This window comes from Drosophila gunungcola, unplaced genomic scaffold, assembly GCF_025200985.1.
Source record: "Drosophila gunungcola strain Sukarami unplaced genomic scaffold, Dgunungcola_SK_2 000001F, whole genome shotgun sequence".
In the NCBI taxonomy this organism is placed as follows: domain Eukaryota; kingdom Metazoa; phylum Arthropoda; class Insecta; order Diptera; family Drosophilidae; genus Drosophila; species Drosophila gunungcola.
In genome coordinates, this window is record NW_026453197.1 from 7,165,312 (window position 1) to 7,734,520 (window position 569,209).

Here is a 569,209-nt window from a genome sequence, read left to right on the forward strand (position 1 = left end):
CTTGTAACCACAAAAAGAAAAATAAATAACTTAACTAAAACAGCGAAAAACAAACGGACAAACGCCGAAAGTTGTCATAGTTGTTGTTGCTAAATTGTTAGCTAAATTTTTCGCGGACCAACTTTATTTTCTATTCCACCTGAACAGACCTAGCGATTGAATCAAAAGTAACATTTTTATGGTTATGTATAGCGAAGGACACATTTGTAGCACAATATGTATCACTTTCTTTTGATCGCAAACTTTTATTTTGTTATAAAGCTTTTAATAAAGTCATATTTAACTAAAATACTATATCAAATGATTCAAACCTATTGATAACGGCTTAGCATATAGCACATTGTAATTTTAATACTAAGAGTTTAAATATAATTGTTAAAATTGTTTGACCTTGGGATTATTAAACTTAAAATATATATATTTTTGTTATTTATTTGTTTGTGTTTTATAAAATATTACCAAAAATTTTTTCAACTAACTTAGCATTTTTAATATGAAAAAATATCATACTAATTTGGCTTATTTTTTTCAACTTAACTGTACGTGCGCAATATATTTTCGTGACGATTTAGATGACCAAAAGGCTTCCTGTGGTGCGTGGGCCGTTGATGTTGTCGCGTCCAACGGCAAAGTTGCCATGTTGCGATGTTTCTCAGTTGCCGACTTCATGTTGTGTTCACCGCCAGCATTGCAATCAAATTGCGCGCACGAGTCAAAAAAAAATATTTGTAAAGAGGAAATGGAACAAAATTTGGCCTAGGACGAAGCTAAATCACCTTCACACACAACTTTATACGTTAAACAGTGCACAAGCATATATTTTGAAGGTATAAAATATGTGCAACTAAATAAATCAAATGAACGTTGACGCCAAAAATACCTGAGGTATGAAAGTTTGACAATCTTTCGAGAATTTTATACATGAACAAAATAGGATTTATATTAATTATATATTTTTTTTTACAGAAAAAATTCTAGTAATCAGCTTAAAAAAAATGTTGAATAGTTTTTAGCATTTTTAACTATTGTAATTAATTTATCACCCAACCTTTTTTATCAAGACCTTAATTAAAACATTTTGCTTTAATATTCAAAATCAATTAATCGAATCCCCCGAGAGTAGGGTACAAAATGTTTATAAGACAAAATTATAAGTGCATAACTCTTATTTCGGGTTGATACCGAGCGATCCAAATTTAATTTATGCAGTTTTGATTGCATTCGATGAGTGTTTTTAATTTGATTATAATGGTATTATGGTTATATACGGCGACAAAAGCTGAAGCATAATCGGCTATGTTTCGGGTTGGGGAATATTTATGAGGACCTAAATCAAAAGCGGAGCTACCTCAACCTGTTGGCCTGGAATCGGACCCACAAATGTCACATAAATGTGTCAACGGTGTTTTGAATTTAATTGAAAGTTTATTGGTAAAGTCCCGCTGTCTCTTTCCCCAATACCCGCATATTTTACCCACCCACGCGTGCCTTACCATCTCGTGAACCCATTTTTAAAGTTTGTTTAACAAATTTGTGCGGGGTTTCTCCGGCTTTATGTAACAAAGAGTTGTAACTAATTTCTTGGCGGCGTTTCGGTTTTGTAGTTTTTAGTGGTCAGCTAATGAAGTGTCTACAATTTTATTAGCTTACCTCTTCCGATTATCTCTTACGATGTGACTGCATTTGAATACGTTTTTTGGGTTGCAAATTAGCATTAGGTTAGTCGGGATGGTTTTAGAGTGCGTCATTTAAGATTGATGGATAAACTGAATTAAGAGATAGCATGGACAGGTGAAATTGTGAATTATATTATTTATTTGACCAAACATGTGATGCTAATTTCGTTTAACTTGAACAAAGCTTTCAATACTTTAATTATTACCATTATATTTTGGAAACCCCCGTTAACCCTTTTTATTAAGCATATCCTTACAGTTTTTTGCAAGGTCAGCAGCTGTTCAATTATCCCCGGCAAACATTACGACCACGCCCCGCAGTAAAATACCTAAAATTATGATTATGACAGCTCAGCGAGCCGACAAATCTATTTCAACTGCTCCCCTAGAAAAATGCAAAGAACCCAATCTATAATTTCCCGAAACCAAAGAAAGAAAATTTGACATTCTTCGTCCCGTGACAAATTTATAGACTCCGATTTCGGTCCAGCCTCTCATTGTATGATGCAAATTTATGACAAAACATATCCACACCGAAAGTGTGGAGAAAGGTAAACAATGGCCAATATGACGAACAAAATCAGAGCGGGTTGGAACGCGCCTAATAATTTAATTATGACTTTTTTTGCCGGGAGCATGCAAAATTTTCCAAATTGCATGCATATTGAAAAATTTTAAACCAACACAATGGTGGAAAGGGTTTTCGCACCAATTTTCCAAACAACAGAGGATCGGTTTGGTTTTTAGTCGGGTTGGTTTGGGTTAGGGGTTGGTCCGTTATGCCTGACTTATGTGTGAGTTCCTGGAAATTCCTGCAGCACAAAAATGTCTGCGATCTATCCATCATATCAGTCTTACCATCTAGACCACTTTTAACTATCGCACCCACGCGATAATGTCAATCAAAAAACTGTTAAATATTGCACGCTGGACACACTCCCTAGAATTCCACATTCCACAACTTTGAGTTCCCATTAAATAGTCATTGCAAGGGTATATTGGTGGATTTGGTATGTTGATAGCAAGTATTTTCATTATTTGGGATATCAAATTTGTGTTAAATTGTTTTTCTGTTTGAAAATGAAAAACTTTTTTTTTTAATTAAAAAAGAAGGTCTCAAAAATTACATACTGCATTTACTAAATGTAACTAATGTTAAGCATTTATCAGAAACTTTTTAAAAATAAAAAAGTTAAGGAATAAAGTATTATTTTCCGAAAGTACTTTTTATATTTACTATAAATTTAAAAAAGAATTTATTTTTTGCTTTTTAACACACCGAAACATAAAATATTAAACCAATTTAACTAAAATACTGAGTATCTCAACAGTGACTAATTCAATTCCTTTACTTTCAATTAACATTTGTCTCAATTACAAGAGCGTAACACGCAGTTGATGTCCCGCTGGCGATAAGAGGAGCGGATTGCAGAGCCGAGAAAGAGAATTACAGACCCTACCTGGAAAGGTTAACTGGTTTTTCCTCACTAACCGAATGAATGACGTGTGACCAGCGGTCAGCCTGAACGGAGTGACCAGAAGTAAATTGAATTAGAACAAAAGTCCGCCAAGGGCTCTATTGAATGATGATAATGACAATGATGGCTCTGGTCAAGTTGCGTGTCCGCCTTTAATGGGATTTACATGCCAAGCGCAATTAGACAGGGAGGAAAAAAACTACGGAACTGGGTAAAGTTACATTAAGTTGACTTTTTCAATTTGAAATCTATTGGACTTTGGATTTTGAGATACAGTAAAATGTACATACAAATATATTGTCCAAAGCCTAAAAATATTAAATAAATGAAAATTATTTTATTTTTCAATATTTTAATTTAGTATGCTTACTCGAATAAAAAATAAAATTACTTTTGCTGTACAGATTTATCAAACTCAAGTACAGTTACGATTTTTAACGCGACCGTCAATGTTTACACATTCAAGTGGTTTTCGTATAATTTGCATATTTAATGAGGTGAAACGCTTAAGGTTGCAGTTGGGTTTTATTTCGTTCTCTTTTCGTTATCGGCTTGAAAAACAAATAAAAATTATTTGAAAAAATATAGGGAAAATTGTATCATTGATTAGCGGCGGAAAATTGTCGCAGGCCAAAAAAGGGATGCACTGAAAACTCAAATGTAATGAAAGGGTTAAGGGGACTTACCTGAGGGATTGAGGGGGTCATTTGTAATTTGCATACTGAACAGTGGAAGCTGCAAACAGGATATGAGTGCAATCCCACCAGGATTTGTTCACATAAATCACTGGGTGTGTTTTTAGAGAGATAGTAGGAGAACGGCATTTGCATTTGTCTCCTGGCAGATGTCGCCGGAATAAATTAACAATTGGTCAAGCCATAAAGACCAACTAATGTGAGGCCTAATCGAATATCAAACATTTCGGATACACATAGAATTGGAAACGTAATAAGGAAAAGTAAGTAAAGTAAGGACCTCCTTTCAAGACAATAGGTTTTTTAATAAATTCATAACAAATTTTATTTACTTAAGCAATTTTATTTAAAGCCTTAGAAAAATTAATTTTAGTAAGCTAAAAACAAAAATATAACTAAGAGTATTAAACATTTTAAGATTAACAAATGTACCTCCCTCTTGGCAAATTGTTATAAATTCTCTGCCGTAAAGCAATTTGTTCAACAATATCTGTGGTAAAATGCTAAACATGGCACTCTCTTAAGCAAACAACTACGACTACCCCGCATGTTAACCAACCTCTCCTGACTGTCGATTTAGCTCAGACAAAAGCTTCGAAATGCATATAGTGCAATCGATAATAAATTAAGGGATATGAGACACCGGATATAGGTATGAGTGTTTGTTAAACAAATGCCCAGGTGTTGAAGTGCGACCAGCCGAACATAGGGAAAAACCACTAATAAACTGTCAATGGCATTGAATCATTCGTACCACTAAGTATTTGCATGAATTTATATAGACTTAAATAAAATTGTTGACAAAATTAAAGCGTTAAGCCAAAATAATTTCTTAAGCCATAAATGTTAGCATTTTTTAGACATAATAAAATAATAATAATCAAAAGCTGAGATGATGGACTCACAAACAAGGAACATGGATTAAATATAAAAACATGGATTAGGAAAATATATTAAATCCGATTTTATGATTTAGTTTTCTAGATTCTACACGCAATAAAATAAAGCAAAACGAAATAAAACAAGCTTAAGACAAGTAACAACATTGATCGGTATTCCCGGTATGGCGATTTTTCAGTCAGCTTAGATAGAGATTATGCCGACAACTTCCGTCTGCGAAGCCGTCTCGGAAACTTAAATTGAACGCACTACGCCGCAAAGTATGCAGCTGCATGGCCCTCCCGACCTCAGAGGCCCACCCAATCCCGCCAGCCACTTTCTTCAACCCCTTTCTCCACGCTTTTGCGAACCCCTTCCCCTGAAAACACAAAGAGAAAACAGTTCACTTAACCAGAAAGCAACACGCAAGAACAACTCAAGGCAGCCTGAGGCGGGTAAACAGAGACTCGGAACCAGAACCAGGACGAATCCTCGTCCCTGGAACTAACTTTCCCTTCTCCTCTCACATGGTAAATTCTCACCCAGGACATGGCAAATATAGCAATGTTAGTAAATATAAGAGCACTGGGAAAAATACTAACAAGGTTTTATCATAGCAATTAAAATAATAATAATAACATAGCCCTCCAATATTTAAAATTAAATTTTATATCATGACTTTGATCATAAGTTTTAAAACACCTATACTTTTTATTTTAAAATGGTTAAGGAAAATAAAGGGAATTGTTATAGATCAATACTCACTAAAATCGGTTATTGTTTAATTTATTAGGCCCTTTTTTCTCATTGTGTAAAAAATAGCCAGAAGGAAGGGAACCGAAGGTTTTCACTTGGCTCGTGGCATTTGAATTTCTGATGCATTTTCGATTTTGCTGGAACCTCCTTCCTCATACGCATTTACAATTTGTGCTCTATTTTCTTTTGTTGCACAGAAATTGCAGCATTGTTTATTTAAGAGCTGTACTCGTCGAGGTTGTTTTTGTTTTCGGCTGTGTGTTCATTTGTACTTGGCTGCGTATTTATTTTTGATTATATGGTGACTGTTTTTTTGGGCAACGCATTAGCTAAATAACAAAAGCGTGGAAAATTGTGTCTGCCATAGCAAGCTTTGTGTACTTAACCTTTAGTGGAGCAAGGACATGCAATAATAATTATCAAATTTTTTGTAGTTTAGTGTAATTACACTGGGCAGCTGGCAGGGGAGAGACAACTGTAGCCAAAAGCCCAGCCGTGAACTCGTCGCGGGCGATGAAAATTAAAATTTTAAAAGGAATGCTCAACTTGGCCAGGGAGTATGTGTACAGTATGATGATAGATATTTGAACAGTAAACCCAGTAAATGTATTATAAGAAATTAAATCGCGCTATATAATATTACCAATCAAATCTATATTAATTAAGGTCTTTAGATCTGTTTGTAAACAAACAAATTTAAAAAAAATGTTTAAAAATATTACATTTTCAATAAAAGCAGAAAAATTCAATAGTGAAAATTAACTGGCTTTGGTTTACTAAATGTTGTTTTAAAATAAAATTGAAAGGTCCATGCTTTACCCTTTAATATTTCATTCTGGATTTTAATATTATTATCAAGCTTTAACAGTATTTTTTCCACAGTCCCTTTTCTGGATTCTGGTAGCTGACACAGAGCATGAGTGGAATCCCAGCATAAAATAGTCAAGTGAGAGAACGACATAACCGAAGTGAGAAAAAGGAAGGGCGGTAGTGGAGAAAGTATCCTTTTTATTCCTTCACGACACTCCACCTGTAAACCGTCCGCCAGCAAAGCCGTTGCAATTGCATTTAACGATTAAAAATAACCCGGCAAAAGGCGGTTTATGTGTGCACCTAACTACAACCGGGGCCAACATAATAGTAGACTATAAATATAAGTGACCTAGATTTAAGTAATCGAATATTATTTATGACAATTATTATGTTCTTATAATATGTACAATGTACCATAGGCCCAAGTTATAGGGCTCAGCTTAAAACTATAAGATGCTTTTTTAATATCTTAATATATAAAAAAAATAAAATTTTATAAAAAATAACTTACGTCATTTAATTTTTTAAAGACCCGAATTATATTATTATTCAGCTATCGCTTTACATAAGGTTAAGGTAAAGAAAATAAGAAAATTATTTTTAAACCCGTTTTGACATGATATCAACCCCCACTGTATATGTGTAAAAGAAGGACTTCAGGATGCCCTAGAAGGGAGTTCACTTCATAGGCGGCCCAACTGTCGCATTTCCGCATTGCAAATTACTCCTTTTATTTCTGACATTTTTTGTAATTAAGATAAAAGCAAACCCACGGCGAGGAAATGAATTAAAAAGGACACAAAGCTCTTGAGTACTTGACAACAAAGCGGTTAAAGGCGGCAATTGAGAAGGGACAAAGGCCAGCAGAAAGAACACCCCTTACCCGCCCACAAAAAAGTTGTCAACAATTGATTTAAGCCAACAGTGACAGTTTTATCTGCAGTCCATTTTGATTTCAAGCTTAACCCAAAAAAAAGGTTAGCAAGTCCATTTTGACTTTAATTTAAATTTAAACAAATTGCTTTAAAATGAAAAAAAGAAAACAAAATATTTTTCGTGTCTAAACTCGAAGTAAATTTTAGATAATTAAATTATTATTTACATATTTTATGAGTTGTTTTACTATAGATTAAATTGCAATTTTTTCTATATAAAGTAATAAAATTATTCAAGTTGGAACTTTATATTTTGATGAAAAGATTTAATAAAAATGTTCTTATTTAAGCCAGCCAGAAATGACAGCATAATTTTCAGCCAACGGTGACCTGCTGGGCGGAATGAAAAGGAGCCTGGAAAATTGTTAAATGTGGCATGCATAATTGCAACTAGAAAACGTCAGCTTATCAAAAATTAAAAAAGAGCAGCGAACACGCCCCATGGAGATGGCAGATCGGCGATCAACAAACCTCAGCCAGACAAAACATTTTCAATCCTCGGACAGCTGCAACACCCGAAAACAGTGAGGAACCCAAGCTCATCGAGGGCATTACAAGCTCATCAAAATCTCGTGCACAGCCTCATCATCATCATCAGATCCTTTTCCTCCCTCCCTCGATTGTCATTCAAATGAACCCGTTTCACGTCAGCCGACTGACTGCTCCTGATATTTTTTGTGACATTTTCCGTATTAAAAACGTTTTAAAAAACAACAAACATGCAGATTTAGATGCCGAGGGTTGATTTCCGGCCAACAGCATCCGCGTTAAAATCTCCGCTCAGAATTGAAACATTTTGACCCAGGACCTATGGGATAAGCACTTTTGAAGTGGTCGCTGCAATATCGGCTATTTGAAATCAACACAAATCGTGATCCAAAGGGACGGCGGTCAGATCCTAAGCAACCTAAATCTATGGTCCTTTATTTTGACAAACACAAAACAATATTTTGAGGCAGAAAGTGAGAAGATGTAGGCGAGATAAGAAAACATATTTGATGCTAATCAGTTCACTTTTGTTTTCATATTTTGACAGCAACAAGAGTCGTATATAAAATAGAAATAAATGATAAAGGGGTTTAACTTATCTGTTAGGGACATCAGAATTTAATTTAAAACTAAGAAAGAGATCTTATCAGCTATGCTAAATTTTAAGTGTCTTTTATTTTATTTTAAAACACTGTTAAGTAAACAAAATAGAAGTGCAGTTGAAATGATTCAATAAAATATATTTATTTTATTTTAATTATCTCCACATTTAATACTTGCTGGCTAATTTTAACTTTATGAATTGCAATCCCCACATTTAGGTAGCTTTTTTAGTACAGTTAGAGCATTTGTGTAAAGGGACCCGTCAATTAACGGCAATTTATATGGCCACGAGTTCCTGGCACGAGTTTACCCTTTTCTCCCTCAGTCTGGATTTTCAATATTTCCGTTTCCTTTCCAAAATAACGACTAAAGCGAAACAATTAACAATTGTTGTAGCTGCGCCTGCGCCCAGCGGACAACAGCAAAACAAACAACAAATCAAAGTATAGAATGTATGTATTTTTCTGTGCAATGTATTTTGTGTTCTCTTTTTTTGTATGTGATGGCGCGAAATGGAGTGCGCTTTAATTTGCATAAATTACCAGTAAAGGGTTAAAAATAATGGGAGGGAGTTCGGGGAGGGTTGGCCGAGTTGAAGTGGTCGCCTGCACTTGAAAAAATCTGTTGCAAATGTACAGACACCACACGAGCAACTCCTACCAGCTCCTTCCGCTCGTCTGTTTTTGTTCTTGGACGCTGAAGTGGTTGATTGCAGTTATGGACCATGGATACAGTTTGCCCCGGAGCGATCTTTTTATATGGACGAGGTGTGTCCGCTCAGCTCAGCCGTGAAAATTGTAATGTACATGGCAATTCCATTCAATATAGACAGCATCCAGATGCCGGAGAGTTACGCAAATAGCCAAGGGGCACAGGCAGGAGCTTTGGGTTAGCAATCATTTTAAAACCCGCATAATTGTCGGGATTTGCACGCCAAACGCGGGTGAGAAAATGCCTACATTTCGGGGTGGTCGAAAAAGGGGTTAATGTGGATGGGAGGAGTGGCCGGGTGAGCCTAAAGTGGGCGAGCCTTTAAAAAGATCTAGTGGTTACAGACAAACATTTGCAGCCAAAGCCACTATCTCGCGTAACAAAATTGTAAGTACTCACAGAAGTGCTTAGATTATCAAAACTTGCTTTAAATAAATATTTACTCAATATATATCGTAATACATTCAAAGCTAAACATGTTTTAAAATTTTATTTAAAAAAATGTTACTCTAGTCCTAGCCCAAGCAAACATTTTAAAGAGGGTGCAGCTGAGGTGTTTTTGCTACGAGTTCTTTGTGATCTTAATCCAACCACAATCAACTGACAATTCTCGAGTATTTAATTTCGCATAACAGATAGTCGTGGATTTTTCCCACTCCCTTCTCTCTTTGGCCAATATCCTCTACTTTTTGAATTCTCCACGGGTGACAACTGCAGGCATTTATTGAATGTTAAAATCCGCAAAGGACGAATAAAAAAAGGTGCATATGAAATCCAAAGAAAATGCCGATAAAGGGAGACAGATAAAATCAGCAGGCACCGCAGGATATTTCAAAGAAGGGGATTACAACACCACCCGAAAAAAAAGAAGAGGCCTATAAAAAAATGTATATAAAATTAAACGTTTGCACGTGCGATGAAAGCTAAATTCGAATTTACAAAATCAAATCAATTGCAGCGTACTTCAAATAAATTCGAAGATTCCGGTGCGTAACTCAATGTGATAATTACAATCAGTGGCGTATGAAGAATTTTGTTGAGGGGGGCTTTAAACGAAAATTGTTGTAAAATACTAGCTTATAACCGAATTTACTGTAACTTTATTTTTTAACATCCAAAATCTCCATGCCTCCACCTCTGATCACGACCATCATTGACCATTGACTATAAGCACGATGATGGGGATACTTGACATGTCCATCAATAATTTATTCGTACAGTAATTGCTTTTCATGCTGCGACGAATATACATAAAAGAAAGTTTTTATACTTTTGGCAATGAGCTATTAACGAAACAGCGAATGAACTGAACAAATAATTTGGTAATGGGACTACATGTATTTAATTATGTCATAATGGTGGATTGTAATAGGCGTGCTGCTGTGAAATAATGTACAGAAAATAAAAATAAATTATACCAATAAAATAAATTGTTGCATGAGGAAGCGTTTGTGCTGGAAACGCTGTTGTGCTTTTATATCAGGTGTTCGCATATTTACCATCCAAGCTAAGAACAGATGTTGCACTTAATTATTATTATAATTGAGTTGTAATGTTAAAATACTATCATTACAAATTAACATTCTGTAATGTGATCTTTAAGACTTTTATTGACAAGAATAAGATTAAGTAAACAAGACAAAAAAATGTAAAAAAATGATTATAATTTAAACAATATTAGTATGCCAAGAAAAATGCACATCCTGCGATTTCAAACAAAAAAAAAACATATTTGTGTATTTTTGTTTGAGAAAAACTATGAGCTATCTGATATTTGTCGTTCACAAAAAAAATTATATTAAAGTTGTAAAAGTAATAGTTGGATAATAATAAGAAATAAATTAAATAAATTCAAAAACTTAAATTTATTATAACTTAAATTTTAATATTGTTTACAACGTTTGATCTTTATACATCAGACTGAAGGCTACGCTTCTCCGAAACATTTTATCAAATTTGGGTACTCACCCTTCAAAAATATGTTAATGCAGTTTAACAACTCTTAAAACAGCAAAACAGCCAAAAATCATTAATGCACACAACAGAGGCACTTCACTACGTATAAGTACCGAAAAAATGCGAATCATCCACCAAAAAACTGCGAGAATCATAAATAAACGTTGACAAAACTTTGACTAAGGTCGATTAACCATCCCTCGAACGTAGGAGGTCAACACGGGGAGGTCACTCGTAAAAAGGCCGTAAAAAATAGTGAAATCGGCGTTACACAATTCTGAAATAGATGGATGATTTATGGACAGCTGGACAGACGCCCGGAACTCCAAAGGACTTGAATAAATCGACTGCGCCTGCGCACAGCTTGACAATCCGAGGCACTTGAGGCTAATTTCCCAGCAGTTGGCCAGCCGATTGAAAATATTTTTTAATTAAAAAATCGACATGCGTTTGTTGAATATATTGAATGAGTAAGTGACTGAATGAATGGGTCGGCGAATGCATGAATGACAATGTTGGTGCACACGCGTATTAGGTTTCCCCCGCGACACGAGAACATGTTTTTCAATTTTCATGCCAGAATAATTTCGCATGTGCGGAAAACGGAGTACAGCTAAATGACAAAAACACTTGCTCGCCAAGCTGTGAAAATGGCCAAGTGGAAATCAGACACTGGACATGGCATTGACCATGTTCAATACCGGGTCGCTGAACATTGCGTATTTAGCTGGTTGTGTTTTAGTTGATTATTTTTTTAAATAAAAATAATATGTTGTATTTTTTTGCATGGCACTAAAGAGTCTCAACTTTGAAGCAAGAAAAATCCACTTAATTCTCTTAACAAATGTCACAAAATTATTTAAAGTTTGTGTTTAGATTTACTTTGAATTTGTATCAGGAATTAAAGCAAGAAAGTAAAAATGAAAGCTGATGATTAACCAGAAATAACTGACAGTTGAGTTATGTTCCCTGATTCATGGCTTTTTGTTTCTTTTATCAAACATATAAGAACGATTTTTGCCTATCTTAATTGAAACTTTTTATTTTTCTGAAACAGTGACATATCGAAAGTGAATTCCCTCGGCGATCATCTGCCTGAAAATTGTAGTTGCGTCACATAAATCTCCTGGTCTGACTTTCGATCGCATACCGGCCACGCCCCTCAACCCTTGAGAGATAGAAACAATGTGTATGCCACCACCGAACCACTCAACCACTGAACCACTTGAATAGCGGCATCGGGACATAAATCTTCAGATGGGACACCAAAAATTTGTCACTTTCACCGCGACAAAAAGAAAAAACAATTGACAAATGTGCGCAAAAAACTGGGGAAAACTCCCGAAAAAGGTAGACAAAATCGTAATGCATAGACAAAATCCCGCCACAATAAAATATATATGAAAGAGAGAAAAGCGCAGTGAATTTTACGGTAAATTGGCTGAGCACAAAGGCAACCGCGAGAAGTCCATTTAATCCTTTTTGCTGTACAAACTAATGACAGCGAAGTTGCCACTCAAAAGGTGAAAAACCGAGGGAAAACATTGTCAGGATGTGAATGGACACAGTGTCCTGCTGCGAAAGGCACGCGTTGCAAAGGGAGGATGAGGATAAGTAGCAGCTGCGCCTGCGCCAAGGATACAATTCGAAAATCGAAAGTGACCAGGGAAAAAGGGGTCGAAAAATGCGGTCGGCAGTACAAATTGAAATGCCAAAATCATTTCCATCGGCCGGCATTATAATTACAAAACCAACAAATGCGATTAACTGGACTATAGAGTCGGACTGTAAAATTCCAGGGGGTTCAGTTTTGAGTAGTAAATTCACGCCTCGCTACACAAAAGCGCTGTAAATTATATTGTTAGACGAACTGACCACCGTCCAGTTCCGTTTCGGTGTCCGTGAAATTGCCAAATTCCCATAATTGCAGCTCCTGAAACAATGGACAAAATTTACAGCACAAAACAGATCGGACAGGACGAATGACGGAACCCTCGTCAGGTAGGAGGGGTGGTAAATTTTATTAGTTTGCTGTCATATGCTCATCGACTGTTTGTTTAGGATGCTGGATGAGCGGAGCACCAGTAACGGGAACGGCAACACGCACAGGACATGACAGGACATAATCATAAATATGGCAACTAAATTATGAAATGGGTGTGCCACTCCCCCTCCTTATTCTCCGCGAGGCTTATTGGTCACGCTTGCCCAACTCAGAGTATTGATGTTTTAAAAAATTATTAAAGATACTCACCAAATATTTTTCGGTTAAGCAATTAAATAATTTACTACTTTATTTTGTAGGCTTAATAATTATATAAACAATCGGTTAGCATATATTTCCATATTTTTCAATTAAACGTATCAATTGCTTCTGAAGATCCTGCAGAAAACTTTTTTGAGGAAAATAAATTGTAGTCTTTTGTCAATCTAAAAACTAAACTTTTATATTTTCCTAGGCTTAAATGATATAACGCAGTAATATACAAATTTATAAATAACAGCCAATGAAAAAAATGCTTTGACGATGACAGTTATCTTTTAACTCATTGTGTTTAAACTTTACTTATGGAAGTTAATTTCCGTTCTGGTTAGACTTGAAATCCATTCGATGTGCTGCAATAATTTAAAACATACAGTTTGATAAGATTTTTTCGAATCGTCTCAAAAAAACAATTTTTAATTGAATTTATGCTGTTGAACAGTAGTAATACCACTGCTTGCTAAATTCTGCACTGCTTTGAATAGCGCCGCATTTATTTAGTGTGTGATTTACAAACTATTGAGTCAGGCAGCCAACACCACCTAGCGACGAAAAAAGTATCTTGAACTTCATGTAAGAAACATGTATACGCTATGTAGAATATATGAATAACATGTATGTTGAACATAGACTGCCGCCATCTGTTAAAATAACTTACATTACTGGCAGCCCCAAATCCTGACTGTGACATCTGGCAACGCCACAACCAACGGTCACAATTAATTTAAAATAAATTTTGTGCGAAAATATTTGTATATCCTTGCAGGGGCAGTCAGAAGTTTTTAACGCAGTTGTGGAGACATTTTCAACGCTATAAAGATACGATAAACTGTATTAAATTAATTTCAATTAAAAAAAACCTAAAGTGGCTTGGAAAAATGTGATCGAAAGCAAAACAATTGGAAAACTATAAAATAAAAGTCATTTTATGAATTTGCGGTTCCTTTTCTAAAAACGCTGACGTGGATAACTTAATTATAGGAATTTCCAAAATATTAGTCATGTTTTAACTATATTTTGCTTTATTGAATTAAGTCACTGGATTTTGTACAGTCTTTATCAGTAACTAGAATTTGAGTGAAAACTTTTTTAGTCCCAATTAAAAATTGAATGTTCCAAGTAAAAAAATTCTAAGACCATTAATTTGTTATTCAAAGTTTGTTATCTCTTATCTAGAAATGTAGCTCGTCAGCATTAAGCTAGTAAGCACTGGAAAATTGTATTTTTTTCCGTTAAGCTAAAAACATGCCATACAGCCATTTCCACTTATGTTGAAAAATAATTAAAATCAAGCAGACCATTATATTCATGGTATCTCCTATAACCATAAATGCCACAGTTAACGACAATCTTTTCGATATCTCTGAAAAGACAACTTTTTAAATAAAACTCTTTAAAAAAGTACATTGTTGTCTCATTTATTTGTTAGTTCTCAAGGGCTTCTCCATTTTTGGGGATACTTGGGGATTACATACGTGTATACACAAGCAATTCCAAGCGAAACGAACTTACACAATATACATTCTAAAGGGTCCCGTAAACAATGCTCTACGTGTTCATCAACTACGAATAATGAAACTAAGGTCGACTCTGTGGCAGATCATCTGAGTTATTCGAATAGATTGGGTGGGGTTGGGTTCTGGATCGGGATTCGAATCTGGATCGTCTTAGTTAAGTGCGTGCGTCTAATATTACCTTCTATATATATGATCTTTAGTGAGTATATTTATTTTGTGTTCGATTGTGTGTGGCTTTTGTGATATTTTCGTTTGCGATATCTTAGTTAATTTGATTGCATTTCTGTATTGTTTTATCGTTTACGGTTTCATACGACAATGTTTAACTCTTATGGGGTAAAATTTATGTTTCCGTTGCGATATTAAAGTGCTGGTTAATGTGGTATTTTTGAACAAAGGAAACAGAATTAAGAATTCGTAACTCGTTCGTTATATCTTGTATACTTCCATATATGCCTTGGATTCTCCATTAAATTTCATTCAATGGGTAAACTGTCTTTGGCTTTGTTTGCTCCTTGATTATATTTGTTGCTTTTGTTTCCCTAAAATATATTTTTTATAATTTATATTTAAAACACGTCCCACATTGGGAGCTTAAAACGATTTTAGGCTACAGTAAAACATTTTCAATGCGCCAAGCTGCGAAGCTTTTAAGTCTTAACTATTCAGTAAACTACCAGTAAAGTGTATATTTCCGTATAATTTGAAAACGGTTTCCCTTTTATTATGTTTAAAAAAAACCAACTAATCAGCAGGATGGTTTCTTTTTTGTGTTGTTTTGTGGCTTAGTAGTCTAGAGATTAGCTTCAGTGAAGAATATTCTAGTTAATTTCGAATTGCTGTAAAAGCAACCGGCTAAAGTTCAATATAAAGAGAAAAATATTATTGTTACCAGAAGAAAGCTTTGAGTGTGGATTTAGCAAAGGCGGGAGCAGCCCAATTTAATGTTTCTAACTGAGTGGGTGTATGTGTTTGTGTCGAACCAAGATTATAATTGCCTTACCTTAACCAACACTTGCAGTGGAGAAATGGTCCAAAAGAGTTTTTAAGAAAGATTCTGTTATTCAACTTAGAAAGCATAAATTAAGAAGTCCAAAACGGAATCTAGAATTTAATGCGTTAAAATTTGATTGTATGCGTTTTATAAATGTTGTTCTGTAGCTATTGAAAAACTAAAACTACCTGTTTTTTGAACTGTTAAAAGTTGCCTATCTTTAAAAAGCATAATTCGGTGAGCCAATACGAAAACTTTAGAATCCTGAATTCAATTCGTTTATTTATTTATTTTTTTGATATTTTTAACAAACATTTGACTACAGGCATTACGCTAATTTTGAGCATTAAGCATTTAAATCACTTTCCTTTCAAAAAACTCTTTTGTGACGCCTTCCCCACTTAACCATCTCATACCTAGCCTAGCAGTTCTATAACTCTATGGTTCCCCGTTCGATTTCTGCTCTATTTGGTTTCTTTATCACATGCTTTGCATTTCGGCTGCTCAAAACGTGTCTGTATGTGCGTGTATATAGTGTATTAAGTGTGATCAGGATCAGGATCAGGGTCCGCCTTAGAGCTTGTCGAGGTCGGGTTGCTCCGGATCGGTTGGACTGATCGGGGACATTTCCACACTGTCCAACAGTGGTGTCTTCTCCTCGCTGCAAGTGCTGCCCGGGGCATCGTCCATGTCCATGACGAAGATCCTCGAGAGATCGGCCCCACTGAGGGTCAATCTCGAGGGGGACTCGTCCATTGAACTGGTGGCACTGCTGCTGTTGCTGTTGCTGTCACTGCTGGTGGTGCTCTTTTGGGTGGCTATTGGGCTACTGCCAATAGTGGTGCTCGGTATGGCGATGCTCTGGTCAAGGGACTTGGAGGGCGTGCGATAGCTGGCAGTTGCTGAGTTGGTGGTGGCCACTAAATTCGATTGGCTGGACTGAGCGGACAGCGAGGTGGTCTTAATATTGGTCGTCTTCAGGTGGCCGCCAATGGAGCAGCTACTGCTCCACCTGCCACCGGCCTGATGGTGCTTCTGGTGGTGCTGGTGCTGGTGCTGTTGCTGAAGCTGGTGCTCCTTCTGATTGTACTGCCGTAACCCTGCGTTACTTTGCGATGATACCGTTGGATTATTGTCATCGTTGAAGCTAATCTCGTCCTCGCTGTGCGTGTTATTAATGGCCGTCTGTTTAAGTCGCACCAAATGTCGCTCGGAGTACGATTTCCGGGCGTCCATAACTCTCAGATAATCGGAGGACTCGCCCAAGTCCTCACTCTTCGAGCTGCAGTATCTGGCTGAGTTTCGCGAGCCACTGCCATTGCCGCAGAAACTGGTGGTGACACTCAGCATTTGCTGGCTTCCGCTGAGCGATCTCCGGCTGGCCTGGGAACTGCTCCTGCTCTCGTACTGATGGTCCCTTAAAGAGCAGGGCGAAATCCTGGGCGAAGGATTGTTCTCCATCAGGGAGTCGTTGCTCTTGGCGATTCTGTTCTTACGGTAGAACTTGCTGTCCCGCCAGAGGGTCTGTCTTCCGGTTCGCTGCATCTCAATGCAATTGCCCCCCGGCTGACTGGGGGGCGTTTGGCTGGTGGGCGTGGCCGTGGGCGAGTCCTGACCTTGACCTTTGCTAATGCGAAAGGAGGCGTGCGTGAGCTTCTTGTACTTCTCGCTCTGCATATTGACGCGATTGTCCGAGTGGGTGCGATCTGCCATCGGCAGAAAGGCATTATCGATCCGACGCTCCTCCTCCAAGGAGCGAAAGGCCAGCCGATTCACGTGCTTCAGGTGCTGCTTATCGGAGGTCCTCTTCGGGGACATGTCCTCGAAGGAGCTCACCTGGAAGGGACACTAATTAAGCTTTCATTCACATCGCAAGAAAAATTTTAAAAACTGTAAATGTTCGACAAGAATAGTAAATTTATGAAATAAATGGATAAATATAAAAGCTAATGTTACATTTCAAATGTGTTACCTATTAAATTTTCTTTCAGCAATAAAATAAAATATTAAATTAAGTAATAAAATAATATAGATTTGAAAACGTCGAATATGTAAAGCAGCGGAAATTGGGTCAACTGGCTAATTTTAACTATTTGATTGAAGTTAATGTTACTACAATAATTTGATTATTTACAATGAAGCTAAAGAGACGAATTTTGTTTTTTAAATGTATTTTTAAGTACTCACTAATTCGATAATTAAAATGGTCATCTGGCGTTACCTTTTTTTTTAATTTAGTTAATATTTATTTAAATAGTCATGTTTTTGTTCTTCCGTCCGCAGTAAGTCTACAGAAATCAGTGCTTTAAATATCGTTGGATATAACCTTTTTAGTTCCCAAGATTTGTAAAAGAATTCCACTTTTACCCCTTACACTATGCTTGCATTCTGTTTTTTTTTCCCAAGTATTAATTCTTAGGATTGTCAGAGTAGATATCTCGAAAACTAGCCTACTTGCAAACGATATTAAAATGTACTCACCCTGTACTTTTGTGAGAACACCTCTATCATCCCCGACCGCTTCGAGGGCGATGTGGTGTAGATGGAGTTCTGATCGTTGACCAGGATCTTGGGCGGATCGAACTGTTGCTGCTGGGGATGTCCCTGTCCCTGTCCGTGACTATGGGCCTGACCTTGACCCGCATTGCTGGTGGAGGCCAGCGAAGAACTGCTCGAACTACTGGTGGCTGTGACCAAAATCTTCGGTGAAAGCGAAACGGGAAACTGCTGGGGACGTATGTTTCCGAAGGAGCCACAATTCGAGCCAGAGGAAGTGGAACCCGTTCCCGACATGGCATCATCGATGTGCAGGAAATTATTGGGCGAGCTCTCGCGACAGGGCGAGGATATAGCTGAGTCCTGGGAGACCATACTCCTGGGTATGGTGGCCAGTTCCAGGCAGGTTTCATTGCCGCCCGTGGTGGTGGCTATAATGACGTCCTCCACGCCCTCGTCGATGGGCGACGAAATGGACTGGAAGCTGCTCAAGCGAATGCTGGACGAACCGATGGAAAGGTCGTTGTCGGTCAGAGATCCAAAGGCCGAGTCCTGGGAGGGATTGCTGCGGCCGTACTTGAGGCACTTGAGTGAGTACTCCAGACGCCTGCTCTTCGAGTTCTTGTAGTTGCACATATCGGCAGTGAGTTGATGGTTGAAGGACGCCCCAGCAGCCGATGAGTTGCAGCCTGGAGCATACAGCCTCTGAGCCACTCCCGACGAGCCGCTGGCCTCCTCTTCGGGCTCGAATTCCTGCTCCTCATCCGCCTCCTGCCCCTCATAGACATCGGCCACGGCTCCCTCGGCCAGCAGGACATCCAGGTTGCTCTGGCTACTGGTACTACACCGAATTGTCGGCGGCTGGGGATCCTGACCCCCCAACGATTCTTGGCCATTATCGTCCGAGTAGAGGGCCGCAGGGTCACAGTAGTGAATGGGCGACTCCGACGCATATGAGTGGACATACGAGTGGGCGGAGTGCCATTGCTGCAGGCGGAGCAAGTGCTGCCGATGGCAGCTCCCACCGACGACAATCTCCTCGAGGAGACCCTCCTCCGAATCGCTTGATATGTCAAATGAGTCCATTGTTCGGCTAATACTGTGGGGTCGGTAGGTAGGTAGGTTGGTAGGTGGGGGGCAAAGGGGAAAAAGGTGAAAAAGGTGAAAGAGGTGAAAAAAGGGCAGAGAATAACCATCAGAATTTTCAGAATTTTGCGATTCCGATCCGGCAGAGCTACCGGCGGCACCTGATTCGATTTTCTTTTGTGTTCGGATATGCAGAAAAGCCATGGCATGTCATTGTATGCGATGAATGCACTGATGGGTTTTTGTGAGTATGTCAATGAAAGTGGGCTGCACTAGAAGCGTCAATACGTGCGTGTTTTCAATCAAGCTCAAGTTGGCAGCTTTGCTTTCAAGCTCCTCCACAAACTCAATTAGTGACCCCAAAAATGATTGGTATGCCGATATATAACAAAGTTTCTAGGATATGACATGGATATCTCAAAGTGTGGTAAATTCAATTAGAAAGCAAATATATGGTACAAAAGTTTGCCTGTATCTAGCTTGCTAAACTAAAGTATTTTCTTACACATCCTAATTAATTTAACTTTTTCCCATGCTAGACACTAAGAATTCATTGAAAGATGTATTTAAAATATTTGCCCTAGTTTAAATGGCTTTGTAAGGAGGCGATACGACTTTTGGATTACAAAAAACAAAGAGCTTTTATCAAAGTGTTTGATAGCCCAGAATATACATCGAATTATAGAACTAACAACTAATGTCTTGGAAAATAAGAGCGAATTGCACATTTTAATCTTAATCTGCGTACTGAGAATATTCTGTCCTCGAAGCGAACCAAATATTTCCCATGTACTAAAAATTCTACAGCATGCAATCAACAGAACAAAAACAGGAACATTTTAATTACAAGCTCAATAAATGGGATTTATTGAAAAGAGTTAGGCAAATAGCAAGGAAAACATTCTAAATGAATTATGCAAGCCGGCAAATATAAAAACAATAGTAAACAGAAATACATTGGATAATGTGGTTTGCACTTGTTAAATATATAAATACATATTCTATGTACTCTGCTGACCCTCCTCCGATGCAGGTTGCAATTTGTGGTGCGGAGTGGGTTGCTTGCTGGGTGGTGCAACATGTGCTGCGTGGCTTCTTGTGGTGGTTGGAGCATACAAAAATTTTGCCACTTACCACTTTTAGCTACAACAAACATAGTTACATTTTTTTGCAGCACTTAGTTTCATTTTCCGTCTGGTATAAAAATTGTAATTGTCGTACAAAAAAATGATGTTGCTTGCTTTCTCGGTTTATATATATTGGTTTTATTTAATTTTATTCAGGTATTCATTTGGGATTTATTTCACACGATGTTCGTTTTGTAAAATTTAATTGTGAGATATTTTTTTTGTGAGTTGTTCATTGTTGGTTTTTGGGGTACGGATTCAGGTTCGGATTTCTTTGGTTTAGTTTAGTTTGGTTTGGTTTGGTTCGGTTCGGATTGGTTTTGGATTCGGTTTAGTACATACGAAAGACTTCATAGGGCGCAGGCAGAACACTGATGTTGTTGTAGTTGTTGTTGTTGGTATTTGTTTGTCGAACGGGTTATGTAAATAAACAAATGCAGAAATGCAAGAGTTTGTAAATCAAAAACAAAACACACACATAGGTAATGTAAACAAAAATGAACGTTGATAGACATTCAAGAGCGGATCGGTATGTGTGTAGTAGATGATGGGTTTGGTGTAGCGGCAACTGTAACGGGAACTGCAACGGTAACGGTTTTCTGGGCGCTTTCGCAACACTAAGATAGATAGACACACACACACACACAACAAAGTTGAGTAGTAGTAGAGTAGTAGTAGGCGGTAGGAGAGAAAGAGAGAGTAAAACATTGCATACGGAAAAAATACTTTAGTTGAAAAAATCCTCCACTACATATATTGTTAATTGTTATGAAAGTAAAACATGCGTTTGAGTATTTAATTATATAATTTTTTTTTTTTTATTAAAGGCAGCAGAGTAAATTTACACGGGGTCAGAGATGCTTAAATATACATGAGGCAACAAATGAGCACTTTTTTTCCTGTATTTATTGTTTTGGGACTTTTTCTCTTGCTAGTTCGCTTATTTCCCTCGTTTTTACCACTCAATTATACTCCTGTCTTGTATGCATAATTTAAAATTCTGCCTACGGTTTTTTGTTGGTAGATGGGCCAGGCGGCGCACAGTCCAGGACATTATCATAATTACCTTTAGGCACGCACTGGCACACGCACATCGTCAAGCAACACATGGCAACATATTCACAGTGTTAGTTTTTCTCGCCTCTTCTCGTTTCTTTTTGCCTAACATCTCCGCCGATGTGTGTGTGCTTTTCTCTTTATTAGCCCGAAATGCGAGTGCACACCACCTGGATTAGCAGGTTCGTGCGCAGATTTATTTGGCGCCCAACTTTGGGCTCTTCCATGCAGCCTACGAGATTTCGACTACTTTATAAAATGTTTTGGTTTTAAAGATTGCCTCTAACTTTGCGAAGGGGGCTTAACTCTAAACAAGTTAAACAAGTTAATAAACTAGATTAGGAGACCCGGGACGGCGTTTGCGCCCAACATGTGACCTATACATTACTCGGCTGCAGTTTATAAAATCCGTGTATTTTATGTTATTAGTTTTAAGTTAGTGTTAAGTCTATGAATCTCAAATAAAAAAATAATTAATGGACAAATTTGCTATTCTATTATTATTATTATGTTTTTAAGAATAAAATCAGGACGTAATTAACATAAAACTAATGGCGATAAATGATTAACATTTTAAAGCATTAGTAATATATAAAATTACTAAACATATTAAGTAGAGTTTTTTGTTTAACAAACTAACTATATTCTGTCTACAGAATCATCACTAGTTAAAACGCACTGTTTTCTTTCATAAACCTTGAGAAACATAATCCTACACTGTGTTGTTAAATTTTTGATGAGCATACAAGACTTGTTTTTCCTCTCACACCGAAAAACATGACGATGAGCAGTGTATGAGTCAGTGTGTGTGGTGAGGGATATATGTGAGATATGCCAGTGACTGACAAGGTAAAAATTTGCACAATTTGCATCTAGGTGGAAACAAAAAAAGCAACGTCTGTTGGGGCAAACACTCACCCAGTGCGTCGATCGTGCGGCGTCGAAGGGGGCGTGCAGGGCGAGTTGGCCTCACTCAGGGAATGACCCAGGGAGGCGCATTGGCGCTTCTTCACCGCTTGCAGTAGGTTCAGGGTGGACCTGCTGAGGCTCGGCTTAATTGTCTGCAAATAAACAGTGCTATAGTTGGGAAATACAACATAAAGGCTATTTCCCAATGTACTTACACTAAAACAGGGACCGCGCAGCTCGCGCAAATCGATGCTGCGAAAGAGATCGCAAAGGACTAGGTCCTCAACGGAGGGGCAGACACCGCTAGGCGGCTCAAAGATTAGACCTAATATTTCCAGAATCTGTAAAGAAGATGATACAATCTAAGTAAAATTCTTCGTAGCTCCTCATCCAAAGTTTTCTGTCAATTTGTAACACTAGGATGTTAGCAAATAAACAATACATTACTTTTTTTCTTGTCTGAAAAAAATAAAAATAAAAAAAATAAAGTATAAAATGATACTACCAGATAAAGATAAATATAATAATATAATTTTGTAGTACTTGCTGAGGCTCACCTTATGTTCTGGTGCTAAGCCATTTTCATATTTACTGACCTGGCCAATTTGTGGGTAGTGCTGCAGCTCCATCTCGAGCACCCGCATGGACGGCTTGGGGGTGGTCAGCTCCTGGCCCGTGCACATCTCGTACAGCAGGTGGCCGAAGCAGACGATATCCACGTTCTCGATCTCGGTGACCGAGCGGGACCACATGACGGCATTAATGCGCGAACTGAGGCCCAGAAGGCCGTTCTCCAGGCCCGATAACCTGATGTGGGCGGAAAAACAAACAAAAATAGGAATAAATGTCACAGAAAATGCATAATTAAATGGCGGATCCTTCCTCCACTCCATCCCCTTGCTTTTCGGTCTTAATTATGCAATACATTCGATGGCGGGTCTGCCATATATATTGATGGCCAACACGTGGCTATGGCGGCCACAAAGTGTCTACTTTTATGGATTTATGTGCGAGCGAGAGGGGCTTGATATCATCTACCATCTCTTTCGCCACTTGCCATGCGCCTTTATGACAAAGAGCATATGTCAGACCTGATATGACAATATTATGGTACTACACGGTGTTGTATATTGCGGATTGGCTGGGGCTTTCGGTTCGAGGGTCCTGCCAAGGATTCTCAGTGTTCATTAGAGCAGAATATTGCTGACTAGTTGATAAAGGTATCCCAAATTGGCTGACAATAGCCGTTCTGAACATGCTAGTTGCCGTCACAGTTTACTTTTACTGGTTCTGGTTTTCATGAAGCTATTTTGATTGTTTTTTGCATATTGTTGTAAGTTCTCAGAATGAGAAAATGATCAAAATAAGGTCAGAAAAATTTATGGTGCAATAAATTTCTTACTAAGAGTATTTACCTAATCAAAGGTGTAGTCATCGGTTGAACAACGACAGTAACGTTTGTGTAATTAAAGTCCTTCGCTCTAAAATAATTAACCACACAGTAAAGGGTAACTAAATAGTAACAATTTTATATACGATGAATTGGGTTTTATTGAACTCTCACTGTTTAAGCATGCTGATTTGTATTAGTAGATTTAACTTTAATTAAGGAATTGATTGAATAAACCCTGTCAATTGCATCATGTTTTTATAGCTGGGACTAAGCTTTGGTAGACTTGATATCTTGCCTTGATAACTATTGCAAGCAGTTAGAGATTCTTGTCTTAATTCTATTTGAGCAAGTATTTTCCTTTCCACTCCGTCAATCAGCTTTACAGCTTTCTACTTTCTATTTTCCCCTTGTCCTGCTCTCTGGTATGTTACAATCATGCGGCTCTATCGATGACTGTACATATATATATATAAGCAATTTATATGAAAATCAGCTTTTTCAATGCCCTTCTGTGCACAGCGATGCCCTGGCGACGATGGCAACTAAATTGGGTCATGCACTTGGCGGAAACTTGAACAGCAAAAAATTCGCACCTTAATCGACTTTCACCTATGGGAACTTCTCGTATGCACAGGCCACGCCCCCTTTTACCCGTGTCCCCGAGCTGATTTTTTTTGCCGACCATTTATTTTTAAAATGGCAAAAAGCTTAAGCTTTATTTTTGTAACACCCATTCGATGTTTGCCAGTGTGGCGAAGGGAGGTGTTTTACGCGTTGTCGCACAGCAGTTACATGGATCACAGAGGGGTGCCGAGGGAGGGGGGTGGTTTCGAAATAGGGACATGCATTTAAAGTACCCTGAAATGGCCAACGCTTCTGTGGAATTGCTTTTAATTTGCCATTTAGGCTGAAATCTTTTTCTCTTCTATTTCGGTGAATTTTGCATGACTGGAACTTCCGGCGGGACAGTTCGATATCAAATGTTTTCGGCCATTATTAAATTAGTTCACAGTTGAGTGGACCCCAATGGACGACGGCACGATAAACTCACCTGGCGGCCCCATTCTGCAGGATGACATTGCCGCTGTGCAGGTGACCGTGAAGCGGAAAGCCGCGCTCCTTCAGGAAGAGCAGTGCCTCCAGGATCTGTCGCCCCAGACGCTGCACCTGGCTGACCGGCAATCCATTTGGCTTACGCGTGTACTTCCTGGCCCACGGCTCGTTCCACTGTGCCTGAAGTGGGAAAAAGATTTCAATTACTTTTAGACGACTTGAAAATACTCCGAATCATGAGGCTCTCAGGGCCAATTTTTTGTTTAAATATCCTAACAATTCCTATCTAATTTTCAGTAAATATTATTTATCTAACAAAACGCATCTTTCAATAATAAATTTTCTATATATCAATTGACTTTTCTTCTCAGTAAAATGTTATTTATTTTTAAGGTAAATATGTTGTAAACATTTTTTGTTTAAGGCCCAACAATTGCCCCTAAATAATGATTGTAAATAATAATGAAATTACTAATTAAATTAAATATGTTAGTTCACAAATCAATTAACATAATCACTCATTAAAAATATTTCTTTATATAGAAATTGCTTTCACTCCTAAGTAACATTTTATTAAATAAAAAATTTCCCATTTTGTAACTTTGTGTCGATAAATTGTAAATAAAAATTAAAAAAAATAATAAATTTATAAAAACACCAATCAAATGATTGCCTTAAAGTAAAATATGAAACAATAACATAAACTGGAAAGTGTTTAGACTTCTGAATCATTCGTATTACTCACCTTATATATGAGATCTTTGAGACTGCCCCGCGAGTTAAAGGGCGTCACCAGACAGGCGTAGTTATACGAGCTGCTTTGCAAAAATCCCAGATCCAGAACGGGATATATGTACGGATGATGCAGCGACCCCAGGAGCTCCATGAGTATTTCCCTGGCACTTTCGTTGGGCGGGAGATCCTCGAAGGCCACGCAATCGGGAGGCAGAGGTAACAAAGTCATCAGACGATCGGTTCGGACCTTGAATGGAGTGGAGAAAAATACTCTTCGCTGGGAAAAAACAAATTTACTTAGTGGCATCGCACTTACCGAAGCATCTGTGACCAGAAACCAGTTCTTGCCATGCCTCGAACCGATCTCATCCAGGTGGGCGATTACTTCGTAGCGCCCATTGGCACTCTGAATCCATTCCTGAGTGGCATTCAGGGCCTTTTCCCTCTGGGCCCGCTCCCTGGGACTTCGCTCAACGATCCCATTGCCACTGTCCAAGGCAGAATACTGATACTTGATGTTGGGCCTGAAAAATGTCAACCCCATGTAAGATCTCAAGCTTTACGATTTCCACAGATAAAAAATTATTAGAGAGCATACGTTGTTGAAGGTTTGCTAACTAAGGAAACTTGTTTGTATAGTACAACTAAAACTATAACTATTTAGGATATGACTATCTAGAAAATGTCTTGACATTCATCACATCACATTCATTTTGGGCAGGTTTTATTTACAACGTCCAACAGGATTGGGCACTTAGCATAAATTTCCCACAATTTTCTTAAGCGACTGCACGTGAACAACAGCAAACATATTTATTGTTGGTCCTGCCTTGTTGAATAATTTATTTACAGAGATTTATTTGCTTATTCACCTGACGGTATGCGGGTAGGGATCTAAGGACAATCTGAACTTTACATTCCAGTGGCTTGTGACTGATGAGATATTTTAGTGAATTTCAAATGAATTATGAATGGTTGTATAAGTATTACATTCACATTATTACACTGAAAAGAAATGCATTAAAAATACAATTCATTGCTAGAACAATCCTTGGATCGAATGCGTTCTATAGTCAGTTCTTAGCAATATTTTCGAAGGAATTAAAAGTCAAAATCTACGTTTTGACCCCATAATCGAATAAAATATTAACAGCCAACTATATTTCTAAATTCTAAACTCCTTTAAGAGTTTCTTTTTTCTTTGGTAATTGGATCACAATCAAGTTTTTACATGTTTCAAATAAATTAAAGTTGTTCATCCTCATCTCTTCACAAGCAAAGCTCTTATTTAACTGACCACAACGCAGTACCATGGAGACCCCAAAAAAAAACCATCGACATCCACAGGTCACAAGACAATTGCTGTTGAAATTTTAGCCGGAAAAAAGGTAGGCACAAAATAATTTGCACAGCACAACATTTTTTTGTTGACAAGGTCCGAAAGGTGCCGCAGGACGAAGGATTTGCAACTCAATGAGGACGGAAAACAAAAGGATGGGCCAGAGGAAGAGGAAGTAACTGCCTGCACAATGGCGCAGCGGAAACGGAAGCAAGAGTTTATCATTTCGTTTCTTTTTGTTCCGTTCGTTTTTTTTTTTTAGAAACAATTTATTATTTTGTTTATTTGTTGCAAGTAAAGAGTTGTACAAAGAGAAGAGTGCAGAAAAGCAACTGAAAATGGAAACGGTGTCAAACGAAATGAAAGAACGAAGAAAAGCTAAACAAACTGCACTCACTTGGAGGCTTAAACGAGAAAGACATGGTAAGAAGAGACAAAATAACAAAGGCAGAAACAGTAACAAAAAGTTGGCAAAAGAGGGAGAGGACTGGGCTCATAAACAAACACTTACGGGCCACTCAATCAAAACAGAGCGAAGGTTAAGCACATCCTCGGGTTAAGTTTAGCATGTGTTTGAAAATTTAATAAGGCACAAAACGAAAAAGAAGAGAAAGTGGAGAGTAAAGGGGAGCAGAGAGTGAAAGTGTGTTCGTGTGTGGCATAAAATGTTGGCCAAGAGGCTCCTTCCTTTCCCTTTCCCTTCCTCTCACCCCTATTCAGTTTCATTGCGTCACAAGAACTTGCAGAAACGGAATAAAAACACAGCCACACAGAAAGAAATAATAAAAAATAATTTAAGTTTGGTTTTATGATTTAAGGCAAATATTTTTAAAATTTAAAAAATGTAAAATCTATAACTCTTTAATGAAAAAAGCCTGAACCCAATTATCTTGACTTTAATATATAAAGCAATACTTTTATTTTTGTAGTGTACTCTTGTGTGTGTTAGCTAGACCAGAACAACCAAAAGCTAGGAATACTCTTTGCCCATTGCCTGTCTCTTTAGGCGCATGGCTTGCGCTTTTGGCCAACAGTGCGTATGAGAAATATTTTTCATTTCCCTGCTCTTCAAGACCTTGACTCCGATTGCAGCTGTATTGGGTTTTTGCAACCTACATACTGTGTTTGTCGGCGTGTGTTTCCCTGTTTGTTTGTTGACTTAAGCTCATTTTTGTTGCAAAGCGAAGAGGTGACTTTCCTACGTTTATCCTATTGGTGATATTGCAGCTTAAATATTTGCCAAACACTCGACACACTTGTTGTTTGTCAACTCTGGAAAGTGAGCGGAAACGGAAGGAAAAATTGGTAAAAAATATCGAGGAGAACTCTCAAGATAGTAGACTTGAACTCTCGAAAAGAATTTGATTTATCGGGACGACCAATTTATTTTCTCATTATAGAGCTTGAATAAAATTCACAGAGACTTTAGCTGTTTGCCCATAAATTTCTTCAGCAAACTTAGTACTTTATAATCGGCCAACAACACAAATAAATAAAATACATTTTGTCTAGAGCAATAATTATAACCTCAAGCTTGTCACACTATATATATAAATAAATAAATACAAAAACATATTATATCAATTATATTGTAATTTTATTTTAAAACTAAAACAAACACAATAATATTTGCGTTTTGAAGTAACTTTTAAAATTTCAAGTAATCCTCTTATTATTTATTGGTACGTAACCAGTAAACATTTTGATCTTACCGCCACAAAAAGAGCAAAGCCAATAACAGTAAATAAGAAACGTTAATTAAAAAAGAACCCTTTTATGCAGCAGGTGAATTGCGTTTCCATCCCCTGCTTAAAATAAATAACAAAATTGGCGACTGGTGAAAAGAAGCGAACCGAAGAGTTCAAGGGCCAAAGCTATCTGTCAGATGCATAGATATATACGTAGAGTCAATAGATAGCAAAGTTGTTCAAAAATGTTCGGATACTGCGCGTAATTAACGTGTTCGTGTGTGAAATTTTTTATTGCATACTTTGCGGCACTCACACATGCATATTCACCTGCTCGTTAGGGGCACACACAGATACACACCCACTTTTCATTGACGTACACTTACACACACGAACAGATGCTCACGCTCGCTTGCACATTCATCACACGGCTCAGCACGTAGACACACACACACACACACACACACACACACCACACATAGACGAATCAATTTTTCGCCCTTTTCGAGCAAACTTTTTCCGAGTTGATAATTTAATTTGCAATTTTTGTATGTGTGTGTGTGCGCCTGGGCAACTAATTTGAGGAATTTTCACCTCGCAAACTTTCACCTGCTATTGGAACAAAAGAAAAGCCGGAGGGAGTGAAGGGAAATGCATTCTATCATCGCGTTAAATACTTTGACTTTGGCTCTGCCTTTGGCTTTTCATTTGAAATGAGAAAACTTTTCAAATAGAGTTGGGCGAAATATTTGGCCAGCAGAAAAAGAGTCTGTTTTAAGTTAAGGGCAATATAATTTTTTTTGGGATTTACAAAAATCATTGCCCACAAAGCTTTCAAGTTAATTATTTTTGTGGCCGCCGCTCTAGCCCTCTTGAAAACATTAGACACTTCAGATGGTTTTTCTTCGGCATTACTTGTGTTATCTCTATGTATATACTTGTGCATGTGTGGTACATCAAAATAAACTTGAATAAAAAGAATTGTTCGGTGTTTTTTTTCTACGTGTGGCAAACATTAAAAGCATTTGAGGTTTTATTTCTAGTCATTTTTGGCATGCAAAGTGCTGTAGAGCTGGAATAAAAGAAATCAAGTAAAATGTAAAAATAAACCGGCAAGCAAAAGAAAAAACTTGGCATTGAAATCTGTACACTAGTGAGAGGCTGATGCTGAATTTCAAGTATAAATACAAGCGAAATACAAAATAGATTAGTTTAGTATAGAGTAGAGTAGTAAATGCAACCTTGTTGTCAGTACTGAATCTATGGTATCTCTACTTCCGGTTTCCGCTGGCATCGACTTGCTAAAGAAGAGCCTAGCTAGATTGTCTAACCTCGCGCTAACCAGCGGCGATTTCTCCGAGTGCTCGGATAGATCTGAGTTATCTTGCTCCGAGCTCGCCGACCGATTGCTGCAAATAGAAGGGTACACAATGGTGGTTGCGGTGGGTGTTTTTTGGTTCGTGGGTTCTTAGGCAAGAACAAAGAATATATAAAATAAAAAACAAACAGCGACATGTGTGTGTGTTTTCTTCTCTTCTTGGTCTGTCAAAGAAGCTTTACAGAATTGAAATAAAATGAAAATGTAACGAACTAAATCATAACTCGAGGAACCTGTGCACTGTGCTAGATCTGGCTAAAGTGTGTGAGTGTCCTGTGCTCACACACCCGCACACACATTGCAAAAGTTCTATATACACGCACGTATATATATATATATCCGATGGGGTACTCACCTACTATAGATCTGGCGGCGATTGGCAGCTGTCAGGGCCGAGACATCGAACTCGATCGCCGAGTTAGAGCGTTTCAGGCCGTTCGCCTTGTGCAGCTTCTTCATAATGTTCCTCACTTTCCTATCGCATTGGTTATTCGTTTTTGGATATCGGTTGAATTGACAAATTGAGACAAACATTGACAGTCATTGGAAGTTCGCAGTTAAAAGTTTACTCCGCTAAAGAGCTCGATAAGCATTTGCTTTGCCTTGCATTATCCAATATAGGTTATTTAAAGTAATCTTAAGACTAAGTAAAAACGATTTAATCAAAAGATAACAATACTAATATTTAGGAAATTTTAAAATTTGGAATAAATAATTTAATAAAATTATACGTTTTCATTCAATTTTAAAATGTACTTAAATATAATAATAGGTTCTTTAAATTATTCATTTCAATTTCAAAACCAAAAGGGTAAGATGTGTTTGGTTCTTAGTAATTTTGTTTGACCATTTACTGAACTATTTTAACAATTTATTGTTTTCCTTGTACAAAGCTTTCCAAGTACTTATCGCAACTCCCTAGTTTTGAGTTCCTCAGTTTTCAGGACCACGTATAACTCACTTTTCGGGCACTGGTGGTCGGACGAAGGGATCGTGCCCTGTGACGGCACTATTCCGGCTATCGATCCGCTGCTGCTGGGCGGCCTTGTTGAACTTGAACATGGTGAATGACTTTTTGGCACTGGCCACCTCACACACGCGAACGATGATCTTGCGGCTGCTCTTGAAGACCGTGTTCAGGGTTTTGTATACCAAGATCGAGACGGATTTGGGGGCGTGGGGATTGTGGCCGGGCTGCTGTGTTAGGGGCGTGGGCAGAGATTGCTGAGGCTTCAGTTGATGCACTGGAGCATGCGGCGCGGTCGACGCCTGTGATTGTGATCGGGTGATGACTTTGCTTTCCCTCGGGAGATTATTCCGATCGCACTGATTCCGCTGATTCCGGTGGCAGCTGATGATGAGCTCCGGCTCCGGATGCGGCGATGCCGGCTCGTTGACCTCGCTGCAAGTGTCCTGTGGTGTTTTCAAGTGTTTTTGTGGGGGAGTTTCGAACAAAAGTTGAGTGGCCACAGAGAAATGGAAAAAAAATATGCGGTAGAACGATTTAAAAATTGATTAATCCCAAAACGAGGACTGAGCACAGCAACGAAATGAAAAACGAGAACGGACAAAAGCGCTTCGTGGAAAGTAAAATGGGGAAATCATAAGCTATTTAAGTTATTTCTATCACCCCGCCGGTTGCACTTGCTCAACAATCGTTCAAAGAGTGTAAAATAACTTGGGTATAATAATTGCTGTAAGAGACAATCACAAAAGCATTTTGATAACGAACTTTGTCAAGTCCTTTGTTTCTATTTTTTATGTGTTTCTGTGAAACGGGAGAAAAGAATAATCAAATTAAGGATAAAACATGCTTTAGGGCATAGGCCAATTTATCAATTCAACTAAACTAATTCACAGCCAATTTGTATAAAAGCGTATTCTAATTTTAGAAAATTTGCATAAAAGAATTGCGTGTAACAAAGAAATAATTTAACAAAATTCAGCGTGTCTTGTTCATATTTAAGCAGCCAATTGATGTTTGGAAAATCATAATTCGTTTGCTTGTGTAAAAGTTGTGGGTTGATTTTTAGCTTTGCTCTGGTGATTTGATTTGCTCTCAATTTGCTGGCTAATTTGCTTCGCTCGATAACTTGACTTGCTGATGCAATGAAAACAAATTTACCTACCGACAGAGATCTCTTAGGCAAACTTCGCTACAGTCCAAAATTGCATGACACCTAAATCCGGGGTTCGATGATTTCAGAAATTTAGTTTTCAATTCGATTCTTTAGTTTTGCAAGGGTAAATGGTGGGAAAACAACGGGAGAACCATTTGATGAAATGCGATGAAAGCGAAATCAACTTGACCGCATTTGATTTCAGTTTTCTGGCTTATATCTACATAATTTAATTGATATACCCTGCGTCAATTGGATAATAGTTTAATTTTTCGGTTGCGTTTGGTGGTGCTTATTCGAGGTTTTATTGGATTTCACTGGTTTCTGTCAGTCGAAATCGGAAATTACTAAATGGTTTTAGATTCAAAAAATATTTATAATCACTTCAATATGCGCATTAGAAATTAGTTATTAATTAATATTTTTCTGCGATTGTTTTGTAATGGAACACTTAGTTTGAAGTTTGTTGGCTGAGTGACGGGTAATACATATGGGACTTTGCCCTACTCTAACACAATTTTCTTGACATTTGTACCATCGTAGAGCATTTTCTCAATTATAGCCTCACTGCTTTTTAAATTTCTGCTTTGTTTAAAGTCACAGCAGCAATTAAACTACTTGACGTAGACACTATGAATCCGATTTTAATTTCAGATACCACAACCCTTCACTTAGTATTGTTGATGCCGTTGTTTTGTTAATTAAAAAGTACACGCCCCTTCAGCATGCAAAACTTTTGAAGTTATTTTACCGAAAGCAAATGCGTTGCAGTTCAACGAATGTCCTTCACACGCTGAAAAGAAAACCACAGCGGCCATAAAAGCGAGCTCTACTATGCCGACAAAAGCGGCTGAACAATGGGAAGGACTTTAACAGACGCTTAAATAAATCATACGCCCCGTGTGTCGCGCCTTTTTTTACCCTCAAGTGCTGCATTCATGTGTGTGCGCTGCGTGACATTGAGCTCTGTATGGAACGTTTGAAGCAGCCTTATTTTTTGCACGTGTTTGCCGCACTTTACCGCCGCCCGAGGCCTATTTGTCTAATTGTCTAATTCTAATTTTAAATTGTGTTTTTTAGTCGCTGTTGTTGCATGCATTGTGGGCTGATTTAATCGTATTTGTTTTTGCTTTTTGCGGGCAACCCCTCCTCGGGCCATTTATCTAATCAGGGACAGCACACAAATGCTCAAAGTTCGTTTCTGCCTTTTACTTTCAAGACACTTTATTGATTTTCCTTTTGGGAGCGGTGTAAGTGGTTCGTTTTATTTTCTTTTGCCTTTCAGGTGTGCACTAGAGAAACCCCACACTTTCCCCCCTATCCACCTGTCTGGGTGTCAAATTCGTATTCATATTCACAATCACGATGTGTGAGTTGAGTTCTGGATTATCCTTCACTTTGATTATTGCATTATCCTGTCCGTCACTGGCTTGTGCAGAGCAAATTAAATTGTCAATTTCGGTAAATGGCGAAAGGAAACGCGATGGGGGAAATAGAGAGCTCTAATGGAAACAGATATCATTAATCAATATGGGGCTTAGTTCAATGTTTCAGACATTGACTCTCGGCACTTTAATTGGAAGGCCTTTGGAAATGGCTTTGTCGCAAGATATTACTCACGCTAGGAGTTAAAAATAGCAGACAAATGTTTCCATGCCCTTAGGCAATTACTAATTATTTTTTTTAAGCATTATGTGGGCGTCAAAACAAAATGATTAAGACGTTAGGGTAAAACTTTGTTGATGCGCAATTTTACGGGTTTCTTTATTTCAGTTATTGTCGATTTAATATTTAACTTAAGCAATACATTCATGAATAATTTGGTTCGGACTTGAAAAGTTATTTAAAATTTTGTTATTCTTGTGAATATCTGTACAGTTATAAGAGTTTTCTATTTTGTTATTTTAGTTGCCATTGTTTGAAGGTTACAACAAATTTTTAACTTAATTACTAACGGGTAGATCTGCCGCACTTATTTAAAAGACTTCTTTGAAATCGGCAGAAAAATAGGAAAAAGTGGTAAACTAAATAAGAAGTGTTCGCTATAACATAAGTTTTCTTTTGTATGCGAAAAAGCTTTTTATAAATGTCTTGCAATTTTTTTCTTTACTGTTCCATTTCATTTTGTATTCCAAGCTTGATTAATATTTCTTGAAGTCTCCTATCTTTCTGCACAGAACAACGCCATAATTTTCGTCATTACATGCGACCCAAACTTGTTTAATGTACCACCGCAAATTACTGAGACCGAAATAGAATTGCACATTAAAAATGATGATGATGGAGATGATGAGCGGAGTAGGAGTGGCACCTGCTTTCGACGATTCGAGGGTCACTTTTCCGCCCTAGACCAGCACTTTCCACGACCACTTCGGCTTCATTATGGTTGCACTCATTGTTGATTGGGTCAGACAAATTTTAATAAATTTTTAAATAGTTTTGGGGACGTCACAAAGTTGGCAAAGAGTTGACTACCGCGTGCCATGTAATGGATTAAAATATTTGGGGGAGCACCAAAATTAACGTTGCAAAGTTCCGACAAGTTTTCAAAAGTTTTTCACTCGCTGACGCGCCGAAATTTGGGCCAACTTGGTTGAATATTTAAGCCATGAAAACGCGGCCAACACGGTGCTCGGGTCGTCCGTTAATGAAGGTGCGATTCGAATATCGTTTCGTTTGGGGCAAAAACTATGAAATTCTTTATTCCAGTCGGACTGAGGTGTGTTTTTTGTATATACCCGTCCACATTGGTGTATGTTAGTACTACCACCGATTGTGGGTGAGTGGCTTAGAGTGTTTGCGTGTCTATATCGCTTCATGTTTGTGGTCGTATTTGCGGCAGACTCGGTCGGTCGGTCTCACTTGCCCTCTCACTCGCTCCCCTGCCGACTGACTGTCTGTCTGTCCCGCTTGCGACTGTGCGTTTTCCCCTTCTAACTGGATTACAAAAATTGATTTTTAATTTTTATGACAATTTCCAACTGACTCATGGCGAGCGGCGTCGCTCGTTCGCCTGGCATTCGCAAAGAATGTTCCTCGTCAATTCATTCCATTCCTATTTGTTCTTCCTTGGGCAGCCGAACCACTACCATCGGGTCCGATTTGAACTTGGCATGGCAGTTTGTTTTTCTTGACAATGGGCTAACAATGTATGGATAATTTACCGTGGGGCCAGCGATAAGGCTGGAATTACTGGCCCAAGAAGGCCAAGGTCATGCCTAGTAGGGTTTTGGTAGGGAGTATTTTCTGGGTAATTGATATTGTAATGCAATTATAATTTACTTTATTAAGAGCTACGGAAGTTTTGGTTAAGCTTAAGCTTAAGAGAATTACTAACTAAAATATATTTAAGTTACTATGTTTGACCTAAAAGAAACTGTTTTTATTTGTATTATTGGAAAACTATATATTTAGAGACAAACAAATACGATGAACCAATTTTCATAATTAATATCTTTTTTAGCTTTACTTAAACAGTACTATAAGTATAAGGTCTTGCTTTTGATTAAATTAATATAAATTTGAAAATATAGTTAAAAAAATTAGTTTCAAAGAATAATTTCAATTTTTTATTTAACAATAATAATGATCTACAATTACTTTCTAAGCACGAAAACGGTTTATTACCGTTGTTTTAGAGGTCATTCTCCACTGTGTCATGTCTGCCATTAAAGTTGTGTGTGGTGTGGGCTTGCGGCAAATAGTCGTGATGTTGCCCACTTCGTGACACATTAATCATGACCCGCTCAACGACTGTTTACCTTCGCTCTGACCAACACCACCACCCACACCACCCGCACCACCCGCACCACAATTTCACCCGCTCCCACTCCCACTTCTTTTTTCATTACTCCCAGGACATTCGGTTGTATGCAAATATTACAGTTTGTTTGTTTGTTTGCGGGTTTGCCTTTGATCGCTCCATATGGAAATTGGAAAACTTTTTACGCGCCGGCCTCGCGTGAAGCCAACATGAAATAGAGGAAAAGCAAAATGAAATTGAAAATGCCAGCGGTTCGGCGCGGTCAGTTGTCCCCACAGTGCGTTGTAGCTGCGTGTCCTTATATATAAATTTATACCTTACAGTAGAAAGCTTATAGGTCAAGAATCGTTATGTATATAAGAGCTTAGAAACATTTCTTGCTTTCAAATTTCGGGCATTATTTTTTTGCCCTCAGCAATATTTAAATAGTTGTACGTTAATTCTTTATTTTTTTTAATTTTTTTTTAACATTATTTCACTTTAAAACTCTAAAATCTGAAATCGATTAAATCAAAGCCAAAACAAGTTTGTGTACGAGCCCATAAAAATACTTTTCCAAGACAGAAAGTAAAAAACTTGAAACTTTATTGTGATATTGAAGATTTGATTTATGGAAGTTATACTGTATGCCAGTAAAATATATTTTTTGCTGTCTGTCCGGACGGAGTGGCGCCAACAATCGTAATGGATCCCTGGAAGGGCAGTGGGTCGAGTAGGACTGTTGGTCAGCGCCCTCTAAAAGGCAGAAAGTCAACTGCGTCATTGTTGGGGGGGAAAAGCCTGCCCCAGCCCAAATTCACCCATTTTCCGAGGGGGGTGTGAGATAAAGGGCCCCAGGCTTGGCCAGGCCCATTTCCAGTGACCTTGCATCATTAACTTAATTGCTCAAACAGTCGTCGGTCCGTCCAATTGCCGGGCTGAATTATTCAGTTGTTCTGCTCGGCCAACTGGCAATTTTGCGTCTTTTCTAATGTCACCAGAAGCTCATAGAGGACGGGCTGTCTCTCTCCATTCGCTGCTGCATTGGAAAAGCCACACGACAGCCCAGTTTTTCCGCAGGGGATGGTGAAAATCCCCACGTGCATTCGTTGTGGTCGTTGGCCCGTTCACGTTGTCTCCGCTTTTTCGAGGGGCGTCACGTGTAGAGGGGCTTAGTCCCCTTCCCAATTTAACATTTTTTTAACGAAAACAAAATGCAGAGATACAGAGAGAATACCAGGCCTAAAACCCTTGTCAGCCGGACTAATTGGATTGAAGAGTTTTCCAGCTGAGCTTTTGTCAACATAGCTATTGCAGCAGACATTTTCATATTCATATTTTTAAAAATTCGCAGAGGGGTTTTTCGGTACAGCCTAGCGTAAGGTTGAATATAAATACATACCTGCATCGTCTTATCCAGTATGAAATGACAACAATTCCACCCAATATCAAACCACCTAAGGCACACCAAAAAAGGGTCTGAAAAAAGAAATTAAATGGATTAAGAAATGATTAATGTAATAATGTCCAAAAAAAGAATAAGAAATTTTAAACTTAAGTTTTATTTATTTTTTTGGTGGTGTATTTTCAACTGTACTTTTTATCAATGTACAAAAGACCATATTTAATTTATTGTTATTACTTAAGTCCTAAACAATACTTAGTTTTATCATAAATCAGTGAACTTGGCGACGCACAACTTTTTTTCTGCCCATTTGCATTACTTCCATATCAATATTTATTTAATTATGCACCATGCATAATTAAAAAGCTTTAAAAATTTAATGGAAATCATTATTTCCCTTTTTGAACCCGAAATTAATAAATTATTTTTTATCAGCTGACCTTTTAATAATCGTTACTCATCGTTTGGCAAAACGGTCTTTTCCTACCCCAAAAAATTCCCAATTTGGCTTTTTCTTAAGTAAAGTTCAGTGAACAACTTGACATCTTTGTAAAAGGTTCATAAGATTTTCCCGCCCACGTTTCAATCGTTTCCCGCCGGACAAGGCCACGCCCGCTTGGACTTTGTGATCAAATTGTATATTTCTGCTTTCACGCTTTATAGGAGCAGCACGAGGAGGATACAAATCATTGGCGAGAATAATTATTTTAATTTTATGGACAGACGGACAAGTCAGAACCAGATTCGATGGCGGATCATCAATTTTGCAGCCAGAAATGTCAATTGCAATTGGCATTTGGGGTCAGAGACGAGGCCAAAGAATGTCAATCCAGACACGAGTCAATAGAAATCAGATTGTGTGTGCGGGAATCTGTCGATTCACTGGGGCATGGGGTCACGAATGATTTATTGACCAAGTGTCTGGATAGATCATGAAAGATGCATCACCAGAAGTCGGGGAAATAAGTGAAAGGATGCTGTGACGAAGGTTTCCTTTTCATATTTGGTCAATTAAATGATGGCCTGGGAGTTACACTTTGCCGCTTTTTATGATGATTTTATGATGAATTAAAAATACATCTTTAGCTTTTAAATTTAAAGACTGCAGATATTAATTTATCATATACAAACATTCAATGCCAAAAATAAGTTGCTCAATTAAATCAATTGCCCTCGATTTCATCCTTAACCCTTTCAATCAAATTTGTGTTAAAGTGAAAATTGAAATGAAAGGCGCCTATTCGCCGACAATTTGCCATCTTTCAAACAATTTTCAAGCAATAAAATTCTATTGCCAGGACACACACTTGAAGGCGGCCTTTGTCTCCGGCTTTTTGGGTTCATCCTGCCACCGATGGAACTTCCTGCCAGCCTGGCATCCTGCCAATTCAGAGACAATGCCACATCAGCCTTTCCCCGCATTCATTCAGCAGTTGTGGCCACTTTGCTCCGCGTAACTATTTTTTGGCAACCACTGAATTTTTGGCCTGCCATTTTTATGGCTCTATAATTGCAACCGCAAGGAGTTGCCAAGTTATGAAAATAATAATAAAATACTCGAAAGTTCAAGGTCCACTCCGAACTAATACTTACAATCCAGTAGTGCGTTTCAGTTTGTCTGCTTGGATTCAATAGCATCGCACGTTCCTTTCATCTAAGAGCACGTCACAGTTGGTTTGCTGCAATGGAATACGAAACATTTGGTTAGTCCAGGACTCGGGAAAACAAAGTATCAACATTGTAAGTTGAGCTGCAGAGCGGAAATATTGTTTGCATGCTCGTCTCTGAAAGTTTTCTTTCTTGGAGTTTGTTTCAAAATCAGATAGGGTATACTGCCATAGAAAATAAGTTAAGCTTGTTGAATAAATTTGGGTAAAACAGTATTCACCTGTTTACTTATCAGTAACTTAAGCTGTTTTAGGTTTTTATTCATTCAGTATAGCCACAAAAAGCTGGCTAAACCATAAAATAAGTAGAATCTATATAATTTAATGGCTATCAAGAGAAAAAGCAGAGACAAACTAAAGTCTTAATAGCTACTTTTGTGTTCACCTCCTTGTTGGCTACCTATCGACCATTTTCCCGACCAATCCTACTACTGTAATTACGCATTTATTGATTTGTTTTTGGCCCGAGTATAATTGCCCAAATAGCAAACACTGCCGCCCATTGAGTAAGCTCAGCTGAGTCAACAGCGAAGGGGATTAGCCCTGCTCATCGAATTTTAAGAGCACTCTGTCCAGACTGGAGTGCAGGGGGGGAGGGACAATTGTGGGGCGGATGTCCTGGCAAAGTTTCGACTTGAGATTCGACCGGCGAAGCTCATTGCGTTTGATTTACGAGGACTTGTTCATTGGAGCGCTCTCAATATTTTAGTGGCTGCCGCCTTCGCAATTATCATTATCAACAGTGCGAATATTGGGAGGCAGGGAGAATATCTTCGGATTAAATGCTTTTGCATACTTCTGGAATTTTCGCAGGACAAGCTGGAGGTGGCATATGAAAATCTGACGATTTTTCTGTATTTCTCCCTGGCACGCGCCTCAACTTTTAACTTATCTGGCTAAACAAATGTTAGCAAAAAGTACACTTTTTTATAAACTTTTTTTAATAATTTAGAAGAGAAATGTCAATGGGAAATGTTTTAGTTCATTATATCTTCATTATATACCCCGTATGAGTTTAATTTTTGCAGAACATAACTTATACCATAAAAGTGGAACAATCTTTATTTTAGTGACTAAATATTTCGTAAGCATATTATAAAGAACTAAAATAAAAGTAATTCCGTTGATTTGCCAGTCAATTCTGTATAAAATATATCGTAGATAAACAGCTATTTTGATGTTATTCCGTTTGAATTTAATGGAAAAAGAGAGACAAAAAAAATTTTTGCGGAAAACCTTTTAAATTATCCTGCATAAAACTAAAAATTATGCAGAATAAAAAAATAGTACTTTAATAACATTGATTTAAACATTTAATGCGTAATAAGAAATATATATTTTATTTTTACAATATCCAAGTATTTGTTTCCATGTTTTAAGTTTTCCTAAAGTATTGGAATGGTTCATATATAACCGGAATAATCCGAAATGCAAGGAACACCCCTTCACTCAAAATCTGCAACTCCCCTTTTCCATTTGACCTGATTTACCAATTCTCTATATTTCCTGTAAAAAAAATATGCAAATTTTCCCAACTGACTCTTGAAGTGTAATCAATGCTTTTTTTGCCCTTGCAAGGCTCTGGTGGCCAAGAATTTGCATAGTGGCACTTGCGTGCATTGCATAAATGGATTTTTCACTCTCCAAAAACCGAAAACGGCAAAATTATGCAGAAATAGAAAATAGAAATAGAAATGTAGTGTAGATGGGGGAAAGTAAAGGGAAGCATTGATTTTGAGTGTAATGCTTACAAATGTTCGGCAGTTGAAATGGCAATTTCTGTTCTGAATTTATAAAAGGAAAAACCTTCACAGCTTGAATTGATGTAGGCTTCTGAGTGATAACACCATTTCAGTGAGTGTTATCTATATCTACACATTGACAAATGTTAACTAATTCAAAGAGTATAACAATTTATAATACAATTAAAGTATATTTTCGAGTTTCAGTCAATAATTATCAAAGGTTTCAACATTAATTTTGTCCAGACTTATACAAAAATGTATTATGTTTGTTTAGTCTTTATTATAACAACATTTGTTTGTTAACGACACAAATTAGGCAATTTAAAATTCATTTTTTAGACAATTTTTTTAATTTTAGGTGTACAATAGTTCAAATTAGCAATTACATATTCAACAGCTCCAAATCAGATAATCAGAGTTGATGACAAACGATCAAGGACTGCAGGCCAACACTCGCTTTTTATTCCCCAGAGTCTGATGTCGTTTTTATGCCACACATAAATGCCGTCAACGTCCCATCAACAAACACATCGTCAAACACAGTTACGCTCCTCCCACTGAAATCCAAATGTGTTGGCATATGTTATGAAATTAACGAGTTTACTTTGTGCGGGCGGCATTATAAACAGGCAAACAAAAATGGCCTAATAAAATTGTCAATAATGCGACAGCCACACGCGGTGCGGAAATCAAATGAGGGTTAGAAAAGCGGAGAGTGCTGAGATAACTGCTGACAACAAGGACATTACTCATACGCAACGTGTGCAAGCTTCGACTGGAAATCAACTGCAGCTGACCAAAAATCAGTGTCACTTTCAGCGGGTTCATTTATCATCGCTTTGCCCTCGCAGCAGACAAGGATTGAGGACCAGAGGAGGAGGTCCAAGGTCTTGGGGCAGCTGTCATGTTGAGCCAGTCAACGTGATTTGTCTCGACGTCAGTCAAATCAAGTTTTTCCTAGGAGTCGTGTCCTTTCGGTGGATACACATTGTAAAAAAACATATTTTTTGCTTATAATTACAAATTTTAAAGGTTTAACAAATTAATATTTTATTCTTATTGATCGCCAAAGAAAACTTTTTAAAACTTTTGAAAATTTTATTAAATTTGTATTAAATTTGCATTTTATTTTCTTTAATGCAAAACTTTGCACATGCACATTTTTGTGAAGAAACTTTAGTGTTGTAGGCTGTTTAATTATGAAGACTCTTTCAAACTTTCCCATTTAATTTGTCATATAACATAAATTGTCTTTGCATAACACCATTTTTTTTCTCTGTGCATTGAAAACCGCACCCATTTCTCGAAGGGTGGTGTATGCGAAGGGAAAATATGGTGCCAAGTGAAAACTTTCAAGGCCCCACACGCACACAGTTTTATGTTGTTGCGTGTAAACTCATAATTTGGCGTCGCGGTAAAAGTTTTGCCTAGAATTTCTTGTCGCTCAATTTGATGCGTGCAAATGGGCGGTAAGCGGGGGGCGTGGCACTCCAGGCTATTATGATTATCGCTTGCGAAAACATTAATTAGAAGGTCATTGGCGAACAGCGAGAGCTGTTCGTTAATAATATTAATTAAGCCATTACGTGCTACTTCCTTTTTGTTTGGCTGAGTGTCAATGGAATGGTTTTAGTCAACTTAATTGGAACAAAATTTAGTACGACGCTGGAGATGGGAATATCAGAAGGGGTAATTAAAGTCACTTATTCTAAAAGGTGTACATTAGAAAACATGTTTCCGAGTTTAAGTAGCTATTTGCTTTCTTAGCCAATTGTTTTGTTTATGTGATTTGCGTTCATGACTGTCTCTTTAATTTTTGGTTTTTAAATTGCACTGCAAAATTAACAAGTGTTATTATCAATGTAGGATCAGTATTTTCTTATTTTTAGTATTTATAACAAAAATATTAATTTAAAATTAAAACTATAATTGAATGTTTTAGTTATACTATTTTATTTTGTTATTTAAAGAATTTTTTAATTTCAAACAAGAAAAAATGTTCTGCCAACTAGAAAAAACCAAAAACAAAACAATTTGATAAGTAAAGAGAACTTTTTGTGGCATTTTATTGAACGTTTAAATGCAGTTCAAATGTGGTGCGAACTATTTCCTTTACATTTAGTTCTCTCGCATTAGCCATTTCTTTCGGCTCATCTCTCCATTTTCCCGTTTCCGCAGATCAACCAAACGGCAATGGCAATGGTAATGGCCAAGAAAAGCGACCAAATGGCAGGAAAGGAAAACTAGATAATGTGGCAAGCGAATAAACAAATCTGGCTATGGGCCTCTATATTGTTGGTCAGTTCCGCAGAAATCGGCGTAGAAAATGGACGCCGGCTATTCGCCCCGTAAAGTACGTGCGAAATTATCTACACTTATTTGTTTATGGGTGTGCGAGTGTATCTGTATGAGCGGGAGTGTATTAACTATACATATATATATACGTTGGTAAATTAAATTGGGTAAAAACGCAATTAAAGAAAGTGAAATTCGAGCGAATTGCAATGCAATCAAATGCGAATTCAAATCAATAAAATTGATTGCAGGCCAAAGAGCCACAAAAAAAAGAGGGTGGAAAATAAATGAAAAAGGAAGGAAAAAGCGGGCGGGAAAAAGCTTTTCCCGTCGCGCTACGACTTTGACTTGTGTTTGGGCAGATCGACATGACCAGCCTCTATAAATGCGTTTTTAATGTTCCACCGATAATGACAAAGAATCACCATCTGTGGATGCGAGTTCGCCGGACGACATGGCCATGTTCGACCTTTTCCTTTTTCACCTCTCACTCTGCCAAACCGGATGTAATAAAAGCGAACGAAGACGGACTTGCAACGGAAGTGCAGAAAAACCCTCCCCAGACTGGCTGCCTCGTAAATTCGGATGGTTTCTGTTATTTACGGTCTGTTTGATTGCACAACAATGTGTTTATGTGGAAGGTGACATTTGTAATTGCCAAGGAAGCAAGGAAGTCGACCCCGACGACAGTCCCGCAAAGCCATAATAGTTACTGTGTAGTTGGACTTTGCAGGTGAAGGGACTCACCATAAATCGCGATTGCAATCGAAAGAAATGTTTCTGGGACCTGTGAGTGCTAAAGGTCGCCTGGGTTGGTAATAAAAATAAAACAATTTAAACAACACAATTGATTTTCTAATTTTACCGGGTATATTTGCGTATCCTCAATTATCATTTTCGGACCAAAGACGAACTATACTTTTAAGTTGATTGTCTATATCGGTTAACCAGAATCACTGACAAAAGATTTTAAACATAAAATTTAATTTATAAATCGTAAGCTTTTCACTTAAAATCACTGCCGACGTCAATAATGCTTTAATTTTATTGAACTTACATAATTTAAATCACAAAAATTTGATTTATTTAATAAATTTATTGAATTTTAATTTAATTGGCACAATCTCCCAAATTTTATTAAAATAATTTACTTGCATATTTGATTTTATCCCAGTGCAGCTTTAAATAAATATTATTCATATGCGAAAATCGGAAGCCGCAGGCAATGCTCATGGAATCGAGACTGAACAAACAAAAGTGTTGATCGAATTTATTTTTATGAAAACGTTAGCCCTGCAGACGCCTCCTCACAAACCCTCCAACCCAAAAATAAAAAGGTGGCACTGAATCCTGGCAGTTGCCTGTTGGCTGCCACGTCCTTGTTGACGTTCTGTTTGTTTGTTTCGCCATCTTATTTTTTTGTGTGCCGAGTAAAATTGAATTCAGCAGAAATCTCTTTGAGTCGCTCACACGTTTTTATTATTTTACGAATCCAACAGAAGTCCCTACATATCACCCTTGAAAGTTTTTTCTTCCGCCTTATGTTTTTTTCTGTCAAAATTGAAATGTTCCTTGTGGGAGCGCCGCCATAAAAAGCTAGAAATAAGTTCATAGTGCCAAGAAGGATATCAGCGTTGCTGTGGTTTTGTTTGCTTTGCTGTCGCCTCGCATTTGGGAAAATGTTTTTGCATGCGAATGTTGTCCAAGGACATATTTTGCTACCCTCAAACCCCAAAACTTTTCAGCCCTGACACACATATTTTCGCAAGTAAAACGGATGTGCCACCAAAACGCTGAAACGGTCTCGGTTTCACCGCCTACCGGTAAAGAGATTAATTAAACGATTCCGGCTGCCAGTTGGCACATTTCCTTCTTCTCTCGCAGTTAATTAACGCATAGTGGGCGCACTTTCATCGCACAAAATGCTGACGTCATTGACATATGCCCTTAGTTCCTGATGGCGAGGATTCCAACCAACCCGCCGACAATGCCTCAATTAATCCACATAATGGTCGAAAACCGCAGCGACATTCGTCCAACAATGTCAGTGAGAAGATGTTGGCACTTGTCAGTTGTCTTTTGTTTCCGCGGCAATCAGCCGAACAAATTGCTCTGGAAGCCAGCGAAGAATTATAACTGGCTATGAGATAATTGTTAGCTGGCTGCTGACGGATGACTGATGAGATGGAAATGGGCTGAAATCAACGTTACAGCTGACTAAAGAAAACAGTTTTAGTGATTGAGAATGAAAGTAAAGGCTGCATAAATTTAAGAAATACAAAATATATTTGTATGCTATTTAAACCACCAGAGTTTTATAGCCTAATGACTAAAGACATAAAATATGCAAGGGAGAACGCTATATTTTCTAAGATAAAAGGCATACGTACTTATATTATTAATTTTATAAGCCTTAAAATAGCATAGCATACAGTCATAAGACAATTATAAAGCGTATATAACGTAAAGAGTTAAATGTCAGCAGTTAATTACTGCTGGCTGCAAGCGACATGTGATTAAAATCTATTTGTGAATGTATTATGCATTAATTTGTTGGTGGTTTAAGAGCTCAAAGCTCTGTGCGTGTATCACTTCATAATAACAGCACAAGCAGTATATCGTCCTCTTTCGCTTTTTATGGTATTTGTCTTTAATTACATGTATCTGTTGCATATATAGAATTCTCTGTTTGATAAAGAAAATATTTTTACTGCATCGTGATTTTAACATTTGCCTGATTAATTGATTTTTCCTTGTTCACACTATCTAATTTTTTATCTGGGACGGTTATAATTGATTAAATAGCTTATATTTGATTTATAAAACATCAATGGCAAACTATTGCTAAGAAATCTTTTAGTTATTTGTTAAATAACACAACAATTTCAATTAGCATATATATCCGCCAAATTGATTACCAAATTTGATTTGTTTTTGGCTGTGCGTGCCTGAAACGGTTCCGATTAATAAAGAGTCAAATTGGACACACATGCACGCAAAAAACACGTCTGTGCATAAATGATTAATGATTGGTCCTGGCTGTGTCCTTTCTATTGGCAAACGATGCGCAAAGGACCGTTTACGTTGGACTCACGCAGCCTTTGCATAATTAAATTACCCTCAATTGCCCCACATTTCTCTTACGCTTCCCCCATTACTCTTTGCCTAGCTCGATAGCTGTCACTCAATTTGGTTGCTTTGCTTGTCCGCAGGTATTATCCGGTCACAGGTGGCTGTGGTTTTTTTGCCCTTTTCGGCTATCACTTTTCAATAACAACAGTCAAGTGAGTTTTGAGATTTCACAATGAGTCAACGAAGAAAAGTTGATTATTATCAATGTGAGTCTGAGAAGTTTAGTCAGGTATAGTAAGTTATTTGGGAGATAATCATGGTCGAGTGACTCATTCCCCCTGACTATCTCCTGCTGAATTGCCTTCAAGCATCGGCAGTTGATATATGTAGTTTCTATTTACCAACTGAGTAAACTTCTTATTCACAATCGATTAAACAGTTGAGTTCTGTCATAAAAAATGAATCGTAAATGTCAATCGTCGGGGTCGGGATCATCTTGAATTACTCAATTAAGACATAGAAGGTACTGGCTCTGAGAAAATATACTAGAAAATATTTTAATCGTTCAGGCGAACTAGGACCATCTGCTAATCCAGTGCAGTTCATGGCTAATTCCGGTCCTCTCTTACTCGGCTAACTTGAGGATTATGCAAATGGGTATTCTTCCTCGTTGACTTGAGTTCTCCCCAAGCTGTGTCCCAGTTTCCATTATCTCTGTTGGATAAGTAATTATGCTAGAAATTACAATAAACTTGCATTCGCACACAAATTCATTTGCATATCCCCACTGGGCGGGTCTTTTGGTCATAACATGCGACCACAATTTGACATTTGCTTATTGAGACAGCTACCCTTTAACACTGAGATAAAGTGCAAATTTAATGTTGTTATATGTTTACATAACAATATGCACCTAAATTATAAAGTTGTGATTAACTATTATTGTTCTACTTCAAACAAACAGAAATGTAAACACAATTAAACTTCTATAACTCGATTTTCAGGCTTATATTTATCATTATTTTTCCCTGTGTACTTGGGTGTGACCTAAATGGGAAGAACTAGTACTTGTGCATGCTAAACTGCGGTTTTTGGTCCATATGCTATCGTACCTGAGGATACGGAACACATGTGAAATGCCCCTTAGGCATCCACTTTGTGTGAGTTTTTCTCTCTTCTTTGTCTAACTTTTTCCCCGCTTCTTTATGATTACATTGAGGAGTGGATTGAATCCCTTCCGAAAAAATGATACATCCTCTGAGCACTGGCCTCGAACTGTTGACCGATTTAATTATGATTGCCGGCCTACGAATCCCAGTTAAGCCGAAAACAAATGACAAACGTTGGTTGACCGAAGGAGGCCGAGACAGCCCAAATAGCCCAAAAAGGAAACCGCAACAGCCATTTGAGTCCATTAGCTGTTAAGCCAATGACAGGACAACATGGCCGGGAACAACAAAAGCAGCAAAAACTGCGGCAGGAACAGCAACCGCACATCGTAATAATGTCGTCAAAGTGCGGCGCACCTGCTAAACTCAACCATTTCCACAACCGCTACACTAAGAGATAAAATTGAACTTGGAAATTAGAAATTTTTATACAGATACTGATAAACTGTTTCAATTTCAAATGAAATACTAAAACATCAAGCTTTACAAAAGGTTGTTGCTTTGCAAAATATCGAAATATAAAACATAATTTTATTAAAGATTGTTTTGAGAACAAAAAAAAATAGTTAAACTGGTTAAATGATTAAACATATCTATTTGGTCCTTAAATAAAATTATATCTCCTCCTAATTTTATTAATGGTTATTTCGATATGGCTTTTCTAATTTTTTGCTGTGCACTTAGTATTCCAGCCCCCTGCAGTTCGCAGCCTGAAAAGTTGCCACCTGCAGCGGCGACTGTTGAAAGCTTCATGCTGAGGTTTCTTTTTGCCCTTTGCCACACCTCGCCCCTCTGTATTTTTTGCTGCATGGGGTAAAGTGGGACAATGAGGACTCTCACCCCGTGGAAAGCTGGCCTGGTCAGCGGCCCGATGGGGCTAATGAATAAATGAATCTGTCCCCGAGCAAAAGCGAAACGAGCGTACCGGAAATGCGCATTTGAAATGCGAGCGCCAGGTTTAATTTTCAAATTACAACATATAACACATGTGTGTGCTTGTATTTATGTTCTGCTGGCAATTAGTCGCAATTGGCAGCAAATTTTTGCCATTTACCTGCTACTCGCTTTTTTCTATTTGGGGCCTGCCAATGCAAAGCGGAAATATGATTTGTGTTTCAGTTTCGAGCAGCGGAAGCGGAAGTTGTTCGCATGCCGAGACCATCCACACCCACCGCCCCCAGCAAAAAGATTACGCTGCTTGAGTGTGTGTGTAAATGAATGTACGTGGTCAAGGCATACAATTAAATAAATAAACATATTTGTACACACAAATATGTATACATTTAATTGTTTACTTTGCTGTGTGGGTAAACTCGTTTGTTATGCAAATTGATTGTTAATTGAATTTGTAATTGTGCATTTGGTGAAGCATATTTAGACCACTCTAAAATTATTTGGATCGCCTTATAAAGTCGACTACTACAATAAGGGAGTAGGATAAAAGTGTTGCCTACTTTAAAGCTTAATTACAAGATAAACTTTGTAGTTATATTAAACTTCCTTAACTTAAACAAAACTCATTGGCAAACTTTATAATTAGTTGCCGCTACAGAGGGATGCAAATGAGTTACTACCTCCCATTTTTCCATTCTGCTGACGTTGCATGCTGGAATTGATTTCAGGCTCACATAAATTAGAATTATATTACCGTGTGCTGTCAATATGTTGAGACAAGAGAAATTTGCATTTTGCACGATTTATGACGAACTGGGGTGAAAAAGGGGGTGGGGCAACGCCTTGAGGTCATAATAACTCACACACGGAGGGTGTGCACAGGGAGAGCTGTCATATCGATAAGAGCCCACAAGATGGGTTCCTTTCCCACTGATGCATCTGCTAGAACACCCTTGAGAGTGGATATAAAAATAACTCCATAAAATATATAGCTGCATATCGATAAACATTGAGGATAACAGTTGATACCGAGAACTGTCTGTACCCAATTTACTTAGAAGAACAGCAGATCTTGAGATCTAATATATACTTAAGAATATAAGATTTGAGAAGTATTTTTATTTTTAATTTTGTACAGTTCTAATGAACATTTTGGAAGCAAATTAAGGTACACCACAAATTTTCTAGCCCAAAAGCAATTTAATAAAATAAACTTAAAATATATTTAAAATTTTAAAAGATTCCTTCATAAAAAAATGGAAGACTCATCCATAAAAAATACAAGGTTTAATATCCTTATCATTTTTAGTCAATTATTTATTCGAGTTGAATAAAGCGCCTTGCCAAATTTTTCCAAAGAGTATTCACCGTATGGTCTCCTTACCCAAAAATTTTCCTTTGCTCCCACGTCTTTTCCGCTGCTTGGCAAAGTCATTTACCATCACAAGGCTGCCTCGACTTTCTGCCCCAAACCCAATTTGGATTTAACCACCCTCGCTTTAGTGAAATTCGATGCGCAGAATAAACGTTATTTAAGTTAATTTTATTGCTGGAATTTGTAAAATGTCAAACCCCGCCCTAGAAAATACTTCCCCCCTGGTTTTCTTTGATTTTCTTATCACAGATCATGTGTTATTGTCATTTGTTAAATTGGGACACAAAGGGGGCCACTGTCTTTGGGGTAGGCAAAGGTCAAACCCTGACCTTTTCAGCGGGCCCATAAATATTATGACTGCCCCAGTCGATAATCTCTTCAAAGTTTCTGGCGCTGGCTGGACTTTTAATGAATGTCAGAAAAGCACATAAACCAAATTTCGAGAGCCACGCCCACCGACAACGCCCCCTCATCCACACAAACACACATGGGCGAAAGCCCAAAAGCGAATGCGAAGCAAAATGTGGCCAACTTTGACCTTTTTCGAAAAGTGAAATAAACAAACAATTTGAAAGCAACACACAAAACAATCCCTGGCCAGAGGGGCGGTGTGAGTGATGGGGCGTGGCCAACATGGCAGGATGAACTAATTCTCTGGCCCTCCAAAAAAGGGCTCGAAATAAACACTCTGTGTACAATACAGCGCATAAATCAGCAAAGATATATAAGATCTTGTCGATACGCAAACGTTAAAGGGAAATTCAGAGGGGTATGGTTTGGTTAAGATGGTTTATTGTCTGACTTGAGTAATGAGTGCCCTTTCAAATCAAGCTCCTGGGAAACCAGATTTCCCCAAACAACTGCTCAGATTCCTTACCGAATCGTAGTCTTTTTTCAACAACTGAATCCATGAGCTCAATTTTCTATTTTTGGAACCGCTGCCAAGGAAATCTTTATGCCTGTTATTCCCACACTCCACGACCTTTGTTGTCTTTGTCAAACAAAGCCAAATGTGGCCAAAAATATTACGCATACGCAGACTTGCTGTTTGAGTAGAGGCGTTTGCATAATTAGCATAAATTTCGGAAATATTGTAGGCGACACTTGGGCGCACTTAAATGTTATCTTTGCCCGCAAAATATCGATCCAGTGTAGCAATCAAAATTAACATGAAAATCAAATCAGCAATTGGGAGAAAGGAGACGATGAAAGCAAAGGTCGGAATCAAATAAAAATGTTTGCACAAACACAATAAATTGGGGGAAACGTTAAACGATAAATACTCACAAAACAACCGTTTTCTCTTAGGTTCATAAAGGACATCGACATGCAGTGGAAAAAAATATTATTGTGTTATGTGAAAGTTTATAGTGTCAACAATATCCTAATGATTTTCTGACGGACATCGACACGCAAAGGGGAAATCAAAAATTTAGTAGAGAAAAAAAATGATATTACTTAATTTATTCAAATCGTATTATTTGATAAGCTTTATTTTCTCATTAAATGGCACACTATGTGTATGGAAAATTTAAGAATATTATGTATTTCGTGGCTCTCAATATAACTGTTTTTAAAGGCTCTAGTACATTCATGGCGGTAACCGAATTAAATTTCCTGTCAGTGTTACTTTCGCTGCTTCTATTTTGGATATTCCTACTCTCAAGTGGGAGAGACTTAAAAAAAAGGAAAGTGTCTATTTTGGGAAATCCTTCTGCCTCTTCTCTGGTTTTCTCTCGTAAACTGTGGAGGGACGGACATTAGCTGTCTGCTCGCTCAGTAGTCCCCAGCCCCTTGAGAAACTTCCGAATGGTTTAAGGCTATAATCCGGCCGTAAACTGAGTAATGTACCGCTAAAGCAAAAGGCCTGCTTTTCAACTACCCAGAAAGCCCATTTTCCTCCACCTCTGCTGCTGCAGATGTCCTTGGACGCAATGCATTTCAATTGAGATGGAGAAAGAAACGCAGCGACATTTAAAGCAATCCGAGCGCGTTCCTCAAGAGTTCTCTTTACCAAAAAAAAAAAAGCAGGGGTAGTTGGGTAAATGGGTACAGGACTCCAGCATCAAGATTGCGTTTTAACTGTCTCATTAGGAATAATTCGTGCAGTTGGCGCTGCAATTATCGAGTGGGGAAATGGGAAACGGAATTGCAATGGATGCTCCATTGAACGTAAGCAATAATCATCTCCTGATGCACTTGCCTTTGGCTGATGGGGCGTATGCGTAATATGCATTCATAATCCCGCATGCAGTTAGATGGTGAACAATAGGAAAATCTCACTGAATCGCTGGCAAATTGCAATCGCAATTGAAACAAAGTTGAGGAAAGTTCTAAGGGAAAGTTGTTGAACTCCCAGATGGTTAAGACTTCATGCTTTCATCTGAAATTTAACAAGAGAACAAAGGAAACAACTCTTGGAATAGCTGTCGACAGATGTTCATTACAATTTCTGCGAAGTTAAGTTAACTTTGTGCGAAGAAAATTAATATTTTAGTTGCAATACCAGTATATATTCGAATATTTTTGATTAATTTAAAATTCATTTTGAGACAGTAAATGGTAGAAATTCTTCAAAATTAAATCTTCAATAAAATTCATGTTGTTGATAAGAAGAAAAACAATTTTAAATAACCAGATGCTTCATTTTTTAACAAAATTTGTTGACCAGCATTTTCCATGTAATCGCAGCATCACCAAAAGCTTGTAAAACAAAAATCAGAGTCAATTTATTTCAGAAAAATTCCCAATTACATTTGGCTGCCATCGTACACATACAAAATCCATTGTGGTTGCCGAATAATTGCATTTAAAGCCCTTCACTTTCCAAATAGGTCATAAAGGGCCAGCACCATCCCCCACTTTAAGTTCACAGAACTCACCTGTAACCAGGAAAAGGTGTGAAGAGCTTTCAGCTTGACTATTTTATTTCTTTGTCCTGCGTGGCTATTCACCGGTAGACAAATATATGATTTATTGATGGTCTTAGATAGGGATTTTGTTAATTGACATATTGCCGCTGAAACTTGCACTCGCGAATGTATTTCAAAGATGCGAATGTATCTAACAGATGCGGATGGATCTGAAAGATGCGATGCGGTGCGGTCATATGCGATGCTCTCACGCGACTGATTTTCGGTGTTTTTGGTGCTCGGTGTCTTGGGTCTTCGGTATGTTTGCTATTCGGTTTTTTCGGTGTCCATCGGCTCTCCGTGTTCTCCGCTCGTAGTTGTTTTTGTTCCTCCTGGAGGGCAAACAATTTCTGTTTTTGTGGGACAACCAACCGACAAACAAAAGCACAAGCAAACTGAATCAAAATAAATGCCTTAAATAATTTATGTCATTTCTAATGGCAGCCGAATGCGAACAGAAAACGTAATCAAATTTTGCTTAATTGAACCTCTGAATTATTTTTCCGAATTAAATATTATATTTTGTAAATTTAAAAACTTAGGATTACCGTTTAATTCTCCACGCGCGAGAGAGTTTCGAGAAAAATACACTGAAAACTGGAGACGTCCACTGCGCTGGCTGACTCGAACTGGATTAAAAAGCTGCCAGCCGCTTGCCGCCTTCATTTCCTCCTCGAAGAGAGTGGAAAATCCAGAGAGGGAGAGTGTATCTATCAAGTTCCATTTGTGGACTTCCATTGACACCCTTTTTCCCCATTTCGGTGGATTCGCCTGTTCCACTGTCACTTGTTCCGCACCAGCTCTCTCTGGATAAGTACAGCTGATTACCCCTTTCCAGGTTTTTACTTTCACCAGTAACTTCTAGATAGCCTTTGGACTCCAATCAGCTGTTTCTTAAACACATCACAATTGTCACATCTTTATTTTTTCAGTTGCATGTACATACATTGATTATAAAATATTTGTCCCGGAATTCAGAACTTTTTAATATCGTCTCTAAAGTTTGTTTTTAGATAATTGTTTCTGAGGGAAGTGTGTACAAACATCATTTGTTAAAATTAAATAACAGTAACGTACCTAACTGTCATTATACAAAACTATGTATAGTCATTCATAAACAGGGCAGTTACCACATAGTTCCATATTACTTTAAATAATTGTTCTTTATATTATTTTTATTGTAATGTCAAACAACTTAAGTTAAGATTAAAAATAGTTTATAAAAAGAAAGTCAAAAAGAGTAGATTTTGCATAATATAATATAAAAATAGAACAATTTAAAGACAAAAGTATTTTATTTAACAAATTCCATATTTTAATTGCAGGATATTAAATAGCAAAATATTTTTTATAATTCTATGTTAAAAGTTTGTTTTGCTCCCACGAATTTTAAGTTTCCGCCATCACGGTATAACGTTATCTATTCGAATAAATTGTTTTTTTAGATTGAGAGAGGATAGCAGCTTTCTCTTCCAGTCCCAAAGCTTCGCCTGAGCACCGAGGGAAAAGAGTGATGGCGATAGCTTTTCTCCAGCTAAGCGGCTACTGGGAGCTTTTACTCAACTTACTCAATAGCATTGAAAATGCGCTGCCTTTGTTGTTTCCCCCGTTCGCTTCGTTCGCGTTTCATTGATGCCCAAATATAGGTCAACAATGTCTTTGAGAGTGGGTGGTGGTTGGGTGGAAGGGGTCGGCCAATGGCTGGTGGGTGGTACATCGCCATCACTGAATTATCAGTGGCAGCAAGCGAGGGCAGCGGTGGATGCGATGATGCTATCTGAGAGACACGGCAAACATTGTAAATACTCGCCTGACGATGATTGCTAGCGCTCACCTTGCAACTAGTAACTCAAAACAAATTGCATGACATTGCGCATACGCCGCGTTATCGCCGTGGAATTTATGACGGCACACTCGCCTTCTGTCCATGTCCTTTGGCCAGCCGCCGCCGACTTTAATTGAATTTTAATGTGCCGCCAGCAGTCGGCGAGTGTCAGGGAAAAGTGAAAAGTCTTTGCTGTCATCTTCGGCCTTTTTCTTTATTCTAGGCAGAGAAAATTCACAACGATTCAGAAAGAAAATGAAAAATATGGGCTATCAAAATAAAGTTAAGCTTTTTTTTCAAAACGTTAAACTTATGTCTTCAGCGTATCAGAACATCGACTCATAAATGTTCGTGAATAAATATGTCATCAACTGGAATTTTTCCGTTTATCAATTTGTTTTTTTTTGGGTATAATAGAGCAATAATAAACAGTTTTACAAGGAAGTTTACTTAAAGTCAGAATCACGTAATTGTTCTTAAATTGTTGTTTAACTTTTCTGTTATTTAACTCGAATTATTTTTTTTTAATGTTTGTGAGCAAATAATTATTTAATAATTCTTAATTACTTTAAATTGCTTACATTTCTCAGTGTAAAGCCTCCTTAGTCTCTTCTTTGTAGTGTCCGTCGCTGGACTTATGACGTCCGAAATTGGGTCAAAAGCTGAGCCCGCTCAGCTGACTTAGCTGTCCCAGCTCGTCCGCATGTTGCTCCTGCTAAGCACACTCCCAGGATAATACTAATTGCGCTTTTAACGCGCGACATTCGCCCATTGCGAGAGCTTTTCATGAGGGTTCGTTGCATTCCGCCAAGGACTCGCTGCGATAAAGAAAAAAAAAAGCCGAAGGGGATTAATGCTTGCAGCTGGCAGGATTGGCAGCCACATCCTTCACCGGTCGGGAAAGTCACCCCCCGAGATGCCACAGAAGAGCCCGCGTCTTCCGATGTGTTTCATTCGGCACGTGCCATTCGACGTCCCCCTGGGCACCTGAAATTTGTTACAGCCACTTGGAGCTGCTTCCTCGCTCATCGCCGTACAATTTGCTAAGGCCAAAATAATCTACTGGCAGCGATGACGTTGTGGCCAACAGCAAAATCAAGGGGAGAAGTCGCTTCGCGGTAATCTGGTAGTAGTGCTTTAAAATACATTTAAAAGTAGTACATGATGTGTTCTTTGTTAAATTGTTATTCTCTTTTACACTTCTGCGTACCTTATCTATATTTCTTCAAATAATAATATCATTTAAAATGCAAATAGAATTGGATTATATTGGATTCATGTTTACCTATTTTATTATTCCACCGTGCATTTAAAAGTTTATTATCATCGGCAAAAAAAATATTTATGTAAACAACTGTATGGTTTTACGGACGTATTGTTTTATTATCTTGTTCAGTAGAATTGTATTTCAGTATTTAATGCACACCGTGTGCAGGCCACATGTCGTATGAGTAATATGGGCTACCTCCATTCAAAGTAACTCCTTCACAAATATTCTTAAGTCAATTGATTAAATAAAATGTTCACTTTTTTTTGCTAGGAACAAGTCGGCAGTTGCTCTCAACGTGGATTTGAATTTGTTTACTTGCTGCTAATGTTATCTCTGCCACTGGTCGCTAAATAAACAATCCCATTTAATAATGATTATAATTCCTAACAAATTACCGAAGCTCATGACAAGTGCTGTCGTATCGACCGATATGAATGACGAATAGTCACCAAATGTTTAACTGTTGAACTTTGTTATCTTGATTGAAATCGAAGTTTATGGAATTGAAAACAATACGTGGGGTAATATAGGAAGAAATATAATTATAAGAAGTTTCGTGCTTTTTGTTTTGGAAACCATTTCATTCGAAATGACACCTGATTGTGATATTTATAACATTTACTTAAACTGCGTAGTGAAGTTTTATATATATGTCATTGAGAAAATAATCAATTCTTATTGGTAAAAAATTGATAAAGAACCAGCCTTTCAAGAAAATAAAATAAATATATTTTAAGCATTTTGTTTTCCTTAAAAATATTATAAAGGCAAAAGCTGAATATAATTAAAAATTTAAAACGTTCTACAGATTATTTTGAGGTATGCATTTCATGATGGAAAATTTAATTATACAATATAAAGCAGTTTAAATAATTAAATGAGAAAAGGGATAAAGGGAAAACAATTTTAAAATCGTGGTAAAGAATATATTGAACGACTTCTCTAGGTTATATGCCCAATATTTATGAGTAATGTACTTTAAATATCTCAGTCAAAGCAATGTATTCATCATTTCAATTATACATTAGCCGAAAATCTTTATGCATAAATTCGTCGAAGTAAACATTTTTTTATATATCTATAGGGATTTCTATCAAATATTTTCATTAAATATGCATCAATATATTCTAAACTTACCTTTAAAATCTTAAGAAATTGAATGAATGGAGTCAAATGAAGCAGATAAGGATTATTAATGAAATTATGGGTTAGGGTTAGTATCACAGAAAGGTACTTCACCCAATTCTTAATCGATTGTTTTCAGCCTTCGACTGAAGTCACAACCCCTTAGAGTCAGGTACTTTATATTGCATTATATTGGCATTGGCATATTGGCATTATCTCCACATGACCAATCACATGACTCATGGGCAGGTCAGTTACGGCATTACTCCGACATAAGTCAATGTGCAGCTCATCGCCAGATAAGCAACTTTCATCAGACAGCCATCGATACATTATACGGCTAATCATGACGTATGCAAAATGCAAGGGGTACGCAGTTCTAAATTTATTTTCTTTTTTCCTTTTTTTTTTTTTGCTGAGAGCACCGCCATATGGAGACCGGGGCGATAAGGGCTGCCAAAAAGCATTCAATATTCATTATCAGCCGAGATAACAGCTCGCCAGCCAAAACGTTCGAGGGCCCCATTGAGCAGAGCTCAGACGTTTGCGAGACTCCGAACCGAACAGAACTACAGAGAACTTCGATTAAAAACGGCTGTGGCAACAGAACCGAAATCTTTGGGCAAATATTTGCCAATTAAGTACCGTCGACGGCGCGTGTGTCTGTGAAGTGGGGTGAAGTGAAATAATTGGCCAAGCCGAAAAAAAACCAGCCATGTCCGAATTTGTGCGGCAACTTGTAAGTGGGATACATATACTATACGTATGTATATAAGGTGACTTCCTGGTTGTCGTGGCATTTTCTCCCATCCAGTTGCTCTGGTTATCAGAAAATTGATAGTGATAACCGAACCGAAACGTTTTATCACATTCCTTTGACACTTTGCTCTGCTTTATATCATGGGCTCATTTCAATTTTAAACTTCCCCTCTTATCACCGACACTTGCCTACACGTGTGCTAATTGGAATGTAGTAATACCCGTGATTATGGGCATAAAGTATTTACGAGCAGGTAGCCTAACATTAGATTGTGTCCGTCACGAGCTCAAAAATGTCTCAAGTTTGATTTGCAGGAAAAAGCCAAAAATAATCCTTCATAAATTCCGGATACTTCCTCTAACGGCAAATGCCTTATCAAATACTTAGCCAATAATCGATTGGCACTGGAAAAGAGATACGAAAAAGCTCAATAAATGGCTTTGGCATATTGTAAATCCAAAGCTGTCTATAATGGAATGTATTGTCCTCGTTTAAATTCGTCTTATCAGTCTGTTTTTGTTTGTATTTTCTAGTTCTTCCAAGAGTTAGACTTGCACAGCCATTAGCACACTAATTGTTCAAATATTTAAGATTAGTGAATATCATGAGTCATATTTAGTGGTGGTGATCTCACAGTCTAACATTTCGATTAGTAAAAATTTCTGATTGCCGAACAGTATTTATGGTGAAAGGAAAGTTTTAAAATATAAGTGGACGGCATTTTTAGCCAGGTTTTTATGTCATTTTTTATGAATAGATGATAGGTGACATCAGCTGCACAGACGAAAATTGGTATTTAATCTAATCTAACAAGAGATAAGCAAGGTCGTTGTGGATTGATACCCAAAAATATCATTCTGGAGTCAATTGATTTGATTCGTCTTTAGGTTCGCACTGCATAGTGACCTTTTCCTTTTTTCGGCAATTATAACCTGTTCGGCTGCCGTGTCATGTAGTGTTACTCTGTTACCAGTGCTTCGATTTTTGAATACCGATAAGACCTTTTTTGTATATCGACGATAAGATAACGCCTGGCAACAACTACAATTATTTGCAAAAGCGGCTACCGTTTCGTTACCTATACTTAAGCCTTTTATTTCGAAAAATACGATATATATAACGTAGACAAAGCAAACTATATGCTTACCATAAAATAATATACTTTTTACTTCGATTTTCGTTTGGGTGTGGCAGAGTTATAAAAGCTTAAAGATATCATTGGATATTTAGGGGGTTCCATAGGTAAATTATTTTACAACGATATGGACCCATTGCTGATTTCTTATCGAGTTTCTAAAATCGATTTTTTTATGGGGCTGTTCATGGAATCAAAGGAAATTGAATAAACTTTGTTTCTTTCAAATGTGAGTTATTTCTAGCTTTATAAATAACTTTAAAAATTAAAGTTCGTTGATCTTTATGAACATGACCAGATAAGACCTTATTATTGGTTCAGTTTATGAACTGCACTACTAAATTTATAAACTAACCGTGTAAAATAATGCCTGCACGCCTGTGATAGCAGCTGTTTTCAGTTGTAAATTTGGAGATATGAGCCACTTGTTTGGGTTGGCGTAGGTTAGATTCTAGAGATAATCCCATTGACGCCCCGACTCTAATCTCTGTTATTTTGTGTTTCTATCAATACAGGGCGAGTATGTGTGGGTGAAGCCGCAGAATACTACCAGTGAATTCGCCGTGCCTTTTGGGGCTCGGATAGTGAGAACGGAAAAAACGCAGACCTTGGTTTGCGACGACCTAAACAAACAGTTCTGGGTGCCAGCGGGGGATGTCCTGAAGGCCATGCATATTACATCGCAGGAGGATGTGGAGGACATGATCACATTGGGAGACTTACAGGAGTATACCATTCTAAGGAACCTGCAGAATCGCTATGCCAAGCAGCTAATTTATGTGAGTTTATTCACTTGAAATTGATTAGAGACATTTCGTAATAAAGCATTTCTAATTTTAGACCTACACTGGCTCTATGTTGGTGGCCATCAATCCCTACCAGATTCTGCCCATCTACACGAATCGCGAGATTCAGCTGTACAGGAAAAAGACCCTAACTGAACTGCCTCCTCACATTTTTGCCATTAGTGACAATGCCTTTCAAAGACTGCAGAGACTCAAGGAGAATCAGTGTGTGGTGATCAGTGGAGAATCGGGTGCTGGGAAAACAGAGAGCACCAAGTTGATACTGCAATACCTGGCCGCAATTAGCGGCAAACACTCGTGGATCGAGCAGCAAATTATTGAGGCAAATCCCATTATGGAGGCCTTCGGCAATGCCAAAACTGTGCGCAATGACAACTCTTCGCGGTTCGGAAAGTATATCGAGATCAGATTCACACCGGAGGGTGCCATTCAGGGAGCCAGAATACAGCAGTATCTTTTGGAGAAGTCGCGCATTGTTTTCCAGAGCCGTGAGGAACGCAATTATCACATTTTCTATTGCATGCTGGCTGGACTTTCAGCGCCAGAAAGAGAGCGTCTTAAGTTGCAGGAGCAATCGCCCAGTCAGTATCATTATTTGGCCCAAGGTGGATGCTTCACATTGCCCGGCAAGGGAGATGCCAAGGATTTTGCCGACATACGGGCGGCCATGAAGGTGCTTTCATTTAAGCCCGAGGAAGTGTGGAGCATACTCAGTCTACTGGCGGCTATTTTGCATCTGGGTAACCTGAGATTCACGGCCACGGAGGTGGCCAACTTGGAAGCTGCTGAGATAGACGACACACCGAATCTACAGAGGGTTGCTCAATTACTGGGATTACCCGTGCCCCCTCTAAATGCGGCACTCACCCAAAGGACGATCTTTGTGCATGGTGAGCATGTGACCACCAGTTTGTCCAAGGAGGCGGCTCTCGAAGGGCGAGATGCGTTTGTGAAGTCGCTCTACGATGGCATATTTGTGCGCATTGTGCGAAGAATTAATGAGACCATAAACAAGCAAATCGATCAGCCCATGAATAGCATTGGTGTTCTGGATATCTTCGGCTTCGAGAACTTTGACAATAACAGCTTCGAGCAACTGTGCATCAACTATGCCAATGAGAATCTACAGCAGTTTTTCGTGGGACATATCTTCAAGGTAGGCAAACAAAATAAATGATTTTTTTTTTGACAATTACTCAGTATTTTTAACCCACAGATGGAGCAGGATGAGTACCAAAACGAGCACATCAATTGGCAGCACATTGAGTTCCAGGACAATCAGCAAATTCTGGATCTGATTGGCATGAAACCCATGAACTTGATGTCTCTCATTGATGAGGAGTCCAAGTTTCCCAAGGGCACCGATCAAACTCTCCTCGAAAAGCTACATGTCCAGCATGGCAATCGATCCATTTACGTGAAAGGAAAAACCACACAAACGTCTCTTTTCGGCATTCGTCATTATGCCGGCGTGGTTATGTACAACCCAATGGGCTTCCTCGAAAAGAATCGAGATTCTTTCAGCAGTGATCTGAGGACACTGGTTCAGCGATCTGCTAACAAGTATTTGGTGGATATATTTCCTCATGAGATGCCCATGGATACGGCCAAGAAACAGCCCACTTTGTGTGTGAAGTTTAGGAACTCTTTGGACATGCTGATGCGCACTTTATCGCAAGCTCATCCCTACTTTATACGATGCATTAAGCCAAATGAATACAAGGAGCCAAAGGTGAGTAAAATAATTAAATTAAGAAATAAAACAGAAGTGTTTTTTTTTTTTTAAATCCAAATTAAGTGGATCCAATTAAAAAAAAAAAACAGTCTATGAGAAATAGTATTTAGTATTTGCTCGTGTTGCATTATAGCCTAAACAAATCTTTAGACCACTGAATAAAAATGGTATAGTAAACACACATATATGGCCTAGAAGTCATTCACTCGTACATTTCAATACATTTCATACCCTCTTCAAGTATATATTATTCAACTGTTATTTATATTTATTTACCTTGATTTTCATTCAATCCTCAGAACTTTGACAAGGAGCTGTGTGTGCGACAGTTGCGCTACTCGGGAATGATGGAGACCGCTCGCATTCGAAGGGCGGGCTACCCGATCCGCCACGCCTACCGGGCCTTCGTGGAGAGATACCGCCTCCTGGTGCCACCTGTAGGCCCTCTGGAAAAATGCGACTGCCGAACGGTGGCGCGGCAGATCTGTGAAGTTGCTCTACCCGCCGATTCCGATCGTCAGTATGGAAAAACCAAGCTTTTCCTGAGGGACGACGATGATGGCAGTCTAGAACTGCAGCGATCACAGCTGATGCTCAAGAGCATTGTGACCATACAGCGAGGTATCAGAAGGGTTCTATTCCGACGCTATCTGAAGAGGTACCGCGAGGCTATTATCACTGTTCAGCGATATTGGCGGGGTCGCCTGCAGCGTCGTAAGTACCAGATAATGCGGCAGGGATTCCATCGCCTTGGAGCCTGTATAGCTGCTCAGCAGTTGACCACCAAGTTCACGATGGTCAGATGTCGAACCATCAAACTCCAGGCTTTGAGTCGGGGCTATCTGGTGCGCAAAGACTTCCAGGAAAAGTTAGTGGAGAAACGAAAGCAGCAGCAGATGAAGAAGGAGGAGCTACTGAAGTTGGCCAAGCTAAAGGAAGCCGAAGAGCTGCTGAGACTACAGCAACTGAAGGAGCAAAAGCTGAAGGAGCAAAAGGATCTGGAGGACAAGCGATTGAAGGAGGAGCAGAGGCTCAAGGCCGAGGCTGCTGCCCGTAATGCCCTGGCCATGGCTGCAGTTCAGCAGCCCAGGAGGGAAAAGTCCTTCAAGCAACAGGCGCCGCTGCCTCCAACCCAACAGGCCCGAATGTCCCTGCCACCACCACCCACCACGATAGTTGCAGTTGCCCCACTGGCCACGCGACCCGCCAGTGCCACCAGCAGGATAAATGCCATACCCGAGAGTCCTGGGGGAACCATCGATGTGGAGTCCTCCAAACAGATGGTGGACGATGTGTTCCGCTTCCTCAACGACGAACCCGATGTGAGTGGTCCTCTGGGGCCGAATGTCAAAGAGAAGTCTCTGATGTTCGAGCAGGCACTGCGCCTGCGCAAAGATGTGCCCACCAAGCTCCTGTCCCGCCCGGTCAACTATTATGAGGCGGCGCCTCGGAAGATTGTCAACCAGACCCGCCTCTAGTAGCGAATCAGGCTGGGACTTGGGAACAGCCCCGAACAAACTAGACACATGTAGCTTTGGCTGATATTTTGGGATAGCTGGTGCTGGAGAATAAACACACTAGATAATGGTTAGTTCTGATCAGTGGGATTTGTTCCTTTGGGATTAGAAAAATAGCCGAAAAAAGTCTTTAAAAGAGTCTTAGACGTTCTGTAACTAAAATATGTTCTAAAAAATTGTAAATAAATATTTTTTTCATTTTATACTAACTAAATCAACAAAAGCAAACTAATTTGGTTAACATTATTCATATATTTTTTGTTTATACTGAAGGGAATTATTTATTTAATAGTTAAATCAAAATTCTTTTAAATTCGGTTAATTTTATTTCCAAACAAATGGAACTACCCTACTGATCAGTATATCTTCAAGCGTTTTTTTCCAGTCCATCGACTCAATTTGGCTTTGGCTCCAAGTTGGAACAATCCTATTTGATTTTGGGACATCCATTTGGCTCTTTTTAATGTACAAATCTTATATATAAGTACAGTATATGTCAGCTTGTATAGACCAACATATTATCTTGGCTTGTGATTGCTTTTTGTTAAATATTCCTTACTTTTACTTGTATCATATTTATTAAACTCTGTAAATAAAACCCTTTAAGGCATATATAGATATAAATGCGCAAATTGTTCGTGTGTTTAATCGTCTGCGTTGGTTGTGGTTGTATGGTTTTGGGGTCGTGTGGAATTCCCCGATCCAGCTTTTGTGCTTTGTGTCCAAGTCCAGTGAGCGTCCCACATCACATTTGCACTTTGGGATTGCATTCACCATTATACTTCAAAAAGCCCAAATCAGATTGAGTCATCAGCTCTGAAGTCTAGAAATTTAAACCATGGACATGAGTAGTCCAAATGGCTTACAAGGGCGTTTCAGTGTTATCTTGTAGAAAATTAATTTATTTCATTCAATAGATACGAAATACATTCGATTAGTTTTTTTTCACAATAACCGTCTTCGTTATTAAAGTATATTTATTAAAAAGCCTGAATGCTTTCAAGGTTTTTAAATAAATCAAGCGGTAATTAAATTTTATAAAAAATAAAACAATTTACACCTATTGTTCACTAATTCTTATGAAAATGTGTTCTTCTACACGTTGCATTTTATTTATGATACCTTACTTTTTACTTGAGAGTACTATATATTTATTACGATTTTTTTAAGTAGAATACTTTAAAGATTTTACGGTCTTCGTCCTTTCAAGAGCACCACTTGGTTTCTTTATTTTTATATTGAGCAGTTTTGTAGGACCATTAAACTAGATTATCAGGAAGCTTATTTATGAGCCAATTTCCTTACCTTTCTTCGTCAAATGTTTCTAAAAACTCTTGGGTTAAAGGTCAAATAGCTAATGATTACATTCTTAATAGTTTTTAAATTTTCTATAATACTTAACTTAGTAAAATATTCATAGTCCTGGTTTTTGACTAAAACGAGTCGTGCATAAACACTTGAATAAAACAAACCACTGCGCACCACCAAAAAAATTAAATTTTATTAATCAAAATTTGAAGAATTCCCCACTTTCAATGGTCAAACCATTTCTTAGAACGCAGATCCACGCCGTATCGTCTTTAGTCAGCAACTAAATTGCTGCAAAACAAATTCCGGAGGTGAGACCCCCGTTTTTTTTTGTCCGAAGCGTGGCCAATACCAAACGTTATCAGGTGGCGGCAGAAGTTTAAAACAAATACCAAATGATAAATGAAATAAAACGGGATCGTAAATAATCGCCGGCGCCTTATCGCGAAGGCATATCTTCGGGTGCAGCATAGCCGTACCAGTATATATTTATGAAAGCTTACGAGTAAAGCACCTCTTGATAAGTGGCACTCAGATTACAGTTGTCAAAATAATTAATGCGACTGAATTATAAACTGAGTGTGTGGGTACACAGTATAAGAGAATGAAACTAGGAAAGTGAAAATAATTTGTATGAGTGTTTCAACCTATGTTTACCCTGTAATTAAACCCTTGACCTTAATTATTTTTTCAGGCTGCATTGAGGAAACTCAATTATATTTCTTCTGGCGATACTATACGCCTACCGAAGCCAGTGACCAATAATATCGATACCACCGACTTTAGTTATTTGAAATATGCCTCAACCTACTTTTGTGGAGGCGCCACAGCGCAACACGAACGAAAACCTCTTAAGCAATCTTTATTGAAACATGAGCTTGCCGTAGATGAAATGGCTTCTAAGGTGAGTTTTGTATTGTATAAGTTAAATAAACACAATAACTTGTATTAATTTCTAGGCCATTTGGTTGACCATTCTCCGCTTCATGGGTGACTTGCCGGAGATTGTTCGCTCGCCTACTTTTACAGCATACGATAATGAAAACTTGATGAATGAATTGTCCAGATTCTTAAACACTTCTGGTTCTTATAAGCCACGTTTGTTTATGCGTCAAGCCCAAAGGCGACCACAACAACTTGTTGGAAGAGGTCATAAGGAAGCCGCGGAATTCTATCAACACTGGCTTAACGTTCCCAGTAGTCATTTAGATAAATTGCATTTCATCATAGGGCATGGAATACTCAAGGACAATTTAAGGTATGTTTCTGTAAAACTTAAAACTTGAATCATACTTATCAATATTGCATTGCAGAGATGAAATCCTGGCCCAGATCTGCAAACAGCTATATCTTAACCCCAGTCGCAGCTCCTATTCCCGGGGATGGTTGCTCCTTTCGCTTTGCTTGAGCTGCTTTGCACCGAGCACCGACTTTGAGCCCCATTTGCGAAGTTTCATGAAGCAGGGAACCGCCCAATTGCAGGCTACACCCTGCCTCCAGCGATTGGAGAGAACTCTGGTCAATGGATCCCGCTGTCAGCCACCGTCGCTTTTCGAACTTCAGGCGATCCGGGAACGTCAGCCCCTCAAGTTGGACATTCAGCTGATGGACGGACAGCAGAGGAGGTTGCAGGTGGATGCGGCAAGTACATCTCGAGAGGCTGTACAACAACTTTGCCAGGGCTTGGGTCTAACCGATACATTTGGCTTTGGCCTGGTAATGTCACTAAACGGAAAGCTAATGCCACTGGGAGCTGGTCAGGAGCATGTTCTAGATGCCATTTCGGAGTGTGAACAACGTCGGCTGGATGCGCCTTGGAAACTGTACCTCCGCAAGGAGCTATTTCCAACTTGGTATGATCCATCGATGGATCCTAAGGCCACTCAGCTGATATACAAGCAAATCCTGAACGGATTAAAGTGCGGAGAGTATCGTTGTCGCTCCGAGAAGGACATTGCTATGGTGTGCGCCCTGGCCTGTTTTATAGAGCATGGACCGGGTGAGATCGTTCGATTGAAACCCTCTGAGATAACTGCGTTTGTTCCCAGTGATCTCCTAGCTCCAGGCGAACGAGCCATCGAAAACTGGAGTCGCCTTATAGCCGCTACCTACGAAAAGAGCTCCTATGTTAGGGAAGAACAGAATGATCTACAATTAGAGGCTCAGCAGAGAGCCAAGGAGGATATCTGTCTTTTTGCACATCTATCTTGGCCCATGAGACACTCCCGTCTGTTCGAAGTGGTACGCAAAGAGGGACCAAAACTCCAGAGCGATGAACTGATTCTGGGCATCAATTCCAAAGGCCTTTTCCTTATCGACGAAACCGAACAGGTGCTGGCCTCCTGTAGTTTCGGCGAGTTACTGAAAGTTCATTTAGAAGCAAATGACGAATTGCATGTTATGACCTTCGAACATTGCAATTTTGTGCTACAGTGCAGCACAGCTCAAGATGCCAACGAGATGATAAACTATATGCTGGACAATCTCCGCCAGCGTTCAAGCTATGGAGTTGCACTTGACCAGGTCGTGGAGGGAGATCAAGAGGATTTCCTAGTCCTATCCATCGGTGACCTCATCGAATTCGAGGCGGGTGTAACAGGTGCCCAACTATTATCTGGCAATGCCCAAGACACTTACAGGGGCTGTGTTAATGGCCATTGGGGTCACTTTGCTGCTGGGAATGTTCGCATTTTGGCCACCCTCACCAAACCCAGTGATAAGCTACTAGATATATTTAGGGAGGGCAGATTCAAGGAACCCCCGAAACCAACTCCTCGGGTAAATCATTCTCGTCGTCGTCAACATAACATCTCTCAGCTGGCTGACACACAATTTAGGGAGCCATTAGAGTAAGTGGAAGTTCTTAAGGAGGTTTTAATATTTGTGTAATACTCTATTTCTTTTTTAGCTCGGATAAGGCTTCCCTCTCGCAGTTTTCTCCTGAACCACTGAAAGCACCTCTTCTTAAAACTGTAGTCAAGGTACCGCCTCTTTTCCAACAAGCTCTGGTTATTCATCATCACATTCTTAAGGTAAGAAACTGCATTATATTATATTATACAATTTATATATATATATATAAATATATCTTTCATTAAAATATCCCCACTTAGTACATGGGCGAGATAGCAAGGAGCAATTTACCGGTAAACACGGACCTCATCTTCCAGCCAGCACTACAGCATCCTCTTTTATGTGACGAACTCTATTGCCAGCTGATGAAGCAGCTGACCGACAATCCATCCAGCGAAAGCGAGAAGCGGGGCTGGGACCTGCTCTACTTGGCCACGGGTTTGGTGGCTCCCAGTGTCCTGATTATGAGGGAACTTATCATCCTGTTGCGCATGCGTGCCGATGCTCTAGCAGATGCCTGCCTCAAACGATTGAAGCGATCTTTGGCCCAGGGACAGCGAAAACAAGCACCACATTTGATTGAGGTTGAGGGCATTCAGCAGCGCTGCTTGCACATCTACCACAAGATATATTTCCCCGATGACACAGTTGAAGCTTTCGAAATTGAGTCACACACCCGGGGAGCCGAACTTATTGCAGATATAGCCCAGAGATTGGAGCTCAAGTCGGCCGTGGGTTATAGTATTTTTCTGAAGACCGGCGATAGGGTGTATGCCATGCCGGAGGAAGACTTCGTGTTTGATTTCATAACTCAACTTATCTACTGGCTAAAACAGCAGAAGACCCTGCGTTCCATATCCGATGGCCACTACCAGCTGCACTTTATGAGGAAGTTGTGGTTGAACAACCTTCCAGGAGATGACCCAAATGGAGATGTGATCTTCAGCTATCCCCAAGAGCTTCACAAGTACTTGAAGGGCTATTATCCCATCGATTGCGAGCAGGCCTCGCATCTGGCAGGTTTTGTGTACAGTGCGGATCGTGATGTTAGCTTGCAGCGACTACCGGAAGTGCTGCCACGTTTAATACCAGAAGATCTAATACCTCTTCAAACCGTGGCTGAATGGAGGCAACAAATCCTGCCAAAACTCCACCGCGATCACTTGGCGGAGGATCATGCTAAGTTTTTGTTCCTCCAAGAACTCTGCCATTTCTCTTGCTTCGGTTCCACGTTCTTCGTGGTGAAACAACAGAACGAAGATGCCCTTCCCGAAACACTTTTAGTAGCAATCAACAGCTCTGGATTTCATCTGTTGGATCCACAAACCAAAGAGATCCTTCGCAGCTACGAGTACTCCCAGTTGGGTATCTGGAGTTCGGGTAAGAACCACTTCCACATCCGATTCGGTAACATGATCGGAGCCTCGAAACTGCTGTGCAGCACGACCCAAGGATACAAAATGGACGACTTGCTGGCCTCTTACGTGAGGTATTTTAATGAAAACGAGTAAACGGCTTACTCGACTCAAATAAATTGTGCCCTTACAAGTAACCCAGCTCCTTGGTCTTTTCAATCAAAGCCAGCATTCCAACCATCAGCTCCTCGCAGTTGGGAATGATCTGCACGGGTGGCAGGATAAAGCCATAACGGCCCTTGTCACGGTATTCGATTGTGTAACCAATCTTCTTATCCAGTTCGTTGAACACCCAGTCCACAGAGGTTCCAGTGGCCACATCTGCACAAAGGAATACAATTTTAGTGATCAAACTCTTTCGATTAAGTAGCAATACTCACAAAGCACATCAGCAGTAGACCCATATTGGTAGACAGTGCCGTATGGCAATCCTTCAATCGCATCGGCAAAGGCCTTGCCAATAGTCAGGATATCGTCATAGTTCTCGGGGAACTCCTCTTTCGTGTGTCCGTAGGGAGAGAGCAGATACTGTCCATAGGAGTGGAAGGATATGTACACACTGAACTGGTCCTTGATCTTGGTCAAATACTCGACCAAGGCCTTGGCTTCCGGCTCCGATCCAGGCGTGTCTCCGGCAAAGGTCTCGCTGCAGGGATTATTCGATGCTCCATTGTTCTCCAGCCAATGAGAGTCGAAGTTTCGATTGGCATCGGCTCCGATGCAGGCATTGGTGGCATGTGGTTGACGCGTCTTGCGCCACATACGATCCTTAAATTTAAGAAATTATATGTATTAAAAGAAAGTATATAATCAGCCATAGTTTGTAGCCACCTTTTTGTGTGAGTGCTCAAAACCATCTACATTGAAAACGGGCACAATGTGCCAGTCGTAGCTCTCGGCCAAGTTCCGCACCTCGGCTTCCTTTGAGGTCAAGAGCTGATTGATGAACCACGTGGCACTGGCCGAGGTGATCCACTCTCGAGCATGGATGTTGGACTCGATGAAAATGCCCGGATTGCCAGTCTTGTACGAAATCTTAATGCCCCGAATAGTGCGACCTTCGTATGACTTGCCCACAATGAACTCCTCGGTCACCGCGGGATATGTAGCTAGTACCTCATCCAACCAGGCCTCAATCTCCTCCAGCTCGTAGTACTTCGTCCAGCCAAAGGTGCCACTATCTGCAGTGGCCGTGACTTGCTCCTCGTCGATACGTCTAAAAGGGGATCCGATCGTTATCAATATGGCCCCAAATGAGCACGCACTAATGGTTAGCTAATCGAGCGATCTTATCGTCTCAAGTGGCTTTAACCTCTTACTTACTCTTGGACGTTTTCGATCATTAGCTCACTGCTAATGTTATTGAACATGAGAAGATTCTGGAAGCGGCTAAGCTCCTCAGGACTAACCATGATGTCCAACTGCTTGGTATGCTCGTCAAACTCCTTCCAAATATTGTACTAAGCACCAAAACGTAAATGTATCTTAAATTCTTCGACTTCAGATACTGGAAAACTTACCTTCTTCGTCAGCTCAGCAAGTTTTTCGATCACAGACAACTGGAACTGGTTCTGTATGGTTAGCTTATACACCCTGAAATTGTCATAGCGCTCCTTGGGAGCATCCTTAAGGATCCCAGCACTTGTTAGAGCCACCAGCGTGGCAAGCAACCAAAGCAGACGCATTTTGAACAACTACTGAGTTCGTGTTACTTAGCTTAACTCTAATGAAACTTAACCCCAGTGATTATCTGCAGATAATCTTTATTATTTTATTGCACATTGAATTTCCCAGCACTTACTGTGTACTCTTGAGCTTAAGATAGCCCACCTCTTTACACTTATCTAAAAGGGCCACAATGCCTATCAGTGCCTCCTCTGCGTTCGGAATAATGTGAACCGGGGGAAGGATAAATCCATATCGACCAGTGTCCCTATAGGTATGCCCATTCAATGGTGGCTCCAGAAGCGGGATCTTCAAAATTATTTAATTATATATTTTTAGATTTTAGCGGTAGTTGATCAACTTACATAGAATATCCGCAGATGTGCCGTATCTGTAGACCGTACCGTAAGGCAGATTTAGCAACGGCCATCAAGTGTGATTCTACTTCTGTTAAATGAGGTCATGTTCCGGGAATAACAAAAAGTTCCATGAATATAAACTATGAATGCTACAATTAATTGTTTGTTAAATATCACAATTGTAACGTTTTCTGTGGTCTCATTCTTATTTTAATGTTTTCAATTATAAAAGCCCAGATGGCTCTGTCTACTCAAAACTGGGGTATACAATTCCTTTTTATTGTTCATTTAGTTCAGTCGAAATGCGTCCATTGATTGCATTGTTGCTGTTGATAGCAGCTCGGGGTTTCACCTTATCAGTTGCAACACCTCGTTCCTATGAAAACTATTCCGTGTTTAGGGTTAGTGTTAGAACTAGTTCGCAACAACATATTATCAATCAACTCCTGGAGCAATACGACAATGTAAGTTTTACTATCTTTAAATGTTTTTAGGCAGTAGCCAAACAGTAATATAATTGTTCTAGTATAACTTATGGCACCGATCGGTAAACGAAGTCGATATTATGGTGAGTCCTAATGCCCGGGACCCATTTCTAGCCATAATGCGAAAGGAAAATATTGATGTCAAATTAATGATTCAAAATGTTCAAACGTAAGTAATTATGATTGAATTTTGCATGCAAAACAAAAAGTTGTAAATATCGTACTCTCTTTTTAGACTTATAGACGAGGAGAGAAAAGGGATGATCACAATCAGTGGATGAAACAACATTGATATGGACGGACACAAGAAAAAGGCTTTTTTATCCTTTTTGGTGTTGCTGATCAAAATATAAAAATCACAGATAACTTTCAGATATCAAGCCAGATTTTTGAATAATTAATGTTACTTAATCATATTAATTGGAAATTGTTTTTACAGACTGTTTTCAATTCTATATCGAGTTTGAAGCACAAAACAATCTAACTATTGGTTCAATAAATTTTATTAGTTTTATATTCTGTCATCTTGACTTTGTAGAATATGAGACTTAGGCCTTCCTGCACCCCTCCCCGCAATCGGTGCCCTCGCAGATGTCGCAGAGGGAGGACTGCACCTGGTAGTACTCGGTGGCCTTGCGATCCGTGTCGTAGTAGTCGTAGAGGGACACGGAGGCGGGCTTCTGCTTGGCCACCGCATGGGCCTTGGAGGCCTCCACCGGCAGACAGCGTACATCGCCGGGGGTCAAGCTGTCGAAGTAGACGATGACCGTGGAGTCCGAGTTCTTGGTCTCCACGCGCTTCACCCGATCCACGGCCTCGATTTTGGCCAAGCTATCGGGGTCGCCCACGAATCCGGAGGGCAGGGCGATCTCCATCACAGCCATGTTGGAGTCCTTGTCCTTGTCGGCGTCTTCCAAGGGCACGTACTCAGCGCAGATGTCCACCACCAGCAGCTGGTTGGGCGAGTCCTTCACCGTGGGAGTGACCTTGAAGCTGGGCTTCTTCTCCTTCTCAGCCAGGTTGTAGCGGTAGGAGAGCTGGACCATCGCGGATCCAGTGCCCTTGGCTGTGAAGTCCACCTTGCGAGTGTCCTTAGGCAGGACGTGGGTCTGCAGAACCAGCGAGTTCTCGGGGTTCAACTTGATCGTGTCCTTGGGTCCTCCCGCAGGTGCAAACTCAATGTCCATGGTGCCTGATCCGGAGCCCGTCTTGTAGGCGAATTTCGTGAGGGCCTGCAGACCAACAACCGTGTCCTGGGTGGAGGAGAATCCGCCGTTGCTGTTGCGCTGCGAGATCAGCCACTTAATGATGGGCAGGGCCTTCTCGGCCGGATCCTTTTCGAGGAGAGCGAGCAGCAGATATGAGGTGATCTCCACGTCGTTGCTGCGGGGCTTCCAGTGGAAGATTCGACCCTCATCACCAGTGGACTCCGGAGCCTTGGACCACCACTTGCGATCGTTTTCGTTACGGGCCATGCCCTCCATCTTGGCGAGGACCTTCTCCGCCTGCGGATGTTTGGCCAGTTGCAGGGCCACGGCGGCAATGGCCAGCGAGTACTGGTCGTCCGTCTTGTCCACCTCCTCGGCCACATAGCGAACAGCCTTCTCAATCGCACTCTGGTACTTGGGGATGAGTTCCTGAAGGAAAGCAAAAAGTTATCTTGGGACCTTTAGAAAGTGACATCTGACTTACATGATTCTCGAAGAAGGCCAGTAGGACGAACGAAGTCAGCCCCAGGGCATTATGGTTGGCATTGTCGAAGAGTTTTCCGACCTCGGGGAACTCACCATTCTCCTTCTGCTTCGATACCAGGAAGTCAAGACCAGCGTTCACGACCTTGGGATCAACATCCGTATATGCTCCAGCCTGATGGAAGGAGCGCATCACGTAGGCTGTCAGCCAGGTGCTGCCCGCAGGATCAGACTTTCCAAAGGCACTGTAGGAACCATCGTCGTGTTTGTAGGTCAGTTCCCTCTGATAGCCGATCTCCAGGAACTTCTTGGCCTTGGACTCGACGGCCGGCAGTTTTCGACCAGTGACCTTCAGGTACTTAAGCACCAGGATGTTAGGCACAAAGTTAACCATGTTTTGCTCTCCGCAACCGTAGGGCATGCGCACAAGATTGTCGAGATTCTGGAGCGTGGGTCCGAGGAGATCGCCCACCACGGAGAACTCTATGAACTCGGACTGGGGCACGACTTCACTGGGAATCTCGGCCTCCAGCGACTGTGACATCTCCGGCTGATCCTTCAGGTTGATGAAGACCGCCCGGTTTTCAAACTGGGTTACTCCCTCCGGCTCCACCTTCAGTTTCTGGTGTATGGTGTCTCCGGCCAAAGGAGAGTTGGCCGTGATTTTCAGAGTTGTGAATCCTACGTTCTTCGGACGGATCATGAATGAAACACTCTTGCCACTGTTGGCCGGAATCGTGACTCTTTTGACTCGCCGCACTTCATCGATAGCCTTGTCCAACACCTCATTGGTGGCCTCGGTAAACTCGTACTCCTGGTCAGTGTTGTCCATTACCACGTCTGCATCAAGAGTCTTATCCAGATAGTTAAAGATCACCACAGGGATAGCAATTACTTCGCCTGAAGTGGTTAGAGTGGCTTTAGAGAATATATTTTGCAGTACACATACAAAATCACGCACCTCTCTTCACGGAGTATGGCAAATTGGTGGACACAAAGAATGGCTTGAACACTCGAATCTTGCTGGGGTTTTTGGTCAAAGCAATTCCAGAGGTGGGGTTCAGGGAGAAGCCCGTGACCACCCACGAGGTAATTGTGTCCGGGATCTTCTTGGTCAGGGTAAAACCCTCTTCATCAACACTGCATAAATACATAAAGTTATTTAACTGTTTGATCGCTACCATTTAGAATACACATAAACACATTCGACGAACATAAGCAACCAGTTAGGTAAGTGTGAGTGGGTTAGTTAACCATCAAACATGCATGGGAAAAGTTAAAAAGCATTAGGGAAACTAGTTACTCTTTTGGGAAATCTTTTAGCTCGTATATCCAAGTCTCTAAAAAAGTTGATCGCACGCCAATTTTGTTTTCAATTTTTTCCGCATCTGAAGCTGGTTGGGTCGTTAGGTCAATAGGTTGCTCTGTAGTTTTTCGAAGTTTGGTAGAACCCCGCCTTTCCGCACTGACCTTCATGATGGGCACAGTACCCAAGCCTTTTCTTCCCACGCCTTAAATTATTCGGAGTAGCACATGGTTGTATTGAGTTTATGTTTTTGACAGTTATAACATCTTACAGTTAACAAGAAGGGCACGTAAACGAATTAAAAAAATTCAATATTCTTTTCTAAGATCTGAGTTCATGAAAACATGCAGTTTTAGACCAAAAATGACGCTATAGAATGGCATTCAGTGTAAAAATATACTCGGGGCTATTCGCGAACATCCAAGATTCGGGAAACTCTTTACGTATTGGCACAGATGGTAATGTTCGTTCGCTTGTGGGACTAAAGCTGTAGGCAACGGATTGTTGATTAGAAGACATTGAATTGTAAGCTACCCATTGTCGCCTCTTTAATGCGAAAGGATAACCAGACATTAGTCGGTAAAATAACAAAGTAAATTAACCTCTTCAATTTAATTTAATTAAAATAAATTTACCTATCCAAATTTCAAGAACTTAAGGGGTTAAACTTCAAACAACATCTTGTAATGTAAGCTTAATAGTGGGGGCGTGCTTTACATATAACAGGCATTACAGGGTATTACAAATTAAGATTTACTCGGCTATAATTGAGAATATCCACGACTCAGAAAACTCCTTGCTTATCATGACTTTTTGAGGTCTAGATATGGTTCTAGCCACACCCCTTAATCGTCCTCGCCTGCCTGTGGTTGGTGCAAACTCTTGATAAATGTAGCGGGGGGAACCAAAAATTGAATTGTTTTTTACTTAAATATTCTATTTTAAAAAACTATTAGAATTATTAAAAGTTCAAAAACTGCTTTAAACTCAGATTCATGGGTCATGATGGCATGCACAGTGACGTCACAGAACACGGATTAACATTAGAACCAGCGTTTACTTTTCAAAAATCCACGTTTCAGGGAACTCTTTACGTATCGCTGGTGGTGGATTTGGATTTGAAGAAATTCTTCTTGAATACATGATCTCTGAGCTTGGAAAACTAATTCCGCTCCTGCTTTCAAATGCAGCAACACCTGGCTGGCCCGCACCAACGCTCATGTACATTACTGGAGAGCCCATACGATATGTCCATAATCCTGGTATATAAGGGTGGTATCGCTGGAATTCTTTATATAAAGTGGGCTTGTTAAGTTCTATTAAAATCTGATTAAGCATTTTACCTAATAGCCTACTTCATGTTATTAATAAAAAATGTCTTTTGGTTATCTTTTAAAAAAGTTTTCAATGTTGCGGGGGAAAACAAAAATTGTATTATATTTCAGTCATATATTTTATAAAACTATTAGAATTAAAAAAAGTTTGTAAGCGTCTTTAAACTCTGATTCATGGATAATGATGGCATGCATAGTGACGTCGCAGAACACGGAGTAACCGTAGAACCAGCGTTTACTTTTCAAGAATCCACGTTTCTGGGAATCCTTTACGTATCGCTGGTGGTCGATTTGGATTTGAAGAAATTCTTCTTGAATACATGATCTCTGAGTTCGGAAAACTAATTCCGCTCCTATATTTAAATGCAGCAACCCATGGCTGGCCCCCACCAATGTGCCATGTCCATGAACCTGGAGAATTAATGAGGTAGCTCTGAAAATCTTAATATTAACTAATTTAGCTAAGTACTATTAAAATGTAATTAATCATTTTACCTAAAATGCTTCTTTTGACTATTAATCAAAAAGTCTTTTCGTTATATATTACAAAAAATCTTTGATTATTCAAATTCCTACATTTTACAACTGGAGAAATCTTTGAGTAGAAAATAATATGTGTTAGTCAAAAACATAAACTGAACCTGATATATATACTTTTTAATTTTCATACTTTTCAACGTTGTAAAATATTCAGTTTTCCGGAAACTCTTTTCGAATCTGAGGTTGAGAAATGGGAGTGGTTGTTATGGTTTCACTTGCCGGTACGCGGTTAAATAGTAGAGGACGTGGTCCTGGGAAGCCAAGTGGGGGTCTAAAGAATATGCGTCTATCTATTAGGGACACAACATAGGGCTTTAATCTGGGAACGGGTTTTAGTAGATAGATAAAGATGTATATGTTACAGCGTTAATGTTTAGACGACAAAATACCCCAGCACATAAGACACATTGGTAAAGCCTAGAAAAAATTGTGGGAATGTTCATACTTTTCAGCATTGTAAAAGATCCAGTTCTCGGGAAATTCTTTTCGAATCTGTGGAGCTTGAGTCGGAGATGGAGCTAACGACTGAGATCCACCTATTCCTCCGAAAGCTCCTGCTGGCGCCGCAAGCGAAAAAGCGATTGACATCGGGAAAGCTCCATTTAGTATAAATGGATGGAATGAAAATGAATCTGATTGGGGATATACATGAAATTTATTAAGCGGTTAGGTGGGCCAAAAACTTTAGTGGTTCCCTTAACTCAATTATTGACAAAAGTGGTACACTCATGATGTAATACTGGAGCAAAATCTGATCCCTTATAGCAAGAATTTGTGTAATTTTGGTGGAAAACAAAAGACTTAACCACTTTTACCCTCAGCCAGAGTACTGTTCTATGGATTTAGTCTGGTTAGGTTGTAGGAAACATTAATTATAAGCCATCATGCTCCAGAAACTCTAAAACCCACCTCCCGTTGCCAGATGTTTGCCATATCCAGACTTCTGCAAAGTTTGTTCGAACTACTTCGATTTTCATAGGTGAACTTGTAGAAATTGCGTCCACTTCATCGTAGGCAACTTCAGCTCGGATATCAACAATTACATCGTATTCCTTTTCATACATTCTACCTAAAATTCACATTATAATTTTCTAATTTGTTTTAATGACATGAATGTTAAAAGTGATATTATCAGCAAAAAATGTATGCATAGACACAGTTGAGACCCATAAAGCTTTTCAAAATGTTCGTACTTTTCCTTATTATAATAAATCCAGTTCTCTGGGAACTCTTTTCGAATCGCCGTCACTATATTTAGGCTTTGAAAGTACGGGACATCAAAAATACGAGATGCTAATATGTCATCCAATTCATAATGGTCTGCAGTGAAAAAAAAACCCGCGTATTAGTAAAGTGATTGCATTGACAGCCTCAGCCATAGAATATATTTGCTTTTTTTTGCTCAAGAATTTACGATTAAAAAGAAGAGATAGAAGTGCGTTAGGGTGCAGAAAAGGTGGCGTCATTTTCTAGGCACCAACCTCCGGCCAAACGATTGCCATATCCAGACTTCGGCAAAGTTTTTACGTATCTTTACCGGTTCAACGGGGATCTCGGTATCAGGGGGAAAGTTAGCAACAACAGGCATTGGAGGCAAGCCACCAAACGAATCGAGCTCAAAATTTGCAGGAATATCATAGCTTCCCGGGTCATCTTCAACATAGTCAGGAAAATCTGATAAAAGTTCATTTTTTCTTATTCTTTGTATCTAAAATACCTTTTTCTAAAATCATAGTTTAGCAGAGTGAATAAAAACCCTGAAAAAATATATAAAAAGTCTAAATATTAAACCTAAGTCTTACCAGTGCTGTAGGGATAGTTGGCATTGGTTAGAGTTACCAAGCCGGAAGTTTCTCCAGGATAACGTCCATAGCCAAGCTGATAGGGTGTTGTTGTCTGATACTTGTTGAGGCTATTGAAGATCTCATCCCGGCTGAAATCATTTCCAGACTTGAGCAGCAGTACACTCTGGTCCACTCCCAGAAGACCCACAAAGGAGTCGGCATCGGTTTTTACCCGTAACTTAACCTCTTCACTGGGTTCCGCATCCACTGGAGCCGAGATATCAATCTGTTGTGAAGAGAGATGGAAATTGAATTTCAGTTCAAGGGATTATTAGAGCTATACATACCGAATTACTGAACTCTTTCTCAAAGTCGATGGTTTTCTCTTCGAAATGCAAGTCATTGTTCAGGACATAATGAATATAGATAGTTGCCTTGGGCACCATGCTAAACGTGGGTGTAAACTTAACCGTGTAAGTGTTAAGACCCTTTGGCACATCCACGTATTCACTCAGCAGAATATTACCTCTGGCCACAATCGTGTACACAAAGTAAGGAATGTCATCAATCGATTTTACATCGAAAGAAACTCGCTCTCCCAATTTGGGCCTAAGGGAACCAAAAAATCAGCTAATCGTTTCTGCTTTTCGTGGTACTGTTTACTACTTACTTTTTTGTATTCACCTCAATCTTAAGGGGCTCGCTATTGTCAATGGATGGCTCGAACCTGGAAATTGTTCCAAGTGTGCTCTCTGACCCGTCAAAGGTGGCAACAATTCGATAGAATCTGGATTCCACTTCGGGAAGCGTTACATTAAAGATTGCAATGCCATTCGTGTTCACAGGTGCTTCAAACTCAATTCGTGGTGCAGAAGAACGCGCTGCAAAATAGCGATGAGCATTTTCAAACGATAGCTTGACCTTCTTTGCGGAACTTGCTACTGGAGACCCGTCAACGTTCTTCACAACCACCTGATAGGCGAACGATTTATTGCTATGGAAATGGTCTGGCTTTTCCAAATTTTCTATCACATAGCGCTGCTGATGAACCCGAACTGTAGCGGAGGCATTCTGTTTGTTGCCAGTCAGTTCCTCGGTGACTATGGCGAACAGTTTCATGGGTGGTGCGTAGGACCTGTGTCGGAATTCTTGTAGATCAAACTCCACATGACCCTTACCATCGACATCGACAGTCTTCTCCTGGGTTCTTGCCCCGGAGTCACCAAAGTAGCTATAATTGGGTTCCATTGACACGGTGGCCTTGCCTTTGACTGGTTTGCCGTACGTGTACTTGGCTCGAATCGTGGCCTTGATCACATTATCTGCTAGGACCACATCTTGGCTGTGTCCACGATGACCTCGAACTTGGGAAGCACATATTTGTCCACCTCGAAGGTCTTGGTCTCCCTATTATCGCCATCCACGCTCACTGAGATCTTCCAGGTGCCCAGGACAGGTTGCTCGGACAACTGAAGTTCCCCAGTGTAAACGCCTTTGGTCAACTTGACATCTGTAAACTGCTTGATCCGATTCTGGGCTCCGTCGGTAATAACGACCGATATGGGCTTGTCGATCTTGGCGGGTCGAGTGTTCTCATCCAGGAAGATAATACGGAACTGAACGAGATCGGCGGGCTTGTAGGTGGCCTTATCAGTTTGAACAAAGGTCGAGGCCTTCTCATCGGCGTAGTTCAGTTTGGTAGAATTCTGGAAAACCACACCGGAAATTCCTTGAGCAGTGAGATTATAGTCCCCGGTGGCCAATTTTGGCACCTCGAACTCCACACTCTCGGTGGACATGGGCGGCAGTTCGATTTGCTTGGTCTCATTGTAGGAGGGTCCATTCAGACTGACTTTTATCTGACTGGGACCATCTGCCTTGTGGACCGAAACGACGACATTGTACTTGGAGTTGGATCGGATGGTGCCAGGCCCCACCACCGTATACAGGCTGCAATAGAATTATATTAATGGTGATTGTGCGACTAGGAATTACCGGATTTTAAATACCTAATTGCAATTTCATGTTTATTTGGATAATTAATTATCTTTTGCTGTTTGATTGATTCTCTTTAATGTTCTGATAATGGAAAGAAACCAAAAGCCGACTGGTAAATACCTTTTAATAGCACCCCAATAAAAAGATTTATTTTTATTTAATTTTGTTTTCAGGGGAACTTATAGTGATAAAATATGTTAAAAAGTAATATGTTAATATGTACTTAATTGGTTTTGTTTTCCCCTGTTTATTCCTACAACAAAAAGTTCCCCTTTTATGGGAGACAGTAAACATTAATTTATTGATGGCAGCTCGCCGAAAATATAAATGTACATTACGTGTTAAATAAGCTTTTACCCAGTATTTTATTTAACTTCCGCAGTGCTTTCCCTATATTTAATGCATTTAAACAGAATAACTTTTTTTTCAGAATTATGCAAAAGAAAACTAAGTATTGTTATTTGATTTGTAAGCCAACAAGGTTTTCCAACCGGTTTTAAGGGAATCAGCAGCCAAATCAGACGTAGTCTTCAATATTTTCATACGTGGCTACACTCCCATAGCTATTTTTTTTCGATGCTATATATGCATACGATTTTTTTTTTGTTTTAATACCTTTCCGATGACCTCGCTTCCTTTGCAAAACTGATAAGTGATCAATTGTTTCTACATACACATACACAAACACTTATTGCACAACTTACCCAGTGGCATTGATTAGCAGGGCGAATTGTAAAACAAATCCGCACAAAAATATCCTCAACATTGTAAAACAGATGATCGGTTAACTGAAAAGCAATGTTTTTATTTAAGTTTTCCGCACAAACGTTTACTTGTATTTCACACTATTGTCTTTATCACTCTGGTTACCAGCAGGCACTCAGTAAAAAACTAACCTCGGGAACGACCGATCGCCAGCAAGTGGCGATTCACAATGAGCTTGTCTTGATTCGAGACCGGCTTTAAGTAGAATCGATGAGAGAGATGTCTCTCTCGCACTCTCTTTATTATTTCGGGGAATTTGCCAACCGTAAAATAAAATACAATTAGTAAACGTCACAGATGATAAATCTGTTTACGCATTCTGTCTCTCTTTGTTGAAGAGCGTAAAATAAAATGCTGGTTAGTTTCAGAGAAGATGGCTTGTTTTGAATTGGAGAAATCAGAGCTTATTCTCTCCGCTCTGCGCTCTAGAACATGAATCTATTTCAGTTTTCAATGATTCGTACTGATAACAGACGGGCACTGGGAAATACCCGTGTTTACAACTTGTTTGTATGTTAAAATAAAATAATTTTCTGAGAACTGGACTTGTCGGAACATCTTATCTGTGAATAGACTTGAATTTCTTTTGTAAGTGATTTTATTCAAGCGTAACATCTGTCCCAACCGAGTTCGTTAACCAGTTAATTCATAATTAACAATATAGTTGTGTGCTAATTAAAACGTAAGCTGGAATGTACATATGTATGTACATTATGCATATATGTACATTTTATTTGGAAGGTTGATTTTTCTCAAATAGTGTTACATACAGTTAAAAAGATTGGTATTTTTATGCATGGTTATTATATAATTACACATTAATTCTATTGGTTACATTATGAGCATTGCTTTGATTAGGTTTTGTGGGTGGTAATTTTGCTATAAATAAAATAGGTGTCCCAATACAAAAGCTTGACGTTTCCCAACTTCATCAAAGAGAAAAACTATTAGGTTAGGTTATTATATTTTCTTTCTTTTTTTATACTCCTAACATTTTTAAAATGTTTAATTACTTAATAACTTAAATAATAAATTTCTTCATACCAAAGGCACTTGTATTAAAAACTTCAATACCAGTATTTTCGGTTGGTGCGGGTCTTAGCTAAGCGTTGAACAAAACGCTTTCAGGAAAAGCTTTCAAGTGCCCCTAACTTGAATTTGCTTGTATATTTTTTTTGTATAGCTTGTTGCGCCAACCTCTTTGGAAGTTCAATCATAGCAAGAGCATTTGGCGACTTGAGAAATCAGTTGGCAGCGAGCTTTCAAGCGGACAACAGGTGATCGCGAGCGTTCCGCAACAGAGGTGAAAATCGCGAAAAACCAAAAGCGAGTAAAGTCGCTCCAAAAACGCGCACTTCGTCTTGGGCAATCTGCGGTGCTTTTTGGTGCTGCTGCAATCGCGAGTGAGACAGAGTATATATATAAACAACGGGAGTGCGAGGGAGAAGGAGCAAAGCGGCTGCCCACGGCAATAAAGTTCGACTTGATTTTTGTTTTAATATGTGATGCCAATACACAATTCCACAATCAAGAAAACGTGTTTACACTTAATTTGCTAACGTGATTCAAAAAGAAAAGTAACAAAATGCGCCTCCAGGGATCGGATATGGGAGCTATTCCAGTGCTGATCTTAGTCACCGTGTGTTTATTCTACCAAACATCGGCCCAGGGGTTAGTATATCGCACACACACCTCATCCACACAGGTGACACATTGAACAAGCTAACGAAAAATGCAAAAACTATTAAAATTCTGCGAAATGACATCACTTCCATACACTCCAGATGAAGCCAGGAAAACAAATGACTTAGACGGGGAACTCAAAAGATGAGTGCGAACTTCGGGATAATACAATATGCCGCCACGCAGATCTGTAATTAACAACATGTAATCAAGAAATTAGCCCTGGGTTTTATTACTGTCATAATAAGCTGACAAGACCGAAACAAGTCGGGAGATGAAATAACCCGAAGCCAACGCGATTTTTGGAGGCGAATTTGAAACTACCTACGCGTATTAACTCGTTAGGGTGATGCAAGGTGGGAAGACGCTAAAAAGGAAATGCATTCCGATGAAAAAAAAGCTAATTATAAAACTTGGTGAAGGTATCCTAAATTGGTAGATGCTGAAAATGCTGAATGCATTGACATAACAACGTATAATTTTAGTTACTTTCAAATCGGTAACTTTAGTTATATTCTCAACCTATTATTTTAATGAAACATAAGCATTTTTTTCATTTTGGTAAGGATGGGCTTAAGAACAACCTTTTTCCTATATATACTGTTAACTTGGCATCTGAGACAAGTATTAATATAATCTGAAACATAATCATGGTCTTGCCCGCTCGATTCACCCTGATGTTTGAGGTGACACATAAACATGGATTGCTACTTGTGTACTCATTTCCGATGGTTCACCTTGAAAGCTGACCAGTCGATTCGATCTTATAATCACTTTGCCAATTTATTCTGCTATACTATGGCTTACCAAGAACTGTGATTGATCGAGTACTGGCAATACCAGTGGAGGCGTCCACTTCCGCTGCTTTCCTCCTCTTTCTTCGCGAATTCATGATCTGTCATTGAGTTGGCTCGAGTTCAATCTGCTTCCATATATGGGGCACTCATTCAAGGCTTGATTTCGCCAGCTCATATGGGTGAATTTCAACCAATTGATTCTGGATCGGATAGGAGCAGAGCAGCTATAAAATTCACCTGGTTACAATCGTTTAACACCCCATGGCAGAATCAATCAGGTGGAACATCGCAACTGCAACTGGAAACTTGAAGCTTGCATTTTGCGGCCAATTTGAGCAAAAGCGAAATTGTTTTTGCCATTTACCTGCTGGCTGAAAACCGTTTTACGAGACCGACCACCACCGGGGGAACCTGTTTTTTTAGGCTAACAAACGTGACATAAACACAAAAGAAAACTTTTGGTGGGAACAGGTTAGGACCGCCACACCAATTGAAATTAGAACAGGCGGAAAACTGTGAATTACGCCAAAAGCTGGCACAGTTAGGAGTCAGTTCATAAATTTTGCAATTTGGCTACCAACTAAATGAATAGCCCGAAACTTACTGCCAAAACATTAGGGTATAAGTAGCGCCAAAAACAAGTGCTAAATGGAAAAGCTAAATTAAAAAGCCTTGCATAGCTTGAGCAACATGGTTTTTGAATGCCCTTTTTGCAGAAATATTCAAGTGTTTTTTAGTTTAAAAAAAATATATATATATATAACATAGTTAAAGTAAATATTCTCGAAAACTTCAAGCTCAAACATTTGGGTCTCCTTATCATTATTGTTTCTGTTTTTATACAAACCATGTCACTGCCAATTATATTATAACCCCTTAATTATGAAATAACTTAACATAAACATAATACAAAAAAAAAACGTATTGAAATGAGACTCGAAGTCTTTGATTTCTTCGGTTAAAAAGCTACCAAATTCTGCACTTTGAGGAAGAGACAAAAGAAAACCACACAAAAATAGTTATAGCTCGAGCCACTCTGCCGCACTTCCCACAACGCCGACCCCGACTCCGAGCCTTCAACCACTCTTAACCACCTCCAACCATTTCCGACAAATGCCACACCGCAGCGATTGATGCTGACCCGACCGAAGAGAGTTAAAGTACAATACCCCTTTCGGTTTGGGGTATTGTCTTCCGTTAGACGCGTGAATGAATAGCGAAGAAAAGATTCAGATAGCATAACAGCATAGGTGTAATCCACTTATCTACGAACATTAAATCTAAAACTCTTTTTGTGTGCTTTTTGGACGGCAGTCGGCAGTTGTTTTGGAGTAAATGAAAAGTAGTAGGGGCAATTTTCAAAAACTAGATAAATAAGAATAATAATAACAAGAAAACATTAACTGCTCATTTCGTGTGCAGTTGAATTAAAGAAAATAAACAATGGCAAAGCAAGGGGAAATTCATAAACATAGATGTATTAATCTTAGTTTCAATGAATCATATATAAATACGTGTCATCCAAAACGCATTTTTCAATAAATTTAATCTTTTATTTGCTATCATTCTCACAAATGTTACAGTCTGTACTCCATTATTGCACCGAATACAGTGCGTCCGAATTCACAATTTCATGTGGCCGTAAGCTTGCATAATGCACCAGAATCTGCCACTTTCAAAGTGGGAATCCTTGGAAGCTCCTACACGGATTTTAAGACAGTGGAGTTGCGGCCATTTTCCACACAACTTCTGCACTTTGAGGTGGGTATCTATCTTTTGATTATGCTTTAGCAAAAGAGCTCATGTAAATCTTGAAAATCTCTAGATTCCTGCCCTAAAAACCGATCGATATCGTCTCACTGCTGAAGGTCTTGGTGGAGTTCAGTTCACCAACGAGACTCAGCTACATTTCGAACGCAAACAACATACTGTTTTGGTTCAGACAGACAAGAGCATCTACAAGCCAGGCGATCTGGTTCATTATCGTGTGCTTGTTCTTGATGCCAATCTAAAACCTGCTCGAGGTTACGGACGTGTGCATGTGGATATCAAGGATTCGGGTGATAATATTATTCGGAGCTACAAGGACATTCGCCTGACCAACTCAATTTACTCGAACGAAATTCGATTGTCGGATTATCCACGCTTTGGAACCTGGTCTATTGTCGTCGAAGTATCGGAACAAACCCATACACAGACTTTTGAAATCCTTGATCATATTCTGCCCAAATTTGTGGTAGACATTGATACACCCAAGCATTCCATCTATAAGGATGGAAAAATATCAGCCACTGTCAAGGCGCAGTAAGTACTTTATATCTTCAGTGCAAAATTAAAATTGTTCATATCTATGAACATTTTTCAAATAGCTATGCCTTTGGCCAGCCAATTGTGGGCGAGGCCACCCTATCCATTTATCCCACTTTCTTTGGCTCGCTACAACCATTTGTCAACGATTTAATCACCCGAAAAGTTGTACCCATTGATGGTAATGCTTACTTTGAGTTCGACATAGAGAATGAGCTACATCTTAAGCAGGACTATGAAAGGCAGTATCTCTTGGATGCCCTGGTTGAGGAGAAATCCACGGGATCGGTGCAGAACTATTCAACAGTCCTGACGCTCCACTTGAATCACTATCGCGTGGAGACTGTCAAGGTGCCCAGTTACTATATTCCTGGAGTGCCCTTCGAAGCTACAGTAAGTGCATATGTACAATTTATTTTATAACAATAACAATCTTATTTTCCAGGCTCGCATTGTCCGCAATGATGGCGGGCAACTGAGGGATTTCAATCCCCAAATCACCGCCTATTTGACAAATGTTTATGGCAGCAGTGAAATGTATAATCGCACTTCCTACAATTTGGACGCCAGTGGAGAGATCAAGATGAAGTTCACTGTTCCAATCGGAGATCGGGATGAATTCCATTCCATTATTGTCGATTACCAGGGCGTTATTAGTGAGGTGGGAAAGATCCCGAGGAAACATCTGCACAGCAAGAACTACATTACAGCAAAGGTGTTGAATGATAGGTGGGTACGGATAATAGGGTTAATTAGGGCTTATATAAATGCATTTCTAATTTTTGATAATTTTTAGACCCACTGTAAATCAGGAAATCTCTGTGGTAGTGCGCTCTTTTGAGCCCATCAAATATTTTATGTATCAAGTTGTCGGACGTGGCGATATTATTCTTTCTCGCAATGTTGATGTAAGTATTATTTTACTATGAATTTGCTATGATTTAAATAATATCTACTTTTTAAGGTGACCGAAGGTACATTCCACACCATCAAATTCCTGGCTCCATTTGCAATGATGCCTCGTGCCAAGCTACTCGTGTATACGGTAGTAAATGGAGAATTTGTATATGATGAGCAGGTCATACAGTTTGAGGAAAATCTGCTTAATGCGGTACAAATTGAGGCTCCAATTAGAGCACCTCCAGGCCAGGATATTGATATAGGTATCAGCACCAAGCCCTATTCGTATGTGGGTCTCATGTTAGTGGATCAAAATGCCAATGCTTTAAGAAATGGTCACGACATAACCCACCAACGGCTCATGGATGCCCTGCGCTCATACGAATTGAGCGATGTCAATACCCCAACGGGGTCACCTGGCAAGGAATCTGGCGTAATAACCATGTCCAATACAGATTACTTTGTTGAGAAAGAAGCTGAGAGCAGTCCGGCATTAGGGCGAGATATTTCCACCGGTCCTGAAGAAGATAAACTGACCACTGTGCGAAAAACAGACATTGGGCCTGCCCATAAGATCGAGGTTAATACCTTACCTCCTGGCAAGGGGCGATATGCCTTCTCCTATACACCAAAGCCCTTCTGGCACAATCCAAGAGTTCATGTGATGAGAGATCCGGCGGATACGTGGCTCTTCTTAAACATCTCGGCTAGCAGCGATGGAAGGAACTCGATCCACCGTAGGATTCCCAGTGAGATGACTTCCTGGGTTGTTTCCGCCTTTGCCCTGGATCCGGTTAACGGATTGGGACTGTCGGCGCCAAATGGCAAAATGGAGACTTACAAGGAGTTCTACATAACCACAGAGCTACCTTACTCTATTAAAAGGGGTAGGGCAATTGGAAATCATAATTGAATGGATATTAATTATTATTTTACTTTTACAGATGAGCTCATTGCCATTCCATTTGTGGTGCACAACAACAGGGAGAGCGATCTAAATGTGGAGGTAACCTTCTACAACTCTGCTCTAGACTTTGACTTTCCCCAGTTGGATCCCAAGGCCAATCAACCAAGTAAGTCCATGATCAGGTGACTTTATTTAAATTTACTTAAATCCATTTATTTTTATAGAGGTGGAACTCTACAGGCGTAGATCCCTGCAGGTCCCAGGAAAATCGTCCAGGTCTGTCTCTTTTATCGTAACACCCAAGCGAGTGGGTTCGCTTTTGGTCAAAGCAATGGCTGCCTCTTCTCAAGCCGGTGATACTGTGGAGCAAAATCTGCTCGTGGAGCATCCTGGAGCCACGGAACGGGTTAACAGAGGTTTCCTATTTGAACTGAACTCGAATGCTCAGAACAGAAGGAATGTCACCATTGCCGTTCCACGAAATGCTATTCCCGAATCCACACGAATCGAAGTTTCAGCCGTTGGAGATCTGGTGGGCAGCTTAGTGGGTAATCTAGAGAACCTTATACTCCTGCCCACGGGCTGTGGTGAACAGACCATGGTAAACTTTGTGCCCAATCTGATGGTCCTACGCTATTTGGGGGTAAGTAAATGGCAATGAGCTTTAGATCATTACTTAATGTTATGAAATTATTTTTCCAGCGCCTTCGCCAACTCACTCCGGAAGTGGAGCTGCGTGCCACGAACAACCTGGCAGTGGGCTACCAAAGAATTCTGTACTATCGTCATGGTAATGGTGCTTTCAGTGCTTTTGGCTTAGATGCCAAGCGGAGTTCAACCTGGCTAACGGCCTACGTGGCCCGATCTCTACGTCAAGCGGCTCCCTTCATCCAAGTGGATAGCAATGTACTCCAGAGTGCACTGGCGTATCTGGCAAGTGTTCAGTCCGCAAATGGTGGCTTTGAGGAGCGGGGCGATGTCTTCGAGAGATTTGGCGACGACGGCATTAGTTTGACCGCCTTTGTTACGCTGGCTCTAATGGAAAATGTGGTAAGTGAAAGTGCAAACTTACAATGAAGAGATATTTAGTCCATGCTGTCTAGGATCTCTATCCGGAATATCGGAATAACATCAACAAAGCCCTGGACTTTATCACTAGAGGCTTGGATGGATCTGATAATCTGCATGCCATGGCCTTGGGCACTTATGTGCTTTCTCGAGCTAACCATAACGCCAAGGCTGCTTTTCTTCAGCGATTGGATTCGATGGCTACCAATAGGGGTGAGTTTAGGCTTCAAAGTTTTATGAAATTTATATTAAAATAATCCTCTTCCAGATGGTCGCAAGTGGTGGAACAAGACGGCACCAGCTGGTGAACAGCAATCACCATGGTATAATGCCACCCGAAGTGTCAACATCGAGATCTCCGCATATGCGGCCTTGGCTCTGTTGGAAAACAACTTGGTGGGCGATGCCCTGCCCGTTTTGAATTGGCTAATGGATCAGCGGAACTCCAAGGGTGGCTTCGTGGCCTCACAGGATACGGTGGTGGGCCTCCAGGCACTCCTCATGTTTGCCGAACGCTTTTCCAGTCAGGGAAATAACCTACAAATTGGCTTCCACTATGGAGAAGGAGCCGAAACGATTATTAATGTGAATGCTGAAAACTCATTGGCTCTGCAAACGGTGGAGGTAAGTTCGAAATATTTCTACTTGACTAGTATGAAATGGTATATTGATATACTTTTAAGCTACCCAACAACCTTAAAAACCTTAGTGTTTCGGCAACTGGTCGGGGTATGGCCCTGGCCCAAGTTAGCTACCAATATAACACGAATGTGACCAGTGCCTGGCCGCGATTTGTGCTCGATCCCACTGTGAATCGGAACTCGCATGCGGATTATCTCCATCTGTCGGCCTGTGCCAGTTTTGTTTCCGTGGTGGGCGAAACAGAGCAGCGATCCAATATGGCCGTGATGGAGGTTCAGCTGCCCAGTGGTTTTGTTGTGGACAGGGACACACTGCCCACCCTCGAGTCGAGTGAGCGGATCAAGAAGGTCGAGACCCAGAACAGGAACACCAAGGTTGTGATCTACTTTGATTACTTGGACAGGAGGGAGGTCTGTCCCACGCTGCATGCCTACAAGACGGTCAAGGTCACCAAACATCGACCTGTGGCGGTGGTCATGTATGATTACTACGATAGTGGTAAGTCGGTCAAATCGTAGTTTAACACTAATCGTTTACTTATGTTTCAATCATCACTCTGCTTCGCATTTAAAGCTCGTCGTGCCAGACAGTTTTATAGGGCGCCCAAGTCCAACATCTGCGACATTTGCGAACACGCCAACTGCGGTGACCTCTGCGAAAAGGCCGAGAAGCGCGAGTCCAAGCGACCTGATGATTACACGGCGATTGCGGGTCATAATTCAAGTCCGGAGGTCAAAGCAATACCACTTGTATCGATGGTGGTGACGGCTCTGATGATTCTCTTGAAGAACCTCAGCTGTTAGACGATAATGTTATTGCCACAAAACGTGGATCCAACAAGGAAATCGAAGCTTTAACAAAACCCACTCACATAGTCCCTAAGCTAGCCTAATGTATGCCGTGAACTAAACCTGATACAAGTACATCTAACGATGCTAAAGTGTTGCCAATAAACTGTTATAACGTTTACTAAAACCTCAACGAAATGTTTAAAAATCATTTTTTGATTGACAATAATGGTGAGCAAATCTTAAAAGCTCAGTAATTTAGTTTTGTTTGGTAAAGCGAACAAATTTTGCAAATTTTTATTTGTATTGTTTTGTAAGTTTATTTATTCATCTGGCGTACTGTTGTCTTCAAATAATATGATGAACCCTAATGCTACTGGCTTATTTACTTCAATTAGAGCGATAGTCACAACACATTGGTATTTGTTCAACATTTTTAAAATGACAGTATTACTTTAACAGATACATTGTTTTTAATATAATACTTTGTTCTTAACAAAAGTGAATTTTAATATAATCTGTATAATGCTATTGTTATAGTATTGTATTTAATTTTTATTTTCGCTATAAAGTTTTTTTTTGTTTTTTAGTTTTGCTTTTTGTTTTTTTTTTGACTGACAGAAACCATTTTGGGTTGACAGCTTTAAATAAATAGTGTACAAATATAACTCCACCCACAATTGCCTGTGGTCCAGCATGGTAAATTCGTTGTGCAGACTTAAGTGACAATGGCCAATCAACCGACCCCGACGCAACCACCGCGCAAGGAGAGGCGCATCGAGCGGGACGAGAACCGTGGCCAGTGGACGTCGAAGTGGGAGTTTGTCCTCTCGCTCATGGGCTATGCCATCGGTATTGGCAATGTGTGGCGCTTTCCCTATCTGTGCTACCGCAGTGGCGGCGGTAAGTCTTCACCAGCCATCCAACAGCTAAACATATACAGAAACAGACACAGCCACCACCCAACCACCCACATTCACCCACCGTCGTCCATCAAATCGATGGGTTAGCTCAAGCTCTTAAAATAGCGCAGCCAAAATGACGTCAGCAAACGAGAGTGCAGCACTGAGTGGTGGCGGTGGTTATTTTTAGGCTATAGCTTTCGAGTGAAAGCTGGCAAAGCTTCAGCACTCATGATGGCCATCTGGCCAACCGAACGGGGACGCCTTCGATAGCTCAGTTGGTAGAGCGGTGGACTGTAGAGTTTCCGATCCTTGATGATTCGAGTCAGGCAGGGCTCTGGGCCAAACAATACCAATTCGCCCAGATACCGCCTGCTCCTGTATCATCAGTTACTTGATGCGCAATATGTAATATGTAATATGTTGAAATCCATAGGTCGCTGGTTCAAATCCGGCTCGAAGGATGCTACTTTTTGGGTCCTTTATTCTTTTTTTTTCCGTTTGTCTTTTGCAAGAAATGTTGTCACAGTGTTTTTTTTACTTATTTGTATTACATTTTATGGCTTTCCCAATTTTATTTTACCGTATTATATTTTTTTTTACAAATTTACTCAAAACAATGAATTAGTTTGCTGATGTTTTGGAAAAGAAATCCACTATTATTCAAATGCACAACCATAATTTAAAGTATAAAATACGAACGTATACTTGTTTTTTTGCATTTTGTATTTTTTTGTTTGTCCTGTACTTTCTGAATTTCGTTAGAAGATTATTCTTTTTAACATATTTATCATCTTTTTCAGCCGCCTTTCTCATCCCCTACATGCTGATGGTTATTTTAGTCGGTATTCCCCTATTTTATATGGAGGTTTTAATCGGACAGTTTTCGAGCACTGGATGCACGGGCATGTTCCGCCTGGTACCCCTCTTTAAGGGAACTGGAATCGCTCAGGTTGTAGTGAACGCATTCTGCGTCTGCTACTACTCGGTGATTATATCGTACCCCATTCGCATGATATCCTACTGCTTTTTCAAGAAGGTGCCATGGGAGGACTGCCATAATCCATGGAACACCGACGATTGTGTAGCCGGACCTAACGTGAGTTATTAAACTAAGAATATTATCCACGTTATACTGTCAATTTCGATTCTTTAGTTGGGCAAGCAAAATAGTACTGAGGGATTTAACACTGCCGCCGACGAGTTCTTTCAGTGAGTGCCAAAAATTTTGACAGTATTTTATTTAATTTGCATCTTAGCATAGACAAATTTGCATATTTTTCAACTCTAGCCATTTTCTTTGCATATGAATATAAAAATCCTTTCAAAGATGAACACATTTTCTTAGATTACTATATCCTCTAAATAATTATGGTGTACCTATATATTCAAATTTGTTAGCCTTGTTAGCAATAACAATAGCAATAGCTTTCTAGTTTTTCTCTTAATTTTAAACAGCAGCCGAATATTAGATAGTAAAGTTCAATAATTATCTCTTTTAGCCTAGAAGTCCTTAGAATCTCATCAAACATCTCCGAGTTGGGCGGCATGGTGTGGCAACAATTACTAAGCCTGCTGGTCACCTGGATTATTATCTACCTGTGCTTAATGCGCGGAATCAAATCAGTGAGTATTGCAGTCCGGGTGATGATTGATCGAACTTAAGCCCGTTAAATACAGGTGGGAAAAGTCGTATACTTTACGGTCCCCTTTCCCTACGTCCTGCTCTTCATCCTGCTCGTCAGAGGTGCCACATTACCAGGGGCCTGGTCGGGCATCAAGTTCTACCTGTATCCCGAGTGGCATCGACTGCTGGACCTCAAAGTCTGGGCCGATGCCGCCGTTCAGATGTTCTTCGGCATCGGACCCGGCTGGGGTGGTCTCGTCAATATGGCCAGTTTTAGCAATTTTCGGAACAATGCCAAAAACCAATCGATTCTCATAGTTTCAGTCAATGTGTTCACCAGCATCTTTGCCGGCTTTGTGGTCTTCTCCGTGCTGGGTTTCCTTTCGGGTAAGGCCTTTTTTTGATAAATACATAGTGCTACGTCATCAGTGGTCGTCAATCCAAAGAAAAGACAAGCATACCCGTGGAAGACGTGGCCACCGGTGGAGCGGGACTGGCATTTGTCACCTATCCGGAGGCCATTGCCATGCTGCCAGTTCCACAGCTCTGGGCGCTAATGTTTTTCGCTATGCTCTTTCTGCTAGGCATCGACAGTGTGGTAAGTTTGGCATTTATATAATTATTTATTTGCCTTATTGTTGCCTAGCATGACAAGTTTTGTAATTTAAAAATTATTATTATTAATATCTAACTGATGACAAAGTGTAGAGCGTTAACAAAATACAGTAATTATAAGATAGATTTATGTTATAAGTTTAAATTTAAATTTCATCACTGGATTTAGCAATTAGGCCATTTTGAGATCACCAAATATCTATCTAACTCTGTTCCAATCCACAGTTTGTACAACTGGAGTCCATCATGTCATCCATTCAGGATGAGTGGGCGTGGGTAAGGAAGCACAAATGGAAATTGACCCTTACTTCTTGCTTCGTTTTTTTCGCCCTCTCCTCGATAATGTGCACAAATGTGAGTACCGCATGGACTTTACTTCGTCATTCATTTTCTATCTCATATTACAGGGTGGCATGTACATCCTACAATTGTTTGACTGGTACTCTTCGGCTATAGCAGTAATTGTTATCTGTCTGGTGGAGATTATTATGGTAGCTTGGATTTATGGCATTAAAAACTTTATGCTAGATACAGAGTTTATGCTCGGTAAAAGGCCAAGTCTATATTGGAGGATCTCGTGGCAGATTATCACTCCCATAGTCTTAATCGTAAGTAGTTTCGATTGATTCAGCATCAACAACTAAATGGTGTTTATGCCCACAGTTTATTCTCATTACAAGCATCGTGTTCATTAGAACAATCACCTACAACGGCGTTTCGTATCCGGATTGGGCCGTTTATATAGGCTGGGCTAGTTTCGTAGCATCAGTCATGTGGATACCGCTCTACATATTCTATATCATGATCCGCAAGCGTGCCACATTGTGCGAAAGTCTGAAGAAGCGTCTCAAGCCCTTGGATTGGACGCCGGCGGATCCGCAAGATCGGGCAGACTACGAAGCCTTTCGGAGGCAGCGACAAATGCCGGCATTTATGTCTGACACAGACATGGAGGGCACCAAATAGATTTATTTATTTATTTATTATTAACACTTAGTTAAGTAATCTTACTGGAGTAACTGGAGCTATTAGGCTGAGTTCAAAAATATTTCAGAGGCAGGGGCTGCGCCAAGACAACCTCAATATTTCGCTAGCTGACTCGTTGGAAATATATATATCCGAAGATCCACAGAATCACCAAAAAGTACTATGAAATGTAGCAGACTGTAACATCCAGTTTCAAGTCAGTTTCAAATAAAAATACTTACCAAATTCGCTGATTCCATTGCTGTTATATATGCTGAATCACAAAAAAAAAACAAAAAGAAAACCTAAATGTATATATATTTTTAGCTTTTTTATTTCAAAACAAGAAAGGATCCTTACTTCGACAAGCCTATGTTGTTTAGCCCTTTTAAATTCTATGTAAATTTTTTTCAAATTTAAATAAAAAAGATCAAGGATATATTGCTCACTATGATATTCGCCAGACAAAGTATGCAGCCGCAAAGTATGCCTTGCTTATATGGAGCACATGATTGAATACGTTTCCCAAATATAGTTCATCAATCTTTTCAATATAATTTCGAGTATGATACTTTTTTTTCAAACAATACTCATAATTTGTTTTATATAGATATTTAAATTTCGATGCCAAATACATTTGTTATTGTATCGCTACTTAATTCACCTCCTCCGTAACTTCGAAGAGCTGGTGGGTCATCTCGGTGTTCCCGACAGCTTCCTCGTACTGCTGGCGGTGCTCCATCTCGACCGGATACCAATCCGTGGGTCGACAGGTGCGCTTAAACCGCTCGCAAAAGGTGCCCGTGCTCTGGTAAAGGTAGTAAAATCCGTAGCCAGGTATTGCCAGAATGGGTAGCGCCACCAATAGAATGGACATTACGAGCACTGCCACTGAAGAGTAAGAGTGCTCCATTAAGGACAAGCCTATTCCCGACAGCTAGTAGAAAAAAAATAAAATTTAAATACAAATATATAGACAGTGTTGTTAATCCAATACTAACCAGACAAATCACTAATATAAATGGAGCTATGAAGCGAAGTATAAAAATCTTCCATGATGCAAAGGGCTGACCCAACATAAACTCAATATCGCGCTGGAATCGTTCTCGGCCGTAAATCCACAAAACCACCAAAAGGAGCAGCAAATGAAGGAGACTGTGTGAGAATATAGCATCAAGTCCCAAGGCAGAAAAGAAAGTAATTCCATGCTAAAGAATTAAGGAGATATAACACTTTTAACATAATATTTTGGGTTTTAAGAATTTTCTAGATATCCCAGATTTTTAATTTAAGATAATTTTTTCAAGCGTATATACTTACATTTGTACAAAAGAAAAAGGAACAGGCCGCAAGGCCACCAATAAGGCCGAAAGTAACCTCCTGTTTTTTGGCTCTAAGTTGCTCAAATTCATCAAACAAACTTTGCAGGAGAGTAAAGATTTGTGTAGTCTGCAATGGAAAAAGTTTATTAAGAAATATAATAGTTTCTAGCAAAATTTCACCCACCATTACGATAAGAGCAGCCATCAATAGCATAAAATAGTAAATAAAAGTCCACAGATTCGGCCAATCCATTGAGGCCAAGGCAGAAGCACTGGACAAAAACAACAGCCAATGGGCCATTACATGAGTGTTGAACGAACCTTCATTGAGTTCTGCAATTAATTTAAATTAATTTAAAGCCTACTTTTAGCTTACTTTAAGGACGAAAAAACAGGCTTAAAAAAATATTACAAAATAAAATGTAATTACCATTATAGTAACGATCCAGCATAAATGAAACCATTCCAAACATGATGTAAATAAAAATCTGTCCGAAGGAAATAATCCAACTGTATGACATGATGTTGGTCTTGAACCCATTAAAACTGGACAGGGCAATCACACTGCCCCAGCCAGCTCCAAACGCATGTAGTACCATGACAAACGTTGCGGGAACTCCCATTGCAATATCCTCTGCCCTTGGAGTCATAAATTTCTTTAGCCCCAGAATAGCACCTGGAAGAAACAGAAAACGCACAAAGCACACCAAAAGCAGGGCCAGGGTCCCAATAACCATGTAACGTATGAGTTTTCCGAACTTGGCAGTTTCAGAGAACTTATAAAAAATAATGGCAATCAGCGCCCAAACCACGACAAAGAGGCCCACAAAATGCCAGGATAGCTCATAGTCCTCAGTCAAATCCGGAAAACTTTCTTCTCGAATACTGTCAAAGTGATTTCTGTAAAAAAAATTAATTGTGTAGAAGGTTTAATAACGAAAGCAAAGCAAACTATAAATTGGATGTATAAATTTGTGTAGCGAGTGTGTGCAATTAAAACTTACTGAAAGTAGAGAACCGAAGGCACATGAAGAATTTTTCCGAAATAGTACGTGTCGTTTTCCATGCTAGCTAAATCTTCCGCAGTCGTTGTAATATTACACACCTTAAAGCAACATAAAAATATTATCATTTTTTAATTTAATGATTTACACAAAATTCCTACAGTCGATTGCCCAGAGGAATCATTATACCAAGACTTTAGTCCTTCACAGCTCCACGGTAGAGTGGGTCGAAAAGAGTTAACCATGAAGAGGAGCGGAACAGCAGCAAAAATACTATAGTAAATGAGCATGGCGATGGTCAGAAAGAAGCTCACATATCCCATGCCTAAAATTCATATTTATATATAATTTAATATTCCATCTCTTTGACAACATCGTTTCTTACCTTTGAAAAAAGGAGAGAGGCGAAAGGCTGAGATAAAGCCACTGCTAGAGAACTGGCCCATGAAGGAGTGAATGACCATGATTGGAACCAAGTAGATCACCATGTATACATAGTAGGGCATCATTCCAAAAACTAGAAAAATGAAAATTAAATATTCCAAATCTTTTGTGTTTTTGCTCTAAGCAAAATTCATCATAGCATATTCAAAATTACTTGTCCAAGAAATCAATAAATATTATATATATAATCCTATATATATTTCGTTATGAGCCAATGTGTCATATGTCAGATCTGTAGGTAAGAAATAGAATAAGCAGTGCAACGCCCCTAAATAGATTAGACTAACCCTGAACTTATCTGCTATACAATATACGTACTGCGAATGAAAACCATTACTTACGGCCCATATCGAAGAAGAACCAATACGAGGCCACAAAAACATCCAATTTCAAAGCTAATCCAAAACAGGCAAAAATATAGTCCGTGGGTTTTTCCCATTTCCCTCGATTCAGATCGGGAGTAAAGGGCTTGAGGCCACTGCCATATGATGTTTCATATACCATGTTGCGATGCCAATATTTGGCCCTGACTAAAGCGAATACAAAATTAATGAAGGTTTCTTAAATGCAAACAAGATCCGATTTTATATGCGGATAAAGATATTATTATTATATGTTTTTGTGAACGGCAAACGATCCGCGAGCGCTTTGCTTTAAATTGACGGACTAATTAGTAGAACCGATGCCGGCGAACTGAACCCGATTGCGACAGCAAGCTGCTGTTCAGCTCATTTCACTGGATGAAGATGCACATGCTCTTTCGCTCACGATTCATACCATTCAGATTCATTCTGAAATACTTAAACTCGCTATATTGCATTGGCTTACTTTAAAATTTAAAGGCATAAAATAAAAAGAAAATATAAGGGTATAAAATAATTACCAGTGACCAACAGCTCTCATTTCAGCCATATCAAAATAATAAAAAATATCAAAAGTGTAAAATGACATCATGAATTTTGTTAGGGTATATTCATCCCCGATCATGACTAGTCTTCTCTGTTATTTTATTTTAAATTTACATTATCAGAGCTCTTATATTTGTGTCTGTCTCACTTGCGTTCGCCTATCGTCGTGCATTGCCAAGTTCGTTTCGAAGAGGGAACTGGAAACTGATATTTTTGTGCTCGGAAAATGGGCAGACAAACAGCCGCAATGTCATCAGAGCTGGGGAAAAACTCAATGAGCAATGCAAAAACAAGTAAAAACATTGCTCTTGCTTTTGAATTAAATTATGTGCTGATTAAGTGTTACGCATTGAATCACTTATATTCGTTTCGCTTGGACTCCACGAGGCGTTCTTATTGATTGATCTATAAATTGATAATTGAAAGATGGTCTTACCTAGTGTTATCAGTTTTCAAATGACTAAAAATTTAAATCGGAGGCATAATAGAAACTATTAAATATGTTTAAATTGTATAAAGCTAATTTATATGTGCAACATTTGCTCTGAGATAACCTTGGTGAACCTTTCCACTTTTTAAAAATGGTTTTTTGTTTATAAATAACTATAGGAAGCTTCAGAAGCTTTAAAAGCTATTTCTATCAAATCAATCATTTATTTCAGTAGAAAATGCAATTTTTTCTTGTTGAGCAAGTCCAAAAGTTTACAATGCCATCCCATTTATTTTTTGTTTTCTTCTTAGCTTCTTTTGTAGTTTATCTGGACGTATAGCCGCCTTATAAAATTTTGAGAAATACCTTGAGCGGAATGGTATGTAAACAAAGAACGGTTAAATTGAATCACTTTTAAAATTCAAATGATTGTCAATAATATGAGTTCTTAAAAGCCATTAAATCATTTTATTTGCACCTAAAAAGATTCCCAATTGTCAATCACATTACGTAGCTAAAAGGTAAAACTTTATTAATTCGTAACAATATTTTTTGGCCGAAGCTTGTTGAACTTTTTAGTGGGCAACTACTAAATATCACCAGTTTATAGTTCACTATAGCTAGCATTTGGAAAATATCAGTACAATTCCATTTAAAAATCAACGATCACCGTTTGCACTTGATCTGCATATATGTACATATGTACAATCGTGCGCGAGTGTGTAGTTTTTTTTTTCGGGTGTAAGTGTGTAAGTGTGACCGCTTATGGGTGTATAATAAAAGTGAGTTCAGTTCAGTTCCTTTGTCATGTGGCGACGATTAAAGTGTTGAGTTTTGATCTAAAGAGTATTCGTTAATTAGGCACTATGTGGTATTGGCATTGGCATCGATCACCAGCATCTCGGAGATGCCCATGATTTCCTCGTAGAATCGCCGGTTATCCGCATCCACCGGATGCCAGTCGTGTGGTGCGAGGCACTGTTGCAATCGCTGGCGCCAATCGCCGTTCGTCCGCGACACCTTAAAGACCATATACGATATGGCCGTCAGGAGAATCAAGCCCTGACTCACATAAATCAGGACATCGTCGACCTTATCACGTAGAAGTAAAAAGCTGAGTTGAAACTGCCAAAACGAAAAATATTAGTATTATTATTTTAAATATATTTATATATTTATATATAATGATAATAAGACATTCTTACAAGTGATCTCAGCCGACTACTTACCAAACAAAGACCCAGAAAAATGGGCGTGGCAAAGCGGATAAAGAAAATTTTGAAACTTGAGATCGTTTTGCCCAGCATAAACTGCAAATCGCACTGGAAACGCACTCGACCATAAACCCAAGTGGTCATCAGAAGAAGCACTCCTGAAATAAATACGTGGCTGAAAACGGCCAAATTGGGCAGCTGGGTCAGCTGACTAAAGCCCAACTGAAATGGAGAATGCAAAATTATATAAATGTGCCATAAAATGGCAGTCTCTTACCCACCTGGGTACAAAAATACACAGAGGAGGCTGTGAGGCAGAGGACTAGAGAGCAAATTACTGTTGTTCTTCTTGATCGCAGCGTCTCGAACTCATCGAACAAAGCAGTAAGAACGTTCATCATTTGGATGATCTACAGAAATATATAAACAATATAGAAGTTTGTGCATATGAACAAGAAACAAAACTCACCAGGGCACATATTTCCGATAAGAATATCATGCCAAAGAAGAGAACAGCCCAGAGATTTGGTGTGGTGGTAAACCGTCCAAACAAATAGGAGAAACAAAGGTAAAGGAACTGCATATGATGCTTCTCATCCACATGTAATGGCATCATGCCCACATGATCTATAGAAACAATTAAGCAAATAGTTGTATTTAAGGTATTAATTCATGTATATACCCACCTTCAAAGTGATCGTGGGCAACATTGCAGCAGAGAAGACCCATCAATCCGATCGTGATATGAGTTAGACACACCCAGGTGCTTAATCTTTCGGCATCGCTGCGGAAGCTGTTGTAACTGGACAGGGTTATAATACTGCCCCATCCGGGTCCCAAGGCCACTCCGGCCATCAGAAGGGCGGTGCGCGATGTGGCCATTACGCTCGTGAAGCTGTCCAACTGGGGCATCCAATAATATTCCAGGGTGTCAAAACTAACTCGTTTGTGAATAACAGCGTACAAAAACACAGCCAGAAAAGAGCCGAACATCAGCACACAGGAACATCGCAGGGTTTTACCAATCTAAATAAGAAACAATAGCATTTAAAAAATTGTAAAGACATTGAATTTAATAATATTCTACTCACAAAAGCGACTGGCTTGAGCAGCATGGCCAGAACCAGCAGCCAAATGGCCAAAACGCCTATTAGCATGGACCATGATATGCTCAATGAACCGGAACCTTCTTCAGTAGAGGCAATCGCCGATCTTTAAATTTAAATTAAATAAATTTTAGATCAGTCTACACTAAATTTGATCATTCACTCACCTAAAGAACTCAACAGTGGAATGTGGAGCGACCGTGTAGTCCTATAAATTCAATATATTAATAACTAACCAGAAAAGAAACCCTAACAAATCCTTAATACTCACATCGACATCGTAGTTATCGTGTAAGGAGCATTCCTTGGTATTCCAAGTGTTGTTGCAACTCATCCAGGGTATTACCTTATGTAGGGAATTCACGGTATAAATAAGTGGCACAACAGATCCAATGCTGTAGTAGGTTAAAGTGCCTAGATTGAGCATCAGAATAGCATAGCCGATGCCTAAAAATATGCCACGAAGGTTGAATTTACAACAGACTCGCTGGCGAAAGTGTTGCAGTTACCTCACCTTTGAATATGGGCGCCACCCGAAAAGCTGATATATTTCCAGATGATGAGAATTGTCCCAGAAATGCTTGGATCAAAAATATTGGCAGCGAGTAAAAGAACATTCCCATGAGGTAGGCGATTATGAATAATACTGCGGGTAAATAAAAATATATAATTATATATAATATTATAAAAAGTTTTTATAAGCATAATATTAAAAACAAAAATAATATTTCTCCATAGGAATATCCTACATTACTACGAAAATTATATAATTATTCACAAAGGGATTTATCTTATTTGTGGAGAGTGTTTTAAAGCCCTATTGAAGCCTGACTACTCTTAGTTATTATAAATCCATTGCACATAGCTAAAATGTATATTCTATAGTGATTTATCGTGACGATGTGTCATTATTTAGCTTATCTTAAATATGGTGAGCAATGCAATTATGTAATTGGCTAATAATGGCCAATCACCATCGAATAAATCGATAAAAAACCAGTTTTTGAGATAATTGAGCTCGGCTAATGACCGGTCTACTTACTAAGCTAGGATTCTGGAATAGTTGTTTTGTATTTTGTGATGATCCCAACCCCTGCTGTTCACCTTATCGCTTGCGAAATATAAATATTGTTCAAAGTAAACGCAAAATGCCGTCATTAACGCAGCTAAGATAACCTTTGCTTTAGTTAATTGAATTTTATTGATAACTAATGGCAATGGGATCAAAAGTGGGAAAAAAAACCTTAGCCAATACACAGAAAAAAATATAACAATTATTCAAAAAATCGTATTTTTATAAAGGTATATTCTTACTATTTGTTAATTAGTAAAAAAGTTGTGATTTCAATTTTAAATAATAATATGCCTAAAACCACTTTAACTTGTTCTGTGTATTTGCACATGAATAATTTAAAGTTAATATTCTGGACATTCCCAGATATTTTAAAATATATAGAAGTATTATTTTGCATAATTTTCTTTCAGTGTGTACTTACTTACGAGTGCACTTATTAAATACTACAAATCAAAAGTACTACGCAAGTTTTATACAATGTTAAACGGTACTTACACCAACCGCCGTGCAATACACCAAAGGTGGAGAGTTCGGAGAAGATCAGCGAACTGAAGGCATGGGTACAGCTGGCGAAGTAGAAGTCCGCCGATTTGGCCCAACGACCCCGTGATTTGTCGTGCCGATAGGGTCGCTCCAAGGTATCATAGGCACTGCCTGATCTTACCGCCATGCTGTGCACCTGTCGATTCCGGATTCGACGGGCGGCAGACGCCAAACTGCCACCCATTCCATTTCCGGACTCCATTTCCACGCCCCCTCCCGTAAAATCTCCGGATAAACCTGCACCATGTTCGCTGTTTTCACAGTCGCCCAGGAGCATGCAGTTGTTGAGCTGCTCACCGCAGATGCCCTTCATGGTGGCTCATCCAGTGGCCACCAGGTGGGAAAGCCCAAAATACTTAAAACTCTCAAGTCTCAATTAAAATGGACCAGCTGCTTTTCGTTCCAAGTTCATGCCGTTTTGTTCCGCTTTTGTTTTGCTTCGTCTTTTTTGGCAGTCTGACCTAGTTTTTGAGCAGAATTTTTCTGGGTCACTTCACGAAGAACAAGTAGTAGAAATCAGTGCTTTAGCTTATCTTCTAATATGCTGTTATTGCCACCGGCGGCTTCACCCCGCAATTGTAAACCTTATTCGAAATTAAACCCGATTTTGATTACTCCGGGCGCCAAGCAATCAGCTCCGATGTTCAGCGGCAAATGATGCTAGTCGATGGGGATTGCCGTTCTCAAGCGACGCCAAATGAAGCAGAATTATAGGCAACACCAACAACTCACAAATTTAATTAAATATATAAGTCTTTGTACGTAGTTTTTCGTGCAATGCGTATGTGAGTGCCAGTGAGTGTCCAGCGATTACACGCGGCGTACAGTGGGACAGATGCTTACAAAATAACAAAATAAAATTAAAATTATGGTGGCTAAGAAATTAAATTTATATTTTCTGAAACTCTACAATTTTTATAAAACTTAACATAACAAGAAACAACACTTTAAGCAACGGGAAGTGTATCATGATATTTCAATTGTGATAGTGTTTTGATTTTGTTATTTCTTAAAAAACATTTATGATTTCACTGTTTTAGCAAATAAAATAAACAATTTATAAAATGTTTACTAATAAATACTAAATTATCTCTTAAAAATAAAAACTTCACAAAAAAAAATTCCATTTCTTAGTGAAAATGTTTAAATTTTAATACTAGATTGTTCCGACAATGGTTCCGATGGTTCCGACAATTCTTTAAATCTGCCGTACCTATGCTATTATCAGTATCGCGAAACAAAGAAAAATTCCAACAGAAGGGGAATCAAAACAAAGTGAAATTTATTTTTAAAAACAAAGCCATCGAACAGAATTTAATCGAATCGCATCGCATCGCATCGAAACAAAACAATGTGGATGAAAATAAATCGAAAAGAAAAGAAACAAAACGAATGGCTAAGTGAACGGGGGCAATGGACAGCTGATGGTTCTCTTTCCCACCCTCACTTCCACTCTCTTCGCACACAATGCCGGTGGCCTACGGAGCGTATACTTGACATTGCTCATTCGCACGAGTGGTGAGCTCCAGAGGCAGCTCTTTCGTTCTCTCTTGCCCGAAAATGTTTCAACAAGTAAAACGATAAAAAGCGGAGGGACTGTGTAATTGGGTGTGCGAAAATCAGCTGTTTTTTGTTTTGCACTGTGTGCATTGTGTAATTCATGCGAAAATTTCAGTTTCTTTTACATTTCTACGTTTCTCTTTCGCACTTCGGACAGCGATGACGCTGTTGATTTGGTGTGGCTCCATTTATGAGTAAATTAGTGAGTGCACCGAATGCGGCGAACGTGTCCAATTAGTCGAATCGGAATGTTTACAAACAAACACTTCAGTGTGCGCAATAAATTTGCAAAAAAAATGTATATGGCCAAGAAGAAAGCACACACAAATTATGCACAATGAAAAAAACATGGCTAAACATTCTTTAATAAAAAATGTCTGTATAATTTATTATAGATCTAACAAAAAAAAAGGTTTATTGTTAATTTAAATAGAGACATTTATATTAGCTTGGTCAAAACGACTGATTACAAACTTCAATGCAAATCCATTTGTTTTAATTCCAGAAAAAAAATAAAAACTTTGAAAAAAATGGCAAACAAGAATTTTTCCCTGAGTGTGCATAAATATTTTGTTTGCTTGTGAGCAAAAGACGCAAAAACTTGGCGTCTCAAGTGTTGGCCAAGTCTGTGGGCAGTACCTAGCCCTCCCGTCGTCATTCCTTCCCTTTCTCCACAACTTTTCTCCTTTTCACGAAGACTATGCACATAGAGATAATAATATTGGCGCCATGTAAACTCAATGTGTAACGTTATCATCCGCTGGTAATCTCAACCATCTGCAACTCACATTTGCATGCACCTGCAAGCACTGCACTTTTCTATTTTGTCCAGGCGTCACTTTTTGCAATCACGCACGACACTCCTGCAAACTTGCACTGCGCGAATGCTAATCCCAAATCGAAATCTCGATCTAAACCCGAATCGGAATCTGCTGCGACTGCGACGCACGTTGTCGGCGCGTCTGCCAGCGAACGACTGAAAACTGAAGAGTAAAAACTCAGCCAGATAGTCGCCGAATGTCAGACGAATGCGAATGTTGTTGCTGTTTTTGCTGGTGTTGCTGCTGTTGCTGCTGCGACTGCTGTTGCTGTTGTGTTACTGCAGATGGTGCTGCTGTCTCTTATCGCATTTGCTACTTTGTGCCAATTTTACTCTTCGGGAGAAATGCAAAAGAGTGACAAAAAAAGAGAGCGATTTAAGCATTAGTTCTATTTTAAATGCTCTACAGGTAAATTGAGTCGGAAATAACTGTGAAAATAGCTAAGAGCTTTCAAATTGATTATTTTTAACATCAAGTCCAATGAACTATTTTAAAGACCTTAAACTGCATGAACTTGCCTGATTAAAAAAAAAACAAATAAATTTATAAAAAAAGCTATGGATTGTTTTGTTAAAATATATAAATAAAATGTTTTAATAATGTGATAATATAACTTAATTAAAATAAATTTATAAATACATTTATTTTAGCAAATTTTAATTATTTTCTCCCTTAACAGTCAATAGAACAATTTGTCTTATATTTATATGTTGAAACGTCAAAAATACAAATCAAAAAAAGCCAAAGAGTTGTCTTATTAAGCTTTCTATTATTTATTTTCTATTAATGTAATTTCAATTATTCCATTAAAATACAAATAAAGTAGTGGTTTTTACCCCCATGTGTTATAAATTTTCTAAATTACATATATGTACGAACACAAAAGCACGCCAAATTGGAATTGACCCCGCGACTTCTGTGTGATTTTCTCTTTGCCGGTCAATTACTGGCTATTGCCAAAACGAAGCCCGGTAGGAAATTTCTTGCCATTTTCGAGCCGGACTCCAAGTAAGGGGAGACTGTCGACACGATTGACGCTTGACTCTTGGCCGCCGGCGTACAATAAATCATTGCACACAGTTCAATACTGCCGATTCAATCGCAATCGACACTGCAGAGAACAAAATTTTTTATACTAAATATGTTTTGCATCAAACAAATTTTAACTTAAGTCTACCTACTGCTAACCAATTTATAAGGTGGGTTTTCTTAAAATTACAAATATTTTGCACAGTGTGTTTTAGAAAAGGTGTGGTGCGAAAAAGTTGAAGGAAGTTCGAGACGGACTGTTATTGATACACTGACGCATTTCATTCAACGGCCAAATGCGGCAACCAAATCGAAACAAGAAACATGAGAAACAAGCGCGAGACTGTGTAAACCGCAGCTGAAACTTGATGTGGGAAAACTAAAAAAGGGGGTGGTGAAGAGGAAGGAAAATCACGCAACTGTTTGATTCTGCTAAAAGAAATCGAAAGATATAGGGGGGAAAAACAAGTGTGAGAGGCAGCGGCTGATTTCATTTGATTTGTGGCTGTATTTTGCGCTGAACGCAGTTGGAGACTTTGCGCATGCGCATGAACTTGACATTTCAGCTTTCGATTCAATTGCGTCGCTCCAATCACACCTTATAATGTCTGGATGAGGGGGAAATCTATGCAAATAGCATGTGACAATTTGAGGCAATGAATCAATCAAATGTATTAAGAGGCGTAACAAAGCTGCGATAATGGTTTTAGGAGCCAACGGACTGTGTATACTAATTGACTGTAGTTGCCGGGAATATATCACTCACGGGTTATTTTGAAGCCATTAAGCTGTATAATTTGAACTCGTTTTAGTGGAGTACAATTATGTTGTCAAATGATCTATTACTAGCATAAACAAGTTCAGCTTGATAGATATAAATATATTATTTTTTATAGTTGGTTTAGAAATAGTAGTATAATTTTATTTGATATAATATGCTTTTGTTAAAGTAAGATTAAGATTACTTACTCACAAAAGTTAGGAAGAAACAAAGTTTTAAATCAAAATTAATTTACCAAATAGACAAATTTGTAAACTGTTGATAGAATAATCAAGTTATAAATTTCAAATCAACACTCATACATTTCCCCCCAAAAGAATCCTTTTATATATTAGTTACATTTTCTTTATTGGCAACATGTTCAAACATTTTCTAACAGAATGCATTCGGCAGGAATGCTTGGAAAATGTATGCTAGATAAATAGGTAAGCGTGAGAAAGAGGCAACCACAAAAGTGGTCGTGTGCTTAGGTCGAAAGAGAATTTTGATGGCTCAGTTTTTGGGACAGGTGTGGAAAGTTCCTGTTCAGGTGCTAAGTGCGAGTACCCTGTCTATATATGTCTATATATATATACAATGTATTTACAAAACAGTGGTGAATGGGGTTTCCCATCGATGGCAGTTTCCATGGTAGTGGCAGGGGGGGTCCGATCAGCGAGAGGTTATAGCTATAGCTCCTATAGCTTCCTCCTTACAGAGTTCCGGGTGCGGGAGCGGCGTTAATGGAGGCCACCGACTGGACGTGTCCGGCCAGAGGAGCGGTGTGGATGGCTCCACGGGTCTGGGCAGTGTAAACACCCTCATGGGCCACTGGGGCCACGACGACGGCCGGAGCATGGGCGGCCACTACGGCGGGAGCGGCGGCATGAACGGCCACGGCAGCCGGGGCATGGACCGCTGCCGGCGGCCAGGAAGCCACGTTCACGGCGGCGGGCCAGTGGGCGGCGGGAACGGCCCAGGGAGAGGCGGGAACGGCCCAGGGAGAGGCCACCACAGCGGGTCCCGAGACGGCGGTGTAGGAGAGTCCATGGCCAGCCACCTGGGACAGCAGGGGGATCACAGACGACTGCACGCCCATGGCGAGGGCCAAGGTGAAGACAACGGCGACGGCGAACTGTGATGAGAATAAAATTTTACAATTTATTTAATTAGTTAGGCTTACTTTAACTTAAAATCCTTTTACTTAATATTTTCCTGCAATGGATAATTATACAATAGCTGGCAAGCTTGAAGACTTACAAATTTTTTTTTTAGAATACTAAAATGTATTCAAGCACTTGATTTAAATTTGAATTTTTATATACGGCTTTATTTGGTTTCAGCTCGCTTCTTTTAATATTATAGTTTTTGATGAAATTTTTTTGAAATTCAATACTGATCTAGGATTGTTTTAAGCTCAATCCAGTATTGTTATTGCTTAAGCTTAGGTTTTAGAATCAGGATAAATCCCTTTGATAACTCACTTTCATGGTGCTTGTGATTGTGGGTTTTGGGTTGCGCTCTGTTTGAACTCTTGTTCTGAACTGATCTGTCAACGGTGCTGCTGGCCAGTTTTATACCCCACAGCTGACCACATCAGCTTTGGAAAACCGCTACGTCGGAGGGTTCATGAAAGTGAGAGTTCACACACCATGACACGGTGGACATTGCTGACACTGCTCCGCATGCATATGATCAGAGCTAATGACATGCCTCGGATCTGAGCGAATCGGATCGGTAGTGATCGATCTATCGGTTGTGAGATCAAACGGCTACGTTGTACGACTTTAAACAGTCGATGTTGAAGAACTAGTTCTACAGCTACTTTGCTATTATTATTATTATTTTAATTGTTTAAAATTTTTTATAAAAATTGCGAAAGGAATTAAAAGATCAGTTAGATTCAAAATGCTAATAGATACCATGCATAAAAAAACAATAATTATTTAAAATCCCTTAAAATTAAGCCAATAATCGAAAATAATATAATCTAGCAAAAAATTTAAAATAAATTAAATAATGTTTGAAAAAAGTAGAATAAATAATAAATTTACTTTCATTTTCATAAAAAAAACTATTAGCGGTAACTTACCTGCAAAACAATTCAGATCAGCAAACGCAAATATTAGCATATCCTGCTACCTTTTGTAATAATTTATTTTAAGTCAAGTTCAAATTGTCATAGACAAATACATTAAAAATATTAATGGCACATTCGTTATCATATGACATCGATTATTATGAAATCATAATTTAGAACAAAGCCCAACAAACCACCCACAATGAACTAAATCATTGGCGAACCACCATATCCACACCACTCACAACCTGCACCGCCCCAGAAATGCATTCTCGGTGAGTGTGTTTTCCATCTCCGTGGCCATGTGGGTCTGGGTCCAACTGTCTGAGTGAGTGGCCCAACCCACTTTTAAGCTGCAGTTCCGGTAAATTGATTTTCACTCCATCACACCGCCACTTTAATTACTTAATTGTTGTTTGTGCGCGATTAGCATTTCAGTATGATTTATAACACGATTCTAATTATGGAGCGATTGGTATCCTGTATAAGGCCGGCTAATAACTGATTTATGTGAATTAAGGGTTAATACTATGCCAGGAAACTCCCACTTAAGCGATTGATATTGAAATATATTTATATTATAAATTAAAAAGCTAGTAGTTCCATGGTCAGAACAAACCACCAATCATTTATACGATTTTATGCAATAAAAAATTTGTACTTAGGCTTTTAAGATTACAGTATGCAATAAAGTATTTATATCAAGGCATTTATGATAGCAAATACAGCTTAAATTAAATAGAACTAAATTTTTTTACATGTCAAGATCAATAACTTTTTTATTCGAGGTATAAAATGTACATAATATTTTTTTATTATTTCCTAGACATTTTAGCACAGGATATATTATATCGTTATGTATTTATTAATACACTGGCAAGAGTTTTAATCCACAGAATTGGAAATTAAACATTGCAAAAAGCTAGTTCAACTGTATCTGCGTTTCCAGGCCTTTTTCCTAATTTTTCCACCTCCGATTACCTAATGGATTCGACATTGCGCAACATTTACCTGGCTGAAACTGTTCGGTAGTGTGGGTGTCAATCGCCTGGAACAGCCTGCATAAATTTATTGCAAACCCATTAGGTGCAGCAATTAAATCCAAATTTAGTGCAAATGCAGCCCAGCAAAGACAATTCAATTATGCCGAAAAAGCCTTACAAAGGGGGAAAAACTGGTTTCGGTGCCAGTGTGGGTGAGATCGATTGACTCTAGGCAAAAACTCTTGGCAGACACCAAAATAAGTTCAAGTTGAATTCTTGCGATGCGATGATAATCTGTAATTAGCGGCTGCTATAATTTACTTTGTGCGGCAATTATATACAATAGGTGTACCAAAAGCCCAGGTGCTGACTAAATACGAATCTTGGTCTATGTGCGATCTGTAATTAGCGCTAAGCGTTTGCATAATTAAGCATACGCCCTGTGCACCCAATACGTTCATATGAGCTGGGTATGTTCCAATTAACTCGATCTAATGACCAATGGCCCCTAACTTGACTACCGTTCAGCAGTGGCTGATATTATTGCCAAGCAAATTAGGACTGCCACTATAATAATACACACTTAAAAACAAAGACACATTTGATCTAGACATTCTTGGTAGATATGGAATCAATTGATCAATTTGTCGGCTTCTCAAGGTCGAGCAGGTGCAACAGAAGACTCAAGGTTATAATTAACTAATTAACTAATATGGAGCTTATGATTTAGTTGAATTTAATTTGAGTTTAAAAGTGATTCAATGCTTTGTCTTGGCAATTTCAAGGGTCTCTGCAGTGTTTTTAAAGAAAACTAACTAAGTTTTATATTGCAAATTTATAAACCTTTTTAAGGTAAGTGTGAAATGAGTATTCTCTTAAGCCTATTTGAATTTTGTATTAAAAGAACCTTTAAGTAATGTTTTGAATACTTTTAATTCGATTAAATTCAATTTAAATTTTAAAATTAAGGTTTTCTTAACTAAGAAATAGTTAAAATATTATGGAACATTACACAAAATGGTTTAAAAGTGTTTTTAACTTAACAGCATATCAAGATCAATTTAAAAGTCGAAATTTAGCTTCAGACTTTAAAGCATTTATAATTAGTAACAATTATTTAGGTGAAAGTAATGTAAGTAAGGTAAGTAAAATAAATAAAAATTTCAAGTTTCTAAGATATTGATATAATTTATAATAAGTCTATATTAAATTTAAAATCTCTACAGAAGTTTCTAGAGAATTTGCCACTAAGTTCACCCCCATATTTGAAAAAAACACCATAGGTAATTCGTATAAAAAACGCTGATTGAGTTTATTTATAACGCTTTCGTCAATCTTTACATTGTTGCATATTACTAGAGTACAATGGGATATTTACAGGTTGACAAGGCATATCTAAGGACGATATGCCAGACAGTAAAAGATATAGAAAGATATAGTGACAGGGGAAGAGTAGAGAAAGATAGTAGACAGGATAGCAGATGGGAAGCATTTGAAGAGTTCTCAAATAATAAAATTAACATGCTGTCATTTGTTGGTTTGTTGTAGTTGTTGTAATTGCTGTTGGACTTATATATTTGCTGAGTGCGTTGGGAAATGTCCAGGGGATATGGACATGGACCCAAGATCAGGATCGTGTTCGTATCGGGGGGGACTAAGAGCGGTGTGCTTAACAATAAGTGTACAGAGAGTGAGAGATGGGTGTTTATCCGGCTGGAGTCATGGGGGAGTCGCTGAAGCAGTTGGAGATCAGTGATACTGCCATCCATCCGCTCCGTTTGGCATCGGTTGGGTATAGTTTTTTGTCAGGAGGCAATCGCGACTTACAGAGTTCCCGGGGCGGGGGCAACGTTGACGGAGGTGGCGGAGTTGATGTGTCCGGCCAAAGGAGCGGTGTGGATGGCACCACGGGTCTTGGCCACATAGACGCCCTCATGGCCATGGCCGGCGGCCAGACCAGGTCCCTGGGCCAGGTTGATTCCGGGAACGGCAGCACCATGCCATCCGGCACCGGTCAGACCCCAAGGAGCGGCTCCGGCATGGACGGCAACGGCGGCAGGACCTCCCCAGTGGGCGCCGTTCCAGCCGTTGTTCCAGGCGCCGTTCCAGGCACCGTTCCAGGCACCATTCCAGGCACCGTTCCACAGGCCAGGTCCGCCATGGGCCACGGGGCTCACGTAGGACACACCAGGAGCGATCTGGGCCCACGAGGCATGAGCTCCAGCAAGGGCGCACACAAACATGACTACGGCAACGGCGAACTGGAAAACGGTAGAAGGATTTCGATTACTCACAGGATTCTATGGGTAAGTCCTGTAGAACATTTTGATAAAATTTTGCAAATATTCAAAAATATCTTTTGAAAATCCGAAAACTTTTTCAAAACACTCCTGCTCGATATCCTCACCTTCATGTTGGTTTTTTGGGGTGGGTTTTGAAGTTGGGTTGTTGAAGGAGAAGTACTAGTGTTGAATACTCAGCGAACGAGTTGATTCTGATTTCGACTACCAAATTGTGGCAACTTTTATACGAAAAGCGCGGTGCGGACTTTGCTTGCTTTTCCAATTCCGAAACCGAAACCGAAACCTGCCCCCCAAGTCAAGAAAATATATATCAAAATGCACCAGAGAGGCGAATGGCGTGAGAGACTCTGCTCTAGAGACGCCGACGCCCAAGTCTCGGGCAGAATTGGAGTACCCAGTTCGGTAGATGTAGATCCGCTCCGGGTTTTGGCCTTTCACTGCCCAGCTGCTCGAAGATCTCTGCCTTGGGTGTCGCTTCCCGGTCCCGCTCCTGCCCCCCCCCTCCCCCTTCTCACCCCCGCTCACATGACCAGCAACCCCCCAAGCCACGAAAAGGGGGCGGCGGGCGTCAATGATTGCGCAAATTACCACAGTCTAACTTCTATAACTCAATACCGATAAGCAAACACCAGTTACCAATAGGCATCATAAAACATTAAATTGGTTTATGTAAAAATATAAACAAAAAACAACAAAGAAAAATTTTGCTTACAAATAATAAACATAATTGAGAACTGGAATTGGCTCATAAAAATTAAAAAAACTGAATGTAATAATATATGGTATAGTTGGCTTATAAATAATTAATTAAGCTTAATTTCAAATTTTCGTATCATGCGTTTTGTCTCCTAAATGTCAATTTTTTGGTAATATTTAAAAATTATTTTTGTGTCATCTCCATGAATAGTATAAATACTTAAAGTTTTATAAAAAAAAATGTTTATTGTCAAAATTCGCGTTTTAGGAGCTCGACTGTATAAACAAGAATTTACAGCCGAGGGTGAAACACAAACACACATAAGCATAGATATTGAACCGACACAATCGGTTGGTCCAATCAGTGGCCTGAAAATTGCCACAAACACCAAATTATATTGATAAAGCACAAACACATTTAAAAAGTCATAAGCATTGCAGCCCAAAGCATTCAATTTGCAATGGCACAGACCAAAGTTTTTGCTGCATTAGCTTTCAGAATTCTTGGTTGCAATTATATTTTCCATTGGTATTAGTGTTTCGTTTGCAGCTTTGGGGCATGGAATTTCTGTAAAGTAAAGTAATGTAAAGTCGCGTGCCTACACTGAAATAACAATTACTTTGCCCCAAGGCGGACTTAGAACTTAGCCTCTGCAATGACTTAATCAATGCAATAAAATTATTGAGGCTTAAAATGCCAAAAGACTAGCCAACCGTTAAAACCCTTTTGGTAATCGACTGTGGTTTTATCACTTCACATTTTTAAGAGCTATTTAAAAAGGAAATTTCCTTAAAAATGGGATTAAAAAAATAACAACATAAATAGTTTGAAAACTTTTCATAAAATGTATAAAACTTTATTCCGCAGCAAATAAATACGTTATTTATTTCAAAATCTTTCTAAATACGCCATTCTACATTTTATTTATGTTTACGTCAGCAAGTTCGTGATTTTCAGTCGCAAATTCCAGAATACTGGAATTTTTCGCAGTGTTTTAAAATAAACAATTAGCCTCTGCAGCTTTGCCTCGTTTTCGCTGCCCGCTGCTCCGCCAAAAATAGGAAGGCAATTCTCGTATTGCGGCGGGGCAACGCCCAAGAATAAATATAATCAAAGGCTGTCAGCATTGGCAAACAATAAAAATGCAAAATAGCAAAACGAATTGTTGGACTACATTTCCATGTTTGGGGCACTCAACTTAAAACCCCCAGCCAATTGCAGCAGGCTCAACTTGAAATTGTCATGGGCATGCAGATCAAAAATCGAACTGGCCACGTTTTTTAAGACGTGGGTCAGGGTGTCAAATGTGGCCAAATGTGAGACTGAAACCATTTAGTGGACAGCTGCAGCGAAAAATATATGCGATCCATTAATCACATCCAATATGATTATGCATAGGGCACCGTAACGGGTCTTAGTGGAATGTCATACACTCGTCCAACTGGCGCAATTAGATCGACTGTGCGAAAAAACCAGAGCAATTTTCATTTGAAGAACGAGCCCTTCACCTCGGTTCCATTAGAGCTTCATTAACAAACCAGCTAGCCTAAAATATGCATTATGCCAGCCAATTGAACCACCCAATAACTTATGACGAAACACTCAGCGTTTTATTTCAGCTTTAAGATTTTTATTACGATGACCACCAGACAATGCAGGCCAATTTTTTAGGGCGTGTTGCCTTCTTTCCAATTCTATTTTATACCATTGTTTTGCACTGGCAAGTGGGCGGGGCGCTCTAGTAATAACCATCTTGTCGGTTCGGTAATGATCGGTCAGTTTATCGCCAGCAAATCGCATAATTGGCGCAGATTTTTTCTTCAACCAGGCCGCAATTATGCAAATTTTCTAAACACATTTGCATGGCACTACATCATGCATACAAAAAATATGAAGCCTTCTTTAGCGTAATGATATATTTTTTTTATCTTTATTGTGTTTTCAGATATGACTTTCAATTATTAAAATATTTTTTTTTGTTATGTTGAAATTTGCAGTTGTTTGTCAAATTAGTTTTTGTTTTAACTTGATATGTTATTTATATTAAGACCTTAAATCGTTGAGTGTGTACCAACCTTTTAGTAAGAATATGTTTAATGGTGCAAAGCATCCCATGCTTAAATGTCAAACAATTCTTGACAGCTCGAAGTTTGATAACTTTTTACGACAAGGTTCTGAAGAAAAAATTGTGAAATCTGAAATTTTGTTCTTGTTTTATTTTTTTATTTTAAAAATGAGTCAATTGGTTGTCAAGGCAAAGGCCCTTGCCAATAGTAAGTTTTGCACTCCTAGCTTGGTTAAAATAAAATCAAACTTTTATATTCCACAGAGGTAGTTGTGGCTGCACGTCCGCAGCTCGAGGAATTCTGGAAATATGCCAAGGTGGAGCTATCGCCCCCAATGCCCGCCGATTTCCAGAAGCTGAAAAAGACCGCAGAGACCGCCAAGAATGCCTCCAAGAAGGATGTGAAGGGGCAGCTGAAGAAGTCCGGAATTGGCCAGGTCACCGTCAGCGAGGCCTGGCTAAATGTTCTGGTCACCGTGGAGGTGATTACCTGGTTCTACATGGGCGAGGTCATCGGTCGCCGTCACTTTGTCGGCTACAAGGTCTAAAAGAAACTGATCCAATATATTCTCTTATGTTTTTGCGTTGTATGTTAATACCTCTATGCATACATATATTTTCGCTGACCAGGTGCGCTGAATAAAGACGCATTATCTGCAATAAAATAATGGGTGTAGCTGGTTATATTATAAGCCTATCCTATCCTATCAACAGAATGTCTTTTTTAGGAACCTCTTTTGGGTTTCTGATTTTTAATGACTTTCAGTTATTCGTAAATATTTGCATACATAAATTTTCTATGACCAGGTGCACAGCATGAAAACTCCCACTCCGTCGTTTACTACTGCCACGCCCTGAATTCCGGAGAACCATTGGCCCGGCATGAGCAAAGCGCTCAATTGAGATCTGCAATCCGCTGAGCTGGCATTGATCTTGGGCATATAGCTCTGATTCTGATTCCACCGCTGCGAGTCGAGTGCGCAGGCGTCCGAGCGGCAAAGCGTTATGTTTCTAAGGCGGTGCGACAGCGGACACGGGCTACAGTCCGGCCAAGTGGCATAAATCAGATTGACGCTGTGGCAGTTGCACAACCCAAACAAAACATTGGCAACGGACGTGTGTGCCCCACCAACTTGCCAAGTCGAAGGTACAGTTAAACTCGTTAAATTTAACATTCGCATGTGGGAAATATATTTAATATCTATAATATTGTTTTATTACAAAATAATAGGTATATTTAATATCTATAATATTGTTTATTACAAAATAATAGGTATATATTTAATATAATCATTTCTTATTTATGGCAGGGTTAAGTTCTCCATTTACTTTGAAATAAATATGTTCTGAGTTTCATAGAACTAAAACTTTTTTTTTGCTTTTTTTATTAAACCAAATTTTTTTTTTTCCAAATTGTTTATTTAATTTCGTTTCTGTCTAGTTCCAATGAAAATAAAAAATACACAAATAAAACACCAAAATATAGAAAAATAACTTTTATTTATTTTCTAAGATGATATCAAAATAATCTTGATTAGAAATTTTAAATGATACTTTAATATATTTCTATTTTGAGAGTTATTATTGCCTATTATAAAGCATTCAGATACTTCAGATCGAACTATGTACTCAATTTAGTAATCTAATGAATTAAAATAATTGTTTTTGTTAATGTCAATTTTGTATGTATCCTTAACAAACCAAACTATAAATTTTAGACTGTGATTAGTTTTATAAACTAACAAACACTAATAAACACTGAAAGTGTTAAAATAATTGGTTTCTTTAATGTTCATTTCCATGTTTTTTAAGTTTATTTGTTCGACTGTAAATCGAATTTACCGCTTGTCCCAATTTTAATGGCATTTTAACAACAAAGCCTGCCTGCAAGCACCGGCCTTTGTTGCAATCTCACCGCTGGATTGCATCATGCTAAGGCCGCAGACTAGGCTATATGGTGGGTCCTTATCACAACTCCCCGACTGACAACGCCCACTTTTGACTAGACGAATGCGAAATCCGTATTAAAATCGCATAAACAGAATGAAACTAATTGTGTAGAGGTGAAGGAGGAAGGCAGTCGATGGAGGGGATATCAATGTTAGCCACGCTTGAATTCAATTTGGCGGCTGCCGATTGTTGCAACTTGTAACTGGCAACTTGGAAGTGGCAACGAGGTGGAGACCCAGTGGGGTGGGCCTTTTGCCGGGCCAACGAATTTGGTTTTCAGCATTTGGTAACCAGCATTTCCACCCACACCGCCAACACCTCCTGCTTGCTGCTCATTATTTAATTTGATTCTGATACTCTACGTGTGAAATAAACACCTGCGGTTCACTTGGCACACCTGTAAATTGTATTAATATTGAAAAAATAGTTGCCAAAATCAATGGTTGTTAGAACAAGAAATATAAGTATTAAATGTAGTTTTAAAAAACTGATATATAATCCAGATCTTTGAAAATAATTTGTTTTCATTTAAGTACTTATAACAATATTTTGAGCTCTTAACCTTTTAAAAATTGACGAAATAACTATACTGCATGTGAATTTCCCAAGTTAAAGTACGATGGTAAGATCATCAACACGTCGACCAAGACACATTTTATTAATTTTAATTGTTGCTCGAACTAAATTAATTTAACTAGCCCATGCAAGCAATCACACTTGGACTCTGGCAAGGAATTTTCGAGTGGGCGGCCTCCAAAAGGCTGTATTTTTTTTGGAACTTGGAACTGATGATGCAATTGCAATCGTAACGTAATCAATTGGTCAAGTATTCCCCAGCAACCGTTAGTTGGCGATCAAGATCTGTGGGCAATTAATCCAATTACAATTAGTATGCTAAGCGGTCGCTTATTGGTCATTTGCTGAGGGTAATAATTAACCACTTTTGTGGCCGCGATTGTCACTACACAACTGTCACAACTAACACAGAGCTTTGCCATACAATTGTTGCTAATTCAACGAGTTCTATATGTGGCTGGTTAGTGTGTTTATGACGTTAGCAAGTGGCTGGCGGAATGTCTGGATTGTGGGCCCCTTTTTTTCCTTATTTTTCCATCCAGCTGCTGCCATGAAAAATCAAAACAACAAAAATCTAAACGAGTGTGTGCAACAAGTTTGTTTGCCGCTCATGCAACCCGCTAGATACTTGTCGCTCACTCGGCGGCGAATATTTGGCTACAGGTTGCCAGCCGTACTATATTTAGGCCACCAACCAGTTGTGGGTGCGGATAAGAAAGCTGTGCCGTTGGGCCATTACGAAATCTAGTCAGCTATGGAACGATTTTTTGTTTGTTGTCTAGCGCTGAAAATCGACTGCCAGTGTCCACAAGAAAACGCCTCGTTCAGATCTGTTCTGGCGAATGAATCACTCTACCGCAAAACTGATTCGATCCTTCGCTGGAACACTGACCTTATTCAATAACTCATCGCCCACACGAAAGTGGAAGGCTAAGATGATGTAATCGTTGCATGCACTTAACAAAATATATTTGTATATGAACTAAAAACATATACAAATATATATTTTTTTAATTTTATTCATTTAAAAGTCTTTGAAATGTATAACATATTTTACACATGTTTACTAAACCTATTAAATCTATGAATTAAGTTAAATTAAAACATTTCTAAGAAAACAAAAGTTCTTTAAAAAAATAATGCATATTTTAAGTTTGTTCGAAAGGTTTTACTATTATATGTCTGCAAAACCAATTTTCGTAACAAGCAAAAGAAAAAAACCAAAAAAACATAATAAATAAATAAAAACATTTATATACACCCAACTAAAGTACAAGATTAAAGACCCTGATATTTAAAAAAAAATATCTAAATGCACTTGTAATTTGTATTTCAGCGATCTCGAAGCCAAAAACCAAACTGCCTTCGCCTTGCCATGAAAAGTGCGAATTGCGTAGACCAGAAATAAATGAAAATCCATTGCAGTGGGCCAAGTTGAACTCGATTCTGCGTGGAAACCAGAAACTGCAAAGTGCGTCGAGGTGCACTGAACCCGTTCGAAGCAGGAAGCCGCAAAGTGCGTAAACTTGAACTTGCTGTGTTTTCTGCTGAAAAGCGGCTGGCGCTTGGGCCAAGTTGCATTCAGTGGCTGCGTCATGCGTTTGTGGATTTGCGTGCACGCAGCCACCGATCGAGTTAAATAACACTGGTAAATAAAGAAAACAAAAAGTGAATGGCTGTGGCTAGATTTATGGCCAATTGCCATGGGGCTTGGCTGCCGACACGACACTAAACAACGCCGGCAAAATGTTTAGCTGCTGCTGCTGTTTGTTTGACTCCCACTTGTCCACCGCCCGCCAACTGTGCCGCCCCTCTCGCCTTTTCGCGGCCTCACGTTCCGGCGCCCATTGACACTTTTATTGAAAGCCCCGACATTTGTTCACTTATCATGTTTTTCGGTAAAATCCATTTTCAGTCAAAAAAGCTTGGGCATCAAGTCCACAGATATTATCTCCTTATTAAATTAGAAATAATGGATAAATATGCAAATACCCTTTAAATTCTTTAATCATTATATAAACACATACACATTTTATGATTCAACTATTAAAAAAAAAAAATTTGGTTAATCAATATTAAAAAAAAGTAAAACTCAAAGATTGGTTTTTAGGTATATTTTATTTGTCAAAATTATGCAATTACAAAAAAATATTAGATTCACTTGAATTACTTAAGTTAAATTTAAGAATAAAATAAATACATTGCAACGCTTAAAATTAAAATAAAAGTAGTTTTAATTAAGCTTTAAAACGCATTGTATTCTAGCTTGGAAATATGCTGGATAAACATTTTTAATTTTAAATTTGTTGTTAAAATTATTAAGTACTATTGTAGACACTTGTTTGGTTTTCCCTAAAGGTAATAAAACTGTTTTACAGGTATTTTGAACTTAACCAAATAAAATTAAAATTTTTCAACTAAAGAAATGTAAGTTCTGATACAAGCCACTAGTAAGGTTGAACATGTTAAAAGTATGCATTGGCTTATATACTATAGCCCTCTGTGGTAACAGAAAATTCTACATATCCCATTGACATCGGGAACAAACGCCTAACGGCTTTCAATGGCCCGCAGTGGGCGTTAAGGCGGATCTGAACTGCATTTGCAACTTTGCATGGGCATTACTTAACTCCACCGCAGCCATATCAAGTTTTTGCACATTGCTTTGTTTTTTCTATTAATAATTGCAAGTGCGAGTGTGCGGCGATCAAGGCAAACCGCCCCTGCTCCAGATCGAGTATTACTCTCGATTTCAGTACAAAGACCAGTTCGGTGTCAGTTGCCAAGTTGGCAACAAAGTTATCCAGCTGCCGAGCAACAGCGTCTCGTTTCTGGAACGGCTTTGTCAACGCCCCTGCTGTAGCACCGCGTTGAGGCCCCGGAATTGATTAATTACTGGCATCTATAATCGGCCATCGATCGAGATTGTTTTAAGACATTTAGCTGCCTAATATTTACTGGACTTAAAGGCGTGGGAGTTGTGCATGGGGAGGGGCCTTTAATGACAATCAAAAGGTGAGCCGATCCCTTTGTAATTGCGTAAGAATGGCTTCAAATTGTTCAAGATCTTTTTTGGCTATAATTGCAAACAAGAAATTGCATAGTATAAACTTAATCGAGCTTCAAACGAAATTGATTCCTAGAACACTCAGATCTTTGTAAAATTCAGTTATTTTACACTCCGGACTAGATCACTTAAATTTCTGGTTTGAAATTTATTACTCACATATTGGTGTCTTTACCTAACCGAAAAGGTCAGTAAAATAAATTTAATGTTATGGTATTTTATTTTAGTAAATTAAGTCCATAAACTTAATACCAAAAACCCGTCGTCTTTTATTTTCGTAAATTTCATATGTATTCCCTTTTTAAATTCAATCCATTGTTTTGATAACATTTTTTTATTTAAAGAAACAAATTTGACAACAGTAGGGTGGATAAATATAGACCAGAGAATAAAGCGGAAAGCGATAGACTGGATAGGATTGACTTAGATTGTTGAAGAAATAAGATCCCTAGGGGATCTCTGGAAAGGAAAAGCCGTGAGGGAACTTGAAAAAAAAACCAAGAATGTTGTACAGGTGCGAGTGGAGTAGAGGTCACGATCAAAGTAAGCGTAATCCATGGGGTATTCCAGGTTTTTACCAGGTGCCTGGTGCGGGTTCCAGGTTCACGGAGGCGGCAGACTGCACATGTCCGGGCAGAGGAGCCACATGGACGGCTCCACGGGTCTTGGCCACATAGCTGGCCTCCGGAGCAGCGACGGCCACCACAGCAGGAGCATGAGCAGCCACCACGGCAGGAGCATGGGCAGCCACCACGGCGGGAACGGGAGCGGCAATCACCGATGGACCGGATTGGATGAGCACGGGTCCGGCCGGAGACAGGGCGACGGGAACGGCAGCGGGAACAGCCGATGCCTGAATGGCAACCGAACCGGCCACTTGGGGAACTCCAACCACCACTCCTCCGTGGACGGAGGTCAGGAGCGGCACCACCGAACTGTTGACACCATAGGCCAAAGCGAACAAGACTACGACAACGGCGAACTAAAAGAGGTAATTGGAAGGTTTAATTACAATTTAAAAAAAAAATGCTAAAAATTTTCAAAAACTTATATTTAAACAGAATTTTACTAAATTACAATTTACAATATATGTAAAGTGGTGTTTAATTTGTACTTGGTTACCGAAGAACTTTATACCTATTTAATATCAATAACACTCATTTAATGATATAAGCAAAAAAATATATTATTTCCTTAAATTTAAGTTAACTTTTAATAGACTTGTGCTGAAAGATGCTATTTTCCACTGATTTCCACAGCTATTAAGCATTCTAATTTTAATCAAGAACCGATTTAGGCTTTGCTACCACTAAGCCTTAAGCTCCAGTTACCCGTTACCCCATAGATTCTCACCTTCATGTTGGCTTCTGTGATCTCAGTGACGCTTGAAACGAAACTAACTGACATCTGCCCGTTGCCCCAGAGCTTTTATAGCTCCGATCCATAATTCCATTTAGCATATAAGGCCAGTTCTCTGATATGTTTGCTGCACAAATGCGGAAACTGGCCCAGAGAACAAACCACAAACGTAATACCCCCAGCCCCTTGACCTTCCTGAATCAATGCCGCTATCTATATATCTATAGCCCATTGACAACAATTCAAGTGCGCGACAATTAGCCACGCCGGTTGACAAGACGAAAACAAGACTAGTCGCATTTGAATCGGTCAATCCATAACCATGACTTCAATCAATATAATACGAGTACACAGAAAGGTTGTTTCTCGGGTGCCCCTAACAACAATGGATAGGCAAATTACAAGACACCATGTAGAACCACTGTACCACCTTCGCCCCACACACATTCAGCACCACTGGCCCATCCATTAAAATTTCATCAGCAGAACGTAATTATATTCACTTCAGTAAGCTCGCCCTGAAATTAATGTGCCCGCCGCCAGTTCTCGGCAGACTGATCCATTTTGGTCGCCGACTCTCGATATCTCGATTGCATCATTTGCATATCACTAATGCAGCCAACGCAGTCCAGTGATGCGAAATAAAGTGGTGCAAAAAAGTTGTCCAAGAGTAGGAAATCTAAACAAACCATAAACTATTAATAGAACAATATGGAACTATGTGACTTGTTAATTCTTCTTATTCTTATTGCTTTACCAAAAAAAATTAGTTTGTAACTTGTTTAATACCTTAATAAAATATTAAGTTACTCTGGTGAGGAAGTGGGGTTAATTAGCTTTACTTGCAAGATTTATAAAAAGTTAGGAAATTAAATTAAATCTAAAATAGATTTTTAATCGAGTAAGATAGAGTATGATTAGAGTAGCGTTTTGCAAAAACATTTTTTGTATATATATTATAATTCCATTAAGTAATAAACCATAAAACAAATCGAACCACTTTCGCTTTCTAGCCTGGAGGCAAGTATTTAATTTATTAAAAACTTAATAAATTCTAAGTCATATGAATATCAATAATTTAGTAAACGCAAGCGGTTAGTCTAAAATTTTCCAAATAATTAAAAATGGTTTCAACATGATTTTCTTTTATTCAACTGTCATAATAAGCTTTTGTCAAAACAAAATCTTTAGTCATTTTACACAACAGAGTAATCCTATTTCAGACAAGAACAATTTATATTTTCAAGGTCCTTACTTAAGAAGGACCAATCGATTAGAGAAACAGGATCACGTTATATTCAACTAAGGTAGAATTAAGTTGAGTTGAAATGGCACGACTGGTGTTTACGGAAAAAGATCACAACGCATATGATCCCAAGAAGTACAAGGTAAGTGTCTATTACTTTTCAAAAAATTAAAAGTAAAAAATGTAAATTAATTATTAATCCAAAGGTGGTGCACAAGAACCATTGGAGGCAGGTGAGCCTCTTGCTGCAGCCTTCGAATAAGAAATGGTGGGAGGATCCCGATGTCATTGTTGCGTGAGTAGAGAAAATTGAATTCCAAACCACCAGCTGAATGGGCGGAGGGTGGTGGAGAAGTGGGCGTGCAAGGCACACGTGTGTCAGAACCTATTGCCATCAAGTGCTTTTCGTTCTTTTATGAGCACACAGAGAGAAAACGGGAACGTTTTTTTTGCAGGTTTAAATTTTGATCATTTTATAGGGAACTAAAATCTGGTTCTAGATAAAATGCAGAAAGTCTTCAAACATTTCAAATACTCATTTAAATAGGATCAATAAAATTTACAATTTTACAAATTATACAAATAGAGCAATCCATGAATGAGAAATAAGAAATTAATGAAGCTTTTGGCCATGTGTAGTTTTGTTGCCCGATTCTTGGTTCGGTGGGTCTGACACCGATTGGCGCCAATCCAGCCGCTGCCATTCAATTAAGATTCTTTGCCACAGCCACAGCCATAATATTTTATTGCATCCATCAAATTGTCAGCCTTACACATAAAGTATTGCCCTGCCACACCCAGATATATTTCCATGGCAATTAAATCCGCGATGGGGAAACACTCGCACTCAATTGCATCACATCGTCTGATAAGATTATATATCAGAAAGCCATCCTGCTGCTGCTGCCCAAAATTTGTCCCAAAATCTTTATCGGGCTGACTGGGTGGTGTTAATTTCCGGGCCACGTGCAGTCACGCAATGCTAACGAAGCCTTTGATAGATGGCTCAACTTCTCGAATGCAAATGTACACCCCAGAAAGGATGGGGAGCAAGTGCAGCCATCAGCTGTCGGCAAAACTTTGCCAAGTAATTGGGGAACAGGAGTGGTAGAAACGGGAAATTGGCTTGGTAATTTCCACTGGGTCGGTGGAGCGCTCAAGTTTCGCGGGTTGTCTTTTTGGGGCGGACAAGTCAAGAATTGCCTGGCCTCAAGGTTAGGATTCTTGCTTGAAATTAGGGAAATTGAAAGTAAGGTATATGTGTTTCTAAAGCTGCTGTCATTAGATAACTTTAAGACCATAAATAGTGCATTTTTGAAACTGGCTTATAGATATAAAAATATTATTTACCTACTTAAATAGTTTGTATTGTAATAAAGGAAGCATGAAAATTGAATATTCTTCATTATCACACTTATCTTGGTACGGCCTTCTGTATTACAATTTTGTAAGACTTTTTTAATTAATTTAATACTCATCTTATTAAGAAATTTGTCATACCCAATAATCTAGAATTCATATAACAACAGTTCAGTTTCTATGATAAATAATTTTTACACTTTATATGGAAGAAATCGGTTCCAAAATAAGAATAAATATAAGATTGAATATTTGCGATGGTCTTGAACCAATTTCTATTTTAAAAAGTAATTAATAATTAATAATTAATTTAATTAAAAATATAAATAAATACTTTTAACCTTTCGAATTTAATATTCCTAAGGGAACAGGAAAAGGAAAAGGAATACTCCTTAAAAACTCAGAAAAGAGTGAGGGAAAATCCATGGATGTTCCCTCCATTAGCGCTGGCACAACTCAACTTTTGTCTGAGCTGCGTATCCACAATGATGCAAGGTGCCAGGCAAGGAGTTCGAAACAAACGCGAACGGAGTAATGAAATGGGTATTTGGGAATGGTGTATACTATATAGTATACTATACAATACAGCGATGTGCATTGCCGACACTTTGCGTGTTCAATAAAAAGGAAAGCAGCAAGCGGCAAGCGGAAAACGGTGTCAGTGCGAGGACAACGAAGAAGGAAAGTACTTAAGCGGCGCGTCACTCAATCAGAATGATATTATTTTTAATGGCGCAAAATGGATACAATAAACAGCGAGTACGAACGCGTGGCTGCCACGCAACGGACACGCCGACGGTGCTGTGATGTGATGGTAATCCCACCCAGACACAGAATCGTGTGCCATACAAAGTTCGGTCGTCGCAGGATGAGGACGAAGTTTTTTAAACGGAATCGGAAACTTAATTACATTTCAATTTGGGCCTAAACAAACTGTTCCGCATATGTCACTCACAGCCGTGAAGTCTGATGCCGCCGCCGTGATCGGTGTGGTGGGCGGCGGCGGAACTGTTGCACTATCCGAGTCCCGGGAATGGGCACCTCCGCCGCCGGGCAAGCGATGTGCCACGGTGACTATGCTCCTGGCCCAGAGGATTGCACGCAACGCTGGCTGGTCAGTCGACGCGGAGCCTTCGTACAGTGCGAACAAGATGAACGTCTGGCAAACGTTGGAGTATCTGTCGGGGTTGAGTCTGCGGAAGAAGTACAACTACGAGGGCTTCGCGGACACCCAGAATGTGATCAGAACCCTAACGCCCTCCTGGCGGCGGGATAGCTTTGCCGAGAAGGCCAAGGCCGAGGAACTGGCCGGTGGAGCAGCCGCCTCCACGGTCAAGTATCCCGAGGAACGTCCCGCGAGTGTTCCCCTTATCGCTGTCACGGAACCGGGCATAAGTACCAGTTTCCACAGCACTGACAACCATGTCGCCCTGGGCGATCTGCGATCTGCTACGAGAAGTCCATCCGGTCATGGCAGAAGGCATCGCAGCCGGAGCCGGAAACGCATTGCTCCGAATTTAGATCCCGAGTACGCCCTGTCGCCGGAGGACCTGCAGGACTTGGTCAAGTGCAAGTAAGACTAAAATGGGCCTAAAATCTGCACTATATCAATTTAAAACTTAATTCATTTTAACAAGAACGTTGGGATATCTTAGTAAGTTGTGGTTAATATTACAAAAATTCAAAATATTTGTGACGATTAAATTGGGGAACTACAAAAAAGTGAGCCGCAAAGTTAATAGAGCCGTATTAATTGAAAAATGTCCGAAAATATTCGAATTAAACCATTAAAACTTCTATAATTTGTAATTGTAGCGGCATGTAATAGTTTTTCAAAACTTATTAATTATTTCAATTCATGTGAATTAATATTCTTTTTTGTGTCAACAAATATTGGTTGAGCTATTAATATTTTTAAGAACTTCAAATCTAAACACATTAATTAATATTATTTTAACAAATAAAATGAAATAGCCAATCTAATTTTTTTTTTTGTGTAGCTACTCATAAAAGCTTTTCACAAAGCTTAGCAGTAACTTCAACCAAAGGCGGTGATTATTAAAAATATGTACTTCAAAAGCACAAATCACTAATACAAATGCCTTTGATATCTTTCTGCATTTATTATATTTTTCTGTAAACATTCCCGTAGTATTCTAATTTTTAAAAATTTAAAAATTCTCCAGACATATTTATTTACTTGTGTTGGATTTCGCATTATCATAATTATACACCACAAATTGTGTGAAAGGAAAGTAGGAGTTTATATAGGATTATATTTTTTTGCGTTTTCTGGATAAAAAAATAGCCACCAATGAGACTTTCTAAGCTGGCAGACAAACCAAACAGCAATTAAAGATACATTTCCGTTATTACCAAGAACTCGGAATGGATAAGGGAATATAATCTCAACTTGCATTCCAAGTTATTCGTCGGGCTTTTAAGAGCACCTTTTGCGATGCCGGAAGACGTTGCAATTAAAGTTGGCGGAGGCCGCTAGGCTTTGCTTGGAGTGGGCGAACCGGAAATAAAATGAATCGCTGACGAGTTTCGAATGCGGCTGACATCAGTGCTGCCCCTACTTGACTGTTAGAAAATTTCGGTAGAAATGTGTTAACCATTTTTGAAAAATTTATAAATTAATGAGAAGCATTTTATTTACATTAAAATTTTTCACTTTCAATAATTTTTACTTAAGGATTTTAAAGCAAGCACTTTTGTAAAGAGCACAAACCTTTTTCTTTCTATACACAAAGAAGGGAAGCTCAATTTTAATATAGTTATGTTAAAATATGTTTATATTTTATACATCATCATACATTTAAATAATTAAATTGGTTTAATATAAGTAATCATTGCTTATGTCAATTTATGAAGATATGATTGTTGAATGCTCTTTTCTTAATGATCGTTATTAACAAAACATTTATAATTGTAAAATTGAAACAGCACTAGCTGACATATAGTGAAAGTGACTTGAGCATAGCCTCCCCAGGCAAGGTCGAAATTTGGAACAGCTTAGCCACCAAAGAATGGAACCACCCAACCATCGGGTGACTCCAACTCGATACAGAGTGTTTGCTCAATTTCCGCGCTCCAAGTCGATTAGAGGAAATTATTGTATGTCTCGTTGGCATGAAATGCGGCCATAAAGCGAAATTGTTATCTGGTTTCACGGTAATGTGAGACCACCTCCCACCTCCCCCGATATCCTTTTGGAACCCTTCCGTCGAGGAATAGTTCGCCATTCCCTTGAGGAAAACATTCAGTCAACGATTCCGTGCGACATGGAAAAACGAGATCTAACGGTGAAATAAACACCGACAGTTGTTGGCCATAAACAAGGGCCAAAGGGAAATGCCCTAAGTGAAATGGTTTTCCAATCCCTTCACGAAACCCAAATGAAGTTGTCACCTCAGAGTGAAAGCGTTGATAACTTTTTTTGCAACTCTTATGCTCTGAATGCCAATGCCATGAGATTGTTTTTTTGGAACATTAATAATTTGCCGGAACTCGGAAAGTGGTAGGATCACAGCAAAAAGTCACTCCAGTCGCAGGTAGTCTATCCAAATCCAAATTATTCGGACACTGGACCTCATTACAAAACCGATGGTCTGGTGGCTCATTAAATATGTTGTTATGGGTGAGAAACACATAGCTTGTCCTGTTGGCTGTGATTATTCTTTTATACATCCATTGCGGCACTGGATTTCTCTGGTCATCCAGCAAATAGGCAGGCTTTAATCGATTGCGATCGTCTCTCAGTTGCAGGATTCCAAAAGCCCCAGTTCGAACAATCAGCTGAGAATCCATTGGCCTAAGGCTCATCACCCAATTCTCGATGAGCCGCCAGCTGCCATTATTTATGCTCTCAAATTGTGGCACCGCATTCACATATTTAAAGGTAGACCTTGATTGCTGATCAAAAAGAAAGTCAGACGATGCGGTCAGATGTCCACGATTTATCACTAAAGTACGCTTGGGAATGTAGGTCTGGTTTGCCCCATAAGTATCATTAAACCTTCGGTATATTTCGGCTGTGAGGAATGATCTTGCTGATCCGGGCGACATAACCGGATATGGAGCGAATTGTATGCCTTCTGGGCGTGGTATAACTAAAAATAACGAACGATTTAATTCAGTTTTTTAATTTCTTTACATATTTTGGTACTCACAAATATTCTTGGGATAGATAGTGGCCTGAGTGAAGTGAACCCTTAAACTCCTCGTATCGTAACAAGCGTCGTACAACTTTATAAATTGTCTATTGATCGTATGGCCTATAGAGTACATTGTGGCCGCACAATCGCTATAAAGCGACCTATCGCCCTCGTACAATCTAACCTCGCTTTCTGGAGCTTGTGCAGTGCAGCGGAAGGGCAGTGCTGGATGGAACCTGTCGTTCCTTGTGCAAACTGTTCTATGGCTTTCTCCGCCTCCACAGTGCATGGTTAAAGCAACGCCTCTGGCCACAACAGAAGAAATTTGCGGATAAAGTGCCCCGCGATCCAGATACGTAAAGACTCCATTCGAAGAGCGAACATTGTTAAAGTTAAATCGACACTGTCCTTGCACTTGACACACTATGGAAAAAATATACGACTCGTTTAAAATATATGGTTGTTCCCATTTATGCTTACCAGCTAGTGCCGCGACTGCAAATGAGAAGATCTTCTCCATCAGCATTCCGTTTAGTCACTAATCATTTAAAGTCTCTTAATCAAGTACTTAATCAACAACAGCCTTATCACTTCACCGGTGACTGTTGATGAGATGAAAAAGCTTTATTTTGCTGCAATAAAAAAGCTTTTCGACTACAAATGTGGATTTGCATGCCGAGAACTATGCTTTCAAACTAGTACCAGATATATTGGTCCAATGACAAATTACTACAAAAATATTTTTTATACAAAAATTATAGTTACGCTTTGTGGTATTTATAATAAACCTTTTAAGTCAATAATTATCATTTATTTGGTTTTATGCTAACACGGCCGATTTACTTACTATTAAAGTCCCAAAAGACCCTTCTCTAAGCGTTTGAAACTTGTTGACACACACTACGCCGTACACTTTGTCAAAATATTGACATTGGTGTCATGTCATTACGCCTAACATTAAAAGCTTTAGCATGCGATGGGGAACTAAAACAGGAATCGGACTCGAAAACCGATTCGGATTCGCGATATCGTGAGACGTTGGGGAGCAAAAGTGAAAGTGGGTTGGTTTTTCTTCTCCCACGTGCCACTCGACGCCACACACACGTGTGTGTCAACAACAAAACACGAGGAGCGACCGCTCAAGGCATCGAGTCCTGTGAAAAGGGCGCCACATTCGCCGGTCGCCTTTGTCGAGTTCGGGTGAAAGTTCCGCAGGTTGTGTTCCCGTTCGAATCGGTGCGAAAATGAGGGATTGAAGTAAACACCTTCTGGGTCACACACCTGCCATGGCTGGAAAATCTTCAAAAGGAAGGAAACCAAAGAAGTCAGTGCCAATGATGAAGATCAGTATCGAGGAGGACTTCCTCATCGACTTTGTGCAGTGCACTCTGGAGCCTGAGGAGAGGTAACAAACGGCAAACAAAATCAAGAAAGCAATCTTTGAATTGGGAACAGAATAGGATGTTTTTAATTATTTTTTAAAATAATTAAAAATAAATCACAAGCAATGAATATTCTGGTATATCTGACATTTTAAACTCTTCAATTAATCTCTAGTAAAAAAAAACAGTGAGAGAAGATTAACAAAAAGGTGATTGACTGATTTATACTTTATGTCTTAAACGTTTAGTTTTTCTTATATACTAATTCGAATTATATTTCAATATTCCGCTGCAGCACTCGCACTTCGGCAATATTTATTTCCCCTGCTACGTGTTGCAACTATCAATTTTAATGGCCAAATGGCAAAGGTCATAAATGTCAACTCTTCGGCAAATTTATGCACGTCCCTGGCATTAATTAGCGTTGCATACTTGCAGGAGCCCATTGTCCTTCCCCTTGCTCTGCTAGCCCCATGCCCTTCGTTCGAGCCTTATAGTTCGTTTTCAAAGGCCGATGACAGCGAACGCCAAGGATGTAAACTAATATGGTTCCTTGCTTCGCTGCGAAACGCCGCTAATTAAGTCATAAATGTAATCAATGGGACTTTTCCTTTCTGACACATTATTCGTTCAATTTGCGGAAAATGGGGAAAGGAAAGGTGCAGGAAAAGACCGCTTAATGTTACTAGGCTTATATCTTAGGTTGTTTTGATTTGTTTCAAACAATTTTAAATGATTCAATGAAATTAGTTATCTTTAAATTATATATCAACAAGCATTTATTTCAATAAAAATATTTATAAATTTTTTTAGATATAAACAAACATGCTTCTGGCTTTAATCACTTATTTGTAAGCTTAACGTTATCCACAAATGTTTGTTTTTTGATTTCATTTATTATTATTTATAGGTTTTTGTAATACCCAACAACTGCTTTCCAATACCAGCACTTACTCCCACAAAAAATAAATAAATAACCCATCTTTTAATGCGTTATTGAGCTGAATAGTGCCACAAATGGCTAACGGCAATCGGATATGCGTTAACCCACTCTGGGCCCACGCACTTCCCTGCAAAATGGGTTAATGCCAGCGAGATTCACCAGGTGGGTGAGGACGTAAATCATGACCCACCTGAACACCCAGTGACAGCGGCGGATGCGACCGTTGCAAATGTCACCGGAGTTGCACTCGGAAAGTTACGCGGAAGTTGCAATAAAAAGATGTGAACTATCGCAGGAACTATCACGAACGAAAGGGTTTGCTTGTTTATGGCGGCGAGCAGGTCATAAATCGGGACAAGCAAATGGGGGATTTTCTAGGGCACAGACATGACAGATTGCTTTCTTACCACAACCCCATGGCCACCAGAGCGTATACGTAATTTATGCATGTGGCATGTGACATGAGCCCGGGTTATTGATACGACGAAAACACCCATTCATGTCCTGAAATTTCATTATCAATGTCAATGCCAACAGGGGGGAATCATACTTTCTTCACCTTCCTTTCCGATTGGAAATTGATTGAATTGAACTTTGACGACTTTGAACTATTGCGAGTTACGATTTTTGGCGGAGACATCAAAGACAACATTGTATTATCTATTAAAAATTTGCTACGTGCAATGGATTGGGAGATTTTTGATTGAGTGCTTGACGAGACATAGCATTCTTGGCTCTGATCCAAAAGCCCAAAGAAAAACCACAGTCAGGCAATCCTTATAAACTAGCCCATCTAATTGTCAACTAAACGACAAGCATTAACTAGAGCTGACTAATCCCCCCATGGCATTCCGAAGACACACGGCACGAGTACGGGTTTATGTTTGTTAGATGAGTACACAAGTCTCACGACCTGCCTGCATTAAGTTGCTTTATGGCATGTAGAAATAAAATACCTATTTACCATATAGAACCGCAAAAAAAAAGAAAGCAGAATGGCAGAAAGACCATGTGAGCCATTGCTAAAAAGCCTAGCGAAATTCTGAAAGTCTGACGAGCCGAGACAGTCTTCCCTCGCTATCCATAGCTCCGGGCAGCTCAGCTCCTCTCGCCATCAGTACCCATTGTTACGGACCCCACTCTGCCCTGCATGTCTAAAATTACGCTACATGTTTGGGGGTGCTGGAAGGTGAGGTTTATATGGTTGTTGCTAGTCTTGTTGGCTGGTGTGCATATCACGTGAAAAATATGAGGCAAAGTTAAGAGAACAGTGGATAAGTTTGCCAAATTTCAAATAATCTTTAAAAAATCAATGATGGATTAGATTAAGGTAGTTTTTAGCAAACAAATCTTAACATAAGTAATTTTAAGCACCAAAAAAATTGTTTATGACAACTAAGCAATTGTTACATGAATTTTAAGATGAATTTAACATTATATTACCACGAAATTATCAAAATAAAACTTTTAAAATAAGGCCTTCGGCTACAGTCTTAGACTCATCGGCATAGAAATAAAACTAAAAGTAAAGGGGTGTATTATTTATTATTGAATTATTACTTGTACTTTAGAACTGTCAGTGGTTTATTTTCAAGTCCCACTTATTGAAACTTTACTTTCGGTTGGGTTTTTTAAACTATATTAAACTATTCAAGCTTTAAAAGATAAACAATTTTATGCATGCTTAATTAGTTTATTGCTATAATTTTGGAACTAATAAGATATGATATTACTAAAAGGATAAATATTAAACCAAAGATGCCAAAAAAAATGTTGACAATGTATTTTATTGGCTGTTTTAGAAGCAAATGAAAACAAATTAAATAAAACTTCATTTGTTGGAACGATCTTGAGCATTTATATAACACTTTTGAAAGTTTAAAAAGGCTACTAGACTTGTAGTTTTGTATTATATATATTGCCTTTATTTTTGTACCGATATAAAACGAACAAGATTAGGTCTTAAGCCTCTTAAATATGTAAAAATGATGAAGTGTTGTTCTGGCCCATTGTAATCGAGGTGGTGGTGTGTGGAACCTGGAGAAGTCGGAGTGCGGACTCCTTGTCCTTGTGTTGTCGGTTTCGGGTGTTTGGCAACCAAAATAAAATACTGGCGGCAGTTGGCAAACGCAGCGAGTGAAAAGCGCTATAGAAACAGGCCGAGAATACGGCCCGACCTCATTCGTTACCAACAGTTACAAGCGCTAAAACGCCTTCAGCGGACGGGACGACCCATGTGGGATTTTCCCACCTAGGTGTGGGTGAGTTGGGGGTTGGGGGTCGGGGGGCGAAGGTTGAGCCCGTAATTAAGCGTACAATTTATTGACTTACATTTGGATGGGTCATTAACATTGACTTGACTCCCATTTGTACCTTTCATTATTTAAGTACACATTTTAATTCGAAATCTTCTTGGCATTTTCCGCTCACTTTTCATTTCCAGTTTCAATTTGCCGCGCATTAGCGCCCGCCTGGAGCGTCTGATGGGCACCAATGTGGTCAAGCTGACGGACCGCGCCTACATGAAGGAGCTGCGCGAAAGGATCGACGAGGATTACCGCAAACAGCTGCTGTCCCGCATCCGCGCCCGGGAGGTAAGTCGTCCTTTTTTTTTTTGGCTGCCCCAAAATCCCAGCACCTCAATTAGCCCCCAAAAAACCAGACACAAATGTGACCAATTTGTTTGGCTGGTAATTCAATTTTCATAAAGTTTAGAAGAGGAGAAAATATGAGACGAGAGTCCTAAACAAATTTGTCGCCAGGGATAGTCACGTAGAACAAAAATTAATGAGGGTGAGAACGGGTTGTATTGGTTTTCTTAAGGAAACATTTATAATATATACGAGTGCCTTCCAGTAAATTTAAGCCTGAGTTAAGGTTTGAAATGGTGTGTGCCATACGCTTTTATTAAAATTAAAAAGAAAAAAAATATAACGTTAACTAATTAAAAACAAAATAAAAACAAAATTTAAAGTGAACGCCATTAAAGGTATGATTATAAAAACACTTGTTTTAAAAAACCCATAATACAACTTTTGTTTGCTGTTTTTAAAATTTCAAATGAAAATGTACATCTCCAATTATTTCCTAGTAGAGGCTAAAATCATTTGTCTTTGGTATCTTTTAGTCGCAAGTTTGTTCCTTTTAGCCATTCACTTGCTTATTGGCTGCGATTTTGTTTTCATGCTTACCCTTTTCAAGTTTCCCATTTCACGGGAGCGCAGCGAAAGTGTCCCAAAGTTTTTCAATGACGCCGACACCGCCTTCTTATTTTCTGTTTTCGACGGGGGCCAAGCCAAAGCACAAACAATTGAATCCAATGAGCCTCCGACATGAAAATGGCAAATCCAAGCCGTCAAAGTAATAAAAATTAGACCAGAAACAGAGGGATGTTCGGGGCGAGAGATAGCAAAAGTTGCCTTTTATGTCTGTGAGACATGCGAGGGGCCAAAACTATGAAGTACAAAGTGCTTCACTGCGGATACGGATACTTAGAGATCTGTCTGTCCGACATGTCCTTAAATGCAATTGCAGTTGACTGAAGTTTGAAATGATACAAGGGGTTAAAATATCTTGACGCTTCCGATTGCATTTCCATCAAGTGCTGCGCAATGCGGCAAAAAAACAAGCAGGTGAAAGGTGTTAAGAAGTGTTGATGGGTTTGAGAAATTGATGTAGCCATGTAGCAAAAACTTTGTCTGAGCACCGAAATTCTATAAGCCACAAAGAGGCTTTGCGCCACCCACATTTCGCCAGATTTTACTTTTATAGTATTCTATATTAACCGCAGAACAGCCGATAATAAAGTTCAAACATTTTCTTAGGCATCGGCTTTTTCTGTCATCAAAATGATATTATTGAATCATAAAACTAACTGTGGGGCACTTAATTAATTTAATGTTCTTTAATAACGTTCATTTAATGTTATTGGAAAAACTATAAAACGACTACACACTCGGAACTTGTAAAACTATTTGTATTATCTTACAATAATTAAAATCTTTCGAAATTTATAAATTGTGGTTATTTAAAAGTTTATAATAGACATTTAGTGATACAGGTATTGTTAACAATAAAATAAAATTACAAATAAATCTAATAAATGTACCTTTTTTTTTGCAGTTAAAGGAAGTAGAGCGTGAGCGAATGTTAATTATAGAAGGCAAGTCAGATGTGATACCAGACGAACTGGCCGACGATCCCATATTTATGGTCAACAAAGATGCCAATATGGAGATCCAGAAAGAGCGCTCCAAGGTGGGTAAAATTTGTAAAAACAAACACTATTTAAACTCTTACCTTTTTCCCTTGGTTTTCTTTTCCAATCGACAGTTAAAGACAGCACGGGAGAAGAATGCGGAGCGTTTGAAGCTGCAGGGCGTGAAATGGGAACGGGAACGGCTTCAACACGCCGCCAAAGAAGCCGAACTGCTGGACAAGAAACGCGAGCGGCACCGCCAGCAGAAATTGTTGGTGGAACAGTACAGGACAGAGGACGCCGAAAGGGGCATGGACCTGCTGCGGTAAGTCACTTAAAGTCGGCCGCCATTTAATGTCGGCAAAATTAAAAATGAACAGAAGCAGGAACAGCAACATCGGCAACAATAACAATACATTATTCCACGTTGACGCTCTCCGCCTTCTGGGAAGCCTTTTATCCCCAACGAGTTGTGAAAAAAGCAGGCTAAGATGCATGTATTGTAAAACGATGAACCCACTGGCTTAAACGGCCTTCGGTGGGGGTGGAAAAATGGGGGTACTGACAGGGAAATTGCAGCGAACCGTAGGCCAAGTCTAAATGCTCTTGATTTCAGACAAAAAAATGTATTTACAAAATGCAGGGAGGCCTTCAAAATCTTAGAAAAATGAAGCCAACATACGGTGCCATTCAAAATCCTACAAACAGGTTGCCTTGACTGTTAGCATGTTTTTTCTATTGTGTATTGTATAGTAATTCACAATTCATAGTCCGCGTTTTTTAGTTGCTTAACTTTACTTTCTATTATCAGTTTCGAAAGAACTTAATAACTACACATTTTGTATTGGTACATGGCATATAACCCATTAAGATTAACCGAATTTTCAACTACCAAAAATCATTATACATTTGCTTGATAATAACAATAAATAATAAGTATTGTCTGGCTTATAACAATATTATTTACCATAAACTTTTATAAATATCGTAAATGAATATTGAGAAATATTTTTAGTTTTTCTAGTGAGATCTTTTAACTTCCTTAATACCAATTCCCTTCCAAGAAAGAGTATCACAAAATGATGATAGAAAGGTTGTGTTCCCAGGGCGTGTTATTAAACGGTGTTCCTTTTTTCCCCATTAATATGCATGAGTTGAATGTTCAGCGAGTTCGCTTCAGAACGGAGGCTAATGAAAGGAAAACTCCCCCACTTTTGCAGCATCGAAAACGAGGACTGGCGGGAGTGCGAAAAGAGCCTGAAGGAGTTCCTCGAAGAGGAGCGTGCCAAAATGAAGGAGCGTTCGCTGCGCATCTCACAGCCCTACTCATCGGATCCGCAGGACATACAGAATATAGTGAGAGCCAGGTTGGGATTCTCTAATTACTCCCTAATGCCCAAAAGCTACCAAATATTTTCTGCCTAATTAGACAAAAGTTCCGCGAAACAGAGTTGCGTATTCGCAATCAGCTGGAGGACAAGCTAAAGGATGTGAAATTGGCGGTCACCACTCAACAGCTGACCGAACTCATCGAGGATGCCCATCGATCTAGCGTGGAACTAGTGCCAGAGGCTTCGCTTGAGGACGACGAGCTCCAGGGCGAGGCACAATCCAGGTATCTGGACGATGTGACCGATGTCTCAGAGGAGACGGTGATCAGCGAGGATGCCATCAGCCTGACCCTGGCCAAGCAGCAATATGCCGAGGAGCTGGAGGCCGAGATGGAGGACGAGTTCAATCGGGGTCTGCTCATCTCCAAGCAGCAGTACGATCAGCTGCGCTTCGAGGACGAGAAGATCGTGGCGCTCAGGAATGCCAAGGTGAGCTTTAAAAATCAATTTATTATTTTTGGCAGTATTCAATAATATAAAACTAGTCACTATCATAACCAATTAGAGTTTATTACAGGCATTTAGCTAAATTGTTTATATTATACCATTGAAATTTTGTTTTTTAAATTACAATATTTTTTTTTGCAAAAACATTTTTTCTGCTAAAAAGAGTTTTATAAACAATTGATTAAAATGTTAAAATTAAACAACCAACCATGTTTTAAAAGCAGAGGGTCTATAAATAAAATTTTTATAAATAATAAAACAAATGCTTAAAATCAACTTATTGTTTCCATTTTTTTTCTGAGGACTTTTCTACAACATTACTTTAAACTAATTTTCTTCTATTACTAAGTAATCTTACCTCTTTTCTGAACTAAATCAAAAACTAATTTCAGAGTGGGCATTTTGTTTTTATTTTATTATTTATGTTAGTTAAAAAAAAATTAAGTAAATTTAAGTAAGTTTTTTTCATAGTGCATTAATGTCTGTGAATTATTTATACACTCGTCTAGAACATTCGAGAGCTGTATGAGCTGGCTGAGGAGATCATCAATGGCGAGAAGTTCGAGGAGGCACCAGAGGAGGCCGAGGAGGAAGCCTTAGCCGAAGAGCAGGAGCTCGAAGTTACCTCCACCCACGAGAACCCGGATGCAACCAAAGCTTAACAGTCAAAGGACGAAGCATTTCCAATGTTCGAAGGGCAAAGGGAGGCCGTTTTTCCTGCTGCTTCTACTTTTTTCGCGAGTTTTACAAAGTTTGGCCAAATATTTCGTTTCCATGCTGGAAATCAAAATATTTCACCAAATTGTGCAAAAATCTGTCTGAATATGGGGGGACCACAGTTTATTGTCGTCACAGTAGTTAATCACCGAAAGAGAACGTCAGCGCTACTGTCACTCAATCTCAGCGCTTAGGTTGATAACTGTCAATGGGGTTTAATTAGAGCTGTAACGAGGTGATAGTGCCCGCATGGCAATAATAATAAAGCGGCCGAAAAATCCAAAAACAAACGCATGAGTCAATTGCACATTTCAATGGCCAACCGACAAGTATGCTACAAATATTTGCTTAGTGATACGGATGGGCATACCGGAAAGATATGCGGGTGAAATTACGTTCTGGAAATCGATATCGCAAACAAAAATCGGGTTTTACTATTGGTGCATTTGAAAGACATTAATTTTTCGGAATTTGTTGTATTTAAATGTGCATAAATATTAAAACTGCACTACTTCTTACATAATGTTCCATTTGATCCAAAATTAGTGAGAAAGTTTTTGATTTGGTTTTAGGCATAACTGAAAATAATTGATTTTCAAAGATATATGTAAGTTTGGAGAACACAAACGACAAATCTCGGCTTTGCTTTTAATCTAAAGTACTTGAAAATAATGATTCCAACGTTCGATTTTAATTTAATGAGATTATGGTTTCAATAAGTTCTGTTTACCTGTATTACTTAAGCAAAACCTATAAAATATGTCTTTAGCGATGTATTTATCCAGAACACAACCCAAAAATCTCAACGTAATTAGCTGCGCTAATTTGTTTATCAATTTGTTTGGCACGTCGGCAGCTTTGAGGGACGAGATTGCAAATGCCAAGCCAGAAGGGCGTGACGCACTGGGATAAATCAAAGTTTATTGGGTGGGTGGGTATATGTGGGTCGGTTGCAACTTAAGTCGCACAAACCGCTTACGAAGAAGGGAAAAGGAAGAAAGAAATGATCCAGAGGCAGATAAAAATAGCCATGGCCAAAAATATGACTTTCAATGTGTTTCAGTGGGGGCTTCCTGTTTCATCTGCCCCGCCTACCATTGAGCACTTAAACTTTTCAGCGGGCTATTATTGGTTTTCTTGGGGTAAGTGTCATCCTCGGTTGCCCCAAGCGATTGGTGAGCAAAACCCTATATATGCTTATTTTCCTGGGCCGCCTTTTAGGCCAAAACAACAAACACACATTCGAAACAATAACGAAAACATTGAGGGATCGCTTGGATTGTGCTCCATTACTCACAGCAATTTCACTGAAAAGTGCCATCTTTTTTTCAAGGCCTGGGGGCTTCGACGGTTATTGACATCTGGCTGTCTGACCTGACCACTCGATTCTTGTTCTACGATTGCCGGATAGCGATGGATTTATAGCTGAGTGCGAAGTTAAGGAACGATATTGCATTTCAGATTGAAGTAGGTGAAAAATGTATGATTAAAAACGATAGAAATAAACTCAATTTTAGAATTACTGTTTAATTAAGGAGTTGCAAGATAAGATATGGTGCTGCATATCAGATTGATGTAGGTGAAAAATATATAATTTTAAAACGTTAAAATCTACTAATTTGTATTTATGACTTTGCCAATGCTTATTTATTTATTTATAACCAGTAAAAAAAAATTTGTTTGCAATTCAGACATTTATATTGAGTTTACTTGGAGCTTTGACTTTAATTTCTGTAATCACCACTGTAACATTAGTTATAGCCATGATTTAAATAGACATGCCTAACTGAGACTAATGATAACGCTTAGCTTACATATCAAAACCACCATCACCAATCTATAAATAGAATTATTGCCTAATTCCGAATTCCATTGATATGACAATCCAAATTCACACGAAAGTATGACATGGCAAAAAAACGAAGCCTGCCAAACTTCAGTCAAGATCCATGAAAGGATTTACACTACAAGGATTCCCGCGGCGGGTCCTTTGGGTGGCGGAAAACACCCACGGCATGACGAGATTCCAAGAATCAAATGACGCGTCCGGTTGGCATATTATTCCGTAAACTGTGCACTGTCAACAAAGACTCCCTTAGCGGATTATTTATCACCTTGCCTTGCCTTTTTGGTGGCAAGCGTAAGCCCGTGACGCCATTTCGCGACTTGTTGCCTACTTAGCGGCGCATATCTTTCGCCAGCTAAATAATTGCCAATGACATTTTTCACTCGCCAATATCGCCGAGCGGGCAAGCGCTAAACTTTTTAAATTTGCCGAAAATATTTCATTGATAAAAATCCAGAATGTCTTCAATTTGAAAGGAGGAGTGGCCAGTGAAAGCTTGGCGCAAGCTTTTACGCAATTTTTTGGCGCCTCGACATCGGCTCTTTGGAATCGACGGCCTCGTCATCGGTCGACGATGGCGAATCGGCATTAACTTCGGTTCCGGCCTTATAAAAGGAGGCAGCTAAGCGAGTCGACCACGCAGTGTTCAACAAGTAGCAGGAGCAACAGTTGACAGTTCCCCGATTCTGGTTCAGTTATTCGAACGGTTTCCAGACATATTTTAAAGTGAGTGTGAACGGTGTGTTTCGAAATTCAAAACCATTATAACTATTCAAAAAGTCCGCTGCAAATATGTTGCGGTCTATGTTGAATTTGAGGCTTGAGCAAACTCATAAATAAGGATATAATAACGTTGCGCGAAATCTTACAAATGCCGTCGCTTTCGTCATTAATTACAGTGTCGACAATGATAGAATAAAATATGTGCCTAAAATAATATTGAATAGTTAGTGGGTAATTTCACAGTGATTTATTGAGTTCGCAAAGAATATGTTTTAAAAAAAATATAATAGACTGAGTGATTTAAAAATATTTTTATATTATTTTGCCCTGCCCTGCATTTATAAATCAGGCTAATTTTCAGCTTCTACAACAAAATAAAATCTGCTTAAACGTTCTCTAAACAAAGGTTAAAAACTGATACTTCTGGAAATTTTTTTAATCTTAACACAAAGCTTGCTGCCTAACATTCTAGATTCATTCACTTCACTTTTCTAAAAAAAAATTATGAATTGTCAAAATCGACAAAAATAATTATAAGTTTTATACCGTAATATTTTATAAATAATATAACAAATTAAAAACCAACTTTTTACAAGGATTCTTTCACATAAGTACTGCACTGATACTTGTATAACACAAAATTTAAGCAAAAATAAGTATTTTTTCCCACTCTAAAATAAAAATATATTCCCATAATCCATAATCCATCCACCATAATCCGATATCTTTTTACAAACATAAACACTTTAAAAAGAACGAACGCTTTTGAAAAAAAAGTAGGTATTTTACGCCGCTGCTTTGAAATTGTTGAGCTAAAAATGATTTACGGTCCTGAAATTTTTTTCGACTCATTCCTTTAATAATTTATCAATGTCGATTGCTTGAAGGAATTCCCAAGGAAAACATAAATGTCAAACGAAAATAAACCATTGAAAGACTTTGGAAAACAAACAGAAAAAATGCATCAATATTTGCGGACAATGTTGTCAAGCAATTGTTGTGCCCCGACCCCTTTCTCTGCCACAAACCCTTGAATTCTACGTGCTTAAAGTCCTGGAAATAAATAAATCTACTGCAATAAGAATTCAATGCGGTCCAAAGCCGTTTTCATTTCAGGACAATTCAGCATCCCACTGGATTTAATCCTAAAACATTTATCTTATTTAAAGATGAGAAAGTATTTATGATTTTTCCTGGACCTAGCAACTAAAAATCGAAATCGAGTCCTTAAAATCGATGGATTAATTAGAGTTAGAGAATGCTATTGTTAAAAGTGGGTCGAACAATTTGTTGTTTGTGTTAACCTTACGTTAGATATTAATTTTAAATTTGAGAAGTATTGAAGAATTATTTACAAAAAATTTAAATAGGCAAGATAAATGAACAAAATAAAATAAAATAGACTTCCTATTTTAAAAACTTTATTTGGAGATTAACAAAGTCCTAAAATTTATTTATCTGACGTCATAAAACGCCATAAATTCTTATACATTTTTGAACACTCAATTGAAACTTCCCCTTTCCCGTTTTTTTTTTCATTTCCCCATCATTGGCGTCTGGTCATCTGGTTTGGTGAAGCCTTACAAAATAAAGTGTAGATTTTGGTTCTTTTGTGTGTTAATTTCGACAAGTGCCGCAGCTGCCCAATTTAATATGTAAGGAAGTCATGTAATGTGTTCACCAGAATTATTACACAAGTAGAGTGTGTCTAACTGGCAGGGATCCTGCGACAAATGTCGGTTGCACTTGCCTAACTCCATTTTCCCAGCTGTATATTCCTTATCTTTAGCACTAATTAAGCCGTTTTTGCACTACACCTATCATGTGCTATGTAGGTGGATAAAGTGAAAGACAAGGCCTATATTCCATTGGGTTCGGACCTATTTCAGTTACACTTCAGCTCAATTTAGCAATTAGCCGTGCGGTTATTGCGAAAACAAAACGTATACAAAAAAGAAAACAGGCGACAGGTAAAAATGGACTCACATATATAAAGAGCACTGAAACTCACCCCTCACCACAAAATTAATTTCATTTTACCTTGGGGACATCGCTTCCCAGGGTGAAACTTTTTTTTTTGGTTGGGTCCACTTTTTGACACAGTGTCAACAAGTTAATTAAAGCATTTTGACAACGATTCGTGTTTGCTTTGTTTATTTCTAATTCGCTCCCTCCTTAACAATTTCATATAAGTTTTGCTTCCCCAAAAAGAATGCCAAAAGTGTTGCCCACTTTTCGAGTGCCAATAAAAGCGAAGTAATTGAAAAAGTTTTCTGCAGGAAATGCCTGGAGAATGTTGCAAATTATTTCGCGAATTAACCGAAAATAAAATCTCACTGCACTTACAGATTTGTTATATAAAAATAACTTCAAAGTCGCCAAATTATGGAAATTGTCCGCAAATATTTAGACTAAATTATATGCCTTTTGGTTGAGTTGCAAATTTTCAATCAAACTCAATCGAAACGTGCCGGAAAATTGTAAGGAAATTGTCCACGGAAAAGTTCTCTTCCTCCAATCAATTTTAATGAACTGTGTGAAACAAAAGCTGAACTTTTTTTTTCGATTGGGCGTGACAGAGTTGATTTATTTTGTCAGGTTAATTAACCGAAAAAATTTGAGCAATTTAAATTTATTTACATTTTTGATAACAAACATTATGTTAACGACTTTTTTGTTGCGAAATTCTTTTATACTATAACAACAGAAAACGTCAGTAAAAATGCGAAACAGTTAAACAAGTTAAAAAATCAGTTGTGTTAATAAAAAACTCGTTATTCAGCAAACCCCACCCATTTTGAGAAGAGTTTTATCATAATTTACAATAAAAGTGCATTTTTGAATTATCCTTACCTTGCTTTTTAAATACAAGACATAAATCACCTATCTGTTTTGCAAATTTCCGGAAGGCATTGCAATCTACAGCAAAGTTGTACTTGGCAAAATTGTAGCTAAATAAATGGTTTTTAAATGACATCATATCTTTGAGGGTACCATTAAAATTATGGTTGCTATATCCATCCAAACTTTTTAACGTTCCTTTCACCACCTTCCCCTACTGTTTTACACAAAAAAAAAGGATTTAATGTATAGACTTAGCCTTAAATTTAGAATAATAAATTACCGATTTCTTCAAAATCTTCACACTTTTTTTGTACAACTTTGTTCAAGCAAACATTATTTTCGGCTACTTTGGTTAACAAATGAAGCTGATCCTAGACATCTCAACCGTACAGACCGCAAGTGCCAAAAATTCTTAGCAACTCATTTATATTCCCCGTCAAGCTGATGTTTTTAATCGTAAAAAATACAATAAAGGAGGCGGGCTTTTCGCCAGGATGGGTACTTGTACAGATATCCAGCCATAGGCCTCGGCTAATGGGCTGAAAATACGCTGTAAAAGAGTTAAATCCACGCGCCCACGACAGCGACGTCCCACACTTAATTAAATGAAACGACAAAGAGCATATGAGCCTCCCCACAACGAAACCCCACTGCAGTACCTGATAAAAAATAATGTTATGAAAACAAGAACACCTAGAAGACAGTGGTGAAATTTTGTAGTAAAAATAGCAAGAATAAATATGTATAGAGCAATATAAAATTGGAAGTGAAAGCTTAGTGGTGCTTAAATATACAATATACCTTGACAATGACTTAAATGCTTGCTTGCAAGGATGGCAATATGATTTATTGGAAGCTTTGTTTCTTTTATTTTGTTTTTACAAAGTAAATATGTGTTAAATACATTACCAAATATATTTTTTTAAATTTATTATAAATGTTTGTATTTTACTTATAGTATTTAATTGTTTTCATTTTTCTTAAACCTCAATTATTAACAGTCTGATATATATATCTTTCGGATCTTTTTATATTCAATAAATAAACAAATAAAATATTATTAACTTTACCAAAGACAGCACAATGATATAAGCCAAATATTTTAAAAATATTAAAATAAGTTAAAAATAAGTATGCCATCTAGAATTAAAAATGAACATCTTATGACCTATAGACCCACAGTTCTGCGCGAAAAGAAAGATTAAGCAGCATCGCAAAACAAAAGCCCAAGAATCAGCCGCCAAGCCTTTTGACGCTTAACACCCACCACCCGTTTGTCCTCGTTTCCTTCGCGGTCTTAATTTTTGTTGAGGTTCCTCGGCTGTTTGCGTGCTTATATGCGCATTGTTTGCTTAAACACAAAGGCCCGCCCACACGCAGTTGGGTTGGATGGGGTGGGTGGTGCAGGAGATAAGTGGGCTGATGGAGGTAGGGATGCCTAGCCAGTGGTAGTGATGGTAATTACCCTCGTGTACATAAGTCTTCACTTTTTTTTTTTTGCCTTGCAGGGACATCTACATCGACAACGACCCGCGCATTAATCCCGAACACATCCGGATAGGCTCTGTCAACAGAAACACCACCATGAAGCCCGATATTCTGGCACTCTGCATCCTGGCAACCACGATCCTGGGCAGTGGTACTCGTCACGTCGCCGGCTTCCTGACTTCTCAGACCTCCGCAAACGGGGGAGGAGCAAAAATGGGTGACCAGCAGGGCGTTGCATCCGGTCCACAGCGACTGCATCTGCCCATCTTCGGGGGCGGAACCGTGCGCCAAGGACCCCCTTCGTCGGATGTCCAGGAGGCACAGGAGCGAGCTGTTTACGATCCCGGCGATGGTGAGTCATAAACATTCCTATTACCGCATTTCTTGCGTGGTCTTCGCCCTGAGTAGACTTCCAAAGCATCAGCTAATCCCCGTTCGAATTAAAAAGATAACAACTGCATCTAAGACTGTTTAAATTAAATTGTTATCTAGTTCTTTTTACACCTGTTATATTGAGACTTAAGGAGAAATCGTGCAAAAGGTATTTAATAGGCAAATTAAACCTTATATAGAAAATATATTCATTATTTATACATTTATTTTAAGTGGCTACAATTTTCTGAGTAGACTTCCAAAGCATCAGCTAATCACCATTCGAATTAAAAGATAACAACTGTACCTAAGACTGTTTAAATTAAATTGGTATCTAGTTCGTTTTACACCTGTTATTATTAGACTAAAGTAGTAATCGTGTGAAAATATTTAACAAGGTTATTGGAACCGAGCCTAAAGAAATATTAAGAAATGTTTACACCAAATTTTAACAGAAGAATGATGTTTACAAATTTACGATAGTACATATGGTTTATTTACCCAGAATATGTGTTACTTTATATCCAGGATTTTAAGGAGCATTTTCAGAATACAGTTCAAATTTTGTACAACGCGCTATAAAACAAGAAAAATTACAGATTAAATGCTCAAAAGGTAGGCTTACAGCCATTCTTTGAGCAGTTGTTATCTATTTTGCTAGCAAATTTTGGCGTTGTCGGCTTTTAGGCGGCAGCCCTCAAAAAAAAAAGGAGTGGACCGATAGTTGGGGTGACACATGGCATGCACTTAGCCGTAACCGCCATCCACCATCCATTAGAGTCATGGTAAACGGTCGCTGAACATTTTCGGTCAGTGCACAATTTTTCAAGTGACTCAAATTGTTGTCCTTGCAAAATATAGAATATGTGTTTGTGCCGAGCACTTAACACGCCCACCGAATCGAGGGGATAGGTTTTCAAATTTGTTGACGAATTTGATTCGACGTTTGCGTTTTGCCCAACGAACCTACCTAACCTAACCCACAATGAAATGTCATATCGGATTTTCAATAAATGAACTTGTTTTCCAAGTGATTTGATACATGAGTAAATCAACTGGAAATTTAACGAAAATCGATTTATGAGTTTTGTACATACAAAAAGGAACATCTTTTTTAGTTAAGGGAAAAAGGAATTTTGAAATTAAAATTATTTTAAACATTTTATGAGACTTAATTATTCCTTTTTGTATACTTTATGGTCACAGAAAACAAGCCATATTATAGAGATCAGTTAATATTTGATCGTTTTACTTAGATAAAAACACTCGTTTAATACTGTTGCTGCTTAAGGTATTTATCTGCGTGGGTTCATAGCAGTCTGTCTGCGAATCTGTGAAAAGGCACCAAGTGGACAGTGATGGGCAGACTGGATGCCAAAAGCGACAAAAGGCAGTCAAGGAGTTGCAGTGACTGTTGATTTGACTGACGGGCATGGTCGAAAAGGCAGGAGGCTTACAAAGGGCGCAAAACGCTTAGGGTTGGGGGGTAAGGGAAATTCTGTGGCCATAAACTCATTGCCGCCAGTCAATTTCCGCCAGTTCATTGAAACGACATCAGAGCTTGGGGGAAAACATGGTGAGGCATTTTCCCAACCAGCCGACAGACAAACGGAAAAACAAACTATTCAAACTTTCAAATATCAAGCAACGGAAGCTGGGGATGGAGATTTCAATGGGAATGGGAATGGACATGGCTGTGGTCGGATTAGCGGCAGCTTGAATAAACATTCAAATCGCAAAATAAGGTCTTTGGTTTGCTCATTTCACGGCAGAATTACTGCGCGGCCAGGAGCTCGGATTGGCTGTGGTTCCCCCAAATCCCGACTACGCCGATGCCGTGTACAATGAACTCGAGCTGGCCAGCAAGTTCGAGGTGCTCAAGAAAATGGAGGAGGATTTGCGGGCCGAGCAGGAACTGGTGGACAAATCCGCTTTACTCATGAAAATGCTAGAGGTAAGTCAAAGACAATTCTGGCGGAATTTCAGGGCAAATACCGCAAGCTGCACTAAAAACAATAAAGCTGCATTAAATTATATTAAAAATTATTTAATTTATATTTGAAATCAAACAAAATATAACATATAAATGCAATGAAACTTTATTAAATTTCCACTGCAGTTAACGATTGTTTATATATAATTGTCCCATTTTAAAATAATACTTTATCTTAATCTCTAAGATAAACTGATAATTAGTATAAACTGAAAAACAGCTAAGTTATAGTTTAAGTTTATTTTTTTTCCGATTGTTTCTAGGCAGCTAAATAATGTAGTCTTTGTAATATTGACTATTGTAGAAAATATTGAAAAGTACGAATATGTTGCATAAATTAATAAATCACAAAGAAATTTTTAATAGAAAATTACTTACATTTCCACAAATTTTAATGATACCTGAGTTCATAAAAAAAACTTTGTTAGTCTTGCATAATTATTCTGTGTTGAAAAGCGATGTATTAAAAGTTTTAATTTGAAACTCATGTTATTTTTTCTGTGTGCATTTGTTTCATTCAGGATCCCTCGCTGGAAACATTACCACTGGTCTACGTTGAGGAGGAAGAGCCGGAGGCGGTGATTCCTTCCGCCGGAGCCGAGGACTACGCCGATTTGGAGAACGCCGTTCAGGATTTGGTTTTGGGCCAAAGCAAACCGAAGCGGTCGCGCTATTATCGCAGGTATCCGTGGAAGCGCCACAACAAGAATCGCGGGTAGGTTGCTTTTCTATATCTATATACCGCCCACACCATCACAAGTCCCATCCAAAACCCCAAAAGCACTGTAATGATTTTCAGTGACTGCTAGTTACCCAACCCCAATTATCATTTGTAGTTAGTAAATGTTGTTAGTAGCCTTTACGCAGAATTAAGTCCCATAATCTAAGATCCATAATCGGAAGTCCTCAAATTGCCTAAATATTTTAAACACTTAAAATTCTTTGATTACTTAATATGAATGGCCAGCCTTAAAGTGTGCATTTGAGACCCTTTTTATGCAAAGGGAAAAAAGAAAAAAATTCCTAATTCAATTTTTTCACATTTTCTTAGATCAAAGCATGACACAGAAAATAATCAATAATATCCTAGGAAAATCTGGCAATTTGAGGAGCTCCTGGCCCCAAACCCTTAGTAGTCTTTAAAACTTGAACAACTTACTGTAATGCATTTATTAGAGTCTCTTTAGGCCCGAAAGGCAGACACCCAGAATCCCCAACCAACCGCCCACAGAGAGATCGATTATTGATAGCCGAAACGTGAACGATTTTGCTAACTACATAACCATTACCATTATCAGTTCTTACATGAATTCTATCAACAGCAACTATGAACCGGAATTGCGATATGCCTGCACACCTAGTAAGGAGGATATATTTAAGTTGCTGGTCAATCTGCACGAGAATCGCAAGGGCAATCACAGCAAGACGGTTAATTTCTGCAATCGCAAGCGTCCGGCCAAGGCGGTCTTCACCAACATACGATTCCTGGGCTAAGGCGATGGATATAAATATAGAGTATATAGACAGACAGTGAGCACTTAACCCCCTAATCACATCGACAGGATACACAGGACACAGACACATATGTATACCAAAGCATCAATTGTACATTGCTGACAAAGTCGAGCGCCAAACTGGAGAACAACAAGCACTAACAATTAGCCTAACTAAACTAAACCAAACTAAAAACTAAACTAAAAAATACTTCGTTATCTGGTAGGGATGAAAGCCCCTTTGTAAGGCAATTAAAACGTGTGTTAACCCGTGTGCCCCAACCCTAATTCTAATTGTAGACAATTAAAAAACTTTTATAACTCTCAATGTGTTGTATATACTAACTAAATAAACGAAGTTCATATTTTTTTTGCGGTTGTTGCGTGTGCTAATCCAAACAATTGCAAAACGTTGCCATATCACTTAAAAGTCTCGTAACGTCTCTCGGTCCATGAAACTAGTATTATAAAATAATGAGTGGAACCACAAAACTTAATGCTATATCAATGTGTATATATACGAGAATATTTTAATATTCTTAGAAATACAATATTATTATAAATGTGTACGTATTATCTACTTATTAAAAAGATTAATCACTAATGTAAAGTCGAGAAATATATATATTTCGAATAAACTTATAAAATACTATTATTATTGTGCAATTAAATGGATATAAAGCGTTTTCAATTGACGTAAAGGGTTGGGAGAAGAATTTTAACAAAACAACAATTGAATTTGTAAAAATTTTATTAAAAAATTTTAAAGTTTTTGAAAAAGTTTATTACTTCTTCTAGCTGTCAGTAAGCCAAAAATAACTAAAATTTAGTTGGACAATTGTCGACAAGTGGTTAAGGGCAACTTATAGAACTTTTCTTAGACAGATTCCCAATACCAAGACTTTCCATTTCCACTACAAGTCCCAGTCTTTGTTAATCCCACATAAGTACTGCGATTGTAAACGAGCCGACGAGCTAACACCTTCGGAAGTGCGAAAGCGCCACCCTGACATTGAGATTGAATGGATACGAGATTCTCGTCCAACTATTGCTCAGTGTTTGTTGAGACAACAATGCGGCGACGTGGTTATCTATTTGGAAAGCATCGGTATCAGTGGATGACAACGGAATGGGAATAGCGACTAGGAGTGGGTAAAGATGAGTGTTAGGGAATGGGAACTCGTGCCTCAGGCTGGTAATGACCACCGAGCGTGTAAGCCTCTCGCCGATGACTAAGCGGAGTATAAAGACGCACTCTTTATTATATTTATTTCATACTTTTGCTATGACGTCAACAGATTTTTCCAAAATACAGATGCCGAGGCTAAGATCGTAGATTAAAGCAGAGAAGACTGAGAACTCATTGTCATGTAACAGATAATGGCTGTATAAATACAGTCTTTAATTAAATATGTGATAAAAAAAAAATAATAATAACATTTATACCTTAAATGCAGAAAGTGGTTTGTTCTTGTGTTTTTGTTATTCGTTTGTATGGTATTTACTCTTTTTTCGCACTGCTTGAATGACATAAATAACAAGCAAGGCTTTAATAATAAAATATTTATATATAAGTAAATAAATATATACTTACACCTCCAAATATAATAATAAACACTTAGTATTTCCATATTTTGATAATTTACTGTATTTTAAAATAATTAAAATGCATATTAATTTGTCTAGTTTTTTTATTGCGTATCCACTTAATAAAACAGTACTTCGGCTACATTAAATAATTCGGGTTCATTTCTCTGTTAGCCAAATATGTTGGGAAACCAACTTCTTAAAGGCGAAAAGCACAGGGGTTTGGTCAACCAGAGAGTGTCCACCGAAAGTTTGAGGACCTCCATATAATCAAAGGAGCAACTGCTCTGCTCGAAGGCTTTTGTGACGACTGGGGACTCGGTTTTGGATTGCGTTTGTGACTGAGACTGTGGCTGGGTTGTGACCCCCAAGTGAGACTTGTCCTCGTCCTCATCCTCCAAAGCGGAACGAGCAAAGGCCTCATCGCCATCGAAGTAGTAAAATTCCTTGCGGGTAGAGTTTGTTTCCACCACTCTCGAAGGCTGCTGAGCATCGATGCCACGGGCATAGGAAATCCTTCTGGCCGATCGGTAAGGAGTGGCCGTGAAGGGTAATGGATAACCATTGACATAGCCAGGATATGCAGTCTGCATGGGCCATATTGGAGGTGTTTGTGGGGGTAATCCCAATTGAGGCGGCAATCCCAACTGAGGTTGCAATCCCAACTGAGGTTGCAATCCCACTTGAGGCCACAAGCCCAAACCCCTTTGAGGTTGTAGTTGCTGTTGTTGCTGCTGCTGCTGCTGCTGCTGCTGCTGCTGCTGCAAACCAAATCCAAATCCTGGGGCAGCATCCTGCCGACAGCCATCGGAGTCCTGATCCTGGAACACCTCCAACAGGAAGCCATTGGAGGTGGTACTGCTCGACTGCCCGATGCGCATGCGCAACGCCTTGCGGCCCTGATCCCAATGCGATTTGTGGACATATCCCGATCGACAGCCGCAGTATCGCTGACCATCCAGCTCCAAGAAGTCTCCATTGCAGGCTTGTTGTCCCCCAAAACCACCACTGAATCCTCCTCCCAGTCCTCCCGAAACTCCTCCTCCTCCGAATCCACCGCCAAGACCTCCTGAATTCTGTCCAAAATCAAAGAATTTGAATTGTATCCTCAAGCGGCAGACATTCGGAGAGCTTTTTTCTATGTAGAAGACACAATCTCTTTGCTGACTGGGCAGCAGATAGTTCAAAACAGTCCTTGGAAATCCCGGACTGGAGAGATAAAAGTGGTTCTGATTAAAGCTGCTGGCACAGCAGAGATCCAATTGACCTCCAAACTGCTGCAACGTCTGGGAATCGTAGTCCTTGAGGGTTACAGCATGCGGTTGAAAGGATGTGGTCTGATATTGGTCGGAAATCAGTGGCAATTCTTGCTGTTGCTGCTGGGGTAGCAGAAGTTGCTGTGGCTGTTGCAATTGCTGTTGTTGCTGTGGGTGTTGCAGCTGTTGATGCTGCTGCTGCTGCAGGATCTGTTGTTGAAGTTGCTGTTGCTGCAGGATCTGTTGCTGTTGCTGCTGTGGAAGTTGAAATTGCTGTTGCTGTAGTTGTTGCTGCAGATATTGCTGCTGTTGCTGTTGTAGGAAACGCTGTTGTTCCTGTTGCTGTTGCAGAAATTGTTGCTGCTGCTGGGGTGCGCAAGGTGGTGACTGCTGAGGAGGTAAGCCAGCTGGCGGAGGATAAAATCCAACAGGATATCCAAGATTAGGTGGCAAACCCCAGTTGAAAGCTCCTCGATTTGGCTGCGTGAAGTTGAACAATGGCTCCTGCTGTCCATGTTGCTGCTGTCCATGTTGCTGTTGCAGGTGATGATGGTGCTGGGTGAGCAGCTTCTTCGGCGGTGACTTGGCGTTCACCTGCACCGTGTCCCCATCCACATCCTCTTCGTCATCGCCATCCAGGCCCCTGGCCACCAAATCCTCCCTTTCGCAGGCCAAACGTGTGATGAGCAGCCGGAAGCCACCGTTCGTCGTCCAAGGCGAATCGTCGCTGAGGAAGCGGAGACGCAGGACTCCATCGGGTGTGTGATACTTCTTGATACCCAGCACTTGGCCGCACAAAATGTCCATATCATCGCCATCATTGTTCAGTCCAATGGCCAAATAATCCCGACTGCAATTCTCCGAGAGTTCCAGCTTAAAGTCCAGGAACTGAATGTGAAACTTTGTGGGGCAACGGTAGGGCGATCGCACCACATAATCCCAGCAGGTGTTTACCGGATAGTTGTCCGGATAATTGGGCGATTCCACGAGACTCTGTCGCTGTCTGTAGACACCATGTAGGCCGCACTGCCCCAACTCATCGTGGACAGCACCCTGAGAGCCCAATGAAAGGACACACAGTACTAAAACAAGGATTCCTATCAGCTCCATGTTTCGATGGTCGTCCGTTAACAACGCGCTCAAAATCGCAACTAACTCGTTGCGGTTCACTCAACACCCGTGTTTGCCTGCCAAAAAATAACATTTTACATGGGAGCGTCGCAGGTTTCACTGGAAAACAATTTGCACTTTTGTTTGAGATGGTCGCAACAAAAGCGTTCACTTGTTCATGTCTCTCATTCATAAGCGGCATTTTAGTTCACTGAACCTCGGGCCAAACTTTCTGATGGACAACATGTTTTTGAGGTGCCAAAAGCTTCATAAAACTATCAATCCATTAGCTTGAATTCCATGCGGAAGGTATTTGGTAATGAATCATAAGACTGGGGTTCTCTCCATGTTTATTATATGCCAACATACGATCATATAGTTTATCATATCAGTAGAACATTAAAACAACTAAGCTATCCTAATAAAGTTTTTGTAAACTACTTGTGTAGCAGTAAATAATATGGTTTTCTAAGTTTTAGCAATAACAACATAACCAAAAGTGTATGAATGTAAATTTTATTATCTCTTCTTAATACAACTCACGCTTGGCAAACACTGACACCTCATTTCCTTCCTTCAGTTAACCTTACATAACTTGCCAACAAAAAAATACAAAAATGTTTGGTCGTGGGAGCGTGTCGTGCATTCAAGGCACGCCCCCATAAAACCGTGTCAAACAAACATATCTTGAATATATATTTAAATATCTCTTCTTCCGAGATCTGCTGCCCGTGTTTGTTTTGGCTTAAAATGTCTTAACACTAAGCCAGGGTAATAAACAGAATGGTCACAAGAGTCCAAAACAACTTATGCCATATCTTCTTGGCTTGTATATGTTTTAACTTGCTTAACACTTAGATAACATCCGTTGATAAAGTAAAAATAAAGTTAAAGCACATGCAAAGCTGTCAAAAATATTGTTCTATTGATAGTTAATTCATATATAACAATAATAAAAATATTAATATTTTAATTATAATATTAGCGAAGGAATTCCCTTGAACAGTTTTAATTTGTATTTAAAGATTTTATATTCTAGCAGTATAGAATCTAATGCCTTTCACATACTTCTTCAGATGAATGAATCAAAATATATTTGTATTTATATTATACACAGAGAGTTATTCAAGTAAATTTCACTTAATCTAAGTAAATTCGTCCTACAAAAAATTTATAGATTCTTTTGAGTTACTTTAGTTTTTTTTCTTACAATAGAGAATTACAATTGAGAATTTGAATACTAAATTTCAGGACGTCAGCATTATTTCTGTGTATATTTGTATTATTATGCTGAAACTACAATCTATTTCCCAATATTGTGAAAAAATAATATGACTAGTCCTTGTCTACAATTATCTGGAGAAAAAGAGTTATCTTTCTTGCAAATTAGTCCAACAAAATATTATTATTTAAAATTTATTTCTGAGGCATGCGTTTCTCTCGTTTATCTTTTAATATCATTTGACAATTTCCTTGTGCAAGAGATGGCGTAATCGTTTTCGTTACTGCTTTTAGGTTTATATTTAAAAAAAAGTAAAAAAAAAGTTATTGATAAGCAACATGAGGAGCTAAAAAGATACAAAGTTTTCGAGATAGAAAACATGACAATAGGCGTCCAGACCTTGGAACTCTTTGACGCAAAATCTCAATTATTTGCGCAAAAAGCCGTAATTACGGTAAGATCTCAAATCCCCTAAGTGAGAGTGATGATATATGAGTTAGCGAGCAGTGCACAGGCTTTCCATGAAATCCGCAAACAAAATCCCTTGGTACACTTGCATACGTGATGCTATAATACATTTCGCCACTATAAAATGTGGCAATGGAAGTGAAATGGGCATCAGTAGCAAAGTGAGAGTGACTGCAGTCAGAATGTTTGCCACGCCCCTCAGACAGCCCAGTGCCATGAGCCAGAGCCAGAAGAAGTCAGATGGCATGGATGGCCATGACAAGCCCTTTCAGTATGAGATCACTGATCATGGGTATGGCAAGGATGCGGTTAAGGTTCTGCATGTCAGTCGCAAAGGTCCTGTGCACAGCATTCAGGAATTCGAAGTGGGCACTCACCTGAAGCTGTACAGCAAAAAAGATTATTACCAGGGCAACAATTCGGACATTGTGGCCACGGATTCGCAAAAGAACACCGTGTATCTGTTGGCCAAAAAGCATGGCATTGAGAGTCCCGAGAAGTTTGCTCTGCTCCTGGCCAGGCACTTCATCAACAAGTACTCCCATGTGGAGGAGGCACACGTCCATGTGGAGGCTTATCCCTGGCAACGAGTCTGTCAGGATGAGACCAAAACCATTCTCAATGGCAATTGCGAGAAGGGAGACAAGGGAAGCTGCGACTTCAGTTCGATCGACAACCGATCACTGCACAATCACGCTTTTATTTTCACGCCCACCGCCCAGCATTACTGTGATGTGGTCTTGAGGAGGAAAGGTTAGTAAAGACTCATATCTCATTATGAAAAAAGAAAAATAAACTAGAAATAATTCAAAGGCTTACTTAGCTAAATTCTAAATAATTTATTTGAATTTCTTTTACTATTTATACATAAATAGCCTAGTCCTTAACCCAGCAATAACAAAAAATATCTTTACATTTTTAGAAATATATAAACATTTTTGAGAACAAAAAATATTTAAAAAACGCAAACTATACATTTTTGGAAAGTTATTTACATTTTATAAAATTTTAAAAATATTTAAATATGTAATATATAAAAACATAATTAACTCTTTGTATTCCCCGCAGATCCCAAACAAACGGTCATCACCGGAATCAAGGGTCTACGAGTACTGAAGACAACCCAATCCTCATTTGTTAACTTCGTGAACGATGAGTTCAGATCTCTGCCTGATCAATATGATCGGATCTTTAGCACTGTGATCGACTGCTCCTGGGAGTATTCTGATACGGATAGTTTGGACTTCTTGAAAGCCTGGCAGACGGTGAAAAATATTATCATCCGGAACTTTGCCGGAGATCCGCAGGTGGGCGTGTCGTCGCCCTCCGTCCAGCACACTTTGTATCTAAGTGAAAGACAGGTCCTGGATGTCTTGCCGCAAGTGTCGGTCATTTCGATGACCATGCCCAATAAGCACTACTTCAACTTTGACACCAAGCCGTTCCAGCAAATTACTCCTGGCGATAATAACGAAGTTTTCATCCCAGTGGACAAGCCACATGGCACAATCTACGCCCAGTTGGCCCGGAAGAATATGAACAGTCATCTCTAGACTGATCTTTAAATTAGTTTGTCTAACTTTATATAAATTTAGCCATTTTCAATTGTTTTAGACAAAATTAAAAAATTGTTATATTATTCGGAACTTTTTAGATAAATATTAAAATAAAAACATTTAAAAATTGTAGTTTTGACTTTACAAACTTTGGTTTAATAAAATAAAAAATTTGTCTGAAAGTATTCTCAAGAAAAGAAGGTTGTCTTTCGTCACTTTTTCATTATGCCTCTGTATTTATTGATGTACTATGAGCTAAAGTTTGTTAGAAATACATTTTTAAACAACTATTTTTGTGGAAAGTTTCTAATAATCAAATAGTATTTTAAAGTGAAATAAATCAGTAATCTATTTGGACGTTTTATAAAATTACTATTTAAACAAAAAACAAATAAATTTAATTGTTTTTGTTGTTTATTGTTAGAATAAATAAGTATAGTTCGGTTTTAAAATAACATTTTTCAAGATCATGCTTGCCTGAGCCAAAAATGTCCAGTGTTTGTCAAAACTAAATTTACAATCGTAAAATGAGGAATCGTTTTTAAAAAAATTATAAGTTCCCTAACCTTTCGACCACTTTGGCCATCAAAATTTGCTAACAAAATTCCAAATCGCCAACTAACTAACTAGATCCATTAACGTTACCATGACTAATCGACTGGCCTTGCATCACATCCTGACCACCCAGCTGCGGAAGGACTGGGAGCAGGAGGACTCTGCCAAGTCCAGGCTGTCGCAGTTGAGCAGGAGGGACAGGATCAAGGCCTCGCTGAGATCGAGCCAATTGCCGGGTCGCTACTTGATGCCCGACACTCGCAAGACCTACGATAATATGGTGGCAAGGATTCATACGACCATGAAGTGTAAGTTTTATAAAGTATTGAAGAATTTGCAAACACTTCAGATTTTTTTTATAAAAACTCTTAAAGCAAAAAAGTTTTTATTTTTATTTATATTTTTTATATACTAAAGCGTATTCTTATAGTAAACAAAAATAGAATATTAGATAATAAAACGTATGAAAGTTGGCGGCTTAGAACTTACTTTCGGCTTTTTACAAAAACAAAAAGATCATAATTGTTTACAAAAAAAAATTTCTATTAATAATTAAATATTAAACATATTAATGTTAAGTTCTTAAATATTTGACAAACAATAGCTTATATTAAAATACATTGAATTAAATAAATTTATTTAAAATCGCTTCTCTTCAGCTGTTCGATCACCTCGGAGACCCCGACCAACGGTGCCGTTGCCCATAGCGGCGGTTTCAATACCAACGCCAGGAGTAGCACCACCACTGCCATCGAAATTAGTGCTCAAGCATATAAAACGCAGCAAATCGGGCAGGATAAAGGGTGGCGGCAATTCCTCAAAGACGAGCTGTGCCCAAGGCGTCGCCAAAAGAATCAAAGCCAAACCATTGGCGGCGATCAAGGCCAGCTTGAACCAGAAATCGCCCAAGTCAAAGGGTTTTGATCAGCACAACCGGATCCGCGAGGTCATTCAACAGAAGTCTGTGCTGGAGACCATGCTGCAGCAGCACAAGAAATTGCAAAATGACCGACGGACCATAGTCCTGGATATCCAGCGAATGCGGGCCGATCTGGACAAGATTCGTACCAAGTTGGACACGTCCCTGCAGTGCTTGAACTCCACTCGAACCCTTTTCAGTGCTGCTAACAAGGAGAGTGCCAAGAAGGCCACCGTCCAGCCGAAGCCATCGCACAACATGGTGACCCCGACCCGTCGCCGTTCGGGTGGCAAGCGAAAAATCAGGATTTCTGGCATTCCGATGAGCCGACAGAGCGTCCTGGTCAACAAGGCCCCCATTCTCAAGAGCCGCGTCCTTTAAACGCCATGGGAAAAATATATATATTAAGATAGTACAAAAATTAATACTTGCTAAATTTGTAAAATTTTTCAATTAAAATTTAATGGTGAAAACAACAATTTAATTATTTCTGAGCTGATAAAAAGTTAATGAACGCCAAAGAGTTCAGGGAGAATTAATGTTTTTTGTAATATTTTATATTTTTTGTTTAATTGTTCAGTTTCTCCCACTGTTTCTTGTTCATTTATATATTAACTGCATTTAAAACTTTCCTGACAATTCATCGACGGTTTAGTAATAAGCGTTAAAATTTTTGAATACGGGGCTGGAAATAACGAAAACTTATCGATTTTATTTAGTTTTAACAAATCTTGTGTTCTTATTTATTTATATATCCTTGCTTAAAAATATGAGTGCAAAACAATATAATACAGTTGTTGAAGATGCAAGAATCCATAGCCCTGAGAAGTTTAGTTTAAACTTCGAAATTCAAAATCGTCGATTTTGTAACGGCAACGTGAAATCGGCGTTTTCTTAACATTTTTATGTTAGATCATCAATTTCCTAACATTCCTATGTTATGAGTGGCAGCTCTGCGGCAGAAAGAAAAGCAGAGTAGAGATAGAAAAAAATCGATGTTGCCCTGTTAAACATCGATAAGACCGATGTTTTGAAAATGTTGCCATCGATGTTTCTCCACCTCTAATCGATGTATTTCCACCTCTAGCGTCTGCCTTTCGTCACCGGATTTTTGTTTTTCGTTTTTTTGCGTACATTTGCCACCGGTATATTTAATTTTAGGTCTTTTGGGTGCCCAAGATGGGCTCCTCGAAGAAGCACAAGAAAAACAAGTCTGAGCGACGCGAGAAATATGAGGGTAAGTGCTTTTAGTGGTTCGTCTACGTGAGCCCCCGCTGGTGCGTGCTTTCTCGCTCTGACGTTTTGCCGCTTGTTGTTGAGCATGTATACACAAAGAAAAATAATGGTACACAAAAAACTAAAATCAATCAAAGTCAATAATAATTTTTGTGGCCATAATTTTGTTTTATAAATAAAGATTTTGTGAGCTATTAACTATTGTTTATAACTTAAATTTTATAAAATTAAAATTAAATGAATAACAGTAATGAATCTTAAGCATTGAACACCATAGGTTTTTAAAAGTTGGTTGTTTTATTGAAGCACAATCTGTACATACAACTTTAAACAACAAGAATCTTTCCCAATTTATACAGAATACAGTCAGCACCAGGATCCGGCTCAACTGCAGCGGGGACTGAAGCTAATCCTCAAGGTGGGATCGAATGCCACGCCAGAGTACAGTGCCAATTCGCCAATGGTGGACGGAGGTCCACCCACAGCCGCCGAGGCCATGATGTCGCCCGTTCCCGAGGAACTCCAGGAGAACCAGGTTCATCGTGAGCGTCACAAGAAGTCCAAGAAAAAGAAGAAGAAGAAGGATCGAGAGAAGAAGCACAAGCACCACAAGGAGAAGCGCCACAGAAGCAGGGATCGCCATCGGGATGTGGGTTCAGCCGATGAGGATATGGTCCCGAGTGCCGACGATGCCGCCTGCAGTGGTTTTGCTCCACCTTCGGTGGCTCCACCGGCCGTCGATCCGGATTCCAGTCAGGATGGCTTTAGCTTCATGGACGACGATCAGTCTCAGCCGCTGCCCGAGAGTATCCTGTTCTTTGCGGGCATCACCACAGATAACTCGCCGTCCAATTGTCCAGTGACCAAGCCCATTGCTCCGCGCAAGTTGGACGATATCCTGATGGGCTCCTCGCCCAACTCCTCGTCCCTGCAATCCTCCTCACTGGGATTGGTGGGCAGCAGTCCAACCAAGCCTTTGCCCGATGTGAGTGACTCCAAAATAATATTTTTTACCTATCAACAGAATCATTTACAATGTATTATTTTTCCAGCTTTTGATACCTTCTCCATCCACGCCAGGCGGTGCTAGCTCCCAAAATGCTCTTACGCCCAAGGCTCTGGAGGCACCAAAGACCCCCAGCAGTTCCAGTGAGTCGGGCAGAGAGCCACGGAGCTGTGTGCTTAAGCTGAAGCAGCAGAAATCGCCATTAAATAAGCTGCTGGAGCATCTGCTGCGCTTCCTGGAGAAGCGGGATCCCCACCAGTTCTTCGCCTGGCCAGTGACTGATGACATGGCCCCCGGTTACTCCTCCATAATTAGCAAGCCCATGGACTTCTCCACAATGCGACAAAAGATCGATGATCATGAGTATGCCGCTTTGACGGAGTTTAGTGATGACTTTAAGCTGATGTGCGAGAATGCCATTAAGTACAACCACGTGGATACGGTCTATAACAAGGCAGCCAAGCGACTGCTCCAAGTGGGAATGAAGCATCTGCAGCCGGAGAATTTGATGAGAAGCCTTAAACCACTCTCGGGCTATATGAGAGAGCTTACTGCTAAAGAACTAGGATTCGAACTGAGTTCCAACGATATGTCACGGGAAACGCATGATTCGGCGGACGAAGGGGCTTCAACGGGAGCAGAGGAGCCACCCACTCCTGCCCAACTAGAGGAAGAGGAGCGCAAGCGGGCTCTCCGCTTAGAGAATGCCCCAAAAACACATTTCGAGCCTTTTGTAGACGATTTAACGGGAGAGGAGATCCTAGCGCAAGTGCAAAATGCCGCCCAACAGGCAAAGCAGAGGGTTAATGCCAAGAAAAATGCCCACAAGATGGGTTTCCTGCGACAAACCAAGGACGGCAGCACCACCCTGAATCTTCTGACCAAAGAGGAGAACGAGGGTCCTGAAAAGGTAGTAACCATTGGCGATCTGGTGGGCAAACTGCAAACGGGAAGCACGCAGCTACAGGTGCGGCAGGTTGACAAGAGGAATGCCATGAAGCCAGTGAAACCATTGAGCTATGGTGCCTTTGCCAGTTTTGCGCCCACTTTTGATTCCCGCTTTTCCACTCTAAGTGCCGAAGAAACTCAATTAGTTCTGCGCACGTATGGGGATGCCTCCAGTGCGGAATATGCGGAGAGCATCCTGCAGTTCACCAAGGACTCTAGCTATGGTACCACCATTGCAAATGGGCTGCTGGATATCCTCACAAACGGAGAGCACAGCAAATCTTTGGACGAGCTTTACAACATGCAATTGCATTCGTATGAGCAAAGCGAGATTGAAAAGTGCTTTGAACAGGAGGAGGAAATCGCTTGCCGGCAGGAAACCGCCGAGCAAATCGAGCAAGAGTACGAGAAATACAAAAACACTCCTGTGGACTTTAAACGATTGCAATCTCTCGCGGATTTGGGCATCGATATGAGCTTCTTGGACGGCATGGAGGCTGAAATGAAGAATTTCGAGCTCAACAGGCGAATGCACGAACACCTCAGTCAAAACTTGACGCTAATTGAGAAGCTGCGAGTGACCCAGCATGATCGTTTGTCACAGCCCTTGCCGAATCACCTGGGACTAGTGCAGCCAGCTGGTCAGGAGGAGGCCCAAACCGCCCAGCAATTGACTCAGCAAATCAGCGATCTGGCCAAGAAACTGCCGCCTTCTGCCATTGCCGATCCCTATGCCTTGCGAAAGGCCATGGGCATGACCTACGGTAAGTCAATATGCAAAGCTGTTTATCATATTTCAAGTTAAATATATCTTTTTGTTATACCAGCTGGCCTGCCGCCACCACGTCCAGTTTCTCCGCGCGTCCAGCTGCCCGAGCTGCTGCAACAGCCGGTGGCTCTGCCCCAATTGCCACCGGTGGCGATGGAGATCGACGAGGCGGATGAGCAGCATGGCGGTGGCGATCTGGAAAATGAGCTGCGCGAGTTTCTCGAAAGCGGTTCCGGCCTGCACTCAGCCAATCCGGCGGATGACAACAGCATTGTGGCCCAGCTGCTGCTGAACTAGGGGATCGAGCCATCTCCATGACGCGCGCTATGTTTATAATGTAAGATAATGAAATTTCTCTAAATTATTTTCATATATTCACTGGCAGTTGCATTCTAAATAAAATGTAAGCTAATACTAAAGAAGTTTAGATTTTTCTATTAGCGGAAGTATGTATATTTAAATTTTATAGGAAATATTTTTTATTTTGAAATTGAATCAATTAATTTAGCTGGTAGCGTTGCAAAAAATACCATTTATTTAAATATGTTACCTAAAAATTAGCAATTATTAATTGAGTGGGCTTTCTCTAACAGTAACAAATATATTATCGTTTCAATTTCGAACTTACGCTAAACACACTTCTGATTTGTCTTAACAACTGAACCTAGTTAACGATTTTATAGTTTAAACACAACACAATTACTGAAGAACCGGCCAGTTCTAGTTCTAGACTTCTTCAACGTTTTCCGTGGGCTTGGCGTCTTCAACAACTCCCTGCAGCTCTTGCTCAGCGGCGACAGTCGGTTTCGTGATCTACAGAAAATTACAATACGATGGGCGGTACAGTCAACATAGCCTTTGCATTATCATAGTTATACAACTACATTTAGTAGCTGTCTTCAGGCACATAATACTTATCGGATCATGCAGTTAGCGCTGCTATATATATATATATATCAACATGCTCGTTAAATTTGCTTCGAAGTTCGCTCATGGCATGCACTTAACTTAGTTTAATCCTACAGTTAAGTACGATTAGGTTCTTAGCCTACGATTAGGTTTTTGATTACATAATATCTTCATATGGACTTTACCACATTAGAAACCGCGTGGGGCGAGTATCGGTTTAGTGTTTTGATTTGAGTATGGACCACTTAGAACCTAGAATTTAGGCGAGGGCTAAATGTTTTGGAACCCATTTATATATATGTATATATTAACTATATATCACAAGATGGTTGATTTTGGTTGTCCCCGTTTGATTGATGTGATTTTTGTTAGTGGGCGATTTAGTTTCAATGGCTTTTCAACGCTTTGATGTTGTTATCATTTTGTAGAAGTTGTTGAGTTAAATCTGCACCAGGTTGGCTGCTAGATTTTCTTACTTTGAAGCAGCGAATGTGGAAGTGGTCGCACATCTCAGAGACCTAAAAATTGAAAATATTTGGGAGTTTATAATCTTTTTATATAAAACTTAATAAGTTGTTATGAGTAAAGTTCAATAAGTATTTATATTATATATTCAATAAAAGAGATCAACTTACCACACCGTAGCCGTAATGCCAGTGGGCTAATGTTGAGAAGATTGTGAGACCCTGGACAATCCATCGTTCAACATCTGGCGTGAGATCCGTGTCAAAAACCTGCTGGTAATAGGGAAAACAGCAGACACCCACGGTGGCGGCCAATGGCCACATGAGCACATTGAAGGCATCGCAACGCGTGTCCGACATTTGGGCCACAATCAGGCGGCACTTTAAGTTAACATTTTAGAAGTATTAATTTTGTATCAATCAAGAAAAAAATATCCAAGACTTACGGCAATGTTTGAGAATATTGTGCCATAGAGTATCCATAAAATACGTGGTTCCAGATTGATAACATTATTGCGAGAGAAGAACGACCAGATTAGTGTGATCACAAAAAGCCACAAGAACGCAAAGAAGGGGCGCAGCATTTCCCACATGGGTCGCATTTTTCCCGTCTTGTTTTTATAGGAACTAAAAATGATATAAATTAAATAAATTAAGTACCAATTTGGTTGAACAATAGTTGAGTAACTCACAGGTAGATATTTCTAGCTATAATAGGGTGACTGCTGACCATGCCGGAACCAATAAGAACTACTTCAAACATATTGGCCACAGTAAAACCATACATGCTAAAGCGATACATCTCAGGTCCAAAGACGGTTGCCACAAACAGCATGCCACTAACACCCTGATAAAGAAAATAAGGAAAAATTAATTTGAAAATTTGTTTTAACAACATTTTATATTCGCTTTACTCACCCACATGGTAAAGTCATAGCCCCAGGGCAAAAACATAACTCCCGTGTTGTATTTCTCCACATGCGTCAAATAGAAATTGAGAAATACGTTCCAAATCACAAAGAACATGCGAATAGGTGGCAAATCATTTGTGCCGAAAAGGGAGAAAAGGTAAATGGGTATCAGGGCAGCGGAATAGGAGTCCAATCCATGATCGAATAGCTCCCCGAGTGGTCCACTCGTTCCAGTCCTGCGAGCCTGCTTGCCATCCATGCCATCTAAGTAAGAATATTGTTTACAAAACAATGTCTTTTACTTATACTATGTTAGCCAAACTTACCCAAGTTATAGTAAATAAGTATATTTATGGCCGCCACTGTCCAAACCCAGGCGGGCACTGTGTTGCCCGTCTCTGAATTGGCAGCTGTAAAGCCCCAGTCATAATGAGCTATCAATATAAAGTTGACGACAGTCATGAGAAAACCCACGAAGGTCAGAACATTGGGCGCCAGCCATTTGGGAATAAACTGGAATATTGTATGTGAATTAAAATGTATATATATTCTATAAAGTATTAATAGCTAACCTTTACACAGTAGTTCCAGAAAGGGTGCATCACATAGACACTAAGAAAACTCGTGTCAATGCTGTTGTACTACAGAATAATTAAAAGGATATTGATTAAAACCATTTCTTTGTACCACAGTTAATTAAAATCTGTACTACTACGGGGTTATACATTTTATGTCATTTCTTTGTGACACATTTAATTAAAATCTATAATAGTGGCAGCATATTTTTTCTATCTAAAATGAATACTACATCGTAATGACTGATAGGTAACTTTTATTTAGTTTAAGTACTGAAAACCATTTAAATTAGATATGTTATATTTTTTCTCAAATCATTCCCATTTGCTTAAACATTTGACTGTTGGGATTATATATAAAAATATCCCGTCTGAATTATCAGAACCATATCCAACCGTTTTAAATAACAACCAATTAGCTTAAAGAGGTTTTCCAATGATATTAAGAATTGATAAGATATCGATTATTGAAAACTACTCTTACTTTCGTTTCGTTAGATTTTACTGAACTACTTGTTTATTAATGCGATTAATCTCCGCACTTTCCCCTGTTTTTGTGGGCCTTCATTTCATTGTCTCTTCATGTTGTAATCTTTACAAGTACAAATTCCACTTTTGATAGTCAGCAACCCAACCCGCTCCACCAAATCCCCGTACTATCTTTGAAAGCTTCAGCACATGGTTTCGTGACAGTTCAATGCCTCATTCTAACGTTTGCGAAGCATTTGTTTAGTCTGATTAGCACTTAATTGATGACCTACACTAGTAAAACAAAATGTTAAAATGTTGATAGTACAAATTTTGACACATAATAAATGGAATTAAACGGCAATGGTCAAATTAAAGCTTGCCTAATCTGCCCAGGCGATTCAACCGGAACTAGAGTAAAACGTAGCCTGATAAGACATATAATCTACACACACCGAGAATTAAATTGTAATGCTGGCCATAGTAAGCAATCAGGATCAAAATAATCGTCTTCATAATGTATTTTGTAAGGGAATATTTTTTATTGTTTTAAGACTAGATTGTTTTGCCATAATTAAAAGTCAATATCTCAGACATTATTTTTTTTCTCCCGGTGTAACATGACTTTTTTTTAGGAACTTCAGGTCACTACATAAATCCTAGTTAAAATAAAACATTTATAAATTGAAAATTATTTTTTTCAATTCTAAGTTAAATTTTAATTAAAATATTTTTTTTTTAAATGTGATTTTAGAAACCAATTTGGTTTAAAAAAAGTGACTCACTATGGAAAACCCAAAACTTTTTCACCAAAGTTTAAAAATTTTAAATACCAAGGTGTAACCAAAATTGAAATAAAAAGGTTTAAAATGTAACCATTTAATTTATGCATTTTAATGAAGCTCACATGGGCAAATAAGGCATAACCGAGTGAGGATCCATTAGGAATTGAGGAAACTTGACTTGTTTTGAATTCAAAGAAAGGTTTCTAACGTGCAATGAAAAATCGAGGGAAAGTGGGTTAAATCGATATTGGAGATTATTTCATTGTTTGTGCCTTATTTATAATTTAATACCAATTGACTGAAGTAGGGGAGTGTGTTTCCCGAATGGAGCATTGATTTTTACCACCCACCTCAAAAGTCCGCCCCACCCCCCCTTTTTTGGAAGAACTCACCTTGTAACGCTCGAAGCCCCTCAAATGTGCCTCCGACAAGTAGCGCATGCAACCCATTTTGTAATTTGAATTTTGTACTTTTCTAATATGTTTTCGCTGTTCCACTAGCTAGTAGTACAGCAACAAAAACAGTGATAACAGAGATAGAGAGAGAGAGAGAGAGAGAGAGGGGGACCGCAAGTAAAATGGTGAGGAGTTTGCACTTGGATCGGATGTCAGATTAGCGCGTATCGGCTTGACCTTTGTTTTGGGTCAGATGGTTACTCCGGCATATTGTATAACCTTCTGCAGATCTACACACAGACAGATATATGTATGTATATATGATTTTCGGATTTGTTCACACGCGACCCCTGCTTAAAAAAAGCGGAATGCGGGTAAATTAAATAATCGTTTTGTCCGCTCTCCTGCACGCAAAGCACGCAAACAACAGTTACTCTTGCACTCGAATAACTGGCAAAGAAGAAGAAGAAGAACCGGACGGAGACGACGGCGCAGACGTATGAATTAGCTAAAGAAGTCGGAATATATATTCCGGACAGACCGGCGTCTGAATGGGAACTGCGGACTTATCAGGCCTGAAGACCCAGCGCTTAATTCGTGACGCCGACTGCGACTTGCGTTCCACAAAAACAAATCCCAGTGCGCACAACACTAGTGATGACGATTTGGGACTTTTCCGGACGGATCCGGGTTTTCCGACGGAACAACCTATCCAGTAACAACAATTCGAAAAGCTGTAGTTGTGGTTTTTGGTTCGTTCCCATTCAAATAGGTTTTACCAAAATTGATGGCCATCTCTTAAAACAAATTCTCATGTACAACTGCTCTTGTAAGCTTTTGATATTAAGTCGCGTTTAAATTTAAGTATTATTTCAAATGTTTGGTTTTGGATCTGCCTCATGGGTTTAATATGTTTATTAAAAACCACAATCAACAAATGTTTAGGAAGTATTTTGTGTATCAAATGTTGGCTTTAAAATTAAACTTTTCTGATTCTCTTATGACATTAGGCGCGTTTAAATTTAAGTGATTTCTTAAAAGCTGTGTCGATAGTCCCCTATAGGAATAATATGTTTTACATTACTAAAATAAATAAAAAATTTATACAACGTAATTCGCGCCAAAAATGTTTGATTTGTAAACTTTGGGCATTTATTCAGATATTTTCGTGGCACATTTTATTTAGAAATTTTTTCCATTTGGACTAAATTTAGTTGGCATCACTAGCGCACACAATCTTATCTAGCGAGAGTGCCTGTGTATTTGCATTGAATGAATGTGAATTGAAATTTGTAAAACGCGAATAGATTGCTCCGACTCGATGGGCAACAAAATAACTGCCCGGCAGAGAGGTTATCAGGCTCAGGCTCCATAATTTTTACAGGCAGAGCGACAATAATTTCAGGGAGATTTGTGGCCTGTTGTTTATTACAATTATAAACGCTAATGACCCGCCGTAAACGGATCCAATCGAATCATCATGTTGTTTTATGCGCGTGTTTAACAGAACACTAAATTTGGATCGAAGCCGTGTTTTTAATTTTAGTTCAAGTTCGGGAGATAACCCATCACAGATCGGGTTGCCAGGCGCTACGGGGGCAAATCGAACGGAAATCGAATCTTGTAGATTATAAACGGGCACGGAAAATTCAAACAATAAATCTAAAACAGTCTAAAATAGATTTCAATGCTAATAAGTTCAAGGCATATACAGGTTCCACTATACATTGTAGAGCCTAAATGGCATCCACATTTACAAAAATGTATGCTATCAACTATAACTAACAAATGATCGATTTTGTTTTTTTCCATAAATATTTTATTTTTTTTATCAAAATTTCCGCTAGCGCTTACAGTTAATTACAAAAGGGAAACATATTTCACAATTTCGACAACACAACTTCAACTTGTTTACGCACTTCATGTAGCTCTAGTCATAAAACATATTTCGGTGTTAAGATAACATAATGACTTTCCTATCGAACAACGAAAATAAACTCAAGCGATAAATAAGACAAGAAATTTCACACGACGCAATGGGCTGTCCAAGAAAAAAATATATGAATGAAGACTTAGGCCTAGGATGTGTGGTCGGGATCAGTTCAGACTACTTAATTCAACCATCTGGAGGTCTCCGTGGCAGTCAGACCCTCGGAGCGCAGACGTTGCAGCATGGGGCGATAAATGTCGGGGGTGAAGGGCAGCAGGACACCACGTTCCTGGATCTCACCTGAAAAAGCACAATTCGTAGTTATTTAAACGGTTTAATAAAGGGGAAAGTAAGGGAAACTCACCATCTAGGATCATTTTGGCCGCAATGGCCGCCGGCTTGCCCACCGTCATGGCCATGGCGGAATGTCCCTGGGGCTGTCCGTAAACCACAAAATTAATGCCACGCTCCTCACGACGACCATCGGGCCAACGGATGCCCACTTCATGGCGCAGCACCACCAGATCACGTTCATCTCGTTCTGCAGAAGGTAAAATAATTATTAAGTTTAGCTTATTATTAGATTAAAATACTCACCGAAGGCTAATCTCTTGGACAGATAATGGCTAAGTGTGTCCAGCGGAGTGTTCAGCTTAACCACAGGGGTGTCTTCCAGCAGACCCAGGCTCTCAATGCCATCCACATCGCCAATGCGCTCGGTCAGCTTCTGTTTGAGGTTCTCGTAAAAGATGCTCGAATCGGACATGCCCATCAGATGGATGACCAACTGGCGCCATGTGACATCCGGTCCGCTGGGATGCAGCAGGGCATGTGGCTCCGCATCGATCAAGCCCAAAAGTTGCATGGGTTTAATGGACTCGGAGAAGCCCTTATAGCGTATAGTTCCACGCAGCAGAGTGTGCACATCCCGGCCCAATCCATAAAGTGAACCGTATTTGGTCGAGTCCCTGTTGGGGAAACCCTCCAGGGCGAATCCTGGCAGGAAGTCCAGACTGCGAGGACACGACATGAGTTCACCTCCACCAGAAATCTCCACTATTTGGCCTCGACTCAGATATTTGGCAGCGGAGAGGGTGTTAAGCAGTACTCCTCTGGGTGACCACGAGAACTTGTATCTCAGGCTGTTATTGGAATGCTCCGGTGCTGGCAGACCGCCACAGTAGCTCACGAATGACTCAACCACGGCTCCCTTGTCCTGCACCTCGTGGATGCACTCCAGAGCCAAAAGGTGATCGATTCCTGGGTCCAAGCCCACCTCGTTCATGATGGTCACTCCCCTGGCCTTGGCCTCATCGTGCAGGGCGGAGATCTCATCGTTCACATAACTAGCGGTGACCATGTGGGTACCTTCTGCCACGCAATAGCGTGCCACCATGCCATGCAGACTGTAGGGCAGCAGGGAAACCACCACATCCGCCTTGCCGCACATCTCCTGCAGATGCCCAGTGCTCTCGTTCACATCCAGATACACGCTGTCCACGCCGGCATACTGTTGAGCCAGGCGATCGGCTTCCTCCTTGACCTGCGAACAAACCGTGATGCTGACATCCTTCTCGCGATGCAGCCACTCCACGAGGGGGGCGGACACCATGCCAGCTCCCAGGACCAAGACCTTCTTGTTCGACTCGGACCTGCCCTCCATCTTGTGGCGCGATCGGTGGCTCTGTGACTCTCGCAGCTCCTGAATGTACTGGAAGCCCTCGGTCAGCTGACCGTTGCTGGCGATAATGGCCTGTAAATAAGCAGAGGGAGTTAGGCAACTGATAACAGATGCTGATAACAGGGTAATTTGCACTTGGGTTTTTACAATTTTAGCATTAGAACATTTTTAAAATAATCTAATAAGATATAACAAATAAGAAAAAAAAACACTTAATTTTTAATGATATATACTGTCTGTAAATACTTGGTAGATGGTAATTATTGGTTGGTATTTTAAGGAATTTGAGCTCTTTTAGTTAGAGCAGCTAATATAACTAAACTGCCAATTAATAATATATAAAATACATTTTGTATAATTTCATCTTCCATAATTTGATATTCAAGCAATATCTATCGACACATCAAAAAATGTTTAATCTAACAATTGTTTTAGAAATTGTTAAGAAACTTAAGGTCAAAAAAGAATGTTTGTATTGCACAACAGATGGAGCTTTCGACCTAATGGGCTGTTGCGCGAATAGAATTGCTGGCGACATCTACCGGAAGCATATTTCATTTAAAATTTATTAACAGAATTATATTATAGCATTTTGTCTGCTTTGAAATAAATTGGTTAATGAGAATTAAGTCAAACCCATGGACTTTAAAATTTAAATAAACGTGAAACCTCTTATGGCTTTCAAATTATCTTTTATAAAGAGAACCAAAATAATATATTATGTAAATATTTAAAAGAATTTTTTTCAAGATGACTTACCGATTGAATGGGGTACGAGAACTCCTCCTCCGACAGCGGCTTCTTGGCATCGCTTTTGATGATTTCATGGACATGGGGTGCCAAGAGCTCACCAAACAAATCCGTGGACTCCCTTGGCAACTGGGTAGGCATGTTATCGATCGAGCAAACCAAAACTCCTGGTCCCTTGAAGCTCTTCGTGTCCTTATTCCGATCTGCATCATACAAACAGAAGGGAGTGTCGATGGTGGTGCACTCGTTCATGAACTCAATGGAACCGCCGGGATCAGCGGAAATATCGCAAATGGCCAACATGCGATGCGGCAAAGCGGGACTGCCCTTGCTAGTGGGTAGCCAGGGAGTATTCGCCGGACGGAGCAGGTTCTTGGCATCCGGAATGCTGATCAACTTCGGACTGCCCACAGCCCAATAGATGCCGTTCAAAATAACCGATGCATATGGCGCAATCTTTGTGCTGAAGGTGGAAATATAGCGTTCGGGGAACTCATCGTACTCCTTGGCATCAAATCCACCGCCTTCACGACGCTCCAGATGATCCGATCGGCTTACTTCGCAGCCATAAAGCTTGTTTTGATCTAACACACAATTAAGATGAGATGATAAGCCATTCTAAGCCCCGTAAACCGATTAAAGAATACTCACTTCCATGTTCGGCCACCTTTCGCAGCATTTCGGGAGGGACATATTCGATGGGCAGCTCCGAAAACACCTCCTGAGCTCCTTGTGAAACATTTCCAGAGCCAGTGAACACAAAAGTAAGCGGTCCAATGGACTTGGGCACCATGCCCAGGGAAATCTCGTAGCCACAATCCCGGATCGCTTGCCGTGCCATTGAAGAATTGCGATAATTGTGGGCTGGTCCAATATGCATGAACGGAGTGTGGTGTCCCAACGCTAAAAGACGCAATCCAATGCCATGCAGGATGTTCACCATGCCAGCCACTCCGGCGTACTTGCCAAATGCCACCTGTCGTGCTCCGCGTTCGTCTATAATGCGCTCGTAGTCGATTAGCCGGATTTTCTGATGAAAATTATCAAAAAATGTATTCCCAGACTTTATTAATGTCAAAAGAGTTGCTCAAACCTTTTCCAAAATAGCATCCAGTAGCGGCATATTCGATTCCTGCGCCTTGATGGTGTGCGAAAAGAAACAGTATGTCTTGCCTGGAATCAGTGCATCAATGGGAACTTGTTTCACTCCAAATATCACAGACGCATCACTGATGTCCTCCTGAATATGCGCTCCAGCACTCATGTAAGCCTGTTTGAGAAAAACAAAACAACGCAATGTTATAAAGTCAAGACAACTCTTATCTTATCAATTCTATACATAAAATCCGTGGTAATCACTGTTTGGATCAAAACATTTAATCTTTCCTATCTTGCTAAGCTTTTTTTTAAAACATAGTTTCAAGTTCAAAGCAATTTATTTGATTTTTTTAATATTTTTTACTTTGTAATTCATTAATTAAATTCATAATTACTTTGCCTCCCAACGATTCAAAATAGTTTAATGAACATTATCCATTCAGCCCATTTAATCTTGTTTTCTCACGTGCCCATTTTTAAAATCATTATCATCTCTACAAATCAGGTGAATATATATATAGTTTATATAGATTCCTTGGAATCATTGCTCCCAACGATAAGCTACGGTTTCTTTTGCTTTAATCTCTCCATCTCGTTTGTTTTGTACTCGATTTCAAGGCTAGCCAATTGCCAAATTTAGAGCTCCATGTAGAGGGGCTTATCATCCGAGAGTTTATATTTATGATGCAGCACTTGGGGGGCGTGTGTATCACCATATACTACATATACAACAACTTGCTGGCCTGACTACCGATATGATTTCCAGCGGCGATTAGCCACAGACTCAATAAATCCGTTGCCAACTGGCCATGGAAAATTACGTCCTAAGGATGATGGGGGGAAGTGGAAAATTTCGAAGTATGCTCACCTGCATCGGATATGCACGCCGGTTGGAGGGCTGTACAATGACCTTGACATTCTGCTTGACCAATTTCTGGACGTGGGTGGGTCCAAAAGGAGCTCGTCGCTCCCACACCGACTGATCCTCTCGCCGAATTGCTATCACAGAACTCTGCCGAAAAAAAATTGTACTTATCAATTAAAGGCAGAGTTTGGCGTTATCAATTTAAGTTTGAAATATTTTAAAAGAGAGAAAATTATAAACATGTTTTATAATTATAAAATATAAAGATAACAAATTTAATAATTCAATTTTTTAATTTAATAATTTAAAATGTATAGCCAATAAGTCCCAGAAAGCAAAAACTGCATTTGCAAACTAAAGTACTTATTCAATTTTTAATTTTTGAATACTTAAATTAATTTTAGGCAAATATATGGATAATTTTGGACTTGACCATTTTATGAATGGTATTTCAATGGCTCCTATTGAATCATTGAGGATGCAGTTGGGGAGGTGAATCAACTCACATGACGTTGTCTGGTGAACGGATGCGCGATTGTTGCGCGCTGTTGAATCGCTCGCCACATGTTTCGGCAGCTCTGAGGGATCAGTGACAGCAGATCAAAAGCGAACTTAATTGGTTTCGTCGTGTTTGTTTTCTTTACTAGGATGGTGCTGATCCGATCCGTTGGCTCCGAGCTCTGGCACTCTTCTGAAGGCATCGGAGGAGACGACCCGCGAAACAGCACCTAATCAGCAGTTGGACCCCGTCGTAAATCCAGTGATAAGCCGGACTCTCGCTCTCCATGCATCTCAACGCAGCTGAAAAAAGAAACCACAATTGTGCGTTAGCAGAGCAGAAAAGAGATTGTTACTTACCCGTAGAGAAGCAGGAACTCAGTTCGATTTTGGACTGAAAATTTTCCACTCTGATAAGAGAGCAGTCCCGATTAAGAGAACCACCCCGGGAAAATTCCTTCAGCGCTGTTTACATAATGCAATTCTTACACACTTTTTCGAGGTATGGAAATATTGCCTTATTAAGGCTTTAAGTCAAATACTAACTATTCAGAGCATACAATATGTCAATCAATATTTATTTAAATTAAAATTTTTGCATTAAACATATAAATCAAATTTAAATGTGCTCAGAAAGTAACAAAGATAATGTAATTATGGTTTGAATATTTTATACATTTTTATTAAAAATAAAAGTTCTAAACAATTATATTTCAAATCATAATTCACAACTTATACATTTTAAATTAATTTTTATAAAAACGAATTCAATGATTTGAAAATCATCCAAAATAACAGTCTAGTGGTATTCTTAAGTTTATTTTGTGGTTAATTATTTTCTTGGCTTAAAAATAATTTATAAAACGATCAATGTTGTTTTTCTAGCAAGAATTGCACCTTGTAAACACCACTTTACAATATGATTTTTTGGTGTTAAAGCATATGATTTATTATTAATTGCATCTTGGTTTCATAGGTTCGTCTCTGGCACTGAATTCAGTGCAGATTGTAATCATTTTACTATTCACATCAAAAACAGTTTACTTTCTTAGTTATCTAAGATTCTACGATCTACTGGAGCAGCGGCCACGAAATCGTAGCTCGTCTCATGCACGAAAAATAAATAAACATAATTATTACAGCTAGTAAAACAAATGGGTGTTTTTGCTACATTTTCAGGTATGCAAAACCGAAAGGAAAACGGAATAACATTTTAATTAGGGGTGGTTAGAAAGAGGAAAGCCGTAAAGCTGGTTAGCTGATGACCCACCGGGCTCCACTGCAGATCCCAAGGATCGATCCTCTACAGCGCCGGCGCCTCGGGCAACAGCGATGTGAAGAAGGTGATGACAAAGGTGCGCACAACGGAAATCACAGAGTTATTGGCATTTGGTGGTTCCACGGCAACGGCTTCAGCGGAAAGATCAGCCGAGTCCGGATTAGCAGCGGATGCTGGTACGGGAGCAGCAGCAGCGGGTGCATCGACTGCAGTCCTGTCCAGCAGCAGCATCAGCAGGACCTGCTGCTGGCACTGCGCCAGGCTCATTGGCCGCTTGGGGATCGTTATTCTCCCGCTCCACAGCGGCATCCATCATCCGCTGAATTTGCTGCACTGCAGCAAAGGCGGCCGCATCGTCAGCGTTATTATTACGGTTGATGTTGTTATTGTTGCGTTCACGGCGACGACGGAGGACACCAATGTGGTACCTAGAAAATATGAAAAAAGGAGTTAGTGGGAACTAATTAAAATAAGTATTATAAATGTATTTAATTGCATAGGTTTTAACAAATACTTACTGAACAAATAACTTACAAATATATATTAATGTAACCTTATTTCAAAACATATAAAACATTATTTAAATGCCAACAAAAACGACTTACAATTGACAGCTTTGATTAAATAACAAAGTCAGTTAAAAATGCATCTTAACTTCATAGAATAAAATCATTTACTTACAGATAAATCGCTCCTGCGATAAGCACCACCAGCAAGCAACGCATCGGCGAGGAGTTAAAGTACAGAACAGTCACGAAAATTGCCAATCGTGTAAAGCTAAAGAAACTGTCCAACCAGTCGCGCATTTCGGGCTCCTCCTGGATGTTGGGGAAATTTGGTCTGTTAAGTGGCGCCCCATTTATCTGAGGGGCAGGTGGTGCCTGTGCCGGTGGGGCAGCAACTGCTCCTGCCACTGGTTGTGCATCCGCGAAATTTCTTGCAGCAATCAGCGGAACTTGAGGCAGCGGCGGCAAAACAGATCCGTTCGAGCCAGGCAGCGTAGAACTGTAAATAAGAGGAGTTTAATAAATGCTTGCATACAAAATGTTTTCTAAATAATGCACTTATTTTGGGAATAGGAAAATTTCCCATGCCAAATTTTTTGAAATCATTCTAAAAATAAATTTAAATATTTGACTGTAATCGTAAACCCCAAATAAATTTATATAAAGGCAAGTCTGATAAGCAAAAATATTTTGGGCTCTGCTAGTACGTGTTGTTTTGTACAAATTAAAAGATTAAGAATATTAAGTAAATAAACAAATTTTAAAACTACATTTTAATTGGAATTCGGTATTTTAAATGACCCTAAATGTTAAATGACTAAAATAAGTGAAGTAATTTATTTATTTTGCTCATTTTGTATGGTTTTAGCCTTTTTTAACTAACCACTAATTTTAGGAAAATCGTTTAGTTTAGTGTAGTTCTTCAAATGCTAAAATTCTTCGGGAAGTTATAAAAATTAAAAGTAAACTGGCAAGATTAATAAATAGAGAATTAAGGTTCAAATTCTGTCGAAGAAGTATCAAATGACATGTGGCATCCTTATAATCCCCACTTACCGAAGTGCGTACTGCTGCATGTACTGAGCGTAGACCTGCTGCATCCAAGCGTTGTACATCAGCGCCTGCTGCTGGAAAATCGCTTGAGGATTGGCATTGGCACTAGCTAAAGCGGCTGCCGCCTGATTTTGTTGCCAGAAAAGCGCCCAAGGATTGGCTGAACCAATGTCACCTGCCATGGGAAACGCAGCACCGGCCTGTTGAGTCGGTTGCTGTTGTGTGGGATGACGTTGTCGTAGCTCATTGGCATTCCCGCTGGCATCCTGCGGCGCCGGCACTGCATCCTTTGGCGGCACAGGGATTGTTTTGGCTGGCGGCGTTATTACTTGCTTGGTGGCACACACCAAATGAAAGATGTGGTGCTGCTGGTAGACATCTTTATAGCTGCGTATCACCTCCGATATCTTTTGAGAGTCGTCCAATAGTTTTCCAGAGTAAATCAGCTTTTGATCTTGGATTTTCTGTGAAAATAAATCATAATTTAAATCGATATGTACATCAGAAATTGTAGTTCACGCCTAAATACATATGTCTATTTATTTATTAATGTAAAACCACCTTTATTAAATTACTGCTTTATTGAAATGAATTAAACGACTCAAAATTCCTGTTTATTTACTTTGTATAAGGTGGGATATTAACACGTCGGACGTAAACAATAAGACAAATGACCTGAGCTTATTTTTCGTAAAGATATCTTATTGTTATGAGGTTTTGTATCCAAAAAAAAACCTTATCAACTCCCAACCGTAACGAATATAATCCCATTTCCAAGCCATCGATTCAGTATAGGCCAAGTGCATGACGCAAGTGCATGACGAGAGCCATTAATTTATAGAGGCAATCTACTGACGTGTACTTGCGACTAAGACGCAAATAGCCCACAGGAATACCTACATATGTATGTGTGTATGTATGTACATTGTACGTACGTATGCTAAGTGAAGATGATAAACAATAACAAACTTCTCGATAAGATAAGGAGCTCTTAAATGTAGATTATTATGGAGAACCCACCGGTTTGCCAGGATAGACCAGGGACAGCTGCTTCTTCAGCCGCTGGACCGTCCAGCAGAGATCGGAGTCCACATTGAGATCCTCGTACTGTTGGTTGGATGACTTAATCAACAGCCGGACACTGGAGCCGCTGGCGGAGATTGGCGAGTCTGGCGTTTTTTCACGGGCGGCAGCATCGCAGCCAGCGGCTGTGGCGGCGGCTGGGGAGGCGGCGGGTGAGGCGGTCTCCTCCATATCTCGTTGACCCCGGAAATCGGAGAACTTTCTATCGCTAATTAATGGCCACGGGTTTTCGCTGCTGCGCTAGCGGGCACAATTTTTCGCAGCCACTGTGTCTCACTGCCTCACTTCCTGGGATTTTCTTATATTCTTTTTATACCGAACTTGACATTTGATTTGGTTTAATTTGCTCTGTTGTTGTTTGCTTTTCCCAGCTGTTTTAGTTCGGTGTTTGGCCAGCCAGCAGAGAAGTATTGATTATGAAACGCAGTAAACGTTCCGCAGTTGATCAAAAACTCGTCTCCGTTTGATTCTGACCTGTGGCCAGTGATGAGCATGGATCACGGGGCGGTCGGTAGTAGCAGATATTTTAAAGTCACAGTTTACTGAGGTTACCTAAGCTCCAACTCTAAAAAGCGAGTAACATATAAATGTTGATATATTGTTCATATATTATGTTAAAAATAAGCCAAAGCGTTATTTATGCACTCACAGAACCCGAATATACCTATAACTTTGCTTTAATTTCTTCGAAACAACCTCCTAAATAGTTACTCGACCCAGTGACTTTTGTTCATCGCTGGCAGCAACACTTGTTAATTCCATACACTCAGCAACAGGGTTGCCTTGACTTTCGGGGATGCCAACTCGTGTCAACGTGACGTGTACGAAATATGTATAACAATTCACACGTTGAAGTTTGAAAGTGATAACAAAATGAACAGTTGCACCACAAAAATGTTTATGATCTTGTACAGCCTGATGTGCAATTGTGTTTTAATATGGTTTCTATACGCCATTCTATTAAAGGCCTCTCAGCTAATGACTTTTGTTTCCATGTCTTAGATTTAAACGGGTAAGTTGATACACAATCCGAATCCAAAAATTTGTTATATTTTTAAATTTATTAAATTTTCTTATTTTTTCTCTTTTATTTTAGTTTTCAAATTAGGTGTTGTTAAAAGTACATTTTTTTTAAGGTTCTTTTGTTCGTTCTTTTTTGTATTGTCATTAATATTGATTAACTATTTTCTGTCTAAAGTTATACGGTTGGCTTTCTACAAGTTATAATTTTTTAAAAATATCTTTGATTTATTCAAATCTCTATTACAAGAAAACTGTGACTTTTATTCTTGTTCTCGTGATTGGGCCGGTTCGTGAGTATCGCTGTCATCTCTATTTAAAAATGCAGCTACTGCTGCCACTTGAGATAATTCATACATATATATATTTTGTGAAATATCTGCCGAAAGAGAAAGGATATGGACAATAAGTCAGCCGTCTCCTGTCTACAGGAATTCTGTGCCAAGTCCAAGAACGTTCCACCAACATATGATTTTATTGACGGCGAAGACGGAGGATATGTTTGTAAAGTAGTTCTGATGGAGATCGAAGCCTATGGAAATGGTAAAATGAAACCCAACATGTAGATTTTGTATTTCGTAATGTATATACATATATTGCTAAAATTTAAAGGTCGCTCCAAACGCGATGCCAAGCATTTGGCTGCTGCCAACATCCTGCGTAAAATCCGGAAGCTTCCCGGCGTGAGTGGCTTGCTGGAGGAGTGTGAATCCAGTTCGGTGGCCGATCTGTGCGAGGAGCTGACCAATCTGAATCGGGACATGCTGAAGGAGCTGCGCGATTACTGCGTGCGCCACGACATGCCACTGCCCACCATTGAGATTGTGCAGCAGAGTGGCACTCCGAATGCCCCGGAGTTCGTGGCCCGCTGCTCCGTGGCCTCCATAGTTCGCTACGGGAAGTCGGATAAGAAAAAGGATGCCCGCCAGCGAGCGGCCATCGAAATGCTGGCCGTGATCTCCAACGAAGCCGAGAACTTGCGTCCGGATAAAATGCAGGTGGTGAGCACTAAGCCGGCGGCAGGAGGTCCCGAAGTGGACGATACTCTCGAGGATCTGGAGGCGGAGCGCCGAAAGAAGTTCAACACGTATAGGGAGCTCACAGACGCCGGAAGCGTCGACAACACGGGTTTGCGCCTCTGCGATCGCCATAACTACTTCAAGAACTTCTATCCAGCACTCAAGCAAGCTGCCTTTGAGGTCATCGGCTCCGATGAATACGTCAGCTCCAAGGACAAGGCTCTGAGCCTTCTCAGCTCCTTGAAGATCACACCCTCCATTAGCACCTTGAATCGAAATCAATGGAGCCCCTGCTGAGTGTCGAACTGAATTGTGACTTTGACGTTGTCTTTGTGGCTCTGGAAAGCCAGGTCTACGACCAGATAATACAATACTTCGGCACAATGCTGATCTAATCCTTATATAACTTTTAATAAACATATGTATATAACATTTATTTTTAACTAGGTAGGCTTACAAACAAGTAAACTGTCTCGTATTTACACACTAAACAAGTTCAGATAATGCACATATTTGTTTGTAACTTACGATCTATTTGGGTAATACAATCTCCCAATCAATTATGAGGGTGTAAAACATGAAAGTGATTTATTCAAGGTCTTCTGGTAAACTTAGTACAACAATAATAAGGCAAAATAGATTAAAGCGTTGCGACTCGCTTAAAAGGGAAGGTGTAAAAAAAATGGCACTTTAACCAAATTTCGAGATTGGTGATTCCCCGTAATTTAAAACTGGTCAAATTCATTTGCTTGTATTGTAATTCCATTGAGGAGTCTATAATTCTTTTTTGGTGTACTTTTTCTTTACAATTTTCAGTTATATTTAAATAATTGAAATAGTTGACTAAAAAGTATGGTTTCCAAATTGATTGTACATATTTAAAAAAGATTTTATTACAATTTTACAATAGCTTCAATTCAATTGTCGTTGGTAACTCTACCCACTAAACAAAAAAATGATTTTGATTGTTTTTTATACAAAATTAACATTTTTATAGGAATAAAAGCTGTAATATTAATGGTACTAAAAGTAACTATTTTCTTTTTGTTAAATTATTATTATGTTAAATAAATACAATGTGTGACCCCTTTATAAATTCCGCAGAATCATTTTAAATGGTCAAGGAACAAATCAAATTATATGCAAATTTAAGCAAAATTTGTATCTTATAATTTAACATTTTTTTATTATTTAAAAGTAAAATATTATTCCAAATTTCTATATGTCTAGTGTATATACCACTTTTGTAAAATAGCCAAAACCGACCTTTGAATTAGACCCTACTTACTTGAAAAATGGAAAAGAATTTTTTACACATTCTTAGCCAATTTAATATAACAATTTTGATAGGGCTTACATAACAATTTCAAAAAATTGCCTACAAAAATGTAAGAATATAAATGAGATAATGCTTAAAACTAAATTAAATTTGTTCTAATCAATCATCAAATTTGATTGCATTGAAATAGTTAACAAAAGAAGCATTGCATTTGCCACTCCCGTAAGAAATCGTGGTTGTCTTGATGAGCAACGAACAATTTACTAGTCCAAAAAATATCTACAAAACTAATGCGAGAGCAGGGATAACTGTGCTCAGTAGCTGATCTTCTTCCGCAGTTTTAAATTTGATTGCTGGTGATCCAGAGGCTGCTGTCGCTCCCGATCCCGATCCCTTTCGCTGGACACTCGACTGACGCCGCGAGCCAGGTGCTGATGCTGATGCTGGTGCTGCTGCTGGTGCTGGTGCTGGTGCCATTGACTGGAGGATGGCGGTGCCGTGGGCGTGGGAATCCCCGAATTCGAGGCGGAAGTCGAGGCCGAGGATCCCGATTCCCCAAATAGGCGACGGGAAAGCTTGAAGCTGCCGCTGTTGCTGCTGCTGCAGCTGTTGTACTTGCAATTGTTGTTCATGTTGCTGCTGGCGGAGGAGTGGACGTGCGATGGATGGATGGAACCGCTGGTGGCTGCCGTTGCTGCAGTTGCTCCCGATGAGGCCGCCGCTGTGGACGCCGCTGCTGCCGCGGCGGCCGCTGTCTTCCTCAACAGCTTCGTGTTGTACTCGTCGCTCTTGTCCTTGTCCAGTCGCGTGGAGCTCAGCGATCGCTTGTTCCGCTTGGCCGAACCGGCCGCCGCCGCCGCCGCCGCTACCAGGCCGTGCTCGATGATCGCCTGCAATTCGGCACTGCCACGCCCACTAAGACGGCTTGTGTCTGCGGGATTGGAGGAGGAAGGAGGTGTGGTAATTGTTGGATTATTGTTGAGGCTGGTTAACTTGGTTTTCGGCAACGGATTGGAGTTGAGATCGAGCGTGGCGGATGCGGAGCGTGTGGCAATGTTAAAGGAGGCAGCAGAAGAAGAGGACGACCCACCGGCAGCAGCACCACCACCACCGCCACCACCACCCAGAACACCCATTGTGGGTATGGCCGATACGTCCCGATAGTAACGAGCCGTGGCCACCGTGCACGGTTGGGTTTGGGCCGCTGCCGGAGCCGGTTCACCGGCATTGGGTCGCTGGTAACGGATCCGGGATCTTCCCCGGAGGGTCATGTGGTGATGGGAGGTGCGCGCGGCACTGCCCCTAGTGGGTGGAATGGTGGCCGAGCTGCCGGCACCACCACCACCACCACCATTGCCACCGGACACCACGGGTATCTTACTCTCGTTAATGGTGGCATATGGCCGGAGAAGCTGCTTTTCCACCGGCAGCATCGGTGGCTCCTGATGCACCTGCACCTGCACCTGCACCTGCTGCTGATGCTGCTGTTCCGCCTTTCGCAAGTGCTTCAGTTCCATTCTAAGGATGGAGCAGGGGAACCAGAAGCCAAGGGAGACAGGGAGAAAAGGACGAGAGAAGAGAAGAAGAGAGATGGTGTACGGGTTACGTGTTCAGTGTGAGTCCCAAAACACAGTCTTACTAAAAAAAGGACTTAAGGGGGCTGGATAGCTTCGAAAACCGAAGACGTATATATCTTTGCAGAGTCAAGATTTTTAAAATTAATTGGTTGTTAAATTTTCAGTTTTTAAAAAATTTGTAATATTGTATAACTACTTATCCAATAACGAACTCTGCAAGGATATAACCAAAATATAGCAAATATACTTTAAAAACAAAAGCTACAAAAACAAGGCCAAGACAAAGACAAAATATTGCAAATAAATTTCTCAAGCTTTTGGTATAATTTTGATAGTTGAATGTTTATTATTATTGTTTTTGCGCAACAAAATGAATAATTTTTTAATTTTGGCATGCACATAAACAGAAATGCAAAATGCTAAGTACAAACAATAATTTTCTTTAAACCTATATTAGCAGCTAAAGTAAAATAAATTATTATTGTTATTTGGTTAGTGTGGAGTAGTGTAAGATAAACTTATTGGGTTAGTTTGGTGCAAATAACATAGGTATGGGGCACTAAGACAAGTCGAACTTTTAAAATCGAAAAACAGTTTTTGTATGTAAATACAACTGAATGGCAAATTTTTATATCTGACTAACATTAACGTTATTTGCAAAAAATTATGAATTTATTAATATATCTTTATCTCCAAAACGTAAAATATTTGTTTAATTAAGCACAAAAAAGTGTTTTAAGAATCCAATTCGACTGAAAAAAGTTCGACAATATACAAATATACTAAAAATCTATAAATATTTACAGGGAAGTTTGGGTAAAGGAAAAAGATAGTGTTCTGGAAAGCAACGAAAATGTAATCTAGTACAATTAATTGAAAAAAGCAGAGACGCACACGGAACGAAATCAAAACCAATACATGTTCAACAAAACGATAATATTTTCCGAGGAGTTTTCGAGCTCAAGATTGTTCTGGGATTCGAGGGGCATTATCCTGTACTTACCTTTTGCTATATATCGCCAGACTTCGGGTGCGACTGCTCCCTGAACTGGCCAAAATATTGTTAGTGGTATTGTTGTTGTTGTTAAAGTTATTTAGGGAATTGCTTAGATTATTGTTGTTGTTGTTGTTGTTATTGCTGCTTGTCCCGATACCGCTGCCATTGTTGTTGTTGTTGTTGTTGAGATTATTGGCTAAAAGTGCTTCTGCCGCTGTGCTTGTTGGCAAACAGGAGGAAGTGGGTTGTCCCGCCCTCATAGTTGCCATCGCTGGATTCCCCACCACTCCGTTGTTATTATTCCGGAAGGGCTGAGATCGAGCTCTCGTATGCCGCACATTCGATTCCTGCTCGCTATAAATATGGATAAAAAATCAAATGTAAGTGAGAAACAATAAAAACATTTTCCTCAGATGCTCTAGATTTGTTCAGCTTTAAAATATATTTTAGACTGTTTTCAATTATTTTTTCAGCTAATTAACACAAAATTTATTTGAAAAGTTGGTTAAAAAATTCTAAATTCTTTAAGTTATTTATAATCAATGGAAAAAGTATTCAATTTAAGTAAGATCAATTCAGTTTTATATGTATAGACACTTTTTATTTATATTAGACATTTCTAAGTTGTTGTAGTATTTATTTTAAATTAAAAAAAAAAAAAGAATGGAAGAAGTGCCCTGCCTTTGCAAGCTTTTCTTTTAATTTAAAATATTTTTTATCAAAGCTGTTTTAAAACAAAGTGACATCTAAGGGTATTTGTAAATCAGATGACCCACCTGTTGCTGTTCACGTTGACTGATCGCGAGTGGTGCCTCCTCAGCGCCTTAATCTGGTTCAGCTTGTCGCCCTGCGTCTGCGCCTGCTTCTTCTCCAGCGCCGTTTGCGTCATCCTGACGGTGGAGGCAATGGTGTGACGCGCTGCCTCGAAGACGTTTACACTTGGCTTGCGCAACTTCTTCTCCGTGCAGCTGGCCACCTCGGCGGCGGGATAAACTCCAGAAGCAGTACTCAATCCACTTCGATTGGCATTAGGATTAACCAGACGCCTCAGGGATGTGGCTATAACTGTGGGTTTATTTGCGCCCGATGGCGATTTCCTGCGACGTGTGGATATTGTATAGCCGGAGGACAGCGGCTGCTCCGCTGGTGCACTGATTGTGTCCGTATCGTTGTCATCGCTTCCGTTGCAATTGGGATCCTCTGTGGATTGGTACAGGGCTCGCTCGTCCCGCTCCAATCGCTGCTGTTCGTTGATCTCCTCATCCGTTGGATCTACACAAGCAGCATCCAAGTTGTCCTGGTCGTGCAAGTGCATCGTATCCACGCGTTGGGAAATTCCTTTCACGCGGGTCAGAAGCAGATCCACGTGCTCCGCTGAATCGGAGGCAACTGAGCCCAGTTTGGTTTTCAGCTCCAGGCTGTTGATCCCATACGTGTGCCGAAGAATGGGGAGTGTAGTGCGCCGGCGCATTCGTTCGCCCTCCGACCACAGCCAGCTTTGTTTGCTAAAAAATAAAGATTAGGAGATTCTTAGTTATAAAAATAACACTCTCATGAAATGACTTACTCCTCCATCCACTGCTGTTGATGGCCTATGACCGAGCCCGGTCGGCAGAGCCTCAACCAGGCAATCGACTCGAGGGCAGTGAACCCGTAGTGCTTCATAATGTACGCTCCTATCAGGCTGCCCGTGCGTCCCAAGCCCGCTTTACAATGGACTGCAATTGCTCCCTTGGTCGTTTCGCAGATGGAGAGGAACTTCTTCATTATGGCATCACTTGGCGTACTGCCATCGATGAAAAACAGATCCTTGTGATCGAAGCCAGCGTTCTCAAAGGAGGAAGCATGATAGACTTTGGCATTCAGCCGAATCACGGTCGTGACATTGTTTTCCCGAAAATAACTAAAGTAGCGTTCGGGTGCATGGCACGGATAACCATTCGGCAATGTCTTGCTCTTCTGATGAGGTCCGCAAAACGCTATAAACTTCTGCGGCACGATCCAGTTGAAATCACCATTCTCCACGCGCTCGAATTGCTCGTATTCCTCAGCATCGAAGTCGTTGAAATTGAAGAATCCCGCCTGCAAACCCTTGTGCACAGCATTCAGGCAATCCAGCAGTGAAATCTTGAAATTGCTGGGTCCGTAGCTGGCATCACAGAATCGCGTGTAGGGGGGAATCTCGCCAGCGACCAGCGGCCGATACGCCTCCTGGGGCGTTTTGTTTAGGTAGATGATCTAAATAAGTAAAAACGATTAGTTTGAGTTTACTTTCGATTAGTTAGCAAGGCCTTGAAATGGTTAACCATTACAGAAAAGGAAGTTTCTTCTCTAGATTTTGTCAATTGAGGTATGCAAAAATGAGTAATTATAAATGGGTGGTTAACAATTTCAAAAACCCATTATTAAACAATGACATTGCCAAGTCGTAGAGCACTTACTGCATACGAACCAATCAGGTAGGCCGCATTGAGTCGCTTGGCCGGATTCATAGAGGTGTAGTGGACTATCTTTTTGTTGGCATGGCACTTGGCGTTCAGCTTAGTGTTCAGTTTCATGCAGTATCTGTACAACATGCAGATGTTCAAAGGCCCAAAATCGTTGTAGAAATTCTCGTAGATAAACTCCTCATCGATGCTAAAGTAGTGCGTATTTATCGTGTTCTTTGGCTTGATGTTCTTCTTGAAGGCCACAAAATATAAACGGTCTGCAAACAGAATAGAATAATCCACGTCACTCAATGTCGGACCGTTTAAAGTTCGTTGAGCCCTCACCTTCCTGCATCTCAGATGCACAGACCAACAGATCCGAGTTGTCATCGTCCAACATCATGGCAGACAACCAGGCTACGGAAACACGGGAGCACGGAGAAAACGACGACGACGACTGTTTGGCGACTGCAAAAACATTAAAAAATATACATTTATTATAGCTGTGATATCTTCGGGCAGCGGTAAAACTCTCGTCAGGCGTCTTAAATCAATTCTGTCTAGCCCACACATACTGGGCTTAAAGCTTCCGCATGTTATTGCTTATTAACAAATTTAATTTGTACTGTTTGTTATTGGCATACCTATTAGTATTAAATATATAGGAACTGAACTTTAGTTAAAATTCAAAAAGTTTTAGATAATAATTTGATTTATTAAAAGTTTTACTTTTTAAAATGGCAAAATAATGTTTAACTAATGTTTAATTTAATAAATTAATACATTTAATTATACAATTGTATACTATTAATAGGAATGCGTGACTGTATGAACTTTATTTTGAATTTAATTTTTAAAATATTTATGATATATTTAAGTAATCTACAAAAATTGTGTTTTTCTGAAACTTTACGGATCATTAAAAGTTTGAAAACACAGGGCATGTCAAAGTCCAAGCACCTATACAATATCATTTTATTTAAATGATTACTTCTGTCCGATTGTTGGCAACAAATGCGCCCACACCGACTTGCACGCAAAACCTGACTTTGCCTTAATTGGATGGAAGTAAATGATGTTTTCCGCAAAGGGTGTTCTACATAAAGCCATACAGCCATCCAACCATCCAACCATCCGTCCGTACCAACAAGTACATATAGCGTCTTTTGTACGTCTACGTATTTATTGAGTGGAAACATGTGTTATGTTCGTCACTGTTACCAACTTTATGAGTGTCTCCACCCTGCTCGCTTTTCCCCATTTTTCCCCCTAAGCACAATTCTCTGCCTTATTTGCTCCACTTTTCCTGCCCTAGCCAAATGTAGGTGATGGCGTTCATATCAATATGCATAATGCCATCAGTCAGGCACTCATTCTATCAAGTCGTCAGTTGGGCTGGTATCCGCAGTCCAATAAACAATGGAAAAGTAAAAGGAAAACGCTGAGCCCAGAAGGGAACTCGAATGGACAACACTCTTACGGGGAGTTGTGGAAAATTCTAAGAAAGTCACGTCCCTATGCAAATCTATGGATAACAAAAGGATGTACACATGACATAATCTTCATCGAGTTTAGTGCACTGAAATCTTGTTTTAGAATGTCTTGTTTAAAACGCAGTATTTTGAATTTTGTAAAACAATTAATATTTAATATTTCACAAAAATTTCTTTCCCATAATTTATTAATAAGAACCTATCAGATAAGCTAGGCCGCCCACAAGTTATGAAAACAATTACATTACTTATCTTAAAAGCCATAAATACCTGCTAGTCAATATATTAAGTAAATCCCTTAATCCCTTACCAAATTTTCCATTCCAGAGGCGTTCCCTAATTTGCCCGCATAACGCAAAATGTATTTTATGGGTCTGGGACCCTCGGAGGGTTTACGATGTTGACCTATCATCAAAAATGTTACGCACACACTATCACACCTATATATGCATGCTTCGGAACACATGTAAATATTCGATTTTATGCAAATTCGCAACCGTTTCCATTTACAACTAAGCAGCGGTTGGCGTGCCTTTGCAGAATTTCGGACTTGAGCTAAGACTAAAGTTAGTCCCTTTTATCCCCCCAAATGCCCCTCTGGCTGTGCTTTATGCATTTCCTCTTCCTGGCTTTAAAGTTGAAAAGTCAAGAAGACGTCGAGCGCTTTTTATGGCACATTTGCATGTCGACTAAAGAGTTTGGCCCGGGCCAGATCCAAACTTAGATTCCTATCGGGGCGCCAAAGGTGTACGAGGTGTACGAGGTGTATGTGTAAGGTGTAGGGGTATATCGCATGACATTGGGCGGGCCTGGGCGAACGGAAACGAAAATAGCTGAAGATATTAGGATATAGGGCAAGTCGGACCATCAAGAAAGGCAAAGGAGTGCGGATTAGTATACTTGGAGTCTCTGGGCGTAATTTCGTTCGTGTTAAATCCTTATCGAAAATGGGTATCTCACAAGGACGGTAACTAGAGTAATCTAATTTGCTTTGGGCCCTCATGTCAATACGATCTACACATCTAATACGCCTTGTACTTCTCCAAATTTAGTTATTTCTAAACGAAAATTGAAAAGGGTAGGTGTAAGGGTAAAAAAAGTAATACTTTTTTTTAAAGTCAATTTTAAACATTAGTTTTATTGGTCACCCCTGTTCTTGAGTGTTGTGGTGGCGCCCTCTAGTGTCGATCGCCAGGGAAATATACAATTCTAACTGTGAACTGATTGTGATGTCTCCACCATTCCATTTCTGTCTCTTTCCTACGCTCACCACTCTCTTTCTAATATGAATCGCAGATCATTGCTAAATATAGCGGGATTATTGCCCTTATCTCTCTCTCCCCATTCATGACATTTGGAGTTGACAATTCCAGCCACTATAGCTCCCACGCGACGACACAAAACACATATCAAACACACGCATATCTACAATCATATGTGCAAACAAACATACATATGTACATACATACATATATTCGGGCTTATCTGCTTCCGAGCTGTATATAAAAAAAGTAAACATAAAATACGATAGAAAGCAACCTTCTCATCTTCCAGTTGGAAATAGAAACCTATAGATCTGGGCTAGGCTCTGGTTGGGCATTAAAAAAACAATGGGCAAACAAACAAGTTTTTTAAATGACGTCACCTAGAATGACAGCAAAAGGTGGTTTATAAATAAAAAGCAACGTCAGTAGTTGTTTCGTTTTTAGCCAAGTTAGTTAGTTGGAAATTGGAAGCGCGGTGTTTAAAGATTTTGCCGCGCTCGCATACCACAACAACACAACGGCAACAGCATTCACCTGCACCCCTCCCCTTTACCGCCCCCACCCACCCACTTGTTCACGCGCATGCGCTGACTCTCTTTAAAAGCTGCTCTTTCTCTCTCTCACACACTTGTGCTTTGGCGGCTTTTGTATGGGCGTCCCGCTCTGACGCTCTCTTGGTATTTTTGCTACTAAAAACTCATAGAAATCAAAAAAATAACAATATGTACTATGTACTGCGTAATCAAGTTTTTGGATAAAAATTTCTGGACTATTTTCGTGGCACTACGATAAAAGGCGGAAAGAGGAAAGGGGAGAGAGAGCGGGACAGTCGTTACAGTTACACAGTTTTTGTTGGTACGTGGCTGAAGAAAGTATTCAACGAGGGAACACTTGGGGGATAAAAAAAAGACTCACCTAAGTTATTATTGTTGGATGGATATTGACGAATCGGGAGAAAAGAGAAGCAAAGTAGCAACAGCAGCACCAGCTAGGAACACCCACACCACACTCTGCATAACACTATACAATTTTGATTAAATTAACACTTTTTATAGGATATTATTTTTTATTTTTTTGTACTGTTTTCGAAAATTTTGTCAACGAATATTCCACATCGAATTTTGTATTTGTCTGTCTCGTATGTTAAGTTAACAACATTCTCAACGCGAGCTTTTACACTTTTCTTTTATTTAAATATCGTAACGAAAAAGAAATAAATAAACACATCAGCGACCGAGAAAAAGCTTTTATACAAGTTAACTCCAAAACATTATAATTGCACTAGTTTTTTGAACCATTGGGTTTTATATTTTTTCCCGGCGATTTATGTATTTTTGGATACTTTGAGTGGAGCTCAGTTGGAACGACTGGAGCTGTTGGAATTTGGGAGCGTTATGAGCGCGATGCTCCCCATTTTTTGAGAGCTGGCAATTACAACTAGATATCGATAGTTGGTTCGAATATACCTTTTGGTATTTTCCGTTATATTTTGCACTAAAGGATTTTGGTCTTCGAAACAGACGGTCATATTATTGTTTGGTGTCCGTTAATTCAATTTCATATTGGTACATGTAACATTTACTCGTGGAAATCTCAAGACGATGAGTTTGAGTTTCTAAAAGACCAATTTAATACCCAAATCCTTAAGATTTTGGCGTGCCAAAAATTAATCAGTTGGTTAAGACCGTTCACAACCGGAATTTTTAAATGCGATATTTGGTCGATGATTTATTCCGTGCAATTTCTAAAATCTTGGCGGGAAACAATTTAAAATTAAATCAGAGACGTTGTAGGACGGAATGTTGGGGATCAGGATATTATCACTTTCCCAATTCATTATATCAATTTAAACGATTTAATAAACTTTGTCGTAATGAGGGCAGTACCAAAATACATATTTGAAAGATACACTTCCAATGTTATATCTCTGTTAGTTATACCTCTGTTAAATGCATTTTTATGTTAATATTTATGTAGGTATACAACAATGCATGTTGAACAAGAAAGAAAGCAAGCCGATGTGTATATACCCTTCAAGCTACTCCAAAAATTAAATGTTCTGTAAAGCAAAAATATATATGTATGCCTATAGCCTATTTTTCCTCTAAATTATTCGATCGTTCCAATTGCAGCTAAGTGACATCGTTGTCCGATTTTAGTAAACTTAAAACCGTAGTTCTGAAATAATAAACCACTACCATGTATGGAAGTATAGTTAAATCAATTGAAAAACAGCAAAGTTATAATATTTTCAAAACCAAAACTTTACTAGGTTGCAAACTTCTCACTGAAATACTTGTATTGCGTCTGCAAGGGTATACACACCAACGCGCTCTCGCTCTCGTCGCGATCACTTGTTGCTGGGACTGAGATTGCTGGGGTATAAGGTATAAAGTTTGTTTTCATCCTCCGCTGCGATACAAAACTCATTCTCTCTTGTGGACTTCTCGCGATCGGACGTTTTTCGGAGTCGGCACCGGATCGAGAGTTGGATCCCTTTCCGCCCCAACTCTTGGAATTTTCTTTCCAATTGTCTTGGAAAATATCTTCTCCGTCGCGTGCGTGTGTGTGAGTGTACCGTGTGGAGTGGAGTTTATAAAAAGAAGTCGAAAAGTGTTTGCCGTATCAACAAAAATAAAAACACCCAAGACGTGTGTTTGTTGTTTTGTCTGTATAACAGAAAAGTCATCTTTTGAAACTTCCCCTCTTGGAATAGATTCATAGTCCGTAGCTGAAAAAAAGATTCCGGTAAGTTAAAAAATCTTTAAGAACGGTTTATCAATTATGGAGTTTTTGGATCCACGCGGAGTTTTTACGCAGTTTTCAACAGCTGCAGTCTCCCTGTCTTGCTCGCTCCTCCCTGTCTCTTTCTTGAGGTTTATCTTGTGGCCTGTTTTTGTTGTTGCTTGCGTACTTCTATTTCTCCTCCTTCGCATCCGCTGCCGATATTGTTGTTGTTGTTGTTGTGGCATACTGCCGCTTTTTTATCGATTCCCTGTTTATGTGTGCACAAAACTTGAGATAACTCCCGAAAAGTCGAAAAGACTAAAAATCACATTGTGTTAAAATTTAATTCAAAATCATATACTTTGAATAGTATGTTTTGGAGTAAGCTAATGGTTATGTTTAAAGCCCCTCGTTTTCTAAATTTCGAAACAATTTCTTGTAACGTTCTTAAGTTTTATTTTTAAATGGAGTGTTATTTAATTTTTAAGTATAAATCAAACGGCCTAAAGCCAATACTTAAAATTCCTTCGGGAATTTTTTACAAAAATAAATTTGGAATAATTATTATGTTCATAGTTCTACAAAGTCTGTTTTTTTAATGTTCTTTTAAGCCAACATTCATAAATTTCAGTTTCCCATTAATTAATAAGCGAATTCAAACCTATAAAATATTGGAATTATTTTAACGTAAAGAGCACATCGCAAGATCCCTAATTTCTTATCTTTCCAAATATGACTTTATGTCTCATAAAGCAAAGAAAAACTATAAATGTACATTGTACAATTACTTGGCTAGAGCATTTTTGTAGATTAAGCATACATACCCGAACATATAGAAACATGATGCCATAAGGCGACGACTGCATGTGGACTTAAAAAGTGCATTGCCAAGCTGATTTTCTTTACATCAGCGACAATGGGACTGGCTAATTAAAATGTGAGCTGGGCCTGTCGCCTTGAAGCAGATGTGCAGCCGACGAATTAATTTATCTAGATTGGATTGCGGTCTGTGGGTGGAAAGGATTTAGTCGGTGTGGTCTAATTATAGCCGGACTATCGCAGGCTGATCTCATATTTAGACGTTAGACTTCCACAACATGTGTGCTCCAGACTGAGAATTGAAATTCGGGGCTGGGGTTGACGGTGGAATGGTGCATATGTCTACAGTATAAGCATACAGTGGTCACTCGCAAAGTATTTAAGTTATTTTAGAATTGAGGCTGGGTTAGTATAAAAGAGTTTTTCATTAAAATGTGCACTAAACCGGGTTTTGGATTTATGAAGTGTTGTATAATGTACCCGAGTTTGTAAAGATATGGTTACATATGACCGGGTTTTAATTAAAAGAAACTGCCATTTTAAAATACGTTTTTTCAGTGATCACTGTATGCAATCGAATTTGTATTTGTGTGGTCAAGTAAGTAGAAGTCAACGCGTCTTGATAAAATTGGAAATATAAACATCATCTCCCGGCGAAACTAAGAAAACATGAGCCAGGTAATTGTATAAGCAAATTTTTATGAACTGGCCATAGTCATCCAAAGACATGTACGAATACAGAAAATACATACAGACCACTACACTTAGATACACACCCAACAAAGTCGAGAATCGTGGAGCGCTCCACTGCTGCTCCATTATTTACCCACATATACAAACTCATACAGTAGATGTGCTTTGTATGCCTGGTAAATTTACGTTTTGTTCTTTGCTTATTTGTTTATTTGCCAGTTTCCTCGGCGGCAAAACGAACGAAATCGAAATTAACCAATCCACAAATAGCAAACAAAATAATTTAAACACACTCAAAGTAATTAAATCCAGACTGGAGTCGAGTTCCCAACGTAGAGTTCCCAAGAAAAAGTATCTGTGAACGAACTCTTATCGGGGCAGTTCAAAATTATGAAATATGTATTTTTAGCCGCTCTATGTTTGGGTCTAGAAGTTGAGTTTGGATTGGCCGGCGGCGCTTGGAGGGTTATCTCTTAGCACAGTTTTCGATTTTTGTTTCGTGTGGTCCCTCCGGGATCCTCTGATAAGAACTAAAAAAAAGTCAAAGCTTCAGTTTTGGTTTTGAGAAGTCCTATTAATATATGAATTTGGGTTTAGCTATTACTTAAAGTTTGGTTTAATAAGTTTTGCAAATATATTGTTCTTGTTTTTCTTAAATAAAGTGAATAGTTTTTAATGCCTACTGTAAAGTTAAAACTTAAAAAATATAAACAGATTATTATTATCACCATTCAAAGAGTAGAGAAAACGATTTCTCAGCGCTCTCAATAAAAGCAAATTAGAATTCAAATTCGTGATGAGTATTTTGTACGAGACTCTCTGAAACTGTAACTAAACACTGATAAAATAACAATTATACGCACCAGGCAACAACGGATTAAGCTTCACCATTATCGCAATATAGCTCCGACTACTCGGAGTGATAATACGAATAGGATCCATTCAGTTTCAGTTCAAGATTCGGTCTGCGCCTCAGTTTGTGCGTAAGACTCGTTGGGCTCGGATGCCTTGTTTTAATGGTACGAGACGAAAATAAATCTGTGTTTTGTGTTTTTGTTGTGTAGAAAATTAGAGCATCTCGGTTGATAAGCAAGCAGTTCAGAGTGAGGGCAAAAACGAGAAGTTTATTTTGTGAATAAAATTGGAACCGAAAGAATATAACTAATAAAGAAATTCTTTGTTTCTTCTTACAGCTACTGGTTTTGTTAAAAACTAACAGCATGAATGAATAACAATTTTGGAGAAGGAAAAGGAAGAAGAGAAGCAGTGGAGAAGTAAGTGCGAAAGTGCTGTTTTTATTTTAAATTCTAAAAAAAGTTGGTGAAACTCGTTAAGGTTTATTTTGAAAAAAGTAATGAACCACAATGTACATATTTCAAAATAATATTTTATTTAAAAAAATCAATAAAAATTATTTAAATAAAATCAAAAAAAAAAATAGATAAGAAATTATATATGTGTATGTTATTATTGTATTGAAAATTCGATCGTTAATTGTTTCACCAAATCTTTTTAGAACATTCAAGCAATGAGCTTTAACACTATAAATTAATTTTTATAGATCTTTCTACCGAGGATCACGTGGCTAGCTGTAAGAGATCCCCACAAAAACGAACGAAAAGAAAAGCAACTGATTAAAGTCCCGGCCGGAAGTGCCCCAGTGGAACGCGACCCCAACAACAGAGAGCCAGTTCGAGATGTTGGAGCTGCGGCTTATCGTGGTCATTGTGCTCGGCCTGCTCGGCAGCCAGTTGGGCTCAGTGGATTCCCAGAGACCGCCTCAGCAAGGCAGGCGGCAGGATCGGACCAAATATCCACTAAACAAATATGTCAAGACGCATCCTTGCGAGAGATCCTCCTGCTACCCGGCTACGGGTAATCTCCTAATCGGAAGGGAGAACCGCCTAACGGCCAGTTCCACCTGTGGTCTGCATTCGCCGGAGAGATTCTGCATCCTGTCCCATTTGCAGGACAAGAAGTGCTTCCTTTGCGACACGCGGGAGGAGACCAAGCAGGATCCCTATAAGAACCATCGCATCGGACAGGTTATATACAAAACCAAGCCTGGAACCAATCTACCCACCTGGTGGCAGTCGGAGAATGGCAAGGAAAACGCCACCATTCAATTAGATCTGGAGGCGGAGTTCCACTTTACCCATTTAATCATCACATTTACCACCTTCCGACCCGCGGCCATGTACATCGAGAGATCTTTCGATTTCGGAAATACGTGGCATGTTTATAGATATTTCGCCTACGACTGCAAAGAATCCTTCCCGGGAGTGCCCACCGTGTTGGTGAACATCACCGACGTTATGTGCACTTCAAGATACTCCCATGTGGAGCCTTCAAGAAATGGTGAAGTGATCTTTAGGGTGCTGCCACCGAACATCAATGTGACGGATCCCTATGCGGAGCATGTGCAGAATCAACTGAAGATAACAAATCTCCGAATTCAGATGACCAAGCTGCACAAGCTGGGTGATAATCTCTTGGACAGCAGGGTGGAGAACGAGGAGAAGTACTACTATGGCATCTCTAATATGGTGGTTCGAGGATCCTGTTCCTGTTACGGCCACGCCTCCCAGTGTCTACCATTGGATCCCGCCTTCTCGCAGGCGGACAATGAAGATGGCATGGTACATGGCCGATGTGAGTGTACGCACAACACGAAGGGAATGAACTGTGAAGAGTGCGAGGATTTCTACAACGATCTTCCGTGGAAACCGGCCTTTGGAAAGAAAACAAATGCCTGCAAGAAATGCGAATGTAACGGTCACGCCGTTAGCTGTCACTTCGATGAGGCTGTCTTCACCGCATCCGGATTTGTTTCCGGCGGAGTGTGCGACAATTGCTTGCACAATACCCAGGGACAACATTGCGAGGAGTGTATGCCGTTTTTCTATCGCGATCCCGAGCAGGAAATCCATTCCGAAAACGTATGCCAGCCCTGTGATTGTGATCCTCAAGGTTCGTTGGATGATGGCATCTGTGACTCTGTAAACGAGCCGGAAAGTGGAGCCGTTGCAGGCGCCTGCCATTGCAAGGCCTTCGTCAAGGGACGTCGTTGTAATGAGTGCAAAGATGGCTACTGGAATCTACAGCCCGACAATCCCGATGGCTGTGAGCCGTGTACTTGCAATATCCTAGGCACTCTCAACAATTCCGGATGCGTTATGCGCACGGGAGAGTGCAGGTGTAAGCTGTATGTTACGGGCAAGGACTGTAATCAATGTATGCCGGAGACCTATGGACTTTCCGAATCACCGGAGGGTTGCACCTTGTGTAACTGCGATGCTGGAGGATCCTACGATAATTACTGCGATGTTTTGAGTGGTCAATGTCGGTGCAGGCCTCACATGACAGGAAGATCTTGTTCGCAGCCCAAACAGAATTACTTCATTCCCTTGCTACCGGAAGTTCATGAGGCGGAGGTCGTGGATGAATGTATTTCCTATGGTCCCAATGGAAACTGCAGCCTGGTGGCTGAAACTCCGGATGGTAGTTTCACGGGTCCTGGCTTCACCAGGGTTCCAGAGAACACGGAACTGGTCTTCACCGTCGGCGATATTCCACGCTCCATGCCCTACGATGTGGTTATACGTTATCAGAGCACTTCTCGTGGAGACTGGGAGGATGCCTATATCACTCTGGTGAGGCCCGATCAAGTGGATCCCAATGGCGAGTGTGGAGAAGTTGCTGCGGCCACTTCCTCGGAGACCAGGATACCGTTCTCGCTGCCCGATCGCAATCGTCAGGTGGTGGCTTTGAATAATGTTTGCCTGGAGGCCGGCAAGGTTTATAAGTTCCGAATTTATTTCGAGAGGAAGCGACTCGATGCAGACAGTCCCACAGCGACGATCTTGGTGGATTCCCTAACTCTCATTCCACGCATCGATGTAACGCCCATCTTCACGGGTTCCGAACTGGCCGACATTCGCAGGAAGGACTATGAGAGATACAACTGCAATTCATCTTTGTACGATATGAATCACAAGCCCGATCCGAGATGTAAGGACTTGGATAATATTGTTAGCATCTTTGTCCACGACGGAGCCAGCATGTGCAATTGCAATCCCACGGGATCGTTGAGCAAGGTGTGCGAGTCCAATGGAGGATTCTGCCAATGTAAGCCGAATGTGGTGGGCCGGCAGTGCGATCAGTGTGCCCCGGGCACCTACGGATTCGGTCCGGAGGGATGCAAAGCCTGCGATTGTGACAGCACCGGATCGAAGGACAACAACTGCGATCTGATCACCGGTCAGTGCCAGTGTGTGCCGAGTACCTATGGCAGGGAGTGTAACCAGTGCCAGCCGGGATATTGGAACTTCCCCAATTGCCAGGCTTGTCAGTGCAATGGCCATGCGGCGCTGTGTGATCCCATCCACGGAACCTGTCTGGATTGTCAGGTGAGCAAGTCAAGGAAAAAACATTTTACATATTATTATGGTCTCTGGAAATTAGAAACCAAAACTAATGTTGTTTTCGTATTTGTGTACCATTTGGAACTCATCTGTTTTATGTTACATAGCTGCTTTAGCCCTATCACTCAAATCAAGTTTAAAAATCTTGGCTAACATCTATTTAAACTCACAAAATAATTTTTGGGTTTTAAATCATCGACTTAAATAATATCAGAACCAATATCTTAGTAGCAATTCCAAGTTTAAAAATAATTTTAACTAAAATGGCATACATATTCGTGGTATTTCTTATTTTAACTTTAAATGGTTAAGCTAATTCAAACGTATTCTCTATTTACCGCCAGGACTCGACCACGGGCTTCAGCTGCGACAGTTGTCTGGACGGCTACTATGGAAATCCCCTGTTTGGCAGCGAGATTGGATGCCGACCATGTCGCTGCCCGGAGACGTTGGCCAGTGGAATGGCCCATGCGGATGGCTGCTTCTTGGACACGCGAAACAACAACATGCTGTGCCACTGCCAGGAAGGATACTCCGGCTCCCGTTGCGAGATCTGTGCGGATAACTACTTCGGAATACCGGACAACGGTGGCACTTGCTCCAAGTGTGAGTGCAGCAACAATGTCGATCTCTATGACACCGGTAACTGCGATCGCCAGACGGGCGCTTGCCTGAAGTGCCTGTATCAGACGACTGGCGATCACTGTGAACTCTGCAAGGATGGATTCTTCGGGGATGCACTGCAACAGAATTGCCAGCAGTGTGACTGCGACTTCCTCGGAACGAATAATACGATAGCTCACTGTGATCGCTACACGGGTCAGTGTCCTTGCTTGCCGAATGTAGAGGGTCAGCGATGCGATAAGTGTGCCGAGAATCACTGGAAGATAGCCTCTGGCGAGGGATGTGAGGGCTGCAACTGCGATCCCATTGGAGCTCTGCACGAGCAGTGCAACTCGTATGACGGACAATGCCAATGTAAGCCCGGATTCGGAGGCAGGGCTTGCAATCAGTGTCAGGCTCACTACTGGGGCAATCCCAACGAGAAGTGCCAGCCCTGCGAGTGCGATCAATACGGATCCGCTGACTATCAGTGTGACCGGGAGACTGGTCATTGTGTCTGCCACGAGGGAATCGGTGGCTACAAGTGTAATGAGTGCGCCAGGGGCTATATTGGACAATTCCCGCATTGCTCACCCTGTGGCGAATGCTTCAACAACTGGGATTTGATCTTGACCGCTCTGGAGGATTCAACGACAGCCACCATTCGACGGGCCAAGGAAATCAAGCAAGTGGGCGCCACAGGAGCCTATACGTCCGAGTTCAGTGAACTGGACAAGAAATTGCAGCACATCAGAAATCTGCTGCAGAACACCTCAGTTAGTCTGGTGGACATTGAGAAACTGGATTCGGAAACCAATGAGCTCAAGCAGCAACTACAGGCATCCCATGGTAGATTAAGCGAAACCGAAAGAAATCTCGATGACATATACAATTCGCTGAGTTTATCGGGTGTTGAGCTCGAGGGTCTGCAAAACCACTCCCGGTTGGTGCAACAACTGTCCAAGGAACTCAAGGAAAACGGCATTCAGCTGCAGGAATCGAATATCGAAGGAGCTTTGAACCTCACACGGCACGCCTACGAAAGGGTTAGCAATTTATCGACCCTCAAGGAGGAGGCCAATGAGTTGGCCTCCAATACGGATAGAAATTGCAAGAGAGTGGAAACGCTGTCCAACAAGATCCAAGCCGAGACGGAGGGATTGGCTAAGAACGACAAATCCATTGCGGATTATCGCGCGGAGTTGACGTCTCTGACCTCTCAAGTTCCCCAACTGAACAAGCAGGTTTGCGGCAAGGAAGGCGATCCCTGCGACAGCTTGTGCGGAGGAGCTGGTTGCGGCCATTGCGGAGGTTTCCTTTCCTGCGAACATGGCGCCAAAACCCATTCGGAGGAGGCACTCAAAGTGGCCAAGGACGCTGAGGCGGCCATTACCAACAAGAAAGATCAGGCGGATCAAACCATAAGGGCTCTTACCCAGGCCAAATTGAATGCCTCCGAGGCCTATGAGAAGGCCAAGCGGGGTTTCGAACAATCCGAGCGTTATCTGAATCAAACCAACGAAAACATCAAGTTGGCTGAAAACCTTTTCACTGCCGTCACTAATTTCCAGGAGAACAAGACAGCTTCCCCAGCAGAGAGCAAGCAGTTGGCACAGGATACTCTGGAGTTGGATCTGAAACTGGAACCCAAGGAGATTGAGTCATTGGGAGCCCAGATCAATGAGGCCGTGTCATCCCTGAAGAATGTCGAGTCCATTATCTACAGGACCAGACCCGATTTGGACAGGGTCAATAATCTGCAGAGTACTGCCAATGCCACCAAGGAGAAGGCCAATAAAATACTGGACTCTGCGAATTCGGTGGTGGAAAGTCTGGCTGCGGCAGATGAGTCCCAGGAAAAGGCGCAGGCTGCAATTCAACAGGCCAACAGCAATATTGAGCTGGCCGGCCAGGATCTGGAGAAGATCGATGAGGAAACGGATTCCGCCGAAGCACCAGCCAATAATACCGCCCAGCAGGTTGAGGAACTGGCCAAGAAAGTTCAGCGCCTGCAGAATAATATCGTTAAGAATGATCGGGATGCCAAGGAGATTACCAAGGAGGCGGGTCGCGTCAAACTGGAGGCCATGCGTGCCCGCGGCGAGGCTAACAATTTGCAGTCGGCCACCAGTGCCACCAATCAGACCCTCACCGACCGAGCAAATCGCTCCGAGAACGCCAGGGAACGGGCCAAGCAGCTCCTCCAGAGGGCCTCCAAACTAACCGTCGACACCAACGCCAAGCTGAAGGATCTAAACGATCTGCAGACCGTCTACAATAACAAGAACCAGCAGCTGAACGAGCTCAAGGATGCAATTGGTCCCTTGAACAAGGTGCTCAACGAGCACCTGATCCACATCAAAGAGCGGAGTTCGCACTATAGGCAGTGTTATACGTAGATCCGAGAGGGTAGGCATTCCATTTTTGTTAAAACACATTTTTTTCATTAATAAGATTTTTAACTTAGCCCTAGAAATAAACAAACTTATTTGCCATTCGAATTTTAATCAGAAAAAAATTAAATTTAAACAAAATTTTTTAAATATTTTTAAACACGTTTAATGTCATTTTTTTTTTCCTTTTTGAACCTTTTTTAACTAAGTCTAAATTAAAAAAACGTCTTAACTTTCATTCGAATTTAAAAAAAAAATTTTATGACAAATAAAAATAAAATTACTATAAAAAAGCTTTTTAAGTTAATTTATTGTTTTGGTTGTTTCAATAACAAAATATTTTAATTTTTACATTTATTTTCAGATTCCTCTGCGCGGCCATTTTAATTGCCATATTCATGAACAATAAGCAATCTGCTAATTACGAGAATCAAGTAAAATACTACAACAAAAACTAGGATGGCAACAGTTATTATGTAACCACTGTTAAGTTACCGTTACTTTTTGTATTCTAAGCGAAATCCAACACTGCAATGTTAATTTTAAAAATTGAGCGAAAAAAATCGTATCCCTATACCATTTTGTAATGCAATTAATGTAATTAAATAAAACTACTTAAATGTGGAAATGTCTTGTATTTGTTTGTGTTTTTGCTAGAGAGAGGAACGAGATGGATGTTTTAATAGAGAGCGACAGGTGAGAGTATTTTGGTAGCACAGTCGAACTTTCCTAAATTCAATCTACTAATCATCAATTATTATGATATAAGTTACCGCCAGGAGCTGTAAAAATAATTTATTTATAATAAAAAAAATTATTAAACTTTGTTAATAAATATAAATATTAAAATAATTAAAATTTTAACCAAATAATAATAATAAAATAACTTTTTATGTATTTTTGGCAACTTTTTTTTGTAAGTGCAAAAGATTATTTTTGTTATGTTTATCTTATGGACATTTTACTGTATGTACATTTTGATGGGTATTGGTACTTTATGCTGCCACAAACATTGCCATTTTGTTTTATTCCATTCCGTTTTGTTTTAGTTATTCTGCGCATCGCGTGCTGCTGCTTGTTTTGTTTTTAATTTTTGGTCAATTTATTTCTAATATTTTTCTGGTACACAATAGGTGTACTTATTATAAAACCGGAAGTTGGCTCGAATGGATCGACGTTACAGAAGATCGTTGCGGAGTTCGGCAGGTATTCAATAATATTCCATATACTAATAATGCAGTCGGTGCAGTTGCAGAGAAGCCCACTTCACAATTAAAGGTCAAGGTAATGCGGAAAGTCTAGAAAATGCTTTTTAAATCATACATTTTTGAGTTTTACCCCATCTTTTAGCTTGTTCTACAAACATTTTAAAGCTTTTTGTGAATTGAGTATCCCTACTAACTATCGATAGGAGTTATCGTCCCAGCCGCTTATCGATGTTTCGCAGCCGAAACGTATGTCATCAATTTCAGCTGAAATCTCAACAAGTGCAAGTCTCAGTTTCTATTTTAATTAAAAGCGCCCGCGTCGCTGGTTAAATCGGCATTGTTTGTATCGGTATTCAAGTTGCAGTGCGTGGGATTTATTATATTTATTTATTAATTTATTGCGACATCCGTGCAGGCACACGCACACATACGCGAGTGACAGATGTGCGACGTGCATACGTATATAGAGCACAACACACACACACGCACACGCAGTGCGGATGTTCTGATTTAATTTTATTTTTAACATAAGAATATCCGAATATCCGAAAATATAATGCCAACAAAGAAAGAGCGTCTGTAAAAGCGCAAAAGGGACACGGCAAAAACGAAAAGGGAACGAACGGCGAACGACACTCAAAAAACGGGAACATCGGCCGCAAACGAAAATAATAAATTAAAAACACAAAAAGAAAAAATACAAATAAAACGACATCTGACGTTTAAGCGTCAAGTGTTTTTCAAAATAAACAAGCCAATTTAAAAAGACAACAATTTACAAAAACACATATGAAAACTCAACATAAAAAACTATTAATAAATAAATAAAAAAATAGAAATAAATCGCATTTACTTTTAACCGACATGTAGTTTATATTTGTACCTATTTTAAAACTATAAATTTAAGAGGTCTTTGAAACCATAAAACTTGAACAGCGAAAAATGCGAAATTATATTACTTCCGATTCCGCCTAGTTTGATCAAATTTGAAACGGGAACAAACAAGTCTTGCATATTAAATGGCCAACCCTATTGTTGTTTATTTTAATTTCGTTTTTTATTTCATGCATATACACGTAGACACCCACCCAAATTCGCGGCTGACAGTCTCGCATGCGTTTTTAACTTGAAAATCATTGGCAGAGCAGAACAAAAAATCAAACGCCAACAGAGAATAACGAAACGCCGGCATTTCCCATGGACGACGAACTGGAAGATAAGGTGTTCTATCAGACATACGTATCGCACATGAAAATCCTGTCCAAATTTGCGGTGGGCTTCTCGTCCATCAACTCGCCGTTGGCCTACATATGGAAACTGTGCCGACTGTATGTCCTGCGCCCGGAAGTCATCTTCTGCGGCTTGATCCTCTTCGTCCTTTTGCTTTACTTGCAAGCGGTAGATGTGTGGAGTCGCAGCATCCTGGGACGTATCCAGGCCACCCTGGGTCGCCAGAAGGCCGTCAAGATGATGGAGATGTCGGCCAGTGCTGGGGATCACCAGAGCTGGGAGGAGATGAAGCAGCAGAGCTCCGCTTTTGCTGTCCTCGGACGCAGACCCCGGATGGAGGATAGGTCAGTATAAAACACTGGTCATCTAAACTAAACTAAAATGAAAAAACACATCAAATCACTGTAACTACTTGTAATTCATATTTATGTGAAGTTCCTGAAAAACGTTTAAATAGTTGAGTGTAATTAATGCAAGATAACTTTTATAAAAATACCTACTCTCAAACGAACAAATAACTTAAACGTGTATTTCCCTGACCTCAAACAATGTTTTTACCAAAAAAATACGTCATATTTTTTGAATTTATGGATTTTTTAAAATCGAAAACATTTCTCTTGTTATTTGATTTAAATAGACTACTGACAAACAACATCTTGGCATATAAGACAAAACTAATTATAAAATAAGACATTCTTCAAAAAGCCAATGCAAAACTTTATTGCCAAAATAATCTTTTCCATATGCAAATTTTTTAACGACATTAAAATTGAAACACATCAAAAATTACAAATCTGCCAGTTTGTAGCTATTTTTCCTTTTAAAGAAAATCAATTTTTCATTTCCACAATTTCTATATAATTATGGTATAAATTTGTTTGACCATCAGACTAATTATTTTGAATAAACTTTCTAGATTCATCATCGAGGAGAACATCAACAACAACACTGGCATCTCCTTCTTTGCTGTCTTCGATGGCCATGGCGGTGAGTTTGCCGCGGATTTTGCCAAGGATGTGCTTGTGAAGAATATCTACAACAAGATCATCGAAATGTCCAAGCTGCTGAAAACAGAGGGAGTGTCCGGTGATTACGATAAGAGTCCTTATTTGGCTCGGAAGCAGAGTCGCAAGGACTCGAACAAGGAGAACACGGAACCCACAGCAGCGGTGACACGAAAGGATAGTTTAAGAAAGGCCCACAGCACCACGGCTGACTGCAGCGCCATTAAACAAAAGACGACGGAGGCCTCAATTGCCGATATTTACACAGCGCAATTGAATTCGGCGATGAGAGCCAGTGGAAATGTGGGAGCCGCCAAGGATTCGTTCCTTAACAACAATAACAATGCTCACAATGGTGGAGCAGGCAGTGCGCCACCTCCAAATTACGAAGCCAAGTGCTACATCGAAAATGGACGTATTAACTTTGGAAAACTGATCACGGACGAGATCATGTCGGCCGACTACAAACTTGTGGAACAGGCCAAAAGAGCGGTGGGTGCTGCTTTTTAACTACCTTATTAATTAATTTCACAAATATTAACTTTCAGACAAACATTGCGGGCACCACCGCCCTAATAGCCATTGTCCATGGGTCCAAGCTGATTGTGGCCAATGTGGGTGATTCCCGCGGCGTCATGTATGATTCCCGTGGAATTGCCATCCCCCTTTCCTTCGATCACAAGCCGCAACAGGTGCGGGAGCGAAAGAGGATCCACGATGCAGGCGGTTTCATAGCCTTTCGGGGCGTTTGGCGCGTGGCTGGCGTATTGGCCACGTCACGTGCCCTGGGCGACTATCCCCTGAAAGATAAGGTGCGAAATGGGATGATCCCAATCCGTTACCAGCCAAACTAATATTGATTTTATTTTAAACCGCACGCTTACAGAATCTGGTGATTGCTACGCCGGACATTTTGACCTTCGAACTGAATGATCACAAGTGAGTTTATTGTTTCCGATTATTTATTGTATGCATATCCTTAAAACTTTTAAGTATATACAATTAAACGAATCTGTTTAGGCCACACTTTCTGATACTGGCCTCCGATGGACTCTGGGACACCTTCAACAACGAGGAGTCCTGCACTTTTGTTCAGGAGCATCTAAAAGAATCGGACTTCGGAGCCAAATCGCTGGCCATGGAGTCCTACAAACGTGGCTCGGTGGACAACATCACCGTTTTGGTGATCGTCTTTAAAAACAATGTCTACAAGATTGGAAGCTCAGCGGGCAAAGTGGGAGATGAGTCGCTAAAAGTGCCAGCTAAATCTCAACCAGTTGCGCCTGCAGTTGTGCAACGCTCGAATTCAATCAAAACCAAATGATATACGAAACACTAGAGTGCCTGCTAAGAAATGCTTTTTAGCTTTCCCCCAAATTTTCCTCCTTCCCAAAGAAAAAACAAACAAAAGTGCCCAAAATTTCTAGTTAGGCGTTTTGCTAAATACTTTTGTCTTTTTGTTACTTATCCCAAAGGCATCGCATTGTTCATACATCACTCAGAATCCCCATACTTAATCTACTTGGAATTGCGATTCCCATTTGTCTTGATTTCGATTAAGGTTGTTTGTTAGCTCATGTTGTTTTGTACGAAACATATTTTGCATCCGCCGCCACATTGCCGCGCATTTTGTTTTTCCATCTCTCACACGAAAATCATCACAGTCTCATAGACAAAAAAAAAAGCTCATCAAACGTCACTATTTATTTAATTTATTTGTTATACTTGTAAAATAAAAACATTTTCTAACTTATCGAAATGTTTTTACAAATAAAACAAGGCATTCGAAATGCGACAATTTCGTTTTGCTACTTAAATCCTTTAAATCGTTATTTAATTCAATAAAAATGGGAAGGAAAATCTGTTTTTCAAAAATAAATGCTGAACGGATTGAGTTATATACACGTACAATTCCTCCAATTACGTAATTTTAAATGAAAATTCAATCAAGCTCTTGCTAAATGTTGATCTAATATTTTCTTACATTCTTTATTAAGGATTATGATTAACTAAACTATCCCTATATTTTAAAAATCCCTTTTTATGACAAAGTAAAATCACCAAACAAAAGATTACAACTTTTACCCCCTGCTAAATTAATCCTAATTCGGCAACTACAAAATAACCACTTTGTTTTCAATTGAGGAAGCCTTAATTTTATTTTTGTTTAATGTTAAACAAATAATTTGGCGACCAATACAATAGTCAGTAGCTTAGTGGGCCGAAACAGAGACCTGCCAGACGCGGATGGTGTTGTCGGAGTAGCCGGCGAACAGGGTCTGGCCGTCGGTGGACCAGGCCAGGGACAGGCACTGGGGCTGGTCGGCCTTCGACGTGGGAGAGACGACCTCGGGGCGCAGCTCCTCCACGGTCTTCTTGCATGCCAGATCCCAGATCTTGATCGAGGGGCCGTAGGCAACGCACAGCCAGTAGCGGTTGGGCGAGAAGCACAGGGCGTTGATGATGTCGTTGTGCTCCAGGGTGTACAGGTTCTTGCCGTCATTAAGGTCCCACAGAAGGGCCTTGGAGTCCTTGCCACCGGAGGTGCACAGGGAGCCGTCGGGAGAGACGGTCACGGTGTTCAGGTAGCCGTTGTGGCCGTGGTGGTTGTTCTTCAGCTTGCAGTTGGCCAAGTTCCAGACCTTCACGGTGCGATCCCAGCCGCAGGAAACGATGATCGGGTTGGAGTGGTTGGGCGAGAAACGCACGCAGGACACCCAGTCGGTGTGGCCATCCTCCTGGATGGTGAACTTGCACTCGGCCAAGGTGTTCCACAGCTTGATGGTCTTGTCCCGAGAACCAGACACGATCTGACGGTTATCGGCCGAGAAGGCAACCGACAAAACGTCCTAGAAAGCGAAAGAGATCACGATTAACTATGGGCAATGGTACTGTTTTCATAATATTACATTTGTTTGGATTTTCTCTAGCTGACTGGATTAATTATAATTCATTTTCTACAGCTTCAGGCAAAAGAACAAAACATATGTGGAACAACTTAACGAAAATGCTAAAGAAAGTATGTATATTCTGAAACAATTTCGAAGCAATGCGGCTCATAAAATAAACCATTATTGAAAGAGAATTATCAAAGAAAAAAGGAGGGAAATGGTAAAAACAAAATTATTGAAGACAAAGCAAAATAAAACGATTAAAATACAAGTTTTCAAATAATTATCTATACGTTTTTTACCAAGAGCTGCATATTTCTGTATAACTAATCCAACCAGTCAGTAAACCAATCGAGATTAAATGTATAACTAAAATAGGGGATCAAATCAGTATCAGTGATTGTTTGCCTACTTACGAGAGAGCTTCAAGCAATTTTAAGCCGAGACTCGAGCGAAGGGAAAAGCGTACGTAAAGATGTCAACCAGTAATTCTGCCTCGCATAGGCGCAATATATATATTCTTTTTTTTTTACCGATTTGTACGCGGCGAAGGCGAGGCCTAACTGTACTCCTAACCTTACTTTTCCAGCCGTTCGCCGGTACAAATCGGTCCATTTCGAAAATCTCAAGTCCCTAAACGAACTGTAGTCAATTGGAAACTTATCCCACCTTGGTGTGTCCCTCGAAGCGACGAGTGGTCTTTCCGGCAGCCAGATCCCACAGGCGTAGGGTCTGATCCCAGGAGCCGGACAGGGCGTAGTTGCCATCGGAGGACAGCACCACGTCGCTGATGAAGTGCGAGTGTCCGTAGAGGCGCTTCTGGGGGTAACCGTAGTTGGTGTCCTCGTCGCGGGTCAGCTTCCACACGATCAGGGTCTTGTCTGCAGATCGGGATGATTTTCATTAATAAACCGCTAGTGATGGCAGAAATATCCGCATGTTTCCACGGAGCTCCTCCTCCAAATAAAAAAAAAAACAGAGAACACTTACCACGGGAGGCCGAAATGATGGTATCGGGGTCCTTGGGGTTGGTGGCGATCTGGGTAACCCATCCATTGTGGCCAATGAGGGTACCGCGCAATTGCAGGGTCTCGGACATCTTGGTAATATATTAATTTGCTACGGAGCGCAGATGAACACGTCCAACGGCGCTGCAAGCTGACAGAAAAAGAGGAAGTTCCGGTTCCAGTGCTCGTTAAAATGCCAACTGTCAAAACGGGACCAGTGTTGGTCAGTTTAAAACTATCGATAACAATTTATTTTCAAGGTAGATTCCAATACAAAATTCCAAATCGCTCAGATTATAGTTTTCGAATAGAAAATTTGAAAGTTTGGCCTTCAGGTCATTATGGTTTTTTGATAAATAGATTTTAAATTTTGGTGAACCATGGGAAGACTGGAAAAAGTAAAATTCTAATTCACACTGCCAACTTCTACCGTAAATATATTCTGCTTCGGAATGTTCAAAGCAAATTTAACCTAACCGAAGTGAAAACTTAAAATAAAATAAATTAAATTATTAATTTTAAATTAATGTTTCCTATTTTTTGTATATCATTTTTTATTTTTAAAATAAATACATTTATAAATATACACTTATTTATTTAGAGATATAATATAGTTTAATTTAAATAATTTGTATTACCAGAAAGAAACTACTGGGGAAACTGCTTGAAATTGAAACAGCAGGGATTGACGGTGGAAAATTTGGGAGGGCAAGCTCCACCGTCATTAATGGTAGACTGTGTTAAATGAGAATTGGCTATTAAGTAAATAAATGTATCTCAAAAGAATTTTGAAACAACTCAATTTCAGTTTCACCTCACAATGACATTCGTACGTTATTACTGTCATAACTAAATCAAAACCAAAAAAAAAAACACTGAACAATTTAAAATTTTTTCTTAATTTTCTTTGCTTGGTTGGGTGTTTATTCCACCAGGCAGATACAAATTATAGTTTATTTGATCGACGATAAAGTTACGGTAACACAAAAGTCGGTATTTTTTTACGCATCGCTAATCGATACACTCACGATGTTTCGCTTTTTATCGTTTCGCAGGAATCGTCCAACGATATTTTGGAAACTTCGATGACATAGATGTGGGCATCGATGTTTTCCCACCTCTAACCTCTACTTCGTATACATCGTGTCGTCGTCGCTTTTGTGAACAAAAAATTCGAGGAAAATTGCCCAAATCACTTGATTCGAGTGGGCACAAGCATTTGTGTGGAACTTAACGAGTGAATACGCGGCTGGCGTTCGAACGCAACTAAAGTTAACTATTTTCCTGCACCCCCGAGTTAAAGAAAAGCCGTCAAAATTGAATCGACAAAGATTGACGAGACTTTTTCTTCCACCACAACTGCGATGGAAGATAAAGCAACAACAAAAGATCTTGATCAATGGATTGAGCAGTTGAACGAATGCAATCAATTGACAGAGACACAAGTTCGCACCCTCTGCGACAAGGTAATTTTCCCCAATGCGAATTCTGGGAGCGTTAATGTTATAAAAATAATTTTCGTAATTTTTTGCAAATGGTGCTCCACTGCGTGAGCTGCTCTGCCCCTCTCGCTCTTTCCAATGGGAGAGGAGAGGATGGGAGCATGATTCACTTTGGGCGCTCTCGCTCGCACAGTAGCGGCGGCTTGCGTCGCCATATTGGAATATTGGTAAATTCCAACGGCCAAGCGCCGCATTGTCGAGCGTAAGTGCGAACGGGACGACCATACTGAATGTGCGTGCGTGAATGCGACGGATAGAACAGCGCTTTGGTCTAATGGGCTAAAACCTGGGCAAAAAGAGATATTTCCTCTTGTATTATTATTGTACAATACATGATAGTAAAACTACAGTGAAATGTGCAACTTTGTTGTTGTCGTTGTGTCCGCTGGAAAAACACGGCTTTCCCAACCCCCGCGTCCTGTGTTCCGATGGTTTTTTTTGCTGAGTAAATATTACTTAATGTTTTTTGTGTGTGTCGGTGTGTGCGCGCCCCTAGAATATGTATCTATGTACCGTCATATCTAGAATTAAATGCACTTGCTTTGGTGTTTGTGCTCGTTTTTTATGCCCAGCCGTATTCAATTAAAAACTTTTGATATCAATTGTTTTAAATTTGCCGATTTTACCGTTTTTCAGGCGCTGCGCGCACACAAACAAACAAACGGAAAGCGTGCGAAAGGGCGAGAGAGAAAGAGGGGCAGTCAGATAACGATTCATTGATTTGGGAGTAAGTGGGGTTATGTTTGCGTCACCCAAATATTTGCCTGTGCTCCCATTAGAATCTCGAATCTCCGGTCCTGAAGAACGTTCTCCGCTCTTCGGGCGCGTCTTTTGTAGACTCGCTTCATCCTTTTTGTTTAGACAAGAAAGGGTAGAGAGAAAGAGAGAACGCAGAGAGGAGCCACTTGCATCAGTGTTTGTACTTGTTTTTGTATGGGTGCGCTGGCCTCGTCATGAGTGTATATTATTTATTTTCTTTTTTTTCCCCCTTATTTTTTCTGGCCAAGCGGAAGCAACAGCCTCCAAGGTAATGTGCAATGGCAAAAAATCTAATTGGCTCACGCATAAATCGCTCATTTGCGCCTCCGGATTCGTGGTTTTAACCCCCGGAACTTGTTGTCATGTCCCGTTTCATCAGCTGATAAATATGAGAGATGCCAAAAAAACACGACGACGGAATGGTTAAATATTTATCTGAAATTTTGTTTGTTCAACTTGACATATTTACAGCTCTGTAGGCAAACCCGTTTGTTGCAATATTTAACACTAGGAAAAATGTCTTCTCTGATTCCATCACATGCTAATAGCATATTTATATATATTTTTTTAAGTGCGGTTTAAGAATTCCGTATTTGTGGAATTGCTTCTAAAATAACGATCTTTGTTTGATATTGATGTTTTTCAATATTTAAAGTGAAATGTCATCAGCTAATAATATTGATTTGAAATCCAAGACTAGATTATAATAAGCAGTAATAATAATATTTAAATTGGAAACTTCTATAATTTATTCTATAAAAGTTAAAATTTAATTTTTCAAAATGCTTTTAGCTTCATTTGTTTTGCTTTTCGCATGCCATTCATTTACACCTAAAAATCTTTGGCAAATAATTTTGAATTTGATGAGATAGCGACGCAAAGTTCTTCGACCTATACCGACTTTTTGACAACTGACCTTGCCCTTTGACAAGGTTTTATCTTCTGAAAAGTTTCCATTTATTTTTGGAACCACTTTCGGTTTTCTCACTACTTTCTGTTTCTCAGATATTCTGTCATGTCATCCGCCATTCACTGTACTATGAGAATACAACGTGGAAAGGCCCCAGATTTCTACAATTATTTTTTTTTTTTACTTCTTTTGACACATTTAAGCGATTAATAATCCATTTATTTTTTGTTTATGATGGGTCAAGAAATTCGATAAGTGCGATAGCGAATTTTTTGTTTTGTTTCTTAAAGATGGTTTGTGTAAAGAGTTTTATCGAACTTAATTAAAAGCTATTTCGAGCGTTTGAGAAACTTTTGCTTTTGAGTTATCTTGTAGAACGTTTAAAGAGAAAACGTTTTGTTTTCCGTATCTCTCTGTAAAACATTCGGATAGACTTGTGCACTGCACTTAGCCTATATCTATGTTTTATCTCCTCTGCTAGTTACAAGCTATTTTTAGAATCCACTTTCAGTGTTGGCGTTGAGTCATTTAGTATAGTGAATAATGTACAATGTACTAATCGTTTTCTTTATCTCCTCTGACCCTGGTATAGATTTGATCAACAACACAGCTGTATGGATGTACTAAAATTCCTATTTTGCCCAAAATGGTTTATGTCAGATAAGGGTTCAAGTCTTAATGGGATGCGTACACAAGCTAGTTTCGCAAGTACTTAGTTTACTCGAAAGAAATTTATTTGTATAAATTGAATTCAAGTTTAAGAATTTATTGAGTTTATCGATGTAAACACAATTTTAAACATTTCTTTATTGTTGGCATAAGACTTAAGTGACTATGATTTAAGAAAAGATTTAAGAACTAAAGTTTAATAACTGTGGGGCCTAAATTTGAAAAAAATATCACTAAAAGAATTTTTTTCCTGAGATATTTTTTGCAATACAATTATCAATAAAAAATTTACTGATCTATTAATTTTTACCCTTTTCAGGCCAAGGAGATACTCTCCAAGGAGTCCAATGTGCAGGAGGTTAAATGCCCGGTGACAGTGTGCGGAGATGTCCACGGTCAGTTCCACGACCTGATGGAGCTGTTCCGGATAGGCGGCAAGTCCCCGGACACCAACTACCTGTTCATGGGCGACTACGTGGACCGCGGCTACTACTCCGTGGAGACCGTAACCCTGCTGGTGGCCCTGAAGGTCCGCTATCGGGAGCGCATCACTATTCTGCGCGGCAACCACGAGTCGCGTCAGATCACACAGGTGTACGGCTTCTACGACGAGTGCCTGCGCAAGTACGGCAATGCCAACGTTTGGAAGTACTTCACGGATCTGTTTGACTACTTGCCGCTGACGGCTCTCGTCGATGGACAGATCTTCTGTCTGCACGGCGGCCTCAGTCCCTCGATCGACAGTCTGGATCACATCCGGGCACTGGACCGCTTGCAGGAGGTCCCGCACGAGGGTCCCATGTGCGATCTGCTCTGGTCCGATCCCGATGACAGGGGTGGCTGGGGAATCTCGCCTCGCGGCGCCGGTTACACCTTTGGCCAGGTGAGTACTGCCTGAAGAATGGCCATTACACAAGGATTGCTTTTGGTTGACTGAGTTTAATTTGATTTGATAAAAATTGAGTTTAGGCATTTTCCGATTTCATTTTCGAACGTTTTTCTTGAACTTGATTTGGACAAATGTTAGTATCAATTCGCTTAAAATCGTATTTTGTACAGATAAGTTATCTACCAAATGCTTTAACGGTTTATTACTAAATTCAGCAAGTTTTCACAATGAATTAAATTTGTTAAAAACTTTAACCTCATTCGAATGAAACGATCAGTCAGTTTTTTAAGTTACTATTTGCAAAACGAGTAACCAGTTTGTATAAATAATACTTCACTTAAGGTGTTAGCAGAACGACCTTTTTAAGTACTGATAACAACCCATAAATATAATCTATTATAGCGCTACTGTCATTGATTTTCCTTTGTTTATAATCTATTGTATAATTTGCTAAGCTACACTATAAGGTGTTAGAGAAATTGTATACTAATAGGTTTGTAGAAAAAATAGTATCAAAAGATTTCCAATGACTACTGATTGTATAAAAAGAATGTTTAATACAAATTTTGTGATTACAAAAATAATTGATGTGTTAATTTAAAAAACGATATAATTAAATCAATTTCAAGGTTCTAGCATATATTTAATTTCTACCCTTTTTCGTTGTTTCAATCATTATTGCCAATTTTATCAACAGCAATTAATAATCACAATATTCTACCGATAAAATCAATAATCAAAACGCAATCAGTAAACGGAATTTACTGCCAAAAATGTGTCCACTGATAACATAATCTACAAAAATTAATAGCGTCATAAGTGTGGCGCATTTCAAACTGTAGGAAACTCAATTTATAAAATAAAAATGTTTAACTAGTAGAATGTTGATAAAAAAAACGTGTCGTATTACCTATATTATTACTCATAGAGCCAGTCAATGAAAATAATTTAAGGTGAAAGTGGCATTTAAATTTGATGTTAAGAACTTTGACTAACTTATTTCGTACTTTTTTAGGACATTTCGGAAACCTTTAACAACACAAACGGCCTGACACTCGTGTCGCGTGCCCATCAACTGGTGATGGAGGGCTACAACTGGTGTCACGATCGCAATGTGGTCACAATATTCTCAGCGCCAAACTATTGCTACCGATGTGGCAACCAAGCGGCCCTCATGGAACTGGATGATTCACTTAAATTTTCATTGTGAGTGCAATTGCATATGACCGCCATTTTTGAGTGACTCATGACTGATTAATCTCTTAATTCCTTTTAGCCTACAATTTGATCCAGCACCCAGGCGCGGGGAGCCTCATGTTACACGAAGAACACCCGATTATTTCCTTTAAGCTGGATTGCTAGCACCTACGCAGCTTACATTTACACATATTACATCGCATTATAACAACAAGAACCGAAACAATATATAATATAAATCCAAATCCAACCAGCAGCAACAAAATAAACAAAATGGCAAATGCTGTCGAAAAAAAAAATACCATAAAAAAACCCGAAACTAAAACCTCGATGCATTTGTTTTGTGGAAATCGTTTTAAACAGAAACAAGTGGAAAATATTGTATAAACAGAAAAACCATAACAGTCGAGGACACAAAAAGCATTGAACAGTTATTGTTGTTGCCCACAGTTTAAAAGAAATAAAACAACAAAAAAAAAACTGAAAATGTCTCCAGCGGGGGCGACGGATAGAAAAGTTATATCAAAGAGAAAGGGGAGGCGCAGGAGTAGTATACCGAAACGATGATACAATCCAATCCAATCAAACCTACCAACCAACCAAACAACCAACAACCGCAAGCAACAAGAAGAACTACAACTACTTAGCTAAATTTGTTAATTTATAAAAATAACGAACTAAGCGCCGCAGCAGAAAGCCAGAGAGCAAGAATGATGGATGGATGGACACATGGATTATGACGTGATGTCTGTATGGGCGGAAGGGGCTGACAAAGGACTAAACCGGACGAAAGGACGAACGCCAGGACGAGCAGCATGATGAGCAGAAGCAGCAAGCAGCAGCAGCAGCAGACGACCCACGACCGACAAAAAAGCAGGAAGATTACGATGAAGCAGCAGGAGCAGCAGCAAAACAGTAGCAACAGTATGTGGCAGGAGCAGCAGAAAGAGCAGAGAAGAGCGGGGAAGCGCGGGGCGGGCCAGCGCAGCGATTCATACAAAAACAAAAAATTATAAAAAAGAAAATAAGGAAATACAAAAAGTTTAATATTACTGATTAAAATTAAATAAAAAAAGCGAATAAAATTATTAAAAAACAAACAAAAAAAGCAAAGAAAAACGATTAAAAAAAATTCATTATCAATTAAGTTCATATGTAACTTTAATAATAATAAAAGAAAAACAAACAAACAAACAATCACAAATGCAGACGAAGAGAAGGATCTAAGAGAAAAGGGAGCTCTTAAGAGAAATTGGATTTGTTTCAAGCAAAGGGAGAAAGTCCTTTAAGAGAGCAAGTCTAAAGCGTTCGAACGTATTTTCCGAGCTGGCAATGCCGTTTCCTTTTTGCCTGCGGCCCCCTTTGGTAGTATGTATGCAAGCCTGGCCAAGATAACACGAAGCCAGAACGACAAGCGGAAGTCGAGCCTCAAACGGGCCACCTAATTGAGACCACAAAGAATGGAGGCGTGATGGGGGGGGCGGTGATATATGGATGGATGGGTCATGAGGCAAGGGGCATGGGCCAGATGGGAAGGGCCACCCAATGATGCCCAAGTCAAAATCTAAATCAGAGCCGGGCAGCTTTGATTCCCAGCGAAAGCGAAAGCAAAAGCAAAAATCTTGCCAACTTTGTATAATTTTTTGCATATTTTAGTAGCCTACATGAACTGGCAAAAGTATGAATACAGTGGTCGCTCAAAAATACACGATAATTGGGCTTTACTGATAAGATTAACAATTTTTATTTGGTTTCTTAATATATTTTAGTTTTAGTATGCGTATTCATGCACGTACAAATTATTTTAAAGTTCGAAATTCTAATAATTGATTAAGATAAGAATCCATACTTTAATTTGTAGCTTACTTGTTCTTTTTTAATGGTTTTAATGGTTGATTTTTTTTTAAGTAGATGGATTATGATTAAGTTACAATATTTGGGATCCATTTTTTAAATCGTCATTTCACAAAAAGTATTTTGTTCATTTTTTCTAGAATTGTATTACCGAATATTTTTAATTAATAAAGAATCCTGTCCGAAAATAATATAAAAGGGGAAGAATAAATAAAATAAATGGTAACAGGAAGATAAGGCTAAGACTTGAATTAAAATGTTCTGAACTTACAGCTCGTAAAATATGAAATCTGCATAATTCGCTTATCAGCAGATTGTACTGTATCCATGTGAACTTTGGTGTGGATGCAAATTCAAATTTGAGAACATGCTGGGGACCCTCAAGTGCCCAAGAACTTGCCGAACAGCCAGCCAAACCCGTACGTACGTACACCTACCGAGACTTGTCATCTATCATGCCCCAACAAACCCAAAACCAGAACAGGAGCTCCACAGGATATGCAGGGGGGGGGGAGGTAATTGTCGCCCTGGCTGCTGTGGAGCGGTTTCGTGGCTGGGGATGGGGTGAAATTTTCCGAAAGGGGGGCCCTGGAGCAGATTGTATTTGTCGTACAGGCAGCGACGTCGACTGCTACGGCGGCGTATGCGACATGGAAAATCCATTATCACGAAGTGAATTTTTACTGAAAAATTTACATACCCTCTCCTCTCCAGTGCTTCGACGCTCCGCCACCCCCCGCAGTCTCATATAAATGTGAAAATAAATCCTGAGTGCGTGTTCAAGGGGGCAAGGGCGGGGGGCGTGGCGGGTAGGGATGCTCGGCATGAATATAACCCACAGAAATACAACTCTATTTGATGGCCCGTTATTAAGTAAAGGAATGCCACAGAAAAGTTGCCCAGCAAGATGAATCCTAGGTAGATTTTGTATTTAATTAAAGGCATAAATTCAAAACGATGGAGGAGACCCATATTCGGGCTGCCTCCTTTTCACACTCGCAAAATATTTTATATTTTAAATCCAACATTTTAAAGAATTAGTTTTTCTTGGTTATTTTTTCATAGCTTTAAAGTAGGTATGCAAAATAAATTATTTTAATAGTATTTGCTTTCTTAATCTATTAAACAGAAAATGTCTTCAAAATGTTAACTTATTGGTAAGTATTATAAGCTTTATTAATAAATATAAAATATAGACAGATAAATGTTAGGAAAAATGTAAATAGTTTTATTAATAATTATTTAGAAAGACTTTTTACTTGCTTTAAAAAATCTAATGATAAACATCACATATTATTTCAATACCACATATTTTTTGAGTGTATTCTGACTCTTGCTTACAGATGATGGCCGAAAATGTTCGGATCATAAAACAAAAGTAAGTGAATCGGTATGATGGATACGGTTAAGGTTACGGTCGGGATGCGATATAGAGGGGTTGGGAAGTGGGGGATGCAGTCACTCTCGGTAGCCTAAATATTAAAAATTTAAATGAACTGCTCACTTTTTACGATTTTGTCCTTAGTTTACGACTGGTTTTGTCGACGGACAGAAAGAGAGGGCGTGCCTAAACAAACGTTTTTGTATTTTTATCGTTTGTGTGTGGGTGTGCTTTTGGGGGGGTATCTTTTACGATGCAAATTTGTTGCCATAAAATTGAAGAGTGTAGCCAAAAGTGAAGCGCTTTGCCTAAATAAACTTTGCAGACTACAATGATGATGATGAGTTGCCATTCCCGCTCCGGTTGATGATGATGATGCCTCTGTGAATTTTTGGGACTGGATACTCCGATTCTACGGCCACGTGCTGGCTCTGTGAAAAGGTTGAAAGGTCAGGCCTGCAACTCACACGTTTCTGGGAAAATTGGAGAGGGTGGCGGTGGGTGGCCCAGAGATCCGAAGGCAAGATTGCCTCCTTTTTCGGGGCAGGGGGTGGCGAAAAATCAACGAAAATCGATTGCCGCTAAATACCCAAAAAGTTAGGGGAGCTGAGGAGTTAACGTAACGTTGTTAACTCAACTCAGCCTCAACTTGGCCATATACAAAAAGTTTTCCCAGCTTGTTCTTCTTTTTCATCGCTTTTATTGTTGTTCTTGCTGCTTTTCCCTTTGGCTGATAAATCCCCAACGATTTGCGTCTCAGTCTCAGCCAGTTTTTCTGTATATATTTAAATTTGTAGACTTTTTTTGCACTCCGCACTTGGAGCGTGTTGAAAGGGTATATAGCAGTTGGCAAAAAAAACCAATTTAGACGGGGGTCCCTGGGGGCGAAAATATTTCAGATGCCAAGTTTAACAAGTAGTACTTACTTAATAAAGGTTATTTAGTACTTGCTTATGCCAATTATTTGGGTAAGAAAACCATGAGTTGTGAAAAATAGATCTTATTAAAATGTAATAATATGTTATAAAGCTTGTTAAATTTTCAGTATTCATTAGATTACTTTTTATTTAAGTGTATAGACTTAATCTATAGATTATCTTAAGTATTTCCTTAAAACAAATACATAATTTATGATTTTAAAATACAAAATGTCATGTAAAAAACATTTTCATTGCTAAAAGAAAATTATATTAATAAGCCTCAAAATGATTTATTAAATATATTAGGATGGATTTCGGTATTTAGATAAAACTTTGAATATTGTACGACCTCTTATTTGTATAAATATTAGAATATATATTCGAGGGATATTTTTTGTAATTTTTTTAAACCACTTTGGAGGCTGTTTTATAAGTTTTCAATGGCCTGTTGGCAAGGTATCCAACGTATCTTTAATATGAAACAAGCTACTACTTAGGAACTAATCTTACTTAAACTGAAACTTATTGCACTGTCCGATTAGATAAGATAATTAATGTGAGACTTTAGACAACAAGCAGATAACCGAGCTGTTTTTGTGAGGGTCAATGGGCATGGAATATTAAATTAGTAATTAGCTCAGCAACGTCAGCAACAACAACCAGATGTTGTCACAGCCTGCCTTCCGCCTGCCAGTTTCCCGCCCGGAAAACTTTTTCTTTCCCTCACCGAGATGAGACCTAAGTTTGCTCTTTTGCTTTTACTTTTGTTTCGTTTCCGTTTTCACCTGCAGGAATTACTCAAATTTATCTACGTGTGTTTTGTAGGTTTTGGGGCATTTCGCTAGTCACTCTATGGCATCTCCCTCCTTCCATTTTCGGTGACAGTGAGGTCTCTATATAAAGTCTAATACAAATAAGTATATAGGCGATAGAAAATGCGTTCGCCTAATTGTAAAACTTTATCTAATATATGTTTAAAGTCTTAATCAACTTCTGTGCTTATGTTCAATTCCTAAAACGTTTACTACATATGAATTAATTATTTATAAGTAAGTTCCCTTGATAATATTATTGTTGTTTTAAAAAATTTTAAAGTGGTCAAAATATATTTAAAGTTAATTATTACTTATTTTTACAAAACAGATACGCAAAATATAATAGATTTATTTTTTCTTTAACTATTAAATGATCAACTAAAATTCGAAAATATTTTAGCTAAATTATGAAGAAATTTACTACACGCTGTGGCCCAAAGCTTATAAAAAATTTGTATAATTAAAGAACGCATTTTAGTTACCTTTCTGAGAAAATTCTTAAGGTATTTACCAGAATAACACTTTTAATTATATTTAGGTTGCACTGTGTTTAGGTTTTTGTTTCTACTTTGTCGCTTATTGTTGCTTTTTTTTGTGTTTTGGCCTTTTTGCTGCGGGCATTGACTGACTTCCTTCCTGGCTTCCAGGACGGCAGGGGCGGGGGGCGGTGAGGGGGGCAGAAGAAGCCGAAGAAGAAGATGAAATCTCCTCTTTTTGGAGCCTGGTGGCTCGTCTTCTCGGTTGCGTGTTTCGCTTTTGTACGTTTTCTATTGCGGCTTCCTTCCGATATTCCTCCTACTTTTTCCAAGCCCCAAGCCCCAACCCCAACCCCAACCCCACCCCAAACCCCCCTTCCGTGTTGTATTTGTATTTTTCCTTTCTTCCTACATTTTTTTCCTCTGTTTTTCGGTTTCTGCTTTTCTTTTGGACATTTTTTTTCTTTATTTCCCAGTGAATTTGGTTGTCTCGCACGTGAGCCGCATAATGAAATTTGCCACTCCCTATTGTCTCCGTATGTGTGTGTGTGGTACGCTTTTCTTCGCTGTGTGTTTGTGTGTGTGTGTGTGTTGGCCCAGCTGCTTAGCCTAATCTGATGTCGCCTTAAAGAGATGTCATTGCTACCATCCCCAGCTCCCACATTTCCAAGCTCCACCTCCACTCCACCTTCCCCCCAAAATGATGCTCTCGGCTTAATGCAAAGGAATCTCGGCCTGAATTGGCCTTGGTTTTCCGTCTTTGTCCTGTTTGCCGGCTTATTTGCATGTGCTTCGCCGGAAAGGTGACAACACCAAATGTTCAATGTGCCAAAAAACAAGCTACCATCATCGACATTACCCAACAAACAGACACAAAAACTACATTAACTTGTAAGGTCCTTGAGACTTTTGGATGCCTGGTAAGGTCGTACTTTTATTACATAATGACAAAAAAACGTATCCAGTTGTAAAATAACGTAATCAAAATATGATTAAAATTACTGAAAACAATTAACCAAATTAAGTATTAAAGACAACAAAAATTCTGCAATTGTTTTTAGTTTTAGAAAAACACTATAAACAGATACCTTTGCTAACCTAGCAATTGAAATTTGTTTATTAAGATCTTACTTGAAATTAAAGCTTCTTAATGGATACAATAAGCCTCAAAAATTTGTATTCATTCTGTTTTGAATATTATGGTGAGAAAATTTATAATACAAATTTTAGATACTATGTCTGAAGTTTTTAATACATTTTTATGGAACAAACCAACGTTTTTTACCTTACAATGTATCATACCCCGGAGTTTTGAAACAAATGGGTAGAACAGCACACACTCATAGAGCACAGACAGCTTGAGGTCTTAGCCGGACCAATGTCTGACCCCTCCCCAGTTTCCCACACTTTTTACCACCCCCGCCCAACCAATAGCTTCACACTTTTTGGCTGCGCTGTGCTTTCAAGTGGAAAATTACTTTCGCAGCTTTATGATGCGGAAATTATATGAAAATCATGGCGAATTTGCCTTACAAGGAATGCCAGCAAGTCGAGTCCACAGCTCCTGGGCTCCATGCTCCGTATTCCGTATTCCGAGTTCCGACCGCCGGAATCCACATCCCCGTACATCTGCATATGTAGCACGGCTATCTGTGAGCCCGATCAAGGCGCCAGCCACGCCCACTGGCCCAGCGCCCGTCGCATAATGAAACGAGCTTTTGCCTTTGCTTTCGACTTTGGCGACGCCGTTGACAACTTGTGCTGCTCCTCATCCGCGGCTCATCTCGCCCCATCCTCCTGGACACTGTAAAATATTATAGTTGTAGATTTTCATAAATTTCCTATACAAGTGTAAAAGTAGATGCTATAAACAGGTTTTAAAAAACACTCAATTAACTAAAAATGTGGACATCTTTGGTTAGTTTTACAAAAAAAGAAAACTAGATATCCTTTTAAATATATATTTAATATTATAAGATTTTCTGAACCAACACATATTTTTTTTAAGTTTAAGTTTTAAGTTTCAAAATCTCGTGAACTATAATAATTTTAAAAATTTTATAATTGTTATGCACCCTTTTGTTTTAATGAGAGATGACAAAATATATTTGTGTCGAAAACATATATTTTTTTTGTTCTTTAGTTCATATAAAAGTTTGGAATAGTCACTTACTTAAATCCATTCATAGTGGCCCAAATCCTTAGCTTGTTTTGGTTTTTTCCAGTGCACTTCTCTCACAATCCACCGAGCAGCTGCTGACTGGCTCCATTTCCATTTGAATTAGCATAAAACGAGGCGGCTTACGTCTGTCTATTGGGGCAGGGGTTGTGGGCTAAGAGCTGAGGGCTGGGGGCGTGGCAAGGGGGTAAATCGGAATCAAAGCCACGATGGTATGGAGTATGGGGGGGGGGGGGGGGGGCACTGTAGCAGAGATATCATCTGTTGCTGCTGCCGTGGAGCTGTAGCTTCTGTTCTGCAGCTTCGTTATCTTTTTAACTTGCTGGCTGTCGTTTATTTAACTGATAATGATTTGATGGCAGTTGGCTAAGCTTCCAACAAAGCCCGTGCCCCAAACCCCAAAAAACTCTCTCCACTTTCATTTCCATTTCCCATTTCCATTCCCATTTCCACGCCCATTCCTCGCCATTTACTGAGGTCAATTACACGCTTTCGATTAAATTTACCATGGATGCTCGATGTATTTGTATTTGTATTTGTAGTTGCTTTTGTTGTTGTTGTTGTCGTTGTTGTTGTTGAGTTTGGTGTTGACAGGGAACAGCTGGAAGATCCTGGTATTTCGCACTCTACCACAGACTCGTAGAAATATCCTTGGTATGTAAGTGAGTGAGTGTGTGTGTGTGTGTGTGTGTTGGTGGCACAAATAAAGTTGAATTATTATTTTTCTTTATGCTTCCAGGAGGCGGGGGCTGTGGTTGGGGGGCGTGGCGCGTGCCCGGAATGCTCAAGTGTTGCCAAGTTGCATATTCGCTTCGTTATCCCATCGGGCTAACATACACACAGCCATTCGCTTTAAAGAGGGGATTACTGAAATACCATATTGGATATTTAACACGTTAAGTTCCTCAGCACATTCTTGAATATCTTTAGCGCTTAAAAAACTCATACCTTTGTGTCCCTAAATATTCTGGATAGCAATGAATTTAAGGTTTTTGAGAGATTCCACAGCTTTGAAGGCTTAAAAGGATGTAATTGGATGTTGAAAGAATCTAAGATATCTTTAGCGCTATGCAATTACTATCGATACAACAAATTTAATTCGATTTAGATGGATTATTTTTAAACTTTCACATAAAAACTTTTAATGTTTAACAAAAACACCTCTTAACAAGGTAATAAAACTTTAAATAATGTCATACATTAAAATCCTGATGTATCTTGATGTATTTCTTTTAAACATTTTTTTTTACAAGAATCGGTGCTGAAGCCTAATAATAAAAAAAGGAAAGTAAATATATACAAATTATTGATCCATATGCACCTAAAAAGTATTTTCGGTTGAAGTACGCTTTTTTATGTACAAAATTTAAGATGATTTCCCTGCTTTTTTTCATCCTTTTAAATTTGCGTGAGCTTCGTTGAGTTTTATTGCTCTACCATGTGTGCTTGCCGGATAATAATCATGCGTGTGTTTAGTTAACATTAAAGTATGCGTAAAAGTTTATTACCATGAAAAGTAAGCGAATTTCGCTTAAATGTTGTACCGCCTTCCCTGGAAAACATATATATTTACATATGTGAAGTGCACCTAATTGAAGGACCTTGTGTAAATAAACGCAGGTGAGTTTTTCTTGTACCCGCATTTAATCCGTCTAATTATTTCCAACATTTAATCATTCCACTTTGTTTTTTATGAGGAATTGCATTTAGTTGGTTTACTTTAATAATACAAGCTCATCAAAGTGTATGTAAACTTCTTCAAAAAATAACAAAATTCTTTGAGCCTTAACACAAGTCTAACGATTATACAGTGTTTAGTTGATTGCGGTTTAAGTTTAAAATAATTCGCAGTTTACATAAATTTAGCAATTATGCAGTATTTGAATTAATTGCGGTTCAAGTTTTGATGCGTCGTTAGTCCTCCCAAAACACTTAAGAACTAAGCCATTCAAAGCGTTTTGAACACAATTTTTTGTTAGTCAGCAAGCCTTTCGCTAACCCTCATTTCCATAGCATCTAAATCATAAATAGGCATCAAAATTCAATAGTTAAAACTTGGCCAGGAGTATCCGTTTGAGCGATGAGCGAACCGCTTTCGGGTCCCTGGCTGCGTTTTGTGTACAACGGCCTGCTGCTGACTACGGCAGTGTTTTCCGGCCGTAAAATGCAGCCGGAGGAGCACCCCTTCGCCCTGGCCGCTTGCGTGGTGGTCGGTTTCTCGGCAGTTTTCGGATTGCTCAGGGTGATCTTCGCCAGCGGACAGCCGGAGGAATGCCGAAAGCTGAGGGACATAACGCATGGTGTCCTGGAACTGGTGCCGTTGCCCCTGGCCAACATGGATCTCTATATGCAGACCACCGGGTTGAGTCCCATTGCCTTGGGACATGCCTTCTTTGTACTTCCACTTGTTTGCGATTTGGGCTGCAGTTTGGCGAAAAATCGGAGAAATTGTGCCTTCAGCGATAGCTTGAAAAATCTTACCGTTCTGGGCAATATTGTTTCCCTCGGATTCCTGGCGTATGTGGAGCGCAACTTCCTCTATCTGCGTATGATGCTGGTCATGATTGTGGTCAAGTACGGAGTTGTTCTGGTGGACAGCATCAAGGAGGATGCCGGCGAGGATTTGCAGGTGTGCGGCACAGCTCTGTTTATACACCTGCTCGGCAAGGCCGTGGAATCCTCCACCCCATGATCCTTGGTTTAACCCCTAACCGCTATTCGCTTCAAGGGTTTCCTTGTCCCGCTTAATTTTCCATGAATCGCGTTTTGACCCGTATTAAATTTCATTTCAGCCACTTTTCAATTGCTGTGTTCATGTTTGCTCATGTTTTTGTAATTGCTCAAGCACCTTGTGCTTTCTACACTAAGAAATGAGAACTTTATAATTAATATGAAATTTTCATCCTATTTGGGGCACAATCGAAAAGTATTAAATGTTCACTTTAAATGTTGTAAATTTGTGTTACATTCATTTCACAAATATTTATGTCTAATTAATTATTTATGTCTAATTATAATTAGAAATTATGGAATTGTGTTATGGTTTCAATTTAACGTATAATTTGTTTAGTTATAAAATGTTGTGCACCACATACATCTTTTATAAGAACCTAAGGTTCATCTCTATCCTTGGATCTTTTAAAAAAAAAATTTCTTTAAAAACACTTTGTTGTCCATTGCAAAAAAATAAACCCCAAATGTAATAAATAAATACAAAACAGAAATATTAGAATTGTAAGTTCTTCGAGTGCACAAGGGGAGTTGACTTTTATGGCTTCCCTGGTGTGTCACCCACACATTATAATGATATATCGGCGATTACCAATGCGAAATAAGTGCCTCCAGTCAGTCGCTCAAAGCAGTTGCTGATTCATCGCTCGAAATCGTTCAAATGCTTTTTCCATTGGTTTCTGTCTTTCAGCGGGGGGCTTATCAATTGATTTGAGCTGGATAACAAGGCAATCGTACTCTTTGGACACGGTATCTGTCGATAAGTACTTGTGGCGGGTACCTTAACTCGTACTTTTGAAAAGGGCTGAAAAGGTTGAGTGAAGCTGAATGGGGAGTGTTCGTGGATGAGCAAGTATTTACAATGATTGAAAGAAATGAAGGAATGCGTTTCAAGGATGCGTTTTATACAATGGGTTGTTCGTTTAGCTCTCTTTCTTATGACTTACCTCTTATATATCTAATTCTATTATTTTTAGAGACACAAAAAGGTTATGTAATTTGTTAAAAAAATATAAAAGTAAATTTTAATTTTTATACCCTTGCAGAGGGTATTATAATTTCAGCCAAAAGTTTGCAACGCAGTAAGGAAGAAGTTTGCTTCCTTTCTTGTTTTATATATATATTAAAAACAGCTTACAGTCAACTTGTTTTTTAATATTTAAAAAACCAATTAGAATCTCAACAAAACATGACCAATTTTATTGACAAATCAAAATCTATTGAAATTATACTCAAAACATTCTGTGGTCGACAGCTTAAAACTATAAAATACATTTTTCTTTTATTATAAACCTAGAGTGGGAAGCCGGTGATGACATTTATCAATAATAACCTGCGCTTGATTCCTATTTTATATATTTTTCCAACAGTGCGATAGTTTCGATGTTGTCACTTTTATTATTTGTTGCTCGCTTGTCACCAATATATTTTATATATTTTCACACTGCTGTCAAATGACAAACTCTAATTGCAAGTGGGACAGATTTTAATGAGTGTGTGCACAAACAAATAGTACTGTACAGTGTCTGGCAAAAATATAATACAAAAATTATAAAAAGATTAAATTGGGGAAGGTATTATATTGTTGTTGTTGTGTAGAATTATAAAAAAATTGTATTTAATATTTTTTTCAATTTAAAATATACGAAGCTACAAATAATCCTAATAAAAGTGAGCCTACATTAAATAACAACCTAAACTTATTCGTTGACAAGATCAAATTCCAAATCAATTTAAAATAAAACTTTAATTAAGTATCTGAAATGCGCATATAGTTTTTTTTATAGTTTTTTACTAACTATGATTCTCTTCCGCTTACCTCCCACAAAAAAATCACCACGCGATTTCAGGGCAGCGTTTTGCTTTATTCAACTTGACAAGTGAAGTGAGTGTGAATATTTTTTAGGTCACAACAACAGCAATAACAAGAACAGGACCAGAACTCCATCAGACAACTCTAACTCCGATTCCTGGACTCTGGAAACTCTTGCTACCTGGCAAAATAAATAAACCGAGAGGTAAAAAAAAAAAACCGGAAAAAAGAGGAAAAACACACAGGAAAAATACAAGAAATGGTTCGAATCCTTTTCCATCCTGTTCGGAATTGGGTTGAAGAAACGGAACGGAGCGGGCGGGGTCCGGTGGACGGTGGGAAATTGCAGTCAACATTTATTTCCGCAGTATGATGGAAAAATTCGAAAATAATTTGCGAGCCATAATTAAAAGGCGACAGCAGAAAAACTCGGGGAAAATATGGGCAAAAGTTGGAGCAAAAAGCAGTAAAAAGGTGATGGAATAGTGAGTTAGAAGGGTGGATGGGGTAAATGATATAAGGGAGCAGCCAGAGTTGAGGCAAAATGAAAGTCAGTCCCTCAATGTGCGCAATTCGCTGGGGTCATAAACAATTCCAGCATAGACGAGTTTTCGATTTTCGCCTCAATTGGCAACATATGGTGAACAGACTCCCTGAGAGCAAGCCAAAGGATCCCGCAGCTTCCCATTCCTATGATTTCCCTAGCACATTTTTTTCGCACTCAGAGAAAAATAAACCAGAAATATTTAAAAAATATTTAAAGTTTAAATATCACTCACATTAAGTCAAAAAAGTAGAAAAAAGTAAGAATTCCTTAAAAGATAGTAGCTTATGCTTGCAAAATGTGGAAAAATTATATTTGTGACCGTAAATTATGTATTCAAATGACTAAAAAATAATATTTAAATTTAATTTAATTCAAAGCATTGTCTTGACGATCTTCTTAACTTTTGGTATCCTATTTCATTGTTAAGATTTTCATATTAATACTTTTTTTTTATAATGAATACACTATTTTTTTCCATCTTCTGTTCAATAAATCATAAGAAGATTTGCATTGTGAAATTGCATAACTTTTTTATAGTGTGTATTGTGGGCGGGGCATCATTTGCATTTGTGACTGCGAATTGCGAATGCGAAAATTTAAAGTTTTCCCGATAAGAGGGTTGTAAAAGCACAAAAAGCAGAGAGTTGCTGCTGCAAAAAATGGCGACGTTTGCGAGGAAAGCGACATGAAAAGGGCGGCAGACAAAAGACGAAGTCGCAGGCAGCAAACAAGAAAAATCGCTGCCGGCTTCTTGGCCGGGGAAAATTCAACGGTGGGCGGGGTTGATGGGAAAAGTGAAGGATGTAAATGGGGGGAGGGGGCCAAACTTTACTTATACGAGTTTTTCGCATTGTAGAACGCGCGGCATTTGCCAGAAGGTGCCAACACATTTTATTGTTGTACCCTAAAAGATGAAGGTACTTTGAAAGTTTTGAAGCATAAATTTAAAAGATCACATTCTATTCGACTAAAGAATTTTGTATGTAATCGGGAGTAATAAACAATTATTGTAACACTTTTTAACTTTTAACGTAACAAAGGTTTAAGTAATGGAATATTTGCAAATACCTAAAAGACTTAGTTTATTTAAACCTATATTTCTCTTTTAAACTTGAGCTATATTTTATTATTAATTTTTAATGGTTACCTTACCAGCAAAAATACAAAAATTAGTTATAACTATTAGAGAGTAGCTTTTAAATAATTTAATACAGAACAATAATTTGATACAATACAAAAGGATTTTCTTTTTTTCTTTTGACTTTTTGACTTTATCGAAGATTTCCTTTAAAAAGATCTACGTTTAGAAACGCTTTTAAAATTTCTTGCTATACAACCGAAGGGAGGAAATTCTAGACCTCTTTAGTTAAATTTATTTGTATTTATCCCTGCCAAGGGTACTTCAATCGACTACAAAAGATTCTAGTTTTTATTGAGGAGAGTGCAAACACATTTTCTTGACTTTTCCACATACTTACCCCTCAGAATGTTTCGTTTACTCAAGCTTTTGCCCTTTAAGCAGGGTATACAAACTTCACTTCTGCAATGTCCTGGTCTCCTTTTCGTGTTTTATTGTTCGACAATTCACCGCCCCGCACGTTTCCATCATCTGTTTTTCGGGCCAAAAACGGGGGGTGCCACGTTTAGATCTACGACACACATCAGATGGGTGTATCGCACATGTCTCTATCTATAAAACGTCAACTTTATTTGCCCAACAACTGAGGCAAATAACATTCCAGCCAAAAGCCAGAAACAGTACAGACCATATAGCATGCCCCACAGAGCATCCCTTCTTGCGCATTCGCATGTCCCACCCAGTTAGCAATAAAACCAGCTGTCAATTTGTTTATATTATAAAAAATAATTAGTCTGTATTCAGCGCCGAAGTCGACGACTCCATCATAGATGTATGTTTGAATGTATCGTATATGTACGTAGGTTGAAATTTGCACGTTGCACATTGCAATTTGGGTTGAAAGAAGACTTGTGTGGGGGATTTTTGGTTTTTTTGTGATTATGTTTAAAATTTAAAGCATAAGAGAGCGGGTTTTGTGGGTGATTAACTACGCTTGATAAGTGGAATAATAATTGTACGAAATATGTATGGATAATGCAATATAATTAGTGTGTTGTATGGCTTAGACATTTCGCTTTGTTTATATGCTGATGACGCTGACTAAAAAGGCAATGAAGGAATGTCGATATTTGTAATTATAGTTTGATGATCGAATCGAAACGAACAAAAGCGGCACAAAATTTTAGCTATCCTCGGACGGCACACAAATTGTTGCATACCTCCGGGCGTCTTTCATTTTGCTGGCATTCATTAAATGTTGTATAATATATTTATTATGTTATTTATATATATATATAGAATATGCATTAGGTTTTCCTTAAAATCATCCATCGATTCGCTTTCCTTATAGAATATGTATCTCTGATAAATATATAATTTATTTATTTTTTGTTGAATTTTCTTATGCTTCCGTTTGGTTTCATTTCATTTTGTTCGTTTTTCGTTTTGTAACATAGTTTATTTAGGCAAAAATGGCAACAAAATTGTATGTTTAACATTTGTCTACTGTGCAAAAACCGTTTCGCTTTATAGTCAGTGGTTCTTGTCGCTCTTGTCCATGATTAGTAGTAGATGTGTATAACTTTAGCTAACTAACAATTAATTTAAACACTTGGTAACTTATAATTGGCAATAAATCGTTTGAATAAGCAAACATTCAACATTTAGCATACTTGATCTTAAATCGACTGCCCGAACAGATAACCCAAACTAAACAATAAATAGCTATATGATATATGTATATTGAGTGTGTATATATATATGTGTGTATATGCGTGTATATATAGTGTATGTATATAGATGTATCTCTGCATTGTAAAGTCATAGTGATTGTAGCCTGATTATGTTAATAATATATTTATGTTCAATATTTATAGATACAATAGGGATTGTCGGGACCTTCATATTTTTTCCAAGAATTTTGGTTATGTTGTTCTCGGTATTATTCTTCATTTTAAATGCCTGTCCCGATTATCCTTCATTATTCTAGCTGGCAACTTAAGATATTTAAAGCCCCGTTTGAACTTATGCGTGTATATAGTGAGTGAGTGATTCGAGTGAGTGATTGATTCGATTGATTTATAGCGTATACAGTGGGTCAAGTAAGTGTAAGACAGTGGAAATTCTTGACATTGTTAAATCTAAACAATAAATTTGAATATTTTTTGATTTTAAAAAAGATATGGTATTGATTTAGCTCAGAAACTGCGTTGATGTGGAGCAGTCGAATTTTTTAAGGCAATACCGTATAAAGATGGGCCCAAAGATATGTGTGTTTTGTCTTTAAATTTATTTATAAGAATTTGAAACTGTCTTGAACCTGCAAAACCCACTGATTTTATAATGAGTTCTTTAGGTAATTGCGTTAATTATTATATTACTTTAAAATTGCATAATTTCTTTTTCTCTGCTTGGTTTTAATTTCATTGGTTTGTGTTTTTAATGTTTGGTTTTTTGTTGTTGTGGCAGACGTCGCCTAGTAAAATTTAATCAGTCGCTATTAAAGATCATCTATCCTTCTACCTCATCCTAGTCGTGTTTTTCTAAAACTGTATGATATTTTTTCCTTTTTTGTTTTGGCCATTTTGAATGCTGGACTAGCTCTGCGTTTTTGGTGGGTGTTGGTGGACTTGGATGCGGTTGTCTTGTTGGCTGTTTTAAAAATCGCTGATCTCACCCTCAGTCTCTGGATAAGTGCAGGAAAAGGGAGTCAGCAGCCAGTTGCAGAGGCCCTTGTTGTTATTCCCAGCCTGATCCTGTCGGTGTCGCTTCTTGTGGCACTGCCTCTGGTAGTTCCCAATGCCCGTTGTGGTGGTGACCGCTCCCGATCCCGAAACGGTGATGCGATGCCGCTGACCCTTGGACATGCCGGATGCGAAGCTACTCTCGTCGGAATCCCGAACGGTGGCCACACTGTGATAGCCACTCTCCGCCCTCCGCGATATGCCCGAATGCTTGGAGGTCCTGGGTGTGGAGTTGGAATCGTGACCACTGTCATAGGCCTCGGAACTGGTGTTCAGGGGCAGCAGTGGAAGACGCGATTGGGCAGCCAGCGGCAGTATGTTCGTGATCTCGTTCAGCTTATGCTGTGCATCCTCCAGAGAATTTCGCTTGCCCACCGCCGCCGCCATGGCTTTCTCATCCAGTTCGCAGATATCATCGTGCTGGGGCGTAAACCGTTTCTCACCCTTCTGAAGATTCGGATCGGATGCTCCGTCTGGCTGGCGAAGTAGAGCATAGTCGTCCATTCCAGCAATCTGCATTATGCCATTCAAGCTGGGCAGTGATCCCTGACTCGGACTGTGAGACGGTTGCTTTGGCGGACTGGGTGTCAATCTGTAGGCTGGTTCACTGCAAACGCTGCTCTGGCCCACATTGAAGTGGTAGACGGGCTCACTGAAAACGCTTCCAATATCCGTCCGGAAAAGGGCGGCGGGGGGCGTGACTTCGGCCATCGCCAGTTGGGAGGTGAAAATCTCATGCAGGCGAGCCAGCTGATCAAATTGGTGTCTATTAAGCAAGAAATAATAAAAAACATAAATATAGCGGATTAGATAAGGAATATAACCTGCAAAATGTATGCTCTTTGCTATTAAAGAATTCAAGTTAAATTGATGTACCACTCTATGACTATAATATGATTAAAAAAACCAAAAAAAAAGTTAAATAAAATTGTGTACGTTTCATTTTCTCAACCCTCTTATGCCTACAGGCAACATTTCCTTTGCATTTAAAGAAAATTCGGGCGTAAAAGGGTAAAAAATTATTAAGATTTAATTGCTTAATATGTGATTTTAAAAATAAACTAAGTTAAATATCTTTGCTTGCGTTTCATTCCCTTAAAATAATTTCCCTTAGTTTCATAATTGGTTTTTCTAAATCGAAATCGAAAATATACTACTAAAACATAACAAGATCTCACGATTCCCTATTTAATGGGTAAGAAAATAAAAAAGGGATAGTCCAACTCACCTTGCTCTTTCGCCGCACTCACTGAATGATTCACAGGCCATGTTGAAGCTGGACACAAAGGATACGTTGTCGCAATGACTCAGAGCTGACAGAGGATGTGCATCATGGTCCCGATCCCTGGCCATGGTCCTGGCAATCTCCTCCTCCGTGACCTGCAGTCCACAGTCAATACTCCGCTGCGATGGATGGTGCGAAGATGAGGCTCTACTGGCCACCAGTTCGGCCTCGTAAAGTTGTTCCCTGGACACATGTCTCGACAGCATCCTGTGCAGGTTATCCTGCGATATATCCCTGGAGCCCAGAGGATCATCTAGTAATGGAAGAGCGGGTGGAACCTCCGAGGGGCCACTATCCTCGTCTTCATCGCCATCCGGAGGAGCAGGATCCAAGAGTGGTAAACTCTCGAAGCCTGGCTGATTGAGATCCAAAGAGGGTTCCGTATTGAATGCCGGTCTGTCTGGTAAGTCCAGGGATTTCTGCTTCAACTGCGAGAGTTTCCAATGCAAGGCAGTGGGCGAATTGCTGGCGGAGACTGTACTTTGGAAGACTTGCGTTGTCTGATTCTCCACCCACTGCCGAATCATGGTCTTTTTGTGGGCATCCATGAATCCGTAACCCTGCGTCTGACTTCCGCCGGCTGCTGGAAGATTTCCAGCTGTCAGGGATCGACACGACTGCGATTTCGGGCCATCCACCCACGTTTCGCACTGTTTGACATGATTGACCTCCCTCATTAGATGACGAGCTTCTGCCACTTTGGCCCTGGAAACCCGAGGTCCGTCGATCCACTGCTCCTCGGTTATTTTTCTCATACCCGCCTCCAATTGTTCGAGCGCTGCTCCCGGATGAGCCCTTCGCATCGGCGATCCCTTGGGTGAGGGAACCATCGAACCCTTGGACACCATGTGCCGGGGTATCGGAATTGGCGATCCCATGGCCTGCAGCTGGGGTTGTTCATGCGGAACTAGTGGCGAGGAGCAAGCTCCCGCTCCTGCCTGTCGCTTCAGACTTCCCGTGTTGCTTCCCGGTTGCTTTTTGGCTTTAAGTTCAGTAAGGAAAATAAATTTAAATTTTTGGCATTGTATTTCAAATTGTAATCTTTAAATATTTTTATGCTAAGGCTAATTAGGGTTTTCTAGCGCTAACAAATATAACTTTAATTTTTTCTTTTCTTAAACTTAATAATTATGCACTTATAATAATCACAAAATCAGTTGAATTTTATTATTTAAAAAATCTTATAAAATCCGCCATAATCTTTAATTTGTTTAATTTTTGTTTTAATATAGTTTATAATGACTTCGATTTCTGTCTAAAACTATTTGTCTATCATTTTTGTTTAGGGAAAAATTTTGCTTGCCTAAATATTCAAATCAAAAACTTTGAAAATCTTTATACATTTATTTTTAAACTGCATTAAGAACTAAAATCATTTGTTAAGCCATCCGAAAGTAAGCACCTGTGCAAGTTGTCCAAAGTTATTTTTAAAAGGTTTTTTTTTGTATATATTAAATAACAATTTAAGAAATTTGAACTCACTATAGTTTTCTGTAGAACTCTTTATGGTAGGGTTTTTCAAAATTCCAAAAATTTTAAACACAAACAACAACTCACCTTTCTCCGCTGCTATGGCCTTCTTCATCATCATGGGACTGTTGCAGGCGGACTTCGAGGGGGGCTTCTCCAGCCCACTCCCCTTGAGGGCTTTACTCATCACCCCGCGATTGTCCCCCGCACTCAGCGATGGCAGATATACGGGCGGATGTTCCCCATCCGTGGCATCGTCGTTGGGTCCCATATAGATGACTGTGTCGGCGGAGATTTCCGAACTCGACGGATCCGCCCCCGATCCCGCCGAGGAGCCATTGCCGCCGAGTCCCTGGGCCAAGCCCACCGCCAGTGGCATGGGTACTCGATGTTTCCTGCGACGCAGGCGATGAATCCGGGATGCAATTTGAATGGTGGAGAGGGCATCCTGGTAGCTCTGCTCCGGTCGCACATGAGCCACGATGGCCACATGGCAGGTGATGGGGGCCAAACAGTCCTTGAGCAGCGGGGTCAGCGGGTGGTCCTTGTGTGGGGGATGCCTTTGGCCCGAAAGTATCGCCAGCAGTATGTTCCCGATCCCCGACAGCGGCAGTCCCCCGCTGCGATTCGCACACCCGCCCAGGTCGATGATATGTAAACGGCTCCGGCCGCCAGCAACTGCAGAGAGAAAATGTTTGTAATATCGTAAAGAATAACATAAAAAGTACATTTATGAATCTATATCTACACTGATTTGTTTAAACATTAAGAGAATTTATTCTTAAATTTGAATTCTTAAAAATTAAATTCACCTTGCATTTTTTTAAAATATTTTTGTGTACAACTCTAGTTTGTTTCTTAAAAAAGGGTACAAGAAAAAATAAATTCATATTTTGTTCTATTTTCTACTGTGTTTGAATAAAAGGAAAGTGGGTGGGTGTGGGTTCAAATGGGGGTGAGTGGCCGCCTGTTGGTGGGTGGCGATGGGTGTTGGAGTGGAGGAAATGCGACACTTTAATGGCGCTGCCGTCTAGTGGTAGTGAAGCATTTAGCGGGCCACTTGAGTGGCAGCAGCAACAAAAGTGGCAGCAACAATAGCAATAACAAGAAAGCAGGATACGTTTTGAAAACCGAATATTGAAATACACTCGTTGAACATAACAAATATCATTCTGCACTTGCATCTTGACAAACGATTTGGAGATATGTTTTAATTATCTATAGGTTCATTTCTAAGAGTTTCCATAAAAGTCAAACTAATAATCAATAATAATGCTATAAAATAATTTCTATTTTGGCAGATGATGATTTGAGTTATGAAATTTCGGCAGTATTTCTCACTATATCCTCTCTCTATATCCTTGCACGTATTAACTGATTCGGAATTTAATTCTGTGCTCATCACAACACCCGCTTGGCAGGGCATGAAAACAACAATGTGTCGGACACTTACCACCGCCCTTGCGGGACAGGCTGTACTGGTAGACGTGCAGCGTAAAGATGAGGGCGGACTCCAAGGGGGCGGCGGCACATCCAGAACTCCCAGCAGAACTGCCAGATCCCGTGGAACCGGAACTTTTTAAGCGTCCGGCGAGCGCAGAGTCGAGAAACAGGGCCGCACGCTCGGCGGTGGGTGCACGTAGTTCCGTTGGACCGCCAAGGAAGTCGTCACGCAAATAAATCCCCGGGGAGTCGTCAGATTCTGTGTAGCCGTGTAGTCGGAATGGGAGAAGTCGGAGTCCGGAGTTCCAGTGTTAAGACCGAAAAAATAAGCGGGGAGTGAATGAAAAGGGCATTAGGTTTTATGTGGGAATAAACGCCGTATTCTATGGTTGAGGGAAGTGTGGGGTTGTTGATGATAAGAGGATGGGGTGTCGGAACTTGCCAGCTTGCCCAGGTTAAGTTTATTCAAATTGGGCCAGTTATACGACCCCGACCCGCCCCAGTCATCATCATCATTGTTTGGCCCAGGGGCAACATTATGCCACGCCCCCTGCACCCGCCCACAACGGAGCCATTCATCCTGCCGGCGATTCTGGCCGCTGGCAGCTAACAGGTGGACCAGCGTTAACTACACAAAATTAAAGATAAAAAGCTAAATTGAAGCAAAAACAGAAAAGCCCACCTAAAAAGTATTAGGTTATCTCTTATAATTGGTGCCCAAAATCTTTTTAGTTTTTAAGATAATTAGATAATTTTTTTGTTTAATAAAGTTTATGCATTTTTTCCCGGATATACCATTGAAATTTCTAACTGAATCAGACTGTATCTCCTATATCAAAATCTCACAAGTCTGTGCTTAAAAAAAAAACTTTTAAAAATTTTAATTTAAACAGTCTACAGAAGAGTTTGTATTCAAATTTTAACTTGTTGTTAAAACAAGGTGAAGTAAAAGCATTAGTATCGCTTAAGTTAATAAGTAATTCAAAGGATTGAATATCTACTTTCAATATGTAATTTCAGCATATAGGTACAAATCTGAAATCACTTTTTATGGTGGAGCCAAGATAGCATTTAATTTAGCAGATTCCGGTCAAATGAAAACACTAGTTTGTATAGAATTAAAAAGTTTAAAATGTTAGGAAACGCTAAAAGTTTTAACTGGCAAAATGAAAATTGTTTCCAGCTTGTAATAAATAGTTGCAAATTAAATAGTTGACCTGGAAAAACTATGGTTATGGTCCCGTTATCCTGGCTGAAAGCCCTTCCGTCTGCCAAATGCTTACCGGCTGCATGTGAGATGAGCAAATCCTGCGAGAGGGCATCCGGCTTGGTGGCACTGACGCCCACGGCACTGACCCGCACCGAGAACCGGGCGCCGCTCTTCTGCCGCCGCTCCTGGATGCCCTTGTACAGCCAGGAGATGGCGCAGGGGGCCGCTCCCAGGGAACACGCCCCCCCGCTGCCAGTGCCACTCCCGTTCCCGTTCCCACCTCCGCCCACATCCCCCACCACCGTTTGGGGCTGTCCGGTGGCGGGATATCCCATGGCCAGCAGGCAGCCATCGGAGCCTTCGAGCACGGCGGGTATCACTTCGCTCAGCGCCGATGCACACACATCCGACTGAAATATACGATACACAAAGAGAAATTGATTATTAAAATAGAACATTAACATATAAGGAACGCTTTTATCTCAGATAAGTTGCATGTTTTTTTTTTAATTTTGTTTAAGGGTTTTATATTTCATATTGTATATGCTAAACCGATTTATGATAAGGTGAATGACATTATTAAAATTTGTCATAGCCTTTATATTTTACAGATCTCTGTCAAAATTTGGTTCAAGGGACTTAATTAAATAATTCATGCATAGGAAGAACAATTAAATTAAAAATGCCTGGCAAATGAATAAACAGTTAGAATGTACATTCACGGACCTAGTTTTAATATGGTCGAGACTCATAAGACACCCCAGATACCACGTCTAAAGGAAATATTAAGGAAGCCTCAAATTTAGTAATTTATTGCAGCAACATAAAGCTCAGATATAAATATTATTCTTCCCCTACGTTTTATTTTTTTTGTTTTGCAAAAAACATAAGTATACTCCTTTTACCAATGTATTTTTCTCAGTGATAGAGGGGAGGAGAAGGTGTGGAGTCGTGGTCAGTGGGTGGTGGCTAACAAGGCATACTAATGGGCTCCCTTTAATGGCTGGAATTGGGTTCGATTGCGGGGTTAATTCGATTGCTGATTAGATCCGATGGGGGAGGACAATACGCGTATGTGTTAATTCTATTGGGGGTATTTCTTTTCTTCGGTCTGAGGGATTGCCTTATGAGTGATTGCACTTCAAGGGTCATAAATCTTGGAAAGGAACTTTGCTTGCTATGAATTATGAAGATTGATTGTGGTATTTTGTGGTGACTTGTTATTCTCTCGAATTACTAACACCTCTTTTGTTATCCTACTACAAGTTAAATAGCATAACTTTGCGACAAAAGTGCGACATTTGTCGTCGTCCGAAAGTAATCTATAGAACACAATGAGTTTGCCATTGTTATTTTCTTCTTTACAATAAGATTCTCACGTTCAATTAAACTTTTAAAATTGCAACTCAATATTTGCGTTTGGGAAAATTATACGATTGCTAAGGGTAAATAGTACCGAGAGAAGTCTGGGTACTTTCGCTGATTTTAAGTGGAAAGTAAACTTGAAAAGTTGTAACTTTCTGTTTGCTTGAAGTTTTGTAATTCCCTGAAAATATAAATCTGGGCAGAATATTGACTTCAGTTCCTGCTGAGAGTGTAGTTTGTTAATTAGGAATTAAAAACAATCTTTCAAGTTGTTTATTTATCACTGTAATATAAGTCTAGTCCAGTAATGTTATTCTTTATGTTAATTGAAACCAATCAAACATTTGTTATACTTGGTAAAGTCTTTGATTAAAAAATAATACTAATACTTTACGGTTATTAATAACCATCTGTGCTAGCCACTTATATTTAAAATTCATGTTTAAAATTGTTTAATATCTGTAAGCAACAGGTAAATAATTTCAATTTAAAAAAGTTCCACACTCTAAAATAATGATTTCAGTGATGATTGGCATAATTCTCAACTATTACTTAAGCCTGAACCTTATAGACAGTCATTGTGACATTTGATTTTAAATATATACGTGAATAGCGCTACAAATATAAGCTTGCAGCGCTAGGATAATGATTAAAAAATAATTGAATCAACATTAAATACTTTACTATTTATATCCAAACATCATTATAATGTTAAAAGGTGAAACAAATCAGAATAACCTGAGGTTAATAAATTTTGCCTTGGGAGAAACATTATTTTCGGGGCTCTTATAGAAATTGGATACCAAATAAATAATTAATTTGTTTTACAGTATGTTATTTATTTCACATCTTGCTTTCTTAAAGATTTAATAAAAAATATTCGTAAGGCTCTCACAAAACTCGTAAAGTTCTGGTCTTTAAGGGCATATACAAATCAAAGGTGTTGAAAATAGAATTTAATTTTCCGGAACTCACCTGTTTATCCTCGGCGGTGAAGAGGTTATCGAATGCAAACATTTTGGGTGCGGCCACCATCGGCGCTCGTTCCTGGGCAGCCTGCGGTGGCGGACACACATTTCTCGGATCGGTGAGCGTGACTTGTCGCTTCTTCTTGTCCAGGGCCATAAAGTCCGGCTCGGCTGTTCCCGTTCCGTCGGCGTTCCTGTCCCGCTCCGCCACCCGCAGCATGACCTTCACCTTGCCCACGCCGTAGCATTCCCGGCTGCTCAATCGGCGGATGAGGGTCGGCGGCATGGGCGGCGGTGCCCGCTGCAGTGCACCACAGAAGCCACCGTTCCGGGATATATTCGACATACTGGTGGCCATGGTTCCTTTCGTATTGGTTGCCACACAGAGTTGATGGAAGTTTATTGCTGGAAGCACTTGCGTTTCCTTTTTGGGGAAACGAATAAAATTGGGAGTTAATAAGAGAGGGGGCCCAAATCCTGGCTTTTGTTTTATGTCAGGGATCTTAAAATGCAATCGTCACTCCCCATAAAGTTTGTTGTTTGTTTTTGGGGGTTTTATGGTTCTTTAAATAGTTGCCGGGCCTGTCATAAATTGCGATTTCGGTTCGGGCCAATGGGCATAAGTTATTTGGTGCTGCCGCCGAGAAGGGTCCTTCGGTAATGGCCATAACACTTTCGCTTTATGGTTATGGGCCATCTGTTTATTGGGCATATGCTTCACTGTACTATCATCACTATCACTATCACGCTCGCACTGTCGCACTGTCACTAAGCTCGTGTTTTATTCACTTGTAGCATCTTGTGCATAAAATCAAATTTATGTAGAATTTGCCTAGGATTTTATGGTGGGAAATTATGCGCTTCACTGTCTTTCAAGTATTCTTTTGGGACAGTCGTATTTCACAACAGTCAAGTTCTATTCGAGAAGTTTATGTACACTGTTTTAAGTTCCTTCAGGGTATTAAAAGTTTTAAGCTACAACTTTGAACCATTTTACGTTCTTTTTGGGGTTATAAAAAAGGAAATTGCAGCTAAGAGCTTTTGTATTGTTTTATCTATTAAATAAATTTATTTATGGAAATCCCAGGTGAACAATAATTATGATAACTATTTTCTTATTTAGCTTAATAGCTTTTTATTAAAAATGTTTTATTTTCAAAACTTATTTCTTTCAGGCTTTGTTTATTTGTTTATTTTTAGTGTTCCAAGTGCTACAACATAAGACCTTAAGATTATTGCACTAGTCATTCTAAATGTTAATTATGCATTATTTCTTTTCTCTAAGGAATTTATTTAATATCTTCAAAGTGTTCTTTGGGGATGGGTTTTTTCTTAGTCGTGTCACTCAAACTTTATTTAGAAAATGTTAGATGTGATTTCCCCTCCGGACTGTCATGCCTATGGGACTTGTCTCTTATCAAGCTTGTTATGTTTTATATCACTGGAATTATCAACTTTACTTGTTATGCCCAACTTTATTTTCGAGATGTTCATGTAAATTCCGTTGGACTTTTTCATTTTACTTGTCAGTCGCGGGCCGTGACATTTCTTCAATGCCTTCATTATTATTTCAATTTGTCTGGGGAAACGTGACATTTTTGCAACGTCTTTCATTAATATTGTCCCCCGGTTTGCCAGTCCTATTTCACCATCGCCATACTCATCCCCGTGTCGCTGCCCATTCCATTTTGGCCTCTTCTATATTGCCATTCCCTTTGAATGACAGGCAACAACTTCGGGTCGGTTCAACTTCATTTTTCAGACTACGCGCACCTGCCAACTAAAAGGGAACTTCTTGGTCGCTTTTCCATTTTTTTATATAGGTATTTCCTTCCATTTTTTGCCATCCTGAGTTCGCTTTTTATTGAGGATTGCCGTCGTCCACCTTTTGAGTTTTAGCTTTGGCTTTGGCTTTGGCTTTTCACACAAATCGATTGGCAATGCCTTCTAATTGTACACAACGCACAATAGGGGAGTCTAGCTGAAGTCAGGGGTTAAGGGTTCTGTGGGGGGTTAAGGGATTTCCCTTTTGGCACAACACACACAAAAACTCACGCAAACACACGACAACACACACAAACACACACGAAACAGGAACAAACACAAACCCTTTTTTTTATGACTGGCAATTTCTCGCTGTTGATTTCATCTTTGGCTCAACTCCTTCGACTTTCCGAATTGCCTTGATTTCCTCGCACATGATTTATACTTTATCCAACACACTGGGATTTTCCCCGACTTTTCCCCGATTCACTGCGATATTTGTTGTTTCTGAGAGCTTGTCACTTCAGCGAATAATAAATAAAAAACCCGCCAGGCGAGAAAGCCAAACGCGTGCCGACTGCGTTGGCATTACAATGGCAACTGAAGTCGGGTTTTAGTTTTCGGTTTTCGGCTTCGGTTTGGGCTTAAATTTCCCAAGAGTTTTCCGCCTCTCTTTGGCGCAGGCGTACCAGAAAAAAAAGAGCACTCGACCGATGGCAATGCCCCAATTCTGACCTCAAGTTGACGGAAATTTCACTCTTTCAGTCTCTTTCGGAAAATCTCTTCCGTTTGGCAAACGACAGCTTTGAGGCTCAGGTAAACAAAATCAGCGAGGCTAAAACAAAAGGAACAACGCAAATGATGTTTATATTGTAGACAACACAAATGCTCACTGGCTGCGAAACATCAAAAACAGAATTATACCTCTTATTTACAATAAATTTTAGATAGCTTGGTGATTTCAAGCATATACATAAGTAAAACGTACCAGCATAGAAGTCTAAATATAACAATGTAATTATAAATTTATATTTTAAAACAAAGAAAATTATAAATATTTTCATATGTCACTTTGTTTTGTCATTAGTTTAACATTTAAACACTCAATAATGAAAAAAAAAAAAGACACATTCATTAAAAATATTTTAGCCAGGATCGATATTTGATGTGTTGATATCAGACCATTTTTATATATATTGTTTGATTTAATTTCTATGATATTATAACTACCTTTGAAAAATAAGGTAAAAATAATGAGGCAGTAAATACACTGTCGTTGAGAAAAAAGTGTTAAAATTTTAACTCGCTTTTATTTCATTTAATTAAACAAATTTTTTTTAAATTTGTATATTGGCAGATAAACATTACTAAAATGAAAAAGGAATTTAATTTTGCAGCGTCATTGCAGAAGTCTTGATAACTTTAGCTTTGATGGTCTCTGCTATCCAAATGCACAAATACAATATACCTTTTTTCTGCGTGAGTACCTGGAATAAAAATAATAAGAAAGCACACACACGACACGGTGATAGTTGAGCTGCTGGAGCGTCACTTAAGTGCCGCTTGGAGTTGCTGTTGATGGAGGGGGACATGGGTTGGGGATATTCGAGGTCTCTGTAAAAGGGGTGGAGAGGGGAGAGGGGTTAGGGGAGGGGTGAGGGCCAAATGCAAACGATGTGTTTTTAAGTTCCCTTACATTTGGCAGGCTCGTGAAGGAGCTGTTGAGTGTGTGTTCGTTTTTAAAAGCCCGTGTGCATGGGAATGGGCCGGGTTGGTCCGGATTTACCTTTACCTTTATTTTCCTTTTTTTTTTTTGTTGTACAAAGTGGACAACGGCAACGGCTCAATTAAAGTGGCACGGGCTGATTGGTATTAAGGTAGCTGCAGGAAAAACGACGGTAATCCAATCCGTTTTTAAAGTGTTTCGCTACTAATTATCATAAAACTTGAGGGAAATTCCGTGAAAAGCGTTTTTCCGCATCGGGCAAATCAAATTTTATGCAATCCCAGCGCCTAGAAATAAAACAAACAAACAAAACACAGCTAAAGTCGAGTGAATGGAGATATACAGTTTGTGAAGCACTTCACTATAGTTTTGAATTTGCTTGGAAGCGCCATCTAGCGGGCCAGCCTCGTGTGGCAACACCAAAAGCGTTACAGTTTGAAACTGGAATCGAAATGATAATAGGCGAATGCCAGAATATTACAAAGAAAATACGAAGATAGCAAATAATTATTTTCTGAGTCTTTTTCGGTGGAGAGAAATTTTGTATATCCTAGTTGTCAAGATTAATTGTTAAGCGGTAAAAATCAAGACAGAAGAGCAACTGCAGGTTTAAGAGGACAAAATTGGTAGCCAAAAAACGGCCTTGTTGAGAACCCCTTCAAAAATGAATAGGAAAAAAGTATATACATAATTATATAATAAGTTAATATTAAAATAATATCAAAGAATAAAGGGGTCGAATTAATGTAAAAGAACGAAATGAAAAACGCAAAATAAAATACAATTCACATACACATAATTCGTTAAATTTTTATTTAGCCATTGATGTTTTGTTTTTTAACATATACATACTTGAGTATCACTATTTATCTTCAATTTTTTTTGTTGCCTTTTCGATTGTTTCGCACTCTCTATTTACAATTATGGAAATAGAGTGCAAAATACTGCAATATGGTAGTGGTATAAATTGCCTAGTTGAAAATGCATTTGCGATGAAAATCATGTATCATGTATATATCGTTTATCGGTATCAGGATCGATATTGCTATCGATAACTAAGGCTAGTTCGCAGTGAGTGTATCGAGTGTGTTTTGTGTGAGTGTATAACGCATCGTTCGCTTAAAGACCTAAACTTAAGACTAAACAAACAATTTGAAACAAACAGCCTAGATGGAAAACATACTTCTCATACAACAGGTAGAAACAACTTCAGAGGTAAGAATTACTCATCGATAGGGTAGTAATTTTCATATGAGCTGTGGGGGGGAGTTTGAGGGGTATTCGTTGCTTGGTAAACTTTGTCACGCGTTAAAGTCGTTGAAACAGAACAAAAAATAATACACATAAGATATGCAGTTTGCCATGAGTAGGGTTGAGATTCGCAAATCGGAATTCGGATTGGCTTGGACACGTTGGATCGTTTAGTGGGAAGGTGCTCCATACGAGCTGCTGGGGGCAGACGGTGCCGGCGGGGCAGCTGGTGCTCCGTACTCGGGCGCTGGAGGCGACACACTGTTGGGATAGGGTCCGGTCTCCTCCTTCTGGGTCTTGTAGCGGATGAAGTACACCTCCGGCTTGCTGGGCTGAGTGGGCGCTGGTGTGGGGATAATGATCTCCGGCTGCTCCTCTGGCTTCTTGACTAGCACGTACACCAGCGTCTTCTCCTCGTTCTGCGGGAACTGCGGGATTATAGGTGCAGTTGGGGCAGGTGGAGATGGCGCCTTGATGAACACAATCTTGTAGTGCTTCTGGGGAGGCGGCACATACAGTGGTTTCCTAATGAGAGCATCCAAAAAATATCGGTTTAAATAAAGGCTACTAAATATTTATCAAAATATTTGAAATAAATAAATAAACAAATTAATAATTTGAAAGATTTCATAATCAATTCTTGTTATAAGGTGCCTAAAAAAATTACTTTAAATATCTTATACCATTTCTCTTTTTAATGGTAAGGTAAATTAGATCTTAAACTGAAGAAACACACTCCTTTTGTAAATGTTTGTAATAAAAAAACTTTTAACTTGAACTTTAAAGTGAAAATCATGTTTTATCTCAAGTGCAAAGTGCAACTTTTGCAAACGTATAAGGTCAGGCTTTAATTGTTTTTCCCACTTCCTATAACTTGGTGTCTCTGCACGAAGCTGGAGAAAGGAGTTTCACTTGGAGGAGTATGCAAATGACATGCCCAAAAATGGTGACCTCCCAAAAATGGTGAACCAAGTGCAGATGCTTGTCAGTTTTGCTTATCAGATGAAGATGATGACCGTGGTTATGATGACAACGACTGTCACAACAATCGCCCCGAGACGAGGGTTTACATAAGGCTCCCTATGGTAATCGCGTTCCTGTCCCTCTGCGTCTGATAATTAGCTTGGAAATGCCACTGAGATATATACAAGTACGTCGGAGAGCTTAGGTAACATTTTAGTCACGGTTTGGCGGTCTGCAAAGCCATATCATTCGCCTCTCGAGGTAATTAACATTGCTTCCAACTCCAATTGAAAACAGAAGACGACAGAAAACATTGAGCCAGAGAAAGGAGAGAAAAGTGTGATGGCTTTCGTTTTCTCTCAGGTATTAAATAAGTTTTCCTCCTTTAAAACGACCCTCCCAATACCCTGGAAATGAGGCAACAGCTGCGGAAAAAGGCCCTGAGCTGGATTATACGATGATTGGCGTCGGGTCTTGCAACATTTGACTAGTTATTATCTTTGGGAGTTGGCGGCACTAGTTGGTTCACGGCGATGAATTGTGAGAGAATCTGCATAAGTGGCGTGGATTATATACTCATAACACAACAATGTGATTTCTTTCATTTTTTGCCAAACTTAAGTGGAACAAGACAAATAAAGCGAGATCATTTGTAATCGCTCACCAGCACGCGAGATGAAGAGAAACGGGTAAGGGGTGTGAATAATTTGAACTCAGTTTGAAAAGGGTTGGGCTAGGCCAAAGTTATCCAAATATATTTAAAGCTGTTCGACAAAAAAAGGTTAAATCTAGCATTTATGAATTTCATAGTATTTTTAAAATAAAAAAACTCTTTCCTAATACATTGTTTTTCTACAAAAAAAAATTATATTTTCTTACTTTTTGGAAATGATATTAGTTTTCCAATTGACTATATTGTATAATCAAATAATTGGATATTTGATAATATCAAATATCAGAAGATTCAAAAGTTTTGCTACATAGATATTAAAGATTATTTAGAAATTTAAGAATTCATTGAAAGGATAAATACTGGTTAAAGCTCTTATCAAAGAGATTTTAAACTTAAGAACGGTAAAGGGCTTTAAGCCTTCAAAGGTATCCTAATAACCTATACAAAATTGTTGTTTTTAATAGGTTCTAAGAATGGTGGGTTTGTGGTTGCTGCTGACGAAAGGACACCTGATCCTTGGACTCACCTGGGGGCCTGGTACTCCGGCTCTGGTGGTGGGACATGGACGTAGACGTGCTTGTGCACCACCGGCGGCTGCTGGGGGGGTCCGTACTGGGGCGCAGGGGCGCCGTAACCGCCACTCGGTCCACTCGGCTGGTAGCCGCTGGAGGGGGGAGCACTGTACGAGTCACGAGGCGGCTCGGGACGAGCGGCCACCAGGGCAGCCAAGGCTAAGACGACCACTAACTGCGGACGAGATCGGAGGAGAACACCATTTAGTTTAGACACGAAAACTTGGGAGTTCGGCCGGCCACAAGATCCATACCACACAACTGGACTGCATTTTCGGGCGGTTATTTTCGGCTATATCCGTTTCGGGTTTTGTCACTTCTTCAGGCGGTTCGGTGCTACTAGTTACTGGTTAGTGGTGACTGGTAATGTGGTGCTGCTTCGACGCGGAACCTCTTACTGCATGCCACAACGAATGTTGCAGTTTCTTTTATAGCGGCGCAGCGCGTGAAATAAAAATTAAGTAAAATTCAACGACGACGACCAAGACCGCTGCCGCAGTCGACGGCAACGCTTGAAACTCTGGAAACGCTGGCTGAGCAGTTGGCAAAGAGCGGCGTCGGCATATAGCCATGTAGAAATTGAAATGTTTAAGCCAAGTCCACAACAAGACCACAGGAAGGCAAGTCATCTGGTGGGGAAACTGAGGCTGAACAGCTCCTAGCTGCGACTGCGACGTCGACTGCGACGGCGACTGCGACGGCGACTGCAACTGCAACGTCTGCTGACCATTTCTTGGATTTTTTGGTTTTTCCTTCATCGATTAACCACTTCTTTCTCGTGTTTTTGTTTTTGATGTGTGGTCGTGCATTTTTTTTTTTTGTTGGCCAACTAGGATTATTTTCAAGGGGAAATTAAGGAACTTGAAAGGTAAATTGTTTAAGTAATTAAGCTGGAGGCAGGGACATGAAATTTCAGCAAGTCCATTAATTATGTTTATATGGTAAATGTTGCCGAAAACCCCCCAAAATCTGATCGAAACAGAAGTTTTATTTTAGGGGTGTTATAATTTCAAGGAAAAGAAATTAAAGTTTGTATTGTAGCTATTAAAAATAATAAACTGATTATTGTAAGAATTATCACATTATTACGACTACGAAACGCTATTTGATCTGCCGACCCATAAAAAATGTATTTTGTAAACATATATAAATTAAATTATTAAAAAATTAAATTCCAATTATATGAAAACAAAAATCAACAACAAAAAAAAATTGTTCTAAATTTACCATATCCGAATGAATTCGAAACTGTTTTCGAGGTTTTAAATATGCAAAACTTTATGAAAACGTATTTTATATTATGTCATTTGTATTTTGTTAAGAATTAGAACATAGTCATTAGGAAATTACAGTACAGTACTTAATTGCATTCCCCTTAGAGTATTTCTCTTTCGAAGTGGTTACCGAAGTGGTTACCAAATTTAATGCCGTTCCTGCTTATCTCGTCTTTGTTTTTCTGGTTGCATTATTATATATATGTGGTTTATGTGTATAAATTGTTATTTTGGTCATTTGGAGGATTCAAACGCGGTGGACTCGTAACCAACTCTGGACTCTGAATCGGATCGTATCGGATCGGATCGTGTGGCACGATTCACTTTCAATTTCAATGGGATGTGGATTCACTCTCATTTAGCTGGCGATTTGGGGAATGGGTTTTGATGGGGGACTTGGGGATGGGGATGGGGATAGGGATGGGGATAGCTTTGTGCTCTGGACTGGGACTGAATCTGGTGTTGGTTTTATTTCATTTCTTCATGCTCTTTCGGCCTTTTGTAAGCCAGCTTCTTTGGGTCTTTTGGGCTGCGTTGTCTTGTCTTGTCTTGCGCTTGTTGTTATTATTATTATTGTTGTTACTGTTATTGTTGTTACTGGGTTTGTTGCCTTTGTAATTGCTGTCCGCGTTTTGGCCACGAAGCTTCATAATGAGCTTCACGCTCTTGTTGGGTCGCCCCATCTCCATAAGCATTTTATTTAATTTTTCTCCTCGTTTTTTTTTTTTTTGTTGCCAGTGTTGTTTTTGCAATATTTTGAATTTCTTCAATTTGTTTTTTTTTTCTCTGCTAAGTTTTACTGTTGTTTTTGGGTTGTTTTTCTTATTTAATAATTTACGCCCCGGCCATGACAATTTGCGTTAGACAAGAGTGATGGAAAAAAATATGATTGGCAAAATGTTTTGCAACTTTTCCATGGCGCATAACCCCCGAAAGCTAGAGATTGCTTTTTCCCTGATTTATGCACATAATCTATAAATGGCAATCAGTATTTTTGCATCGATTGCGACCGATCCTTGGTCGCATTTAGTGGCCACTCCTGCTCAATCGCTGCCGGAATTTGATGAAATGGCATAATCAGTGGCCACTGGCGCCAAACGGAGGACGACACCAAATAGCGACATACCCAGCAACAGCAGCAGCAACAGCAGCAGCAACAGCAGCAGCAACAATATTGCAACTGCAACCTGCAACAGTTGGGAGACTCAACTGGAGAGTCAGAGACTGTCACTTTTCCTCGATGGCATCATTTATAATGCCGTTAGGCAAATGGCAGCTTGTGTTGATTTTGTTGTTCATCTTCGGAGGCTGCACTTGCTCCTCTCTCCACAGATTGCATTTCCTTAATTTTCCACGCTCATCTTTCACATTCAAAACCATCGTCATCATCATCATTCGTTGGTCGCGGTAAATTATGCTGAATTCACGAAGGTGGAACAGGTGCAGGTTCATCTGTGGTTATTTGGCGTCCTAGGGCAGCTTTCCGTGATTTTCCGATGCAAATATTTACCAGATACTTTCCTCGGGCAACCCTTGACCCGTTTTTTTTCTCCTGGAGAAAAAAATAAATTTTAAATTCCAAGAGAATTTGTCTGTGAGTAATTAAGGAACTAAAAATTAAATTATCCATACAATATTATTATAGTAAACTATTCCATATGGTTACTATGGTTATTGCATAAAGTGGTTTGTATCATAAATAAAATATTTTAATGATGAAGAAAATGTAAAAGTGGTTTTTAAAGAGGAAAACATAAGCAGACACGAATAATTGAATTGTAAAAGTAATTGCATACAGTAGTTTAAATCATAAAATATATATTATCTAATATTAAGAAGACTAACTGATTTTTAAAGTATTAAATAACCGCGTAACCCATATTAAAGTGCATATATTTAAAGATTGGATACTAAAATATATGTATACATAATTTTTAAATCGTCTCATATAGCAATTTGGTATGACTTTAACGTTCAGAGAATTTTCTACTGAAATTAATCTTCCTCATAATTCAGGCAACTAAAATTTCGCAATCACATTATGCATTCTGGAAAGACCCGTCGTCTGGGGTATACATTCTGCTAGACATTGTGCGAATTATGCATGGCACATTGCCAGATCTTAATGAATTCGCCATGCCACAGCGATTCTGAGCCATATAATCAGCGTCGCATTCACCCATTCATCTTTCTGCTTTCTCCGTGGCCTCAACCGAGTAACACAGTTCCCCCCAAAGTCTACCATCTACACCTCGGATACACATGCACAGATACTAATTATTATATTGTATCTCTTGTGGCTTTATGTAACAGGCAAAAACAAAGGCAGACGGAACCATTTAAATGATATTATATTTACATAAAAACAAAAAAAAAAACAACAAAAACAAGCGAAGAAAACAATTATGATTTCGTTTACAAAACGAGAAATGCCACTTGGCGGGTAAAAAGTACTTAACGGGGTTCGAACTGACATTGGAAATGGGTTCGGAATGGTTTGGATTGGATTGGTTTGGATTGGGTTTTTGGGAAGATGTGATGTGTCTTTCTGGTGGGTGCCACTTTTCGGCGTTTAATTTGTCAAGAGTTGCACTTGAAGCACGAGAAAGTAAATTGAGATAGATGTGAATCTTTAGGATGGCGGCGCCCTCAAGCAGATGGATGTGAAAAGTACGAGTATTTGAGCCAAAAGATGAAGATGAATCTGAGACCGTTGTAAAGTTGCGTTACACTCTGCATACGTTACATAACAGGCTTGACAGTATCGCCGTCCAGAGATCTAGTTAAAAACGTTAACAGAGGGATATTGCATTGAAAATGATTTCTTTTATTGTTGCTTCTGCGGCGAATCATAAGTAATAACGATAACGTAAGTTAACAACAATTAAATGTACATTTATATATATATACGAATTTAATAGTGTATATAGGTATAAGTATAGGTATATCTCCCTCGGCATGTTGTTGGCCATAAAGTCTCAACCGAAATCGCATTAAACTTGGGCCCATCTTCCAGCGGAGGCCATCGCAGCTAGTGGAGGTTAGTTGGGAGTAGTATAATTTATAAATACACAATACATTAACTATATATCTTCATATGCCCCGGTCAGCCTTGGGGGCCCATTAAAACTCCAGTTATTATTGTTCGTGGGTCGGGAGTGGAGTGCTTTTTGGGGGTAAAATATTTACAATTTTATGGTACTTTTAATTTTTATCTCTGGTTTGGCCGCGCAAAAAGAAGTTGAAAATCCGCACTTAGTCTACACCATTAAAAGGGTACTTTTCAGAGTTCGCTTTGTTTCAGAGGGACGGGGTTGCACTACAACACATAGGTACATACATATAGGTACATTTTTCGCTTCGGGCTTACCCAAAGGATTTTAAAAATTATTGTTCTAGCATAGGAACTGCCTTTGTCCTTTCAAGTTTTCCATTTTCAGTTTGTTCTGAATTTCTTTTCAGTTTTTCTTTTCGTATTTAGAGTGATTCCAGTTTGGGGTAAAGTGGAAACCATGTTGGAATTTTAAATGTGGGTATCATTTTACATTTTTTTACCATATCGTAAGTTATGAATAATGTTACAAATTCACAATTTTTTTCCGACACAACAAATTTGATTATTAAAAAATGTAACTTAAAACTAATAGCCGAGAATAGTTGGCTTACCAAAAATACATTTAATAATTGACTTATATAAAATCATAGAGCACTTCAAAGGTGATTATTAAAAATGTTATAACTCAAAATCTATTGAATCTATTAACAAGCTTTAATGGTAATAAAATGGCTTTAAATGGGTTCTTAACAAATTAAATAAGTTGTGAGAATGTTTAGCATTTGAAAGGAATGGTCCTTGATGTTGTTTTTATAAAAGGCCCCAGTTCTTGAAAGTGATTTTACAGAGTGTCCTTTTAAGCATTCCAAAATGGCACAAGCCAGTTCAAAGTGATTTCCACAAGAGTCCTTTGCCCCATCTATTTTCACGCACTTTGCTTTCGTTTCAATTGGATTTTAATCCTGTGACACTACTATCCCTTTTTTCGGACCCAAAAAAACATTTTCAATCGCAACATGGTTTCCCCCCCTGCCCCCAGTTTCCGTTTCCCTTGTCAATGTTGCTGCTGTTGTCGTCAGGTGTTCTCGGTTCAGATGGCTTAGTATCGTCCATAGTTGGGACCAAATCGTTGGGCTCCATCTCCCCCCAACTCATCCAGGGCACCCATGGCACTCAGCTTCTGCAGCCAGGCGGCATTTGAGTTGCCGTTGGACACGCGTGGATTGTTGATGTTGCTGTTGCTGTTGCTGTTGGTGGCCTCATTGTGCAGACGCAGCAGTGGGTGTTGCTGCTGTTGCTGTTGCTGCTGCTGCTGTGGGTCCTCATTGCTCAACTCCAAAATCTGCAAACGCAAGACGGGCAGAGAAAGATTTAAACTCCGAGCTGTTGTTATGGTTGTTATAATTATCGTATAGTTGCTGTTGTTAACACGACTCGGCCCCCCGCCGACTTGTGATGATGGGTTGTGAGCTATTTCAAAAATCTGTTGAAATCTTATTTATCCAACGTGGGAAGTTCGTCACAGAGTTTTACTTATCTTCTTTTTTTCGTTAATTTTAATTTTTGGCGCATCATTAAATCGAATGAACTTTATCTGTAACGACGAGGCTGCCTGCTTCTGTTGTTTGCATGGCTTAACCCATTGCGAACGAAGGGTTGAGATTTTTTGTAAAATTAAAATATCTTGGTTCATGATAAAATGTATATTTTAATGAAATTTTTAAACTTAAATTAAAGCCTAAGGCATTTGTTTAAATTTAAATAACAAAGAAATTGAATAAAAACATTTTACAGGATGTACTCCCAGAGAAAAGCCATTGTAAGTCCGCATATATATTCACTTTGAGTTAAATATTTTCGGTATTGACATAGCCCCGAGGGGTGTTTTATTTAAATCAAAGTGTGTTACACTTTCATTTTTATTTCTAAGTATGGAATAATTTAGTTTTAAAATAAAAAAAAAAATTCAATCTATATTAGCCTACTATATAAACCAATTAAATATGTTTATAATAACATTATCATGTTTTAAGTTTATTTTAGGTAAGTTTATATTTTGAAAAACAATATATTTTAATATTTAATTTTACTAGGGGTTTTTTTTTCTGGGTGTAATGATTAAGAACGCCCACTGAATAAATAATAATAAACTTTTACAAAACATATGGGATATATCAAAGAATTAATGTCAGAAGAATTTGAACACTAAAATGGCTTTACATTTTTCGTGTCCAATAAAAAACAGATAAATCCCATTTGAGACAGCATCGGAATCTGAAAAATTTGAAAAATCCATAGAGCCGGATTATGTGCCGCCCAAAATGGGTTAACCTGTCTCGAACTGTCTTAACTTGGCTGCCAACTTTTGGCTCCTCATCGCTGTTGCTGTGAGCTCTGATGAGCTGAAAATGTGTTAATGGGGGGTATTGTCGTGTAATTATCAGCCGCCAACCTCTTTTCTGGCTACCATGGTAATCCCCCCCCTCGGGAGCTGATCTTTTGTCTTCTGTTTTGGCGAACGGTGTTGATGATGTGTGAACAAACACAAACAACAGCAAATGAGGCGAAAAACCTAAAACAATTTCGCGCCAAGTAATTATTTTATTGCTAATTTTGAAAAAAAATAAAAAAAAACCAAAAGCCAAAAAGTGTTTTCTATTTTCGGACAGTTTGCAATATTTCCCTCCTTTCGCTTTCCTTGACTTAAATGCCATTAATGGTCGAAGTGTCTTTAGGGAAGTGATGATGACTCTGGAATGGTTATCGCATTGCATCTGGTTGACTTGGGGGGATGGATTTTCCAGGGTTGAGGGGTGGTGCCAGCTGGGTTTCATCTCCCTTCGTTTCATTAAGGCCTCTTTGGACAGTTTAATTTGAGAGTTGTCGTTAAGTGAAAAGTTATGTGATTTTGTTTGGCTCCCCTCTTCCTTTCCCAGCTATCTCTGTCTATTTTCGTGTATCGATCTCTTTTCCTCTTTTGACCAGGATTTGTTTTGCTTTGGCCGATTGGGAAAGGGAGTTGGCAGATACTTTATAAATAAACAGCTGCGTTTGGGTTGAGTTTTATACGAGAAGGAATCGCTGGGTGTTGAAGATGGGTTGTTTTGGGTTCGGCAATTTCTGCTTAGTGGAATGAGCCACTTGATGAGTGGTGGGATTTGTAGTCGAAGACATTTGTGGCAAGTGGATAAAGAATGTTGAAAATAATTGGCATCAATTGGACATAATGTTGTGAACGCTGAACTTCTGGCATCTTGAACATACTTCTTGAAGAATAACTTGTAGCCGGGCAAAATATGCGTAAAACTCAAATAATAAGTGTAAAAATGTAAAAAATAAAACATTTTTTTAAAATTTTGTGTTGTTAAGTTTGAAAGACAGCAATAAATTTAAACAATAAAAAACAAATCGATGGTTTCGCCCGTAAGGAAATTTAGTTAAACAAAATCTTACAACTTTTTCCTGAAAGCTGAAATTCAATTAAAACTCCACAAGTAGCTCAAATTCCTAATAAGTGTAAGAAGCTTAACAAATTTAATTTATTTAAGTTACTTTGTCATACCCATTTAAATTTGATTCTGACCGCATTAAATTGTCTGCCAAATGGATTACGTTTAAGACCCCCTCATCTCTTTATTAAATTAACATTGAATCAAAAGCTCAAGTTCATCCTTAAATTAGTTTGAAACCCCTAAAACAATTATAAAGTTTGCCCACGTAGCATTTTGCAACCCCTCAGGCGACACAATTATAATCCAATATATCTCTAATAAGTCAAGAGCATTATGAAATTGTCATTTTCCACATTCTATAACACAAATTGCTTCTGGGAATTCCTTCCAACTCCATTGTCATCTCGGGCTAAAAGGAAAAGGAGGTTCGAGGGGATGTCTCGTGTCATCCTGTTGACATCCATTCCTACAGAAGGCAGGCAATAAGCTAAAGACCAAGTTATGTTGTCTCATGTCTCTAATGCTTCTGTTGCTCTCAGCCTTTCAGCTTCTCAGGTTCAATGCATTATTGTGTGTCAAGTGTTTTCATTTCGCATTCTGCTTATGTTTCCCCCGACTCCTCGCTTGTCTTCAGAGTGACGTAGTCAAGTCAACCTTCATCAGCGGCAGTGCGACCACGTCACCGTCATTATTTGCTATTTGACATTTGATTTCCCTTTTCTTTTACTCGGCTCTATCTTTTTGCTGTGCTTTATTTTTTGTGCTCGCTTTTTTGTCCAAACATGGTCTGCTCTTGGTTTTTGGTCTTTGGTCTTTGTCTGCGCCGCACGTCAGCGACTTATCGATTTGCAGGGACCATGACTCAGAAAAGAGTCTGCAAAGGGGTTGAGAGCTACATTCAGGAAAAAAGTTTGACCTAGAATCCTAGACCGGAAATTTTCGATTTATCTTATCTTAATTTTATAATTTTGCACTTAATTAGTTGTAAGTGTAGTTGTTGTAAATCAAACACCTAGTATTACTAAATATAACAATATTTTAGTCGAAATGTTTAAACTGTTAATATCTTTGAGACGGTTAACTATTGCAAATACAAAAAAAAAAAGAATTGACTACAGATTTTGGGTATTCTTAACTAAAGAAAAATATAATAAATGTTTTTTCTTAAAATTATTATTTTCTTAAATTTTAACAGAAAAACAATTATGCTTTAATCTTTTGCATAAAAGATTTCAAAATTAAAATGAATGTAAATAGTTTGTTTTTTTTCCCCTAATATTTTCACATTTAATTTGCTTCCATTGAAAAAGTTTATTACCATATTTTATATGATTTGTTCCAGTGCAGAAATTGTTTGCTACAGATACTCAATTCGATGGTAGACAAACAGTTGCAGTTGAGCATTTTGTAGGCTGAAATTTTCGCAGACGTGCAGCTGCGTTGGATTTGTGCACATCCACAGGCAGTTAAGTGGGGCTTCCTCGCCGGATCCCCTCGTGACCCCCGATCCCCTGATTCCTACCCTCCTAGTTGAGCCGCATTTTTGTGTCTTGATTGCGAAAAAGAACAGGAAACTGTGCCGAAAAAAAAGGCACATTAAATAACAACAACTGCAGCGGTGGCGGCGAATCAAAAATTGTGCAAAAGATGAGGAGCCCGGCATGCAAGTGTTGGCCAAGTTGGCGATTGTAGCCGAGCAGGCTCCTCCATTAAAGGGGGTGGAGGAGAGGGGGTCAAAAAGAAGAAACGCTTGCGAAATATGTAAAAATATTTCTGAAATGGTTTGCAGACGCACAAGAAACCGCAGCGCCAGGAGATTGAAATAAGAAAGTGAAGGGGCGGGAAGGGAAGAGAAGAGGTGGTGCGGTTAGCAGGAATCTTCGGTGGAATCATTGGGGCTGAGGCCGTGGCCGAGGGACCTGTGTAACCTTATACCCGAGACGATGACGTAACCTCCATTCCATTCAATTCCACTCTACTCCGCTCCATAAGTGACCAAAAACAAAACACCAAAAAAACAAGAAAGCCAAAAGGTAGAAACGCACGAAAACAAAAACAAGTCGAAAATAAAACCTCAATAATTGGCGACATAATTGCAACTTAATACCACGCTTTGGCTCTCTTTTCATTTAGTTAATTATATTGACAGCGCACCAAAAATGCCAATGCACAAAATTCGACTAAAGATACTCATCGCACACTCACTCACATACACTGAAGAAATGCTCAATAATGGATCATTTTTACTTGGTGGAGATTCATTAAGGCGCTGATGACAAAATGTGAAATGATAACAGCATTATTCAACACTCCATTAATTATGGTAATAACCGTTTAAAAGTAATTATTTACACAATTCTTAATGAAGACATCTGGGCAATTAAATAAAGATAAGTTTTACAGAAAAAATATAAAACAGAAAATCAAATAATAATGTAGTTGAGTAAACAGAATTCATAATAAACATTTTTAAATTTTTATTAAAATAATAATACAAATATACCTGTGAAGAAAGTATTTTCAGAGAAAGTTAAGCCAAATTTGAAAATGGTATTTGATATTCAAGCTTTAGTACTATTAAACAAAAATGTTTTGCAAATGAATTAAATTGCAAATAAATTAATTTTAAAATACAAAACTATGCTTTTCGTCAATAAATGTATCGAAAATGTATCTTTAAGGTTAAATAGCATTCTAGTGATTCCAAATGCCCCTTTTGAATTTGTTACGTTTTGATAATGTTTAAACAATTAAAATTTAATTAATCCCCAATCAGAGCTTAGCCCACCATTTCGCCCAGTGTTGACTGGCTCACCTGCAACATCAGTTCACGCAACTTGTCCAAATCGTCGCCATGCGACCTTGTCGGCAGGTAACGGCCATCGACCAAATGCGGTGGGACGACCAGGAGCAGCACCGTCATCCAAACCAAGAGCCACCTGTGTCCACTTCCACTTCCTATCCCCTGACTCCCTGGCACTCTCATTGTGGTCCTGGTGGGGGGCGTTCTGGGGACTGCAGTTGAATGGGCGTGGCACCGGGACTGTAAAGAGAGAGGCAAGTGTGTGAACCCCTTGCAAAAGACGAAGACAATTGCAGGATGTGTAATTGGCATGCCAATGGTGATGGCTTTTGAGGTGGGGTCGCACTGGGAATAAAGGCAAACCAGAAATGCATCTCACAGACTCACAGATTGCAGGGAATTGAGTAACAGATAAATTATTTCTGTGGATTGGAGGAAATTTAACCATTGGGATTTCTATAAATGTGCTCATAAATCATGAAAGGATGCTTGTGCTTATCTCTCGGGAATCTATTATTGAGTTTCTTATGTCTGGTCTTGAGTATCCAGATCAATGTAACCTGTAATGCCAACTCTTAATTAATATTATTCCCAGTTGATTTTTTTTTAACTAATCAACAATTTGATTTAATTTTCCACAGAACATATTTATTTTATATCTTATCAGTACTTAAATCGTTTATTGCTTTTTACCCGAATTTATATTTAATACATTTGATCAAGATTACAAATTTGTTTTAAATAGCAAAAAGTTATATATGAAAACATATTTATTACACTATATAAAAGGTAAAGAATCTTTTATTTAAAACCTGTTTTTCCTTGAATACTTAAAATCGTTATTCCCCTTCCTAAAGATTCGCTTAACAAAAAAAAAAGGTTCTTTCATATCTCCCCTTAAAGGGGGCTTTCAAAAAAATTCAATTTATATTTAATTCGCGATTTCTTGGCTGAGCAATAATAAAACTGCAGCAGAGCCACTTTGGTTTGTTTACCCAATCGAAAGGGGATTACACAATGCTCGAAATTTATGATTATGACACTGACACTGAAACCAGAAGCGATGGCAACTGGTACATCTGCACCTGCAACCCGCTGTGACTCACAGTTTCTGTGTTGTTCGACGGAGTTTCGGAGTTGTCCTGCGTTGAGTGGGAGGATTCCGTATTAACAACGTCACGTAGCGAATGTGTTTTGTTCGGGAAAGTTGAGGAGACCCCGAGCGATGTTGTGAACTAGGATAACAATGTAAGTTTAAGCCAAGCTGCGTGCCGACATTTGTATTTATAGCCAAAATTGCGGCACTGGCCGAGATTTGGAGATGACGCCAGGACGCCGCCGTCGCTTTCCTCTCCGGCCCGGATATGCCGCCCTCTGAATGCGCTACGCCCCTATGGGGAATTCGAATTAGCCTTTGGTTTGTCCTGTCCTGTCTCCGAAGCCGAGCTCTTATTTCCCATTTCACATTTAGTGCGCGCGCAGCGTCGTGAAAAGCCAACGAAAGTATCAACAACAACATCCATATCATTGTCACCACACACTCGTTTACATGTGGCTGTGCCTGTGGCTGTGACTGTGTGCCATCGTGTTTGTGTGGCCTCGCATTTCTATTGTCCTGTTCTCGGGCGTCATCATCATAATACGTATACGCCCAGTACGCCCAGCTCTCGCAGCATCCCAAAACAGCAAGCTTCATCTGGCGAAATGGTTTCGCTCGGGCAACTTTCATGGTTAACTCGCTGCGGGTTTTTAGTGGGTTGCTCTTGTCATTGCGGTAATGGGTTCTTAGGCAGCAATGGGGCATGTTGAGAGTAACACTTATCACAAGAAATTTTTAGTATTTAGCTCCCAGCTTAACTTAATCAAATGAGATTTTTCCATTTAAAAATTTTAAAACACCCATATCACAAATGAGTAAAATTGGCAATTTCTATTAGGCATACATATATTCTTTGCATCTAAAAATTCAACCTTAAAGATCGCCTTTATTTAATTTTTTTGCTTCTTTTGGGATTTCGCATAAATGTTTATAAATTTTGGAACAAATATAAAATAAACATTATTATTATTGTTATTTAAGTTTATAATAATTATAGCTTGTAACGGAAAGATCTTGCAAAAGTTATTATTGATTTGACATCAAATGAGTTAGAGAATATTGATTTTTTGTCTTAGCTGTGTCATCTTAAATTTAAAAAATAATATTTTTAGATTTTAAGAACAGATTAGCTAATAAGTTTAAAGTGTAGTGTAAATTAGTGAAATGAATAGGTAATTTTTGAAAATATCGTATATGAAAATACCAATTACGTTTTAAATTAATTGTTCATTGTTTAGAATGTTAAAATGCTTTTGTTAGGCTTAGACTGCAGACAACAGGGTATCCCCAGACCGAGAACAAAATGATCTTACTTGAAGTTGTTGTTAGTGCTGTTGCCGCTGCGACTGCCGTCGTCATGGCTGCAATTGTTGACATTGCGGGCGTCAATAAATGCCCCAGTCCCCGGGGCTACGACTTTGGTTAACGTTAACTGGAGCCCAGCACTCAATTGTTATGGTCCTCCTTTCCGCTGCTGCTGGGATATGTGGCTGGATATCTGTGGTGTCGATGAAATGGACCCATTTGTATACCACGCACGACCGATAGACCGAAATTTTTGATATAGCGCAGTTTTGTGTAGCCATTGCTGTGATTGAATACGTGACGGGCATGGGAAGTGGGCCAGTTTCGGAGGGCAAGGGTTTTTATGACCTCGACTGGACGAGGAATACTAGTAGCAATATGCCCATTCATACACACACTCCGCACCCCTTCAGCTGCTGGTTAATTTATGACCCTTTGCATATAAACGCTTTATGAAATAGCTCCAAAATTGTATATGCTCATTGTGTTCTGGTTATATTATAAAAACCAAACCACAAGGAAAAAAAAATCAATTACTCAAAATATAAAATAAATAGGATATGAAATAATTCAGTCAATTTGTTTGCGGCGTTTCTTTGCGTTACCCTAGGTTGAAAGTTTTCGAAAAGCTCTTCATCGAGCTTTTTGGAATATGAAGTTGGTAGTTGCGACTTTGGTGTGATAGCGCTATGAAGCATCGGTGGTTCAGTGGTAGAATGCTCGCCTGCCACGCGGGCGGCCCGGGTTCGATTCCCGGCCGATGCAAATATAACTTTTTTTTATTTTTTAACTGATTTTATACAAGCTAAGCTATTACCTTTGTTGGTTTACTGTCTCAGTTAACTATAGCATTCCAATTTTAGCAACTTAATTGTCGAATTTGATCAAAAAGTCAATAATTGCTTTGGGGTTTCCCCTTAGGTCATATGGCAATCTAATAAATCATGTGATTTGACTGACTTTTCGACCTATACCTGTTTTATTATAAAGAGAATTATAACTTTTACCTAATCTAATATTATTAATTTTGTTTTCTGCATTAAAAGGAGTTTCAGTTTTTTTTAACTATTTCATTATTTTACATTTTGTCATTAAGCATAAGTTCTGTCTGTTATTTTTTTGTTCAAATAAATATATTTTATATTTTATATAAACTTTTGCCTTCCTCAGTAAACCATAAATATATGTCTGTTTTGGCGATGTTTCCACTTTAGGTAGGGTGTTTTAAATATGTAGGCCAATAAAATTTCAATTAAGAAAATTGTTAATTAGTTAAAGCTTTTAAAATGCTTTATTTGGTTTTAATTAATGTATTTCAAACTAGGTCACAACTACAGTATAAAACTAAGCGTTCGTCAATAAAAAGAAATTGATTTTTTCTTGTAAATAGTAAATTTAACCTAGAATGTTCACAAATATTTTAAAATCCAATCAAAAACACTATTGTACATCGTCAAATTGGTTTACCATATAATATATGTAATCACATGTTGTGTGTATGTGTTTCATGAGGGGTTCATGTCATAAATTGTTGATAGTCTAAGCTAGTACGCATATGCTAATTGAACTGTTAATATACAGTGTTCTGAAACATAAATTTCGTAAATTATATTTGCGTAGACTTTATTCACTTGAATCGTTTTACAATTACGTTTACAATTACATTTACCGTACAACAAAAAATGGAGGTTGAGAAATATCGCATGTTGATGGAGGAAGAAGGACGGAAAAGTTGAGAGATATACATATGGCTCGTATAAAACCTTAACTATATGTAGAATCGAACTTAATAAGAGCTACCGATTAGGTCTTACGTAAGGTACTACTTAACAACAACTAAAATACATTCAGTGGCATTCTACCTACAATTACTTGTCTCAATTACATTTATCAATTGTATATTTATTAATTGCTCAGAGTCAGGTGATCTAGGGATTACATCTACAGACACAGCACGAAGGAAACAGGAACCAATCCATAAAAATGCCCTTGCAATCGTTGTCGGGATCGTAGGCGAGCAAACGATGCCATTTGTACTTCTGCTCGCATCCACATTCACCCTCGCAACGGGGAGTTTGTGTATTGCTGTAATTAATTAAAAATTTAATTAGAAAAGTTAATAAACATGGATATAAGTCGATTCTGATTCAATTTTTATTTCATTAATAAGTTATAGGACTTATATATAAATCATATATAAATCTATAGAATTTGAATCAGGTCCAATTTATTTTCTTATTATATTATAGTACCAACCTGCACACCTCCTGATGAATGGCCTGTTCGAAATGTTGTGTATTCACAATGGCCCTGATTTTGCCCGCCGAATTCGATGCCCAATAGGGTGTGACAATTTCAATCTTCGACTCGCAGGCATCAAGTCTCCCAGTGCCCGAATTACCATTTCCGTTGCCCGGTGGTCTATTGGCGTTCGAGTTTCCATTGCCACTCCCTCCGGCCGCTCCGCCTCTATTTCGATTCCCTCCGGCAGCTTGGCGTTTTTTCCGGAGTTGACCGAAATAACTATCACCGGCTTCGACGGTTTCCCCAGCATTTGCAGCAAATGCTCCGGGCGGAATAAATATATCCGGTTCGTCGATAAAGCGACGCTTGCGCACCTTGGCTTGTTGTCGTCCTCCACCTCCTCCGCCGGGACCCTCCATGTTCATTTCAAAGTCTCCATACATCCGTCGCATCAAAGCCTTGTTGTCGTCTATGAATCGTTCGATTTTATCACTAAAATTTTATCAAAAAGTTGTATTACACAAATAATTTTAAATATTATAAAAGAAAGATACATAAATAACGAAAGTTTAAAATAACTTCGAATATATAATATATAATGCAATAAATTAATTAAAATATAATGCGATAAATTCGGATTTGATGGATCGAAGTTAATAAATCAACGGCTCCACATGTATGCCATAAAAAGCCTTTTTATAATCATGATATAAATAAACAAATATGTAGTATATCCCAAAATGAGTTCTTCCGCCAAAATGCTTTGCCAAACCAAGTGATTCATCAGAGAGATTGATCTTGAAAATCAATTATCATTTGGAAAATTAATAAAGCAAAAATTAAGTAAATTAAAGTTGATAATATAAGGTCAGTGATAAATATAAATATGTATGAGTTGAGTTTTCGGAAAAATGGTTTAACTAGTTTAAAATATATCTATTTAGCTCAAAGTGTTAGGGCTTGATGTTAATGAACTTTAGAATAGCTTCAACACTAAAATTCACACTTTTTCGACTCATGTTGAAATTCAAAGTAATTTTACGTGCCTATGCTAATGAGAACCGTTAACCATGTCACTTTAGAACGGTCAGCCGGATTAAATGTGATTCAGATCAGATTTTTGGCGAAGAAGTCAGGCAAAAGAAAACCACAGAAATGCAAACATCCTTGAGTTAATCAGGGGAATGTGGTTATAATTAAAGTTTTAAGGGGGCTTCAAGGGAAATGCCATTTCCATTTGGAATTTCCCATACCCCAAATATGGAGAACAATAGTTACTTACATGGGATAGCTGTTGCCGGCCGTCGGACAGAACAGCTGATGGTATCGCTTGATGCATGGCACTCCCTTGATGACATCGCCCCGCACATCCAATCCCAAAGCCACCGACAAAGCCGTCCACCAGATCTAAATTGGTCAGAGAGATATATAGTATGTTCGAGCGATAAGTATTTAGCATTGAAGTAGGCAATTGAGTTTCGGCGGAGTACTGAGACTCAGATTGATCCGGCGACCATAACAAATTATGGCCGGGGTGTGAAAATGACTCAAGTAAGTCATAAACATAAAAGTTCGTTTTATATTCGAAAATAAGGGGACTGATGGTTGTTGTTCGTCAGGCGGGGAGTGAAGTATAGAGTTGGATTTTGGGATTAAGCTTCCTCGAGTCGACATGCGCCGATTTTCAAAATCAATCTCTCTCTTCTTTCGTCGTCATCAACATCATCACACCTCTTAATGAAACGAACTCGCACGACCTTCGTGCGCAAAAAACCAAAAAAAAAAAAAAGGAAAATAAAACCGAAATGAAACACAAAATCGTCAAAGTTATTTCCGCAAATGAACAAACTCGATCGATATCGAGAGTACACTGCAGGAAAACGGGAAAACTAGAACCAATAATCAATTTATGTGCTTAGGTTGTTCAGACTTTAATTTAGATAAATCTTTTACGTTTTTGTTTGTTATTGTAATACTACTTGTACATCGGTCACACCCGTTTAAAATAAATTGATATTAAATAAATGTTTGCAAATATTATTGGGTGATTCATGCGGATTTATATTTTAAGAATAAGGCACACATACCACAGAATGTGAGTTACAATCGTTTTAACAAAATCCCATTTAGGTAAATTCGAATTTGGTAAGCAAAATTAGAAAATTGTATTATAAAATCGTGTTTTAAAATATATTTAAATTTGTTGGTATTGTTTACGTTATTCTATTTCTTTAAATCAATTTCTTATTAATTTCTTGAGCCCTAATTTCGATTGTGGACTGTGTTTTCTTCAGTGTGACAATTAAAGTGCGCGCGTGCTCAGAACCTCGTACTGCCCACATATCTCTTTTCGATCCGCCAGACCACACTTACCGGAATCTGTAGGAACGATCCGTTGTTGAGTTTCGGATAGGAGAAGAGCGGCACCACCGGCACCGTGCCGTTCTTCAAGTAGATCGGTCCCTGGATGGGCGTCACCGTGGGCATCTGATTGTTATTCGCTTTATCTGTGAACGGAATGTAAATGGAGTCGAAAATGAAGTGGAAATTGAAATTGAAATTGGAGTGCTTTTAAATGGCTGCTGTTTCTGCGGTGATTCATGGCAAGGACGGGCGAATTGTCGTATCCGATCCGTGGCCGTTGTCACTGCATTAATCAGCCCGGTTAAACCCAAAAAGAGGTGCCATTGCAACTGCAAGTGCATTCGGTGTCTGCATACAAATCGCAATGCAGTTGACACTTGCATGTATAAATTTCATGTCTGCTTGGCATTTGTAATTCCCAGATCCGGATCTGGGCGCAGACAGAAACTTTCCCTTTTATAGTCATGCTGCAGGATGCAAAACGAGTTGGAGAATGCGAAAAAAAGGGAGCACACGGAGCAAAAATATATTTCCTATCAATTTCGTTTCGATTTATGTCTAAAACTATGAAAAGGGGAAAGGTCTTTAATCCAATTTTGAATTCAAGAATACTTCGGATAAGTGTAACTAAATAAACATTAAATAGGTAAGCATTGATGTATTACTACTAATATTCAAAATTGTATTGTCTACATTATCTGTAAAACTTTTCTTTTTGTAGAAATTTGAGACAAAAGTTTGAAAACATAATATTTTTTAAGCATGTTTCAAAAAATGGTTTTTAAATTGTTCTTTAAATGAGCTAAGCTTAATTATTCAATGATACTTAACAAAATGATAAAAGACGAAATCTGCATTGTATATTTTGTTAGATGTCAAGAATATTAGTGTTCTAAGTGAGGGCTTACAACGTTATTCTTAAATTTTTTCCTACTACTTCTATAAAATTTACAGTATAATACATAAATCTAAATTCTAATTCTTTTTATCCAATCGATTTAGCGGGTTAGGCTGTTCAAATAAGTATATTATGCTTCTGTATAGGATATGCATTCGTATATTGTAATATTTGATCCCAAAGTTTATTGCTAATCTTTTTCTCACTGTGCATCGAAATCATGTCACTTTCAGCTAATGAGAAATTCCTTGCCATGTTGTGAAATAGATTCTTTGTTTCTGTGCACTGATCTTTGGTTGAGATCTCTTCTTTAATGATGCTTTTTTTTTGCCTGCACAAAGGTGAAAACCCAGTGTTGAGTACTTGAGTGCCGAGACAAAAAGCAACCCAAACTAGTATCTGAGTTTGGGTCTTGCGTGCGCACGTCTTCATATGAGAGCTGGTTCATGAGCCCAGCCCCCTTGCCCCTCAATTGGGGGGAGATTGAAACGCGACTTCTTGCATAATAGCCCCGTAACCGAGTTGAGTACTTGAAGTCTGAAGTCTGAAGTCTGGCAGGTTGCTGGCTGGCTAATGCCTCGACAACTCACAGATTGAAATGGAGTGGCAGAAACAAAGAGGCGCCACAAGCTAGGCCGAAAGTGAAACATCCAAAATAAAAAAGTGAAGCGCCGCTGACAGTTTTTCATGAGGACAACAAGGGCAGCAGATACAGATACAGATACAGATACAGATACAAGTAGACTTACAGATACGGCTATACTCGAGCCGTTAGATACTGATACCCAGATACAGATACAGATACACCCCGGCACAACATAAATCGTGATGCGTGCCAGCCTGTTAGTTGCTATAAAAGTCAAACACTGGCCATTACTGTCTTAAAAGTGACCTTGCCGATCGGTTTGTAGACCTTTGACCTTGTCGCCGCCGCCGCTTGCTGCTTGTGCGCTTGTTTACCCCACAAGTTTGTTATTTTGTTATAGTTGCTTCGCGATCATCTTGTGCAGAAGTTGCTCTCAATTGGAAAGATACACAAAAACAAGTAGCAGGCGAAACCGCAGAAATTAACATGACTTTCAGCGCCCGTCTTTCGGATCGTGTGCAGACGTGGGACTCCTCTCCGCTTATCATCTCCAAATCTACATGCTCCAAATTCACACTACACTTATTTCGGACACAAAAGCAAACAAATTGAACCACCAACATTTGTTTTTATTTGTTAATTGTTCAGATTGCCATCGCATTGAATCAGGAAACACTCGAAATGGAATGTACTCGGAGGAGTGATACAAGCAAATCTCGGGAATTTCTTTCTGGTAAATGAGGAAGTGAGTCGTACTCTTCAACTGAAGTTCTATAAAGCTCATTCTTGTTTAAATGTTTGTTGTGCAATTTATTACGCAATTAAATACATTTAATTAGGTGTTATATTAATCACTTTTTGACGAGGGGTAGTTTAAATAAGATATACTTTAATTACAATGCCATTCCATTTACCATTAATACTAATAAAGTTTTTTTGTTATTCAAATTTTAGGGCATTTCTAGCCTTTGTATTTGTAAAGTTACCAGGAAATTTTTAAAAATTAAATTTTTTTGGGTATTTTTATAAATGCAATGTGAACTCTATTTGTTCATTAATATTATAATGATATAAATATTTTTATACTATGTCATAAATGTTATTAGAATAAATAGTATTTAAGTCTTTTGACATCGAATAATCAAAGGTAACAATAGTTCTAGATCTATTGTAATATGTTAAACTTGGCCTTTGGAAAAAGATTATAGATCCCCTAAGACACATTATTTTGCTACCATAATTAAATTCCGCATTCTGGTTTGTCATGGGAACACTCACCCTTCTCTTGTCCCTCGTAGTACTGTCCGTCCTCCTCTCCGTCCTCCTCCTCGTCCTCCTCGCCCTCCTCCACGTCATAGTCGAGGACGGCGTGCACCTGCGTCCTGGATCCCTGTCCAGCCTGAACCCTTGTGAAGCCCGGTGCTCGTTCCGGGTAGTTATCAGGCGGAGCCACTCCGTAGGTCTGGGCAGGTTGAGCCTCCGGCTTGGCCTGCCTGGACCTTTGAGGCGGTGCTGCAGGTGGTGGTGGCTGTTGCTGCTGCGATGGCGGTGGTTGTTGCGGCTGTGGTTGCTGCTGCTGCTGCGGCTGCTGCTGCGATGGAACCTGCTGCTGCTGCCTGCTGCCAAAACTGGTAATACTAAAGCTGCCGCTGTTCTTAGTAAAAGTGGCACTGGCACTGCCATGGGCATTGAAATATTGCTTCTGTTGCTGCTGCTGCTGCTGTTGCTGCGGTTGGGCTTGCTGTCCGGGGTATCGAGTGTAAGAGCCCTCCGCCGGACCCCGGACACCACTCGCATGAGTCTGTGTCAGCTGGATGGAACTTTGGCCCGTGGTGCTGCTCGACCTCGAACTGGAGCTCTGAAAGGACACGCTGTTCTCATGATGATCCTGCTGCTGCTGCTGTTGCTGCTGCTGCTGCTGGATGTGGTAAACCGAATTCCGTACTGCATTCGGCGCTGTTGGCGGCAAATAGGCATTACTCTGCTTGCGACGCCCAGCTGTATTTTGATATTGATAGCCTCCCGATTGCGGGGGCCCATAGGGATTGTTTTTGAAGTATTCCGGGTCGGCAGTCGCCTCCGCCGGAGACTGTTGCTGATGGTCGGCCGGAGAGTAGAGGAGGTTGTTGGTGTTGCTGGCCAACTGGTGGATAGGATGCAAGGGGGCCAGGGTGACTCCCCACGGCTGGCCGAGGGCGCCGAATGGCAGCGAGAAATTCGTCAGAGCCATTAGAGCAAGTGTGAAATATGCTGGCGCTCTCAATGCGCAAACGAAAGACTTAGGCCACGAACTTGATCCGGCCGCGCATGCGACATCATCTAGAACAGATCAGTGCACGGAAATTGATGGCGTGCGCTCTCGAAATCGATTTATGCAAAAATAACAAATCAGTCAGATCAGATCAGCTCTCCCACTTCCCACCCCTGGCAACAATGGCTAGCACACACTGGCAAACACAGAATAACAACACACACACACACTCACTTCGATTGGCGGGCTATGTCGTATGTATATATATTGAGGTATGTGCAAACGATGTTGTTGTTATTAAATAACTTAAGCGCGATTTTTAGCTACGATGCCCGGTCCGCGTGTGTGCTAAAAAACCATTCACGACAAGCTGACAATCGAGACTGAGCCGTTCTCGTCGTGCGCGCCTTAAAAAAAAACTTAATGGGTGGAAAATGTTTCAACTCTCGAAATCTCAAAATCTCCAACTCGAAACATTGCGCTCAGCTCCCTCAATCTCTGAATCTGGCTAAGAGCGGACGCTCGACGAACTGAGCTGCGTTTTTATCTTTCGTTTTTCGGTTTTTTTGCTGAATGGCAAATCGAAAAATAAAACAAAACCGGAAAGTAATCAATACACAGTAAATCGAACTGCAAATGCCCTTAGTAATTGGGATTTAAATATAGTTACCGACAGTTTTTAAAACGTTTTTTTGAGAAGTTTGTGACTAGATAGACTGTAGTTTTTATTTAATTTAATGCTTTTATAAGAAAAGCGTAAAGTTTTACTCTTATGTTTTAAGTTAGTTAGTTAAAGCAACATTTATACCGATTTTTGTATGTCTTTTGAGAAAAACGACTTCAGGCAAGTAAATCTAAAAATTTAAAAAATAAACTAATCCTGTTCTACAAGAATTACGAAATTGTTAAACATGGAATGTAAAGTAGTCAGAACAACAATCATTAGAATGTGTTCGTTTACTAGATGATGAATAGATTAACCTCATAAAATAAACACATTTTTTTATGATACCCATTGGAGAGATTTTATATAGCGAACATAAATTTGTTGACAGTTGCCGCACATATTAATTCAGGTCTTTTATTATTTTTGCATTAATGTTTTGATTAAGGACAGGGGTTTTAGTCTTATGGCATAGTTAAAAGCTGGTTTGATACATTTTAAAAACCTTTTATATTAGTTAATGTGATAAAATTCTTTTAAAGTTGGTTAATTAAAATATAATTTAAGATACCTTAATTTAAGATGGTGTTCGGCTGTATTAAAGATTTAAGAGTAAACACTTTCATGAAATTGTGAAATAAATCCAGAATGTGATTAATTAGTAACTTATTAAATTAGTAATTTGAATATACCTTTCCTATACCTTAACCGAGGGAATCTTCTTCGGCAAGTGCCGACGGCATCCCTCAAAGTGGGATTAGGTTAATGTTAATGAGAACCTCAGCTTTTGCTGGAATTTGTGACCTAGGTCAATGCCTGGATTGGATGCGTCGAATGGCCGTTCGACTCATCATCAGCGGCTGATATACATTTTTAGTGGCGTTTTGCCGAGAAACGCATATTAATCACAGTAACCAAACCGAAATCGACGTCTGCGCTGTTTTATTTCACATCGAAGGCAATGAAAAGCAAAAGTATATTTAAAGTGGGCTTTCAAAACTGGTTGTGAAGAGCATCGAGCGTCGAGTCGTTACACACATGACTGCTGGCCTAAGAGAGTGGATAATGGGTGACCCTCTCTCTTAGCCAGGCTTAAACCGTGTCTAGGCCCTGTAACAGGCGCGGTCAGCGGGGTTATATGGCGGTAGTCTGAAGTATGTCGAGTGCATCGGGCGATGAGCAAATGGATGATGGCGATGATGTTATGAATGAATGACTCGATGTTTATCAACTAATCGATGGAGGCGTAGACCTGTCTACGTCATAATTTTCTCGGTTCAATGCGTCCACTTTGCATATTAGCACCTCTCGAACTGGAGCTCCCCACCTATCGCTAGCCGGAAACGGATGCAACTAATGGGTGGAGCAGCCTCCGCGTGCTACGATCTTATCTTTGGCATGATTTTTTCTGGGAAAAACGCCCTTTAATGGTGTCTCCTGTTTGATGGATGAATCAATTCCGAGTGGGGAATTTTTTCTGATTGGGGATATGCATTACTGGCATTGACTGGCCTGTGGGTGATTCTTTTGCCCAGATCCCCTTTTCAGGGTCACCAGCGGTGTCTTGAGCCACTTTTCCTTTTTTCGCATTCTTACATGCAAATAAGTCACTTTAAGTGTAACACTTGGGTTTGGCCAGCTGTCTGCACAATCACTGAGAGAAAATATTGGCATAAAAAAAAAAACAAAATAATAAGGAAATTGTTTCAGTAACTGTAAGAGAGTGTAGCGCAAGCAAATTCGAATGGAATTCAATAATGAAAATATATATTTTTAAATTATATTATTTAATTATAATTTAATACAATTAGTGATTAATAATGATGAATTGATATTTAAATATAATTTTCATACTTTTAGCTAAATTTCTAGACGACAGTTAGTCTAAAAAATAGGTCAAATTTTAGTTTTATTGTACATCTAAACATAAGGTTAGTTTTTTGTTTTATTGTAAATAGTATTACAGAAACAATATTACAGAAGTATTATAAAGTAGTTCATCAAAATCTAATTAAATTTTTTTTTGTAAAAACATTTATAAATATTTTAAACATTGTTCTTTTAAAAACATTTAAATTCCTATTTAAATGACACAAACTTTACAATATTCTGCGAATTTAAGGCAAACAAGGAAGAATTAGATTTGAGTTCATGGAGTATTTGTATTTTTCTTATTGTAATGTTGAGCGCTGACTAACTCATAACCATAACCATGGCCATGGCTATTAGCCTTTGTTCTGTGGGGGCTGCTGCTGACCAAGCCCAAACAAATATCGCATATTTTCATAAAACTCAGGGATGGAAATCGATCCGAAAATACTTTATAAAGTACTCTTTTCAAGTAGGTAGTTTTGAACAGAAAAACCATCTATTAATTGTGATTACTTTAGATGGAAGTAAAATGAAGTAATAGTTTTATTAATTTATAAACTAAAATTGTAATTTTTTGTGTATACCTTTATCAAAATAAAATATTAAATTAATATATTTATTATATAGTTTTTTTCAAAATGTATTTTTTAATATCATTTGCAAAGTATCGCTGGATTCTCTCCGTTCCCGCAAAAGAGCGATAAAAACTGTTTATAGTTTGACCCATTTGAGGAAGCAAATGATTCATACACAGGCACTTCCTGCCCGTCCCTAGTCTCTCTGCTCACATGCTGCAAGCCCAGATGCAATTTGAACCGAACCGATTTCATAAGGCCAGAACAAGTTTGCACATAGTTCAGTTTAAACGAAAAAAAAAAACAGCTTCAAGCGATAGTTATAGTTTTTTGCCTTTCCCTTTTCATGCGACAGACATTGAAACTTCTTGGTCGAATTTTGCATGCCAGCACATGGAGCATAACGAATCCATGGCTTCGAAATCCAAGCCAAATCCACTCGACAATCAAATAATTTGACGCAAAATCGAACTGAATCGAGATCTACAAATGACATTCCTTCTAGCGCCTGGACCTGGATATTAAACCGCCCCGGGCCTTTGGTCGTCTGTCAAAGAGAAGTGAAACAGCGCCGGCAACAATTTGTAGACCTTATCGAAAGGTGGCTCTCGAGCTGTGGCCTTAAGTCGTTAACAAATTTTAACTGACAATCCGTTGTGCAGCCACAATAAATAAAACGCCAAACGCCACAAAATCAAGTGTTTGTTGCTGGCTGCCATTGTCGAGGGTTCTCTCTAGGTATTTTTTTTGGGGTTTCGATTTTGGATCTCCAATCCCCAGGTCGAAACGAATGACAAAAATGTGGGGGCCCAGGCCATCGATGTTGATCGATTCGATCAGCATAAAAAAGCTTTAATTAGAACCAATTTAGAGCGTGGACCAATTTATCAGAAGCATTTTTAAAAGTAGTTGAAAACCAGTCGCGAGCAACTTCAGCATTCAGCATTTCCGACGAGGGGTTGTTAGGGAGGTGTTGCCGCAGATTTCATTATAGCTGAACATTAGCCGACATTATTATTGTTATGGCTTAAGCCCGACTGTGAAGTGAATTGGAACAGCAACAGAAATTGCCATTTACGCATTTGTTTTTCTTTGTCAATTGTTCCACTATTCGAGAGGTGTGGACCAGGTTCAAGTGCACATTCATAACTATTATATAGACAGATTTATATTTGTAACAATGTGGAGCAGTCACTGCGAGAGCAAAGCCATGAGTTAATGAACGTACCGAAGGGAAACATAGTGCTTTGACGCCTTAAATAGTAAAAAAAAAATGTGAAATCTCGCAGTTTTTAAATACATTAATTTCGTTAAGCAATATAAAAAAATGTTTTTTAAGGGAAAACTCATAGTAGTTATCAGAAACGAAAAATAAGATAGGGATAGGCATAAGATAATAACATTTGTATTTCATGTATTACAGATATTAAGATTAACTCAATAAAAAACACTTTTATAATTTAAAATATAATATTCTTTTAACACTTTTTAAGAATTAACTGTTTAAAAAAAGAAGCAGTGATCCAAAGCATTTAAATAACTCAGATCATCCATTCTTTTTGAAACTTATTTTTCGTATAATGTCATAAAATCTAAAGTGACCGCACAGGTACCTGGCACCATGTTCAAGTATTTATTCTGCGAAAACTATAAACTCCTCGAGCTAACCTCTAGTTTTTTTTTTCGTATTTTTTGGTAACACTTTAAGCTCTACATACAAGTGGGAAACCAGTTAATTAATTTGGTTCGATTCTTGGCATCTGGATGGAAGTCAAGACAGCCGCCAAAATAGTTTTCTTTATATAACAATTCATTAATTACCTTTCGATTTCTGGTTTTTACCTTGGGCGGAGTCATGAACCCGACACCTAATGCCATTAGCCCAGCCGTTGCGGATCTGGGATTACAATATTCGAGTGTTTTGGATCGTTCAAGGAAATAGTTTTATTGCCAGCATAGCTGATGCAACTACAAGTTTTCTCTCCGGTTTCTAATACCTATCGTACTTGGCCTTTGTGGGCACTCCAGGAGCTTGTCCATTGGCCGAAAGGTTCTGGCTGTGATTGCTGCTGTTACTTGCTCCACTACTGGCACTCCCACCTGGCGAGGCTATGGTGTATACCTCGTAGTCGGTGATGGTGAAGTTGTAATCCCCGAAGAGCGTCAGGTGTGCAGCATTGGCTCCATCGTAGGAATGCGGAAGATTTGAATAGGAATCCATGTTTGTATTGCAGTTGCTGGAGACAAGCAAATCCGCTCCAGCTCCAAAAATGGGACCACAACTATAAATACATTTAAAGTTGTAATTTAGTTACATGTTTAAGGTAAAGAACAGAACTAACTAACCCTTTATATGGCAATTGCTCGTTTGATGCAAAACATTACATATCCCTTACCCATTAGTGCAAAAAAATTAAAAAAGAGAAGTACGTCACAAGTTTAATTATTCAATTTTACGTATATTTTCAATTCAAAATACCGCATACAAATCGGTATTCATGCCATATAACGGGTAAATCTAAAAATTAAAAAAAAAACATTTACATTAATGCCTAAGAAAGAACTATTGAAGAATATCTTGCTTAATTCAGCATCCAATTTAGAAATTTAAAATTTATTTTCATTTTAAAAAGACTAAGCTAAAAAAAGCACTAAATTTATATTTATTTTTCTTTTATCAAAGTTTTATATAAAAAGAAAACATATATTTTATTAGACCGTTTCGTCAGGCAATAATATTTTACTTACTCAGGATGGTAACAGATGGCATATGGTTTCTTTACTATATCGAACTTGGCTGGCTGTTCCCCATTGGCAGGGTTCAGGGCAAAAAGAAAGGCCCGCTCGGATTGGACGTACCCACCCTTCCGACTCGTTTTGGTCCAGGCCACATCCGTAAAGCCACCACTGATCTCTCCATGTGATCCCAGGCCAATAACCATGCAGGGAGCCACGCCATCACAATAACGATGAAAAGACCCAGAATCGAAGCCATGTGTGGACGCTCGGAAAACCAATCTCCAGGATTGTTTGGGCACGCCAAACCAATTATTAAGTACTGTTTGTAGTGGTAGCTTGTCATTTTTCAAGATTTGAGACCCAGGAAACATATTGACCGCTACAGTTAAACGGGGCTGAATTCTTTTATCGTTATCCATCATTTTGTTAGCATGCAGAGCGGCATAGCGATAGCGTTCGAGAGATAGCTCCATAGGTACAGCTCCAGTGGGCTCCACTTCCTCCGCGAAAACTTGGCTATCGATGAGGAGAAGTCGTACATGGCCCATTACACCACTTAAATGTTGGCAGACTCGCGCTCGCTCCTCCTCAGTCCAATGGGCAGTGGGTTGAGTGACTCCTGCCTGGTATTTGGCCCACGACAAAACGCAACGCCACACTTCCTCCTCCGCCAAGCAAAACTAATGGAAAAACAGAGTGTTTTGTTACTTCAAGAATAATTTAAATCTATTAAACATAGTAATTTCTCGGAATTTCATCAAAAATGTCTGGGGTGTTCGGATTTTTAAAGACATAAATTTAAAAGTAAATATTTGATTAATATCTAAATAAATCATATATATTTCCGATAAAGTTCCAGGAATCTACTATATTTTTAAAATGTCATTTAAACATTCGCATAAAAAGAAATCAAATCTATCAAAAATAATAATTTTTTGGGAAATTTAGTTTCATTTCTGAGGGTAAGTTTTTCTGGCTTGAATTTACGTTGTAATGCTCTTACATAGTCGGATGAAATGATCTTGATGATTGCATCCTTGGTCAGAGTAAGGAACGCATTAGTCTTGACGCACTCGTTGGCATTTTCGCCTATAAAGATGATGCAGCGTTCCATAAACGAGGCGGCGCATTTGGCACCTGAAAAAAAGGGAAAGTTTAGTGTTATTAGCCAAGAATTTACTTTATGGAAATAAAAGACTTTTACCTTTCGAAGACTAAATATTCCCTGAAATCGTCCTGTATGCATTCTAATCTTTTACCTAACCCATTGAAAAGTCTTGCGCTTTAAGAAAGTCTACCTTTTTATTTGAACATTCGTCTTCAGATTTCGGCTTTACATTTATTTAACTTATATTTATGACGTGCAGCTGTCGCAGGTGGAATTGGCAGGATAGGGGCTGTGTCCCTAGTCCTTTGTGGGACTGACGTTCTGTATGAGCGTGATGTTGTCGCCCTTGAGCATGATCCTTCCCAGATTCCTGCGTTGGCGGGTCTTCACGTAGACCTCCTCTGCATCGTCTAGCACCAGATTCATATACTCGTCGAATCCCACGATGTGCCCCTCGATGCGCAGCGATATGTTCTCGTACAGCCAGACCTGCACGCGGGAACGGTTCTGCAGGTACCGGAAGATCAGGTTGATGGGCTGCACCATCACCTTCTGCACCTTGGGATTGCCCTTGAACGACATTTTTTCTGGTTTCCGGCGGCTTTAATTCAGTTTAACAAATTTTTTTATGCCGGCGTCTTTTTTTTTGTTCAGGCACAGCAGCGGTGGAGAAACATCGATACAACATCGATTCAAAACATCGGTCTTATCGATGCTTGGCAGGAACTATCGATTATCCGTCTTCACTGTTAGTTTGACGTATCGCTATCATTTCACTGTTAGTTCGACTAACAAAGCAAACCCACCACAAGCACGCAAAATCACTGCTAGAGGTGGAGAAACATCGCTGCCAGCATCTATGTATCGATGTTTTCAAAATAGCAGTCCTATCGATGTTTGCCAGAGATTATGGATGTTAATCCGCCTCTAACGATATGTTCTTGCCACTGTTATCTTCTCTATCCAGCTCTGGCACACTTAGCCTGGTTTCAATCCATTTCTTGCACACTCTCTGTTAAAGTTCTTAGCATCTGCTGAAATTTGACATCATTCACGTAAAATTTGTTTTAGCAAGCACGAACGGTCCCACTTAAATTAACAGAGGTAATGAATAACATATTCCTATTCAAATATACCAGAGCCGTATCGATATACGATTACAAATAAACTATCGCCACCCCACTGTTAAGTTTTTGTGGTTGGTGGCTAAAGTATTGCCAAATTTCCTAGCTGAATTAAACTAAAGTTTGTATCAAACAAAACAAATGGCCATGGCGAATGTGGATAAGGGAGAACTTATGGACCAGGTAAAGCAACAGATTGCCGTTGCGAATGCCCAGGAATTGCTCAACCAAATGACGCAAAAGTGCTTTAAAAAGTGTGTCAATAAGCCGGGAACCTCGCTCGATTCGTCGGAACAGGTAAGATATGGCTTATCATTTGCCCTAGCATCCAGTATAATCGAAACTTATGAACTATTCTGTGTAGAAATGCATTTCCATGTGCATGGACCGGTTTATGGACTCGTGGAACCTCATCTCGCGGACATACGGTCAAAGATTACAGCGTGAACAATCCAATTTCTAGAGACAAACATTGGCTTCTGCATTTTGGGGCAGATCGGGACTAACTACATCTGCCATCTATTGATTAGTTGTAATATATACAGTTTAATAATGCAATAAAAACATGCATTACGTGTGTTACGTGATTCTGATAACACAACGTGCATTTGATATCGATTGGTGAAGTGGTGTGCTTGCGCCTGTTAACTTAATATACTAAACCTGTTTTCGGATTGTTCATGTTGTTACATTTGACCTAAGAAGTTATGTCAAATGTAGAGTGCACATTGGCGCGGAATTTAAAATTTTAATGTTTTTCATTACCTGCTTTTTCGTGTATATCCATAACGGCCGTTAAAAACGTGCAGGCATTATCCACCGACAAAGTGGATATAACGTGATCCTCACAGGCGGTACGTAGCTCGACCACGCCCATATCCTGGGCCATCATCATCATTTGAAATACTTGCGAGTCCTGTAAAACCAACTGAAAATGATTGTTTTTATTTATACAAAAAAATAAGTGAGAGCTCTAGTTATCTTTTTTTACCTTTGCTGTATAGACATACAAGATAAACTGCCTAAAAAGTTCCGGATTAACGTGTGGCAATCGTATGGTAGTCGGAGTGGAAGCTCCTGGGGCCGCTGGGGAAACTGTGCATCCGGGAATTCTACACACTTCTCCTCTCTTGGCCGTCTTGAAACTCTTGCAACTGAAATCGAATTGAGTGAATGGAAAGACAGCACAAATTAATTGAGTGACCAACTGGAATGCCCGAGATTCCAGCACGCAACATTGTAAGTTCCTTAAAAGGAAATCGAATGGAGCCAATCATCTCTTTCACAAAGAAATAAAAAATGAACTGGGGCACTCGAACTCCATATCAATTGAAAGGAATATTCATTAAAAATCTTCAGAAACCAATTAGGATCAACACAAGGATTAAATACATATTTCAAAATTAGTCTTATTAAAATAAATTTAGTAACATGTAACTAAAAACTTACCGGGCCATCAGCATCAATCTGTGGGCATAAATGCGTTCATCTCTGCCACAAATAAATACCACATCCGCACTATCCTGATCCTCGGAAAGGCGCTGAAGATCATCGATTAATTGTGGCAGACTCATGATTATCTTGTTATTATAGCTCAACTTATTTTTGAAAATGTATAATCAATCATTCATGCAAAAATGCACGTGCTGCCATGTCCCTCTTCAAACACTTGTTATTGTTTTTTAATTTGGTAAGGGGCTTGTTTATGTTTTTACTTCCACGTCCCGCCTAAAACTCTCTTAATTTCTCTCTTGAAGACTTTAAATTTGTTGGAAGCGAAGAAACCGGTTCTTGACTGAAAATTCTTGGCCAACACCAAGCCACAATCGATTTGGCAAACAAAAAGATCTGGGAAAACAATTACAACCAGATTAAATGGAATTTATTTTCACAAATTGCTTTGTAGTTGTACACTGTTCAATTTAAAAATTTTAAATACAAATTTGTATCAAAAGACGAACGATTTTTGATGCACAGAATCTGCATTTATTTCACCGCTTTTCGTTCCTCTCGCGATCGCGATTTGGTGCAGACTGAAGAGGAGACTTGAGCCAGGTCGCTCTTCTGGCTCTTGATTCATTTTTATCCCAAACAGGTAAACGAAATTAGTTTTTGCACTCTCTCGAGATGCTCTTTTATCAGAGGAGTTAGTTAGGGGTGTCAAATATGTACCTACATAAGGAATAATGAATGAATGAAATTGTAATTAGTTGTGGATAATGTAAATGGTCTACTTTTTGGCCAGTTTTGAACTGTTATATGAAATGCTAAACTCAAGAACTTAAAGCGGGTTTAGGAATTTTATACTTTTTACATATTTCACATCCCTGGCTTTACAAAGTGTCCCTGAAAGTAAATGGTTTTTTCATCTCGAATAACGTAGGCAAACGGATGATTGGCAATAAATTTCATGTCAGGCGATGGAGCTACAGACATCGGTACAACTGCGGATTTTGTTATATGTTGTTAAATATTCAAATTACTAATCAAACATATATTACCTGTACCCACTGTTACAGCCGCTGCCTCGGCACCATCTTCATTGACCTCTATGAAGGCCTTTTGAAAAACTTTATCAATCTTGACCGCTAATTTTTTTACCAGGCCGCCCAACTTCGCTGAGCTGCTGAATGCCTCTCGTATGCCCATCTACAAGATTTAATTATATAATTGATTATATATAACTTTATAACTTTAAGGACACACCCACCGTCTTAAGAAATTTGACTAGGTCTGCAGAAAATTCGATTTTGAACTTGGGCAGCACCAACATCACTCTCATTTTTTTCAAGGGCCCGGAAAAGTCGGCGATTTTGCTCTCCAATTCCTGCAGACCATCGACTTTGTTGGGTAAAAATATGAGCATAGATAGGCTTGAATTCCGGTAAGGAAGCTCAATCACTTTGGCATCTAAAGATTTCAAATTTGCCGCCCTAAATTCGTCAGTTTGTAACATCATCTCGACAGGCAGGCGATTTTTTGTTGTAACTTGGAAATCGGCTTTTCTTGTATATTCTGGGTTGAACTTGTACTTCCACTGGCCCTTAAAGTATATAGCATTGAGGAGTACAACTACGAGATCCGGGGTTATTGTATCGGATGAGACTATATTTTTTATCTTGCCACGCGTCTGATCGTTGACCCACTTGTTGATAATGGAAGCTGCATTGTTTGGATTTGCCATGCTTATAGCCTCCGCTTCGGCCTTAAAGGAGTCCCTGACCATCTGATTGTACTCCGGAACCAGCTGGAAGTTATTGTTGACGTACAAGCGGTTAGCCAAAGCTAGGTTGGCCACCTTTTCACGCCCTTCGAGAACTGTCAAAAGCTCCTTGTATTTTTTGGACACTTCCTTCTTATCGGCGGGCAGTTTCAGGACTTTTCTCAGTTCTGTGGCTGTATTTCCCTCAGCTGCCATGTAGACCATGCTCATGACGATTTCGACGGAAAGGGGGGAGCATATAAGATTTTTGTCTCCATTTTCCTTGTCCACAAGTTTGTAAAAGTCATCCGTAAAGCGGCCAGCCACTGACACTGCCAAGAAAAGCAGACCTGAAGCAAAGCTATTGACTTGTTCTGGATTAAATATAATTTTCCACTTACCCAAACACTTCATTTTGAAATTTGCTGCAAGCTAATAAGAGTTTGCAGATCGGTCATTATATATACGTTATATCCTAACAGAAATAGCTATGCTAATTCGCCATGGAGCTTAACAAGGTATCACTTTTCGATGCATTCCATTATACGGGCAACTCTTCAGAAAGGTCAACCGAAGCCAGAAAATTCAGCCTTTAAAAGTTAGATATTTTTTATACCCTTGCAGAGGGTATTATAATTTCAGTCAGAAGTTTGCAACGCAGTGAAGGAGACGTTTCCGACCCTATAAAGTATATATATTCTTGATCAGCATCACTAGTAGAGTCGATCTAGCCATGTCCGTCTGTCCGTCCGTCTGTCCGTCTGTCCGTCCGTTTATATGCAAACTAGTCTCTCAGTTTTTAAGCTATCTGCATGAAACTTTCCCAAAAGTTGTCTTTCTATTGCAGGTAGTATATAAGTCGGAGCGAGCCCGATCGGACGACTATAGCATATAGCTCCCATAGGAACAATCGGAAAAATAAATGAAAAAAAATTATAATTCTTCGACATATAGTAATGGTAAAATATTTCCGATTTACGGTTTAAATTTTATCAAAATCGGACGACTATAGCATATAGCTCCCATAGGAACAATCGGAAAAATAAAAGAAAACAAGAAAGGAAGCAAACTTCGGCAAGCCGAAGTTTATATACCCTTGCAGCTATTGCAAGAATTAAATATTTTTGAAAACATTAAAATTATGATTTACTTGCGTATATGTCTAAAAACATTGAAACTATGATGATTTGCAGCTCAATTATTAGATAGTTATTTTATATAATTTTATTATTTCTATTGGAGCTATATGATATAGTCGTCCTATTTTGATGAAATTTTAACCGTAATTCTGAAATATTTATCCATTACTATATGTCGAAGAACTAAAAAAAAAATTAAAAAACAGAAAAGCTATAATTTTTTTTCATTTATTTTTATGATTGTTCCTATTGGAGCTATATGCTATAGTCGTCCGATTTTGATGAAATTTAAACCGTAATTTTGAAATATTTAACCATTACTATATCTCGAAGAACTAAAAAAAAAATTAAAAAACAGAAAAGCTATAATTTTTTTTCATTTATTTTTATGATTGTTCCTATGGGAGCTATATGCTATAGTCGTCCGATTTTGATAAAATTTAAATCATAATTCTGAAATATTAAACCATTACTAAATGTCGAAGAACTAAAAAAAAAATTAAAAAACAGCAAAGTTATAATTTTTTTCATTTATTTTTCAGATTGTTCCTATGGGAGCTATATGCTATAGTCGTCCGATCCGGCTCGCTCCGACTTATATACTACCTGCAATAGAAAGACAACTTTTGGGAAAGTTTCATGCAGATAGCTTAAAAACTGAGAGACTAGTTTGCATATAAACGGACGGACAGACGGACAGACGGACGGACAGACGGACATGGCTAGATCGACTCTACTAGTGATGCTGATCAAGAATATATATACTTTATAGGGTCGGAAACGTCTCCTTCACTGCGTTGCAAACTTCTGACTGAAATTATAATACCCTCTGCAAGGGTATAAAAAATTATAACTTTGCTGTTTTTTAATTTTTTGTTTAGTTCTTCGAGATATAGTAATGGTTTAATATTTCAGAATTACGGTTTAAATTTCATCAAAATCGGACGACTATAGCATATAGCTCCCATAGGAACAATCGGAAAAATAAATGAAAAAAAATTATAACTTTTCTGTTTTTTAATTTTTTGTTTAGTTCTTCGACATATAGCAATGTTTAATTATTTCAGAATTATGGTATAAATTTTATCAAAATCGGACGTCTATAGCATATAGCTCCCATAGAAATAATAAAAATATATAAAATAACTATCTAATAATTGAGCTGCAAATCATCATAGTTTCAATGTTTTTCAGCACATACTCAAGTAAATCATAATTTAAATGTTTTCAAAAGTATTTAATTAATGCAATAGCTGCAAGGGTATATGAACTTCGGCTTGCCGAAGTTTGCTTTCCTTCTTGTTTTTAGATATATTAAATTAAAATAACTTAAAAATTTTTAAATTTACTCATAAAACATTTTAAAATATGTTAATGCCAAGTCGAAAGAGTGCGAAAGGTGTGTTTTGAACATTTCTATTGCAATTTTGTTTTGATTTATTTTAGTTAAAGAGGTATTCTCGTTTCTAAACCTCGGTTTATTTTCAAAGAGTATACAAATATACATAAAAGAACCGATGCGGTTGCTAAATACGGTGATCTTATTATAAGCTGATCCGTTTCTATCACTTTAGCGTAAGAAAGAACACGTGTTAACGGTATATCCAAGCTATTTGTCCAATGAGAGCTAATTTTTTGGTCCAAACAAATATTTATACACCAAAGTAAAAAAAACGTTGGGTTGAATATAACCAGAGTTTTTATTTTAAAGCGTTTTTAAAGTTTATCGCGTTGAACATAGGATGACAAAAATTATTAATTCATTTTTTGTTTATCGTATTTATAAAATAGTTTTTACAAAAATAAAAAAAATGTTACTATGATCAAGACTTATTTATATACAAATTATCGCTTTAGAATGTTTTTTTTTCAGTTCCCATTGTGAAATTGGCGACCCTGAAAATGCTTCTCAGTCGCCTGTAGCGATTTTATCACTCATATGTAAATATGACACGTACAGTCATATATTCGTTCTTATCAATATAAATTTATGGCTCGTTTAAAGGCTGAATCTTCAAGTCAGTGCAATTTAAGCTTTTGTCTCCAGTGGTTTAGCTCGGTCAACATGCCCAAGTCGACAAATGTTTTTTTCTATGTGTTTGTGGCCATGGTCCTGAACGTATCACTGGCAATATTGAAGGAAAGTGGCCGTAACGTATGCCTACTGCAGGATCCTCCGAATCAATGCGGGGAGTTTTGCCTCTCCGCCCTGATGCCCTTGATTGATCACATTGCCAAGCACCAGGACCAGTGGAAAACCTGCGATAATGTCAAACTAAACGAGACGCAGGCTAAATTGGATAGAATCGAGGGCCAACAGACAGCAATAAAGGTGCAGATTGAAAAGCAGGAAACATCACTGAAGGAATCTTGGAAGAAGATAATCTCGGAGAACTTTCAAGCTTCACGGGAGAAGATGGAAGTTCAACTACAAGCTAGACAAATGAAGATGGAGGGTAAATTATCGGCCATACAGGAAACTCTGACCAGCATTAAGATGTCTCTGGAAACATTGAAACTGAATACGAAAAAGACCATACCGTGCAAGTTCGAGCAAATCGGATCCCGATATTTTTACATTGAAGATAATCAAAAACAGAACTGGACCAGTGCTATAACCACCTGCAACCAGATGGGTGGCCAGTTGGCCACTATCCAAAATGAAAGGGAATTTAACGCAATCAGTGGAAAGCTGCTTCCAGATTTTAGCTATATGCTGGGCATTAGCGATCTGGCTAAAAAGGGCGTGTTCATTTCTGAGTCCTCCGGAAAGAGCGCTCCCTTCTTGAAGTGGAAACCTGGTGAGCCCGATTACGCACACCCAGATCAGCGTTGCGTAGCCATGCATAATGGTGGGATGTGGGTTGACGGTTGTACCGCATTCCACAATTTTATTTGCCAAGCGGAAGATTAAATTTATTAAGTCAAAAATAAGAGAAAATATTAAAATTTTCTTTGTTGTCCAAAGAAAAAAAATATATTTGAATTACCCGTTTTTAAATGTATTGTTTCTTAAGATATAAAATAAACATCATATTATATTTTTGAGTCATTATTGTATACTTTTAGGAAATAGACAACATCATGTAGAATTCGGGCGACATCTAGCGTTAGCTTACCAAATCATCACTTCTACATGATATCTACGTGGGTATAAAGTCTGAAATGGCCAATTCGAAAAACAGCGGAAGTGGATAACCAAGCTGTCGATAATTTTATTTAAACACTTTAAAAATTTAAACAAAATAAAAATTAAATTGGTAGTTAAAAACTTATTTGTGTACATAGTTTAAATTTTTAGATAATTATTTAAAATTTAAAAGATTTTTAGAACTCTTCTAATTAAACTAAATTTTTTGGCAACACAGATTTTATTTTTTGTTGGAAGCATCTTCGGGATCACAGCTTGGTAATACAAAATAACATTTTTTTCTCCTATCCCTTCAGGTTTTAAAATGTTTTAAGGAGATTCTGAATTTAAAAACAATAGAGTACATGAAAAAAATAAAGTAAGTTTAAAAAATAAAATTTTTACTTGTACTTTGTTTACTAATGAACACTTCCCGCAGTTTTCCCCTGGCAAATTAAAATCACGTTGATATATTTTGCATAATATTTATCGCTTTTTTATTTGTTGTTTTTGTTTTCATTACATGTGTAATAATTTATTTTTGTTTTTCCTTTGTATTTATTTGTTTCTGCACTACTTAAATATGAAACGTTGAAGTCAAATTTGTTTTTTCATTAACTGTTTAATTTGATTAAACTTTTTTTGCATGTGGTGCATTTCATTTGATGTTTTCGTTCATACTCCTCCCCAAAATTCTCACTATATTTTCTATTGTTTATTTGCTCCACAATTTGTACATTTTATTTCTGCATTCTGAATCGTCAGACATATAATTATGTATATGTTGTATTTTGACAAGACGCGGATTTGTTGCTGCATGCTTAATTAATTAATATAAAACTTATGCCATTATTTTGTGATTTCTTGTTCTTCTGTTTGCTTAGCCTTTGCACGTTAAAGTTTTAACAATATCAAATCGATTTATTAAGCGGGGCAAAGATGCTTATGTTTTGCTGGGCATCGTTCTATCTCGTATTTAAATTTAAATATATAATATGTCATATATAAACACTCGGGTTATGTAAAATTTGTCAATATATATTAATCGTTTAATTATAAAAATGATTGTTTGTTTTGTTGTTTATCTCTTTGGGTTGTTAGCAAAAATGATACAAAAAATGTTTGGGTTTTTCTCGTCTCTGTATGCTCAACTATTTTCATCGTTTTATAAAATTTGGCCATAAATACACGAAATTTGCTGAAAACCGTTTTGACGTTTTTGATTAACCATTTTTCGTCCCTATTTACTCGGTACCGTTTTGTTTTGCTGTGTTCTATAATTTAAGTAATGTAATTTGTTTATTATCGTACTGTTTCTGGTCTGGCAAATGAAACACAAAATTGGTGAGAATTAATTTACAATAATTTGTATATTTTTGTTATATTTTTTTGCAAAGCAATCGTAATATGTTTTTTGTATTTTTTGATGCATATATTTTATGTAACTTCTATAAATATGCATAACAATGGATTTTTTCATGCCTAATATCTCAATTTGAATGGTTCATAAGTGTTTTATTTACGATTTAAATGTTTCGTTTATCGCTTGTTTAAATATATACAATTTTACAAAATTTTAGGTTATGATCTAGACAAATTTTGGTTTGAATTTATTTAAATGTTTGAATTTCTTTTATTTTTGTTTTAATTTAGCTTAGAATTTGTATTTTTAAATACAGAACGAAATGTTTTCTTTTAAAAAGTACAAACACACACAGGCATAAATAATTTATGAAATAGGTTTTTATAACAAAAGTTTATAGATTTTTGAAATCTCTGCGCTCTTTTCGCTTGGCTCTTGGCTTGGGTTTGTTTTTAGTTGGTTATCATCCAGAAGTTATCTAGCATATACATGTGTTTCTCACAAAGTGTTGGCAACTTAAATCTGTTGTACTCTAATCTTGTCGAGGGAAAAATAATATTTACAAAAAACTGATGACCACTCGATGCCATTCACAATAGGCAAAGAACTGAGCCATGGAAAAGCCTTACTAACTATTTAGCAAATATGTTACGATCTATGAAACTAAATGCCTACAGAGCAAAGCTTACAAGGTGAAGAAGAACAGAAGACTATAATTATACAAATAATAGAATTGCTCGAATTAGATCTAGCAGCTACAATAAATATTAATCTTTATTTATGTTATGTATATATGCTTATGCTTTTCGTGAAGGCTTAGCATTAATTCATTCTCCCGCACATGCTGCTCATTATCTATCATATATCGTAGAATATTACCATATTTGTATTGTATAATTTAACGCGGCAACATCTTAATCATAAATATTTGTTTTTCTTTCTTTAATAATTATTATGTTAGAATTGTTAAGCATTAATTTTGTTGTTGTTATCTGTGGTGGGTTCATTTTGTGTGCCCTCTCTCCATCGCTCTATCGCTCTATCGATTTGTCTGTTCAACTTAAAGTTAGGGTCCAACTAAATGTAATTACATTGGTTTGCAGGGTATATCCTCCTGATTCATAAGAACCAGCTGCCTGTCTGACCAAAGAAAAACCTTTTCTAAATTTCGCTTTAAAAGCCTCGATTTGAATATTATTTTGGGTTTAAATGTCTTGCAGAGCTTACAAGTTTTTAAAAAATAATAACTTATTTAGGTTTAGCTGTAAGTGTAATACTTACGCACAAATTGGTCGTTGAACAATAAACAAAAATTAAATTTTTTTTTAAAGCTTTGGTTTCATTTATAATTTCTGCAAGCAACGCTAAAAGATTTTCGAATTGAGTAAGCCTAAATAAATTTGCTTTTGTCCTTTTTGTTTATATAAGTGAGATCAATTCAAGCTATGTAAAAGCGATTTGAAAAACATTTTAAAATTTTAATTGGTTTTTTGTTTTAGGGGAAATGTTATGTGTTGAAAATGAAGGAATTCCCTGTTTCTATTTTGGTATAGATTTCACAAATTTCTGTTCATTTAAAAAAGGCCTTTATAAATTTTGACTCACAAATTATCAAAAGGTAATTAAAATCCAAATCGTAATCCCCTGATATAAAACGAGTATCAATAAAAAAAAGCCAGTTTTTCAAAGCAGATATCTTGAAAACCATTACCTAAAAATGTCGAGCCATACTTTATTCCCCCTATTTGCAAAAGATTTGTTTTTTTTTATAATTAACACTGCCCCTAAATGGACAATATGTGCGTTACTGCTTTGTGCTTGAATTTGGGCTGCACTCTGTTCTCCAAATAAAATGGGGATCTTAACTAAGATTTAATTGTTTTTTTTTTTTGTGTGTGTGTGAAAGAGCTTTTCTGTGAGAGGTTTCTGGGGTATTTATTTATCTCTAGGCTATTTCCTTTTTGATTTGTAACTCGCAGTTCGTTGTCGATGCTGATGCTGTGGCGGATGTGGTTGTTGTGGGTGGTGGTGGTGGTGCTGGTGGCGTTTGCTTCTTGCTGGCCTTGGTGGCCATTGGTGGATGTGGATGTGGTGGTGCCGGTGGTGCAGGGGCTGATCCACTGACCATGGTCTGGGGAGCCACACGCTGGCGTTGCTGCCGCTGTCGCTGCTGCAATGGCATCTCATCGTCATCGGAGTCCTCTTCATCTGGATCCTCGTCCTCCGCCTCCACTTCCGCCTCATCCTCCTCCTCCTGACTCTCCTCTTCAAGCCTTTGGTTGTTCTCCTCGCTGGCAACGTTACTGCTGATTTTTTCCAGTGCATGGCAGGCGGACATTTGGGCCTTCTTCATCGATGACTCATCGCTGCTATTGCTGCTATCGAACAATTGGCCGGCTGTTGCCGCGGAGTCCGGTGAAAGGGGCGTTGTTGCCGTGGGGGGCGTGGCCAGAGCACTGCTGTGGGGAGCTTGTATCTGCACCACTTCATCCTCATCCCCATCCTCCCCATCGTCGTCGTCTTCATCGTCATCTTCCTCCATTTCCTCGTCGCTGGAGATTTGACTGGGCTGCGGACTTTTAAGACTATCATTTGGAGGGGATTTCTCGCCATTTTCTTGGTCTTTCTGCAAATCCTCTGGCTCTAAATTGTTTGAGGGACTTTCCTCCTGAATTTTCTCCTCTTCCTGCAGCTTCATTCTTTTGTTCTCCGGCTCATCTCGCTTCTCGAACTCATCGCCCTCACTGCCACAACAGTTGAGGGGTGTGGCACTTCGTCGCAGGCCATTTGTCGGGGGCTTCATCAGTGGCGATAGCTCCTGCTGATTGTTGTTATTAGCTCTGTCCTCCATTTCCTCCTCCTCCAGGTCCTCCTCTAGCTCCTCCTCCAGCTCCTCCTCTGGCTCCCCGCGACTCCCCCCCGCCAGTCGAGTTTGCTGCTTGAATGGCATCTTGCGCAGATCCACTTTGCAGTCCTGCTCCTCGAATTGTCGGCGATACCGTTGCAGTTGCTCCGTAAGATCGGCTATGTGGGCATCTTGCTTGTGGAGCAGCTCACTCAATTGGATGTTGTTGTATCGATACTGTTGATTCTCCTGCAGCAACCGCTGCAGCAGTTGCAGCACCCGCTCCCGATCCCTGGGTCGTGTTTCCCTCAGGGACTCCACAGCCTGTTCCCAGGGCGGTAGCATGGCACTTGAATCGGGCTCACCATTCAGACTGTCCGTGTCATCGGTGTCCGTGGACAACTCAAACTCACTGCCCAGATGGGGCTTGCCATTCGGCAGGCCAGCTCCGGCTGTACTGCTATGCTGCGACTTCTGATGATGGTGCGAACTGACCACATTCGACGAATGGGTGCTCAGGTTCAGCCCGGCACTGGAGGACTGGGTGGGTGAGGTGGCCTGACTGGGCTTGTAGTACCCATGGCTGTAATGATGCATGTGCGTTGGATGGTGGTGCTGGTGCTGGTGCTGGTGGTTATGGTGGCTATGGTGATGGTGATGTGGGGCCATGCCGATGCCCACTGGCAACGGATGAGTCATCATCAGGTTCTTGTTGATCCTAATCCGACTCGGTTCGTTGTTTGTGGCTGCCAGCGACGAACTGCTGCCATTGCCATTGGGCAGGGAACTGGAGCTGGGCAAAAGTTTGGCATGCTGATTAACGGTGGCTATGATGTGCTGCGACGGTGGTGCTTGGTGGTGGGCTCCGGCCGATTGCTGCACCACCTGGTGGTGCGGTGAGGTGGAGGAGGTAATCTCATTGCTGCCACCCGCTGAAAACTCCTCGGGACTGCGCATGTTCCTAAGGTTAGTGGGTGTCGCCGGTGCACCGGCTGTTCCATTGGATGGTGCTGTGGCGCAGACTGATGGTGGTGGTGCTGCGGCGGCGGTGGCGGCGGCGGTTAGTGGCAGGTGGGCGGGTAGTGGTGAATTGCTGCCACTCGAGGAGGTGTGCGGTGGTTCGACGACCTCCAGCGGTGCGGCCACATCCTCGGCCGGCGATGTTGTGGGTGTGTGCGTGGGTGTGGGCGTGGGTGTCTGCGATCGTTCCTGCTTGATGTGCACCACCTGCTGGTCCGCTCGCTCCTTCTCCCGCAACTTGTGCCGTTCCATCACCTCCCGCTCCTTGTCCCGCTCCTTGGAAAGTATGCTCTTGCGCGGTGCCAAGGCCACATTGGGTTGGTAGGTCCTCTCCGCATACCTCTTGTCCGTGCTCCGCACCACTCGTTCCGGATTCTGGAGCTCTGGTGGTTCCTGGCAGGCGTAGGGTAGCGCAGACAGTGTGGCATTGTAGGCATGCAGAAATGCCTTGGTTGTGGTGGGTCCCCAAGGGCGGAAGGCCGACGACGAGTTCAACGCGGGTGGTGGGTGGTGGTGCGGTCCATGTGGGTGGGGGCCGGTGGCCACCAGAACGGCTCGATGCTGGTGGGACAGGGGCAGCGGCAGGGGCAAGGGGTGCATGTGCTCTCGCTCCCTTTCCCTTTCCCGCTCCCTCTGCTGCTGCTGCTGCACACAGTGCGCATACATAATCTGATACTGATACTCTAGCGCGGGCGTGGCCGCCGTCGACGCCCCCTTTAGCTGCTGCTGCTGCTGCTTCTTGCCACTGGGAATGTCCATCTGGGGCTGCTTCATCGGCGGAGGCGGGGGCGGGGCCAGGGCGCCCACCAGTCCATGCGGATGTCCCGCCAATCCAAGAACATGCCCCGCACCAAGGAGACTATCGTCCATGAGCATTTCCGCCTGCAAAAAGATTAGAGAAAAAATTGTAGAGTTGTTAGAAATTTGACCGATCATACAAGATGTACACAACAACAAAAGTATACTTTTCAACCGGCCATATGTTGTCTTTTATATCCTAATTACAGCTACAGAAAATGCTTTCTCCGGTGCACCGAGTGTACTCTTTATGAGAGTCAATAAAACATAATATGATCTTTATGACAGTCAATAAAATATAATAAGTTTATTGTTTATTTTAGTTTATTTATTTATTATATAATGGGTTCATTTCAAAAGAGAAACCTATAAAAAAATTTACCAGTCACTTAACCAGATTTAATAAGTACCAAACGAATGATATTCATCTTATATCCAACTTTGGAAAGTATTTTCTATACCAAAGACAGAGAATTTGCCTATCAATTTTGATAATAGTTTTTCGCTGTGGAGGCTCGAAGGTTGTTAGAAAATTGATCGAGCATAAAAATAGCAATGGAAGCCAGGCAAAACCAGTAGCCATCATCAATTTGAATGGCAGTCGGTGGCGAGCGAGTGGGCTAATTATAAACAAACAACCCAACCACGCAAGGAGCGATCCTCGAAAGCCAGACACCAGGCCCCAAACGCACCCCGCGGCTATGGCGCCAATTGTCATTGAGACCAAACCAGAAATCGCCGGAGGGGAATGAGATTGGCACTAAAATGAACAGACAGTGGCTTCCTCCTGGTCCTGTAACTGCAGACCGCTTTGATGTGGTTGCCAGCAGTTGTCTCATTCCACATACTACCACTCATTATACCCTGTTCTAGTTTTCTGTTCAGGGCTTCTGTATTTTAGGGCCAATTTTGTCAGCATCGAAATATCCTTTGTATATTTTAGAGTCCTAACTGTTTCAACAAGTCGAAGAATTTCTAGCTACTTTATGTTATTGAAACCACTCTAAATAATACATTTTCTTTATGGTGATCATAAATACACATCTCCTTTAATTATAAGAAAAGTGGTTTGAAAAAAGAAACAAATGAGAGCACAGACATAAGAGGTCTTTTGGGGAATTTTCTAGTGGTTTAATTTGAATAAGGATCGAAAAGAACATCCCTAATATATATATTTGTAAATTATTATCCCAAACTATTTCAAGAACTTTAAGCAACATGAAATTATTTAAGTCACTATAAATTAAAATAGAGTGTTTGTATACTTATTTTACCCAATAATTTAGCTTAGTGATTTTAATTTAAAATATTTTAATTATTTAAAAATGGTTTGGAAACAGTTACAACTGAAAACTCTAAAATACGAGGTGTTTAAATGTCGAAAGCGCACTTTTCATGCATATTTGCATTATCAGCATGGTTAAAGAAAGAAGTGAGTCGAGTGGGGGAAAACGAAGAGGAGCAATCGCAGCCGGTTTGGCGGTTTGCGTGTTTGCGTAGCTGTTAAAATGATTGGCACTGCGTCCAATTATGGACAACGCAACCTCAGCTGCAGTCGCAGCAGCCATAAAGTGATTTTTGAATGGAGGAGGCGCCATTATCCATTACCCATTGCCATTGCCACAGCCATCGCCATCGCCAGCGCCTTCGCCATCGCCAGTTTTCATGGCCAACTATCCACGTCCCATCCTCAATTGCAACGCAGAGGAGGTGTCACAGCGGCAGTTAAACAAATGGCCCAAGCAAACGATGGCCATGATCGAAACGAGTCTGTAGGAAGTCGCCTCCTCTTGGAGATTTGCCGCTGAATTGGTAAATGGTAAACCGAAAGGTGGGCTAATGATGATGGAGATCTGAAGATCCAAGAGATCCGGAGATCAGTGAGCGTGTCAACAACGGCTCATTAGCATAGTCATGGCATTGGGTTTCAGCATTTTAGGGGAGAGCTAGAGGCTACCATTAAATGTTTGATGTTAACAACCAGTTTTGCTTTTCTTCTTCCCTTTAAGTTAGCCTCAAAGTATGCAGCATTAATTTTCAACCAAGCAAACTTTTTTGTTGGCCAAAATTCCGGCCTTAATCTGCGATTGGATTAACAAGTTGGCTCCGAAAAAAGGCTACCAAGAAATAGATACAAAAATTAACAAAAAAAAAAATAGCACTCCAAGGAGAGAGATTAAGCCGGCAGTCATGACCCCAAAACTGGCGACGATGGCAAACTACACAAAAAAAAAATATATATATAAAATAAAATAAGACACACATTGAAAAAACTAAAAAGATATAGACGCAGCGATAAGAAAACTGGAAGCTAGACACATACTCGCACTCGCAGTGGAGGCCCACAAATGAACCATTAAACAGCAAAATCATAAAAATCAAGAGCCATAAAGAAGTCGTCGCGAAGGAGCGCCATCTTCAGCCGCAGCCTCAGCCCCATCCAACTAGCAATAGCAATAGCACCACCAACTGGTGGACCAGCACCACCGAAACCAAAAACGCAGCAGGAGATGCTCGGTGCTCGATGCTCGATGCTCGGCGACCGACAGTCGCTTTAACTGTAAGCAGATGGCAGCCAGCGATAGATGACGAGGCCAAGGAGCTCAAGACAGCACTGAGCGAAATAAAGGAAACATAACATCCTTTACTTCTAGAGATTTAATTTTTCTAATACTCTCCTCCTTTTAAATGTTTATTTTGTTTTCCTGATCATTTAAAAAACCTCTATTAGTTCGAAAAAATTATAAAAACTGGAAATTGTTAAAGGGCTTAAACAATGAGTTCTGGCTAAAAACTTTTAGGATGAGGTTTGACTTCAAAAGTTATGACCTTTTGTTACATTAAATTAATTTAACTTACACATCTAAATAGGGTTTTGGTGACAAGCTATCCGATATAAAAAACTTAAGTGGAATTAAAGATCTGAAGATCTGGGTCGCCAATAAATAAATTATTTTGTGTTGAAATTTAGGATGCGATTTCATGGGTATTTCTGCTTTAAGGCATATTTTTTTGCAAGTGTTTTGAATCAGAGTGGCTGAGAAGCAGCCGGCAGCTCAGTGACTCGAGTCTCCATGCTGGCGCACGCGTCGTCGCTGACGGTGCAATGACAAATTGCACTATTGGCAGAGGCGGAGCAGGAGGGGCATGCCGGAGGGCAACTTTTGGCCGAGTCATATTGGTTACGAGTGCGGGTGCGAGACGGCACCGTTTGGTTGCTTTCCAGCTGACAGGGAAGAGGTAACTGGCAACAGGGGAGCCGGCAAAATATCGACGTCGCTAGTGCTTAATTCCAAGGTCTTTTGCCATAACTCAGCACCAAAGATGATGTGAAGCGGAGCCAGGGGAAGATCGAAGGAGATCAGTATAAATTAAAGAGTTTAAATACTCTAACGTTAGATCAGTATACCTAAAAAACCCTTTCCTTAACCTGGAAGGTAGTAACAAACTTTAATTCAACTATAAAAACCCTTTAAAATATTATAAGCATAATATTAAAATATTTAAAGCATTTATAATTAACAAATAAAATCTGAAATCTTCTGCACTTTTTTACTGTAAAGATTGGACAATTGTTTTAAATACAAATACTTTAAACAGATTTAAACTATTTTCTTTTAAATAGCCATGATAGACTTCATATATATTTAAATTTAAACACCAATACCTCAGACCCAAAATGTTTTCTTGTCTGTTGTAGCAGTATAATAAGTATAAAAGTTTACTTAAAATTAAAAAAAATTAATAATAAACTTGTCAGTTAGTTTATTCATTGCAGGCAAGGGATCTCCTTTGGTGAGTGTATCTAAAAAATAATTGCACCCAAGTGAGTACTGCTGCTGTTGCTCAGGGGTGTGGCAAAGGGGGGCTTCAAGGGGGTAGCCGTGGGCAGCGGCAGTAGAGCCATGGCAGCAACATGACTCCGCTTGACGATAAGATCATGGCAAATATTGACGACGACCGCGACGGACATGGACATAAGACTTGGGACATGGAGATGGCGATGGCGATGGCGATGCCGATGGAGATGAAGTTGGTTTCTGGATGTGAATGTGAATGTGAATGTGGATGGGGAGATGCCGACGATGGAGACGGCAAACGGCAATGGCAAACGGCGTTGACAATGAAGTCCGACCGAGTCATGTATGGGTGCAACGCCGACAACAACAACAACACCAACAACAACAGCAGCATGCACACAGCGGCAACAACTTGCGCCCCATTGATTTAGACTGGCAATTATGCAGCCAAAGATCGGCGTCGTCCTGCTGCTGCTGCTGCTTACTTGCATGTTCCTCAATTGATGGGGATGGGTTTGTTGGGGTTTGAGGTTCGGGGTTTCGGGATTGGGATTGGGATTGGGATTCGGATTCGGAATGGTACGCTGAGGGGAAGCCACTGAATGCAGTGGCGTCCATGTGGAAATGGAGCAGCGACCCATATGCATTGAACATTGCACCGACATCGTCGTCGTTTGGCTGCTGTCAGCTTCATCTGCATTTCTTGGCGTCATCTTGTTGGCTCTGCTGTTGTTGCAGTGCACAGGAAAAATTTCCATAAGACAATGTAAAACATTTATCAACCGTTATGACCAATACTGAAGAAGGAATTCTTTTTTGGAAAATACTTTTTAAGAGTTAACCTTTTTTTTAGTATTGATTCTAGTCACCCATTGAAACTCATTGTCTTTAAGTACAGCTAACAACTTTCTTATGAACATATTTTATGTAAGCAAATTTTTTCAGTGTACCCCTGGTTTTTTTTTTTCTGTTTTAGTTTGTGTCTGGCCGTAAACTTGTTTACCCCGCCGAATTCGACTCGACTTTACACTCGCTACTATCCCATTTCTCTTCCCTCTTTTTCAACGGCGACATTTTACAATTTTCAATTCGTGTTGTTGTCTGTCTTTAGGAAAGAAAGAGAGCGAACTCAGCGCCAAAAACAGCAACAAAATAAAAATCAAACAACCAACATAAAAAGTAAGTTACAGAAACAAAGTCAAATATTGTCAAGACTCTCTAAGCATGACCATGACATACACATTCAACCAAAGAACTTCGAAAAAAAACGTTTAATGTGTTACTAAACTTTCTCAATATTGATTTTATTTAAACTTTTTATTTAGTATGTAATAAGTTCAATCTTTTGGTTTTTACCCCAATAAAAAAATAAGCCAAAATATTAAAAAGTTTATTCCATGTATTAAAAAATAGTGGTTATATATGTAAGGATACTTAATTGATCATCTCTAAAGAAAACGAGTAAAATTCCTTAATAAAACTTCTAAGCCGTAAATCACCACATTAAAAAAGATCGATTTTCCACAAAAGTCTAACTCAACACATTTTCCCCTTTATATTGCTTTGCTCCTAGACTTTTTCACTATTACCCACATGTTATAGTTTCATGCCGGTCCATTAAAATAATGGCTAATTTAATTAAAGAGCATAATAATCATAAGCATTTCGAGCGAAACGCGCAGAACTCAAAAACTGTAAAAGCGCAAAACAAATGAAGAAAGTACGAGAAAAAAAAAATCAAAATGAGTATAACAATAAATTGCAAGGGCTATTAAAAATGAAAAATACATTGCGTTTAGAGAAATATTTAAATCAACTTTTAATGAAGTTGAAAACAAATTCCACATCAGGTTCAGGCTGGCTGGCTGTGGTTTCTTTAATAAGCATGGGGAATTCCAATAGGAACTAAATGAAACCGAATCTGCGCGTAAGATAAATAAAAAGCTAATGTCTTGTCTACTAAATCATGTCGGGGTCGCAATTCTAACAGGGAGATTCTCCGCACTTCTTATTTTTTTGTATTTCTCAAGTGTGTTTCCCTGCTCTGAACTCTGCAATTTCTCTGTCCAATTAGCGTGCGACGTTTTGAGTGATGGCACAAAGTCAGACAATGCGCAGGCGCAACTGCATCAACGGCACACTAAAAGAAAATAGCTTTAAACCTTAAGTTCCCTGGATAAGTTAATTCATTTCTATTAACATAAATTCCTTGTAATGTCAAAGAAAAGTTTGCTGCTTGGAAAGCATTTTAAAGTTTATAATAAGATAATTTCATAATTAGTTTCATTAGTTTAGAATGGAATGTTTGATACATTATGATTTAAAAAATGTTTTCAAAATTTTTTCCTGTGCAATAGTCACACATAATTTTATGCAGCGCGGTAAAAAGAGCAACAAATTGCAACATTGCATTGCATTTTTATGACAGCCGCCGTGCCATATTTTTAAAATTTACGAGACCCAGCTCCTGATTCAGCTCTTGGCCAGTTCTAATCAAGCCTTCCATTGTATTGTGCGGCTGCTGATGATCCACCAAAACCTGGGAGATCCCTCCCCTCGAAACCGACTCAAATTTATTGTCATTAATCATGGGGACTCTAAAGCATCGGGTTTTCGGCTTCCACTTTGACTTTGGACTTGGTCTTGGACTTCAACTTGGACTTGGACATGGTCAATTTGCTCCATGCTGCCGTTGCAACCGCTGCATAGCCATTATCATCTGTCCCGGGTCTCGAGTCGAGTGGGGTTTCTTATTGATCAGCAACATGTTGCCGCAACATGGCAATTAAGGCTGGGTTTGAGCTGTAGAAAAAAAAAAAAAAAAAGCCAACTTAGTTGGCAGCCGCCTTGGCCATCATGGGGCTGAAATTTATTTGTTGCCCGCCAAGGCTTTATTGTCTGTGCCACGGAAATGGATGGCAACGGTCACTGAAACGGGGTAGCTATCATCTGAGAGCCACTTTAACTGCAGGAAATGTGAGAACTTTACGTAAACCTTGAGGTAAATAAAATGTTTGTTAATATATGTACAAAAGCGACCTGAAGAATAATTATTTAGATAGGATTACTTGATGCTTTAATGTCAGAATTTAATTGGCTTTCCAGGCCAGTTTTGAATTTTAATTTTAAGTATTCATTTGGGATTTGATTAATTGATTTTAAGCTTAACTAAAGAGTATTTCCCTTTTCAAACCTCAGTAAAATAAACTAACTTTAAATGATTTGTTAACTATACCTATATCAAATAACATTCCTTTTAATAGAAAAAAATTCGGTCTGTATAATATTTATTTTAAAATGTTTAATGGTTATCTTAATAACAGTCATTTATTGGCCTTCTCAAGCTAGTTTCGAAATGGTTTCATAAGTATTGATATTTAGTGTATTTGAATGTTCTATTAAAGATGTTTTTATCATTAAGTATCAATAAGTTTCTTTATTAAGAATTTGTGGCTTACTTTAAGAGTATTCCCTTTTTCACTCTGCCCTCACCCAAAAATTGAAACTTTTCTCCGTTTCGTATATGGCAAGATAAATGTTGGCTTTGCCAGGTTCCGCCAATGGCTGCAACAGCAACTGCCACAGCAGCAACTGCAACTGCAGCAGCACCAGCATCAGCAGATAGAGCTTTCCGCTTCATTATGGGTCATTTGTTTGCTGCATAATTGGCCAGAGCAATTGGCCCACAAAATTTATGATTTGTTTTGGTCTTTTTCAGTGGATACTGTGAGAAAACGGTAAATGATAGACCCACCTTCACGTCTCCTCCTTCACTCTTCTTGTTGTTCTTGGGCTAATGAAAATCTTTTGGGGCATGGCACCAAAATCAACATGAACATGTACCGGCCACGCCCCAAATGCCCATCAACTGTCTCTTGTCGTGGGCGTCACTTTTTAAACAGCTCATCCCCTTGTGCGGTTCGCCCCCTTGTGCCCCCATTTCTCTCTCTGTACATGGTCCATGTCATTTAAATTAAAAAGTTTAACCACAGCAAATTAGAGAAAACTTCTCGGCAACTTTTGCCTGCCTCGGAGGCGAAAAACTTCCCAGCCACGCCCCCAAAGACAGGTCGAAACGTCAGTCAAACTGTGCATAGAATATTGTGGTTTAGTGGAAGTCTTGAAGAGAATTTGGATTACACAGAAAATATAAGATTTTCGTATCTTCGCGGATGATTTAATATTTGATTAAGCCAATGTATCCACTTGACAACAATATATTTCATAATTAAGTGCCCCTTTCATTCTTAATTAAAAGTAACATTTTTTACGATTTAATGAATATAATGGCTGCCTATTCAGCTGATTTTTAATAGCTTTTGAAATAGTTAATTTTGCATGCCTTTTTTTATGTGCAGCTTTTTATAAATATTTCTCTATGGATATCCAAGCTTGATTTTCAATTTTAGAGAAGGAAAAATCCAATAGTATGCCTGACTTTTGACTACGTCAAGCTCCAGTTGCTTAGCACTCGAATTAAGAATGACTGACAGACAGAGAGAAAGGGCTTTATGGCATAGGGGATTCGGGATTGAGGTACATTGGGAGAACCTAGCTGTGTTTGTCAAACTGTCAGTGAAGGAGGAACCGGTAGAAAAGATTTTCGCGACTCTTAAAGGTGTTTGGCATTTAGTGCTCATTGTTGACCATTTGACCTCCTCCAGCCGCCAATCTTTTACAGTTGAAATTGTTGAAAACTTTGCACAAAAATGCCATAAAGAAAGAGAGAGGTTTGATACCCAGCGATTTATGAAAATGTTCGACGGGCAATCCTTGTTTAGTGTTTTCCAACGGCTCCGTTTCGATTCAATTCGCAGTGCTTCGATTTATTTATTGCCAGCATTTCCATCTGACCAAAGATGGTCACCAGGGAGAAGCAGACGATGGCCAGTAAAACTTTATGACCGCCAGCTGATCGCCAGTTCTATGAGCCGGCAATCTAAGCCTTTCCAGGCCAAATCATGCGGGGTTTTTGCGGCTTTAATTAGGTCCACGTCCAGAGGATCGGAGCCAAGCGGAAATCTCTTCTGTAAATTCTACTGCTCCGTTAAATCTGCGGGCCAATGGAATTGCCTTGGGAGCTCTTTTTTCGGGGCGTATGCTTTGCGTTGGCTCGCTGGTTGTAATTTTTCGTTTGTCACCGCAACTGGAATTTCATTTTATGGCAGTTCTCGAGCAGCGAACAAGAAAATGTCATTGAACTGAAGTTTGTGGTGAAATGAAACCCTCAAGCCAGACAAAAAAAGCAAAAGCCTCAGCTTCGGAAGCAGAAAATCAGCCGAGGGAAGGCCGATGGAGTATGGGAAGTCCCTGCGTAAAAGGCAAATGCCAAAAACATTAAAGAATGCTTAAAAGTACTAGAAAAGAACCACAAAAGCGTCCCCCTATAAACATCCTTGAAGTGTTTGGGCTACGATATCGAAATAGATGATTTAAGATATCATTTACAGATATAAAGGTTGGGTATGAAATACTTATATCGGAACCCAATTCAGTATTTTTTCTAAAATTAAAGATGAATATACAAATATAACTTTAATAGCTGTTTAAAGAAAATAAGATATTTATTAACAGTTACAGACAATAAAGATCCAAAGTATCATGCTGCTTAAATCATAAAATCGTCTGAATAGGTACGATTTTAAATTAAAATAATTGAAATTTAATAACACATTGAACACGCTTTAGAGCATATAATATTCGTTATTAATTTGAGCGTAAAAAGCGTTTCTTTTGTGGCTGATAAGTGAAGCGAAAGTCAAGTTTAATTCATTATTAATCTACATGTATAACAATGAAAAAAGGGGTTAAAAAGAACACACACTTGCAGGAACAATGGGGATAGCGTTGGCACAACGCCCAAAAGTATGCAATGCAATTAATGCGATGCCCCCAAGCGGGAGACATCACAGTATATGATTCACAACAAAAGGGAAAATGAACGGAGAGCTCCTTGGAATTTGCCGCCTTCTCGTTCTTCTCATTGTATACCCTAAGTGGAGAGTGGAGTGATTTTCTGGAAAATGGCAAGCTCTCTAGGGTATTCAAGTCTCTGTCCCTTTTTTATTTTGTCCTGCTACCCACTCCGCAATACCCTTGAAACATACCCTCTACACACATAAATAAATATCCTGCATGCCAGTACACTCAAAGTTTTCACCCCCGTCTCTTGGACTTTTGTTGTCTAATTAAATTTCAGTTGGGGGCCGGCAAGCCAGTGCAACTTGCGCACAGCATTTAAACAGCAACTCAAGCGAATTCACGGGGGTTAGGTCCACCCCAAAACCCACCTGAACAACAATCCGTAGAGCACTTGGAAGGGGGCTGGAAAAAATAGAATCAGAACCATATAGCCCCTACAGTACCGGGCCTCCTTTATTTGCATTGCTGCAATCCAAGCTGGTGCTGCGTTTTTTTTTCCACTGCTGGCTCTGCTGATTTTCTGCCGCATTTTGTTGTATCCTTGCGGGAATTTCAAATGAAAGTAGCAGTGGAGTGGAAATGGAAGTGGAAGAAGAAGAACATGCCGAGCGGAGGGAGCAAAATGTCGAGAGCACCAGAGTCATGTAGAAAAATGGGGAAAAAAAATAATAAAGTCATTTAGATTTGCAAAGCTTGGGGTAGATATGGCAGCAGGTCCTGCAGGGATATGCGCTTGTGGTCCACCCTAGAAAAATACACACACACACACACACAGTTTGACAGGTATTGGGCAGCAGCAGAACCTGACTTGTGGAGAAGGACGAAGCAAGTCCCCATTTTTTCATTTTTTTGCGCTCTCATTTTATTTTGTAAGTTTGGGATGTTAATGAACTCAGTCATCGGAGGACTGTAAAAAATATTTCGCATTTTCCACTTCTTTTTTTCCCCTTTCCACTTGAACGTTTGGCTTGGTCGAGAGGTTTATGCAATTTCGCTTCGCATTTCTGGCACTTCATTTGGTTGCATGCCTCCAGTGCTTCAACTATGGCCACAGCCTCCACCTTTTTACATCAGACATGAATGGGCCTCTCCGGGTGGTAGCCAGCCCAGTATCCAACTAACCATCCATCCATCCATCCATCCATCCATCCTGGGCTGTAGCTCATTAGCACGCCTGGATGAAGTAGATCGACCTGAAAAAAAACTAAAACTAAATATATATATGCAACTGCCACAAACTCTGTCTCCACTTGGAAATCTGCTGGTCTGTTTTTTTAATTTGATGCCAGAGTTGTTCAGATAGTTTTTAATTATTTAATCACAAAAGATTTGCCAACAACTTTCTGATCTTTTCGAGAAATTACAAGAGTGTGGGGTCAGCTAGGTTCTGATTTAAATATTGTTTATCTAGATTAGTTTTAAGGGAGTTGGGGTAAATTAACAGGTTAAACAGAAAATTAATTACTTTTTATTTGATTGAGGTACCTACATGTTAATAAGAACTAAAATAACCATGTTAATGACATTTTCTATAAAATAATATTCAAATTCAAATTCTCTTCTTTTGTTGAGTGAATATAAGTAATTTCTTTTATCTGTAAGCTTGATTTATTTAAAACCCATTAGTACTCCTAAGTATACAACTACATTAATAGTTCGGAATTCATTATGTAATAAATCGTTTTCTTTCAGAATTCATATGGTAATAAATCGTTTTCTTTTTTAAGCTTCAAGAAGTACATAACCGCAATCTGTAGATATTAGTAACGCTTCTAAATAGACCTACCTCAATTGCCATTGCTATTTTCCAACCACATCTTTATAATATTCCGCTTCAGACAAAAGGCAAGTGTTTTTTTGGGGCGTTTTTTCCGCTGAATGTAGATGCACATAGATTGTTGCTGCTAGTGTTGACTTTCTTGCACTTGCTGTTTTAGATATTGTTGCGGGTAGATGAGTAGATCTCCTCGCATACACAAATTAGTTATAATTATAGAGCAAACTGCGAGAAGAGGAGCCCGAATGAATGAACGAAATTAATTTCTCAATTGCATTTTGCCACGCATTTTATTGTCGGCCCCAACGACGCCGCACTGCGGCTGCAAGTTTTCCGTTTTCGGAGGCGGCAACCGCGACGAAGGGGGCGGCGGAAAATGCACCTAGGGGCAGGTGGATTTCCGAGGGGGGATTGTGAAGTTTAGGGAGTCATCGTCGGCCGTGGCGTCGGCGGCGGCTTATTTGGTGTCTGTAATTTGAAACGCTTCTCTGACTCGGAAAAACTGCAGCCACTTTTGTTGCTGCCGTTTGTTGGATTTAATTTCAGCTTTTGCCGGCCAAAAGCGCCGCTAAATGTCTGCAGAATATTTCAAATCCACACGCAGTTTTTCCCTGCAGTTGCATTTGCAGCTCTAAGTTGCAGTTTGTTTCTGCTGCGTTTCCGCTCGCATTGAGAATTTCGCCTCTGGCAATTTTGCTAGACACAGGAGGAGTCAGGGGATCGCGACGGACGACCATTATAAATGATGGTTATTTTATAATTGTGGAGTGTTCAACTCAGTTTGGATTCGTTCGGTTTGGTTCTTCGGCCACTGCATCCGTTGTTGCAGTCGAAAAACGCATTTCGTGGCCATTTTTAATAGTCAGAGAAAGAGAGATGGAGATGGCAACAAGATAGACAATGGTGGTTAAAAAAGTAGTACATAAATTTCCCCATGGATCCACAAACTTTTATATGTACACTCATATTTAATCAATTTAGGGCCTAGTATACTAAGACCATTGCATTTTGTTAGAATCTTTTTAAATCTCGACATATATTAATATTTTTTTGAAGAAAACTGATCGATTAATAAACACAAATACACTTTTATACATTACTTACTTTAAATGTTAAGCTTTGTATACTAATAAAAGTTTTTAAATACAATTTTTTATTCAATCAATGATTTGCAACAAACGTAAATGTATATTTTGCAATAATATATGCCCTCAATACATATATAAAAAATCGCTAGAAACCCTAAAACAGCTTTACATATGTCTAAGCATAATTCATAAATGACATAAGCTTTTATCCTACTTGAACCGCAATTGTTAAATCAAAGAAGGATAAAAAGCGAGAGATTCATAGAGTTTGGAGCCAGCTGGGCCGCCAGCGACGTCAACATCAGCAGCGGGCAGTAAATCCATCAAAGAGTTAATTGCCACATTGCCGCCAAGTGGCGATTGTTGTTGCAGTTGCTGCTGCAGTAGCCAAATCGCCAAAAGGCAAAAGAAACTCAGAGTTCTCCTGCGTCCGCAAACGGTAGTTAGAGCGGCTTCCAATCCTCAGACCTTGGGCCCCGGGGCAGACAACTGAAAAATGAGCCCGAAAAAGGCTGCCAAGTTTAGCGAATCGTTAAGTGTTCTGTGTTCTGATGATGGGGTCTGAAATAAAGATGAAGATGGGCCTCTAAATGGAGATTGAGTTGAGTAGATGAAGATAAAGATTTAACGGGGCACGTGACCGGGCAAACATGTCAATGGAATACGATACTCTGTTTGGTAAGTTCTAAACATCTTTGAATGGAGTTTGAACCATTAATGAAAAGGAGGAGATGCGATGGGAACATTGGGGATACTTAAGTTGTCTTCAAATGGGGTAAATAGGGAAATTGTTATAAAAAATTAAGGAACTGTCCTAAAATAATTGTAACAAAGTTCTTTAAAAGTCCAAAACACTTCGGTATCTGAATTTTAAAAACCCATTTAAATAATTGTAAATATTCTTTAATATTTAAGAGTGTTTCTGTAAAATTCAACTAAATTTATTAATTGGTAAATTGACTGCTCTACATCACAATTTTTGTTAACAGTTTTCTTTTTCCAGCCATTAATTTTTTATCGCCCTAAGGCTGTTTATCGAAAAAATGTTTTGTTCTTTGGGCAATCAATTTAAACGATAATCAATTATTCATAATAGAAGCACAAATCACTGAAATATATATTTTTTTTTCATAAGTTCTTCTTTATCGCCGGCGCAGATCTCTCCCATTATTCTAGCAAAATTTCTTCTCGCCGTCACACACTGCGTATGAGTTATGCATTTCCCTCCTCCTTTTTTCGTCCGCTACTGCATTTCATGTGTCAAATGGCGCATGGCATAGAAAATATAATTCGCATTCGTATTTGGATTGCATTTGGCATTCGTATTCGTTTTTCGAATTCGCATTTTCCATTTGCATTCAATGGCAATTTCAACATTTTTCGCCTCTGGACTTTGGCCCCATAAAACTGGGGAAAATGATGGAGGGGGCCATATGCAAAGTGGGTAAATTGGTGTGGCACCTTTGTGGCCGGTTTAGAGGCGAAGACTGTGTGGTCATAATTACAATCAAATTTTTATAGCCAAGTGGCGCCAACGGCAGCCGCCTGACACGGCTAAATAAGTCTAAACTATTTGTAATTTCTTTCATTGTTGCTTTCTGCACATTTTGGGGTTAAGAGTGAGTGCTTGTCGGCACTTTGTTTGCGTAATTGAAACCGCTCTTGTTTTTCTCTTATTTCAGCTTTTCCCCATCCCGATTTTCGGTGAAACTACAAAGGATCCGAACCCTTTTTTGCCGCCTAGAAGCGAAGGGGCACAGGTAATTCAAGCCCCGGCTTTCGTGGGGTCATTGACAGCAGCTAAACTGAAGAGTCAACTCTTTGATGTGACTTCTTTTGCTTTTTAAATATCCCCTTTGAAACCCCCCGTCCCTTTGGTCAGTTTATAATTTAAATACTTGTAGCATACAAAACTAAATTATTGTGGCTGGTTTGCTCCATTGTTTCCGTGGCTGTTGTCACATTTGTCGGCTCCTTTTGAAGCATCAAATGATATTTGATATGCCTCGGACACTCGTTCTCTTTAGTCCAACGTACTGCTCAAGTCAAGCCATGTGTGATTAAACTACAGGTAAACAATTGAGCCAAAAGAAGGAAAACAACTCGAGGAGCGGCAGTGATGCCGGCAAACTGTTCCATAAACTTAATCAAAAATAAAAAATTAAAGAATAATAAGCATTTTTTATCAGCTCGAACTGCCTTTTTCAAATCATTAGGACATTTTAAATTTTTATTTAAAGGGTCAATAATATTTTTTAAGCTTTATAGAACTAAAATTGATATTTATTATATATCTTTGCACTTTAAGAAATTTTTGTTTTTTTGTTATTCTATTGGAAAACCATTTTCATTATGTTTCCTTAGTTATTGTCATACATTTTAAATTGGTCCAACCATATTATTTCTTTGTAGGGATAACTAAAATCTAATTTATTATATAAAATATTAAAATCCAAAATTAGCTCAAGTAATGACTTAACTTTGTCTTTAATATTGAAAAAACAGTTTATTTTGGCTTAAGATAATAAAAAAGGACATATCCCACCAACTTGGCATCCCCGTTTTAAAGAGTTCAATAACTTGGCCAAGAAACCGCAACCGCAGACAAAAGACCAAAACGAAGATCTCTCGGCCTCAACAACCTCAACCCAAAACAAAGTCAAAAACCCAAAAACGAAAAAAAGGAACTGAAAGAGAAAAATATATGGGGAAGACAGAGACAGAAACTAGGTGTGTCTGGAGGGGAATCGCCATAACTGGAATGTGCCGGATGGCTATATGGTCGGATGGTTAGATGTTGGGATGGCTGGATCGGAGGGGGCGTGGCTGGTAGAAAAGGGCGCAGCCGGCGACAGACAAACGAAGCTTCACAGTCTCCGTTTCAACTCTTGGTCTGCGTTTCCTTTTCCTCGATTTGCTGAGTCAGACCTTGAAATGCCGCAGATGTCTGAAAGGTAGGCCTACCCCGCCCCTACCGCGCCTTTTGCAAGGCAAACCAGATTGGGTTCGCTTTTTCCCCTCGTTTTATTTGGTCGTCATCCATCCGAAATCAGGTTTGAACTGGCAAGGTCCTCTCCAGTAAATCCTCCGCCTTGTCCAACCCCTCCCTTGCGCTGTTCAACCAAAACCAAAACGCGCACGAATGTAAAAATCTGGTATAAAAAAATATATCCCGCAAAAAAACACACTTAAACTGAAAAAGAGGAGACAGCGAAACAAGTTCTGTGCGTTGCTGATCTGTTTCTGTTTTCTGGCCGGGGCTCTTGGTCATGGCTTCCAGCTTAAGTTGGCTTAGCCGGACTGTAACCCCCCTGCCCCACCCCCCCTTTTGGGACGACCCTGCCACAGCCACTGCCATCCTTCCTGCCGCAGCAATTGCGTGCCAAGAACTTGTCTTTGGCCATGTCGAAATAATAAATGCATTTGGAATTAGAGACTCTTATGCCAATTACAAACAAAATGGTTTCAGGCCGCATTATCCTCAAACATTATGACAGACCAAGAAACAACAACACCCCGATGCGAGAGGCCAGAAATCTTCTGGGAAGAAACTGCAGCTAAAACTGTCAGTGGATTAGAGCAACTCAAGATGGTAAGCTCGACAGTTGCAAGTTTTAAGCTATTCCTGGATCTCGTGACTCTGAGAACTTTTTGTTGGTATACAGCAGACAATATTCGAATTCGAAAGAAGTTCATAATTTCTTAATATTTTATTATAAATGTGTCAAACAAAATATATATTTTTTTATAAGTAGTAAATTAACTAAGTTAATTTTTATATCTTAATTTAGTGTCATAGGAACGATCGAATAATTGAGCTAAAAATCGTCAAAGCTTCAATGTTTAATCGTATTAATCGAAATTTAGATGTTTTAAAGAATATTTAATTATTTCAAAAGCTGCAACTTCATATGAACTTCGTATTGCCGAAGTTGTCTTCTTTCTTAACGACGTTTCGTATATATTAATATAAGGTAATTTATGTAAAAAATATACTTAACAAAGTCCGCTAGAAAATAAGTTTATTTAAACATTGTTTATGCTTTCAAACTGTAAATGTTATTAATACTAAATAAATACTTGAAGTCCTCAAAGCCATTCGAAACTTTTTTAAAGTTTAAAACAATTATTAATCGTTTAACAAGCTGCCCGTATGTTCTTTATCTGAATTTTTTCAATTTTAATGATTTTAAATGCATTTTAAATTTCTCCCAGGACTTTTTCCCCTCGTTCATACCCCATCCTTGCCAACCCCTAACATCTTCGTTGGCTTCTCCCCAATTAAGTTGAGTGCAGAGTGCAGCTTGGTGGGTCGGGGGCAAGGGGCAAGAGTGGGGGTAACTGGGGTTAGCTACAAATCTCTCCGGGTGTATTTTTTCAAATGTCCCAACAGTGCGTGAAAATGAAAAATTATGAAAAAAAAAATATATATATGTATGTTATATGTACTTCTATATAAGTAAACCGATGCACATACAGACACGTGCATAAGCATCGCTGAAAAGTGGCAAGAGGCAGAGAGTTCAACGTTCTTTGCGCAACATTGTGTTTTGTGCTTTCCGCTTATTTTGCGCCCCCATCTCCCGCACTACCGCTCTCCATCCTCCGTCCCTTTCCCGCGCATCGAGCCCTCTCTTTCGCGCCCTCCCATGCGTTGGCACACGCGCTGCACCTTTAAGTGCCCCACGGCGGCAGGGGCGGCGTAAGGGGGTCAGGAAGAGCCCAATGCCACAGCAAATGGTACAGGAAAAAAGACAGAACATCCCGAAGAGAACTAAACTGTATTTAGAAAGCAGTAATCTCTCAGGTAAATCAAATCACATATATATTTTTTTCAAGAATTTTTTAAGACCAATATAAATGGCTTTTAACAATGAATAATAAAGTCTATATATTTAAAAAAATAATTCTGAAGCAGGAATAAGTTTAAACTGATCGGAAACTGGAAACTGGAAACATAAATAACAACGAAGATTTTATTTTATATATATCATTTGATAATTCAAAATTTTATTACAGTTTAGCTGAAGTTCAGTTTGTTTTCAAAAATTAAACGAGACTTAAATTATTTAATTTTAAAGTTGGTCAATTTTGCAAGAATACGATGGTATAACAATTATTAATGATTTATTAATTTGAAAAAATGTACTTGCTTGTGAATTGATTTAAATAAATATGTGACCTGTAGGCAAGAGTGGGTGAAATCCAGCGAGTGATCACTGTAGCCCAATGCCCCCTCTTCGGCCAACAGCTATCATAAAAGACAATTTTTGCCTTTCTGCTTATTTATGTTGCATTGCAGTCCCGTCCTCCTTCTATCTCTCATCCATGTTGTTGTTTTCCTCTGCCGTGCCAGCTGCTCTTAACCCTCGCTAGCCCCTCTCCACACAACCTTAACCCGCTATTGCGCTCTGTCTGCAGTTGCGTCTCGTCGCTGCCCTTTAGCTTTAACTTTGACGCTGCCGCCTTCTGTTATCGTATCACATTACCCGTTCGTCCGCTTTATGGTTAATCTAGAATCTAGCACCTGATCTTTACGTTTAACAGCGGGAAAATGGCGGGAAAATCGTGGGGAAAAGGTGGGGTCGGGAACACATAATTACGAGGGGGGCTGCACTGCAAAGTGCGGTTAACTGTCATCAGGTGGGCAAAAAAGGTTCGGCAGTCGACAGAAGGCGTTAATTAGGGATAGTTGAAGTCTAGTCCAGGAAACTTTCTTTTCAGACGGAGGTTCTTTCAGCAAAGTGTTCAAAATGAATGGGAGAAAGGTCTTTTGAAGATTCGGAAAGATGATTGGGTAAGATGCCTGTAGTTTGCACAATAGTCTTTCCGGTGAATCTAAATGATTCTATGGAAAAACTGTATTTTTGCACTTAAATTATTATTTATTAGACTACGTTTTATTTTGTGTTTCTGCTAACCCATTTGAATTCAGCTAAATTTAATCAATGGCAGAAATTCAAACAAATTGCAAAGAACCACTTTCCTAAGTTTGTCTAGAACATTTTAATTTCTAATTATTCAGCTTGCACATTGACATATTTTGCCATTTTTTCAGTCTTGTATAATTATTTAAATGCTCGTTTTCGAACCACTTATATCTGTTATTGATATAATTATAAACGCCCCGATTTGCATTTTCCACTGTACCAGGCGACAAATTCTCACATTAAGCCACTCCAATAAAGTGTCCGTAAATAGTTTTATGGCTCAGCTGCCATTCGATTTGTGTTTGCTGCCCGTTGTTAACCCTCTAAAGCCACTGGCCAGATCCACTCTCTAAGCGGAAAGACAGCCGTGGCTAATACGCTTTTAATGATATGCCAAAATGTCACATTAAATTGCGCCAGTCTATTAATAAATAATAAATTCATTTGCTGCCAATGAAGACACCACCAAATACAGAAAACTCCAAAAGACCACATAAAAAAGAAGCATATTTATTTTTGGGCAGACAAGTCTTTTTTGTGTCTATTTCGATTGCTGTCTGGCCATGTGGGAGACTGATTAGCATAGATTGCCTGACTTTTCCTCTTTTCGATTGGAAATAAAAACGAGAGACACAAATCACGAATGTCTTGAAGGTGGGTTGTGTTCGGGTGGGTTGCATTTCTGACATAATTTTGATTTTTACGATAGTCGCAAGACAGATTTTATCTTCCAGGCATATTTCCAAGTTTTCTGTTATTTTACACTTATAGAGGGTAGATTAATTTTCGTGTGATTTTTGTAAGGCGTCTAAAATTGAAGGCCATCTGACTTGAATCAACTTGCAATACTATTTTATTTGATACCTACTTTACACAATTGTAATATTTTAAATAAAATATAACCATATAAATGGTATTTAGGGCATATTAACTTCGTTGCTTAGCTTTTGGATTGTATTTATTTTCTATATTTGTGGGCCTGACCCACACGATGGAGTTGACGTTTCCTCTGTGTTGTTTTATAATTTATGGGATGTGAGATTTGGTTGGGTAGGCGGTTTGCTAGTGCGGTGCTGTTTTAAAAAGGCCCTCATGCGGCTTCCCCCGAAATGGGTCAAACTTTTGGCCCTGCGCACCCATCAAAACGACCTACATATTTCCAGCGAATGGGGGATGGTTCATTATGATGATTGCCTAATGATCCTGCGGTTCTGCGAACCGAGCGAAATTGAATAGCATTCAAAACAAGTTGAAGCCATGCTGTAATTCAATCAATGGCCTATGAATGAGTGTTTTTCTCACTCTATCTTCTCGTTCCTGGAAGTCTCCACAAATCGGTGCGTGGCCGTTATGTATAAAATACTATAATGCTGTGCCAGCATCAAAACAAACAATCTGAACCCAATACTAAGAGCAGACCAGATCGCGACTTGAGATCCCAGAGATCCGCAGACGGTTTGTGAAGACAAAAGACAAGACAAACAATTCCGGGAATGGCACAGCGCCACAACTTAAAACCCAGGCCAGACATAAACCTCGGATGCCACGCCCCCTCCCGACCGCCAAAGCCTTTTTTCCCCCTTTTTTCTGTCTGTCAGCGGAATGCTGAGCCAGCGAAAACAACAAATTCCGAAGTGGAGACAGCCAAATGAATTTAATTCTTTTCGTTTCTGTTCGATAGGTAGGGGAACAATTAAGTAATGGGGCAAGACACTGGTGACAATGTAAGGTGGAGACTTTAATTAACAACCATTTGGGTAAAACATTTTACAAATTGTTTTTAGTGTGTTAGCTAAGGTCAGACCTTGTTTAACCTAACAGTTCCTTGAAAGAATTATCGTTTTAATTAGTAAAACTTATATTGCATAGTTAAAAAAATCTACTTGTTCAGGAGACAATGTTTAAAAATGGCGTCAGGATTATCAAAGACCTTTTTATTCCCACAATCTCCTCAAAAAGTATGTATCTCTACTTTATTTGATGTATTCAAAACAAACTTCACGGTTTCTTATCTGAAGGTCTGCTCCATGGCCTTTGGATTCCTAAGGTCATCTGTCAGCTTGGTAAAGAGATCTAAAGGGCTCCGATCTAAACTCATTTGCAAATTAAACGCGCGCCATTTGAAAAAGCCGCTGCCGTCAGAAAATGAGGGTTTGCGAAAAGCGGTACACTAAAAGCGACGGCGTTGACAGAGTCGCACAAAGCTGACAGCGGCGCAGATTGACCAACCACCTCCCGCTTTCCACCAGCTTTTCCCCTTACCATTTTCCCGGCTAATTTACCCACATGCCTGCATTTGCGTCTGATGTTGTCGCTGCCCATTCATCACGTCGCAATATCGCAGAAGAAGAGGCATGGACATCGTGTGTGGTCTCCGATTCGTTCCCACTTCAGTTTCTTATTTGATACCCTAACTGAGGGTATTACAAGGTTTTTTGGAATATGGAAAATAGGCTTTACTGAATTTAATCAGTTGATTTCTTCAGTCATTTTCATGAATTAGTATTACCAAGATATATAAAAGAGATATTAAAAGTTAAATATTGTAACATTTGGAATATGAAGATCCTAGGAAATGGACTTTACACAATTCATTCAGTTGACATTTTATTATTTTTGCATGACCAAGATATGGCCGAAAACTTGGCTGTTTTAATATCTACGATATATCTTTTAATGTCAAAGTAATATAGTATTTTTAAGGGCATACCCACAGCTTCGATATCCAAAGCTAGACTCTTCATCCGCCTCAATTCTTCAGTGTCGCTCGCCATTTGCCACACGCGTAAAAACGCGAACGTCGTCACATGCTGGGAACTTCAGAAAAAAGAATAAAAGAAAAGCCAACGCAGAGGGAAGAATCGCTTGAAAAAAGTGTGAATTAGAAAAGGCACTCAAAGCTTAAATGGCGCGCTGATAACAACCGAACAAAAACCGAGAAAAATGCCCTGAGGAAGCGGATGAAGATCGGACCACACACAGGCCATATGGCCATATGTCGGATGACGACGACGACGACGACGAATCAATCTCTTGGCCGTTTGTCATTGTCATCACTGTAGAATGAGAAGTTATAGCGGATGATTCTGCGGCAACAACATTGTTGCCAGCAACATAAATTCAATACAGCTCCTAATGAAGGCAATGTTTTCTTTCAGATGAAATGTTGCCAGTGGCCTGGGCAACAATGTTGCTGCTGCCCTGACTCAATTTGTACGCTTCATCAATAAAAATAACTTGCAAAGCGCCGCTGAACAAATGGGGAGAAAAAGAGAAAAGGGGGGTCCGAAGTGGTAGAGTCGGGAAGAAAGGAGAACGGCAGACAGTGTGTCTCGATTGGAAGCTGGCGGCATATTTGTGTGGGCTGGAATCGGAATCGGAATCGCTATAGAATCGCTATGGAATGGAATGGGTTGGACGAATGGACAGATGGATGGATGGTTGGATACCCGTACGTATACGTATGCCGACTATGCTGCGTATGCGCGAGGTCAAGATGAAGTCACGCTTGCGGCATGCATAAAGAGCTGCTACAGTGAAAACGATCACTGAACAAACATGGCAAATCACCGTGATTCAAAATCGATCGAAAAAGCCCGAAGGCGTTACAAATACAGGGAGAATTATGATTCCTATTACAGCCAAGCTTGATTACTCGTTAATAATAATTTTTTTCAAAAATCGTACGACAGGGATAATAAATACAGAATATAATTAAGAGGAATAGCAGTCCCACATTTGATTGTGCGTAATAATAGAATATATATAAATATTCAAGTGCTCCCCTAGCTAAATAAAACATTATATGTGCATAAATTTAAATAACAAATACAAAATCCTGCTTTCAGAAGTATTTAAGTTTTCTGTGAATGTAAAGACAAAAATTGTCGTGCGTTTGAACAGAAATATTTGAATTTATATAGTTTTTTTTTAATTAAATATATTAAATTATATGTTTATAAGAATATTACCGAAGAAGGCCGCACTATACAAAACAGCTCGTGATTTTTCTTTCTTCTTTCTTCTTTTCCAATATCTTGTACAATATTATCCGATAGCCTTTAATCCCCACTGTTTTTCTTGTCTATCACACACATTTGACCCTTTAGAGGCATATGCCGCAATTAACCCCCCATCGCCAGGCAGACAGCAACAACTTTTGTCAACACCCACAGAAAAGAATCGGCTTTGAAACGGAATAAAGCCCGCAACTTCAGTGCTGCTCCAATTACACGAGCGGCGAACAGGGCGTGGCACATGCCACATGAAAGGAGACAGGGGCCAGGGGGGTCGGCAGTGTCCAGAGTCGAGAGTCGGCTCCGTGTCTTTGATGCTGATTGAAGTTGTCAGTCAGTCGGTGGTGCCGCCTTTAAGCGCGAGCGACACGTAATATAAACAAAATGCAAAAAGGAACCCCCCAACTCACCAAAAAAAAAAAAAAAAAAACAAAAAATGAGCCGAAAAAGTTGTGCCAAAAAGAAAGGAATACGAGAGAGCCTATGCAGGGGATTTCGGGGGGCGGTGGTGGGGTCCTGGGGGATTGTGGGCGAGGTAAACAGGCCAAAAACACAAAGGCATGCGAAATGGGCATGTCAGTCAGTCAGTCACTCAGACTACAGACAGACCACACTGACCAAAATCTATTCTTGTTTGGGCTAATTAACCTAGTAATTTAGGGAGAAACCAATTCAGCTTTTAATGATAAACATTTTAAAAACATTATATGCATATTTTTAAAGGGGGTTTATGAGTCATGTTTTCCTATGTATAGTATTTATTTATAAGTAGTTTCCTAAACGACAATAACATTGAAAGTAAACAATTTTTTTTTTAATTTTCAATTAAATAATTCATTTTAATACTAAACAATAAATCTATGATCTTTTTCATTGCCTGTTCTTACTTTGACGTTTAAACCAGTTAAGTTTATTTTTAAGAAATAATTTTTAGATTTTAAACATTTTTATTTTTCGAGCTTTCATATATCTTAATACTTAACTGCAAATGTCTATAAGTTTTGGAAAATATGTTAAATAGCTCGAAGTTTTAAAGAATTGATTTTGGTTTTTGGTAGTGGTGGTTTGAGGTTTTGGATATATATATTTTCCATACCCACAATATTGGTCAGTGCATGTCAGCCTCGACCAGTCCGTCACTCACTCAACGTTCGTACGTTCGTTCGTTCGCCTGCTTGAAGCGGCCAGTGTCCATTGAGCGGGCCCACGCCCACCGCTCTGCAAACGCCCCCGCCCGTTTTCACCCCCTTATCAATCCTGACCACCCCCAACCTACGCCTTTATATTTTGGCATGCACAAAGCGCAAAAGGCAAACAAAAGAGCTCCGGAGTGGAGTGTTCACTGTACTTCGGTAATTCAATATGAGCAACGCTCTCTACCATGCTGTGGCCAAAACAAAAGGGCCCAAGTGCCTTTGAGCCCTTTCCACATTGGTCACCAGAGGTTAATGAATGCATTTAAAAATCTGTTTTTGCTCAAAAGAGTTTGAAGAGAGCAAAAGCTTAATTTACAAATTTATTTTAATTAAATGAATTAAATGTGGCAGAGTTCAATAACTTGGATTAAGAACGGTAGCATTGATAAGGGTAAACGAATTTTGTGAGCCGACTAAATTCAAACATTCATTGAAATTCAGTTAGTCTATTGAGGCCGGATTATTAATAAGTAAATCAAAAATATTTAAGTAAAATGTATTAAAACTATGTTATTTTATCGAAATGATAAATTAAATACTGGAGTTTCATAGTCATTTCAAATTGAAATATGAAAAAGCCTTTATATTTTAATTTTACGAGGATGGTAAAAAATAAATATTTTGTTTAATACATGGGAATTTTAAATAAACATACCTTACGATTTAACATATCCTAAGCACATTCTTAAATTATATAATATCTCATGAAATATTTATCAACAAATATTTGTGTACAACTAAAATATATTTGCTAATTCCCTGACTTCTCAATCAGGGCCATTACCGAATCGATTGGCATTCAGCGTCAAGATCACACATCGCACTTAAGAGGCAAGCGAGTCACATAAATAATTCAAAGCCAGCGATTAAACGCTAAGCCGCCAACAACAGCAAGATGCAGATGGAGATGCAGATACATCAGATGGAGATACAACTGCGGCGACAGCCAACGATACATTTACGATGGCGGGTGGCAATGAATTTCGTGCTGTGGGGAAAACCTTTCGTGATGCATTTGGCATAAACGCGAGGAGGAAATTGGTTAAACTGAGACATTAACAACCAAAGGCAGCTACTTCCAGTTGTTGTATCTGTATCTTGTGGATGATGTGCTGCACTTGCGAGTTTCAGTTACCGCTGCCATATTTGGCTGAACAACATTTGGCGCGGAGCAATTAAAATTACAAAAGCATTTAGAACTCGGCTCCGTTTGTCGGCATCGGTGTATCTGAAGAACGCTGCTTTGTTGCCTGACTGGCTGCACACGATTATTTTCCATTTAATTAATTTATAGCAAAGGCAACATGGAATATAATTGCACCCGGCACGATGCCGCAAGTTGTTTGACGAGACGTGGTCGTTGGGAATCAGTTTCAGACTCAGTTTCGATTTCGATTTCAATTCCAGTGGCCCAGACATAGATGACGCGTGGGTCACACCCACGCCCAACGAAAATTACAGAACTCGGGTGATAATTAGGCCGGGCCTTACATGCAGCAGGTGATGCCACTTTGCGGTGACCTTCGTTGCCAAAGCGCCAGAATCTGCTTACCTGCAAAGATATATGCAAAAGATACGGATGCATTAGTCACAAGAAATGGCAATGATATTTGCATTATTAAACTAGAAATCTAAAATCAACAATTCATCATCTGACTTGTCAATCAGTTGTAATTAGTTGTTTTGAACACAAGCAATAACAGTAATTGGTGGGTGAGGTATGTTAATATTATTTTTTTATACGTTTACATAAGCCATTAAAAATATCCCTTTAACCAATGTTGTTTTTAAAACTTTGACAATTATTTGCTAAGCCAAAACGCATTACTGCCCTACAACACACTTCACCAAGATAAGCCATAGTAATTTTCTAGTGCATAACTCAACATTGAGTCAAAGCTGGACCTCCTCTCACTCCACCTACACGAAAAAAAAAGAGAAAATCAACTACACGCCTCGAAAACAATCAGAACCAATTAACCGAAATTGAACAATCGGGCAATGAGCAATGAGCGAACGAATAAAGATTGGGGGCTGGAGTTGGGAGATCCGGGCTAATTGCCAATCGACAGAATGTTAACCCAGACAGTTTGACGACGCAGCAGGCGAGGGGCAAGTGGCAAGTGGCGAGTGGCAAAGGAGGGCTGCTCATTTTGCATGCAACTCTGACTAATTTATGTGCGGAGTCGAGTTCGAGTTCGGACTTCAGGCCTGACCTCGCCGCACTGCAACTTCAACTTCGATTCAAATTCAAATACTGCAACGTGGTTAGCTACACAGAAAAAAAGCAAACCTAACTTTGTATTGTCTTACAACAGAAATCGTATATTACAAATAAAAATACGCATATATTTAAGAATAGTTAGAGTAAAATATATTTTAATAAATAAAAATACTCTTCTTAATATTCATGATAAATATATACTAAAATACTACAAAACCTCCATAAAAATGTTGCTATGTGTAACATCTGAAGTCAATGCCAGTTGGTTGTGCTTGGGCGCTTTTCTTGGCTTTTGGTTTTTCTTTTTTTTCCCTGAGTTTCCTGCGTGGGTGTCGTTTCTTGGGTTTGGCCCCACTGGTCGTGCTCTCTAACTGTTTTTGCGCTGCTCGTGCCAAACCAAACAAAAAAAAAAAAACACAAAAAATAGCCACAAAAAAACGAGAACTCGTAGACAATTATAATTTGACGTTTTGATTTGGCACTGCACATGTGGCCAGAGGTTTTTGCATTGTTTTTCTTTCGGTTCGATTGTTTCTTGTTGTTTCTTTGGTGGCTGCAAATCCATGTCATTGACAGCTCGACCAGTCGAATGCATTTGAAAAGCGTTTCGCTTTAAAATATATGCAAGTTATTAGCTATTTGTTTGTTTTACTCTGTCGCTTTTTCGTGGCCAACACACGCTGATTGCAGAATTATGTTTCAAGGTCCTGGCAGAGAAACCAATACTATTTGCAATGTGAGGGAGCAGCATATTTGAAAAGTGAAGTTATAAAAGTTTTTAAGAGTTGATATTGATTGTTTTCAATCTTTTGAGCTATTTTTAAAAATATTATTCTTAGATTTTTAAGTACATTTTTTAACTATTTACAAATTTTATTGTAATATATAGTTCAGACTATAAATTTCTTCAAATATTTGGGTATTTAGCATTGTTCAACCTTTTTGGGAGAATTTTTATATAGTGATATTTATATTATTTAAGAAGAAAAGTATTGTGCAAAGTTAAAAGGTATTCCTTTAATTATATTTATAACTAAAAATTAGATCAATAAATAAGTTAAAAACCCCTAAAGTTTCTGTGAAAATTCAACAGAAATGTCTATTAAATCTCGACAATTTAGTTTAAAATCACTTGGCTTTCACTTTTTGTGTTTTTTTTTTTTTTTTTTTTTGGTATTTTAATAATAGACAGACAAAATCTCTTGGCAATTATGCATTTTGTATTTTTCGCTGTCCCTTTCGAAATGGCAGAGGGGGAGCCATAGCCATCATTATTGGCCTAAGTCCAACCCGGTAATAAACTCTCCGTCCAAATCGGGCTGTCGTTGCGTTGACAGTTGCAAATGTTGCACTCCCAATTCCTCCCACTTTTTCCCCTTTTGGCACCCGCCCCTAGAACATCTGCACCTATTATATGTGTATTTTGTTCTGTTTTTGTATAAACTTCCGCATTTTGGGGGCGCGCTCATTCAAGAAGTCATCGCCTCCTTCAGTTCCTTCTTTATCCTCTAACTTTATCCCCGGCTCACCTCCTTTTTAAGGCCCCCATTTCCATATGTTTGCTTGGCTGGCCACAGATTTTTGCAAACGATAGAACTCCGAACCAATATTTACATGTACAGAGACACTCGCAGAAAGAGATGGCCAGAGATTGGGGGAAAGAGATCGAGGAACAACGGGCAGACAATTTTGTAATGTTTGTGCTACAATTCCTCAAGCAAAAAGTGGCGGGGAAATACTGACACAAGTCGTGTTACTTGCGGCTGCTCCAAACTCATTCCGAGAAATGAAAAATTATACCAAAGAGTTAATTTTTTCGCCCCGCTTCTTTCAAAAATTTTTTTTTTCGATTTCCCGCCAGGGAAATAAGCTGGCAGCAATAAGAGGCAAAAAAAAAAGGAGGAAAACTAGAGACAGAGACTTGAAGATGACGCGTACAAATGTGCGATTTAAATGAGGAGCAGGAGCCAACCTCAGATTTAGATTCAGCCTACAGCTGCCATGTGTCATGGAAGGAAGAGACAGAAAAAGGCACTGTAACAAATTCTACGATATTTTTTGGGCAGAACAAATTTTTATAAAACTTGCAGGAAGCCTAAGTACTTAAAATATTAAAAGAAATTATTGTTCTTTAGGGATTCTTCAGTTTTATATTTACTAATATTTGTTATTTTCAAAGTATTTTCAACTTTTACTTACAGTAGACTTTCGTTTGTAGAAGTCAAAAACTTAAAATTTTATGAGAATATTTGAAATACTATTTCCGATCTTTTCCTTTATCTTCAAGTGTTAAGAATCGTGGAGAAATCAAGACGGTAGCTTTGGCCTTTGGTGCTGCACTTGCCTTCGAGTGTTGCAATTAGCTGAAAACTGCAATCAGTTTTGCTTGAGAAGCCTGCGGGGCAAAAGTTTTTCTATGCCACACATCTCCATCAACTTGCAACTTTTCCTGCGCGCTTTTCCTTTTCTGATTTTTTTTTTTTTTCGCCGTTCAGGTGCGTGACGTACATTTCAATTGGACAACGTCATTAGAAGGCGGGCTGCTGCTGGAACGCCCACCTGCCATAACCTTGCCGAAGAAAATGACAAATCTCTCGAACAGAATGCTCGACATCAAAGAGGCCGCAACTTGTCTTAGGTAGAAAATATGCCAAACTCAAGCCGCAGCTCAATCACCGCAGAGAAACGCGAATGGTGCTGGTGGTGCACCGCCACCGCAGAATCACTTGACCACATTCAAATCGAACTTTAAGCTTATTAATAATTATGACAATGCCTTCGACAGCTCGCTTTTCTCAGGAATGTCGCCGCTGTAGCAGCCACCACGAGAAAAATAGCAACAGCCACAATGGCGACGACTGCCCACGATCAAATCACTTGGCAATGCTTTTTCACTGAGAAAAAAAAAAACACATAAATAACATTATTTATGGTTTAAAAGAATATGTATAAAGAATTTAAAATGGAAAGTTTAGTTAATATTTGGTGATCATAAAAAAAAGTGATATATCAAAAAGAGTATATATTTTTTATATTCTTAAACGGAAATATATCATTTGTACTTAATCACTGGTTTTTGAAATATACATGCAGAATTTAAATTTGATGATCAATAAAAAACAATTTATATCTCTACAAAAATATATATTTGTAATGTTTTTAAACGGAAACATTACAATTATACTTAATCACCTTTTATATAAAGGATCAGAAGACTTTTTTTATAAATTTCCGTTTTTCTCTGATACTTAATAATTACTAAATACCATTATATAAACTTGATTAAAAGTATCAAGCCATATTGTACAAAATTGTGCAAGCTCATCGCTCGATCCGCAAAATAAATTGTCAAAATATTGATGGCCATATCTAAAGCTTTACAATAGCAGATAAACCTGAACACAATCTTTCTTTCAGCCATTCCCTGGCGATTATTTCATCACTTTCTTTTCTGATTTGGCGATTATAATAATCTCAGTTCCGCTTTAATTTTTGCGGAGTGCATTTCGTGTCTGCAATCTGAATCGCAGTCTGGGTTTGCGTTTGAGCTTGAGTTTGAGCAGTGGCGATTGTCACACGAACAGAGACAGAGACTTCGACTTTACTTCGAGTAAAGTACAATAAGTTTGCCGATGTCGTTGATGTTGCTGTTGCTGTTGCAGTTTGCTTTTGCTGTTGCATTTGCTGTTTGTCTGTTGACCGCTTTTGATCGTGACCACCATTGTGGTTGCCGCCTCGTAAACACGTAAAAAAACACAAGACAAGGCCCGCAACGTGGCCAAGTTTATGCGACTGGGCATTTATAAAGTTTTCAACGCTTATTTACGATCTGATCGCCTGCGCCCCCGCTTTCAGTTCACTTGACTCACCCACTTATCGATCGCAGATCTTGGGATCTCTCTGGATCTCCTTCACTAATGCCAAGCGGTACAAAAATATAGAAAAAAAAAAGGGGCGCTCAACCAAAACGCTCGGCTTAGCTCGGCTCAAAAGCGCAGTAAAGGCAAGTTTACTTGTTTCTTCACCTCCGGTTCAGCCAAGCGCTTCTTGACCTGCTGCAACATTTTCCCCTCATATATGAGCAGCTGTCAAAATGTCCAGGCCCGACCCAGGAAAGCCCATCAGTGGATGTGGATGCACTTCCTCTTCGCCACGGCGCACAGTTAGAAATAATGTTAAGTGCGAGGGGATTGCGTAGGGTGCATCGCATCAAGATCAAAGAAATTATAAGAAAATTAGCATTTCCATTTTGCAGAGCGCAACTTTGCGAAAAAGTGGGCAGAACAAAAGGGTGGGGAAAGTTAGTTTAAATGATGGCTAGGAAAGGTTTTCAGAGGTTTATCCAGATGGAGCTGAAGATAGGAAACAGAAGTTAATGTAAAATCATAAAAGGGAATATCGGGTTCAGACGGTTAACTTCTCATTAAAATAAAAAAAGTTAAGACCATACAAAAATGTAACTCAAAACCAAAGATAAGTAGTTGCTTATAGAATTGATTGCTTCTTCAACTTATGAAGGACTGTTTAACAATCCTTAACGAAAAACGTAACAAGTAACAATGGTCGTTTATGTAGATATTAATCGGAGATTGCTTTTCCTTTGGAAACCCCATCAAGACGTGCCCCCACCCACCCACTGATTAGTGCCTTCGATTCCAATACATTGTTGCAATTGTTGGCTCTTGACAGCTGCCGCTGCACAAAAGACAAAAGACCGCTGCTAAGCGGCTTAGAGTCAAGTGGAGTGCCGGACCATAGTTGGCTAAGACTAACTGAGCAACCGAACTCTGAATTGTTAATTAAAATAGAGCTCAAATCGTTCGGCGAGGGAGTTGGGAGTTGGGAGTGGCCACCAAAGAACAACTTAATTAATGTTATTTATCGATGCGAAATATCTGCCATCGACTAGAACCTGAACTTAAATCGAACGAACCCCATTGCGCGGCAAATCAACGGCCTGTGCGGAAATGCTAATTAAAGTAAATAATAAAGCCGAAGGAATTGCAGTTGCAATTGCCGTGTCCGTTTAATGGGGCTCACAGGGAGGGGGGTGGGTAAGTGGGGGCCCCGGGGCCCAAATCCCCTTCCCCCAGGAGGAGACAGCGGTGGCGGCGTCTGTGATTAGCCGCCCAGAGAACAGTAATTTTCCTGGCGACGACTACGACGACGACTACGACGACGACGACGACGACGACAACGATGACTATGTACCAGCTTGGACCTGAAGCTCTTGGTGGACCATTCACCTGCTCATCATTAGGTTGGGCGTGTCCTTGAGCCGCCGGCCTTTTTGCCTCTTTTCTCGGGATCGCTTATGCTATGCCCTGCTATAATGAACTGCCATTGTCGGGTTGAACTCTAAAAGAAGCTAGACAAAGAGCTATTTACACTGCCGAAAATTTTTGAATGCAATCAAAAGTTTGATTCTTAATAGAAAATGTTCTCTAAAAAAACTTAACAGTTTATCTTAAAAGTCTTTAGATAGTCATTTATCCCAAAACACTTTGAACATTAGATTTAATATACTTTCTGCAACATTTTCACCATCTGAGCACTTAAATTGTATGTTTGTTACAACATATTACCATGTTTTTTAAAAGGACAAGTCTAAAATTCTTTATATATAAACTGTTTAAGATTTAATGTTGCATATTTTTGTTTTAATAGTAATCTTAAGAAGATCTTATTGAACTTTTTAAATTTAACAACAATCATTATCTTTACTTATGATTTTGTAATAAAACCCTTTTTCTTTCGGTGCCAGTTCTAGCCATTAGAGCTGAAGGCGTGGACTAGAATGGGCTGGATCGGGTCTGATATAGTGGAATATTGTGGATGGGGTGGAGGGGTAGTTCAAATTTGAATGCCGCCTTGGCGCCCAGAAAAGCTGGCGGCGGCGCGTGGCGCTCTCTTCATTTGGAGACCGAAGGGGGAAGACTGGCGCCAATATCTAAGTAGACGGACAATTTTGCTGGCCTTAACGGAACTTGGCCCGTTTCTCCCCCTTTCTTCATCGATTCTTCAGGCTGCAGTTGTTTGGCGGAAATCGCCTGTCAATTTGGTCTGTACAGGAATTGTCGTGGCTCCTAAGATCAGGTTGCTAACTTCTGCTTCTTCGCGGTTTGAGATGGTGGCAGGAAACGCGAATTGGGTTTCTTGATCTGCTGATCCGATTGGAAATGCCAAACTGACACTTTTTGTTGGGCCTCGCAGCGTGTGAAAATCCACCGACAACTTCCTCTTTCATTAATTAAAATCGATAGAAAAACCGATACGAAAAATATTTAACATCTTTCAAGTGCCTTTGGGTTTTGTTTAATTAAATAAGCAAATTTTGTGGGTACAAGAAAACTAAGATATCACAAGAATTTTCAGTCTTGAATTGGGTATATTTTTTCTGGTATAGACATACAATCGAAAAATTATGCATATTATGTTGTGTCTTTGTAATATGTAGGTTTTAATATATTTAAAATTGAGAATATAGATTTTGTAATATTTCTTTGGTATCGAATTACATTAATAATTTTAAATATATTTAATGACTTCCTCTACTAATTTGCTTTCTAGCTAAAGTCTTGCTCCCACTTTTTTTTACCTCTGGGGAGTAGATCTTCCCTGCATTTACCACCATTTTATCATTACTGGCCAGAGATGATTATCGGGTCAAGTCAGAAATTAGTTTTCATGGCAAATATAACGAAGCCTAAGCAGTCTGAACCAGATCGCGGTGTTCTGCCACAAATTAGCCCTTGCAGGCAGGAAAAAATGGAAAAGACCAAGGAAAAAGCGTTCGCTAATCCGCACCTTGCCGAACAAGGAAGTGGAAAACACACTCGGCTCGATCGAGTGTGGATGGCTCGCTTTTCTCTCCTTGCGCCCATTTAATACTCGTACTTGGCAATTTAATATGAAATTGTTGGCCAACTCAACTCTCGGGCCGAAACTCTTTTTCTTTCGGGTGCTGATAGCCTTGTCTAAGTGCTGCCATCAGCAGAGGTTCTGCCTCCTGTAGCTGCTGCTGCTGCTTTTCCTTTTGGCCATCGATGATGCTGTTGACGATGTTCTGGCCACTGCAAGTGCAACTGTTAGTGCAACTGCAACTGCAACTACCGACCAGCAACGAGCAACTTGCAACTTACAACTTGCAACTAGCAACGTGCAGCTCGCAAGTGGCGAATGGCGAATGGCGACTGCCGGACTCCTGCTGCCTACTTTAGCTGGCTAGATAATTTCAATCATTAATTTTGATTATGAACAAGCGTGGCCGGGACTCCGGTTTGGGGCCCAAGAAGGGGTGGCCTCTCGAAGGGAAAGGAAAACAGGTGGAGGAGGACCAGTAGAAGAGCATGGGGTGGCCACTTCTGCTTCTGCCACGCACGAGCTCTGAAAACACTGATGGTATAGTGGAACGGAATCTATTTAGAGCAACTTAGGCCAATTAACCGAAAACTAAAAGGCAGTCTTGAAAACTTGAATTTCTAAATGAAAAAATCTTCTAATTTCATTAATAAAATAATCAAAGAACTGAACAATCAAAGCTTATAATTCGATTAATATAAAAATGGTTTAAGCCCCATGAGTACACAAATTTGTATAATTTTTTTTTTTAATACTCAAACACTTAACTCTAATAAATGATCTAAATAGCACTATTGGTTTATTTATGAAATAATTATCAAATTTAATTTAAATCTATGTTTTAGTGTGTGTTTATAAAAAGGTTATTTTAATTTCATAGAAATTATTTTTATATTTATATATTATTATCCCATTACTAAACTATTAATGCTAGAATATTTATTATATTTTAATTTCTTTGTTTTCACCAAAATATATAGTTTGTTTATTTTGTATGTATGTATCCTTCATTTTTTATGTGCTTCCAATTATTTGTATCCCACTGTAGGTTACTGGCCCGTTGCCATCGAAATGAGTTCATAAAAACCAAGAGGCGGAGGCTGCAGATGATGAGCAGGAGGCAAGGGGCAGGAAGACGGGGCAGAGGGGGCTATTGCTTTTGCTGTGGCGGGAGGCAGATTGGGTGGCTGATGCTCCTTCTTATTCCTTGGCTGCTTTTCCCGCTGCTGGTGGCTCGTTTGCAAGTGAACGACACATCGTTGCTACCAGAAACTGAGGCATGGGGCATGGGGCATGGGGCATGTGGCATGTGGCAGGGTAGCAACATCAACAGCAAGCAAGGGGCACTCACACACCGGGGCAGTATTAGTATTGGGCAGATGCTGATAACTTGGCCGGTTCTCTGCTCATATTTTTTTTTTCCAACTCGCTGTACTGTTTTTCTATTTTTTCCTGTTTTTTTTTTCTTTCTATTTGCAACCAGCCACGAAGTGAACAGGTGCTTTGGTGCCTGCCTGGGACTGTTGCCTCAGTCTGGGGCCTGCAATCGATACATTTATTGCTTTTACCCCCTGTATATCTCCCCCTGATCCAAAATCTGGGGGCTTACGAGCAACAACAACAAGCTCTGGCATCATGCCTGCCACTTGTGTCTGGTGAGTAGAGTCGATAAGGTGTTAGCTACACCATAAAAAATAGTTTTGTTGTATGATTCATTAGTTATTAGATATATTAATTTGAGTTTGACTTTTTTAGTAAATTAATATTTCACATTGAAGTCCTGTCGTTTTCTAGTTGCTTTTAACTTTCATTTAGTTACCTTATTTTTTAACTGACTTCCTTAAACTACTATTTTTTCGGTGTAGGGTAGCTCTCTAGCTCTCTCTTTCTACAACTCAAAGGTCGATTTCGCTGCTTGTGTTTTTCCTATTTTTACTTTACCTTTTTACTTTTTTTAGCGCCAGCCTTATCAAGCTTATGGAATGATTGTTTTTGTTTACAACCCCACGCAATTTGCTTAGGTGCTGATAAGGTCCACTCTGCCCTGTTCGCCCGCTCCCTCTCCCTCTCCATCGTTTTTCGAGTGGAATATATAACAGAGAACTCAAAACCTATTGATTTTGTTCACTTCTTTGGGAGCTTCTCTCACCATGGTGAAATCTACTGGACACCAACAACCGTACATTGTTATCTTTGATTGACCGTTTTAAGTAGCGGTTCTGTAGCCAACTCCCCCTTGGTCTTCCTGCCAACAGCTCCTCTTTCTTTCGGTGGGCTCTTCCCTCTTCTGCCATCGGCCATTTGAAGATTTTTGTCTGCTTTATTATAGAAATTTGTTGTAATTCACTGAGAGGCCACTTAAGATAAATCGCCAGAGATTGGGGGATGGGAATGGGGAGAGTGGACTTAGGGGAAGGCGTGACCAGTGGCCAAAGCTACTGAAGTAGCCGCTGACATGGCAGAGCACAAGATCAGAGAACTCCTGATGGCCGGCGAGATTGGAATCGGATGGAGGAAAAATAAAACATAGATATAATAGGGTACCATAAGAATATCTATAGATTAACTTATGATCTTGCAATTTCTAAGACTTTATGACTATAATTTTAGGTATTTAAGCCAAATGAACTTATTCTATATTTATTTTCAGGTTTAGATTTAAAAAAAAACACCCCTACAAATATATGAAATAAGAAAAAACAAAGTGCCCGGTACAAAATTGATGACAGGGAAAGAGTTTTATTGCGAATTCCCGCGAGATGAGCGAGGTTGAAATGAAGAAATGCTTTCGTACTTCTTGTTGATGAAGAAAGGCGCTTGGGGATATCATCCTTCAACCCATTTTCCATTTTCACCCCAGAAATACAAATTAAAATTTGCCAAAAGATTAAGAGAAAGACAGAGAGAGATGCGGAGCAAGGAAAAGGAGAAGAAAAGGATTCCCAGCGAAGGACAAACAGTCCCTGGAGCCAAAAGCGACAACAAAGCTGTGGGTGGAATGAGAAAAAGGATAGACTTTTTGTCTGAGTATGACACAACGGGATGATGATTACCCAAAGGTAATATGAGGAATGGGACTCAAAGAGTGAGAAAATGCCAGAGAAAAAGTAACCAGAGGCGGACAAATGAAAACTCAAGCCAAGCTGATGAATATAGAACGGAAGTGGGCGGTGAAGGAAGCGCGGAAAACGGTTTTTTCCACAAATGGAATGGAAATGAAAGCACGAATGGCAGCATAATATGAAGAAGTAGCTGGAAAGCGAAGAGCATGCAAATGTAAAGTCAAGTTTCCAAGGCAAAACAGTACAGAAACAAGTTTAAAAGAACAAAAACATTAAATTCTCGCTTTGTGGAGTGATTTGCGAATTCGAAAATTGAATTGAATATTTAATCAATGAAAATTTTTACTTAAATTTAAATATATTAGATTTTATAATGTCGCTGAGTCAACTTAAATTATGATTCTTGGTAGATTGAGCATACCATTCATCTACATAATAATACTCAATTGTATAATTGTCTTGCCATTGAATAACTTCTTTGAAAACAATTTTTGTATTGTAATGGTTTGGACGCAATTCGTTTAGAAAAAGTCGAATACAATTTGAAAGGGTAAAATCAACCGTCAAAAGCAATAAGTAGAGCAAGCAGTAGAGCTGAATGGAAACGAAACTGAAAGACAGTCTGAATAGGACGTTGGAGGAGGAATCACCAGAAGAATCAGTTGTACGAGAAGAATCAGCAGCAGTTGTAAAAGGCAGACGTTGTGGCAGACGTGGATATATTGCCAGAGCCACAAGAGTCGGTTAAGGGGCAAATCGGGGGTGTAAAACTTAGCAAAGAGAAACCCCAAAAGCCTGACTGACAACAGAATGGAATGGTGGAAAATTGGGGGAGGGGATTCCCAGCAACAGATTTCTGCTTCTTCCTTTTGCAATGACTTGAATGGAGCTCAACAGCAGCCAAAACAAAACGAAAACAACCGAAGGAAGCTGGGAAAAATAGATGATGAAGAGGCTACCAAACAGAAAAATAGGAAAAGACCGAAGCCGCATGCTGGAAAAAGTTTTCCTCGCTTTTTTTTTTGTCTGCCCCTGCTTTGGGGTAAACTTTTCCGCAGAAGAAAAGGAAAACTTTAACTGAGCAAATGTTGAAATGTGGCTGCCATTCGTCCCACAGAATTTTCCCCTAGCACTTTTTCTATTCTTTAGCTGCTTTTATTGTTGCGACATTTGCAATGAAAAGCAATTAGAGGAGCCAAATTGTCAAGGGTCTTGCCAAATTTAAATATTTGTCTTCTTTTAATTGTAGGGTGAAATCATTTGGGAACAAGTCTTAGGATTCATCGGTTGGGGAAAACTTGAACTTTTTCTAATAAAGCGTTCAATGTAAAAAGTTTTTGGTAGCCGAAACAATGCTATTTATGTCAATAGCATTGAAAGAACTTTAATGAAACCTTACGTTGGTAATATTTGCTTTTACAAGATACTTGTAGACCTTTATTTTAGAAGGTTACCTATTTCTTAATTTACATCTTTTTACAAAATAACTACTAATATTATAAAATGTAATTGTATATTTGGTTGTCAGCAATTTCTTAAAAAAAAAAATTCTACAATAAATAAATTTCAAATACACTTTTTCAGCTGTATAGATGCATTCCTACATGCATCTGAATCTAAAACATAGATCAGTTTATCTTCTCCCATCAGCTCACTCATTAATCTGTATCCCTTTAGTTCGTCTGCCGTTTCCACTCATTTATTTTTCTAATGGCTGTGCATCGCGGGCTCAGCGGGGAAAATGTGGGGAAAGCGCGGGAAAATGGGGAGCTGGAGAAAATAGCCAGCGAGCCGTGCAAACTCAGCAGCCAGCGAGCAAAGTCTATTTGGTGAAATTACTCTCATTGCACGGCTTTTACGAGTGGGTATATGTATTTCTGTGTGGTGCATGTGTGTTAGTGAGTAGGTGTGGGGGGGAAAGGGTTGAGGGATGCTGAGAAGAGGGAGAGTGCAGTAACTCAAGAGTCCTTGAGCGTCTGATTTTGTGTATAGACGTGGACGGTATTTGTTTTGCCGAGTGGCGAAAATGCGAGGGAGAATTTGAAGGGTGAAGGAAAACGCGAGGGGAGGTGTAAAACTGCACGTGGACACTGAAAAAATTATAGTTCACTAATTAAGGTACTTCATTGAATATTAAAATACTCCTTCATTTTTATTTTATTCTTCATTGTTTAGTAATATTACTTAAAAAAAAATTTACTTATTAATACAAATTGTTTTTAAAATCGATCTTAGGTCCTGATTTTTTTTGTGTATATCCCCATCTGTATCTGTATATATCCTTGTGCGCTGGAAAAATAAATTAAGCCCAAAAAGCAGCAAGAAACAGGAGGTTTCCCGCGAGAGATGCAGTGGCAAAATGAGTGCAGAGCCTGGTCTATCTCCCTCACATATTCTAGCTACCTCTCTTTCTCCCTTGTTTTTAAAGGATAAACAAAAGCGCAAAAAAATATACAGGGGGAAAAATATGAAGGTTCTTCACCAGAGAATAGTGAAAATGAAGTGAAGGTTTCGCTGAGCAAAAGAGGGCAGACACAGAGGGACTTTTGTAGGATTTGCACTGCAGTCGGTTCTAGTTTGGTGTTAGCTCTAATGAGTGCTGGCTTGGGATTGTTCTTCTTGGCTTATGAGCCCGGCTCCTGATGATTAATGCAGTCACATGTCGGACTCAGTGTCGCGTCCGTGTCATTGTCATAACGAAACAAACAAGAGGAGTAGCTGGCTTTGGCTGGCCCACTTGGAATGCCACTCAAAATCAGATTCCAAGTTAAGACTAGAGTTCTGAGGGTTGGGGAAAAGGTCCATTCATCGTCCCAGATTTCCTGGGTTTCAGCGTAGCGGGGGAAAATGAAATGAAATGTGGAAAACGTGCCGCAGAATGGCAAGGTTGTCCCGTTTTCATCCCCGCTTACAAACTAATTTGCAGGCTTGCACAACTGACTTAGTGGCAAAAGTTCCCGTCGCATAAGAACTCAAGTAATGGCTGGATTCTGTAGTCAAGTACTTGACATGGTGGAGGATTGGGGAAACTATATCCACCTTTCAACTTCAGCCAGAGCCGGCTTAACTTTGAATGCTTGTGAAAGGGAATACTTGATATTATTACGCATACGCCGCGTGGCACATTGAGGAAATATTAAATGCAAGCACGAAACCTGGCCGCCCCCAAAATAAATGTCCTTGGGGCACACGTCACCTGGATGCCTCACCTCCGGCCCGCCTCTGCTACCTCAATTTTGTTCTATATCCAACACACATTGAAGGCGGACCTTAAAGCCTTAAACTTGTGCAAACAATTAGAAACATGCGTGTGACAGAGAGATCTATAAAATATATATATTTATAGATATCCATAGGAAGTTAATCAATACATTCCAAAGAAAACATGAAAGAGGAAAAGGGAGGCCTGTACAAAAAGGACAACCACGTGCCGGCATTTAAAGAGAAAGGGAAAAGGTGCAAAGTAAGCAGCCCAACACTTCTCTACCCCATTCCCCCTTGACTTTTAGGCAAAGGGCAAACAAATTAAATTTACTGCCGGCAAAACAATTTTGCCACGTGTAAAGACTTTCGGCGGCGAACAAGAAGGCTATGTGCTTTTAGAAAGAGAGGGAGCATGGTGTACGGAAACAAGTCGCGTCGTTTGCCAGACACGTAGCCGAGTTATGTAACACGTGCCAGCAGCTGTAGCTGTAGCTGTATCTGCAATTGTGTGTTTGGAACAGGAACAGAAACATGGAAAGCTCATTGAATATGCAAATTATACCAAAAATTCTCAGGAACGAGAAGAGCAAAGGAATCTGGCTGAGACAGCGAGAAAGAGAGTGAGGCAAAGGTTGAGGCTGAGAAACAGACAGACAGATGTCAGACAAGACAGCGACAGGGACAGAAAAGCGACATTCCTGATTAGTAGTGGGCTTTTGTGGGCTAAGGGGTGGGTTAAAGGGATATTGGGTGGAGACAAGCCACAGACGATAAGCTACAGACATGACTGACGCACAAACAAACGGATACGAAAAATCAGAAGCCAAGGGAATAATGTTAATTTTCAGCCTTATCGAAACGAAAACCGCAAAGACAGCAAACTCAATTGCCATTATTTCTCAGTAAACCAAGTGTGTGGCTATAAACATGAAGAAAACACTTTAAATCGTTCACTGAAACATTGTTCTTAAAACCAATTAGATAAGAAAAACTGCCACATTTTTATTTGAATTTCCTTTCTTTAGATAAAGTTTAAAAATTTAGAAGTTTAGAAACATCTAAATACTGTAGCTTGTTATTTGAAGGTCTAATATTACATTTTTTAAGTGCGAGCATTCCACACTTTTCGCCGCTTTCGTGCGAAAGTTGAGGCAAACTTTTGACACTTTTTCCTTGTTCTTCGGTAGTTGTCAGGCGCTGTATTAGTTTGCTTGGCTGAGTTTTCCCGGGGGGAGTTTTTCGCTTCGAAAGTGACTGGGTGGTGGGTGAAAAACTAGTGGGTAGGGAAAACGTGACAAAGTCCCAGAAACTGCGGAAACCGCAAAACAGCCGCCTAAAAGGGGAAACTTGTTTCAGAAGTGTGTATGTGTGACTTTGTGGGGAGCTAACGCCCATAAGTATGCTTTAAATTATGATAGACCATGGAAGTTTACACAGAAAACTGGAATTTTCACTTCACTCAGGGAAAAGTGTACTCAAAAGTTTTTTTTTGACTTTATATGCTTTACTTATTTTATTTTCAATTGATGCATTCGTATTTGCTTCTTTAAGATGCATCAAATAATGTTTAATTTATAAAGATATCAAAAGAAAATTTCCTGCAGCACCCACATCCCAGTGGAAATCACACATACTTGTGCACAAAGAAATCAGCTCGCATAGCAACGTCGGAAAAAATATGAAAGAGCACATGGCAAATAAATTCCCAAGCTTAGACAACGACGGAAGCAAAGAACAGAACGGCACCAGAAAAAAATTGGAGCCCCAAGAAAAAATAAATACCAAACGACGTAAAACCAAGAAAAACTAAGAGGAGGCAGACAAAAGCAAAAAAAGTAACGTTGGAGTGGGGAAAAAAATAAAAACCAGCACGAGCCAAACAACAGCTGGGACACGGACAAGGAAACGGGGAGTGAGAAGCAAAAAGGAGAAATGAAAAAAGGAAAAACCTTAGCGCACAATGCGGGCCACATTGAGGACGACTGGCGCAGCGCACCACCCCCAAAACCCCCGGGGGAAATGGTAAAAGCCCAACGAACCAAAAATCCACACAGGGCAAACCCAAATGCGGCTGTTGTCTGCCACTTTTACACGAAGAAAATAAAGGTTCTCTTTTGATTTATGTTGGATTTAAATTATAGAAAAGTCATATGTTAATAAAGATGGTTTAATAGTTAGAGGATAAGACGAAAACTTATTAATAAAGAATTTAAAACTATTGTGTTTTCAATATTTATTTTTTACTATAATGCGATTCAATATTTTCTATTTGCTTTTAAAAATCTATTCTCATATTCAATATTTAAGTTTTCTCACTGTGTACTGCTGTTGCTGTGCTGGACAGTAACGAAATGAATGAAAAGCTGCCTTGGCTATATACAATTTTATATACCAGCCACATACCCGCACACAAACAGAGAGGAAAACCTATGTAAGCCAGAAAAGTACGCGCCAAAAAATGGCAAAAATGAAGCCAGCAGCGAACGCAAAAGAGACGGGACGAAAATGTGAGCGAAAGAGTGCGCTGGAATTGCGCAAAAATAAAAATAAAAAATTGTTTCATGTCTAACCAAATTGTGGAGGAACGGAGTCTGGGTCTGAGTTGGGTTTAGTTTGGTTTCGGTTTTCAGTTTGGTTTGGTATAAAGGTGGTGGTGAATGGGACTTTTTCCCCCGGCTAGCGGGCACAAAACGCCATGATGATGTTCGCGATGACGTTTTGTCGTCTGCCTGAATTTACTCAGTATATATATTTGTATATACCTACATACATGCGCATACATGCGCATATATTTGTCTGTGTGCTAACGATGAGAGCCAGACCCGGCAGACCAGACCATAAACCACCCGAAAAACACCAAGCCACCCAGCCACCCGATTTCAGCCGACTTCGTTCGTCGTTCTGTCGTTTTCGCCATCGACCTAAAAATCAGTTAGCCCACTGTCTGTGTGTGGTTGTATGTATGTATTTATGTCTGTATGCGTGTTTGTGTGTGTACCTCGCACTGGTAATGGTGTGGTCTGTGTGTATGTATGTGTTTTGGGTGTGTCTGTGTGAACAACTGCAAAAAGGAGTGTCTGAAAGTAACGACTACAGCAGCAGCAGAAGCAGCTGCGCCAAACAAAACAAAAAAATATGTAGCATACATTTTGGGGCAGGCAGAGCGGTTGAAAGGAATATTTCGTTGCCATTCTTTGGCTTTTATATGAAGGTACATAAAACTACCCAACCGCTCTTTACCTAGCGATATTTAAGGCAACTTTAAAATGCAGCAGACAGACGCTGCAAAAATTATCTGGAAAAGGAGCACAAGTAAGCGTTTCTGCTATTTGCGGCTATTTGCATGAAATAAAATTTAAATGAATTGCAAAACATACAATAACAACGTTAAAAATACAATTTGCAATGCATATTTAATCGTCCGTAAGTTTATAAATTTTGTTAGGTATAATAGACTTTGTATTTTTCCTTTTATGTATTCATGAAACTTGCATAAGAAAACTTTTAGGTATCTAAATACAACATTTTATTAGTTATTCCCCAATTATTTAAAAATTCTTATACAACATTTTAGCAAATCTGCAAAGTAAACATGTTATATATGTTAATTGCTACCTAATACTATCTAAAATAAATACAATTTTTTTTAAACTCTGGTTTTTATGTGGTAGTGACTCCTACTTAACATTCCCATTAGCAAAATAGGTTAAATATTTCAAGACCCAGCGGAATATGCAGACAGCTGAAAAAGTGGAGCACCCCAGGCTGACGGCAACAAAAGGCAGCTTAAAAAGGGGTGGCATGGGTGGAGTTTCATGGGTCTAAAGATGGGTGATGCATGTCAAGAGCTCATGACACTGACTGACCGCAAAACCCTGCCACAGCACCCCGCTGTCCACAGCAGACATGTCAGACATCCAGGCGGCCAATTCATTACGACTCCTCACCTCAGTAGGTTCCCCCTCGCAGCCCCTTGCCACCCCTTTCAGACCTCCTTCACGAGCCCCTGATCAATGGCTCTCTGTGGTCACGCGACCGTCGCTTCATAGCTGGTCGACCTACATTCAATTTGCGAGCGACCGCAAAACGCGTCCGACAGTTGACGATTATGACCAGGCCGATGAGTATGATGATGACGATGATGATGAATGTGCTGCAGGACACACAGTGAGATATTCCCAATGCACTGGCAGACATCATGCCAAATCAGATAATAGACAGCGCAGCGGCGGAAATATGATTTGTGGATGGGGGTTTCTGGATCTGTTGGGTGGGATTTAAAATGAGCTGCTTAGTTTCTAGTTCGGCTGCAGTGTCAGTAGGTCATGCGAATTGATTTCTGACATGTCATTTAAGCTATGTAAAAGAATGAAATTGGTATTCAAATGACAAATAACAAAACAACAGTGCTCGATTTTTAAAGCACGTATTTTATAATTCATTTAGAGCTAAGGCTTTAGGCTACAGTATAAACATATCATGAGCTAATTTACTATTAGATATTAACTATACTATAGCCTTAAATTAAAAACTTCTTTTAATTCATAAGCATACGCAATGTTGACGTTAAGTATACGCAATGTGGACCTCAAGTTATTTATTTAAAATATTTTATCTAATAGTTTATTTATACACAAGTGCAAAGTTTTTTCCCCTAGCCACAGAAAAACTGGACCATTTGAAGCACCAAACAAGGTTGATTATTTGCCAGGATGCTTAGGTATCCTTATTCCTTGCTACTGCGGTTCCTTTTGTTGATGTATGTATAATGCATTTGCCACAATATTGTAAAGCGAAAATCAAACTGAAACTGAGCTCTCGACCCTTAGCGCAATTCAAAGCATACATAGTGCAGTTTGCTGGTTGCAATTTTGGTTTTGTTACACAGTCCCTCCTCTTTGAATGTGACCTGATTCCTGGTTTTAGCCCATTCCTGCCTGCTCCTCTTGGTCCACATCCCTCCTTTTCTTTTGCCAGCAAGAGTTGAAGGTCGTTTTGTTTGAAACGAGAAGCCCGCAACCAACATCCACCAACCAACCAGCAACTGAAACTAACAGAGTCCTTTTCTCCACATCCCGCCCCCCTGGTGTTCTTCATTTCTCACACATTCTCTGTTGGTCGCCGCCAGCACTTTGTGCACCACTTTGGCTAACCACACACACATTCACCTACATTCGCACACATTCGCCTACATTTCATACAAATGGAGAGCCCAAGCAGCAGACTCTTGACGAGTCTCTAGCATAATGGAGCAATGCGAAATGGGGGAATACTAATACAGTCGGCACTCACTTAAGAATAACATAACACAAGCTAAAAAAAAACCAATACGAACAACTATCAAAAAGCCATTCACAGAAATTTTCAAAGAAAAACATCTAAATTTCACCGGGTAAATGATGTGTTAAAATTTTGAATTTGAAATATAAATGCCAATTTATAATTTAGAATCTTGTGTTAATAAATACTACCCTAAATGCATTAATGCACTTCCAAACTTTGAATTTTTTGTTTTAAATGCCCGCAAATTTCAATCTAATTCCAATGCTATGAAAGCAAAACTTATTCATTTTTCGGCACATTATAATATTATTAATTGTTTTCCCATGTATGAAAAAATAGTAACTTTAGGTGTTCATGTTTCTTTATTAATGCCCCTTATTGGTTTTTCATATTTTTTCTGGCAATTTCAATTAAATGGAATTCACTGTATCCCAGTAGCAACTGAAAGTGTGTATGAGTGTGTTTGAGTTCGTGCTGGTGTATTTGTGAGTGTCCCTCGACTATTTACAATGGAATTGCATTTTCTTTTGTTAGTCAACCACTTGCGAGCTGGTAAAAACCGAACGACAATCTGTAGTCCCCACTCCCGATTCTTTCCCCTTTCACTCTGGTCCTTTTTCTGGCATTTCCATATCACTTTTAATCTTTATTATCGATGACACAACGATTGCTGCTGGCAGCCATTTTCCATTTGCCCTGACTGTTTATTTTTTTTCCACCGTTTCTTTTTTCCTATTTCAAAATGGCGAATGTCTCCTACTTTATACTCTTCCCTATTTTCCCCCCTTTTTTTTGCGCCACCCTAGCTGCGCTGGATTTCTTTTCCCATCTCCTACTTCGGCAACATTTTAGCAACTTTATGTTGTTGTCCAGCTTTTACCCATTTCCCTCCCTTTTGATTTTCCACAATCCCCTGCTGTTTGCATGGCTCGCTGGACGCGTAATTCAAGCGGAAAGCGCCGCCATAAAAGCCAAGTGGGAAAAGGAAGAAAATAAAAACAAAATGGACCGAGGAGTGCGACACAACAAGAAGAAGAAGAAGAAGCAAGAACAAGCAGAACCTATTTTTCGAATGTGTCCTTCGTCCTATTGTGTAACCAACAATGTCTGCCACACCACAGCCCACCCCCCTTTACCTCGCACCCCCTAGCCTAGCTTTTCCTCTTCCCAGCCTTTCCCATTCCATTTATTACCAACTGCGTCGCGTCTGAAATTTTCATTTATTTTTTATGCTCACTCGCTCGCTCTCGCTCTGTTTAGCCAGCTATCTCGCTCTTTTGGCCGACATAATTTGCTAACTGAAATGGAAAACATTTTCGACAGGCGCCCGCGGGGGCAAGGGTAGGGGGGGGAGGGGGAGGAGGTACGGGAAAAAGGACGCGGCAGACACGCGCACCAATACAGCGAAAGTCAAACGAGCGCACACAGACAGGCAGGAAAAGCGGAGACAGTGGGGAAAAGGGACGGAAAATGAGGCGGCAGACGATGGAGAAGCTAACACAAAAAAAAAAAAACAAAAAAAAAAAGGAAAACAAAAAGGAAAGCAGAGCAGAAGAGGCGCAGACAGGAAAAAGGATGTCGCCAGGACAAGGGGTCGGAGGGCTAAAAGCAGGGGGATGAAAATGGAGCATGGCAGGCGAAGCCCATTGTCCTATTGTCCTGTTATGCCTGCTTATCGATGGAAATTGCTTGACGATGACTAGGAAAAAAGGGACTGGGACTGGGACGATGCCACATTTATGAACTCTGTCCCTTTTTACCCAATGAAACTTAATTTCCATCATCCTCGTTACTCCTGCCGCTCTACTTAAGATCCCACTTTCCCGTCTGTCCTTGACACCATGTCGTAAAAGCGTGTGGCAGCATCAACACAATCCTATTATAATGACTATAGTTAGATCAAAAGTCTAGGGACTGGGTCTGGAAAATTTATGCTTCGCTTTCCACACTTTGATACCTAAATGTAGACCGAATATATTCCTGTCAAAAATTCACTCCATATAGTTAAGTTTTGTATAACTATAAATATTTAGCTATTTACATTTTTACTTATTCAAAATTATATTAATTTTATATCATTAAGAAAATAATAAAAAAACATTTTTCAATACTTGACAGCTACTACGATATTCATAGGAAGTGTTCCCAAATGGGTTTCCATATAAAGTCCGCATCTGAGCTTGTACTTTCTTTTATTTCCTTTTTCCTACCCCTTAAGTCTCTCTTTGTTTCCTCCATTTTTTACTACTTCCAATCACTGAAGCACCCAACCATTGATCATTGATCAGAATGGAAAGCCATAACTTGGACAGGCAACTTCCATGGCCATGGGCCACACACAATGGATGGCAGCCATGTCCCAGGGGCAAAAAGAGGGGTACATATATGAGGAGGGGCTAGAACCAATGGCAAACAGCAACAGTTACATCGACCCAAAGGAAGTCGAGGTCTTTTGGTTATAGTCTTCAGTAGTTTTCAGTCGTCGGCACAAGGTTTTCACTCGGCGTCGTAGTCGTCGCCAGGTGATGAATGGTAATGAAAATGTTGCTCTGTCAGTTGCAGTTGCTGTTGCTGCTACTTCTGTTTGAATTTTTGTTGGTAGTAGAACTGCGCCGTTTTGTCTGCCAGTCGAAGCAAACTCGAGAGCTACAACTGCCTCAATAAAAACTAATGCACAGGCAGCGTCAGTTGTTGATGTGCCTGCTGTTGCTTGTAGCCGATAATCATCTGATGTTGCTGGTGCTGGTGCTGCTGCTGCTGCCGTTGCCGTTGCGGCCATGGTTGCAGTTTTGTTGTGGTGGCTTACTTGGCCCACTTGTTGCCACCGCCATCTACTACCAACCAGCAACCACCGTCGTCATCAAGTGTGGTAGCAGAAAAACATAAAATTTTATGCATTCGTATTTCTTGTGAAGCGCGGCAGTCAGCAATACGCCCCAAAACACCACCCTCTCCCCTTCACTAACCACTGTCACACAGAAAAATATAATAAATATAATATTGAACTTTTTTTTTTTAAATTAAAAAAAATATTGAAGTTTCAGCTTGGCTTTGGTGTTAAAGAATACATTTTTGAACGAAATTCGATTTTAAAACAACGAATTATAAAAATTAGGACTACAAAGTATACTATTTAAACAGTATAAAGCATTTCATTTCAATTTAGTTGAATAACAAACTAACAAATATTTAGATATACCATAAATTCTTCCAGTGCATCAAACAATTGTCGGGTTTCTCTAACGTTTTGTTGCTGTTTCTGTTGCTGTTGCTGCTTGCTCGTTGTTGTTCGCTGGCTCGTTTTGATTAATCTGACATTGTAATGCAAAAAACCATTTGGCAACGGGCGGAGAGTAGGAGAAACAAGTTATTACCGCAAAACAAAAGAAAAACACAGAGACTCGGCTGCACTAGCCTCGTGTTCAACCCAGTTAAAAGGCCAAACTTGACCTGGCCATGGAACGGATTTAGATGTATCCCAACTTGCAGCACCAGCACCAGCAGCAGCACCAGCTGCCTAAAAAAGAATAATGGCCTAAAAAATAATAAAGAGGGGCAGAGATTCAGAGTATAATTTCTCTTCTTTCCGAGACGCCCACGTTTCTGGCACGAGGCAAATAAAATTGCGGAAATGATTCCAACAAATTGATAGGCAGCTTTTCGAAGTGGCCAATTTTCAAGGCAAGGAAGGGTAATAAGAATGTTGCAACTTTATTGGGTAATTGCAGAAGGCGTCGGCCAATCGAGCCAGTAACGCTTCTGGAAAGGAAGCGGAAAATTGTCTACAAAAAAAAAACAGGTTTAAAATTGCTGTAGAAACACTTTTGGAAATGCGTGCAAAATTGGCAGAAAAAGCAATCAAAAATTCGTAAAAAACATATATAAAATTTATAATAAAATAAAGGCAATAAAAAACACATTTTCGTAATCTGATAGAATACATAAATTCAAGGTTCAATTCGAACTTATGAAAATCTATTAGGAAACATTTTTTGTAGAACCCTATCAAAGTGCATAGAAGTACATTAATTAACTGGAAATGACAGGCAGAGAAACACTAAACACAGATTACCGATGCATATAAATGAAGAAATTGTTTTAATTCTAATCAGTCGTGGGTATATTTTGAAAGTGTTAGCAACGAACATCCTTTTATTATGATAAGAAATGCAAAATGTATTATTATTTGGATGTTGCCAATGGCTATATGGCAGTTACTGGCGGCAGATGGCCATCCTTTACCAACTTAAATAGTTTGCAAGAAAAATCCTTTTTCTGGCTGTGTAATCCTGAATTATAATCTGTTGAAATCACAACAACTTACTGTGAATGCCAGATAATTGTTTAAATGCTTTGAGTTTAAAATAAAAATTAAAAACTTTTGCAAAAATGAAATGTTTAAATTAAGTGCTTAAGGGTCTGGCTACCCAAAATGTTTAAAATAAAATAAATATATTACAACAAATAATGAATACTTTTCAAAAGTAAACCAAAAACAAAAAGTTGTTAAAGTGACTTCACAACATTTAACAAAACAGAAAAAAAATCCTAATTGATTAATTTCTAGATACAGCCTCTTAAAGTCCTGAAAATATTCGCTTTAAGCTTCTGCTTTAATGGGTTTACCGAATACCCAGAGCAGCCACGCCCAAGTCAAAGAAAGAAAGAGATGGGTAAATGGATAGAGAGGGGCGATGGGGGCGTAAGGGCAGGACGACATAAACTTGGAATGTTGAATGTGCCTCAAAGTTTTGCTGACATGACTGTCACTAATGCCAAACACGCGCCACAGTTTCAGACACAGACACAGACACACTCGAACACACACACACACACACTCACAGACAGACGCACAACAAACACGCACACTCATACCATGGCACTCTTGAGCACACACACCAATGCAGAGGAAAGTGTATACGCATAAGCTGGCAGACATAACGAGCCACACATTTGGCACACAAAATCGCACACACACACAAGCACACACAGAAAACTGTGTCGCATTCACAGACGGTGAAGAAGAAGAAGAAGAAGAAGAATCGGCAGGATAGAGAGAGAGAGAGAGAGAGAGAGATATAGAGGAGAGAGAGAGAGAGCAAGGGAACGGAAGTGGGGTTGAAGAGGAAGTGGGTGTTGGGAGGGGCGGAAACGGAAGCTCTGGGCGAGGCAGCTGGCGTCTAGTAACGCTGGCAGACAGCACAAAAGTACATATAATGTGGAGAAAGGCGGGGAAGAAAGGCGGGGCAGAAAGAGCGGTTAAGAAGTAATGAAAGAGAGGTGCAATGTGTGTGACAGAGAAAGATAAGGCGCCGCCTATGTAACGCTCACACAAATACACACAACGAGAAGCCGGGGAAAAGTGTTTTTTGTCGGGTCGTCCCAAAAAGCAATTTCCCCATTTATGGCCAACGTTTGTTGTTGCTGCCGTCTCGGCAGACGCTGCCCAGCCACCCAATTAAGCCATAAGACCCAGGAAACCACCCACCACCCACCACCCACCACCCTGTACCACCCCCTTGGAAAAGCTGTTGCCACCACAACCTACAGCAACAAAATTTGTCTGAGGGCGTCATTCGACTCGGTCCTTCCATTTCCCCACTCTCAAGCCAACAATTTTTGCTCGCTGAGAGCCAAAAGTTTTTCTACTTCTGTGTGTGAGTGGGGCAAATGTTTTTTTTTTCTTTTTCTGTTTTATTTGTTAGTTTCTTGTGCTGCTTCGTATATTCCTTGCAAACTTTCTCTGCCCGCCTCTCGATTCCCCCGCTTTTCCCTAGGGGGTGGGCCACTTTGACGCCCTTTTGTCTTACGACATCGACTGGTGAAGCAGCATCAACTGGGAGCAAGTTGTCTCCATCTTTAGTCCCTTTCCCTACACGGAATTTTGTTCCATGGCTCTACTTCTGCTGGCACTTTTTCTTCTCGGTTATATTTTCCTTTTTTCTTCATATATTTAAATGTCTCGAGGGTAGTTTATGACATCTCATTTTTCTTTTTGCTGCTGCTCTCTGCGCTGGTTCCCTTTTTCTGTGTTTTATTGATTTCAAAGTTGAGTGGAATTTCATTTTGTGCAGGATCAAGTGACCTAATTTTATGTGTTTTTTTTACATTTACAGTCTTTAGTTGATTTAATGAAGCACTAAACCAACTTTAAGGCATTGCCTAGTAAAACTTCTTTCAGCGATTTACAAAAATTGTTTCATAAAAAATTTTGTAAAAATAAAAAAGGAATTTACGAATAATTCCGTAAACATATTTATTAGTTAATATTCATTATTTTCTTTCTTTATCTACCAGCTTTTTTGAATAGTTCCAGTTTAATTTAGGTTATTTATTACGTATTTCACTTTCGCGATATACATAAAATTATTAACCATTAAAAAACTTCCAGTCTCCCAATCTCAGACTCAATCACTTGTGTACACGTGTTGCTATTCAACTTTATTTTATAGTTTTTTGACCCCCCCCCCCCCTTTTCATGTCTCAAATAAGGTGCGTAAACAGGTGTCAAAAATGAATTGCAAAAACGTGTATGTCAATAGCATCAACAGCAACAGCCTCTGTGGCAATACAGATCTAACCAGTTATTGGTCTTGTTTGGCTCGTGAACAAAGCCGAAAACTGAAGAAATAAAAAGTCAAAGAAAAAAAATAAAATAAAACAAATGTAAATCGTTTGAGACGCCAATTGACGTTGAGAAATTTTGACTACGCAAAAAAGCTGGTCTAATTGTTTGTAATCCCTTAAAAAACAGGTTTGAAATTGTGGGTGTTACGGCTTGTTTGGACCCTATTAAATAGAATTAAAAAGCTTGGCATAGCAACTACTACATTTAGGTTTTACTTATGTAGTAATTGTTAGCTAAATAAACGACAAAAATTTCTTTAAGATTTTTATATTAAAAATATACACCCCTTCATTAAAAATAGGGCTTTTAAAATTTAAATTATTTGGCTTAAGTTAACAAAGTACAAATTTCTTAAAAGAGCATTTAAACTTCAACTAGCTAATATTTTGGTGGTTCAAATTTGTCATGCCAATAAAATTGTTGATTGTGATATTGTTTGTAAGAAACCGCAATCTACTTACATGTGACAGTTAAGCGGCTCTGTGCGAACCTCCGAAACCACCAACAAACACCACAGCATCGAAGGTAAATTGAACTCACCTGCAAATAGAGCAAAAGAGAGGAAAGAAATCAAAAAACAAGAAATATCTACGTGTATCAATGAAATAGTTTTTGGCATTATTTCTGCTTCCCTAACTTTAATTTCGTTTTCTTATTTTGCGCACATTTTTGCATTAAGCATGCCAAAATTAATTTGTTATTGTTGCCTCGAGTGAAGCAGAAGCAACAATTTTAATTGCTGCAATGCCTGCAATTAATTTGTCAATAAAACACATTTCGGCTTTTAGCGAAAGAGACGCCATTTGCCTCCCTTACTTTTCCCAATTTTCTTTTCTCCTGCTGAGGATTTGCACTTTGCTGCGTTCTATTTCTTGATCTTTTTGCCTGTTTGCCAAAGATTTATGTTGCACTGCATGCCACAGCCAGCAGCCAAAACACCCAGCCCCCCTTTTCCTTACCCTCTTTTTGCGAGCAAAATAATTCTTTGCCAGACTCGTGGCAATTATTTTCAATTTCATTGCAATTTTTCCCTTTATTTTGGCTGGCGCTTTTCCCCTGTTTTCTTTTCGGCTCTTTGGCGGTGGCGTTGATTTTGCTTAAATTGTTTTCGGCCAAATGCTTATAAACAGGCCAATACTATTTAGCCCTATATATTTTTTTTTCAACCCGTACTCTTCTGATTTTTTCAAATTTTCCTCTGAGCGCATTATGCAAAGTTAAAAATAAATGCAAAATGAAATTTGTGTGCTGCTGCCAAATCAATAGTAGGGACAGGGTCTTAATTATAAATGAACGAAATTTAGTTTTTCTCAATAGAATAAATATAAAGATTATTCCTTATATTTTTTGTGATTCATTATAAGATCCTCATTTAAAATAAAGATGGTGCTATTGCGAAACAAAAAATGGGCTTATAGATAGATAGAGGTTAAAGCATCGCATAAATTATTCCAAATGGTTGCAATAATATGCAAATAGCACCCATCACAGGCTTTAGGCCATGGCACCCAATAAATTAACACAATAAATTCTGAGGAAAAACAGAAAAAATAAAAACGTCAAAATAACAAGAATGTTGAATAGGAAACACCCTTAAAATAAATAAAGTAAAAAAGTAATGCAGGAAAATTATTACAGCATTTTTTTTTGCACAAAAATAAAACTGATCATTACTTTTGAGAAATAAATATATATTTATTATTTTTTTTCCATTAATATATCTGTGATATATTTATTTGCCAAATGTACCATGCCTTTTTTATAAGATACTAAATGCATTGTTAGTGCAGAATCAAGATTTTAAGGCTTTAAGGTTGTTTGAATAAGACCAGCAATACCCTTTCAGACTAGGCTACTTCAAATAAAATAAAAAAAAACAATAGACGCAAAGCGGGGTTTTAACAGTGGCGTCAGTTTTGTGTGTTTTGTTTGTCGCCGAAACAGAGACAGCAAATGGAGAACCAGAGAGAGACAGACAGACATGCGTTGTTGTCCTTTTGCGTGCGAAAAAAACGAACAAACGGACGGACGGACGGCGTCAAAATGGCGTCGCCAATATGTCGCCGGGTGTTGGAATATGGGCGACCAGCGATGTCCCCGACTGTCTATATATTCCCCCATATTCCCTAGCCCGATTTTCCTAGCTTTTCCCCCCTGCTCCCTTTGTTGTTGTTGTTGTTGTTGTTGGAGTGAGCGTTAATTGCCCCCTTTGAGCTGACTGACAGCGAACGATAAACGAGCAAACAGTTGCAAAAGTCGACAGATCTTGAGGGAGAATACCACACCACCTCCCTTCGCCATCCCTCTAATGCTGTTTTATATTTATACGACCATCATCATTATCATTTGTCGCCCCTTCTTCGCGACTCCGACTCCTTCGGGTTGCCATTTTTAATTTAGCAAATGTTGTAAATTTACGCTAATTTATTGCGTGTCGCCTGAGGCCGCCAACAGAAATGACGGGAAAAAAAGTGCAAAAAGGAGATCAGACTTTACTGGTGGCATTAGTCACTCTTGGTTGGTGGCCACAGCTAATTGCCGCACAACAACGAGGAAATAAAATCTCTAAACCAGGACATCTTAATCGCCACAAAAATACAGTTTTGATTTACTATCAGCCAGCGAACAAATTTATATAAAAAGAAAGGTGCCAACACAATTTTACATAAACAAACAAACACAAACAAGGAAGGAAAGCGAGTCGGGTTGCACCTGAAGGAGTTCTAACAATAAATCACACGGACACAGCAATTAGGGGGAAAAATAAAAGGATAAACCGCAAAAGAAAGTCCGGGATAAAACGAGGCACATGAAAATCGTACACAGCAAGAAATATCTAAATATATTTGCAAGTAAATTGTATACATTTATATTTAAAAGTAATGTAACAATACAAATTTTAAAACACCAACGCGCAAACAATATAATATATAAATTAAGTTTATTTAATAATGAACATTTTTACGCTCCTTTTAAAATATAATAATATATACAAACTTTTGTAGGTCTGTCTGAATCAATCGGACAACTTAAAAAAGAGCCAATTGAGAACCACTTTGATTTACAATTATTTTAGGGATCACAAAATGTTTATGTTAGATATGCTTTTGCTACTACTTTTTTTTTACCTTTTTAAGAGGTAGTTAAATTAAATTTAAATTATAAAATCTGTAAGTTTACTGTATTCGTATCTTAAAATGATTGAAAATTGCTTTCAATAGTACTAAATACAAAATTGTATTTTAAAATTTGTTACAGTGCTCCTGAGACAGGTGTAAGTTTGTCGCTATGCTCTGCTTCCCGCTGCCTAATGCAAAACTGCGCTAATTACGGACAACATTTGCTCCCACAGGCCAGCGGCTCGGGGAGCGGGACAGTTGGGGTTTTGTGTCAGGGGGTTGCGGTTGTGGTCTGGAGATATGAAAAGGTGGCGGTGGGGCCGGAGTGGGAATTGCGGGTTTTGGGGAAAGGGAACCCACTCTGGCTACATCAAAGACAAGTCTGCTCCTCGAAATGGCTTTTAATTACAGCCTCGTCGAGCAAGAGGTCGCCCATGTCGAGGGTAGACATTGTCGTCGTCTTCGTCTTCGCCTCGTGGTCGTTGGTCTTTGGATGGAGGTGAAGGTGGAGATGGCGATGGCGATGGCGATGGGACCGCGATGGAGTCGGAGCTGCTGTCGCTTGTTTGCATAATTTATTGTAATGAGACCGCTGGATGTTGCGGCGGTCTTGCTGGGGGGTTGGTGGGGCGAGTTCAGAGAAGAAGGCTTCAAGGAAAGGCAGTGTACTAAATCTCAAAGTTTCCCCGTAATTGACCATTGTTTAACATTTAAAAATCATATTCCAAACGTCGATACTCAAATAAAAATTGCTACATTTTACTTATATCAACGTTTAGAAACAGAGAAAGTATAATGTGTGACCATATACGTATGTTTTTAACAATTTAGAAGAATTTAAAATACAAATTGAAATTAAAAACGATTATTTTCCGAAAAAACGATTTGAACTCTTGTTCCAATAATTATCCAAACAAATATCCTTTCTTTGGTTGCTATGATCATTTAAATTTTGTATTAAGTTGAAATCTAATTTTATAGAATGACAAATTTACACAAGAATTTATGTATTTCAAATTCCTATTTCAATTTTCTTGACATCCCTTTAAGAATCTTGCAACAAAATCCAATTACCCAGGGTGATTTGTTTAAATGATTGCACAGTCCACAGCCATTATTTTGTTGATCATCATAATTTTCCTCGTCATAATCGTCATCAGCATTGCTGTGTCCCTTGTTTGCCTTTTTTCACAAATCATGGCTCAAGGTTCGGTCCACATTCACTGGCACAGCGCAAATTGTGAAAAACCCCGAAAACAACAACAAACAAGCGTCTAATGAAAAATTTGTGAAAAATTGCAGCAAAGGCAAACGAAATTGAAACAACAAAAACGTTTTTTTCTTCAATTAATGTGGCAGAAATTGCAGAAACGGTAAAGAAAATTGAGGCAAAAGAAAATTTCTAGCTTTGGCCAGCGATCATCAATATGTTTATTTGTTTAAGGGGCAGTGCAAAGTGCAGCAAATGAAATATTAATTAGTGGCCAAATCAAATGAAAAGTGCAATAGAAGCACTTCATATAAAAATAAGCAGGGGAAAATCCTAAGGTTAGTTTCTCAAAATCAATCATCTGCCACATATAGGTACAGATAAAAGATAATAAGATTAAATATATACATATATACGTATATATATATACATATATTGAATAATGTTTACATTTAATTTATTTTATTTATGCATTCAAGTAAAGTAAAATTAATTGTACGAGGTTTACTTGCTTTGATATAATTTCATTCCTATTTTATTTGAGTTGCAGAAAATTAAACGCTGCAAAGTTCCCCTTGGAAAGGCACTGTATTTGTGTCAGTCGCAGCAACTGAAGCCCGCAGCAATTAAGGACATCAGCATCAGGGATGCGCCTGCCACAGGACCCAAAAAAGATAAACGCAACTACTAAAAGGGGACGGAGGGAAATGGGTAAAGCTGCCCACCCACAATTCGTGTTCCGCCCACAGACACACAAACACTTTCTAACAATGGGGTGGTGTGTGTGTGTGTGTGTGTGTGTGTGTAGCTCAGGATGGCGTCTCCGCAAACTGGGTCAAAATTATAAACACGTTATCATGCAAATGGCACAGGGGGGTTGGCGGGAAAATGGAAAGGAAAAAGGCAGAGCGCCAGAGAGTATACGTTGACATGGCAGACAGACAAAGGAGTCAGAGCAAGACAGCAGGAGAGGAATGCAAATTATCCTGGCTAGCGAACATGAAAAATGCACAAGGACCAGGTTGGAATCTATGGACAGAGGGGAGAATTTCTTGCCCAGAAAACGGAGAGGATTCTCGGTGGGAATGTTTGGCTGCAACTAGGCAAATCTCGGTTAGACTGCAATTGATGACCAATGCCATTGCTGTGAACAGATTTTAACACCCAGCATGGGCCATTAAAGCTCACATCATTTTAAGACACGGGTTTCTTTTATTTAAGCAAGTTTGAGCAAAAGTTACTAAACATGAAAATAAAAATCCCACATTTTATTTTACTTTATATTATTGGTTGATTTTTTATTCTTTAGTGAATTCATAGCTCGAACGTATAAAAATTTGGAACAAAACTCAATACATTTTACTGCTTTAAGAAATACTCTCCCACCAACTTTCAACTTTTAACTTCCCTGTAAAAAACATGTGTTAATGATTTGGATTAAGGTACTTGGGCGTAAATTTTTAAGCTGGAGGGCGGCATAAAATGCGCTTCGCTGCACGATGGCAATTTTAACTACAATTGTTTATTGATGTAATTTGACCGCTCATGGTCGTTGTAATTGCATAGAGATCCATATCTGAATCTTTATTCGTTCATTAATATATGCACACTTACTATATATCGCCATACGAAATCAGTATCTTTCTGCCGAACATCGCTTTCATTGCGTGTAAATGATGTTTATGTCTGGACTTCTGCTTTTGAAACTCGAATGATATTGTACCCCAGCACATAGCTTGCCGGCATTGCTAATAAAGGAAAATTTACAAATTGCGTGAGTAGGAGCTAACTATTTCCTAACCCCTCCCATCGACAATTTTCTGCTGAAGTGATTAAAAATCAGACTTTTTAATTAAATGATTAAAATCGGCCTGAGAGAGAGATGCAGAGAGAGGTTTATGGTGGCCAGCCAAAGCCGCAGACGAAACAAACCACAAGATGATGACCATCATTCATTCATTTGGCCATCACTCATTCAGTCATTCATTTATTCCAGGTTCTTGGAAATTTCTCACACAATTTTCGCGCGCATTTTCCGCGGCTTGGCTTATGTCTCCCCTGTAGTCCCGGAAATGGTAAACCGCTGTGAAAAATCGTTAGATGGAAAACAGCAGCCTTCCCGCTCGCTCAATTGATGCCGCATTCGTCACACAATTGCCTTGCTGCATATGGGGAAAACTAATCAGTCGGTGGAGGGGACACTATTGAAATTCACTTAAAATTATATTTTTAGCGTATGCAATGGGTTCTTAAAATCTAAAATTAAATTTCAAAATAAAACTGTAGTATATAAATATATTTTCAGGGTTAGATTATGAAATAAACTGTGTTCCTCATATATTTTGTTTCTTAACTCAAACATTCTTAACTTCAGTTGTAAGCAGTAACTATAACATTTTAGTGCAAAATAATTATGTTTAAAATTGTAAGCCAATTTTTCTCTGTGTTTAGTCTACCCTGATCTTATAAGGCCATATTCCTAAACCATTTGAATTCAGAGTTGAGTCCAAAGTTGAGCGGACCTGACATGTGCACCATAGTCTAGTTGATCCGTCAGCAGGACTTGGAGTATGGATCGATGGCCGGGTAGTCCAACTGTCTTGGATTGGCATTTGTGCTGTGGCAAATCAGAGTTTGGCCCGCAACTTGCTGGCTTGGGTTGCTTAATTGCCAGCTCACGTTTCGACTCGCCTGCTTCGATTTTCCATTCTGTCGCATGACATTTGCACCCCCCTTTCGATGCGATCTCTGCCCCTTTCCAAATAGAAGACAAATCGCTCGGTGCGGCAACAAATGCAACAATGGGTAATGGGCAATGGCATTGGGAGCCGGATAATCAGCGATATAGCAATATAGCAACAGCAGACGACGACGACTACGACGACTACGGCGACTTTGGCGACGTTCAAACTCCACGCGAGCAATGCAAATGCCAATGCGCACACATGCAGCAGAAAACAAAATAAAAGAGATTGGATGGAGGTGGAGAAGAAGTCCTCAGAGGTGGAAGCGTGAGCCGTGAAATGGTTTTAAAAACAGAAAGCTAAATAATTTTTAATTAATTATATATATTAATAGAAGTGCACGACTCCTTGAAATACAAAAAAAAAATATAATATACAATTATAAAGCATTTATCTAATTAAATGGGCTTTACAAAGGAACTCGAAAGCCCAAATCAACCCTTACTATTTATATGGTAATTTATATGGTTCTTAACCACTTTTGAGGGATATTTGTACTTTATATTAGAAGCTCTTTGAATGAATGTATTTAATTTTTGATTTACTGTCTTAGTGCGACAAGGTTGAGCTTATATTTATTGCATTAATCAAAATAGATTGAATATATTAAAATTTGATTAGTAATTTAAGATATTTTGAAATCTAACAAAATTATAGACTACAATTTCATTATTAACACACATTTTCATATTTTTGTTTTAGTCATAGTATTCTTAAATATATGCAAACTTAACTAAGTAAAAGTACAATATTTATTTCTTAAAGAGAGCTGATACTAAATAATACATTATACAATAGTAACAATATAATGCTATATATAATAGTGTGTTGCCTTGTTGGGGTATAAATATAAGAAGTTTAAATTAATCAATTAAATAACAACAGGACTACTGTACTATTCAGTATTCTATTACAATTCACGATTCCATCCCCAAGCTCCTCTTGGGCTGGCATGTTCAAGCAGCACGTGTTGTTGGCCTTGGCCGTTGGCTGTTTCTTCGACTTGGCCAAAACCCATACATCGAAATATTGCCGAGAAGACAGGCACATAGACACTGGGGCATCCAAGCGACGATTATCAAAACGCCTCGAGGCTACGTGGGTGGGCCCCAAAAGTCATTTGGATGCCACCAAAACGTGTTTAGCTTTTAATTGCAAATTAACTAATAGAGCGGGGGGTGGGGCACGGAAATTGTTGCATCGCTGCAGCGCTGAGCAACATTGAAAACAAAGTTCAAACAAAACGGCGAAAAAAAACACAATGTGCACCTCTTTTTCCACTTTTCCCCGCATTTCCCTCTGCTGGCGGCTGACTGACAGACAGACAGACAGACAGACGAGTCATGCCACACATCAATTCCACATGAGTTGCGAGCTGCTCCTCAGCCCCTCCCTTTTCTTTGCACAGTAAGAAAAAATTGTGTAAAAACTATAAATCAAACTTCCTGGACTTTAAAGCATTATATAATATTTGATTAAATAGGGAAAATGTTAATTATAATTTTAGAAAATTCGATATAATAGATTTTTGAACATTTATTTATTTAGAAAGTAAAAATGAATAGTTATTTCTAAGTTTTAAATGTACCTTATTTGCATTAAAAAAATAAAATCGTTTTTTTTTAATGCTAATGCAAGCTTTTATTTTTAAACGGCAACAAAATGAGCTTATATCAGCGATAATCTGCTTTAAAAAGTACCCTTTTTGAATACACAAAATCCTTTTTGTTGTGGGTAGTTTTCCGCAGTGCACTGCCTGCATTCCTCCAGCCAAATCCACAGCAACAAGCATGTCCAAGTCCACGTTCACGTCCCGTTTTGGCTGCGGTTGCAGTTGGGCCACAATTTTTATGATCGCAGTTTGCATTTTCACATTGTTGCAGTTTGCTTCTTGTTGCTATTGCTGTTGCTGCTGTTTGTGTTGCTGTTTGTGCGGCTGCTTGTGTTGCTGTTGCCGCTGTTGCATTTGCCGTTTGCTGCTTTAAATGTAGCGTGCAAAACTTCAGTTTTAATTTCAAACGCATGCATTGGACCGCTGCTGTTGCCGATGTTGCTGCTGTTGATGTTGCTGTTGCGAGTTGCTGGTTCGTCGGCTGTTTGGCCATGCATTTTGTCAAGCGCACAACAAATTGGAGCAGCGGCCCAGCAGTGAAACAAGCGAAGGGGGGCGACGGCCTAGATTGTGGGCGTGGTCTCCATGGCTGCAGGCTACAAAACACTGCAGGTGTTGACGGCTCTCGTTGATGGCATCGGAATTTCTGCCTTGCAGGCAAAATATATATCTTTCTTTCATTTTTATTTCATTTTTTAGCTACCTTTTTCTCTATCTCCAGCGCCCACGAAACAATTTCCACAATTTTGCATACAGCTCTTGAAAATGTCATAAATTTTCTGTGACACTCACGGCGTATACGCAATAAAAACTGCAACAAGTCCCGGTCCGCAAAAAAAAACATAAATAAATAAATAAAACAATTTTAAATTCAACAAACCAAAACGAAGTCTCGTAAAAAATAAAGGAAATAGCTCGGATGTATTGAATGGAAATCAGTCTAAGTAACTGCATCGGAAATCGGAATCATCAATAATTCAGAAGGGATTCAGCAGAGTCACCACAATCAGTCAAAATGAAATCGAAAAAAAAACGGAGGATCAAAAAAAAAAGGTTGTCTTAAGACTGAAAATATTTATAGATTCAAAGAATATATTTTTGTTTGGCACATGTTTGGATTAAAGGTTTAAATATATACAAATTCATACACATTTTGATTTGTTAATTGCAAAAAACAATTCTGGGACATTAAAGTAAAACATGGAGTTTGCCAAAACATAAATCTTTTTAGTATGATAAATATACTAATTATACATTTATTTAATTGATTTTAACTAAGAGTTAGAAGAATACTTAATTACCTAATTTAGAACTGCAAACTCAGTATCATATTACTATTTAAAACTCGATCCACATTTAAATGTTTCTATCTTTCTATTTATCAGCTCAATCAATAATAAAATTTAAAGTCACAGACCATTATCTCAAATATTTGTTTAACAAGCATTAAGCTTACACATATTACTGAACTTTTATGGGCGTCCCCCTAAGCCTTCTTAAAGTTCCTTTTTTTGCGTTTCCACCTTTTCCATATACACTTGCGACTTAACGTTCCTATTCTTATCTTCCACTTTGGTTTGCAGAACACACAGGTTGCAGTCGCTCCCCTCTTTCAGTCTCATTAGAAATCCATTTAACGTCTAGTCATGGTGATCACTGTCCCCGGCCATTGGAATAGGATAGCAGGCCCTATAAGGCCGATAAGCACACACTGATTACCCCCAACTAACCTAACGACAATGTTATTATAGACTTTTTTCGCGTGTCTCTCATACGCACTTGCACACACTTCTTCTGCCGTACGTAATTATGCCAATAATTATGGTAAGGTGATGACTCTAATGACTCTCTATGATCTGCCTTTGCCTTTATCTATTGTTCAAATGGCTGGGAAATGTTTGTTTGATTGCTTTGTCGGTTTGTTGCTTTGGCTTAACACATGTTTGCACAGCAGCAACACCATCGTCATCATCAGCAGCAGCAGCAGCAACAGCAACAGCAACAGCAGCAACAGCAGCAGCAGCAGTTGCACCTGCAACCGCTGACTTTGTGCCTTAATGCAGGGATTTGTTTGCTTGGCTGACACCTTTGAGCCTTTGGTCCGCACTTTTCCAGGCCAAAAGGGACAAAGTAAGTGGTTTTTCTTTGTTTTCCTCCCTTTGAGTATTACTCAATTCGTATTTCGAACTCCCCCTAGCTGCTCTGAAGCTGACTCAGAACCGGAGCAAACATCGTTGGGGGAAAAGTTCGTTGTCAAACATTTACATTTCGCTTGAATTTGTGCAATTGCAGGCGAACTGAGGGGAAAACTGTATGGCCGGTGGCAATTTGCAGACGGCAAATTAATGCAAGCGCATTTATTTTTGTCACAAATGCAAACAACAGCAGCAACGTCTGGCACTGCCAAAAGCGAAAGCAGCGCCAAGAAATAAATAACGCAAATAAATAAGAAAAGCGCCCCAGGGAATTTTTGCACAGATAGAGAAAGAGCGATTCGCAAAGAGAGAAACGGAAAGATTGCCGAGGGATAGAAAGAGTAGAGTGTTGCTTTCAAAAAGTAAAAGAAAAACAACTCGCTGCAACATTAAATAATGAAAAATGTTGGAAAATTCTTGTGCCACGCCCACCAGCAGCTGTGCTACAACTAATGATAATGCAGACGCCTTTTAACACCCTAATGACAACGAAATGTTGCTGATGCAGCGATGTTGCTGCTACTGTTGCTATTGTTGCTGCATCTGCAACTACATTGCCAATTAATTTCCCCCTCTAAAGCTTTACTGCTGACTAAATGGAGGGGCTTGAAGCGGCGTGACAAAAGCGGGCGAGGGAAACTTTGAACAAATAAATAAAGCAAGGGGGAAAATATTTGACAAGGCGCTGCCATAAGAGACCCTCGTTTCCAAACCCAAAAAAAAAAAAAGAACAGCAGCCCCACAACACTAAAAAAAATCGTTTAAAATCATATCAATTGCTTTTAACTAATACAAAATAAAAGTAGTGAAATTGCTTTTTTAAACACTAAATAAGAAACTCTTTTAAAAGAGATACTAGTAATTCTGCTGATAATATTTATTTATCTTTTCCAATTAGTATTTCTTTGTTTTGCTATGATAGTTGAATATTTAATAAAACATTTAAAGCACTTTATTGTCTTTTATGAAACTCTCATTGAAATGTAATTTTTTTAAACAGTAAAGTAAAGCTTTATTTCCCTTTTCCATATTTTTTCTGCTGCGCTTTGCAAATTGCAATGCGTTTCCCTTTATTTTACATACGTTTCATATTCATGTCGAGGAGCAGTTCGCATTCAGCAGCGAGTTCGTTGGCATGCCCCCGCCTGGAAGCCACCCCTCCTTCCACATTTCCCTCCATTTCCCGCCACATTTTCCACCACAGCCGCAGACATTGCGACGCGTCTCGTGTTTGCAGTTAGACTAGTTGGAAAAAATGATTGTGCGTGGTCCAAAAACAAAAAAAAAAAATTTAGAAAAAAAATTTAATCAACTCAAAAATTTCAATCTGTAAAACAAAAATAAAATGTTCCCCATACATTTGTTTTGGGGAGGGGGAGGGGGAGGGGGAGGGCAAAGAAAACTGCCTGTGGAGGCCAATGCAATTTTCGAATTAGACAAGCCAACAACAACCGACACAATCACAATGGGAATTTGCAATGGCAAAACAAGTTGCTGACATCAATTAGCATATATAGCATAAAGTCAAAACAATGTCTAGACAAACCAGCAGCGATGGCAACGAGAGCAACAACAACTATAGCGGCAACGACGCCAGCAACACCAATAGCGCCACCTACCGGGCTTGACCTGCTGACCGACGTCTTCGTTTGCTGTTGTTGTTGTTGATGTCGTTGTTACTGTTGTTGTTCTTGCCATCACTGCCTGCTGCTGATTGATTGCCGCACTTCGTTAAGACCTCCCCAGAGGTTCGTACAGTGGTTCCGAATTTTTGAAAAACATCAGGAAACCCTGCATCGCAATTTTGTATGCCTCATTTCCGTTAAACTTTTATTTTCGAATTAAAGCATTGCATTTGCAGGAAAATAAATTGTGGATGGGGAACATCCAACAAATATTAAAAAATAAAAAATGAAAAGCCTATTTAAATATCCTTTTAAAATTTATAAAATTTTAAATACAATAATATAACGAAATATTTTCTGTTTTAAAAAAATATGTTATTAATAATTTATCTATATGCAAAATGATTGCACATACCCTTTTAAAGATTCTTTATGACCTATTCCTAAACGCTTTAACATACGATTTTAAAGATTTCCCAAATATCATCATTATTAATATTTAAATGTAATATTGGAAAGCAATATTTAATTCCTGAATCATTTAAGCTCACCTCTTCAACCTATTGAGTCCACTATAATGAAATATTTGGCCTGCAACCGAAACGCTGCGTGTGACAATCCGTCTGTCTATTCAGTTCTCTTCGGCTGCATTTAGTTTCAATTTGCAAACCCCTCAAGCCGTTACCCTCCACTGAAACCAATAGCATCCCATCCACAACTCTCCCCAAAACACCCCCTGTCCAACCAAAGTGATCGGATCGCTTGTTGACAGATCACATCTGCCCACGAGCTGATCACGCCGGATGCCGCATGTCTGGCAAGGCTTCTACGGCTTTTGTTTTTGCTTTTAGCCTGGCTTTTTGTTTGGCTTTTTGGCCAGGGGGAAGAACGTGTCTTTCATTAGCGCCTTCGTTAGCGCCTGCGACGAACTTTAGTCCAATGGTGTTAATATCGGAAAAGTACCCAACGAAAGACGGGCGGCAACTATGCTCCGACCTTGGGTTTTGCGGTTTGGCCAGTTATCGGTCAACGAGTCGTATGAGAGATATTTATTATGGACTTTTTTTCGGTCACATCTAATCAGCTCAAGGCAATTGCAGAGAAAGTGGGTGAGCATTGAAAGAGTGCGTTTCAAGATTGTGTACAAACTTTAAACTCTGTTGGGAAACTGAAAAAAATAATTTATGCACTTGTAAAAATGAAATTTCTAACTAAATTTAATGACTTTTATATGGACTCAACTTTGTCTTTGATATTAATTAAATCTCTCTGACCAAATTATGATATTTTAGGCGAAACATATTTTTGAGAAGTTTAAAATAATTTTTAAAACAAAACCAATTAACCAAACTTTATAAACGTAAAACAGTTTGTCAAATAGCCAATTGTTTTATTTTCTTTATTCTTATTTTGGCATTCTAATTTTTGTCACTAACCTTACATTCTTGAGACGCACTGTACTGCACGTCTCGTTGCTAGTTTGTTTTTCTTTCATCGCTAATCTTCATTGTGCCCATCGCAGACTGTTCCAAGTTATTATTTTGTATTATTTTATTTTTTTGTGCGCTTCCCTCCGTTCTTGTGTGTTGTTTATTTTAAAAGCTCTACATCATATTCGAAAATAAATTTGCAAAGCAAACAAGCCAAAAGTCAGTGCGCATTTTATTTATTCAGCCATTCTCGTTGTCTCAGACTCTTGCCATCCGTATTTCTCTCCGCATTTCCTCTCTTGAATTGATAAAAGCCAACAATCACATCCACAATCTGTTGTTTATTTTTGCACTTTGATTCGAGAAACCCGCAAAGGTGAAGGCGAGCAGAGTTTAGGGTAAAAATCCAAAATTTTTGATCAGACATTTCGGCAGGCAAGCAGGCAGGCAGACAAGTTGGCCAATTCAACACATGCTTTCAATGTTTATAGGATGTCCGAATATCGCATTGTTGAGTCTGCCGCTCCTCATGTGGGCATTACGAAAGTTTAGCAAACATTTTCCAATGTCTGGCACGCGGTTCTCCCATCAAATCATCAACGAAAACAGAAGAAAAAAAAACAATTTATGGCCAGTACGTGATTTGTATTCAACGGACTCGAAAATTGATTGATAATCTAGTGTCTATCATGTAGAAAAGTAATGATCAATTGCTTATATCGGATTGTGTGGGTTTTCGGACAACGTATTATAAACAAGTTTTTAAAGCAAAGATTTCGACTTGTTTTACGTTTTAGTTTAATCGTGAATCGTTAATCGATTTTACGCAAATAATGAAAGAAGATAGATAAGATAGTTGGAATCTCTTCAATGCAGTTTTAACGATTTATTAAAAAAAAAAACGTTGTATAGCAAATTTATAGTTGAAAGTTGGCAACATCATTTTTCATTAACGCCTCTCTCTACAGACTTATTAAAAAGATAATAGGATCTTAAATTTAATAGCTTAAAATTGGTACAAAAAGCAACATAAACTTGAAAGCTGAAAGTGTGTATAGTTTACTCGCCATATTAATCTCAGTTCGCAGTCTCGCATTCCAACCATTTGATCTGCTCAAAATCAATCGAAAATTGATTACATAGAGCATATCCAGATTGAACAGAGTGAATTTTCTTGAATACTATGGGGCTGCTTACTTGTCAGAAATTGATTGATGAAGAACTGAACTTGAAACTGTTGTTAGTTGTTGCTGCAGAAAATCAATGAGACAACGAGTCAAGTCGAATCGCATCGCATCGTATCGCATAGGATTGAACTGAACTGAATCGAAAGAAATCGCGAATGGAACTGTAGATTAGATGGATGTGATTGTGATTGTGTGACTCGAAGGCCATTTCAAATGGTTTGAGGGGCTGACTAACTGACTAGCTGACTGACTGAACGAATGAATGACTCGGACTTTGTCTATCGGTCTTGGCAGCTGCTGCCAGTCGACTTGGAATTGTAACGCTAATTTCGTCTCTGTATCTTTGTATCTCTATTCCGTATCGCTGTGTCTTGGCTTTGATTTGTTAATTGCATTTGTTCTAGCACATGATTGACACTTTCGATTGTAATTCGCAAATTTCAAATGCAAAATATTTTAATTAACTCCAAGTGCTTGGCACAGAATGCATTTTGCGGAAACCCAAATCAATGTCAGGCGATGTAAGCTTTGGATATAGTTTGGATTCGATTGTGGATTCAATTTGGCGAGGTGTGTCACTATTAGCCCATTCCAGCATTTTCAACATGCGACAGGCATAACAAATATACGAAGGAAATAGAAAAAGCAACACTGCGAAAAACAAATGCTAAGTATAATAATCATATTCCAAGGCAGCTAGGTAAACGAATATTCAAACTAATAAAATGAAAAGGGATTTCCATTAATTATAATAATTAAATATTTAAAATAAAAAATATTATTAAAAATATTATTAATATTAACTTAAAATTTTCAAAAACATATTAATAATATTTAATTATCATTATAATTTTAAGATGTTCAAAGAAATCTTTTTTTTTTGCTTTTAAGGTGCGCTTTTCTTTAAAGAACTAATGTTTGACTGTAACACTCTTAGTCGTTAAGTGTGACCTCTATTCGCTCAGTGCACCAATTCGCAATTCGCTGACTGACTCCGAACTCCGCGTCACCTTCTTCTGTTGATGTGTGCAAAACTTCAACGCTTCGCCGCGGCCAATGACCAGACAATGACCCAGCAGCGAACGCCATTAGCATTATCATCGTTCAGGCTTCGAGTCGGACTCGAGTCTCAGACCCAGACCTATGCCGAAACCCCTGCTCGTACCAATACCCATACCCATACCCACACCCATATCCATATCTATATATTCAAGCCGAGCACAGACGACGACTTCGACGACAAACGACGACAGCGGCAGACGGCGACAAGCGGCAATAAAAATTATTAACATTTAAGCGCAGCTTTGGCGACCGAGCCACAAGATAGATGGGGGATACGAAGTGGGTTCGGTGAATCTGTACTGTACTGGGACCCAGACCGTCAAACACCCGCTTGACCAAACATCATATGCCTCCAACACTGCACAGTGGATTCAAACTAGGAAAGTTATACAGTTTTGTTTTTAAAATTAAAAAAAAATTATTTTTACACAAATTTAACTTTGGATAAATTAATTATGATAACTAATTAAATATTTTTTATTTTATATATTATTTTTCCGAGAGATCATTAAACTCCTGTCTTTAAAAACCACCAAGTTCTTATTTAAAAAAATTCCATAAAGGCAAAACATATATAGTTATTTTTTATCAAACAAGGAAAAAACGAACGCTAAAAAAACTTTAAAAAATAAAACTCATTCCACCCACTGTGGTGGCAGCACACGAATCATCATCATTCGCGGCGTCATCATCATCAACACTTTGGGGGCACTTTGAGACACATGGGCATAGCCGGCGGTCAAACTACGCACACGTTTCATCTACCACCAAACACACAGATACACACGTACACACGTACACACACAGGTGAGTGTTTCTTTGAGGAGAGACAAACATTTGGGTTACTAAAACACTGAAAAGCGACCAAAACGAAATAGCCAAAAAGCGGAACTTGTAATTTCATTTCGTGTATTTCACGTTTAGCGAGGTGTTGCTGCAGTACTTGTTGCTGTTGTGCGAGCTGTGATAGTTAATGAGCTGGCGGCAGCTCTTTTTCCGAGCTTGTCTCACGGCCCAATTGCAAACTAATTGCGAACGCGCCTCGAACCGACATGGAAAACGCTCTTAAAGCTTGACATCCGAGAGATGCACTTGAGTGCAAATAATGACACACGACAGAGAGATGCAAAAGAAGGCGGATGAAGAACTACACAAAGAAAATTATTGCTATATTAAATGTTGGTAAGTTTGCCTTATAAACATTCTACCCATAAAGGGTATTAAAACAAACACAAACTCCTTTGCTATGTTCAAAGATAATTTTTAATTTATATCAGAAAGATTCTGGTTCAAGGTTTTTGAAAATTCAATATAAAAATATGATATGATATGATATGAAAAAGATAATACAGTAAATAAAAGATTGAAAAAAAACATTATAAATTTAAGACTTACTTAAGCTTGAACAAAGATTAATAGTGTGCTGTTTTGTAGAAGGAACAATGTTTTTTTATATTTATTTATAAACCAATTTAGTTTGCAAAAATAATTTAAAATTATTTATTTTAACTTAACGTTCTGATCTCATTTATTTCTGTGTACTAACTGGCACCATGATGCCACATTGAATTAAAATATTCAAATGCATCCAGCCAAGAGAGAGAGGGAAATGTAAGGCCTAATCCAAGGCATTTATCTTGTCCCCGGCAATGTCAACATAACAATTTCTGCTTATCTAATTGCAACATTTTGCCAGGGGCCCGGCAAGCAGGTGTTTAAAGCAGGTGAAGTCTCCTTTTAGTTCTTGTGTTCTATCCTACACTTCGGACTATCCCCTGGTCGCCTTAATTTGACTAGACTTACGCATTTAGAACCGGAAATGTACCAGCCGAGTGTCATTTTGTGCAAATCACACACAAAAGACGACAGCCAAAGGCCCCCAATAGAACGACTTCCTCTCACTCCTCGATTCTCCGGAGAAGGGGCAAATAAATCCACACACGAAGTGGCATAGATGAATGACTCCTGTTGCTCTGCCATATGTACGTACCTGCAACGATAATAAAGAAGAAGAAGAGGCGAGAATTAAAAAGGTGATTTAGTGTAATGTTCTGCATATAGGTTGTGTGTGTGTGTGTATGGGTGTGACTGTGAGTGACTGTGAGTGACTGTGTGTAGAGTAACAAGTGAATAACAATTAACATTATAATGTCTGCCGTAGCTAGCTCAAATTATGGTGCCGGACTTTTATTACGGAGTGGAGTGTTTTGCACTGGCGAACTTTGTTTATGGGCTCAACGGAATGGGACTTTAACGGAATCGGCACTGATCATTTCTATAGGAGATCTTAATAAAGTAGAAAAAAAGTGCGAAAAGCGGCTAAAAACAAATTATTACGACCCGTTTCAAATAAAAAAGAAAGTTATATGTAGGTAGCAAACGATTTATTGTTATTATTTTTGATACTAGACTGTAAACCAATTTTCTATGCATTTTAAAAATTAGTTGTGACCATGTTCTTATTCACTTAGTTCCCATACTTTTTTCCTGAACTTATATCTTTACAATTGCCTCAGAAAGCATTCTAATTCCCACCAGTTGATCTTTGAACTATGGTCCACACTCCACCAAGCACAACTCCACCCATTTTGAGCTCCTATGCAGTACACGCGCCCGAAAGTAGACACGCATAATTAGTTTTTAATGCATTCGTTGTCGCGAACCATCATAATGCGCCCCATTTGAGTTGAAGAACCCCCCCGATCCCTTGAAAACCCCCATATTCCCTGTTGAAAATCCAAAAAGGGGACCAGCCTTGCTAAGAAATGATGACTTTTGGCGTTGACCTCAACAAGCGGTCGGCATTTGTCAATGAGCCCGGCAATAAAATATGGATTAAAGTATATTCCTATAACGCACACATAATTCATGCCTCTCTGAAAGCTAAATTAGCACTTGATGTAGCCGACTCGGAAAGAAAAGAGAGAAAAATAGTCTTATCATAGAAAAAACAAATGAGTGTCGAAATAGCTTTCGTAGATATGGCGCTACAATTTTGTTATCACACTCGAATAAAAATTGTAAATTCTCAGCTAGCGACAGAAGACGAAGTCCAGACAAAACATTTTAAAAGTACTAAAAAGCAAAATACAAAAAAAAACAAACCAAGAGCAGTCAAAACAAAACCAATATCAAAGCAAAACTAAGGCGATAAGCAGCAAACTCAATGAAAAGGAAGTAGCACAAATAGTAAAGAAATTATTGCCAAGAAAATAAAACAAATAGCCCAGAGAAAACTAAAAAGAGACCCCAGACCTGAGGCAAATAATTAAAGCTGTTCACATATATATTCATACATTTAAATATACATTTTAATCAAGAACCAACAACAAAGTAACTAAGGCAAAATGTGTGCAAAGTGTGAGAGAGACGAATAGCGAGTGCTAATCAAATAAAGCTAAAGCAATGACAGTATAAAAATGTATAATAAAATGTATGAAAATTATTGGCGCTTGGCCAATTGTCAACAGCAATAAAAGCAACAAATACAACGAGTAGTCGTTAAGAATTGAATGGTAAACGAAGCAAAACGAAAAACAAAAAGCAAATAAAGTATAAAAAAATAACAATTACGTTTTTAAGTTGATAAGAAATTTATGGAAATAATAAGAAATTTTTATTATTGAAAAATTAGCAATTGATTACCGTTAAAAAAAATGTTACATTTAAGAAAATCCACATAAACACAATATTTAAAGAGAAAATCATTAATCTTTATTCAAATGGTATAAATGTAAAATTATAACCATGTTTTCAGTGTATTTAAAACTAATCAGCGAGTCTGGATGAGCAGACAGATGGACAAAGTTCTGGAAAGAGACGCGCATTTGTGAAAAACGGCGCAACAATGTTTTAATTAAAATTGTCTTAATTTATAATTTATGTCGGCGGCATTAATTCGCAGGCGTCGTCGTTGAAGTCTCGACACTGTGTCGACTAATTCACAGTTGGCCCAAGTATCTGACAGATACAGATTCAGGCAAATACTAAGATACATTTTAACGTTTATCTGCGCAGCAAATGTTTTTTGTATTTGTATTGATTTTTTCAAAATGAAACACATGAATAAATAGTTCCAAAAAAAAATAATGATTATTGAAATAGAAAGCATATAAATTAAGAATTTATGATTTCGGAATTTTATGAGGTGTTATATGTGGTTGTGTTCTAGATTTTTTTTCAATGTTTTTTGTATTAACCATAAGAACAGAAATACAATTTTTAATTTTTATTATAAGCAAACAATATGGTGTGCTCAACAACTGTAAGCACTATTTTAAATAAAATATTTATAAATTTATTTAAAGAAGAAAATAAAGTAGCTTAACTTAATCATTTTATTTTTTTAAGTTAATTTATTTGATTTTTTTTTTCTGCGCTCCGTTGACTTGGACGTGGCATCAAATAACCTTAAGCATAAAAAAGGGATTTCCAGAGTGCGTTGTACTGATGACGACAAAAAGCTCAGGGGCGGTGCTAAGGGTAAGGTATGGGGTGAGGGGCGGAAAAGAGGACCCAAACGCATTGTCATTGAAAGGAACTTGAGAACAACAATGCCCTGGATGGAAGGCGAAGGAGCAGCAACAAAAGGCCAGGGGCAGCGACCGCATGGCTTGGAAAACGAGTTCAACAACGAACATGGAAAAGGAGCGAAAAGGTGAGGAGGAAAGAAGGAGAACAGAACAGAACAGAACAACGACAGTGGTGACGATGTCCTGCATTGGTAATGTTTTTAACCTTTCAAGGATATTTCAGGCAGTGCTCTGGGTCGCCCTACCCCTTCCCTTTTTGCTATACTATCGAACCAGATTGGCTAAAATAACCCAAACGGGAAACCCCTAGTTTCCAAAGGGGCAGGAAGAGCAGTTGCTATTTACAGATCTTATGACGATAGCAGCCACCAGCCAGAGGGAAAATCTAATAAATTAAAAGAGATATGGAGGGGGGGCGACAGGAAAGTTGATGAACTCTGAAGGCAGAGAGAAAAAACATATTGAGGAAGGGTAGAAATAAGCTTAGAGGCTACGCATTTTCTTGTTACAAAACTGAAAAAAACAGTAGATCCTATAAAAGTGCTACTCTTATTATAATTTAAAAGTGTTTGAAAAATTTTTTTCAATTTTTAAATATTTAGTACCTTGAGCTTTAACTTTAGAAAGTGATTTAATCCGTAATATTAATTTCATATAAAATTATTATAAAAATGTTACTTATATAAGATATACGTATTTTCTGAGCAGTATTCTCTATATATTTTTTATGATATACTAAATACTGATCAAAAATAAGGTTTGTTAAGGGAAACCCCGTAAAATGAACTACGTAAAAGAATTTATGCAGTAAGATGTTCGACTGTAACTTTTATCCCCCTTTCAGAGCTTTGGTCTATTAGAAAATGATATAATGGCAGCTTAAGTACACAATCGCGCACTAAGAACTTTTCCATAACAACCCCTCTGAAATATATTCAAATATGTACCATATAGAGGACCACAGGACCGGACCCAAGGTGTTGCTTTGTCTTTCGGCCCTTACGCACTTTGTTTGTCGAGCAACGCAATTTACTTTTGTCTTTTGCCTTGGGGTTGGCTTCTGTGGTTAAGTGTGTTTAGGGTTGTTTTACGCTTTTGTCTGAGGTGGAAATCTTTTCAATTCATCTGTAAACTATGCAACCGACCCATCAGCATCATTACAGTATTAGCTTTTGATCTTTTAGATCTTTACAGAGGCGATTAGGAACGGGATAGCATCGCGTATACGCTATGTGGCACGTATAAGGAGGGGGAACTAATGTGGTGAACATTAATATATATATCACGAGCAAATATACGAAATATTTTCACCGCATAAATTTGATTTATTTTTCCTTGTGTATTTTTAAATGACCACAAAGACGGCAACGTCGGCTAATTGCTGCTGACAAGACAAGCGAGACACCAAAAGCGAAAAAAATATATATCCACATGGAAATTTGAATAGCTTTAACCTAAGGATGCTCTAGACTCAAGATTAATTTAACAAAGTAAATTAAATTTTTGAAATAAGTTTTCTAGCTCTAAACAAAATTAATCCTAACTGTAACATGTTTGTGAATTTCAATAATTGATGCCTAATCTAAGTTCATGTTTTGTGATAATTCCAATGTTCTTTAGAAACACCCTATCCTCAAGACATTTCCTAGGCCGGCAGCAAAAAAGCAAATGGCCATAAATTAGAAAATATTCAAGTTGTTTGCACTTTGCGGCCGAATATTTTTTATACATTTCGGAAAAAGCTACAACAAATATTCCGAAATTTCCCTGCTGTGTTGGCAGTCAAATTTGTTTGTCGCTTGTCGACGACGTCGGCCACGCCCACCGCATTTCCCCCAGTCTGAATGAAGAATTCTTTCAACCGAAATTCTAGAGAATTTTGTATGAGTTGTGAACGGATTTCAATTCAATTTCATGTGTAAGATGGGAAATCTGTTTTTTTGGTGGCAAGGTGACTGACTCATCTGTCCTCAACCGTCCCATCGAGAACTCTTATGAATGACAACAATGCGAGGCGTAATTAACTTGAAAATGCGAATGGCAAGAGAGCGAAAAACAAAACCGATGGAAAATTGCTTGGCCATGGTCTGGTCTGGTCTGGTCTGGTCCGTTTTCCTCGCTCGCTCACCCTCTCTCTCCCTCCTTGGCCAACATTTTCCCATCTAAAGCAGAACCGACTGTTGCCTCTTTGTTAGTGGGTCGAATGCGTTAAGTTTCGAGTCAACGTCAACCTTAGAGCGCATGGCAAGAACCACTTAAAATATTTAACCAAAATTCGCCAGCTCTCCCTTCTCGGCTGCGTCTCTTTCTTCTGTTGTTGGCCGGACAAATGTTTGGCTACGAATTGCATAACTCGCGCTGTACACTCTGAGAAAATATCACTTAAACTTACACTTAATTGCTTCCAGATTGCCTAGTCATAAAATTATATTCTAATTTTGGTTTTGTAGTACACAATTATAATTCATTTGAGGACAGTATTAGAAATTGTTTTCTGAGGCTACTTTACATTAAAACAATAGTATTAGTTATGTACTAAAAATTAAAAAAATATATATATATCTAAAATTTCTAATGCAAAAAAAAGATTGTGTTTTCATTTTTTTTGTGTGCAGACACAAATGGCTCGACGGCAGACGGCGAAGACATTGCCAGAGAACAACAACAGCAGCAGCAATAGCAACTGCGACGACAGAAACGCACATCAAACAGCTGCAGCGTTTTTCAAAGCGGAGGGGGTGGGCGGGGCATGGGGGGGCCAAAGGGGGTGGGGTTGCGAAGGCGGCAACTGAAACGAGCCAGCGACTCAGACAATTTCCATGCTGCCTTTTTAAGGTCATGGCTCTGCTGCAGCGCCAATTGGCATAATTGAGGCGCAAAGTAGGCGATTGTCGGGGCGTGGCCAGAGGCAATTGGGCACTAAAACAGGCAATGCCAACAAGTTGCAACTTGCAACTGGCAACTGCCAAAGTTTAACCATCGGCGGGCAACACAACAAAAAAAATGCAACTTGTTGCTTGGGCAATGTTAACTACTTTCAACTGATGAGCAGCAGATGGGAATATAATCTTCAGTGGTAATATCTGTAAAAACAGCGACTATCAGTGGCAGCAATCAAATTTAAGCATCGGCAACTTAACGCACCGCAGCAACATGAAGCGCATCAGCTACATTATGTAAATATTTGTAAAATGGGTACACACAATGTTTTGTAAACAAATTGATTTGTTTATTTTCCCATTTTTTAAATTAAGTACCACCAATAAACTTTAACGTCAGAAGCAAACTTATAATGAATTTTTTTTTTTTTTCTAATATTAATTTATTTAAACTTTACCTAAGTTGGTATTGGATGATGTTTTATATTAAACAATTATTTATATTTTCAATTATGTTGATTTGAAATACGCTGTTTGTAATTCACAAAATCATTTATTAGATATTTGTATTCAATTCAAAAAGTATAAGCCAACAAGCTTGAAGACTTGATGTTATACGGAAGCAGCAACAGTAGCAACATCCGCTGCATTCGGCACCTCAAGTTCACACCTGCAATTGGTGTGCCTGCTGCTGATGCTAGCGGGGTCAAAAGTCTGTCCAGAACAGACGGAAAAGCACCCGAGAAAACCTGAACGATTGATGATGTCTTGAGTCTACTCATAATTATTAATTTATACATGTGCCGGCAAAGGGTCAGGCAACTGCAACAGCAATAGCAACAGCAATTAGACGTGCGATGCCCCAGACACATGCCGGCAACATCAACAACAACAACAACAACAACAGCAGCAGCAATTCAAGTACGGCGGCAACAGCAACACGAGCTAGCAGCAACAGCAACAGCAACAGCAATAGCAATAGCAACAACAATGGCAACTCGTCAATTGCCTGTCACGTGTAAAAAGTCAATACATTGCACAATGCGGCGTCAAGTGCGCATGGAAGAAGAAGAATCAGACAGTAGAGCGGGGGGGCTGGGCGGAAAAAGGGGTGGTGGGAGGCAGGAGGAAGTTGGTGGGTAAGGGAGAAGGGGTGAGGGCTCAATAAAGAGGTCGCTTGCTTGGCTTGCGCTGTCTCGACATTTCCGTAAATTACAGTGAGAGTGCACTTAAAAAAAAGTTACCGTGGAAAATATAAAAAACACCGCCCTCGATAAAGTAATAAAAAAATGTTTTCTTTAAGAAAACTTATTTTTAAATAAAAAATGTTGGTTTTTAAACTGACCTTTAAACCCATCTTTTTATAGCCATATTTACAGACTTTTAGTTGGAATATTTACTTACTTTCAAATTATTTTAATTAATCATAGTAGTATGAAACAAAAAGTCTTAGTGTAAGTACTAAAAGTTTTATGAAATGCAAAGCATGAATAAATTTTCAGTAATTTAATCTTTTTATATGCTTACCATTAGCGTGCAATTACCAAGTATTGTGATATAATTACTTAAAAATATTTAAATAATTTAATTTATGGCAATTATAAAACAATATTCTTAACACTTTTTTCGAGTGCCCTGAATAGCTAATAAAAAAAAGCAGTAGAAAGACTGGGAGAAAAGTGCGACGAGAGTGCGGCAAACGTTTCATTAATTACAGCTACAAAAACACAACCCCTGTGCAACAAAATTGTCGACTCTTGTGCACGTTACGGTATAATTACGTGAACCAGCCGTGAATCTGGGTCCAACCCGAAATCCGCAGACCCCGAAACCCTTCTCCTATCATGCTGCACCCGTACCACCCCCTTTTTCGCCTGCATTTTCAGCCCACTTTGGGTGTCGTCTTCGTCGCCCCGTCAGCTTCTAATATTTCATTAAGCGGCGAACAGCCTGTCTCGACATCGCAAGTCGCCGCCAGTCGCGTGCCCGTTCCAAAAGACCTCCCTGGGCTGACAACCGAAAGAGATAGGGATATCATATAAGAAAGAGAAGGAGATAGAGATATAGAATGAGACAGAGACAGAGACAGAGACAGAGACAGTGATAGGGGCAACCGGCAGAGACTACGTCATTCCCATCATCATCATCAACAACTTGGGGTTTGGGTTTGCCAGGAAGGTGAAAAGCGGTTGGGTTTTGAGGGTTCGGTCTCATAGCCACTTTGAGGTTATGTGCACAATTTGCGTGCGCCAATTAAAAAAAGAAAAATATGCAAGGCAACAACAATGGGGAAGGCGGGATTTCAAGTGGGAGGCGCAACAATGTATAGTTCGCTGACTGCAACAACAAAATGATGGTAAAAGAGGCGAGGGGAGGACACCTAAAAGAGGGTCTAACAGCTCAAAGACAGATGACTAATTCAACCGCAATTAACTAAGATACAATGCCCTGAAAATGTAAGTTAAATTAAGGATCTTTACGACATATAAACACATTTTCAATTTAAAAGATTAAGAAATTCCCAAAGAATTCAGCTCAATAAATATCTTTTACATAAGTCTTGATAAGTAGTTCAAGAAGAATTTGTAGCGTTTTTCAGTTTTGATATGGGGAAATTTAAAGATAAAAAATTTAGATATAATTTCATTAAATCGAGCAATAGCTGCCGAATAGGTAGAAATATGAAATTCGTTGAGTTAGACACAGAAATGTCAAAAATATTACTAATTAGGCACTGACCGACATAAAAATTTAGTTAAAAAAATACTTCAAAAAAAATAAAGTAGATTAAGTCCGAAAAAAATTGTCGGTATTTAACGGTTTTTAACCAAAATAAATAGTTATTAAGGCTTTCTTTTCTGACTCATTTTAAACTTTTTCAATATTAATAACTCAAGGCCATAAAGTGTATTGGCAACGTCATTGCAGTTATTATTGCAGTTACTCCTGCTGCTGTTGTTGCTGCTGTGGTTTGTTGCATTTTGTGCGGGAATTGAATCGGGGGCAGGTGAGGGTTTCGTCAAACAAGGGGTTGGGTTGGGGAAAGGCAATAGCAACAACATTGCGGCAGTCACTATGCAAATGCCTCTGTCGGTGTACTTGTATTTGCATTGGTGTGACGACAATATCATTTACAACAGACCGAGTAACCAGGTTGAAATTCAGGGGTGGGTGGTTGCTGCCTGGCAGGTAAGGAAAATTGCGCCTGGGGTCTGTTGTTGTTGTTGTTTTCTGCCACCATGTCGCGCAAAATTTACAATTGACGTTGACTTTGTTGAAACACTGAAAACAATTTTTTACTTTAGGTTAGAGGAAAACAAAAACGTTCTGTCATCGAACTATGAAGTCAAGACGATTCGACTAAAATATATTTATTTCATTTAAAATAATAAAGTGTATATAACACAAGATTCACTCTTAAGAATGAGTTTTAAATTTTAAGTTTTGTAAAATGAATAGAAATTTTTTAAACATATTTTAAACTAAAAAAGTAAAACTAAAATAAAATAAAATAAATAGAAGCTATGATTTTGCAGTGTATTTCAGTTATTGCTGCTGTTGCTGCCTGGCGTTGCTCTATTATTGTTGCTGCTGCTCATTGTTCACTCATGCGCACTGACAGGCGGCTGCAGCAGTGACAGCAGCAACAACAATAACAGCAGCAACAACACCAGCAGAAACAACAACACGAGACCCCGCAACAACACCTACAACAACAATGACATTTAAACGTCTAGAATTTCTCTGAGCGCTCAACACGAGTAGCCGTTGAAATTCAAAACAGCCAAACAAAAAAAAAAAAACACTCAACAATTGTTAGAGAATTTTTTCGTTGATTTTGTCGTCATCACACATCGCGTGTGAAAGTTTTGAGGCGGCGGAAAAGCGGGGATAAAGATTAAGATGTAAGCCAACTGAAAACGAGACATAAGAGGGCGGGAAAAATGGGAGGTTGGGAAATCAAGAAGCTAGATCATGCATCATCATTATCAAACTGCCCTATAAAACGAATGTCAAGTCTTAAATTACAACAGCTGTCAATCAAAAAATTACAATTGTGGTGATTAAGTTTCCAAGTGGGCTGGTATAAACCAATTGGAGGCCAAAAGATATCAAATTAATTATTTGGCCAATATTTCACCGATTTCAATCTCAATTTTCGCTTTTGCTATGCAAAATTGGCAAACAATTGTGTTTTTGGAAAGGGAAAGCGTGGGAATTACATTTTCTGGGCAGTAGAATGTTTGTTATTCCTTTACAATAAATGGGTTATTTAATTTTAATTTTAAACTTTTAAATAAAGTTACGACTTGAAAAAAATACAATTATTTTAAGGGCAGTTGCTTTAGAAGCCTTACCAACGCCCTTTTTTAAGATGTAAATATTTTAAAACTAAAATCACTTCATATTTATTAAACGCTGTATCTATTGAACAATTTTTTACTATTAGACATATTTTTATCATCTTGTACATACATGTGAAGAAAGTTGCCAACTTATCGCCCATTTTGCATTGTATTGGCAAACAAAATTATATATATCTTTTCTCTGCCATACACTGGTTCTATAGTGTCATTATAATGCAAACCATACATTACTAATTTTCTTTTCTCAAAACTTGCGAAATATTCGCAAAAATTGTCAATTGCGAGTCGAAAAGCTAATATTATAAAAATATGAATTGTTATTAGTCTTTGCTTGGGATGCTCAATTAGCGATGATTGTTAAGAGAAGAAAAAGCGAATAAAATAGAGCGGGAGCGAGAGGCAAGGAGACCGTTAAGCAAATAGGAAGGAAGCAAACAAGTTCAAGACCCAGAACCAAAACCAGACTAGAAACCCCTGCCACTTTAATTTTTTTTTGCAAGCCTAACCAGTGAAGCAAGTCGTCATTGCCAGTCACCTGTGCCAGGTGTAAACTATGTATATAGCCATAGATTCCCCCTTTTCACCTCCTTTTTTTCTACACTAAAGAAAAGATTTATTTGATTTTTATGCCTGTTTATAATAATGAATATAAATAAGCGTCAGTCTTTATAAAAAGTATTCTTATCTAATTAATACAAATATTTAAAAAAAATATGTGGATTATCAAACCAAATGATCATATTTTTTTCGGTGTATTACCCCCTTTTTTACCCCACTTTTCACAGTCTTTTTGCGACGGAAATGCTGGACAAGAGACTGAGAAAAGATGGGAAATGACACTAGGAAATCGCTGGTAAACAATGCGCAAAACACAAAAAAAAAATTCTGGCCCAAAGCTCCGAGATTTTAGATAAGGTAAAGACAGAGACAGAGACAGAGACAGAGACAGGGCTAGACAGGGCTAGAAAAAGACAGCGGGTTACCGATTTAATCGCCATGCAAATTTTGTCACGTCTGCCGGAGAATAAGACGCTTAGACGTGGGTTAATGCTGACCCCCGGTTTAGATAACTGGATAATGGAGCAGAGAATACTGCACCAGGGAGTCGGGAAAAGAGAGAGCGGGGTGAGCCACTGGTAGTGATAACAAAAATAGCAACTGATATACGTATAGACGGGATCGGGGCAGAAAAACCTCTGCTGATAAGAAAACGCCGCCAAGACGGCCTCGTTTTTTCGAAGTTATCAGTTCAGATGGTCGATTCAGTTGCAAATGAAATACATATTATTGAATGTTATAGAAATGAATATATAAACATATACGTTTGCTTAGGAATTCGCTTAGCCCATTCGACAATAACAATTAACAATGGGAACGAGATCAGAGCGAGGTCAATGGCTGGTTGTAATAATGCGTAAAAAAATGGGAATGGAAACTAAGGGCCGAGGAATACCCTTTAGTGTGGTTTTTACAATTAATTTAATTATTCTTGAAATGCATTTTAATTTTGTATGGTATAAAATATATTCTTTAAGCTGTGTGGATTTTATTTTCCTGCAGGTAGAATTATCATTTCAAATATTACTAGACTTTTGTTGTACATTAAAACTAATGCAACTCTCTTTGTAAGAGTAATACGAAAAATATCTTACGTATATTTAAAGTAAAGCACCACAAAAACATTTACATAACAATTTTCACCTTTTCATCTCACATTTATCTACAATCTCTCACCTATTTTTTGTTTAGTTCCGTGCAAAAATAAATTGTTTAAACACGTTTAGGCTATTTAAATATTTTCACTAATTATTGCTCTTTGCTCTCTAGCAAATACAAATGCAAAACATCGCTCAAATCAATTGATTGACTGCGAAAAGCAACAAATCGAAAGATCAAATTAAATATGTGAGCTTTAATTAAAAAAAACATGAGAATGATTTTTAAACATTTGTTAAATGGTAGAGATACCGAAAAGGGGGGAGAAAGACGGGAAATGTGATCTCGAGACGGGTCTAGAAATCAGGTTGTTGGGTGGAATGGGCTAAGGGTGGGTGAAGGGGGGGTGCAAAGGGGTTCTTAGCCCACCAACGGAACTGCAATAACAAGCAACGACGACGTCAGCCTATTTAGATGTAAGATCAGCGATAGACAACGCATAAGAAAATGTTGCCTATAAAAAAAGAAGACACACACCTGTCCCAGGCACCGACAACAACAACAACGACAACAACAGCATCAACTACAAGGAAAACAACGAAGGCAACAACTTTTGGTACAACAACAAGGAGAACGAGAACGGCGCCGATAAATGTATGCAAAAAAGCAAAACGATGTACACAGAGCGTAGAATACACCTTCCCCACTAACGAAGCAACACCGCCCCCTCTAAACATCCTATCCCCACTTGCGTCTTGTTCTATTCTTTATAAATCGCAACTAGAAGGCCGCACCTTCTGCAACATGGTATAACAAAATCTACAGTGGTATTTAAAAAATGTGACAATTCTAAAATCCCAAAATTCCACACTCAACAAACCAAATTTCTTGATTTTATGAAAAATAATTGCTTTAAGTTCCTAAATTTAGTATGGCAGGCTCAAATTTAAGGCAATTATTCTTAAAACTAAAAAAAATTATCTAGCAAATTTAATAATTTCTTTTTACAAAGACTTGGTAAAAAGTTAACAAAACCAATAGAACTCTTTCATTTCTTAAAAAAATTAAGTACATTTTCAGATATTTCATTTAAAAATATTACCAAAACATCAATTTTTAAATGTTTTCTCTCCGGCATCCACTGTGTTTTTTTTCTTCGCTTTCCTTGTCGTGTGTCTTAGTTTTTGCTAATAATAATATAGCAAAAACGAAACACACACATATAACGAATGAAAAATAGCAAGGAGAGCTGAAGAGATCAGCAAAGCGAAAGAAAAGCGAACATCACATGACAAGTTGGGTGGGTTGGGAAAAGTTTGGTCTGGAGACCTGCCCACAGTCCAATCTATTGCCAGCAAAGGGGCGCGGGCAAAAGGTGGGGCGGAGTAATGGGGCAGGGCTGTCCGGCTGGGAGGCACTGAAAGAGATCGCTCTTTGCTTATCGCGCTTATCAAATCGCCAACTGACAGCTGGAAGTAGGAAAAAGGAGGAGAGAAAAGAGGATGGAAAACTGAGATACACAGGAGTGGAAGATGCGAAATCCCTGCGGGGTAATATATTGCACAAGTACGGAGATTAGACAGATCCATCAGGTTAGGTCGCCGCTTTTTATTGGGCTTATTTAAGATGCAATTAGTTTAGATCATCTGATGGGGCAAGGATTTACATGCTATGGGAAAAGCTGAGACTAAACATGAAATATCACTAGGAAATATAACTATAAAGCTAAAATATTTCAAATGCTGACAAATTATACAAAATGTTACCAAACTTAGTGACATATGTATTATTAATATTGGTTGTTTCCCAAGTTAATTGTATTTTTTCAAATTCTCATTGACTCATATTTAACACATTTATATTTGAGGTAATTATACGTATTTTCATGATGATACGATTTGCTTGGCAAAATATCTCAACGTGCTCGTGATTAATTATATAAATTATAATCTTCTTCTTCTAACGAAAGCGCACCCATTGCTATTCATTCCAGTTTTTTTTCATTTTTCTCGACACATTCCCCATGATTTATCAATTAGCAGATGGCATAAGAGACAGATCTGTTTGGAATATCAATTCCAAGTCCGCGTCAAATTAAGTGAATTTCATTTGTGTTTCATGTTGGCCCCACATGGCGTATACGCGTTCATTAAACTCTAATACGCCTCGTAAAACTGAGGCGGCAACGTAAGCGTATAAACCTTAACCGTTCCTTATCAGCACTGAACTCAACTTAATCTAAGCTAGATGGGAAAATAATCGAAAACCATGACTGAATTTTGGATTTTGGCAAAACGTGGCCAACAGAGGAAAAAGCTTATCACTAGTAAGCCCAAAAATATTGATAAGCCAAACAAAAAAGTAACTAGGAGCTTTTTCTTACATTTTTTATTTTCTTGCCTTTTAGAAACGTGCTGTACAACGGATTCCGTTTGAATTCGTATATGTACAACCAGAAAAACACGATGAATGACAACGACCAACACAAATAAGCTTAATAAAAGAGATTAGCATAAATTTGGAAATTTTATGAGCGATAACCGAGCAACACGAAACCGAAAAAATCAAAGCAGAAAAATAACAAAACAGTTACGGATTCAAAAAAAAAAAAAAAACATAAACCTGTTGGCGCCGCCATAACAAACAAATAAGCTTAATTTCAAAACATGAAATTCCAAAAAATTGCGAATCAAAATTTAAATTCTTGGATTCAATAACAAAGTCAAAACTGGGATTATAAAGGGAAGAAGGGGGAAATGGGCAGGGAAAGCAGTGAAAGTCTAAAGATTGCAGTTGGATTATTCAAACCCGAAAAATGTAAGACAATAGGATCAAAAATGTTTTTAATATTTTTCTGGCAATCATCTATTTTATTGATATTTGTAATAAAAAGTTTTTTAAGCTCCCTTCTATTTATTGTCTTTTGATTAAGAAAAAGGGTTTGGCATGACTCACATGCCTAAAGGTAATAAAAGTATTGGGGTAAATGTTGCTCTGGCTATTAGATCATAATTTGAATGGATTTACATACCAATTTATAACAATTACCTTATCTTACTTCCCTATTTTATGTATTTTTATTTAAGTAAAAGTTCATACTGAAGTGCATACTCCCCCTTACGTTTCGTTGTTATTTTATAATTCGGTTCTCTTCACCTTAAATGTTCTTTTTATGTTCATTTTTTTCCTTCCTTTCATTTCATCTTGTTTTTGCGCAACAAATATGCCGCAAGCCGTTTGTTTTGTTATTTCTGCGACTTTGACTTCAGTTTCCACTTCCACTCCCATTCCCGCTCCAGGGATTCCATGGGCACCGCTCAGATGCGATCCAATACGAGCGATCCGATTCGATCCGACTCTGCCAGACGGAAAATACATCCACATCCCATAACGAGACGAGGGCCCAGACCAAAACCAAAACCAAAACGAAAACCCCGACCAAAGTACAGAGACTTCACAGCAGACAATGTTGCCAACCGGTTTGCGATTTATTTTTTTTGCTACCCCCTGCTCCCTGTTATCAGCCCATCCCGCTCGCACCCGCACCCTGTCTCGCTCGCACTGGCTCATTATTATTATTTGCTGAATATTTAACATTGAAGCTGGTCGAAGCGGATTTTCATGGCACACACACACACACACCAGTTAAGCAAAGAATAAAAATAAATACAAAAAAAATTAAGAACGAAAAGGTGCCGCAGACTTAAATACCCTTGAATACGAGAAAGAACTGAAAACTTAGGGCTTCAAAGAATTTTTTTAACAAAATACTTATTGAAATAAAAAAATTGTTGGTTCGATCAGACACAGCCAATACCTTTTAATATTGAAATCAAATATCTAAAACCCAAGTTCAGGACGAATACAATACACAACTCTTAAGTATTTAGATTGTCATACAAAAATAATTAAAAACAACCAAGTTTTTTTTTATAAATGTGCAAACCTAAGTTGCTTAAAAATTCGCTAGATATTTTACTTAGGATCTCGGAAGTTTTTTCTTCTTACCCCCTTTCTCATTCCAAAATACCCTTCACAGGGTATATCCCTCACAGCCACTTTAAAATCAAAAGCCTTTTGTCCGCAGGCTCCAAACAAGGCGCAGTCGGGGCAGAAAATAAATTGAGCGAAAAGCTAAAAATAAGCTCCATTCCATTGCGGCGCTGCCTCGGCGGCAAACATGCCGAAATGCGGCAGACGCTTTGGCAACCGCAAAATGCAGCGGCAGCTACAACAATTTAAACAACAAACCTATCCAACAAAAACGACAAAAATTGTGCAGCGTAAAAATTTATTATTTATTGTTTTTTTTTTTTTTTTTTTTTTTTTGCGCGAAAATATTTTGCGAGCGCTGTTTAAGCATAAAATTAAGTAGTTTAAATAAATAATGACAAAAAAAGTGGCCTAGCCGAAAAAAAAAAAATGTTTTACACCCCACCACGACCACCGAACCAGCGCCATAAACTGCAGCTTCATTGAAATTATAATTATTATGAATTCATTATAAATGGCTTGCGGTGAAATTCGTTTTCATATTTTTGCATTATTCTCTGCATAGCGTTTTCGTACTTTTTTGTATATCTTTTTTACAGCAAACAAAAAGTGTCGTTAAAGAAGATCGAAATTGAATGTGAATGGAAGTGTCGACGGCGTCTTCGTCCAAATATGGAGCCGCGGTAGTAGCCACCGAAATTCGTTATTTTCGTTATTTCGCTCGTATTTGTTGCTGTGGGCGTGGGGCGTTCATATGCATAATTAAAATTAAGATCAGGGCTGGGGAAACGTGTGTGCACAAAAAAATATGGGGGAAAGAGCAGTAATTGAGCGAACGAAAGGCGGGCAGATTATCAAGTTAATAATCCACTTTGTTCTGAGAAATTGTTGACCTGCCCAACAAGGTAAGCACTATATTTACAATAATAGCACTTGTCGATTGAGCTAATTTTTAAATGACTGGTAAAGAAAGGGAAAATGAAATTCCTATTTATAATAAAGAAATGAAAAAGTAATGCAGATTTATCTGATTTAAATGAGAAATCTGTAGCTGGTGCAAAACACTTTAAAAAATGCAAAAAAAAATATATACTTAAAATATGTTAGGTATTTTTATAAGAAGAAAATATATTTAAGCACTTATTTCTGAAAAAATCATCAAGATAACTCCTACCAATAAGAAGTTATTAAATAATGAGTAAGACATACTTCTTCAAAAAAGTTACCGAAATTTATCTGCTGAACTTCCGTTAATCTTCGAAATGTATTTTTTTTTGTTGTTGTTGTGAACCCAAAAAAAATCAGACCTCCGATTATTAGTCAGAAGAAAATAAGGAAACTAAATCAGGGAACAATCTTTATAAAACATATTGCAGATATTTTTGAAATGCCCAAATTCTAATTCAATTAAAAATAAAATTGCTTTCTAGAGATTGCTAAATGGTTCTCGGATTTAGTCATAAAATCATTATTTTTAAAAAAAAAAACCTTATTAATTTCAATAGAAATAGAAATAGCTGGATATCAAAATTCTAAAAAATATTTTTTTAAATAAATCAAAAAATAAATATTAAACGAAACTCACCTTTCTCTTTTTGTGATCCAATTCCCATTGCGCCTTGTGCATCTCCTTGAGCTCCACCTCCTTCAGCTGATCCAGGATGATCTGGTACTTCTCCCGGTTCTCCACGTCCAGCGCCACATGCAGATAGTCGTGCCAGTTGCGCGAATCGAAGCCCCAGTGACATGTTTGGTTCTCGAACTCCCGATGCACATGACCCACGAATTTTTGCGGCGAGAACCAGCCGTCGCATTCCAGGCACTTGATGCAGGTCGGTTTCTGGTACGAGTACATGTCGGGCGTGCAGATGCCCTCGCATTTGCCAAAGCACTTGTGATAGACGTGGAAACTGAGTGCACCCTTGGCCAGGCTCTCGATCGGGACATAGCTATTGCGATCCGATCGATGGAGTAGCGCGGCACAGAGTCGCTCCGCATCGGTGCGGGTGATCAAGCCACTGGCCTTAACATCCGATGGCAGGATCTTGGCGGCCTTAAACTCCACCAGTTGATCGGGCGTGCACTGTGAACAGTATATGCTCAGTTCGTCGAAGATCCGGTTGATCTGTTCCAGGGAGAAATCATTGAGAACATTGTTGAGAAACTGGGGCAGGCAAAGTCTCATTTCGCCGCCCACGGAAAAGCATCCAATGGTTTTGCCCTCCAATTTCGTTTCGTACAGTTCTCCACATCCCGAGTCGGCTACCGAAAGGATCGGTTGTGATAGTTCCCTGGGGGGCGTGGCAGGTGGATATATCTGTGGGGGCGTTCCCCTCGAGGTGCATTCATGATGCAGCTCCTGGGGTTCTGGTGAACTGAGTATTTCCTTTTTGATCAGAGCCACAGCTGGCGACGAGGCTTGGCATTTGCCATTATTGGACAGGGTCAGGCCAGGACTCTCACTTCGTCCATTGGTGGCAATGTCCAGGACACCGGCGGATTTTAGGGTGTGTCCTGGCCCCTGAAGCGATTTCGTGGCACTCGTCTGGTATTTCTTCAAGACGGTGCTAATCATGGGCGTCACGTATTCGGTCATTTTTGGGCAATATTTATGATAACCAAGTTGGGGTCTCTCTCACTAGTAATCCATTTTAACCAGTTGCCGATTGTGACCCTCTTGATGAATCTATAGATAGTCGTTTCGTGATTGTGGGTGTAACTATGATTTTAATAGAGTATAAGATCAAAGAAGATCTTATGAAAAACCCTTTACTTTTAATTTTCCACTAAATATTTTTTTAAGGGGCTACGATTGGGATCCATGTTATTATGTTCCACTATCTTTTGTTTTGTTATTCTTATTCTCAAAGCTGTCTGATATCTGCACTTTCACTACGCTAAACAATTTGGCACATTTGTTGATTGGTTTTTGTTTGATTTGTCAGCTAGTTGCAGTCGCATTTAGCATTTTGCCGACGGCATTTCAGCACAAACAAACACACTCACAGGATTTTTCTTTCTTTCTTTATTTTGTCGCGTGTTTAGAATTTTTCGAAATTATTTCAGTTGTATTTATAGAAATATATATCGGCCGGCTTTTATCGGCTGGGTGAAAACTTGTGCGCACTTTTTTCCTGGCTTGTGCCCTGCACTTATTAAATTTTGGCCATAAATTAATTTCTCTTCGGCGCAATTTCTTAAGTTGAATTTTTGTATTTCATTTCGTATATCTCAATTTCTCAACTTTTTTATCTTTGCGCTGCACAGACACACACACACACCGATGCACGGACACACGCACGGATACACGGATGCGGAGACACACGCACACACGCGTAACGAAGGCCGGCAGACGGACGAGGAAAAAAGATAGACAGATGCAAGAGAGAGTGAGAGAGGGAGAGAGAACAAAAACAAACGCCGCCTGACAAATTCTTTTTTGTTGTGCTGCTGTTGTTGTTGTTGTTGTTGTTGTGGTTGTTGTTGCACCATTTATAAATCTATTTTGCGCTTGCAAATTATTTTTGCACTCGTTATTGAATATTTATTTAGATTCCGCACTTGTAGTGCCCCTCTCTTTGTAATATATATATTTCTTATTTTTTTTTTTCGCAAGCGTCGCACGTGCGAGCTTTTTCCTCGATATTTTTATTCGCCACTCACACACAAGCACACGCTTACGCGCACGGAACGTCCGAACGGTTCGACAGCGAAAAAAAGATAGAGATACTTTCGAAAGTCTCGACACTCAACACTGCCGGCCAACTTTCGACCTCGAATCTTGTGAGTACTTCGAGATTCGAATGGCGTGCTTAAATTCTCTTCGTCCATAAATACTCCCCGACAATGCTCTTAGCAGGCAACACTCTTAATTCGATCTTCTCACCGCTGTTAAGCGTTTCGAAAAAGAAAAGTTCGTATATCATATCTGTACCAAAGTACCAAAGGGTAATATTAAGTAAATTAATGAAAATTTATATGTAGGTTCTAATTACCTATCTTAAAATATATAAGAATATAATAGATCGCGAAATTCATTATCCTTAATTTAAAAAAAACAAAACAAATCAAAATTCTTCGTCTACGTCTTTAATGTTTTTGTGATACTAACAAAACGGCATTGAACAAATTTAAATTGCGCGCCAAAGAGCGGCTAAAACTTAAGAGAGAATTCGAACTTTCGCAAACAGGGTCGTTTATCTTCGAAAGTTCGAAGTGTAGTTAACTGCTCTTGGGCGCACCATATGTTCTGTTAAGCCTAACAGAAGTCAGCTGTTTTTATCGATAACACCGGCGTAACTAAATTATTTTTAAATGAATTCATTCTAAAAACATGTTTACCGTATTTTTATTTGTATTTGTCGTTTTTAATTTAGATAATGTGTTTTGCAATACCTGTACATGAATTATGACTGTGGTAATTAATTTAATTTAATTAATAAATTGAATTTTAAATAAAATTATAATTAATTAATTGAAATGCATGCCAATAATGTCTTGGTGTAGAGGATTTATGACAAATTATTCATTAAACTTGTAACCGTTTAATATAATACTACTTGCAAATTCCATACTCAGAAGTTTCCCACTTGTCAGGTAAAAATGATCCCACTTAAACGATTAGATTTTATAATAAGCGGAATATCAAGACTTGATTACAATGCTTAATCAAAGTTTAATCAAATCAGTAAATTCCATCGATAAGCTTAAGTACAAAACCCAGTATTTTAAGTTTAAGTTCGATCAATTTAGTTTCTATCTAACCGCAGCGCCAAGATGTTGTTCAAACACTGCACCGGGGGCCTAACGATTTTCGCTCTACTGATGTCACTACTAATTGGTAATGAAATCAGCAATTTAAATTCCCTCCGTTGCGCGCCAAAGTTCATCTGTCTCTCGTTACTCTACCCTTTTTAATAAAAGGTACTATAGTTATACACAGATGTGTCTAAAAAAGTTTAAAAAAATAAATACATATAATGTGATCGACATTAATATATCGTTTAGAAAACATGGGAGCAAATTTTCTTCTTTTTAAGATGTTTACAACTAACTATTAAAAATATACAACTAATTAATATATCGTCTAGGAAATATGGGAGGAAATTTCATTGTTTTTAAGAATATGTAATTTGTGATATCTTATTTTGAAAATCTTGATTTAATTTGTGATAAAAATATGGATTTATAAAAGTATTAGAGTTAAAATATGTCTTCCAAAGCAACATTGATTTTTTTAAACATATTTAAATATAGGCAGATGGAAAAGTGGAGAAAATTAGCATATTTAAGTTGAACTTTGACAAACAGAAATCCATAGAGCTTTAAAATCATTTCAAAATGCGTTTAAAAGAATGCACTTAAAAAATTAACATCGTATTTTGTAATTAATCCAAATGAGTTTTAGTTTTTTAATATATTGTTGCATACTTTTGCACACCATATGACTATTTTGATTTTGATTTTTCATTTAATCTATTATTATCTATCTAAATATCTTTGAAGGGTATAAATGCATCGACTTTTCCAACTAAACTTGACTTCTCGTTATTCTCATTTCTGTTTTTCTCTCTGCGTTTGCGCCTCGGAACCGCAGACAGATTGCAGCAAAAGCAAAGTATTGTTGTGCAGTTTCATTACAGCATTCGGTGAAAGTGGAGAAAGAGCAGAACTGAGCGCATTCCATATAAAATAAGCATAACAATTACAATTCATTTCCCTCCATTCACGCACACTTGCTAACCGGGGAAGTAAACAAATTGCTATTGTATATTGTCCCCTGTCTGCGTGTGAATAATAGGTAAGGCATAATGGTAAGGAAGCTTATCTATCAACCATATATTATGCCCTCTGTGCGTCCCATTGTTCAATTATGGAATATTAATGCCATCGTTCTATTCGCCCACTCGCAGTGCTCGTGGCCAAAATCAATGGGGCTACTCTGAACGCCAGCAATTATCAGTATCACTCGGTAGTGGAGCAACGAACACCATCCGATTCCCGGATCATAGAAATATTTCTTCAAGACTCGGATATGGTTAAGGTATGGGGCACAAATTTGACCGCCATAACCTGGGCCCATGCGGTCAACAGTCAATCATTACTGGACGAGGTCCTCACCGAAACAGGTAAGAATTGGGCAGAAAAAAATATCCGTTTTTGTATGTTTAACAAGTGTTTGACAAGGTAACATCGACTTCATCGAGGCCGATATTGTTCTGGGCAAACTAAATGGCGAGGGTGAGGATATGCCAGTGATGGCCCATCCGCCGGCCATTATTTCCGATCTCACACTGGCGGAATTCCTTAAACAAATCATGGCATTTAACCGGGATCACGAGGGTCAGGAAAAGGGCGTCAAACTCGACTTTAAGTCGATCGAGGTCTTCGAGGGCTCCCTAGACATCCTGGACGAGAATGTTCCTAACGTGAGTTGGGGTTGGGGGATCGAATATAAACATAAGACACTTTCATATTATTTTAATTTCATTTGATGATCATTTCAGTGTAGGCTATATATTTAAAAATTTATTAATTTTTTTTAAACACATTTATAAATTATATTGTTAAACTTCCTTGCTTTGTGACATTTGTTCATTCTAAGCAGGGACCGAAAATAAGATTTATGAGTTTAGCTAAAAATTTAAGCACAAACAAGCCATTCGGCAGGAAATTACTTAATCATAAATTAAAAAAAAACAACAATATTGAATAAAAATTGAAATGTCTCATAGATTACGAATATTGTTATATTTTTTTTTAATTTGTGCAAAAATGAAAACATAAACTTTATGTTTTTATTAGAAGTTGAGGTTTACTTCAGAAGATATTGCTATTAATAACGCGTTTAATAGTGCCTAAAAAATTAGTTATTTTATAAAACTTTTGATAAGAAATCACACAGTAATTTTACGATAACAATTTTAAAACTCTTTTCATTACGTGCATATAAATTTGAGCTCATATAAACATATTTAGTTAGTATTAGTGCCATAAGTAATTAATGTTTAACGATTTAACTTGCAAAAGAAGAAAAGATATTTGAAAATAATTTACCCTGATTTCCAGATGTTAGGTTACCCTGTTTGGATAAACGCCGACATCCTGAGTGGTCCCGTGGATCAGAATAAAACAGTGCCCGTGGATGCGAACCGCTTCTTCGCCGGCTGCATGCGCTATAAGCAGGCCGCGCTCTCGATTGGCTGGACAACCAATTGGGGCGCCGACTTCCGGGATGGGGAGTACACACAGGATCAATGCGATGCCATGCTTGAGTCACTGACTGCCAACAATGTCCTGGCCACCGGTCAGGCTATCACCTTTCCCGTCCGCGCTGGCATCGCCGCCAACAGCGAGGAGCAACTGCATCGACTGGTTGCCGCGGTCAACGAAACGAATGAGAGCACCCTGACCATCTGGTCATCCGACGGCGACTATGTGGATGTGGACAAGCTGCGCAAGTTGATCTTTGGGTTTGGGGTGGAACGAGTCTACCTCGACGTTCCGGAGGAGCTGGCCTCGCGATTGGATCTGGGAAATTCGGACAGCGGTGCCAGCACCTTCAGGTCCCTGTTTGGATTCAGTTTCGTCAGCCTCTGCTTTTGGGCTTTATCCAGCTGGCTTCAGCGGATATAATGGTGTTTAGTAGGTGTTTAACATAGTTACAGTTGTCAAGTGGATTTAACAATAAATAGTTTTTATAAACATTTCATATTATTCTTTTCTTTCAATTTATTCTCCATTTTTTTAATTTAATTTTTTGGAAATAGCCTTGGGTGCCGTCTTTTCTTAGATAAAAACAGTTTTCGTTTACTAAATATAATTCAAATATCTTTCAATTTAGGGTTTATATTTTTTTATAAGAAACAAGTTTACATTATATTCTTTTTATTGATTCTGTCAAAAATGAATCAATATTAATCGGTTGATATCAACAGTTATTTATATACTTTCAATTGATTTTGTTTTTACATTTATTTTTACTAACACCCTTTGTTGAAACAATATTTATAACAAGATATGTTTGAAAATTTTATGAGTTATATAAATATTACAATAACAATTATTACAATAACAATGCCATTGAATTTATAAAAAAGTCCCTTCTTGATCACTTGGTTTTATGTATTTATTCTCTTCTTTAAATTTATCTTAAGGAATTTTTGGAAATATTTCCGGGGGTTCACAGCTGTGCTCTATTATCTAGGTATTTAGATCTTACATTGATTGACATAAGTAAATAGGATATGCGAAATCTTTGCAGTGTTAGCGTTATTTGTACAAGACTTAAAACAAAGATTGCCTATATAAGTGAGCAATGGTGAAAAATCATTGCTCTCACTGTTCTTTTCAATATTTTTTCTTTATCACTTCATCTCAATTTGAATAAAAACTAAAATATCGCTTTACAAATTACAAAAAAAAGGCATTATCGTATAAATATAAATACTTTGGGCATGCGCAGTAGTTTTAACTTCAACAATTTACCGAAATGAATGTGGCGCTTAACGACTCGCTCTATTTACAGATAAGTTCAGCCTACTAAAATAGTTAATGACTTTTTCTTGGGTTTCCTCTGCTTTTCTTTTTGGCACTAAAATAAATAATCTTATTAATCTCTCTCGCTGTCTGCATAGCGTGCAGACGTGTTGAGGGAACTCCTAATGCGGATGGGCGTGCGTGGAAATGTGGTATGTTATGTGATCAGGATCGATGGATCCCCGCTGAGCAATTGGGTCCAGCCTCTGTGGGCCTGGCAAAGGCAGAATGGCTTCATCACTTTGTGCTATCCTAAGCTACGGCGACATAAATGAGTCTAAGGCAGACAATCGTTGGTGGCACCGTCAGAAAGGCTTGATGCCAACGCATGTATTATCTAACTACAACATCCGGCGAGTCCTCGCTGATCAGTCGTTCTCTGGCCGATCGCTCTGTTGTACCGCTTTCGTCTTTTATTCCAGAACTGCGATTATATTCCAACAGTCGCACACCAACGCGATTGTTGCCCGACGAACTGGTATTGTTGCGGAATAGCTGGGCCACCGGAGCCGTGGCTGCCGCCGAATTCACACCAAACACGGTGAGGGGACGCAGCACGCTGGCCTTGGCCTTGGGATCGCTGTGGCAGAAGTGCGTCACCTGGCGCGCGGGATACCAGCAGGTGCAGATGAGACCGCCGGCCAGCAGAATGCCAGTCACGATCTGTCCCAGCAGGACAATCAGCGGAACTAGCGCAACATCGGCGGCGATCTCCTCTGTGACGCGAACACGTTCCTCGGCCCACATCATGGGAATCATCACACGCGGGATATTCTCGTAGATGCTGCAATAATAGAAAATTATTAGTTTCTGTTCAACGCATTCCCTTAAAAGGTATTCCGATTTTTAATATTAAGAATAATTAAAAAGATGGCTAAGTTTGATCATCTATATAGATCAAAAACATAAGTTTTTGAAAAAGTTTGATAAAAAAGTATGTTGCAATGAATTGAGTCCAATTGTTCTAGCAGATTTATCAAAAACAAATATAAAATAAAACTAAAAAAAAATTAAATTTCAAGCTTTTTAAGACTTTTATATATACATTTTTATGTTGTATATTTTTAAACTTCAGCGCAATTTTGTAAAAAAACAGATTAATCCAAATAAACCTTCAATTACTTACGTTATATCCGGAATGGGCTCCATGTAGTAGTTGGCCTGGAAGCCACCGCCCACATCCATGGGCACGCCCGCATTGGGCTCCAGAGTCATGAAGAACTCGTGCTTTTCGCGTTCCGGCTGCAGACCATCGATGGCCTCCAGAAAGCTCGGGTCCGCCAGATAGAAGTGCGGATAGGACATGTAGACGGAGGCGTTAAAGGCGCAGGGTCCGATGTTGATCACCCCGACTGGCATACACTTGCCGTAGACGCAATAGCACTTTGTATCCGGGTACATAGTGCCATTGTCCACGGCATGCTGGGTGCCACTAAATTTGTAAGCGGTCACTCCGTGAACGGTGACCGTTTCTGTGTAGTCCAGCGGTATGGCACGGCACATCTTGGGCATGTACATGTAAACGCTACCATTGGTACTCAGATTGGGCGGGAAGAATTCACCCATGGAACCGTGCACCTGCCCGCAGGTGCCTTCAAAGGCTCCAGTGTGCGTCATATTGTTCCACGTATGGATTTGACCCATTTTGGCAATGTCATCGGCTCCAGTGAACATGTTTATGTCTCCATCGAAGTTGGCACTGCCATTTCGTGGATACTGGAAGCCAACGCGTGCGTAGGGCACATCTTGAGGGCTCACCAGCTTTCCGACTTTGATAAACGGGTGCTCGTAGCCTTTGAAGAGCATTTCGTCAACGGTTTTCGTGACGGTTAACTTTTGGCCATACACATTATTGGCAAAGTTAACGGCCGCTCTGCCCAACCAGCTATCAGCAGCACGTCTAGCAGCAGCCTGTGGAAAACAAATGCTTTATTATGTTATATATTCCTTTTGAGATTTTTGTCTATCTTCTCTAACCTTGTGTTTCAAAATGTATTTGATAAGATGAACTAAGAGAAATGGAACAATAAACCACGATTGCAGCTCATTAAAGCTTCAAAGAACGGTACCATTTCTATAAATCGCCTTCTAACATATACATTTAAGTACATAAACTCGCATTAAAATATATTCCTAATGAGGTTTGCAATATTAGTTACAAAATGTCTTTAATAAAATGTTTTGAAAGAGTTAGAACAATATATCACTATAATCCCAATGTAGCTTTTAAAAATCGCCTTCTAGCATATAAATTAAACTATCTAAACTACTTCTAAACGAATCCAACCTATAGTTAGAGAAGTTCGACTTGTTTTTATATTTGGAAACTTACATGAGCCACGCTGTTGACTTGCGTGACAATGTCCGATAAACTTCCGTTGCTGCCGGCAACATCAAAGTAGAACCAGGACTTTTTATTGAACGACACGGAATAATTGTGATTGTGCCAATTGATGTCCACCTTGTCGGGGTGCTCTCGAAACCGATACGGACCGAGTTGCTCAAAGCGGGGCTTTTTACCTTGATCCCACATAGAAATCCTCCGGATTCGTCCAGTTGAAGAGGTAAACATCAAAATCTAGCGGCAATGGGGACACTTTCCAGCCTTCGAATGATCGTGATGTGGGGCTCAAGGCCATTTCCTATAAAAGCAAAACATTTAATTGAGAATAAATTGACACAATTGATAATTATTGACGAACAATATTCAATGATAAACGATTTACATAATTTGCTTCTCATAACTGAGGATAACTTGTTGCTTAATTGCTATAGCAATTAAACATCGAATTTGTCGACAAAAAAAAATGGCGCATTGAATATATGAATGATCTGAGCAATTGGTACTTTCATAATTGAAATCAAAGAGCGCACTTGTGCATATTGAAAATGCCTTTCAAGAATTGACTTACTGTTCTATTCAGAAACGGGGAAAAAATATAACCAAACAACTTAAAAATAATGCGGAAAATCTTCTCAGTAAGTTATTTTTAAATTATATACACTTTAACGACAACAAAATTTCCTTTGTGCTTAATGTATAGTGTTATCTTGTTATGTTTATGAGAACCCATTTGAAGTAATCAGACGCAGTTCCAAAAACATTTTTAGTGTGAATTATGGATCAATTGATAAAAACACATTTATTTGCTTGCAATAACCTTGAAGGCGAAACGTTGGTGTTAAGTTAAATTAATATGGTTTTATATATAGCAAATCATAATATTTGTAAATCAATTTTTCGCTATTTTATAGGGTTCTATTTCCGCAAAAATGGTGCGATTACATGAATTCGTTGGGTGAGTGCTATCAGCCATCAATCATTGTAAGCCAGAATGATCGTCTGGATCGTAACCATTGGGCCACCATTTTGTATTGGCCAGAACCCTATAATCTATACAATTGGAACTGCGACGGGGATACAGGAAATGACTAAACTGATAAAATAAAATGCGAATTGGACTCTTGGCGGTGCAAGCCCTTTAAAATCCTAATGGATTACGCCTGTCTGCCTGGATTCACAGCGTAGTAGAACACAGGTGTTCGATCAGGGTCATCACACCTGGCCAAATTTTGGTTACATGTCCGGTAAGGATGATTAAGGCCGTTTATGAATGTTTTTGCCATATATGTATGGAATTGAAGAGCGTTGTCTAATCGAACGCATGGCTATCGCTAAATGAGTTATTTATTCAGGTTTTGTCTAAGATAAGATAGCAAAACCCCATTGCAATTTCGTGGTCGCAACTCGAACTTCAATAGCAACGAGAATTTTCAAAGGCATTTCCGACCACAAAAAGGGAATATTTGGATTTTAAAATATTAACCTCGCATTGGATCCCGTGATTCACGTTGACAGGTGTGCGCTTGCTTGATAAAGACAATTAATCACTTACTATTATTAGTCGACTTCCAGAAAAGGGATCGAAACTTCAGTGAGTCAAAAGACACCTGGCCATCCCAAAATTATCAAATTGATTAACTTTGATTGATGATTGTTTCGAAGAAAATAATGTTTTTCATGTATACTTCATTTTTATAGATCATTGATACTAAAATGGTCACTGATTAGTAAAAAGCCTACATAAACGTAAATATTTTTTAACAAATGTGCCAACTTATCCGATCAAAATAAAGTTGACATTTCAACATAAGTTCAAGATCAGTGATCAAAGCGTTCAAAAGCCTACTAAATATACATATATTTTAACAAGGTTTCTCGCTCTTAGTTCATTGCACTAAAGTTAAAGCGAAATGTGTTCAATAAGAGCCTTAACTCCCGTGACTAAGCACTCTACATATAGAAAATAAAATCAACGATAGCATTAGCATGCTAATTAAAAGCACACATGAAAGTATAGGTAGTCCTAATGGGATCTTAAAAGTGTATTATATTACGCTCTCCAAAAAGGTTCGGTTCGAGTCTAGATTTGTTCATATCTTATCTTATATTGGCTTATGGTGATTTTTATTATTCGAACACCTGCAAACGATCAATTTTCGGTGTCTTTTCGCTCAATTGTTTTCAATCAGTGAAAGAAATTGGTTTCTGCCGATCCAAATGGCATGTAAATGAGCCGCTCTCAGTTGTTGACCTTTGAACATTTTGCCAATTTGCCGGATTGCGAAACTTAACCCAAAGGTCTGAGAATCGATTGCCATCGAACCCGATAAGATAGGATCGAAACAAATGCAAATAATAATAACAGGTGGTGATGTACTAACCTTGCCGCGCATGCGTGTAAACATGTCTATCCAGTTGCGGAAGAGGTAAATCCCACTGACAATGCAGAAGATCCCAATAACGACGATCCCCAGATGGGCACAATGACGCACCCGTGATGTCATCTTGATGTTGGGTGGGATAGTGGTGCTGGGATCGATGTTCTATATAAAAAGGGGCGTCTATCTCGACCGATTTCTTGCGTCGCACTGAGTGGAACCCTCTACGTTCCCGTTATTAGCGTCTATATGGAAAAGAGAGAAAAAGAGAGTGAATGTGAATGTGAATGTGAATATGAGACATGCGGGCTTATCGCCGGCTGAGAGACCACTGTACAGTCTTATCACACTTTCGAGGCCCAGGCGGGCTCGCCACCCGATTTTCCGGGGACAGGGGAATTCCGGACAGAAAATACCGGAGAGTGAAAGAGAGCCGTATAGAGCGCGGTCGATGATCACGCGCCGTCGCATAAACAGCAATCACAAAGTTGAGCTGCGACGTAATTATAAACATTTTCTGTCTAATTGTAATAAAGTTAAACCGCAAAATATGTATTTTCATATATACATACATACTAAAATGAATACCTAAAAGTGTCATTTGCTTACCTATGTAGGTGTCAACCAAAGTAAAGTAAAACTATTATAGCTTGAAAATGCCTAACAAATTTTAAATTTCGAAAAAAAACTTTTTTTTATATTGCCTTGTGCTCCTTAACAGTACATTTCCAAATCTAATCTAACATTTGTTTTAATTGTTACAACAAAATTTTAGTTCTAAAGAAAAAGAAGAAATATTTTTAATTCGAATTTTTTTTTAATTATAATTTTAAAGACATGACAAATTCTTTTAAATTTACTGTATCTTGTTATTGCCACGTCTTACCTGTCTGTTCTCTAAATAAAGAAGACTAATTAATCGAAATTGTTAACTAGATTATCCCAAATCTATAAGATACTCAATTTTCGGGAGTATTAAATTCATGAAACAGATGTATAACTGTACAGTGTACACAGAAAAATTAACAAAATAATTGCTTACATGTACATGTGTACGAATGTGTGTGTGGTGTTGTGGTTTTTTTTTTTTGGGGTTGTTTTAAACCGGTCCAAAAAGGGCAGGCTTAAATAAATAAATAATTCTCTTCGATTCAGGAATTACGTCAGGTGCTGCCAGAGAGCATGAAGTTTAAGTTATCAGTCAGACTATGGCTTTTTGTTATATATAGAACACTGATTAGCCACGCTTAGTCACTAAGTTTGGTCGTCTGCCACAATCCTCTTTGGAATGTTAGGCCTTTCATGACCTCTTTACCAAAAAGAGAGTGTTGCTATAACAGGCTGTATTAGGTCAGTACTAGAACATGCTATTATGATACCCATAAAACTAGTACTTTTGGTGTTAAGATTTAATCTGTTGTATATTTTAGTTACCAAAAAAGTCACTACAGTAGATTAAACAAATATTACTGATTAGGCATTTCTATGGAATTTTGTCAGACAGAATTTCCAGACACCACTGTTATGGACACCAAAAAAAAATTACACAAACAACTGTACTACTACATTGAATAGAGGTTTTTTCCGTCTGCTGACTCCGAACTTTGTTAATATTGATTCAAAGTTTTTTTGTTTCAGTTTGCTGACTCCGAACTTTAATACTATTGATATTTTCAGGTTGGAAAGTCTATGATTCACTGCGGCACATTCCTCAAGTAGTATTTGTTTTGATTCACGACTGTGGAGCGGACTGGATCAAAAACACGTTCACCTCTCCATATTCGACAATTCATTTACCATACCCTGACACAACCATAAAATCGTAGTGCGCAAGGGCGGGATGTGGGGGCGTTATAGTGAATATTGTTTACACTTGGGGCTGGTTGGCAACCGCAGGCTGAGGGGGTTTTTTGGCCTTAGTTACGGACATTATTGGCGATAATTCAACGATTTTTAAATAAATACACACTGTAGCACAACACGTACTGCGTCCGATGATATATTTTGTTACCAATGCACACGTAGCGAGGTTAAAAGAAAAACCCGTTTAGCTTTGTTGTTTTTGTGTTTATATTTTTTTTTCTTTATCTACAGTAATGCCACGCCCACCCCCTTCCACCCGCTCGTGCGCTCTGATTATTTCGCAGTTTACTAAACCTACACCAGAGATTATGAACTTCACATACTGTCCAATCATTTGTTCAAACATCAATAATCATCACGCGAATTTCGCACAATTGCGATATTCCATTTTCTACACTAATAAACACAGAAAATTTGAACACACGGTTTATCCTTGAACCTTGGCCGTCACTTCCGCAACCTGTTGACAATGTTATTTCTATGTGTTATTCATCATTCTGCCTTATTTGCTCTTTTAGCCTAAAAATAGCTCGCAACACAGTGCAATGTGCCAAAAACAAAAAATATACATAATTCGCTGCGCGGGAGTAATTTGCATAGACGTTACTGCCGTTTCATCGCAATGCGTCACAGTTTTTGGAATGCAAATAAAACTCCTTATCGCAAAAAAATGTAAGAACTATTACATATGTGGCTCTTTTTGTGTTGCTTTAAAATTATCTAAAGGGGGAATTCGGCTCGTTTAACTCTCCCGCGTTTGCGCTCGCTCCCTCTCTCTCTCTTTCTCCACTCTCTTTCCTTGTTTTTTCATAAAATTTCTTACATTTTCTTTCAGTTGACGATGTTTATTAAGTGACTTGATTTCTAAAACTTTTTGCACTTGCACTTCGCGACACGTTTCTATTATTGTTCGAATACTTTTCAATTGCTATCAATTTTAATTGCAGCGGCGGTGTAAATATTGTCTAAATAAATGTATTCAAACGTTTCTTCGCACGCGTCTATTTCTTGCCATTTGCTTTCTTGCTCCCACTCGCTGAGTTCTCAGTGGGGCGGCGACGCGCCGTTAAATGCCGATCTTGAACTAACGCGCACGAACGAGAGCGAACATGTCGGTGTCGCGCTGCGCCTGCGACTAAATAAGTATGTTTCGAAGAGTCGCGGCCAAGCAGCTATTATTTATTCTTCATTAAGGCCTATACGCGGTCGGCTGCGGTGACTGTCAAATACCCTTTGCGAAATGTGTTTTTAAAAAACAGTGTTACCAGCTGCTCTTACTTAAAAAATAATGCAATATATTTTTCGAAATGCCTAAACAATCTAAAATCTACCACAAAAGTCATGATACACGAGTTGATTTCAACTTTACACGACAAATTGTCCCTTATTAATGTATTTACAGAAAAAGAAATTGAGATATACTGTTTGCTCCTCTAATCTTAATACTAAAACAGCAATACGACAAAAACAAAATTGGATATACAATTGCTAATTAATCACAAAAACGAATGGATAATAATTGTAGGGTATAATCACCTTTCTTTCTCATCAGTTCTCTTTCAGTCTCTTTTACTCTCTTTCATTCTCTTCCTCTTTGGTCTGCCAAACTGGTTTGTCTCTTTTGTGGTGTAAACATTTTCTTGAATCGGTTCCGAATCGGTTCATCATTCAATGTACATATGTATGTAAGTGCATCGGTCGAGGGGTTTTCATTTCAATGCTACAATTGCTACACAATTGTTTATCACTAATGAGTGTGTAATTTATTTTCCTAGGGGACTTTTTGTATATATGTATGTATGTACATAACTGTATGATTCAGTTTGATAAGAAATGGCAACGGACAATCCCCAAACAACAACAGTCATAAAAAGAAAACGAGTAATCTATAAATTCGATAATTTTCAGGCACCGAGTATATGAACACCATTTACCATTTATTGGCTTAAACTGTAGACTAGGCAGGAAAAAACCCTGCAAACTTAATCCTGCAAACTTACTAAATGTACGACCTTCAGTGGGGATTTCCCGTCCCCCCTTTGGCCCCCGTATATTGCAATCCTATAAGAAGTGGCGACTCTTCCACACCATTGTTTTTAATCGAATCTGCCATCTTGTTGGCCTCCAGGCTACTGATCTCGATCTTCTGCATAAAGCGCTTCTGCCATATCATCTGGTGTGGATACCAGAAGATCATCACAACGCCCACAGCCACGCCCAGGATTCCACCGATCTTGCCCAGTAATTCCATGATCGGTATTAACTTCACGTAGCTCAGAAGATCATCTGTTATCCGCACATTATAATCCGCCCAAATAAGTGGGAAGAACGTCGTTCGCGCCTTGCGGTAGATTCTGAAAATATTAATATTAAAGATTATTATATATATATATCTATATATTATATATTATATATTTATAGATTTATTGAATATATCTTACTGTAAAAAAATCATGCTGAGAGTATTTTATATATTCTATTTGAGTATCGTCTTGGGCTTAAAATGTTAGATAAGACTACATTCAAATAGAAATACAAAGATGTGTACATATTAAGCTTATAGTTTGACTATATTACTTTAAATAAATTTTGCTTATCTTTATAAATATCTAGAGGTAGGACTTAAACTGAAATTTTTGTTTGGCTATCTTTCTGTTAATAACCTATCATTAATTTACCATGAAGAGCTTCCAAATATGCTATCTATCTATGTATGTTATTTATTTTTTTATATTTAAGAATATTTAATAAGCATTAATAATAAGACTTCCATATTATTAAATCATTAATTATATTAGGAAATAAGATAATATTGATCTAATATCTTGTCGAATACAGCTTTCAGAAACTTATAAATAAGAATATTATACAAAGCTAATAATGAATAATGATAATGAAAATGGTATGATAACGGTAGTATTTTGACTGTAACTTTAAAAGCCTCCTTACGATTGAGTTCGGGGTTCAACTAATAAATTGGCCATTATTCGAGCCTTGATCTCCAACAGCATTCCGGTTTTGGGCTCCAGCATGATGACCATCTCGTGACGATCCTTCTCGGGCTTCATGCCCTCCACCTGCTCCACATAGTAGGGATCCGCCTTATAAAAGTGCGGATAGGAAGCAAAGACGGGTGTTCCATACCAGCAGGAGGATATGTTCAAAAGACCGGATCTCACCTCCTGGCAGTTCTCTTGGCAATAGCAACTATTATCTGGGTTGTCAGTACCTGGAATGGAAAATGTGTCACGGATTATTGGAAAGACTTTAATTTATTTGAAACTTTGTATGTATATTTCAGTTTTTATTCTCACCATTAGCTACATTGCGTTCACTGCCCCTGTAAACGTATGCCTCAACTCCCTCAAATGTAGTGGACCCGGAGTAATCAATCTGCAGCTCACGGCACAGATCTGGCAGAAAAAAGGATATGGGTCTGCCCTTCACCAGCGGTATTGGATGGAACTCCCCGGTACTGCCCTTCAATTTGCACCTGGGACTGGCTTCTGTGACATTGTTATAGCGCCACCGAGCGATTTGACCCAGCTTCTTAAATCATCTCGTCCCGTGTAGACATTGTGGTGGCCATAGATCTCCATACTGCCGTTGCGCTGAAAATATTTATTTTTTAATTAAAACACTAACTTTGGACAGTAATTGCATTCGAAAAATGTAATCATTCAACAATTTTATCAAATTAAGTTTATAGAGTTCATAGGTTTTATAAAGAGCCTTGTCCCTTGACTTACTGGATAAGCATAACCGATCTTCTCGTAGGGGAAATTCATCTCCGGAACCAAATTGGGCGGCACAAATTTGCTCATTTTGATCAGTGGCGTGTCGAATCCGTCGAACATCCAATCGCTGGCCGGTCGCACCATCGTGCGCTCCTTGCCGTATATGCTGAGGGCCATCATCATGAGGGATCGCAGCATGGGACTCCAGGAGAGCATCTTCTGGTACAAGCCCACGATGAGCAGGTTGGGCGCCACGATGGGATCCGAGGGACGTCCGGCACTATGTATTGGATCGAATTCGAAACGACTGCGCCGCATATAGGACACCGTTGAGTTCGCATCGTGCCACTCCACATTCAGCTTCTGCATTCGCTCCGTAAAGCGATAGGGTCCATGTTCCGTAAATCTTGGCTTCACCGTGGGATCGCTGAAGTTCTCAGAATTTGTCCAATTGAACATATACAAATCCACGGTTATATCCATCGAGGGCGACTCCCACAGATTGCTAATCAGTGTGCCCGGCCTGAGAACCATGAACGACTCGATCATCCAGCGTTCGATTTGTTCCATATAGACCAACGAGATCAGGCTGCAGGTGGCCAAGAGCAAACCCAACGCACTTGTACGCAAAATGCGATTTTTTTCCGATCATGGTAGCGTAGACCTGAAATTGGTGAATAAATTAAAACCTTAGTTAACATATTTATTGCACCAAGCTCAACTTGTTTTTTATGAAACAGCAACAAAAAATAATTGCATATAATTTCATTTCTAACTGTTCTAGAAAAGTTATGCAGCATTTTAAACTATGCGACGTTGAAGCCAACTATACTTCCGGGCTTAAGAATTAACATAATGATTATAGATAAATGCAGGAAGAGAATTGTAAGTAAGAATAAATACCAAATACCTCTTTTAATTGCTTTTAAAAGTCATTTTTTGAAATGGTTATTATTATGAGTTAACCATTAGCTCATTTCACTGCGTATTTTTCAAAAAAAAGGATTGTTTATTGTTTAAAATAGATGTTAATCGATTGCTTGTTTTGTCTATCAAATGCATTTTAAAAAAACGTCTAAAACGTTTATACCGTTTTCTAATAAAATTTAAATTTATTCGCCTAAATTGTTTGTTGGGAAACTCACTGATTTTGGGTCTTTGCTCGATGTTGGTTCTGCAATATATAGAAATTGACTGGTGGCTGATGCCTCCCACTTCCTTTTGATGTCTGGTCTGATTTGATTCGAGTCCAAGTCCACGCAGTAGGGTGGAGGTTATCTGTCCCCTCTGATAATGCAACTCAATTTGCAAATATTCTCTTCGGCATCGCCTTTACAGAATCTGTGGAACTATTTTTATTTTATTCCAGACTAGTTCAGTGGATTGGATTGAATGGATTGAATGGATTGAATGTTCGATTAGTATCTGTGATTCTTAGTCTTGGGGTTCCGATCGAACCACTTCGAATGCCGACTTGATAACGACTGAACTGGCTGTAGGAAAATGTTTTTCAGAACGGCGAGAAAAATAAACATAAATGTCAGAATAAAATGATACAGAACTTAACAAAACGTTAATTAAGGCACTGAAAAAAAAAGGTAATCTAAGTTTATAGAGTTCATATTAGGTTTAAGTAGAACGCGACTAAAATAAAATAAGCCATAAGATGTAGACAACATTTAAGACGACTTTATGAACACTAGGAATTACACTTAATGCGTAAGGTCCGAATCAAAATCGGCGTCATGATGATTTGTGCTTAGCCGTCGCACATGTGCCCTAAAAAGCCAGCAGATGATCTTTTTATCTTCCTTTTAAAGATCAACCGTCAATTTTTGTAACTAGGTACTCTTTTTCGCTTAGTTTCTACTGTAATTAAACTAAACGGCACCAATGTATTTTTTAATTTTCAATGGTCAAACTTAACCTACTGTTGTGGGTGTAAACGGTACAAATTTAAAGATATTTAAGCAATCCATTATTTTTACATAAATTTCGTTAAAAAATAATTTATTACAAATAAATTATTAATTAAATATGTTGGTTTTTTCAACAAACAAGTGTTTTCTTATGTTATCCAATTTCTCTCAGTGCACTTTAAGACAACAGTTTATAGTTTTGTTAATTGTGAGTTTAAATGCAACGCTTCGGTTCAATGGCTCCACATTCTGGGGTTATAATTTAATGATACTGTGAGTGACCGTAGTACTTCATTTTCCGAATCGAGAGAATAGCAAGTAATATTATATATTACATTCAACCTGCGATTCATATTTTTAAGCACTCGCTCCTCGATTTCGGGTTTATTTACCTTATTTTCTGAATGGTCTCGGTTGGGACTGATAAGCCAAGATAATGTCCAGACCCCAATTCGTAATCACTTGCTCCCAATTGGCGATGGCTCAGGGCGATAAGAGGAGCCCCAACTAACGTTCAAAACTTGAAAAGGGTGAACTTGTTTGACTTAATTTAATCTACTTGAAATGTGACATCACAAAAAAAAAAACCTAGTGATGTCTGATTGATTATATGGTCGCTTATAAGTTTCCTCTCATTATTAAATATGACCTGGTCAATCTATAATATATTCATTCTGCCCTTACACATGAATTATTGTTTGATCAGAGATTACAAAAAATAATGAGCTTTTAATGAATCTTAAAAATATTTATTGTATTATGGGCTTCGTTTTTAATCAGCATTGTTTTTTAACAACTAAACAAATGTAAGGTTATCAATAAATTTATTTTTAATAAATATTATTTAAATATTTGTTTTTAATTTCCAACACCGTTTTAACATTTTTTACAAAATTCGCCTCTAAAAGATGAATTGCTGTATCATCCTGACTGTTCTTTAAAACCGTTAACTTTGTAATTTATTTAAATTGCGCGCCGAAATAGTGCTGCAAAACTACGCAGCTTTTGGATAGATATGGAAAAACGTCGATGATTCTTGCCACACATCGATGTCACCGGTTTTTTTTAAACATCGATGACGACGAGGTAATTGTATTGCATTTTGCATTATTTTTGTGTACAACATGCGTTTTTAAATTAGCAGATATATTATATTATATTTATTTTTAATTGTTTATATAATCATACTTGAATGAAGCGTATTTCCCCCAAATTACTAAAAAAGAAAATAAGCAAAACCTTAAAACCTTTAAACCTAAAAAAGCTTTGTATCTTTTCAGCATTTTAAATCTTATCTAGATAAATAAACAATTGTGAACAAAGCTATTTATTATTGCAAACATTTTGTACCCTTACCTAGGTTCAAATAACTAGTACCTTTCCCAACACTAATGGCTTTAAAGGCGAGTTGGTAAAAAGTATTTGACCCAAGATAATTATGTATAAATAAACCTGTTTTTACAAAATTTCCTTAATTTTTATTTTACTTATTTCGGCATAAAGCTTAGCAAACATTTCTTACAGGAATTAACGTTAATAGATGGAAAAACGTTGATGTTTCCTGCCCAACATCGATATCACAATCGATAAGGAATTTACGCTTTCATCAATGTTGCCCCACCTCTACTTCCTTTTTCTTCGTTCGCTTTATTCTTTTTCAATTGAAATTGCGCCTGCGTAAAGTTCGCTTAGTGTGAAAGTTTTTAAATAAATATTTTAAACAAGTTTAAAGTACAACTTTTATTTTAAAGGCATTCAATTGCTTTGAGCAAACGAGGTGAGTGAAAAAACAGTTTTATGCAGCATAAGCTATTCGCGTTCTATAATTCCTTGAGATTTGAAAAAAAGTGTATTACAATTACAAGTTATAAAATTGTATGAATATGCAATTAAAAATGTGTTAAAGCCACATTAAGAACATTTTCGATTGCCTTTTTTTTTATATAATTCGGTTGGCGTGCTGTTCTAATGTGAGTTAGTGGATTTTCTCATTAAAGTCAAATCTACTAAAAATTCAACGTTTTTAATTTTATTTAATTGCATCTAGAATTCAAAACTAAATACTCAGATTTTCCATGATTATTATTCGCCGCTTTAAAACGGTTTTCGAGCTTCTCTTCACTCTATTCGCTTGGCGTCCATTTTCGTTCTCCTTTTTATCTGTCACCGTTACGTTTTAGGGCTGCCAAGTCGCTAACATTTGTTGGCCATGACAATTTCTCCTTAAAAAAGTGATTTGGGAGAGGCTAGCCAGACTGGATATAGGCATGTTGGATTCAAATTCTTTTTGCGCTCCTTCTCTTTAAGAAGGAATAGTCGCGCTTCGCGAGTGATCAAAATGAATTCGAGAAACTTCTAAAAAGACTATTTCTATCGGGTATTATTTGGAAAGGATTAATTTTTTCACTTAAAAGATTTTCCGCGTTAAATGTGTTACTTGAAAATATTTACATATCCTCGCATCTGTTTCGTTTCCATTAATTCTTCATTGAATTTTTGTTTTAATATAAAATAAATATTTGTGTTATATTCGGTTCTTGCGTTGGGTTTTTGTTGTCCCTTCTGTTAAGTGCCGTTTTACTTGGTTTGCGCTTTGCTCATTTTCGCAGAAATGTCTCGCTTTCTGCTACGCATATTGTTCATCTTTTCGTTGTCTCTGTTCCGTCTCTCGTTGCTCTTGGTTTTAATGCACTTTCGCGTGTTCGCTTGTTCTAGTCGTTGCATCTTTTGTTTTTTTTTACGCTTTTATCATTCTCTTAATTTTTCCGCTCAAGGAATTTAATTTTCGTATTGTTTTACTGAAGATAACTTGAAAACCGCTTTAAATTATCACTTTGGTCTTATTTTTTTATTAGCATCACAATATTAATTTCTGTTTTTTTTTTTTTAATTAAATCCCTGTGTGTGTGTCAAGCGTCGAATTACTCCTCCCGCTCTTTTCTGTTATTTATGTCTTGTTCTTTGGCTCGTAATTTTCATTTCAAATTAGGCGTTTTTATTCATAAAACAAGTTCACTCAGAACGTAGCCAAGCATGCTGTAACCTTAAACTTCCATAACTTTAAAACTTATTGCATTTATGGCAGTGAGTGATGTGTGTCAAATTTCGTCATACTTTCTAAAATTTTTCTTTCCCCACTTTGGCCCAAAATTAAAGTCTTAATATCAAGTGTTTTTTGTTTATTTTTATCAAATAAATTTTCTTTTATGTTTAAACGAGTTGCTCAACATTTGGTTGCTGTTGAATGGTTTGTTTCTTTGGGTCAAAATACAATACAATATTTCAAAAAATTTCGTATATTGTTCATCTACGAGTTTTTTTTCTTTTCCTTACTTTGCTTCCTCTTTCCTTTTTTTTTTTGTGTACTTGTTTTGCTGTCATAAAATTGATTTTACCTTGTACATATGTACGAATATATATCTCATATAATTTATACAATTTCTAATTAATAGAAGAAAACGATTTTACAGGGATCTTCATATTTGCGTTTTTAGGAGTGGTTTTCTTCTCATCTGACTTGAAATAGGTTTCTATGAAAGCGTTTCTCCAACTGTAAATCTACTTATTAAAGGTTTATAATTTGCTCCAATAGTTAATCAATATATTTTGTTTTTATTTCTTTAATAATGCTTAAATTAATATTGTTTTGTTTTTGTATTTCTGTGTGTGTGTTCAGTTAGGTTTTTATAATTAAAAGTAGTATATATGATGCATAGTTTGCTTTATAATTATTAAATTTAAATGTTTAATTATAGAGTTTGCATCCAAGAAACACAAATACAAAGGTTTTAACACTTACTATTCATTCGGTTTTGGGTTTCTTTTTCCAACTACTGATTTTAATATTTTTTTCATTTTGTTTTTCTTTATTTTAAATAAAAGTTAACATAGTAAAAATAATAAAACGTACATTTCGCTACGAAAAATTGATTCGTAATAGAACAAAAAAATATATGAATAATGAAAATGCTTTTACTGTTTTCTCGATGAAAACAAACTATTGTAATGTATTTAGTGTGTTTTGCTTCTTTTTATCGAAGAATTTGTCAGGCCGTGATGTTGTTTATTAATTTTTAATTTGTATTTTCTTTTTTTCGCCTTGTTCACTGGTAAGCGAATTTGATTTGTTTTTAGTAGGTAGGATGATTGTTGATTAAGTGAGTGGTAATAACAGAAAAAAAAACAACTTTACATCTGATTTTTGTTGATGTAATAAAACAATTTCTATGTCCGCCCATGCCGTTCTATAGAAAAATCTCGAAACAAATCTCTTATCGTCGATAGTGAACAGACATTAGAATTTAAATCCATAATGAGGATGACTGACTGACTGACTGACTTAGCCTGACTCTGACTAGTTTACACGAGGTCACTTGCTTGATCGCGATTTTATCCGGGTAAAATCTGATTAGTTGGCCACGCGTAAACTAAAATTGCTTTTCTCGTGTGTTCTCTTCATATATTTAAATATATATGTGTATAATTTATTATCCATTTTTAGCTTAGCTTGTTGGTTGGTATTTTTTGTTGCTTTTGGCTTATATGGCGGCTACAATTGTTTCTTTTTTCCCCCTTTTTTGTTTGTTTTTTTTGAAAAGTTTTTGTCTGTGATATAAGTAATTTATAATATTTAATTTTGGTCACTTGCTTTCCATCCTCTTCAGTAGTCACCAAAACTGCAATTTGAGGAACAATCTGCTCCTGCCCAAACTCTCGATTTAAGCCAGTGTAGGGAACTGACGCTCGTCGTTGACCTTGGGAGCAGTGTTCTGTTGTCGCTCGAAACGCTTGTTTTGACCTGGACCGCTGTTATTCTGATTGTTGTTGTTGTTGTTCTGGTTGTTGCCCGGACCACCACGACGCTCGATGGGCGGCCTCTGGTTTTGAGTGGACGGAGCACCACCCTCGTTGTTGGGGTGCTGCTGCTGCCCAGATTGGCCATCCCGAGGTCCACGGTTGCCACCCTCACGGTCACGGTTGTTACCGCCACCCTCACGGTTGCCGCCCTCACGATTGCCACCCTCGCTGCGTGGTCCGCCGCCGAATCCGCCGGGTCGTGGACCTCCACGGCCACCGCGTCCTCCAAATCCACCTGGTCCGCCACGACGACCGTCGTTAAAGTTGAACTGAATATCCAGGACGCGTTGCTGCCTGCCCACGCGCTGTGGATACAAGGCGGGATCGTACTCAAGCTCCTCTTCGCTGTCGTTCTCCTTCTTTTTGTTGCTGGTTAAGACGACCATTTTCTTCCATTGTGTGGTGTCCTCGCCTGTGGAAAAAAATTATTGTAGTTAATTCGATGGTTTCTAGGTACCAAAAAAGTACCATATAATTATTTAATTTTACAAAAAGAATTCCATTAGATTTCTGAAATGAAGTTTGTTTCTTTTTGAAGTTCAATTTTTAAAATCTGCGTAACTCGCAAACCACACTAGAAAATAGGGAGTGAAGGTTTTCCATAGGGTTGTGGGCATACCTTCTCCAGCCTTGCGGATGTTGAAGGTTGGCTTGATGCGTTGTCCCTGCTGTGCCTTCCATTCGTCCAAGGTCAGTTCTTTGGCCTCCTCCTCGGCGGCCGCCTGCTGTTCGCTCTGTGGTTCGGTGCCCGATTCGTCAGCCTTGGCTCCACCTTCTGCATTGGCCACATTGGTCTCGCTTTCGTTCTTGTTCACATCGTCGATGGTTTCCTTGACCGATCCCCAGTTGTGCGATCCAGCTCCATCGCGCTTGTCAACTGATTTCACACCTGTGGATAATGCAAGAAACATTACACGGATTAATAAAGATTTGTATTATCTTTTTATTTGCAGATTCTTGGTAGTGGAGTATATTTAACTTATTTGCAAATCGTGAATAGCCCACAAACTTGCGCCCAAGCGATAAGTAAGTTTGCATGTCTTTTTATTATTTCGCACATACCTAAATCTACTTATTTTTTTTTTCCTTACAGAGCTGAAGTCAATTTGTTTTCCTTGAACTAATTGGTAAGTTAAAGTTGGGCACAATATATACAATATATTTATACCAAAAAATCTATTACTTTCAACTCAATCCAAACGTATACTTTATTCTAGCATTACCTCAATATCGTCTTAATTAGGTCAATTGTAGCTAGGAATCACCATGTCTATTGAAATTTAACCACGTTAAGCTATTTCACTGCCATCGCGTGGGACAGATAAGCCGACTGCACCCGTTCGCTGAAATCAGATTCGATTGGGAACTATTTTTCATCCCCTATTTCCCTATTTATGCTACGCAAAGACCTCCTACAAACAGTTGTGTTATATGGGAAATGCCGACAAGAAGATAGACAAACTATTTATAACACATTTTCTCTTTCGATTTGTGCTGTGTAGAGCTTCATCTATATAATTTTGGATATTCCAAAAATGAAACAGTCTCGATAGAAGGCAGCAGTGAAGAGCGTAAAATGCGAGAAATCTGATTTGAATTGGAAGAGGAAGTGTGATGGTAGGCAGCTTGTTGAAGATTTTCTGTCCATTAGTATTGATTTGACTTATCCACCACGTGCGCGAGAGATTCACTGCGCCGTTTGTCCATTGCCAATTTGTTGATGGGGGTTTGGATGGATGTTTTGCCACAATTGGTTTAAACTTTTCAATATTTAATATACTTGGCATTCAAAATTGGCCCAATGTTTTTTTTAAATAGTTTGGGAATTTATACAGGCGGCATCATTTTTGTATGCGTTTATTTATGAGTCGTTTAATATAGATCGTTAAATACTTGCACTCAATATACTGGTTGTACGTTGCAAGCGAATTTTATAGCGTTGATTTGGTATTGGGAAATTGTGTTATTGATGTGCAATAATAAATTCCTCGAATTGCTAAGAATTTTCAGTGAGTTTCGAAAAAAAATTATGAGTCTTGTTAATATCGGTATGGTAAAAGAAGGTTTTTTGATAATATTATTGAAAACCACTAGAAATTCTTATGAATCCAAATTCTAAATCATGATTTTTCGGTAGCGTGTAAACTGTGGACGGAATGTTTATTCCCAGCCTTTTTTCCGCCTGCAGAGTTGCTTTTCTGGTTGTCATGGGAGCTTGTTTTTGTTTTATTTGTTAATTTTTTCTTTTTGGTGGGCGGACGCGCGCTCATTTTGTGGTATGTCTGCCATGCCCCATGATGGTTTAGATTTAGATTCAGATCACCACCCGTATGTTAATTGCTTTTAACTTGATCATTTTAGAACAGGACAGCGATTTCTTCAACATTCAAATGATTAAATATCAAAATAATATTTATTATAGTTGAAAAGCGTTGGGATTCGATCGCAAGCCAAAGCTTTTGTGATACTCTATCCAGTCTATTATGCTATCTTTCCTAACTAAAACCCTTTTATATGCAATAGAGATAAGCATTAATGCAAATTCCATTTAATCGGGGCTGTCCCAGAAAATCTCATCAAACGTTTTATTTAGAATTTGATTAAAAGTGATTTTTGGGGAACTCCCCAAACCCATTTAAGTTCCGCGCTAATTTGCATTATACTTATGGACGAGATAGGTGGTACGTTCTTGGCTAAATTAATATTTAAATTACTAAAGTAAAACTGTTTCTTATTCATAATATTGTTTGTTTTTTGTGCCTCACTCACCGGTTCTATCGGATCCAGACTGGCGATCGAATTCTCGCTTCCTGTTCTGGCCATCGTAGTTGCGATTCTGGCGCTGCGGGCCGATCTCCTCCGGCTCCTTGGCCACCACCTCCTGGTCCGCGATAGGGACGCGACTGCTGGCCATCGGGTGCTCCACCATTTTCGCGAACATTACGGCGATTGTTGCGCTGCTCACGGGTCTCGGCATTGCCATTCCTGTTGACGGAAGTTGACGCTGCGTTGCTGTCCCTGTCCCTGTCCTTGTCCTTGACCCTGACCACCACCCTGTCCTTGACCCTGTCCACCCTGTCCTGTGACCGCTGCCAAATTCACGTGTTTCGATTGGGGCCACCTCCTGTCCGTGGAGCACCGCCACCGCCCTGTTTGTTATTGCTATTATTGAACTGTGGCTGTCGCCAGATGGTGTAAACTTTTTGCCATCGGTTTTGTTTAAAGCATTGTTCGGTTTGTTCTCCTTTTCGGCCTGATTTGGTTTCTTGGCATTGGGTCCTCCGTTCGATCCTGCGGTCGCCTTATTGTTGTTGCTCACCTTGGCGGTCGTTTTGGTGGCCGCTGTAGCCCCAGCTGATGGCTGCTTCTTCTTGCCAGCTGCTGCGGCTGCTGCTACTGCTGCTGCTGCGGATGTCGGCGCCCCAAGATTATCTAATGGATCGCTGACATCGTCGTCCATGAACAGAGCTCATAACGATTTTTACCGGCGCTGTCCATGATTTTTGTGTGGATAGGTTTGTGTTTTTTGTTGCTGCTAGCTGGCTAGTGTGTTGCTCTTTCCTGCAAAAGAATTTTTAACACACACAGTTCAGAAATTGATTTTCCTTTTTCGCTCGCGCACCACCACCACACCTCTCACACCCTTTGAGATTCGTGTGGTTTCTATCACAAACTATGGGTAAATATCCAGAATTTTTCGGTTAGATTCAGACTCCAGTTGTAAAGCCTTGGATTTAACTTGATTTTTCGCAATTTAATAATGCAATTTAGGGTGATTTTTTCTTACTTTTCTGCTGGCTGTTTGTGGCTGCTGCTCTCGAACCTTATTTTCAGCGTTTCTCTCTTCTTCTTCGCCTTGCTGCTAGTATTACCTACACACACACACTATCGCACGCGATGGCACCACGCACATGGGCAACTAACGCACACAGGGAAAGGCGCCACAGGTGGTCTTGGTATACATAGAAAAACAGAAACTCACGTTTTTTTCGAAGCGGTTTCGCTGCGAATGCCAGAAATCGCTGTGACTGGCAGTTGTGTTTGGCGGGCTGTCGATTTTTACGGGGGTATTCAAAATGAAAATTCATGACATCGGCTGGAACAGCCTAAAAAGATAACCAGAAGAGAGGAATACAATAATGAAATGGAAAATTAACAGTTTCAAGGTTTTAGGCGCTCTTCTTTTGTAACGACATAAACGGTGTTTTATAACTTTTGGCACTGTGTTTTCTTTGGCGCCAATTTGAATTTGAAAAGGTTTGAAAAGTAGACGACGATTTTTCTTTCTCTAATTTTATAATTGCGATAAATGTATGTATTATATATAAGTGAGTGGTAATGCTTAAAAAGCGCAAGAACGCAAGAGAGGTAACATATTTGTGTAACCTAATGTATAATAAAAATGAGGTTAATTATTTACTAATTTAAGACTATTTCTTTACTGGTTTCAGCAATAAGAATCCTGATGGGAGCCTTTAATTTTTTAGCCTTCTGCTCCTACTAAAAGTGCCGGTGGTGGCGGTGGCGGTGGAGATTGGGACGATACCCCAGCTGCTAAGCCACAGAAGGTGGTCTCCGAATGGAGCGATGATGAGGACAAGGGCAAAAGCTCTGGCGGAGGAGGCGGTGGCGGAGGAAGGGGTGGAGGCTTTCGCAGGGGTGGAGATCGTGATGGAGATGGCGATGGAGGTGGCTTCCGTGGAGGACGTCGCGAGGGAGGCGGTGGCGGTTTCCGAGGCCGTCGCCATGACAATGAGGATGGTAAGTGCGTTTTCCTTATCAACTGGCAATTAGTGATAAACTAAAACTATGGTTTTGTGAAAAAATAGATTTTAAAAGTACTTAAAAGTAGTCTTAATTTAACTTTGTGTTTGTGATTTGTTTTGTCATGTCTGTCTGTTTGTTTTTCGTTTTGTCCAATTTGTGGGTTGGCCGAAACTAGCTACGGATCTGCCACCGATCCCATCCAGCTGTGATAAGGATGTGGTAGAGGCATTTATTGACCAACTGGATCTCAGCAAGTACACCACTTTAGCCAAGGTGCGTGAGTTGCGTGAATATTTGTTAAAAGCATTTAAGGATCTGGTAAACCTCGAATGGAATGCCTGTAAGCGTCTTGATCAAGAAAGCCGTGAACAAAAAGTACAGCAGATACGTGAGACTGCTGCCATGATGGATCGCTTTATAGACGACATAAACCGATTGTTGGCCGAGCCTCAAGTTGGACCGGGAGCAAATATGATTGATCAGTTTCACAGCTTGGGCGTGAATTGGGAAGCCAATGTATCGCAATTGGAGATGAATTTACCACCCCAGATTGTGGTGCCGCAAGTTCCGCACAACAGGCCGAGGCAAGTCGTGGGAGGAACAGAAGCCAGAGAAGGAGTGCAGGTTACAGCATCCCTAGCGCAACAGCTTGTGGATCACCATCAAATGTTTCGTCGTCTATACGAAGATCCAGATGCTGTTCGAGAAGCTGCCGAAGAGCCTGAAGGAAATGGTCAAGAGGCGACTCATCTTTGCACCTACGGTTCGACCAGATTTCGTCACTGGCTAACCGAGGACTTTGTGCTTCGCCACGAAATGAGGTCAGTTAACTTTCGCAGTCCGCGTGAGCTAGCCACAAATCTGAACTGGCCAATTTCACCGTTTTCGTATTGGCTGACCAATCCAGAGTTTCGGCGTTCAATCCGGACTTGTGTGCGTAGGACAATTATTAGTGCGACTGCTGCAATTGAGCCACCAAATCGACACGAAGCAGACAGCTCTAGGAGCCTGCAGGCCAGCAGTCTGGTAAATGTGGTAAGACATCAGCGTTCCCAGAATCAGGGAACGCCAGATGCTGTTTATTTTAGTCGCATTGCCGGAACGCTCGATGATGAGACCGCCTGGTCAGCGCCTGGTGGACCCGGAAGAACATCGGGGGCAGGTGATTCGAGCACCCCCCTCGCACAGAACAGCGGTTCGGGGTATTTAAAACAAATAATTATTACACTATCCTTTCCTATATCTATCTTACCATCTGTGGGTGCTCTCTAAAGTTCCGGTTCCCAAAAAGCGAGCGATAGATTTCAAACATTAAAAGCTTACGAAAAAGATACAAAATTTAGGCAGTCACCAAAAATTCTAAAGACACTTAAACATAATTTTGATAGCGTTTGATTTTGACAGTCATTTCAAAAAAGATCTTGCATGCTACTCTATAAAACTGCCCTCCTCGCCCGTATTTATATCTTTCTTCGATTTATTTTTAAATATACATTACCATTACCTATTTAATGCCGAGCATTAACTCTAAAGCTATGTCCGTTCCACAGCTTGTCATTTAGACCCAATCTGACCTATGACGATGGGATTAATCAATTGTCCTTACCTGGAGGAGAATCATTTGGGCCAGCATTTCCACAGCTACCGGAAGAGCAACCAGACAGCAGCAGCTCCTTAGTCCTGCCATCGGCTAATACGGATGAAACAGCTGTAGTCGGCGCTCCTGGATCATCAATGCTGCGCTCACGGTTCAGACCAAAATTGTCGGCCATCGAAGAGATTGAATTTCATCAACGTCTCACTGCTGAGTCGCGTGAGATGGAAATGAGCTTTTCTCCGGGACCAAAAGAGGCGGCACCGGCAATGGAAGTGTCCAAATCATTAACACCTCTTGCGATTACTCCTCCTGTAAGCCCACAACGTGAGTGGTCTTTGATTTTTCGGCCGCGTGCTCAGATGATTAACTATGACGATGGGCCAGCTCCTTCGAGGCAAGCACAGCGAATCCGACGTCCCCCACGTCCACGAGCACGCGTTCCTCGTACTGCTCCAGCACCAGCTCCGCTAGTACCAACTCCTCCATCAACACCGGAACAACGAATCCTCCAGGGTGAAGATGCACAGCGAAGCCCACGTCATGTTGCAAACACGTTTATAACTGAATTTCTACAAAGTATATCACAGCGGGCAGTTGCACAGTATCCAGAGATATTGCCTCCCGTTGTATTTGACAATTCTGGACAACAGCAGGTTCAGCAGCCAGCGACAACAACGGCTGTTTCTATTGAAATTACTCAGGAGGTGTCTCTGAGTTTTTCGGTTTCTGGAGCTGGTATGGAGTCTACAGCATACTTGCCGGCCCCTGTGATGCCTTCCCTGGACATCGATGCTAGTGCTGATGATCAGATAGTTCCCTTTGATCCAACTGCTTCGTTACCGCCCATAAGCTCTACTCCAATCAATCAGGATCCAAATGCCGTTTTCCTAGGGCGTAAACTTCCTCTAGAAATGGGACCCGATACGACGGACACCTACAATATGTTGTCCAATATGTCACAACCAATTATGCCACTGGAAATTGAGCCAGCCGCCCCGCTGTCTGTTTCGAACTCTTTGGCTACTTTGAGTGATCGGGCTATTGTGACCGATGTGCAGATACTGACGCTTCCGGGTCAGTCATACAATCTTTCAAGCGCAGATGTGACCAAAAAAGTAGTTGATTCTGCAGCGACATTCACCACAGATGGCTTGCAAACGACAAGGGAGCGCGGAACAGCAATGCAAAATCAACTATATCGAGAGTCAATGAACGATTTGCGTTACATTGTGCAACACACTGATATGTTTCGTTTAATGGTCGATAGGCAACAGGAACTCAGTGTGCAGGGCAAGTCGCTGTTGCATTCGAGTGGCAATAGCCTCGGGTCCTCAAGTTATTATTCTATGCCCGCTGTCAAAGTCTACAATCCCAAGATAATTCTGAATACAGATAAGGAAAAGTTGCATCTTATTGCTGCCCTTTTTGAAGCCCTTGTCAAGCAGCCACAGGTGGATACAAAGAAATTATCCTTTATCCGGAATAAACAGGACATGGCGATGGCCTTCCATATTTTACTTCAACTTAAGACGGCAGATTTTATAAATCTTAGCACAGATGGAAGATTTGCCAACCTTCGTTAGATGAAAAAAAAATAACAAGAATGGAAGATTGCTCTTCCTTTGCTAGAATAAGAAAAATTATAAACGTGTTTTACTTTAATTTGTAACACAAGAGATGGACTGATGTTCATTGATAAACATCGTTTAATGGTTTATATGTAAAACTTAGCTTTGAGTTTTAAATTAATTATTTATATTTAAAGCAATCCAATCTGTTATCTGTTCAGTCTAATAGAATGGATCGAAAGATTTACGTAATATAAAATAATCATTTTAAAACTTACAGGGAAGTTTCACATCAAGAAAGATTAAGAATTTTGAATCTATTATTTTATGTTATACAATACTTTGTATCATGTATATTTAAGTGAAATACGCAAACAACCCCAAGTTTATTTAATTTTAAAATGTGCAACTGGTTTGAATTTTAAATTTATTATATTAATCAAAGTTTATTTAAGTAATCATGTAACTTTAACCAATACCCAAGTGTTATTAAATGACGTTTTAATTTTCTCTTAAAAATCCTTAGAATTGTATGTAATTGTAGCTAAATTTTTGTGCCTAACAATTGTTTCCTGTGTTTGTCACAGTAAAAGTTATTTATAAATTATGAAAAATTGTACTAAAACTAACTAGTTTTAGATTACTATTTTTATAAATGATTATTTTTTATACACGTTTAATTAGGCGACGAGCGTCGTGGAGGCCGCGGAGGCTTCAACCGTGAGCGAGGAGAACGCGGTGAGAAAGGCGAAGGAGGCGAAAGACGTCGCCGTAATGATGACGATGTAAACAATAACAACGAGTTCGGCGAAGAGGGCGAGAAGAAACGCGAATTTTACATTCCGCCCGAACCGTCAACTGACGTCACTGAGATCTTTAGCACTGGCATCACTTCAGGAATAAATTTCTCTAAATACGACAACATTCCTGTTAAGGTAACACCATGTGCCACTTAAATTCATAGATTGTATATTATAAAGGTTGTTACTATTTTAGGTAAGCGGCGAAAACGTGCCCAAAGCTATCAAGAACTTTGATGAGGCTCAATTGCGCGCCGCTATCCAGACAAATGTGGTCAAATCGGGCTACAAAGTTCCGACTCCGATCCAGAAAGTCTCAATTCCGGTGATCGCCGATGGCCGTGATTTAATGGCTTGTGCGCAGACTGGCTCGGGAAAAACGGCTGCTTTTTTGTTGCCGATTCTCAGCAAGTTGCTGGATGAGCCCCAAGAATTTGAGATTGGAAAGCCACAGGCGGTGATTGTGTCTCCGACTAGGGAGTTGGCTATACAGATCTTCACCGAAGCGAGGAAGTTTGGCTACGATTCGTATCTGAAGATCAGCATTGTATACGGCGGCACCTCGTTCAAGCATCAGAACGAGTGCATCACCAAAGGTTGCCATGTTCTCATCGCCACACCGGGCAGGCTGATGGACTTTGTGGAGCGCACCTTCATCACCTTCGATCATACACGCTTCGTTGTGTTGGACGAGGCCGATCGGATGCTGGACATGGGCTTCTCAGAGACCATGCGCAAATTCATGCACCACCAGACAATGTGTCCGGACCACCAAACTTTGATGTTTTCGGCCACATTCCCGGAGGAGATTCAGCGCCTGGCGGGCGAGTTCTTGAATAACTATGTTTTCGTTACCATTGGCGTGGTTGGAGGAGCCTGTTCCGATGTCCAGCAGACTATTCATGAAGTTAACAAGTTTAACAAGCGAAACAAGCTAATGGTAAGTATTATTCTTATTAAAATTAAGAAAAAATTTAATTTCTGATCTACAGCTAGCTAAATTTTCTATTGTCAAATATGATTTGATAACTAAAAATTATATTTAGCTAGATAAGGAATCATTACATTTTATAAATTACTTATCTATTTTTTTTTTTCAAAGGAAATCTTGCGTGAGCAAGCAGATGGTACTATTGTCTTTGTGGAGACCAAGCGCGGTGCCGACTTCTTGGCTTCGTTCTTGTCGGAAACCGAATTCCCGACTACCTCAATCCATGGCGATCGTCTCCAGAGTCAACGCGAGCAGGCCTTGCGTGATTTCAGGAACGGCACCATGAAGGTGATCATAGCCACTTCAGTGGCGGCCCGTGGACTCGGTAATAATGTTAAAGCGCAAAAGCAACAGAATTTATGTACTTACACTTTACTCCTGTCTTTTTTAGATATTAAGAATGTCAAGCATGTGGTCAACTTTGACATGCCCAACAACATTGATGATTATGTGCATCGCATCGGACGCACTGGTCGTGTGGGCAACAATGGTCGTGCCACCTCGTTCTTTGATCCCGATCAGGATCGTGCTCTCGCATCGGACTTGATCAAAATTCTGGAAGGGTCGGGTCAGACGGTCCCAAGCTTCCTCAGCGAAATGGGCGGCGGCGGTGGTGGTGGCTACTCCAACAGGTTTGGTGGTGTTGATGTGCGAGGCAGAGTGAGTACCCTTTTTATATCCTTTTTTCCTTGCGGATATTAATAACTATTTCAATGTGCACAGGGAAATGCCGTTTCTGATGCAACCAATGCCGAGGACGACCAAGACTGGGACTAACTTTTAAAATCGGGACTTAAATGTTTAAATGTTTCAATTAATATTGACTGAGTCTTCGCCTCGTTAAAGTTCGAAGTTTCGTAGGCGATATATAAGTACTATATATAAAAGCCTTACCATTACTCAAATGCAAGATAAGAAAATTTGCTTGAAGATTTAACAATTATTTCTTTTTCAATGCGCTTATGATTTTAAGTTTAAATATATATAATAAAACAGTTTCAATTGAAAAAAAAAACTATTTCTGTTAATTATGTAAATCACGTTTTCCAGATTTGTTTTGCAAATGTTTGGTTCGAATTAGATTTAACTTTTTCATTTATAGTTATAAATTAATTAATTGAAAACTGGCCCAAAATCAAATCGTTTGTTAGTTCAAAATTTTAAAAACTTGACAGCTTATAAAAACACGATTTTAGGTATTCTATTACCAGAGGATGAAATCATGTTTGTTTTTATGTACTCATCCTGACTGTTTCATTGTTTGTTGTTTGCCAAGCTGTCTGCTTGGCTCTTACACTCTCTCGCTCTCGATTAAAGCCGGCTTTTTGAACGCTTGCCTCGCCCTGCCTGCCTTTTCGAGTCCTCCCCCCAAAAAGAAAACCCACCAACAAATGTTGCCCTTTTGCGTTTACTGTCTTTGCAGTACAAAATCAATAACTGAGAAACTCACCACGCTGGTGGTGCTCTTTGTGTTGGATTTTTCACTACCGCAGCCAAGTGAAAGACATTTCAGTCTCTGACGGCATTTCCCAGCGCGCAAAACACTTTCTTTTCGACGCGTTCCGCATGACACATTTCCAAGTAGAAGGAAAAAATAAATATTCAAATACTGTTATTAAATAAAAATAATCGGTACAAGAAATAGTGGAAAGTTTTTAAAGGGCCAAGCGCCGCGTTTCGTGTCAAACGCATAATTTATTATTCCAAACGGGGCTAGTGTGTTGACAAAAACAACGTTCTTGGTGGCTCGACGATTGTTTAACCTAATTGCAAGAAGCGATTATGAAATAAGAAAGCCGTTTGAATTTCTTTTTTATGTTTTTCACAGCCGTTAAATGGTTAACTTCTGTTCGTGCTACTTGTACGGGAAAGCTCGTTTGTAGTTTTTCTTTCCGAAACGCATTTAGGATCGGCGGTCTTGGGGTTGTGCGTAATGTCTGAACCCACCCTTTCCTAGTCGGTCATGCACCAACTGCGACCAACCCACTTTTACTAGCCAACATTTACGGCAGCAGCTGAGACAACAATAACGTCTTTTAGCCGGCAAAAGTCTTGGCTTTTCATTTTACCGATGGCATGCTACGCTTTTCACCACGCGTTTTTCTCTTAATCACGCAACTAATTTGAGCCTTTTCCTTCGATTTCGTATCAAAACATTGCCTACTTTTTTGGGTCATCTAATAAATTCATCTGAATTTTATAGACGGATTATTAATAAACATGCTCAAAATGTGTGAACGTATGTAAATGTGTAAACGAACAAACATTGAAAGCGTCCAACCGAAATCAATTAAAACATCAAACAGCAAAAACAAATAAAATATAAAATAAATCTAAGAGGAATTTTGGCGCAGCATGAGCCAAAGTTTTAAAAGTTTAATGCACGGCAGAGACGGAGGAGAAGGCGATGGAGTTTCCCACTCGGAACGTCAGTCGTCGGAGGATGTACCAGAGTCCACATCGACAACAACGGCGACTACAACAGCCGGCGACGCTGGCGGCGGACCAAGGGATGGCGGCGAGGACGATTTCGCCGATGACAACAATTTTGAATCAAATTTGCGACGTCGCAAAGGAAAAATAATATCCTGTGCCAAGGAGACCATCGAGAATGGTGAGTGCCAAAGACCCTGAACCACAAAAACACCAACCAGTCCCACCTTCGGTCCCTTAGCAGTCTTATCTATTTGAAATAGGATTCGCAGATGAATATTTGTCTACTATTTGGGTTCAGTTACCCACGGTACGGTACGGGCATGTGAGAAAAAACTTTCAACCTGTGCATTTGTCATATGTAAAAAGAAAGGAAATTGCAGTTTGAGAATCGTAAAGTAAAAAGACTGAGGAATGACGAAACTTTTACTGCATTCCAAGTTTTGTTATACCTGGCATGGTGGCATATATGTTAAGACTCCTATTAAAGGATTTTTAATAACAAAAACTGAAGAGTTTTCAGCAAAGAAGAGGTACTTATCAACAAATGCCAAATAATACAGAATTTATGAAATAATAGTAATATTTTTCCATTGGATCAATAGGGAATAGGTTTTTGTTTGACTTGGATTTTTAAAAATATTTGGGTTCAACTGAAATTATTTGCTTGACTTCTAATCAATTTTGTCTATCAAACAACTTTTTAAAACATTAAAAAAATTTATTAAACTAACTAGGTTGTTAAATAAATAAGAAATAGATTGAAAAAGTTTTTCTTTATTATCGTTGCTCTCCATTTAGATTATTCAAGTGCACATCGATTTAAAATTCAAAATTTCGACGCGACTGTCGTTGTGCCTCGTGACTGTTAAATAAGTTTTTAAATGGGCTGCGTCTATCCAATTACGCTGAAATTACTTCCAGATTGGCATACTTCCTGTCAGCAATAGACAAATAAAAGAAATTCTGTCATGCATTTCACCCTGGAGGGAACAGAAGACTCATTGTCATTGTCCCACTTGAGTCCTTTGTGCAGCGAAGCTATTGAAAAGTGTCGCCGTCTGAAGAAAGGCGCTATTTGAATTATTTATGCGCCACGTGACAAAGAAAATGCGCATCAAGATTTTCATATTCAGCCGTCTGAGCTGCGGGGTATTCCCCATTGGATTACCCTTTAATTGATTGGGCGCCTTGCCGGCTAGTTTAGCATGTCCCTATAACCCTATCCTATATTGATTGCCATTTCCTTGGATGTAGCACTACATTAGGAGCTGAGTATAAGTGTTTGCCTGGCTTGGCCGACACATGAAGAGTCCTGCCGCTTTGCTTGGCTTATGTTTACTTGAGGCGACTTCCTTAAGGGTGGTTAATTAAATTTATTAGCTTTTATGGGTCAAGGTTGGCGTGCGTGCGAGTAATACATGTGTATTACTATGTGGTGTCTTATATGGGATAAAAAGACATTTGTTATTACAAACAGAATGGAACTTTATGGTGCTACAATAATTATTGGTTGATATACAAAGGTTTGGTTTTTCTGACTTGTTTCTTATGGAAAGCCTTTATGATAGAGGGTTTTATGTCTCAATTCGGTTTTATTGTGTGGGAAAACCACGATATATGTACTTTTTTTTGGTATTTATTTGACTGCAAGTGACGAGCAACAAACACCTTTTGTTGGAGTTTGTTTGAAAGTACATATTTAATGTAAAATTAAAAAAAAACTTTGAAGCCTTCCAGTTGGCAAATATAAGTATTCTAAGTATTAGGTACATTTTAAAAAATAATAGAATTAAATGTATATTTTTTAGGGAAATTTTTAAAAAAGTAATAGAATTTAATAGTATATTTGTTAGGTAAAATACAAAATAGAAAAATTGAATCAATCCAGAAGGCAAAGATAACTATAGGGTGAAATGATAGTTGCTTTTTCGTTGATCCTTTGTAATCAAAAATCTTTAAAATATTTTAAGCAATTTGCTGCCCTTACCAGTACAACTTCCGTTTGAATTTCAAAAGGAATTTCATGGTCTCCCACTTCGTTAGCTGTGAAAATTGCAAAACAAATTTAGCAGCATGTTGTGGCGTTTTTCGCGTAAGCTTATGGAGACTATCCCTACTCACATCAGTTCATGACCTCGATTGGCTGCTCATCAGCCACCCACTTGGGTCGAGGGTGCAGTGTTCAGGAAGTGCACGGATTTACGTGTTGCCAAAATGTCAGACATGACTTTTAAACTTTACTGCTGGCAATCTGGGACGACCGAGTGACGTGGCCAACTTACTCACGCTACTCCCACAACGACCGACCACCACCTCGTCCCCAATGTTCAATTAGCAGTCAACCCATTTTCACTAGAACTGCATTGCGTGCGTTAGGAATCAGAAGAAAATTTGCCGAACAACGATGATGGAAGCGGCGCTCATCGATTTTCGGTCGAGTTCGCTGTGCATAACGTCTGCTAATGGAATTGAATCATACTCCACTCATATCAATCGTTGGCTTTTGAGCCCATTGTCTAACTGTCTGTGTTTGTCTTCCCCATTTTTGTTTGCCTTTGTTGAGGACTGTGTTTTGTTGTCATTTTTATTTGCGTTGGCTTCTGGGCATTGCCTTTGAATTTTTTTGTTGTTCTTGCTGCCATCGGCATTGACAAGCTCCCCTGAAATGTGGGCGGATTGTAGGTGACATTGTATAGATGCGCCATGGTTCTGACAGTTAACCCCTTTTATGGTATTGTTGTGAGGGGGCTCAAGTGGAAAATATATTTGTTGAACCCGACATCGTTTTCAAATTATTGTATGATTTTTATTATTTATTGCAGCCTCTAATTAAATAAACAAAGTGCTGGAATATGGAAATTCTTTGCTTCTTGATTATTCGTTAAAATACCTTTTTTTACGTCTAGTTTAAAGAAATTCATTTCGCCAAAAAATAGTTTTGCCATTAACTGACGATTTATTTACGGCATTTCAAATATGTTTGTAAAATTTTTTGTCGATTTTTTTGATCCGAAAAACTCTTCTAGCGTCTAAAAAATTCTTACAAGCTGACTTTTTTTTTTTTTCCTATAGAAAAAGAGGTTGAGCATGCATAAACAGCACTCTATGATCTTTTACATATATCCTGAAGCCTTAACCAAACAAAAGCCCACCGACTTTTTTCTGAGATTTTCCCTTCAACTTTGTTTTTAATATTAATGTTTTTCTCTAAGGAAGCTTATAAACCAGCAACGAGCACACACATAAGAACTTTGATATAAAAGCTTTATTTGTGTCAGATTTGCAGTTTTCTTTTAGGTCTTTTCAAAAGAAATTCAAAGGGTGAATAGAGGCATTTTTTGTGATCCTTTTTAGCTGCACTTGAATTTTGTGGAATATTTAAAAAAGAGGTCGTCACCCGACAATATCAGACATCCCATAAGAACTGTACCCATGCTAAACTATTATTTCGCCATTTACTTTGTCGCTGAACTTTTACAAAAACAGGGAAACTGATTTCTACAATCAAAAATTAAATGACGTTTTCATTGTTTGTGTTGCATACTTTATGACGCACAAGTGCGCATTGCAGAATTTCCTTTTCTTCCGTTTCCTCTGAAAAATTAATGGATGTTCTTAAGGTAAGGGACAAATTTGAAAGAGTAAAGAAAGTTTGAGTATTTAGGACATTACTGTTCCCTATTTTTGTTTAAATCTAAATAAAATGCTTGGATAAAATATAATGACGAAATTGGCGACAAAACTAAAATTTTACTGGCAAATGTGTTATTTTTTTTTCAACCAAACTAATTCGTATAATAAAAGTATAAACTGAACAATCGGAATAACCTTGCGACAGACCTGACAATCTGCTTATCAACCTTATCTTTCATTGTGTAGCACTTCCTAAAGCCCAGTTCCCTGAGCAAAGCCACAATTCAGCAGCAAATCTTGATATGTAAATGCGTGGCAAGTTGTGTGCAGTTGTAGCCACTGAGTTACATATATTTACTATGCCAACCTGATTCTCCTTGCCTGCCGGCTGCCTGTATTTTACTCTGCCAGGGCAAGTTACAGGCAACCGGATGTCTCTGCTTATATTTTCCATCCGTTGCATAGCTACAATATGCTTGGGAAAATCCTGCCTAAAACGCTGGCTGACTGACAGCTGATGTGGGATATGCACAGGAAAGGCAGGCAAAGGAGCTGAGGTTGCATTCACCGGCAATCCAGCCACAATTCGGATTTGTGTGTGCGATGGTGTTTTAAATTGTTAAAGTCATCGTGGGCAAACATCATCGCTCCTTCTCTGCTTTTGGCATTGAGAGCAGCTTAATTTCCGTGGAAATCCCACATCGACAGCTTGGTTTGGTTTTTTTTTTTGCGATACGGGTAACATTTTCATTTGCGTAGTTTGTGCCACTTTGGCTTATAGCTTCGATTGGCTGCTATCTGATTGGTTTTCGTCAACGCTTTCAAACGTTAACCTCCGACATACTGGAATTCATCCAATTAATATCAATTTCATCCGGAAAAAATTAAAGTAGTTAAGGAAATACTTCTCAGCAATTTAAAGTTTAGGGAAAGGTTTTTGAAAATAGTATTGTATTATGGTTTATAGAATCCAGTGTTTCTTTTTTAAGGAAAGTTTATACAACAGTTTGTATTTTGCATTCCAATTATTCATTCTAACATTGCTTTTTTAAACTCTCTTCCTTAAAGCGAAAGAAATGGGTTCATTGCCTATTGGTATTTGTAATCTTTGTAAATCTATTCGTGTTAACTGTATGCAACATTCCTCGACTCTTAAACTAGTTTTCATGCCCAGACACTGTCCGAATTCGATTTCAGGCAATGTAAAAATATCTAAGTGGGTAAAGTAAGGAAGGGGTATCGACCAAAGGCCTCAGCAATCTGACAATCTAGCCTGCATTCCCGTTGCGCATAGCATTGTTCTCTTGATGATCCTCATGTCCGGATGGTCTGGGCGAAAGCGTAACCCGCTTTGTAGGAAACAATAGACAGTGCACAAAACCCAATTCCAAGGGAAAGGAAGTCGCTCCTGCACCAGCTCCATCCTGACAGACTTTACCATCACCTCTTCGACCGACGTGCTTTCGCCCAAGCCATGTTGACTTGAATCGCCCACGGCATTGCTTTTCGTTTGCTACTCAGCCAAAAAAAATTGCCCCGAAAAATGAAAATGAATACAAAGACTATCCCAATGTACTCGTTGTCTGTATTTATATTGCATGTGCTTGGTTTTCGCTATGGGTCTTGGCTGTAGTCCAACCTACATGTATACACAGCTATCGAGGTATACACTGCACTGCGTTTTAAATTTAAATCAAAATTAAAAGGATGAATCTTCAAGTCCCATAATGATATTTATACCAGAACAATTGCACCTATTATTATAGCGTTTAATATCAATTCAAGCATATAAAATCAATATAAACCTTTGTCATTTTTTGATGTGTGATTAGGCTTTCAATTGGCCAAGTTAGTAACAATTATTGTTAACACTTATGTTACTTCTTATAACCTATTTATAAAATTCTTTAATTTGTGACTTTCAGTCACAAGGCAGTTCCATTTAAAATTACGCGCAGTGTATCTATACATATTTACAAAGTCGTGCCGCAAGTGCACTTTGAAATTCTGCCGAAAACGACAAAAATAGAAATTGAAAAAATCAATGAGGCCAAGTTGAAGTTGAATGTGTTTACTGTCTACAGAAGGACTTTATTAGATGCAGTTCTAAACTGTGAGAAGCCTTCAATATTGGCATAAGCTAAAATGGAATTGGTATTTTGACCTAGAACGTGGTTTAATATTTTTTTTATGGATTCGGCTTACAGTTCAATACACTTGCATCAGTCAAAAAATCCTTTTAAATATGAATCGTATGTCTCCACCCAAATAAGTATGCTTTAATTTTTATAAAATTGCCTCGCACGCTTAATTAAGCATATTTTAAAGACTGTTTAGCTTTGAAATTGGCATAAGTATTATTTAACTTAACATGACCTTTATTGCTACCGCTTGTGATTTTAAAATGTTTTCTTGAAATATTTTGGCAACCAGTTGCGTTGTATATCAATAAACTTTGCTTTCCAATAAATTTGTTTAAATACTTATATTTCCTTTTAGCTTTTTCCATCAAGAACAGCTCGATGGGATTATCATTACACATTTATTGCAATAAAATATGTTTTTTTAAACTGTTTATTTTTAAGCGAGTGACTGGATATCGTGCCTTGTTGATGTGCGCAATTTAGTTATTTAATTTGCATCAGCAAAAAAAATCAATTTCCGTTTACTGCCGCAGCGTGGCAGGCGAAGAAGCGGAAAATTGTTGTCAGAGTCAAGCGAGTCATAATGTTTATTTAATAAAATGACGTATAGCAGAAGACAGTTATGGGGCTTCCTCAAAAAGGAAATATGAGACTTCTTTCAAGAATAAGGCTAGTTACTTATTTGTTATTTTTTCTAATATAAAAATATTTAATTTAATTAATATTTCAAGTATTTTTGCTTAGAATGCAGTTCAATAAAATGTACTTTTTTTGATTTATTTATATCGCCTTTTTTGTTTTAATACAGTTTTTTTTTTTTTATTTTATGATTTAAAGCTTTTAAAAGCATTTTCATAAAATACAAGCTTAAAATAAGCTTATCTTTTAGTAGAAAACATTTAATACAACTAACATTTGTTGATATAAAAATACTCTTACAATTATATTATTACGTATAGACTTTAATAAACCTTTACATTCATTTAAGTTTGTTGTTTGTTTATTTTTTTTTTATATTTTTAATACGGTGATTTGTTAGTCAAGGAACATTCAAGCTCATATTTCTGGCTTATCCTCTGGCCATCAGATGCTACTTAAGTGGTGCGTCGTTGCGTGTTCTCGTTGCCCAAGTAGCAGTAAATCAATTAAGTGGATATATATATAGAAAGTAAATATATGATCATATCATACAGTTTCAATGGTTTACCTTAAGTGCTTCGGTTGAGGACATAGATTTTCCCGTAGTTATCCTGTCCGTTTATTCCGATAAGCCTCTCTTGTTGGCTTAAATGGTTTGCATACAAAAGAGGGCGTTGCTGGTTTGTTATACGTGTGTGGCTCTAATGAGGCAAAATGTGCTTTCCGGTGTGTGACAGTTTCGTATCAGGGCTCTGTGCAGTGATGAAACTAGCCAGCCAGCTTTTGTCCCTAGTCCATAATTTTTTGGTCGTTAAAAGGGGTAATCAATCATGTTTACCCATTTCACTGCCATTTTTTGTTCTTTTTTTCACATAAAAGAGGCTTGAACAACACGCCAGACACGAAAATTTATGCCTGTTAAGTTTCAAACCAATTAATCAAAAATCACAGATTTGTGGGTTATTAGTCACTTTAAAGTAAGAATTGATATTGATACGTTTTTATAGGAATTTAAATGACATTCATAGGCATTGAAGAGATTGGTTCGAGGGCTTCTGCGACAAAATTTATACATTTTGTTTATTTAAGACTCAAAGGTCATTTGTGAGTTCAGACAATTGAAAACTTCACATTCAGAATATATTTCTTAGTTGTATTTTTTGCAATTACATTTTAAAAACATTTTTAACTTAAGAATAATAGCGTGTAATTCTTTGCATTGCTAAATTTCAAGGCCATTTACCATTAAAACAAACCATTTCTGTCATATTCTTGGTAACCAAACATCTTGCGGCAGTCACGTTGGATAGATGTAAATTTAGAACCACCACAAGACAAAATGTTTAGACATGACAAGAACTGACGTTCTTAAGGCACATAACGTATACGCTGTGGGGAGGAACAATTTCCTAGAATGCCTATAAAATGGAATTTGGTCTTTTGATTAAATGACAAATTTAAAATGTTTACCTCGGCCACAATGCATTTTAAAGCAATTAAAATTATTAAAGTCGCACTCAGTTTTTGTTATATCATTTCTTAGAAAAACCCATTAAAATTTGGCATACAGTATTGTCCTGACAGCTTGTCCGTTCTAATGCGGAGGAGTGTTTCCGTGTTTCAACATGGCAGCGTTGCCAACTAAACAATGTTCGACACTAATAAGGAGAAAGGTGGAGATGGAGAGTTTTCCTGCCTCCATCCTTGGCTTTTCCTGTTCGTCTGGCTTACTGCCTGCTTGCCTGTTGTTATCTCGCACCTTGCTTTTAAGTCCTTGTCTGGCCTTGCCCTGACCTAAGTGGATTTTCATTATAAACATAAGCAAGATTTATTATTTAATTTGCGCACATAATTAATTATTATGTCCGCAGGCATTTACTTTTCGACAAAAGTTCTTGCCTTCGCAGAAAATTGATAATAATAAACAAAGACTAAAGATGTAAATGTGCATAATAAGAGTAAGGTCCTATATTTATACATATTAACCTAGATTTAAACTAGGGATTAGTGTAATACATAATGGAGAGATTAAGTGATCTGTTTGACAATTTATGTTCATCTCCCACCACAATTTGAACTAAAAGTTTTGTAAAAGTTTTTTAAACATATAGTAGTTGTAGAAAAACTCCTAGGCAAACCGTTTTACAATTTTTAACTTCATTTAATTTTCAATGGGAAACCGTTGGGACACGTAGACATTGAATAATTTAATCCTTTTCAAGCAAGACCTTTGCAGTTGTCACTTGAGACTTGGGCTGATGGGAAAAGTGAGTTGTAAACTTTTCAAGTTGTCGCCGTTAGCCCTCATTAACTTTTTCGTTAGCTAAGTGAGCAGAACACAAGACTTTTTATCTGGCATCCTTAGGACATTTTAGTTACATTCAACTGATATCAGAGCTTAACACTTATCTTCTATCTATTTGATAAGATTTATATAAAAATATTTACTCTGTTGATGGGAGGACCCTCGACAAGGATTAAAGGTTGCTTTTCTTGTCCCTTGATAAAGGTTGTTTGGGTTTTTTTCAACATTTTGATTTTCAATTGGTCGCTTTCAATTATATATGCAGATCCAATCAATATAGTCAGAGCTCGCTCAAGTGCCCGTTTTGCTCAAGAGTCCCTAACATTCATACCCTTTCGCCTTTTTCCCCCTAGTCTGGGGGTCATTTTGACAGTTTGAGTGGTTTTGGTTGTCAGTTATAGCATTTGAGAGACAGGGAAAGCTTGTCTGTGAAAAATACTTTTGCATTTATTATTAGCGTTGGGTTGACTGTTGGCCAAAAAGAAGCAATGCTCTGTATGATGCTTGATGAGTTTTAAAAGCATTTTTTTTGCATTTTTATAATGTTAAAATTTTTGAAATCATAGTAGAGCTTTGACACACTTTGGTTATAAAATTGGATTAGTTTGATAAAAACTCAGTTAAAGACTTGGCTCTATAATGTCCTTTAGCTGCTCACACATATGCATGCCGATGAGAAATTTCCACTGCTGCTTTGCCTTTATTGCTATTGCAATTAATTTATGCTGACCAAGCTTCGCTTCTTGAATGTTCACCGTTCTGTCAACCACTTTGGCAGCAAAAGTTACAGATAAATTGCCTGGATAAAAGGAGGTTGCGGGGAACGAATTGGGTTCGATTAAGAACTTGGGTACATTAATCACAGCAAAGATTCAGTGCATCAGTAAAAAGGAAACCCCACATATACGCTATTGCGAAGGAGGAAAAATGGCGACAGGAAAGTGCACCTTTTAAATCTCGAACCGGAAAAAACATTTTACTTCCGTGCGTAAAACTTTCACAACTGGGAAAAAAGATTTAATTTTGACGTCGCCTATTAAATATTTTATATCAAAGGACTTTCGAAAGTGTGTACGCGTATGTCAGGCATATGAACTCCAATTAAGCGAAAGTCATTAAGAGCAATTTGAGGCGTGTGCAGTATACTATTAAGCTGCACAAAGAGACTGAGTACGGGGTCATTAAGCATCTGCCTGTAGTCTCATTATCAGAACAATTAGAGTGGGTAAATGCAGAGAAACATACCGATGAGGCAACAAATCGCCTTGTGTTTTCTCTGTGATAATGGATCCATGAGTTATGAATAACTTAATAGTGTTTAAACTTGAACAAGGAATAAACTTAAAAGCACTTTAGCAGATTAAAGATAGTAAACACTAAGAAGACACCTGCATTTTGTCATTTTGTATGTAGAAGACAACCGCTTTATACCATCTAAGCCGAACTAACTTGTCTTTCTCTAACACCTCACACGTGGCTGGCTACCTGGGCATCATAGTGTCAACTGGTAAAGTGTTTACTCCCACAAATGGCTACCTGACTAGACTCACTGATTAGATGATGGCGGTACAGGCAGGATGTCCTTCTCAAGTGATGATGCAGCTGAATTGATGGAGTGGTGGAGCAGGAGGTCATCATCAAGATTACATCATCTAATTTCAATTAGACGCAATTCAAGCTTCAGTCAATTAAGTCGAGCATTTTGCAGGAAATGTTAAGGGTTAGCTAACGAGCTTTTCTAACTCATCTCGCTCTTGCTTTCGTCACCGTCAAGGTTAATTAAAACGTAAACTGTTTTAACTGAATGCTCTCGTTGGGAATTTGGATTCTGTTGCAGCCATCAGACACGAATCTGCTGATTAAATTCATCCCGCTTATGCAACAAATTATGCGTTGCTGTGGCTCGGTCCTGGGTTCACTTTTGACCTCCCCCCTTAAGAGAAGGCGTGGTTCCGCCTCCAAAAGCCGATTTCATTAATTATTCAACGCACAGTACACCCCTCTGGGGGCCCACTACTGGTGATTTAACAGCCGAAAGCATTAGCTGGCACTTTCTTGTCTGGTTTGGTTTGATTTCGTTTGGTTTGGTTTGGCCTGCTCTTCCACGGAGTCCTTTTCGTCCTTGTCGGTGTCAACTTAAGCATGTGCCGACTATATAATGAATTGTGTCTTTCATGCTGGATGGAAGAGATTTTTGCTGGTCTGTTCTTGATGTCATGTATTACTCACCAAAATTGGTTTAGATTGGATTGGATTAGGTTGTGTTGCTTGATTGCACTTGTCCCTCCCTATTTTTGTTTGTGAAAATGAATTGAGATCATTTGTTTATATTTACTTACGGCATACATCTGGAAAGTCTATGAATGAATTTTGTGCTTGAATTTATGATGAAAAGAAAATCTTTGTTAAATGTTACTAAATTACAAGACTTTTCTTATATTTAATTTACAAAAAGGGAAAACACTTATGGTATTTTTCGTTATATTATTTGATTAAGCTTATATGCTGAATATTTTATTTGGGTTTCCTACAGCCAATAACTCTCTTTATTAAGCCTCATCACGTAAAGCAAACAGGTTTGCCAACATTAAGGTAACCAATAAATTTTTGTCGCCTTCAAGGACGCTCAGCTTTTTATGGGTCCTAACCCCTATTAGCATATGACCACCCTAGACCGACAATAAAGTGTTTTGAGCCCCTAGCTACGTTTTTTCCCCCACAATGCCTTGAATTTGATTTCTTAATCCCTCAGGAGAGGCGCACTATGCACAACGCGTTCTTCGTCCGCAGAGGTCGTTCTGGTTGTGATCCATTCTTTTGTCACAATTTTATGAGCAACGCGTGAGGGTTCCATAGCTAAACACATTGCTGTGTGTGTTTAGCATAACAAAATGGCAATCGTACACCGGTTACATTGATTGCGTACGACCTTAAAATTCTGCGGGGTGGTTAGAATTCCGATTTCCGGCAAGAGATTTGTGATGGAATTTACCACAGACAAATTCACAGTTCATTTGCCATGTAACAGCATCGCATTCGATGTGGGTGAGGGCTTCGATTTTCCGTTGTACTTGTTTTATTTATGGAATTAATTACGAAATTCCACATTACGTGATTTATTCAGCTGCCGAAATGTGCATTGCACACATCAGCTTGTTTGTAATTAGTTTTATAAATATGTCGGCATAAAGACATTGCAATTGTATTTACAATTTGTTTGCTTTAAAACTCGCTTTTGTAACCAAGTCGAGGCGTATCGCAAAATAAGCTGTTTAAATAAATATCTAATTATGCTAATGAGTGGGTAGAGAGAGGCTTAGTAAGATATTACGATGTGTAATTAATGATGAGGAATTTCTCTTGTGCAAAGGCAAGCTAATTGAGTCATTACAAAACGCGGTCTATTTTAGTTGACGAAAGCCTTTTGGGAATTAAGGAATTTTGACCAATTCACTTGGCTATTAGGTGAAGGGTCTTAGAACTCAATTAGTATTTATGGTAATCCAAGGATTTGTGAAAATGTAATTTGCAATTCAATTTGAACCGGCTTCGCATTTCAAAGGCCAATAGAAATAAAAATAAATCAAGTGAAAAAATATAAAAGCGTATTATTAAATATTTTTAGGAGCTCAGCCAAGAGAAAGCAATTTATTTTGAAATTGAAACACAAAGATCGTTATGTCCTGACCTTGAACAGTCCTTGTTCACATCCTTATCGCTGTGAAGGCGAAAACAGTCGTGAACTTAAAAGCCACCAACAATTATTATTATTCTTATCAAAGGAAAACATTGGCAACGAACCAACCCCCAACAGTTGAAGTCATTGCAAGTGGCATTTGTCATTAGCGAAATTTAAAGTGAAAGCTGTTGATAGTCACAAGGACATTAGTGGTGGTAGGAAGTCCTTGCCCGCTATCAATTTTAGCGCAGCTCTGACTATTCATTTTTGCTCGCTGCAATTTTCTCTTCTCATTGAAAAATTACTTTTGTGCGAGTTGCAAGGAAGTTAATAATTAATTACGACCCAGCGAACCTTTAACCAAGTTGCTTTTAAACAAAAAACTTTTGCAACAATCATCGCCTTGCAACAAAAACATTGTTTTTGAACACCTGCTTGTAAAACTATATAATTGCTATTTTAAATTTTTAAATTAACTTTGCCTTTTATTATAACTTTTTTTGGTTTCTGATTTTTCCCATTGTGTTTAAGTGGTCATTCACTTGACATTTCGTAATTCCTGCGAGAGCGGGAACCTCTAGTTTCTTGGCTGCATTTCCCCTAACCCAGTTTTCCTTTGCATTGGTCGATGTAGCAACCTTTTCCTAATTAAAAGTTCTGGCTTATGTTTGTTGTTGATGTTTTAACCATGCCAGGTTAGCTTATTTGTGGTTTGCTTTCTTGTTGTGGGGCCCTCTGGTCTGTATCTACTTGACTTAATGATTTTCAAAACTTTTAAATAAATTACATTAATTTAGTTAAAATAACTAAAATCCATTAATTTTATTAATTTAGTTAAGCTAAAGCTTTTTTTTTTAGCTTTCACAATATATAATAGTTTTGGAAAATACCCACAATCCTTTTAGACTCTTTAAAAGGAAGAGCGATTTAGTCTCAGTCAAATTCACTTCAAGATCCCTTCTAGAAGTAAGCTTAATTATATCGAAATATTAATCTCTGCTTTATATTTTCTAGCTTCCCGCCAATTACGCCGCAAAGTGCCCTACGCCGGTCATTTGATGACGCCGCGTCGCCTCTGGCTCAATAAAATTCCCACCCAATGTGACGTGGTTATTGAATTTCCCGAGGATGCACCGGACGAGGCGCTCCGTTGGCTCCTGGCCCGCATCCGTTCCCAGCCGCCAGCTGGTCTTGGGCTCCTGGTCCAGGTCAAGGCGCACGAGAGCACGCGGCGAAATGCTTTCTATGTCAGTGCTCCGGTTAATGTGTAAGTGGGATTCTCCGACTTCTGACTGGGGCTAACTTAAATTAAAAAGTTTATTTAAAAGTTTCATTTATATTAGTTTCTTTTCCTTTCTTTTTATATTAAACCTTGGTATTTGTTTCAATAAAATTGTGCAAAAAAAATGGCTTGCATTTAAAAATGTTGCTTATTATTTTTATGTAGCACATTAATAATAAAAATAATATGCCACAAAGATATTTTAGTGGAAAACTTTTATATTGGTAACTCTGCGTCCCATAGATTTTATGCAGAACTTGGAATTCTTACTTCTCTCTACTGCTATAGTTAGTATTCCTTCAGATATAATTTATCTGTTTATTTTCATAAAAGTTCAGCTGATTTTTTGTATATCTAGATTATATATATTTGTAGATATTGTGATCAATTAACTGGCAAGTGGAATTGATGATAACCAGAAGATCAAAACTGTCATTTTATATAAATAAATATATATAAATATACACAGTTTTGGAGGAGTTCTTATTAATCTAACGAAATAAACCACATACTTTCTAGCCTTTTTAGAGCTGCCGAAGAAGCCCGCCTGCCCAAACGTCTGCGTCCGGATTTGGGCGGTGCTCTCAGGGAGTTTACCACCCGCGAAAGTCATTGCTTCCAGCAGTTGCGCGGTGATGTTGGTAGCACGGCTCTATTCACCTCCCAGGAGCGCCAGTGGCTCGTCCTTCAGGTCCTTCAGGGTCTGCGTGCCGGTTGCAGTGACATCGATGCCCTACACGGACGGGCTGCAGTCGCAGAGGGTCAGAGCATCGTGGCCGCCTGGCAGGACACCGGCCTGATCACCCAGGTCTTCCCGCTGCACGAGCCAAGTTCGCTGACCCAGCTCCAGACGCACTGGGTCAAGCAGATATTCGCCCCACAACCGCTGGGTAAGTAAGGTTATTTCATGGAAAAAATATCATAACATTTGTATTTTTGTCATGTACCTTTGAGAAACGATTTGTATTTTTTCCTAAAATTTGGGTACTTCTGAATGCAAGTGACTTAGAAATTTATTTTGCCCTCCTCAGTATTCGTCAATATAATTCCGTGCTTTGTATTTGTATTTAACCATGGGTATTTAACCATTTGGGTATTTCTTAGTAGGAGGCTCATTTAAATTGTTTTTTTTTGTTATACGGGACTTTTACTTAATAAAATTTTGTGAAACAGTTTAAATTATAAATATAATTTGTTTCTTATTAAAACATTCTTAAAAGTCAAAAATTTGAGATTTTGAAAAATTTTTGATTTAAGATTAGTGTTCTGTAGATAAAAACCTTTCAGAATCACTAACGTTTAATCTTAAGACAATAAGAAATTTCTGATTTCATCGACTCTTGTTAATTGTGTATATTATTAAGTGCTAGCTTCTGTAACCTATATCTTGATATACAATTTAACAACTAGTTTTAATTAATAAATACAAAAAGCTGGCTTTAAACCACCTTGCCAAAGCAAACACAAGTTTCTTTGAAACTAGCCATACAAAAGGTACCATTTAGTAAAACTCATTAAGCTTTTATATCCTGAGGCCTAACCATATTAATTTTTTCAGATGACATTGCTGCCTATTTTGGCGTTAAGGTTGCGTTGTACTTCGCGTGGCTGGGCCATTACACCTGCGCTCTAGGCGTACCGGCTGTGTTTGGCACCATACTCTACTGTGTGCTGTGGGGCAAGGGTCAGACGGCTCAGGACATGGGCCACGTGCTCTTCTCCCTGTTCAATGTGGCCTGGGCTTCACTGTATCTGGAGGCCTGGAAGCGGTATTCCGTGGAGTTGGCCTTTCGCTGGGGCACTTTGTCAACGCCGCCAGAATTGCTGGAACCACCGAGGCCCTTGTACAAGGTGAGGGCAACAGAAGTTATTGACAATTTGTTTGATTAATCGTCTATCTCGGATCATTGCTCAAGGGCCCTCTGGAGGAGAACAATGTGACGGGTCGTTTGGAGCCCAAGGAGGCACCTGCCTGGCAGCGTCGGGCGTTTCGCTATCTGGTCAGCTTTCCCATAATCGGATGTTGCCTGTGTGTGGTCTTTGCTGTGATGTTCCTCATGCTGCGCTTTCAGGTGAGTGCGGTAAACTCTATCAATATTTATCCACGTCCTGAGGTGTGTGTGTAAAATATCGTAATCCCGAATATGCCCTTGCAAATATGAAGCACTATGGAGGAAAACAAAAATTTTTTTAATATTATTTTAATACATTTTAGAAAATGTATATATTTTTCAGATGCCTAAATGTTTTTTTTTAATAAGATGCTTTTTTTAACGTTTAACGAAAATAAATCAAAAAATAAATACCAAAGTAAAAGCTTTTCAGATTCGTAATATATGTACACTTGATATGAAAGTAGCCCCTAAAAAAATATATTTTGTATAGAAATGATAGATTGTAATGTGACAAAATTGTACATATGTATACTTTTGCTCTTAAATTAAAAATATTATAATCCTAAGCTTATTTTTCTTAGTGTAAAGAAAATCATTATCATATATTCATGATTTTATGGGCAATCGAAGTACACTTCAAGTGCTTCGCAAATCCATAAAGCTTTATTATTATTTGCAAGGGTATGCGAGGCACTTCCCGATCACGGCATTCGTGCTCCGGTCGAAACTGTTCCACAGTGCGTATAATTGATATTGTTTTCACGTTAAGCAAATATACCAATTTGTTTGCGCGCGTGTGTGGGTATTCGTGTGAATGGGTTCGTGTGTCGTCTGCTAATCAATTTGTTGGGTTTTTCTTACTTTTTTAACGCTTTACGAGAATTAACCAAAGTACACACGCACTCGCGCATATTTGAACTGTCTTTGCACACACACACATTGATAACTGTCCGGTTTCCGGTTGACATTGTTGCTGCTTTCACTTCCGCTAATGCAATGACCTACTTTAAGCAATTGTTTTTCTGTTTGTTTTGCTTTATTCTAAGGTTAAAGAGATAAGGACAAAGTAAACTATGTTTTTCACTCATCACACATCATTGAATTATTTTTACATTTTCCTTTTTCGTTTTTCTTTGGTTTTTATTTTGTTTTTTCTATTTTGTATACTTCACAGGATTGGCTGGATCACCATAACATACCAGATAAAGGAATTGCTCAATGCATGTATAATTTGCACAAGGTTCTTATTAATTTTTAACTTGCATTTAAATTATTCAGTATGAGTATTGTATGATTGAGTAACCCACGAATTTGTGTTGTAGTCGTCATTTGCAATCATTGAAGTATGGGGTATTTGTAAGCTAGTTAACCGCATTTATTGGCTCATTTTACTTGATTGTAAAGGTAATATTTCCGCTTGTATTTTGAACTGAATAACTTTATAAAGGGACCAAATTCTTGTTTCTTCAAAGGATATTGCAAAACAGGACTTGTAGTCTATGATATGTATTTAATCAAAACAGTTTTGATTCCACACAAAGGAATTGTTAATGGTTTTTGCTCTTGTCGGTATTGTTAACCAAGTTTTTTTTCATTAAAAGTTTTTCACACATATGCACTTTTTTCGAATTCCTTTTTTTTGCAATGGCTTTGGGCCATCGGTTTGCATACGCAATATTTTTTTTTTTCTTACCAACCCAAGCTTACGTTAATTAAAATGCTCAGCTGGCGAAAAATAAACTGCCTTTGGGAAACTAAAGATAGAAACAGAAGGGAGAACGAGTACAGCAAAAAGTGTGAGAGTTGGTCATCCCAACAACGACGACGTTGATAAAGTACTAGAGAACTTTGCTTGACATAACAAAATTTTACGCATAATTGAAAGTCTAGGACTAAAGCAAAGAACGAAGGACAAACAAAAAGAATAATAGAAAAATTTGTGTTACTTTCTTAAACTTTGATTTTAAATCCTTTGGAAAATATGTAAGTTTTAATTTCTTTCTGCTAAGAATATGTTTTTAAGAGATAATTGAGAAACTTACTGAAAGATAAATAGAGCCTTTTATGGGTTTTTATGTCCGTTTTGAAAACTAGTTTATGGTTCAATTCTATACTCTCCAGATTATTAGATTAGTCTCTAATTTTTTATAGCTTTAAAGGAGAGTACCAAAACCGTATTTGGTTTGATTTTGCATACATAATGTTTGCAATACATTTTTATGGAGTTGTAGTTAACCTTTGCATCTGCTCAGGTCATTAGAAAAGTTAAAAAGCTGGCATCGCAGTGAACAGAGCCCCACAACTCGCTAATCCATTTAGTAATCGTTGTTTGGCCGTTGGCTACCATTCGCTGTTTGCAGGTAGTTCCATGTGGCTTACTGCGCATCCGAAAGCCAAGGCACAATGGCATTTTTGGCTCGGTTCACTTTAGTGCCCAATTGAGCAGCTAAATGTTGTCGTAATGAAGCGTACCAGGTGACATGGGGCATACTGTGTGTGTGCCTCAGTGCGGTTATGGTGGTATTTGTCAAAGGCAGACTATTTTGGTTTTAGGACTTGGTTAACTGGAGGACATGGACCAAAACAAAAATAAAATTTAATTTATTAAATGTGCTGAGAGACTGGTAAACTCATGTCAAACCATACAAATTACGGAGTATCATTTCGAAAAAATTGTCAGTAGTATAGAATTAAAATCTATTAAACATATTACGCTAATCAATTAACAGCTTCAGTTGAAAAAGTTAAAAATTAAATTCGTCCAACTATAAAATTAATTAAACGGCGCAAAGTGCTGTTAATTAGGTTTGATACAAAAATATTGTCTGAATTGAGACAAAAGAAGCAGGCTTTTTTGTTCTGCCATTTAACAATAGTACGCATTTAACATTTAAATGACTCGTTATATTTTGAAAAACGTGCACGGCATTGGGCCATACACACAACTTGTCTCCAAAAAGTGTTGTTAATCCTCGGAAATGACTTGTAATATAATCAAATTGAGTAAACACTCAATATGCGTTTCATTAGCTGGCAAAAGGGAAGTGTGTGCAAGGGGTCAGTGGAAGAATGAATAATAATGACAGGTTAATTAAGGAAAAACATGGCCATGGTGGCGGAAATTGATGGTTACTCGACAAAGAGTGGGCAATAATGATTAATTTTGATGTTTAACACAGGTTGCGTGTGTCAGCTAATAAACTACTATTAACTATAAATTTTATAAAACTATATTTTTGTATTCAATTTCCACAGGACTGGTGGGATTCGAAGTTGCCCGAGGAAAGTGTTTTATGCTGTCTCAGTGTCATACCAAAAGTCCTGCTGGCAGGAGCCATTACATTAATGGACGAGGCCTACTTTAAGTTGGCCGTTTGGCTTAATGATCGGGGTAAGTTTGGAAAAATTTTATGTGCCATAATTTCTTAAATTCTTAATTTCCCTCACAGAAAACTATCGCCTGCAGTCGAAATATGAGAATCATTTAATAGCCAAGGTGGCTCTTTTCCAGTTCGTCAACTCTTTTCTATCGCTCTTCTATATTGCTTTCTATTTGAGGGATGAGGAGAAGCTCAAAGAGGTGGGTTTCCTGATTCGTACACTATATTGAAACAATTTTTTAATATTTGTTTTTTATGTATTCCTAGCAACTGGCTGGTTTGCTCATCTCGCGCCAAATTATTGGAAATCTTCGCGAATCGGCCATTCCCTACTTTGTTGAACAATGGAAATTGGCCAAATTGAGCTTCAACATGTGGGGTGCTTTAAGTCCTACCCAAAATGTGACTCGCAGTCTAGCCGAGGAACTGGCCACTGCCGAAGCGGAACTAAAAGCCGAGAGTACTGCCACGCCCACCAGGACCCATCAGCCGGAGGCGTCCAGTAAGAGGAATATTGGTCAGGCCGAAATTGAGAGCTCGTTGTACAAGGTGATTGACATATTTCAAGTATTGAATTTCTTCTTGACATCTCTCGTTTTCCCATTCCCCACAGTACGATGGCACTTTCTCGGACCATTTGGAGATGCTCGTTCAAATGGGCTATGTGGTGCTCTTTTCGGCCGCCTTTCCATTGGCCGGAGTTTGTGCTCTGATCAATAACCTGATGGAGATTCGCTCAGATGCCTTTAAGCTGGCCCATGTACATCAGCGGCCATTTGGACAGCGTGTGGCCAACATCGGCACCTGGCAAAACGCCTTGAGCATTCTATCACTCGCCGCAGTCATTGTTAATTGTGCCCTGATTGGCCTTTCTGGACAAGTGTCGAGGCTGTGGCCAGGATTGACCACTGCTCAGACCATCATTCTGATTGTCACCCTTGAGGTTAGTTTATTTAAAAACTGAAAGACAACCAAAATTGACTTTTAAGTCGTAGTTAGGTCATTTTGGCACTTTATCTATAAAATTAGTCCGAATCAGAGGTAACCCTTTTCCTGTTTCTTATTCGTAATTTTTCGTTTTTTGTTGACAATTTATTGCTCGTAAGCAAAAATGTAATGCAATAATGTGATGACTTTGGTCCATTTATAGAGTTGTAGAAATTCCGCACATGCTGCTTTAGATAAACCAATTATTTTTCATCAATGTTACCTTTGTACGATACAAATTTTACAATACAATACAATATTTTAATTTCATTATAATGGCCTTTAATCTGAGATTTAATTTAACTTAATTAAGATTTAAATTTTAAAAGTTTTGAATAGGAATAATATTAAAAGTATTTATACATATATTTCCCAGTATATTATAATGAATATTTTTTTTTGATATCTTTGGCTACGCAGCACATAATGTTGGGTCTTCGGCAGGCTTTAACTTGGCTGCTGCCGGAGTTGCCCTCATGGTTGGCGGCGGAAATCGCACGAGCCGAGCATTGCCGCCGGGAAATGCAGTGCAAGGGGACCTCGCCACGACCCACACCACCAACTCCACAGTCCACCACGTCCACGCAGCCGGAACAGGAGGGTACCGGCGGGGCACATATCACCCGAGATCAGTCCATGGAGAGCCAGGTGGCCGAGGATATGCTGCTCTACGGACAGGAGTTCGCTGGCTATGGGCGTAACATCGAGGCGGATGTTAATATTTATGAGAATCGTGATTCATCACCCGACTCGCCGCCCTCGCAGGTCAGTAAATTAACTAATTAAAGGTCTTGACTCAAAATGGAGTTACATTTTGCTTGACTTTTCAGACCAGCACCATTCTGATTAGACCGCTGCATGAGTCAACGCCACCGCATGGTGGTGCCTCCCTGTCCAGTCTGCATCAGGACGGTAATGGCGGGTGAGTTCCTCATGCATTAAAATAATAGCAATGGAGTGTGGGTCCGGACAACTTACGTATTTTCTACACGCCAAGGTGCCGGAGAAATCCCTAATCGTTCCATGAACTTAATGAACATGCACTGAAAAGTTCACGAGGTCATGATAAACATATTTTTCACTTACAAATTCGTTCTATTTACTTTTGTACATACGTATTTTTATTATTAAATTTCCCTTAAATCGTTTTGGCTCCCTTTAAATTAAGCTAAATGCATTTGTTTTTTTTAAAGAGCTTATCAGAGTTGTGTTAGAAAATCGAAAATAATTATACCGGAAATTCCGCCATATCTGGGAAACTCAGTGCGAAATTTAACAACTTTGGCCGGTGGCAATCCGAGAATGTCACAACATCAGAAGCTACAAAGCGGGTAAATTATGGATGGATAGTTTGGTTAGATAGATCAATGTGCGTTTCGAAACATGTTTTAGATGCTTTCGATGCTGTAATTTTAGAGATCTAATACTGGTTTTGGTTTGCTCATATCTAAACTATCTTATTTAATAGTTTAAAAGGTGGTATTGGAAGCAACTAAAATCGGTATTATGTCTGCTTTACTTTCTGCTGCGTTTCTACCCTTTCCGAGCCTCTAAAATTTGTGCAATCAAAACTTCTTCAAATTGGCCAACCTGCTCTGTCCTAGCTAACTACTTTATAAATGATAAAACAATTACTATCTGTTTATACTACTTTTTCTTACACTTTTCTTTAAATTTTGTACTTTATTCTCTCTCTCTCTCTCTCTCTGTTGCTTTTTGGCACTTCAGGGCTTCTGCCAGCACACTAGCTCTGAACTCGGCCTTATATGCAGCTCGCATGCAATCCATGCATATACAAGAAATACCACCGTTCCGAAAGAAATCGACCGATTCAGCGGAAAGCGCCAGTAGCAGTCCCCAGCGTACGACTATGCGACAATTATCAGCACAGCGGGATCCGCAGCAGACGATTCCCGAGATACCACCGTACAAGACGCGTAAAATATCCGCGGAGAGTGCCATGCATCTGAATATGAGCGTAAGATCTGGGGGAAGACTCTATGTATATTTTATAAGCCGGAATACATATCTCCCTTTCAAAAGAATTTCCCTAGTCAAATGACGTACTGTGTCATTGATTGTAGCTGCTCAATGTACTTTGTGTGTCTGTAGACTCTTGCACCAACTATCAAAAAGCCACGATACTGGTTGCCTTACTTCAAACCTGTAGTTTCTCACCGCTCTACTTGACTTCCCCAGCAATTAAATTTTATTGAATCACATTAAAGATTTAGAAATACGGATTTAGATAACTTTGAGTTCAAGAATTTGAGCTTCTATCTTTTGTAGTTGATCGATCTAAGATAGATCGATTATAATGACTATTTAATGATTTTCTCAAATAAAAAAATAATTTGTAAAAATGTTTGAGACTATAAATTATATCAGGATTTTTTATTTTCAAGCTACATTTTTTCATCTTAAGGTTCAACTTTTTTTTTAGAGATTTTTAATGAGTGTAAAAACAGTAGGTAAATCTCAAAAATAACTTTTAAAAATAACAGAGAAAACTTATAGCACTGCCCCAATCTCCCCCACTGATAGAGTTGATGCCACATTTAAGAAAACAAAAAAAAAAAAACATTAAATACTACTCACCTAACCTAAAACCCCGCTCGAATTTTGCCGTTTAAAGGACAAGCTACACATAAAACTTCATGCACCAGAATGGATGTCACGTTTAAAAGTCAACGACAATGCTAATCTGCATAGAAGCATAGATTGTATTTCAAAGGTAGTGGAGAGATACATACTCTTACTATAATATAAACATATATCTATCCAAACGGGATGCATATACATACGAATAATGTGTTTGTTACTCAATGTGTGTTGTTGGTGTTTACTTGGATATTGCAGGATCAGTAGAAATGTATCAATAGTTGTAATCATACCCTTAAACCCTTGTTAAAAATTGCTTTTATTGGAACTGAAGTTGCGGGAAGGGAGGAAAATGAAATACCAAATTTGTCTTTGGCATGGCAGATGCGCTTTCATACACACAAAACCACGCTGGCTTCTCTATATCACACTCACAAAATCCACTCACTAACAAATGGCATGGATTAATAGCATTCAACACAAATCCTAGTCTTACCCTCCCATAAGCTTTCGATGTCGATAGATTTGAAAATTTAAATGTATTCCAAAGCAAACAGCTAAATATCTTGATTTATTTTGCTAATTCTCAAGGAACTTGGCAACACGGCAGACACAGCAGATGTTCTGAAGCCAGCTCCTTCATGGAGCAATGTGGCCATGAGGTCGGCGGCACCACCTGGTCACATTTTGGCCACCCCACCAGCTTCCCAGCCTCAGCAGCATATAGTCGCCTCCTCATCCTCATCCTCCGGCGGTGGCGGCAGCGTCTTTAGTCCCAGTGGCGCTGGGCCAACTGGAGGTGCAGTCGGGATCAGTAATTCCCAGTCAAGACCCAGTGTTGGCGCACTATCGAACTCCTCGTCCAATTCGTCCCACAAACAGCAGCTGAAGCAGCAGGCCAAAGAGGAAAAGCAGTTGGCCAAGGAGGAAAAGGAGCGGGCCAAGGAGGAAAAGCAGTTGGCCAAGGAAGAAAAGGAGCGGGAAAAGGAAAGGGAGAAGGAAAGGGAGAAGGAACGACAAAGGGAAAAGGAGAGGGAGAAAGAAAAAGAGAAAGAAAAGGAGAAAGAAAAGGATAAGGATGCTCAGGGAGCTGCAGCATCCACGTCTACAGCAACTACCGATGATGAGGCTAAAGGTAGGTTCAATTTAAAGTTTCATAACTCCAAAAAAAAAATATTTTATAAAGAAACTTCGCTGTCCAGAAATATTCATTTATTTATTTCAAGTCATTTCAACTATATCCAATCATGACCTTAAGTTTTGCAAGCAAATAAACTTCAATTAATAGATTAATTTACAGATCAGTAAAACCTATACAACTTTAAAGTTTTTTATACAGTAGTTTAATCGAAGAAATTTTGTGGTTTTTAATATGAGCCCATATTAATTTCAGATATAACAAATATTAAGGATTTCAAAAACATATTTTCAATTTCATATAAACCAAAAAATCTATAAAAGAACTAATGTGACCAAAAAATATTAACAAAATTTTAAAAATGAATGCATTAAAATCGATTGATTTATAGAAAAATTATTGTTATAGCTGCAAGGATATACAAATTTTGGCTATCTAAATTCTGCTACCATTTTTGTATAAATATATTTAAAAAAAAAATTCTCTGCCTTACAAAAAAATCTTGTTGCTGAATTTTTAATAACATAGGTTCATATAACGTTTAGATTCTACATTTTCTAAACTTTAGAATGTTTCCCTTTTTAATTTGTTCTTTTAGCCGCTGAACTGGCCGCCAAGAAATCCCGTCTAAAGCAGAAGCTGGTGAAGAGTGCGAGGTCTGTGGCCATATTCTCCCTAAAACTCAAGGAGCGCAGACAACGTGAGGCGGAAAAGGCCGCCACCATAGCCGTTGAGCATGCGAAGGTAAAGGTTGAATAGATGACAAGTCGAAATGAAAATGCTAAGATTAAACTCTGTACTTTTAGGCTCTGGCCAAGCTGCCGATGCCCCAGCCAGTGGGCGGTGAATTGTCTCTTATACCCATCGAACAACTAATACAAATTGAGGACATCATTCCCGCGATGAAGGCTGCAGCATCCACATCGGGAACGACAGCAACGACATCGTCCAGTCAAGCCGGACCATCGACTTATCAGCAGCATTACCATCCACCTTCACATGCACATCCCCACACGGATAATTAGGGTTCTTGAATAATAATAAGGTTGATTAAACACCCGATCGCACACTTTGTAAATAGTTTTCTATGCACCCGCCACCATCTAGCCGAGATTTTATCGAAGTTACTGATGATATATGAGCAAATTTGCTGAATGTGTGTCTTGTCCAGAGTTGGAAGCAACTAATTAACTACCGTATAGCGAAATTAAGTTACTCAATTAACTAATACGAACATGTTTTTGCGGAAATCATTTCATAAACAAATTTATCAAGTTTTGTATGGATGGTGTTTAATTGAAAATGTATTTTAGCCGGGTAATGTTTTTGGCAAAAACAGAATTCTGGATATAGCGCAATAATGCATCCATAGAAATCGTAGTCAGCGAAAAAAAACAATAATTTTTAGAGAAGCAGTTGTGAAACGAATTTTTGTTTAGCGTTTTAGCTGTTAATGTGTTTTAAGTAGACATTGTTGCTTAGCGTTTAACCGTAAAACAAAAAAAAAAAACAATTTGTTACTTGAAAAATGTTGAAAAAGTTACATTTGCATTTATGTTGCCAGTGAACGAATAGTTATTAATTACGAATATTAATTAACAGACACAATCAAACACTCTCACACGAAAATCAAAATCAGACAACACAACGACACGCATAACTGTGAGATAATATCGTCCATTGTTCCTTCCATATACAAGGATAACGCCTTCGCACTCGCTTTTAGCTATGGTACAACAGATCGGATATAAAACTATTACTAATTGCAGCTTGCTATCAACGGAGAAAAATATTCATTACTTGCTGCAAATATTTTCCTCGGTTTACTAAGTATTGTACTTGCTTGATCAAAACAAAACGAATATAAAAACACACTTTATCGACAGTCTAGTCAGAAGATCTACACTTTAGCATAGATGCACTCAAACACAAAGGATATTTGTAAATATATTGTACGAATTAAGTGTAATTTAAATAAGGTATACAAACTATACTAATGTAATGATTATATGTGCTCTTGTGTTGAAAATAATTCAAAGTAAAGCCATTCATTCAAAGATGTTTAAATCATTGATTTTTTTGGGTTATAAACTTGGCTAAAACATAAGACAAAAAGTATACGAAGAATACTTTTGGGGTGAACCTTATTTAATTTAAACTAATTTCTTGATATGCCAGTATCAGTATATGATATCGATACAAATATGATTTTATGGTTTTTGTTTATATTTCTGACTTTAAATAACATTGTTATTCGTATTTTAATTATACTACCTAAGATATTAATGATAATGGTTTTGTATTTACCCTATGTTTTGTCAATCGAAGATTCATTTGTAGACTTTTAAGTTTAAAAATTCGAAATCGTTTCGACAATTAAGTTTACAATTTTTATTGCCGATTCCCGGTTTGATAACTATTTTCTTATCGCTATAGCCCATAAAATTCGTTTACTTTAATAATAATAGTATCATTCCTTTTAATTGGCATGTAACTGTGTAGAACTGTGAAATATGTAAATCTTGTACACGTCCCAGATGAAACACTCGCCTTAATTAAAAGGGTCAAGGATAATGGATTGTTTAGGGTCAGCTGTGAAACTTTTCCAGAACAGATTGCACTGTCACTTGCAACCTGTCTGGATGTGGTTTAATCATTACGTTTAAATCAGATAGAACAACTGCCCTCACCACAGCCAGCACTCGATGGGTACAAGTGTTTCAGAAGAGTACGATTTGTTTTTTTTTTTTTTTTTTTTTTTGCAACAACATTTTTCATTTTGTTTTATAGCCAAGCTTAACGAATGGTGGACACGGGTCAAGTCAAGCCTCGACACACATGGGTCTCTCGCAATTCCATGTACAAATCTCCAACCTCAAAGACCCCGTACCCCATACCTCGTTCATCGTCATCGTCATCGCCATCGCCATCAACACTTGTCATTGTTGCAGGTGAGCCGGGCTGCCTGTAACTGATTTCAGTTGGCTGATAACATTTCTGAGCCGCACAGTCGTTGGCCATTTGCCTGTTTGACAAACGCACTCCTCACGTACGGCTAATTAACGCGCGTTTTAAGGCCTCGCTCCCGTAATCCCCAGTCACCAGTCACCAGACCCCAGTCCCTCCTGCCCTCAACCCACTAAGTATCAACGCTCCCCATCTGGATGACTCCCTCCTTTGTCCCACGAGGGCACGAGTCGCATTACGAATGCATTACGAGGTACGAGGCTGCCGAGCTGGTCAGATTAAGTGGCATATGTTTCATACGATCACGTACTCGTAGAGTCAAATATTTATGGTGCTCAAAGTTTTTAAAATCTTTGATTTGCTATACAAAACCCCTGTCGGTATTTTACAATATGAACTCGTAAATGGCCAAACATGTTTAAGTTATAATGAATTTAAACCTAATAAAAGATTTATATTAAGTAGATACAACCGATCTTATTCATATATATATATATTTGTTTCCATTGTATTTTGTTAAGAGTTTCTTTAGTTTTGCAGGTAGTAGACTTTTAAAACACGTAAAATCAAGTAAATTATTGAAGTTTTATCTCAAACTCAAAATGCTGAATAATACTTAAATCAAAATTGGAACTGAAGTGGATTTTTTTCAGTTTAATTAATTATCTTAAACCAAGGAAAACCATCAACAACAATATGAAATCACAATTTAATTACATTTTTATAGCTCTTAAAAAAATTTAATATTTTGATTTTTTTTAGCCAAAAAATAGTTAGTTTCTAAAAAATTTTAAATACTTAATGAAAATGCTCTTAGGTCAATTGAACATTGTATAATAATAAGTCCACAAAAACACAATTGTATTACATTTTTTTACCTTTTTTAAAAAAACCTTCAAGTGACTAAAATAATCATTTTTATTTCTAAAAAATATTGTATTATAAAGTTTTATTTTAATATATTTTAAAGCACTTTTGCTAATAAATATATAGGCCTTTCCAACTACATGGTTCAGACATGACAACAGCCGACCCTAAATTGCTTCAAAAAATTACAAAAACGAGCAGCCATAAAATACATATCTTGAGATAAGCTTCAAAATTAAAAATAAACAAATGAAAAAATTCCTCAACATGGGGGTTACCAATCAAAATGTCCGACTCGGACATGAACACCCAAACGAAAAGTAACACTTAAAATAATGGCACAAAAAGACGGTGTGTGAGGAAAGAGGTAGTTATGTAGGAAACCATAACGAGCCAAAGCTGCTATATGTACTAGTGCTTTGTGAAGATGGTGAAGGTTGGCCAAGATGATCATGATGATGATGATGATGATGATGTTGAAGGTAGCCACCAAACAGAAAACAGACAACGCTTTATGAGCGATATTACCGTAAGATAATGGACAACAACAGGCAGAGTTAAAAACTTTTGGGGCGTTGTTTAGGGAGAGATATACAGAGACAGGTTGTTGGTGAAATCTCGTCGGTTTCGGATTTGGATTCGTTGGAGTCTGTGCACCTGACCCGAAAATGTTTCACATTGTGCGAGTTACAGTTAAACGCCATTTTTTCTATTGAATTTTGGCTTTTACTCTTTTGCTGAAGATCTCTGGTTACGGCGAGAGTTGGGACGTCCGGATCCCAACCAGTAGCCAGCAATTTGTTTGTCCGAAATGGTTGGTTGGCCCATTAATATGACAAAATAAAACAAAAAATAAAAAAAAAGTGGAGAAAAAGTCAGAGGATGCCCTCGAAAAGTAAAAATGAAACGACAGAAACGGCCACGCCTCGAGGGCGCAACGGTAAATGGCCCCCAAGACTCGGGGTTTAATTTTTTTTTGTCGGTAGATTCGCCTTTTCGACATTTTTGTGTAGTTTAGTCAGAGTTGCGAGAGTTTGACTGACCCATGGTTTATTCACCTGTACTCATAGCCAGCCACTGTGATTAAATTAAAATTTAAATTGCTATAACATTCGGTTGTTGTTATTGTTGCCGGCGTGTTGCTCTGTAGATTGTTCGTTGTTGTTTATCTTAATGAAACTTTTTAAATCACTTTTAAGAGGGGTTTGTCGGTGGCTATTAAAGCATACGCTATATGTACATATGTGTATAAAGCTCACACTCTCTCGGATCTCTTTGATTTAAATGCATTTAATTTTGAGGCATGTGAAAATTAATTACATTTAATTAGCCTGATCCCCCATCCCGTTCCGTTCGTTCCTGCCATACAACTTGCCGTTCGTTGTACGCTTTTAATGCTTTGATAATTTCAATTTTCGTTTATCCATTACAGAAAACAGAAAACACAAAACACCCGACAAACGAGCCAACTAATAAAACTTTTAATTCAGGCAGGCTCATCCAGTAGCTCCAACTTAATGGCCCCTTCTCAAAAATACAGAAAATAAAGGGAGTAGAACGATCTTGAGTTTGCAGTGGGGAAGGTCACACGATTCTTTAATTGAATTTCAAACGAAATGTACTTAGACATCGACTGGCCTGGTCGGTTTCTTTTTTTTATTCATTGGTAACCAAATTAAACGGAAACACTGTTCTATTTTCTGTTTCTCTTGATCAAGTATTCAAATCTCATTTCAACGCAAACCAATCTGCGAATCTGGGTTTTAGTTTGTACTTAACTCAATTAAGGTCAACCTTTAGGGTGGCGGTGGACCTTCTTATCGAAACCAAGGAAATCTGCTGCAGTAAAGCTTAAGTGATTCATTTGGATATTTAAATCAAGAAATTTCTATTACGTTTAAATGTAGCTATCTGATTGGAGCACAAAAATTGTTTTTTATCGAAATGGTTTAAGTATACTGAAATTTGTACCTTAACTGTGTAGTATATCTCATCAGAACAGTTAATATGAATCAAACAATTTTAGTCATTACATGTCTCACTTGTTTAAAATATGATTGTTTTTTTTTAAATTAATTTTTATTAAGTGCTTATAATATGATTGTTTTTTTTTTTAATTAAATATACTTTTTTTTTAAATTTTAAAGACGTTGTGTTGGGATTGCATAGAAAAATTAGCTTTGCTTGCTTTAGAGTTTATAATATAAAGTATCATTCACTTTGGATAAAATATTTAATACACAAGTGTATGCTTCTTTTAGCACTTGAAGATTATTATGTTTCGTTGATTTAAAACAAAAACAAAAAAGTAGGTAAAGTAAAATCCATTAGCAAAAAAGATTGCAATCCCAAGTGTTAAATTATTTGTCATAAAAAACTATAAAGTCGTTTCGTTTATTATAAAGTTCTATAAGAACTTACTTCGCATACATTTGCTACTCCGACACCTGCCATTCGCCATAAAGAAGACGATTCTATTCTATTCTGAGTGTGCCATGTGACACATAGAAATCTCGCCCCTCGGGTTAATGTCTATCATCTGACTTCTGCCAAATGACAATTACTTGTTATTCTCGAACACTAAAAATGGAACTTGTTTGAGTGCAGAAACCAACAAAACAAAAAAAAAAAAAAACTAAACAGAAAAACGAAGACAAAGAATGCTTTAGTGTGTAATTAAAGTAAATTTAATTAAAGAGCAAACGGTGAGTGCAAGTGGATGTCCACTAGATCTCGGAGATCTCTCATCTAGTGACAATTTATGGCACAGTTTGGCATTCGTATAACCAAAACGTGGCTAAACTGGGTACGCGGGGGGATCTTAGAGATCGCCAAGAGCGCCAAGATCTCTTCATTGCTGCGGCACGCTGAAAACTGTCAACAATTTTGATGAAAATAATTGGCCCAGCAGCTGTGGGCGACGACGACGATGGCCCCAATTACGGGTTACTGGGGGGGCGATAAAATGCGTACGTGTTCATAAATATTGTCAATTAGCGAAGGGGCCCAGCGATCACGATCGATGGGCAGAAGATCGAATGGAGCAGAACCGAAAGGAGCCAGGGTTAATTGCAAAACTGCATCTCGAACTGCATCTCCTACTGCATCTCAGACTGCATCTCGGACTGCAACTGGAAACAAGTTACGCAACAATCATCAATGGGGGATTGAGTTACATTTACGATCGCTCAGCTTGAGATGCCTTCTGCGTGGCGGCTGGGTTGATTGATCAAACGGTGACAATATGGCACTTACGGGTGCAATCAAAACGTGGATGGATCTCGATCCCGATACCGATGGGATGCGCCCGCAATACACGATCTGAATCACCCAAGCTCAAGCTCAAGCTCAAGCTCTTAGCTCCCAGCTATCCGATCATTATTTTATAAAGCGTGCTGACTGCATAGCAAAGCGTTGCCATTTCCCGAATGCCGCTTGATTAGCTCCGGCCGGCCATATAGTCGTAAAGGCTCCCAATCGGTGTTTTTTTTTTTCTTTCTTTTTTTCTGGATTGATGAGCACCTTTGACTGCCAGCAATTCACATTTCGCAGCATTCCTCCCCCTGGACATTTTCGGTTGCGGCAGTTAATCCTTGAGTTAATTAAATTAATTAAACGTTACAATTGCTGCTTGGGGGATTTGAATGGCGATAGAGAACTCGGAGGACCAGTCAGCTAAATTATTGGCATGGTAGTGCATAAAAATGGCTGGAGTGGTCGGTTATTGACTGGGCCGCCACGAATATTCCAGAGAGAGAAAGTTGGGTGATTAATAGGAATCCCTTAAGCAAGTGGGTCAGTGTACTGATAAAAAAAATTAAATAGTAAAAAATAAATATCTGATTATTGAATTCAAAACTGGATTTATAATATTTAGGTTAAATATAAAATCATTATGTTAAATTTAAAGCAAATTAAATGCCATGATAAAATATTAATGTGGAATATATTAAATTTAAAATAGGTTTAAATTAAAAATAGTCCGAAAATAGTCAAATACAAAATTTAAATATTTTCATGTTTAAAACTAACTAAAAATATTTCAATTAAGTGCAAAATAATTGAATTTACTACTTTTTAACCATTAATTTATTGTCCTAGAATAAATATTATTTATATAGTTAATATTATATTTATTTGATTAAAATATAACGATTAAATTTTAGCTTTTGAAAAATATGAAATAATTAAGCTCTTATGCTGGGATGTCTTTGAAAATCAAGTAACTTTAAGGAAAGGGTTTTGTATATTTTTATTAAAAGCAGCTTAGGGACATTTTTTGTTAGCCTTCAATCGAAGCCATGCGTCTTAAAAATGTTTTTGTTTTGTTACTGATTGAACACACTCTTCAAAATAAAATAAAAAAGAAAAAGAAGATGCCTTACATTAACATTTTTGAAAGTGTGGGTCGTAAATGCACTTCGCATTGCTGACAACTTTAGTTCCGGCTACTCAAGCGGCAGAAACGTATTAAATAACTAAGTCAAATAACAGAACCATAAAAGAGACCTCAAGACAATAACGCTTGGCCGATGCGAAGATGGGTGTTAATCAATTATACGTCACTGGAAACTCGAAACTCTATAAATGCGACAATGGCCCAGCTTTGTGCCCAAACAGACCATGGCTGTGTTTAGTGCGGAGAAACGGTAGCTTTTCGATCAAATGAAATATTGCTACACAATATTCGAATATTTGCTTTGTTTTTGCCTCCTTTTCGAGACTTTATTGGGACGCTAATGAAAACGTCGGATGCATTGTTCGCTGAAGAGAGGGCCGTAAAACATGAATAAATAAATTTGAGACTCGTGACATTTGTAAAATATTTTTTAGCGACCCAATAAACCCAATTTCACAGCTACTAGTGCGATCGTAGCTGTGTGCCACCATCGGATTCGAAAAGCCGATCTGGTCTATACGATAATTGCCGGCTAATTGCGCCAAAAGGCTCGAGACGATCGAAGAATGGACCAGGATTTTATGGTGACTTTTTGTCGGTTCCGCATTTTTTGAGCCAGGCGCCCGCTGATTGATGGTGAAAATGTAACCGTCACTGGCTACATATGAGCTGCAATCGCAATTGCAACTGCAACTGCAACTGAGTGACTGACTGACAGACAGACAGACAGACAGACAGACAGATCTCGATTCCGACTCCTCCGGATGTGAAGCCGTGAGGATGTTGACGTTTAACTGTGTCGCTAATTGGGCGGTTTTATCTGTCTTTTGTTTTTCATTTAGTTCCCTCGTGCCAGACCGCAAATCGCAACCTTTTGACAAATGACAATCAGACAATCAGCCGTGAGACATGGCCATGTCCGCCAGGCAGAAGTTGACTTCCTCTAGCGGTTCAATAGGAATGTAGGTTACATTAAACAGCACTAATTAATGTCGATACGTTTTGAACTTATAGCATAAGCTATTTGATCTCATTAAAATTGTTTAGTAAATGTATTTTATTCGAAAAATAACGGTTTAGCAACGGCTAAGAGATTTGCATTAAATTTCTAGGTTTAGGTGAGGTAAAATAATATTTTTATAATAAAATTTTAATAATTATAAAAAAATTATTAAAAGATTTTAATACTAATTTGGTAATCCCATAAGCTTTTCATATATTTTATATATTAAAATTAAAAAACGACTCCTTTCTTACATAATTAAGATGCTCTTACTTTATCGGCTCAACAATTGTCAAGGAACAATTATTTAAAAATTAAACGGCAATAAATTAATTCTCCAACGATTGATATAATTTCAAAAACTCATTGGAAGAGTCAAAATGTTATTACTATTAATTGGCTCACAAGACAAGGTTTATTTGTATTTTGGTCCTTTAAACTTAAAAAAGTTATAATGCCTTTCAACTAACTTGAGGAATCCCTTACATTCACTTCTGAACTACTTACTTAACTTATTCATACAAACTTCTACAAAGAATTTCCGACAGCATATTTCAGTAAGCGATTTCCAGAAATAACCAAAAGCAAAAACCTTTTCCTTTCATTTAGCTGTGGTCTCCTTTGAGCTAAACTCTCGTCTGATTGACATGAAAATGCTTAAAGTTTACCTTAAAACAATGATAGAAATGTTGACTAGATGCTTGCCGCCCGACTTCAGAGTCACTTTTGCTGAGAGTCATTGTATTCGTCTGAGGTCTATAACCCAGAGTTATCCAGCACCTGCTGTTTCAGGCTCATGGTTCATTACACAAAATCTCGGCTTCTGGGTAAAACATTTTTTTAATAAATATTGTAAAATGGGAGCTGTCGGTGGCGGTAGGAGACACAAAAAAAAAAAAAAAAAAATAGTTTACAAGAAAAACAATTAAACAAAAAAGACAAACGCTGACAAAGAAACGCAGTTAAAGACCCTAAAAAATGTCAACTGTTTTTTTTGCCGCTCTTGGAAGCTGCTGCTGTCGTCTGTGATTCCAAGTCGGATTCAAAGGCAGACATCCATGGGCTACACAGACTTCGCAGACCGAGAGTTGGAGTGGGACATGCGTTCACCTCCTTGCCAGGCGGTCCAGGCCTGTCATAAAACAATTAAGTTTAATTTTGTCACCGTGCCCGGGCTCCAAGTAGCACCCATATATCCCAGTCTCTCCAGCAATTAACGCATGTTTCATAGTTGTTATTGTCGTTGTGGCTCCGGTAATTGTGCACCTGTTGCCGCCTTTTGTTTCGAGAGATGCGATGTAGGGTTCCCAACCAAACAGCCCATTTGCTAAGAGTTTCACAAGAAATCCTTTACTATAAAAACCTTCACTTTATATTGTTTCCTTAAAATATTATTAAACTGATATTGTAATATGCATGCTTAACTTAAGCTCTAAAATATATACAACTCTTTGTTAAAAATTTGAAAACAAATAACACTAGCTTAATTTTTACACAATTATAGTATATTTATTTATTAAATTATACTTAAGAAAATAATACATAAGCATTTGGGGATTGTTCACTTATCTCTATATGTTTCATTAATTTTCTAAGCTGATAAAAATAAACATAGCTTACAATAAATAAAATTACGATTTTGTTTTTTTAGGAAAGTTAAAATTCTCAGCCAACTTTTCAGAATAAAATTCCTTATTAAATATCTGCAACACTTCTAACAATCACATGTTTTAAAATATATATTAAAAATATTAATTATAAAAAAAAAATGCAATTATCTAATTACAAGAATTACAACTTCTCTTTATCTAATGCTTGCAAAGCTGCACTTTTCTTGTTTAATTCATATTTATTTTAAAAATTCGGGAAATTTAAAACAGGCTTTGTTCGCTCCTATTATTTAAAATTTCCAGTTAATTTTGGTTTGTGCTAGCATTTAACATACTAGAGACTTAGCTCTTCCTTTCTCCAGGGGAAAGACTTCCTAACCATATCTCGGACCCACAACGGTCACCTATTAACTCATTTTGTGGTTTTTATGATCCTTTTTTAGTTGGGTGTTTTTATCATTTGTTGATAATAATTATGGTCATTTGTGATAATTGTGGGCTATTGTGTCATGTCTTGCAGGAGCCGTAGTTTTATTTCTCTTTTTTTTGTGTGTTCGTTTGTCTTGACGCGCACTTTAGTAATAATTGTCATTAAGATAATTAGTTGACTGGTATGTGGCTTGGCCCCTGGCCGTTGGAAGAGTTTTCAGTTTATTAAATGAAAAGCTATGACGAAACACGGAGTCAGCAAACGATCCACAGATTTACGATGCCAGATTAGACAGCGTTTAGCCTGAGAAAAGTGAAAATCCTTTTCGGAAAAGGTCATAAAAGTTGGCCCACCAACCAAACGCACACAGATCGTAAAAATGGAAGGAGGAAACGATTTGGTGAATGAAAATGCCTTTTTAATTGTGTGAAAATGAAGGGAATTATGAGCCAGATCGTGACGTTGAAATCACTCATTCCCGTCGACTCGCTAAGATTTGTTCCGAGAATTGCCAAAATGGAGACAACAAAGCAAAAGGCATGGCCCGAATGACAACTTCCTGATGGATGGCAATTTGGGAGCCATAAATCGCGATTGACGTGCTCGTTCATCTTATCGCGATTGAACGGGCACCACCCAAATAGTTTCCACAAAGAACTCTCATAATTAAAACTATGCAAATTTCGCACTCTCCGTTCGTCGGCGCCATCAAAGCCGAGCAATAAACCACCAAACCAAGTCAAGTCTAGTTCGCTTTTGGCCAGTGGATCACTGCTTTTGGGCGTTTTCCTTTCGACACGTATAGAGACTTGTTAGTCTGTCACATCGTTAAAGGTTTGATTGATTTTGCTCAGGAAGCCGAAAACACCTGGGCGGTCGCCGCCAGATCTAAATGAGAAAATAATGTAGCACATTTAAATGTGTGGCGGGACCACTAAAGTTTACTGCCAAAAAATTGTTACTTTGTTGTTAAGAGCTTGTACTAACAAAAAAAAAAGTAATTGATTAAATCGATTTTATTTAAAACAGTATGTTGTTATTAAACATTTTTTATGCTGCCATTTCAGGCTAGGTTCAGACTGAAAACGAAGTTGTGAGCAAGTATATATCTGGATTTTTAAAAAAGTGTAATTACATTTTTTATTTTTAATTAAACTTAAAGAAAATCCCATTACATATGTATATTTTTTTATTTCTTTCAAGTTTCAAGTTTTTAATTCAGACCTTAATTTTTTTAACCTTTAAAACTTACAAACGCCAGTCTCTATATAATTAATTTGATATTTTTGATATTAAATAGTTAGTACGATAAAAATAAAAATATATTTTTTTACACCTTTTTTTAATTTTAAAATTATTATCTTTTACATATTAAAGAAATACCTTTTAAATATAGGAGAACCATTAATGAGATATATCATACATGTTTATTCTTATTTATTCATTCTAAAAGTATTATTTTTTACATAATAAAGCCATAACCATTACTGTTAAGATTTTCTCCAACAAATATTTCTTTCTGTGTCATTGTAGTTTAATCTATGCTCAAATTTGTAGTTAATCGTTCAATTTCGGACACACACAGCCAACAACAACAACGGCAACGCCAAACAACCAGTTTGCGTCGGCGACAACTTTGCATTCCCCTTGACAAAGTAACATTTTTCCCCAGTTAGGTTTATTTTGGTTTTTTTGTTTGAAGATTTATCACTATTCTCCACACAATTTCTCAATAAGCAGATCGGTTGGCGTTCTCGCTCGCACACTTAGTCGCTGTCCCGCTCACCGATTGGATTCCAATGAAATGTGTTTTCGAATAAAAATGGTCCATGCGATGCGATCGAATTTAAATTGAAAAATTTGATTTTAATTCTTGCATTTGAAATGTGTTTTCATTAACATAATTAACGTCCGATTAAATGTTTAGCATCGCCCTCCCTCTCACTTTCGGCATCCCTCTATCCCTCTCTCTCGCAGTCTACTTGTTTGTTTTCGTTTGAATTGTTGTAAAAATAAATTAAATTACATTTTAACAGCAAAGAAAGTTCCCTTAAGAGACGTTGACAGCTATTCGTCAGTCCATTAAATTTGGGTTTTTTTTTCTTCTGTTTTTTTTGGGTTCGTATTTTTTCTGTTTTTTAGGATGCATTAAAAGTCAAACGATCTCGGGCGTGTTTGTTTCTTCACTTTCGTGTGTTTTTCGATCTGGGGGGTCCAATAAGGGGGGGGAATCTAAAGACATTTACCGCAGTCGAGGGGTCGCCCCCCCTTGATTTATGTTTGTCGCTCATTTATATTGAAATTTGATATATTCGAGCGCACGCGGTTCATTTTGCAAAAGCCGCCTCGTCTCCACTTCGTATTTTATATTCGAATTAATTGAAATGATTGTGATCTACAACATCGCCGAGCCATACGCCTCGCATGCACATATATATAGCCACTTTGGATCTGTATATATATATACTTAGGCGTGCATATATAATACGTGAATATCGCTTTGTCCGCGCTCTACTCTCCTTTGTCTTTGTCTCGTTTTCGGCGAACTTTTGTTCCATCCATATAAATTATACATATGTCGGGCAGACGTAGACAATAGTATAACACCTCCTAAATGCTGTTGTTAGGGCCCTGATTTAGTTTTATTGCCGATGCCCGACAAATACTACATAAATGTTGTAGGGCGTTTAGATTATTGGGATGCCGAAAATGTGGGTGTTACTGCAGAATTTGCATAGGGAATTTCATGTATTGGTTAGTAAGATTTTTATTCGACATTTGGTCTCAAAAACGTTGTTTTATTGAAAATTTAAAAAAGGTTGTTTTATAGAAATGTTCTAGCCAAGATAACCTTGAATTTAGCAAGCCAATATACTTTCGATTTATGTATTGCGCCTAATATTAAAATATAAGGATAGATCTTTCGTTGTTCAAATGCAGTTTGAGCCTGATGGATGTTATTAAAACTTTTTATTAAATTGATGAATGAATGAATAACAAAAATATCAAACACATCCCCAAAATTGTCTCTTTTTTATTGTTAAAACATATTTTAAATATATAAAAAGTAATGGGAAAAATACCTATTTTGGTACAGTTTTTGCTGCCATTTCTGAAAGTTTAAAATTAATTTTCTGTTTTAATTTTTTTATTTTTCCTTCGACTTTACCTGGCACAATCTAACTTTAAAAATTTGAGTCGCACTTTATTTTCACCTTGAGAAATCAGCAACCCCAAAAAGGTCGTTCAATCTTAATGCCACAATGTTGGGCCGACCAACGCTAAAATCAACACATTTGTCAAGCTACACATAACAAGGCGCAGATTGGGATGGTCCAAAGAGCCAAGAGAACAAAAGTTCAACCAACCAAAGGCAATTAAATGGAATCCGAAGGGAGATGAAGATGGGGCTCGTCCAAGTTGGCTGGCCAAGTTGATCACCCGCTGACAGAAAATCACTTGGCAACGCGGCTGATCATTAACCGATAACACATGACATTAAAGAGGTCCCCACAAAGAAGTTTTAAACGCACACAAAATAAGATAAATGCCGACCACCCCAATGAGGAGGAGATCCAGAATCCCCGACAATAACGAGCGGAAAATTAATAGTGTGAACAAAGAAGAGGAGTCGAATGGGGATTGGAGGGGATTGGAGGGGACGGTCTGAGATCTGGCCATCTGAGATAGGTATCAGCTTACATTGGAGCTGGCCCCAGAACGACGACGGTAGTAAGGAGTTGGAAATTTGTCAAAATGTCAACGGGTGAAACAGTTTTGAAACGGCCACAGAGATGAGATGCCCTGGGATTCAACGGGATGGGGATGGGGATGGGAATGGGGATCCTCGCATGGGGCAACCACGTAGCTTTTGTAAAACAAACCATTAGCAGCTAATAAACATTAGTCATGCGACAAAACAAAAAAAGTCTCTGCGAGTCTGGAGGAGCTCGATGATTTAGTGAGTGTAATTAAAACTTAAGTTTCCTTCGCTTCGCATATGTAAATAATCGGGCAGAATTCCACGAAAAGCCAGTCGAGCCGAAAAACGAAATACGAAAAAAGAGTTTTTCAACTCTTGAGGTTGAACAAGTTTTTGGTGTTTGCTGTTTGCTGTATGCTGTTCTCTCGTACCCCGAAGATATATAATTATAACGAATTGCCTGTTTAATCGAAATTTATGCAGATCGTGGGTAAGCGAAGCGAGCAGCGCGTGTTGACAGTCAAACCATTATCAATCACTGGACGGAGGATCGGTAGTTGGTTAGCTAGCCACTGTTTTTATGGGTGGGGATTTCGAAACGAGTACCCTCCAACCGATAAGATCGTTTTCTAAGTGATCGTGGACAAATCGTGGACAAGATTGTGCCAGCGCGGCCATTAGAAACTCTATTCGGTAATTGGCAATTAGGAGCGGTAACTCTCATCCTTGGGAGTATCACTTTGGCTCCATTTCAGCGGATCCCATTCCATGTAGCTGTAAATGTATACCACTTCATTTGTTTCCGCAGCTCCCTGGAATTCTGGCTGTGTGTCACCATCTCACCCCATCGGTTTTTGAATCCTCCGAGTCCTCGGCTTGGATCCCTTGTTATTTATGAGAGTTTCAGCCAATCACAAATCACCTGGCTTGGAGCATTTTGTTTTGCACATTTTTATGGTCGCTACTGATGCTATGCAAGTCGAAGAACTCCTGTAAAAGGGGGCCTGCATTTAATGGTTTGAGTTTGTTGACCAAAAAAAGCAATTATACAATTTTATTCCAAAATAAAGGAAATAATTAAATCTAGAAAATTTTGTTTATATACGTTTTTTTTCATAAAAATAAAATTATGAATATGAATGTAAGATTGTTTCTGAAAATATAAGCAAAAAAACATAATAATGTAATTACTAACATATTTAATTGGGTTATCCAAAAGGAAAATTGTACATTTTTTCATACTTAAAAATAGAAATGAAATTGTAACACACATTGTATTTATTAATTCAAAGTGAAAATGTTTGAATTTACCATGATTTTTCTCGGGGTCTAGGCATTTTATTTAATATAATGATTTTATAATTTATTTAATATTTCATTCAAATTTTAGGTATTGTAAATATCTAAATACTAAAGTGTAAGGCCCGTAAGGAGCTTAAAACTAGATATCGTTGGATCCATTACGAATAATTGGGTGAGTAGCTTAATTGTTTGCACATCCTTTATCAGGCTGACTTAACATCACTTTATATTCGCAAGACAAATAGCAGACTTCCTGTACTCCCGTCTGGGTTTTTACCAGGGATTATGTCATCTAGCTTATGGCCACCAGCTCCTTCCCACACTCACAGTCACACTCACACACACACACACACACACACACACACTTGATCTTGGTATCGTGACGAGCCGAATCACCTCGAAAGATGATCGCTGCGCATGCGCATAACCGTAAGATTCACACATGCCTGGGAATCGGACGAGGATGCGGATGGGAATGTGGATGTGCATGTGCATGTGGATGCGGCTGTGGCTGTGGTTGTGGATGAGGAACAAGAGAAATACATTTTCAAAAATTTAACGATGCGCACATTTTATTACCGCAATTAATTACAAAAACAACGCGGCCAAAACGAAATCTTAGTCACTTTATCAGGGGTCTAAAAAAAAAAAAAAACGAGAGAAACAGAGAGGAGAGAAGCGAAGAGCGATCCAAGCGATCCAAGCGATCTGAGGGCAGCGATAAGCTTTATGATAGATGTGACTAGTAGAACGCTACTACCAAATGGTTCTGGGCCAGGTTCTGCAGATTGCAGCTCCTCTCGTAATTGGAGGCGCGACAGTTTGTCTCCAGCAGTCAAACTTGGTTAACAGCGAGATAGGAGAGAGAGAGAGAAACCTGTTTCTCGACCAATTAAATTCAAGAGCTGAGAGCTAAGAGCTGAGAGGGTTTAAGCCAGTGTTTAGGCCCGGCCAAAAAGATGATGACGGCTGCTGTGGGCCGTAAGCCCAAGACATTTCGTGTTTCGACGCGTAACGCGACAGTTCCCGGCTACCAAGCTCCTCGTTTCCAAATCGCTATTTCAGTGTGTTCAGTGACCAACGGTCTATGAGTGATAGTGATTCTCCGTCGTGGAGAAGAATGGGTTTCAAGCACGCCATGCTGCAGCGCAGTTACGATCTGTCGCCCTCGCCGGCGCGCATTTCGCCCACCAACGGAGTCCCGGCCTTGGGCGCCCAGCCACCCCCCCAAGTCACCGACTTTAGCATAAGCAAGATCCTGGGATCCAAGGAGCGCAAACCTGCTCACGATGTGGGTACGAACATACTGGATCTGTCCAAGAGCAGCAGCAGCAGCAGCAGCTTGAGGAGCACTCAGCCTGGAGGTGGAGCAGGACTCACCATGCCATTATCTCCTTATGGCGAAGCAGCAGCATCAGCAACAGCAGCAGCAGGCTACTCCTCCATGCTGCCGCCAGATCTGGTGGCCATGGCCAATGCCACCAAGTTCTATGCCCAGTTCTTTCCGCATCTCCTGCCCGCCTATGCGGCTGCTGCAGCAGCAGCGGGATTGAGCACACCACCCACGTCGCCCTACCAACAACAGCATGCCCAGAATTTGCCCAGCCAACAGAAACGCTTCTTTGCACCCTATGTGATCAATGGATCGCAGGCGCCAATGCAACGGCCAAAGAGCACCGCCTGCACGCGACCGGATTGCCTGGAGTGCCTGGACTACTACCAAAGATTGCAGGCCACAGGTGGCTACAAGCAGGCCACGCCCCTCATCTCACCCGCCGCCTCCTCCGTGAGCAGTTCCAGTGGCTCGGTGGTCCGACCCGTCAGGGATCTGATCATGAGTGCCACTGGAGGAGCCGCTGGAGGTGCCGTCGCCGGCACCAACATCTCGCTGACCACCGTCACCAATCTCAGTCTGAGTTCGCACCAATCAAGTGCCGTCGGAATCGGAATGCTGCCCAAGATGCCGGCAGGTCTGGTCACCACAACCGTCGGCAGCAACAGTGGATTAATCGCAAATATCGCTGGCTACAATCCAACGGCCAACGAGGAGATCAGCTACAAGTGCAGGATCTGCGAGAAGGTCTTCGGATGCTCCGAGACTCTACAGGTGAGATTTTAAAATAAAAAAAAAAAACAATTTCAGGTCAATTTGCTAAAACAATTATAAATAAGATCGCATATTTTTTAGCTAATATTTAGTTTTAGAGTTAAAGATGAAGATTAATCCATTGGCGAATTAATAAATAAATAAATAAGCATACATTTCCCAAAAGCCCTTTAAGCATTAATTTTTAAACAAATTTTCAAGTTTCTGTTTTTCTGAGGCTTAAGTTACATTTTACTTAACTTTTTTCTTATTGCAAGTTATTTATACCATCCCTTGTAATATGGTTGTAATATTTATTTAATTTAAAAAAAGACGAAATCACCAACAGTTTTACAACTAAATATGTTATTTTTTTTAATAATTAAACATACCTATAGGTATTGTATACAATTATAGGATCTTTTTAACAAATGAAATGGTAAAACACATTAAATTGGTTTTAAATTTCAAAATTATAAAAGTCGTAAAATGTTTAGCATTTAGTTAATAATTTGTAGTTTACTAAAAACAGCTATTTATTAAAATTTTGGAGTTTTAAAAATAACAATAAATGTATGTTTTCAAAATTGTTCTTAAACAATTTCTATAATTTAATATTTTACTCTTGCAAAAAGGACATGTTTTCAAAAATGTAATAATATTTTAGCTAAATCGTTTTAATTGCAATCAACTACAATATTAGTTATTTTTGAAAAATTTAAAAATTGTATAATTGCTTTAAATAAATGTCGGAAATTATTTTTGAAAGCCTTGGAATAAAGCAGAATTAAATTTAAAGTAAATGTAACCGCAGCAGCCGAAAACAAAAACATTTAAGCAATACAAATTGCTTTTGTCAGCAAATTGAGTAGTTAACCATTACAAACGGTTCTGGAATATTTATCGTTATCTGAAACATGTTTATAAAAACATTTAATGTATTACTTCTGATCTAAATTTCTCACACCAGTTTAATATTTATTGTTGTGATCATTTATTAACATTTTTGGATACCAAATTCCTTTGGAAACATGCAAACCTAAATGAATTGCAAGAACAGCATTAACCTTTCATATGGCCATACATCAAATGAAATATCGTTCACCCAGTCCTCGAAATCAACTGGCATTCGCGATCCTCCCAAAACGGGTTTCTTGGCCAACGCCAACCAAGTTGGCACCTGCAAAAGGGCGGGGCTTGTGCGGTATCCAATGGGAGGGCGGAGCCTCCGAGAGAAAGGTTCCAAATCCAATTGGATTGGTGTGGGGAAGAGAGCGGCAGAGAATTATGCAAATCTCGCGGCCCGTTCAAAATGGAGTCGGAGTCGGCCCGAAAACAGAAGCGGGCCAAGAGAGAGAACTGGTTTTACGCATGGGTGCAGGGCGCAGCTACCAGGTATATTCCTATATATTAGAAAGAGAAGGCGACAGGCACTCACAAAATGGCCCCGGAGAAAAAGAACAACAAATTCAATTGCCAATTCGTACATTTTTAAACTTATATTGATAAATTATTATGAATTCGAATGTTTAAAATTTAAGTTTTTAACTTAGCTCTTTGCGAACATCTAATATTTTCAAAAACATAATACTAAAACAAAACACTAAATCTCTAGTTTAAAAAAAGTGAAAACGTTTTAAGCCACTCAAAACATATTCATTAAAGTCTTAAAATTAATTGTTTTATTACAATTTAATTTTAAAATTTGTATATTGGAGCCACCAAAAATCTTCAAAAAATGTTTTTTTTTAGTTAAAAATACTAGTAAATTACAATAGTAAATTTTTTTTTGCAGATTTTTATGCCGCCGTTTGAGAATTTCTGACTCAATAACAAACGTTTGTTAGCCTTTTTTTATGTTGCCTGTAAATATTTAAGTTGCACATATTAAGCTCTTTAATCAAAATTCAAATATATTTGTCTGTCAATTTTTAGTTTTAAAAATAATAAGTTTTTAAATATACCTTACTATTTTTGTTTAAATTTAAAAACCACATTGTTGACCTGAACTAAATGTTTTGTTTTATCTCCATTTCAGAACCACGAAAAAACGCACAAATCGCCGCGTTACGAGTGTGCGGATTGTGGAAAGGGCTTCTCCCAGCTGCGGAACTACAAGTACCACTTGTCAGTTCACCGGGGAACCAAGGAATTTGCGGCCGAGTGTCCCGAGTGCGGAAAGACGTTCAACGACAAGGGCTACCTAAGTAGCCACCTGAAGATCCACCGGAATCGAAAGGAGTACGAGTGTCCATACTGTCCGAAGTCTTTCAACCAGCGAGTTGCCTTCAATATGCACGTTCGCATTCACACCGGGGTGAAACCACACAAATGCAATGAGTGCGGAAAGAGGTTTTCGAGGAAGATGCTCCTCAAGCAGCACATGAGAACGCACAGCGGGGAGAAGCCGTATCAGTGCTCCGTGTGCGGCAAGTCCTTTGCCGATCGCAGCAACATGACCCTGCACCATCGTCTGCACTCGGGCATCAAGCCCTTCAGTTGCCCCCTGTGCCCCAAGGCATTCACCAAGAAGCACCACCTGAAGACGCACCTCAATTACCACACCGGCTGCAAGCCGTATGTCTGTCCGCATCCCAATTGCAACCAGGCCTTCACCCAGTCGAGCAATATGCGGACCCACGCCAAAAAGTGCCAGTATCGTCCATTGGACGGAGTCGCCTCCTCCGCCTCACTTCCATCGGCGGCCAAGGTACCCATGCCCATGCCCATGGCTCCCACATTCGCGATGCCACCGCCACCTGGACCGCTGCCAGCTGGACCACCGCCGCCGCCCACTCAGCAAACACTGTTCAGCAATCTCAGGACATACTGAACCCATGGATCGAAAAACCCGAGCAGTATCAACCAAAATTGTAGCACTTACCAAGCATAGTTCTTCCATTGTTATAACTCATTTTTTTAATTTTATAAGAAATAGAAAAAGCTTATAATACATATTCTCTAAAATTTAGTATACCATTTACATTTCGAAGCATAGAAATTTTGGTTTTATATGTTCAAATACCTAAACTCTTTAAATGTATTAATTATTTTACAAAAATCAGCTAAGTAAGAATTGTCCATATATCAAAACCAAAATAAAATTGCCAATAATTGAATTTTTATAAACTACACTCTTTTTAAATGTATGTTTAAATATTAGAATTTTTTTTTATATAATATGAGACAAATCTTTAAATACTATTTTGAAAATAGTTAAATCTTGTAAAATAATAATTATAGGAATAAATTAATATAGTCAATAAAAAAATCAAATAATTTATTATATAAAATGTTTTACTTATTGTTGTCTATTTTAAAAAATGTATTTGAAAACATTTTAAAGTCTCTAAGGTTAGAAAGCATTAAAGTTCTGCTTAATTATGCTATGTATAGATCTTCAAAAGGTAAATAAATTGTATCAAAACAATTTTATACTTTTTTTCCGAATATTGCCAATCGAGTTGGGTTTCAATTTATGTCAGACTACTGGCTTAATAATTCATTGAACAAAGCTTATCAATGCAAAGCGTTTTTTAGCAAGTAAGTATATGTGTTATTAAGAAAGTCTTATAATAAGTTTGTGCTTAGAAAAAACTTAAAGCCTTGAAAATGGATGAATTAAATTTGGTGAAAAATGGAACTGGGAATCTGAACGTCATCGGGATCATCGAAAGCTTAAGACTAAAGGAATCCATCGTTTCGCCTACGATGCTGGATCGTAGTCCCCCGTACTCACCATTCTTTGGAGTGATGGGCGTAGTTTTTTCCAGTGTGCTAACTTCGGTGGGCGCAGCCTATGGAACTGCTGTTTCGGGAACTGGCATCGCCGCCACAGCCGTAATGCGTCCGGAGTTGGTCATGAAGTCGATAATTCCCGTGATAATGGCGGGAATCATCGCCATCTATGGCCTGGTGGTGTCCGTACTGCTCTCTGGTGAACTGGGACCGTCCCCCAAGTACACACTGCCCACTGGATATGTGCACATGGCCGCCGGACTCTCGGTGGGATTCGCCGGACTGGCTGCCGGATACGCCGTGGGCGAAGTGGGCGACGTGGGGGTGCGCCATATCGCCCAGCAGCCACGCCTCTTTATCGGCATGATTCTGATCCTTATTTTCGCTGAGGTCCTGGGTCTCTACGGCCTGATCATCGGTATATACTTGTATACGGTGAACATTAAGTAAAAAATCAGTAATATCGCGATCAAACAAAATAAAGGGATTTTGAACAAAATCCTCACTCACAAGATATTTTATTCCGTTCTTAAGCCCATAGCCGCAAATGCTTTATATTCTGGCAGCCTTAAATAAACATTATTGTTATCAAATTAAATTATTTAATTTGGGTATTAAAATTTTAAGAGGTTTTAATTGTTCTAATATTTATGAACACTACCTTTTTTGTAATGGCTTGAGTCTTGGCTAACAAAAGGTTGGATATTTTAGAACGACTGTGCGACGGTCTCACTAAAAGTTATCCACACTTAGCAAGTACACGCACCCATCTTGCCACATATATCGATTAATCGATACTTTCCTTAGTGATTTAACCATCTCTAATTTTGTTAGCAATTAATAAATTTAAGCGAGCGGAAAATACGCACGAAGCGCCAAAAAACCAGCAAAAAAGTGACCGCGGACCCCGGCGGCGTGGCGTCCAGTAGGCCGGCATTAGCCATTCACCAAATCCGATCGATCAGTAAACTCGATTCGGGTAATTTCGCCATTTGGCATAATTTCATCACTGCACACGTGTCTGGAGCTGAGTAAGTGGCAATTGGACTCCTCCGTGGATTGCGGACAAATCCGGAGTTGCTCTGGCAAATGCCCAGCAAGCAGCGGCGGCCAGGAAGAGACTATTCCGCCGGAGAAGAGGAGGCACCAACCGCAGCAGCAGCAGCAGCAGCAGCAGGAGGAGGAGGAGCTGCTGACCATCACAGGACTTCCCATGGCTGAGTACTGGCAGCAGGTTTTCAACGGCGGAGGGGGCGGTTCGGGATCGGGATCGGGATCAGCGGGTCCTGGCAGTGAGTCACCCGCCATGGCAGCCTGCAATGGTGGTCACGAGGGTGGAGCAAACACAACCGCCACCAGCGGCAACAACAACTACGTGAACTTCAATCAGTTCATCATGCAGCACAATCTGGGCGGAGGGTCGACCTCCTCCAATGCCGCAGCCACCATGCAACATCCGCTGGGCAGCAGTGGCATTAGCTCCAACAACAGCAACAACACAAACTACTCACTCGGCGGCGGCGGAGGAGCCTTTGGCCTCAATCCACCAACGGCATCAGCGAACTCCAACAGCTTTTCAAATGTAAGTCATTCGGCTTATGATAACTTCAAAGATATTTGTTCTAAATTCTTAAAACTGAAATGGGCATCTTATACTGAATACGTCTTATAATTTGTTCATATCTTTAAAAAACTTAGATTTAAGCTAAATAAACTTTCCTAGAAACTTTCAAAATCACTAGAAAGTTTGGTAAGAGAGAGAAATGGAAATGAAATGCTAAATACTTAGTAAACATTGTTCATATCAAACTATTATAACATATAGACGCCATTGCAATCAAGGGTTCCTTCTTCATAATGATTTTGGCATAAAATATGCGAGATATTTTCTAGTACTTTGGCTTTTAATTCTTTAAAATACCTAGTTTCCGTAAAGCGAAACTTTATGGTATTTATTATAGTTGTAAAATGCAATTGAACTAGAAACAGACGTTTTATAAGTAGTTAAAATTAACTTACCAAACTGGCATTAATGTTTTTTGAATAATTAAACATTTAAATCGAGTTTTGGATACAAGTCTCTTTAACATCCTTTATAATTTTAATGTTTTTAAACAAAAAAGCATTTAAATCGAACTTTGGCTAATCTTTAACAAGTCTTTTTTCTTTTCCTTTAAGTTCCTTTAATATATTTTTGTATGAATAAGGTCTTGATCACTGACATAAATAAATAAAATCCCTATTCTCTCCACAGTTTTACTCGCAGCCCATCTTCCCATCGTATCAAAATGGCGATGGCATCGCTAGCGCCGCATTCACCAACAGTTATGGATCGGGCAACCCGAGCAGCAGCACTTTTTCGAGTCTTTACACGCCGTTTGGCAACAATCCGTTCGACTTCAGTGCTTCCAAGCTGCAGGCCTCGGCGCCCGAATTTGTGCCCAGTCTGGCCAAGCTGAGTCTGGACGAGACTCCGGCGGCAGCCACGACGAACGGGAACAGCACTGCCACCGTAGAGACTGCCATAAACGAAACAAGACCCCGGGCACTGGCTCTGGCCCAAGCCGATGGAGCTGCGGAAAGGGGGGCCAACAACCACCGTGCGAATCACAATTACGAGAGGGATCGGGACAGGGATTCGCGTCCTGGAAGCACGCGTCAGCAGCGCCGCTCCGACTACCGCGACGATCGGGAGGATCGACGGGAACGGGAGGATCGCTACGAAAGAAACGATCGCCGGAGGCCGCAGAAACAGCAACGCTACGACAATCATCGTAGCAACAAACGCAGGGATGACTGGAATCGCAACAGGGATCGCATCAATGGCTATCCCAGGGCCGTCGACGATCTGGACACGAGCAACGAGAGTGCCCAACCGTCGCCCGAAAAGCAGTCGCAGCAGCAGATTTCCCCCAGACGGGCTGTACCTCCGTTGCCGCCACCGCCGCCGGCGGATAACGAGAAGCTGTCGCAGCGGGAGAAACTGATACGCGACATCGAACAGCGGCGACTGGAGTGTCTGGTGTGCGTGGAGGCGATCAAGGCGCATCAGCCGACCTGGTCGTGTCAGAACTGTTACCACTTACTGCACCTCAAGTGCACTATCACCTGGGCGAGCAGCTCCAAGTCTGAGGTGGGTTGGCGCTGCCCAGCCTGCCAGAATGTGCTGCAGGAGCTGCCGCGCGAGTACCTCTGCTTCTGCGGCAAGCTAAAGAACCCGCCCGTGTCGCGTACGGAGTTGGCCCACAGTTGCGGCGAGGTCTGCTGCCGCATCGAGGGCTGCAGCCACGCCTGCACCCTGCTCTGCCATCCCGGCCCTTGTCCGCCGTGCCAGGCCAATGTGGTGCGCAGCTGTGGCTGCGGACGCAGCTCCAAGACCATGCAGTGCGCCATGAAGGAGGAGCTGCTGTGCGGCGAGATCTGCGACAGGGCGCTCAACTGCGGCGAGCATCGTTGCCAGGCGGAGTGCCACGCGGGCAAGTGTGCCGCCTGTCCCGAGCAGGTGGAGCAGCACTGCCACTGCGGCAAGCAGGAGCGCCAGGTGCAGTGTACGCGCGAGAACCAGGACAAGCGCAGCTACTCGTGCAAGGAGAGCTGCGGCAAGCCGCTGCCCTGTGGCAACCACAAGTGCAAGGACTCCTGCCACGCGGGCAGTTGTAGGTAAGATAAGTTGTTTACTTACTGAACTAAACAACTATTTAATGCACATCAATACAAGGTTCCCATACTGTTGTTTAAATCAAAAACAATATTTATTGTATTCCTAAATTAGTAGAATGGTAATTTGGCAACTTTCCTTGAGTTATTCGACTCTGTTACCAAATGCATTCAGTTCATTAGTAGTAAAACATAAACTCCGTATATAAATTCTTCCAAAAATGTTAACATGTTGTGGCTTTAAGCTAACTTAATCAGTTTTATTTGTATCTCTTAACTGATTTCATGATAAATTTTATTTTTCGTAAGTGATCAATGATCATACTAATTTCTTAACGATAGTGCTTTAATTTGGGAAATTTGCTTTTGAGACAATATATAATGGTGCAGAAATGTCAGGAAATAACAAATAAACCAATTTCGAATACCATTTCCTAAAATATGTGCATTAAACAAGGCCCCCTTAGAACATTAATCACTCGGTTCTATACAAGTCAATTGTATGCTAAACTTATACAAAAGCTTTTGCGGCCTGGTCTCTCCTACTTTTTATAGGGTACCATAAAATATAACCCATGAAACTGATAAATATCACCCTTTTCAGACCCTGCAAGCTGAGTCCCGAGCAGATAACCAGCTGTCCTTGCGGCAAGATGCCCGTGCCGGCTGCCCAGCGTTCCAGCTGCCTAGATCCCATACCCACTTGCGAGGGCGTCTGTTCGAGGACGCTACGCTGCGGCAAGCCGGCGCATCCGCACCAGTGCGGCAGCAAGTGCCACCTGGGTCAGTGTCCGCCGTGCCCCAAACAGACGGCGGTCAAGTGCCGCTGCGGCCACATGGACCAGATGATCAAGTGCCGGCAGCTGTCCAGCCGGGCGGACGATGCGCGCTGCAAGCGACGCTGCACCAAGAAGCGCAGCTGTGGCAAGCACAAGTGCAATGCCGAGTGCTGCATCGACATCGATCACGCCTGTCCGCTGCCCTGCAACCGCACCTTGAGTTGCGGCAAGCACAAGTGCGATCAGCCGTGCCACCGCGGCAATTGTCCGCCCTGCTATCGCAGCAGCTTCGAGGAGCTCTACTGTGAGTGCGGTGCCGAGGTCATCTATCCGCCAGTGCCGTGCGGCACCAAGAAGCCACTGTGCAAGCGCCCCTGCTCGCGCTCTCATCCCTGCGAGCATCCGCCGCAGCACAACTGCCATTCGGCGGCCACGTGTCCGCCCTGCATGATGTTCACCACGAAGTTCTGCCACGGCAACCATGAGCAGCGCAAGACCATTCCCTGCTCGCAGCCCAACTTCAGCTGTGGCCTGGCCTGTGGCAAGCCACTGCCCTGCGGTCGCCACAAGTGCATCAAGCCCTGCCACGAGGGCGCCTGCCAGTCGACCGGCGAGATCTGTCGCCAGAGCTGCACCAAGCCGCGATCGCTCTGTGGTCACAAGTGCGCCGCCGTCTGTCACGAGGGCGCCTGTCCGGAGACGCCCTGCAAGGAGCTGGTGGAGGTCCAGTGCGAGTGCGGCCACCGGAAGCAGAGCCGCAGCTGCCAGGAGCTGGCCAGGGAGCACAGTCGCATAGCCACCGCCCAGCTGGCCTCGTCCATGGCGGAGATGTCCCGCGGCAACTACATGGAGCTCAGCGAAATCTTGGCCCCGGCCAAGGCCAGCAAGTCCAATAGAACGTGAGTAGTCGTGGTTCCTAAAGAAGAAGGAAACAAAACTTTATAAATTTTATATATATGTATAGAAGGTAACAAAACTTTATATATTTTAGCAAGGGCTACCAATATTAGAATTCTCTAAAAAACAGTATTTAAAATTTAATTAAGATTTGATTAAAAAGAAAAAAAAATTGGTAACCTAGTCTGGGAATCGAACCCGGGACCCTATTGACCACCCAATATCATTGTAGAAAAATTATTTTTCTTAATTTGTGTTTTTTTTTATATCAAGAAAGATTTTTCTTAAAACATAAAATTTGTCTCTATATTTAAAAAAAAACATTTCTACAAAAGTAAATTTTTTTTAATTTAAAGTTCAATTTTATAAATTTTTTTATAACCAATGGCAATTTTAGACTGTTAAATTAATGAAAAGGGATTTCTAAAAAAAAATATATATATATAATAAACAAAACTCGTTAAATTTCCTTTTAGTCTGGATTGCAACGACGAATGCCGATTGCTGGAAAGGAATCGTCGCCTGGCCGTGGCTCTGTCCTCAGGAAATCCCGAAACGAAACAAAAGTCCCTGACCAAGTACTCGGAGTTTGTGCGTGGCTTTGCGAAACGAAACCCAGCGCTGACCAAGAGCGTGTACGAAACGCTCAGTGATCTGGTGAAGCTGGCCAAGGAGAGCAAGCAGCGGTCCAGGAGCCACTCCTTTCCCACGATGAACCGCGAGAAGAGGCAACTGGTGCACGAGTTGTGCGAGATATTTGGCATAGAGTCGGTCTCCTATGACAAGGAGCCCAATCGCAATGTGGTGGCCACTGCCCATAAGGAAAGGGTGAGTTAAAGGAGCTTAACATTAATTAACAAGCTGTGTACTTACTTGGGCCTCATTTATTTGCAGTGCTGGCTACCCGCCACGAGCATCATGGAGGTGCTGGCACGAGAATCCGGTCAACGGCGTGTTCCGGTGCCCAGCAACAATGCATGGGGCTTGAAGAAGTAGAGCTAATCCAAGTGGTGGATATACGTTGTTTAATCGTTGGCGCTGGATAATTGTACTTTAAAGCGGATGCTAAGGAGCCTGGATGAAAAATATTGATGGATCCTGAATGTGGGTAAGCCGAAGCGAGGCGCTGCGAGGACAATACACACAAGGATAATGGCCGTTATTACGTATATTTTGTAAATTATAACGAATGTTAGTTAACCTTAGAATGCTAAATGTTGAATACTGAATGGAGTGAAGTGGATACACAGGCACAAATATGAAGAATGCTGTTAATCAATCTGTTGTACGATGAATTTATCCAAAATGAAACCTTCTGACCACGTTGCATCTAACTAAATAAAAAAGAAATAGATCAGAGGGACAAATAAATGAGAAAATATAGCAGAGGGCAATTATTGTGTTTGGTTATTTGTTTGGCCATATAATAATATTTAATATTTTAAAGGTAGTTGATTAGGAAAGAAACCTATAAATTTTATTTAGATTTAAAATATATTAAAAACAAATATTTAAATTTAAAATATCAGAAACTTAAATACGGTTTGTGCATGAAGAAACTTTGGTGGGGCTATCAATTATATTGTTTTATAGCTTTTATCAAACTGAATTCAGTGCTGCAAGCTGATGCTATAAAACGCTCAATTTTTTTTTAAAAATTAGTTACTTAAAAAGAGAAATATTTTAAAACTTACAAAATTTAAATTGTTTTAATAACGTAACGGAAAAACAAACTGCATATAAAAGCTTTATTAAAAGCATGCCCGAAAATGTGGGTCGAGCTTCACCATTAGATAATTAACGTTGGATATAACCCAAAAAGTGGGTGCTCAAGGGATATTCCACCTGCTGGTCCTCGTAGTCGAGGAAACTAGAAAACCCCTCCACCTTCGCTTCACAAAACTCGCTGCCATCTCGTTTCGGGCCATGGGCACACGCTTCTAATTTGTTGCCATTGCCGTTGCCGTTGCCGTTGCCATTTTCACGAAAAACAATAAGCGGCGCCTAGGGAATAATGCCAAAATAAAGATGAAATGTTACGACAAGTCGAGGGGGGACTCCCACCCGCCCCCATCCCCCAGATCCCCTGATGAGACGCAATGCGTGAGTTGCTCCACTCACCGGAACGGAACCCAACGCAACGCAACGGCAAGTCGTATATGAATATAGACCTGACATAATGAGCAGCCTATAAGCGAAATGGCTGCCAACATCAACGCCATCGCATCGCATCGCATCGCATCGCATGGCATGTCCCACCCACTAAGCCGCCTCTCAAGATGTGTGCGTAATTTGAATTTAGTCTGCCGGGGAGTTTATTAACAAATACAAAGAAATCCGGGCAGTGCGGGGGGCTGAGATGAACGAAAATGAAAGAAGATGGGTCGGGGCAAAATAATTCCAGGGAGATTAAATTGTGGTTGGCATCTTTTGGGCCCTGGACTGGGGGATTTTGGCCATCTACCGCGAGATTCCGCGGGGAAAGAGTTCATTTTGGGGTCAATTGTAGCCACTGCATGTGCGTGTGAGAGCAGAGGGTTGGATGGTTTGATCTACATATATTAAATGTGTGTAATTTTAATTATGTGCTATAAAAATTAACGCGGAATGGCAAAAGTGTATGCATGTGCTCTCTAATAAAACTTGAGCTCATCCACATTCCAACAATTACGAAATTAATACAGTTATTTATTTTAAATTTTAAACCAACAGCAAATTTTTAATTGTTTATAATTACTTTTTGCGGTTAGATGAGTGTGAATTTAAATGATATTCGTAAGCTGACTTTGATGGTGTGTTAAAATATGGGCTTAACTATATATGTGTTATCATTAGCTGTCAATATTTCACGGCTATAAAATACAAATTAAATTATTGCTGGAAATACCTTCGAAAGTGTGTTAAATTAACCTTTTTTAAATTATTTTCAAAATTGCAACGGCAAGTTTCGCTACTGTTGTTTGTTTTTTTTAATATTTTGTTCATTTTAATTCATTTGTTCATTTAAAATTGAAAAATCTTTGAGCTTATTCGGCTTTATGGACAATATATGGGATGCGTACACATTTTATTTGTAGCTGGATAATGCAGTTTAAATTTATGAACCAAACAAATACATTGCTAACTTAAAGCAGAAAAATTTTAAAATTTGATATAACTAGTTTTTGAAAGTTTAATACATTTTTTCTGATAAATACTAAACAATGCAGACTTGCACTCCTACTAAAAGTCTATAGAAAACTTCTTCCCTTATTCGTGTGCCCCTTTAATTTGCTTAATTTTCATATCACTATTACCTAAATAAAAAAGCCATGTTCATATTCACTATGGTTTTTCTAGAAACTTATTCCACATTCTGGCACTCCAATATGAACTTTGGCATTTTTGTTAGCCGAAAAAAAAAAAAAAAATAGTAACTTGACAAACATTTGATGCTCATTTGTGACATTTGTCCTAGGGCGAACTTTCATTCACCCCAGCAGATAACATATGCAGTGGCAGGTAATATGAAAGCTGTCCTTAAAATATTCATTAAGTCTGAGTGCAGTGGCTGAAATTATGCCTGCGTGTGGCCCTGTGAGGATACTCACCTATCTTTAGGTCCTGCGTCCTGCGAACACGTGACCCGGTCGAAAAGAGGCGACCACAGAACTGAACTAAAAGAGGGCCAGTAATGCAATGGGGATGCGAGAGGAGCCGGCAAGTCGCTTTCAATTTGCGCATTTTGGCATTTTTAAAAATGCATTAAAGGAGCTGCAGCCTCAGCCCAACAAGGAGCACAAATAACTTGCCCAAAAAGATCTGCAGACAGACACAGCCCAAATGCGAAAAGAAAAAGTTGCGATGAAAGCGCGAAAATTACTTCCTAAATAGCCGCCTGACTGCCTGCCAAGACTTCTCAGCGAAAGGGTGTCTTTTATGGAGGATGCGGGGCTCGAGGACAAACGGCCTCCTACACCGAGAAAAATTGGGACTAAAGTTTGATTTTTATGTTATGCATTACCTAAAAATACCAAAATATGAAACATGCTTCTACTTTTTAGCCAACAGGTAGGACATTATTTCCTTAAGGCTTAGTTCATTATAAAATGCTTAAACATTAACTTTAAGTTTTTTTTTTTAATTTGTTTAACAAAATACTAACTTTTTCCCTGCATTCTAGAAAATGTGAAGCCTACATTTTAAGGCCATTTATTCCTTAAAATTTAATCCAATCTTAACCAACAAAGGCATAAAACAAAACCTTGGGAAGCTCAACCAGTTCTAGATTATTTATAAGAGTTAAATTAAATATTGTAAAGCAAGTATATTACATATTGCTACTCCAATTTAAGAATTTTTAGAATTACTGTCCCAAAATTTTAAACCATAACCATTATTGGTTTTTCAAAAAATTTATGTAATTTTTTCGTTTATTTGGTAGTTTTTTTTTTCTGGGTGTAGCCTAGACGACGGCCATGTCCTGGGCTCAATAAAGGAGACACAGGCACACCAGCTCACATTTAGATGGGGCATGCAAAGGGCTAGGAGACAGGAAGAGGTCGCCGAAGTCGAATTCAAATTGCAAATTCGCCGCAGATTTTTTATGCACTTTTCCCTAGCCAAAATTAAGCCAAGCGAACGCTGCGCTCCGGAACGATTTCCAGACGGGGACCAAGTAAGACCAGGAACAGGACCTGGACTACTACAGCTACAGACAAGGGCAGGACGAGGAGGACTAAGAGGACGACATTGCTGACGTTTTGACAGCAAAATAAAAAAGAGAAATAGACTGCAACAGAAATGGTAATGGAAGACGGGGGGCTGGGAAAAGAAGGCCCAACTGAATGCAAATATTATCGTATCTGTATGCGAAGACGGAGCAGCAGGGAAATATCGGGGTAATCGCGGAGACACACTGCACCGAGAAAAACTTTACAAAATAAAACATGTCTGCAATATGCAAATTATATTTAATTGGCTTTTTTCACACTTTAAATCTATTGTGTAATAGTTTTTTTTAACTTAATTACACTTAAAAAACACCTTAAAACCAAACTGGCTTAAAAAACTAAAACTGAAAATTACTAACATTCAAGGAATAATGAAGTTGAAAGATTCAAAGTTATCCAAAAATGTAGGTTATTCTGGTACTTCTCATTCATTCATCATTTTGATTTTTGGTTGTTTTCTGATAGTACCTGCTATCACATTTTAAATTAAAACAAATAGACAATAGGTTAAGAAAGCATTAAAATTATTAACATCAAATATATGGTTGGGTCAAAATTATAATATCACCAGGTATTATTTTCCTGTGCATGTTAGTTGAAGGGAAAAGGCTAAAACCCAAGAACGAGTGCGACGACGAGTCTCGCCTTTCTGTAAGACCTTTTCTATAGCGAAAAGGTGACAAACTGGTCGAGCCACTTGTGAATGAATGGGGTAGTGGTGGAAGTGGTTACAGCGAAGGTTATGCGGTGGTTCCACCGCCCAATCCACCCACTGCCTATCTGTCGCCGAAAACCCCACTTTGGACTCCCTTCCGCCATCCAACTAAATGCATTTCGGTTTTTATTCATATTTTATTCAAATGTAGCAACCGAAATGGCACAAACACTGCGCAGTTATTTATGTAATTCGTTCTTTTTTCCTGCAGCCATCCTTGTTGCACTAGAACTGCACTAGAGATGCATTAAGGGAACTTGGAAATGTACCAAATAGGAAGTACGTAGATTTTCGAGCTGGAGAAGACAATTTAGTGGGTCACCAAAACTGATTACTTTCATCATTTGGGGGTCACTATATGAAATGTCAAAATTAAAGTGAAGTATTGCTATTTATTTATCAAAATAAAATTAAAAATCTTTTTGGTTTAATATGAGTGAATTGCTCTTAGTAAATATAAATAAAATACACCCTGACAAAAACCCCAAAGTAAAATTAAACAATCAAATATTTTTTTTAAATATACACTTACTTAAACATAATAATAAACTAAAAACATAATAATGTCATGACTAACATTTTAATTGGTTCATCCAATAGAAAAGTGGTAGATTTCAATGTTTTAAAATTTAAATCTACATTTTTTCATACTTAAAAATAAAAATGAAAGTGCAACACACCTTGATTTAAACACAATACCCCTCGGGGCTAAATCAGAACTAAATCAAAGTGAATATATTTGGATTTACCATGATTTTTCTCTTGGTGTAGGGTGACATATCTAAGTAAGCTTATTTTAAATCTTGATAATTGTGCTTATCGGATAACATTCAAGGCAACTGCTCCACTGCCAAATGAACAAGACAACTCACAGCCACGAAGTGTCCTCGAACTGCGAGTGGCTTGTTTGCCTTTCTAAAATTTTACTTAGTTATTTATGCATTTATTTCTTGATCACTTTGGCCAGAGGGCAACGAGGTAGGAATTTTATAATTCTCATTGTTCAAGGCTGTGGGGGCGGTCTGATGGGTTGCTTATAAATAAAGCCACGAGACATCAGCTTGCCATGAATTGCATTTTCGCATCGCCTACGCTCATCTGTTTCTCCGCCCGCTATATACATATATATATATATTTTTTTTTTTTACCCAATATTCCGTAGCTGTCTTTGCCTGACGAAGCCCTTGCCTTTTTGCTATAAACTTGTCATCATTTTAATATTGGCAGCTTATAAAGCCACGCTAGTTGGGTGGTTGTGGGGCTGTATTCGAACCGTATGAAACGAAAGCGGAGCGGGATGTCGACGTCGACCGAAAGCCAATGTCAAGCCAAGTCAAGACAAGCCAACTCAGCAGCGGATTATCTGCGACAGCAGCATGGAAAGCGAGTGGGTGGAAGGTCACAGGATGCGGGTGGCGGTGGTGGAGGTGGTGCCACCACAGGGCACAGGGAACACAGGTCTAGCAAGCCAGCTAGTTTGTGTGTTGCAGAAATTTACTGTAAAATACAATTTCCCGCTTTTATAGCTCATTTCCAACAACATTTGCTTAGTCGCCGTCACCGGCGTCTATGGGAAAACAATTTTTATTGCATTTCACTGGCAATAAGGAAAATGAACAACGCGCGGATGGGTGGTCGGTCGGTCGCTCGCGAATGAATAGTGGGTGTCCGTGGGAGATGAATGGCGAATGTCGAACGGTGTGGAGGAGTAAGTAAATATTACTTCTTTTCTCTTCACTTTCGCCCTTCCCCGTCTGCCATCTGCCATCTGCAATGCGCCGCCGCTTACTCTTTTTTTAAACACTTGGCATTAAGTGCAACAGCTGGGACGGGAAACGGTAGCCAGTCAGCCAGCGTTTCCTGCGTTAGTTGTGCGCTCCAAGATTCAATTATAATGCAATAAAGCGCGAATCAGAGCTACAATAAAAATAACAAAAATGAGCTGCTCTAGCGGGATGCACACCCTCCAACACACGAATGGAATGCATATACCCTTCATATGCATGGCAATATTAAAGCGTGTTCCAGTTTAAATAGCAGATGTAAATGTATTTCTCGATTACATTTAAACTTCCCTATCAAAAAAGAGTACTTTAAAAAAGTTCACCTTTTTTTTTAGTTTGAACATCCTTTGCTATTGGAATTAAATGAATTATTATATATTTGTATATTTGATGAACAACCATGGGGGATCATATTTTTGTAAACACTAAAAAAAAAAAAAAATATGTTAAATTTAAGTTTACAAGAAACTTTAATTTTGTTCTTGATTATCAACATCAAAAAATGGCTTCTGGCAATAATTCTAGTCCTGAGTAACTTATTAACTTAATCTTGAAATAATCAAGTTTTTAATATCTATTAATAAAATCATTAAAATTCTTTAGATATGAAAACTTTATGTAAAACTTAATTAAAATCAGATGGTCAATTTTCCACAAGAAATCTTAAAAAATCATTAGATTAGAAAACTTTGTATATCTGTAATTTAAACTTAATTAAAATCCCATTGGCAAATTTTCAAAGTAGACACAAGACAGGAATAAATGGAAAATTAACAATAGTATAAGAAAATTGATGAAAGTAAGACTCTAAGCGATTTCTAGCTTGGGGTGGAAATTCCAGGGAATCGCTTTTCCGGAACGTGCTCGGAATATGCAACAAAAAGAAAAACCCACTACTATTAGTACTGAAATCGAGGGTGAGTTTAAGGGGAAGAAGGGGGGGTGGGCCAGCTAAGTGCTTAAGTGTTCTAATGTTGTTCCCGTTCTCTTTCATTTGGTCGAAACCCCTTCTCCAGCAGTTTCGCTCCACTTGAGTTGCAATTTGCAAGGCGCCAAGTCTTCCATACAATTTCCCCCTCCAAATGTATCCCAGCCTCATTTTAATGTAATTATTGTTGCTGTCTGGCGCTTATTATGAAAATTATCAACTTGATGCTATACCACCGAAAATAAAAACCTTAAATAGGCAAACCAAAACAGAATTAATGTAAAATTCCACTAAAAACAATCAAGTGATGAAAGAATTTGTATCTTTTGAAAATATATGTATATGCAATGAAATTGACTTGGGGCACTTTAATTATCCAACTAAAGCGTAGGCAAAGCCAACAAAATGCTAAACAGGAACGGCAACAATAATGCCAACAGAATTCAATTAAAAGTGGAATCCCCGGAAATTCCTTGTAGTCGCCCAAAATGTCGAAAAGCCATATTGTCAAAAAAAAAAAAAAAAAAAAAAAAAAATGTAATGGAAAAACAAAAAAGAAAAAAAAAGAAAAGCCAAATTGTTCAACTCACGAAGGTGGCGGGGAAACATGTGGCCAATAAATTTGCCAAGACCGGGCCTAAAAAAAGAATCAACAACGAGGAAAGCGGGGAAAAAGAGGAGACAAATCTGCTCCCCCGTAATCCCAACTTAAGTATGTAAATTGCCGCACGTTCATTTTTTGATTTTCCAGCATGAAATCAGTATAATCTGTTTTGCAGACCCTCTCAAATCCCGCTTTCCCCTGAACACTGACCAGTTGGGAAAAAGTCAACGTTGGCGATGAGAGCAAAATCAACTAGCCCAGTCTCGTACACAATAAAAAAGGAGGATTGTTAAAAAGTCCACAGGTAATTATGAGACAAAAGCAAGATATTAAGAATGTTACTCTAAAAGTATTTATATACTTATTTTCTATACTGCTAGTCAAACAAATTATTTGCCTAACTTAAATTTTGTTTTCCACAGTTTTAAATTCGTTTTTAAAAAAACAAATTTTGAAAATGAAACTTTTATTTAGGTAGAAATGTTGAATATCATTTCAAGATTCATAATTTTTTATTGTAAAAACAAAATATACAAAAATATCGTGTTCAGAAATGTTTAGCTATATAACATTACCTGCTCCCTGATGTTTATGATAGTTTTTTTTTTTAATTATTATCCCTAGCACAGTAATGTAATGAGAGATCAAAAAACCCAGATGATCTTGCAGTTAATTTAACCAAGCTCACAAGTTTTTTTGTGTGCAGTCCCAGTGCCCAAATGTCCTTTGGTCCCGCTGTCCTGCCCAGGAGCGCTGATTAACGCACTCGAGCGCAATCTGCCTCACTTCACTTTTATGTAAACACAAAACAGAAATATAAAGGCATGAAGCAAAAATAAAATAGAGCTGATGGCCCTGCGACTGTCTGCGTTCCTTTTGGGCCTATCTAGATGGCAGCGTGAAAACGCTGCCGGTGGAAAAGCGGAAAACTCTCCACGTCTCTGTTTGACTGTCTGCCGTTTTCACATTAAAGGTAATTTTCATATTTCTGCAAATGGCAGCCAGACTCAATCTCTCTCCGACTGTCTGTTTGTTCTGGCTCGTTCTTCTTCTGCTCGGCACACGGGCAATTCAATCATTTAAATTCAAAAATACACATAAATATATATAAATTATATGCATGTACATAGGTAGCAAAAAGTGGGTTGGGGCCGCAAGGTAGCTGGAAAATATTGCCAGCATAAGCCAACGACCGCCAGTTGGTGGGAAGGTGAAATAGAACGAGTATGAAATGCTTATCGAAGAGGTGATGAAATGCCTGATACTCTTGTTATTTTACCCGGACCCATTCACATCCACCCACTACTACTGTTTGCTGAGGTAGCAGCTCTGCTCACATGGAAAAGATGGGGAAATTGTTGGCATTTGAAGTGAACTTAACGATTTAATTGGCCATGTATGTGTGGATAAGTCCTTGCTTCCTTTTTTTAATTATGTATAGTGTTTTGAGAGCTCTATTGATATAAAGCACACCATATTATAAGCATTGGTTTTCGAGTTGTTTCGAGAGTTGCTCTTTTCCAGATTTAGGCTTGTTGATTTTGTTTGTAAAACAATAAGTTATGTAAATAATGAGTATTAGATAATTTGTAGTATTTTGGTTAACACAAGCGTTGAATTTATTTTAATTTAAACATTGAAATTTTTAAAATGTTATGTAGTTCATTTTTTTTATCTTTCGTTAAAATTTCTATTTTTTACTTAATATAAATAAATATATTAATTAAATCAATATTATATTATAAAATGTTATTTCTTGAAAATATGTATTAGGATTTACCAATTTGTTTTCTTCTATTTTTGTTACTTTAATGCTACCCTTTTTTGCCAAAGAGAGCATCTGAGTAATAAAAATTCCAAAGAAACTAAAAAATCTTTAGAAAAAAAGGACTAAGAAAAAAAAAATGGAAATGTTTTTTAAGACTAAGCATCTAAAGTGGCGCAGCGCAGCAAAAAATATTTATTACTTTCTCCCGACTGCATATAGTAGCTGTATGTGTGTGTGTGTGTGTGTGGTCGTGCATCTGTGTGTGTGCGCCTAGTGGGAGATTGTTTGCCCTCAAGGTGAAAATATGCTAAGTAACAAATAAAAGCAGGATCTCTATCAGAGCCGCCCCTTCAACCATTACCATCTCGGCCCCGTCTCCTGTCTCCAGTCTCCAGTCTTCTTTTTTTCCCCTCCCTTAACCTCCTCTTTATTGGGGCTGCAAATGTTGCAAACGAGTCGACGTCGAGTCTTTGGCTTTTTACATATTTTTGAGGTTTGCAAAAGCCGGCAAACGATGGCGAGGCGGGGCGAGAAAGATGAACGGCCAAAGGAAAAGCCGAAAGCAGAGCTTGTAAACAAATTAAGAGATTGCTTTTGGGCAGGCGACCGTCAAAAGCGTTGAGCTTGAAGGCCGAACAAATGGCCAGAACAGCAGACAGGGCAGAACAGAACAGAACAGAACTGAATGGCACGGAGCAGAAAAGCCGAAAGCTTCTGGTTGGAGTGTAGGCGTTACAAGTTTACTAAAGATTTGAAAGGGGCGTTTCTAATCAAATCAGTTTAGCTGCATCCAATAAATTTTCCAGCTGAGAGTTAAAAAATAACAAAATGAAAACACTTTGCGGTTGATGGAACGACTTTTTGTGTTTCGAAATATTTGTTTACAACTTTTGCTTATTTATCTTGACAGAAAAATAGATTGAATGGACTCAACCTAAATTCGCCCGGAGCAATAGAATATTTAGTTGCTCGTCGTTATTTTATCCTTCGCCCCTCAAGTTTGCTACATTTCCTATCATTGTTTTTGATTATTTCATTTAGTTAAGACGGTGGCATTTTAATTTAAAAAACAAACAAAAACTAACAAACAACAACCAACAAAACATTTTTTTTTGTATTGATAATTTTACAGGATCATTGTTATTTAAATATCAATTTTTTTGGTTGAGTTTCTTTAGGTCATAAGTTATTGATTAACTTCTTAAGTATTTATCTTTTTAATATCGAAATATTTTTAATGACATCAAATTAAGTGGTAGTTGTGGTATAAAATTAAATAAAATTAAAGGTATTTTATTTTTCAACTTAAAATGATTGGAAAATAACATCAAAAATAAAACAATTATAAGCCAGATATATCGAAATGTATAATTTTAGATACAATTCTAAACTTTGTATAACTGTGTTAAAAGCAATGTTAATTTTATTTATTTATGCATAATCCTAGAAAATTATTAGCAGCGAAACTAACTATTTTGTATACAAACAATATTCATAACACGGCTGGGGAAAATTCTAATTAAATGTGACTCTTGACTCCAAGTTTTCAAGTTGGTCTGCAGTTCAGAAGTTGTGAAAGCGGCGCCGTTCTCTGAATAGTTTTCTAATTAACTGTGAACTATGCGTTGCGAACTGAGCAACCAAAAAGTGAGATAGAGTGAGATAGAGAATATAGTGTAGTCCAGGTGGGTAGAAAGCGAAGCCGTCGGTGAGATAAACCGTGAAATCTCATGAATTAACTCAACCAACTTTTGACTCAGCGCGCAGCGAAAGAAACAAATAGAGAAGTGAAAACTATTTGAGAACAAAAGACAATTGCAGTGTGCTCCCAAAAGGGGGAAGAAAAAGGCTATGGGATTGGGCTTGGGATTGCGAATGGGAATGGAAATGGGAATGAAAATGGGAATGGGTGGTGAAACGGTTTAGCCGGGTCGGAAAGCGAAACGTCGCCAGCAAACAACTTCGAGTGCGGGGCTTTCCCTCCATTGTTACCGCCATTGTACCGGAAATGCCGCACAAATGAGAAGTGGAAGGAAGTTGACAAGCTAGCGGAAAAGGAGGGGGGGTTGAGGGGTTGCGGGGGTTGGGGGCTTGGCCCTGCCAAGTGTGAAGGCAGTTGACTGCAGGGCAACTGCAGCAGCAGCAGCAGCAGCAGCAGCAACAACAGCAACAGCAATGTGCAACAGCAACTAGCAACACCATGAGCAACTGCAATTTGCACTCAGAAAAAAACATATGTAAAATCAACAAAATAACAATTTTACTATTTACAAAAACTCCCCATAGGGAGCGCAAAATTTGGTGAAAAGTTAAACACTTTGTGTTATAATTAAGATGACCAACGCAAAAAATGATCTCGAGTTTGAACTTCAATTAAATGTGTACATTTAAAGGGTATTAAATTGAACTAATTATAAAATCCAAATAATTTCCATATAACTTGATACAACTAATAATAATAACAAAATGACATTAAAAAAAAATAATAAGAAATTGTGCAAAAATAAAACAAGATTGTTGTCAACGAAATAAATAAATAAAAAAAGATATACTATTTTTCTGTACATTTTTTATAGATAAACAACTATTTGTCAGGCAATATCCTATTTTTGTCTAATGTTTAAATAGTTTAAGAGTTAAATGTTTTATTATAACATTTTTTTTCGGTGTATGCAACGTGAGAGGCGTCAACAAGGAGTCCTGTACACATGACAGGTCGGAGGAGCGACTGCGGATGCGGGCTGTCTGGGGTTAAAGGCGCTGAAGCTGGAGCGAGCCGGAGCTTGAGCTGGAACTGGTGGCGTCACTGGGGTCACTCCTCTAATTAGCTGCAGTAATGGTGTGTCAACAGGGAAGGAGTGTGGGCTGCAGCAGTCCCAACTTGGGTCCCTAAGACAACAGTGCTGTATAAACTAAGCAGTGCTGCAACCAGAGCCCAAGGAAGCGAAAATGGAATGAGCAAAGAGGACCTGGTCACGTGGGACAACTTGGCTGAGATGAACCAAACTAAACGCCGCGCTGAGAGTGCAGCCAAGGCTCTTAACCCATTTTAGCCCAGACAGTGAATGGTCGGTCGGGTACAGCTGAAATGTAGCATTTCAAAGGATTGCCGTTGGTCCCTCCTCGAATTTCTTCCAATCATTGACACTGGCTGCCAACGTATTTCGCTAACTCGAAATATAAGAACTTTTCTTGGCTTCAATGTATTGCATTAACAAACCTAAGTAGTTATTCAACTATTGCTTATAAAACTAATGCAGTTGTTGAATTAATGTGCTCACATTCTCACTCTTCCAATAAAATTGTAATATGTAACAACACAAGATTAAAGGATTATAAACCGCACGATATAAGATGTGAATTTTATTAAGTCGCTGTACTTTTCAGGCTCGGTTTTTATTTTTAAAATAATGAAATCTCTATTTAATTAATGTCAATAGTGGTTTAATGAGAATTTGATTATGCATATCTCTATTATTTAAATATTATAAAAAGCAATTAAGCCTAAAAGTTTTGTTTCTAAACTAACTAAAAAATCATTTAGCAAAATCATTTGAACTAAATAAAATAAAGAGTTACCGTTCTTATTTATTATTTAAATTATATGTTGTCAAATAACATAAATAATTTATTAATTAAAACCAATAAATTTATAAACTGTAAAATTGGAAGTTTGTCTGTTTCAACAACTTATCTCTATCTGTGCCCTTAAACTATGTAGTTGAATCTTATATATATAAAAACCTTAGAAGCAATCAGACAACCAATAACATTAAATCTTCATTAAATAGTTTTCGTTTTGTTTTCACAACGCTTCAAGTCTGTCTCAAGCCAATATCTAGCCGGCATTAGGAATTTCAGAAGTCACCCAAGCAAAATCTGGGCCAAGCATTCAACGTCTTCCCACCGGCAAAACGACCAAATCTTAGCCCAATTCTAATTTGGCTGACTTTTAAAAATTTTTCCTTTGCCTGACACAAATAATTGGCGCATAATGAGCATAACTTAAAGGAAATTACGAGTACGGAGCGTGTACTTCGAACCCTGAGTGGGTGGTGGTGGGGGCAAAAGGGGGCGTGCCCTTGGGGTTGGGTTGGGTGTTCTGCCCACTGGACTTGTGCATATTTCAAAGCAAACTTTAGAAAATATGTCCCGGCGCCGGTTTCTGCATCTCTTGCGGTTTTTTTTTTTGTTTTCATTGCTTCTGCTCCCTTTTTAAGCTCCGCCAACGTTTTTCTTTAATTATTCAAAAGATAATTACACTAAAAAATTGTTTGCCGCTAACTGGCTGCCAGCAGCCCAATCCCAAGTAACAGGGCCAAATCTATAGACTCCCGGTTCCATCTTTGCGTTTTTTGTTTTTGTGCTTCTTGTCTGGAAAAAGGGAAGAAACTGGCTGCTAAAAATGTTATTTTTATTTTGCTTCTCATAATTGCCAGCCAAGTAAACTGAGCATACGAACGAGCAACCGGATGCCAGCGGAAAGTTTAAGGAAACACAGCCCAGTTTGGCACATAAGAAGTTGGCCCAGATACAGATACAGACACATATATAGATACACATATGCCATGTCGGAGGAGGTGAAAGGATAAAGTCGGAGTAAAATGGAGAGAAAAGATGCAAATCGGCATGCTTGGAGGACTGCCAGAAGCCTCGCCCATTTTTTAAAAGCGTCTCGAACGTTTTGTTTTATTTTCAGCCATCCTCTCATTCTTTTTCGGTTTCATTAATTAAATATATTTTAAGTGATGCAATAAAACGAGGCGAGCTGGTAGATATTCAGAACGCGTGAAACCAGAATCAGTACTGATATGTGCAACTTTATCAGATGCCTTTTAAATTTATTAATTGTTTTAAATAAATTGTTGTGACTGGCACTATAGATTTAATCAATGTGTTCGATGTGTTTATTTATTACATATAAAATGCGAAAACATGGTTTAGAGAAGTCATGCAGAACCGGAATGTTTTTGAGTTGTACAATTTGCTTGGTACAATTTAATTGGAAAACACAAATTAACTGAAATATTTACCTCTGTGCAAACATGAATGTATTTAATCAATATTTAAATCTTCCCTCGATGTTCCCACAGTGTGCACATATAGTTTTATGGCTGTCTGCCTGCATAAAAGGCATCCGTATATTGACCATTTCGATTTGGCCCACTCAATGTGCATTTAAGCATCTGGCCAACCGACCTGGCGACCACAGCCAGTTGGGCTTTAACCGTCGATCCTGAACTCTTTCTCGTTCGATAATTATCGAGACATATTTAATAATAACAAATAATAGTAAAAGAGCCACAGAGACAGTGCGCGACCGTATATGAGGGCATTATGCCAACATATATTCATCTCTGTTAGTACTTTTTATAAATAAATGTGTAGTGCGCATAATTGCCAGAAATTAACGTGACCGTACAATCAATATTTATCGTCTCTATATATGCATGCATTCATATACCAATATAATACATGCGAACTTTATGCGTTTATGACCCATTCGAGTTGTGTGTAGTTCGCTTGGCTGTAATTTTGCCCAGCGCTTCGTTGGCATTTTAATTTAAATTCAAGTTGGTAACTGCAAAAGTGCTCAATATTTTTTTTTTTACCCCGTCCGTTTGTTGATTTTGTCCATCAACATACAAAAATGGCACGCAAATTATGAACCGCAAATGTGCGTGCCAGTGCAACGAGGAAGTAGGGTGGTGGGGAGGTTTTTATTTTTTTTTTGGGGCGGTAAGGCCACCTAGTGCCCAAATGGGCGTGGCGATTGAAAGGGCGAAACTGCACATTTGCATGCCGAACAGCTGACGAGACTGGCCGAGTTCACTGCCGCACAACGGCCACACATCTATTTTTAATGGACATATTTTCATATGCAGGACAATTTTTTTGCGCATCCCACTCATTTTTGTCATTTTTATTTTTATTTTTTTGTTTTTGTTTTTTTTTTTATTGGTTTTTGTCGTGTGGGAAAGAACAGCGAAAAAAGAAGATGAAATTTATTTACGCAAACATTGCGGAGCTTATCTATGGCCATGGTTGGTTTAATGGCAGGGAAATGGTCGCGGCTTGATGATTTTTTTATTGATGTCCATGTCGAGGTACGCGATTCGTTGATCTTTGTCAAGTTTGCCGGAGAGTGTTTTTGGGAATGTCAAATAAGATCTGAAACTGTGTATTGGCATAAAAAAGGTATAACTGTATCTATAAATAATGGCAATGTATTTTAATAAGCTTATATGTAATATTTAAAATATACTGACTGCAGCAATTGCAACTTGAAATTGGATTTTATATGACCCTTTTTAATTAATTGCCAATCAATTAATTAATCAATGAAAGCTTTAAGTGACAATACACATTATAGGTATTTCAAAAATTAACTTCGTCTTTTTTAATGAATCCAAATGAACTTCTAAATAAAAAAATATATATTTTTGAGAACTTTACACACTATTTTATTCTATGAACTAAAGTAAAGATAGATAAAAACAACTTTGTTTTGCTATGTACTTTTTTGTATGCATAAAGCTAAACCTTTTAGTCAACTAACAAAAATCTGCCTATAAAATAATTAAGTTATTTCTTCACTCTTAAAAAATAAATAAAAAATATATTTCAATTTCTTTTGCCAGGTGTGGGGTTCGAACCCACGCTCTCTCACGAGAACCAGAGCTTAAATCTGGCGCCTTAGACCGCTCGGCCAACCTGGCTGTGCAAAAGTGCTCACCCAAAGTAAAATTAGAACGAAATGGAAATGAAAAAGGAGACCCACAGGAGAGTATGTTATAAACATATTTCGATATTTTTAATCTTTTTAAAATTCATTTGCTAAAAACTCTACCTACATAGCGAGAATTTTCGAAATAGGATATCAATTCGTCCACTGAGCAGCATAAATCCGAACTCGACAGCAGACAAAATCCAGAAATGGAAGTTGAATCAAATTACTGCCGCACCTAGATGAAACTTTGCCTGGCTTACTTTCCAACACTAATTGCTTTATACTTCAATGAACTTTATATCGTACAAATGTTTCCCTCCCACAGCTCCCGATTCCCTGCCAGTGCTGCAGTTTTATCTAAGGGCTGCGTCGACTTTTTGACCAGGAACTTCAACAACTTGGCAGTAACTCATCAACAGCAGCTGGAGAGGCAACTGCAGGAGCAGCAGGAGCTGCACCACCGAAACCAACCACACATGTCTGTTGTTGCCAGTTGGTGGCAGGCAAGTGGCAAGTGGCAGACGCAACTGGTGGCCTTTGCGTGCCTATTGCACTTGCCAAGTGGCAAGTGGGCAAGTTTACATTAAATACAATAAATACCTGCCACAATTTATGCAACGCCAATGGGCTGGCACGTTGCGCTGCGATAATGCGGCCGGCAAAGGTGATATACATATTTTATGGCCTCCGGAAGCAATTCAAACTGTATACAAGATTTAGTTCAATCTATCTTAGATCGAAGTATTGTAGTTAGGTGCTCTGGTAATAGTTTAACACTGCCCGTTTTAAAGATTCGTTGATATTACTTGCTCGACTTAACACCAGATTAATTTATAAAAAAGTGTTTTTTATTGGCCATTTATAATTTAACTCGTTTATAGATTTTAAATTTAACAACCTTGGGTATAAATGCTTTAAGATTTACTAGTTCTTAACTAAGTTACATTTCCTTTTTAAATATATTAATATGTTTCAGGATAGACTTAAAAAATGACTCGCATCTTTAAAATATACCTAATATATACCTAATGGCTCAATTGGTGATCTTTACTAATTCCAATTACAATAAACTAACAAATGATATTTTTAATGGCCAGTTTATTTTTTAAGTACAATATGATTTTTACCTATTATCCCCATTTCCGATTTAAGCTTTTAAAAGTATATACAGTAGTAATAAGAATTTAAAATCAACTTTAAAAAACCATTTTTTTATGGAGTAAAATTCTAGCTATATTCGTTTTTAAGTCAAGTAAAAAACTGTATCTACAAAAAAATTTATTTATTTAAGTGGCGAAGGCTCGACTTAATTTTAAAATGAAATATTTGAGTACTTCATAGATATTTAAATTAAAAAAATATATTAAATGGTCATGGATCAGAAAATAGATTCATTCCTTTGATGAAATCAGCTTTTGGCAGAAAAAGCAAAGCCCGAAATTGAAAATAAATTTCATATTTATGCATATATACAGCGCATGCAATATTCATAGAGTCCTTAACAACTTTACGCTTTGGCAAAGGATTCAACTCACATATCATAAACATGTTTTACACGTTCCCTCGGCCAAATTCCCGTCCAAACGCCTGCCTGTTAACCATTTACGTTGCCATTTGGGGAGGCCACAAGCCCACTTTCCCCCCTCTTCCCCCTTTCCCGTCATCGTTGACTGTTTATCGATGATGTGCAAATTAAATATTCCAGTGCAGAGGCGGCTTTGGAAATTGCAGGGCGTGGCTGTCTGTCCAGACGGACAGGATATTGATGGATACGATGCGCACGTGTCATAGACCGCAATCGAAAATATTTTTACACTTCAAAATTATGGGGACTGGCAGTGGACAAACAAACAAATAAATAAATAGAGCTAACGGAAAATTGTGGCAGCCACAGAAGGTTGTGGCCAGGGGTCGGTGGTCGGGGGTCAGGGGTCAGGGGAAATGAGGCACCATGAGTTGGTAAATTTACTGAAAGTTGTCTAAATTTATAAAGCTTAAAAATGGTGAACTGGTCGTGGTGTACCTTTATGAAAGCCAAGAATAGTAGAAGCCAAAGCCAAACGAAGTAAACAACTTAACCAAATATAAAACTAAAATGCAACTAATTTGTGAGGGAACATGTGGGGCGGTTTATGCCAGAAAGGGCTGTGTAAGTGTTTGTTAAATGTTTCTAAAGTTTTTGTTGTCGAGCTCTTGTAGTTCCTTCTGCTGCTCACTTTGACATACACTGACCATAAAGGAGTTACTAATAACAACATGGTTTTTAAATAATAAATGGGGGAATTAAATGTATCTCTGTCAAAAACCAGCATCTTTCTTTCATTACTCTACGGTAAAATCTACAGTAAAATCTTTTTTGGCATAAGAACAAGCTGTTAAAATGAATATGCATAACAAATACCTTATCCATTTTAATGGTTTCATTCGTTTCTAATATTTCCTGGAATCCATATTGCATTTATTATTTTGCTGCAATCAGGTCCCGGTAAGACAGGAAGAACTAAGTAAAGTTTTTGATAAGCAAGGAAATTATAATGCTTTTGTTGTCGTAATTGATTGATTTTGTAATTGAGTCGTAGCCGTTGCCTTCTTTCCAAGGAACATTTTTTGCTTTGAAATTTTTCTAGTAATTAAAATAATATAGTTGAATAAGTTGTTAACTTGGAAAGGTTATTAGAATTTTGTAAAGCAGAGTATGAGGCGTACAAAGTACTATGTTCTTTTAAGTGTTTAAGGAATAATACGGAAAAATTCCTTAATAATGAATTTAAAGATTAAAATTAATTTGACTTAGTGCTGGTCACAATGAATAAAAAGTATAGTGTCAATATTGTATTACTTTCATATTTTGTTTCATTGACTTACAATTCAATTGTTGCTTTAGCTGCAAGGGTATATAAACTTTCTGTTGATATCGCTGGCCGAGTCGTGAGAAGTGGATACCCAGCATACCCCGATCGCCTGCCATTATATTGTTGACTTGGTTCTCTTTAGTTTTTCCATGCGTAACTTTTGTTTGCCTAAGCCACGCTTAAGCATTTCCCAGTGCGTGTGGCAAGGCAGAATTAGCATCGGTTGCTGGGTTACTCAGGGCTACTCAGCTACTGGGTTACAGTGTGTCTGTGTGTGTGTGTGTGTGTGTGTGTGTGTGTGTGTTTGCCGGCTGGTTTGTTGGTGCGTTTGTTTGTGGCTGGCTTAATCCTTTCATTTTCATAACTCGTCATAGAATGTAAACAAGATTAAGTTAGTTTTCTGTGCTGCTCAAGTGGCTTTGGTCGCCCCAAGTGCGAGGGTTTGTGTGTGTGTGTGTGTGTGGGAAGGACATAAGGATATGCAATATGCCGGGGAGGGGCGGTGCGGGGTGTGGCAACTGCGGCTGTCGTTCTGCCCGCAACAACAAGTCCACCAAGTGACTGTTGCAATTGCTTTCGTCCTTGCCGTCCCTTTGTTGCTGTTGTTGTTGTTGTTGCCATTCTCTACTAAGCTCGGTAAAAGTTTTCGTATTAAAAAGTTGGACGTAAGGATTTCACAAAAGCTTCCGCCGCATTATATTGAGAGCTGATTTTGAGGATGCCCTTGCCCACTGCTCAACCGCTGGCCAAAAACGCCGTCTCAACCATCGCCAACGCCAACGCCAACGCCTTCGTCTTAGCCTTGGCTTTCCCGTTTGATTGCCCAAAGTGACATTGCACTTGTAGTTGTTGACCGCATAGTTGGCAGCACTAATAGTAATTAAAGTTATAGCAAACATAAATTTATATGCAGATTGGAGTTTTGGAGGCGGTATCCCAAGCCCAGCCATCAATAAGCAAATGAAGTTGCCAAGCGTACAAGGAAAAGGCTTTGCTCTTGGCCCAACTAATTAGTTCATGGTAGTTTAGTAGGTCAGATTAATAACACAGCATGCACTTGGATGTTTAATTTGTTTCCAAAAAAATTTAGTTATTTAAATACCTTTGATGCATCATAATTTTTATGCTGACTATGGTTTTAGTAACTTTCCCTTAAATCTAATTATTTATAACTCATTCCATAACAAACAATAATAATTTCTTTGCTTTCCCTAAGTCTGATTATAAATTATAAGGATTATTGTGTTGTTCTCAATATCTCAAATACTACAAACAGCCCATGCTAGCAAATAAAATTACTTGACAATAAGATCAATTACAATAATTCAAGGGGACATGTCTTTTATACTGACCTGTTTATATCATCAGAGTCTACCCATATCCGCAAGCTGAACTCATTCGGTTAACACCTCTGCCCAACTCACTCGAAGTCAAAATTGTAATTAAACTTATTAGAATTTCATTTAAAGTTCAGTCGAGAGCCCAAGTTGGCGTAAATCAATAAATTAAACATTCGGCAGGCTGAGAAATCTTTGCAACAGCTCTTGCATAATTGCGTAGGCGTAATGTTTGTTTAGTTCAATTTGCAAAATATGTACACTTGCATGTTTAAATAGGGATATTTAATGCAAATCCTTGGCATAAGTGAACAGAGCCAACTGTGCAAAACCTCGCACACAGACCGCATCAAATAATCAAGTTTTGTTTTGCCGCTCGATTGCGATTTACCGCAGGGACCAGCTTGGCAAACCTCATACCTTATCCCCCATACTCCTTCTCGTTTTGAGTCCCCAATACCAATTGCAATCGCAATCACAATCCCATCGTGAGGAGCGTTCTCAAGCTCATCATCTGCGTAAGTCGGTGATGCCACGCCCACTTACAGCAATTTGTGCACATCGGCATACATATGTGAATTTCCTGTAATAGATCTTGCGGCAAACATAAACTGCATGTTAAATGCTTTCGCCTCGAGGACGACTAAGCCTTTACTGAAGAGGAGTGTGGCGGTGGTGGTGGTGGTAACTTCCTCCTGATGAGCTCAATGGTTTAATGCATTTGAATATATGCAAAGGAGTGGGTGGTTGCGTGGTGCGTGGGCGGAGTGCGTGCGTCATGCTCAAATGATAAATTGCTTTAGCTGGGGAGCCCATGAGCCAGGGGATGAGGTGTAGAGATGTGGAGATGCGGGAACGGCAGTTGTGATAGCCGGGGATAACACACAATGCACAGTTGATGCCACACAATTTACACATATTAAGTAATGCTCCCGGTAACTAGTCTATCAGTGCTTATATCAACTGGAGAGATGCCCCTAAAGTGGGCGGCGTGTGTGTTTCCATTGATGGTGCAATTGGACAAATTGCAACAAGATAGCCGAAGTATCTTTGGCAAGGCAAAAGATATCTTGGCCATCTTCAGCGTCCCAAAATCACTGGTCACTGGCGTGCAGCAAATTTGTAAGCACAGCAGTTAGCTGGAAGGCATTTCAAGTGTTTTTAATTAAACATTGTAGCACACAGATACGATTATGATTTTGTGTGCAATGGCTAAGAGAATAGTTGTATTGGGTTCAGCATATTGGGTAATTAGTTGCACTTGAGCTGCAGAATTTCGCAGTTTGTCGAATACCAGTTATTTAGGGGGTTATTACACCTAGTAAAGCTACTTATTTAGAAGGTACCCCTTGGCTAAAATGTATTATAATCCACTTAATTACCCTTATATGGGTGAACTAATAAACAGACAAATAATAATTTATTACCTATTATTGACTAATGGAGATGTGACACCGACTATTAGAAAAATGTTTTTAAATAAACAGAATTAAGAAAAGACATTTTTATGTTCAAAATCTTTAAATTTAAGATGTAACCCTAACTATTAAAAAATTGCTTTAAAATAAATAAAGACAACAGATAGCTTTTCTATAGCTTAATTTTCCACAATAGTTTATTCAGTTGATTAAATCCTTAAAAGAAAAATCAATTAAATAGCTGACAAAATAAATTGAATATCTCTTTATCAAGCCATGTATTTTTCTTCTTGGCCACCTTTAATTTCTGTTTTCATATCACATATGCATCGAGTGCACCTTATGCACTTTTGTTTGCTACCCATAAATTGTGGCATTCTTTGTGGGGCAGCCGGAAATGTATTTTTGATTTAAAATGCGTAAAGCACTGGCCACGTTGCGTATACGCAATGTCTGTGAGTCGAGAAAGTGCCCGGAGTGTGTGCGTCCCACTTTGTCTCATCCTTTTATAAATATTCCACATCCCACAAGTGGGAGTTGAACCGAATGGGGTTTCTTCTGCATACATACTCCTCCTCGTTCCTGGGGCGATTCATGTCAAGTGGAAAATTAAGATTGATTACGGGAGATAAGCCGTTGAATTTACAACGAATTTAATTGATTGCATGTTCCACCCGCCTGCATTTTCCGAAGTGTGTGTTTGGTGTGTGTGTGTGTGTAAGTACGACACGTCAGCCTTCAAGTGCAAGCTGTCAATTGCTTAGAAGCTATGTATAGCACTTCCCATCGAGCAATGCAATTTAATTGCATGGCCAGTCAAAATCGAAAATCGGGCTGGCTTCATCTTTTGTCAAAGGTCTTTCAACCTTTCACCCTTTCACCCAGCCACTTGACACAGCGTTAATAGTTATCTGGCAAAAAACTACAACTTACAACTCACAACTCACAAAAGAGGAGCTGCGGTAATAAGCCGAAGATGATGATGGTGTGCCAGCCAAGCATCGTTGCCATTTTCCAAACTTTCGCTACGGCGGAAAAAGCAACAGCAGTACTAGCTAAAGAAGTAGCATCGCCAATGCGCAGCTACAAAATTTGTGGTTCCAACTGCGGTTTTGTACCCTGAAAGCAGCACAAGTTACTCCAAAATGGTATTTAGGTTTGTAAAGGCTAACAAACTACTGTAGTCCTGGTTAAGGAACAAGAAAATACTTCTTAAAATACTTTTTAAAATTTATTTTAAACAGTGTTTTTTTTTTTTTAATTTTGGGAATTTTAAAGGTTGTTTTTGATTAGTATCACTTTTGGTTTTAATTTTTTTTTGCTGACTAAATAAAAATGTAATAATGTTAGGCCTTAACTTTAGTAACTGAAATCGAATTTCATAGTAGTAAACTTCTTTATGTGTTTTTTTTTAAAATAACATTTTATTTCCCATTTTGGATCCTTGTTTTAAAGTATCAATGCTGGTCAGCCCCAACCAAATCTCTGAAAAAATGTTGGTGACGATGAATGCTCCTAATTATTTCCAAAAAGAATGCTCACATAGCCGCAAGAGCAATAAGGTCGATTGGGCAAGAATTCGAATAGCATACTTAATGGGGCCCCTTTGTATTCCACTCCTAATTATCTCATCTGCACCCTAATAGGGTATCCATTGGGTTCGATCTATTGGAATCGCACTTCTATGACACTGTGTTCGCCAAATTCCCCCCTTTTTCAACCCCCAGCTGGATGTCGTTGCCTTTGTGTGGTTTGCTGCTTGTTATGCCATTTTATACTTGGCGTGTTGGAGCAAATGTCTATGTTTGTTTACTTATGCATGCGTGCGAGTGTCAACCTCGCCCTCATACACTTGCGATATCTGCACTTGTATCTATGCGACGAGCGAGTGTTTGTGGCTCATTTCAATAACAAAACCAGCTCAACTCACTTGTTACCACAACTGACGCACCAAACTGAAAATATTATGCAGAAGACAAAACAGGGCGGAAACTAAGAATTGCGACCACAATTGTTCGCTCCAGGGCCCCGAATTCCCAAGCTCCTTGCCGCACTTCCACAAAGTTCACTCAAGTGCACAATGACAGCTAATCAGGGCTGTGATAGGCCTCCCATCGCACATTGACAGCTTAATGCAAATATTGTGGGAGCATCTCGAATCAATTGGTATTAAAATTCACACACAGTAGAAGGCTTAAAGTTTGGCAATTATGTTTGACCAGGCCGAAAAGTGCGGAAGTGGGGTGCAAGGGGGCAAACGGGGACAATCGTTTGCCAGACTTTCAGTCTTATCTCGGCCAAGCAAAAGTTTGCCCCTGGAAAGCACTTTGTACCTGCATTTGTCACACAATTTATGATGTCCGCTGTGTGCGCTCTCCACGGGGCGGCACCATGGAGAAAGGACACCCAGCTCAAGTTGTAAGGCAGGACGATGCTAAATGCTACTGGGGCGACAAACGATGCCGCTGCAAATTTCGTCCGTTTGCTGCTCACTGGACTTTGTCTAATAAAATCTAAAGTGTTTAATCCTTTGCAGTCGGCTGGCGTTGTTAGATTTTCAGAATGGCCGCATTCTGAATTTAGCTGCTATTTTTGCAGCCCCCTTTTTACAGTCAAACTTTAGCTTCTTGGGCTGTTCATTCCAGTCGCCATTGCACATGCATTCGAATGTCCTTTGGAGCCTGCCCATTTAGGCATTCCAACTATTATACTTTTGTCTACACAAAATGATAGCCCAGGTAAGAGATGATTTTAATTTATTATTTCATAAAATGTAATTATTATATAACTTAAAGTAAAACTGTTTTTGAACCTTCTGTTTAAACAACTACGAAAACAGAATTTTTAAACTGCCTTTAAAAAAATGTTCGTTTGAAGCATCACTTGATATGTGTAGCAGAAAAGAAACTTTGGGGACAGTAATAAAGCTATCAAAATTTCTCCTAAAACATAGTTCATATATACAAATTTTGATGGTTTAAAATTTTCTGGGTAAGTTTTTTGTTTTGACAACCTTGTTAGTAGCTTGAAGGAAAAATTCATATACATATTTCGGAAGGTTTTTGAGTGAAGTGTGAATCAGGTATATTTCTTGATTGTGTTGCTACATTTTTTAATCACATAAGTCATAGCAGAGTTACGTTTTAAGCTTCACAGTTTTCTCAACAGTTTGCTGTTATATATTGTTGATTTGTGCAAGTTTTAAGATATCAGACTTCTTGGCGCTAAGATATCTCCTTAATTACATATTCATCTCGTTTCGAGTGGTGTCTTTATAAGCTTATCATTAAAGAGAACCCTCGAGTTTCGTTGTCAGTTTATAGTTCTTGACGCAAGTGGCTTCAGATCGAAAATCTCTTCGGCACAAGTACTCTTCAGCCAGTCTGCTGATAACCCGGCAATTTCATCGCCTACGCCCATCTCGGCATCTCGCTGTAATTCAAGTTCAGTCAGCGCCAGGACCTCAAGAGCATTCGGTCGTCTTTCTTCACTGGCCTCTGCGCCATTTCTCCATTTCTCCATTTCTCCATTTCTGACTCCTTTGTGCCATCGTCTAAAAATTCATTTTGCCAATGCACAAAGCATTGCAAGCAGAGAAGAGCTATAGCTGGCAGTTTCAGTTGGAAGGGGGATTCAGGAGTCTGAAAACGGCAGGATTCCTGACCCACTCGATCAAATTACTTATTGTAGCTGCGCCGCAATATGCAAAAGTGCCATTAATACAAATAAAGTGACACAAATACAGGGGAGCCGAGAATAGTGAGTCCACGCGAATAGCCTTTGGCCAGGTGCTTTTTTTTCTTTTTCCACTACCACCGCCCACGAATCCCATAACTTTGGGGCCCAGCAATGCTGCAGATTTGGCCAAGTGGAAGACTAATCTCTGAATCCTAGCTGGCGGGGCTGGAGGTATGAGGTGTGAGTGACGTTTGCCTGGGAAAAACTTTGAACAATGGGGCTGGGAAAAGCTTTTTCATAGTTTCTCCCAGAAGCTACAGCTCCCTGGCTGGTGGGCTTGTCAACTGTGAGCCAGAACAACGAAAGGCATTTCGCTAGCCAGCGGGTGTCCTTGTAGCGCCCTCGTTTTCATACCTCAGATTTAGCAGCGAGGCGTGAAAACAGCAGGCCAGAAATAGAAGCAGTTCAAGTTGAATTAGTTGAGAGTCTTTCTCGCTTTCTCCCTTTTCTCAGCGTGTTGATAGATTTTTCCGGCTTTTCCGAACGATTTGCATTTTTAGCGTTTAATGCACACCCTTGGCCAGACAAATAGCCGTAGCACATAGCCAAGGTCAATTAGGGGCGTGTGAACTTTGGGCTGAGCTCAGCCGAACTGTTCATCTGTCCTTGGGCCTGCGATTTCGAGATGAGTTTACTTGGCTCACCATAAAGTGTCTGAAGAGGGTAGATTAGCTTAATGTCTGGCTGGAAGGGGGACTAATATGCTTAGCCAGCCAAATTGAAGTTGGAGCAGATTCAAGGGATATAATTTCTTTAAAAGGGTTTTAAAAGTCTAGTAAATAAGCACGCCAGTTAAATACCCAATTGACTCATATATTAAGCAAGTTTATTTTTGTGAAAAGTGAAAACTTGTTAATCTTAAATTTATAACAAACTCAAAAAGCTTTCGTTGTTTCACACTTTGTTTAAGTTTTGTTTAACACACTTATTTATCTTTAAAAATGCTAAATGCATTGTAAAGAAAGGAGTTGTAAAAGTTAGTTAATGTTGTACTAAAAGCTGTCAAGTATTGCAGGGTTATCAAAATTTCACAGAGGCTTAAGCTAATTTGAATTAAAAGGAACTTTATTCACTTTCTTATCCAAATGGAATTTTTAAGCAATTAAATTCAATTTCTTACACTTAAAACATTTCAAAAGGAATGTTACATAATTATTCATTGCTCCTTTCCTTTCTCACATTATGTTAGTGATTTCGCAAGAAGTGTGCTTATATGTAGGCAACATATCACATTATTTTTTTCATTTCTCCTACTACTTCAACTGTTACTAAGCTCATTGCCGTCGAAATCATAATCGCAACAGCAATCGTAATTCGCCATCCCAACGCCATATCCTGATTGCCCCATCTGCACATGTCACCCCACAGGCTCAGCAGAGACTCCTGTGCCCTTTGCCCCCTGACCCCTGAGTTCAGGTCCCAATCCGCAGTTCAGTCCCACCGTGACCCCCGCAACGATGTCCCCAATCCAATAAATTTACAATATGCTGGCATTTAAGTTTGTTTTTTACTCTAACCACGGGTTAGAGAGGCGGTAGCTATTGCTTTCAGATGGTTTTTGCTTTGACTTTTGAAGAGAAATGAACTGGAAACTAATGGGGAGTTGTGCAAGGAGATAAATTAAATAGTTATATAAGACATATTTAAATAAAGTGATCAGGCGGTATATACCATCGAAAACGTTTGCCTTTCTACATTCATATTTTTTATATATTAAATGATCCGTATTATTTTATTTGTGAAAGTGTTTCAAAGCTATAATTATAATATCTTGAAAGAATTTGATAAAAATGAAAAATATGATATAATTTATGTATGTGTCTTTTGACAAAAAGTGATGCCCATGATAAAAATGTCGGGGCCTCATATCTCATAAAAATGTAACGTTTTTTAATTATTATTTAATTATTATTAAACATATTTACTGTACATTTAAACCTGCTCACAGGGCTTTTTTTGTGATTATAATGAAAAGCGATTTGTACAAAAAAAGAAATAATAATAAGGTATTCTTAAAAATAAATCTTAAAAAACTTTGCGTCTATAATTTTTCTCCTTAAACTCTTTTTCCTAAAAATTATGATTTTGAATTTTTTTTTGTTGAAACATGATGCATACAACCTGTGGAAAATGCATTGGCAACATTATAACAACAAGGCAAATTAAGCGAACATTTTTTCCACTTACTAACGAATATGGAGAGCTGCAAATTAATCCGCTGATCCATTTATTATGCCGGACTTCTGGTAAGGGTATCGGGCGTTCGTTGGGGTCATTAATGTTTCTCCATTTTCATGTTGTTACTCTCTCTCCACTGCTGCTGTCGATATTTTACAGCCCGTGGCACAGAAATTTATGTTTGCGCCTTTGCGCCAAGTCAATGAATTGCAACAAATTTCGCTTGACTCCCCTTAACTACCATCGCAATACCCCCGCCCCCTTCCCCTCGGAGGGGCGCCCCTGATCCACCTTGCGGCTTGTTAGGCGGCATTTATTTATTTATTTATCGCGCGTTGCCTTGACAGTGTAATAAAGACACAAATGTGGGGATTGTCGGTGGGGTCAGGTGTCGCCAGTTTGTTCTCCTTGTGGTTAAAATTTTTAACTCCATGGGCGAAGGAGGGCTCGAAAAGCGCTGCCTCATTCGGATTTATGTTGTGTTACGGATTTTTGTGGCCTATAAATCGTAATTACTTTAACGCGGCTAAATGAGTTTTGGCCAGAAGGCATTAGGCTTTAGTCTTGCCATTATTGTAGCTACTTCCTCGCTGTTTCTTTCTTTTTGTTGTAATGGCCGTAATTAAAATTGGTTGCCTTCATAATGTGATCGGCTTGGCTGAACCGCAATAAGAGTCCGCAGTTGTATTTTAATAAAATCCCATATATCAAGAAGAAAAACCGTCGAACGTCTTGCGATTTATAGCCATAACAGCCGCTGTTAGTTGGCAAATGGCTAGTAGTGGGTGGTGATGGGGGTTTGGGTGGAGAATGGAATCGGTTTAAGCCAGGTGAGTGAGTTGGAAAAACTTTTGCTCCACTGCTCTTTGCCAAACGGCCATCCACTCCCCTTTGATCCAGTTGCCACTAAACAAATTCACACGACACGAAACATTGCACACGGCCAGGGGGTCAAAAGGGGGTGAGGTGCCTCATTCAGGGGGTGGCTTTGAGCAGGGGTAGCACTTCAAACCACTCAACTCGTCATAGACTAAATACTTGTGAACCCATTCGGCGGTGGGGATGAGTGCGGAGTGGGCTCGGTCAGGAGGTGGCGCCCATGGCAAATAACATTTTGCAAAATCGGCCGCAATTGCCAAACTAGCCAAATTAGAGAATATGCAAATGCAAGCAACATTCACACGATGTGACTGGATGATGGTAGTTTGCCGGACTGACGGCGAAGAGGACAGAATTCGAGATGGAAGGGCCAGTGATGACCAGTGTGACTTTAACTGTGATGAAGTCACTCTTTGAATGGAAACTCAACGCTTAAAATGCGTTTTCTAATGGTAACATCAGCAATATTGAAATTTTAAACTCAAAAACAGACCCAATTACCATTGAACGTTATAACCTAATGATTTTCATATAATTTAAATTTTAATATAGATCTTTTTGTTCTAAAACAGATAAACACGTTTGTGTTGTTTGAACTGGTTTTTAAACTTTAACATGAAAATAAAATTGATTTTAGCGGTAGACATTTGCTTGCAAATATTTTTTCTCAATTTTTAACGTGGATTATCAAGACAAAAATACATCGATGAACTAAAATAAACTGAAATAACTGGTAAAATGAATTTTTATGGTAGCTAGTCGCTTTTTTTTATTTAGGCAAAATTCGACAAAAACCTGTTATTATAGACATTTTATTTGTCCTGCAGTTCTCGAACTCATTTCAAAGCAATTTAAAATCTCAAAAAACTAACGACTTCACAGAAGTCAGATTCAACTCATCCCTATCTGGCAGGTTAAATATTGTTGCTGTCGTAATCATAGTCACAGTCGTCGGAGTGCCCATCATTGTCGCCATAATCATCATCACCAGCCATCGTAATCGACAGACGGCATCTCATCGACCTTTCCCCTCGGACGACAAACTGGACAAATAGTTGGCAGCTCAGAGAAGTGGCTATGGCTATGGCGACAGGCAGATGGAGACAGTCAGGAGACTGGAAGGATTGGGGGCTGGAGACCCCAGAACCGTCATCAAAATCCGCACCGAGCCAAAGGCTTATAACTGGCTGCTGTGGTCCGTTTGTCGTCTTTATCGAGAGACGACAAACCGAGTGAACTTGCCCTAACCAACGCCAGTTTGGCCTGACTCCTTTCTGCTGTTGACGTGTCGGCCAACCGAGACTAACTAAAACAGCAAACATATTGACTAATCATTAAATTGCAGCGACATCGTCACCAAATTGTGCAATTAAAACCCAATCGAGTTGGGCGATTTTGGCCAAATCTAATTTCACCAAAATTGCAGCCAGACCACACAAGCGAGTTGATGCAATTCTCAAAAGAATTTTGTAACTTTTAGGGTGGGCTCAAAACAATATATTTAATATTTTTTTTTAAATAATTTCTCGTATCAATGAAACAAACTTAATAATAACTGCCTTAAAAAAAGCAAACAAGCATTTATATGATAGGCTCATACGGAAATCAATTGAAAATAGACATGAAGCAATTAATGGCTGATGTTTTAACTTTCTCAGGAAAAACAAAATAAAAATGCCTTAGGAAAGGGAATTATTTTAAAATAGTTCCTGAGCAGAAAGATGTGAACTTCTATACGGAGTACGGAAAAGCAGCTGCCATATATTGCCCTCTTAAATTTCTTTATTTACTTTAAAAGAAATAACAGAAAAGACACTGGCTTTTTGCAAGTATCCTTTAGCCTGCTAAAAGTGAATGCAAATATTTTGATTTGCAAAATTACAGCATACCGTTATGCTAATTTGATTAACCAGTATTCAAGTCTGTCAAAATGGTGTTGGGCACTGTAACTAAAAGATCCCTTTAATTGTTAGTTCCCACATTTTTTAGCGGCTTTAGTGTGGTAGTCGGATTTCCTCTCATTTTTGTGTTTTTTTTTTTGCCTTAGCCAGCTTGCGGCGTTAGGGCTTAAACAAAAGACTCGGGGGCAGTTGTAGGGCTGCATACGGTAGGAATGGGTAAATCGCTTTACCATCCCCCCACATAAATCCCTGGCCCATGGCCCTGGCCTTTGGGGTTCCGGCGCGCGAATGCGGATGGGTGCGGAATGGTGAAGAGGAGTTCTCTGGCGAACACAACCACCAACAGACAGGCGATTGCATTTGGGTATTGGGGATTAACGTTGCTGAAAATGTTAAAACGAAATCCGTTCGTATGCTGACGCTATGCTCGTTGAGACCCTTGTTCAAACTGTCGCTGCTTACAGCACCAACACCAAAAACAGAGGGGTGCGGAGTGTACACGGGATGTCGTGGAGCACAGAGTGTAAAAAAATGACAAAAAGGCATTTGTAGCCATAAAAACACTGCAATTTGTATTTGAAATTGCCGCAAAATCCCAACAGCAGCAGCGGCGGCAAATCGCAGGAAAAGTCCTGGCCCAGTACCCAACCCAATCCCAATCCCAGTCGACACATCAGTTCACTTGAGTTCCAGCCAGTTGAATATGTATAAAATCGGCTGCCTTCTTTCAGATCTGCTCGTTTCTGGCCTACGGAGCAACTGCAGCATCAGCATCCGAAACAGCAACAGCAACAGCAACAATGACAGCGCCATCAAATCCACTGGGTGTTGTTTTTCGATGAGACGTAACTCCTTTTTTGGGAATGGGAGCACGCGTTTTGGAGCTGCAATGCCTGCGTTCTGCGTGCGTGAGCGGATTTGGAGGTGACGTCTTAACCCTCAGAGGTCATCACCGATTTTAAATGGCCTAACACAAGGTCTATAAAGGAAAATGTACATTTTTTTATGTTCTAGTCAAATCACTTTTAAATTTATGTTCTATACTTGATAATCACCTGAAGAAGAAGCTTCTGTCTCCAATTTTACATGGTCTAACACAAGGTCTATAAGAAAAACAAACTTATTTTAGTTTCAGTCATTCAAATTTTGAATTTATATACTATTGTAAAATTCTTGATGTTTACGGAGCAAGTAAAAATAAATCAAAGGAAAAAAATGTATCTCTAGATTATTATGGGTTTTATATGGCCTAACATTAAATATTTAAATGGTAAATTTTATGTATTTTGGTCCTATAGTTTCCAATTCTTGTTTCACTTTGCATTAATTTTAGTATTATATTCTTGACCTAATGGGCAAAAATAAACACAAATATATTTTTTGATAATAACGCAGTAAACAAAAAAAAACAAACAAAAACAAACAAAATTGAATTAAAGCTAAACCAGTAGCTACAAATTATGGTTGGCAAATTAAAAAGTAAAGGTTTTAAAAGAAATGTTCAAAAAATGATAAGTTTTTCAGCAGCTTATGAAGCCCCCTTTGTCGCTCAAGGGTTAATCGCGCAATATCTGATTGTTGCTATCAAAATTTGAGTTGGATTTGACGCTTCAGTCGCCCAGCTGCTGCTGTTTTTCGGGCTGCCCCCTGCGAGTGCGCCTGCTGTTCGGGAATAAAAACCGCAAACAATAAGCTGATCCATTGCAGCGGGCGAGAGGATTCGATTGGAAAGACGGGAAAGATAGGAAAGGGGCGGCGACGGAAGCCTGACACGCATGTTGAGCATTAGAAAGCGCAGGGAGAAAGCATGGGGAAAACAGGGGGAGGACGGCCAGACCGCAATCAATATTTTATCAAAGCGAAAGACGCAGCGAAAGCTCAAAATGCACAGACGCCGCTCCTCACAAATTTCAACATGCCACTATTTTTGTACTCCCTTTAATCGTGGAGTAGAAGGGTATACTCTGATAAAGGTAAATAAAAATGCAGGGTTATCAAAAACCTTTTCAGGTCCCAAACTCATCATTAAAATGATATCATTGTAACAAAAGAATTTAGTGCTTAATTTAACAGGGGCTTATCTTTAAAGTAGTTTACACAAAGTTAAAGTTAATTATTGGTAGGACATATAGATTTATAATAACTTTAAATATTTTTTGTTGGCATGGTTTTCTAAATAATAATAATAATAAACTTTTCCCAACAAGGATATAAATCGAAAATAACTAGTGGGTAACGCAAAGTCGGGTAACTAGACTTGAGTATTTTCCCATGTTTCTGCTATCTAAGAGCTGATAGCGGGGTGTTGTGTGGGTAGGGTAGGTGCTATTTACTATTCATGCTAAGCCGTGGCGTCTGCAAAAGAAAAACTGCAAACAATGAAAAGCGAAGCGGAGGAAAAGCCGAAGCCAAAGAACCAGAGCCACGAACTGGCAGCATGAATAATACAGAAATCAAAGCGCGTCCCTGAAAAACCTATCCCAAAGTCATAAACGGGTGCAGGGGGGGGTGAAAGTGTCGGGGAATCCCGGACAGCAGTGTAGAAAACTTGAGGTCCGAGGATGGAAGCCAAGACAGACAGCAACGTTGGGCAAACTCTCATTAAGCTGCTTGAGCAGATTCGTTAATAAATGATGGCGAAACGCAGTCTGGCAATGTCATCAATCATATTGCAATCAATTAATTTGCCCAGCGGCAGGATACAGCACTGTGGGAACCCCAAAATACGAATTTCCCATGCACGTCCAAGTCAATTGCATTGATTCGTTTCTAATTCGGGTTCGTGTTCTCGGCCATACTATGCAAGCATTCAGAGCCAACCAGCTAACAGCTACCAGCTCAGCAAAATGTCCACAATAAAACCCAGAAAAAAGTAAAGAGGAAAACTGAAAATAGGAAAACAGGGAAAACAGGGAAAACAGGGGAAAACAGGAAAAACTGGGCAGCCTGACCAGTCTGAAGTCCGGAGTCCGAACACTCTCGCCTGTCATTTGCAGCACATAACAAAGCGTCAATAAACAACTTTGACAAAAAAGGAGAGATCCGGAGTTCGAGAGACAAATACTGCTGGGAAACTGGGATACTGCCTGCTCCGGGGTTGTATGCCATATATTGCTCGATTCAGTAGCATATACCACGTTGCCATAGCATATACCCCTTCGTAATGGGGGCGAAGTTGATTAAGTCTTTGGTCCGAAGGTGTTGCAGTCCCTCCAAGTCAATGCCTATTCAGTACTGGAACCCGTCCAGAGGCAATGTACATTTGCCTACAGACCGATTCAGATTTGCTCCTCTGACACACCGAATGATGATGGAAGGGAGCTAAACAAATTGAATAGGTTGAGGCTTTTGCCAAATTCTGATTTGGTCTAGACCAGGCTAAAACTTTTAATTGGGAATGTAGCAGCAATCCGAGGACATTTCATAAGCCTCCTTGCTGCAACTAGATAATAGATAATTCAGTACCTGAGAAGTGAAAATGAACAGAACTTTTAATTTTAAAATTCAACTCTGCTAATTGTATGTACTTCAATAAGGGCAAAACCATTGTACTAGAAAAGTCAGCTTAATAATATACATGGCTGCTGCTCTAATCCTCTACAGTTTGGCGTACTCACATTCAAAATTAGGCAAAACATATTTATTTAGCCTGAGGGCTAATTATGGGCTTATTAATTTCTGTGGAATATTTAAATATGAAATACCAAAAAAAAACCTCTCGCATTTATAACACAACCGCCATTTATTTTGCAATCTCGAAATAAACCAATAAAATTAGCAGAGCGAACGAAACTTTTCAGCTAGATTAGGGGAAGAAGGCTAAACTTTTCCCCCCGATTGCTAAACTTTCCCATTCAGCAAATCAGATTTGAAAACTGTGACTGCTTGATAATCCGGTTGAGCCCTCGCACTCGACATTCAACTCGATCCTGACCACAACCATTGCATTACCCAGCTCATCTCCTGGTATTTTTTTTTGTGGTGGCAGCCACTGACCAATTCGGCGGCTTGTTGACCCATCCGCTTTTGTTTAGTACCACAGTCCCCCAAAAATGCAGTGCCTCTCCACTCGGACCCTTGCCGAGAACCGCAAAAGTTTTTAAGCCCAGTTTTGGCTGTGAAAATTATAACTGCCCGGCTGACTGCTGAACTGCTAAAATGCGGAACTGCTGCCACAACGTCCTCATCGCCGGCTAAGCCCTTGCACACATGGTGCACTTGGAGGCCAAAAATTCAGAGAGAGCGACCCTGCTCGTAACCAGCAAAAAAAAAAAAAAAGTAGGCTAATGCCACTTTCGAGTAGTTCGGCCGCAGAGTCTAGCTTGTGAAGTGTGTTGGCTGCAAGTGCACTTGTTACCAATTAAGCTAATCCGTCAGATAATTAGTAACATAACACACACACACTCTTACTCACACACTCTCTCTCACACACACACAGGCCGGGAAGAAGGACCCTCCTCGTAGTCCTGCATTTGCTCTTCCTTTCGGACGCTGCAGCCTCGGCACATGCAATTTATAGCCGCACGTGGTTGTTGCATGTATCACGTGACACTTGATTTCCGGCGCAGTTGGTTTCCCCATCCCCCTATCCCCCTCCTCCTTTCCCATTGCCCTGCCCCACCGACCACGCCCCTTCTCCGGCCTTCTCTGCCTGCTGCTGTTTGCATTGCTTTTCTTTGCGACTTTTCTAATTTGGACGTTGGCACAACATGCAATGCCATCGTCAACGTCGTCGCGAAAATTTGTGGCTGCCACCTTATTAAAAGCGCCCAGCAGCTGAGGCTCAGTCTCCGCCAGACAGCACACAGGGCCGTCCACACTGAGAGAAAATCTAAGGGAGTTATACCCTTTTTGTCCCAGAAACGCAGTTTAAAACATACCATAATAATTCTTAATCATAGGAGTTACAAAAAAGAAAAATAAAAATAAATATTTAATTTATTATAAAGTGTCTTTAAATGGAATGCATGGTCTTACAACATTTTAGTGTCTTTATAATATTTTAATTAACCAAAAAAAAATTGTTCCTCAACGGTTAGTTTTTGGGGCTTTTTTGTATTGTTTGACATATACGTATTATAATTAATTACAGAAAATTATACTTAATTACTAAAAAAAAAAATATTTCACTAATTTTTGAAAACTTTTTTACGCTTTTAAAATTATAAAACTTAAAACTTAATATCTTTGGATTAGAGCAATAATTTATTCTCGTTGCATGTCTGTCTCCATATAAACTTTTATAGCACCTTTTTAATTGGTTTGTCGAACCATTTGTTTGATGATTGATAATTTGCGGCCAAATACAGGGTTACAAATGGTTTTAAGCGATTGTTAGTGGATTTCTGAATGTATTTTGAAGCCTTTTCTCAACGTGTGTGAGATTTTTGGCCTCCTTGTTACCCAGTGCTACCAATATTACCCAACCCGTCAGCCTCTGCATATTCCAGGGCCACTTTTCGTCTTCGTCAACCGCTCTGTTGCTGCAGTTGCAAATTGGCTGGCAAATGTAGTTGGGTGCTTTTAGGCTGGCTTATTAAAATTTCAACGTGTTCATTTGCCTGCAAGTCAACGGCTGTGGGGAGGGTGCAGGTCCTTGGGATTACTCTTGGAACAACTAGTTAATGTTTGATTTGCCTGGCTGCCACACATGGTAGGATTTCGGTAGCGAACCCTTCCACCCAGCGCCATTACTGTCAAGCTCTCAGTGCTCCTTTCGCCTCGAATTCGCAATTTGTTAGCTTGAGTAGTTTTTCGCCACATAAAAAAAAACCGTCAAATTCTAGTGGAAGGATTCCCTCTTGGCAGAAGAATGAAAACTCTTGACAATTCGAGAGAGCTTAGAAATATTTAGAAAAGTTTTTAATGTGACTCCCTCGATTTAATTATAATTATATCCCTGAAGTGAAAAAAAATATAACGAATTAAAATGTAGCTTCAGTTTAAAATGGTAAGGATTATTTAATAACTTAAAAGCAATTATGTTTTTTCTTTATATAGCCGCAGCATTGAAAATCTGCTGATGGACCAATCTTAACGAGGAATAAACCAATCGAGAGGTAAAGACAATAGTGTGCATACCAAGACTTTACGAAAATGAGTTGGCGCAGGAGAAAGGGCGGTTTTTATAACAAAGCAGCAGCAACGGTTTTAGAGAAAACATTTCTTTTTTTAATGTTTTTTATTGTGAGTGTATACTCGAGTATACTTGATTCAAAAATTTGAATCAATCTGATCTCGATCAACTGTAAAATGAAATACTGCTCACAAAGGCCACCAAAAAAGTATGAATCCCCTTCTAAAGTTGAGACTTGAACAGCGCTTTTCCTCCTTCATTTGTTGCATGGAGTTGACAATACTTTGTTTTGGCTGACCCCCTCCGTAATTACCTTAACTGCTTTAACTCTGCCTTATTCCACCACTTCTGTCCACTCAGAGAGCATTGCTCTAATTTGTTTCTAAGTGGACCCCCCTGCACGGCCCCATCTTCACATAATGGCTAATTAAATCGCTTGAATTACAAGCCAACAATATTAAAATATTACAATATAAACTTTTCTTCGCCGAACAGATTTTGGCCGGCAAGAACAACAATGCAAATTAGACTGCTTGGGGGAATGAGACGACGACTCAACTCGACTGGCATTTCACAAATTTTACAATCGAGGACGGGGCCCGAAATATATTTCCAGCAGAAACTTTTCACATTAAATAAAATACAAAATGCCCATTAACAGTTCGAGTGGATAAACTCGGTTTTGCATTCCCTCACACACACACACACACACACACACACAACCGGAACAGGCCCAAACAAAAATTGAATTTTCGGTTCGAGGCTCAAACTCAAAAACTCGCGCATGGAAAAGGGGGCGGGGTTGGGAAATTGCGAAATTGGGAAATGATCGAGGGGGTGGCAAAAGCGTCGAAGGCGAATGCCACAAGAGCATTGTTGGTATTGCTGGTTATTGTTGCTGCCGTTGTTGTTAGCTGGTTGGCATACAATAAAATACGAACGAACGACAACAAAGAAGTACAAATTAAATCCCAATTGGAGTTGACCGCAAAATGGAAAAGGCCACAAAATTATAACCACAACGATGTGGGCGAAGGAGCAGGGCGTCCTGGGAACTTTGCCAACGGGGGGATGGGCCATTGTTTTGGGTGGTTGGGGGGTGGTGTGGATTTACCACCCACCGCCCCCCGCTGGCAAATCGAAGCTGTAGATAAGCAGCCTTTGGGGGCAGCCGTATCAGGAGAAGCTTTCAACTTGTTTTGTTTGAGGGCGTTGTGGTCTGATGAGGCTGTGTGGGTGGGCACAACACATAGTTACCGCGCATCGTTTCATTTGGCCAATTGATCTGGCAATCGACGTGGCTGGCATTTAGTTTTGGCCCTTTCATTTCTCTTCTTCCTGCCAGCCCGAAATTGATATTTATATATTTAACCCCAGAGCCAGCAATAAGCCGGGGCCACCAACCACCAACCACCAGCAACCAGCTAGCAGCTCATAGGCCATGGCAGGGCATACCGATAGCCACACAGGGCGTATGCTTAATGTGGCTAAATGACGCTCTGGATTTCAATTGATTGGGTGGCAGAGGCGAATAGATACCGATACCGGTTGTTCTCTTTTGTAGGCGGCGATGCTTGAATTGAGTTGTTGTCTATTTTTAGATTACAGGCAGCAAGTCAACTGAGAACTTTGCCGAAGGATGTGATTATACCCACGCTGTTGAGGCGGATATTGCCTTAAGAGTGGCTTTGCCTTGTGGGAGGGCTTGCAAAGAAAATCTTTTGATACGAAAACCTATAGAGGGACTTAGAAATGAAACAACCAACTGCACTATGAATATTACCAATATTTTGAACAAAGAGATTTTGGTTTGATTTGGAGTAAATTGATATTTGGCTTAAGGAGGGATGCCACCCAATTGGATATTTTTCTGGCTAAGCAAAAACGAATTGGAAATCTATTTTCTTTGCAAAATAAATTTGACAACACGATGACCGAGTGCCGTTTCAGTTCTGATCGTAAAAACATAAAATAATTGTAGGCTTTAAAAATATTTAAAACATAAGAGAATAAAATACAATATTTTTATTTTGTTAATTGAAAGGTTTCTAAATTTAATGGGGTTTTCATACCATTTAGTTTTCTTGACACTTAATAATTCTTAATAATTTTCTAATTTTTATTTTTGAAAGAAATTATTATTATTAAGCCATATTTCAAATTAACGACAAATATTTTTTTAAATACTAATTCACGTACACACTTTCACACTTAACCTGAATTTATGACCTTTCCAGCAGGCCCTTAAATGATAAATAGGTATCTAAAAAAAGCCATCAATCAAGACCCGGATGCATCTATGCTAATAATCTCCTCCAAAAATAGGCTTATCAAGAGCATATTTAATGCTGAGTCGGCAATTAGTAGTAAAACGAGTACGAAACGCCCCCAACCATTCGCACAATCTCAAACCGTCGGTTGCGTGTCCCACATTTATAATTAGCCAACAATAACAATGGCAGGCAGAGCAATTGCAATACAGACAAGTGCGACGCCTCGTATGGCAGCGTCAAACTTTGGCCTATAAATCGTAGCGCCAAAATTTAAATTAAAACCAAATAAATTAAACGCCTTTCATTGAAGATTAATGGCCTTAAGGCTGGCCCGCTTTGTTCCCAGTCGGAAGTGGTCATGGCAGTAGGGGCAGGAGGGGTTCGGGGCTTAGTTTTGGGGGACCCAAAGGGGGGTCTTTAGACCGCTTGCAGCCTCTCGCTCTTTGCACGCTTGACTGCGAATTTCACGGTTGATGGATTTTCAGTTTCAGGTCCCTGAGCCACCGAATTGGTTCTTTAATGCCCGCAATGCTGCAGCCCGGAACAAATGCTTTAAGATTGAAGCTGCCGCCGGCAATTACCACACGTACTCAATTCAATTTTTTCCGTTAGTGAATTCCAACGGGTTTCCTTTGATCACGTCCTGATAATCGAAGCACCACACGAACTTTCAGCGAGAGACATTTATGGAGATGCGGTAAAAGACGCATTATGCTGTCTTCAAATTGTAGCCAAAACGGGATCGGAAGTTGTCTTCGAAATGGTCTAAGGTTCAATGAAAACATAATGTAGAATAAGAACACTTAACCAATATATTGCAATTATTTTAACTGATTGTGTTTGATGGAAATATATATTTTATTGCCTTACAAAATTAATAAATTAATTAATCATTTGGTATATGTTTTTTTTGAACCACTCTTAATTTGTTTTATTTTCGTTGTTGGTTTTATTGCGAAATTCCAAGCGGCAGTAATAAGGAGACTCAAATATTTATTTATTTATACAATTCATACAATTAATAATGAAAGTATCTACAAAACCCATTTTATTATACAGTTCAACGCAGATTGGTCCAATTAAAGAGTTTTAAACAGATTTCAAGCCATGCTAGTTTATAAAATTGTACTCATTCAACAGCCTGGGGGGACACATGCCGACACAAATGCGCTAACAAATTTTTGCAGATTTTCAACAAGAATTCCCTTGGCAATTTTGGTTTATCTGAATTGCGAACAAATCGTCCACCGACAAGTGCAATACAATTGTGAAATCCCATTAAACGAGAAAAAGTATTGTGTGGTTCGTTTAAAAATGTAACATTTAAAACGAATTGAATTTGAATAAACATGTTAAAGTTATGTTTGATTTCGAACGTTTGCCCCACGGATTTGTGTCGATTTTTGCCATGCCAAAGAGTTTCGAAAAATTCGCAAGATCCACACGAACTTTTACCCCCAACTAATCTCCTAGGTAAATATACTTTCTGTGGTATCAATATTCCGAGAACAATGTACTTCTTAAAAATAGATTGCCAACCCATTAAGTTTTGCATCAGAGCTGCTAGCATAATCCACCCATCCGCTTAAAAGAAGGGGTTTTGGGGTTGGAGGTTGGGAAATTCGCTCAACTTTTCCACAGAGTTATGTGTGCGAAAAAGTACCGAAAATCTTTAGCGACTTTTGCCTCCGTGGAGCAGCTGCCGTTGCTGTTGCTTTTGCTGTTTTCGCCAGCAAGCAAATTGTCAAGTTGCGGTTGCGCCTTTGAATTATGCAGAGAGCTGGGGAAAAGGGGGCATCCTCCTTCCATCGCCGGCATCTTTTAACACAACACGGCAGAGAGAGAGAGAGTTTGGGTGCTTTTTTGGGAGAGTGTATGTGTGTGTGTGCAGGCAGGCGAGTTTGCTAAATTTATATGCAGCTTAGTTGCAACCCAAAAATTCTACAAATTTTAATAATAATGAGCTGCTGCAGTGTGTGTGTGTAGACATATGCTGCTAAAATAATAAAGCACCGACACACTCACACCCTGACATTGTTCAAACTGAAAATTGGATTGCAGCAGCTGGTGAATAGGCGGAAAAAACCACCCAAACACCCACCACCCCGCTCAGGTTCACCTCATAATAATATTATGTTGCAGCTGCCAAGGCGCAGAGCGAGATCAGTGCAGCAACTGTTTGCACAGCCTGAAGGAGGACGAACAGGACGAAAAGGACGAGAAGGACGAGGAGGACGACCACACTGCGAATGTGGCGACGTGTGGTCGCAAATGATATTAACAATTCATTAATTAACCTCATTTCGTTAGGTTATGATGAGGCGGCAGGAGCCAGGCCACAGCGAAAACACAGGGATTGTCTGGACCTGGACTCTACCACATCCACATCCACATTGACATCCAGAGCATCCGCCTCCGGAGCGCAGTGAAAGTACGAAGCTTCTCATATGTCCGGTGCAGGGGCCCCTTGTCATTGTTCCGGCATCAAATTCTGGACCGGCACAGCTTATTCAGTCAGTCCATGTGCATATTAAGATAGTTAGTAAAGTTGATCCACTCCATTCGACCTTTCTTTCGTCGGTTGACTCAATTTTTAGCTGGTCATAAAACTCATATGCCAGTTGACATGGTTTTCTAGCTATCACGTTTTTAAGGCGGTTATGAATTAGGTAAATATTCTTTAAAAAAAAAATGGGAATTTTAAGACTCCAAATATAGCAGTCAAATTTTAATACAACTTGCTTTTAATTCTTGAAGTTTTATTTGTTTATCTGTAATAACAAAAAGGTATTTTACCAGTTACTGCTATATGCTAAAAATTTAATATCACTACACAAATTAGTTGTTTTGATTGAACAAATGTAGCTTAGCAATAGTTATAGCAAGGAGTATGCAATGCTAAATCTTAAGCTAAACGAAAAAAAGTTAACAAATAAAAAGCTCTTTGCCGAGAATATTTTATTAAAAGACTAATACATCAAATGAAACCGAAATCAATGGTCTTGAAATAGAAACGAATGGAGATGAAACCATTTCAGATTTCGGCCGAAACGTCGCTTTGTTATTCCAACTGCCGCTCGCCCACTAAAAATATTCACTGCCAGTTTTGCAGTGCCCTCCGTGGGTCTGGCCCGCATCCATTCTCATCATCTTTCCGCCTAGCTGCTACTCTGACATTTTAAATAATTAATGTATAATGCATACCAGATGGCAGGGGGCCGGGCGGTGCGGGCGTTGGAAGAACGGTGGCGAGCTGCCACCGAATATGCTGCCACTGTTTAACGAAAATAAAACAGAAATGGAAAAGTGCAGCTCAACTTTTAGCACTGGATCCGTGGACCAAGGGCCCTCGACAGCGACCCGTTTGCCCTAATAAATAAGAGATATTTTAATGTTTTTACGTAATTATATGGCAAAGCAATGAAATATTAAATAACCGAGCGTTAACTAGTTTTGCGGCCCACCGACACTGCCGAACTATGTAGCGGTTGAAATTAAACGAAGGGGCTGACTACTTCAATTGCACGAATGCTGAAAAGGGGTCGAGGGTCAAGAGGTGACAAATCAATCAGCAAATCACTTGGCGTAATAAACTGAAGGCAGGTCAGCAAATCAAGCCAGACAGACGGCAATTTCCGCTTTGCAATTGGCATTGCTATGCCGGATTGCCGAATGGAGGGGTAAGTCGGTGGGGGGGGGGGAGGTCAAGGGTGAGTGACAGCTTTGGGTGGTAGGCAGAAGGGGGTGTGGCATAATAAAATGTCAGATGTACGATAAAGCGAGGACCGGGCTGCTTAAAAGCACCCAGAGCACCACCATCACTTTCAAACTCACTCGCACATTGTGGGAGCTTTAGAGCTTCCAATTGAATGCACAGCGGGAAAAGGGTGGCTCGAAAGGATGATGTACGGAAAAGTCCTGGGGGAGCAGGGGATGGGTGGTGGGGGGTGGGACTTCACTGGCGAGCATTCCGAGAGCTCTCGTGAGCTTGATATTATCACTTCCTGGACATTATTTGGTGCCATAGGCCAAAAAAGACTTAAGCTCTGCCAAAGCATCTCAAAGATGCAATTTGTATGTGTCTGTATCTATAGAAGGATAACAAAGTGGTTCGCTACAAAAGTTATTCCATAAAGTAAAAACAAATAAATATTGTTCATTATTTTCTACTAAATTGGGGGTGTCACTGAAATCTCTAGGGTTCTGAAATCATTTCAAAAGCGGTCCAAAAGCATTCAAAAAAATTAACGTCTTTCGAAACAAACACAATGAACTTGCAAATTGAAAATAAATTGTTGCATAAATTTATATATTTTATTTACTAGTTTCATAATCCTAATGATATTGTTGTTCTTGTTTCTTAACCTTTTTGTGGTTCAATTTATCAATTTGTTGTTCAATTAAATAAATGCCCAAATAAACAAAGTAATCATGATTATATTATAATGGTATTTATAAACTGGTACAAAGTGTTCTTGAGAACACTCTTCAAGAATATTTACTTCATGTTTTATGTTTACCCATATATTTTCTTGTACTTGGTAAACCTTTGAGAGGCCCTCGCGCTTGTGTATTTTTCAGCTGGAAAACTTTCTAAAGAAATTGCACTTTGACTCATGCTTATTACAATAAGCGACGTTCTTTGGTTTGTTGGCACCTGCCAAGTCAAAAGTGGATGCCACTGGAAGGACTCTCCACTCCCCCCTTTTCCCCTTCTGTGACTTTCCTGTAATCTCAATGCGTCTGTGCTCAAGTTCGAGCCTTGGTAACAAACGTAACGAACGGAAACGGATATTGCATACTTATGGCGAGTGCAAAATGGCAACCCATAGAGACGGATCGAGGCAATGTCCGCCTTCCCATCGCCAGGTACATATATATAGTATACATATATAGTAATACACACACATCGACACGAACGGCGCCAGCCACCGGCAAACTTTGTGAAAAGGACTTGTAAAATCAAAAGCCGATTAGATTCCATTTCAATGAGCAGCAAGCTGGTTGGTCATTTCACTGGGCGTGCAGCACTCGAAAGGGGCTGGGTTTTGGTTTTGGCACCACTCTCTGCACTGCATATGAAGCACGAGCCGGGAATAGGACTCCACCAAACAGTCGATATTATGGCTGTTTGGGCCACACAAAATCACGAAATTTGAACCTGAAAAGAGCCAGTTGCTAGGGTTTTGATGGCAACGGGCCTTCAATGCGGGAAAGTGCATCCGGCATATGCATATCCACCACGGTTCTTCATTACCTCTCAAATTAAACTAAGCATCGGGCACTGCCAATTGCTCATGGGTCTGTAAACGGAGCTGCATTCTGGCCATGGTTCGAGTTGCAGTGATTTGTGTGGAAATAACTGGTTTTCGGAATGGTGGGAATGCTTCTGAAGTGTCGGTATTTTGTAGTTATTAACATTTGGCAAGTATTTGGGGAAACCAGTGACTCATACCATATTGAATAACATAATTTTTGCCATTCACATGTTCAGCTTTTAATTTAAATATATACGTAACAACACTTGCAATTTGTTATAAACCTAATTTTGTTGTTTACAAATATGTGTTCTTGTCAATTTTGTTTTCAAAAGTATATCAATGCTTAAACTCTAAAAGTTTTTAATTTTTTTTTTAAAATATAGATATTGCAGCTAAATAATATAGTTGATATTTGTGTTAATATAAATTTTACACCAGCTCTACAAAAAATTCAATTGATATAGCCTTGTTTTAAAGTATTTGTTCCCTAACCTTAAAAATCAATCTTATGGTTGACAAGTTCAGCTTGCTTAATTGATGATTTCTATTCCTTTAGTGTGTCTAAAAATGAATTGATTCGAACAGTGATTTAATTTCCACCCTGAAGGGTCCTTCTTCTGAGCAACTGCGGAGTGTTCCACTCAGAAATCACATAATTGCTCTCTGGCCTGACCCGAGCCCCCTCGGCCCATTATCTCTGCCCTGAGACCCACCTCCATGGACGGGAATCAACGTCATGGTCTCGATATCCTGCCATCCATCCACTTTTCCTCTTTCATCTCTTTGTGCCGGGCTCACATGGCGCCCCTCGTCGAATCATCTGCAGTGCTCAGTCATGTATGCTCTGCCAACTGATTTGAGCTGGAGCCAGATCGACCAGGTCCCAAGCTGAGAATCCTCAAAGGTGGCCAGCCTTGGCAGTCATTGGACTCCCCTGCTCTGTTTGCTTTAATCAGTGTAGTCGAGCGGCGAGCTAATCGTTTATGATTTAGTTTTGATTCGCTCGCCGAAATAACCATAAACCGGATGAAGCACCACGACACCAGATACTCCATACGCCAGTTATTAAACCCAATCCCCGCCTGAAATGCTGCTGCTGCACCGCACGGGAAGCCCAGGGAAACCGCTGTTCTGTGTGTTTTCGACTATAAAATTAAATTGCGATGTGGTGGAAAAGTTAGAGCAATGCCCAGTGTAACAAAAACAACAACAACACACTTTTCCTTACTGCCCCACATTTGGTCAAACGCACACACATACACAGACACACACACAGACACTGGCACACACAGATACTGCAAGAGAGGGGGTGGGGAGAGGAGAGGAGGGGAAAAAGTGCAGCAGTGAACAATTGTTCAGTGCATATCATTTGGTTAAAAGGATTCGCTTTACTCTTCCGTGTGGTTCGGACTCCAGCTCCCGCCCCAAAAACAGTGTGTGTGCGAGTGGAAGTGTGTACAAATCAACTAATCTGCTCCCCACGGCAAAGTTACGAGAAGACCGACAATTATATCCGCTCTCTGCTCACAATTTTTGCATGTCGTAAAGTTTCTAGTGGTGCACAGCTCCAATTCACTCCGCTTCCAGTTAGTCCCCACATTTCGCCCCACTTCTACGTGTGTGTGTGTGTGTGTGTGTGTGTGTGTGTGTGTGTATATATATGGCTGCAGTTTGGCCCTAACCGACACTCTAACGGAACTGAAATGGCAAGTAACACACGTTAGCTGCATTTTTTGAATGCCCTTTCCCGGTTTTATTCTCCTTTCGGGGGAGAATGCCCGGGAATCCGTTGTGTCGCAGGAAACAATTGGATTGATGTCCCCTGGGTGACAAGAAAGTAATGCAGTGGAGCTTTTGTGGCTTAAAGTCTTGAAGGGAATTTGGTTTACTGAAAACATAAGATAATATTACACATTTGTTGAGCTTCTCATAACTCTAAACATGCTAAACTAAAACAAAATTTTAGGCTGTGAAAACGTTAGGAATTTGGCAGCTTTAAACCTACATTAAGTATACTTTATAATGTTATTTTATAACATTATCTTGCATAGGATAAAAAAACAAAAATGCTGATATATTGTATTATGGTTTTTCCCAAGCTTTTAGATAAATGTATATTTTGAAATATGATTTACTCAGTTAAAGTGTTATATCTGATTTATAAATCAATGAATATGTTTTTTGAAAAAATATAAATATAAAAGAATTAATTTATTTAAATTTGCAAAGGCCCTTGTTTTTAAAAGAGCATCTTAATTTCGCCAATTGCATTTAATTTTTAGCATTTGCAATGCTGTTGCATACTTTCAGGAGCAGTGAGCTGAACTGCTGGTGGTTGTTTAGGTATCTTCGCCTGCATCTGTGTGTATCAGATCTGCATCTGTGTCCGGATCTGTGTCCGTGTATCCTTGCTGCCGGGACTGTTGTGCCGAGTGTGAATCTGCCCTGGCATTACTGTTTGTATTGCGAAAGTTGTTGTAACTTCGTTAAAATAAGCACTCTGTTAGTTTGCCCGCTGGCGCGACGGGAAGCGTTCCCTTTCTCGTTTCTCCCTTCCCGACTCCTGTTTTCCACACCTCCTTTCCAGGACTTGTGTGTGTGTTTCAATGTGTGTGTGAGAGTGTGGGGGCAATGCAGCAGATTTGTCGGCGGTTTTTGCCATTACTGCTATACCGGCTAGTCCTGCAGTCCCCCCCCCCCCCCCCCCTAGGCAATCCCCGATAGTTGGCATATCTGCATTAGTAATGGTGAGTGGCGGCGAGGCAGGCAAATTGGGTGGATTTGGATTTACCTGCTCGTCGCCGGCTTTGACAGCCAAGTGTGCTCTGCCCAAATCCCCATTTCTGCTGGCCAAACACACCAACGGACCCCCCCCCCCCACCCGTAATTTACCCCAATGTGTGGCAACATGCCTGCGAGGTAATCTTAACGTTTAGTTTTCGGGCGTCAGCTCCTTGGTGGCTATTAAATTTCTGTGTACTCCTAATGGCGCTCCCCAAGCAGCCAACTTCCTTTCACTTTCGTCGGAGATATGGCTGAAACAATATCGATACTTGTTAGCCAGAATACAGGTAAAAACGGTAAGTAGCAGTATGTGCTACCGATTGCAGTATGTGTACACCGCACAAAAATCTTTGAGAACCGGACATCTTAAGGATTTAATAAAAATTGGGTCTGGTTATGCTTTTCACTATTTGTCTTTAGTTATATTTGCTTAACTAAACTCCATTGAACTCTCATATATTACAAAAAATTTACTTTTTCAAGCGAATACCTTACTTGCGATTGCCAAAACCTTGAATTTTCTTTTATTTTAACATATAAAGTGTAGCGTATAATACGTTAGTTATAGATGGAGGAATGTGAGGCTTAAAGGCAGATTATCTTCTTAAAATTAGTAAAATTAATTAAGTTTAATTTAAAGTTTAAGAACAATAAGCGTTAGGCAAAAAATGTATTCCACAATATAAAATTAATTTTTCTACCTTCTTATTTTAAAAATAAATGTTGGATAAAGTATTTTAAAATTAAAGTGCCGGAAAATTACTCTCTCAAATCAATGTTCACGTTTAGTATAGGTTTCATATTAACATTTTTATGAAATACTGGAAGCTATATATGTATTTTTAAAATAAGTATAAGGTAAGTATTTCGATAAAATGGATTTAAACTTGTAAGTAGTGTTATCGCAAGGAAATCGCCTTTTCTGTATTGTATGTTATTTAACTTTTAGCGGTGTAGCACTTTTTAAAAGCTGGTGCAGTTGCCGCTGCAGCTGCAGTCGCAATCCCCACCGACAACTTGTACTTAGTGCCGCTTCCTTCCGCCCAACACGGAAAATGGCGAGGGGAAAACTGCAAAAGGCGAGCCAAGGAGACTGGTGGAAAGCGGCGTACGTGAAAGGGGGGCATTTCGTACACCAAGGCACGGGAAAACAGCTCGTCGGCAGGACTGTCTGAAATGCAATTAAGTCGCATCGACATGCAATCTCCGGCATGGGGAGACCGGTCCGCATAAAGGACTCCGCAGGAACAACAAGTACAACCACATACAGGCCCATGATTCGCGGCCATACACATCCACATCCACATCCACATCCACATGCACATCCACATCGACGGAACGAGGAAAGCCTTAAAAGCGCTGAAAGGTTTCAGTTATCCTCTAAAAAAAAAACACACACGCACTTGAACAAGAAGGAACACCGCACACAAGCTGAAAAGGGAATCCGGCTTGACGAGCCTGAAAATACCCTCAAAGGGGCATCAGTGGTTGGGATTATTTATAGAGCAGCTGCTCGGGCGTTCTGTTGTAAGGTTTTTAATGAATATGAAAAGCACAACAAGTTCTTACCCAGTGTGGGTAAGCCTCGATTGTTAAACACAAAAATTATAAAAATCAAAGGTAAAAAATATTATAATATTCAATGAAAAATTTTTTCTAAAGTATGGGAAGTATTTATTTGAAAAGCTAAATAATATCAAATAATTTGAGGACACCAAACTTATAGAGCCAAAGACACCAAATTTATATAGCCTCGATTGTTAAACACAAAATTTATATAATACAAATCGGGAAAAACTTTTGCATAAAATATGGAGTACATAGTTCTTTTTTTTTTGTAAAACTAGTTTATCTTGTATGAAAGATTTATGGACAAAGAAAAAAAAATATAACAAGTTTTTAGCCTGTTTGAATTTTCTGTGAAAAATAGCCCAATATTGATTATGGTTCCGATCAAAATTGCATAGTCTTCCAAAAATATAATACATATAATGAGATCAGTGAAATTTTAAGTTAAATGATATCAGTAAAGAGTATCGACGAACTGAAGCATATCTGGTTGCAATGGAATGCACTCATTGAAACACTTTCGAGCGCCGATAATCCAATTATGGCCTGACCAGGGGTTCCTCAGCAACCTCGACTCCTTGTAGATTCGCTGCTCGTTTCCCCTCCGCTGTTTTTATGAGCGGCAGGTGGGGAAAGTGCCACAATTTGGAGGGCGAGAGTCGTGCCACCTGAGGCAACCGCGTCTCCCGCACATAATTTCCCGCAACTTATTTTGCCCCGAGTCAAGTTTCACACTAAAATGTGTAAAAGGGTCAACAGCTGCAGGGCACCCAGATCCGGATCCGGATCCGGAGTTGGAGTTGAAGCAACCTGAGCGCACGAGTCCTCATTGGGGGCTAATCTCTGGGGCCGGCGGCTGATAGGGGTTAAAAAGAAACAATGGGGATGCGAGCACTTCTGTGACCAAATCGAAAACTGAAACTGAAACTGAAACGGAAACTAAAACCAATTCCCATTAGCGTCAAACACAAAGGGTTAATATTTCTAGCATTTTTATATTTATTTCATATTCAATTTTCTGTATCGATATTCATTTTCTGGTTTTCATTCACTACTTTAACTTCTCCTTTTTTTAATTTCGTATTTTTTAGACGCTGTGTATGAAATGAAAAAATAATTGGAAATAAATGCTGGCTTGAATAAACATAATGAACATTCCATTCCGTTTGCGATATGTACAGTATTATTTGATAAAAATTCCATTTGGGGCTTTGTTTTATTTTTCTTTTGGACATCGGGGCTGGGTAAAAATGTTAAATAATGGTTAGGTTAAAAAATTGCATTACCAGCAGCTTTTTTCAGAGTGTTTGTTTTGCCATAATTCATTTGTTCACTTTGTCTCATTCAATGGTTTATTTATCAATATCATTATTATTATTTTACTTGTGCATTTTGCATCATCGTCGTGTAAACAACTACAATTAGTATCACGATTGTCATTGTTGTAACCGAAATAATGTAAAAAGGTTGAAATAAAAAGTTTCAATGAATGGGCGAGTAATGAATGAAAAAAAACCAGGGAACGTTTTTATTTTGTAATTTATTCTCTCAGTTAAATTGCTTGGAGTTGTGTATGTCTGTATATGACACGATTATGTTTTTCATTATTTTACCATTATTATTTTTTTTTTGCCAAACTGATATGTACTTATATATGTCTGCATGTGTGTTGTTAAAATTTGACTGTCCGCAAAGTTTGCAAACCGTTTTCTAGTTTTGCTGTTAGTTGTGCAATGTTCGCTACTCTTGCTTAAAAAACCATTGATAATTGCTATCCAATAATTGTTTATATTATTAGTATATATTGTTTTATATATATCTCGATTTATCTAAATGTGTATTTATATATATGTTTAAATTTAATGTACTTATTGGCCTTGTCTAAATGGTAAATTATAGGCAAATAAAACTAGACTTCGTATTAATTTAGTTTCGTTTGCAAATTCTTTTTAAAAATAGTTATGTAACTATTATTAACAACTTATGGTTCTAGGTTGATCTATGGAGATGCAAAACTGTTTTTTAACTAGGCTCTAAGTGTGTGAGTGTGTTAGGAATCATCATATGTTCGCTGGTGTATGTGTATGGTTTTGTGTACGTAATCAATTGCATTAATTACTTTAAATGTTGGCCAAGACACAACGTCATGCGTTGGGCGACAAAAAGAGGGAGGGGAGTTGAAATAAGTGTCAGATTTTAACAACTATAAGTTTATCTTTTTGCATGGAAGTCTGCGAGCGGAAGGAATTACTTTTGGTGACAAGAGCTTAACAAGTATTCTCAATGAAAATCATAGTCAGTAGTCAGTAGGAAGAAACATTAACGTAAAACTGAAAAGACTATCAGCCCAGCACATGACTTGTCCCACTACTTACAAATATACTTTGTTCGTATTCATATAAAACTTATTAATTACGAGTGGACATAAACCGATTTGCTTGTCTTTCAATTAACTGTATCTTTATTGTTACGGGGCTGCCTCTCACAATTAGCTAAATCCCAAAAATTCGTAGCTATCGATTAGTTAAGGTTTTATATATATTTATATATGTACATATCATACAAGTAACCCTCAGTTGGCTATTCTCAGCGGAGTCAGTGAGGAAGGCTACAAACTTACTTCCTCGGCATCTAAAGCCAACATCAGAGGGTCATGGTGGTCATCACAATGGGCAGCAGCAGGGCCATCGCGAAGGATAGCAGGAATATCCTTTGGCCGGAACTGCTCAGCGCACTGGCCTGGCACAGCAGATCCTCGGGAAAGATCTCCAGGATGGGCAGGTGCCGACCCGAAGTCGGATCGTGGCAGGTATTGGCACGGGCACGCTGAGGAAATTGAATTAAATCCCATTAAACATGAACTCTAATTCAATCATAATAGCTCAAACTAAAATAGACTTCGATGGTCCGAAGTTTGATATAATTGCAAAGCTCAAAATGACTTTATTTAAATCGGAAATTTATTAAAAGCTGCTATTGCAAAATCAGCCAACATAGTTTGAAATCACAAATTAAACCGGAAATTAAGCCAACATTTAATGCTATTAGAGTCAAGTTTATTGTTCTACTTTAGTGGGCTGTCTGTGCCACCGAAAACTTGAAACGTTTGTTTAAATATATTAGACAAATTAAAGATGAAATAAATAAGAAATTCCACTTTTTATTTAATTTATATATCGTTGTTTTGTTATTTGAATATTTCATTTATTTAGAAAAATTTTCGAAAATAATTCGAAAAATTTGGTTAAATACATCAGACAAAGTTAAACATGACCAAATTTAAAAGCGCAGCTTTAATAAAACCAAAATAAAATTAAAAATAATATCAATATTATTTAGAAGGCATAAAAAGTAATTATTAAGATTCAAAACGACATTCGAAAGAATCTTAAATTTCTTTAAAACCACTTCTTTTAGCATTTTTTAGCTTTTGCTTTGCAAAAATATATTCAAATAAGGAGTATTGAAAACATATAAAAGCTTACGCGCATATCGGCAATCGATAGGGGTAACTTTTGGCCAAAAATCAAAATTTTCACAAGGTTACAAAGAATATTAAAGTAGCAAAAGCACGAGGGATGGACTCACCTGAACCATGCGCTTGAGGTCGTCCTTCTGGATGACCTTGATCTGGGCGGACTCTCGCAGCCAGCGTCGCAGCCAGTGGCCAAACCAGACCAGTCCGCACTCGCAATCCAGCGGATTGTGGGCGGTGATGAGGCCGCCCATGATGCTCCGTGTGCCCACGGCATCCCAGTAGCTCTTGTTCGGATAGAAGCTGTCGGCGGCCAAAGCGTTGATGCGATTGTGCGAGATGTCGATGGACAGGTGGGGCACCTCGCGCAGGGCATAGAAGATGCCCGGCGGCAGGTCGGAGATGCGGGTGTGCGAGATCTTCACCTGGAGCCGCTGGTTTCGCGACACCCCTGTGAAGACATCCGGGGCGATGGTCTGCACATTGCTGCCATACAGCTCGAGTAGCCGGATTTTGGTGTTGTTCGCCAACTTGGCGAACAGCTGCTGCCCGATGTTCGGCTCCAGGCAGTGCACCCTCAACTGCTGCAGTCCCGGCATGCGGGCCACAATCTCGCCGAGATTCGCATGCGAACTGGCATGCAGCTTCCTCAGCGAACGCAGCTTGGCGAAGGCCTGCGGATTGGTCACCTTCACGTCCAGAATATTCAGCTCGGCCAGGTGCCGCAAACTGGCCAGATCGTGCAGCGTTATCCTCCGCAGCGGATTGTGGGCCAGATCCAGCACCCGCACCGACGCTGGCAGATGCTCGGCCGCACAACTGGCGTTCGTCAGTTTGTTGTGCGAGACATTGACGTGACGCAGGTGTCGCAGCGAGCCCAGTGGTGACAGCTCCTGCAGATAGTTGCCACTCACGTCGAGGTACGAGAGCAGGGGCAGCTTCAGCGGCGGCAGCACATACAGGCCCATGTGATGTAGGCTGAGTTTCCTCAGCCGTGGCGTGTGCACGAACACCTCGCGCAAATTGGTCGTCACCAGCGGATTCTGCGAGAGGTCCAGATTGGTCAGATTGTTCAGGAAACTGAACGTGTTGTCCGGCAGAATGGTGATGCGGTTGCGGGCCAGCCCAATGTCGTACAGGAACTGCGAGTTGACGAACATCGAGGCGTCCAGGTACTCCAGATTGTTGTGCGACATCTGGATGGAGCGCAGCGTGAAGCCGATGTCCGTGAAGGCCGGCACTGGCCACACACTCAACTGATTGTCGGCTATGTCCAGGAACTCCAGTCGCGTGTTCATGAAGACCTCGCGCGGCAGTGCCTTCAACCTGTTCGAATTGATGCGCAGGACCCGCAGTTTCCGCAGGTTTGAGAACTGCTCCACCTGCAACTGTTCTAGCTGATTGTGACTCAAATCCAGTTCCTGCAGGCTGTTCAGGCCCTGAAAACTGCGACGCCGCAGCGCGGTGAGATTGTTGTGGGCCACATTGAGGATCTCGAGGAACTCCAGGTCGCCGAAGGCGTGGCTCTGCAGAGATCCCAGCTGGTTGTGGGCCAAATTGAGGAACCGCAGCGTATTGGCCAGGTTCGTAAAGCTATCCGATTTGGCCACATGATTGTGACTGATGTCCAGCTGGTAGATATACATATAGCTGCTCAGCTCATCGTAGAAGCTGGATATGTGATTGTGGCTCACATTGAGGCGCAACGGAGTGGTGGTATTCGAAACGTAGAGGAAGGACTTTAAGGACAGTGAGCACAGCTGGTTGTGCATCAGATCCAAGGCAGCCAGGTTGGGCAGAACCGTGAAGGCGCCATGCGAAATGTTGACCAGGCGATTGTGCGACAAGTCCAAGTAGCGTAGGAACTCCAGGTTGTGAAAGGCATGGCGGGCTATTGACCTCAAACGATTCGATTGCAGATTGAGTGTCTGCAGGTCCCCCAGGCTGTGAAATGTCTGCGCCTCCAGTCGCTCCAAGGCATTGTAGGATAAATCGATTTCCACCAGATGGCTGTGCACATCGGACTGAAAGAGTCCGCGGGGCAGTGTCTTCAGCTGGTTGAAGCTCAGATTTATGTAGCTCAGCTCCCTCATCTGGCCGAACGACTCGTTGGAGACGTGCTTTAAGTTGTTGTTGTCCAGTCCCAGCCAAATGAGCTGCGAAAGTGGCAACAGGGCATCCAGAGGGTCCAGACTCTCCAGACTTCTGGCCGGAAAAACGGCAAATGATAGCTCCAGAATTTTGAGGGTCTTCGAGACATTCTCAAAAACCAGCGGATGATGTATGGTGATGTCGTTGAAACTCAAACTGATCTCCTGAATCTGCTCCAGTCCCGCAAACGAACCCAAATGCAAATGGGTTATCTTGTTGTTCCGCAGCAGAATGGTCTGCAGATTGCTGCCCCAGGAATCTACGGCAAAGATGCCCTCGGGAATGTCCGTGATGGAATTGTAGCCCATGTTCAAGTAGGACAGTTGTGTGTAGTTTTTCAGGCCGAGAACGGGTATCATGGTGAAGTTGTTGCCACTCAGACTAAGTACTCGTAGATTCTCCGTAAACGAGGGGAGATTGTTTAGCTGGCTAATCTGATTGGAGGTCAGGTAGAGGTATTTTAGGTGGTGCAGCGAGGAGAGGGCCACCGGCACTGTGGTGAGACGATTCCTCTCCAGATCCAGATATTCCAGAGTCTCGGTCAGACCCTCGAAGGCCGCGGGATGCACCCTACTGATCGCATTGAAAGCCAGTACCAGGTGGGCTATGCCCGTGGCCTTGAACACCGCCTCCGGCAACTGGGTCACAAAGTTCTGCTCCAGATTCAAGGCCCTCAGGTGAACATCCGAGTAGTTCTGCTGGAAATAGTCAGACTCCAGGCTCTCAATGCAGTTCTGGCCCAGGTCCAGGCGTTCCAAGTGCATTCGCAACGGCCTCACTTGCAGTTCCTTCCACTGGACACTTCGCAACAGGTTATCCCTTAGGCTGACAATCCTCAACTCGGGTAATTGCTCGAAAAGTTGCTGGGGGAAAACCGTCAGCAGATTGCTGGACAAGTCCATGGTCACCAGGGATCGCGGCAGATAGTTGCCGGCCACGTGATTGATACGATTGTTGGACAGGTCCAGCCAGAGCAGCTTCTGCAGCTGCTCGAAGGGACGACCACCGGCCATTCGATCCCCGGAACTCGGTGACGGTGGGTACAGGGAATTGCTCGTTTCCAATCTCGTCTGCACGGCAGCCAAGCTCGACGGCTGGGAACTACTGTCGTTCTGGGAAACCACCTCCATCGATCCACCTCCGGGCGCCACTTCCGTAATGTCGTTGTCTGACAAATGCAGCGATCTAAGGGTATCATGCTGCGCTTCCCAGTTGCCATCCAAGGTGGTAATGTGATTGCTGGTGAAGGAGAGTAAGTAATGGATTAAATGAGGAGTAGGTTTTTCTTAAATAATTTCATACACGATTGTAAGAGGATTGTTGTTTTGACTATTTTGTTTTGTTAACTTACAGAAAAAAATGGTATAATTCTAAACAATTCTATGCGTGTAAAAACTAGAATATAAAAGCAACAAAATAGAAGATACAAGTGACTAACTTAGTAAATATATTCTTGTTTAATTTATAATTCCGAAAAATTTTTAAGATTTCTAGGTGAGAAGTAAAAGAAAAACCTTTTCAGCTGAACGTAATTAATAATAGCTTGGTACAATAATGTAATGAATTATTTTAAAGTTCCTATTCAGTTATCCTGAATCACAAAGAAAAGCAAATCTTGGTAAAAAGTTTAACGTATTTAAAAACTGTAAGACTAAAGAATGTTGCTAAAGTAGTCAAAAGTAGTTTTATCAGTCAGTTGCTGGAATATAACCTTCTGAGGTAAAAAGAACTTTAATGTAATTTAATAAAATGTTTATCCTCAGATTATACCAGAAGTGTGGAAGTAGCTACGCATTTATCGCTACTATTTTCTTGAAATATTTGAAATAAAATAAATACTTTGTTCCACCTTGAATGATTTTTAGTCTGAAGTAGTTTTTTTAGTCGTTGGCAGCAATAAAAAAACTTAGTTTTATAAAATGTTTTTTAAAAGTTGTGATGTGTAAATGACTCGTCTTCAGCGCTTATTATAAAGTGTAAATTTAGGTTAAACGGATCTTAACCTGTACTTGCCTACATATAACCGTGAAACTAAGAATTCTTGATACTTACCGTTGCGCCACCAGTCGCGATAGGGAGTGCAGTCGCTGCAGTGCATCCAGTGGCAAGTTCTGCATCTTGTTGCCGGAGATATCCAATGTCATCAGCGAGTGTGTCATCGTGCTGCAAAGGAAGATATCAATGAGAACGAGAACGAACGAGATGCCTATATGATTATCATCTAAATCATTCCGCACGAGCTGCAGGGGGGCCTAGTTATCAAAAATATATAATGTCTAAAACTTTCACTAAAACTTTTGTTCACAACTATCAACAGTTTCCGCTTGGGGTCGGCATCAACCCCACATCAACATCACCCACCCCGTGGCTCATATAAATTGACGTGCTGCCTGCCTTTTGACATATCCTACACACAAGTCGGAAAACAAATATTTAAACTTAATTAACGCGTAGCAACGGCGACCCAGGCGACCCCAGCTGCCTTATCCTCCCATTTACCCCAGTTCCCAGTACTCCTCACTCCACTTTCTCTCTAGGCTCCATGAATAGTTATACACACGCACCGCAAACTCAAACAAACACAGACACACACACATGTGCAAACGAGTGGACCACAGTGACTCTCAAAGTTTATAATGTTTTATAAGGTGCTTTTAGGGCTCATAAGAAATACGCAAAAGGGTTTAAAATGGCTTTTCATTCTTACGCGGTAATTAAAAAGTTTATCAGTCATACGCCCTTTTATTAAATCTAATTTATTTATTAGCTATTGCGATCCACTTGACCTCTTTGGTTTATAATCGAAATATAAACTCTTATATATTAGTTGGCTTACATTTCGTATAAGTAATTTTTTTGTAAAAACTCAAAAAACGCAAATTTAAACATTTACTTTTTACTTCACTCTGTAAACATATGTTTATGTATCTCACTGTACTTGGATTTTTAATAACGCCTTTTCGTTTCTTGCAGGTATATGCGTCGTATGCTTAATATTTGAGTAAGTAGAGTAAGTTTCTTATGTAAGGTTTAATATTTTAAGGTTCACCCTAATTTTCATAGTTGGGCAATGCAAAGAGAAAACCAAACAGAGTTCGGGCGAAACAGCGACCTCAATTATGAAAACCACGAGGTTTTCCAAACAGAAATTCAGCCTCCTCCTTAACGGCCTTAACAAAAACAAAAGCAAGTGCAGCGGCATCCTTTTGTAGTTCTTGGTGTTACTGTAGGTCCTCCCCGGAACTGTTGTTATGCGACGTGGAATCAAACGCAAAACCAAATTTTTGCGGCTCCTTTTTAACCACTTCGGCTTTCTCTTCTCTGCCCTTCTTCTCTCTGCTTTTTGGCTTTCTTCTACCATTTGCCGGTAGTTGTTACTGTTATTTTGGCTTTCTTTTGCGGGCGACACTTTATGTTGCGTGTGTGCGTGATTCGGTTTTTGGGGAGCGTGTTTGTCATCAAAAGCCTTCTAAATGACTATTGGTAACGATTTAGTAGTATAGTCGACTGTCATGGGCTGCCCAATCAGTATGTCACTCAAAAGAGATTAACACAATTTAGGTAAACACAACAGATTCCTTTGCTGATTTGTGCTTTAACAATTTTGTAATGGCTGTGCCAGCTAAAAAGCTAGAATCGGCTTAGATAAATAGACTAGAATAATTAAATATTTCGATTTGGCTCTCGTTTCTCAAACGGTTTAGTTTTTTTTTAATATCATTTGTATAAAGTTTATTTTAAACAAATTCGAAAACAGTAGGTAATAATTATAAAGGTGTCTTAAGTATGCCATATACAATACTCAAAATATTTTTAGTCGGCAGACCGGTTGTATTATACGGAAGGCAATTTTAACACTATTGTATTTTTTATTCAGTTTAAGGTTTATTAAAACAAAAACCTTATCCTAAGCAAACGTAAAAAACAAAATTCAAATATGTAAAAGTGCTGAACAGTTTTTTATTAGCTTTTCTAGTTACTTTCTTTTTGCTCTACTTTTCCAGAAAACTCCCCCTTGGCATGTCATTCCGGAATTTACATATATATGTACCGTGTATATGGAATAGCGGAGAAGTGCGCATTTATCGGCACTTTGCAACTGAGCACGCAACAAACACGCAACAAACACGCAACAAACACGTAACACACAACAAACCAATCCATAAAGAGACCCACGCAGAAGCTAATGCTAATAGTATTCGTGTGCGTGTGTTTAATTTAGCAATGTGGCACTGTAAATTATTAATTAGCAATTTTTGAAATTCATATGTGCTTAAATATTGATGAGAACTTCTACATATGGCATCATAGTCCGCCACCGAAATGAAATCAAGTCTTTTCGAGAGTGCTCCTTTTGTGGGTATTATAAAGGTTCACAAATGTTCGCACACGGTCGAAAGTTCAGTATGTGTATACGTACATAGGTACTTACATACGAATAAAACTTTAACTGACCAAACATGCGGTCAAGAGCGGGTAACTGCTCAAACATGGATTATGAAAGGTCATGAAAAGCAAATAAAGGGAGAGATACACATTTTCGTATGTGTCAATTTAATATAATTTAAAGTAAGCTCATGCGATTATTCATAAAAGTAATTTGCAAGTAAAATATTTGATATTTTGTGTTAGATTAGAATTACATATTATCACTGCAGTCCAAGGTAATCAGAGTACGGATCTTTGTAAAATTCAACCTCGGCTTAGAAAAAATAAACTTAATGCTCAATAAAAAGCTATACATTAAATCTTTAATTTTTAAAGGCTCTTATCATTAATTAATAACATTTTAATTAAGCTGTTTAAATGCCCACAGCTTATTTATATATACATATTTGGTTTTATCTACTTGAGTGGTGCCCCTAACTAACTTTTCTACTAATTGACATCGCTGAGAGGTATATTATAAAGAAAGTTCTAAGGGGCAGAGTGTAAAGCGGTTATAGAAAATTAACGAGGCTCAGGTGGTGGATGAATGTAGAGTTTAACCACATTTGCCAGCCTTATGAGCATTAATTAGTTTGATTTAAATTCTTAATGCTGTGGGAGTGTGTAATTGTGTCTTCGGTTGACTCCCCCTCGCAGTCTTCTTGCACTGGAACTGCACACAGCCGTTAACTGTGGGCATTCATTTAACTTTAGCAGCTTAATGTGTGTGCGGGTGGGCGGTCGCCTGCGGTTAAGGGGCGTGACCCCAACTCTGGTTATCCTTTGTGCTCGTTAAAAAATTTTCGCGTTTCATTTCATGGCAACAAAAAGCGTATAAGATGAAGAGCAGCTGAAAAAAAAAAAAAAAAACCAAAAAGGCTGGCAAATGTGGTCGACTCCTTCCCTCGATCTCTCCCTTTCGGTTCTACACACAAAATAACGGGGCCAAAAAGGGGAGGTGAACGGAAAGCTGCAGCCCCAGTCAAATGTGTGATGTGTAATGTGAACTGAATCACAAAATGCTGACGAAATAAGAGCTTGTATTCACTGTACCACAGTCAGCACAACAAGCACATTATTCTCGATGTATGTTAACTTTTTCTCTATTTACCTGTTTACACTTTAAAATGGTCCTCGTGAATTGGTAACCAAAAATAAACAAAATTATTATTCATTCTATAAGCTACTACTTTTAGGAAAAATAAACAAAACAAAGAAAAAAAGTTGGAAATTTCTTATGGCTTAATTTAATTATAGAAATTTTTAGGGTAGAGTTTTTAATAGTTCCCAAGAATTGTGCCTTAACCTTTTGGTTTGTTAAAACTCATCCTCAAACATAAGACTGACACTATCATAGTGTTTATTTTGGTAAAGTTTTCATACCATATGGTAACATTCCAGCTTAGAGTATTTATTTGTTCGGGGTTAGAGCTTAAAGTTTCCTATCCCTTTCCACACACTTTACTCTCCTTTTCTCTTTTTGTGATTATTTACACTCAAACAAATAGCGCTTGAAAGTTTTTCATTTTCTCTGGTTTTTTTGCGTTTTCCGCTGCGTGTGTGAGTTTGCATTTTCCGCTTGCATTTTCAGCCTGAGTGCCCCGCTGAAAATGCCGCGCCACCGCCCCTCCTCGCTTTGTTAAACTTAATTTTACGCCTTTTTTACAACTTGCAGGTTTGTGTTGTAAACATATTCAAAGCACTCTTCACTTCCAGGCACACACACACACACACACACACATTCGCATGCACACACTCTCACGCGCCCAGGTGAAAAAGGGGTCATGTAAATAGGCCGGCCAACTGTCCTGTCATCATTCCCCCATTTCCCCATTCCCTCAATCCCCCATTCCACTAGCCAGTAGCAGGTGTGCGTTGGAGTCACCATCGTGACTCGTCACCATCCCCACGGGGACTCACCTGAAACTCCGCTCGGAAATGTCCTGCAGTTCGTTGTCGATTAGCTTCAGCGTCTTGAGACGCAGTCCCTGGAAAGTCTCATCGTCGACACTTTGCAGGTGTGTGTTGGACATTTCGATGTAGCGCACACTGCTGTGCATGAATTCTGCGGGAAAAAATAGATGAAGAGGTAAAAAATATTACATACATTACAATATTAAATGTTCATTAAGGAAAAGTCTGCATCAAGGTTTTTTTTTCTAGCCCCAACAGTGGGCTTTTAATAAAACTTTTTCAATCTTAAAGAAGCCAGGGAAACTTACCATTTTTGTTTGGTATGTGCTTTTATTAATATGATTTGGTATAATGACAGAACCTTATTCTGGTAATAAGAATTTTTTATTTTATTTAAAATTGTTGCTGAACCTTTATTTCAGAAAATTTAATTTTTAAAAAACCAACATAAAGTATATTTGGAAATGTATGGAAGGTGTATTAAATTAAATTTCCTCACATTTTTTTATAAACTCAAAAACATTGTGGTTTGAATATCTAATGTAAATTACAACCTATAACTGAAAAGTCTAAAATAAAATAATAATAAAATACAAATATAATTGCTCCTTGTTCTTTGGCATACGATTTAAAACATATTTTCGACATGCTGTAGTTTTTACTTCAACAACTGAAATAGCTTCAACATTTTTCTCCGTGTGTTCCTAGAAATTGGTTTGATATTGAATGTACTCGAGCATCCGAGTCGCCGCACAAAGTGAGAGAGCTCTGCGCGATGGTGGCCATCAGTTCATCATTCAAATTGATTTTAAACGGCATTCGAAGCGTTTACCATAAACGAGGGAATATGCCCGGGACCGGACCATAGCCAATTCCCTATGCCACCCCGATGCGTAGATGTGTTTCCCCGTCTAACGATGATGGCTTTTGTTTTGGCAGTTTTGATCGCCGGCACGTTAAGGCAAATGGGTCATCAGCGTGCCATCAGACAATGGACCCAGAGCCACCGAATCGGAGGAATGGAGGAGCATGGCCCGTGGCCCAAAACCGAATCCCCGCAGGCGACGGGGGCCACGCGTTCGATTTTTGAGCGCGTTTTCCGGTCGGGCCAGAGGCTCAGCATCCGGAAACTGCCTGCAGGAAAAAAAACCGACTCACCAGCGACCAAAAAAGGCAACAAATTTCGTTTTATGACTGTGCCAAAGACAGGACAGTGACATCTTGGCCGAGTACAACAATGAGTCGCAACGTTTTATGAAATTTTTATGGGCAAATCGATTAAGGGAGTTAACCAGTATGTATTTAACTTCACATATGGGTAAAGCTTTCAATTCGATTTAAAAATATAAATAAATAATGCACCAAATTATCAAACATTTCAGGATTACTTAAATCTAAATGCATCTGCAATATGTCTAGGTTGATTTTATTATCTTGACAATAACAAAAATCAGGCATGGATATGTTTTCGTTCAGTGAGAAAAAACAATTCAGCGATTTACAATTTTCAAACGTTTTTTCCTGAACAATTTGATGCATTTTGCACATTTTTTTCGGCCTTAATTCCCTGCCAGTCAAACCTCAACAAAGTTTCATCGGGAATCAGTGCGCTTTCACTTATTAAATATTCCATTGCGCTCAAAAAAAAAAAAATAGGAAAACATAGAGCAATTGATTTTTGCACTCTCTAGCGCATTGAATATTTATAAGAAACAATCAATTGTTGGTCAGCTTTCGTTTTGCGCGGTATTTTTTCTCTTTGTCTTGATGATTTGGTTTTCCAATTTTTTTTTAGTTTAAACTCATCAAATTGATGTTTAATTATATCTCCCGGCAGTCAAGTATGCTGCATTCTGTTTTTTTCCTGCCAAAACGTTGATGGTCGAGTCAATCTCTGACAATCGGGGATTAGTCGCGAATTTCGCTTTGACTTAAATGCGGCCGTGTTGTTCGCATTGGTGGGCAGAAACTCACACAGAAATATATGCATAGGAAATGCGGTCGAAATACGGTTGAACAGAAATAGATATGCCTGCACTTTGAGCGGCCTAATAAAGCCCGAAAATGACAATACACAAAACAGCGAACCGAAAAGAGGAGGAAATTTTTCAATTAAAAGCGAAAAGTGCATTTTCATGTTTCACGTCAGTTCCTCTTTCAGTTTTGTGGCAATTTTCTAGGAGAGAGAAAGAGAGTGCGAGAAAAGGACACGCCACTCGACCGAAAATTATTTACCATGTTGGCGGACGGGTTAAGGTTGTGGGCGGTGGGTGGAGGGTTGTAGATTGTGGGATGGTGGCATTCCAATCCCCACTCCGCAGAATGCTTAAGGTAAGGTCAGGCCATAATTTAAGTTGACAAGCATGACATGGAAATTCCCTTTGGTCGGCAGCGGCTGCAGCCGTTACCATAATCAGGCTAAAACACATGCTCACCCCGCTCACCATCCTCGTCTTTTTCGCAGGAGGGTGTGTGTGCTGTGTGTGTTGTGTCAGGAGCTCCGATTCCATGCGAGAGTCGCCTTAGGTGACCAATTCCTTTGAGAGCGGCATCCCCTCGCTCCGGGCAGGTTCACTCCAAGGACCCTCGCCCCTTCCCTGCTGCTCCCGTTTAATTAACACATGCTCAACGAATCGTAATTTAATTGCGGCTCTGATGTCTCCCCCGGGCTTGTACTGAGTCACACAAAAATTAAAGACATTAAAGGGGAAACCAGCAGCAACTCGCCCGAAACAAGTAACGATCATTACCAAGTTATACTCGTCAAAAGGGTTTCTGCAAACACTTGCAGTTTATGGATATAATTTTTAGATTTAATATTTCATTAAATTTTTGTTTAATAATCAAATGTTATCTTTTGCCAATGTTAATGCCAATGCTTATATTTCCGTTTAAAATATTTGCATGCCCTTCACCTCAGATGCCGACAAAAGTAACAGCTTGAAGTCAGTCCTTTCCCTTTTTTTAAAGTTGATTTTCAAGCTTGCGGATAAAGAATTTGTCTTTTGTCTCGTACTTCAATTTTAATTTTTGATTATTCTAAGCTTTTTAAAGTTCTCTAAAAGTAAACATGTATTTTAAAGACAATTAAAGGCTGATTATATCTATCAAAATATTTTAATGAATTAAGCTTCAGATATAAACAAAAGTGACTCTAAAATCTGATTTTTTTAAATTTGTTACTTCGCAAGACATTAATCTTGTGGATTTTGGAAAGGAAAAAAAATTATAATAAATAAGAAAATATATAAAAATATAAACTGTTCAATTCTAAAAATAAGTTTACATGAGTTTGCATTTCGTAAAAGTAAAGTTGCAAATATTGGAAGGCATTTAATGTACCTAAACCTTAACTTGAATACAGATAAATGAAATATTCTATTAACTAGTGGCATTCAAATAAATATGTTAGCTTTAGTCGCATAGAATTAACCTAACTCTGATCAAGATCATATCGATGGTCCGTTTAGATTGTTGTTTATTCGAATGCCAATGCATGCTTACTATACCATATATGCAGAGAACGTAGTGGGCACACAAATGTGCGTGGTGTGGCCAACGACAAACTGTAATATAAGCATAGAGCAGCTTACATCTTAATTACATATCGCATATTAATACAATATTAATCATACGCCCTGTTGACACGCGTGCGCCTCCCTCGACCGAGCAGCAAACACGTGGCCAAGTCCAGCGCATTCCTCATGCAGGGCCAACCCACTATATATCCACAATATATATACATATATATATATATATAGTACAATGTGTGTGTGCGGGGGCGTGTGCATATCTAAGCTATGGCCAGTGTTTTGTTATGAGTGGACAAACCAACACAGGAACGGCAACAACACATATGGCGTTAATAAACTTCTAGCCCCGTGCCTCAGGGTCCAACACAACTGAAATGAACTCGGGGAGGAAACTTGGGGACTGGGAAGCGTACTGCTTCAGGATGGAGACTCCTTCTTCTGGTGTCCTTCCGCCGTACGTTGGCTTGTGCTTTATGGCCGCAAGTCAATTCTCTGACAAAATGCCAAGCATATTTATTTATTTACTTTTGCTTCCAGGCAGACCGGCGAAGACCGCTGCCGCCCCCCCCCGAACTCCTCATTCTCCCCAGCTGTTTGTATTCCCGTCCACGTCCAACGCTCTTGTCTCGTTTTGCGTCACTTGCCAAGTGTTTATTCAACTTGCCCCACCGAGTATATGAAAAAAGCAACTAAAGCACAAACAACATTGTGTCATAGGGGAAAAAAGGGGGCAGTGGCAGTGGCACAGCGATGCAAAATTAACTCAACCGATACCACCGGCATTTCTTTGACTTGTTTAGACTTTATAGAAAAACCGAAATTGCTTTGCTAAATTCGTTGAAATAATATTTGACGTTCTACAAATAGCAATGTTTTTCTCGAATAGCAAAGGTTTTTGATTTTTTTTAACCACTTTCTAAAACATAAGATAAATTAAATTTGTTACCTAAATTATATATATATGTATATATGTAATATGTATTTTGATATTAATTGTGTTTTCCAAAATGCAAACAAGGCTAGAGCACTAATGTTTAAAGCTATTGTATAGCTAAAAGCAACTGCTAAAAGCCGAGTCATTTTCATGTGATACCACAAAACCTGTCTTAGCATTGTATAGACCTAAATTTGAACTTAATCATTTCAGCAATTTGTGTTCTATAACCCAACTAAAGCTGACCGAAACTCAGGTCCAATCTGCTGCCGAACCAACATCCAAAACCGATGCCTTAGAGCCTGTGCCTCCGTGTGTTGATGAAGATTACGTCAGCTGAAAAGTTATTGTTTTGCCCTGGCATTCAGGAAGGCAACTAAAGAGAGGAACCGAGTGGGTGTGATGGCCTGGGCGCAGCTACCATTTATAACCATATAGTTTGTGTCCTGCACCGGACAAAAATAACAAAAAAAAAAGACAAAAAAAAAGGAGTACAGAGAACAACGAAATGGGCGCAGGAAACGTGCGGCATGTGGGCAAACTGTTGTCTTTTATTTTCGTTTTTCGTTTGCTACCAAATAGTTTCGGCATGAAAATTGCGGCCAAATCGAAGCAAGGATGCTGCTATCTGGCAAAAAGCCTCTGGCCAAGCGTGAAAGTGACTAGCAGGAGAAACCCGAAAATGAATCATTAAAAATAAATCTAAATTTTTTTTGTGTCCCCATTGCCCAGTAGACAATGGATATTCAACATTAAATTACGGACATATTCTGTGCTCTAAGGGAACAAAAGTGCAACTGCTGCATTTTCTGTGCGGCAGCCACGCACTGAAAATTTTGAGATATTAAATGAATTTCCGAACTACTCCTTGGGTCCCCAGTTACAGTTGTCAAATCCTTTTCTCTAGTCCCCAGTTTTCATCTGGTTCCCCTCTTCAAATTTCTGGATGCATAGTTTTGGATATTTTTTTTTCCGGGCGTCTCGACCACATGGTGACATCCCAGCCAGGAAGTCGATTCGATGAGGGGCTGGTGAAGGAGCAGGCGCAGGGTAAGGGGGCGTGGCACGCAATTAGCCAGGCTGTCAACCAAAGTGTTTTCTCTTCCCCTTTTCTCGCATCTCTCGGACTCTGTGTGTCCGTTTGCATTAGAATTGCTAATTGCTAAAAGTTTTCCAGCTGCAACATTTCTTCTGCTGCTTGAATGCAATCATTGTCGCTAACATCCCCATCAACGTCGTCATTTATATACATATATCTATATGTACAAAGAATAAAATTCGTATACATACGTATTTTGTCCTAAAATTGAGACATCTGTTTCGAGTGCAATGCTTAAAGCTTTATTTCCCTGTGATTCATCGAGGAAAAAAGAAATAAAAGTTTGGATTTGGCAAATCTATTCCGACGTGCCATTCATTTTAATTCGATTATTCGTAATATTTTAAAGTTTTTCATTAAAGCAAAAGCCAATGCAGATGCAATTGGAAAGTTTTGCCTAAGAAACGAAGGATAAATTGCCAATGCGGATGTCCTCCCACATCCTTCGGGGAAAACCACCGAGCAGGAGGCAAACTTTTCAATAGTATTCCACTCTTCCTGTCTCTATTCCCGGTGCTGCCAATGTCTGGCCAATTTTTGTGTGTTTTGCCAGTCAACTTTGTTTATTATTTTGTTTCCTTTATTTTGCATTTTTTTTTTTTTTTATTTCTGCAACTTTATGCGGCAACTTTGTCCAAAAAGGCAACTCTGTGGGCGTGTCACAGTTGTTAACGAAGAAGAAGAAGAAGAAGAAGAAGAAGAAGCGGGGCGTAGAATGGTAATATCTTCAACACAAGACTCAAGCATACATAAAGCGAGGAGAAAAGAAGCCACCACAATAAGAAACATTTTGAGCGGGCAATGGCAATGGAAATGGAAAATGACAATGGAGCAATGGAAACTTGCCATTCATTCATTACTTAAAAAGGGAGCAAAAGTCTTGCTTGGGTCTTGCGACTATATCATACCTACTGTAATGATTCCTGGCGAGCTATAAACTTTTTAATGAGCTTAACCTGAGAGGAAAACTACTTAACATTTTTTATATATTGTCTAAGTTCTTTTGTTAACATATATCAAATTCATAATAAAATCAGTTTCTGAAATGTACAACGAATGGTAATTTTAAGCCCAGGTAACTCATCTCTTGATGATCCTAAAAACAAGTATATGTTACACGCTATAAAACAATCTACCTTTGCACTTAATAACTACCAGGTATATGAACTACCAAAATTTGCGTGGAATTTGCCACAGCAATCGTTATAAAACTTTGTCGAAAGCAACAGAACGAAGGGAGAAAGCAAAAGCGGGGCAGACAAAGAGGAGAAAACAAAATAAAATGAAAGGAAACTTTATTTTTACAACTAATTGGCAAACTTAAATGTAAGATTTCATTTTATTTGTGGGCCACGACAAAGCTGTTTGAGGCTTCATTAAAAATTACATTTTTCCAGCTGCAGGCGACAGGAGGACAAAGAGCCCGGAGGCAGTTTGTTGGTCAGGGAAAAGCGGGAAAATGCGGGGAAATGGGGGAATGGGAAAAGGAAGTCGTCCGGCGAGTCCTTGTCCAGTGATGTGGCCAAGGCAATTTATGACCAACTGGCAATGAAAATATTTGCCACATAAATAAAGCGTGACAAGCTGGAGGGACACATTGACAGGCGATACATGTCGGTTGGGTTGGTAGTTGGTAGTTGGTAGTTGGTGGGTAGGTTACCGAAGCAGTCGAAGGAGACGAAGTCGCGCAGGTCGCTTACCTGGAAACTTGTACAGGGCCACCTCGTTGCAATTAATCTCAATCAGGGTGCTTGTCTCGTTGGGCAGGCCGGCGCACTGGCACATGGAGTTGAGTGGACAGGCGTAGAGGATGTCCTGCTGCTGGGATCCCAGCAGTGCGGCAGATCCCCTGCCTCCGCCCGCCAATGGCGGTGGACTCCTTCCCGAGTTCCTGGCCCGGCGATGACCTCCGCCGTCGAACTGCCAGCAGTGCGAGGTGCTGACCAGGCACGAGATCAGCACCAGAAACAGATGCATCCTGCAATGGAGAAGAAAGAAGCCGTCAGCTGCGATTCATAGATATGTACAATATTATAAGACCCCCAGTTCGTATTCAGCACTTTGGCACACATAAATCCACCGCGTGGAGACACTTTGCCCGGGGGCATTTGTTTATTCGCACCTGCTTTGCATAAATCACACGTTTGGAAAGCGAAAGCAAATGAAATGGCATAAAATTAACGTTAGTCCACACGCGTTGAGTTCGCACAGTGGCTTAAAAAAAAACATGAAGAAAATATTGTTTCAAAATATTATTATTAACTTATATATGTAATCAAGAATCAAATATTTAAACATATATTTTTAAGTGCTAGGCTTAACTAAATCATTCAAGTTTTAATTGAATTTCAAAACAAATTGTCTTCCCTCACATCATAACAGTTGTTTTCTAGAATCGTCTGAGTCCTATAACTCTCAAAAATCTCTCTCATAAGACCAGCGGGGGAAAACAATTAACTTGATTTAATTGTTTTCGTAATACTTTTGAACCAATGTTGATATTTTGGCTTAAGTGAACCCCTCCCCCCCACTCCGCACTCCACTCCTCACCCCACAGCCAAAGCGCCAAACGACAACGGAGCAAGTTTTTCGCCTAAAAGCCTGCGACAACTCATGCAAATGAGTCGCAGTCGTGTGACACAGTCCTTGTCCTCCCAGCCCCCACTTTTCATCCATTGCCATGCAATCTTTCATACACATGGAAATGCCTAGCCTTAAAAAGAAAAAATGCACCGTGAAAAACATTTTTCGATTCCTATTATTGAATTTGAACTCAGTATGACAGTTTCAAAGCCATGATTTGCCATTATAGAAAGTATTATTATTGATTAAAATTTAAAATATTTATAAATGGGCATTAATCAAAATTTTCTCTCTGCATGGATGAAAGCTAGAAGAAAGTGCGCAGCCACAACACGTAGAGGCCTCAACAGCCGCAGAGAAGTCGCATATAAAACATGTTTCATGTACGCTAGATGTGTGATGTTTATTTGACACGCCAAAGTATATAATAACAAATAAAAACTTTCGGCTCCGCCATGGAACCTTACCATACCAGACGAGTACGGGCCATTAGCACGATTGTTGAGCTTTAAGACTCCCGACGGTTTACCTTGAGTGTGCCAGTGTGTGTATGGGGATGTGGGGGTGTGGGGGTGTTGCTGTGTGGGTACCTGCGCACATTACGACCAACCATAAAACTAGGGGCCAAAAAAGTAACCGAGGACCCAGGCAGACTGGGACTCAATCCCAGCCCCGCTCCAATTCGCCTAAGTCTGTAAGTTATTTCCAGGCAGCCCGAGGCTTTGGATAATTCATATATATTTTATACATAATGAAATATGGCCAAAATATGTGATGTGGGGGGTCTTGATAACAGAAATTATACGGCTAAAGCCTCAGATTGGCTTCAAAAGAGAAAATCAAAGTCAGATGATGGAAAAAAAAATATGTAGAGGGTAGTCTAGACTTTTGAGGTTCCCTGAATAACCTTCAATTAAAAAATAATAAAATTTCGGTATTTCTTTGGAAGAAACTAAAAATTTCACTTAATGATTCAGATCATTCACGCTTAAAAGTCTATTTGCAATTGCCTTCCCGAACTAAAAAATTAAATTAACAGATTGTATAGAGTTTCATCACTATTAAAGTGTTTTCTGGTTTACGTTTCCGTGAGAATTTATAAATTTCCGTTTCCATCGAAGAAATGTTTAACTATAAAATTAATAAACGTAGAGACTGACTCGCAGCAAAACAATTCAAACGAAAGTGATAGAGAATTGAAAAAAGTATAACCAATTGAAATAAAAAAAATCCAAACTATATTTTTAAAAAAGAGTAAGGGGATTTTCTATTAATTTCGTACACATGATTGCTATTCAATATATATAGTGTATATATTGTTTTCCTAAAATATATAGCTTTCCTAATTTTTGATGAACATTTTTTTTGACGTATATTAACTATTTGATGAAACAATCAGATAAATATGCAATTTAGAGGGCATGGCTTCCTCCCATCAATCATCCGTTTCGATTTAATAAATATATTCTAATTTAATAAATCTAATCTTGCCTGGCAAATCGCCAACTGTTTACTTAATCTTCCGACTGTCATTTGCCATATGTACTTAATATAAAATTCCGACCAGGGCGGCAAGAGGGAAAACCAATCAGAAAAGCTTCAGTTTGCCGCCCTGCACTTTTGCTGATTGTTTTTCATTACGCTGATGGTGACAAATCGAAGGCTCTTTCTCCATCGCTTGGACCATGTAAAACAAATGATACATCACACAGTTGAGTGCGTATATATGTTGTATAGGTAGTATCAGCCTTTATGCACCTTCCGTACACACACATTCGAAATATCAGATGGGGCCAAAGTGGAAGAAGTCAGGATGTTGGATAACGGGCGGTGGAATAAAAACGAAAAAGATAAATATGTCGTAAAAGTTTTTTATTTGCGTTTTATTCATTTTTTTTTTCTGATACAGAAAATGACTAACTTGTTGGCTGACAGACAAGCAGCAAACAGGCAACGCTTTGGTCCAAGAAAAAACTGGTGGCCAGGGGTGAGTGGGGTGGGATTCTTTGGGGGCTAGAGACAGTCGAGAACGCCGTCTGTCACGCACACTCGCACCCTCCGCCCCTCCACCACACAGCCCCCTCAGCCCAGTTGGACCCAGCAGATGCGGGCGTTGCTTCCATCTGACCCTCAACCTTGTCGGACAAAACTTTTTAAAAACAAGAGAATAAAATTGTGAACAGGAATGAGTGGAAAGTCAGCAGAATCGTGGATACTCTTTGAAAAATAGCAAACAAATTTAGAGTGGTTTTTGGGAAAACCATGGATATTTTAATACATTTTTAAACAAAAACTTTGAAATTCAAAAATATCTTCCTAAAATATCATATCTAGTTAACTCCGTATACTTACTTTATACTCAACCTTACGAAATACAAAAATCTGAAAAATTAAAAGCATATCACGTAAATTTAAAGATTTTTTTAAACAAAATCTTTAAAAATCAATAGTTTTAGGCAAAACGGGGATATTTATGCATTCTTTTAAACAAAAGCTTCAAAAATAAAAAATATGCCTCATAAATATTACATCTTGTCAATACCGTATACTCACATTTATTAAAAACCTTACAAATCCCAAAAATCTTAAAAGTTAGGAGTGATTATATGCATACCAAGTATATTTAAAAACATTTTGTTAGCCAAAAACTAAAAAGATTAAAATATTCAAAAAATATAGATTTATTTCACTTCAATTTCAATAATTTCATGAGTTATATATTGTATAATAATTTTCATTTCGTTGGGATTTTTATTTGATTTTAGCCTTGTAGGGCTAAAAATGTTTTTTAATATATTACCTTATATATTTTTGTATTTCCTCAATCAGTTTATTTTCAGCTCATAACTCTTTTATGGGAAAATTCCCGTAAAACATCCGATACCCTTTGCCCACACTTTGACAACAGAACAGGCCAAAGAGCAAACTACACAATAAAGTGTGAATTCCCCGCAACCAGTGCCGCTATCGCTGAGGAATCCTTTGCTGCCATCATCTTCCTTTAAGCAGAAGGACGAATGCCCCGAAAAGGTCAACAGAGGGCGGGCTGGCGGTCTGACGGTCCGGCGGGTGGGCAGACCGCAAGTTTTTATTACGCATATAATGCCAGCGATTTGCCCGAAGAGTGAGGGCTCACAGAGAGGTCTGCATCATTTTTATACTTTTAATTTTTTATGCCGGTGACACAGTGACATGAAATGTCAACGAGCTGCAAAACAAACAGCAGAAGCAGCAGCAGCAGCAGTAGAATCAAGAAAGTCCTGGACGAGGACCAGGATAAATATGATGAGCGTCCGTTGGGGATGATGTCCTGCTAGTTGAAGCTGACGTCGACGTTGACGTCGACGCTGCCGTCGACTGCGCAGCGCAGCGTGAAAATATGCTGAAAAACGTAGCATACATTTGGGAGTCGTTGGCTCGCAGTTACTCCGCCCGTTTCGCTCGCTCTATCTCTGTCGAGAATTTGCGAGTTTGTGCGATAATAACATATGTAAGTTGCCTTCCCGCACACAGGGCATGCATATGTGAGCATGTCGGTTTTAAACTCAGCCCCATAAGCTGCTCCTGCTACCGCCACCGCCGCATCCGCCTAACGAAAATAAAAAGCCAAAATGGAAAAAAAAAATGATTTTAAAGCCGTCGCTCAGACGGGGATCAGAACTTTAAATGAACTTAACAAACTGTGAGCGTGTATTTAACGCAGCCAAACATGAAAAAGGTTCTTGGCTGCGCGATAACTTGGTACTGGGTTTGCCTGTGCCTGTGCCTGTGCCTTTACATATAGAAACGTGATCCGTATATATATATTATCCTCAAGATACACTAGAGTTAATCGGCGTCAAGTCAATTAAGGATACGGCAAAGTTTTGCCTCTCTCGTTGTGGCAGCAGTACTTAAGGTAAATGTATGGGTTATCATTATCCTTGCTGAGGGTACCATCAGTTTGCTAAGTTTATGGGATGTCAGAAAGAGGCATTTTATGAAACCCAATTTAATCCATTTAGGTATAACTGTTCATAGAACATATATCATTTATCTCTATTTGGGTAATTTAAGTGAGGACTCTCTACTTGATATATATTCTTTAGTCCTCATATCTTGCTCCCCAAAGCAAAGATGCTTCTAACAATTTTTCACCAAGTAGCCATCCATTCAACTAGTTTGGATTTGCTGGCAAAACGACTAAGGCCACTCCTTGGCCATATCTCACACCTTGACAGATGCAAAGCGATCCATCTTCGGCATTGAACCTGCACATATGCATTGGGTTTTATGAAACCATTAGCAGAACGGCGAAAACTTTAAGATACATTCATCTTGCGAGGCATTTTAAAAACGAATCTAGCCCCAAAAACGGTTTTGGTCGGAACCGATTGCTTGGCTATATAAATCACACTACCCAGCACATCGGCACAAACACACACACACACACACACACACACACACACACACACAAACAGACTCAGACAAACTGGCACAGTTTAGTCAGTTCATTGAAGTGTCGTTTATCGCTTTTGCTATTTTGGCAGCGCCTTTCCGTGAAACTGCTTTTGGTCATAAATATGCCAATTTGGCAGAGCGACCCTCACGCCCTCATGGCCTTAACAAGGTGATTCCCCGAGTTTCCAGCTAACCGAAAAACCAGCCAGCCAGCCAGTCAGTCAGTCAGTCAGTCAGTCAACCAGAGTCAGTCAGAACAATAAAAATAAAATTTATTACTCAAAGTTTATGGCATAGCAATAAATGTATCTTTTCTGCTGAGTACCCCAGTATCTGTATCCATAAATATGCACCCATTCGCACCTAAGTGCGGTGGGGTATTGCCACATGTGGCGCCCAAAGAGCCACCCACCACCCATCAGCCACCACGTTCAAATTATTATGTTGCCAGCCCCATTCCACACGGACTACCTACAACCCTTGATTCAAATCCCATAAAGTTGTCGAGTGGCTGTTGCTGTGATAGTTGCTACTGCTACTGCTACAGCTACTGCTGCTGCTGGCCGTTTTATGTTGGTCGGAGCTAGCTGTTCGGCAATTGCCGCATCATTAATCTTACTCACGGAAACGGCGCTTAGGTCAAAGTTTTGAGTTTGGGTAATTTATCTTCGACTTGCCGCAATTATGTGCCAGACGGAGGGAACGGTGGGAAAAGGTGGGCAGAAAAACTAGACAATTTCGCACCGTATGCTGACACCTTCGTTAATCCCAGTCCCGCTGGCAATCAACGACGCACCTGAACTTGAAACAGCATGACCAGAACTCTCAACTCATCTATGGGGAGATCCTCGACGCTCTCGAAAGGGTTGCTCTAATAATTCTTTGCCTAAATAATTCAGCAGCAATTTCGCGCCCGCGGCACTAAAATTAAATTGAAGTGTTTACGGAAAGCACATGAATTGCTTATGAACGACAAGCGCCAAACTATCCAAGGCCGTTAGAGGGGCGGTGGGCGGTGGGCAGTGGGCGTGGCTCGAAGCCTCAGGCGTGTCATGTTGTGTGGTGGGCGTGGTCGGGGCTACGATGTGTGGCGACGCTTTGGAAATACGTATTCCATGCTTATCAAGCAAATGACAGTGCACAATGGAAGTAGAAAGTACAGGGCGACAAACGAGTGATGACCAAGCAACCCCATCGTACAAGCACAGTGGCTAAAGGTGACATTAATACAATGAATGCCAACAGTTCGGAATTTTATGAAATATTACTAACTAGCCAGTAACCAGCCAGATAAAATATTAATAGCAACGTATTTTTACAAGAAGATAAGTTCAGTATATATTTTTTAAAAGGAGAACTTAAATTTTAACATTTTTAAATGTTCATTAGAGCAAATTTAAAACCAAGCCTTGCTCTCAGAAATAAACATATATATTCTCTGTTACAATTGCATTCTGCCTCAATAACAAGAAATAATAGTAAAGCCTTGTTAAATTCAATTTCAGACTTAAAACTTTGGCTTCACTTATCTTTCTATTTCTAGTCATACAACGTATATCATAAATAAGCACTTCTAAGGATTAATGTTTATTTCTTTGAGGAGGCTCCCTTTGGCATGGCTTTTATCCCCGATTTGGGCCACTGTTTCACTCCGTTGTTGTTATTCGCCGGGCACACAGCCGCACAATTAATTGCGTAAACAAAACGCGACGGACGGTCGGGCATGAGCATTGAATTATTCAAATCATCTATAATTACAGCTGGCAACTCGCTCGATTGCCTGCTCCTCGCACTCCATGCCACGCCCATCCTGCCATTCCGCCCAAAGCATTTATCAATTAAATGCGAACGCAGCAGCAAATCCAGCAATTGCAACAATAATATGTAGCATCAGCCACAATAACAACGATGGCAGTAGCAATGAGGCCTTTGCTGGGCCAGCAATTAAATCATTAAAAGTTTGTCATAAATAAAGTGAGGCACTTGACAATTATTAAAATGAATTACATGGAATTGGAAAAGAGAGGGGGAATGGGTGTAGAAGCCGAAATGATTGGGCCCAGAATCGATGGGTACGCAAAAAGGATTGACTAAGGGAAATGCCAAAACGATATATACGAACGAGCTTTTAAATTTATGCCCTGCCTTTATGGCTCTGTGTGAATGCCGACCTCTGGGTTTATGAAATGCCAAGCGGCTGTTTTCATTCTTATTTTTTCAACTGTTTAATCTCAATTACCAGTGCGAAATATGCAATAAATCTGTTATTGTTTGCTTTTATAACCGATATGCTGGGTATGCTGAGCTGCTTTAGAGATCCGGCATTATAGAGAAAAATGTGAAAAGTTGGGAATTAATTCAGTATCTACTGAAAAGAATGATTGCCTTATCAAAAAGCAAAATACAATCAGAAATCCCTTTACCGTTTTTATTTATCTATATTTTAATTGTTTAAAAATTGTATTTTGACCACTTTGTTCAAAATATTCCTAATGTCAATGTAAAGCTCGTTAAAGAAATTACTTTAGTAATAGATAGATAATTTAATACCAAATAGAAATCCGTGATACTTCTAATGGTTAAAAATTTAATTGTATTATTATTTAAATTATATATTTTTTTTGAACATGAGTAAATTTAAAACTTTTTTTTCCAATTTAAAAGCTTGAAATCCAACCTCAAGCTTGATTAATATTTTACATAAATCAATCTAAATGTAGGAATCAAAGTAAAAATTTTATTGCTTTTGAAGACCTTGCAATTAATATATCCACCAATGATTGCTGTCCTAAAAAGAAAACTCTTGAAAAACCAACAAGGGGTATAATATGATCGATCACTTAGGATTGTTTTGGATTTGTTGCTGCTGCATGTGTCGTTGTGTGTCAGCGGCGTTTTATGCCATTCTTTCAAGTGCCACCGACACAGTTGCTGCAAATGGCGGGTGTACCGCCATTCTTCTGCTCCCGATTGGCTACCTTACCCGAACCGCATTCCTCATCCCGCATCCTGCTAACGCTTTTTATTTTTGTTCCATGTATGGGAAGCAATAAAAACACAAATAATGGCAGCAAGCGGATAAAAAGAGGCAATGTGTGCAGGGAACTGCGAGGGAACATACGCAATTTGTGCTGCGTTTGGGGATTGTTGCTGGATTGTTACATTTCTGTTTTCGGCTTGTTGTTGCGTTTGGTTTATGCGCACTTTTTGTGCTCGGGTTTTGACCTTTTTTTATTTGCTTTTTTGTATGTTAGGCTGGATTTAAGCCTTTAAGCACATAATTTCAATTGCTCTACATAACACAAACGGGATTAATTTTGATTTTGACGTTCGGTTTGTGTGTTTGTTCGAAATCTGTGCTTTTGAGTGCAAATTACCCGGAGCCATTAATGCCGTACGCAGATTTTTGCCATGCACAGTTGAGTTTTTGGCAATCAAAATGCAAACGGAAGCTGGCAGGAAAATCCAAGACCAGAAATATGCTCAAACGCATCTCCACAACTCAAAGGATTAGTGAAAGCCTGGTCTTAAATTTCCGATTCACAATTTGAAAGGTAAAATGTTGCCTGAAGTAAAATATGTGCTTGTGTGGAAGTAAATGAGGTCATGACATTTTTTTTTAAACGTTTTTTAGCTGAGTGCAAAAGAAACAATGTGCAAAGTTTTAGTTTAACTTATATTTAAATTTTCAGGTTATATTTTTTTTGCGATGCTCAAATTGAATTGAAGCTGAGGGCCATTTAAACAAATTTATTAGAACGAATTAAAAACTGAAAGATTAAGTACACAAGTTATGTGCCTCAATTTTTGAACATATTTTAAAGCTTCTTCTTTCTTAATATTTAATCTTTTTTTCCTGTTTTTCAATTTGTTTCTTTATTATAGCCTTTAACAAATTTGTTTAATGCTATTTATTTAGAAATATGATTTCCCAAAATTTAGCTTCTGCAATATATTTATTACTTTAATATTGTTTGTAATTTATTTAATTGTCCACTGCCTTGACAAACTGTTTATTTTAGATAACTGAATTAATATAAATTTATCTGGACCTAATATGGGAAAATCCTTAATCCCATCTGCGGTTTTTCTGTCTCCTTGAATCATTTTCCACTTTAGCCGCAAAAGCAACTTTTGCTATACTTTTCTATTTATATAGCTACAAATACAGAGCAAGAAATCAGGTTAGCGACACTTAGCTAACTGAATGGCTTCATTAAGAAATTAAGGGCGACAAGGACGGAAAATTGTGGAAAATGGAGAAAACGAGAGGGAAAACCTTGGGTGTCCCAGTTAAAATTTATGAATTTGTGGCATGATTCTAGCTAATCACGTTGCTGCCATTACCCAAAATTATTTCACATATAAACCAGCGAATGGGAAAGAAAGGACAAACATTATTTAAATGTCTTAATGCGTTAAATTTACGAGTGCCAGCCATGTGAATGGCCACGCATAAACTACACGGCGTGTGTTCAGATGTGCGAGGCATGGGCGGGATATTCAAATTCGGTCAGGTGTATAATTAAATTGGATATTGTGAGCGCACGCACAGGCGAAATACTTGGGATTTGGAATATTTAAACAACTTGGCCCATCGTCGCCCTATTATGCCGGCCACTTGACCGCCACTTAGGACCTGGCCAAAAGGTCAAAAAGTGTAGAGCTTTCACTGGAATATCGAATACAATTGGACGGGGGAACCAGGGTTTAGCTCATCAGGTTCGCTGGCCTGGCTGTATATCGTTCTCTCCGATTCCCAAAAGACCATGTCAATGGCTCAGTCCCATCGTTCATTCATTCTTGGCCAATTTGACGGCCAGCCACCGACATTCCCGATGAAATGTGTGCCAATGACTCCCCGGGGATCGCAACCCCAGGGAAACACTCAAATGATATTCGGTACGAGTGCGTAGTTATAAACCTAATGAATGCATTAAAGTTGCAGGATGCGATGAATGTAAGCTCATTAGCGAGGACATTGTGATAATTTGATGGAAACGGAAATTGGACAATACTTCAGAATTGACCAGGTGGAATGTATCTATGATTATCTTATAACATTCGTTGGTAACCTTGTTTAGCTTATAAAGTTATAAAATATCAATTGCTAAAATTCTAAATCAATTATAATTATTATTTTTTAAAGATTTTTTTATAGTAGCCACAAGATTTATATTTAGATAAAACAATTATAGCTATTTATTGCTCTTTGCCCAAAAAATTATTCAATAAGAGCTAATTAATTTTAGAGTTTAGTCTAAAGCAACTATCAATTCATTATTTATGTGTGTGAGAAATATCAGAAACCCAAAATTGTTTACTAGTCGCAAATATTGATGAGTGAAAGCAAACCGCCTATTAAATTCTAGTCCCAATACATAATTTATGTGCGGATAGCCTGAAAGTAAGGAATTATTCTAATATTCCGTAAATATCTTTTGCTCTTAGCAAGTGAAACAAACTTCTAGGCTATTTGTTTTGGCAGAAGTGCACACATTGAGCCGGCAGTTAATTCGGGAGCTATCCAGCTTCTATATCCCCACATGCAAGTGAGTGTGTCACGTTGTGAGGTGCTCTTCTGATTAAATGCGAAAATTTAATTGCCTGACCAGCGACACGTGGCGTATAATTAATGACGTGAGTTCGAGATACTCGCAGCTCCACCGAAGACAACTGACAACGGAGCGAACTCAAACCGAACATCAAATGAATAAGTCATAAGGTTTTGGCTTCTCGGTGCGGTAACCGGGGATGGGAACATCCGTAGGACACAAATAAGCCATATCATTCGCATTTCGTGTATTGACTGGCAGTTAACATGGCTTGGCAAAAAGTTTGCAACGACTTGTGCAATTGTCCTCCGTGCATACCGATATCCCATCCCACCCCAATCCAAAGTACAATTGCAACTGTCATACGCACGCATTCCCCGGCGGGCAAGGGCAAAGGGGCAAGTTGTTGGCAGAAATTGAGGCGGAGAGTCCCCGTCCCCTCCGCACACATACTATATGTGTACATATCTATATATATATATATGCATTTGGCAACAATTTATAAGGGCAATACGTGCAGGGCATATGCCCGGCTTAGGTTAGACTTCCTGTCGAGGACAACTATGCGAGGTCCACGCGTGTGCATACCAATGTCCCGACCAACCACCGGGGGCAGTCCAAGGATCGGAGCGGACCAGTGCAGCAAACATTTCAAGAACGAGCAGTGAAAGGTGAGGAGAGGGAAGCAGGAACAGCAGCAAACAAGGCAGTCACTGAAAAACGAAAGGAACTGAGTGGCAACGGCTAGGAGCCACAAATACCCTTTCAAAAAGCGACACATAATTAATTCAATGCGCATAAAATACATAAATGTTTATCTTATAACATTTCATTTTCATTTTTAAGTTGACGTAAGCACAAAGTGATATATGTGTACAAGCCAGGCGGATTATATTGCATAACGATTTTATAATCCGTTTCCCTAATAAATCAGACAGGTGCTCTTAAATAAATTTATGGAAAGATAAGCAGGGGTTAGTTACTTCAAAATAACATAGTTAAACATTTAACGGTGAGTAATTTGAAAAACTTTTTAATCCCTAACCTTAATTCAAACACAAATTAAAAATAGTACATGATGATTTAAATAAAAATGGTCGAGATCTCGCTATGTTTATAAATCATTTTAAAAAGTAGTAACAACCATGCTGTAACCCTCGCAAAATATTAATTTAACTGATAATATACCTATAAAAAATATCAGACACATTTAATTATTTATTTTATTTGTTTATTTTTAACTTAATAACCATTTAATACCAACTCTAGGCACATTCCATGTCAAAGGGTATCGAAAAGGAAGTGGAAGTTACGAATAAAACTTATGCCGGAGGTGGTCCCTGAATTCAACTTTGAGTTTTTGAAATTGCTCGCACTGCGCCGTCATGTCTTTGGCCCTTCTAGCCCGATTTTCCCCTTGGCCCACACAGTGTTACCAATTCGATAATAAATATTACAAGCTAGACAACAAAAGAAGAAGAAAAAACACATATATATATATATATATATTTGTATATGTCTGCGTATTGAAAACGAATTCAACAAGAAAACGAGAAAGTTGCTTGCACAAAACGAGCGAAAAACAAATTAAATTCAGTTTGTCGTTCTCATTTTTTTTCCCCACTCTAAGTTTTTCCTCTGCAACACAAATTTTTTTTAGCAATTACGTAGCGGGGGGTTGGGAGGGTGGGGGAAAATGGAGGAAAATTGAGGAGGTGGAGGTAAAGGTGGAGGAGCGGATGAAGGCTGCACGAAGTCAACGATTTGCATAAGTTGGGCGTGGCATTGCTGGGGCGTTGTCGCATTGATTACAAGCGTGAAAATGAATTTCGATTATGCGATGAAGGCAAGGACGAGGGTTCGGATGGTTTGACAAAGTTTTCGTTGCTTTTTGCCAGGACTCATTGTCAGTCGCCTGGCGCCGCAAGGTATGTTATGATTTCAGCACAGCAATTGGTCGCCGGTTTGAGCTGATCACGTTGAATTCGCTTGGCTAGCCCAGCCACATGTAATTTGTGCAATGCATACGGAAATGTAATCAAAGGCAATGCTGAAATCTAGCACACACCATTTTCCATCGATAAATATCTGAGAGCTCAGAAAAAGCCAGTGCATATACTACATATGCGATTACACTTCGGGTGCCAAGGCCAATGATCAAATTTGGTTCGTTTATTTAGCCAATTTACTGCAGACTAGAAAACATGTTCGCATTCTGGCCAACGAGCAAAAATGTTTCATTCATTTTATTGATTTACCAGCAAAAAATGTTTCTCAAGTCCGAAAGTAAACATTTAAGAATAGACAAATTTAGTTGTTGACAAGGATTAATTAATATAAAGGAACTTAGTCTTGTGTAATTTATTAGACATTTTATTAAGATCTTTGTCTTACAATTTCTTTGTTACGTATTTTGTTACGTGTAATATTAATACTTTCTTTGACATCCAATGACAAACACTTAATAATTTGTAATAATCGATTTGTTTTAACATCACAAAGTCTTTTTGTTTCTCAAAGACTTTTTCAAGTTTTAAATTTAATTTAAACTTTAAGTGGATACAAATAATCATTAATAAGTATCCAATCTTGTTAAAAAGATATTTAAGATGAGAATCGTTTTTCATTTTTCACTCGTCATTGGAGAATCCACTTATGGTTTTTTCCCTTCATGGCATTATATATTTTTTGATCTATTCTTGTTGTTGCTGGACTCGCAGTCGTCTTGAAAAATGTACTTTTTATGCTTCATTACGTGGCGTCTTCCTGTTGTCAGTTTTTCTTTACATTTCGTTTAACATTTGTCACTTTTATAGCCGCATGTGTGTGAGTCTGTCAGTCCGAATGAGTGTGAGTGAGTGTGTTTGTGTGTGAAAATGCCTCGCAGCTGCCCATCTTCATTTTGGTATGTTTTTTCCTTTCCTTTCCGTTCCTTTCCTTTCCCTTTTTACGCTGTTGTGCCGCTCTAGTTGTTGTTGTTGATATTGTTGCTGTCGTTTCATCAACAGCTGCTGCTGCACAGACAAAAATGTACCATGCCTAAATCTAAACATAAACTTCAACTTTGAACTTTTAAAAAAATTAACAATTTCTTAAATCAAAACAATTAAATGCAATTTGATTGGTTAAATGAAAAGTTATATCTAGTTCTGTTACACATAAATTCTTCTTATAAAAAAAAATATTTTTGCACCCCAGAAATTAAAAATATACGATTTCATGCAAATGTTTGATTATATAGAAATAAATTTTATAAAATCATTATCATAAGAGTTTAAAAATAGATTCTAACAACAACTATTCAAAAAATTTTTTATATCTTAATTCAAAACAAATAATGCGATTTCGAATAGTAAGAATAAAAGTTCTTTAAAATAAATTTATCTAACCAACGATTTTTTCTACTTTCCTTTTAAAATGTTGCACCTTAATTTCTAAATGTTTGATTTCTTGAAAACTTGTTGCATTAGATTTAAAATAAAAAACAATATCATGAGAACTAGTTAGTATAGTTTAAAAAAAATCACAGTGACATTTTGGTATAGACAAAACTTAAAGTCTTTGGAATAAATATGGGTTTTTTTCTGTGTGGGTCTAGCAGAGAGAATCCCCAAACACTTTGGCCCAGCCTCTTTACAACTTGATTTAAGGTTCAGTGGATATGCCGCCATGTCGGCTCGCCCCTCGCCCCTCGCCTCTCGCTCTTACTAACACTCCCACTTGGCAGCTTCCCATCTTGCTTTCTCATGTGTTTGTCTCCTGACAAATGTCATGTTCAAATTGCAGACTGAACTTTTGACTTTTGACAACGACAGAGAATCAACGACGCGATTCCTTGATAGATATGAAGTGGATTTGCCAAGGAGTCAAGGTCGAACATAAATGAAGAGCAGCAATGAAGGCATAACCGTGTACAACAGACTTATCTTCAAAAAGTTGTTTCGATTTGTTGCAAAATCAATTAATTTATGTATTCATGGCAAACTATATTCACTTAAATAAATATTGAGTTTTAGGAGTAATCTAATTTCTAATTATTTCTCAGTTTGCACATATTTAAATTAGCATTTATAACTAACAGATTGGTTTTATTGCATTATTTGTCTTTAATTCTCAATTAATTTGCGAGCTTTATACATTTTTAATGTATGTAATCCGGTATGTTCATAATAAATATCTACTAATGGGCTGTTGGCGACAAATGTCTGGAACCAAATGTAAAACCTTTTGGTAATGCAAAACAGCTTAAAGCAATGTTCTTTATTTTAATGATTTAGATTTTCGACCAAAAATTAACACAAAATAGAAAATAGTAGTTCCTTTTGGATCTTTATATAAATAGTTTTGACCATTTTTTAGCTTTTAAGAAAACGTTTATTCTCTAAGCAGGTGGATTAATTTCCCAGTCGTTTAAAGGGTAGTAACCTGATCCATTTGCGTGCCACACTTGGTCCATTTGCCTTGATAAATACAATGATCTATCACCGGGTGTTCCGGAGGCAAAACCCTCGCCATTGGGGCTCAATCACATTAGCGTGTTAAACTACTTAACATGGTGAAAGACAACCTAACCTGTGTTCCGCCCCAGGAAGATTGTATGGGCATAATAACCAAACAGGGTCGTACAATAAGTGAAGGGGCGTGCCACATTACAACTGATTGAATTAATCAGCTTCATTATATGGCTACTATTTGGGGATTTAATGCATTTGCAGAGCATGTTTCAATTAGGCCACAGCCAAGGACTTTGACTCCCAGCCACATAAATTGTCGAACCGCATCGAATGGTATTGAATTGAACGGCACGGCTTGGAAAGGAATGTTTAATGTATACACGTGTATAAAGAAAAGAGCCTCAAGAGCTTGAACACGTGAATTTATGTGGCTACGTGCAGAGCATTTGCCAGTTTCAGAGAAGTTCTTTTGCCAAGAAGAAGCTCCCAGGAAAAAACTCCGACTGGTAGTAGACATATTTAATGACACCAAGAACAGTCGGCATAGGCCATTATTGGAATTGGTTGTCCGTTACAAAAGGTGAAAGTAAACAAAACTGACTAGCAAACAAAGGTGTAAACAAACGAACAAGTTAACAAAATATTTTCCCTTTTTCACAATCCACACATTTAGGCAAAACGCATATAGCATATTGCATATAGCATGTAATTTAAAGCAAACAGCTTGAGGTATGGATACAATCATATTTGCTTGGTAGTTTAATCAAAAAGTTTTCATTTCACATTTTGCGAATGAATCACCGAGGATTACAATTCAAATGATGATGATTTCGCAATCAATGTCCCAAAAGTGCCGAAGCCCCGACAGGTGACACGCTCACACAGAGCCCCAAACCCATACAAATTCAAATCTACAACATACTTGGCACAATGAGGAAGACAACAGTGGAAGATATATTACGTATACGTACACAGCCAGGCATCCTCACTTATCCCCCACATACACACGAATATTGTATTATTTTCAATAAGCAGGCGACATATTGATAACAAAGCATTGAAATATATACAAGCGTCCCTTTCCCCATCCCGCCGCCCCACTCCCCTGATTTCAATGGCTGAAAAATATTGAATATGTCCCGCCCGCCCACACAAAAGGAGATGACAAGAGGAGGTAGCATCGAAGCGCAAAGCATTTTGTGCCAAAAACGAAAAGAGAAATATTGTATGGTCATGTCATTGTATGGGTTATAAATGTATGCAGCGGGGGGCGAGGGATTAGAAGTTGAATTTCTATTATATGCTCCACTCTTAGGCGGGGATGATGCCACAATGATGATATGAGGGACCGCAAAACCAACAGGGTCGGAACGGGGAGAAGAATGGCCAAGAATCGGGCATTCAAAGCTGGCAAAGATAGGGAAAAGCATTTAAAAATGCCACACAGCACAAGATGCAAATGAGAATCGGTCTCTGCCTGCCGCTTCTGCTGGTGCATCTGCTTTCGCCACACATTCGAAAGTTAACACACGAGTATATGGTAAATGTATATCCCTGCAGGACCACACTCTCACTCAGAGTCAGTCAATCACTCCTGCTTCGATTACAGCAGAAGGAGTGACATTTTTTAGTTGCACCAACAGCAGAAAAAACCCGCAAAATGAATGAAAAGCCAAGATGGAAGAGGGAAAATCCAACTGCCAGCCCCCCCGGCCCCCCCTTTTTTAGCAGAGTCTGCTGCTGTCACATAATCCCCTTTTTCAATAAGATTTAAATTTGCATTTGACACATATTGGACCAGGACAGCCAAGCCAAAGACGAGGGCACCGACAACAGCCCAATCCTGGCCAACAAACCGAGGACGATGGTGATGGTGTCGACAACAACTCACAAGCACTGCGAATTGGAAGCAATATGCATGTACCTGCACATAAATATTTCCTCAAGCACCGGTGTGTGTTAGGAACTTTTGTGATATAAAAATTGACATAGCGAAGATTACATGACCCATAAATGTTTGCCTCCACGAATCGGTTGGAAAGCGTATGTAATCCCAAATTTATTGTACCAATTTCATGTTTTGGGAACCTTTTATTGTCAATCTTATCAATTGCCTAACCGTTTACATTAAAAGCGTATTTCTCGTTTGGTTTTCTGTTCCCTGCTCAAAAAAGTGAATTCCAAAGTGGTGTTTGATAATCAAAATATTTTTATTTCGCAAAAACACATTTCAAAATAGTCAATTATTAAACAGTTAATTTTAAATGGCTTTTGTTAAATTTAAATTGAGTTATTTATATCATATCCAAATTTGTTGGTGCACAATTTTCTAATACCTCATTTTAAGCCCCCCCATGTATCCACCCATAATTTATATTAGCTTTTGGACTATTATTTTAGTTGGCAAAAATAACGATGCATTGATTCCAAAATTATTCACCGCCGTTGAGCCAGTATTTAATATATTGTATCTCCGACCAAACAAAGGCGATAAATTTCCAAGACTGTTTTCAGTTCATGCACAAATATTGACTGCTTCTGTAGGCAAACCATAAGCAGATCTTAAATATTCCACTCTTTTCCGACCCGCACCGCATTACACACTAAAGCGAGCACATTAGCATAGGCTCCACAACAGAACATATATTTAACCTCGGCGCATGCATAACAGAGGAGAATGCACTGGCATTGCCAAGAATGGCATGGGCGTGCTTCGAAGGGGGATTCGTCGTGGGGACAGGTGACAGCTTTGGGAGAAACGAGGGACGAGAGACGTGGGGGGACGGGGCAAAAAAGAGGACGTCAGAGGTTGAAATAGTGCAAAAGGTAGTTTACAATAGAGGAAACTGCGCGTCATTAGCATAGCTAAGGGAATTGTTTTAGTTGGTTTCATTTCGTTTGGTGGGCTGGCTGGCTGACTGGCTGGCTGTTCTGGATTGGATGGCTTTAATGGTTTGGATGGTCGGTGAAACGGTTGGGTGTGGCACTGTGGCACTGGGAGGGGGGCGTTGACCAACATGGCTGACATGTTATGTGATTTGATTTGAATGCCCCCACTCTTTTCGCCACACACACCTCTCCCGTGCACTTCAGTGCATGCCTGGTCTGTGGCAATTGGGGGTAAGTACGATTTGGTTTGGAAACCTCATTAGTTTGACATTCCAATATGTCAGATTGCGGCTACTCGCCTCGCAACTGCGGCAAAACCAATAAAAGAGCTCCAGCGAATGGCGCGAGCATTGAAAGCATCAAAACAGTCGATAATTGTTACTTTCTAATCAATTATGAAGCTTTCATCTGAATCGTTTCATTACGTAAATGCATAATTATTGTTTCCGATTTATATCCAAAATATTTGGTTTTTTTATGCATTTAAAAAAGCAAATATATTAGAAAAATATTTCCTTTAAAAATATATGTCTTCAAGCAGTAAATCATCTTAATATTGCGGAATATTAGTTTCAAGAAGGATCTCTACTAAAAACAGTGTTTTATTTTAATACCTATATCTAAAGAACCTGATCACAAAATCAAAGTGACATACTAGCCCACATATTAAAGAGAATTTCATCTACAGTTGTTCAGTATTTATTAAAATCTTAAGTATTTTTTAACATGGAAAATATATTTCCCCAATCTTTAGCTCTAGCTATAACTATAGTTTTTTTAAATGTACCCCATGATTTTTTAAATTCGTTAAAGTTGCAAAACAATTATTTGTTTTATAAAATGCATGCCTGCATAAAAGCAACTGATTCACTTGTAATAAGCAGACATTAGATATAATTACTCTGCAGGCACACAACTCTCTTATCAGACTAACAATGCATAATGACGTATTATCATACTCCATTTACGCTCTATCTAATTGCATCCCATCTAGCATTTCAATTGCCGCTGCCGTTCTCTGTCAATAAGCTGCCAGTTTCTCAATGGCCAGGCATCCACTTACTCCTTCCGACATATGCTCATCCATTTATCATAGTCGCTATAGCGATTGTGTTGGATCCCCTTCGGGTTGGGGTTTGGGTTGCGTTTGAGTTTGGGGTTGGGGTTAGGGTTCAGTATCGTCCTTAGCTCGCTTCATTAAAAAGTAAGCCCTTTTAAATTGGCCCCTTTCCTCCAGCATCAACCATCCAACATCCAACGTAGTCAGCTTGCCATTCCACTTGCCATCCGGGCAACAACCAATTGACATTCATAGAAAGCAACGAGACTGCGTTCTTTTCTCCGTTTCACCATTTTTTCCATCGTATCTCCACTAGTTTGCTCCCCCCATATTCAATTTTTTTTTTTTTTTTTTCGGATCCTTCTCTTAAATCGTTTTGGCCTGTTCATCTTTTTCCCGACCGGGTGTGTGTGGGTGTGCGTGTGTGTTTGCCTTTCAATTTGCTGACTGCTGCGTGTGTGCCCAGTTAGAGAAACATAATCGGGCAATACTTTTCCAGCTATTTGCGTGGCAAATATTTTTGCGGAGCCCGGAGGAAAAGCAACGAGCCATCGAGGCGAAGGCAGCGACCGAATTGTCAAAGGGTTTTCCATTCTCCATTGGGTGTTTTCCATGCCAGGTTGTCCTGTCCTGTCCTGGCTCGTCCTGTCCTGTCCTGTCCTGGTTTTTGGTTTAGATTCCCGGCTTTGGGACTGTTTGTCATCAGCTCCATATCTGCCGGCCAATTTACATTTACGAGCCGGCAGCAGCGGCAGCAGCCGGGCAGCCGTCAAATATGTTAAATAACGAACTATTTTGCATTTTTATTTTATTTTTTCTCGCCCAGCTCATATTGAACATGGGGCGGAGGGCAAAAGGGTTTGGGTTTTACCCGGGGAATGCCTTGAACGCCGAGAATTTGTGTGCGGCTTTCAATGAGGAATGTGTTTCTGCTTTTGTGTCTGCGTTTGGTATCCTCCTACCCGGCCTGTTTACACAACCATGTCAATTTAAATCTATGTCAAAACACACGACTTAGTTGAGGTTTATTTATGTCGGTCTGGCCCCCCCTCGCCACCCCTTCTTCCCTCCTTTATGTACAATTCAATAAAAAAAAAAATATAAAGAAAAAAACTTGAAAGCGGTTTTTTCTACTTTTTTATTTGCATTTCCGAGTCACGTAAATGGATCTTCGGCACTATCTGGATAATATTCGATTTCCACACGTTTCCCTGCTTTTTTCAATGCCCTTCGCTTTGTGCCAATACCTTTTAAATTGGTTTGGCTGACAACGCCTCGCTCAATAAATATCTAATTTCCGTCGAATGTGTTCTCATACATTGTGAACGAATTAAAGTGGGAAGTGCTCATTTTTATTTGGACGCCCTACAAGTGGGGGCGTGGTCGGGCTTAAGCCCATCAAGCGTATGATTAGCGTCAATCAGTGAAATCGTGGACGTTTAATTAAAAATCAATCAGTTGCTGTGACATAAAAGCGAATGGCTCGATAAACAGTTTATGTAGCCAAAGTTTCGGATCCGTAGTAAAAGCGGCAACGCAATATTCTAAGGGAAAAGGGGCGTGGCCGGGGAGGCGATACATTGAAAAATGTTGTAGTGGACATCAATCATTTTGTTGCACGTCCTGGCTGGGCTCGGTTTCGTGTTAATCAGGAAAACACCCATAGCATGATCGATTGACTCACTATTTTGTGTGGCTAAGGTTAGGTCCCTGTAATTAGGGGTGGATTTGAAATTGTAGACGTCAGGAAATTGTCAGTGGATTGACTTTCAACTTGGAACATTTTGGGTTATGATGCGTAAGTCAAACAGTTTTGGAGTTTTCTTTATTGTTATTATTATTATATTGTTAGATATTTAGATTTTGTTTTGGAAAATTCATTTGTGTCATAAGTTTAATTCTGTGCATAATTATTTTCCTTAAACATTTTGTTTCTCATTACAAAATGTTTTATTTTTGCTATTCAAAGCTGATGTGTTTATTCAATAAATATTTATTAAATACATTGATTAAAAGCCAGTAGATGCCTACTTACTTGATATCCAAATCGTATTAATATTTAAAATTAAAATGACCATTTTTATAGCTTAAAGCGCTTATTTGATTTATTAAGCTCATTTCATTTGATTGCATAAATCATAAGCCGAACCGTAAGTCTATCAGTCAATCAGTGAGAAATGCCGTCAGGCTAGCAAATAATTTAATCGACAGCACGATACTGATATGCAGAATGGGTTCATAATGAGTTGATTAAAAGTTAGCGTAAACTTTCTACCAAGGACTGACCCCGGTCAAGGTAAATTAACTTCGAGTGCGAAGTGTATGAGTGGACCCTGTGTTTATGATTGCTTTCACGCCTGTCTGGTCATTAACCTAGGAACAACTTCGGCCCGAAAAAACACATTTGCGGTCGCCGCATCTTCCTTTTTTTTTTGTTTTTGCATTTTTATTAGTCCACAAATAAAACTTTTTGTGTTTGTCTATCCATGATGAGGGTTGGACAGGGGTTGGGGGGTGGCAAGGGGAAAGGACCGAGGTCCTAAAGCATAAACAGATCAATAAAACAAGAAGAAGCTTAAAAGCCGGGACGACAGCCACAAAACTAGCAAAGGAATCCCGGGCAAAACAGTCCAAGAAACAAGACCAGCGGCAACTGGCGCAGTTCCCATGCAAATTTCAACAGACCTACACGACACCCCCTCAGCTCAGAGACCCCGAAACACCCCAAGAACACCCCATAGAACCCACAGAGGCACCTCGAGGACGACACTCTCCTCGCCATTAACTGTTGCCCGTCCATTTGTTTGTACAAATAATGTGTAAGCAGGCATATTTTTGTCAACGAGGCTAATTTCTGTCACAGATTTACGTGACAATGGCCCAGGCAAGAAGCCAGAGCGCTGAAAACGCTCGCAAAGCCAAAGAAATCAGCAACAACACGCATACACGGAATAAAAACACAACAATTACAAAACAGGTTTCATCAAAGGGGATGGATGGCTAGATGGTTGTGTGGATGGTTGGGTGGTAAGTGGGTAGTGGGTAGTGGGTGGTCCAAGTCTGGCAGTTTTTGGTCGAAATATTTTCGTTTCTTGTGCTGTCAGTGAGGCTCTTCGTCGTCGCCGTTTTGCGGGCAGTCCGTAAAAGCCATAAAAAGAAATATACCAGCAGTGGCAGGGCAAAAAAAAAAAAAAAAAAAAAAAAACAAGAGGCCCAAAACAAAACTGAGCCGTGAAGAATCAGCGTCGAAAAAAAAACTGGGTTAGCTTGGGTACTCCACCCACACCCCCACCATACCCCATACCCCATACGCCATACCCCGTGCCATTGTTGTTCTTCGTTGTTTCGTTGTTTCATTTTTTTTTTTTTTTTTAGCACCTATGCACTGTTTTTGCTCTTTCTGAACGATGCGCCCTGCTCCTGTCCGTCTTGGTTATTGTTGTCCAAGAAACTCAATGGGTGACACATATGCAGTAAGCACTCCTCCTCAAGCCACCCACTCGCAAACTCACCAAAAGTTGCCCAGATTTCACTGGGTCGTTCTACTTTTTCTTGGCTGCATCTTGAAGAGCAAACAATCGGATTGAAGGGAGTTGTTTATGGGAAAAGTTTCGACTTTCTAAGAAATTCGTCTGCTCAAGAGCCCGTGCTTTAAAGCATCTCTATTGGAATCTCAATTCAGAAAGATAATGGTAACTATTGCAAACACGAGTAAATTTAAAAGTAGTCAATTATAAGCAATTGATTAAGAAAAAAAACCAAACTTTTTCTTTAGCTACAGCACGAATTTAATCATAGTTTACCAATTATATATTGATTTTATTAATTTTAAAAATTCTATATGTACCATTTAATATTTGATGAAATATTTTTATTTGCCATTTGTATAATTTTTCATAAATTTATAAATTGATGTATGCGACTTTGCAGTTCAGAAGTCTGCACATGTAAGCTGGATTCCTGCAACTGATACTCATTTAATTAAACAAGTTTTAAGCTGAACCAACTCATTTTTAGACATAGTGATTGTTTGCCGAATAGCTGATAAATTATAAACAGCTTTCGAGAACACAACTATTGTTATGGCCAGGCAGCGTTGCCCTTGTCTGCTTAATGAAAATGGAAGCCGGAATCCACTGTGATTGAGTTTTCACCCAGTTGCTTGGGGGGCAATGCAAATACCCAGGGAAAATTTCTGAATGGACCACGAAAACAGGAAAGCAGCAGAATGCATTGAGTCGGTGATGGACGTCAATATGTTTGCCACATTTAATTGGGAGTGTGGATTGAAGTGTCCACCACCCACTTGCCACTTCCCACTTGCCACCCATCCCCCGACGAGGTTGTTTATTGGCTGACAAGTGCTGCACATCCGGGCTGCGTTTGCGGAAATGAGCAAATGACTAATGACTGACCAGAGCGAAGGCACCCGAGGCGGCAAGTGACCCTTGCCCCGCACTTTGCTCGCTTTTCTGCTCTCTGTTTCTTGTTTCTTGTTTACTGTGCGCTTCAATTAAAGCATCTTGCAGGAAATTGAACTTTTAGTCAAGTGGCCAACGAGTGGGTGGTGGTGGTTGGTGGGTGGTGGGTGGTGGGTGGTGCTTTCAAGACTGCCTCATCAATCTGTTACGTACTTGACTTGTGGGTGGCGGTTCGTGGGTCGACGGCTTTTCACGGCTTGAAAAGCGTATCCGTATCCAGCAGTTGTTGCATGTGCCCAGCTAACTTTTCTCCGTTTGCTTTCGCCTTTGCAGCCACTTGAGTTTTGATTACCGATCACTTCACTACGCAATCACCGCTTGATTATTTTTCATTTCATAGGCACTGAGATCTGAGATCTCTCGATGACAATAATATTTGTGGGCCCTTTGAAGCCTATCCATATTTTGTGGTCATCATTTTTCGCGATTTAAGCTGACCGGCTGAGTACGAGATGTTGCCGCTTTCCGGCCGCGCACCAGCAGCAACATGAATACGGCTATGCCACAAGCACACACACCACTCCAATGCACTCCACTCGCAGGCGGTTGAATGCGATGCTAACGCGCCAAATAACCAACGTGCACTGGCACATCCGTGCCACATTATGCGCATTTTATGGCACGTTGGCGACCTCGACACTCGCTTCGTATTTTAGATCACACGACAGCGGCGACGGCACGCGAGCAACATGCAACATACGGAAATTGTTGTCCTAGGCGCAACAGACCCAAAAACCAAATACCAGAAGCCCCGAAGCCAGATGATACGACCCATGTCGTGGCACTAAACACGCGAAGAATCCCCGATTCCCAGAGAATCTGAGCATGCGCCGTGCCTGAGTCGACATTAATTTGCCACCTGGCAATGCTTCGAAATTTCGAAGTGGAATTCTACACTGGACAGTGATTTGATGGCGATGGGGAAAGATGAAGATGAATGGGAATGATGGGGGGCAGGAGGGTAAGGGGGCAAGGAAGGTTGACCGGCCGGATTCAAGTTCAGTTTGCCCTTTGACCGCAAAATACCGGCTGCCAGCTAATAAACTCCCGTCAGTGGCAACCAAATTTGTTCTTCAAATTTATTGTGGAACATTCTTCCCGACTAGCCCGAAAACTAAGACTGATAAATGGCCACGCACACTGGCAATTTGCAAGTTCCTGCCAGTTTTGAGAGCACTCAGCTAACCCCAAAAGTTTTCCATGCCGCCCGCTCGTTGCGGCTCCTTTTGCTGTTTTTAATATACAATATTAGCCGGTAGTGATGTTTCAATTAATTTTTAAGGTGCTCCCCCAGCTCTAATCGAAAAAGGAGCAAGGATATAGATGGTATGGTAGATTTAAGATGCAGCAAGGGGGGGCTGGGAAAGTGGGGGTGGGAAAGTGGGGGTGAAGGCAGAACCGCATGCTAAGATATGATGGCAGACGCCAAGCAGGATGAATAAATGGCTTGGATGCAAAGTTTAAATTTTTCATAGTTGGGTGGCTCGGTTGTTCTGCTCTTATTGGGGTTTTTTTTTTTTGGAAGTGGGATATCTAAATCTTCCTCAACTTTGTCTTCTTGTGGTTTCCATTGGTCAAACTGGGAGCAATCGCACTTTTAGCTGTGGCAGTGGATTATTAATTCAATTTGAAGCCCTCTATTTCTGGCCAAGATATATTTTTTTTATTTGTAATGTATTGTATTTATAAAATCATAAAAGAATATATGTTTTCAATCTGCTAATTACACAATGTGACACCTTCCTCGCAAAATCCCGCATCGGTTTTTATGAATGCTAAAATTGAAGTAATACTGAGGATTCCTAATGTACTATATGTAAGAAACAACTCACGGGGAAGTTTGTTCATCCTTCGGCGGCACTTCTCGTTCTCAAGTCCACAGGCGCTGGATCCCTCGTAGTAACATTTTCCATCGTAGTTGCATGTTGGCAATATGCACGGCCCACAAGGCCTATTGCAATTTTGGCTCCATCCAGAACCCACTAGTATTAAACCTAATAGGAATATCCAATAAGTGTTAAACGCGGCAAGTCACCATTAATGGCTCACCCAGGAGTACATTAATATATATCTTCATATTTGAAGCAGCTACTTGAAACTAATTTTTTATAAGGACCAAATAAAAGAGTTGAAAAGGGCGATTAGTTAAGGTCTAATGCAAATCAAAAGCATATCAAACTAATTTTAATATCTAAATTATATACAAAGGGGTAACGAATCAAAAATGTGTTTTGTTGAGAGCAACCAACTATGACAAAACGACTCATTTGTCTCTAAAGTCTATATATGAGTATTTTAAGTTTGAATACTGTGAAAAATAATCGGTTAGTTTTATATTATTTGTGTGGGTATCTACACTGATAAAAAATGAAATAGTCACAATAATATCGGACTATTTTATTTAAGTTTTGTACGCCTTATTTAAAGTAAATGTACAATTATAATCTTTTTCTATTAAAAATTATTATTTTTAAAATGGCTCCTAGTTGTTTTAAATGCATTATGTTTAAGTTTAAAAAGGCTTACATTAAAATTAAATTTTAAGATTTTAAAATCAACTCAAACAACAGTCAAATGAAAAATGTATAATTAATTTATATTCATATTAAAAATAGTTAGAATTTTTCATTCAACTGGCAAAAAAAAACCGATCGATTAATTATACCTTAACAATATGTTTTTCACTGCTTAAGGATTAAATCTTATTATAAAAATAATGTTCAGTAGCATTGCTCATATTTATTAAGGTTAATAAATATAATACTTCAAGCAAAACAGGATGGCAGACAACTTTTAAATATATGGATTTCATTAGGAATGCCTGAGGAGATTGCTTTGTAAAGGCTTACAATTTCTAAAAAATGTTCATGGTAATTGGATTTAAACCGTATCGGCTAATCTCAAAAAAATACATTTACAAGTGTCTTTCGTGGTGATCAACGTTCAACGCACTGTAGATTTAACAAACAATTTTCAGTCAATTGTGTCGGAACATTCCCCATTTCGATTCAATACCTTCTGCTGTTCAGAGTTGTGCTCGGTTCTGCTGGAAACTGCTCATCCTCGTCCTCGTACTCGTCCTCGTCCTGGTCCTGGTCCTCATGCTGCTTCATCTTGTTCTTGTTGTGGTTTAATGGATTTGCAGTTTGCAGTTCCTTAACAATTCCATGTTATTTTCGCTTTTTTGCGATTCCTTTCTCGCGCTTGCCCTTTTCGTGTTGGAGTTGAATTCTCGCAATCTGCCTCTTATTTTTTTTGTATTTTGGTTCACTTTTTTTTTCTGGTTTCGATTTTGTAGTATTTTTTGTATTTTGGTAATTGCTCGCCATTGTTGGTGGTGCTGATGCAATTGCTGGGTGAACTTTCCCCAGTGGAGTTTTGCAATTGTTGAGCATTGTGCGACTAAAGTAAACTCTTTAAATATCGCCCCGTTTGGGGAACCCTTTCCCCCCCCCCCCCTGCCCACGCAGTTATCAATCGAAGACAAATCAGGGAAAAAGTTTCCTTTTTTGTTCGGGGAATAAGGGCAAATCTGAGCCTTCAAATTAACTCGTACCCAACACGTATCTAATTTCATTTTCACTACATGTGTGGCACATAAAAAACTAATTCAAAGCGCTCAATATAATTTATATCCTATCTGGACAACAAACAAACAAAGGGACGAGAGAAGAACAAGAAGGAAAGGACGAAGGACGAAAGGAAGTGCCAGGGGACCTGGGACCTGGGAACTGGAAACAGGACCAACCAACGATGCTCAATCGCACACAGCAATCAGCCCAAAAAGGCGAGCGAAATTTTTTGTAATTTTTATGACCCCAAAAGACGCATCAATTCCAAAGGGCAGATCTCCGAACAAAGGACCCCAATACACACCCAATAAGAAGTGGGGCGACCGAAGCAAACTTATTTAAAGATGTAAGCGCAATAAAATAAAATAATAAAAATACAACTTTTCACCCATCCTTAGAGCCCACGCTCACCGAGGCGTCCTCGACATTTGTTGGCTTAAAGGCAGTTTGCGGGTGGGTGGACGCTTCTTCTCCGACTATAAACTGTTCCAAGTTATCTAAAGTGTTAAATCACCTGATGCCGTCAGCATGAAATTTACGCACATAAATCTTTTGGGGCAAGCCCAAGTCCGAAACTGAGAATGGGTCCGCAAAAAAACATAAACCAAACATAAGCAGGACCCTTTAACCGAAGGAAAAACAGGACACGAACAACAACTCAAAAAGCTAGAAAAGCGAGAGTTGCTTGGTGGGTTTCGAAAAAGAGGAAAAACAAAATAAAAGGTCTTACCTTTATACACTATTTATCATTTATCATTTATCTTAATTTAATTTGTTACAACATAATGACATAATATTGGAATGCCCTAAGATAGTGGCATTTGCAATGAATTTAGATTAATAAGATGTTTTCCAAAAAGTTCAATATATTTCATTGACCAATTATTCAATTTATCAATTTATATATTTTCTAAGTTTTTAAAAATTTAATATGGAGGGTGAACTTATCACTACCTACTAAAGAAAGAAAACTCTCACTAAAGTTTCTACAGAATAGATTAAAACTGAATGAGTTGTGTGCATATAAACCCTATGCATGCAATATATTGTGGCAAATGTCTTTTTCAAACTTCTGACTGCAATTTATTATCTTTACCAAGGAAATATTTTATTTACATATTTTGTTACATTTTGTAACTTTAAAGATCAGATATGTGTTCTCTATTGGCATTAGTATTCAACTATGTTGTTGAGCCGAAAAGTTCTGAGCCGCTCCTCTGGCTGTAGTTGTTTAAAAAGGTTGCCCAAGCAGGCCGTTGACAGTCTAAGGACCCAGACTGTGGGCCAACCCTAACCCGCACTTCAACCCATTCCCAGTCATGCCAATCCCCTTCCCCTTCCCCTTTGACGCAAAATAAAACGTGTGCCAGTGCGTTGGGGCCCGACCTCTGAGTTAGTTTGTGTATATTTTATGGCTTTATAAAAACGCCTGACCTGTCGAAGTTGAGCGGGGTCAGCGATGAGAGGCACGGGTTCGATGTGTCTGGATTTTTTCGGGATTTTGAATTGTTCTGGATTGGACCGGAAGTTGCAATCGAAGTGAAAGCTGTTTCAATAGTGGGCCTGCCTTTGTTTTCGCTGTTGTCACTGATGATTCCCCCCCCCCCCCCGTACCAAAAACTACTTGTGATGTTTTTAAGCGACAAAAGCGTTCAACTTTTGCCTCTGCACCTGGCCAGGTTGGTGGATTAACGGGCTCAAAGGGGGTTGTCGCATCAGCGACTGGAAAATCAACAAACAGCGCAGTAAAACTGTTGCAAAGGCAGCGGAAAAAGAGAGCGAAAAAAAAGCAGCAGTAACTGGCATTATAATACAAGCAAAACAAAACAACAAAAGCCAGGTTAAACTGGCACGAGTTGGCAAGCTGAATGCTTTGGCAAGCGGTTAATGTAATGAAAATGGCAGCGACAATAAAAACAGCATTCGATGTGTGCAGGAATATAGTTTTCCCCTTTTTTTCAGTCAGGACATTGGGCACAAGTTGCTGTTTCCCTTTTCTGTTCCTTTCTGTTTAAATCGAAAGGCTTGGAATTTCACTGCAAGACTTCAATTGCTATAACACTTGTCTGCTAGTGTTTCATATTGGCCAAAGCATCAATACCTATTCAGTTTAACTCATTAAACGGAGGAAAAGATATTATAAAACAGTTAAAGTGGGTATTCAAAAGTAATATGCATACATTTAGTACGTACTACAAAAACTTCCAGTCGATACATATTTAAAAGTGTGTTAAAAACAACACTTGGGGATATGTTCAATGTATTTGTAATAATTAAACGAATTTGAGTTAAATAGAAAGCTAAATGAACACAATTTTTAAATTACTTTATCTATAAAGTATAAACCAATATAATTTTTAAAAAATCTTTTTAATTGGTTTAATAAACCAAAGAGCTTTAAATGTTGTCACAATTCTACAAATTTGAAAAACGATGTTATAGATCAAAATGCATAAATCAAATATCCCATTTATTTCAATAGCATTTCAATAAAGTTTAGGCTAACCAAAGCGATCGTTACATGTCTGTTTTCATCCACAGAGCAATCACAAAGCACGGAAGCAGTACTCCCTTATCCTTTAAAGGCTAAAAGATTTCGCCTCAGTTGTTCTGGTTCAGCTTTCTTGTTTGGAATGTTACCCCAGAGGCCTTCAACCAAACTGAAATTGAACAGAATGGAAGTCGGTGAAGGGAGGGGGGATGAATAAAAGAAGCAGAGCTAAGTTGCCTGTGAATTACCTTGGAAAACTTGCCGACAAGTTTGTGCATTTGCCCCCTGGAGCCCCGGTGAACTCAATGATCCCCTGACTGTGTGCAACAAGGTAGAGCCAATAATGAAAAACTACTTCAACATGCAATAAAGCAAAGTGGCAGGTTTTTCGAAAGCAGAATACGAATAATAATGAATTAATTGATTACAGTTAAATGGGAATAGCTACCAGCTGAAGGTTGTTTCACCAAATGATGGCCCAGGGTGGCAAACTACAAATACCACAGAGCACAGAGTACGGAGTACGGAAAATTCCTTCGAAAAAGGAACAAACAGTCGTCGAAAAACAAATTAAAGCGCACACATCAAGGGTATAATAACACGGAAGCCCCAAAAAGGAACTTTCCCTAATTAAAGGTATTTCGATATATAACTAGAAATATACATCGGCTTCACTCTCAAAAGCTCGTCCTCTAATTCCACTCCTGCCGTAATGTAATAGTAATAGAAGCGGCAGCCTAATTAAAATTTAATTGCACATCTAAATGAAATTTACAACAAACAAGTGAGGATGGCCATCCTACTCTGACAAACAAACAAGAGCGCTCGTTCAGCGAATGGGGAAAAGATAGACAGCCAAATATCACGCATACGCAACATTATTCACAAATAATGAATCCTATTTTGCGTGAGTGAAGGAAAAATAACAGTCCTTTGATGAAATCTATAAATAGTGCTTAAGTGGGCTGCAGAACTCAGTTAAAGTCATTTCACATTCGGTTTAATTTGGCAAAAACAATGTAAATTAAATAATTCCTTTTTTATATATGATAATTTCTTTGTATTTTTTTTACTTTCACCATTTTAATATAAGGAAATACAAGTCGATTTAATATAACTTACCTGATTGAAAATATTTATAATGTAATACAAATAAATAATTGTATTTACTTTACAAATGGGAGTTTTACTAATAACATAAAAATCTTGAATCATTCGGAACAATCTGGTAAGACTATATTGGTTATAGAGGGTTTAAAATACTATTTTAAAAAAGATAAATATATTTAATTGTTCTTAAAACACTTTTCTTAAAAAAGGATAGTACTTACTTATTTTATTCGCATGACGTTTTGAAACAAAATCAAATTATTTGAAGAGCAAACGAGTAGCCGCTTCACCTTTTAAATTAATTGGTATCCCTTTTATTAGATTTTACATTAAATTGTACATATAATGCAGCAACCAACTGGCTACCGAATGGCAAACAACCCCTCGCCACGCTCACAAATATATGCACATTAGGCGGACGGACAGACAAATGAACAAACCATTTGGCTAAAATATTTTTCCATTTGAGAATCTAACCAAAAGCACACGGACGCAGTTGTAGTTCATAGAAAACTCTGTGCCAAAAACTATTCTTTACATAATTTATACAAAATTTCGCACTAATTGCAATAGTTAATGCAGATTTCAACCGCATTTGAATTTGTACGTGCCCCGACGCCCCGCCCACGCTACCAGACCGCAAAATATCTCATTTACATACAACGCTATGCAGCAGGACATGCCGCCCCATCACAAGCCCATCCTTTCAAGAGTCCTGACCGAAGGCGAGCGAACAGCTGTGGACCGCTCATGTGAATTGCATGAAGTGGCGCCACGTGCTCCGCTCGTCCGGTTCCTCCCGCTCCTGTTTTTGCCCATTTTTTCACCCGATCCTGCTGGTCGAGAGTCCTGCTCCATCAAACGAGTGGTGGCCAGTGAACCAAATAGTTACACGAACAACCGCAATTGATTTTCGAGGGTTGCGGGGGCCAGGAGCATGGCATATCATGTTGGCCAAATAACTGCACTTTTACCACTTTATTAAATTACATGTTTTACCCAAAAACAATGAAATTAAAACGACTCGAACAGCGTGAAATGCAAGACACATGTAATAAATTTAGATACGTTTTTGAAAGGGTCAAGAGGAATGGACCACTTCTTAGTATAAGGGAAATTTTAATGAATTTTTGCGAATATGGTTGAGTTGTGCATCTATTGTCACTACTCATTTTTGAATTGACAATAACTTGACAAACTATTGTTAAAAACTTCACAATATAAATTTCTTTTCAGTCAACAACAGCTTGGAAATATAAAGGAATTGAGTAGCAGAAGTTCCTTTGTCTGCACATCAGCAAATAAATATGAATGAAATGTATATTTTTAAATGTGTTGCTATTGACAAAGAACTTGCTCATGCATGCCATTTTGTAATTTTATATTTTACAACGTGAACTTTTACAGCTTGTGAACCATAAATAACGTAAGCTACAACAAGCATTTACCCCTCGGGTTATTGGTCTCAGAAAATGCGAAACACTCTGCTATAATTTGGCAATCGATTTCTATTTAAATATGCCAGACAAGTCAGATAAGTGTATTAAGTGCTTTATTAAATGCATGTGATAATCGTAATTGAAATTGCACAATCGTTTTTGGCCACAGACACTTGGCAGTCAGTCTGGACAGTTGTGCTTTTGCTGCCTGTGTTGCTGTTAAGCAGCCAATTAGTTGGACAACGGAATGGAGCGGAACCGGAAAGGGCAAGTGGGTGGGGAAGGGGAAGGAGAAGGGGAAGGGGAAGCGGCATGAAACGCAACCGGAACGGAAATCAGGCCGCTTCGGGTCAAATTCGAGCTAAAGCACACATCTGGGGTGGTTTGGCTGGGCATATAGACACTCTTGGCAGGGAAATGGATTACAATTGCGAGGGGCTAAATAGACAGCCAAAAAGACGTCCGACGCTTTTGGTCAGTTACAGTCAGTCAGTTACATCAATTGCCAAATAGATGCACTGGCTAACTGGCAAACAGGCAAACTGGCTACGTTGGCCAAACAGACGACGGACAATAATCGTCGGGGGACATGTTGCTCCGAGTTGGAATAAACAGCCGGCAGCCAGACATATATGAGCTGGGTGTATCAAGGGCAAGTCGAAGGGGGGCAATAAGGATTATTATTGTTTGGGGGCAGCACTTGGAGCACTTGGAGCACCAGCTTCACACACAACTTAACTTCAACTCACTCGCATTTATGTCACTCCATCCACAACCCCATCCACTCATGCCCTCAAAGAACAAACAGAACATTTCGTGGAATTGCTGGGCGTGGTTTGTTGATTAAAGGACCATTCAAATGCATTGCTGGTGTTTGTGTTCACAAAAGCGATAGGCAAACATAAAAAACACATGCCAAAAGCAGTTTTTCATGTTTTATTAGCTTTTGTTAGCATTAACAATTAAAAACTGGTCGGTTGGTTGGCAAAACATAGCTTGAAAACTTGTATTGAATCACTAGCTGCAATACCCATTAATTGTTTTAATTTTAAATAAATAAAGTTATGAAAAACAATTAGGGCTATAGTATATTAAAGTTACAAAACCAATTATATTTATAATAAACTCATTTTGAAATAGCTGAAAAATGATTATTTAATTCCCACTGAAAAATGTTACTTAAATAGTTTCAATTATTACAAAGTAATTAAAGCTCTTTAAATTACGATTAGTCAAAATTGTTTAAAAGTCGAGTATGCACATCATTTCATGACACTATTTTTTAGAGATGTGATTGTAGTGTGAGTAGTTTTTTGCTTTCTGCATGCTATACTTCTGTTTGACCACATAAAGTGATGTGAGAAACAACGTCATGTACACATTTTTATCCACCCGTTTGGCGTACATTGGTGTGTGTGCAAACCTTTGTGTGCAGGACACTCTCGGATAATGCAGTTCAACTGAAAATATGGAGTACATACTTGTGTAGAACATGATATTCCATTTGAGGACTTTGAATAATTTATGCCACTCAAATTGCTTGTTTCCCCATTGATAAAGTTGACCCTGCATTACAGTTCCGAAGCCACTTACCTGAAAATACACAAAGATATGGAGAACCGCTTAAGTAAGAAGAATATCCTCTATCTTTTTACTAATACATTTCAATACCAATACATCAAACAATTTTAAGAGATTTACTTTCAAAATGTCCCATTTTAATTGATGTGATGATCAACATGTATTTTACCTGATAAAATTAATGTATTGGGCTTCCGTTTCTTGTAAAAAACAAGGATTCGAATTTTCGATTGCCTAAAGAATTTAATTGATTGTTGAGTTTACAAATTTAAAGACAGTTTCGTGGAAAATTGATAAAAAAGCTAAAATTTAACATTTAAAGTTTTAGCTTAGTTTAAATATAAATTAACACTGCAATTATATTGCAACTTCTAGCCAGTAAGCCCCCAAAAAAATTCCTGGCGGTGAAACATTCGTTTGCAAAGGTATAAAGAATACTAACCACTAACTTATGCATTGTTGCGGCAAACTTTAATTGCCCATTTGTTTAGTTTATGCTGGCTTTGATCATTGGACCTAACTGCAGGACAATTCAATTGATGCGAGATACTTTAATTTTATGTAGCTGTCGATAGACGACAATGGGCCGTATAAAAAAAAAAATAGCAAAAAAATGGTTAAGTGCTCTTGTAGTATATAAAGAATATGCGGCTTAATCTCGGGAGGTTGTTCTCTCGGTTCCATGACAAATAGTCCTTATCACTGGCCATATAAACACACAAAACCCAGGGAGCAATTCACACGCACCAGCAACAACAATAGCTGATAAAGATGTTTGGCTGTATTGCTGCTTGTTGTCTTTGCTTTTTTTATGACTTCAATTAACTCCGCTCTGCCGTGTCCTTAGATATCCTTAGATATCCTGGCCATGGCCATGCCGTGCCGAGCTGTGGATGGGAGGATTTGCGTTCATAATTTTTTATCTGCCCAGCTTAAGTTGTCCGCGTTGTTGTTTTCCACATTGTTGGTCTTGGTCTTGGTCTTGGTGTTGTTGTTGCTGTTTTTGTTGTTGTTGTTGTTTTTGTTGTTGTCTTCGGCATGCATCATTAGTTAGCTTAATGTACTGTATGGATATCGCAGTAGTAGACCACGCCCAATAGGACCAGGTGCCCAACTTCCAACTTCTGTCCGGCTGAAGTGGGATTTTTTGGAAGAGGGCAGGGGCAGGGGCAGGGGAATGGTGTGCTGGTCATCAGCAAGAACAATAACGCCGGCGTAGCCATGGATATAGATAGCAATCACGATTCGCACACACTGGTCGAACACACGCACACACATACACATACGGCTATACACAAGAGAGAAATTTCCCACTGAAGAAAAACGGCAATCAATTGCCAAAATAGAACCGTCTTAACGTTTCGCTGCTTTCCGAGCCAGTTGTCCACAGTGGGCACTCGATACAAATGCTTGTAGTGATTTTACAGATTTTTATTCCTAAATTATAGTTTTGCCCTTTGAATCGGAATCCGAAGCTGTGTAATTCTGATAAACTAGATTCAAGGGCTAACATGTTACTTAATTGTTAATGTTACTTATAAACGTTTTTCATTGAAATAAAATTGTATGTTGAACAATAAAATTACGATTTCAAGTGGCTTCTTGGTTGTCACCGGTAATCGAAAAGTAAAATCAGTTTAAAATAAAGAAACTTGTGACTTCAAATCAAATGCATGAATGAATTTTATACCGGTCAACCCAATATTATGGTCACAAGAATGAGAGGATTTCGAATTGATTATTATTTATTTTCTTAGAAGGTCGCTGAAAAGTATGCAATAACATTAACGTATCTTAAGATGTGGTTATTTGATTTAAGAGTTCTTATTTGCTTATTTTATGTACGACCTTTTATATAGATTATGTTCTTACCATCCCAATTATAATTAGCGAGTGCTGTCTGTATTCATCCGAGAAAGATAATCGCAACTAGAACGACCATTTATACGGGAGCTCCCTGCTTACGACTCTGGCAGCCTATACTGCAGTAGTTGTAGTTCCATGACGGCACTCCACCTCGATTACCTATACTCCTCCGCAGAGACATCCGCCCACCCTTCACCCACTTTCACCCACCTTCACCCACTTCCATTGCCATTTCCCCATTTCGCGAACGGCCTTTGTGTGTTTGACGTTTATGTTAACATGTGTGTTGTCTGCCAGCGCGTGTCTCTGCGGTAGTATGTGTGTGTGTGTGTGTGTAAGTGGTGGTTGTGTGCGTGTTTGAGTGGGTGGCTGAGCATCTGCGGCGTGCCAGGAGCCCAAAGTCTGGGATCTGGAGCTCGATCCGGAGCCGGAGAATCCCCAATCCTCTCCGCGACCCACTCGCCATCCGGCTAATGCGGCATCTCTGGCGCGGCTAAACCGCCTCCGTGTGCGTCGAACAGTGGAGCAAATTGTGCGGAAAATCGCAGGAAAATCATATGTGTGTGATTGTCATAATTTAATGGATAAAAATAATATTTTTGTATCAATAAAGAAACGAGTGTATAAGCGAGAAACGAAATTCATGTGCATATCGTTGCGGAAAATAAATAATGGACAAAAATGTAGTTATATAAATGTATTTTATGGAACCGTTTTTAGTAATTAAAAGACTCAATTAAAAATAGATAATAATAAAAAATAAATATATGTCTTCTTGCTTAAATATATTAAATATTTGTAAAAATAAATGGATTAAAAATGAAGATCGACATAAAGATCTGAATGTAGTCGACAAACTTCTAGACTACGTAAAAATGCACATCCAATATCTCTGTATAGCCTTGCCCACTGTGCTTTTATGGCCTTTGTTTAACTTTACTCCTTGCCGATGCTTGTTGCTGTCTTTTGTTGTTATTTTGTTTTGGTTAGCAGTTGAAAAAGCGGGAAGATACCAGCAAATAGCGGGAGTGGGATTGAACCCTGATGGAGGGCGAGGGGGGCTTGGGATGGGGGAATAGCCATAAAAAAGCGCTCGAGGTTGTTAAATTGACAACGTTAAACACTTTGTTTGGCATTTTCTGCATTATTAGGCCAACTGCTGCCGCTTGTCGCTGTAATTGATGCCAGAACCCCGTCAAATCCTCCCCTGGCATCCCTTTCCACTCGATCTCCATCGAGAAGCAGTGATTTAAATGGCTCAAAAGTTAAGTTTTCGTAATGTGTAAGCGGCTTAGAGGGGTCCTCATATATGAACGATTGGGCCAAAGCCCTTTTGTCGTGTGCGGAACCCGCTGAGGGCGATAAGAGGATGGCTCACAAGCTGTGCGAACAAACATTTCAGTGTTACAGCTTCGTCAGTTGATTTCACTGTCAATTTAAAATGACATTATTATATTGAAAAGTTTTTAATCCCTTTAAGTGGCTGCCACCGAGCGGAAGGATGAAATGAGATGAGTTGAGTGGATCAAAGCGCAGAGGGGAGGGGAATTGCTATTTTATGCATAAAATTCGATTAAATGCCAGAAAGGTTAAGAACAAAAATCTCTGACTCTGACATCCTGCGCATCCTGATGCGCTGCTGATCCTTAAATTAGGCACGAGCGCACGTAAATCTGTTGAATGTCATGTCAAAAGGGCAAAAGCCAAAGCTCGTAAAGTCTTCCATTTCCACTTCCTTTTCCCCTTTCCCCTTTCCCCTTTCCCCCTTTTTTTTCTTTTTTTTTTTTTGGTTTTATGACAAAAGAGCAAAAAAGGATTATAAACCAACCGGGCCCCCGAACTTCTCTCAAGCAAATCGCATAAAATGCAAAAACGTATTAAAATTGACAATAAAGCGAATTTTTTATGTTTATGTGCGCAGAGTGAGACAGGGCGAATGAACGGTGTTGGATAAGGGGAATCGTTTAAATTTTTTAAAACGCCCAACCACTTTAAAGCTCGTTATGCATTTTTTATGCCGCCTCAAAGGGCCGAGCAAGCGGAAAAAATAAGCACGAGCAGAAGGGAAACCAAACGGAGTACGGCAAGTAAGGTTCTGTTTATTTGCCACTTAATTTGCCTCAGTCTGTTTGCAGCTTAGTTCCACCCACATCCACACCCACATCCACATCCACATCCACCAGCCGTTTCACCTTCTGCAGCTCCACTCGAGTACGAAATATCTGCTCAGCTGCAACTTATGAGGCACCTGCTCCGATCCCCCCACTCCGCCTTTCCATATGCATAAGCACGCTCCGGCCCAAAACTCCCCAAAATCCGCCATTCAGACTCTGTCTTTGGCCATTCCCAGTTCAAGTGTTCGCCCTTTTCTTCAGCTTGTGAGGCTCTACTCTTTTGCACATAGTTATTCTCGAATCAAGTTTTACAAAACAATAAAGGACTTGTTTTAAGAAACCTCTGGTATGCTAATTTATAATTTGTATTAGTTGACAATATATAAATGACAAAATAAATAAAAGCTCATTTAATTATGTATATCTAGTTTGCAATAATTAGGGTTACTTTTAGTACTCTAAAATTTTTTACCAGCCCAACTATTATAATTCTTTTTTTTCACCCATATTTTGTATTTTAAAATTTAAAATAACAAAACAGGCCTATAGCTTTGTATATTTACATTATAGAACTCTATAAACACATTACAAAAAGTTCAATCAAATTTAAGCTCTAAAATTCATAAATATTTTGTTTAGGTTTTTCTTCAAATGAACTCTCATTAATTTTTCACTGCTAGTAATCAAATTTAAACACTAAATTACATCTGAATGCATACAAAAATATGATCAAAATGTAAATCTGCCGCCATTAACACGCTAATTTTTTCACAAGCCTTTTTCGGTTGCCAATTATTTTGAAAAAAAATTTACTTTTGCATAACTGCGGCGCTCACTGTAATTTTCACTTATAATTTATTCATTTTAACACTTGCTTTAATTTTAATTTTTTTTTGTTCGTCCCTAGAGCATTTATGCCTCGGCGTGACTATTTCTGTTTTTGCCAATTTTTCACTCTTCTTTTTGTGTTGGAGTTATTACAGAAAGTTGGGAAGCATAAAAATTTCTTACTACTTGTCTGCAACGAACCGTAAAAACTTATGACTTGTCTGTTGGACGCACACAGCTCGATATATAGAATGTAGGTAAGTTTTTTTTTTTTTTCTCAAGAGGGGATGTGGAGTAAACTGACCTGGGAGACGCGGCGAGGAGATCTATATCCGCTTTGTCTGCCTGGAACAGACCAACAACAATACGCCGCCGCTGCACTTTGTTTGTTTGTGCCGGTAATATTTCCTTAAATCGAGTAAACAAGTGGAGTTCAACAAAGCGGAAAAGGAAGCACAATGCGTAGCGTTCGCAGCACAAACACACACACACACACACACACACACACACACACACACACACATACACGCACACACACGAAGATATGAGTGTTGCTTCCTTCATGTATGGAGCATCCCAAATGCGAGGGATATTGTCTCAAAATATGGCGGCAAATATATTTTCGCTCAGCTGCAACAACATTCAACTGGAGAGGAGCTCCTTGCTTAGACATCTTTTTGTGTTTTTCTTGGAAATTGCTGTTAAAAATAACAAAAGCCCGTCGTGAGTTTCTCTTGCTTGCTTGCCTGCTTGCTGCTTGCCAAGTTACATCCTTCCTGTAGCTCGGCTGTTGTTTATCCTTGTTCCACCTACACCGAACTCCGAACACCGCCCATCGCCCTCATTTGCCCACTCAATTGAAATCGAGACACACACAGCGAGCGAAGCGGCAATTGTACTTATTTGCACTGCTAAATGGCATAATCGAAGGCAACTCTCGGGTCAAGGACTGCCGAATGTTCCTGGGGGGCAATTCCCCAGAGATTCCGGATACGACAGGCTTTGTTGTCATCTTGTCTCGATTGCAATGGGTCCTGGCCTGATTTTAACTTCGCATTTCAGGCACTTCGCAGTGACACTCTCTTGGGTTAACGTCAGCAAATCAGGGCATCTCAACTCATCTCCTGAACCTTGCAAATTCAATTTAAGAAAATAAGATTTAAGGCAAATAATCATTTATTATGTTTTTTTTTTTTAAATAGAAAATAATGCACCTTTAAAAGGCGTCATTTAGATGCCACTTGGAAATGATTACTTCGATTTGAAGTAATGATTACTTTTTGTTTTAATTTTTAGAAGATAATAATTTAATAAATTTAATTTAAATTTGAATTAATTCAAAAATCTTCATAATCACACATATAAATGAATCCATTTATTTGTTTAATACTAGTGCCAAATTTGATACTTTAGTGATAAATATACTATGAATTTCGTTTAAACATAGAAGTTACCGAGTGTTCCTGTAACACCTAAAATATATTTACTGAAAAATCACTTTTGACCATAAAGTTTGTCCCACTGGGATATTATTTACATTTCCTAATGAGTCATAATCGATAAACGAATGGCTGCTTAGATGGTTCTTAGCCCCAAAGTTGTTGACAGAATTGCCGTTTTAACGTTTTTGGGGGCTGCTTTGCTCTTGATGTTGGCACAGAAACCGAGGAATAACTTCAAAGTAATGTTAGGTAAAGTTAAAAAGGGAGCATTTATTAAATTCCACTTAACTTCCTGCCGGTCTTTAGTCACTCTCTACTCTATATATTTTCTGCAGGGGGAAATTCTCAAGGAAAAGAGCAAGGAAAGCTAACTAAGAAGTTTGAGCTGCTGTTGATGTTTTCGCTGGCATATTTCTCGTGCCTTTTCATCTCTTCAAAACTCACAGCATAGCTTGCTGGTCCTGCAAAGGAAAAGTTCAAGACTTTGCCGGCAATAACTTTAAATAGAGGAGACACCGCAACATGCGCCCAAATTGTTTGTCATCAAATTATGTATATGTCGATTGTTGTAGCCGCTGTTGGGTTTTTTGTTTTTGGTTTTTTGCTTTTCGTTTTTCGTTATTTTATTTGGAGGGTATTCGGTGCGGTGAAAAACCACGAAGGCAGGGTGAATGGCAAAAAACGGGCATCATTAAAATGCTGTTACCGGCCTCTGGTCTCTTTTGGACTTTGGGCAATGCCAGAGCTTGACCCCGAAACTCTTCTGTGTGCCGACAGAGGGCAACCGCAACCAAGATTGCTCAGGCATATACCCTTTTTTAATTTGCAACATGTCATTGGCAGAAAGACAAGAGTGAAAGGGACTTGGTGGCTGGGCGGTTTCCGAGGGGTCGACATGGCCCCTCCACCCCCCGCCTTGCCACGCCCCCCACCGCCAGCTCACGCTTTGTTGCGCCTTTTGTTGGGCCTTCTCTTGGTTTTTCCCAATGCTCCCTTTTTGCGCTTTGGCCAAATAACCCAAGCAAAAACAGAATTAGCAGCAACGCCGACGACAGCGAAGGGAAAAACACAAGATGAAGCGCAGGCAAAACAGGACACGGCCGAAACTCACGGCGAGGGGAGGCTCTAAAGTTACCTAATGACAATCTTGAAGTTGCTTTATTAAATGTATAAAATAAATGTAAGGTGTGCCACAGAAATATTATTGTTTAGTAGGTTTGATCAATAAATTATTAGTTCAAAAGTCCGGTAGATTTATTACAAACGACATCGTTTCTAATTTGAACTTAATACTTTTATTTTACAGATTTCTATAGCACCACATGTATATTGATTGAAGCTCTGTATAAATATAAAACATATTATGCCATACTTATGTTTAAAAAAAATACAATAAAAATTATTAAAAGCAATACCAGAATATCTAGCTCCCAGGGCAGAAAATCTTTATTGCAACTTTAATACACCAACCAAGTATCAAATCAATCGGATAAATATTGTGGCCATTAAAGTCGTTGTAAACGAA

At 39.0% G+C, this 569,209-nt stretch overlaps 51 protein-coding genes, 2 long non-coding RNA genes and 3 other non-coding genes across 100 annotated transcripts; 25 read left to right on the forward strand and 31 right to left on the reverse strand.

Annotated features, from left to right (window-relative positions):
- Positions 1-14,668: 14,668 nt before the first annotated feature.
- LOC128261322 (slowpoke-binding protein) lies at positions 14,669-53,067 on the reverse strand. Of its 12 annotated transcripts, none has more exons than XM_052994962.1 (13): positions 38,886-38,947; positions 37,290-37,366; positions 30,987-31,438; positions 30,381-30,500; positions 29,889-30,056; positions 25,937-26,144; positions 25,631-25,867; positions 24,884-25,065; positions 23,036-23,246; positions 22,655-22,780; positions 22,449-22,591; positions 18,247-19,360; positions 14,669-17,601 (listed from the first exon to the last, which is right to left on the reverse strand). In XM_052994962.1, exons 2-13 carry the CDS (start codon positions 37,293-37,295, stop codon positions 16,339-16,341), a joined length of 4,230 nt encoding a protein of 1,409 aa, XP_052850922.1. In that variant the 5' UTR covers positions 37,296-37,366; positions 38,886-38,947; the 3' UTR covers positions 14,669-16,338. The 12 variants fall into 12 exon arrangements, with proteins under 12 accessions (XP_052850922.1, XP_052850921.1, XP_052850927.1 ...); XM_052994961.1 differs by having other exon boundaries at positions 14,669-17,613; XM_052994967.1 differs by lacking the exons at positions 29,889-30,056; positions 30,381-30,500; positions 30,987-31,438 and adding exons at positions 52,392-52,753; positions 52,970-53,067 and having other exon boundaries at positions 14,669-17,613; positions 38,886-38,971.
- A 703-nt stretch (positions 53,068-53,770) lies between these two features.
- LOC128261324 (uncharacterized) lies at positions 53,771-56,793 on the reverse strand. Of its 4 annotated transcripts, XR_008268252.1 has the most exons (5): positions 56,654-56,793; positions 55,234-55,381; positions 54,828-55,064; positions 54,256-54,465; positions 53,771-54,198 (listed from the first exon to the last, which is right to left on the reverse strand). It is a non-coding gene; the product is annotated as an uncharacterized LOC128261324 (long non-coding RNA). The 4 variants fall into 4 exon arrangements; XR_008268254.1 differs by lacking the exons at positions 55,234-55,381; positions 56,654-56,793 and adding an exon at positions 55,532-55,658 and having other exon boundaries at positions 53,773-54,198; XR_008268251.1 differs by having other exon boundaries at positions 53,774-54,198; positions 54,828-55,381.
- A 339-nt stretch (positions 56,794-57,132) lies between these two features.
- On the forward strand, positions 57,133-68,266 carry LOC128262729 (myosin-VIIa). Of its 3 annotated transcripts, none has more exons than XM_052997179.1 (10): positions 57,133-57,380; positions 59,052-59,315; positions 59,377-60,498; positions 60,559-61,074; positions 61,377-62,399; positions 64,597-64,806; positions 64,862-65,160; positions 65,216-66,751; positions 66,811-66,934; positions 67,016-68,266. In XM_052997179.1, the coding sequence occupies exons 1-10, from the start codon at positions 57,357-57,359 to the stop codon at positions 68,264-68,266; spliced, it is 6,369 nt and encodes a 2,122-aa protein (XP_052853139.1). In that variant the 5' UTR covers positions 57,133-57,356. The 3 variants fall into 3 exon arrangements, with proteins under 3 accessions (XP_052853139.1, XP_052853141.1, XP_052853140.1); XM_052997180.1 differs by lacking the exon at positions 57,133-57,380 and adding an exon at positions 58,177-58,765; XM_052997181.1 differs by lacking the exons at positions 66,811-66,934; positions 67,016-68,266 and having other exon boundaries at positions 57,147-57,380; positions 65,218-65,280.
- LOC128262734 (zinc carboxypeptidase) lies at positions 68,225-70,337 on the reverse strand. Its single transcript, XM_052997187.1, has 7 exons — positions 70,201-70,337; positions 69,972-70,144; positions 69,691-69,920; positions 69,494-69,630; positions 69,002-69,386; positions 68,551-68,938; positions 68,225-68,491 (listed from the first exon to the last, which is right to left on the reverse strand). Exons 3-7 carry the CDS (start codon positions 69,853-69,855, stop codon positions 68,298-68,300), a joined length of 1,269 nt encoding a protein of 422 aa, XP_052853147.1. The 5' UTR covers positions 69,856-69,920; positions 69,972-70,144; positions 70,201-70,337; the 3' UTR covers positions 68,225-68,297.
- A 144-nt stretch (positions 70,338-70,481) lies between these two features.
- On the forward strand, positions 70,482-71,195 carry LOC128262735 (uncharacterized). The gene is made up of 3 exons (XM_052997188.1): positions 70,482-70,658; positions 70,721-70,848; positions 70,915-71,195. The coding sequence occupies exons 1-3, from the start codon at positions 70,497-70,499 to the stop codon at positions 70,958-70,960; spliced, it is 336 nt and encodes a 111-aa protein (XP_052853148.1). The 5' UTR covers positions 70,482-70,496; the 3' UTR covers positions 70,961-71,195.
- On the reverse strand, positions 71,165-80,311 carry LOC128262731 (CD109 antigen). The gene is given in 10 exon segments (XM_052997184.1): positions 71,165-72,316; positions 72,372-73,270; positions 73,332-73,510; positions 76,460-76,619; positions 77,353-77,620; positions 77,682-77,943; positions 78,005-78,671; positions 78,674-79,284; positions 80,037-80,120; positions 80,229-80,311. Coding segments are annotated over 9 exon segments (4,197 nt in total). The 5' UTR covers positions 80,099-80,120; positions 80,229-80,311; the 3' UTR covers positions 71,165-71,227.
- A 1,022-nt stretch (positions 80,312-81,333) lies between these two features.
- On the forward strand, positions 81,334-89,387 carry LOC128262730 (thioester-containing protein 1 allele R1). Its single transcript, XM_052997182.1, has 14 exons — positions 81,334-81,768; positions 84,161-84,338; positions 84,403-84,881; positions 84,947-85,277; positions 85,330-85,613; positions 85,681-85,792; positions 85,849-86,671; positions 86,729-86,857; positions 86,916-87,334; positions 87,394-87,741; positions 87,795-87,972; positions 88,028-88,383; positions 88,443-88,899; positions 88,975-89,387. Exons 1-14 carry the CDS (start codon positions 81,683-81,685, stop codon positions 89,202-89,204), a joined length of 4,410 nt encoding a protein of 1,469 aa, XP_052853142.1. The 5' UTR covers positions 81,334-81,682; the 3' UTR covers positions 89,205-89,387.
- A 397-nt stretch (positions 89,388-89,784) lies between these two features.
- On the forward strand, positions 89,785-93,553 carry LOC128262733 (sodium- and chloride-dependent glycine transporter 2). The gene is made up of 9 exons (XM_052997186.1): positions 89,785-90,092; positions 90,895-91,190; positions 91,248-91,303; positions 91,594-91,717; positions 91,772-92,105; positions 92,165-92,316; positions 92,559-92,687; positions 92,741-92,941; positions 92,997-93,553. The coding sequence occupies exons 1-9, from the start codon at positions 89,918-89,920 to the stop codon at positions 93,297-93,299; spliced, it is 1,770 nt and encodes a 589-aa protein (XP_052853146.1). The 5' UTR covers positions 89,785-89,917; the 3' UTR covers positions 93,300-93,553.
- On the forward strand, positions 90,355-90,555 carry Trnay-gua (transfer RNA tyrosine (anticodon GUA)). Its single transcript has 2 exons — positions 90,355-90,391; positions 90,520-90,555. It is a non-coding gene; the product is annotated as a tRNA-Tyr (tRNA).
- A 342-nt stretch (positions 93,554-93,895) lies between the features above and the next one.
- On the reverse strand, positions 93,896-96,777 carry LOC128262732 (sodium- and chloride-dependent glycine transporter 1). The gene is made up of 9 exons (XM_052997185.1): positions 96,411-96,777; positions 96,011-96,142; positions 95,787-95,950; positions 95,626-95,726; positions 95,052-95,521; positions 94,806-94,954; positions 94,620-94,748; positions 94,301-94,507; positions 93,896-94,236 (listed from the first exon to the last, which is right to left on the reverse strand). The coding sequence occupies exons 1-9, from the start codon at positions 96,571-96,573 to the stop codon at positions 93,955-93,957; spliced, it is 1,797 nt and encodes a 598-aa protein (XP_052853145.1). The 5' UTR covers positions 96,574-96,777; the 3' UTR covers positions 93,896-93,954.
- A 1,136-nt stretch (positions 96,778-97,913) lies between these two features.
- On the reverse strand, positions 97,914-103,895 carry LOC128261855 (sodium- and chloride-dependent glycine transporter 1-like). 4 transcript variants are annotated; one of them, XM_052995765.1, is made up of 11 exons: positions 103,694-103,895; positions 101,298-101,806; positions 100,242-100,373; positions 99,999-100,174; positions 99,895-99,935; positions 99,713-99,833; positions 99,308-99,647; positions 99,091-99,248; positions 98,903-99,031; positions 98,637-98,843; positions 97,914-98,532 (listed from the first exon to the last, which is right to left on the reverse strand). In XM_052995765.1, the coding sequence occupies exons 2-11, from the start codon at positions 101,656-101,658 to the stop codon at positions 98,272-98,274; spliced, it is 1,926 nt and encodes a 641-aa protein (XP_052851725.1). In that variant the 5' UTR covers positions 101,659-101,806; positions 103,694-103,895; the 3' UTR covers positions 97,914-98,271. The 4 variants fall into 4 exon arrangements, with proteins under 4 accessions (XP_052851725.1, XP_052851724.1, XP_052851722.1 ...); XM_052995764.1 differs by having other exon boundaries at positions 101,298-101,836; XM_052995762.1 differs by having other exon boundaries at positions 101,298-101,929.
- A 1,972-nt stretch (positions 103,896-105,867) lies between these two features.
- Positions 105,868-107,126, reverse strand: LOC128261534 (adult cuticle protein 1). Its single transcript, XM_052995271.1, has 2 exons — positions 107,000-107,126; positions 105,868-106,650 (listed from the first exon to the last, which is right to left on the reverse strand). The coding sequence occupies exons 1-2, from the start codon at positions 107,003-107,005 to the stop codon at positions 106,228-106,230; spliced, it is 429 nt and encodes a 142-aa protein (XP_052851231.1). The 5' UTR covers positions 107,006-107,126; the 3' UTR covers positions 105,868-106,227.
- A 2,736-nt stretch (positions 107,127-109,862) lies between these two features.
- LOC128261423 (adult cuticle protein 1) lies at positions 109,863-111,145 on the reverse strand. The gene is made up of 2 exons (XM_052995115.1): positions 110,986-111,145; positions 109,863-110,839 (listed from the first exon to the last, which is right to left on the reverse strand). Exons 1-2 carry the CDS (start codon positions 110,989-110,991, stop codon positions 110,402-110,404), a joined length of 444 nt encoding a protein of 147 aa, XP_052851075.1. The 5' UTR covers positions 110,992-111,145; the 3' UTR covers positions 109,863-110,401.
- A 2,545-nt stretch (positions 111,146-113,690) lies between these two features.
- On the forward strand, positions 113,691-114,313 carry LOC128261627 (ATP synthase subunit g, mitochondrial). Its single transcript, XM_052995409.1, has 2 exons — positions 113,691-113,851; positions 113,908-114,313. Exons 1-2 carry the CDS (start codon positions 113,692-113,694, stop codon positions 114,189-114,191), a joined length of 444 nt encoding a protein of 147 aa, XP_052851369.1. The 5' UTR covers position 113,691; the 3' UTR covers positions 114,192-114,313.
- Positions 114,314-119,551: 5,238 nt separating this feature from the next.
- Positions 119,552-120,694, reverse strand: LOC128261424 (adult cuticle protein 1). The gene is made up of 2 exons (XM_052995116.1): positions 120,590-120,694; positions 119,552-120,218 (listed from the first exon to the last, which is right to left on the reverse strand). The coding sequence occupies exons 1-2, from the start codon at positions 120,641-120,643 to the stop codon at positions 119,811-119,813; spliced, it is 462 nt and encodes a 153-aa protein (XP_052851076.1). The 5' UTR covers positions 120,644-120,694; the 3' UTR covers positions 119,552-119,810.
- Positions 120,695-121,747: 1,053 nt separating this feature from the next.
- Positions 121,748-136,728, forward strand: LOC128262374 (intersectin-2). 3 transcript variants are annotated; one of them, XM_052996576.1, is made up of 8 exons: positions 121,748-121,983; positions 122,048-122,136; positions 132,129-132,279; positions 133,808-133,942; positions 134,018-134,208; positions 135,104-135,250; positions 135,313-135,703; positions 136,231-136,728. In XM_052996576.1, the coding sequence occupies exons 1-8, from the start codon at positions 121,924-121,926 to the stop codon at positions 136,381-136,383; spliced, it is 1,317 nt and encodes a 438-aa protein (XP_052852536.1). In that variant the 5' UTR covers positions 121,748-121,923; the 3' UTR covers positions 136,384-136,728. The 3 variants fall into 3 exon arrangements, with proteins under 3 accessions (XP_052852536.1, XP_052852538.1, XP_052852537.1); XM_052996578.1 differs by lacking the exons at positions 121,748-121,983; positions 122,048-122,136 and adding an exon at positions 124,101-124,773; XM_052996577.1 differs by lacking the exons at positions 121,748-121,983; positions 122,048-122,136 and adding an exon at positions 131,818-131,946.
- On the reverse strand, positions 126,622-127,912 carry LOC128262375 (uncharacterized). The gene is made up of 3 exons (XM_052996579.1): positions 127,841-127,912; positions 127,376-127,783; positions 126,622-127,315 (listed from the first exon to the last, which is right to left on the reverse strand). The coding sequence occupies exons 1-3, from the start codon at positions 127,884-127,886 to the stop codon at positions 126,696-126,698; spliced, it is 1,074 nt and encodes a 357-aa protein (XP_052852539.1). The 5' UTR covers positions 127,887-127,912; the 3' UTR covers positions 126,622-126,695.
- A 2,200-nt stretch (positions 136,729-138,928) lies between the features above and the next one.
- On the forward strand, positions 138,929-147,844 carry LOC128261328 (uncharacterized). Of its 2 annotated transcripts, none has more exons than XM_052994978.1 (5): positions 138,929-139,010; positions 143,360-143,691; positions 145,484-145,665; positions 146,226-146,419; positions 147,003-147,844. In XM_052994978.1, the coding sequence occupies exons 2-5, from the start codon at positions 143,436-143,438 to the stop codon at positions 147,196-147,198; spliced, it is 828 nt and encodes a 275-aa protein (XP_052850938.1). In that variant the 5' UTR covers positions 138,929-139,010; positions 143,360-143,435; the 3' UTR covers positions 147,199-147,844. The 2 variants fall into 2 exon arrangements, with proteins under 2 accessions (XP_052850938.1, XP_052850939.1); XM_052994979.1 differs by having other exon boundaries at positions 147,027-147,844.
- Positions 147,845-148,880: 1,036 nt separating this feature from the next.
- On the reverse strand, positions 148,881-151,183 carry LOC128262524 (uncharacterized). Its single transcript, XM_052996829.1, has one exon. It carries the CDS (start codon positions 151,148-151,150, stop codon positions 148,955-148,957), a length of 2,196 nt encoding a protein of 731 aa, XP_052852789.1. The 5' UTR covers positions 151,151-151,183; the 3' UTR covers positions 148,881-148,954.
- A 1,790-nt stretch (positions 151,184-152,973) lies between these two features.
- Positions 152,974-154,479, forward strand: LOC128261371 (uricase). The gene is made up of 2 exons (XM_052995036.1): positions 152,974-153,593; positions 153,909-154,479. Exons 1-2 carry the CDS (start codon positions 152,984-152,986, stop codon positions 154,391-154,393), a joined length of 1,095 nt encoding a protein of 364 aa, XP_052850996.1. The 5' UTR covers positions 152,974-152,983; the 3' UTR covers positions 154,394-154,479.
- A 389-nt stretch (positions 154,480-154,868) lies between these two features.
- On the forward strand, positions 154,869-156,300 carry LOC128261455 (uncharacterized). The gene is made up of 2 exons (XM_052995170.1): positions 154,869-155,259; positions 155,611-156,300. Exons 1-2 carry the CDS (start codon positions 155,043-155,045, stop codon positions 156,249-156,251), a joined length of 858 nt encoding a protein of 285 aa, XP_052851130.1. The 5' UTR covers positions 154,869-155,042; the 3' UTR covers positions 156,252-156,300.
- A 632-nt stretch (positions 156,301-156,932) lies between these two features.
- On the forward strand, positions 156,933-160,251 carry LOC128261185 (bromodomain-containing protein 7). Its single transcript, XM_052994734.1, has 4 exons — positions 156,933-157,107; positions 157,466-158,091; positions 158,159-159,824; positions 159,888-160,251. Exons 1-4 carry the CDS (start codon positions 157,050-157,052, stop codon positions 160,124-160,126), a joined length of 2,589 nt encoding a protein of 862 aa, XP_052850694.1. The 5' UTR covers positions 156,933-157,049; the 3' UTR covers positions 160,127-160,251.
- Positions 160,252-160,405: 154 nt separating this feature from the next.
- Positions 160,406-165,038, reverse strand: LOC128261186 (ethanolaminephosphotransferase 1). Of its 2 annotated transcripts, XM_052994736.1 has the most exons (9): positions 164,334-165,028; positions 162,686-162,754; positions 162,440-162,626; positions 162,121-162,377; positions 161,895-162,049; positions 161,649-161,829; positions 161,374-161,583; positions 161,215-161,256; positions 160,406-160,642 (listed from the first exon to the last, which is right to left on the reverse strand). In XM_052994736.1, exons 1-9 carry the CDS (start codon positions 164,388-164,390, stop codon positions 160,556-160,558), a joined length of 1,245 nt encoding a protein of 414 aa, XP_052850696.1. In that variant the 5' UTR covers positions 164,391-165,028; the 3' UTR covers positions 160,406-160,555. The 2 variants fall into 2 exon arrangements, with proteins under 2 accessions (XP_052850696.1, XP_052850695.1); XM_052994735.1 differs by having other exon boundaries at positions 160,406-161,256; positions 164,334-165,038.
- Positions 165,039-165,541: 503 nt separating this feature from the next.
- LOC128261184 (alpha-aminoadipic semialdehyde synthase, mitochondrial) lies at positions 165,542-171,525 on the reverse strand. Its single transcript, XM_052994733.1, has 8 exons — positions 171,167-171,525; positions 170,664-170,807; positions 169,791-169,967; positions 169,349-169,727; positions 168,707-169,281; positions 166,864-168,019; positions 166,631-166,807; positions 165,542-166,566 (listed from the first exon to the last, which is right to left on the reverse strand). Exons 1-8 carry the CDS (start codon positions 171,359-171,361, stop codon positions 166,448-166,450), a joined length of 2,922 nt encoding a protein of 973 aa, XP_052850693.1. The 5' UTR covers positions 171,362-171,525; the 3' UTR covers positions 165,542-166,447.
- A 287-nt stretch (positions 171,526-171,812) lies between these two features.
- LOC128263438 (homocysteine-responsive endoplasmic reticulum-resident ubiquitin-like domain member 2 protein) lies at positions 171,813-175,580 on the reverse strand. Its single transcript, XM_052998488.1, is given in 5 exon segments — positions 171,813-172,647; positions 172,649-172,865; positions 173,119-173,442; positions 174,000-174,460; positions 175,017-175,580. Coding segments are annotated over 5 exon segments (1,422 nt in total). The 5' UTR covers positions 175,251-175,580; the 3' UTR covers positions 171,813-172,461.
- Positions 175,581-176,225: 645 nt separating this feature from the next.
- Positions 176,226-177,554, forward strand: LOC128263443 (double-stranded RNA-binding protein Staufen homolog 1). The gene is given in 3 exon segments (XM_052998496.1): positions 176,226-176,642; positions 176,712-177,380; positions 177,383-177,554. Coding segments are annotated over 3 exon segments (945 nt in total). The 5' UTR covers positions 176,226-176,497; the 3' UTR covers positions 177,514-177,554.
- On the reverse strand, positions 177,536-187,572 carry LOC128263432 (dual specificity protein phosphatase CDC14A). Of its 3 annotated transcripts, XM_052998478.1 has the most exons (8): positions 187,239-187,572; positions 187,074-187,178; positions 183,746-183,868; positions 183,413-183,678; positions 182,539-183,209; positions 181,748-182,476; positions 180,978-181,325; positions 177,536-179,915 (listed from the first exon to the last, which is right to left on the reverse strand). In XM_052998478.1, exons 3-8 carry the CDS (start codon positions 183,801-183,803, stop codon positions 178,712-178,714), a joined length of 3,276 nt encoding a protein of 1,091 aa, XP_052854438.1. In that variant the 5' UTR covers positions 183,804-183,868; positions 187,074-187,178; positions 187,239-187,572; the 3' UTR covers positions 177,536-178,711. The 3 variants fall into 3 exon arrangements, with proteins under 3 accessions (XP_052854438.1, XP_052854437.1, XP_052854439.1); XM_052998477.1 differs by having other exon boundaries at positions 187,074-187,572; XM_052998479.1 differs by having other exon boundaries at positions 179,168-179,328; positions 187,074-187,570.
- A 1,001-nt stretch (positions 187,573-188,573) lies between these two features.
- On the forward strand, positions 188,574-198,454 carry LOC128263429 (laminin subunit beta-1). Of its 3 annotated transcripts, none has more exons than XM_052998474.1 (5): positions 188,574-188,906; positions 191,591-191,683; positions 191,973-194,806; positions 195,166-197,833; positions 198,182-198,454. In XM_052998474.1, the coding sequence occupies exons 3-4, from the start codon at positions 192,095-192,097 to the stop codon at positions 197,821-197,823; spliced, it is 5,370 nt and encodes a 1,789-aa protein (XP_052854434.1). In that variant the 5' UTR covers positions 188,574-188,906; positions 191,591-191,683; positions 191,973-192,094; the 3' UTR covers positions 197,824-197,833; positions 198,182-198,454. The 3 variants fall into 3 exon arrangements, with proteins under 3 accessions (XP_052854434.1, XP_052854432.1, XP_052854433.1); XM_052998472.1 differs by having other exon boundaries at positions 191,591-191,671; positions 191,959-194,806; XM_052998473.1 differs by lacking the exon at positions 188,574-188,906 and adding an exon at positions 191,322-191,416 and having other exon boundaries at positions 191,591-191,671; positions 191,959-194,806.
- Positions 198,455-198,881: 427 nt separating this feature from the next.
- On the forward strand, positions 198,882-298,315 carry LOC128263435 (protein phosphatase 1L). Of its 4 annotated transcripts, none has more exons than XM_052998484.1 (7): positions 198,882-199,023; positions 200,422-200,599; positions 201,172-201,751; positions 201,808-202,071; positions 202,146-202,198; positions 202,280-202,480; positions 298,108-298,315. In XM_052998484.1, the coding sequence occupies exons 1-7, from the start codon at positions 198,984-198,986 to the stop codon at positions 298,298-298,300; spliced, it is 1,509 nt and encodes a 502-aa protein (XP_052854444.1). In that variant the 5' UTR covers positions 198,882-198,983; the 3' UTR covers positions 298,301-298,315. The 4 variants fall into 4 exon arrangements, with proteins under 4 accessions (XP_052854444.1, XP_052854445.1, XP_052854442.1 ...); XM_052998482.1 differs by lacking the exon at positions 198,882-199,023 and adding an exon at positions 199,240-199,388 and having other exon boundaries at positions 200,106-200,599; XM_052998485.1 differs by lacking the exon at positions 298,108-298,315 and having other exon boundaries at positions 202,280-203,085.
- Positions 203,389-205,331, reverse strand: LOC128263442 (guanine nucleotide-binding protein subunit beta-like protein). The gene is made up of 3 exons (XM_052998495.1): positions 205,141-205,331; positions 204,820-205,031; positions 203,389-204,108 (listed from the first exon to the last, which is right to left on the reverse strand). The coding sequence occupies exons 1-3, from the start codon at positions 205,247-205,249 to the stop codon at positions 203,473-203,475; spliced, it is 957 nt and encodes a 318-aa protein (XP_052854455.1). The 5' UTR covers positions 205,250-205,331; the 3' UTR covers positions 203,389-203,472.
- Positions 206,237-211,408, forward strand: LOC128263444 (serine/threonine-protein phosphatase PP2A). Its single transcript, XM_052998497.1, has 4 exons — positions 206,237-206,623; positions 209,317-209,880; positions 210,902-211,092; positions 211,163-211,408. Exons 1-4 carry the CDS (start codon positions 206,522-206,524, stop codon positions 211,233-211,235), a joined length of 930 nt encoding a protein of 309 aa, XP_052854457.1. The 5' UTR covers positions 206,237-206,521; the 3' UTR covers positions 211,236-211,408.
- On the forward strand, positions 220,682-221,511 carry LOC128263446 (uncharacterized). Its single transcript, XM_052998499.1, has one exon. It carries the CDS (start codon positions 220,789-220,791, stop codon positions 221,398-221,400), a length of 612 nt encoding a protein of 203 aa, XP_052854459.1. The 5' UTR covers positions 220,682-220,788; the 3' UTR covers positions 221,401-221,511.
- Positions 225,643-237,709, reverse strand: LOC128263431 (kinesin-like protein CG14535). Its single transcript, XM_052998476.1, has 7 exons — positions 237,470-237,709; positions 235,369-235,785; positions 233,102-233,438; positions 231,829-232,077; positions 230,463-231,053; positions 228,849-229,887; positions 225,643-228,386 (listed from the first exon to the last, which is right to left on the reverse strand). Exons 2-7 carry the CDS (start codon positions 235,717-235,719, stop codon positions 227,534-227,536), a joined length of 3,420 nt encoding a protein of 1,139 aa, XP_052854436.1. The 5' UTR covers positions 235,720-235,785; positions 237,470-237,709; the 3' UTR covers positions 225,643-227,533.
- LOC128263447 (uncharacterized) lies at positions 239,642-242,725 on the reverse strand. The gene is made up of 3 exons (XM_052998500.1): positions 242,565-242,725; positions 242,265-242,485; positions 239,642-240,627 (listed from the first exon to the last, which is right to left on the reverse strand). The coding sequence occupies exons 1-3, from the start codon at positions 242,580-242,582 to the stop codon at positions 240,273-240,275; spliced, it is 594 nt and encodes a 197-aa protein (XP_052854460.1). The 5' UTR covers positions 242,583-242,725; the 3' UTR covers positions 239,642-240,272.
- On the reverse strand, positions 246,391-254,212 carry LOC128263448 (uncharacterized). Its single transcript, XM_052998501.1, has 3 exons — positions 254,001-254,212; positions 252,907-253,134; positions 246,391-247,981 (listed from the first exon to the last, which is right to left on the reverse strand). Exons 2-3 carry the CDS (start codon positions 253,075-253,077, stop codon positions 247,739-247,741), a joined length of 414 nt encoding a protein of 137 aa, XP_052854461.1. The 5' UTR covers positions 253,078-253,134; positions 254,001-254,212; the 3' UTR covers positions 246,391-247,738.
- Positions 255,993-256,063, forward strand: Trnag-gcc (transfer RNA glycine (anticodon GCC)). Its single transcript has one exon. It is a non-coding gene; the product is annotated as a tRNA-Gly (tRNA).
- Positions 256,905-264,186, reverse strand: LOC128263434 (protein spaetzle 3). Its single transcript, XM_052998480.1, has 5 exons — positions 262,669-264,186; positions 259,916-260,049; positions 258,825-258,949; positions 257,555-258,034; positions 256,905-257,383 (listed from the first exon to the last, which is right to left on the reverse strand). Exons 1-5 carry the CDS (start codon positions 263,618-263,620, stop codon positions 257,227-257,229), a joined length of 1,848 nt encoding a protein of 615 aa, XP_052854440.1. The 5' UTR covers positions 263,621-264,186; the 3' UTR covers positions 256,905-257,226.
- On the reverse strand, positions 268,672-273,428 carry LOC128263437 (BTB/POZ domain-containing protein 9). Its single transcript, XM_052998487.1, has 6 exons — positions 273,173-273,428; positions 272,715-272,877; positions 272,489-272,651; positions 270,495-270,628; positions 269,501-270,171; positions 268,672-269,034 (listed from the first exon to the last, which is right to left on the reverse strand). The coding sequence occupies exons 1-6, from the start codon at positions 273,295-273,297 to the stop codon at positions 268,743-268,745; spliced, it is 1,548 nt and encodes a 515-aa protein (XP_052854447.1). The 5' UTR covers positions 273,298-273,428; the 3' UTR covers positions 268,672-268,742.
- LOC128263450 (probable small nuclear ribonucleoprotein E) lies at positions 270,775-271,273 on the reverse strand. The gene has a single exon (XM_052998502.1). The coding sequence runs from the start codon at positions 271,179-271,181 to the stop codon at positions 270,897-270,899; it is 285 nt and encodes a 94-aa protein (XP_052854462.1). The 5' UTR covers positions 271,182-271,273; the 3' UTR covers positions 270,775-270,896.
- On the forward strand, positions 271,763-272,324 carry LOC128263451 (mitochondrial import inner membrane translocase subunit Tim13). Its single transcript, XM_052998503.1, has 2 exons — positions 271,763-272,020; positions 272,088-272,324. Exons 1-2 carry the CDS (start codon positions 271,865-271,867, stop codon positions 272,184-272,186), a joined length of 255 nt encoding a protein of 84 aa, XP_052854463.1. The 5' UTR covers positions 271,763-271,864; the 3' UTR covers positions 272,187-272,324.
- Positions 273,584-275,464, reverse strand: LOC128263439 (serine protease inhibitor 42Dd-like). Its single transcript, XM_052998489.1, has 4 exons — positions 275,327-275,464; positions 274,434-275,275; positions 274,225-274,372; positions 273,584-274,167 (listed from the first exon to the last, which is right to left on the reverse strand). The coding sequence occupies exons 1-4, from the start codon at positions 275,337-275,339 to the stop codon at positions 274,043-274,045; spliced, it is 1,128 nt and encodes a 375-aa protein (XP_052854449.1). The 5' UTR covers positions 275,340-275,464; the 3' UTR covers positions 273,584-274,042.
- LOC128263445 (accessory gland protein Acp29AB) lies at positions 278,067-279,105 on the forward strand. Its single transcript, XM_052998498.1, has one exon. The coding sequence runs from the start codon at positions 278,130-278,132 to the stop codon at positions 278,976-278,978; it is 849 nt and encodes a 282-aa protein (XP_052854458.1). The 5' UTR covers positions 278,067-278,129; the 3' UTR covers positions 278,979-279,105.
- LOC128263430 (uncharacterized) lies at positions 279,666-373,548 on the reverse strand. Its single transcript, XM_052998475.1, has 2 exons — positions 371,408-373,548; positions 279,666-285,304 (listed from the first exon to the last, which is right to left on the reverse strand). Exons 1-2 carry the CDS (start codon positions 372,416-372,418, stop codon positions 282,503-282,505), a joined length of 3,813 nt encoding a protein of 1,270 aa, XP_052854435.1. The 5' UTR covers positions 372,419-373,548; the 3' UTR covers positions 279,666-282,502.
- A 1,008-nt stretch (positions 373,549-374,556) lies between these two features.
- On the forward strand, positions 374,557-377,531 carry LOC128263441 (protein FAM151B). 4 transcript variants are annotated; one of them, XM_052998490.1, is made up of 4 exons: positions 374,557-374,662; positions 375,735-375,950; positions 376,009-376,250; positions 376,891-377,531. In XM_052998490.1, exons 1-4 carry the CDS (start codon positions 374,599-374,601, stop codon positions 377,455-377,457), a joined length of 1,089 nt encoding a protein of 362 aa, XP_052854450.1. In that variant the 5' UTR covers positions 374,557-374,598; the 3' UTR covers positions 377,458-377,531. The 4 variants fall into 4 exon arrangements, with proteins under 4 accessions (XP_052854450.1, XP_052854452.1, XP_052854451.1 ...); XM_052998492.1 differs by lacking the exon at positions 374,557-374,662 and adding an exon at positions 375,355-375,635; XM_052998491.1 differs by lacking the exon at positions 374,557-374,662 and adding an exon at positions 375,355-375,622.
- On the reverse strand, positions 377,444-386,075 carry LOC128263436 (protein peste). Its single transcript, XM_052998486.1, is given in 6 exon segments — positions 377,444-379,144; positions 379,487-380,271; positions 380,693-380,881; positions 380,883-381,002; positions 383,086-383,327; positions 385,769-386,075. Coding segments are annotated over 5 exon segments (1,668 nt in total). The 5' UTR covers positions 383,209-383,327; positions 385,769-386,075; the 3' UTR covers positions 377,444-378,693.
- Positions 386,076-386,359: 284 nt separating this feature from the next.
- Positions 386,360-389,330, reverse strand: LOC128263461 (protein peste; the record flags this gene model as incomplete). Its single annotated transcript, XM_052998514.1, is given in 5 exon segments — positions 386,360-387,299; positions 387,895-388,174; positions 388,260-388,502; positions 388,505-388,556; positions 388,695-389,330. Coding segments are annotated over 5 exon segments (1,551 nt in total), but the record flags the coding sequence as incomplete, so codon positions are not given.
- A 4,863-nt stretch (positions 389,331-394,193) lies between these two features.
- On the reverse strand, positions 394,194-399,019 carry LOC128263281 (plasminogen activator inhibitor 1 RNA-binding protein). Its single transcript, XM_052998234.1, is given in 8 exon segments — positions 394,194-395,870; positions 396,078-396,347; positions 398,228-398,306; positions 398,308-398,442; positions 398,444-398,523; positions 398,565-398,636; positions 398,639-398,926; positions 398,929-399,019. Coding segments are annotated over 8 exon segments (1,503 nt in total). The 5' UTR covers positions 398,957-399,019; the 3' UTR covers positions 394,194-395,319.
- A 777-nt stretch (positions 399,020-399,796) lies between these two features.
- LOC128263462 (ATP-dependent RNA helicase vasa) lies at positions 399,797-406,196 on the forward strand. Its single transcript, XM_052998515.1, has 7 exons — positions 399,797-399,826; positions 399,946-400,219; positions 404,075-404,325; positions 404,387-405,130; positions 405,293-405,506; positions 405,573-405,841; positions 405,905-406,196. The coding sequence occupies exons 1-7, from the start codon at positions 399,797-399,799 to the stop codon at positions 405,956-405,958; spliced, it is 1,836 nt and encodes a 611-aa protein (XP_052854475.1). The 3' UTR covers positions 405,959-406,196.
- A 479-nt stretch (positions 406,197-406,675) lies between these two features.
- Positions 406,676-433,326, forward strand: LOC128263277 (anoctamin-8). Of its 9 annotated transcripts, XM_052998220.1 has the most exons (19): positions 406,676-406,813; positions 407,385-407,795; positions 421,032-421,284; positions 421,819-422,189; positions 422,858-423,150; positions 423,216-423,371; positions 424,369-424,434; positions 426,450-426,585; positions 426,644-426,774; positions 426,842-427,123; positions 427,188-427,517; positions 427,982-428,326; positions 428,392-428,483; positions 428,755-428,892; positions 429,290-429,539; positions 430,197-430,295; positions 430,754-431,297; positions 431,899-432,044; positions 432,107-433,326. In XM_052998220.1, the coding sequence occupies exons 2-19, from the start codon at positions 407,537-407,539 to the stop codon at positions 432,323-432,325; spliced, it is 4,110 nt and encodes a 1,369-aa protein (XP_052854180.1). In that variant the 5' UTR covers positions 406,676-406,813; positions 407,385-407,536; the 3' UTR covers positions 432,326-433,326. The 9 variants fall into 9 exon arrangements, with proteins under 9 accessions (XP_052854180.1, XP_052854181.1, XP_052854182.1 ...); XM_052998221.1 differs by lacking the exon at positions 424,369-424,434 and having other exon boundaries at positions 406,676-407,795; XM_052998222.1 differs by lacking the exon at positions 430,197-430,295 and having other exon boundaries at positions 406,677-407,795.
- On the reverse strand, positions 415,745-418,704 carry LOC128263282 (uncharacterized). The gene is made up of 3 exons (XR_008268427.1): positions 418,568-418,704; positions 417,889-418,515; positions 415,745-415,827 (listed from the first exon to the last, which is right to left on the reverse strand). It is a non-coding gene; the product is annotated as an uncharacterized LOC128263282 (long non-coding RNA).
- Positions 433,327-448,235: 14,909 nt separating the features above from the next.
- Positions 448,236-452,655, forward strand: LOC128263278 (gastrula zinc finger protein XlCGF8.2DB). 2 transcript variants are annotated; one of them, XM_052998230.1, is made up of 2 exons: positions 448,236-449,688; positions 451,706-452,655. In XM_052998230.1, exons 1-2 carry the CDS (start codon positions 448,669-448,671, stop codon positions 452,498-452,500), a joined length of 1,815 nt encoding a protein of 604 aa, XP_052854190.1. In that variant the 5' UTR covers positions 448,236-448,668; the 3' UTR covers positions 452,501-452,655. The 2 variants fall into 2 exon arrangements, with proteins under 2 accessions (XP_052854190.1, XP_052854191.1); XM_052998231.1 differs by lacking the exon at positions 448,236-449,688 and adding an exon at positions 450,599-451,062.
- A 451-nt stretch (positions 452,656-453,106) lies between these two features.
- On the forward strand, positions 453,107-453,983 carry LOC128263279 (V-type proton ATPase 16 kDa proteolipid subunit c). 2 transcript variants are annotated; one of them, XM_052998232.1, is made up of 2 exons: positions 453,107-453,210; positions 453,259-453,983. In XM_052998232.1, exon 2 carries the CDS (start codon positions 453,280-453,282, stop codon positions 453,853-453,855), a length of 576 nt encoding a protein of 191 aa, XP_052854192.1. In that variant the 5' UTR covers positions 453,107-453,210; positions 453,259-453,279; the 3' UTR covers positions 453,856-453,983. The 2 variants fall into 2 exon arrangements, with proteins under 2 accessions (XP_052854192.1, XP_052854193.1); XM_052998233.1 differs by having other exon boundaries at positions 453,144-453,198; positions 453,248-453,983.
- A 225-nt stretch (positions 453,984-454,208) lies between these two features.
- Positions 454,209-460,132, forward strand: LOC128261667 (protein shuttle craft). The gene is made up of 5 exons (XM_052995454.1): positions 454,209-454,987; positions 455,660-457,065; positions 457,667-458,740; positions 459,215-459,566; positions 459,633-460,132. The coding sequence occupies exons 1-5, from the start codon at positions 454,619-454,621 to the stop codon at positions 459,732-459,734; spliced, it is 3,303 nt and encodes a 1,100-aa protein (XP_052851414.1). The 5' UTR covers positions 454,209-454,618; the 3' UTR covers positions 459,735-460,132.
- A 15,752-nt stretch (positions 460,133-475,884) lies between these two features.
- On the reverse strand, positions 475,885-475,968 carry Trnal-uaa (transfer RNA leucine (anticodon UAA)). The gene has a single exon. It is a non-coding gene; the product is annotated as a tRNA-Leu (tRNA).
- Positions 475,969-509,220: 33,252 nt separating this feature from the next.
- LOC128261832 (chaoptin) lies at positions 509,221-551,958 on the reverse strand. Of its 2 annotated transcripts, XM_052995722.1 has the most exons (7): positions 551,395-551,958; positions 527,480-527,757; positions 520,220-520,364; positions 515,924-516,034; positions 511,834-515,110; positions 511,731-511,757; positions 509,221-511,071 (listed from the first exon to the last, which is right to left on the reverse strand). In XM_052995722.1, the coding sequence occupies exons 2-7, from the start codon at positions 527,754-527,756 to the stop codon at positions 510,889-510,891; spliced, it is 4,020 nt and encodes a 1,339-aa protein (XP_052851682.1). In that variant the 5' UTR covers position 527,757; positions 551,395-551,958; the 3' UTR covers positions 509,221-510,888. The 2 variants fall into 2 exon arrangements, with proteins under 2 accessions (XP_052851682.1, XP_052851683.1); XM_052995723.1 differs by lacking the exon at positions 511,731-511,757 and having other exon boundaries at positions 551,395-551,957.
- Positions 551,959-552,882: 924 nt separating this feature from the next.
- Positions 552,883-553,380, reverse strand: LOC128262468 (enhancer of split M1 protein). The gene is made up of 3 exons (XM_052996741.1): positions 553,291-553,380; positions 553,074-553,235; positions 552,883-553,016 (listed from the first exon to the last, which is right to left on the reverse strand). Exons 1-3 carry the CDS (start codon positions 553,316-553,318, stop codon positions 552,961-552,963), a joined length of 246 nt encoding a protein of 81 aa, XP_052852701.1. The 5' UTR covers positions 553,319-553,380; the 3' UTR covers positions 552,883-552,960.
- Between the last annotated feature and the right edge of the window lie 15,829 nt (positions 553,381-569,209).

Coding starts and splice junctions, on each gene's coding strand:
- LOC128263441 (XM_052998490.1), top strand. CDS start 374,599: ATGTTGTTCAAACACTGCACCGGGGGCCTAACGATTTTCGCTCTACTG. Junction 374,663..375,734: donor ACTGATGTCACTACTAATTG/GTAATGAAATCA, acceptor GCCCACTCGCAG/TGCTCGTGGCCAAAATCAAT. Junction 376,251..376,890: donor TGGACGAGAATGTTCCTAAC/GTGAGTTGGGGT, acceptor CCTGATTTCCAG/ATGTTAGGTTACCCTGTTTG.
- LOC128262734 (XM_052997187.1), bottom strand. CDS start 69,855: ATGCGTCTGCTTTGGTTGCTTGCCACGCTGGTGGCTCTAACAAGTGCT. Junction 69,387..69,493: donor ATGATCGAAAACGTCCAAGA/GTAAGTAAGAGG, acceptor ATCCCCTTTTAG/ACGTATCGACGAGGAGCAAG. Junction 68,492..68,550: donor GTCTACTGCTGATGTGCTTT/GTGAGTATTGCT, acceptor TCCTTTGTGCAG/ATGTGGCCACTGGAACCTCT.
- LOC128263462 (XM_052998515.1), top strand. CDS start 399,797: ATGCTTAAAAAGCGCAAGAACGCAAGAGAG. Junction 404,326..404,386: donor ACGACAACATTCCTGTTAAG/GTAACACCATGT, acceptor TTACTATTTTAG/GTAAGCGGCGAAAACGTGCC. Junction 405,842..405,904: donor GTGTTGATGTGCGAGGCAGA/GTGAGTACCCTT, acceptor CAATGTGCACAG/GGAAATGCCGTTTCTGATGC.
- LOC128261184 (XM_052994733.1), bottom strand. CDS start 171,361: ATGCCTTCAGAAGAGTGCCAGAGCTCGGAGCCAACGGATCGGATCAGC. Junction 169,282..169,348: donor AAAGGTGGCCGAACATGGAA/GTGAGTATTCTT, acceptor ATTGTGTGTTAG/ATCAAAACAAGCTTTATGGC. Junction 166,567..166,630: donor GGCCAAAATGATCCTAGATG/GTGAGTTTCCCT, acceptor GTGCTTTTTCAG/GTGAGATCCAGGAACGTGGT.
- LOC128263430 (XM_052998475.1), bottom strand. CDS start 372,418: ATGACCGAATACGTGACGCCCATGATTAGCACCGTCTTGAAGAAATAC. Junction 285,305..371,407: donor TGGATCACAAAAAGAGAAAG/GTGAGTTTCGTT, acceptor ATCTTTTTGCAG/GCGGAAATGCTCATGGACGA.
- LOC128263445 (XM_052998498.1), top strand. CDS start 278,130: ATGCCCAAGTCGACAAATGTTTTTTTCTATGTGTTTGTGGCCATGGTC.
- LOC128263450 (XM_052998502.1), bottom strand. CDS start 271,181: ATGTCGTTCAAGGGCAATCCCAAGGTGCAGAAGGTGATGGTGCAGCCC.
- LOC128263278 (XM_052998230.1), top strand. CDS start 448,669: ATGAGTGATAGTGATTCTCCGTCGTGGAGAAGAATGGGTTTCAAGCAC. Junction 449,689..451,705: donor GATGCTCCGAGACTCTACAG/GTGAGATTTTAA, acceptor TCTCCATTTCAG/AACCACGAAAAAACGCACAA.
- LOC128261455 (XM_052995170.1), top strand. CDS start 155,043: ATGACTAATCGACTGGCCTTGCATCACATCCTGACCACCCAGCTGCGG. Junction 155,260..155,610: donor GATTCATACGACCATGAAGT/GTAAGTTTTATA, acceptor GCTTCTCTTCAG/CTGTTCGATCACCTCGGAGA.
- LOC128262732 (XM_052997185.1), bottom strand. CDS start 96,573: ATGGTATATGAAACATCATATGGCAGTGGCCTCAAGCCCTTTACTCCC. Junction 94,955..95,051: donor GCTGGATCGTTACTATAATG/GTAATTACATTT, acceptor AATTAATTGCAG/AACTCAATGAAGGTTCGTTC. Junction 94,237..94,300: donor TTATATTAGTGATTTGTCTG/GTTAGTATTGGA, acceptor TTTTTCTACTAG/CTGTCGGGAATAGGCTTGTC.
- LOC128262730 (XM_052997182.1), top strand. CDS start 81,683: ATGCGCCTCCAGGGATCGGATATGGGAGCTATTCCAGTGCTGATCTTA. Junction 81,769..84,160: donor TACCAAACATCGGCCCAGGG/GTTAGTATATCG, acceptor CAAATGTTACAG/TCTGTACTCCATTATTGCAC. Junction 84,339..84,402: donor CACAACTTCTGCACTTTGAG/GTGGGTATCTAT, acceptor GAAAATCTCTAG/ATTCCTGCCCTAAAAACCGA.
- LOC128263439 (XM_052998489.1), bottom strand. Junction 274,373..274,433: donor TAGTCAAATTTCTTAAGACG/GTGGGTGTGTCC, acceptor TAAATCTTGTAG/ATGGGCATACGAGAGGCATT. Junction 274,168..274,224: donor GGCTGTAACAGTGGGTACAG/GTAATATATGTT, acceptor CAAAATCCGCAG/TTGTACCGATGTCTGTAGCT.
- LOC128261371 (XM_052995036.1), top strand. CDS start 152,984: ATGGGCATCAGTAGCAAAGTGAGAGTGACTGCAGTCAGAATGTTTGCC. Junction 153,594..153,908: donor TGTGGTCTTGAGGAGGAAAG/GTTAGTAAAGAC, acceptor TATTCCCCGCAG/ATCCCAAACAAACGGTCATC.
- LOC128261322 (XM_052994961.1), bottom strand. Junction 25,066..25,630: donor TCAAAGATCTCATATATAAG/GTGAGTAATACG, acceptor TTCCCACTTCAG/GCACAGTGGAACGAGCCGTG. Junction 17,614..18,246: donor TGTTCTCACAAAAGTACAGG/GTGAGTACATTT, acceptor AAGCTTAATTAG/TGTCCCTTCCAGGTGAGCTC.
- LOC128262468 (XM_052996741.1), bottom strand. CDS start 553,318: ATGAAGATATATATTAATGTACTCCTGG. Junction 553,236..553,290: donor ATATATTAATGTACTCCTGG/GTGAGCCATTAA, acceptor TATTCCTATTAG/GTTTAATACTAGTGGGTTCT. Junction 553,017..553,073: donor AAGGATGAACAAACTTCCCC/GTGAGTTGTTTC, acceptor CTTCAATTTTAG/CATTCATAAAAACCGATGCG.
- LOC128261185 (XM_052994734.1), top strand. CDS start 157,050: ATGGGCTCCTCGAAGAAGCACAAGAAAAACAAGTCTGAGCGACGCGAG. Junction 157,108..157,465: donor GCGACGCGAGAAATATGAGG/GTAAGTGCTTTT, acceptor CAATTTATACAG/AATACAGTCAGCACCAGGAT. Junction 158,092..158,158: donor CAACCAAGCCTTTGCCCGAT/GTGAGTGACTCC, acceptor TTATTTTTCCAG/CTTTTGATACCTTCTCCATC.
- LOC128262733 (XM_052997186.1), top strand. CDS start 89,918: ATGGCCAATCAACCGACCCCGACGCAACCACCGCGCAAGGAGAGGCGC. Junction 92,106..92,164: donor CGTGCTGGGTTTCCTTTCGG/GTAAGGCCTTTT, acceptor GTCAATCCAAAG/AAAAGACAAGCATACCCGTG. Junction 92,688..92,740: donor CCTCGATAATGTGCACAAAT/GTGAGTACCGCA, acceptor CTCATATTACAG/GGTGGCATGTACATCCTACA.
- LOC128261328 (XM_052994978.1), top strand. CDS start 143,436: ATGAAGCCCGATATTCTGGCACTCTGCATCCTGGCAACCACGATCCTG. Junction 143,692..145,483: donor TGTTTACGATCCCGGCGATG/GTGAGTCATAAA, acceptor ATTTCACGGCAG/AATTACTGCGCGGCCAGGAG. Junction 146,420..147,002: donor CGCCACAACAAGAATCGCGG/GTAGGTTGCTTT, acceptor TACCATTATCAG/TTCTTACATGAATTCTATCA.
- LOC128263277 (XM_052998220.1), top strand. CDS start 407,537: ATGAGCCAAAGTTTTAAAAGTTTAATGCACGGCAGAGACGGAGGAGAA. Junction 407,796..421,031: donor CAAGGAGACCATCGAGAATG/GTGAGTGCCAAA, acceptor TATATTTTCTAG/CTTCCCGCCAATTACGCCGC. Junction 426,775..426,841: donor ATGAGGAGAAGCTCAAAGAG/GTGGGTTTCCTG, acceptor ATGTATTCCTAG/CAACTGGCTGGTTTGCTCAT.
- LOC128263432 (XM_052998478.1), bottom strand. CDS start 183,803: ATGATGTTGGACGATGACAACTCGGATCTGTTGGTCTGTGCATCTGAG. Junction 183,679..183,745: donor TGCATCTGAGATGCAGGAAG/GTGAGGGCTCAA, acceptor TTCTGTTTGCAG/ACCGTTTATATTTTGTGGCC. Junction 179,916..180,977: donor CTGGCGATATATAGCAAAAG/GTAAGTACAGGA, acceptor CTCCATCCTTAG/AATGGAACTGAAGCACTTGC.
- LOC128263431 (XM_052998476.1), bottom strand. CDS start 235,719: ATGGCCACCAGTATGTCGAATATATCCCGGAACGGTGGCTTCTGTGGT. Junction 232,078..233,101: donor GCTCATCTCACATGCAGCCG/GTAAGCATTTGG, acceptor ACGGCTACACAG/AATCTGACGACTCCCCGGGG. Junction 228,387..228,848: donor GAGTGCGGCGAAAGAGCAAG/GTGAGTTGGACT, acceptor CTTGCTTAATAG/ACACCAATTTGATCAGCTGG.
- LOC128262375 (XM_052996579.1), bottom strand. CDS start 127,886: ATGCTGATGGAGAAGATCTTCTCATTTGCAGTCGCGGCACTAGCTG. Junction 127,784..127,840: donor TGCAGTCGCGGCACTAGCTG/GTAAGCATAAAT, acceptor TTTTTTCCATAG/TGTGTCAAGTGCAAGGACAG. Junction 127,316..127,375: donor TATCTATCCCAAGAATATTT/GTGAGTACCAAA, acceptor CGTTATTTTTAG/TTATACCACGCCCAGAAGGC.
- LOC128262374 (XM_052996578.1), top strand. CDS start 124,145: ATGTCACTCACAGCCGTGAAGTCTGATGCCGCCGCCGTGATCGGTGTG. Junction 135,251..135,312: donor CAGAATATAGTGAGAGCCAG/GTTGGGATTCTC, acceptor CTGCCTAATTAG/ACAAAAGTTCCGCGAAACAG. Junction 135,704..136,230: donor TGGCGCTCAGGAATGCCAAG/GTGAGCTTTAAA, acceptor ACACTCGTCTAG/AACATTCGAGAGCTGTATGA.
- LOC128261627 (XM_052995409.1), top strand. CDS start 113,692: ATGCTTAAATGTCAAACAATTCTTGACAGCTCGAAGTTTGATAACTTT. Junction 113,852..113,907: donor GGCAAAGGCCCTTGCCAATA/GTAAGTTTTGCA, acceptor TATATTCCACAG/AGGTAGTTGTGGCTGCACGT.
- LOC128263429 (XM_052998474.1), top strand. CDS start 192,095: ATGTTGGAGCTGCGGCTTATCGTGGTCATTGTGCTCGGCCTGCTCGGC. Junction 194,807..195,165: donor GAACCTGTCTGGATTGTCAG/GTGAGCAAGTCA, acceptor ATTTACCGCCAG/GACTCGACCACGGGCTTCAG.
- LOC128263279 (XM_052998232.1), top strand. CDS start 453,280: ATGGATGAATTAAATTTGGTGAAAAATGGAACTGGGAATCTGAACGTC.
- LOC128263435 (XM_052998482.1), top strand. CDS start 200,223: ATGGACGACGAACTGGAAGATAAGGTGTTCTATCAGACATACGTATCG. Junction 202,199..202,279: donor TTCGAACTGAATGATCACAA/GTGAGTTTATTG, acceptor GAATCTGTTTAG/GCCACACTTTCTGATACTGG. Junction 202,481..298,107: donor AATGTCTACAAGATTGGAAG/CTCAGCGGGCAA, acceptor AGCGACGTCAAC/ATCAGCAGCGGGCAGTAAAT.
- LOC128262735 (XM_052997188.1), top strand. CDS start 70,497: ATGCGTCCATTGATTGCATTGTTGCTGTTGATAGCAGCTCGGGGTTTC. Junction 70,659..70,720: donor TCCTGGAGCAATACGACAAT/GTAAGTTTTACT, acceptor TAATTGTTCTAG/TATAACTTATGGCACCGATC. Junction 70,849..70,914: donor ATGATTCAAAATGTTCAAAC/GTAAGTAATTAT, acceptor CTCTCTTTTTAG/ACTTATAGACGAGGAGAGAA.
- LOC128263446 (XM_052998499.1), top strand. CDS start 220,789: ATGAGCGAACCGCTTTCGGGTCCCTGGCTGCGTTTTGTGTACAACGGC.
- LOC128261832 (XM_052995722.1), bottom strand. CDS start 527,756: ATGCATCTGTTTCTGGTGCTGATCTCGTGCCTGGTCAGCACCTCGCAC. Junction 520,365..527,479: donor GGCCCTGTACAAGTTTCCAG/GTAAGCGACCTG, acceptor TTTTTCCCGCAG/AATTCATGCACAGCAGTGTG. Junction 516,035..520,219: donor ATTTCCGAGCGGAGTTTCAG/GTGAGTCCCCGT, acceptor CTTCCTTTGCAG/CACGATGACACACTCGCTGA.
- LOC128263437 (XM_052998487.1), bottom strand. CDS start 273,297: ATGAGTCTGCCACAATTAATCGATGATCTTCAGCGCCTTTCCGAGGAT. Junction 272,878..273,172: donor AGATTGATGCTGATGGCCCG/GTAAGTTTTTAG, acceptor ATTCGATTTCAG/TTGCAAGAGTTTCAAGACGG. Junction 269,035..269,500: donor GCCATCTGTTACCATCCTGA/GTAAGTAAAATA, acceptor ATGTATTTATAG/TTGTGGTCCCATTTTTGGAG.
- LOC128261667 (XM_052995454.1), top strand. CDS start 454,619: ATGGCTGAGTACTGGCAGCAGGTTTTCAACGGCGGAGGGGGCGGTTCG. Junction 454,988..455,659: donor ACTCCAACAGCTTTTCAAAT/GTAAGTCATTCG, acceptor TTCTCTCCACAG/TTTTACTCGCAGCCCATCTT. Junction 457,066..457,666: donor TGCCACGCGGGCAGTTGTAG/GTAAGATAAGTT, acceptor CACCCTTTTCAG/ACCCTGCAAGCTGAGTCCCG.
- LOC128263451 (XM_052998503.1), top strand. CDS start 271,865: ATGGCCATGGCGAATGTGGATAAGGGAGAACTTATGGACCAGGTAAAG. Junction 272,021..272,087: donor CGCTCGATTCGTCGGAACAG/GTAAGATATGGC, acceptor TATTCTGTGTAG/AAATGCATTTCCATGTGCAT.
- LOC128263434 (XM_052998480.1), bottom strand. CDS start 263,620: ATGGCTCTGACGAATTTCTCGCTGCCATTCGGCGCCCTCGGCCAGCCG. Junction 260,050..262,668: donor CTACGAGGGACAAGAGAAGG/GTGAGTGTTCCC, acceptor TTCCGTTCACAG/ATAAAGCGAATAACAATCAG. Junction 258,035..258,824: donor GCCGGCAACAGCTATCCCAT/GTAAGTAACTAT, acceptor ATAAAATTTTAG/TGATAAAATCGAACGATTCA.
- LOC128263447 (XM_052998500.1), bottom strand. Junction 240,628..242,264: donor CCGGAGTACCAGGCCCCCAG/GTGAGTCCAAGG, acceptor TGCTCTCATTAG/GAAACCACTGTATGTGCCGC.
- LOC128261855 (XM_052995765.1), bottom strand. CDS start 101,658: ATGAAGGGCATCTGCGGTGAGCAGCTCAACAACTGCATGCTCCTGGGC. Junction 99,936..99,998: donor ACGATAACTACGATGTCGAT/GTGAGTATTAAG, acceptor TTGAATTTATAG/GACTACACGGTCGCTCCACA. Junction 99,249..99,307: donor TGCCCACGATCACTTTGAAG/GTGGGTATATAC, acceptor TTGTTTCTATAG/ATCATGTGGGCATGATGCCA.
- LOC128261186 (XM_052994735.1), bottom strand. CDS start 164,390: ATGGGTTGCATGCGCTACTTGTCGGAGGCACATTTGAGGGGCTTCGAG. Junction 162,378..162,439: donor ACTTATTTACTATAACTTGG/GTAAGTTTGGCT, acceptor ATTCTTACTTAG/ATGGCATGGATGGCAAGCAG. Junction 162,050..162,120: donor GCTATGACTTTACCATGTGG/GTGAGTAAAGCG, acceptor TTTCTTTATCAG/GGTGTTAGTGGCATGCTGTT.
- LOC128263448 (XM_052998501.1), bottom strand. CDS start 253,077: ATGAGAGTGCCAGGGAGTCAGGGGATAGGAAGTGGAAGTGGACACAGG. Junction 247,982..252,906: donor TGCGTGAACTGATGTTGCAG/GTGAGCCAGTCA, acceptor TTGCGTTTGCAG/ATTTTGGAGTTGAGCAATGA.
- LOC128263442 (XM_052998495.1), bottom strand. CDS start 205,249: ATGTCCGAGACCCTGCAATTGCGCGGTACCCTCATTGGCCACAATGGA. Junction 205,032..205,140: donor CATCATTTCGGCCTCCCGTG/GTAAGTGTTCTC, acceptor CCCGATCTGCAG/ACAAGACCCTGATCGTGTGG. Junction 204,109..204,819: donor GCTTCGAGGGACACACCAAG/GTGGGATAAGTT, acceptor TTCGCTTTCTAG/GACGTTTTGTCGGTTGCCTT.
- LOC128262524 (XM_052996829.1), bottom strand. CDS start 151,150: ATGGAGCTGATAGGAATCCTTGTTTTAGTACTGTGTGTCCTTTCATTG.
- LOC128263444 (XM_052998497.1), top strand. CDS start 206,522: ATGGAAGATAAAGCAACAACAAAAGATCTTGATCAATGGATTGAGCAG. Junction 206,624..209,316: donor TTCGCACCCTCTGCGACAAG/GTAATTTTCCCC, acceptor TACCCTTTTCAG/GCCAAGGAGATACTCTCCAA. Junction 211,093..211,162: donor GATTCACTTAAATTTTCATT/GTGAGTGCAATT, acceptor AATTCCTTTTAG/CCTACAATTTGATCCAGCAC.
- LOC128261424 (XM_052995116.1), bottom strand. CDS start 120,643: ATGTCAGTTAGTTTCGTTTCAAGCGTCACTGAGATCACAGAAGCCAAC. Junction 120,219..120,589: donor TCACAGAAGCCAACATGAAG/GTGAGAATCTAT, acceptor TACCTCTTTTAG/TTCGCCGTTGTCGTAGTCTT.
- LOC128262729 (XM_052997179.1), top strand. CDS start 57,357: ATGTCCGAATTTGTGCGGCAACTT. Junction 66,752..66,810: donor CAATTTAGGGAGCCATTAGA/GTAAGTGGAAGT, acceptor TTTCTTTTTTAG/CTCGGATAAGGCTTCCCTCT. Junction 66,935..67,015: donor TTCATCATCACATTCTTAAG/GTAAGAAACTGC, acceptor ATCCCCACTTAG/TACATGGGCGAGATAGCAAG.